This window comes from Chlorocebus sabaeus, chromosome 22, assembly GCF_047675955.1.
Source record: "Chlorocebus sabaeus isolate Y175 chromosome 22, mChlSab1.0.hap1, whole genome shotgun sequence".
NCBI lineage: Eukaryota > Metazoa > Chordata > Mammalia > Primates > Cercopithecidae > Chlorocebus > Chlorocebus sabaeus.
Window position 1 is genome coordinate 73,151,822 of NC_132925.1, and position 483,883 is coordinate 73,635,704.

The 483,883-nt window shown below is 41.9% G+C and overlaps 2 protein-coding genes, 1 long non-coding RNA gene and 1 other non-coding gene across 12 annotated transcripts; 3 read left to right on the forward strand and 1 right to left on the reverse strand.

Moving 5' to 3' along the window:
- Window positions 1-79,604: 79,604 nt before the first annotated feature.
- On the forward strand, window positions 79,605-87,916 carry LOC103227859 (uncharacterized). Its single transcript, XR_495285.3, has 3 exons — window positions 79,605-79,722; window positions 85,442-85,490; window positions 87,359-87,916. It is a non-coding gene; the product is annotated as an uncharacterized lncRNA (long non-coding RNA).
- Window positions 87,917-147,309: 59,393 nt separating this feature from the next.
- Window positions 147,310-274,124, forward strand: LRIG1 (leucine rich repeats and immunoglobulin like domains 1). Of its 4 annotated transcripts, XM_007984912.3 has the most exons (19): window positions 147,310-148,163; window positions 185,755-185,826; window positions 195,428-195,502; window positions 230,928-231,065; window positions 233,174-233,317; window positions 235,205-235,348; window positions 237,887-238,030; window positions 240,634-240,777; window positions 242,857-242,937; window positions 249,108-249,179; window positions 249,970-250,041; window positions 253,915-254,078; window positions 266,380-266,700; window positions 268,737-269,018; window positions 269,543-269,962; window positions 270,529-270,654; window positions 271,306-271,452; window positions 272,074-272,346; window positions 272,445-274,124. In XM_007984912.3, exons 1-19 carry the CDS (start codon window positions 147,946-147,948, stop codon window positions 272,669-272,671), a joined length of 3,264 nt encoding a protein of 1,087 aa, XP_007983103.3. In that variant the 5' UTR covers window positions 147,310-147,945; the 3' UTR covers window positions 272,672-274,124. The 4 variants fall into 4 exon arrangements, with proteins under 4 accessions (XP_007983103.3, XP_037859613.2, XP_037859612.2 ...); XM_038003685.2 differs by lacking the exon at window positions 249,108-249,179; XM_038003684.2 differs by lacking the exon at window positions 185,755-185,826.
- SLC25A26 (solute carrier family 25 member 26) lies at window positions 273,126-434,567 on the reverse strand. 6 transcript variants are annotated; one of them, XR_495282.3, is made up of 11 exons: window positions 434,181-434,317; window positions 418,456-418,612; window positions 411,812-411,921; window positions 392,094-392,198; window positions 390,848-390,895; window positions 308,944-308,988; window positions 290,010-290,079; window positions 283,381-283,445; window positions 282,322-282,395; window positions 274,958-275,234; window positions 273,126-274,528 (listed from the first exon to the last, which is right to left on the reverse strand). XR_495282.3 is itself a non-coding variant. In XM_038003688.2 (10 exons), the coding sequence occupies exons 3-10, from the start codon at window positions 411,845-411,847 to the stop codon at window positions 275,117-275,119; spliced, it is 561 nt and encodes a 186-aa protein (XP_037859616.1). In that variant the 5' UTR covers window positions 411,848-411,921; window positions 418,456-418,612; window positions 434,451-434,548; the 3' UTR covers window positions 274,845-275,116. The 6 variants fall into 6 exon arrangements, 4 of the variants coding, with proteins under 4 accessions (XP_037859616.1, XP_007983107.3, XP_007983108.1 ...); XR_005242075.2 differs by lacking the exon at window positions 418,456-418,612 and having other exon boundaries at window positions 434,181-434,316; XM_038003688.2 differs by lacking the exons at window positions 273,126-274,528; window positions 434,181-434,317 and adding an exon at window positions 434,451-434,548 and having other exon boundaries at window positions 274,845-275,234.
- Window positions 363,946-364,052, forward strand: LOC119625964 (U6 spliceosomal RNA). Its single transcript, XR_005242177.1, has one exon. It is a non-coding gene; the product is annotated as a U6 spliceosomal RNA (small nuclear RNA).
- Window positions 434,568-483,883: the final 49,316 nt, after the last annotated feature.

The window sequence follows — 483,883 nt, forward strand, 5'->3', positions numbered from 1 at the left end:
ACAGGCTCAAAATTCAAAATTCAACCAAACAACAACAACAACAACAACAAAAAGACAACAAAGATTTTTCCCCAATCAGTATCTAAAGATTTTTCTTACAAAAATAATCCATTTAAAGAGTTTTATTTTAGATTCAGAATTTCAGATGTTTTCTGTCTCTCTTTCTCATGCATCCAACTCCTGACTCTAATTAAAGATGTTACACTCAGCTCTTAATGAGCAATGAAATCCAGAGAATGAGTAGTTATAGTTTATAAATAATGATCTGCGTCAGGCTGGAACGATAACTGGCAGGATGTGTCCGGAAATGGTCTCCTCCTTTTCTCCTGGCTCTTCCCTTCCATAGCTCTCTTGTCAGGGTCTCCAGGAGAAGCACCATGAGGGACACCAAGCTCAAGGAGGCACCTGCCTTGCCCAGGTTACAGTGCTAGTATGTGGCAAAGCCGTCTGCCCCAACGTAGTAGAAAAACTTCATGATTATCCATGCCACCTCCTAAAATGATGGCAATGACCATGACAACAACAATAACTAAAGTGACTTTATGCCAGCTGTTATTAGAAGAACTTCTGTCTAGAAACAGGGGTTTTTATCCTGGGATCCATGGATGTCCAATGGGTTAGTGGTTAGAATTCAGAGAGTCCTTCAACTTGAATGGGAGGTAGAAAACACTTCTTTATTTTCAGTAACCTCTAACCAAAATCTAACATTTCCTTCCATTAAGAACATAGGCAACAAACCACATCATTGAATTAGTGGTACCTGAGACTTTATAACCTGGAGAAGTTAATTTTTTTTTTTTTTGGTATCACATTACAGTTGTTGTAGATGCCTTGAAATATCATCTTTTTCTCATCACAACTTGAAAATTATGGTAGTTTTCTTTTTTAATAGAAAGAGATGGGGTCTCACTATGTTGCCCAGGCTGGTCTGAAACTCTTGGCCTCTAGTGCTTCTCTCACCTTGGCCTCCCAAAGCACTGGGATTACAACCACCGTTCCTGGCTGATAACTATATTTAGATATATTTGGGTTTTTTGGGAATCCTATGTATTTTATTTTATGATTAATTTTTTTTTTTTTTTCTTGAGAAGGCTTCAGCAGACTGCCAAGGGATTTGAGGCATAAAAATGATTAAGAACACTTGGCACTATTATTACCTCCTTCTGAAGATTGGGAAACTGAGGCACAGAAAGCCAAAGTCATTTGCCCAAGGTCAAAGAGCTTACAAAAAGCAGAGCAAGGATAGGAATCCAGGCAGTCTAGCTCCAGAGTTCATGCCCTTAATGAAGACGCTGCATCTGCTGCTCTGAGATTCAGTGAAAGCTCCTGTACTCGATTCTAGAGGTTCTGTGGTCTCCCTGCTTGTAACCTCAGCCCCTCATCCATGCTTTACATAGCAGCCAGGTGTGCTCCATTACACCCTTTATTGGCTTCTCATTGTACCATCCTGCTTGCTGTGGCCTTTGTCTACCTCTCCAAGCCCATGTCCTGCCTCTCCCTTACTTTCTCTCTTCCAGGTGCGCTGGTCTCTGATCTCTGGTCTCCGCCTCAAGCCTTTGAATTTAATTTTTTCTCCAACTGGAGTGCTCTTCCTCCCTTCTCATCCTTGTGATCTCTGCTTCCACGTCACTCCTCAAAGAGGGCTTCTCTGATTAACTTATCAGCATAGGTTCTCCTGGGTTTGCGTTCTGTAGTTTGCATATTAACCCCTTCTTGGTTCTGGGTATTGCAAATATCTTCTTCCAGTTTTTCGGCTTGGCTTTTCACTTCCTTTCTGCTCATTAAAATGAGCACAATTCATTTTAATGAGTCAGACTGACCAATCTTTTTCTTTATATTTTGTGCTTTTTGTTTCTTGCTTAGGAAATCATTCCCTACCTCCATGGGTCATGGAGATATGCTTTTTTATTTCTTCCTAAAATTATTAAAGTTTTGCCTTTCACATTTAAGTCCCCGATGCATCTGGAATTGACTCTGATGCAAGTTGTGAGGTAGGCGTGCAATTTCTTTTTCTTTCCATATGAATAAGTGTTCTAATATCAATTGCTAAATAGCCCATTTCTCTGCCATTGGCCCCACATAGATGCTGTCTGGTACATTTCTGTGGTCTTCTGACTAACCCCGGGGTCAGTAATACACTGTTTTATTTCATATAGTGTTTTTTTGTTTGTTTGTTTGTTTTGTTTTGTTTTTTTTTTGAGACAGATTCTTACTCTGTTGCCCAGGCTGGAGTGCAGTGGCACAGTCTTGGCTCATTGCAACCTCTGCCTCCCAGGTTCAAGTGATTCTTGTGCCTCAGCCTCCCAAGTAGCTGGGGTTACAGGCATGTGCCACCATTCCCAGCTAATTTTTGTATTTTTACTAGAGACAGGGCTTTGCCATGGTGGCCAGGCTGGTCTCAAACTCCTGGCCTCAAGTGATCCACCCGTCTTGGCCTCCCAAAGTGCTGGGATTACAGACGTGAGCCACCGCGCCCGGCCTTATTTTATATAGTCTTGATATGTGTTGTGACAAGTCCCCTTCACTAATTTGTTTCTTAAGTAATGTCTTGCTAATTCTTGACCTTTACTGTTCTAGGTAAGTTTCTGAAACAGACTGTCAAATTCCACTAAAAATAAATAGAAAACAAAAATAAACCTGTTTGGACATTTTCATTGGAATTACTTTGATTCTACATATTAATTTAAGAAGACTTACCATCTTTAAAATGTTGAGTATATGCATAAATAGGAACTAACTCTGTATTTATTTAGGTTATCCAATGCTTTTTCCCCCCTAGCTTTATTGACAATAAGAATTGTACATGCAAGGTGTACATACAATGTGATGATTTGATATATGTATATATTGTGAAATGAACAATCAAATTAATTAACATATCCATCATCACACTTAGTTATCGTGTGCATGTGTGTGTGTGTAGACACTTAATATTTACTCTTAGCAAATTTCAAGTAAGCAATACAGTATTATTAACTATAGTCATCCTGCTGCACATTAGATCACAGAACTCATTCATCTTAAAACTGAAAGTTTTCACCCTTTGATCAACATTTCTTAATTCCCCACCACCACCACCACCTCATTCAATGCTTTTAATGCTTTCACTTTATAATTTTCTTCATCAGATCTTATATATATTTCATTATGTTTGTTTCTAAAATAAATAAATAGTTAGAAGATATCTTGCTATGATAATCAGGACCTTGCTTACATTTTTTCTTTATTGCTATTATACAGAAATGTAATTAGCTGTATATAGATATAATATTCCACAAACTTGCTAAATTCTTATATCTAATTATGATTTTTTTATAAGTTTGCTTTCTGCATAGACATATATAATATCTGCAGATAATGAGAGTTTGGTTTCTTCCTTTCTAATATTTATATGTTTATTTACTTTTCTTATTTTATTGCATAAGCTAGGAACTCCAAAACAGTGTTTAATAAAATAACTGTCAGTCTTTTTTTGATTCTGGTTGTAAAATAAATGCTTTTAACATTTCAACATGAAGACTGATGTTTGGTTATAGGTTTTGGTAGATACTGTTTGGTTTTGTTAAGAAAGTTCCTTTCCGGGCCGGGCGCGGTGGCTCAAGCCTGTAATCCCAGCACTTTGGGAGGCCGAGGCGGGCGGATCACAAGGTCAGGAGATCGAGACCATGGTGAAACCCCGTCTCTACTAAAAATAGAAAAAATTAGCTGGGCGCAGTGGCGAGCGCCTGTAGTCCCAGCTACTCGGGAGGCTGAGGCAGGAGAATGACGTGAACCCAGGAGGCAGAGCTTGCAGTAAGCCGAGATTGCGCCACTGCACTCCAGCCTGGGCGACAGAGCGAGACTCCGTCTCAAAAAAAAAAAAAAAAAAAAAGAAAAAAAGAAAGTTCCTTTCCATTCTTTTTTTCCTAATTTTAAAAAATTTATATTTTTTTGTAGAGATAGAGTCTCAGTATTGCTCAGGCTGGTCTCAAACTCCTAGCCTCAAGCCTATTCTTAATATTTACCATTATTTTTTAACCATAAATGTTTGTTGAATTTTATTTAGTGCTTTTTTTTAATCTAGTGGAGTTTATTTCCTATATTTTGTTAATATAGCCAATTAATAGATTTTTCCAAGGTTGAACCAGCCTTGCTTTCCTAAAATAAACTCTTGGCTGTTGTGCATCCTCTTTCTTTGTACTTTGACAGATTTAGTTTCTTTAATTTGTGCTTTAAATTCTGTGTTTATGATCTTTAATGCATTTGGGCCATTATTTTCTTCTCTCATACTGTTCTTGTCTAGTTTTGGTGCCTGGGCTTTAGCAGCCTCATAAAAATGAGTTATGACATAGTCCTTTTTCTATTTTTGAAGAGATTTCATATGATTGAATTTGTCTGTTCTTTGAATGTTTGGTAGAACTTGCCAGAGAAAGCATCTGGCCTGGTGTTTTCCTGGTGAGAAGACTTTCTAACTGCTGAATCAACATCTTTGATGATTTTAGGATGTGGTAGATTACAAGAATGGTTGCAGTTCTCCATTATTCTCTACATCCATGCCCTCTCACTAAAGAGAAAGTGTCTATTTCCTCATTTTTTTTTGAATCTGGACTAGCCTTGTGAATTTCTTAGCCAATAGAATGCAATTCTTCCACTGTCCCTGTTTTGCAAGAGGCCTTTTGTGCTTCTGCTCATTGCATTAGAACCCTGCCACCAGCCCAGGAACAAGCCCTACCTAGCCTGTTGGAGGATGAAAGACCATCTAGTGGTCAAGCAGTTTGTCTCAGCTGAGGCCACACTCTACTAGGCCTACAGCCAACTGCCCTCGAAGCATATTTGAGAGTGAGCCCAACTTCGATCCACAGAGCCACCGACCTAACCTGCAGTCTGCTAGTCAGCCTCACTGAGACAGAGAAACAATCCAACTGACGTATGGATTTCTGAGCAATAATAAATATTTGTCATTTTAAGTCATTGACTGGCAGGTTGGTAGTTACACAGCAATAGATAGCTAATGCATGGGACCATTTATATTTTCTGATTCTTGAATCACTTTGGGTAACTTATACTTGTCTAAAAATGTATCTATTTCATCTAAATTATTTAAGGTTATTGGCATAAAATCATTCATACTAATCTTATATTGTATTTTTAATTTCTGATGAATCTATAATGCCCCTTTTTAATTATTTTGTTTGGGTTTTCTTTCAACTTGATTGACCTTATAGGAAGTTAAATTATATCACTTTAGTAAACCAACTAGTATCTGTTGATGGGGAGGATCTCTATTATGCTTTGTGTTATCTTTCATTGAAGTCTGACCTTTCTATTATTATGTCCCTTATTTTATTTTCTTCAGCTTTTTGGCTTATTATTCATTTGTGTTATTTTATTTCAGTTGAATTTTAGCTAATTTGTTTTCTACTTTTTCTGTTTTTAAATGTAATCATTTAAGGATGCAAATTTCCCTTGAAGTAGGCCGGACGCAGTGGCTCACACCTGTAATCCCAACACTTTAGGAGGCCAAGGCGGGTGGATCACCTGAGGTCAGGAGTTAGAGACCAGCTTGACCAACATAGTGAAACCCCATCTCTACTAAAAATACAAAAATTAGCTGGGTGTGGTGGTGCACAACGGTAATCCCAGTTACTGAAGAGGCTGAGGCAGGAGAATTGCTTGAACCCGGGAAATGGAGGTTGCAGTGAGCTGAGATTGCACCACTACACTCCAGCCTGGGTGACAGAGAGTGAAATTCTGCCTTAAAAAAAAAAAAAAAAAAAAAAAAAATTCTTTGAAGAACATTTTTGTTGCATCCCATGAGTTTTCCTATACAGTATGTTCACTATCACTCAGTTTGAATACCCATTATAGTTTATTTGACCTTTGAGCTGCAGAAATATGCTTTCAATATCCAAACAAATGAGGGGGAGAGCGAGTTATACTTTTTAAATTAATGGCTGGCCTTATTTTTATAGTCAGAAAGTACTACAACCAACTCATATTGACTCACAACATCTGATTGTTAAAGATTCAGGAATTTTGCAAACCCATCATTAAGCCATTGGTAGCTTGAAATCAGCTATGGTAGAAGTGTTAATGCCATGAAATAGGGAATTGCTGCAAATCAAGGCTTTTTTTTTTTTTCTTTCCCACAGAGGTAGTTTACTAGCATACCATTTGCCAGTGTGGTACCAAATGCTTAAAATTTGTTTGACGCTTGCTTTATGCTCCAGTATATGTTCAGATTTTATGTATGTTGTGTGTATGCACAAAAAAAGTTTATTTCAGTTATTAGTAATACTGTTATATATGTGTCCACTAGATTATTCTTGCTAATCATGTTGTTTAAATGCTCTATATTTTTACCTCCGTCATCTACAATCTTTACCACTGTTATCTTTAGCACCTACCTAGCATTACCAGCCACTCAATACATTTTTATTAAATTAATATGTAAATTATGGACCAGCAGCCCAAGGAGTGGAAGGACTTGGTACATAGTGATAAAGAGAAGGCAGGTCCTTGGAGAAGGTATTTATTACACATCTGAAAGGAAGGAGCAGGGGCTCTACAGAGTCAGTGTAATTAGTGTGAACTGTGGAGGAAACTGAAGTCCAAGCCATTTGTGGAGTTGCCAAATGGAAGGAACCTACGGTCTGCACTCTCAGGGTGTCAGGCCAGCTCAAGTTTCACAAAGGAGTGAGGAAAATGGATTTTTCAGGCTGAGGATATCTAAAAATAGTCACCATCTCTATGCAATCTGCATGTTACAAGTTTGATATTCATTTCATAAAGTGTTTCCGGATCAGTTTGTCTCTTGATATACATTTTTATTTTTTAAGAGGCTTAGTGCACTAGTTTAGGTTAGTGAATGGCTAAATGCCCCAAGAAATCATGAGCAATGTGAGAACAAAGTACTAGCAATACTGTTTACCCCTTTGACCACCCTATTCTCAGTTTCCGCTCCAACAGGTTTTATTTATCTTAAGATTAAAGCAAATCACCAGTGGACATATAGTTATTGCTTTATGGTGAAATGCAAACACATAAGCCAGAGGCATCAGTGGTTTCTGTCACCTTTGAAAAATGATTCATTTTTATGAGCTTTGTTTTTCACTCATGGGAAACTTGATAACATTTCAGAGCCTGAAATCATTCCCTAAGCTGAAATAACCTGTTGAAAGTAAATATAAGCCAAGCCTAGGCTAGAAGCGCAGAGGTTTAAGAAAATAAAATCCTTGAATCCAGAAACAGGTCTGTTCATACTATGGCAATAAGGAAAATAAATCATAATTGGATTTCACTGAGTCGCAATTTACCCTGAAACAAATTGTATTATATCAGAGAAATCTAAGACTCACAGATGCACTGATTAGTACATCTGCTCCGTTACTCGGTGCCATCTTTAATCAATCATAATGATCCTCCACCGGTCCTCAGAATCCTTCTCGACACAGAGCAACAGGAGAAACCTAAATACTATTTCTCATTCTTACTGAATAAAGACGTCACCACCATTTCCCATTTTGCCATCAAACAAATGCTAAACTCATCCCCTTGATGTAGGTTCTGGGTTTTATGCTGGTTAGCTTACACTAGGTAGTTCAGGGATAGACCTCTAAAATTTGGTGACACCGGCATTCTATTTCTCTTTCACAAATAACTTATTTTTCATTTATTCTGCTTCTATCTTACCATAACTTATTTCCTTTTCTCTGTTTATAATAGTTCATATGCATGTAAGTCCTTAATCTTATAAACTTCCTTAATCTGGTAAATTATATATATATAAAGGAAATTTAATAAATTTCCTTAATCATAAATTATATATAATATGTAAATTATATATTAGATTTCCTTACTCTTATAAAATTTCCTTAATCTTGTAAAAAATATATATAATATATAACATAAAGATTAAATTTCCTTATTCTGATAAATCATATATATATATAAGGTATATAATTTACAAGATTAAAGAAATTCCTAGCAGCAGAGAAATGTGCAATCAGATAAAATAAAATTGCCTTACTTTCCTTGAGATGAGCTTAGTGACTATGGTCCCCATAGAACACACTGGAAGGAGATAAGCTCTATTCTGCAGCAGTAAAAGTTGTGATAATAATCAGCAAGTGATTTTTCCACAATGGTGAGATTTTCCATCAGATTTCATTTGACCTTGCACACTGTGTTAGCAATGAATAATTAATGGTACCTATTACAGTAATGTTCCATTTAACTGGCATTGTCAGGGAATTAGATGCCCTAAATGAGTGAACTGGCCAGATACTAAGACTTACTTCCTTTAAGCACTAAGAAAATCTTTATTATAACTATTTCTTGTGCTTATTTTTCTAAAATGTGTAGCAATATTTTGTGACTTATTGACATGCACTGAAACACTAACATCTATTCATTCAACAAATGCTTATTGGAAGCCTAATATGTGCCAAGAACTAGGCCAGGTATGGGCACTATAATAGTGATTGAAAGAGACAGAGTCCCTGTCCGTGTTAAACCTATGTTCTGGTGAAGAAGAGGGATAATTAAACAAGGAATCCCACTGAACTAAGTGCTAGGATAAGAGAAGTAGAGACTATTATGAGCTACATTGAACTGAATGGCAAAACAGTTGAATTCAAAGTTGTCTGAGTTCTCCAAAACGGTTTGCCTCTCCATTAAATAACCTCTGATTGCCATGTCTTGCATCCTTGTGATTGATCTTGATAAGTTATGGATTATTTCTCTTAAATTCAGCTGTATTTTTGCTGCTGGCTATGTGTATGATGCTGCTCCTACTATTTTTCTGCTATACAATAAAGTACATAAAGTGATTAAACTAGGATTGGTAAATACATGATGTATTAGTTACACACTGCTGAATTAACAAATTACCTCCAAAACTTATCAGCTTAAAACAATGCATAATTATTTTTGCACAGTTTCTGTGGGTCAGGAATCCACAGAAATCCAGCACACTTTGTTGGAAGCTCTACCTTAGGATCTTTGGTCTCTGACATGGCTGTGTGTAATGAAGTGCTAGAGTCTCGCCTGAAGGCAGGATACCATTCCTCAAGGGCTGTTGGGGTGAGAGCTTCAGTTCTTTGCTGGCTGTTACCTGGAGGCCACCCTCAGTTCCTTGTTACATGAGCCTCTTCAGCATGGCAGCTTTCTTCATCAAAGCCAGCAGAAAGAACATCTGCAGCAAGATGGAAGTCATAGTCTTTTGTAACCTAACCACAGAAGTGACATTCCATCACCTTTGCCATATTTTTTATTCCAAGCAAGACATTATGGCCCACCCCCATGGAGATGAATACTGGGAAGGAGATCATTGTGAACCATTGCATAGGCTGCTTACTCCACATACCAAGCGTTTATCGTTGTCTTTCTTCTAGAGGCTGTAGCAAACCTCACTAAACAACCATGGCACTCTTTCTCATTGAGCCCAGAAAGGGCTTCAAAATCTTCCCTAGCAGAGGACACCAAGAGTTCTGTTACTGATCAGTTAGTGATATAAAACCAATTTGCCTTCTTTTATTTAAACAGTAACAATTTCAAATCATTGCCATAGGGAAAATATTTAGGTAGGGAATCTGGACAGAAACAGAGGACTCTAGTTGAAAACAGAACTACGACATGGTACAATTATATCCATCATTTTCCAAGTCAATGGGAGCAAAGCAAAGTCTGTAGCAAAAATCAACTGATAAAGACAAATATTTCACAGTAAAGGCCATGAATCAGAAAATGCACATCATAGAATACAAGAGAAATCAGATCATATTATGATTGAAGATATGCAAGAAGAAACCAGTCCTAACCAGGACAGAGATTATTCCCTTGGATGCACTGAACAAGAGTCATCAACATTTTACTCAATGAAGAATACTGGAGATGGATATCAGACACCATGGACTATCTTTGTGTTTCTGTTTTATCTCTGTTTCAGATTGGGGGATTTCCTGAAATATATATACTTCTTCTATATATGTGTGTGTGTTCCTCACTGTAAAGTTTATTTCTAAGTATTTTATACTTAGTACTTAATGGGTAATTCACTAATATTTTGTGGGGAGATAATTTGAAGCTCTGTAATTATCTTATTCCTCATCAGAGTTCTAGCCCTTGTTGATGATTCTCACCTGAATCTGTTATTTCTTTGATAGTTGCTGCCAAGATTTTTAAGGGTGACTTTGGCATGAATGGTTTAAAGGAATAATTTCCAGATTGTCAAATCCTCTTTAGATGCTCCGAAAACTGCTATGTCTGAGAGCATGACTGCGACATGCGAGTTCTCCTTCCAAGGCCTTAAGGGGCCTGGGCACCTCCTTCAGGACATGCAGAGACACAACGTGAACGGTGATGATCCTTGGGTTGTGTGGTAGGCTTCAGCGGGTCCTCTGCCACTTCCCCTTTCACAGCTACCTTTTCCCCTTCTACAAAAGAAAGACCAACTTCTCACTCATCCTGAATCCCCGTTGTGGTGCATGGTCCCAGGGAAAACAACAACAACAAAAAAAACAGGTCTCCAAACAAAGGAGTGATTCAAAATCTAGCTGTTTCAGTGTTGAGAAAGTGAAACATTCTAATGATTGAGTTACAAATCCTTTTGTAAGTCAACTGGTTTTCAATTCTTTGCTTTCAACAAAATTGAAGGAGGATCTGATGAAGTTGTCAGCTGGTAGAGCATTAAAAATATTTTTTGATGATAGATCACCACATAATTTTTGGCAAATAACTAGAAAGAGTTTAAAGAATTGAGTGATGTTGCTATAACAAATCTCCTTGCATTCCCTTCTACTAATGTGAACAAAATTTTTCAGTCCTTACAGCTATGATTAAAAGCAAAGAAAAGAAATAAAATTGATGCTGAACCCTGTCTCTTTTGGACAGTAAAAAATATTTAGAAGTTAATGGGAGGGAAAAGCCCCATCCATCTCATTTAAGATATGCAATTCCATCCTGGCATGGGGGCTCACACCTATAATCCCAGCACTGTAGGAGGCCAAGGAGGGAGGATCACTTGAACCCAGGTGTTCAAGACCAGCCTGGGCAACATAGTGAGACCCCACGCCTATTAAAACAAACAAACAAAAAAAGATATGCACTTCCAATAAAGTTTTATTATATTCTAGTTTCACAATTATCTACAAATAATACATTTGTTGTTTTCAGCAAATGAGTACAAATAATAGTTGTAACAGGAAGAAATTTTTAACATCTAGAACAACAAACTCACAGAAAATATTAAAGATTTAAATTTTAACTGTATAGTATCTTGATCCAGACAAGTGTGACAGTGATCAATAAAAACCTTTCAAGCATTAAAATATAGTAAAGTCTCTGCAGGAAGTAGAATGGAAACAGTAAAAGGATTGACATATCAAATCTCTGGGATATTTAATTTTCACCAGAAGAAGCTAAGAGAGTTAATCAAATCATTTTCATTTTATAGCATCAGAGTTTGCTAGAAATTATCCAACTTTTATATAACTTGTTAACCTTATGATGAAATATTTTAGTTCTCAACTTTAAAATACGTAAGGAGTAAATAATTTTTCAAAAACATTTTAAGGGCAATGAACAACATTTGAAGAACATTGCTTTAAAAAGATACCTTTTCTTTCTTTCTTTTTTTTTTTTTTTGCTTTAAAAATGTCTTTCGGGGAGGGGACACCACACTCTACTCAAAAAAGAGACACATTTTTACAGTCCAGAGGTCTTTTATTATATATATATATATATATATATATATATATATTTTTTTTTTTTTTTTTTTTGAGACGGAGTCTCGCTCTGTCACCCAGGCTGGAGTGCAGGGGCCCGCTCTCTGCTCACTGCAAGCTCCGCCTCCCGGGTTCGCGCAATTCTCCTGCCTCAGCCTCCCGAGCAGCTGGGACTACAGGCGCCCGCCACCTCGCCCGGCTTATTTTTTTGTATTTTTAGTAGAGACGGGGTTTCACCATGTTAGCCAGGATGGTCTCGATCTCCTGACCTCGTGATCCGCCCGTCTCGGCCTCCCAGAGTGCTGGGATTACAGGCTTGAGCCACCGCGCCCGGCCCTTATTATATTTTAACACCTATTGTGCCATCAATTCATAGGGACTAGGGACCAGCAGCTCAGGCTCTTTCCCAGTGGTTTTCACAAAGCGTGCTTCTCCAGGTGGAGGAGCCTGGCACAGTTGAACCCAGGTACCTTTCTCTTTGGCTTCTCTCTTTTTCTTGGCAAGAATCTTGCCCTTAACTTGTTTATTTACAACAATGCCAACAGCATTCTGGGTAATATTGTAGACTCTTCCGGTTTTGCTATGGTAACACTTGTGGGGCATTCCCTTGGTGTCTACAATATCACCTTTCTTATAGATTCACATATATGTGGCCAAAGGAACAACTCCATGTTCTCCAAAAGGCCTAGAGAACATATATCAGTGTCTCTTCTCTTTCTCTTTGTGTTCATCGTTTTGGCCAATTACTGGAAGATGGTGGTTCCAGCTGAAAGGAAGACTTTTTTTTTTTTGAGACGGAGTCTCACTCTGTCACCCAGGCTGGAGTGCAGTGGCACAATCTTGGCTCACTGCAACCTCCATCTCTTGGGTTCAAGCGATTCTCATGCCTCCGCCTCCCGAGCAGCTGTGATTACAGGTGTGAGCCACTGTGCCTGGCAGATACTTTTCTTTTGTATGCGTTACTTCACAGAATTTCTGTGGGTATCTTCAGTTTTCTACAGCAGACCCTTTGCTTGCCATCCAGGGTCTCCTCTGCCGCATCCTCAGTGTCACTTCATCCCCCAAGGCAAAGACCAGCCTTGCACACTGGCAGGAAAGGAACCAGGATCATCTTCATAAATTATCAAGTTAAAGATCATCCTTTGGGTATCATATTTATTACACTTAGATTCCTAGAACACATGGCCCCTTTCTGATGATAGTCAAGATCTCACGTCCAAAGAGGGAAAATATGCCCTAGTGGCAAGTCCCCTTCGCCATAATTCTGTTTGAATGAGGGCCATCTGATTAGGGATATGCACACCTTATCGAGGCCCAGTAGATTCTGGGTAAAGCAAGAATAAATATATTCAGCATGAAGTGGACGGTCAGCAGTGATTTCTAAATTCCACAAGCGTTAGTAAAATGCTGATTCCTTACTACTCAGCCTTAAAAGGGAACAAAATAATGGCATTCACAGCAACCTGGATGGAATTGGAGACCATTATTCTAACTGAAGTAACTCGGGAATGAAAAACCAAACATCATATGTTCTCACTCATAAGTGGGAGCTAAGATATGAGGATGCAAAGGCATAAGAATGATACAATGGACTTTGGGGACTTGGGGGGTAAGGGATGAAAGACTACACGTTGAGTACAGTGTACACGGCTTGGGTTGTGAATGCACCAAAATCTCACAAATCACCACTAAAGAACTTATCCATGTAACCAAACACCACCTGTTCCACAAAAACCAATTGAAATAAAAAAAAAAAAAAATTTAAATGCAGATTCCTAGACCTTGCCAACAAGATATTCTGACTTGGTGGGTGTTGAGTAAGGCCCAGGAAAACGTACTTTTAATGTACATCCCAAGCACAACCCCTGCCAGGTGATTTTTTGGGATATGTCCATGTACCGTATCTTTAGCTGATCTTTGACCATGATTTAGCCTTTTCAAATGCGTTTCTTTTGATTTCCCTCCGGTATTTAGTATTCTGAAGTTAAAACGAGTCTGTAAATTGGCTTAGGGTAAGCGAGCTGTTATTATATGAAATGACTCTAAATACTATACTTAAATATTAGTTTTAGTTGGAAGTAAAATCAACCGCCTGGAAGATATCAATTATTATTTAAGTTTGATTGAATTTTAAAGTACTTAAGCTCCAAAGAAGAATGTGGATAGGGAAAATAGATTTATAGAAAAAGAGATATAAATGATAAACATTTTAACTGATGCTTTCTCATTAAAATCATAAAAGTATTATGTGATAGTGAAACAGGAAAGGTTCCCTTGTCCCCCTCACACAGCATGTGATGGGGGAGTGTCTCGCTTCTTCAGTGCCCCTCTGCTCAAACCTCTAGGGAGCACACAGATGGGCAGGCTGTGGGGCTCCGACCCCTCGGCAGTGTCTAGGGGTGAATGTTTACAGCTGAAGCCCCAGGGTGTGTGTTACAGGGAGCTCTTTTAGTTTAGCTGTCCATAGGCAGTTTGCGTTAGCTCAATTACACCTCTGCCTTATCGCAAGGACAGAGGGCTTTCTGTATCCCAGGGTTCTTGTCTTGGTGTACCGGAAGAATCGGATCACACATGGGCTGGGAGAATGACTGCAAGGTTTTATTGAGTGGAGGTAGCTCTCACCAGATCAGGGAGCCAGAAGGGAGATAGTTTTCCCCTGGACTCAGGCCACTCTCCAGCCCAGGCTCTCCTCCGACTGCCCTGGCCAAACTTTGCCTCCTTCCACCCGTCAATGGCCTGCCGGCGTGCTCATGTGCTCCTACACTTGTGTGTTCCTCTCAACATCCAGCCGTCCTCCATCCCTGTTCCTCCACTGTTGTGCTCCTCTCAATGTCCAGCCACCTGTGTATCTGCCTGCTAGTGTCTCAGGGTTTCTATAGGCACGGGATGGCGGCATGGCAGGCCAGGATGGTCTTGAGAAATGCAACATTTGAGCAGGAAAACAAAAATGCCTGTCTTCACCTAGGTCCATGGGCACAGGCTTTGGGGTGGAGCCCTAGCCAGGGACCATGCCCTCTTCTACCCAGCACTTCCCTGCCCCCCTTCTGTATCAATAGCAATGTAATAATATTGAAGAAAGTCTATGGTAAAATAGGCATGAGGCTAGGACTGTGGATCTATATCAGTCCTACAAAATTAATTTGGTCATACCTGTAAACAATATTGTAAAATTTTATAATTTTAGCCACCAATTCTACTTCTGTAAATCTAGTTAAAGGAAAGGCAAAACTACCAAATTTGTCCACTGTAGAACTATGTATTAGTTAATTATAGAGTGATAACACCAAAAAATAGAAAACAACTTATATAGGGAATTGAATAAATTTCCTGGAGTAAATTTTCTGGAATATTATATAGTTCTTTAAAATGTTATTGATGAAAATAATTAATGTTATGAGATAATGTTCAGGATATAATGCTAAATAGGTCTCAAATGTATTGAAAAAAAGAAGAAAGGAATGAAGGAAGAGAGGGAGGGAGAAAAGGGAGCGGAAGGGAGAGGGAAGGAGAGAGGAAGAATATCTAAAATACATATAGGTGAGACAAAATACCTGGTGAAATTAAGAGTAATTTTTATTTTCTTATTTCTATTCTCTTTAGTTTTTAAGTTCTTTGCAATGCATTCATCAATTTTATAATCCAAAACAGTATTGCTTTAAAAAACACATTAAGTAGATATTCCAACTTCTGAACTGCTGATTCTACGGAAAAACAGATTTCACAGTCTACTGGCAGCATATCTGTGCAAAGCCCCATAGAACTAGTGCATTTCCCTTATTCCCCAAGTCCATAGACAGCAGCCCGACCTACAGGCTAATACATATTTCTCTCTCTCTCTGTCTCTCTCTCTCTCTCTGGCTCTCTCTCTCTCTGTCTCACGCACTCACACACACACACATAGACACACACACACAATCAGAGGATATTCTAGCATCTCCCTTGAGAGCCTACTTCCTTTCCTTTGTCCTAAATAATTTAAATGGAGCTGAAGGAAACTATTCTTTTCCATGAGCTTGATATTAAAGGGTGGAAAGAACCCTGCAATGAGTTTCTTTCATTTATCAGTATTATCATGATTAAGTGTCCCCTCTTACATTATTCATTCATTCAACAAATAGTGTTGAGTGCCTGTTAGACACTCAGCTAGTCACTCTGATGGAGAAAAAGATTTAGTCACTCGCTTGTCTGCTTCGTCAGTCAGTAAATGGTATTTCCTATAGTATTTACCCCCTTTGTGACAGACGCTGTGTGAGACATTGCACATCGCGAGCTGTGATTGCACCACTGCGCTACAGCTTGAGTGACAGAGCAAGACCCTGTCTCAAAAAAAAAGACACTGCAAATGCAGTAGGAAACTAGATAAAGTTCCTGCCTTCAAGGAGCTCATGGTCTAGTAAGAGAGAGAGCCAAACAGATAAATAAAAAGAATTACAGCTTGTAGTATGTGTCATGCAGGGATACACAGGTGTCAGAACAGAAACTAGCACCAGTACCTAAATAGGTAAGGGGGTCAGGGAATGCCTCTCTAGGCTGGGGAGTTGGGGTGTGACTAGGAGAACAAGAAAAAAACAGCCAGAGAGAGCTGAGTTCAGGCAGAGACAGACCGCAAGGTCAAAGCTGAGGCAGGAAAGCATGTGAGTGGCTCTGGGAATGGGAAGATGCTCTGTGGGATGGTGTTCAGAGGCTCTGGGGAGGGGTGGGCAGCTTCTTTTGCCAAGATAATGACTTTGGCTGGATCCAACACAGAGTTTGAGTCCAAGTTTGTATCTTAATGAGCAGAATAGTAAATAGGTATAATTATGATACAAATCAGGAGAGAGCAAACTTTTTCTGTAAAGATAAATAATACATTTGGCTTTGCAGGCCTAAGGGTCTCCATTACGTTGCTCAACTCTGCTATTGGAAGGAGAAGGCAGCCATAGACGATGTGTAAAAGAATGGGTGTCGGCTGGGTGCAGTGACTCACGCCTGTAATCCTAGCACTTTGGGAGACTGAGGCAGGCATCGTTTGAGCCCAGGAGTTCAAGACCAACCTGGAAACATGGCGAAACCTGTCTCTACTAAAAATACAAAAGATTAGCTGAACGTGGTGGTGCATGCCTGTAGTCCCAGCTACTTGAGCGGCTGATGTGGGAGGATCGCCTCAGCTCAGGAAGTCAAGGCTGCAGTGGGCAGAGATTGTACCACTGCACTCCAGCCTGGGCATCAGAGTGAGACTCTATCTATCTATCTATCTATCTATCTATCTATCTATCTATCTATAAATGAATGAATGAATGAATAAATAAATAAGGGGTGTCTTCATCTGCAGAGACAGGCAATGGATCAGATTTGGTCATGGGCCATAGTTCATCACCCCTGATATGAAGGATAAATAAAAATCTTCAGGAGTGACTGGGTGCAGTGGCTTACACCTGTAATCCCAGCACTTTGGGAAGCCAAGGCAGGTGGATCACCTGAGGCCAGGAGTTCGAGACCAGCCTGGCCAACATGGTGAAACCCCATCTCTACTTAAAAAAAAAAAAAAAAAAAAAAAAAAAAAAAAAAATTAGCCAGGTGTGGCTGGCTGCAGGTGCCTGTAGTCCCAGATACTCAGGAGGCTGAGGCAGGAGAATCACTGGAACCTGGGAAGTGGAGGCTGCAGTGAGCCAAGATTGCACCATTGCATTCCAGCCTGGGGCAACAAGACTGAAACTCCATCTCAAAAAAAAAAAAAAAAATCTTCAGGAGTGTATGGGAAATCAGACAGGGAGAAGATGACTTCCTGGGGCGAGAGCTGAGTTGAGTCTTGAAAAATTAGGAGACTTCAAAAATAAAATAATGGGGGAAAGGGAAATCCAAGGAGAGGGGACAGTAGGAGCTAGACCCAGAGGCAAGAATGGCCAGTGCCCATAGAGGAGTCTGAGAGGTGGTGGAAAATACATTTGCAAGTGTAGTTGTTTTATTCCTCAGCTATTTTGAGGGCTTATGAAGTAGCAGGCACTGTGCTAGACCACTAGGGACAGGGATAAGAGGGGAATAAGGAGCGAGTCCCTGAATTCTAGGACAATAGAGACCAGAGGGGGTGACAGATACATGAATAGGACTTCACACATTCAACTCGGTAAGAGAAAGTCAGGGAAGGCTTCCCAGTAAAGGTAAATTTAGAAATTAACTTTTTCCTTCATTATAAATGCTTCATTTAACACTTGATTGAACAGATAAATATATTCACATGTTACAAAATTTAAAAGGCACAAAATGGTTTACAGTGAAGTTTCCCTCTCTTAAAGTCTATCCCTCAGGCCTACTCAATACCGCCTCCCCAGAGATAACCAATGTCACTGATTTGTTCCGGATTCTTCTGGAGACAGGCTATGCAGATCCAAGCAGATGAGTATGTTTTCTCATTATTACTCAGATGATCTGAGCTGAACTTTAAGAATGAATTCTTCAGAGAAGGGAATATGGAGAATGAAAGGAAGAGAATAGCAATTGAGGCAAAGAGAAAAATGTCATAAAGATGGGAAGTGGAGAGGGCAGGAGATGGCACAATATGTGGGTTGGGGAGCATATGACAAGCTCTCCTGTGTTGCTGAGACATTAAGCATGAGGCAGAGGCCAGGCCCAGTGGCTCACGCCTGTAATCTCAGCACTTTTGGAGGCCAAGGCAGGAGGATCATTCGAGCCGAGGACTTCAAGACCCCTGGGCAACATAACAAGACCCCATCTCTACAAAATATGTTTAAAATTAGCCAGATGTAGTGGCATACACCTGTGGCCTCAGCCACTCAGGAGGCTGAGATGGGAGTATTGCTTGAGCCCAGGAGTTTGAGACTGCAGTGAGCCATGATCATGCCACTACACTCTACCCTGAGTGACAGAGCAAGACCTTGCCTCAAAAAAAAAAAAAAGAAAAAAGAAAAGTGTAAGACAGGAAGGTAGGAGGGGCCAGGTCATGGCAAGACTCTATGTTGTGGAACACAGATTTAACCTAGTCGGCAGTCAGAATTTAACAGAGACTTTTATAAGCACGAGAGTAACAGGCTAATTGATGTTTTAGGATGATCATTTTAACAGTTTATAGAGGGCAAATATCAAAGTGAGCCTTGAATGCCAAATAAAAAAGTTGAGCTTTTTTCCTTCAGTCAATGGGAACCAGTAAAAGTTTTTAAATAAGGGAAGGGTGATATCAAAGGTGTGACTTAGCCAAATGAATCTATCAGCATTGTCGGCAGTGTGCTGTTCGTAATACCACGCCGTGTTAAATGAAGAATGACTGAGATAAACCCAAATAAGTGACAATCCACCTATCAACCCTCAGCAGAAATGTAGGTCTTTTGTCTGCTTTTTAATTTTAAGGGAGAAATCTATATTAGCTCTCTATTGCTGCATAACAACTTATCCCAAAACTTAGTGGCTTAAAACCACACCCATTTATTAGGTTAGTTTCTGTGGGTCAGGACTCCATGGTCTCTCCCAGACTGTAATCAAGATGTCAGTCAAGACTGGGGTTCCACCTGAAGGCTCAACTGGGGAAGGTTCTGCTTCCATACTTATTTACATGACGGTTGGTAGGATCCAGTCCATTGAGGTGTTCAGTTCCTTGTTGGATATTGGCCCACAGCCATCCTCAGTTTCTTGGCATGTGGATCTCTCCCACATGACAATTTGTTTCATAAAATGTACAAGCTGAGAAGGCAATAGTGTCTGCTAGCAAGATGGAGGTTAAATACTTTTATAACCTAATTAGAGAAGTGGTATCTTATCATCTTTACCATTTCTGTTGGTTAGAAGCAAATTGCTAGGACCAGCCCATACTCAGAGACTGGGCATACACAAAGGCATAAATACAAGAAGATGGGATCGTTGGGGAGCAACCTGGAAGCTTAATGAGGGCTGCTCCTGCAAATATTTTGCAAACCAGGACAAGGCCAGGAGGAATAAAGCCTGTATTGTTTCTCAGCGTGACCCAGCCAGGAAATCACCTTGCTCTCCCCTGGCCTGCTGGCTACCGCCCTCATTACCATCACTGCCTTGCGGCTGTCATTTTTGTCCACTTCTCCTAAAGACAAAATGCCTCCTTCTTACAGTTACAGCATCTGGGAATATTTAGATGCAAGCTGTGTTGGGCTGACTGTCCCTGCTGGAGTCGGATTGTTGTGAGAAGCTTCCTCCCCGCTGCTGCTGCTGCTGCTGCAATTTCTGACATGCACTGACTAAAAGAAACACCTCTAAACATGAAGATAAATTCTTAACTGGTCCTTTACTTTTTTAAACAGAGTGGATTAGTTGATTTGGTGAAGGATTTGCCTCCACTCCTAGCAGTGCTTTCCAAACCGTAGTGTTGCCTTACATCAGACAACTCACAGAAAGCCTGGAGGACTCAGCACTCAGATCCCAAGCTGTGTAAATGGCGATTCCAAACCACTCCAGGCAGATAGACGTGACAACAGCTGCCATTGAGTATGTATACGGTGTGCCAGGGACTAGGGTAAGAGCCTGACCTTCATTATCTTGTTTTAGTTCACTAACTGCACAGAGTTCATGCTACTATCCCCATATGACAGAGGAGGAACCTGAGATCCAGAAAGATTAGATACCATGCATGGATACTCCCGGCTAGTAAGTAGCAAGCAGTACCAGGATTCAAACATAGTCTGATTTAACAGTCTTGCACTTTTAAATTGGGGGTCTGCAATAATTTATCTTTATGAATAGTCATGTTTTGTCCTGAATTATAAGGAGACCTCATCAGCTAAACATAATTTAGGGAGTAGTAAAAGAAAGGTATCCACCTAAAATAAATCCACTTAAAATGGAAATTAAAACGTCAATGTAAAAGTTGAGGGAATTTTTATTTATTTTTTTATTTTTTTGAGATGGAGTCTCGCTCTGTCACCCAGGCTGGAGTGCAGTGGAGCGATCTCGGCTCACTGCAAGCTCTGCCTCCCAGTTTCACGCCATTCTCCTGCCTCAGCCTCCCGAGTAGCTAGGACTGCAGGTGCCTGCCACCACGCCTGGCTAATTTTTTGTATTTTTTTTAGTAGAGACAGAGTTTCACCATGGTCTCAATCTCCTGACCTCATCATCCACGCACCTCGGCCTCCCAAAGTGCTGGAATTACAGGCGTGAGCCACCGTGCCCAGTCAAGGGAATTATTTTTATTAGAACTGTATCTTTTAAAATAAAAGTAAAAATAAAGAGAAAAAGCTTTTTTAAAAAAAGAATCTTAGGTCAATTTTCAGCAAACTTTACTGGAAGGTCCAGATAGCATAACTGTCACCAAACTTTCTCTGGAAGGGCCAGATAGCAAATATTTTTCACTTTGTGGGCCATGAGATCTCTGCTACAACTACTCAAGTCTGTCATTGTGGTATATAAGCAGCCACAAATAATAAGTAAACGAATGGGCATAGCTGCGTTCTAATGAAGATTTATTTATAAAATCAGATGGTGGGCCAGATTTGGCCCTCAAACTGTAGTTTGCTAACTGCTTATTTAGATTATAATGTAATGTATACCAATTCTTAGAAGAAGCAAGAATCATGTAGTTTTAACACAATATTTCTGACAAAATATGTGATAACATTTTGTGTGTTTACAATCATGATAACATAATACAACATAATCCCTTCCTATTGACATCTGTAGTTTTATCGAAAGAGAACCAATTGTGAAAAACTATTTGAGGGCCTTATTGCTTTTCTCAAGGTCTCTGTCAATCCTTCAATAGTCAAATAATTATCTTTTGAAACCATTATAACATCATCAGGATTTTCTCTTCCTCGGTTGTAAGCTGCTCTTCTACTAGAACCCTGTTTCTACGTAACTCTGCGTAATTCTCTATCATCTTTTCATCGACTTTAGGAAATCTTGTGCATTTGTAAGATTTGCTATTCACTTTCAAGAAGCTTTTTATTGGTTTGCCTGTTTGCTCAGTGGACATCCAATGGGCAACAAGAGAGAAGAAGCAACTAAAACTGTAACATGATGAGCAAAAAAGATGCTGAGCCAGGAAGAATTTGAGTAGGAATTAATTTTGTGGTGGTCATGTCATTGGTGAATATTTCCTGTGTTACCATAATCTCAGCTTCCCTCCACAATTGGGTACCTGTAGGTTCTTGAATAACAAATACTCAGGTAATGAAGATCTTCCCTGTATAATTTATCCATCTATTTTATGCATACATTATTCTCTTGCATTCAGTTTTTCTATTATATCTCTCATTTATTGAGCATCTACTCAATTTTTTTAAAAAAGCCATTTTACTTATATAAACATCCTTCTTTCCAAATTCTTACTGTCCACACTGAGTAACCCAATAAGTTGAGATGAATTTTCCAATATAATTCTCATTATCTAAACTCAGGATCTGAATAGCTTCAGAAAACACTCTATTCCTTGCTAGACAAGCTTACTGTTTTTAGTCTCATGATCCAATTTATCTTTGGCTAGGAAGGGATACTTGTTTGTTTTTCCCATTTCTTCCAGTAACTGAAAAGAATCTTTTACTATCCTCGTCTTACAGATGAAGATTCTGATATCCTAAGTAAGCAAGTAACTTGCCCAAGGTCTCCTGGGCAGTCAGTGGTAAACTGAGAGTCAGAGCCAGGTCTGACTGGCTCCAAATCCCATGATCTTTCTTCCACTTGCCTTTTATTTTTTTAAAATCTTATTTTTTTATTTTTTGAGACAGTCTCACTCTGTCACCCAGACTGGAGTGCAGTGGTGCAATTTCAGCTCACTACAACCTCTATCTACCAGGTTCAAGCAATTCTTATGCCTCAACCTCCCAAGTAGCTGGGATTACAGGTGTGCACCACCCCACCCAGCTAACTTTTGTATTTTTAGTAGAGATGAGGTTTCACCATGTTGGCCAGGATGGTCTCAAACTCCTGGCTTCAAGTGATCTGCCCACCTTGGCCTCCCAAAGTGCTGGGATTACAGGCGTGAGCCACCATGCATGGCCACATGCCTTTTAAATATGCAATTCATGTGGATGAAAAGCCCAGCATAGTCATCTATCACAAAGTCAAAGTTACAGATTCCTGTGCTCTTTAAATCATATTTAAATTAATCAAGCTAATTTTACATCATAAGCAGTGATGTTGCCATTTTTAAAAATTATGCGATGCAGATTTCAGTGTTGCAGTAAATGTAATTTGAGTATGATTTCTCTATTTATTATTAGAGACGTTCTCAAACTGTGGTCCCAGAAGAGCAGCATTGATATTACCAATAAACATGTTAGAAATGCAGATCTAAGGCCGGGCGTAGTGGCTCAGCCTGTAATCCCAGCACTTTGGGAGGCCGAGGTGGGCGGATCACTTGAGGTCAGGAGATCCAGACCAGCCTGGCCAACATGGTGAAACCCCACCTCTACTAAAAATACGAAAATTAGCCGGGCATGGTGGCAGGTGCCTGAATTCCCAGCTACTCGGGAGGCTGAGGCAGGAGAATCGCTTGAAATCGGAAGGCAGAGTTTGCAGGAAGCCAAGATCACGCCACTGCACTCCAGCCTGGGCAAAAGCGCGAAACTCCATCTCAAAAAAAAAAAAAGAAAGAAAGAAAAGAAAAGAGAAATGCAGATCTACAGCCCCAGCCCAGATAAGCCGAATCAGAAACTCTGGGAATAAGCCCCATCGATTTATGTTTTAGCAAGTCCTCCAGGTGATTCCAGTGAGTGTTCAAATTTGAGACCCACTGAATTAGAGGATGAACAACCATACTCTTTGGTGATTCTTGCAATAAGAACCAGAACATATGGGTGTCAGAAGTCTGGATGACTTGTTGACTGTCAGAAAGCTCTGATTAATGCTCTTATTTCCCTTCTAGTCATTTCTTCATTCATCTAACAAATCCATCCTCAGCCCCAACTCTGGGTCAGGCATGATGCCAGGCACCAGGAACAAGGTAGAGAAAAAGACAGGGCCCTAATCTTCTCAGGTTTACAGTCTAATATGGGTGACAGACCAGAACACAGTCAATTCCAGAACACAGCATCGTCTGTGCCTTGCAAGATAAACAGGGTGCTAGGAGCAAGAGGTTTCACCTAATCCAGCCCTGCAAGTCAGGGAAGATTTCCAGATTAAACAACTCAAGAGGGTAGGAGTCCAGAACATTCTGAGAAGGCCTAATGCCATGGGAGGTTGTTTTGTCTCTCCCACATATGCACAGCTTCAGATGGAAGAAGGGGGGTGCAGAAAACTCAACCTGTTGCTTCCAACTTGTTGGAACACTTATCTCCGACACGCATTAAAAACATATGGAAGGTCAAAGCTCCATGTGTTCTCCTGGTAGGGGAGCAGAAAATTGGATACGCAAATATGCATACCTCCCCGATCCCAACTGCTGGACTCTTATTGCCAATTTACGTAATTTCCTGTGCTTACTTCAAAATAGTGAGTGGGGGCAGGAGACACTGTGAACACCATAATCAGGCTGCTTAGACTAGCAGCTGCTAGCACATTCATTCCCTTCTTCCTTGATTAGAAAAAAAAAAAAAAAAATCCGGTAGAACCTGAGGGGAAACGCATCATTTGGGAAATGAATGAATAGTTTCTACTTAAGAGAAATCAGTTTAGATCCAACAAGCCATCCACAAAACAGGATCCCACTTACTCCTTCATCCAGCAAAAGTGCTTTGAGTGCCTACGCTGTGCTGGCACTGAGCTAGGTGCCGGAGAAAGGACAAGTACAGGAAGGGCCCTGACTGTAAGGAGATTAAAGGACAGAAATTGAACACCACTTTATTTATTTTTACTCTTTTAGGCAGGTCTCAGTCTGTCACCCAGGCTGGAGTGCAGTGGCACAATCAGACCTCACTACAGCCTCGATCTCCTGGACTTAAGCAATCTTCCCACCTCACCCTCATGAGTAGCTAGGACTACAGGCATGCGCCGCCACACTGGCTAATTTTTTTTCTTAATTTTTTTGTATAGACAGGGTCTCACTATGTTGCTCAGGCTAATCTCGAGCTCCTAGCCTCAAGCAATCCTCCCACCCTGGCCTCCCAAAGTGCTGGGATTACAGGCATGAGCCACCATGCCTGGCCTCAATACCACTTTAAATGTGATAAATGCTTAAAAGAAAAATGTTATTAAATAGATCTATTGTAAAGGCACATGCTGACTGATGTTTAAAAGAAAAAAGTTATTAAATAGGTCTACCGTAAAGACACACCCACATGTATGTTTATTGCAGCCCTATTCACAATAGCAAAGACATGGAATCAACCTAAAAACCCATCAGTAGTAGACTGGATAGGCCGGGCGCGGTGGCTCATGCCTGTAATCCCAACACTTTGGGAGGCTGAGGCAGGTGGATCACTTGAGGTCAGGAGTTTGAGATCAGCCTGGCCAACACAGTGAAACCGTGTCTCTACTAAAAATACAAAAATTAGTAGGGCATGGTGGCAGATGCCCATAATTCCAGCTACTCAGGAGGCTGAGGCAGGAGAATCTCTTGAACCTGGGAGGCGGAGGTTGCAGTGAGCCAAGATCATGCCATTGCATTCCAGCTTGGGTGAAAGAGATATTCCATTTCAAAAAAAAAAAAAAGAGTTGCTCAACAGATCTTTGTGGCGATGGAGCAGTCCTGTGTCTTGGTTGTGTTGGATGCACAAATCTACACATATAATTGCATAGAAGTATATGCACACACACAATATACAAATGTAACAGATCTTTGTGGCGACGGAGCAGTCCTGTGTCTTGGTTGTGTTGGATGCACAAATCTACACATATAATTGCATAGAAGTATATGCACACACACAATATACAAATGTAAAGTGCATGTAAAACTGCCAAAATTCAAATAAGATCTGTGGATTATACCAATACTGCTGTCCTGGTTTCATATTGAACTGTAGTTATGTAAAATGTTGCCACTGGAGGAAACTAGGTGATAGGTACACAGGGCCTCTGTTTTATTTTTGCAACTTGCTGTGAATCAGTAATTATTTTAAAATAAATAGTTTTGCTGGGCGCCGTGGCTCCTGCCTGTAATCCCAGCACTTTGGGAGGCCAAGATGGGTGGATCACCTGAGGTGAAGAGTTCAAGACCAACCTGGCCAAGATGTTGAAACCCTGTCGCTACTAAAAATACAAAATATTAACTGGGCATGGTGGTGGCCACCTTAATCTCAGCTACTCAGGAGGCTGAGGCAGAGAATTGCTTGAACCTGGGCAGTGGAGGTTGCAATGAGCCGAGATCACACCCCTGCACTCCAGCCTGGGCGACAGAGCAAGACTCCATCTCAAAAATAAATAAATAAATAAATAGCTTTTAAAGTGGTTTTAAACAGTTTTAAAACATATGGAAATGTTAAAATAGTTTAAAATAGTAATTTAGAAACTATAGGAATGACCTGATGAACAATTTATGCTGCAATATATTACTCAGTAAGCAGATTTGTTCAACATGTTGTTTCATTTCTTTAGAGAATTAAAGGGTGCTCTAGATTGAATTGTGTCCTACCAAGATTTCATACATTGAAGCCCTAGCCCCCAGTATGATAGTATTTGGAGACAGGGCCTTTGGGAGGCAATTGGGTTCAGGTGAGGTCATGAGAATGGGGCCCTTGTGATGGAATTAGTGCCCTTACAAGAAGAGACACCAGAGATATTCCCTCTCCTTCCTCTCTTTTTGTATTTGTCATGTGAGGCTATATCAAGAAGGCCCTCATCAGAATCCAACTATGGTGGTACCAGATCTCAGACTCCAGTCTTTAGAACTGTGAGAGAAAAATGTCTGTTGCTTAAGCCACGCAGCCTATATGGCAGCTCAAGCTGACCAAGCCAAAGGGAGATGATTGCTCATTCATTCATCCATTTGCTCATTCATTTCTTTGTTCATATTACCCAGCAGTGACTGCATCTTTGGTCATCCCTGGTCCTTGAGACCATAAAACACACAGGGTTTATGGTCTGGGGCCTATTTCCCTGTAGCCACTCCCTATTGCTGGAGAAGATCCTTTCAAGATCAATTTATTCTAAAAGGAAATAATAAAAAATACTCAAAATGCACAAGTCTTGTGAGAAAATGAAGAAAATCCACAGAACATGCCAAAGGCTGAGGGAGTCCACCCTGGGAAAGGTATCCCCCAGGAGGCAGAAGGAAGCCTCAGCCCTCATCAAAAGGTGTAAGCCAGGAAGCAGAAGGAAACCCCAGACAAGGGCTGACTGGGCCTGGCTGGGGATTTAAAGAGGATGCTCCGTGTTAGGCATTAGAATCCTGGAGAAATGGTAACAGCAGATGAGTTGGAAAGACTTACAGAAGAGATAGGAAGAATAAGAACAAGTTGGTGAAGATCCAGTGGAAGCAAAGACATTCTCACAGCCAGCCATAACCTGTGTGCTTTAGGCCTTCCATTCATTTTTGTCTGATATTAAAATCTGGTCCCTGCTTTCTTTCTGTTAGCAAAAAAAAACAAAAACAAAAACAAAAATACACAAAACACAACACAGAAGACTTCCCGAGATAGAGCAGAGACTGTAGGAGAGACCCACAGACACTAGCCAGGAGAGATGGATAAAGGGAAGTGAGCCAGGCAGAGAGACCAGAGTGCGTGAAGGCCCTGAAGTGGGACAGGGCGCTAGAGACAAAAGGAATCTGGCATCAAAGCCACAGAGAGAGCAGAGGGAAGTGGGAGATCAGAAGAGGCTGAGGAGGGAGGCAGGGACCAGGTCTCCAAGGGCCTTTTGGGTCAGTGATGTTGCCCTGGCATGATTTTCCCTGCACCCATTTTCACTTTCAAATATGTCCTTTTACCATACTTCGGTAAAGTAATTGTTTAAAAAAAAAAAAAAAAAAAAAGGAGTCCTTTGGTTGATCACTTCAAGAGTCACCCCACATTTGGGCCATGGGGAGGACTATAGGTTACCTTGGGATGATGGGCAGCGTTGCAGGATTTTCAGCTAGACGGTTAGGTTCTCACTTTTATTTTAGAAAGGCCGCTCTGCCTCCAGGGTTAGAACTACTGCTGAAAGGGAAAATAAGCTGACCAGAAGATTTTGCTTATTCTCCACAGGGAGAGGAAAAAAAGGGAGGGTGAGGTGGGTAAGGGATGGAGAGAGGCTGCCAGGCCTTCACCACCTATGGGAATCTATGGGCCAAACTCTACCCCAACCCCAAACCCTCTGGCAGCTCGCTGCCTTCCCATATCCCAACCCCACCCCTACCCTGCCACCTTCCACCTCCACTCTAGACAACAATCAGCCTAACAAAGGACAACCCTGGAAGGGGGTGAATAGAAAACAGCGTTTCTATGCTTTATTGCTTCTGCTGATTTGCTCCTATTCAGACCTGGGGCTAAAGAACCTGTCAGTCTTCAATCTGGACACACCTCTACCCATCCTTATGCCTGAATTTTCCTCTGCATAACAGTTAGAATCTAGTGTTGTCTTTGGGATGAATGTACCAATGCTTGAAATGATCATTATGAGCAGAGATTTCCTGCAGGGTTAAAAAACCAGACTTTCTCGCAGTTTCTGTCCTGTGCACTCTAACCAACTCAGTCGAGTGGCCCAATCTTCCACTTCAAAGAGTGCTCTGTTCCCTTTGTTACAGAACTTCCTATGGATCAGTGAAATGTCTCTAGGAAATTCTGCTTTCTCTTCTTTATCCTTTTATCTTCATCCTCACCCCACCATCCATTTGACTTTGCCAACTACACAAGTTGTTATGGCTTGGTGATTTTTTTAACATCACCCAAAACTTTCCTCTATGACCTTGGCTACAACTCCTGTTCTCAAGAATTTGTTATAGTGCAATATTCATTGTTACACAAAGCACCGTCAAAAAAGGAAGCATGACTAATTTTCCATCTTTAATCCAACTTTAAAATTCAGTCATTTTTTTAGTGTAAAACCAAGGTGGTTTCCTGTCCCTTTAAGTCAGGCCTTGTGGAGAGTGGATCTGAGTTTGTGCTGGCATGATCTTGGAAAGAGAATTATTTCTCGACCTCGCTAGGGAAAGAAAGCTTTCTGGCTATTCGTTGGAGAAGGCAATTTTGATGTAAACTGACATTTCTCAGATGCCCATCTTGGGAATATTCTATGTGAAACCCAAAATTTCTGGCAGCTGAAACCTCAGCCCAACTGCCAGGCCCTGGGCAGAGATAAAAGAATGTGGATGAGTGGCAGGCAGATGGGGTTACAACAAGAGGCCTTTTCTCTGGACCCAATGAGATGAGCTGGGGAAGAGGTCAGGGAGGATGATGGGGGAAGAGCAGTGCCTCACAGTGAGGGAATCAACAAAAAAGGCACTTTTTCGGCTTTTCATTGAGAGGGCCCGTTTCCCCTGTTTTCAAGCCCATTTTGAGCACCATTCATTGAGAGGCGCCTTTCTTCTGAAGTCTTTTATCCCAGGACGCTGAAAGCGTTCCCGTGTCTTCCCTGCAAAGAGGATTCTCCCACACTCCAGCCCAGACCCCAACAGACCGGCCCCCATCAGTTCTAGGCCTGCTGAGCACAGTGGCTTCCTCCTCCGCTTCAGAAGCAGCTTTTGTCATTTCTCTTTCTTACATTCTTGAAACCATGAATTTAAAAATTGGAAAAGGTAATTTCAAAAAGTAGAAACAAATAAAGGGCTTTCTTCTTCTTTTTCTTTATTCTTTTGCTCTTTGGGAGAGGATATAGAGGGGTTAAAATAGGGAAAACATAAGGAATTTTTGTTTGTGTTTGTTTTTGTTTTGTTTTGTTTTGAGACAGAGCCTGGCTCTGTCGCCCAGGCTGGAGCACAGTAGCACGATCTTGGCTCACTGCAACTTCACCTCCCAGGTTCAAGCAATTCTCGTGCCTCCCCTTCCCTAGTACCTGGGATTACAGGCATGCGTCAGCAAGCCCAGCTAATTTTATTTTATTTTTATTTTTTTTGTATATTTAGTAGAAACAGGTTTTCACCATGTTGGCCAGGCTGGTCTCGAACTCCTGGCCTCAAGTGATCCACTGGCCTCAGCCTCCCAAAGTGCTAGAGTTACAGGTGGAAGCCACTGTACCAGGCCTGGGAAAATGTGTTTCAATTCACTTTGATTTGTTTTCTTATGTCTTCCATATAATTAGAGAATTGCATTTATCTTTTCTTTAATAACAAGGATCAAAAGGAAAGTCCTCAAACACTTTCCTTCATCATCAGGTTTTCAGAATTTCTGATACCTGAAATATGGATGTATTTAAATCTGGACCTCACAAACAAGCCAGGGTGTGTAATGGTAACACACAGGAGAGCTCGCTCCTTCTCTGCAGGCAGCTGCCAGGATGGAAATCCCAGCTCCCCTGCCTCCAGGCTGTGTGACCTTGGGCAAGTTACTTTACCCCCTACACATCAGTTTTCTCCATCAAGAAATTGGAATAATAATAGTACACATTTCGTAGGATTGTTATGAGGATTAATTGGGGTATGGACTAGGAGATGCTCAAGAAATATTAACTATTATGTTTACTATATAACTACATATTTACTGTATATTAATACATCCATGCATTGCTTAACAACAGGGATATGTCTTGGTAAAAGCAGTTTTACTATTGTGTGAGCATCCTAGGATGCACTTATGGCACAAACCTGGATGGTATAGCCCTACACACTGAAGCTATATGGCGTAGTCTACTGCTCCTAGCTACAAACCTGTAGATCATGCTACTGTCTTGAATACTATAAGCAACAGTAACACAATGGTAAGCATTTGTGTATCTGGATATATTTAAATACAGAAATGGTACACCAAAATTATGGTTGACCAAACACCATTGTCTGGTACATAAGTGTGCATATATATACACATACATACACATATACAAACACACACATATATATATACATACGTGTGTGTGTGTGTGTGTGTGTGTGTGTATTTCTTTCTGGGCAAAGATTGATTACCCTTCATTTTACTAATTAACAGAAAGCTGGGTACCCTTGCATCTGAGGCCAGTTCACTTCTTTGTTTCAATGTTTGGCCCCACCTGAGGTCTTTTGGCAGGGATAGGCCCCAGATAGCATGGCTCACAGGACAGAACTCCAAACCAATGGGTATTGGGAATTGCTCACTTAAATAAACATGAGTCTCTGGATTGTTTTTTTTTTTTTTTTTTTCAAAGAAATTTCCAGAGTAAAAACAGGACATGTTAGCTAAAAGGAAAGCCCCAAAGCCTCTGGGCACACTTCTATTATTGCACTGAAGAGCAGTTGGGTGGGACATCCCAATTCTGTGGCCCATGGAGTCCTTCCTCCTTCCTTCAGGGTCCCAAAGTCATTCAAGGTCAGGTGGGCCTCCAAGAAGCTAACGATCCTTTGCAACCAAATCTAAACACCCGTCCTGAGAGAGAGTGGATTTTCCAAAGCCCTGCCCATGGGTTTTCCAATGTCCCAATTTTATGCTTGTTGTTATGACTTAGAAAAGCTTGCTGGGTTTGTTTTGAAGACAAGGGAAAAAATAACATTACGCTATTTTAAACGGCTGCAAATATTTCAAATATGACCCAAGGCAGTAAAAATGCTGTATTTCCCAAACCACAAACCCTACTCCTTGTTAAAATCCAATTGCCATCTGAGAGTGGGATGAGGAGTATGGATGCCAAGTCCACGGAGCATCATACATTTCATCTTTCTTTGGGTGACTGAAAAACACTGTTTTCTCCACCACTTTCATTCCTGCGTTTCACAGCCTGAGTTCCTAAAACTGCTGAAAAACCATACTCCAAATGTGATTTAGGCTTTACTCTCGTGATGTTTGAAACCCTGCAGCTTTTAGATCTCATTATGACTTGGTTTGGGAGGACGGAGCTTGGAGAGGACTGAAAAGGGAATGCAGATCATCTCTGATACTTCTTTGGACATTGGAGATGGAAAAGTACAGGTCATTTTAAGAGTGGCTGCCATTGTTTTCTTTCTGTTTCTCTATGGTGCTCAGAGCACAAGGACTAACGCTGGTTCATTTGGAGGTATGCTGTGTCAAGCACCGTGTCTGACACTGAGCATTCAACAGACATTCGTTGAATGAATGATCTATTTAAAGAACGAGGCCTAAAAGGGAAACAAAATTGGCATCCCTAGCTTTATTTTTACTGTATTTAAGAAAGTGGACTGTTTTATGTTAACTGTATAGTTTAAAATTTAAACACAATATTTGGGCCTACATAAATAGTTGGAAAAGGTAAAATGTCATAACACTGAGTGTTTGTTATTAAAGTTGGAGCTTGCCTTTGGATTATGACAACTTGATTTAAAACAAGGAATGGACTGTTCCTTGCTCCGCTTGCTCTAAATTTCAGGATTTTGCAACATCAAATCTTCCTTCGGGATATAAACAGATGGTGACAAAGGGTAGCTGCCTTGTGGAGTTGTTGCATCTGAGCATTGACCTTTCTGGGTGGTTGAAGATAAGATGGAGAGAAGCTGACCCCAGACCCAGCATAGAGCAATTCTGATGGCGAACCCACCCAACCTTTGGTGTTCCACATTAAAACAAGCTACTTCTCTCAAAGTTCCATCAGTGGAAGACTGGAACGTAACCAAGAAGCAACAAGGAACAGAGGTGTGACTTTTTTTCTCTTAACTTTTTAATTAAAAATTCAAGCATATGTGTGTTGGAGTTGTATGACCTTTACCTCAAGAGGATAGTTTTTTTCTCTTTGCCTCAGCACCCCACCAAAACACGCACAAGATCTGCTTAATGTCAGCCTTTATGATTATCACAGAGCAACAAGGCTCGTGTATGAGGAGGAAGGCCGTCCTTCACTCCAGGAGGCTTGGAATTCTAGGGCCCTACCTTGTTCGTGTAGTCACATTTTATCTTCTAGTAAGCCCCTTCTTTAGAAGCTCCATCTGTGATCACTGCCTATTGGCTGAAGTGTCTGAGATGTGCTACATCCTTAAAATTCAGAGTTCTGTTGAAAGGTGGGTTAACAGATACAAAATTACAGCTAGACAGGAGAAATGAGTTCTGGTGTCCTGCAGCACTATAGAGCGAATGTGGTTAACTATAGTTTACTACATATTCTCAAATAGCTAAAAGAGGGGATGGGGTGGGGTTGTTTGTTTGAAAAGGGTCTCACCCTGTCACCCAGGCTGCAGTTCTGTGGCATGATCATGGCTCACTGCAGCCTTGACCTCCCAGGCTCAAGCAATCCTCCCACCTCAGTCTCCTGAGTAGCTAGGACTACAGGTGCACGCCACCACACCCAGCTAATTTTTTGTATTTCTAGCAGAGACGAGGTTTTGCCATGTTGCTGAGGCTGGTCTCAAACTCTTGGACTCAAGTTATCCTTCTGCCTCAGCCTCCCAAAGTGCTGGGATTACAAGTGTGAGTCACCATGCCCAGCTGAGAGGGGATTCTGAATGTTCACAACACAAAGAAATGATAAACGGTTGAGGTGGTGGATATGCTAACTACTCTGATTTGATCATTACACATGGTGTATATATGTGTGTCAAAATATCACTCAGTTTCTCATAAAGATGTACAATTATTACATGTCAACTAAAAATAAAAGAAAAAAAGTTCTGTTAAAGGAAAACAAAGCAACAAACGAACCAAAAGTTTAAGGGAAAGAGACTTTTGGAAGAATGAAATCAAGTTCAGATCCCAACCCACCACTTGCTGCCTGTGTGCATTTAGGCAAATCACTTGTTGCCTTGAGCCTCCCTTTATTGCCTCATATATAAATATAGAAATAACAAGAATGCCTTCCCCATGGAGTGGTTGTGAAGCCTGAATGAGATAATGCGTTAAAGCACTTAGCAAACTGCGTGGCACACAGGAAGTGCTGCTCAGGGAAGGTTAAGAACAAATGTAAGTAAATCAGACATATTAAACTAAAAATCTAGGCCTACCCTAGGACCACAACAGTGGAATTTTCTGCAAAGAGGCATGACAGAGGGAGGCACTCAGCCTGTTTCCACCCGGGAGGGGGTTGATACTGTTCTCACAACAACCAAGCCTCAAGGAAAAAAAACACCCAAGGCAACCATCTGGGCTTTCACCCTCTGCTCACCTGGTTTCCAATTAGCACCTTATTAGGCTGCACACCTGGGGTGTGACTTTAAGCTCTACCAGCAATTCTTTAACCCTGTCCTGGGCTTTTCTTGCAGATGGGCAGAGCTGTGTAAGAGTCCCCTCCTCACGATTTGGAGGGATTAAACTAAGGGAAGGGCCCCATTTATGAACTCTAGACACTTAGTGTGGGTTTCTTCACCATTTCCTGGGTGTGAACTTTTCACCAGTCTGCTGAAGCCTGGGGACCCCTTCTCACAATAAGGTTTTGAAATGCATAAAACAATGTATGCAAAACTATAAAAGAAAAAATTATATTAAAACACAGTATTTACATTTTAAAATCATAATTATAATAACATATGAACTTCTTTGGTAATACATCCTATAGCATGATCTAGCAGCCAGTCTAATAACTACCATAATTTTGAAGAAGGGATGAGAAAAAATGCTAGTTTAGACATGTACCACTATAGTAATGTGATCTGAAAATACCAGTCATTTCTGCCGGTGACAGAGTAGCTTGTGCTGTCAATGCAGGTATGGTTTTTTGCCTACAGTCATAATGGAAGGAAATGTTTAATTCTAGTTATAGATTGTAGAAAACTAAGAACATTTTCCCCATGCGAGTTTATCTAGGTTAGGAACCCCCAACCTTCATGCTTCCAAACTTCCCCTTTCCCCAGCCTCGCTTTCAAGCATTGGAACCAGGGCCAACTTGCCCATTGTAGGTAAAACAGACACAATGCCCAGGGCCCGTGATACTTTTAAAGGGTCATGGAAGTATTTTGATTTTAATTTCTTTTAAAACTGGAAGAATGACCGGGTGTGGTGGCTCACACCTGTAATCCTAGCACTTCAGGAGGCCAAGGCAGGCAGACTGCTTGAGCCCAGGAGTTTGAGCCCAGTCTGGGAAACATAGTGAAACTCATCTCTATCAAAAAATTCCAAAATTAACTGGGTGTGGTGGCATGCACTCGTGCTCCCAGCTACTCGGGAGGCTGAGGTAGAAGGATCACCTGAGCCCAGGTCGTTGAGGCTGCAGTGAGCCATGATCACACTACTGCGCTCCAGGCTGGGTGACAGAGTGAGAACTTGTCTCAAAAAGGAAGAAAAATGAACGTGGTAATAATGGATCTATAATAATAAATTGCGGCTGGATTATATTCCTCTTTATACAAATGCAGTCTTCAATGTAATTTTTAACTTTTTTTAAATAAAGGAATGGGCTTATGAAGACATGAGGTCCTTGTGCCCTTGAAAGTCACACGCAGCCCTGCCTGGTGTTGATGGTATTTCCTCAGGCTGCTCTGTCTTTGAAAGTCTAAGTATAAAACAAGCAATGCCGGGGAGATAAGGCATGTCCGTGGTTTGGCAATCCCCTTGTCCACCTGAATACTAGCCTACTAGGACTCTGCTCTTTTGCTACAGGAGCTGTGTGGGTTGGAGTCTCCATCAAGTGTCATCTTTCCCCATTCCAAGCAGGACCAGTAATTCAGTCAGGTGTGCTCGGTGCTGTCCCAATTTGGGCACTGGAAGTGTCATGTCCTAGAAGACCTCTCAGTCCTGGGCAAACCAGGATAGTTTATCACCTTGTATACAAGGTCAAAACATCCAGGAACCTGCTATGGTATAAATGGGATTGTCTGCCCTGGGTTCCTCGCTGAGCCTCATCTTCAGAGGGAAAAAATGCAAACCCACAAAGTGACCAGGAGCACTGAGCGTGATCTACTGTGGTGAAACGCACAAAGTGAGCTCTCTCCATCTTAATTTGACTGCTCTAATACAGAAAACAATAAAAATTAAAAGGCCTATACCCCCAATGACAAGATGAGCCCTGCTGATAAGTTTTTCCTTTACTAAAATGTTATGTACCCACTGGTATTTTTGTTGTTGTTGTTGTTTCATGTCATACAGAAAGATTTAAATACAGAAAAAGGAAAAATCTCTTCTACCCTCCTTGTCAACTCCCAGGCCTTCTTTGCAGAAGTAGCCAATGTTAACACTTTCTTACAGATCCCTTCCCCAAAAAGATTCTAAGTCATAATATTGTTAGCCTAATTCCAGAGTTCTCATTTCTAATTACTTAGCATCCTAGCTTCACAGTTCACTGTTGGAGTGACCTTGGCATATTCTTAAAGGCTTGGTACTTCAGTTTCTCTATCTGAAGACAGGAATAATGACTGGACTTAGCCAATGAGTGATGGTCCATGTGAAATGCTTAGTGCTTGGCACATACTCAGTTCTCCTCAAATGCTGTTGATTGTAGTCAGTCACAGTAATGTAGTAATTGCCATCATCATTGTTGTTGCCTCTGTTTCTCTCTTACCCTCCCCTCACACTAGGTTACTAGTGGCCTAAGAAAGTAGAATGGGGCCAGGTGCAGTGGCTCATGCCTGTAATCCTAGTGCTTTGGGAGGCCAAGGTGGGAGGATTGCTTGAGGCCAGGAGTTCAAGACCAGCCTGGGAAACATAGGGAGACCCTGTGTCTACAAAAACTATTTTAAAGTTAGCCAGGAATGGTGGCATGTGCCTGTAGTCCCAGTTATTGGAGAAGCTGAGGCAGGAGACTGGGAGCTTGAGGTTGCAGAGAGTCATGATCACGCCACTGCACTTCAGCCTGGGCAACAAAGTGAGACCCTACCAAAAAAAAAAAAAGAGAGAGAGAGAGAGAGAAAGGAAGGAAGGAGGGAAGGAAGGAAGGAAGGAAGGAAGGAAGGAAGGAAGGAAGGAAGGAAGGAAGGAAGGAAGGAATGAAGGAAGGAAGGAAGGAAGATCTGGAGCAGGACACCATTTAGCCTGTCTGGCAGGTGAATATGGGTGAGAAGTAATAGGAATTTATGCCTAATCCTTTTCCAGGAGAGCAGTGAGCCCACCATCTCTCAGTGTGTGTCCTTGAAGAGCCTGAGACCTAGAGGCATATGGCTTCTTTTAGACCTGTGCTATTCAATAAAGTAGTCACTAGCCACATGTGAGCTATTTAAATTTTACTTTAATTTGATTTAAAATTCAGTCCTTCACACTAGCCACAATTCAAATACTTGGTAGCCACATGTGGCTAGTGGCTACCACATTGGACAGCACAGATACAAGACATTTCCATTATGGCAGAAAGTTCAGTTGGGTAATGCTGCTCTAGAGCCCTCCTGCATCCTCGCACTTAAAGATCCACCCTTCTCTGGGTGGTCAGTTGAAGTCTTATCATTTTCACTTGCATTGCTTCCGCCTCCATCTGAAAGCTTCTACCCCAAGCTCATGGATGGTCTTCGTGGGTTTTGTCAATGGAGGAATAAATAATACACTCTTAGCCATACTTTAGTCCTTCTTGGCACACAAGCAGACAACATACGTTCCTACTTTGCTTCTTGCTTCTTCCAGGCTGTAGCAATCATTTCTACTTTGCACAGAGCCGATGCAACCTCCAGCCCCAAGAAATTTCAAGCATATTTCCATGCATCTGGATGCCTACTTTAAAGTTTTGCATTTAGGCCCCTTTACACATCCCCTGGGGTTTTGCTTGGCTTCTTTCCCCTGCCCCCTCTTCCACCTGAGGTTGTAGACTGAAACCGGGAGACCCCTAGATTCAGACTGCAGTGCATAGGCCAGTAGTCTGGGAAAGGTTCTTAATCTTTCTCTCTCATATCTGGACACTGGAAGTTCCATTGCTAAGCTTCTTCCTTTTCTTCCTGCCTTCCTTCCTCTCTTCTTGAATTCAATATTTATTAAGTACCTCTGCTAGACATTATTGTTTTGTTTTGTTTTGTTTTGTTTTGTTTTGTTTTAAGACAGAGTCTCACTCTGTTGCCCAGGCTGGAGTGCAGTGGCACTATCTCAACTCACTGCAACCTCTGCCTCCCAGATTCAAGCAATTCTCCTGCCTCAGCCTCCCAAGTAGCTGGGATTACAGGTGTGCACCATCATGCCCAGCTAATTTTTGTATTTTCAGTAGAGACGGGGTTTCACTATGTTGGCCAGGTTAGTCTCAAACTCCTGACCTCAAATTATCTGCCCGCCTTGGCCTCCCAAATGCTGGGATTATAGGCATGAACCACCCTGCCTGGCCTAGACATTATCCCCATTCTACAGGTAAGAAAACTGAGGCACAGAGAGGTTAAATAATGTGACTAAGGCCACATAACAAAAGTGGTAGAACCAGAATTTGGACAAAACAGCCTGACTCAGGCCACGTGTGGTGGCTTACACTTATAATCCCAATACTTTGGGAGGCCAAGGCAGGTGGCCTCCCAAAGGAGGCCTGAGGAGTTTGAGACCCGCCTGGCCAACATAATGAAACCCTGTCTCTACTAAAAATACAAAACTTAGCCAGTGTGGTGGTGCACACCTGTAGTCCCAGCTACCAGGGAGGCTAAGGCTGTAGCATTGCTTGAACCCAGGGGGCAGAGGTTGTAGTGAGCCAAGATCGTGCCGCTGCACTCCAGCCTGGGCAATAACAGTGAGACTTTGTCTCAAAAAAAAAAAAAACCTGGCTCAAAACCTAGGCTTTTAGACCAGGGGCTCCCATCCGTGACCAGTTTTGCACCCCCAAGGAACATTTGGTCATGTCTGAAGATATTTTTGGTTGTCATAGTTGACAGGAAAGAGGTGCTAATGGCATTTGGTGGGTAGACAGCAGAGATGCTGTCAAGCGGCCTGCAGTGAGGAGTTCAGCCCCTCACAGCAGATACTTATCCTGCCTAAAATGTCAATAGTGCTGAGGTTGAGAAGTCCCAACACAGACTAATCATCAAATATAAAAGATTTGATAAAAGGTTGTATGCGTACATCCTTCAACAAAGAATTCAGAAATTGATACCGCCATTATTATTGTTATAATTTTCACTGGTTTCATTTTTTTTAAATGATGTCATTTTCCAGCATTTCCCTCAAGTGTAACCCGATCTCCCAAATCCAAGCACCCCAATACTGTTCCTTCAGTATGAGACTTTGAGGGGAAAAGGAAGATGGATGGGCTGCTGGTCACCCATCTTTACTCCCACCAACCAGCCCCCACTGGGAGGCCACAGACCCCAAACCCCAGGCTTCCACGCACATCCTCCTGCCCCTGTAATCACTGGGTCTCCCAGGTGCCCTTCTGTATACCACCGTAGGAAATAATTATCCTCCCTGGACACATGCCAATTAAATTCTCCCATGGTTGCTTGTTAGCAAGAGAGTGCGGGCAGGCAGGCTGGTTAGCAAACATTTCCTGTCCATCTCATCCAGGCTCCTGCGTCATCGAAAAGTGGAGCTTTTTCTCAGGATGCCCACAGCTGCACTCCCAGCCCAGCCAGCCAAACATTCCTGGCCCCACACAGAGGCTGACCATCTCATTTATAAAGAAAAGGGGAAGAGCCTTTTTTCTAAGAGAAAATGTTAAAAAAAAAAAAAAAAAAAAAAATGGTTTCCCACTTTTGGAGAGGCCTTGTCTGAAGGTTCTGCTCCCTGGCCCTGAGAAATCTCCCATCCAGAGAGTTTTATTTGGCTGTTGGCTCCATGCCAGGGAATGGCAGCTAAAGCTACTGGATCCATCCATCAACTGACAGAATAATAATAAGGGACAAGACCCTTAAGACTACACCAGCCAACATTTCTCAAAGCATATTTCATGGAACACCTACTCCAGGGTACCTTGAAAGATGTTAGGGATAAAAAAATGTTCACGGGCAATTAAGTTTGGGAAAGCCTGAGCTGAAGAAAGGTGGATGGACAGGTTACTTCGCAACTGGACTTCTGAGAGCCTTGACTATGTTAGTGTGTATCGTGAATGTCTGAGAGAAGAACAAGCATACAGTGTTTCCCCAAATCAGTTGACATGGTAACTTAATTTGGATTCTCCCAAAAGCAGAGACAAAAGCTTGGCATCAGTTGTAGTTTATTTGGGAGTTGATTCCAGCGATCAGAAATGAGGGAGTGGGAAGGATGAAAAGAAAAAACAAAAGGCAATAAAAGTGCATAATGGACTGGTTTCCGTTGTGTTCAAGTAGAAATCAGTATTGCTGGAAAATCTAAGAAGGATCATATAAAAAACGCCTAAAAATTGTGCCACTAAAAGGTGAAGCAACCAGGGCTTACATTCTCTGTTGGTTATAGGTTGCCCCGAAGAAGTTAAGTGCCCTGCACTTCCTGGGTTACACTTACATGCTGGTTGCTATGGTTTGAATGTCCCCTCCCAAACTCATGTTGAAATGTAATTGCCATTTTAAAGTTTTAAGAGGTGATTAGGTCATGAGGGCTTTACCCTCATTAATGGATTAATGCCATTGTCACAGAAGTGAGTGAGTTATCACAGGAGTGGGTTCCTGATTAAAGAATTAGTTTGTCTTCCTTTCGATATCTCATGCACTTGTTTGCCCTTCTGCCTTCTGCCATGAGGTAATGCAGCACAGAGGCCCTCACCAGATGCCAGTCCCATGCTCTTGGACTTCCCAGCCTTCAGAACCATGAGCCAAAAAACTTTATATCCTTCATAAATTACCCAGTCTATGGTATTCTGTTATAGCAGCAAAAAACAGACTAAGACACTGGTGGAGCTGCTCTCCATGTCTTTGGAGAAAGCTCTGAGGCAGCAAAGAGACACAAGAATAAGCATTTGACATAGAACTGTAGCAACATGCATGGAACTTTCCACATGGCTACACTGAAATAACGTAGACCAGAGGTATGTAGTATGGAACACAAGTCTGCTCACCACAAAAGACCACAAAAGACTTTATTTTCCCAGAACATATCAGATTTATAGCTCTTCTTAGAATACGTAGAAAGAAAGGTTACTCTAACCAACCTGACCTTCTTACTTTATAGATGAGGGACAGACGTTTAGAGGGAGCATGACTTACCCAAGGTACAACACAATATTCCAAGAGAGGCGCACTGTGTTTTAAATTCCTCTTCTGTAAAATGGCACTTATTACAATATTTACCTCCACAGTGAGTTAGTACACTGTGTGCTTAGAACAGTATCTGGCATGTAGTAAGGGCTCAATAAAATGTACTTGTTATTTGCCTAAAAATGAGAGCAATTGCACACGCATGAACTGCTACCACAATGCCAAGTTCATACCATGTTTGTAGAAAGTCATAGCCCTTCAGTTCAAGAAGCTTATATTCTTAAAATGAACAGGGGCATGATTCATTTATTCAACAAATATATTTGAACACCTGCACTGTGCTGGATGATAAGAGTGTAATAATTAATAAAATAGAAGTGATCCCTTCCTTCATGGAGTATATAGCCTGGTTGAGAAGAGAGAAATAAAACAGATAACCTGGTAACTAATTAATTACTTCAAATGTGATGATGATTTTGAAAGAAAATTATGCATGCTATGATACATATGGTATATATGTGGCCTCTTAAGTGGCAATAATCTCTCTTTTGCTCTATGTGCACACATAAATATCAGCCCTGCTGCACCCACTAGGGCTGCTAGGAAGGTACATAGAGAACCAATAAATGAAGAGGCTCAGGCTATGTCTCCACAATGGCCACAGTCCCAAGTCAATTTAGAAAGAAAAATAATTAAGTTTCTTATCTGATATTATTGCCAACCCCCATCTACCAATATGTATCCAAGAGAGGGTCACTTGTATTTTTCCCATGTTTTGAACAATGTCCTTGGGCAAAATAACAGAAGACCCTGAGGGAAAAAAAAATGTTGGCTCTGGCGTAAAAATGTTTAACCTTACCATTATATTGGCCACTATTTGTTAAACATCAACCCAAGTGCCATTTTGTCGGGTACTTTATATGTTATTCATTTAGTATTCAAAAAGTATTTATCAAGTACCTACTGTGTGTAAGGCTCTGTTCTAGGCACTGAGCATAGCTCTGAATAACACAGGCAAAAATCTCAACCCTCTTGGGACTCACAGTCTAGTTGGGGGAGAGAGAGATTACACACAACAAGTAAGTAAATTAGATGGTATGTTAGCATATCAGGTAGCTTGTGCTATATAACAAACCACCCCAAATCTCAGTGGCTTGAAACAATAATCGTTTATTTAGCTCTTGATTCTGTAAATCGGTGATTTAGGCTGGACAGTTCTGGTCTCAGCTGGGTTTGCTCCCCGGTCTGGAAGGCAGCTGGCAAGGTTGCAACTGAGGGGTCATACATCTGGGGTCACCTGGAGCAAACTAAGCCATTCTGGTCCGTGTCTCTCTCCTATCCCTCCAGCCAGCTAGCCCGGTCATGTTCCCATAGTCAGACAGGAACAAAGGCAAACAGCCCAATCCTGCAAGGGGGCAAACAGAAATGTACACATGCTTTTCAAGTGTCTGCTTACATCATAGTTGCTAACATCCCATTGGCCAAAGAAAGTCACATGATGGAGTCCAGATCCAGAGAGGCAATAGTCTATAAAGTTACAGGGCAAAATATGCAGTTACAGGGAGGCCATTAGTTGGGACAATTAAATAAATCACTTTGCCACAGATAGAAAATAAATGCTATAGACATAAAGCAGGCTTATGGAGATGCAGAGGATTGAGGCTTAGAAATTTTAAATAGGAGGGTCTGGGATCCCTCTCTGGGAGGATGACATTTGAAAAAGATTTGGTTTTCTTCATGTATTACTATATACTAGTATTATTTCTAATTATCTCAACAAAACTACACATTATAAGTTATCCCCATTTTTATTTAAAAAAAAACTTGAAAAACAAAAAATAAAATAAAATTAAAAAAATAAGTTATCCCCATTTTACAGATGAGAAAATTGAAGCTCAGAGTTGCCTAGATACCCCCAAGATCTCATAAATAAGTGGTTTTAATATTAAATAGGACTCTTTCTATTACAAGCCAAAGACAACCCAACCCAAGCCAGTATAGGCCAAAAAGCAGGTATGAGAGAGCAGACAGATTGGCTTACAAAATTGAAAAGGCCATCAGTAGATTGGCTTTCAGGCACATTTGGAGTCAGGCCTCTGACCCTATCATTAGGATCTCATTTCTCTCTATGTTCCTGAGCCCAGCTTCTCCTGTTCTTGGGAAGTGTCTCCTGGAGTGTCAGGATGGTCAGCAGCAGCTGCTCCTGATGTCAAATCCAGGAGGAAACAATGAGCCTCTTTTCGGTAGTTCCCACCTCAGTTTAGAGATTCACTCCAGTTGGACCAGCTTTAATCCTAAAGACCCTTGACATTTTCAGTGACCGAAAGAATGTGATGCAAAACCTGCCTTATGCAGTCACATGCCCTCCACCAAGGGTGGCTGTCTTTTGACAGCTGGGCAACATAAGTGGTTGACAATTCTAAAATAAATGAATGAATACATAAATGGACCTTAATGAGGACTTAGTAACTTGACATGCCTGAGTAGTATAGTCTACTCAAGGCTATCTTCTTACCAAATAATGTCCAAACCCCCTCACTTCTTTATAAGGAATGAGAATAACTTTTATAGTGTCTTCCACCACCCCCAACACACACCCACCATCTTTGTGGAGGCTTTTACAGAATTGTTTATTTAGCACTGCAATGCACAGAGGTGGCTATTGGAGCACCTATGGCACAGAGGAGTCAATCACTTTACCTGAAGTCACAGAGCGGGCCAATTCTAGAGCATAAAATGGACAAGTCTGATGTCCAAAGGCTACCAAGCCATCACAGAAACTCTATGAAGGAAAACACAAGTGAAACGTCAAAGGTCTCTTTGAGAAGAATCAAGGGTGATTTCTCCTGAAGAGTGTGGCCAGTATGAAAAATTTCATGCAACCATCCTAATGAAAGCCTTCTTATAAGAATAATGTACATCCTCAACTGCTTTTCTGAATCTCACTGTTGGCAGTTTTGCAACATATCCTTTGAAAAATTGGTTTACATTGGATTTCAAAATATATGATAACATGTGAGATCATCATGTGACCCAAAGGGAAATGTGTTCTTTAGATTAATTCAGTTCAACAAACATGCAGTGAACTCCTACATTGTTCTTGAAACTGTGCTAATATAATATTATAATATAAAGATAACTAAAGCTCAGGCCATCTAAAGAAGTCAGGCATGTTCAATATCTAACCATCTTCCCCGATGACATTTATGAAGTCTATGTGCCAGTCACTGTTCCAGCACCTGACATGCATTATCTTTTGTAATCTCCAGAACAACCCTACAGGTGGGTATTCTTATTATCCCCATGTTTCAGATGAAAAAAAACAGACACAGAGAGGTTAAGTAATTTGTCCAGGTTCACTCAGGTAGGAAGGCAGAGAGCTGGGAATAGGACCCAGGCAGTTTGACCCCAGAGCCTTCCTCCATCTCCCATCTATACAACTCTGCTTCCTTCTAATTCCTGCAAGCCCTAAAGATGGTATATGAGTCATATTCACCAAGCGCCATCCTTTCCCATTCACCATAACCATCCTTTCTTCTGGGCCAACACACTGCATTAGGATAGTTATGTCTATTAGCCCACTTAGTCTGCTAGCAATCATGTGAAGTTGGTATTATTAACCCTCATTTTTCAGGTGAAAAAAATAAGATTCAGACCAGTTAAATAGCAAGACTGAATGATTAAATATTGGTTTGGTGATTGGAGCAAGGGAAATTCGAGCAGGACCTTTCCCAACTCCCACTCCCCCACACACAAAAAAAGTATTAGAACTACCATTTATGGTGCACTTATTATTTGCCAGACTTTGCACTAAATAAATTATGTAAGTTATCCTCACTTCTCTTCTTGAGAAAACTGAGTCATAGAGCATTTCACTGACTTGTCCAAAGTTCGTACAGCTAAGAGGTGACAGGCCAAGAATCCAATCCTATTTCCAACTGATCCTGAAACTTCTGCTCTTAGCCACTGTGAGTGGACAACATTTTCATATAAGAAGAGATGAGAACATGCCCCTCCAGTAGAGAGCAGATAAACAAACTGTGCTATATCCATATAATGTAATGGAATACTACATGGCAATTGAAAGGAACTAATTGAAAGGAACTACATGGCAATTGAAAGGAACTACATGGCAATTGAAAGGAACAACATAGATGAATCTCGAATGCATTACGCTAAGTGAAAAAAACCAGATTCAGATGCCTTCACACTATAAGGACAGAAATCAGATCAACGGTTACCAGGGGTAGCTAGGGGAATTGTGGGAATGATGGATCTATTCCATACCTTGATTATGGTGGTTGCGTGACTGTATGCATTTGTCAAAACTTGCAGACCTGCACACTAAGGAGGATGAACTTTACTGTTTGTAATTTATAGCTTAATTTTTAAAATAGAAATAAAGAAAGAAAAGATGAGAGTGGAAGATCTTTTAAGAAGCTCAGCTGACACTGAATCTTTAAGGAGCACTAGCTTTCTTCCTAGAAAGTGTGTTGGATGGAAACATGTTGATTTCCTCGCAAATATTTACTGAGCACCTACTATGTGCCAGGTACTGTATTAGGAATAGAGAATACTGTAGTGAACAGGACAGCGGGACTCCTCAACCTCCTGCAGCTTATGTTCTGGTCGAAGTTTAAAAAATAATAACACAAGATAATTTCATCCGGTGGCAATAAAATAAGAAAATAAAACAGGGTCATAAGAGACAGTGAATATATGGTAGGTCAGAGAATATGACTTTAGTAATTAGTCGTGTGCGGGACACTGGAATCACCACATTAAATGTATCAATGAACAGTAATGGATTCAAGCGTTTTTTAAATCAAAATTAATACATCCGGTGAACTCTCATTGATCCATGCATATAGTGTCTGCAGGAAAGTTTTGACCTCAGGGAGGTTTCTTCATGTCACCCAACATACAGGTCACCTTTCCCCAGCCACTCAGGGAGTTCTCATTAATTTTAACAATAAACTACAGGAAACATTTAGAAAGAGAAATATGCTGGGGCAAGCGATCCCATTATTCATTCTCGAGACTTGGAGCAATGCTTTTTGGATTATTCACACGGCTGCTCCCATCAATTCTAAGTGGATTTATCATCCATTCTTTTATACAATATTAAAACATTACAATTCCTTTCCAACCTGCACTGTTTGCTTAGCTTTGTATTTTATGAACAAAGCATTCCTCCCTTCCTCTGGACTCTTTCCTGTGCTTTATACCCAGGAAAACCACACGACTTTAAATGCTTTGGGGTGTGGTGGCTTCTTCCTGCAGCTCAGCCCCTTATGTCCTGAGAACACAATGCCAGAAGTCGCCTCCCACATTTACAAGGTGTGTTCCTTCTTTGACTAGAACATATCCTTTCTCCCTTTGTCCTTTGCTCACCTGGAGAATGCTTCAAGTTCAAAATGTCGGTAGTAAAATCAGCAATTGTCAAAGGTGAGAGTGGGAATGACTTTGGTATCTTTACAAATATACCATGTTGTCACCAACACATTCATTCCAACCCCACTTGCTCCCCAGCCCCCCAGATATGTAGCTGATGTGGGGGGCCGGTTCCATAGCCATCTTTGGCTTCCAGGTTAAAGAACCTGGTTGGTTTGGTTATTGGCTCTGTAATGGCTCCAGGAGTAAGATCGCTATGTTGAGATACCCAAACTCTTGGAAAGGTTGCAAAATCTCACACAAGTTGTTCCTCAATTTCCAGTGTTCAGAAAAGAAAACACTTTGTCTTTTATGTCTGTAAGCTGTTTACTCTGGGCTTTGATCAGGCTCCCCCTCTCTCATACAGAAATCATGACTCCTGGCCAGTTGGCATTGTCTTTTAATTTGTCCGCAAGCACATCGTTTTCTTCTTTAACTCTCTGTGAATGTCAAGACTCTTCACTGGGAACTAAAAAAGAAGTTGAGAATTTGGGGAAGTCTCTGGCAGAAGAGACAATAAAGTTGCTCCCTGCTAAAGGCTGATGTGCCCCAACAGGTTTAGACAACGTGAAAACCACACCTCAAGTGAGAATTGGCTATCCTGCCTTGCTTCTCTTACAACCTTACCCTCCCAACGGTGTTACTAGAAGGAGTAAAACGTGCATTTTTCCACTTGAAATGTCTGTGTGTTTGCTGCTGGACCTGTGGTCTTGGTTCAGTTCTGTGACAGCGAGTGGTTTCCAAAGCAGTGAGAGGCAAATTGATTCTGAAGAAGTCATCAGGGACATGTGTAAAGGTTAAGCCACAAAGATGTTCACGATGGCAGCATTTATAGCAGAAAGGAGGAGGAGGAGGAAGAGAGAAGGAAGGAAGAAAGGAACGGATTGAGGGAAGGAGGGAAGAAATGGAGGGAGGGAGGGAGGGAAGGGGAAAGGGGACAGGAAGAGGAGAAAAAATGAGAGGAGGGGGCCATCTAAATGTCTGATAATAGAATACTGGCTGAATAAACTATGGTGTAGCCATTTGATGTTAATAACATGCAGTCATGAAAATTGATGCTATGGAAAGCTATATGATGGAGACCTGTAATCCCAGCACTTTGGGAGGCTGAGTCAAGAGGATTGCTTGAGCCCAGGAATTCCAGATCAGCCTAGGTAACATAGGGAGACCCCGTCTCTACAAAAAAATTTTTAAAAATTAGCCAGATATGGTGACACACGCCTGTAGTCCCAGCTGCTTGGGAGGCTGAAGTGGGAGGATCACTTGAGCCCAGGAGATCAAGGCTGCAGTGAGCTGTGATCAATCGCACCACTGCACTCCAGCCTGGACAACAGAGCGAGATCCTGTCTCAAAAAAAGAAAGAATGATCGCAAGAACAGAAAACCAAACACCGCATGTTCTCACTCATAGGTGGGAATTGAACAGTGAGAACCTTGGACACAAGAAGGGGAACATCACACACTGGGGCCTGTTGCGGGGTGAGGGGATGGGGAAGGGGTAGCATTAGGAAATATACCTAATGTAAATGATGAGTTAATGGGTGCAGCACACCAACATGGCACATGTATACATATGTAACAAACCTGCACATTGTGCACATGTACCCTAGAACTTAAAGTATAATAAAAAAGAAAAAATAATAAAATAAAATAAATTTGTTAGATAAAATTCAAGAATTTAATAAAATAAAATAAATTATTTTATTAAAGTTAAAAAAAAGAAAGAGAGGAAGGAAGGGGGAGGGGAGGGGGAGGGACAGAGGCAGGAGGAGGGAAGGAAAGGAAAGGAAAGGAAGAAGTAAGAAGGAAGAAAAAGAAAGAGAAAGAAAGAAAAAGAAAGAAAGAAAGAAAGAAAGCTATATAATGGCATGAAATGATTTTTTTTTCTCCTGTATGTACCTGCACACTAGAAGGAAACCAGAAATATTTGGTAAATGAATAAATGAATGTTCAGGAATTACTCTTAACTTACAAAAACTTTGCATTTATATGTGCAGCATAATCTCATTTTTGTTTTAAATATATGTGTAGATATAGAACTGGAAGGATATGCCGTAGGATATTAACAACTTTTTTATGTAGATAATAGTATTATGGATTATTTAATTTTCTTTAGGCCATCTGCATTTCTAGTTTTCTTCATCAAACAAAGATTATTTTGGGGGGAAAAAAAATCAGTTAAAATTTTAGGAAAAGCTGAAGAGGCCAGGACCACTGAGGGTGAAGAAAAAAGAACTCTAACTCCTTTACCAAGGACTTATTTTGCCCATTTATTTTCCCCTTTTCCAAGGACATATATAAGTTTCAAAGGTACCCTCTGCCACTGAGGTCAGTTTTTTGAAACTACAGAAGTGGAACAGAGCTCGCAACAAGACTGACCTGAGATTCACTGTTTATTTTCCTTTCATTCCTTCAATAAACTTCTCTTGAGAGGCTCATCCTAGGCACTGGGGAAATACAGATGCAACCCCAGCCCTGTGGAGCCTATGGCACAGCACAAAGTTCCTTAGACTCAGCACTGTTAACATCGGGGGCTGGATTATCCTTTGTTCCTGGGCACTGCCCTGTAGGATGTTCAGTAGCATCCCTGACCTCCATTCGCTATAGGCCAAGAGCACCTGCTTCCATTGTGACAATCAAATGTGCCTCCAGACAATGACAAACATGGGAAAAATTGCCCACAGACGAGAACCACCGGTCTAGCATATAATGATAAAATGTGAGAACTGCTGCAAAGAAGGACTTTAGGAGAATGCATTGAAGTGGACTTGGTCTGATCTATGAGGTCGGGAGATCCGAGGGGTGAATAGGAGGGAACTATACAAGACAGGGACGAAGAAGAGAGCATCCCATGGAGTGGAGAACAGGGCTGGAGAATTGGGGATCTTTTTCTGTTTTCAAGACAGGGTCTCGCTCTGTCTCCCAGGCTAGAGTGCAGCGGTACAGTCACAGCTCACTTCAGCCTCGACCTCCTGGGCTCAAAGGATCCTCCCACCTCAGCCTCCTAAGTAGCTGGGATGACAGGCATGTGCCACCATGTCCACCTCATTTTGTAATTTTTTGTGGAGACGTGATCTCCCTGTGTTGCCCAGGATGGGCTTGAACTCCTGGGTTCAAGCAATCCTCTTGCCTCAGCCTCCCAAAGTTCTGGGATCATTTGGGCTGTATTTTGAGCAACCTGGCAGTTTGGGAATCCCAATCTTGGTGCCCTGGGTCTCCTCAGGACAGCAACCTGGAGAGTTACAACCTCTTCACTGTGCATAGGACTTAAAATAGTGGCTCACGGGATGGGGATTAGGATCAGAGCCCGGTAGTTTTCATCCTGGCTCCTCTACTTACTAGTTGCATAATCTTGGGCATGTTATTGAACCTCTCTGAGTTGCAGATTCCCCATCTGTAAAATGGGGAATCCAATCTCACAGGGTTTCTTTGAAGATTAATTTATTTAAGGCCCCTTGTGCAGCACCAGACACGTGCTATATGTTCCACAGATTATGGCTGCTGCTGCTAACTCTTATTTTTTGAGCACTCACTAAGTTACCGTGCGTCGTGGCTTTTACACACGACTTAGGGCTTGATACGTATTATTTCATTTAACCTTCATCATGTTCCTTTAATCTTTTTTTACACATAAGGAAATACATATAGCAAGGTCAGGTCACCTGTTTAAAAATCACACAGCTATAAAGAGGCAGAGCCAGTATTTTCGTCAGAGAAGTTTAAAGAAAGAGCTCATTTTCAGCAGGACGCAGTGGGTCACCGCAGTGGTAATCCCAGCACTTTGGGAGGCCAAGGCGGGCGGATCCCGAGGTCAGGAGATCAAGACCATCCTGGCCAACATGGCAAAACCCCATCTCTACTAAAATACAAAAAAATTAGCCGGGCATGGTGGCGGACACCTGTAGTCTCAGCTACTCAGGAGGCTGAAGCAGGGGAATCGCTTGAACCCGGGAGATAGAGGTTGCAGTGAGCAGAGATCATGTCGCTGTACTCCAGTCTGGTGACAGAGTGACGCTCCACCTCAAAAAAAAAAAAAAAGAAAAAGAAAAAGACAGAGCTAATTTTCTTCATCCCATGCTACACTGCCTCTCTCACTATTCACCTATGCATTGTCATACGTTTCATCATTCTTTTGCTGTGGAACAAATTACCACAAATTTAGCAGGTCGGAACAACATAAATTTATTATCTTTCCAGTTCTGTAGGTGAGATGCCTGTTCATGGGACTTAGCTGGAGTCTCTGTTCAGAGCTTCACTGAGTTGAAATCAAGATGTTAACCAGGGCTGCGGTTCTCATTTGGGGCTTTGGTTGCTCTTCTAAATACGCAGGTCATTTTTCTGCCAGCTGTCAGCCGGGTGCCACTGTCAGCTCCTATAGGCTGACCCAGTCCATCACCACATCCTCCACAGGCTTTCACAAACCTGTGTCTGCTTTCTCCCAGGTCAACAGAGACCCAGCTCTCTGAGTTCCACCTCTGCCACCTTCTCCTTTGAAAGGGCTCATGTGACGAGGTCAGGCCCACCTGGATAATCACCCTATCCTAAAGTCAACTAATCTGGGGCCTTAATGACATCTGCATATGTCTTTCACAGCAGTACCTCGAATCATGTTTGACTGTACATGATTCACTTACACAGAAAGTGTGTGTGCATCAGGTCCTGGAAATCTTGGGAGCAATCTCAGAATTCTGCCTGCCATTTTTAAATTCTGTTTTTAAGCAGTGGTTACTGAGGCTATCAAAGAGAGTTGCCTGCCCATGCTGTGTTTCCAGGCCTAACACAGCTCTTTGGAATGACATCTCCCTTCACACTTCTGCTTCCCCACCTTGCTCAGTGTCCCATGCATGCATACAGGAGTTGACCAACGCTTTCCTGGTGGTCAGGTTTGGGGGCTGCACCTCAATCGTTACCTTTATCAGCTCCATGAATTTCCCTGTGGTTCTTCCCTCCTCCGTTCTCTGTTAGGAAAGCCAGGTAATTCCCACTATGAAGAGGGAAAGTCCGTGATCTTGGAGCGGAGAGAGGGGTACCCATGCCAACTGTAACTAGGACTGATTCCAATTCAGCTGGTCAGTGCCATTTGGTGGAATCCAAACCTTATTTCTGCCTTCTCAGCCCTGACTTGCCCTCCCCCACCTACCCTCCCCATTACTATGTTCTCTGGTTTCCCCTGAAAATTCCTGTGTTCTTACGAGCATGCCAAGAAAATTGTGTTCAAACCATCTGGACAAGTAATCCCAGCGTGAAAATATCTTGGTGCTTGCGCTTCCCAAACTAAAAAGGTTTTGATTTGAGTCACCCACAGAGACCCGCCCTAACAGCCTCATTTTTTTAAAAAGGAAGGGAAATGAGACCTTCATAGAAAGGCATCCTCTAGACTAGAAAATTTCACCCTGCCGTAGATTTCTTCACATCTGATCTCCGTGAAAAATTCCACTAATTTTTCAAAAGTAACAAGTGAAAAATGTGAAAGACGGGATGTAGAGAATTAGCTGTACCACGTATGTGGACTAGGTTAAAGTTTTAAAAGTAACAGCCCTTCAGGAAAAAATTGTCAAATGAAGTAAGATTTTTGCTCCAACCAGACTATCTGGCATCTGTTTATTTGGTTCTTGATAATTTCAAGGAGAATATTGGTACTGGCCTATCTAGGAATCCCATGAAAGAGTGTAAAGTGACCATACGCTAGCGTATGAGTTAGACATTTTTATAGAAAATGGAAGCCAATATAATTCTTAAATGAGTGTATCTTCTGCGATTATATTTAGTGGGATTAAAGATCAAAGAAATACTAGCTGTGTTTAGAAAGGTCAAAACACCTAGGATCGTAACCAAGTCCAAATTCTGCAACTGAACTCATCAAAGTCAACTCTCTCCCCAGTTGCCACTGAAAAAAATACAAAAAGGCCTGTGGAAGCCCAGTGTAGATGAGCTGAGGTATGAATAGGCCAACTCCCATGAGTCATTGTGAAATGGCCCTATTGTCTGGAGTGACAGCTGAGGTTTGTTGTCACACAGCCATGGAGAACAAGGACGCAGACACACAAAGAGTGAGGTTACGAGCAGTGGGTTTTATAGTTGAGCTGTTGAGGAGGTGGTATATGATTTACATATACCATGAAAGACTGGTTGGACCAGGTGTACCATTTGTATAGGGCAAGAATCTCTGGTAGCTTTTACCCTAATTTTTTATTATGCAGGTAGGTTCTCTGCCTGAGTTGCGCCATGTTGCCAATTTCTTTATTACTGTACACATGATAACAAAAAAAAAGGGAAGATGGAGTCTCCATGTTGGACATGCCTGGCCCCCAGGTAGCCCTTTTCTGTCGGTGGAGCTACTAGCATTTCCCTGTGCAAGCTTTTAACTTTCTAATCTATGTTTACAGCTTGATTTTTCAGGCTGCTCTTTATTAGAAAAGGAATGATTTTGGGGGCTGCTTTTTGTTAGAAAATAAATTCTGCCAAGGACTCTTTTGCTCTCACTATCTGCCTAAATAATTTCTTTCTACCTCCTGTATCAGTTGGTTAAGGGCTGTTCTCAGGGGGCATTAACTCTCTAGGACACCATCTGCCTGCTTCACAGGGCAGTTCAGAAGACCCCAGCAGCCAAAGAAAGCCCTCAGGCAAGAAATGCAGGCTGTGATCCTTGAAAAGAAGATATGAGTGACTGATATGTCAAGAGATTTAGTGAGATGCTTCATTTCTCCTAAGAAGGGATGTAACAAGCTCTGCTCTGACGTTCTCTTAGAACCTGTGAGGGTGAAAACCCCACTACAGAGAGAAAAATGTTTTTTGACATACAAAGGATGTTCAGAAAGTACATTATGATATTAAACAACAGTATAAAGATCAATATCTTGAATGTCTTGTCCCTGGTATCTCCTCATCTCCTCCGTCCGTCCTCTGTGTTCTTCGTGATCTGCCACCCTGGCCTTCTTTCAGGGACTTAAACCACCCTGCTCCCTCCCTGGCAGAAGCTTTGTACATGCTGTTCTCCCCACCCTAGTTTGGGGATCCTTTCGTGATTAGCTCAGTTTTTCCTTATATAAAAATGCCTCCTGACCCCACCCACACCCCAGACTGGGTTAGATCAGAACTTACATCCATTCCAAATGTGTACCCATCCTTTCATTAGATCAATGAGCTCGGTGAGGGCAAGGACACCACTGCCCCCAATTCCCTACTCTACCCCCAAAGTCTGGCACCATGCCTGGCACATAAGAGATTAGGGAACATCAGATGAATGAATGGATGCTAGGAGAATCAATTCCAAAGGTCAGCCATGCAAAGGGAACCCATTGTAAATATTTCAGATGACTCTAGCATATACAGTTGCTTTAATTTTTTTTATTTGAATTGGTAATCCTTTCACATATACAAAATCCAAAAGCATACAATAATTTACCTCTTAAATCATCATAATGATTTAAAATATGCTCTCTCCTTCCCACCTTCCCTCCAGGCACCCATTTTCCCTCATCTAAAGTAACCATTTCTAGTGTTATTGCCTCTAAGTAATCCATTTCTAGGGTCTCCCTCAAGAGATGATATAGGCACATAGACTCAGATTCGCATATGCGTTCCTTCTTTTTTTCTGCAATTGGCAGCATATTGTGGATACTACAACTTTGTTTTGTTTTGTTTTGTCTTGAGACAGAGTCTTGCTCTGTCGCCCAGGCTGGAGTGCAGTGGCACAATCTCTGGCTCACTGCAAGCTCCACCTCCCAGGTTCACGCCATTCTCCTGCCTCAGCCTCCCAAGTAGCTGGGACTACAGGCGCCCGCCACTAAGCCCGGCTAACTTTTTGCATTTTTAGTAGGGACGGGGTTTCACCACATTAGCCAGGATGGTCTCGATCTCCTGACCTCGTGTTCTTCCCGCCTTGGCCTCCCAAAGTGCTGGGATTACAGGCATGAGCCACTGCACCCGGCCAACCATTTTTCTTTTGAGATGGAGTCTCACTTTGTTGCCCGGGCTGTAGTGCAGTGGCATAGGCTCAGCTCACTGAAATCTCCACCTCCTGGGTTCAAGTGATTCTCCTGCCTCGTCCTCTTGAGTAGCTGATATTACAGACACATGCCACCACACCCAGCTAATTTTTGTATTTTTAATAGAAATGAGGTTTAACCATGTTGGCCAGACTGGTCTTGAACTCCTGACCTGGTGATCTACTCACCTTGGCCTCCCGAAGTGCTGGGATTACAGGCATGAGCCACCGTGTCTGGCCTGCAACTTTTTTCGCCTAACAATAAAACTGGAAAAAAGTCTATATGAGGATATAAAAAGCTTCCTCATTCTTTTTTTCCCCCAACACTTTATTAAAATATTCAAAACTGGCTGGGCATGGTGGCTCATGCCTGCAATCTCAGCACTTTGGGAGGCTGAGGCGGGCAGGTCACTTGAGGTCAGGAATTTGAGACCAGCTTGGCCAACATAGCAAAACTCCATCTCTACTAAAAATACAAAAATCAGCCAGCGTGGTGGCATGCACCTGTAATCCCAGCTACCTGGGAGGCTGAGGCAGGAGAATCGCTTGAACCTGGGATGCAGAGATTGCAGTGAGCCAAGCCTGTGCCACTGCACTCCAGCCTGGGCAACAGAGCGAGACTTCATCTCAAAAAAAAAAAGCCCAAAACACATACACACACACACACACACACACACACAAATTCAAACTAGAGTGAAATTTAAGTAGTTTTACCAGGAATGCCTGTGAATACCCACCAGTTAGCTTTTACCGTTAACATTTTACTGGGCTTGCTTTATCAAATATTCACCCGTCAGTCATCTTTCTATCCATCCAGCAATCCATATTATTTGTAATACATTTGAAAGTAAATGGAAAGCATCAATAGACTTTTATCCAAATACTCCAGCAAGCATATTCTTAGTCAGAATTTCTTTAGTGGTTTATATTTTTTTACTTAAAAAAATACATGTAATAAAATGCACAAATTTTAAGTAAATATACTCTAAGCTTTGACAAACATATAAATCTTAGGTGCAAAATTCACTGAGTTTGGATAATAAATACTTTTGTGTAACCCAAATCCCTATCAAGATACAGCATATTAACATCACCCCCAGAAACTTCCTTCATGCCCTTTACCCATCGATCCCCACCGTTGTACCCTCAGAGGCAATTCTTGTTCTTTTTCTACCATAAAATAGCTTTGCCCACTCTAGAATGTCCTGTAAATGAAATCCTACAGTATGTTCTCTCTTGATTTTGAGGTCCATCCACCTCATTGCATGCATTTGTAGCTATTCCCTTTTATTGGTGAGTCAAAGAATTTCATAGTGTCCACAGTTTGTTTACCTTCCTCATTCTTTCTAAAAGCTACATGTCATTGATGATGAAACTTTGGGCTGTTTCTACCTTCTACGATGACAAAGAGAGTAACCTTCTACATGGATTACAAATATGGAGGCTGAATTACTAGAAGTGGAATCACTGAGTCAGCCCTTATTTTTTGATTCTCAAATTTGAGAGCAAAACTGGTGCATGAGGCCAGGCATAGCGGCTCACACCTGTAATCCTAGCACTCTGAGTCGCCGGGACTGGAGGATCACTTGAGCTCAGGAGTTCGAGACCAGCCTGTGCAACATAGTGAGGCCTCATCTCTATTTTTTAAATAAATTTTTTAAAATAAAAAATAAAAATCTGATATTACAGAGACATGCCACCACACCCAGCTGATTTTTGTATTTTTACAAAAAAATATACTCCAGCCTGGGTGACACAGTAAGACTCCCTCTCAAAAAAACAAAAAATTCAAAACTAAGGCATGTCAGTTGTGTTTAAATGGCAGATGACTTGCAAGGCATCTTATGAAAATGAGAACAGTGAATTACCAGATCAGTCATTTCCCAGTTTGCAAGGAAGGGCATCGAAGTCAGATGTTTGCCTTTCAACCTGAATGCCCATGTTCTATTACACAGCTGAAAGCTGAGAGACTGTTTGCAGACAACGTATTTCTATGAATATTGGTAGGTTTTAAACTCCTGTAGAGTGGATATCATTTTGTCCACATTCCTCTAGTTTCCCACTCAACCTTTTGTTTCTGGCAGACTTTATCCCTGCAACTTTACTGCAGACTGGCTGCTGGTCTTGCTCTCAGCCATAATCCTTTGTTCAAGAAGTCACATCCCAGGAAGGCTCTGGGTTTCATTAGATAAGCTTTCCCTCCACCCTTTTTTCACACCCATTATCCCAGGCCCGGGAAGGTGGTGATATGTTTTCCTTACTTTTCCCCCTTCTCTTTTATTTCCCACTGATAAATGGCAAAAGCAGCTGTAAGGTTTGCTTTGAAGGGTCTGATGGATGAGCATGATGAATCGGTGATGGATTAGAGCAGATGAATCACAGAAGAGAACACAGAAAGGGAACCAGGGAGAGCGGGAAGCCGGCTCCCAGCTTTACGTTTTTCAAACTTGCCTTAAAAGCCGGCATTTCTTTTAATCTGTTTCCAGTTTCCGCGGTGACTCTGCATATGTTTAAAAGAAGGAGAGGCCGGGTGCAGTGGCTCACGCCTGTAATCCCAGCATTTTGGGAGGCCAAGGCGGGCGGATCACTTGAAGTCAGGAGTTCGAGACCAGCCTGGTCAATGTGGTGAAATCCCGTCTCTACTAAAAATACAAAAAAAACGTGGCCGGGCATGATGGCGCATGCCTGTAGTCCCAGCTACTCAGGAGACTGAGGCAGAAGAATCGCTTGAACCTGGGAGGCGGAGGTTGCAGTGAGCTGAGATTGCGCCACTGCACTCCAGCCTGGGTGACACAGTAAGACTCCCTCTCAAAAAAAAAAAAAAAAAAAAAGGAGAGCGAGAGAAGTCTTCTGGATATAAACAGGGAATTCCATTCTCCAGTCTGACTCTGAGGATGCATTGTCATTCAGCACACTGAAATAGCTAGGAAACCACTTCAAGGCCCCTTAGAAACAACTGGGCAGCTCCAGGAAGAACAGTTGGCAAACCAAGTGACAGAATTTAAAACTGTAAATCTTTAACATGAGGATTGACTAGCAAAATACAGCTGTTGCCGCTAGTAGCCATATCCTTGTTTGGAAGGAAAATGTATGCTTGAGCTGATGATCATTAACTGCTTGGTTACTGTGAAATGGTAAGCATTAGCAGATTGGAATCTGGTCTTGTTTTGAACCCAAGAAAAATAAGAACAGTTATTGCATTGCTGTAATGTTTTCTGGTCTTAAAGGGACAAAGAAAATAAACTCCAGTCTGGAACTGCCGTTAAGATTGAGACTGAGAAATTCCAAATCCTCCTTTGAAATTCAAGAGATACTTAATAAAGAAGAAAGGTCTTGGTGGGATGGATGATTCCTTTGTTTTTGAACAAGAGGGGCCCTCTTCCTGCCTAGATGGAAAGCCATTCAAAGGAAATCATTAAAGGACATCCCTTCTTGCACAGCTTAGACTTTGGCAATACATGTAAAACCAAGTGTAGAATTGATGCAATTACCCAAATAATGAGGGCCAGGAAAGAAAGGAAGGGAAAATCTAGGCTTGGCTATTTGGCTAATTGCTAGGACCTAACAATTCACGCCAATTCTCTAAGACATAATCAACATGAAATACTTATTACTTTCACATTTCATATTTTAAGAAAGGTAGAGGAAATATTAAAGGCTACAAAACACTGTGAAGCGACAGGGAAGGAAATGTAGGTTTGATTTATCAAAAACCTTTTGGCCATAAGAGTTAGAGTTCTAAGATGATCAGTACTGATTCCAAGACTGAAGATTTGAAAGAGGCTCTCCCAGCATTGCTGAACACTGATAAACCTCACCATCAATGTGATTGAGCACTGGCTATAGGACAGCCACTTTGCAAAATCATTTCCCAGGATTATCTGATTTAATTTTTACTTCCTCCCTATGGAGATTGTAGCACCTCTTTCTCTTAGAGATATTTAAGAATAAAGTGAGTCATTTTTTAAAACAGTTCTTTCTTCCCTGATCAAAGTGAACCTAAAACCATTAAGTAGTGGTCAGAAAACAAATTTCTTATCCTGTGCCCCTCTTTGTCACACCTCTTGCATTGGCTTTCCTGAGAATGTGGGTCTGTTGGGAGCACCTAGGGATTCCATGTCAATTGTTGCTCATGTCTTCGGTTCATTTTCACACCTCTTGTTGCCAAATACTGGACTGATTCTTGGCCACAAGAAGTTGAGGAGTAATAGCAGAAAAGAAGGGAATTGATGGAATTGCTTTGTGTGCATTTTGACCATCCATATTTTGTACATCCACCTACAAGGCTGGCATGGCCCCCATCTGTTTGGGAAAGTCATGTTAAATATAAATAAAGGTTAAATGATCAGTCAGATTTTCCCCCATCATCATGATTTCAGAATTTAACAAGGTACCTGGACACTAATAAAACTAACTCAGAGTCCTAAAGAATGCTGGTGGTTTGTTTAAAAGACATCTCCACCTACATCTTATTTCTGACCACAGTGAGCATCTTATGGTTAAATATGTTTCTTCTAGCAAGTCTTTATTGAGCAACTTCTAATGTACCAGTTTACTTGCTAGATCCTGAAGAGGCATTAGTAAATAAGATATGCATTGTCCCTTTTATGCTTATAGTGCAGTAGAAGGCTGCCATTAAATACGTAATCACTCAGATAAAAAAAATATAGTTACCAATTATAATAAGTGCTATAGAAGAAAGGGATCTGAAAGAAGGAAAGCACACAGACTTTCTAATTTTGATGGGGTGTCCCAGAAAGGCCTCTCTGAGGAAGTGACATAGCAATTGGGGTCTGAAGTAAGACATAGCCACGTCACAACTAATGGCAAGGATATTCCAGGCAGAGGGTCTAGCACTGGCAAAGGCTGTGCAGCTGGAAAGTGTTAGGTTAGTTCACAGAATTGAAAGAAGGTTGGTGTGCCTGTTGCAAGCAGAATGGGGGGTAAGGCATAGGGCCAGGGGCATGAGCAGGTATGGAATGCCAGGAAGGGACTAAATCTAGCAAGGCCTAGCCAGCTGGCCTGCATGAACATTTATTAAAGCTTTGCAAGAACAATGAAGAGACATTTCTCAAAAGAAGACATACAAATGGCCAATAGGTATATGATGATTAATGATCAATATCATTAATCATCAGGAAAATACAAATCAAAACCACAATGAGATATCACCTTACCCTAGTTAGAAAGGCTATTATTTAAAACAAACAAACAAACAAACAAACAAACAAACAATAGATGCTGGCAAGGATACAGAGAAACAGGAACTCTCATACACTGTTGGTGGGAATGTAAATTAGTACAGCCATTATGGGAAAAGTATGGAGATTTCTCAAAAAACTAAAAATAGAACTTCCAGCAGTCCCACTGCTTGGTATTAATCCAAAGGAAAGAAGTCAGTGTATCAAAGGGACACCTGCACCCCTATGTTTATTGCAGCACTATTCACAATAGCAAAGATATGGAATCAACCTAAGTGTCCCTCAATGGATGAATGGATAAAGAAAATATGGTATACGCACACAATGAAATACTACCCAGCAATTAAAAAGAAGGAAATTTTGTCTTTTGTAGTAAGATGGGTGGAACTGGAAGTCATGATGTTAAGCAAAATCAGCCTAGTTAAGCAAAATTGCACAAAAAGAAAAATATCGCATGTTCTCATATGTGTGAGCTAAAAAAGTTGATCTTACAGAGAAAGAGAGTAGAATGGGCCAGTCATGGTGGCTCACACCAGTAATCTCAACACTTTGGGAGGCTAAGGTGGGTGGATTGCTTGAGTCCAAGAGTTGAGAGTAGAATGATATATACAAGAGGCTGGGAAGGGTGTGTGGGTAGGGGGAGGAAAATGAAGAGAGTTTGGTTAATGGGTACAAACACACAGATAGAAGGAGTAAGTTTCAATGTTTGATGGCAGAGTAGGGTGACTGTAGTTAACAACAAGATATTGTGTATTTCAAAATAGCTGGAAGAGTAGGCTTGAAATGTTCCCAAAACATAGAAAGGATAAATACTCAGGATAATGAATACCCCAAATATCCTGACTTGATCATTACACATTCTGTACATGTAACAAAATACCACATGTACCCCATAACAAATGTACAAATATGACATATCAATCGGAAAAGATTTAAAAAGAAAAAAGTGTAGGTGGATAAGCAAAAAAAATGAACAAAGCTTTACAAGAACAACGAATGGGGTGCCATTTGAGGGTTTTAAGCAGGGAAGTGAAATTATGAGATCTACATTTTAAAGAACTCATTCAGGCTGAGGACTGGAGACTGGGTTGAGGGCCGCAAGCCTAGAAAAAGGAGACCAGCTAGGAGGCTGCTCCAGTAGCACCAGCAAAAGTTGAGAGTGGCTAGAGCTAGGGTAGTGGTTCTAGAGATATTAACTGGTTTGAGAGATTTGAGAAATTAATATTATCCCACTCTCCTTATATTCCCAAACAGAGAGACAATAGGCACAACCACGAACAAAAGCAAATAACAGTTTTCGGGTTGTCCATTTGGTCAACCAAATGAAGTAATTCACACCTACCTACATAGATTGTTTTTCTAGGGAAAAGGGTTTCCTAAATTATTCTCATTAGCTGTTCTCATCAATACTGTTGATTGGCAATGACTAGCTGTCTAGATGTTGACACTAGCACTAAGAAGTCATAAAGATTAGCACATCACTCCTTCCACTGAATTGTTTAAAAAGACTTTCCAAGAGCCCTATATGAGATGAGAGAGACACTGTGGGTTTATGTAACTACCAAGTGTTCATCAGAATTCATCATAAGCTTTATTATCCCTAGCATTAGCCCTACCAGGATGTATTTTTAATCTTCCTCAATGCAATCATTTCCTTTATCAGTCAGAGGCTCCTTCATCCCTGAGTCATGAAGTCTGTCTTTTTTTTTTTTTTTTTTTTTTTTTTTGAGACGGAGTCTCGCTCTGTCGCCCAGGCTGGAGTGCAGTGGCCGGATCTCAGCTCACTGCAACTCTGCCTCCTGGGTCCACGCCATTCTCCTGCCTCAGCCTCCCAAGTAGCTGGGACTTCAGGCGCCCGCCACCTCGCCCGGCTAGTTTTTTTTGTATTTTTTAGTAGAGACGGGGTTTCACCGTGTTAGCCAGGATGGTCTCGATCTCCTGACCTCGTGATCCACCTGTCTCGGCCTCCCAAAGTGCTGGGATTACAGGCTTGAGCCACCATGCCCGGCCATGAAGTCTGTCTTCTAAACCTCATGGATCACAATGAATTTGGTGTCCCATGCACAGGAACGTTCTGTTGCCTGGTCCATATTAATTCTTTGCTGTCTATATCTGATTGCACATGTTGAACTGAGCTTTTGTGACCTTTACTCATCCTCAGCAGAGCCGAACAACAAACTCTGCTTTATGTAATATTTGTCTTTGCTCAAACCACAGCCCTTAGCTGGTTAGAGTCTAGAAGTTGCTTTCGGTTGAGTTGGCGATAACTCATTATTTGGAGGTCAAAGTTGCATATTCTGTTTCCAATAACACGTGCCTGTGATAAGCCAATAACTGGGGTGCCTGTATTTATGAATGAGCCATTGCAACACCCACTGCAGTCAGAGCAACACGGGGGTCACCCCCATAACCAGAATCAGAAGGACTTTCTTCATCTTAACGTATTGCTCAGGACTTGTTAGAATATTTTAATATTTTAAAATATTTTTAGTATTTTTTAATATTAATAACACATTTATTCTCTACTGGAAGGTGAACATTTGATGGATTTTAGTGATGTCTCTCTTAAATTATCCCAGTTGTGTCTATGCACACACTGAAATGGGTACTCATGAAGATAATTATCTGGGTAAAATGCCAAGAGCTGAGATAAGAATCTGAATTGGATTCAAAGTCACTGCTTCACTGTCTTTTCTCACTTGGCTGGCAGTCTCTCTTTGCCACTTACTTCTCCTTTTTTTTTTTTTTTTTGTCTTTTTCACTGGTGGTAAAATATAAGTAACATAAAATTTATCATTTTAACCATTTTTAAATGTATAGTCTGTGGCATTAAATACATTCAGAATGTTGTGCAACCACCACTGTTACCTATTTCTAGAATTTTTTTATCATCCCATCCGGAAACTCTGTACCCATTAAACAATTCCCTTCTTCCCCACTCCCTCCTCCCCTCAGCACCTGGCTTTCTGTCTCTATCAATTTGCCTATTCTGGGCCCTTCATATACATGGAATCATACAATATTTGTCTTTCTATGTCTCGCTTATTTCACTTGGCATATATTTTCAAGATCCATCCATGTCGTAGCATGTGTCTGAATTCCATTTATTCTTGTGGCTGAATAATATTCCACTGTATGGAAACTATATTTTGTTTATCTACTCATCAGTCGGTGGGCATTTGGGTTATGTCCACCTTTTGGCTATTGTGAATAATGCTGCTATGAATATGGCAGTACAAGAATCCTTTGGAGTTCCTGCTTTCAGTTCTTTTGAGTATATACCTAGGAGTGGAATCACTGGCTCATATGGTAAATCTGTTTAACTTTTTGAGGAATTGCCAAATTGTTTTCATAGCAGCTGCACCATTTTACATTCCCACAAACAATGCACCAGGGTTCCAATTTCTCTATATCCCACCAGCACTTGTTATTCTCCATTTTTTGGATAACAGCCATGCTAATGAGTGTGGCCATTTCTTTTTAAGTGGTCCTATGTCTATATGCCCAGTCCTGTTGACATAATCGCCTGACCACTCTATTCAATATGGCTGAAATAGTTGCACATATAGATGCAAATTTTCATTCATGCAAAAGCTGAAAAAAAAAAAAAGAAATGTCATCCACATTCAAAGTAAGAAAGCAATGATAATCCATGAGAGACAGTGTAGCCAAGTGGCTGAAAGCTCAGATTCTGGCATCAGACTGCTGGAATTTAAACCCCAGTTCTGCTCTAACCAGCTGAGTCTATGTGTCCTCATCACAGTGAGCTCTACAATTCCTAGGTAGCTTCGTCTCCTATGAAATGAAGATAATAATGATACCTGCCTCCTATGGTGATGGAAGGATTAAATAAGTTAATAAATGCAAAGCACTTAGAACAGTGCTCTATAAATATTAGTTTAAGCAACACTGATCTAGTACATTTCTGGGGTACATGAAGACTTTGGGGCATGAAGACTTTGGGGCCTCATCTCATATCCTAGGCAACTAAGTCAGAATCTTGGTGGGAAGTGGGATCTGATTTTTTTTGAGACAGGGTCTTACTCTGTCACCCAGGCTGAAGTGCAGTGACACCATATTGGTTCACTGCCACCTCCACCTCCCAGGGTTAAGCAATGCTCGTGCCTCAGCCTCCTGAGTAGCTAGGATTACAGGCGTGTATCACCACATGTGGCTAATTTTTAGTATTTTTAGTAGAGACAGGTTTTTGCCATGTTGCCCAGGCTGGTCTTGAACTCCGGGCCTTAAGTGATCCACCCACCTTGGCCTCCCAAAGTGCTGGGATTACAGGTGTGAGACACTGCACTTGGCCCAGGATCTGCATTTTTAACAAGCACCAAGTGTCCATATGACCCCCATGTATAATAGCTCTTAACTGCCCCTGCCCTAACCCATGGTCAGCCAGTCTCATCTTTGGGTTTCATTTGACCGTCGGACAAGTAGGTCAGGTTCCAAGAAGGAATCAAATTTGTATCTAAAGATGCAAAATTACAACTGGTATTTTAAATTATTAGAACTAGTAGTCTATGAAGATTAAGATTATTCCATGAAAGAAATTTCTTTTAAAGTCAACTTTGTTAATTAAGTTGTGGCACCTTCTTCTCAGAGGAAAAAAATAGATTGTTTTCCCCATTGAAAATGACAAAGTCATTACATTTTTAAAACCAATTTTGGCATAAATCATTTTAAAATCTTAAAAAATTACCCTTTATTGTTCTAAAAGATGATCCTAAAACTCTACAAAATGCCAGCGCACTCATGTGGCCAGTCACCTAGTTATTTCCAAATACCCAGATGTGTGACATTAGACAGACAAAACATAGAAACTGAAGACACAACTTCTTTCTCGACCTCAAAGGGCCACAGAAATGTTCTGTTTCTTAAAAAGCATTTTACACAATCCAGGGATGGGAGCTATTGTGAAACACTTTTCATGTTTTACATTTCAAAAGTTCTTTCAGCAACCTGGGTTTTTCAGAAGACCGGAGAGTCAAAAGATATGAATACTTCACCTGGGCCAGTCACACTTTTACAACTAGGCCAGTCTTATCAAGTTCCCACCAGGAAAGCGATCAGAATTTCCACTCCACAGCAAAAGGAAGTGGAACTGGAAACTGTGTGAAGGTTTTCTTCAAGAAAAAGGTGGGGTTACTAAACAGAATGTAAGAGAAAAGAAGTAAAAACGTTTCAAATATAGAGCCCTAAGATCATTTTGAAAGAATTGCTCTAAAAAATTGCAAATAGTAGAAATATTTTGTACTGAAAAACGAGGACCAGAGACATCCTATCAGTGGTTCACCAAGATTTCCCAAAGGCCCCATAATTTTAGGGAGTGGCCATCCGGAGATACAGAGGCTGACAGAGAAACTGTAGCTTTACCAGCGAAAAAAAAAGCCTGAGCTTCAAAAACATGCTATCAGATCTTAAACACTTCCCAGGCCTATACCAGCATCATCAAGATCCAGAAACACCCCCAGAATATAAAAAGGAACAACCATTATGAGGTTTTACCAGGGGCTAGACACTGTAAAAGTCCTTCTTACGTGTTACTCTTCAAATCCTCACAACGCTCTACAGTAGACTCAATTTACAAATTAAGACAACATCAAGCTCATTCATTTGTTCATTCCATAAATATTCACTGGGCACTTCTTAGGAACTCTAGAACACAGTGATTAAAAATGGAGGGGGTACGGATTGCTAAGTGAAAGAAGTCTATCTGAAAAGGGTACATATTTTATGATTCCAAGCATATGACATTCTGGAAAAGGCAAACCTATGGAAGCAGTAAAAATCAGTGGTTGTCAAGTGTTTGGGACAGGGAAGAAGGATGAATAGGTGTAGCCTATTCTTAGGGCAGTGAAACTATTCTGTATGATGCTGTCATGGTGGCTGCATGACATTAAACCTTTGATAAGAGCCATAGAATGTACAATCCCAAGAGTGAGCCCTAAAGTAAACTATGACCTTTAGTTAATGATAATAAGACATCAATATTGGCTCATGAATCATAACAAATGTGCCACACTAACTCAAGATATTAGTAATAGGAGAAGCTGGGGGGAGGAAGTATATGGGAATTCTGTACTTTCTACTCAATTTTTCTGTAAGCCTAAAATTGTTCTAAAATATAAAGTCTATCAACTTAAAAAAAGATAAATGGGAAGTAGGGGAACCACAGTCCCTACCATTATGAAGACTTATAGAGGGTGAGGTAGATTCAAAACAAGGAAACAAAGATACAAAAAGAGATATGTAATTAAGGAAACCAACAAGGCAAATGACTGTGCCTGCATTGATGGAGGGTGGTCACGGAAGGCCTCTTTGAGGAGGTGACATTGAAGCAGAGACCTAAAGGAACCACCACACGAAACAAGGGAAGGGTGTTGCACGTAGAGGTAACAGCATGTCCGAAGACCTTGAGAAGGAAGGGAAATCTCTGAGTACGAAGAGGTTACATAGCTGACAATGGTGGGGCTGAGATTTCACTCACGTTTTGGTCCCAGCACCTCCCCTTTATAAGACCGGTCTTGAATGTCAAACCTCATTCTTTCCAATTCTCCCTGGATCCCCTTTCCTATGGCGTGGCTGGATAGGTAAACATTACTTAAAATGGGAATAAATTCTTCCATCTCCAATGGTAAAGTGTTCTGCCCACACTTCAGTGAACAGAGAAAATTCCACCGCTTTGCTTTCGAGCTATCTTTAAATTTGGTGGGGTGGGGAGGTCAGTGGGGGAGGTTATTTTGTCATTTGGAAAAAAGGGCATCTATTCATTTTCCAAAAATGCCCAACACATACTGCTCAACTCTTCTTGGGCACATCTCTTTGCATTATGAGAAAAGCTCCTGTGGTCTTTATAAATATTTATGATACATGACTGACCATGTTATATATACTGTGCTGTGCTAATATTAGTCATGGCTGAGAGTCTTTCTGTGCATGGAGCATGGTGATCATGAATAAATGGAATGGCTTCCTAGCCAGGGGAGTGCAGACATTCACTGCCATTGTTCTGTGGGTCTGCTTAAAGAATTTGTGCATACCCAAATCAAAACATGGGTACTCCTTTTTCCTGAAGAAAAAAAAAAAAAAAGAAAATCCAGACTGTTTCAGTCCATATGAAAAAGCATTTCAGAACTGAAAACATGGCATGTGAAGAAGAAAGAGGTAAATGTGTTCTTTTCAATGGAAAAAACAGCTGCTTGGGTCAGATAGAAACCAGATGGGAGAGAAAGAATCAGAAGAGCAAAGCTGAAATGCATTCAGGAAAAAGACATCAGAGGCGAAATGTGCTCCCAAGTCAGAGGAGTGGTGACTCCCAGACATTTCTTCCTGTGGTGCTGGACCGGGGAGAATGAATGGTCCTTCTCCAGGAACATGGAAGAAAAGCCGAGGTGGACGCCCCAAGTCATCCAAGGAACTGGAACTGGTCCCCAAAACAGTTCTGTCTGTCACCCCCCCGCATGACCAGGTATCTCCATTAGAGACATTTGGAACTTGGCATATTCTCTCAGGGAGCCCGAGAAGTAAAAGGATGTGTCTGTGTTCTCACCCAGCCCCAGTGCTGGCAGAAATAATCCAGGCAGGCAGACTTCAGTCTTTTTTAAGCTTGTGTTTGTAGGAGCTCTCCTTCGTCATGGTCCACCTGTCTTTTCACACGATTCTCCAGGGGTATGGACTGGTGAACTCAGAGGCTTTGCTCCAATCCCAGCTGCAGCGGCCACCTTGCCCAGCAGACACGTGACAGAAAGTTCTGGTGAATGGTTCCCTCCGTGCCGTGTTGTGGCTTTCTCACACTAGTGGAGCGTATTATTTGAGCTGCCACATGCTGACCACAGGCTTCTGCTTGCACCACATGCAGACCTCAAAGGAGACTTGCTCACGTGTGGGCTTCCCGCCGAGGCTTGCTGTGGTCCTGAGGCCACGGCCTGGGTGCTGGCACAGCATCTGCCCACACAAAGCTGGAGACGAGCCTGCCTCTCTCTCCATCTAGTGAGCGTCCCAGGCTCAGACTCAGAGAGTCCAATCATTCACCTCATGTGACCAGTGTGGTTATCTAGCAGATTATCTGCTTCGCATGATCCTAGCACCTAACAATGTATTAACACACCACGCTAGGAAGAACAGCATTAAGAGGACGGCTGGCCCCTGACCATGCCATGAAAGAACAGAACTGTGTCCAGACTGCTCGGGTCTCTCCACACACCCCCAATACCCCACCACCCTGAAGTCAGCCCTGCTCGTAGTGCAGTGTTTCTCAAAGTGTATTATGGATTCCAATCACCTGGGGGGCTTGTTCACAAGCAGATTCAGATTCAATCGTTTTGGGGATGAGGCCTCAGATACTACATTCCTGTCTACACCCCCAGGTAATGCCAATGCTGCTGGTCTACAGATTGCGCTTTGAACAGCAAGGCCTTAGTAAATAGAAAAAAGGAAAGGATCTTGTAAAGCTAGTTTGTCCAACCCTTCAGTCCACGGCTTTGAATGCGGCACAAAACAAATTTGTAAACTTTCTTAAAACATTATGAGATTTTTTGTGATTTTTGTTTTTTTAGCTCATCAGCTATCATTAGTGTTATTGTATTTTATGTGTGGCCCAAGATAATTCTTCTTCCAATGTGGCCCAGGGAAGCCAAAAGATTGGGACACCCATGTTGTGAAGAATAGCACAGACTGATTTCACAAAGCTCTATATTGTTAGGCCAATCACGAAACATCGCCGAGTCTCAGTTTTCACATTCATAACATGGTAATTATAATAATATCTATCTCACAAGTGCCTGCAAATATCAAGTAGAATAATTTGTATAAAAAGCTTATTATAAACAGGATCTTTACAGTTAAAAGTAAGACAACTTCAACTTGAACTCGTTTAAACAGAAAAAATAAGAGGTACTTACTGGCTCCCATAAACTGAGAAGTCTTGGAGTGTATCTGGCTTCAGGCATAGCTGGATCCAGTTACTCAAATTATTTCTTCCAGATGCTTGCTTGCTCTTGCATTTTCTCTCTCAACCTCTTGATCTCTCTCTCGCTCTCTCATCTGTTTCTTGCTCCTGCCCTTCTCCTCACTCTACCTTCCTCATTCTTTCTTGTTTGGGGCTCTGCTTTTTTCTGTGTTGCCTTCACACACAAGCAGTCTCTGTCAAATAGGTCAAATAGTCTTTACAGAGGAAGTGAGACTTCCATACATCCCATTTTGGAGGGACTCTGATTGGATCCACTTGGATCCAGAACCCACTGCTTGCTTGAGCCAATATCAATAAACATGGGTGTGGAGAACTATGAATGGCCAGGCTTAGTGGCCTCTCCTATACTCCCAAGGCTGGAGTGGAAGGACTTTAGTCTCCTTGGCTGATTCTCATCTCCCTTCCTATCAAAACCTGCTCACCCTGGATCTCATTCCCTTTTTTCAGCTGTTACTTTAGAAAGGAATAGTACACGAACTGGCCTCTAATCATGTGATGTGGAAATATCTTCTATTAGAGGCCAGAGATCTGCATTCTAATCCAAGTTTTGCCACTAACTGGCTTTGAGACTTTAGTCTGATTTGGTTAACCTCCTTGTGGCTTAGTTTCCCCATTCATAATATGAGGGTTGCCATCAATTATCCCACAGGCCTCTTCCAGCTCAAAGGTCTGAGCTGCTTTGATTTGTTCCTTATTACATGACACCATTCAGCGGCACTCATGTTTTAGCAGAGACTTTCTGGGGTGACAATAACTTGGTGCAATGAATGAGCCACCAACAGCCAAAATGTAATAGGGATACTTGCACAAAGGAGACCAGGAATCTCTTTCTAAGCCTCCTGAACATCACTCCATGTGGCATTCACCTAATCATGGTGCCTTGAATTTGCTGTTCAAGTCTTTCAAAACTGTGGCTTTGTTGCCTGTGTTAACACAATGGCAGAAAACAAGGCTGGGTGACCATACTCTAGCCCACTTTCCTCCGACCAGTGGCTTTCTACTTTCTCTCCTACCAATGACTCTAATCCTCTTTTATGATGACTTGGCCAGCCCTTCCATGGCCCCCAGTCAGGTTTGTTTCAAGCCTACTTATGCATCACACAGCTCCTGCTTCCAAAGTGTTCCTAACCTGCAAGTCTCCACCAACACTTCCCTGTCCTATTTCCCATCTCTTCAAAGTCCTACACCCTAAGTGGCAGATACTACATTCAATAAACTGTAGATTGCTAATAGATACATACCATCCAAAGCAATACAGGTGTGTGAATAAAAATTCGTGCTAAACTTCTTGATAACCAAGGCAAAAGTAAAACATACCTGATTAAATCAACTTCTTTTTTTTTTTTTTTTTTTTGAGACAGGATCTCACTCTGTTGCCCAGATTGGAAAGCAGTGGCGCAATCACAGCTCACTGAAGACTCAAACTCCCAGGCTCTGATGATCCTCCCGCCTCAGCCTCCAGAATAGCTGGGACCACAGGTGTCCATCACCATGCCCAGCTAATTTTTGTATTTTTTTTGTAGAGATGGGGTTTCACGATGTTGCCCAGCCTGGTCTTGAACTCCTGAGCTCAAGCAATCTGTCTGCCTTGGCCTCCCAAAGTGCTGTCATTACAGGTGTGAGCCACCACACCCAGCCAAATCACTTTCAAGCAGCGGTTACAAGGGAAAACATTCAATCCTAGTTATAAATTAGCAGAGGAATTCATAAGAGGGACTAAAACAGTATAAAGAAAAACCACTTAAAAGGCTGCTTTGTTACATCAATGCCAGTGTGTTCTTCACAGGGACATTTGGTTAGGCCCTTTTGAGAAGATGACCCCACAGGGTAGACAGTTGCCTAGTTTTCCCTTATGTGGACCTGTCCATACAGTACACACTGAAGCTGAGAGTTATCAGGTACCGCAGACAACCAAAGTTGTTCATTTAAGTCACTTGCCTGATTTCAACAGTGGACATTTGCATTGTCACAAAGTCCTATCATTTTTACATCCCAAATTCTCTCAGATCTATACACTACTCTTCTTCACCACTGCCCCTAGCCTTGCGTTGGACCACCATCACCTCTGGAGCTCATTCATCTCTCTACCTCCAACCGTCCAGTCCATTCTGCCTACACAGCCGTTAGACATAACCCTTCCAAGACATGAAGCTCATGATGTGATATGGTTTGGCTGTGTCCCCACCCAAATCTCATCTTGAATTCCCACATGTCATGAGAGGGACCTGGTGGGAGGTAATTGAATCATGGGGGCAAGTCTTTCCCATGCTGTTCTCATGATAGTGAATAAGTCTCATGAGATCTGAGAGTTTTATAAAGAGGAGTTCCTCGGCACAAGTTCTCTCTCTTTGCCTGCTGCCATCTGTGTAAGATGTGACTTGCTCCTCCTTGCCTTCCTCCATAATTGTGAGGCCTCCCCAGCCATGTGGAACTATAAGTCCATTAAACATCTTTCTTTTATAAATTGCCTGGTCTTGGGTATGTCTTTATCAGCAGCATGAGAACAGACTAATACATGGTGCTATTTCAGGGCCTTCCCATCACCACCAGGTTGCAAAGGTCTCAGCCTGGTTTCCTGGACCCTTCATGATCTGGCCTCCTGTCTGTTTGCCAGACTCATCTCTCTTCCTCTTCTGGCCTGCTCCTTCACTTCTCTCCCATCTGAAACGTTTTTAGCCCTTCCAGATGCCCCACAATCTTTGCCTAACTATTCTTGCTCATTCTTCAGATCACAGCGTAGACAGAACATCTTTCACAAATGCTTCCTCGGCCTCTCCAGCCTGTCCTTTCTCTGTGTCCCCATTATATCACTTCTCAAACCATCTTAGAATTGCCTATGAGCTCACCGACCTGCTCTGTTGGACTCAACTCCGTGGCAGCAGAGCTCTGCCCCTAGAGCCACATTTGCTGCTTCCCTGGTCAGCCACATGATCCTGAACAATCACTCCATTCCCGGGTGCCTCAGTTTCCTCATCACTAAATAGGATTCACAAAGGTGCCTACTTCATAAAAATATTGTGGGCACTAAGGGAGAAAATTCACTAAGAGCTCTTTCACTGTGCTAAACACATAGCAAGTGTGAATGACAATTATTATTATTGTCATGAATAGTGTTATTGTATTAGGATAGGCATTTTTTCTGTCTTATTCACTGTTTTATCCCCACACCCAGCTCAAAGCTGGCACAGAATAAATGATCAGTAAACATTTGTGGGATGAATGAATGAATGTCGAATTATCTGGTTTTGTCCTGTACGTAGTTCTGGTGGGTCTTCACTTGATTGAGGTCTGTCAAGACGAAAAGAACCAATTGTGCTAGCACCTCCCCAGTTTGTTTGCTCTGGTGTTTTTTCCATTTACTCTGTGAGGAGAAGGATTTCATTTTATGAAGAAGGGAGGAGGGGGAGCCTGGTTCCAAAGGCCTGTTTGTTCTCATTATTAATTTTCCTCTCCTCTTCCAAGTAGAGTTTGAATGATTTTGAATGTGCACTCATCTGGAAAGGCACCCTCATTCTCTCATTTCATGCCTGGCTGCAATTAAAGTCAAAAGCAAAATTTAAAAATACAACTTTATTATAAAGTGAAAGAGTTGTTGATCCAGATTACAGATCCTGTAATCTCACAACATTACCATTAAAAAAAAAAGAAAGAAAGAAAGAAAGAAAAGAAAAAAGGAAGAAAGAAAAGAAAAAGAATACTAAGCTGCCAACTTGTGGGTTTGGTCTCGCCAACAGAGACTCAAAACTCCAGAATCAATAACTAGGTTAACTTTGCTGGTTTCTAATGCAATTATAAGCATTGGAATATTGCCCAAATACTCAAAAAGGAACTAAGGTTCTACTTTAGAACATCCCCACCCCCTTCCCTAAAGAAATACTTGGGCGATAAAGGCAAAATAACTGAATGGGGTGGGGCTCAGTGGTTTCCAATGTCAGATCAGAGAGCTGTGGAATTTCAGAGCTGGAAAGGAAGCTTAGAGGTCATCTCAAGGCCGTTTTACAGATGCGATAACTGAGCCCCAGAGAAGGAAGGAACTTGCCCAGGTTCACACAGTGGCCATGAATCTTGGGGAATCTCCCTCTTGATTTGTTCATTTGTGCAAGGGATATTTAACTGCTATCCTATTTGGGGCCAGGCAGTGTGTTAAGTGTGAGAAATTCATTAGTAAATCAAAGAGATGTGTTCTCTGCCCTTGTAGAACTCAACGTTCTACAGGGAATTCAGACAGTTGATGAGTAAACCAGTGAACAAGTCTATAATCGATAGCCAGAAGGAAACAAATTGTTGTGATAGAGAGCTGCTTACATGTAGTGTCAGGAAGGCAACTCTGAGAAGGTGATAGTCTCAGCTTCAGCTGAGTCCTGGGAAAAGAGAGTTAGGTCAAGGTCCAGAAAAGGGAAGAGCTTGGCAAATTCAAGAAACTATAGGGAGAAGAACACGGCTGGAGCATAGCAGGTGATGTGGCATCCACATCCTTAAAGTGGAATATGATACCACTTGCCGACTCCTTTCTTCACACAGGGATGCCACCGGCCTCTGGCAGGATAAGGAAAAGCTGAAACCCAGCCTCCCACCCACTCTTTTCTCAGAGCTGGGAAACCTGTATCCACTGCTGCATGTGGACCTGTTCAACTTCCTTGGGAAAGTACTTTTCCTTCACAAGTGAGGAAAGAGTTTGACCAGACTTAGTTGTCAGCTTCCAAATCAGGAAAAAACCATGCCAGGGAGAGCATGGCTCCAGTGAGGAAAGTCTGGAGAGGAAGTTTCGGTGTGGCAAAGTGGTTAAGAGCAGAGACTGTGGAGTCACACACGCTGGGGGTGAGGCCAGGTTTGACCATCATAGAGCTAGGCAAGTTGCCTAACTTCTCTGAGCTGCATTTTTCTCCTCTGTAGAATGGGTACCTTGGAGTGGAGTTGGAGGGAATAGAGGAGATCATGCTCATAAAGTGTGCAGCACCTATCAAGTTCTCACTTGGAGCTACGTGCTGGCACTGGCTTCCTTGGGTATGCACGCCAACTGCCTGCGTGAGCATTCTAGCTCCCTCGATCCAGCACTGGTCCTGGTTCCACAGCCCCACTCTATCATCCTACCTCCCATAGTGACCCACTAGATACTCACATGAACCAAAAGCCTACACTTCACGGACCAAGGACCATTTGGCTTAAGACCCCATAGGATGCCTGCCCACACCACCCTCCAAATCCAACACCAGAAGACAGACGACCTCACCAGAATTAATAAGATAAATTGCACTGTTTTTGTTTAAACACCGATGAGGTGATGTCTGGTTTTTATTAAGTATCGTAAGTAAATTATTAATTCATACCAGAAACAAAAGTATAAACATGACCATATGATAAACATGGGTACTCGAACAGTCTGTGGATTGCACAAAGGGCACCAAGTGGCCTGTGGGTCTGGGACCCATAGGCTTAACTGGCTTGAGGCCTCAGCTGCACTGAAATCCCAGCAAGCTGACATTCTTCTGGAAGTCAGGAAAACAGGGTGTTCCTCTGGTCTACTCCACACAACCACCACCCCACACCCATAAAAAGTCCTTGACTCCGTTGCTCAACACTGAATAACAACAATGATGATAATTATAACAATATTAATACTTACAGAGCACTTCTGTGCTAGGCCCACTTTGCCCACCACAGCAGCCACGAGCCACATGTGGCAAATGAACACTCAAAATGTGGATCATCAAAATCGAGACAAGTTATAAGTGTAAAATATACACTGGATTCCAAAGATAGATGACGAAAAAGATATATGCAATATCTTAATAATTTTTATATGGATTCCATGTCAAAATAATATTTTGAATATGTTGGGTTAGGTAATATATATTATTATTATTTTTCGAGACAGAGTCTTGCTCTGTCGTCCAGGCTGGAGGGCAGTGGCGTGATCTTGGCTTACTGCAAGCTCCACCTCCTGGGTTCACGCCATTCTCCTGCCTCAGCCTCCCGAGTAGCTGGGACTACAGGTGCCCGCCACCACACCTGGCTAATTTTTGTACTTTTAGTAGAGACAGGGTTTCACCATGTTAACCAGGATGGTCTCCATCTCCTGACCTCATGATCCACCCACCTCGGCCTCCCAAGGTGCTGGAATTACAGACGTGAGCCACCGCTCCTGGCCTATATTATTAAAATTAATTTCATCTGTTTACTTTTTTCTTTTGTTTTTTTTTTTGAGACGGAGTCTCACTCTGTCGCCCAGGCTGGAGTGCAGTGGCACCATCTCGGCTCACTGCAAGCTCCACCTCCTCGGTTCACACCATTCTCCTGCCTCAGCCTCCTGAGTAGCTGGGACCACAGGTGCTTGCCACCACACCCGGCTAATGTTTGTGTTTTTAGTAGAGATGGGGTTTTACCTTGTTAGCCTGGATGGTCTCGACCTCCTGACCTCGTGATCCACCCATCTCGGCCTCCCAAAGTGTTGGGATTACAGGTGTGAGCCACTGCGTCCAGCCTCTTTTTTTCTTTTTTAATGTGACTACCAGAAATGCTTACTTATGTGGTTCTCATCATTTTGCCAGTGAACAGTGACTAAGTACAAAGCATGGCACATGCATTATTGGTTTCTTTTTTCTTTTTCTTTTCGTGAGCAGAGTCTTTCTCTGTCTCCCAGCTTGGAGTGCAGTGGTATAATCTCAGCTCACTGCAACCTCTGCCTCCCAGGCTCAAGCAATTCTCCTTCTTCAGCCTCCCAAATAGCTGGAATTACAGGCACGTGCCATCATGCCTGGCTACTTTTTGTATTTTTGTAGAGATGAGATTTCACCATATTGGCCAGGTTGATCTCAAACTCGTGGCCTCAAGCAATCCTTTTGCCTTGGCCTCCCAAAAGTCTGGGATTACAGGCATGAGCCACTGGGTCTGGCCAACATGCATTATTTTCTTCTAGTCTCACAATAACCCCTTTAGATAGGGACAATTATTACCCCATTTTACGGATGATAATACTGACATTTAGTACCAAACTTTAATCCCTCAAGGCCTAGGGATTGTTAGAGTGTTCTTCCCTGAATTTTTCCCTCTGAATTCTATTTCATTCTCAAAGCTTATAACTCTGTATCCTGCCTCTCCCTGGAAGCCTCAGTTCTCTTACCTCCCCTATTTCAATATCTCTCACTTTCTCTCTCCCTCAAATGTTTGACTGTAATACTTGTCACCTATACCCAACAATAACATACTTAAATGACATCTGCCATGTCTTACATTCTTGCTATTTCACATTGGTTGGCTTTCTTGGTGTAAAATAGTATGTTCTCATGCAGGGTTTTTCAAACTATGAGTTATAACCCAATAATTAGTGGGATGTGAAACCAATTTGGTGAGCCATAGCTGAAAACTTTTTTTTAGCTGAAATAAAAGAGCATAGAAGAAAATAGAATAGGAAAAAAAAAATGTATATTGTTTCCTGTGTGTACTGGGCCATGACATAATCTACATTTTCCAGCTAATGCATGCCAGGCTTAATACCCAGGTGATGAGTTGATGGGTGCAGAAAACCACCATGGCACACGTTTGCCTATGTAACAAAGCTGCACATCCTGCACGTGTACCCCAGAACTAAAAATTAAGAATAAGAATAAGAATAATTTGCATTTCTGACTCTGAGGCTTAGTCCACAAAAGTCTGAGAAAAGCTGTGCTAGTGGTTTAGAACATGGGCCCCGGGAGCTGGTGTCTGAATTTGAATCCAGGTTATTGCTGGCTAGCTGTGGGACCTTCTCCAAGCCTCAGTTTCCTCATCTGGGGGGCTTGTGACACCAGCTTGCAGGGCCCCACTCTCAGAGTTTCTGATTCAGCAGGTCTTGAAGGAGGTCTAAGATGTGCGTTTCTAACAAGTTCCTGGGAGATGCTGATGCTTCTGGTCAGGAAACCACACTAGAGAAACCACCAGCGGCATGCTTAAGAATATGGGCTCCATTAGACGAACCTAGGCTAAATTCCACATGGTGCTGGCATACATACATGCTCTACAAACTCAGACTTCAAACCTGATTCCACGTTTTAAACTAGTCTGTGCTTTAATGGCAGGATATTCTGTATCATTCTTTTAAGACCTCTCCCCACACACAAAACTGACCAAGAACCCTAGAGTCTGAGTTGGTAAGGATTTTACCACACCTCTTCCCCAGGCCAGAGAAACTCTGCGCTGATCAGTTACTACTACCATTGCTTCCCACTAACGCCTGGGGAGCTGTTGAAGACTGGCTCCGCCCCACTGCTTGTGGATGGAGCATTGATTATTGGGTTGTCCTCACTGATCCGGGTACCAACTGAAGTTCATTGAAGTCTCATTTTGGCCTTTAGCGTTACAGCCTTTTTTCCCCGTTTACGCTCTCATACTCAGCCATTTCTTACCAAAGCACATCCACTGTGCTACCAGGGCTGGCGCCTGGAAGTTCAGACCATCATAAGCACACTGCACCCAAACCAGCCCACCCCTGTGAATTCTCAGCCCTTTGAGTTGAACCTAATCACACCTGAGGGTGTCCTCGGGGTAATTTTATCTTTGGTACTTCATCACCCTGTCTCGCCATTCTGAAAGACTCCGAATGTTGGGGGAAAGAGATTTGAGGCAATTTCCACAAACAGAGGTACCGAGTCTCCCCAGGTACCAGCTCTACATAACAAAGGGTGAGGGAGCTTTTGGTAAACCACTCAAAAGAACAAAAAGGTGTTCTTCATTCTCTTTATTATGACAACTGGAGCCTATTTATGCTTCATTTTGCAAATAAGAGGGACTTTTCAAGGACCTTTTCCTGACCTGGCTGTTCTACTCCAGAGACTTTTAGCCACTACTTGGATTTAATATTTCCTTTGTCAAGCACTAAACCCTTCCTCAGTTTAGGCTTGTAATGTTCAATCAGCACATAAGTACTCATTAATGGGTCATCAAAACAATTTAGTAGATTGCAACCATACTTTTTTTTAATGAATTAAAATAGAAAGTAAAATTATTTTGCGTGTATTAGAGAATTGATGCATGAAACTTTTGTTATGTATAAAAATGTACCTATACTAGATCAAGATTTAGAATGAATTTCTCACTGTGGGGCAAAGTCAAAAAGTTTGTCTACTGCTCTCTGCAAAAGGTCTTTTTGCTCTTTTGTTTGGCTTTCTCTTCATCCTTTAGGCTCAACTCCAGGAAGCCTTTTCTGGCCCCCTCTTCCAGCCTTCAAGCTTCCAGAAAATCCTGTGTGTCTCTAAGAACACTTGCCAGGTTGTTTTGCAATAATCTGTGTAAGTACTCTGAGACCCTCCCCTTCACTCATTCACCCCCTATAGACCTTGAGCTCCTTGGGGACAAAGACTGTGTCTTAATCTCCATTGTATCCTCAGCATGGGGCGCACAAAACACTTACAGTAAATATTTGCTGAATGTACCAACCTGCCCTTATGAATTGTTGCTGTTGGCACCTTTCAGTTGCCACCTTATATATAAACTTTTCTCTAACCTTGTATTTGGTCACTTAGTGCACGTTTTTATAGGTCATCGGTTTCACCAAGTCGAATTTAAACCCCGGGAGGACACAGAGGTCACCTCTTATCATTCTGTGTATCTTGAGTCTTCCGAGAAAATTTGTCCCAGGTAACTGATGGGTGGATGCTGAGCAAGAGATTAGTCCTATCTCAGCTTGTTCCAGAAAGTATTTAAGGGTGCTTGATGGGATACATTAAATGAAGCAACATAAGTTAAAAGCCAATGAAAACTTCTAAGAATTTTCACCGAAAGATCAATCTACGCATGAAGATTTTGATACAAGAGTGTTTATTACATGTTTTTGGTTGTTTTATAAAAGGGAACATTTAGAAACAGCCTAACATTCAACAATCTTTTATCGATTGAATAAATTATGAAACATCTACAAGACGGAAGTCACCTAACCACATAGAAAGATGTGCATGATGTAGTAAGTGGGGTGAAACGAAGGACAGTTATAAAACACTATATATGATATAATCTCATTTTGTATTAGGTTGGTGCAAAGGTAATTGTGATTTTTGCCACTAAAAGTTATGGCAATCATAGGCAAGGCATGGTGGCTCACACCTGTAATCTCAGCACTTTGGGAGGCCGAGGCAGGCGGATCACTTGAGGTCACGGGTTCGAGACCAGCCTGGCCAACATGGTGAAACCCCGTCTCTACTAAAAGTACAAAAATTAGCCAGGCGTGGTGGTGCACAACTGTAATTCCAGCTACTTAGGGAGCTGAGGCAGGAGAGTTACTTGAACCCGAGAGACAGAGGTTTCAGTGGGCCAAGATGGCACCACTGCACTCCAAGCCTGAGTGACAGAGCAAGACTCCATCTCAAAAAAAAAAAAAGTAATGGCAATAACCACAATTATCTTTGCACTAACCTAAAATATATGTATAGCCTGTGGGTTGGGTGGGGGTAGGGAGAAAATATACCAAAATATAGATAGTGTTCTCTCTGGGTATGACTAGGTGATTTTTACTCATTTTGTGTTTGCTTTTCTGTGTTAAATACATTTTTAAAGATTTTGTATGCATGAAGTATCATTCTTTAGTAAGGGCAGAGTAGGGACTTTTTTTTTTTTTAAGTAGGTAGGCCAAAAGAAAGAAAAATACAAGTGGAAAACTAAGAATGAGGCTTATTCCAAAAGAGAACACCTTACAAACCTAAATAAGCAAGTCACAAATTTGACTCTGAGCTTTCCAGCAATTAACACAGAAAGGGAATCAGGACGGGCTATCTAACTCACACTGTCCGGGAACAACATGGCTTTTCCTGACATAGAGGAGCAGGAGGACATTCTGCAATGTAAGGAATAACATCCTCAACAAGATCCTGTCACCGAGGTGAGTTTCCTGGAGTTGGTTTGGAATAGAGCAGCCTCTAAATGAGACTACCATGTTCCCTGTCCTTATTATTATTATTATTTGGTAGAGGCAGTGTCTCACTATATTGCCTGGGCTGGTCTTGAACTCCTGGCCTCAAGAAATCTTACTGTCTTGGCCTCCCAAAGTGCTGAGGCTACAGGCAGAAGCCACCATACCACCTGGCCTCCCTGCCTGTCTTCTAAGGATAGCTTTAGGCAAAGTATTTAATTCCTCACTAAGTACCTCTACTTAATAGTGGTGAATTAATTACTTCATATTTAAATAACTAGTGATTATTAATAGCTGCAATGAGTAATTATAGTGATTAACCCATCCTAGCCTCAGGCTGGCTTCTCAGAATCAGTTCCCTCTCCCAAATTGCCAGGAGCACCATTCTTGAGGAGTGGTCTCCTAAGCCTTGCACTGCAGTGGGGCCAAGAGGCAACTCAGTGACTCACCTACATTTTCACTTCTGGCTCATCCACGCATGCAAAGGCAAGAAGCCAGAAAGACTTGATTATTTAAACTATCTCCTATCTAAAGCCCAAAGTGCTCAGTAAAACCAAATTAGTAATTTTTTTTTTTTTTTTTTTTTTTTTTTATAGACAGGGGCTCCTGGAATGGACACATGGAGAAAAGAAGGCAAAAGGCTACAGAAAGGGATTTGGTCTCTGAGAAAATTCCCCTCTCTGGATTCCCAGGCCTTCTCTAATGGAAGCATTTGGAGTCTGAGTTCTTATGACACCTGCCCCGAGGTATGCCTGACACTGCACTAGGTGCTGGGCTACAAAAGTGAATGTAGGCAGGTGAGAGAAGTTCCCACTGGGGGGACTACTGGATAAGCAGATCATCTCAGTATCATAGTTAGAGAGGGCACAAGAAACTAGGGGAATGTAAAGAGATCCTTATCCAACCTCAAGGGTCAGGGAAGGCCTCTTGGAGAAGATGATATCTAAACTGGGTCTTGAAGGAACATATGGTTCAGTAGAACTGAGAAAAAGGTACAGGTCGTTTAAAGGAACCAAAGGCATACTCTATTCTGGGAACTACAATTATCTCCTTATTAGCAGAGCATAAAATTCCAAATGGGATGGAGGTGAAGCAAAAGAGGCAAGTTGAGGCCAAATCATGGAGGGCCATGGATGTAGCACTAAAGAAACAGTCTTTTGTCCCTTAGACCTGGCCCAGACCAGGCAGGTGCTGTGAATTAATGCACTGGCCCAGGGACAAGAGAAGACAGTGGGGACTGTGGCAAACAGGAGTGCACTTGAGTTAGTACTCGTATTGCCAGATCTTTCCATCATTCAAGAGAGGCCAAGATCCAGATCCCTATGTAAAACTCTCCCTCATGGGAAACACTGGTGATTAATTCAAATTGAAAACACAGAGAATAACCAGCAAAGGGAAGGCCCCAATACTGTGTCTGTGAGCCTGATTTAACCTGAGGGCCAGATTTGGCCTATAGGTTACCATGTTGCCACTTCTGCCTTAGAAAGTAAGAACTTAAATGTAAAAGTCAAAACCATAAAAACCTTAGAAAAAAATCTGGGCAATACCATTCAGAACATAGGCATAGGCAAAGATTTCAAGAGAAAAATGCCAAAAGCAATAGCAACAAAAGCAAATATTGACAAATGGGATCTAATTAAACTAAAGAGCTTCTGCTCAGCAAAAGAAACTATCAGAGTGAACAGAATGGGAGAAAATGTTTGCAATCTATCCATCTGACAAAGGTCTAGTATCCAGAGTTTACAAATAACTTAAACAAATTTACAAGAAGAAAAAAAAAATTTTAAATGGCAAAGGACATGAACAGACACTGCTCAGAAGACATTCATGCAGCTGACAAACATATGAAAAAAAGCTCAGCATCACTGATCATTAGAGAAATGCAAATCAAAACCACAATGAGATACCATCTTACACGGTCAGAATGGCAATTATTAAAAAGTCAGGAAACAACAGATGCTGGCAAAGCTGCAGAGAAAAAGGAACGCTTTTGCACTGTTGATGGGAGTGTACATTAGTTCAACCATTGTGGGAGACAGTGTGGCGATTCCTCAAAGACCAAGAGACAGAAATACCATCTGACCCAGCAATCCCATTATTGGGCATATACCCAAAGGGATATATATCATTCTAATATAAAGATATATGCATGCATATGTTTGTTACAGCACTGTTCACAATAGCAAAGACATGAAATTAACCCAAATGTTCATCAATAACATAATGGACAAAGAAAATGTGGTAAATATACACCACAAAATACTATGCAGCCTTTAAAGGGAATGAAATCATGTCCTTTGCAGGGACATGGATGGAGCCAGAAGTCATTATTTTCAGCAAAGCAACATAGGAACAGAAAACCAAACACCACATGTTCTCACTTATAAGTGGGAGATGAATGATGAGAACACATGGAGACAGGGAGGAAAACAACACACTGGGGCCTGTCACGGGGGTGGGGGAAGGGAGAGCATCAGGAAGAATAGTTAATGGATGTTGGGCTTAATACTTAGGTGATGGCAATGAGATACCATCTCACACCAGTTAGAACGGCAATCATTAAAAAGTCAGGAAACAACAGGTGCTGGAGAGGATGTGGAGAAATAGGAACGCTTTTACACTGTTGGTGGGACTGTAAACTAGTTCAACCATTATGGAAAACTGTGGCAATTCCTCAAGGATCTAGAACTAGAAATACCATTTGACCCAGCCATCCCATTGCTGGGTATATACCCACAGGATTATAAATCATGCTGCTATAAAGACACATGCACACATATGTTTATTGTGGCACTGTTCACAATAGCAAAGACTAGGAATCAACCCAAATGTCCATCAGTGACAGACTGGATTAGGAAAATGTGGCACATATACACCATGGAATACTATGCAGCCATAAAAAAGGATGAGTTCATGTCCTTTGTAGGGACATGGATGCAGCTGGAAGCCATCATTCTCAGCAAACTATCACAAGAACAGAAAACCAAACACCGCATGTTCTCACTCATAGGTGGGAATTGAACAATGAGATCACTTGGACACAGGAAGGGGAACATCACACACCAGGGCCTATTGTGGGAAGGGAGGAGGGCGGAGGGATAGCATTAGGAGATATTCCTAATGTAAATGATGAGTTAATGCGTGCAGCACACCAACATGGCACATGTATACATATGTAACAAACCTGCATGTTGTTCACATGTACCCTAGAACTTAAAGTATAATAATAAAAAAAAATATATTTAGATGATGGGTTGATCTGTGCAGGAAACTACCATGGCACATGTTTACTTATGTAACAAACCTGTACATCCCACACATGTACCTGGAACTTAAAAGTTGAAGGAAAAAAGAAAGCAAAATTCTGCACACACACACAAAATAATAAAATAAAATAAGCAGCCATGAACAGCTCTGAGGTAGGGGCAGCATGTAGACTTGCAATTTTCAAAAATGCCATGTGCAGTTATATGAAATGTTGGTTAGAAAAAGGGACAACTGGAGGCCCAAAGCATGTTACTTAAAGTGTATAATTCTAAGAATGAATATGGTGAAATGCCCAGTAGGCAATTCTCTCTTATCACCTCAGTGGTTTCACTATTAATATGCAATATCAAATATATCTGGCAGAACTTAATAACCATTCATAAAGGCAAATAATTAGAAGTGGACAATGAAGAACATAGGATTCTACTGGTCTAATTTCTACTGTGTGCTAGACACTGTACTTAAACATGTGGAGAACCACAGGGAACAAGTATGTGAGAGTAAGGACTTGTCTCATTCATCTTGCAGCCTCAGCCGTCACCTGTGACAGAATCATATGGAATCAATGAGCATTTTAATGAATTGGTTAGTTCAATTATTTGGTGGCTAAAGACCAAGCTTCAAGTCCTGGCTTGGCTACTCATTAACTGGGTAACAGAAGTCAAGAAACGTGATGTTTTAGAGCCTTAGTTTCCCGCTCTGTAAATTGGGGATTATAATACCCACTATGTCTACCCCATTGGCTCAAAATCCAAATGCAGAAATGCCCATAAGGAAGAGCTTTGTAAACTCCCAAGTGCCCTATAGGGTTGACTGGGATGATTACAATTACTTTGCCAAACCTGGGTATCTTTAAGAGTAGTATTCTTAGGTATACAGAAAACAAGAGAGAAAATGTTCAGAACTGGATACCTTTAAGGTAGGCCTTCCAAGCTTTGACAGATTCCCACCTCATTGCAAGAATTGTAGCACTAAATGCCAAGGCTTCAATCCCATGCCAATGAACAACTATAAAGCAAAGGAATCCTCCCACAAACCACTCCATCAGCTATGTATATGCTGTGAACTGTACATTCCAATCACACAGAACCACTTTGAGTCAGACTTCTATATGCACAGTGCTCTGTAGAGCCTTTGCACATACCATTCCCTCTGCCTGGAACACTCCTTCTTAGCTTTCAGGTCTCAGCTTCAGCTCCTTGGTATTTTTATAAAAAGAGTTTTGGAACTAATGAATCACATGAAAGATCTCAGAGACTACAGAGATTCTAGACCTCTGCTGACTAAGCTATTATTTAGCAACCATTTCTTATGTTTCTCCCTCCTTTCTCGCTGAAACTAAAAGTTCATTCTTTAAGTAATAACTACTACATTGAATAATTGAGCCAAACCCCTCCATAACTCCAAAAGTACTGTAAGCAGCAGACATCTAACCACTTCGAAAGAATTTACTGTTGGCTGGGTGCAAAGTCTCACACCTGTAATCATAGCACTTTTGGGAGCCTGAGATGGGAGCTTCACTCAATGTCAGGAGTTCAATACCAGCCTGGGTAACATAGTGAGACCCCCATCTCAACCAAAAATCTGCCAGGCATGGTGGCGTGCATCTCTAGTTCCAGTTATTCAGGAGGCTGAGGCAGGAGGATTACTTAAGCCCAGAAGTTTGAGGCTGCCGTGGGCTATGATCACATTAATGCATCCCGGTCTAGGTGACAGAGCCAGACCCCATCTCAAAAGAAAAAAAAAAGAAAGAAAGAAAGAAAAAAGAAAAATAATTTGCTACTAATTTTAGTCAAGCAACTAATTAGCAGTGTTTTTTCCTAATCTTTCCCTTTTTTTTCTTTCCTGTCCCATAATATTTTTTAAAAATCCCTGGCAACATGTAATTTACCCTTTAACACTTCTGTATAAACCTCTGAAGTATAAGAGCATTTTCCTATAAAACCGCAGTACCCTTCTCACACTTAGGAAATTAACAACACAGGTAATTATTTTAATTATTTAATACCAACTAGCCAGTTATATTCAAATGTCCCCAACTGTCCCAGAAGTGTCTTTTTACAATTTAATTGTACACGTATTGCACTTGCTGATTATTTCTCTTCCATCTCATGAAAGTTCCCCCTTCCCTTTCTTTTTTTCATGCAATTGACTTGTTGCCACACACACACACACACACACACACAAAGTCAACTGTCCTACCTCCTGAATTTATCTGATTGTTTCCAAAGCATAGACCTGTTTCACTTGTTACCTCTTCCTCCTGGTTGGCTCTGGAGGCTTGATTAGGCTTCGTTGTTTTTGACAATAATATGTCATACTTGGGTTGTATGTTTCACACAATACACCTCAATACTGTAGCACTTCTGTGATTATTCAGACCTGCGCAAAGAGCGGGGAGATTTGAGTCACCTAACGTGCATGTTCCCAGGTCAAATACTTGTTTCAGCCCTCAGAGTATAAACAGGGGTCCTTTTCTAGGTCTAGCTAGCGCCAGGTTTTTCACATTTGTGTGCTTTTGGTTGGTGATTTTGCTGTTTAAAACAGCCCCCAACCATAGTTCTCTTGCGTTCCTAAGTATAAGAAGGCTGTGAAGTGCCTTGCGGAGAAAATACGTGTGTTAGATAAATTTTGTGCAGATGTGAGTTATGGTGTTTGTGAGTTCCATGTTAAAAATGGATCAGCACTGTGTATTAAATAAGGTGTCTTTAAACAAAAACATACATAAAACAAGGTTATGTGTTGATCAGTGAATAATCATGTTGTGACCACAGGTTTGCAGGAACTTAACCCTAAGATTCCCCTAGGGTCAATGATTTGCTATTTACTAATTCAGTATTTGCTACAACTTTAAAGAACATAGCTACCATGAATAATATAATTGACTCTATATATGTGTGTGTATATATGTACATAAAATAGATATATATTGTTTTGTTTTTGGTAATCTTTTTCTTAATTCCTATCTGACAATAGAGCCTATATATATGTGTGTGTATGTATATATGCACTCACCTTAGGGTTGTTCTATTTTTAGTTCCCTGAAATCTGATTAAGCTAATTTTCTAATTAAATATTTTGAATCAGACCTTTACAAAATTGCAATGAGGGGGAAAAAATGCACTGAGGACATGATGAGAGGTGGGAGTTTAAAAATATGTATATCCGATTTTGTTTTTTCTGCTCCAATCAATTTAGGATAAACTTTTCCACTGAAGCACATCCCGGTACTGCTGACCTATCTGAGGTAAGTGGACTTGGGGGAGTAGGATCCAATCTGCTCCCAATTTAATGTTACTCAGAACTGAAGTATTTATAATTTTGTTTTGCTGAATCATTATAAGGTATCTGAGTAAAAGAAAATCAATTCCTGAAGTATTTATGCCTCTGGGGTTTTGGGGGGAATTCAACTAACAATTTTCATTTATTATAATTAGACTTTTGGCCATCATTGGTGTCTATAGCCCTAATGTAAGTAATTTCATATTTACTCAGGGTCTTCCTTTTAATAATGAAAGCTGGGTTCCCATCAGGGAATTCTCAATATTCTTTCAATCTCACTGCTAAAGGATAGAGTAAAAAAATTCTTTTAGAAAGCAATAACAAAGTGTCCCCCTTCCCTAAGATATACAGTGCTAGCTTTATAGTGTTTTCATAAGGGAGAGCCTTTACAACATAGCACTCATTCCAATGTTTCCATATTTAGTGCAATTTTTCATTTTATTTTGGTTATTTAAATTTTTTCTTATTAAACATGTTTACAAAAATGTAGAAAATGACTTTGATGAAAACCATGATCTGAAACACAGCTCTTTGAAAGCCAGGAAAATCACACCTTGTAACCCTTTAAATCCAAGTATTATTTTCTAGCTGAAAGTTCTGAGTCCCACCTTGTACACAACTTGACTGATTGAAATTTTGAAAATAAATATCATAAGACTGAAATGACCCTGGGCAGCCAACTTAATGGTGTTTACCAATAGTTTTCAAACAACCAATTTGAAAAGTTTTACAACCATAATCTTAATAACTGAAATTAAATATCCTAGGCATGTAATGGAGGAACACATTTAGAAATTTTCCTTTTGCAGTCCTTATTTATCAAGTATCCATGGACAAATACAAGTTTATCTTTGGAAAAAAAAAAAAAACGGGAGGTGGAGAAAAAAAAATTCCCCAAGAAAGGCATCTTGGTGTAGATTGTCTAAATAAAAAGAGGATTGGCTACCCTGACTCCCTGTTGTTTCCCTGTGGCCACCAAAGCTGAAAACTAGTTATCTTGAGACACCTGTTTCTAAGACCTAATTCTCCCAACATACCACAGGAATGGTTTCTTGGATGTGAGAAGAGAGAACACCTCCTTTTCAGTTCTCCCCTTGGATTTCCAATAAAAGCATTTGTTTGAACAACAAAGCAACATGGGGGCCAGGCACAGTGGCTCTCACCAGGAACCCCAATATTTTGGGAGGCCAAAGTGGGAGGATCGCTTGAGCCCAGGAGTTCAAGACCAGCCTGGGCCACACAGACAAGACTCTATTGGCAACAGAGACAATTGTCAACATAGCCAAGACGCTATTTCTCTATTTTAAAGAAACAAAAAACAAAATCACAAAGCAATGTGGGAATGATTGTAAAACCACAGCCATTACCCCTCCTCCCTTAAATAGGACTCTTCAGGCATCAGTGTGCCTAGCCCCAGAGGATAAACTGATTCGTCTAAGTCAGTTATGACTTTCCCATTTCTTTTTGCCACTCATTGGTCTAAGACAATAGTTCTCAACTTCAGGCAATTTTACACACACACACACACACACACACATTTGACAATATCTGGAGACATTTTTGGTTGTCCTAACTGGGACTGTGTTCCTGGCATCTAATGAGTGGAGGCCAGGGGTGCTGCTGGATAGCCTCACACAACAAAGAATTACCTGGGCCAAAACATCAATGAGGCTGAGGTGGAGAAACCTCAGCTTAGGGGTTGACATGTAACACAGTTCTGGGCAATGAAATGTGACAGAAAAGAGGTAGGGGAAATTTACGCAAAGTGTTTTTCCTCCTTAGAAAGAGGAAATATTTTTTGCCTTCCCTCCTTCTTTTCTTCTTGGATACCAGAGAATGAAGATGTGATGCTTGGAACTACCACAGCCACCTTGGGACCATGCAGGAAGTCAACACCAACATGCTGAGGATCTTTGAGCTGCTGTACCAACCTAAAACCACCTCTCTCCAGACTTCTTGTTGCATTAGAAAGTTAATTGTCTTTACTTTTAAAATGATTGTCAGTTGGCATTTTTGTTACCTGTTGTCAAAAGCATCATAATTATTACATCTAACTAAATTATATGCCATCTACTGTGGCATATAGTTTTCTTGCAAAAGCTCCACTTTAGGTTGATCAGAAAACAGCAAAACTTTTCTGGGATTCAGATGTTCTTCAATGAGCTGGGCTCAGTCACTAGCTAAGTGACTTACTTCTTGCACAAAGCCCTTTCATAACAAGTGAATTCAATCCCTGCCTCTGAAGAATGACAAATGATTATATCATGGGTCTTCAGAGTGACTCATGAAGAGAAAGTTGTGAACACATCCTGTCCTAGTTTAAATCCAAGCTATGATACCTCATAGTTGTGTGATTCTGGGTGAATTTACTGCTCTGCTTCAGTTTATCTATAAAATGGGGATAATAATGGTGATATGGTTTGGCTGTGTCTCCATTCAAATCTCAACTTGAATTTTTTTTTTTTTTTTTTTTTTTTTGAGACAGAGTTTCACTCTTATCACCCAGGCTGGAGTGCAATAGAGAGGTCTCAGCTCACTGCAACCTCCACCTCCTGGGTTCAAACAATTCTCCTGCCTCAGCCTCCCAAGTAACTGGGATTACAGGCAACTGATACCACACTGGCTGAATTTTTTTTTTTTTTTTTTTTTTTTTTTAGTAGAGACAGGGTTTCACCCTGTTGGCCAGGCTGGTCTTGAACTCTTGACCTCAGGTGATTTGCTTACCTCAGCCTCCCAAAGTGCTGGGATTACAGGCATGAGCCACCACGCTGGCCTTCAACTTAAATGTGTCTCCCAGAACTCCCACATGTCGTGGGAGAGACCCAGAGTTAGGTAATTGAATCATGAGGGCCAGTCTTTCCCATGCTATTCTCATGTAGTGAATAAGTCTCACTATCTGATGAGATCTAATGGGTTTATCAGGAGTTTCCGCTTTTGCTTCCTCCTCCTTTTCTCTTGCTGCTGTCATGTAAGAAGTGCCTTTAGCCTTCCCCCATAATTCTGAGCCTTCCCCAGCCATGTGGAACTCTAAGTCCAATTAAACCTCTTTTTCTTCCCAGTCTCAGGTATGTCTTACCAGCAGCATGAAAATGAACTAATACAGTCAATTGGTACTAGTAGAGTGGGGTGTTCCTGAAAAGATACCCAAAAATGTGGAAGTGACTTTGGAACTGTGTAACAGACAGAGGTTGGAATAATTTGGAGGGCTCAGAAGACAGGAAAATGTGGGAAAGTTTGGAACCTCCAAGAGACTTGTTGAATGGCTTTGACAAAAATGCTGATAGTGATATGAACAATAAAGTCCAGGCTGAGGTGGTCTCAGATGGAGATAAGAAACTTGTTAGGAACTGGAGCAAAGGTGACTCTTGTTATGTTTTAGCAAAGAGCCTGGCGGGATTTTGCTCCTGCCCCAGAGATTTGTGGAACTTTGAACTTGAGAGATATGATTTAGGTTATCTGGTGGAAGAAATTTCTAAGCAGCAAAGCATTCAAAATGTGACTTAGGTGCTGTTAAAAGCATTACTATTTAAAAGGGAAGCTGAGCATAAAAGTTCAGAAAATTTGCAGCCTGACCATGTAGTGGAAAAGAAAAACCCATTTCTGGGGATAAATTCAAGCCAGCTGCAGAAATTTGCATAAATAGCAAGAAGCCTAGTGTTAATCCCCAAGACCATGGGGAAAATGTCTCCAGGCCATGTCATTTGGGCTGTGATGTCATTTGGGCTGTGATAGCAGCCCCTCCCATCACAGGCCTGGAGGTCCAGGAGGAAAAAGTGGTTTCGTGGGCCGAGCCCAAGCTCCCCGTGCTGTGTGCAGCCTAGAGCACTAGCACTAGGCTCAGGCTGTGGCTTCAGAGGGTGCAAGCCCCAGGCCTTGTCAGCTTCCACGAGATGTTGAGCCTGCAGGTGCACAGAAGTCAAGAACTGAGGTTTGGGAACCTCCGCCTAGATTTCAGAAGATGTATGGAAATGCCTGGATGCTCAGGCAAAAGTTTGCTGCAGGGGCAGAGCCCTCATGAAGAACCTCTGCTAGGGCAGTGCAGAAGGCAAATGTAGGGTGGGAGCCCCCACACAGAATCCCTGCTAGGTCACTGCCTAGTGGAACTGTGAGAGGAGGGCCTCTGTCCTCCAGACTCCAGAATGGTAGATCCACCGACAGCCTGCACTGAGCCTGGAAAAGCCACAGACACTCAGTGCCAGCCTGTGAAAGCAGCCAGGAGGGAGGCTATGCCCTGCAAAGTCACAGGGGCAGAGCTGACCCACAACCATGGGAACCCACCTGTTGCATCAGCATGACCTGGGTGTGAGACCTGGAGTCAAAGGAGATCATTTTGGAGCTTTAAAATTTGACTGCCCTGCTGGATTTCAGACTTTCATGGGCCCCGTAATTCCTTTGTTTTGGCCAATTTCTCTCATTTGGAATGGCTGTGTTTACTCAATACCTGTACTCCCATTGTATCTAGGAAGTAACTAGCTTGCTTTTGATTTTACAGGCTCATAGGCAGGAGGGGCTTGCCTCATCTAAGATCAGACTTTGGACTGTGGACTTTTGGATTAATGCTGAAATGAGTTAAGACTTTGGGGGACTGTTAGGAAGGCATGATTGGTTTTGAAATGTGAGGACATGAGATTTGGAGGGGTGGGGGCAAAATGATATGGCTTGGCTGTGTCCCCATTCAAATCTCAACTTGAATTGTATCTCCCAGAATTCTCACGTGTTGTGGGAGGGACCCAGAGGGAGGTAATTGAATCATGGGGTCCAGTCTTTCCCATGTTGTTCTTGTGATTGATAGTGAACAAGTCTCACGAGATCTGATGGGTTTGTCAGGGGTTTCTGCTTTTGCTTCCTCCAACATTTTCTCTTGCCACTGTCATGTAAGAAGTGCCTTTCGCCTTCCGCCATGATTCTGAGGCCTCCCCAGCCATGCAGAACTGTAAGTCCAATTAAACCTCTTTTGCTTCCCAGTCTTGGTTATGTCTTTATCAACAGCGTGACAATGGACTAATACAAATGGTGTCCTCAGATGTCAATGAGTTGACACGTGAAAAATGCTTAACACAGTGTCTCACACATATTAAGCACTATGTTCATATTATAATTGTCATCGTTATTATTAAGTATTACATCTGAGAATGCCAAGTGTCTGCTGAACAAGTTTTTAAAAATCTTTTTGTAGAAATAGGGGCCTTGCCATGTTGACCAGGCTGTTCTTGAACTCATGGCCTCAAGTGATCCTCCTGCCTTGGTTTCCTAAAGTGCTAGGATTACAGGCATGAGCCACCATGCCTGGCCAAAGAATTTTAATATCTAAATCTTACCCAAACACCTGACCGTCCTTCAAAGGTGATACCAACAGCTAAGTGGGCATTTTATGTGAGCTAGTAATAGAGGAATTAATTAGCAATACTCTCTTTATCCATTCTTACCAAATTCCACCATTGTTTAGGGGTATAACCAGGTGGTTTGAACTCATTTTTCACTGAAAAACAGTGGCATGATGCCCGCAGGCCCACTGTAGGTATGTCACTGGTAGAGGAGCTAATTCCATAAGAAACATGCCTCCTGTCTTCCAGTATTAATGATTTCTTCACATGGTTATGTGTGGATCCAAATGGTCAGTCTAGCATCCTGTATGCCTCTGCTTCACATTAGTTCTTAACTTTGTTAAACCAATACCAGGAAAGATACCATGAAGCTCTCAGTGTCCACATATTCACTGGGTAGAGAAGCCTTCCTCAGAGCCTTCTGTCTTCCTCTTTGTCTTCAAAACCTCATCTGTTGTCTGAACATCTGCATGCAGCTTTGACATGAGGCATTTGGGAATTTGAGTTGATTTCTGAAGCTAAATGGCCTGTGGGACCCAGGTGAGTTACTTCATGTCGCTACATTTCCTCATCCTTAAAATGCAGGCCCCTTTTATATAATCAAATTCTTTTTTTTTTTTGAGATGGAGTCTTACTCTGTCACCCAGGCTGCAGTGCAGTGTCACGATCTCGGCTCACTGCAACCTCCATCTCCCGAATTCAAGTGGTTCTTCTGCCTCAGCCTCCTGAGTAGCTGGGATTACAGGTATGCATCACCATGCCTAATTTTTATATTTTTAGTAGAGATGGGGTTCCTGACCTCAAGCGATCTGACCACCTTGGCCTCCCAAAGTGTTGAGATTACAGCCATGAGCCACCATACCCAGCCTATAGGATCACATTCTGTCTGGTTCTCTTCCATTCCTATTCAGCTCTTTAGTAATAAAATCAGTGTTCCAGCACATTTCAGGGCTTCGTGCAAGTGGATTGCATTGAACTGCAACCGGTCCTCAGCCAAATTTTATGCTCCCTTTTCATAAATACCTGAGTAATATTTAAACCCAAGAAGGCAGGGAAAAAGCAACAGAGACCCAAAGAGAGTCAGCCAAGAACCTACGTGAGTTTTGTATTCGGAGTGGTGCTCCTACCATCCTGGAGCATAAATCTTAAACTCTGCGGATCTGTTCTTTTTTGTAGACTCCACACCGGACAGCTTGACAACCCCTTTAATGTCCAGGTCTCGCTAGGCAAAAGTAGTCCAATGCGCAATGAGGTGTCCTGTCTTGTGTAAATGTTCAAGAGCTTGGCACCAACATGTCTATTTTCACCCTTCCTGGAAGAAACCAACCCTGTTCCCCATCTGCCCACTCTCAGTCTCAGGCAACAGGCTGCACACTTCCTCTAGTCTTGACAAAAATGTTAGGAAGAAATGTGATCTTGAAACCATTCCTTTCCATCGGCCTGTCCTCTTTTCATTGTTTCTCCAAATCCGTTATCCATGTGGGCCTGAAGAGTGGAACCCAGGAGGACTTTGGATGGTACCTAGATAACCTTTTCAGTATGAAGTTCCTTTTACTACATTTCAGATTTTCAAAGGTGAAAAAATAATTATAGTGATACGGACGAGTTTTCTTTCTTTTTTTTTCTTTTTAGAGATGAGATCTTGCTCTGTCACCCAGGCTGAAGTGCAGTGGCACAATCATGGCTCACTATAGCCTCGTCCTCCTGGGCTCAAGTGATCTCTCCACCTCAGCCTCCCAAGTAGCTGGAACTACAGGTGCGTGCCACCGCACCCAGCTAATTTTCTACTTTATTTTATTTATTTATTTTTATTATTATTATTATTTTAAGAGATAGGGTCTTGCCATGTTGCCTGGGCTGGTCTCAAACTTCTAGCCTCAAGCAATCCTCCCTGCTTAGCCTCCCAAAGCACTGGGATTATAGGCATGAGTCACTAAACCTTGCTGAATTTTATTTTTTTTAATTGTGAGTTAATACCAGTAAAAACAATGTAATCTGACGTACCTTTCTTAGTAGCCAACATCGATGGAGTGCTTGGGATGTTCCAGGTAGAGCTGGCAGGGCTTTGTAAGCACCCTTCTCATAACCCTCCATGGTAGATAGTATTATTCTCACTTCACAGATGAGGAGAGTGAGGTTCAGAGACAGTTAAGCAACTTGCTCAATTATTGTATCAGAGCTGCCTTCGACTCTGCTACTGTGCTCTTTTTTTTTTTTTTTTAAATGGAGTGTGCACTGTGGCCCAGGCTGGAATACAATGGCACAATCTTGGCTCACTGCAACCTCTGCCTCCCGGGTTCAAGTGATTCACCTGCCTCAGCCTCCCAAGTAGCTGGAATTGCACCACCATGCCTAGTTAATTTTTTTTTTTTCTGTATTTTTAGTAAAGGTGGGGTTTCACCATGTTGGCCAGGCTGGTCTCAAACTCCTGACCTCAAGTGATCCACCCACCTCGGCCTCTTAAAGTGCTGGGATTATAGGCATGAGCCACCATGCCCAGCCTATTCTGCTCTTTTGATACACTCAGTTTAAATTGTTAATCATTGAAATGAAACTCCAAAGCAATGGAATTAGGACTCAGCGAGTCTGTTGTTGGCCCAGGAATCTATTTCCCTCATCTCAGCAGATGCTGCCGCAGCTCTCTAGGGAGGTCTGTGAAAGCCTCTGAACCAGATGATCTCTGCAGTCCCTTCCAGATGGAAAAGATAGCAACAAACATCATCTATAGAGCACAATGAGCCCTGGACACTAAACTGGGCATATACTGGGCATACACTGGTCCTTTCCTGTCCAGTCACAGTCTCCCCTTTTCCCTTCCAGGAAAAGTCCCAGATCCTTCTGGCCTCCACCCAGCAATCCTTCTCTAGAGAAGCCAGGATTCAGCAGAAATTCAGCAACGGTGAGCGCTTGACTGATTCCCCTAGGGATATGGCGCATTAGTCACCCCATAAACATTTAATTTTATTTAGCCATATTTTATAAGCTGGCACATCATCAGAGCTGTCTCTGTCTGTTGTCCCAAGTGCCACTGTTTGAAGGTACCCATAAGACCTCTGAATGTTGGTAAACCTCTTGGCTTCTGGTAAAACATGGGCATATATAACAAAAGAAACTAGGAAAGGCAGATGCTGAGCTAGCCAAGAGTGCTTGCAGACACCCCTCGAAGAAGGAAATATGTGTGTCATTCAAGTGCAGTGTAATTTTCAAAGGATGTTACCCTAATGAGCTGCATGGAAATGCCTCGGGACCCTGTTGACCACACACATGCACAGACACACCCACACACCTGCACTCGAGAGAGGGTGAGTCTGTCAGTCTGGGCTAGGGCCCGGGAATTAGCATTTTAACTTTTCATTGCAATATTAATGTACAGAAAAGTATAAAAAATAGACACCTCAATTTTCACACCCATGCAACCAGAACCCAGATCAAGAAACAAGATTGCCAGCACCCCTGAAGTCTCTTTTTATCCCTTTATCATTACTTCTCTCCAACAGTTACTGTTTGTTTTTTGTTTGTTTGTGTGTGTGTGTGGTTTTTTTTTTTTTTTGGTTTATTTTGTTTTTGTTTTTTTTTTTGAGACGGAGTCTCGCTCTGTCACACAGTCTGGAGTGCAGTGGCGCGGCGTGATCTCCACTCACTGCAACCTCCACCTCCTGGTTCAAGTGATTCTCCTGCCTCAGCCTCCCAAGTAAGTGGGACTACAGGTGTGTGCCACCATGCCCAGCTAATATTTGTATTTTTAGTAGAGATGGGGTTTCACCATGTTGGCCAGGATGGTCTCAATCTCCTGACCTCATGATCCGCCCGTCTTGGCCTTCCAAAGTGCTGGGATTACAGGCGTGAGCCACTGCGCCTGGCCCCAACAGTTACTATTATTCTAATTCATAACCCATGCATTAGGTTTTACCAATTTCTGTACTTATAGAAATGGAAATATATATTATATACCCTTTGGTGTCTGACTTCTTTTGCTTGACCTTGTATTTGTGAAATTCATCTATGTTGCTGCCTACAGTTGCAGTTTATTCTTTTTCAGTGCTGCATAGATTTTTTATTGTGAATATAATGCAATTTTAAAATTTATTCTAAGACTGCTAATGGGCAATTGGATAGATTTCAGTTTGCAGCTATTGTGAATAGTGCTGCTTTGATCATCCTCGTACATGTCTTTTGATGAATATATGTACACTGTTCTATTTCTAGGGATGGAATTGCTGGGGGAAATCATCATTTTTAACAAGCAATTCAGGAAATGCTGACTCATGCTGACATTTAAGGACCACACAAATAGACAAACAAGTAAGTTACCAGCTATGAAGATTATTAATCAGGCTTGGCTTACACATCAATACAGGAGATGTAAATTTTGTCCCCAAAACCCTTACAGTCTTACTGAGAAAACAAAACTTAGACTCACTAAGTATATATTGAAGAAAACATCATATACAAAATAACTCAGAGAGCCAATCCAAATATTCTAGTTTAGAACAACATACACGTGTATAGAACAAAGTGGCAAAGTAGCTTCCTATAGGAAAGACACTCATTATGTTTTGTTTACTTTGGCATAAATAATGGTGGTTTTTTGTTTATTTGTTTGTTTGTTTGAGAGCGGGTCTTCCTCTGTCACCCAGGCTGGAGTGCAGCAGAGCGATCACAGCTCACTGAAACCTCAACCTCCCAGGCTCAAGCCGTCCATCCACTGCAGCACCCACCCAGCCCCCTCCCCAAGTAGCTGGAACTATAGGCGCATGACACCATGCCTGACTAATTTTTCTACATTTGTAGAGGTGGTGCTTTGCCATTTTGCTAAGGCTGGTCTCAAACTCCTAGGCTGAAGAAATTCACCCGCCTTGGCCTCCCCAAGTGCTGGGATTACAGGCATGAAACACCGCACCCAACGATGTTTCAAAATTAAATGATGTAACTTAAAGTCTGTGTTTTTTGTGTCTCTTGAAAAATTAAGCTCTGGTAACACTGGGTCCTCATTCCTGAATGGCAGTAATTGGCTGGAGCTGAGCAACAGCTGTCTCTTTAGATGGGACATGTGGTCTCCAGGGCACCAGACCCGCACCAGTCCCTGTTGCCTTACACTGGCCTCCTTCCCTCATTAGCTGCTTGATTCTTGTGGGCATTTGGCTTTCTAGTCCCTGGTCTAGGGAATTACATTTTTTAAACATTTTCCCATACAATAGTCAAGTCCTCACAAGAACCCTGCAGGTCCTCCAGGGCCTAGTAAGATTATGTCCATTCAGGGACTGAGGAAATTGAAGCTTCAAGAGTGATTGAACAAAGTGGCATAACTAGTACATGGCGGTTTTCTATTTCCTAACCCAGAGGGCTATTTTGAGAAGTATTTTTAAATCCTATGTGTGCTTTTTTTATGTTAAGTATCAACTGAAATAAATCAAGATAGGTGCAGCAAGATGTTCATAATAATGTTCAGAGAATTTTTTCTTTTTTTGAGGTATCAGTAAGGGAAAAAGCTCTGTGGACTAAAGTGGTCACAGACACATTTCCCCCAAGGATGCAGGATTTCACCTGAGCTGTGACAGATGACCGGAAAGAGGGGGAGGGTGATAGCATTCCGAACAGGGGCTCAGCTGGAGCAAAGACAAGGAATGAGAAATAGGCAGGTCTGAGGTGGAGATGCACAAGATAGAGGCTCAGCGGTGTAGAGGGAACTGAGTCTCCTTTCAGTTGCTGGCTGTGTTGCCTTGGGCAAAGGGCCCCACCTTGTTGACTCTCTGGGTTGTTTTAAAGGTAAATCCCTCCCTAGGTTTCGAGAGGACTAAAGGAAACGATGTGTGCTAAGTTCGTTGTAGTTTATTCATCCTTATTAGGATGAACAGCACAGTACTGACTGGCAACCACATAAGAAATGATAGCTATTGTGCTCTTAATATCACAGTGTTGATGACTGGCTTGCCAGAGGTTGGCAGCACAATGAGGAGAAGAACTGAGTAACTCCCCAGGGAATCTGATCTTGAAGCAAGATCTTCATCCATATGCCGTACCCCTCAACCCTACCCAAACCTCTCTGCTCCTTAACTGTAGGTGGTGGTTGTTTTATCTGAACTCTGTTCCCCAATATTACTCTTTAGTTTGCTGTTGAAGTCACTGTTAAGAAGCATCATCCGTTGGGTAAAATATATTAAGACAAAATCTTCCTTCAGATGCACCCACTTTGGAGCTAGCCCTGTCATGAGTCTGGTAGGCTTTGACGCTTAGGAAGGGAGGTCATGTGATATAGTGGAATTAGAGTGGACTCCAAGATCTGACATAGGTTTGATTTCATGACCATCTCGCTGTGTACCCTTGGGTGAGCCATTGAACCGCTCCAGGTTGCAATTTTCATTGTCTACAAAATGAGAAAAATAATACCAACCACTCAGAGTGACTGTGAAGACTCAAGATAAATATATAAAATGGCTGTCACATAGTAGGTGTCCAGCTCATTGTCATTATTGTTGATCCAGTGTAAGATCTGTATCCGAAGAGCATATGAATTAACTCATACTTAATTTTCTGGGACCTTCCCCAGGCACAGGCACAACATTGTAAATACACTAAGGGCTCAATCATATCAGCTGACTTTCTAGTCTCAGCTGTGTGCTAAAAAAGCTGTGTGACCATAAGCAAGTCCCCTAAATCATTTAGGTCTCAATTTCTACATCCATGGAATCGGGGAGGGACCCTGTATAAACTCTAGCATTAACATTTGTAAAAGGCTACATGTAACACAAAAGGAATACTAATTATTTTACGTTTTATTTTATTTTGTTTATTTATTTATTTATTTATTTAGAGACAAAGTCTCACTCTGTCGCCCAGGCTGGAATGCATTGGCATGATCTCAGCTCACTGCAACCTCCATCTCCCAGGTTCAAGCAATTCTCCTGCCTCAGCCTCTCAAGTATCTGGGATCACAGGCGCCTGCCGCTATGCCAGCTAATTTTTTTGTATTTTTAGTAGAGAGCGGGTTTCACCGTGTTGGCCAGGCTGGTCTCGAACTCCTGATCTCATGATTCACCCATCTCGGCCTGCCAAAGTGCTGGGATTATAGGTGTGAGCCACCACGCCAGGACAATAGTAAATTTTTAAAAGAAACCATTTTAGGCCAGGCATAGCAGCTCACTCCTGTAATCCCAGCACTTGGGGAAGCCACGGTGGGTCGATCACTTGAGCCCAGGAATCCAAGACCAGCCTGGGTAACATGACAAAATCCTGTCTCCACAAAAAAAATACAAAAGTTAGCTGGGCATGATGGCACGTGCCTGTGGTCCCAGCTACTCGGGAGGCTGAGAGGGGAGGATCATCTGAGCCCAGAAGGCAGAGGTTGCAGTGAGCTGAGATGCCACTACACCCCAGCCTGGGTGACAGAACAAGACCCTGTCTCAAAGGGAAAAAAAAAAAAAAAAAACTATTTTACCAATAAGAAGTCCAGAGCAGTAAGGAGGTTGCAGGATTGTTTCCAAGACTCAGCAATGTTGCTGAGGAGGTCGGTGTTTTTCCTGTCTTATCTCTGCCATCTTTTGTATTAACGACAAAAAGCAGCTACAGCTGCAACCATCATGCTTTTCCCCAAGCATATCCAAAGGCCATAAGGAAGGGCAGTTTCTCCCCATGCATTTTTTATATCAGGGATAAAAGGGTTTTTTCCTGTCAGGATTTCTCTTGAGCTCACTGGCCACAGTTTCACCACCTGTGAAGGATAAAGAAATGGAATCACCATGATCGGTTTAGACCAAGGTGTTTAAACTTGGTACTATTGACATTTTGGACAAGGTAATTCTTTATATGGGGAGTGCCTTATGCATTATATGAAGCATCCCTGGCCTCTATCCACTAGATGCCAGTGGCAACCCCTTTGATAATTTTTTTAAAATGATAATTTTAAAGTCTCCGATATTGTCTAGTATCCCTGATAGGGCAGAATGGCCCCAGTTGAACTCTGTATAAACTCTAGCATTAACATTTTTAAAAGGCTACATGTTGAAAACCACTAATTTATACTAATCAGCACTTAATCCTCCCTGGAGATGGAGAAGGATAACCTTCCCAAAATACATAGCAAAATTAATGACTGACATCATTAGGGTCCTGCTAGCAAGGAATAAAGCAGAGGGCTTGAGAGGAACAGAGAAGGTGACACTTGGTTCTGTGTGATACAAGTGAGGAATTGGTAAAACAACTAGAGGTACCCATTCTTCGAGCAATATGATTTCAGATAAGAGAACTGATAGCTAGTTCCAAATGTTGGTGGTACCAGCCTACGGAAGGAAAGGAGAATAGAATGAACACTTGCTGAGGATCTCCAGTTACCCATCCTTTGCTGGATTCTTTATATTAATTTTGCTTTTAATTCTGAGACTACCACAGTGAAAAACTAAGCTTGTATCATTTCACTCCTGGAGGCTTTTGTCCAGGGAGCAGGCAGATACTACATTCACTTTTTCTTGTTCCATAGACCCCTTTGGTAGCCTGGAGAAGTATGCTGGGTCCTGTATTAGAATAATGTTTTTAACTGCATAAAACAGAATATCAGTACTTGTACTTGCTTTGGTATAGTTAAAGGATACAGGTGAGTTTTTTCTCACCAAGGACTTAGGAAGAATGGTTGGAGGGATTCAAGAGGGAATTTGTTTCATATGAGTTTGGACCTTTAAGAAACCCTCCAGTTTATTTGCTTTAATTCTTATTTTTCTTTCCTTTCTTTTTTTTTAATTGAAACAGGGCCTCACTTCGTCACCCAGACTGGAGTGCAGTGGCACAACCTTGGCTCACTGCAACCTCTGCCTCCCGGGCTCAAGTGATCCTCCCACCTCAGCCTCCCAAGTAGCTGGGACCACAGGAATGCACCACCACACCCAGCTAATTTTTTGTATTAATATTTTTAGTAGAGATGGGGTTTCACCATGTCACCCAGACTGGTCTGGAGCTCTTGAGCTCAAGTGATCCACCCTCCTCAGCCTCCCAAAGTGCTGGGATTACAGGCGTGAGACACTGTGCCCAGCTAATTCTTACTTTTCTAACCATAAAATTAATGTACCCTGATTGAAAAACAATGAAAGAATATAGAAAAGTATAGAGTGTTCATATTCCTATCACCCAGAAACAATCACTATTGACATTTTAGTAAGCCCTTCCAAACTTGTGTATTTTTATACATGTATACATATGCACAGGGACATACATAGAGATATACTTTTTCCACCAAAATGGAACACTTCATAATTATTTGTAACCTGCTCTGTTTCATTTAGCAGTTCAGGAACATTTTTCCGAGTTAGAAATTTTTATTCTAGACTGGAGACAGCAAAGTATACTCCATAAGCCAAATCAGGTCCTCTGCCCGCTTTAGTAAATAAAGTTTTATCAGAATACGACTATGCTCATTTGTTTGCATATTGTCTGTGACTGCTTTCATATTAAAAACAGGAGAACTCAGTAGTTGTGACTGAGACCATATGGCCCACAAGTCTAAATTTTTATTATCTGGCCCTTTATAGAAAAAGTCTGGGGACTTATAAGCTAGATCACGGATTTTAAACCTGAGGGTTTATGAATTTGGGTTGGGGGAAGATTACATCTCTATTTTTTAGCAATTCTAGCTGAAATTTAACATATCTTTCAAAGTATTAGTATAGACAATAAATCACAGTTGTGTTAGCAGCACCTGTGAATTTGTCTCCACTAAAAATCATAAGTATTATGGTCTTTTCTTCATAAGTATATGGTTTATTCTTTATATGAATTTTGCTTTTAATTCTGAGAGTACTACAGTGAAAAACTAAGCTTGTGTCATTTCACTCCTGGAGGGTTATGTCCAGGGAGCGGGCAGATATTACATTCCCTTTTTCTTGTTCCACTTTTTCTTGTTCTTATACCACAGAGAGTTTGTCACAGGTATCTTGATGCATTTATGTTTACCGCTACTTGAAAATTATAATTATTAGACCTGCTGCTAGATATTTTTATGTTACACCTTTAAAAAGAAGAATCAGCTGGGCCCCGTGACTCACGACTGTAATCCCAACATTTTGGGAGGCCAAGGCAGGACGATCACTTGAGACCAGGAGTTCAAGACCAGCCTGGGCAATATGGCAAAACCTCATCTCTACCAAAAATACAAAAATTAGCCAGGTGTGGTGACGCATGCCTGTAGTCCCAGCTACTTGGGACGCTGAGGTGGGAGGATGGCTTGAGCCTGGGAGGTTGAGGCTGTAGTGAGCCGTGATTGCACCACTGCACTCCAGTCAGATCCTGTCTCAAAAAAAAAAAAAAAAAAAAAAAAATTAATACATTACAAAAAATTTTATTATTCTGATTATTTTATTTCCATGTATCTGTTTTCTTCACAATCCTGTGTATTCAGTTTTACACCATTAAAAACATTATTCTGAGAAGACATTGATTACATTTCTCCAGATTGCCAAAGGGGTCCATGGAAGAAGAAAACGTTAAGAATTTTCAATCTAGGTAATTTTTCATGACTGTCTATTATTTCACTGTTGTTGCTATTTAATCAATCAATACATAGGTTATTTCCAATTTATCATTCCTATTTTTAAATAATTTTTAAAATTATTAATTTTAAATAATTTTTAAAATAACTATTTTAAAATATATTATTATAATTATTTTATAATAGATAATTGTAATTGTTTTAAAATAATTTTTTTAATCCCATGAGATATGCAAATCCATATACTCTTGTCTAAGTAAATATTTACTTGGGATAAATTCATTCAACTGAACTGTTGGATCAGTGGTGAGACCCTTTTTTAAGTTCCCTGATACATGTTGCCAAGTTTTTTGTTTTTTGTGGTTTTTCTTGAAACAAGGTCTCACTCTGTTGCCCAGGCTCAAGTACGGTGGTGCAATGAGGACTCACTGCAGCCTCAGCCTCCCACCTCAGCCTCCTGAGTAGCTTGGACAACATTCACATGCTACTAACCTGGCTAATTTTTTGTACTTTTAGTAGATGTGGGGTTTTACCGTGTTACCTAGGCTGGTTTTGAACTCCTGAGCTCAAGCAATCCACCTGCCTCAGCTTCCCAAAGTGCTGGGATTACCAAACATTTCATAGTGACAATGATGATGGTGGCGGTAGTGATGATGCTGATATAAACATGGTGCTTACTATATGCCAGACACTGTTGTAAGCATTTTTCATGTAATAACTCATTTAATCTTCTGAGCACACCATAATTATACCCTTTTGCAGATGAGCAGACTGGAACAGAAAAGTAAACTCTCCCAGAGTCACACGGCTACTCAGGAAGGATAGCTTCATGGTCTCTACTCTTCATGAGACACTCTGAAAACCCACTGCGAAGGAAGCTGAGATATGAATGACAGGTAGGAGCCAGCCCTGACAAGACCAGGCCAGGAGAGTATTCCAAAAGAAAGGGAACAAGGAGAGGGGATGGTGTAGCCAGAGCTGATGGGCAAAACCTAGATTGGAGAGATGGGAGAGGAAGCCCAGATCACGGAGGGCTTTGGGAAGCCACTGATGGGTGCTGAGCCAGGAAGTGGTGGAACCTGACCAGCATCGTGGAAACAGCCCTCTGACTGGTGTGGGGATTACTCCCAGGGAGAGGGCAAGAACAGAAGCAGGACGTCCCATTGAGAGGCTATTGTGAAGGCCCAGGCTGGGATAGATGTGGGCAGGCCATGCCTAGTCATCAAATTTGTTATATATTTGAATATAGAGCCAAACACTACTTTCATGGTATATCTTCAGTCTTTTCTGATCATGGGGTCTTCCTCTACTACCTTTCAGAATATGTTTCTTTCTCAGGGATTTTAAGATTCTTGCTACAAAATGCAAAGTGAAATGCACATTTTATTTTATTTATTTATTTATTTATTTATTTATTAATTATTATACTTTATGTTCTAGGGTACATGTGCACAATGTGCAGCTTTGTTACATATGTATACATGTGCCATGTTGGTGTGCTGCACCCATTTTAAACTTGTCTGATAAATTTGATGTCTAGACCATCACTATCCAATAGTAGTATACCACAAGTCACATACGTAACTTTAAGTGTTCTAATCGTGACATTAAACAAGTTAAAAGATACAGGTGAAATTAATTTTAATAACATATTTTATCACTAAATATTAGTTAAATATATGACTCAATATAGTATCACTTCAATATGTGATCAACATTTAAAATTAGTAGTGAAATATTTTACATTCTTTTTTCATACCAAGCTTTAAAATTCTGGTATGTAGCCAGGCACGGTGGCTCATGCCTGTAATACCAGCACTTTGGGAGGCTGAGGCAGGTGGATCACCTGAGGTCAGGAGTTCAAGACCAGCCTGGCCAGCATGGCGGAACCCTGTCTCTACTAAAAACACAAAAATTAGCCGGGCGTGGTGGCGTGCGCCTGTAATCCCAGCTACTCAGGAGGTTGAGCCAGGAGAATCACTGGAACCCAGGGTGCAGAGGCTGCAGTGAGCCAAGATTGTGCCACTGTACTCCAGCCTTGGCGACAGAGCAAGACTCCGTCTCAAAAAAAAAAAAACAAAAAACAATTGTGGTGTGTATTTTACCCTCACAGCAAATCTCAATTTTCCTTGAGAGCTTGTGGTATTTTGTCTACAAAATACAAAGTGAAATACATATTTTAAATTCATCTGATAAATTTGTTCTGTCAGGAACATGACCATTCCACAGAAATATAATTTGTCACATATGTCATTTTAAATGTGCTAGTAGCGACTTTAAAAAGAAACAGGACTAGCCATATTTCATGTGCTCAATAGCTGCATATGTCAAGCAACTACTACATTGTACAGCATAGCTCTAGAACACTCAATTCATTCAAAATAATAACAAAAACCTAAACCATCTAGAAATCATTCTAACAAGCAATGTATGGAAGCTATATATGTTTTTAAAATGGGAAGATTGCCTGAGACCAGAGTTCAAGACCAGTCTGGGCAATATAGCGAGACTTCATCTCTACAAAAAAAATTCTTAAAAAGTAGCCAATCTTGGTGGTGCACACCTGTAGTCCTAGGTGCTCAGGAGGCTGAGGCAGGAGGATGGCTTGAGCCCAAGAGTTCAAGGTTTCAGTGAGCTATAAGGCAAATTTATAAGGACTTCAGACAGATTAATGATCACCTGGGGCTAAGAGTGATGGAGGAATTGGGGGAGTGCTGCCTAAAGGATAGGGAAATTCTTTTGGAGGTGATGATATTGTTATAAAACTCATGTAATAATGATTGCACAACTCTGTGAATATACTAAAAACCATCTGATTGTTTTCTTTAAGTGGGTGAATTATATAATACATGAATTATATCCGAACAAAGTTTTTCAAAAAGAACCCACATATTTAATAATCTAAGATGAGATCATGAGTCATGAAGACTGATAACAGAATGTACCTGATAATAGAAAGCCTATGAGACAGGAATTCAGAATCCCTATGACCATATGAGCTACTTGTCCCTTATCTATAAACAGTACCTACACTACCTACTTAACCACACAGTTAATTGGTATGATCACATAATAACTTAATCTTTCAAGTAAAAATGTATCGGTTACCTACTGTGCACCAGGCATTGTTCTAGGTGCTGTGATGTGGACACAATAGTGAACAAAACAAGTGTATATTATGCTCTCAGGAAGTCTTTCCTAGTATAGGCAATGGGCAAAAAATAACTAAACCAATACTTGCCATGATTCTTTTGGGTATGACACCAAAAGCACAGGCAACAAAAGCAAAAATAAACAAGTGGGACTACATCAAACCCAAAAGCTTCTACACAGCAAAGCAAGCAATCAACAAAATGAAGAGGCAGCCTACAAAGTGAGAGAAAATATTTGCAAACCACGTATCAGATACGGGGTTAATATCCAAAATATATCCAGGAACGTATACAACTCAATAGCAAAAAAAAAAAAAAAACACAACCCAATTAAGCAGTGGGCAATTGAATAGGTACTTTTCCAAGGAAGACATACAAATGGCCAATAGGTATACGAAAAAATGTTCAACATCACTAATAATCAGGGAAAGGCAAATCAAAACCACAGTGAAATATCACATCATACCTGTTAGGGTGACTATTGTCAAACAAAAATAAGAAATAAGTGTTGGCAAAGGTGTGGAGAAAAGAGAACTCTATACACTGTTGGTGGGAATGTAAATTGATACAGCCATTATGTATATAACAGTATGAAGTTATATGCTGGAAAACAGTATGAAGTTCCTCAAAATATTAAAAACAGGACTACCATATGATCCAGCAATTTCACTATTGGGTATATAACCAAAGGAAATGAAATCAATATATCAAACAGATGCCTGCACCTTTGTGTTTATTGAAGCATTATTTATAGTAGCCAAGATACAGAAAAAAAGAAAAAATCTAAGCATTCACTGAAAGATGAATGGATAATAAAAATGTGGTATATATACACAATGGACTATTACTCAGCCTTAAGGAAGGAAACCCTGCCATTTGCAACACTGTAGATGAACTTGAAGGACATTATGTTAAGTGAAATAAGACACAGAAAGACAAATACTGTATGATCTCACTTATATGTGGAATCGTTAAAAAGTCAAACTCATAGGCCAGGCACAGTGGATCATGTCTGTAATCCCAGCACTTTGGGAGGCCAAGGAGGAAGGATTTCTTGAGGCCAAGAGTTCAAGATCAGCCTGGGTAACATAGCAAGACTTCATCTCTACATTTTTTTTTTTTAATTAGCTGGCCATGGTGCTGCATGCCTACAGTCTTAGCTACTCAGGGGGCTGAGGCAGGAGGATCACTTAGGCCCAGAAGTTCAAGGTTGCAGTGAGCTATGATCATGCCACTGAACTCCAGCTTGGGTGACAGAATGAGACGCTGTCTCTTAAAAAAAAAAAAAAAAAAGTCAAACTCATAGAAGTAGAGAATAGAACTCTGATTGTCAGGGGCTGAAAGGGGATGAAAATGGGGAGATGTTGGCCAAAGAGTCCAAACTTTCAGTTATAAGATGAATAAGTTCTGAGGATCTAATGTATAGCTTGCTGACTATAGTTAATAATAGTTTTATAATACTGTATTATTTACTTGAAATTTGCTGGGAGAGCAGATCTTAAGTATCCTCATCATACACAACACACACAAGATGGTAACTTGCATGGTAATGAATGTGTTAATTCACTTGATTGGACTAATCATTCCACAATGTATATGTATATCAAATCATCACACTGTATACCTTGAATATATGCCATTTTTGTCATTTATACCTTAATAAAGCTGAAAAACAAATATACTGGATGATGATAAGATGATAAATTAAAAGTAAAACTAGGTAAGGGGTGAGAGAAGAATGTCTGGGGACAGTATTGTATACACATAATGCCCCATGATACATGGGGTGCTATTCAGAGAAGACCTCAGTGATTAGGTGGCATTTCCATTATTTGAGAAAAATACGTCAGCAGGCTTTATAAGTTGCAAAATATTAAGGAATATTTATTGTTACTGCCATGAATGATATTAGCATACCTCTGCGCACTCTAAAAGACATAAATATAAATTTCAGATTTCTCCTTCCTCCACAAATATATCGGTTGTGGACTCAATTGTATTTCCCCAAAATTCATAGGTCAAAGCGCTAACCCTCAGTGGGTCTCTGCAAGAGGTGGAGAGGATTCAACCCTGTTCTGCTAACGCCAAAGCTCTTACCTATTATCTTATTGCTATTGACATTTACTTATATTTCCTTTTCATATTTTTCTAAGCATATATATGATGTGTAATATAACATTAAACTTGTAATATATATATTTATGACTTGCCATTTAAAAATAACATTGCATCATAAATAATTTCAAAGGCCCTTTTGTAGTTTTATAATATATATGACATACATTTCTTATTGAAATTGATTCTAGTTCGTTATTTGTCGTTACTTTTATTTGGAATGAAATCTACTTTATCCACTGCATTTTCTAGCTAGTTATTTCTGGTATGCAAAATGCTACCAATTTTTATTTACATCATATCCCAGCAATTTACTAACCTATCTTATAGGTTAGTAAGAACTTCGTCTCTTTCTTTCAATACTATTTCTCATATTTTTATTTCATATATTATTGGCATTAGCCAGAGCATCCAGAACAATCTTAAATCTAATTTTAATGGGAATATGTTTTGCTATTCAATATTGTTTGCTGCTGACATGAGATAAATGTTCTTCACACACTGAGGAAATAGACTACTCTTCATGTTTTTTTCTAAGGAATTTTTATTAGATATGAACTTAATAATATTAGGTGCCTTTTCTACATTTATTAAACACTAATTTTTATATTAAACCTTCTGAAGTATCACATGTATAAAACTTACTTGAAATGTTAGTGTTTGAAATACTAACATAATCTGTACTTGGTCATCAAAAATGATTATTATAACATTAAATTTTATTTGATAATGTCTGACCTTATCTTACTCTGGAAAAGCTTATGTAGTAAAGATAGGAATTATTTATTTTGTGATGGTCTGAGACCTCACTGGTTTGGCCTTGGAAGCTACTTTAGAGATAATTTTTTAACAAATAGTTCAATTTTCATCCATGATTATTTGGTAGTTTTATGTTCTCACAAAATATCATCCATTTCTTTCAAATCCTCAAATGCATTAACAGAGGACATCTGTTTTTCCTTGCTGTTTTTCATTTGGAATTTCTTTTATTCTGTTTTCCCTCTTTTTCCAGGTACAAATTTTACCCAGGTTTACCCTGACAAATCGTGAGATTTGTCTATTTTACTATTTTTCTTTTAAAACTTATCTAATTATTTATCAATTAAATGTTCTTTTCAAATCCACTAACTTTTGCTCAATATTTATTATTTTTCCTTGTGCTTTCAAAGCCTGTGTTTTATCACTTTGATAAGTTCTGTGTTGAACATTCACTTCATTTATTTTTGTACTTCCTTAAGCCAATGATTTTGCTCAGTTTGGTTTTGCTGGTTTTCTGAAAATATTCTTTTTACATTAATTTCTAAATTGTCAGAAATCATACTTTTTATTTCTCTTTTGACTCAATATTTTTGGGGAAAGTTTGTTTGTCTGTTTTGAGATAAGGTCTCACTCTGTCACCCAGGTTGGAGTGCAGTGATGCAATCTTGGCTCATTGCAACCTCCACCTCCCTGGCTCAAGCAATCCTCCCACCTCAGCCTCTCAAGTAGCTGGGACCAGAGGCGGACCCATGCCTGGCTAATATTTTTGGTAGAGGCAGGGTTTCACCATGTTCCCCAGGCTGATCTCAAACTCCTAAGTTCAAGGGATCCACTGGCTTGTCCTCCCAAAGTGCTGGGATTACAGTTATGAGCCCCATCACACTTGGACCTACTTTTATTTCTAAAATTAATTTCTTTCTTTTCCTTCCTTCCTTCCTTCCTTCCTTCCTTCCTTCCTTCCTTCCTTCCTTCCTTCCTTCCTTCCTTCCTTCCTTCCTTCCTTCCTTTCTTTTTCTTTCCTTTCTTTCTTCTTTCTTTCTTTCTTTCTTTCTTTCTTTCTTTCTTTCTTTCTTTCTTTTTCTTTCTTTTCTTCTTTCTTTCTTTTTTTCTTCCTTTCTTTCTTCCTTTCCTTTCTTTCACTTGGACCTATTTTTATTTATTTCTAAAATTTATTCCTTCCTTCCTTTCTTCCTCTCTTCCTCTCTTCCTCTCTTTCTTTCTTTCTTTCTTTTTTTTTTTTTTTTTTTTTTTTTTTTTTTTTTTTTTGAGTCAGGGTCTCACTCTGTCACGAAGGCTAGAATGCAGTGATGTGATCACAGCTCACTGCAGCTTTGACCTCTTGCACTCAAGCAATCCTCCCACCTCAGCCTCCCAAGTAGCTGGGATTATAGGCACACACCACAAGACCTGGCTAGTTTTTGTTTGTTTCTTTCTTTGTTTTTTAAATTTAGAGCTAGGGTTTCACTATGTTGCTCAGGCTGGTCTCACACTCCTGGGCTCAAGCAATTCTCTCACCTTGGCCTCCTAAACTGCTGGGACTACAGGCATGAGCCACTGTGCCCAGCCTAAAATTTCTTTCTTACACTTTTGTTATTCACTTCTAATTTTATTGCACTATCTTCAGGACATTCGATCTGTATTTTCATTTGGGGAAGTCATTTTCTCACTGTGCTAACATATAGTCAATTTTTATAAAAATTAATGGGTGCCCAAGAAGAGGATATAGTTTCTAGATAAAAAATATACATATTAAATCTTATTATTCAAATTTTCTCGTTTCTCTATTTTTTACCTACCAGATTTGTAAAAGTATATGAAAAATGTTTCAGAAGCTCCCACAATTACCTTTTATCCATTCTTCCTTTTTATCTGGCTCTTTGATAAACAATGCATGTACATTACTGACTACTCTACCTTTCGTGTGAATTTTAACTTTTATCAGTATAACATTTCCTCTTTTGTCTCATTAATGCTTTTTCTGCCTCAGATTCTACACTGTCAGAAAGTAATTTTTCCACCTCTGTGTTCTTTTCGTTTGCATTTGCCAGAAAAATCTTACTCATTCTTTTATGTCTAACCTTTTCCGGTTAATTTCCTTGGGCGGTGTGGGGGGGCAGCGGTAGGTGGGGGGGGGGGGGGGCAGCATTTTGTAACCAACATGCTATATTTTGTTTCTTTTCTTTTAACTGGTGTCAGTTACTAGCAAAGAAAGTGTGTTTTAATTTCTTTTGAGGGAGCAGGCTTCACTGTTTCATGAGTACTGCAACTTGCTTTCCTAATACTGCACCATTTGACTTAGTGAAAATTCTTCTGATGCTCTACATCAGATTGTCTGTCAGGGCTGGTTTCTATATTTTTCTTAGTTCTCATAAGTATTTGAGTGGAAGTTGGCAGATACTGTGTCAGGGCCTGCAAGCAGTTGCCATTTTAAATTAGGCCAAGTTTTCATGCTTCATAACTTAACAAAAGAAACAAGTTGCTGCTGGAAGTAAACTCTAATCATGTGTTCATCTTTGTGTCACTTACTAGATTCAATTTCCACCCAAGTGAGCCTGATGTAGAACTAATACTAATTCAGTTCTGTTTCACAGGTATTTATTGGCCTGCCAAGCACTGGGCTAGCTTTCATTTATTGATTCACTTCACAAAAATGTCCTGAGCACTTACTTGTGCTAGGCACTGTTCTGCACCCTGGAGATAAAGTGGTGAACAAAACAGCGTTTGTATCCTCGAGGAGAATACAGTACATTGTAGTACCAAAAAAAAAAGAAAAGAAAAAAGAAAAAAAAAAAAAGCAATTTAAAATAAATATATAATTCTGTATATGTGCCATATGCAAAAATAAAGCCTAGTTAGAGAACAGAGAATGATGAGAAGAGGTGGTGGCTGTTTTAGATGGCCAGGGGAGTGACGTTGGAGCCGAGACCTGAAAGAAGTAACGGAGCTGCCACGGGAGATCTGGGGCAAAAAGCTCCAGGCAGAGGGAGCAGTACTATGACCAAGGTCCTAAGACAAGTACAGGCTGCGGTCGGGAGTGAACTGTGATAATGTTCCTCTGTGTCACTCAATCAAGATTCAAAGCCCTGCACAGAAGTAGCACGGGTTCACGTGGTCCCACCCTGGCATCCAGGCAGAATGAAGAGGAACAACCTATCATCTGCCTCTGACTTTTGTAATAAAAGAGGGAGTACATGCAATCGGTGACTCCTCCCAAATTAGAACAGGAGTTAGCTGCTAAATAAATACAGTTCGTTCCTTTGGCTGCTCAGCATACCTTTCCATACGTATATATATTTTTTAAGTTTCCAGTTAACATTTTGCCACCAAATCTCATCTCGATTTCATCCACTTCCCAGAAGAAGGCAACACAAAATCTCTTTGGTTGCTGTATCCAACCCAAAGTCTGGGATTTCTGCATGAGAGCCGTTCTTCTAATTCTTTTGGATCCCATCTCAATATTATAAGCCCTGTGGACTCGACTGTAAACTTAACCACAATAACACACCCTATATAAAAATAGTGTGAGGAAGAAGGAGAAGGGAAATCAACAAACACACATAAATATGCATGCATTCTATTTAAAATATATATATAAGTAAACACAAAATATTAAAATATTTTAAATGGTTTCTATTCTAAAATGTTTTAAATTATCTCTTAAATTTAAAAGGCAAAATATAAATTAAAACTGACAACTATCAAAATTTTAAATCAAATTTTTTAAATAAAGCTGCATCTTAAATTTAATTATCCACAGCTCTGGGTATGAACTGCTGCTTGCGATAAATTTAATTAAAAGAAGTTACAACAAGAACAAAAACAAAAAGGTCTAAGTTTAGCTACTTCATCTTTTAAAGGATTTAAAATATTTTTGATGTAAAAAAAAATTTTAGGTCACAAAAAACAACATGTGAAACACACCACAAAAACAGGCATTCCAATATGCAAGGAAATTAGATCAAGGAAACAAAATCCTATATATGACTGGAATTTTCCAAAGTAACCCAACTATTTCATATTTCCATAGGCAATGCATGGGTGTTCCAGTTTCTCTACATCCTTCTCAGCACTTGTTATTGTGTATTTTTTATTACAGCCACTCTAGTGAGCATGAAGTAGCATCTTATGGTGACCTTAATTTACATTTTCCTAATGTCTAATGATATTACCACCTTTTCATGTGCTTATTGCTCATCAGTATATTTTCTTTGGTGAAATATCTATTCAGATCTTTTGGTCATTATTTAATTGGGTTAATACTGAGTTTTAAGGACACAACCTCTTTATCAGATAGATAATTTACAAATATTTTCTTTCACTGTGTGGCTCATCTTTTCACTTTACAGTGTCATTTGAAGTGTATACATTTTTAATTTTGATAAAGTCCAATTCATCCTATTTTTTTCCTTTATGTGCTTTTTTCTGTGCTTTTGGTATCCTAAGATTTTTAATTTATGTTCAAGGAAGACAACATAATTTTGTCTTAAAAATATATAATAGATACAGTTTTCTTACCTTTCCACCATTTTTTAATAAGCCTCACATTAAGGTAACAATACTCTTCTCCTAATCTAGTGTCTGCTTTGCAAGGGAAAAATAAATCACTGGGGAAAGCGTTTTGCTATCAGTGCAGACTAAGTGCAAGGTCATTGAGTTTCTCCATTGAGTTTTTGCCTGTGTATCATGCATTGTCTGTCCACATCTTTCATCTGACTTCATGGGTAACTTTGCACCACTGGCTTAGTCCTGTAGCACAGGAAAAAACTCCATTTAGAAAGCAAAGATCACACTTGATATGTTCAGCCTCACTGAACCTAAAATAAGACAAAGGGAGATGAAAGACAGTACTATTTAGAGCTCACTTGTGAAGTCAAATAGTCTTTGAGTTCCTGCTCTGCCACTTACTACTGAAGATGAGACCTTGGCCAAGTTATTTACTGTCTCTAGACCACACGTAGTCCTTTCATAGGCGGGTAACAGTTATAGTTAGGCTAGGCTAGCCCTGCACATACTATGCCTTCCATAAATGTCAGTCATTGTTGTTATTGTAATTATTATTGCTGTCACTAATATTTAACTGAGACAGGCAAGAAAGAACCCTCAATTGTCAGCTTTCAGAAAGTTCTTTTCAATCTAGATTTTTTTTTTTTTGAGATGGAGTCTCACTCTTATTGCCCAGGTTGGAGGGCAGTGGCATGATCTCGGCTCACTGCAACCTCTGCTTCCCAGGTTCAAGCGATTCTCCTGCCTCAGCCTCCCCAGTAGCTGGGATTATAGGCGTCCACCACCACGCCTGGCTAATTTTTTTAATTTTTGGTAGAGACGGGGTTTCACCGTGTTAGCCAGGATGATCTCAATCTCCTCCTGATCTTGTGATCCGCCGGCCTCAGCCTCCCAAAATGGTGGGATTACAGGCGTGAGCCACTGCGCCTGGCCTTCGATCTAGATTTTAAAGATGCATAGCTCTTGTCTGTAATCCCAGCACTTTGGGGGACCGAGGTGGGAGGATCGCTGAAGCCCAGGAGTTCAAGACGAGCCGGGGCAACATAGGGACCCCTCCATCTCTACAAAATTTTTTTTAAAACTTAGTGAGGAGCGGCAGCGCATCTCTGTGGTCCCAGCTACTTGGGAGGATGAAGCAGGAGGATCCCTTGGGCCCAGGAGATCAAAGTTGCAGTGAGCTGTGATTGCGCCACTGCACTCCAGTCTCCGTGACAGAGTGAGAACCTGTCTCAAAAAAAGAAAAAAGGAAGAAAAAAAGATACGTAGGAAATCAGAGATATTTCTTGCTACTCAAAATGTGGTCTGAGGATCAGCAGCACCAACATCACTTGAAAGTTTGTTAGAACTGCAGAATTTCAGACTCCATCCACCTTACTGAACTAGCACCTGCATTTTAACAAGATGTCCAGATGATTTTTGTGTGCACATTCCAGCTGGCGAAACCCTAGAATCTCTCTAGTGTGGTAGGTGGAGAGGTTGTGAACGCTCTGGCCTACTCCTTTACTTCCTTAAACTCCACCCACCATTCCCACCATTCAAGTACTAAACAACCCTCCCTTCGTTCTGCTAACGTTCTTCAAGGAGCTCGTGCTTTGGCTTGTGGCTTACTTTATGCGAGCAAAGGCAGCTAGGGAGAGTCCTGTCTTATCTGAGAGGCACTATTACAGTTCATCAGCATTTAATCAGGAGGCTCTGTCATGAGCGGGTTTGCTGTACTCTTTCAAGAAAAAGACAGCAAACAATTAGCACAGAAAAGATATGGATAGATACATAGAAGTAGAAGGATTTGATTTTCCCCTCCCCAGAAGCCAATTACAAGCTGACAAAACCAGCTATCAAAGCTTGCAGTTAATCTTTTAGAGTCAACATCTGCTGAAACTGCTTCAATCAGTGTGGCCCTTCTGATGGGCATTTGTGGATTGGAGCTCTTCCCAAAGTCATAGGCTTTTCCTGAGAAAAAGTCATCTTTTCCAGTATGAATTAATAGAATGTCTAAGACCTGGACCTTGCTTGACTGCTAACTCATCTGTCCCCAAATCTTTGAAAAGCAGTGCCTCCAAATGGAAAACACAAGTTCCGTCTCTCATTTTTTGATTTAGCAGCCCTAGGAAAAAGTGTGAGAAAAGTCACACCGGAAAATCACACATTTGAGATTCTGTTTGACTAAAGTAGAAACTGAGATTTGCTAGGAACTTCTTGGATCAAAGAAGTGGTGGGGTGGGGTGGGGTGGTGGTGGTGGTGGTGGTGGGGGTGGAGTTAAATGGCAACTTCCCCAAGCAACAACAGAAGGGTCTAGGAGAAAGTGTTTCTTTTTCTTAACGCCCACCCCTCATAAACCAGTGCTGAAAACATAGCAAGGAGGCTGGTGGAGTGGCTCATGCTTGTAATCCCAGCCCTCTGGGCAGCTGAGGTGGCAGGATATCTTGAGCCCAGGAGTTCAAGACCAGACTGGGCCAGATGGTGAGACCTCACAAAAATATGTTTTTTCTTTCTTTCTCTTTTTTTTTTTTTTTTTTTTTGAGATGGAGTCTCGGTCTGTCTCCCAGGCTGGAGTGCAGAGGCGCAATCTCAGCTCACTGCAAGCTCCACCTCCCGTGTTCACGCCATTCTCCTGCCTCTGCCTTCTGAGTAGCTGGGACTACAGGTGCCTGCCACCACACCCAGCTAATTTTTTTGTATTTTTAGTAGACTCGGGGGTTTCACTGTGTTAGCCAGGATGGTCTTGATCTCCTGACCTTGTGATCCACCTGCCTCTTGGCCTCCCAAAGTGCTGGAATTATAGGCGTGAGCCACTGCGCCTGGCCAAAAATAAAAATTTTAAAAAATTAGTCGGGGCCAGGCACAGTGGCTCACACCTGTGATCGTAACGCTTTGGGAGGCTGAGGCTAGTGGATTACTTGAGGTCAGGAGTTCAAGACCAGCCTGGGCAATGTGGTGAAACTCTCTCTACAAAAAATACAAAAATTAGCTGGGTATGGTGATGCATCCCTGTAGTCCCAGCTACTAGCAGGGCTGAGGTGGGAAGATCACTTGAACCTGGGAGGTTGAGGCTGAAGTGAGCCAAGATTGCACCACTGCACTCCAGCCTCGGTGGCAAAGTGAGACCCTGTCTCAAAAAAAAAAAAAAAAAAAATAGCCGAACATGGTGGTGTGCACTTGTAGTCCCAGCTACTTGAGTACTGAGCTACTGAGTCCAGGAGTTCAAGGCTGCAGTGAGCTATGATCATACTACTGCACTGCAGCCTAGGTGATAGAGAAAGACCCTGTCTCTATAAAAACAAAAATAAAACCCTGAAAACACAGCAAGGAAAACTATTATAACCATAGGCATTGCATGCAAAGGCTTTGGGGGACAAGATGACATCTAAGTTGAATCTTGCAGGACAAATGAATTAGAGGAGAGGAAAAGTGACCAATAGGACCATTTTTTCTTAATTAACATACAACTCACATACCATAAACATCACCCTTTTACAGTGTATAGCTCAGTGTTTTTAGTATACTTACAAAGTTGTGCAACCATCATCACTATCTAATTCCACGACGAGCATTCATCACCCCAGAAAGAATCCCAGTAGCATTAGAAGCCACTCCCCATGCTCTCCTCTTCCTAGCCCCTGGCAACCAATCTACTTTCTGTAACAAGATAATTTTTAAAACAGAGAAAAAGCAAGCCTGCAAGGTGATGAGGTAAAAGTTCTTCACAATTAATAGGAGTAGTTCAAACGTATTCTTTCCCCATTTTAAAATCCAGGGATGGTGAGGCCATCAGATCAGAAGACTGGCTGCCACTGAAAAGAAAGTTTGTTATTCACAGTTCCCAAGAGGAGGGGCAGGGTATGTCATGCAGGGCCAGGTCAAGAAGCACCAGGGACAATCAGGAGGGAGAAGGAGGGAAGAAAATGCATGGGCCAGAGCCTTTATTATGGTTTTTACAGGAAGAAATGGGCAAGGCAGGTTAGTCAGATTTAGAACTGAATAGTTTGAATAATTTCAGTGAGCTCAAGACGATAGGAGGTGGTCCCTAATTGTCCTGTACCTGGCCCAGTGTGATTTAGGGCAGGAGGCTACTGTCCCAAACTGCAGGAGCGTAATGAAAGAAGGTGGGTGGGAGGTATGGACACAGGATTGGTTGGTTTGCATATCAAAGGCATGCTCTAAAGCAGTTGTTTGCTATCTCTAGGAATTAGCTAATCTTGAGTGAAGCAGTCCCTTCCTGGAATGGAAAGGTCTCCAGATATCAAAGCACCATAAAATGTGCAAAATAAAAAACATGATTAATATGCACCAGCCAACATCATCAGCCCGGATATATATCTCAGGAAATCAGACCAGTGTCTAATACAGAATGTTTTCATCTGTTTTTGCTTCTTCTTTCTAAAATATGTTTAGCTTCATTTTGAGCAATAAGATCCATGAAATCACAGGGCTGATAGACTTAGTACATTTTCCTTTTTTTTAAATTGAGACAGAGTCTCACTCTGTCGCCCAGGCTGGAGTGCAGTGGCACGATTTTGATTCACTGCAACCTCCGCCTCCTGGGTTCAAGCAATTCTCGTGCCTCAGTCTCCCAGATAGGTGGGATTACAGGTGCGGCACCACCACACCAGGCTAATTTTTAGTATTTTTAGTAGAGACAGGATTTCGCCATATTGGGCAGGCTGGTCTCAAACTTCTGGACTTGAGTGATCTACTCACCTCGGCCTCCCAAAGTGCTGGGATTACAGGCATTGAGGCACCACGCCCGGCTACCTCATATATTTTCTAAGTACATATTAAAGTAAGTACATAGCAAAATTACCTAAATAGTGTCACACAGCACCCATGTTTTGCACGTCCCAGAATGGGATGCATGTCCCAGAATGGGATGCATAGTTCAACTTCTTCATTTTATGGAAGAGAAATTTAAAACCAGAAAGGGCAAGTGACTTGCTCAGGGTCACATAACTATTTCTGGCAAAAGACGGATTAGAATCCATTACCCTCGATTCCCCATTCCAATGCATAGTCTCCTCTGTTGCAATTCAAATTTCATTGGTGTTAACAAAAAGCAAGGCAACCACTTTGAGTCACTCTTACCAGGGACCTGCTGTGCTACTCTAATAATTTCATGGTTCAGTCATCTGTTCAGAACTAATAGTGTCATTTGCACGAAAACAAAAGCACCTCTTCTGGTTGTTTATCTGTGTTCTTCATTCTCTACTGCAAGTCACTATAGAGTAGGAAGGAAGGTCTTCTAACTGGATTTCAGATTTCCAGTAACTGATGCATCCCTTGCTCTGAGAACTGGGCCAGGAAAACAGAAGTATAATCCTGTTCTCAACAAAAGTCTAGTTCAATTCATACATTAAAAAGATCAGCATCTAGGCTGGGTGCGGTGGCTCATGCCTGGAATCCCAGCACTTTGGGAGGCCAAGGCGACTGGATCACTTGAGGCCAGGGGTTCGGGACCAGCCTGACCAACATGGCGGAACCCCGTCTCTACTAAAAATACCAAAAAAAAACTTAACCGGCTGTGGTGGTGCTGCGCTTGTAATCCCAGCTACCTGGGAGGCTGAGGCACAAGAATCGCTTGAACCCAGGAGGCGGAGGCTGCAGTGAGCTGAATCGCATCACTGCACTCTAGCCTGGGGAACAGAGCAAGACTGTCTCAAAAAAAAAAAAAAAAAGTTAGCATCTAAAGGATATGCCATGAAAGCCACACTATAGAAGATTTCAAAAAGTACATAAGAGTATAGATACAGGACTTGAAATTTTATGCATAAACGCCCATCCTACAAAGCAGGCTAGGAACTTCATTAATACAATGCATGACAAGAAAGCAATCCAGTCCACTTGGCAGGCTTTTCCTTGAGGTATCTGTGGTCTTAATAATGGTGAGAGCTGACACCGAGTCTTCACTTCCCACCAGGCATCTGTCTAGGCCCTCAGTACATGAAGAAGGCACTATCATTGTCTTCACTTTACAGAAAAGGCTACTGACGTGAAGAGAGGTGAAGTAACTTGCCTAATGTCATACTCATAGTTAGTGGCAGAACTGGGATTGATACACTGGGATGTCTGACCCCCAGAGCCCAGGTCTTAGCCACACCACGTAAAGCACTCCTTTCCCAACACTGTGTCATCCCTTTTTTCAAGAAATCCATGAGCTTTGTGTCTGGGCACCTAACTCAAATTGAACTGCCTTGAAAATATTGAAATATTAAGATTTAGAACTATTCCTGGCACAGATGCTCAACATGAAACAGCTCCAGGGCCACTAAATAGACTGCAGCTCAGGCAGGCCTGCTGTCGATATTGATCGGTTTCCTTGCTACCCTGTTTTAGTTCTTTCTTATTCAATAGGAAGTTTATTAGGAATTACTAGAAGGCCCTTGGCCCTAGCTCCCTCCACAAATTCAGAATGAAGTTTTGTGTGTCATTTCCTAATGATATAACTACAAGTCTAATACCATTGCTATATTAAGGGTTTGTTCAGTTTGGTTGGGGATGGAGACTCGGGGGAGGAACTTTTTTTTTTCTTTTAATGATTTGGAAAATGGTTTTTTCCCCCTTCACCTTCTTTCACCCTTTGAGCTGCAAGTGGTTCCCCCTCAACTAATTCAAGCCACTCTTCAATTCCTAAAACTATTCCGTTTCAGCGCTAGGAAGAGTATTACCAATATCTAGCCCAGTGTTCACATCTACTATTAGTATTGTGATATTAATAGTAAAGCTTTATTGCTTATATTTATGATATATAATGTTTTGTTGTTGAGGTTTTTTTGTTTGCTTTGTTTTTTTGAGACAGGGTCTCACTCTGTCACCAGGGTGGAGTGCAGTGGCACAATCATGGCTCACTGCTGTCTCACCCTCCTGGGCTCAAGCCATCCTCCCATCTTAGCCTTCTAAGTAGCTGGGACCACAGGCATGTGCTACCACACGCTCGGCTAATTTTTTTTTCTTTTTTTTTAAGAGATGAGGTCTCCTTATGTTACCCAGGCTGGTCTCAAACTCCTAAGTTCAAATGATCCTCCCACCTCAGACTCTCAATGTGCTAAGATAACAGGTGTAAGCCACTATGCCCAGCCTATGATAGATTTCTTGTTGTGCATTATATTAATGTAATTCTGTGTCACTTTTATAAAATATTATGATACATATGCATTAATGTCCAAACCCTGTAACTAAGCTCAATAAATTAGAGTAAATATAAGGTTATCCCTATCAAACATCACTTATCACTTATATTCTGAGGTGATTTTTCTTTTTGAGACAGGGTCTCACTCTGTTGCCCAGGCTGGAGTGCAGTGGCACATTCACAGCTCACTGCATCCTTGACCTCCTGGGTTCAAGTGATCCTCTCACCTCAGTCTTCCGAGTAGCTGGGGCTATGGTGCATGCCACTGCACCCAGCTCAAATGAGGATACTTTTTTCTTTCTTTTTTTGAGACAGGGTCTTACTCTGTTGCCAAGGCTGGAGTGCAGTGGCACATTCATGGCTCACTGCATCCTTGACCTCCTGGGCTCAAGTGATCCTCCTACCTCAGCCTCCTGAGTAGCTGGGACTATAGGCACATGCTATCATGCCCGGGTATTTTGTTTGTTTTTGGTAGAGACAAGGTCTCCGTATGTTGCCCAAGCTGGCTTGGACTCCCGGGCTCAAGCGATCCACCCATCCCAGCTTCCCAAAGTGCTGAGATTACAGGTGTGAGCCACTGCACCGGCCTGATTTTTTGAAGGGGAGAGGAAATAATGTTATCTCTAGAGTGCTGGAAATTTCCCCAACCTAGATTATGCCCGTCAGTGAGTGGAAGATGGGAACATTCTCTATCAAGCATGTCATGGTGAGAAAAAGTAAAGTTTGGAGCTGTTTTTGCTCAACCTCCTCATTGAACAGACGACGAAACTGAAGCTCGGCGAGCTTAAGTAAGTTAATCAAGGTCACCTGGCTGAATCAAGAACACGTAGGGCCAAAAAGCCAATGTTCCTATGTAGCATGAAAATAGAACCATAGCCCAGAAGGAGCTGCAGCTCAAGAGAGGCCAGTCAGCTCCTGGTTTCTACTGCGGTGGTGTCCAATAAACGTCATTAGCTAATTGAGGTCTGTATTTGTTTCCTGTTGCCTTAACAAATTACCACAGATGTAGTGGCTAAACAACACATATTTATTCTCCTACAGTTCTAGAGTTCGGATGTTGGACATGGGTCTCACTGGGCTACAAAAAGGTATTGGTGGGGCTATGGTCTTTCTAGAGGTTCTGGGAGAGGAGCCTTTGCTCATTTGGGTTGTTGGCAAACTTCAGTTCTTCACAGTTGTAAAACTGAGGTCCTAGTTTTGTTTCAATTTTTTTTTTTTTTTTCTGGCTGTAAACTGAGAGCACTTGCCAGCTTCTAGGGACGATTGCGTTCCTTGGCCTTTAGCCCCATCTTCTATCTTCAAAGCCAGGAATGGCAGATCAAGTCCTTGTCATTCTGCATCTCTCCCACCTTTCTTCCACAGTCCTAGCTTCCTCTGAAAGCTTTCAAGGTTTCTCCCTTTTAAGGACACGTGATTAAATTGGGCCCCTCTGGGTAATTCCGGATAAACTTCTGATCTCAATAGCCTTAACCTTGATCACATCTGCAAAGTCCCTTTTGCCATGACATGCCCATGGGTTCCAGGGACTAGGACGTGGGCATCTTTGGGGGTCACTATTCTGCATGCCAACCCAATCCTTCCAGGACTCTGCCTCTACCCCAAAGAGGAAACAGGCTGGGCCCCCAGCTCGCCAACTAACTACTCAGCTGTCATAACTGGCCTCCTTCCTTCCTTAATTCCCCCTTTCAATGGAAGTGTATTAACTTCCTCCAAAACACAGGATTAACAATATCACTTCTCTCTTCAAAATACGGGGTGGCTCTTCCTTATCCATGTAATTGAATGTAACTCCTCACCTTGGCCTTCAAGGTTTTGGGGTCTTTGATGATACTTTCAGCCTTCCTTTCACTCAAATCATCACAATTCACTCTTGCAAACTATTTTCTTTTGTCAAAATGAACCACTTGTAACCGTGTGACCAGCTCAAACCAATTAACATTGCTTAAGCTGTTACAGATGGCACAGAACCAAAATTGCAAGTCATGTCACCCAGGCACATGCAATGAAAACTCATTGTTAACACCACCAGCCTGGCAGATCAGCTGCATTGGCATCACCTGGGACTACTTAGCAATGCCTTAAAAGCTTGATCCCCCCACCCCCACCCTACCCCATATAGAGGAGACACACTTAAGCATTGCCTCCTGTCTCCTTGCTCGTCAACTTTCAATAAAGCTTTTTCTTATCGCAAAAGTCAGTGCCGTAAGTATTGGCTTCTGTGTGCATCACCCCATGAGTCAAGTGCTCAGTAACACTCCAAATGCATCAGACACTTTCTCACCTCTGTATTTTTGTCAGCATTATTTTCTCTGCCTGGAGCATCCTTATCCCTTCCTCTCTGCATTTCCAAATCCTAAAGTTTTCCACACTCAACTCAAATGTCACCACTGCTTTGAAACCTTTCCTGTTTTCTCCCACCACCATAAAGGCTAGAAATACATTTTTCTTCTAATTTCGCAGGGCCCTCATCTGTCCATTTTTATCGACACTAAGCACATTTGGTTATCTGTTAGAACAAATTACACCAACATGTAATGGCTTAAAACTGTAACTAATCATTTTTGTATTTCATGATTCTGAGTTAAAACTTAGGTCAGGACAAAACAGGGCTGGCTTGTCATTGCTCCATGATTTCTGGAGCCTCAGCTGAGTGGACGTGGGCATCCCTCTTGTCTATTCTTTTTCCAGAGCTTCTCCACATGCTTAGCATGTACTTCCGCATAGCATGGTATCCTCAAGGTAGTGGGCATTTGTACATGGTAGCTCCAGGCTCCAATAGACCAAAATGGAAGCTGCCAATCCCTTTAAAGGTAGCCTGGAGCTGACATAGCATCATTTCTGCCTTACTTTACTTCCCAAAGCAGTAAAATGACAGCTTTCAAGGGAAGGAGAAGTGGACCCTCACCATTCTACAGGAAGGGTATCAAATAATTTGAGGACATCTCTTAAAGAACAGAAATCATTGTCTAGGTACTTAGATGTATACCTGATCTTTTGTCCAAGGCTGTGAGTTCTGGTGTATGATTTATTTTGTAGCTCCCATGTTGCCTAATGCAGTGCTTTGCCTGTAACAGGTGTGCAGTAATTTTTGTCGCATTAATGAACAAATGTGTTTAATAGATTCTTCTAGCCAAAGGCAATCACACTTAATTTTAAATTCTGCAGATTGGAAAAGAAATTGGGGGGCTAGAGGTCACTGGAGAGATTTTGAAAATAGATGACTATGTTCTTTGGAGGGCAGACTATAGGCATGATTCTACAGTCTTTATAATGTGAATTATGCATAATCAATTTGGAGTTGTATTGAACCAATCTCTATAATTAGATTCCAATGAAGCACCTGCTTTCTGTCAAACTTCAGTTCATGAGTGGGCATATTACTCAGAAACCCTTTTCACATCGATTTTCAATGCTGCTTAATAGTCTGTTTTGCTGAGTCAATCAAAATTTAAATCTGTAATAACAAAATAAAATACTTGCCATTAAGTTAGTTTTTATCAACTCTCTGCTCTGAGGTTACATAATATCAGTTTTTTAGAAATTAAAACCCTTGTTTAAATATATAGTGTTCCTTCTGAAATGCCTTTAGCAGCAGCTCTTCCAATTTTAACCATCCTTATATCAGGAAAAAATACTGCCTTTCTTTCTTGTAATAAGAACATTGAAAAGGTTTTGCAGAAATGAAAAATGCACTTAACAATAGTAATACAATAATTATAATAAGACTATTAGTTTTATATAAAGAAAATGATTACGAGGTAATGTGAAGAGTGAAAAAGCATGAACTTGAAAAAAAGGACTCCTAAATTCAAATCCTAGCTCTTCTACTTCTTAGAAAATTGCCTAATTACTCCGAGCTACTTGTTTCTCATCTGCAAAACAGAGCTACTAATATCTAACTCACAGGGTTGTTGAAATGATTAAAAGGACAGTGTACATTTCTAGCATGTTGAGAGTATTCAGTAAGTGTTAGCTATTATTATTTTTATTGATTAATGGTTACTTAGTAAGGATATTGTCTCTAAAGAAGGGGAGGAGGAGGAAGGAGAGAGGGAGGATAAGGGGGAAGAATACATAAAATTATGAAAGGCAGGTACAGAAGAGCCAGGAGGGGTAAGGGACATATGTGGAAATGCACTGGGGGCATTGGTGGGGATCAGTGACGTCTTCTCAAAGGATGTTGGCCCTGAAGCATTTAATGGAGAAATGGAATATATAAACAGGCAGTGGTGAGACCATACATGACAATAGAATCCTGAGCCACAGTCTTTGTAGCAACTGCCTTGGGAAGCCAAACCACAACCTCTGCAGCAGCCACTTCAGGAAACCAAACCACAATCTATGCAGTCAGGACTTGGTCAATGACTGCCAAGGTCTCTATTTTTTTGCCCCTACTTCCAACTCAAGACCAACCAGAACTGGGCGCGGCGGCCTGTAATCCTAGCACTTTGAGAGGCCGAAGCGGGCAGATCACTTGAGGTTGGGAGTTTGAGAGCCAGCCTGACCAACATGGAGAAACTCTACTAAAAATACAAAATTAGCCAGGCATAGAGGCGCATGCTTGAATCCCAGCTACTCAGGAGGCTGAGGCAGGAGAATCACTTGAACCCAGGAGGCAGAGGCTGCGGTGAGCCAAGATCATGCCATTGCACTCCAGCCTGGGCAACAGGAGCAAAAACTGTCTCAAAAAAAAAAAAAAAAAAAACCGGAAAAAGTCAAATATGCTTTCAAACCAATCACATAAAATGCCCCACTTCTTGTGGGCATGACCCCAGCTGCCCCATGCCTACAACCTCCAATCAGAGCACACTTGAAGTCTTCGATAAAGACACCCCTGGCAGTCTTTGAGTCTCTGCCAAATGCAAGCGATGGTGGCTGACTCCCTCGCGTATTCATTTCTCAGAGCTGCCATAAGAAGTTACAAGTTTGGTGGCTTAAACAACAGAACTTTATTCTCTCACAGTTCTAGAGACTAGAAGTTTGAAGGTGTTGGCAGGACTGTACTCTCTCTGAAGACTCTAGGGGACAATCTGTTCCTTGTCTTTCTCTTAACTTGTAGTGTTGCTGGCAATCAGCATTCCTTGGCTCGTAGATGCATTGCTCCAATACACACCCCATCATTACATGATGTTCTCCGTGTGGGCTTCTGTCTCTGGGTCCCGTCCCATCTTATAAGGACACCAGTCACCATGGATTATTATGGGCCCAGCCTACTGCAGTATAATCTCATCTTCACTAATTATATCTGCAAAAACACTGATTCCAAAGAAGATCACATTTGGAGATTCTGGGAAGGACATGAATTTTGAGGGGACACTGTCCAGCCCAGTACACCTTGCTGTAACCAACTCCAAATGAACAGTTCTGTATTCCCACATGGTTTGTGAGGACAGTGGCAGACAGTTGGCAAGTCAAGGGGGCAGAATAGTGGGGAAATCATAGGCCATGCAGCAGGGTAAGCTACTGCCATAATAAACACTCCCCACAATTCGGAGGCTTTGTGCACCAAGTCTACTCCTCACTCAGATCATAGTTCATTCATGAGGGTGGGGTGGAGGAGGAGTGGGGTTTCCATGCAGTGGCTACTTCGGGATCCCTACTTCTCTTTCTTAAGACTCACTTCACGTCTACTCATAGTTCACCAGCCTGAACTCAGTGCGACCACACCTGCTCCAAGGGAGGCAGGACATGTATCATAGCCAAGTGCCTGAGAAGAGGTCATATATCAGTGGTGGTCTGAAGCCAAACTGTGGAGAAGAGAAGGGCCCATCTCCTCTGTCCATGCTCCGCTGCCCTATAGGCAGATGTACCAGGACCCCCAAACTGCAAGCTTCACAAAGGACTCCTCTGAGGACCACTCTCTAAACTATGCCAACCTCCTGGACCATCCTTTCCATGGTCCTTCTTTACAATATGACATTGAGCAGTTCATAAAGGATGAAAGTATAATGTGTTAGTTCTCTGAAGGGGCACTTGTAATTTACCTAGAGATCTAGATTCGCTCCCCACCCCCCGCCACAGCCGATGAATGAATCTCTAATATTAAAATCACAGCTCTCAGAAGCAGAGCATGTGAGGTAGTAGGGATGGGAGCGCCCTTCTAATCATAGAGAGTGATCTAATCACATCCTGTACCTAAGGGTTGATCAGCCCAGAAGGGCATCATCAGAGAAGGTGCTTAGTGGCCAGGCGTATAAATTTTAAACAGGCTCCAAACTGTTTTTCAGCTTATCTGCTTACCAGCTGTGTGAACCGGCACACACTTCTTTTAACATCTCTGATGCTTGGTTGCCTCATCTATGAAACAGGGCAATAATAGAATCCACTTCACTGGTTGCCTCTGAGAATTAAATTAGATAAGACACAAATTATGCACCCAATGAGTGGTAAACACTGGTAGCCGGTAAGAGCAGCTTACTTGGTATTTTTTCAGTGATAATGGAAAAACTTGAATTTTAAAATCCCACCTTCTCAGTTTCTTAGTATCTAAATATGTTGTCCAACACACACATCCTCCTGATCAATCGGGAGCCCCAGCATGGGGAGACCCTCCTGTCTTCATCTTTGTGCTCCCCTCCACTGTGCCCCCCGCCCGCCTGCCTGTCACTTTGTATGGAGTGAGTGTGGATCAAAGCTCAATTAAAACTCTGGGTGCTGGGGAACGAGAACGTGATCCTTGAGTCATTTTAATGACTTATAATTAATGTAATAAGAGAAACATTGTTAATGCATTAAGGAAAACAGGGCTGTCTGCCAGAGAAACAAGCAGATCTTCACTTTGGAATCCTACACTTAGACATTGCTGCTTTCGCCTTAATTCTCAAGGCACCCTTTGGGACTTTGTTGGCTGAAATAGATTTACAGAAGACACAGCATTCATCATCAGGCCTCAGGTGACAGGCCTCTTAGGCAGCACCATTGCTGTCATTTTTTTGTTTTTAAACAAAACTCCCTTCAGCCTGAGAGTTCATGTAGTAAAGTCCACATGGGACTAACACCACCTGGGACCCAGTGGACATTTAGGGAGTCAGTCATGTGTCAGAGCTGCACTCCCTGAAATGCTGAGATCCACTCCCATTCCACATGCCATCTGCAATTGGGATGAAGCCCCTGATATGGTTTGGCTGTGTCCCCACCCAAATCTCATCTTGAATTATAGTTGCCATAATCCCCACGTGTCGTGGAGGGATCGGGTAGAGATGATTGAATCATGGGGGCAGGTTTTTCCCATGCTGTTCTCGTGATAGTGAATAAGTCTCATGAGATCTGATGGTTTCATAAAGTGCAGATTTCAATGATAATGGAAAAACTGCACACGCTCTCTTGCCTGCCACTACGTAAGACGTGCCTTTGGTCCTCCTTCGCCTCCTGCCATGACTGTGAGGCCTCCCCAGCCATGTGGAACTGTGAGTCCATTAAACCTCTTTCCTTTATAAATTACCTAGTCCCAGGTATTTCTTCATAGCAATATGAAAATAGACCAATACAGTCCTCTCTTAAAAGTCCTCGGTGGGAATGAAACAGAGAGTTGCTCTTTTCAGTATGGTTTAAGGAAAACTTCCATCAGGTAGATGAATAGATGAACATCATAGGGTTTGTCGCATCTGTGCTGCTTGGCTGACCCTGGGGGCTTGGGAGAAGCTGCTTCTGTCATCGTGGGGCCCCCATGGCTCCTGCTCACAACAGTTTTAACAGCCTATGAAGTTTGTTCTCTCATGTACATGCTACTGCCAGTGTATAAGGAAACTGTTTTCTTCATACTCTGACTAGGCACAATTTAACAACTGTTTTAATGTCTTATTTACTTACATAAGAAAAAAATCATGGCCAGGTGCAGTGGCTCATGCCTGTAATCCCAACACCATGGGAGATAGAGGAGGGAGGATTGCTTGAGGCCAGGAGGTTGAGACCAACCTGGGCAACATAGTGAAGCTCTGTCTTTACAAAAAACCAAAATACTAAAAGTAGCTGGGCATGGTGGTATGCACCTGTAGTCCCAGCTACTCAAGAGTCTGTGGTGGGAGAATCGCTTGAGCATGGGAGGTCGAGGCTGTAGTGAGCCATAACCACACCACTGTACTCCAGTCTGGGTGATGGAGCAAGACCCTGTCTCAAAATGATTGTTTAAACTTTTCATAAGGAAATTAGTTTTGTCCAAGATGAAAATTTCACTTTCTGAAGAATGAGTATGCCTAATAGCTGTTGAGTCACTTGCTTGAACCCACACCCACTATGTGGAATGTATTTTCCTTTCAATGAATCTGTTCTTTTCTTCTACTGAAAAAAAAAAGGATGCCTAACTCCAAGAATTATGTACATTATTCACCTGTCACCATCCTAATTCATATCCTATTCATGTCCTTTGTACACAGGAACCTATTCTATTCTAGAAAAGAGAAATCACACTTTGTTTTGTGTTTTTCCTACTACTTAAAATTCCTGTGGGCAGTAGTTGGGTAATATTTTATCTTTGTAGTCCCTTAGCTTAGCATTGTAAGGAAATGTGAGTTGTACTACAGGAGATGGGAGAGCTTTGCCTAGTCATTTACCCAATTACTCACCCTACGATGTGCCATTTACTGTTTAGACATGGAAGAAACAGCAAAGAGCAGCACAGACAACCACCTTGCTCTCATGGAACTTATATTCTAGCACAGGAAGACCCACTCTATGCAAAGAAACTAAGTATGAATATGAAAATCTTAAGATAATAAGCGCTATTCATTTTTTAAGCTGATGAGAAAGAGACGACTAGGAGGAGGAAAGAGGCAAGTTTAGCCGGGGAAGTCAGGAAAGGCCTCTCTGAGAAGCCCAGAGCGGAGCTGAGTTGAGCAGAGCTGGAGGCACAAGAAAGAGCTGTCTGTGAGATCCAACGCAGAGTTTGGCAAATGACGACCCCTAACCAGATCCCACCCACCATCAATTCAGATAGACAGAACAACACATGCTAAGTCCCAGCACAAGGACCAGGAGGACAGCAGAGAGGCTGGAATTAAAGGCGGAAGATGGTCCCTGAGAGACAAGCAGAGAGCAGATCCTATGGGACACAGGATACTTTTTGTCATCTCATCATATGCTACCATACGTTATGGGTAAGATGATTTTGTCTAGTCTCTACCTCAAAACAATTTCTAGTAACAGAAAGCAAGGCCTATGTTTTATCATTGTAATTGACAAACTCTACCCCATCTTCCTTGAACGATTTGGCCTGGGGGCTCACGAATCCATCACTCGCAACCCTATTGCTTAGAACAGAGGTTTACCAACTAGAACAGATGAGCCTCATCTCAGCTCTGCTACTTACAGCGGTGTGAACTTGGGCAAGTTACTTAACTTCTCTGTGCTGCAGTTTTCCTCACCTGCAAAGTGGCGCTATTACTACCCAAATCAAGGATTCTGTGCAGATGCAATACATGTAAAGCACTTAGTAAGTGCAGCTGCTATTGCTATTATTGAGCAGAACACTCACTGGGCACATTAAATGTGGGTGCCTGGTCCCACCTCTAGATATCTAGATTCAGTAAATCTGGAATGGGGCACAGAAATCTGCCAGGAGGTGTGGGAGTCACACATTGAGAAATACTGCCCCAGGAAGACAGGTGTGGGACCATCTGGCCTGGCAACCTGACCTAGCCTAAGGCGTTGATAAACAGTAACTGTCTATCATTGAATGGGTAGATACTCTAAGGGTGGGGGGTGGGATTTTTTCCTATGCAAGCTCAAACCTGAGGTTGAGCAAAGAACAGAGGTGGAGGTAAGGATAGAAATGGGTTGGGCCTCGAATCAATCCCACTCTGTGATGATAACATTAAGTCCTCTCCATTGTAGGCAGAGCCCTGTGCGGATTAAGTTGTGATACGGACAAGAGACAGGGAAATACTGGGTACAAGAGGGTGGTTCCCTGGCAAAGGCCCCACCCTCAAGCCTGGATACCCATAGCCCTAAATGGGAACAGGCATTTCTGTTTTTGTGCCCAAAAAGCTGCCTTTTGGCCCCCCATACCTGCTATCCTGCCCACATATAAATCCCAAACTCTACACTCCAGAGCGGACCTGCAGGCCAGCAGACCAACAGACCAGCGACAGCAGAACGATGCGAGAGAGAAAGAGAGGAACGAGGCAGCAGAGAGAGAAGAGGGACGTCTGGACGCTGAGGGGAGTTTGGCTGGGGACGGTAGGAGAAGGGTCCAGCTGTCGGGCGGCCCAACTCCAGGGGAAGATCACCCTCCCACTCCATCCCCCTTCTGGCTTCCCATCCATCTCACTGAGAGCCACCTCCACCACTCAATAAAACCTTGCACTCATCCTTCTAGCCCGCGTGTGATCCGATTCTTTCGGGACACTGGGCAAGAGCTTGGGATACAGAAGGCTGTCACACTGGCCCTCTGCCCTTGTGGTAAGGCAGAGGGTCCACTGAGCTGATTAATACAAAAGCTGTCTGCAGATGGCAAAGCTGAAAGAGCTTGGTAACACTGGAGTACAGGCACCCACCCCTAGACACTACCACAGAGCTGAGAGCCCAAAGAACTCACCCCAGCCTCTGTGCCTGCCCATCCTCGTGTTTCCCCTAGGGGTTTGAGCTGTGGGGGTGACTGAACAGGTGAGCCACACCCTTGTTGCATGTCCTGTGAGAGGAATCAGGGAACTCTCCTGTTTCAGTTGTATATAGAAAAATAGTTCTGTTCTGTAATTCTCAGGAATCTCTTGTGTTTATCTCCATTCTTATCTCGTGGGTGTCAGTCCTTGGATTGCACTTCACGGGGAGGATATTACAAAGGGAGACAAGGCTTCCTCTCTTTCCCTGTGTCCCATTAGGTAGAGCTACAGGGGCCAGGGAGGTAAATGAGTGGGGTGGAACCAGTGTGAGATAATAGAGAGTGGTGAGGACTATGGTAAACCTAAGAGCACAGGCTGTACCTAAAGGGCTGGTGGCTCCTCCCCTTCAGCTAATTGTTGTCACACAGAAAATCAGACCAAGAATAATCAGATATTCCTATTTTCCAAAAGAAGCCAGATATCCAGATTTTTGTGCAATATATTTCTCATTAATAAATGTTGGCCAGTAATTCATTTTTTAAAACCCCATGCGGGCCAAACAAAACACATCGGCTGGCTGGATCCAGCCTGTGGGTGGGCCTTCAGTTTGCAAACTTCAGTCTAGACTGAATAATTCCAGCTTTGGGACCTATGCTGACATTGTCCACCCACACCCGCACCCCTACTCTACCCCATGGCCTGGTGGTGGAACAGGACCTATCCAAGGGCAAGGAGTCTCAATCCTAGCTGCACATTAAAATCACCTGGGGAAAGAAAAATATATATTGATACCTAGGGCCCATATCCAGATATTCTGATTTAATTGGTCCAGGTAGAGCTCTTCAGTTAATATGTATTCACAGTTCAGCTCCACTGTATTTGCAGGAGATGGTCTTGGGACAAGGGTGCCCAGAAGTCTGAGAAACAATGCCAGGCTAGAAATCTCTGTCAAGGTATTGGATTTTTTCTCCTTTCCCCTTGTCTATGGAGAGCAGTTATATTAAGTTAAAAAGAGTTTGACATTATTAAAAGTTTTGTCTTTCAATTTCCATCACAATAACTTCTAGGTCACCCCTAAATTCTCATATTCTAGAAGAACTTTACAAGGTAGAGGTCTTGGTCCTGGTCCTGGTTTCACTGGGGTTAAGAAAGGACAAGCTAAAGATACCTTGCCCCTCCTGCTCCCCTCCACTAATGTCCACATCAAGAAGCAGCATCCCATGGCAGGGTCGAGTTCGGAAGCTCCAGGTGACAGCCAGCAGGCCAAAGGGAAGATGCTGTAACACTGAGGAGCTGTGCCAGGCTGTCTCATGTAGGTTTAAGGCATACCACCTCGTTCCCAGACATACCAGAGCAAAGTGACCCTTAACGTTGGGGCCGGGAGTTGATGCTTGGGTGACAAATTATTTTTAATCTTTGATACTTAGCCAAGTGTTTGGTTCAAAGTGATCTATAATTGTGTGTTGAAGAAGTAGAGGAGGAGATAGAGAAAGAGAAAGTTAATGGCTGTCTTTATTGCTTTTCTGCCTTTTGAGGCAATTCTTACTCTTCTCATTCCCTCCCCATGAGTAAATGGGGGGGTCTGTATGGGAACTGGGTCCACTAAACATTGTTTTGTATTAGCTGCTGTGCTTCCCAGCAAGTTCACGAGTTGCCAGGGTGGTTTCGTACAAAGGCTTCACTCACATATATTAATTGGCCTTTAACACACAGGAAGACACCAGTGAGGTTTTATAGTGTGTGGAGGTTTTTTGAACCAGGAACCAGATTCCTAGTTTTCCCTGCACCCACTATTTTCCCTTTGAAGTCAACAGGAGCCCTGCTCAGGGTGTCTAGAGAGAAACAAGGATCTGGTCTAAATGAATTGTTAGGAAAATGTATTAAAGTGCTAAAGGAAGATTAAGTTACCTAGAGAAAACACACTTTGGCCAGAAGGAACTGCAATGAGAACCATCTGAAGGAGGTCCTGGGGTCAGAGAAAAGAAGAAAACGTATTTTTAAAATTCAATTAATGCATGCAGTTGCTTCAGAGGAAATAAGGAGCCATTGTCCTTCGCATGTTTAAAATATAAATTGCCAATTAGCAATGCTATTGGCAAATTGCTCTACAATTAAAAACATAGAAATGTTGTTTGAGGCAATTAGAATAATTGTCATATGTTAGTTATGGGTTGATGGATTTTTGCATGCTGCCAGCAATTACCTTTTGAGCCTGAGCTTTTCTGAACAGAATCCAAATCCATAAAGACATTGATATAATAAGAACTGTCTTCTTTGTTGGTGTGCCTGCCATATTTTTAGTGTCTTTTAAGGTATGTAATTACCTTTAATTAGGTTTTCAGAAGAAAATGTTTAATATATGTTTGACTGGGTCATCATTAAAGAACCTTGTAACCAGTTTGAAAGGAGAAGAGAATAGGAGGAATACAGACTTGGGAGTCAGGCAAACCTTGGTTTAGATATTTACTAGCTGGGTACATTTGGCAAATTGCTCAGGTTTCTGAACCTTAAAGTAAAAGGAGGAATATATACCTTACAGCAATGCTAGGAGTATTATATGAGATAATGTTTACATATTCCTAAGCCAGGTGCTCAATAAAAGCAATGATTGTTTTTCTAGAAAGAGTACAGATATCTTCTCAGGCTTGAGGTTCCTCTCAACTCTTTTATTATAGTAAAATCCTTGAAGTTAGTATGCTTGCAACTAGGACTGTCAAATGTGGCTATACAGATTATGCCCTGCACAACTTCTAGGGTAGTCACTGACATTGGAATCTATGTGACTAGTGCCCCCTGGGGTTGTGCAGTGAACAACCTTCATAACTATACATGGCCCCTCTGCATGCAACCAGAATCCTAAATTTACATCCTTTTTATTCTTGGTCCTCAGATAAGCATGTTCTGTTTTTGTTCATTAGACCTTCTCCTAGCTGGGCTTTTTCAGCAGTATTGATCGGCAGTTAGCAGATTTCCACTTGCAGGCCTGCAGTATGTTTTTGTAAATAAAGTTTTATTGGAATGCATTTACACATATTCTAAATGAATAAGTTCATATTCATATTGCCTATGGCTGCTTTTGTGATACAATGGTGGAGTACAGTGGAGTTGACCCCAGAATAACATGAGTTTGAACAGTGCAGGTCAACTTACACATGGGTTTTCTTCTGCCTCTGCCGCCCCTGAGACAGCAAGACCAACCACTCCTCTCCATCCTCCTTCTTAGCCTACTCAATATGAAAACAAGAATAAAGACCTTATGATGATCAACTTGCACTTAAATAGTAAATATATTTTATCTTCTTTATAATTTTCTTAATAAATAATATTTTCTTTTCCTTTTTTTTTAGAAGGGTCTCACCCTGTCACCCAGACTCCAGAGTGCAGTGATGAGATCACAGCTTACTGCATCCTCGACCTCCCAGGCTCAGGTGATTCCCCCCAGCTCAGCCTCCTGAGTAGCTGGGACTATAGGAATGCACCACCATGCCCAACTAAGTTTTTTTAAAATTTTATTTATTTATTTTTTTAATGTAGAGACATGGTTTCACTAAGTAGTCCAGGCTGGTCTCTAACTCCTTGGCTCAAAGGATTCTCCTGACTCATCCTCCCAAAGTGCTGGGATTACAGGCATGAGCCTCCATTCCTGGCTCAATCTTATGATTTCAGATTCACTCATCCACACCTCCCCAAACTCTCTGGTACCTTGTAGCAGTCATCTACTGATCCTTAAAAGATTTTAACTCCTGATCCACTTTCACTCTCACAGTAATCTTTCCATCATAATTCTTGGTAATTTTCATAACCATGCAAATGATCTTTTCACTCTCCTGGCCTCCCACATTTTGAATCACATCATCTCCAGTGATTTTGTTTTCATTCATCATTTGACAAATATTTATTGAGTGCTTGACCTTGCTCTTCTATTCTCAGCTGCCTCCTCCCACAGTCATACCTTACCTTGCTAACAATAGCAACCCCCTTACAATCAAGCATCCCTCTTTACAACCACATCTTCTATTTTGCCTTCTCATGATTCCTTAAACCTCCATCACCTCTACCCTTATTCTCCCTCTCAACCAATGATCTTGCCTTTTATTTCACTAAGAAAATAGAAACAATCAGAAGAGAATAGCAAGGCCGGACGCAGTGGCTCACACCTGTAATCCCAGCACTTTGGGAGGCCGAGGCAGCAGGATCACCTGAGATTAGGAGTTCGAAACCAGCTCGGCCAACATGGTGAAACCCCGTCTCTACTAAAAAATACAAAAAATTAGCTGGGTATGGTGGTGGTTGTCTGTCATCCCAGCCACTCGCGAGGCTGAGGCATGAGAATCGCTTGAATCAGGGAGGTGGAGGTTTTAGTGATCCAAGGTGGTGACATTACACTCCAGCCTGGGCAACAAGAGTGAAACTGCATCTCAAAAAAAAAAAAAAGAGAGAGAGAATAGCCAGAAACTCCTACTACCATGGCTACCTGCTCTGTATAATAAGGCACACCTCATTTTGTTATGCTTTGCAGATAATGCTTTTAAAAAATATTTTAAAAAATATTGAAGGTTCGTGACAATCCTGCATCAAGCAAGCCTATCAGTGCCATTTTTCCAATAGCGTGTCTTCACTTTGTGTCTCTGTTACATTTTGGTAATTCTCACAATATTTTTAACTGTTTCATTGTTATTATGTCTGTTTTAGTGATCTGTGATCAGTGATCTTTGATATTACTATTGTTATTTTGGGGAGACGCCACAAACCACGCCATAGAAGATGGCAAACTTAACAGATAAATGTGGTGCGTGTTCTGACTGCTCCAGCAGCCACCATTTCCCAGTCTCTCTCCCTCTTCTTGTACCTCCTATTTCCTGAGACACAACAATATTGCAATTAGGCCAATAAATAACTGTCCACTGGCCGCCATGTGTTGAAGTGAAAGGAAGAGTCACACGTCTCTCACTTTAAATCAAAAGCTAGAAATAATTAAGTTTAGTGAGGAAGGCGTGTTGAAAGCTGAGATAGGCTGAAAGCCAGGCCTCTTGCACCAGTTAGCCAAGTTGTGAATGCAAAGGAAAAGTTCTTGAAATCAATTAAAAGTGCTACCCCAGGCTGTGCGCAGTGGCTCACACCTGTAATCCCAGCACTTTGGGAGGCCGAGGTGGGTGGATTTCCTGAGCTCAGGAGTTCAAGACCAGCTTGGGGAACATGGCGAAACCCTGTTTCTACCAAAAATATACAAAATTATTCGGGCTTGGTGGGACACGCCTGTGGTTTCATCTACTCAGCAAGCTGAGGTAGGAGGATCACTTGAGCCTGGGAGGCAGAGGCTGTGGTGAGCCAAGATCATGCCACTGCATTCCAGCCTGGGTGACAGAGTAAGACCACTTCTCAGAAAAAAAAATGAAAGAAAGAAAGAAAGAAAGAAAGAAAGAAAGAAAGAAAGAGAGAGAGAGAGAGAGAGAGAGAGAGAGAGAAAGAAAGAAAGAAAGAAAGAAAGAAAGAAAGGAAGGAAGGAAGGAAGGAAGGAAGGAAGGAAGGAAGGAAAGAAAGAGGAAAGAAAAGAAAAGAAAAGAAAAAGTGCTACCGCAGTGAACACAGGAATTAAAAAAAAAAAAAAAAAAGCTAAACAGCCTTATTGCTGATATGAAGAAAGTGTAAGTGGTCTGGATAGAAGATCAAACCAGCCACAACATTCTCTTAAGCCAGAGACCAATCCAGAGCAAGGCCCCAACTCTCTTCAATTCTATGAAAGCTGAGAGAGGTGATAAACCTACAGAAAAAAATTATGAAGCTAGAAGAAGTTGGTTCATGAGGTTTAACGAAAAAGCCATTTCTATGACATAAAAGTGCAAGGTGAAACAGCAAGTGCTGATGGAGAAGCTGCAGCAAATTATCCAGAAGATCTAGGTAAGATCATAGCTGAAAGTGCCTATGCTAAACAATAGATTTTCAGTGTAGATGAAACAGCATTCTATTGGAAGAAGATGCCATCTAGGACTTTCTTAGCTAGAGAAGAAACATCAATGCCTGGCTTTAAAGCTTTGAAGGACAGGATGATTCTTTGGTTAGGGCCAATGCAGCTGATGACTTTTCAAGTTGAAACCATTGCTCATTGACCATTCTGATAACCTTCGGGTTTTTAATAATGAAGCTCTGCTCTAGAAATGGAACAACAAAGCCTGGATGATAGTATATCTGTTTACAGCATGATTTCCTGAATATTTCAAGCCCACTGTTAAGACCTACTTATCAGAGGAAAGGATTTCTTTCAAAATATCGTTGCTTATTGACAATGCTCCTGGTCACCCAAGAGTTCAGATGAAGATGTACAAGGAGATGAATGTTGTTCTCATGCCTGCTAACACAACATCCATTCTGCAGCCCATGGATCAAGGAGTAATTTCAACTTTCAAGTCTTATTATTTAAGAAATATATTTCATAATGTATTTCAGCTGCCATAGATAGTGATTCCTCTGCTGGATCTGGGCAAAGTAAATCTAAAACCTTCTGGAAATGGTTCACCATTTTAGAAGCCATGAATGTTCTTCAAAATTAACAAGAATTTGGAAAAAGTTTATTTCAACCCTCATGGATGACTTTGAGGGTTTCAAGACTTCAGTGGAGGAAGGAATTGCAGATGTAGTGGAAATAGTAGGAGAACAGGAATTTGAAGTGGAGCCTGAAGATGTGACTGAATTGCTGCAATCTCATACTCAAACATGGGCAGTTGAAGAGTTGCTTCTTATGCATGAGCAAAGAAAGTGGTTTCTTGAGATGGTATGTGCTTCTGGTGAAGATACTGTGAACACTGTTGAAATGCTCAAGAATTTAGAATTTCACATCAATCTAGTTGATAAAGCAGAGGCAGGATTTGAGAGTATTGACTCCAATTTTAAAGGTTCTACCGTGGGTAAAATGCCATCAAATAGCATGGCACGCTACAGAGAAATCTTGCAAAAGGAGGAATCAGTCTATGCAGCAAACTTTACTGTTGTCTTATTTTCAGAAATTGCCACAATCACCTCAGCCTTAGCAACTGCCACCCTCATAAACACTGAGGCAAGACCCACCACCAGCAAAAAGATTACAACTTGCTGAATGCTCAGATGATCATTGGCGTTTTTTAGCAATACATTTTAAAAGTAAGATATATACTTTTATTTTAGACAAACACTATTGCATGCTTACTAGACTATGGAACAGTATAAACATAACTTTTGTATGCACTGGGAAGCCAACATATTTGTGATTCTCTTTATTGTAATATTTGTTTTATTGTAGTGGTATGGAACCAAACCTGTAATATCTCCAAGGTACGCCTGTAATCTGCCTTCCAGCTTCTTTAAGACTATTGTGGTCCCAGGGAAAATCATCCTCTCCCCTTGTCCAGTCTTGGTTACTCAAGAATATTGCTCTCACATTTCTCCCCTTCCCTTAGTACATTATTGATTTGTTTCTATTCTCTACAAATGTATTTCCATCATTAAAAATGCCATGTTATTTCTCTCATCTCAAAATAAAACAAACTCTCTTGACTCCACTTTCCTCTCCAGCGATCATCCCATTTCTCTGTTAGCTTTGATAGCACAACTCCTCAAAAGGGCTATCATCATTGTGCCAAATTATGATTATCTTCAGTTCTCTCTTTAATACTTTAATCTTGCCTTTGTTCTCTCTACTTCACCAAAAGAGCCATCGTCAAGGTTACAATAAAATCTGATGCTAAATCCAACGGTCAGTTCTTAGTTCTCACCTAGATCTTCCAAAAGCGTTTCCCACGGTGAACTATCCCTCCTACTTAGCTTCCAGAACACCATGTTCTATTGGGGGGCACAGGAGAGGTGGTGAATCATGGGAGAGAAACATTTAGGAGACCCTGGGACACATTTGGATTGACCGTATTGAATGAAGGCGGAGTCTCACTCTTTGTGCAGAAGCCTCACCCTTGTAAAACAGACATGTAGACTGAGAAGTAGTAACTCTCTTGTTATGTGATGCCTAGAGGAACTTAGTGGCTAAGGAGTGAAGGGGTGGATATAGCAAGAGGAGTCAGCCCTGAGTTGTGTACTATTCCCCAATTCATAAGTTTTTGACCTTGACTGGGTTACCTATGCTTTCCAAGCTTTAGTTTTCTTATTTATAAACTGTCGACGGAAATGCCTACTACAGAGGCTTGTTGTAAAGGTTAAATCAATGTTACAGAAAGGCTGGGATCATAGTTGCAAACTCAAATGCCTGATGGGGTGGGCAGGCAGGAAATATAAATTAAGACAGCAGATGCCTACCTCCTAAAGGCAGGTCAAATTCAAATTTTGAAAATAAACACTTCAGGCCAAATTAATCCCCGTGAAGCCCAAGTTTGGCCAGCGTTTTTACCTGGATGGTGGCTGAAACATGGTAGATGTTGGTTAATATTAGATTACCTTTGAGCTAGAAATCTACCTCGATCAGTCCTTCAGTCAACCTACGATGTTTCATGTCTACTGCATTCATTTCACACATCTGTCCTGAGCCTTTCTCATGCCAGGTGCTGTAAGAGACCCTGGGGTGTAGAGTGGAGGTCCCTGGCCTCAGGCTCCAGCTCTACTGTTGGAAAGAGTCAGGTACAAAATGGGCTGACCAAATCTAAAAATAACTGGAAACCGCGAAAGGTGTTGTGAATACAAACAAAGGAACAAGGTTAAAAAAATTTTTGAGAAGGAGCTGGGAATCTACTATAATAAAGTATATGAGAGTGCTGGTTTAAAGTGTGAGTTCTGGTCCGGGTGCAGTGGCTCAAGCCTGTAATTTCACCACTTTGGGAGGCTGAGGCTGGAAGATCGCTTGAGCTCAGGAGTTCGAGACCAGCCTGGCTAGTAAGGAGAAACTGTGTCGCTACTAAAAATACAAAAACGTAACTGGGCACGGTGGCACACACCTTAGTCCCAGCTACACAGGAGGCTGAGATGGGAGGATCGCTTGAGCCTGGGAGATGGAGGATGCAGTGAGCTGAGATTGCACCACTGTGCTCCAACCTGGGTTACAGAGCAAGACCCTGTGTCAATAATAATAATAATAATAAAGTGTCAATAATAATAATAATAAAGTGTGAGCTCTGGAGTCTAATTTCCTAGCTCTGTGACCTTTAGCAGATTACTTCCTTCTGCACCTCAGTGTTCTATTTTACAGAAAGAAAAGATTTTAATAGTTCTGCCTCATAGGGTTGTAGGGAGGATCAAATGAGGTGATGCATTTGAACCACTCAAGTTATTCCCTGATGCATACTGTAGTAGGTTCTCATATAGCCTAGCTATATGGCATGCAAAAGGTTCTAAATGTGCATTTAGAAACTAGGATTCCAATTAGGGTGACCAATTTGTCCTGATTTTTCCAGAACTTTTCCTATTTTAGCACTTGAAGTTCCATGACCTGGGAAACCCCTGAGTTCCAAACCTAGGTGGTTGGTCACCAGAAGTTTCTGACCCGGCAGATCTGTTCCGGCGGGCTTCACCCTGACCCGCTGCACTCAAAGGCACAAAATCCCTTTGTCTTCCAATAGTCTGTGACTCTGTGGCCTGCTTCCTGTGACCTGCTTATAGCCTTGACTGGAAAATGAGGTTTGCATACAGAAAACCATTCATTCATTTGATCACGTATTCGTTCAGTAACATGTACTGAATGCCTGCTATTTGTCAGGCACTGTTCTAGATCCTGGGGACCCAGCTGTTAACAATACCATCAGATTATAAACTCTCTGATGGCAGGGACTTAGCTAACTTGATTTTGTAAGCAGCACTGCTTCACAATGATGTCTTCTAAGAAATGAGAGCTGGAGAATATATAAGGAGGCAGTAAGCTATGCCTTGCAGAACTTAAAGGTTAGCACACAGCTAAGAGATATAATCCCTACCACTGTCACCCCCTACCAAAACATGCCCACAAACTCTGTATCTCAATGTCAGTTTTATGGCTGGGGTTCCATTTTAAAATATTCATTTATTTGTCCCTTATGAAAAATGCAGTAAACACATTAAGCCTTATCTGATCTTTTCGGGAAGAATAGAACTTCAATTATTTCATAACAGTTATTTTACCTGGATGCCATGGGGTTACATAAGAGAACACACCTTTTACAAATAAGCAGATCCTCTGCATTTCTCTCATACCTGTTTCCAAGAGAAGTGGAAGGGAACCTGTTTTGTGACCTGCTGAAGAATCAGAATATTTATTACCTAAGAAGTTTTGTTTGATGGCATCAGCCAGTTAGTGTGTTGCATTCAATCAAGGGCCCTGACAAACATGTCAGGAAGGTCAACTGATAACACTAATTTTTTTGACACTCCTAATGACAGGTTTATTTGATTAGACGTTATTCCTCCCCCCAAAATCCACTCACGTTTTATTGCATGCTCACGTAGCCACACTTGTTATCTCAGTTATCTATGGCTGCATAACAAGTCACCCCAAAATTCAGTGGCTTAAAACAAGAACTTTCTTTATTGGTCATGGTTTTGTGGGTCAGGAATTTGGGCAAGACTCTTGGGGATGGCTTAGCCGTGCTCATGTGATGTTCGCAAGGCTCATTTGTGCAGTTCCATTTAGCCGGTCTGTGCTAAAAGGTCCAAAAGGAGTTCATGCTCATGTCTAGGGTTATGATGCTGGCTGTTGGCTGGGCCACCCAGTTTTCTTCCACGTTGCTTCTCTCTCTCTCCATGGTCTCTTCTCCTCCAGGGCCTCTATTTCTAGGAGGGCAGCCTGGACTTCCTTACATGACAGCTCCGGTTAGGAAGTGGGTGAGAAACAAAGTTGCCAGGCCCAGAACTGGTACCCTACTGCATTCTATCAGTGAGAGCAAGGCACAAGGCCAATCCAGATTTAAGAGGGAGAGAAAAATAGACTTTGCCTTTTGAGGGGAAAAACGCTAGTGGCCGTCAGCAGACAATTATTCTGTACAGCTGCCTTCTCCAAATAGTACCCAGTCAAGGCACTTCAAATAAGAAAGAGTTGTGGAAAAGACAAAGACTTTTCTTTGATTTATAGCATCTAAATCCAAGCAGAGTGTCAAGCTCCCCCAGGGAAATAAGGATATTTAAATGATTATCTAAAGAATGTAGCTCATGGATAAGAATGACAGTGAAAAGCATATAATATGTGTCTGTCTGTATGTTTATAATAAATTTGAAATGTGTCATAAACACAACTGTCCCTTTGGAAACAAATATAACAGGCTATAAAATTCGCAAATGCTTTTTATTAGTTTGAATGCATGGTGAAGGAAAAGAGAGTTGAATGACACGAGAGGATTGTACCAAAATCTCATGGGCAGCAGATGTTTTGCATGCTCTTCAGTTTAGGTGCAATAATGCCAACCACATGCTTGTCTTTATTTTTGAAATTACTTTTTTTTTTTTTGAGACAGAATCTCACTTTGTCAACAAGGCTGGAGTGTACTGGTGTGATTTCAGCTCACTGCAACCTCTGCCTCCCTGGTTCAAGTGATTCTCCTGCCTCAGCCTCCCGAGTAGCTGGGACTACAGGTGCATGCCACCATGCCCAGCTAATTTTTGTATTTTTAGTAGAGATAGGGTTTCACCATGTTAGCCGGGCTGGTCTTGAACTCCTGACCTCAGGTGATCCGCCCACCTCAGCCTCCCAAAATGCTGGGATTACAGGCATGAGCCGCCATGCCCGGCCTTAAGATTCACATTTCTGAGAAGCTCCAGGTAATATTGATGTGGCCAGCACACAGATTTGAACAGCAAGCATGTATAAAATAAAATGGGGGAGGAAAGAGGCTTGATAATTCTCCCTCCTTGCAGGGCAGGCAAGAATCACTCAGCAAATATTGTCCCTGTGCCTACCATGTGCCTGGAATTGTGCTGGACAACAGGAATACCAAGAAGGGATTTAGACTCAGTCTTTTAACTTACGTTTAACTGACTGAGTTACTAGTCTGGAGGGGGAGATAAACAGGAAAAATAATCAAAAGCGAGAATGATAAGACAGGGTATGTGATTGCGGTAGGTTAGCTGTGAGCCTCATCCTGCTCAGCACCTAATTAGGGTATAATGTGGGCAAGTGGATTGACCTCAGAGTTTCAGTAACTTCACATGTAAGATGACGATCTCTAAGGTATCTCATAGAACTCTTCAGTGAAATTAAGCCATGATGTGAAATAACACCTAGCAGAAAGTAAGTGCTCAGTAATATTAACCACTGTTGTTATACAAGTGCTGCAGTTTATGGGGGAAGAAAAAAGTCAATATATTTATCTTTAGAATTTTAACTTATTAATCATAGAGGAAACTCTGGAAATCTATTAGTAAATATGAAAAAGCAAAGAAATCACATCCATTCTCATGGCATCCTTGAGAAAGAAGCTTCATGATACACTTCACAAGACATTCACTGAATATAAAGTATGTGGGGTGGTGGTTGTGATGAAACCTATGCTTTAAGATTCTATTTATTACTAATGCCGTGTGACCTTGGGATGATCACTGAACTTCAGCTTTCTCATCTGTAAGGTGGGAACAATAACAATTTTCATATTCAAAGTTTAGGAGGTTCAAATGTCAAAATAGATCTTTGGGTTTTTTTGTTTGTTTTTGAGACAGGGTCTTGCTCTGTCACCCAGGCTGGAATGCAGTGGCTTGATCTCGGTTCAATGCAACCTCTGCCTCCTGGGCTCAGGTGATCCTCCTGTCTCAGCCTCCTGAGTAGCTGGTACTACAGGCACGCACCACCACGCCCAGCTAATTTTTGTATTTTTAGTAGAGAAGGGATTTCACCATGTTGGTCAGGCTGGTCTCAAACTCCCGACCTCAAGTGATCTACCCATCTTGGCCTTTCAAAGTGCTAGGATTACAGGCATTAAGCCACTGTGCCCAGCCTAAAATAGATCTTTGGTGTCCACAGAACTGGTTTGGAATCTTGGCTCTGTCACTTACTAGCTTGTGTGGGCTTAAACGTTTTTCTTAGCTCCTACCTCACTGAAAAAAGTATATAAAGCACTTAACAACGTGAAAGACACATAAAAAGTGCTCTGTAAATGATAGCTGATGTTATCATGTGACAGTGCTTTGAAAAATGTAAGGTATATGACTTCATAAAGATTATTATAATAAGTTATGATCAATGTGCTGTTCTTTATATACATTGAAGTGTTAGTTCTGAGTTGCTGGCAGTGAGGCATAAATTTTGATTCCTCCCTGCACTCGCCCTCATGTACTTCTCGGAGTGACATTTGCAAAGGCAGTAGATTGGGAGTGAGGGATGTGGTCTCTGGTGATGATGTAATTAGCCCATCCCATCATCATCACCGTCAGGGGTAAGGGACTGCCTCTTACAATGACCATCACTCCAGAATCTCAGTCTCAGAATTCTGAAATGCTCATACCTTTGATACATTTTTTTTTCATCCTTTCAGTGAACCAGTAAACATTTCACATTCACAAGGCAAGGACAAGTGGCAAGGTTCTACTAAGTGGACTCTAAAGGTTTTTGGTCCCTGTCGATGGTGCTCTGTGGAGGAGGGCAGAACCTGTGAAGGGTCACAGCTGAGCTGCAGGCAACAACCATTCTTGCTTTGGAACTGCAGCAGCTGCAGCTTGGCACTGTTTGGGCATTAACCAATATTCCAATAGCCAGAGATTGCACAAGAAAACTATCTCCATCAAAGGCAAATGTTGGAATGGGGGATGGGGAGATCTCAAAATCTTTCTTTTTATATTCTATTCGCAGACTCATTAGCCTCTTCTCTTACCTTCTCCACCCATCCATCTCCTTGACAAGATTATTGTGAGGAAGGAGTTAATGAGTACACAGTTTTATTTTCCTTGGAAGAGAGATACAAAACAGGCTCAAAGCAGGGCTGTCATCACCCTGCAAGTCTTCAGGGGTTTTATAGGTAATTATTAACCCTTTGTCACATTCCCGGACAAGAAACTTTCCTGCTGAAACAACCTGCTAAGATTTTCCATCTATATTACACATATGGACTCTCAGTTTTTCAGAGTTAACAATTCAATAACACCTTGAAAACAATTACATGTATGTAGACCTAAACAGTTTATAATGCCCCTTGTGTCCTTTATCAAAATGATCCTTCTTTACTCACTCAGCACCCAGGTCAAGTACCATTATCTTTGTTTTCTATTTTTCTTTTTTATATGTATATATTTTTTGAGATGGAGTTTTGCTCTTGTCTCCCAGGCTGGAGTGCAATGGTGTGATGTTGACTCACTGCAACCTCCGCCTCCCGGGTTCAAGTGATTCTCCTGCCTTAGCCTCCCAAGTAGCTGGGACTATAGGTGTGTGCCACCACACCTGGCTAATTTTTATATTTTTAGTAGAGATGAGGTTTCACCATGTTGGCCAGGCTGGTCTTGAACTCCTGACCTCAGGTGATCCACCCACCTCGGCCTCCCAAAGTGCTGGGATTAGAGGTGTGAGCCACCGTGCCTGGCCCCTTGTTTTCTATTTGAGAAAACTGAGGCTCCAAGAGAGAAAATGACTGGCCAAAGGTTTAACGGATAACAAGGCCTGGCTGGAACCCAGCTCTCCTGAATGGTGCCCTGGTGCTTTTTTAATGTACTAAACGTAGTGTAAAATCTCGCTTAACATTAAGAAAGCACCTCTGAATCTCAGCATTCTTTAAAACCACTAAAGACCACACCACCTAGAACTATAGCAAACTAGCACAAATTCAGTCCCCAGGAAGTTGTGTTTTAAAACAAAAATCCCTATGGTTAACCTTCTTTCCTGTTATTTTATTATTTGCTTCTCTCCCCAGTAGATTTCTGGCTATTTAGATTTTGGGTTCCTCTCTCAAGCAGCGGGTTTAGGATGATTAACTGCTAGGGCTTCTGTAGTCAAGAGAGACCTGCAGGGATTCTCACTGGGGATTTGATTCCATGCTATCCCTGGGGTAGATGAAAATGAACTGGAAAATCTAAAATTCCTGGATGACTCATTCAAGGAATAAGCATTTAAAATGATCAAAGTTGCACTGTGAGGAAAATAAGGACCTACAGTACCCAAATCAATTGTTGCTCTGTGCTGAATGGACCAAGACTTGCACTTTTATGAGCAGGGACATAGATTCCCCTAGACATTTGCCATCGTTGTTGTTGAGATCTCCTTCATCTTAGGCGGTGGCTGCAGATGAATACCCCCTTGAGCTGGATATCACTGCTCTCCAAGTTCACACTCTCATTGCAATCACAAGCAGGTTGCTAGTATGTGGGCAAACTTCCATACATGGTATGGGGAGCAGACATGACTTCATGCTTTGCTGTAGACGAGAGGAACTGCCAAGGCTCAGGCGCCCTGTCCCCCCAAGTGTGCCCCGGCTTTGGAATCCTTTTCTCTGGCTGCATGGTAACCAGACCACAAGGGATGCTTTAGATTTGTGGGCACTCCCTCACCTTGCAGATTCTTGAATTCTATCCTCCAGAACGCTAGAATTCCAAAAAAGCATCTCACAAGTACACCCATACACATTTGAAAAAAACATTTTACAAGAATTACCCATTTTTATAGTACTAGAAATGAGACAAACCTGAAAGATAATTTTAGGTCAGCATCTCAAGAGGTTCAGTCATTTCAATTCATTTTTGCTGCATATGCTGTTTTATTGTGGGGTGGGGACGCCGAGGATCTGACAGTTTCATTTCAGGAAACGGCTGTGGGTATTCTGCATTAAATTACTGTTTTGTGTTCTTTGGTTGTGAAAAACTTAAACACTGACCTAGAGAACTTCATAAATTTAGGGTCTTTTTAATTTCATTCCCCCTGCTTATTATTATTTTTACCAAAAGGGATAGAACAAAAGGACGTTCTTCTCGTCCAGATGGAAGGTGTATGTTTATGTGGATTACAAATAAAACATAAAAGCTGATTAAAGCTCTGGATGGAATGGGTCAGGTGCAGCATTTTTCTGATAATCTTTCTTGGGAATTAGATTTGAATTGATTTACCCACATATTTGAGTACTGCTTGGGGCATCACTGCTGAGATCATGCAAAAAAAAAAAAAAAAAAATGAGGCACCATTATCTGAGAGCACACTGAATCAGAAGGAGAAGAAGGAAAAAGGGGAGGAAGGGATAGGAAGATTACATTTTGGCTAAATAAAAGAGGTGATCTTATGGCTGAGGGAAAGTTTAACACATTTAGTGTATCTCAATTAAAGCAAACCTCTTAGACTGTGTCGAAAATGGAATAAACCCTTTACTTTTTTTTTTTTTTGCTTTTTTTTCCCCTAAGGAACATCTTCTCCTCTTTACCTCCAACCCCACCCCACTTCCATAAAACACAACTCAGATTTAATGTTCAGGAGCAAATGTTTTTCCACAGACTTGACCTGCTTAATCTTCCTGACAATGTGCGCAGTTATGTTAGTAATTTGCATACTCTTGGAAAGGGATATGAGACACCAGCAAACCAAAACGCCCAGAGGGCAGCTATATGTTACAGTGGTAATCTTTTTCCTTTTTTCTCAATGTGTCTGTGTCTGTGTGTCTGCTTTAATGTTACCATGTACTATCATAACACACAACTATCATCTGATTTTTAAGAGCCAAAGTTAGAAGCTTTGTAACTATTGTTTCTCCTTTAACCCCGTCCCTTAAGAGTACACTATGGCTTCTTGAAAATCATCTTAAAAAGACTGATTAAAACAAAAACCCAACAACAACAACAACAACAAAGCAACCCCTTAATCAAAGGCTAGAGCTTTTCTAGAAGTACCCTTCAACTCACTAGGGGCTGGGAAGGAGAGTGTACCTTTTTTTTTTTTTTTTTTTTTTGAGACAGAGTTTCGCTCTGTCACCCAGGCTGGAATTCAGTAACAATTCAGTGACGAGTTTCTGCTCATTGCAGCCTCCACCTCCGGGGTTCAAGCGGTTCTCCTGTCTCAACATCCCGTAGCTGGGATTACAGGCGTGCACCACCACACCTGGCTAATTTTTGTATTTTTCTTTTTTAGTACAGACGTGGTTTTACCATGTTGGCCAGGCTGGTCTCGAATTCCTGACCTCAGGTGATCCGCCCTCCTTGGCCTCCCAAACTGCTGTGATTACAGGCATGAGCCACCACTCCCAGCCGAGGGTGCACCTTTGAGACTAGGTTTCTGCAGCACACATTCATTTTGGTAATCAAGGACATATTGGTGGATTTAAGACGTGAAGAGCAAGTCAGGAGCAGATGCTCCAGGCTGTTCGAGGAGGAAGGGGACCACGTCTCATGAAATAACCAATGATGTCCCAGTCAGGAAGAAATGTGTTAAGTTTTAAACCTGTGTCTTCGCTCTTGAAAAGCACCTGGAAAATGGACGCGGGTTTGCTTCTAATCTGCAGTCCTGCTTGCAGCCTGAGGAGGACGTAAAAAGCCTCGGGGCCAGACAGCTCCAAAACGGGGGCGTTACCCTCTTAACTTTCTCTCCTCCTCTAGACGCAGAGGGCATATCTTCACGCCTCCTTTCCCCAGCCCACGTCCCTGTTCTCCAACAACAACCTGCAGGTCTCCTTTAAGAGGCGGGGGCCGTCCCTCCTTTTCTCCTCCCAGTCTCCCGCCCTTCACACCTTGGGTGGGAAAAGAGTGTGGGGGCGGGGTAGCCGGCAAAGCGGGAGGGGCAGGATCACGAAGAGCGCTCCAATGGCCCTCGAGGCTGGCCACGGTGGACTCCGGCAACCAATGAGCAGCAGGCGGGGAGGCGTGGCGGGGCGCTGTTGCAAAGCGTCCAACGTGGGCCGGCAGGCGGCCGCGGGGTGCGGAGCGCAGGGGGTGTGTGCGGGAGAGCGGCCGGGGGCGGGGCCTGGGGCACTGGCCGGGGCTGGGCCGCAGGGAGGCAAGCAGCAAGCGGCTGATTGTTCGGCCGCGAGGTCGGCAGGACTGTTGCTGCGCCGAGGAGCCGTGCGGAACCTAAGGCTGTGCGTGCGCTCGCCCTCTGCCCGCGGCGCGCGGACAGCGAGGCGCACGGGGACCTCCTAGCGCGGGGCCGGCCGCGCCGTCCAGCCCGGGGTCTACGGCTTTGCCCTCTGAGCCGAGAGGAAGATGCCCGCCGGCAACGAGCTCGGGCTGCGGGGCTGAACGCCTGCCTTCCAGGCGCAGCGGCAGCACTGCTCTCGGCCGGTGTCTGTAGCGGCACTCGGCGTGCGCCGGGCGGACGAGGAGCGCAGGCTGGGTACGCCCTGCCCGAATCGGCAGAGTTCGCAGCGAGCGCGGGCGGGCCGGCCGGCCCGGATGGGCGCGGGGTTTGCGGCCCCCGCTGGGTGCTGCGGAGCGGCCCGGGCACCGGGAGCCCGCTGAGTGCCGGAGCTGCGGCCTCAGAGAGAACTTGGGGCGGGGGCCATGCCCCGGCGCGGAGTCTAGAGCCTAGCGGAGCGCCCCGCGGGCCCGCCCGCGTCTGCGGCCGTTCGGGTCCTCACAGTCCCCGCGCCCGGAGTTCGCAGCGCGCTCCAGACAAGATGGCGCGCCCGGTCCGGGGAGCGCTCGGGGCTCCGCGCCGCTCGGCTTGCCTTCTCCTTCTCTGGCTGCTGCTGCTTCGGCTGGAGCCGGCGACCGCCGCCGCCGGCCCGCGGGCGCCCTGCGCGGCCGCCTGCACTTGCGCTGGGGACTCGGTGGACTGCGGTGGGCGCGGGCTGGCGGCGCTGCCCGGGGACCTTCCCTCCTGGACGCGGAGCCTGTGAGTGCCGCCCTTTCTGCCCTCCTTGCACCCCGGGGCTCTCACTTGGGGACTGGGCGGCGGGGGTTCGTACTCAGGGAGGGGGTGTGGACTGGGTTGTGTGTATGGAGTTGTGCGTGCTGGAAGACTGTCAGCTTGGGTTGGCGGAGGGGAGACCCTGCGTGGAGGTCCGGGGGAGTAGGCGTGCGAGAGAGCCTGGAGAAGAGCATGCCTGGTGAGGTCTGGAAACTAGCGAGCGTGGGTCGTAGAGGTTTGGGGGTTAGCCAGCACGCGTCGTGCGGGCCGTGTGGGAGTTAGCGAGTGGGAGTCTGGAGCTGAGTGTCTGTGCGTGTGGGTGGGTGGGAAACGTCTGGAGCAGAGTGTGAAGAAGTCTGTGTGGGGGTCTGTGGGTGCGTTTCCTTTTCCTCTCCTGTAATCCAACTCTTTGGTGTCTGAGCTCCTTGGTTTTCCAGTGGGTAATGAATGAAGGTGACTCTTGGCTCCAATTTTTCGTTTACATTATTTATTAGTTGATAGTGTGTGTAGCCGTCTCCTGATTCCCAAAGACCATGGTGGCCTGACTTGCCTCTCTGCGGGGCAGAAGGCAGTCTTCCCCCGAGGACCCCTGAGTTAGAGGGCTTTGACAGTTCCTGGCGACCTGTGAGTGCTGGGAGTTTGTCCTTTTCCGCCTGGTTGGCATACGGAACTGTGTTCCAGACCCTTCCTGTGTGTTCCCTGGGGCCCCATTGGACTTGCTGATCCAGTGGGGTGGGGCCCACCCTCAAGAGTCTGTCCTCCATAAATGGTGCAAATGAGTTTTGGAGTAATGCTGCTTCAGGAGAGGATGCCGGGGTCTTGGCTGATTTAAGCAATTTGTTTCACGCGAAAGAGGCTCTTTTCTGTGCTGTCAGGATGGGAGCATATTTAGGACTTAGTGGGACACTTCTTACAGGAGATTTGGCAGGAAAAAAAGGCATTAGCCTTCTGTAAACATGGTAGAATAGAATAGCCTTCTTTTACTTCTAAAAAAAATCTGGTCCATGAGCCTAATCCTGTTCAGTTATCGGTAATTAGCATCTCTGTAGAACTATTAGTACCTTTCCAGCAAAGGCCTAGCTTAAATAGTCCGCATTTCAGTTGAATAATTGGACATTTTTCCTAGAACATAGGAAAGGCACAGCAGTAACCTCAGGCATGACTATGGCTGTTTTAAAAAGAGAAAACTGGTGTCACAAGTTGTAACCAGCACCTGTGGCTTGATTGAAGAAAATGTGGCCTGGGTTCTGAAGGGAAGAAAAGTTAATTCCTGTTAAATGTGGCTTGATTGAAGAAAATGTGGCCTGGGTTCTGAAGGGGTTCTGAAGGGAAGAAAAGTTAATTCCTTTTAAATGTAAAGATTCTGTACCTCTCAAAATGGGGCACGAATCTTTAACTTGGCCCCAGACACTGCTCCGTCAACAAGTACTACAAAGTTCTGAAGACGACCAGGACCCTTTAGTTACAGTTAAATTTTCAATATCTACTACTTCTATGGAATTTACTGAGTTAGTGAAAATCAGTGATCGTAGGGTGGAGGCAGAGCTGTGTTAAGTACTGGGAGATAGAGCCCAGTATTGTCCTTAGGTAGTATCTTATTGAGTCTGAGGTATTGTGATTTTTCCCTTATATACGGTAGTTTTTTTTTTTAATTGAATCATGTGGGCAGAATCAGATTAACTTCTTAAGTGTTCACCTGTTGGAAGAGTGACTCCCAATGCCATGTGTCAGTGGCATTGTGGGGAAGGCATTTAGTTCCACAGCAGTAACTTCCCAGAGAGGACAGGGTGTCCTCTTATTTGCACTTTCCTATGGTCACAAGATCCACTTTGCCTTGCCCTTTAATTTTTGGAGCAAACATACTGGTTATTTCTTTAGGCTTTCTGTTGCCTAGGAGTGACATTTCACATGGCATAAATACCTTCAAAATTGAAGTTCTTCTCTTTTACTCACACACTTGATGACTGATAAATACCAAAGTGGGTATTTTGAGCATCAGTAGACTTTAGTATACTGATTATGGTGTTGACTGATTCGATTTTAAGATACGAGCAGCGTGATTTCTGGTTAGTATGTAGCAACACAGTAGGCAGTACAAAATGGCTATCCTTTGAAAAATAGTTGTGAAATTATCTTATTTCTGATTAAGGACAAATCAAGCAAATGTGTTCTTTTTTTCTAGACTTCAGACTTCTGAATTTAAATCATTAGTCTCCATGAGTCTTATTCTGGAATTTCCATAAGAGTATTTATACGGTTTATATTCCTGGCCAAGATTCAGCAAGACTTTAGGGGAGAAAGTGTCTGTATATGATATAATGAAATATCTTATAGTTTCACCAAGTTTACATGCTCTAAGCTCACAGTGTCTAGAAAATGCTTTGAGCTAGTTTATAAACCCATGAACTAGATTTACTGCAGCTAGTTCAAACAACTTCAGGCTGTGGGTTTGAGATAGCAGGGGACCTGTGGCTTTATGGGACCTTTTTTTTTTTTTTTTTTCTTTTGTAAACAGTGCATCTAATGTGGAAGTTGCTTCTAGGCCTAGTATAAGAAAAGTAAAACTTTTAAATAGTGGATGTCAATGCAGTGTAAATAGAAAAACAGAATGGAGCTGATAATCGGTGAATTTCTGGGGCCTGAGGATAACTTATTCAGCACAATAGCTTATAGTTGTAGTAGTCAAGAAATAAATGAGTCTCCCAGCCCATTACGTAGGTGAGATTGGCATGGTCCAACTAGCACATTCATAAATAGCACCAAGCCACTGCCAAGCCTTATTCCAACTTCCCAGAACCTGAGAAGAAGTTGAATTTCTTAGAACTCAGATATTTGCTTTCTTTGAAATTATTTTTGAGAGCATGGCTTCAGGAGCTATTTAAAAAGTATTAAACACAGTTTACCTTAGACTCTTACCTGTGCCATACATTTGAGCAGTGTTTAATCACAAAATGTTGCTAGTTTCAGTGTTCTGAGAGCTGAATGGTAACCCATTGGGATTGGGTTTAGGAAGGCCGGCAGGCCCCAGAGGAAGAACAAACCCTGATTTTTGTTCTCAGTGTGGAGCGAAGATGACAGAGCATTCAAATGCAAGGATATTCACAAAAGTGTATACCAAATGTGGTTGTCCTAAGCCACATTAAGATGAGTTTATTGATTTGGATCTCTTTGTACTATGTGTTTGCAATACCAAATCAGTTAGCTTAAATCTAACCTTGCCAGTTTTGGCAAAGAAGTGGTGCTTATGATTGCATTAGACAATAAACACCAACTGTGGTTGCCATTGTACTTGTGAAGCAAAGAGGGCCTTTGTCTTTCAAATTTTACAGCTGTGCTAGAAGGCCCAGGTGTGCAGGGTGTTGTGAATTAAGGGTTTGGAAAATACTGCCCATCCTGTTTATGCAAATTAAATTTAAAGTGCAGATCACCAAATTGTTGCAGAACTTAAACTGAGATTCATGTTTTTTTTTTAAGTTGATTGTTGGATGGATGGTCCTGAAATATTTCCTTCTCCATATCACTTAAACTCAACAGACTTTGAACATCTTCCGATTTGTGGGACAGGGCAAGGGTTGTTTGGAATAGGGAGCATTTTAAATACAGGTTAATTGCCAAGAATACAGTCTGAAAGGTGCAAATGTTCTTGGAGTTTCAGGGAGCTTTAGCTTGAGCTCAGAGTCCTTTCCTCTTGCAACAAGTGTCTTCCCTCTGGAGCGGGGAGAACTTGTCTGTTGCTAGCTGTCTGACAACTTTTTTTGAGTAAGGTGAGGTTTCTGGCAAATAATACTGGTTGTCGTGAGAAAAAGGCACACTGTTTAAGTCTTGCTGATATGAAATTGTGGCCATAATACCTACTTTTTGAGTACTCCTAAAGTAGGAAGTGTCCAGAGATCCCCAGCACCCAGTGTAAATTAACTCTGTATTGGCACACAATGTCCCTCTTGCCTTTAGGACATGTCAGAACTGTTTCTGCTCCGCTTTTCAAGGGACTGTTTTAAAAAGTAGTGTGTTGTCTTTTTTGCATAATTATATTTGGTTGCTAGATTTTACACACTTTGGATTTTTGGATATATCACCTGTAATTCTTGGAACCATCTTCAGAAAGATGAAGAAACGTTAAGTGTAGTGTGACGAGAGGTGGTTGCTGGTGGATGTCCTCATGTCCCATCTCCCCAGCTCTGCACCACGAGCTGAAAGCTTCCCTCCCTCCAGTGTTAATTACTTTGCCTGGGTTCTCCCTGAAGCTTCCCTGAGTCCATTGGGACGGCCTCCGGCTGACCTTTCTCTCCCTCAGACACCATGATCACAATGAAAAGGCCTCTCCCGCTTCTGCAGGGGTGTCTCCTTGGTGCAAAGTCTTTTCAGCATCCTCTCTTTCAGGGCGGACAGGAATGCGGGAGAGAGCACTGGGGTTTTGTGTGTCTTAACAATGCACCTGGCCCAGTGCTGTGCACCTGCTAAAGCCCTGAAGGTCTGTTAGATAGGAAAGCTGGGTGGAGATTGTTTAAAGTAGTCTATGGTTATTTAAAAAGTGGCATCCACAGGAGAGGGAAGTGTAGAAGAGGGATTCATTGAATTGAAAGTTGTTATAAGCAGTAAAGAATGTTGGTTGTACCAGAGTCTTTTTTTTCTTCTTTTCCTCGTTTGTTTAAAACATAAAAGGGATTCCTCTGACCTACCCCATAGGTAGAAGGACTTTAAGTTTCACGAGCAAGCCTAACTTTCAATTCCTTTTGAATGAACTATGTGACATTTACTCACTGGGGACTTCCCCCCTCCTCAGTGACTGCAATTTGAAACCCTGGGGGTCTTTTAAAAGCAAACGGGACTCTGGGCCGTGTTAATATTCAGAGCTGTTTACAATGGATGCTGTTTCAAAGGCTGAAGGCATTGTCTTGAGACAGGAGGGAGGAGGGGTGGAGGAAAAATTCCCAGGCAGGGAAGGGCAAATATCTAAAAATCTCCAATGTTTTCCAGCCTGTGGGAAATTTAGGGACTGTTACTGTTATTTTTTATGACTTAAGCAGGACACTGAGCCACTGGGGTTCATTCCATGCACCTCATGGCTTCAGTTTTTGTATGTCAATTACGTGATTATCTTCTGCTTTTGTTTCAAGTTAAAATGTGCAGATTGGTAAGAAACTCAGATTTTATCTCCTCTGCAAAGAAATAGAGGACTTTGAAGACCAGCGGTTAAAATTTTTGTAATAGTTTACCTCTGGGACCTGCATTTATGTTTTGCTCAGATAATTTAATATAGCTGCACAGTTTAGAAGAGCAGTCCCGACTGACCAATTAATTGTCCAATTGTGACTAGGACTGAGAAGTTTTTTGCTGAAGTACTTGATACATGACCATTGTTATTAAGCAGAATGAATAGATCAATAAAGATTGCAGAAAAAATTTGCAGTTTATTGATGGTCTAATTTCTAATTGAAAGTTGGCAATTTGTGTCTTTTTTTTGTAGGGGGTGGTGGGTATGTTTGTGAACTTTTCTTATACAAAGGCTTTTTTGCTTTATATATTACTATACTCTTATATATTTTGTATAATTTGTTATCAGTGGTTTTTTACCCAAGCACTTTATGCATAGTCTTTTGAAACACAAGTTATAACTTCAATCTGTTCATAGAAGTCATTCAGTGTTTTAAGCTGTTTCTCCATTTCACTGGGTTTTATACTTTTCATTTCCTGCTTTTAGTTCTTTGTATCTTCTAAGTGGGCTTTTGCTACCCAGCTGTCCCCTGGTCTCCATTTGGGTTATTGATTGGGGGAGAGAATGGGTGAGGATAAAGCTTTCCTCACCTTTACTATGTTAAATATGTAGGGACCCTTGCCGATAGTGGTCACACCCAGCTCACGCTCTTCATTAAAGAGTGGTAAAGGGGTTGAAGGTTAATTCTGTGGTCCATCCCTGGCACCTCCGCCTCACCTTTATTATGTTAAATATGTAGGGACCCTTGCCCCTAGCTCACACCCAGCTCACAGTCTTCATTAAAGAGTGGTAAAGGGATTGAAGGTTAATTCTGTGGTCCATCCTTGGCACCTCCAGTCTACAGCTACGTGTGTGATTTTGGGCAAACCTCTTCATGTCTAAAAAGACAGAAAAATGCTCTATCTTATAGAAGTTGTGAGGACAAAGTTAGATAATGCCTGTATTTAGCTAGGTTCCTCAACAGGGATCCATCAACTTTGTGATGATGCTGGAGCACAATTTGAAGGTTAAAGGCCTCAGTAGCTCCAATTTTTTATGCTGTATCACACAGCCAGTCTCTCCAGGCCAGATTCCTTCCTTCTTTCCTTTCCTTTTCCTTTTTTCTTTTTTCTTCTCTTTCTTTCTCTCTTTTTCTTTCTTTTCTTTTTCTCCATTTCTTTTTTTTTCTTTTCCCTCCCTCCCTCCCTCCCTTCCTTCCTTCCTTCCTCTTCCTTTCTTTCTCTTTCTTCCTTTCTTTCTGTTTCTTCTTCTTTCTTTTCTTTCAACAGGGCCTCATTCTGTTGCCCAGGCTGGAGTGCAGTGGTGCAATTAAGACTCACTGCAGCCTCAGCCTCGTGGGCTCAAGCAGTCCTCCCGTCTCAGTTGCCTGAGTAGCTGAGACTACAAGGCTCAGGCTGCCACACTCAGCTTCCAAGCCAGATTGCTGGTGACAAAGGCTTTCCTGGAAAATGTTTACCTTTGTGCTATGAAGGAGTCTTTTGGGGTGGGAAGAAGGCAGCCTTCTCCTGTGAGTTTTGGTGATATGTATGAAGCAGGCTTCTCCCATGGGTTTCTGGTGATATGTATGAAGTGCCACAAGTGAACTTCACGTACCCTTGGAAATCTTAGCCAAACAGGCAGGAAGCTATGAACAGTTGCAACAGATTATATAATTAGCAAAAATTATTGAGGTATTTTATAAATCTATTCCAGTTGTACAAATAGTTATGTCTATTTAGCACTATCCTTTTGGAAGGGAGGCAGGTATGGGAAGGCGAGAGGGAAGTGAGAGGCCCTTAAACTAATCATTTTATCCTATTTTTTCCCAGGGTTTCATTGAAACTGAACCCTACCAAGATGCAAGTAGCACCTCTCAGTCAATAGCTTGGAAAAATGCAGGTGTGCTCTTCCAAACAGGGTTAAATTACAGACTTCAGGGCTGGCTGAATCCTTACTGTATCCACTTCTCTTTGGAAAACCTTGAGGGAAGAGGAGGAGGGAGGACAGGAGACAATTGTGGAGTTGTATGCAGAGAACATTTTTCATTTGTTTTGGTCTGTTTGGAATTGCATAGGAACTTTGTAGGGGACACAGGCGGGGAACACAGGGTCATTTGAGGCATCTGGCAAGGATGCCACCTGAAAAGCCGTTTACTGTTTGCTGTCACTCCTTGTGCACCTGTACCTGAGTTCCTTCCTCAGTGAATGGCCATAATTCACAACCTTGCCCACATGAACGGCCACGATTGTTTGCGTCTTTATTACTATTTAATCTAGCATAACCGGTAAGGCCCATTGTGCGAACAACCAATCTGTTCATTTCTGCAAGTCCTCATACATTTTGGTTGCCTTATGAACCAGGATGCAGGTTCTAATTACTGCTTGTTCAGTTTGTTTTGGCAAAAGGTGACGTTTAGAGGATTTAAAGAAAGCATGGCCTCTTTTTAAGTGTTTTGCATTGATTAGTTTTTGAACTTTTGTGGTGCACGGATCTCTAATCTTTTATGATCTGCATTCTTAAGATCTCACGTTAGGAAGAAAATGAAGGAAATGAGTGAAGGTCTCTCTTACAAGCAGAATTAGCTGGGCTTTGAGAAACACATGAACATAATGCAGGGTTTTTCTTCTTTTTTTTTAACTGATTAGAAAAAACAACAACTCACAACTTTATTTTCTAAGACTCCTTTATGCAGCATTTAACAGCTTCCCCCTCCCTGTTTTGTTTCTTCCACCAATTTATAATTTGCCATTCAAATAATTTACTGCTTATCTTGGTCAAAGCATACATTGCACTGAAACTCTTTTCTTCCGGATTACCTACCTGATGATAACCTGTTAGATACAATGAGAAGGACTTAACACTTCTGAATTGGAGGCTAGATAATCTTGCTGTTGTTTCAAATCTTGTAGTTCCAGTGCTCTTTTGTTTGAAAGCATTTGTCTCTCAAGCATTAGCACTTTGGGCTGGATAACAAGAAATTAACAGGCTGGGCTCTGCTTAGTGGAAACTTACAACTGATTAGGAAGCAGGCTGTTGCAGATACAGCTTCTCTTTCTTGTGAGATGATCTGAAATACATAGTTTTTAGAAAAAATTTTGAATTAAGGGAACATTTGATACGCAGCCAGGTAGTTTAAATAAACTCACTCACTTCTGTTGCTATGGAGTGTTTTTTATTATGATTATGGAGAAACGTAAATATTACACAAGTGGACAGAATGTAATGAACTCTAGGTACCTGTCACTCACCTTCAGCAATCATCGTCTTATTTGATCTATTTCCCAATATGCTTCTGCCCTTCCATGTTATTTATTATTTTTTGGGAAATAAAGACATTATCATTTTATCTGCAAATGTATAGTTTGGTTTTTTTTTTTTTAAATTAACAGCTTTATTGAGATGTAATTTATATACCATACTATTTACTGTAGGGTGGTTTTAAGAAATTGGAAGTTTTGAAAAAATTGGCATTCATTTTAACTGTGTTTTTCCAAAGGGCGTTTTGGTAAGCTATATATTTACAGAATGTTTATTGGGCACATACTGTGTGCACCCTAGTTTATATGTTCTCAAAATACAGATTTTTTTTTTCTTTTGTAGGAGGTGTTTAGCAAGCTCTTTTGTGCTACTCGTTTGCCAGAATGTGCAATTCTGATTAACCTTCCACTTTCTTCCCATAGCTCTTACTTGGGAGGTTTCTACCAGGCTGTTAATTGTTGATTAAAATCCATTAGTGAACAAACATAATTAGAAATGGACTAGATCATTTAAAAAGTGATGTCTCAGATACTGTTGTTTAGTAGAGGAATAATTAGCCATTGGTTGTAGTTAAGTCATGAGTCTGAACTGAGTTAACTATTGTTTACTTTGTAAGGCCTGACCCTCCAGCTGTGGCTACTTGAGGCTGCTTTAAATAGAGTTAGAGGCAGCCTGTAAGAAAATCCTCAAAAAGCAAAGAACTAGGTTCCTGGAACCCTCTGTGCTTGATTTAAACTTCACACAGATTTGAAAATGCTTTCTCCAAGTAGCTGCTGAAAGGTTTGTTTTATTTTATAAAAGTCTGTAGTTTAATTTCTCCTTAGTCTGGTACTTTGTTGGTGAGGGGGCTCCTTTAGAATGGATTTTGTGCTAGCTGCAGCTTCATTTAGGAATCTGAATGGGAATTACTAGTCCTCCAAATTCCATTCACTTTATCCTAGTTTTTGGAGTGACTTCCATCTTCTATCTGTGAAAATCAAATTCCAGGTAGATTATGGAGTGTTCAGTGGCTTTAAAAGCTGTCCAACATGGTCAGGTTAAACTGGTGGATCTATGAAGCTTAATTAAATTTGTATGATATCCGATTAGACACCATTTACAGTGGGTTCTCTGTTTAGAAAAGTGGAAGCGCACTCCAGTGCATTTTTTAAAATTATGGGGCAGAAAAGGTTAGTATTGAGAGAGACTGTGAAATTCAGTGCTGTTTTGCAAATTGGGAGAACACCATTCTTTCATCTGGTTTTAGCAGTGTGGTGGTACCTTGACCCAGCATCATGCCTCCGTCTTAGTTTTCGTTTTATTTTTAATTAAGAAGAGTTTTTCTGTGTGTCTGTGGTTTCCTCCCTCCACCTGGGCTGGTGTGAGTTTCTGGCACACAAGCTCACAGTGCTTGCAAAACTTATAAACAGTCAGAAGAGCTCGTTGCTTCCAGGAAGTGGATTGTTGATGCAATGAAGTGATGGATGCAGAGGCTGCCGCTGGAAGGGAGCAGGGTTTCCTTCCATCTTGGAGGAGGGGAGATCCAGAAAACAAGCTGACATGCCCTGTAGTTGCTAAGGTCTGCCTCATCCCAAATTCCTCTGATTGTTTTCTCAGATTTGGAGTCTGTGTAGGACTCTTTGCTTTGGGTGGTTTGGCCTTATCCAGGGCTGTGCTTTACCCATTAGAAAAATCAGAGTCTTCTATGGAGATTTTTGGATTCTTTCACAAGGGCATTTGAAACAATACTTAGAAATGAGTAAATTATACTCAGTTCCTTACTATCTTAAAGATTGCTGACCTTATTATTTACTTGGGGGAAACTTTATGAGACGTCTTGGTGCGCAGAACGTCTTTCTGGACAGAAAGGAGACCACGTTTTCACGGAGTTTCTTAAAGGGGTGCTTGACCAAAGAGGCATAAAAATGATTTACCTGAGAGGAAAAAATTAATTTTCTTAAAGTCATGAAAGTGGGGTTGTGGTAGAATGGGAAACTAGCTCATGGCCGGGCCTCAGGAGACGTTGGGGTTTTGTCCTAGCTCTGCCACTGATTGGCAGCATAACCTTGGGCTAGTCACTTAATTTCCTGTCTATAAAGGGATGTATAACTTCTAAGACCCCTCATTTTTAGGTTCATGATTCTATTCTAATTGAAGCAAAAAGGGAGTAAACTTACATTTCATTGGATGGTAAGAATTAGTAAATTGGTCTGTGTCTAGGATACTTACTTAAACGTTCTATGTGTGTGTGTGAGAGACACACACACAGGGTCCCATTCTGTCACCCAGGTTGAAGTGCGGTGGCGATCCTCCCACTTAAGTCTACCAAGTAGCTAGGACTACAGGCACTTGCCACCACACCTGGCAAGTTTTTGTTTTTGTTTTTGTTTTTGTTTTTTTTGAGACGGAGTCTTGCTCTGTCGCCCAGGCCGGAGTACAGTGGCGCAATCTCGGCTCGCTGCAAGCTCTGCCTCCCGGGTTCATGCCATTCTCTTGCCTCAGCCTCCCAAGTAGCTGGGACTACAGGCGCCCACCACCACGCCCTGCTAATTTTTTTTAATTTTTTTTTTTAGTAGAGATGGGGATTCACCATGTTTGCCAGGATGGTCTCGATCTCCTGACCTCATGATCCGCCTGCTTCGGCCTCCCAAAGTGCTGGGATTACAGGCGTGAGCCACCGCACCTGGCCATACCTGGCTAGTTTTTATTTTTTGTAAAGATGGGGTCTTGCTATGTTGCCCAGACTGGTCTTGATCTCCTGGGCTCAAGCGATCCTCCTGCCTTGGCCTCCCAAAGTGCTGGGATTACAGACGTGAGCTACCATGCTGGGCCAATGTTTGCTACTTCTGAGTGAAATTCTCAGATGGATACCATAAGCAGCAAAGAGAAAAAAGGGTGTGTGCATGCAGAGTCTCAATGAGGGACCCTTTTGTGAGCCTTTAGATGTTATTGAGGAGGAGTGAATACTCCGCAAAGAAAGGGGTGCTTTCCTTCATTTTTACCTCCTTTTTCCCTCTGGCCCAAAGAAAACTATGGAGGTTAGTGCAGATCCACTTTAGATCTTTGATTTAGCTTTTTAAGAACTTAGATAAAAATTTAAAAAGAAAAAAACAGGAAAATAAATTACAGGCATGTTTTCCCAAAGAGTCCTTTCTCAGGGCCACTGCAGGCAGCATCTTTCTCAGGCAGTCCTTCAATGAACACTTGCGATAAGTAAAGTTGTAAGTGATACTGGGAAACTGCCTTAAGGACTGGATGGGCCGCCTGTCACATTCTATAGTCATGGCCACAGGAAGGGCAGCTACTCACTGCACTGCCTGTTCTTTCTGGGCCAGCTTGCCATCCCTTTTACCAGGGAGATCTTTCGTGTATCCCTTTCAAGGTGGAAACTCAGCCAATTAACGTGTACAGCCTAGTGGCTTCTTTTTTCTTTTTTGAGACAGAGTCTCACTCTGTCGCCCAGGTTGGAGTGCAGTGGTGTGATCTCAGCTCACTGCATCCTCTGCCTTCCCGGCTCAAGTGATTCTCTTGCTGCCACCAAGCCAGGCTAATTTTTTTTTGTTGGTTTGTGTTTTTAGTAGAGACAGGGTTTTACCATGTTGACCAGGCTGGTTTCGAACTCATGACTGACCTCAAGTGATCCACCCACCTCAGCCTCCCAAAGTGCTAGGATTACAGGCGTGAGCCACCGCGCCCGGCTGTGGCTTTTTTTTCTAATTTTGAAGTCTGACTGTTTTTGGCCAAATTCATATTAAATTTGCATTGGTTACCTCTTAGTTACACACTGTTTTTGAAAATCTTGACCATTATGACAGTAATTGGACTTGTTAAAATACTTACGGAGAATCTAGAAGCTTTTATTTTCTTTGTTCTGGATGTCCACTCTTCTTCCACATGGAATTTGTTAGTGCCTTCATTGGAAATTCTTGGGCTTTTCTCTTCCTTCCGCTCATTCTTTATCATGTAAATTTTCATAAAATAAAACTTCCAGATTAAAATTTTTTTTTATTTTTATTTTTTTCGGAACAAATTCTTGGAATTTGGAGTTTTGTTTGGGGATACAGCTAAAATGCAATGAAGTTGGAGGAACAATTAGTGGTTTGGAACTTCTTGACAGAAGTTTAACAACAATTAGAGACCACTTTAGAAATAGAGTGTCCAAAAAACTAGACTTTACAAAAAAAATTCTCCCTTTAAGACCCAAAGATGGCCTTTTTCCATTGTGCTTTCTGAGCTCAAAACAGGCCAAATGATCTATCTTCCCACCCTTCCTCGGGCCCGGTGTGTCAGTGTCACACACTCTCCTTGTTACTCACTTGGTCTCGTTCTGGTGAATTTATTGTTTACATCTTGTCCTCTCCCAGAGGAATCTCTGAGTCTATCAGATTAGGTAACTTTTCACACATCCCTCTCTCTCTCTCTCTGTGTGTGTGTGTGTGTGTGTGTGTGTGTGTGTTTCTCTCCACTTAGAGTTGAAAGCAGCAGGGATCATTCAATTTCATGTACCTCGGAATCCCTTGATAATTATTTGTTTATTGCCTTACCACTTTGTCTTGGCGCTTGGTACATTCTTTCAGGGCAGAACGGATCCCCCAGTTTCATTGTTTCTCTAAGGGGTTCTGAGGTTTACCCCTGAAGTGTAATTGTTCCTGATTGGCCTGTGTGGAGGACCTCATAGGAATGTTTTTGGAATTTAAATATAAGGAGTAAAAGGCCATTTTCTTTGTACTAAGGGTCTGTTTTCCCCTCTGGAGCCAGCAGCTAAATGCAGAGACTTTCTTCAATTGCTGTTGCTTCTTGCAGTGTGGCCTGTCAATGAGAAGTCATAGCTTGTGGTTTGTCTGATTTTATATGTCAGAACTTTTGGAGAGAATATTTGACCTAAAACAAAAATTATGGATAGTCCTCTCTTCCTTTCCCATTTCTCCTTATTTTTTACTTTCTGCTTGAGAACCACTTCAAAGAATCAGATGTGTTGGTGCCAGACGCCGTGGAGTTATTGTTAGAAGAATTTGGAAATATAATTGAAAACAAACTTTGTTGAGCAAAGCAGATCTAGGCGAGTTCTTACTTTGAGGGTGAAGGGAATTCCAAGTTTTTCCTCTATTTGGAGCTGATGTCTCAGAACACTTGTTCTGTGAGATGAATCATCTGTGAATTCTACATCTGGGAGTTATATATTGGGAAATGGCATTCTTTTTAAATGTAGAAGAAACACAAAAGCTTAAAGTTACAGTGTAGTTGGAAAATTCTAGTCAGAGTTTAAAATATTAGCATTGAGATGAAATTGGCAGAGTGATTGGACATGAGTCTGTGATACCTAAAATAGACATGTCCATACATGGAAAACAATACGATAGCCACACTTACTTACTGGGACCCTTTTCCTTTGTTTTGAGACATTTTTAAAAAGTCGTAAACATCAACTATTCAGGATCATTAGTTGAGTCAGCTGTGACATGAGAATCAGAATTTATTTAAGCATTTGTCTTGAGCTCATTTAATAAGTTCAGGTGCCTTGCTCACCAGTGAAAAGCCCAGGGCAGTGCAGTATATCAGGGTCTTTGGGGGAAGATAATGTTGTGTCCTTGTTTTCTCAGAGTTCTGCATTCCAGGCATCTAGTTATGAGGGGCCATGATTGTGGGGATGCAGCAGCCATGCTATTCATGAGGCAGGGTGGTTAAGAGGCAGCTCTGGGGCCTGGCTGCCTGGGTGACCTTGGCAATTTACTCCACTTCAGTTTCCTTTTCTGTAAAATGGGAGTGACTTCCCTCAGCTTGTTATGAGGAAAAAAAAGAAATATTTAACACATGGCCTACCACACAAGTGGAAGCTTGAGGAAGGTTAGCTATAATATTATTATTATAACTATCACAATAATAGCAGTGTACCTTTCTGCAGCAGGATGTATCTGTGTTAACTAATCACCACTATCTTAACTCGATGAAAAATATTGTCTCTGTCGTATACATGAGGCCCAGAGTAGTTGAATGACTTGCTTAGCGTCTAGCAGTTGCCAGTATTAGAATTCAGATCTGCATGTACATATTTAGAAGAAAATATGGTAGGACTAGGACTGCCTTCTTTCTTGCCTCCCTTTGACGTCTCTGAATTCCTGGAGGCCAACGATTGGTCTTTGGTGACTTGAAGCACCTAGTGTAGTTCTGGCTGTACAGCTGGTGTTCCATACGTGGTGTCTTGAATGTGATCTGGAAGAGTGTGTTTCTTTGTTGGTAGGCGTGTGTGTCAGATCCATTTTTGGTTTGCCTCTTTGGTAAAGGGGGTGGTAACATGCACATATGTTTTGCCATCTGTTGTTTATTGTTTCTGTTAGGTTGTGGTTTGTGTTCCTGTTCCATGTTGCTTTGGTTTCTGGAGCAACTGTGAATATTATATGCTTGGGGATCAAAAAAAGTAAACTATTTATAAACAGTAAAGTATCCTTGGGTTTGGAAAGTGTTTTTCTCAAATGCGTGTATATTTGTTGGCTTTATTATCATCTTACTGTTGTATCGTTAGATAATTTGCAGATTGAGACACATCTGAAAGATGGGCGAGTCATGGTCCAGCCTTGTGTAACCAGCTCACAGAGAGCCTTGGTGATAAGGCCCTGGTGTTAACGCTGACCCGAGTGGTGTATTTTTAACTCAAGAACATATAAACAGTTTAGCCTGCTGATGGAGTTTATGCACCGCCTGAAATCTTTGGCATGCCTTGGATTTGTGGTGCTGTAAGATGTACGTAGTCCTGGGAGAGTGCTGTGGCCACCAGTGACCCACTGCCCCCACCGTTTATTCAAAAGAAAAGGAATGTAGCAGCAAGATGGAAGGAGAAAGGTGGAATTTATCAATAATTTCGTATGATAATTTTTCTTTTTTTTTTTTTTTTTGAGACAGAGTCTCAATCTGTCACCCAGGCTGGAGTACAGTGGTGCTATCTCAACTCACTGCAACTTTTGCCTCGCAGGTTCAAGCAATTTTCCCACCTCAGCCTCCTGAGTAGCTGAGGCTACAGGTGTGCATCACCATGCCTGGCTAAGTTTTGTATTTTTTGTGGGTAGAGACAGGGTTTCATCATGTTGCCTAGGCTGGTCTCGAACACCTGGGCTCAAGCAATTGCCGGCCTCAGCCTCCCAAAATGCTGGGATTATAGGTGTGAGCCACCACGCCTGGCCTGTAGGATACATTTTATGTTAAACTTTTTCTGTCATTACTATTTCACTTTGTTATGCAGACTTTAGTGGGAGGAGAGAGCTTTTTACTCACATTTGTTTGCAACCCCTTGCCCCCAGCTGTAGAGGTCTTTGCAGAGTCACAAATTGGAGCACATGAATCCCACTGCTTAAAGCTGTTACTGTCCTCCTGCCCTTCATCACACTTCTTACCTGGCTTCACCTGCCCCGGCCACCAGGTGGGGCTTTTTTTTTAGACTTTTTAAATACCATCATGTCCCATGTCCCTCACCCATCATTTCCTCTGGAGAACGGTTCTTCCCTCTTTGCCTTGCAGATTTCTATTCATTTGTCTTAAACGTTTCTCCGTAGAAACCATGGCTGACGTTCCCTTTAAGTTAGATTCCCATCGTGAGGATTTTACAGTGCTATGTACAGAAGTTTTGTGTGACTGTTTGATTCATTTCTGCCACCCCCATTAGTCTATAAGCTCCCTGAATGCAGGGACTGGCTTTGTTTCCAATCCACCATTGTATTCCCAGAATCTAGCATGAAGCCTGTGACACATTAAATGCTCATGACAGGTATCAGTGTAGATACAGATAGTGGCATTCATTTTATAGAGTCCTATACGTCCTATGGAAATACCTCTGTCAGATAGAAGAATTTAGACCTCCCAGGCTTCATCTGTGTATTTCCTGAATATACCTTGCTGGTTTGGTAGCTTCCTATACCCCTCACTACCCTCTACCAAAGTCTCTTAAGTGTTAAGAAACTTAGAAGAATGGAAAGGAAGAAGAAACAAACAGAACCGAAGTTGAAAAGACGACAGGCTGTTTACCTGCCACACTTAGAATAGGCAGTCTTTTTGGTACTTCTGAATTTTGGAAAAGTCCCATATGCAAGAATTGTCACTGAAGTGGCGTTGTAGTTTAAGCAGTGCATGTGAACTGTCCCCACATAGGTTCCTCGGTTGCTGCATCTCTGCTGGATCGCTGGTGGCTGTCCTTGGCAGGTGGGCCAGGCTCAGCCACTCTCCTCTGTGTTGCGTTTGGCAAGGGAGCCCGTGGTGCCCTTCCCAGCTGTTGACATGGTCTCTCATCTGCTCTTTTGCTGGAGCCGCGTTTTGGAGCCTCATTTTCCAGAGTTGACACTGCAGGGGAGGGTGGCTTCTTCCATAGACCGAGGCTGTCTAGACACCCTTCCCCTTGTGGTTATTCTGCTCAGTTTATGCTGAGCCCTCGCCAGGCAGCTGGTTTTGGTTGCTTGAGCTCTTACTTTGCTCAGGCCTCTGCTTTGACAAAAAGGATGACCAGGCCAAGGTAGCTTTTCTCCCTCTTTGCTGCTGGCGGAGAGAAAGACTGCTTTCCTTGACCAGAGGGAGCTGTAAGAACACTAAGGACAGGTTACCCTGCCTTCTGTGGACCCAGCCCAAGTAACAACGTAAATTGACAGAAGCTTCTATGGCAGGAGACTTCAGGCAGATACACTTCTAAATCTGGGCTTTTTTAGCGTGGACCTCAGATGTGAGACATTGGCCCCCATCACATCCTCAGACATGCATGGTCTCCATCCATGGCAGAGAGAGCACTGCTAACATAGCTCGCGGAGCTCCTCTCTGGGCAGTCTCCCAGGCATGCTAGCAAGGGGCAGTGGAAGCTGTGCTCTGCCTGATGAGCTCGGCCTCACATGTTTCTTTTAATGGCTATCGAGATCTTGGACTGTGATGCCTTTTGTCCCCAGTGAGCTGGAATAGTCTAGGCAGATCACTCTCTTGGTGGCCATACGGGGGGTGCTGGAGGGAGTGCTATTGATCTCTTAGCCTAGTTACTATGTCTTTATTATTTTCTGGTGACAAATGTTAGGCATTTATTGAATAAAGAAGAAAGTGCAAAAGAAAAACAACTGATTTCATTATCCAGTGATAAATATTACCACTTTGGTGTATAAATTTCCAGTAATGTCGGAGGCTGAGTATCTATTTCAGTTATATTTTAAAGACTCAATGTCTTGAATATTTTCCCTGACTTTAAACAGTTTTTAAAATATGCTTTAATATTTATTGTATAATGAATTATTACAAAACTTACTTGAAACTCGTAAAGTTTCTCTGATACTGGGCATTTAGGCTTTTTCCTAAGCTTTGATAGACATCCTTATGCATAAATGTTTAGCCATTTATTTCCTTAGGATGAGTTACCCAATTCAGATAGCCCTGGGTATGCAGATTCTTAATAATTCAGGTACCACCACCCCAAGAAAGAGGCTGCCAACTTATGTGTGAACTTGTGCTTGTCCCACACCCTCACAAACGTTAAATGCTGTTTATTTCTGTAATCATGTACCAGTTTAATGGATGGAAATTGCCTTGGATTATTTTAATCTGCATTGCTTTGAATGGTGAGACTGAAGACTACGTAGGGTACTCCCAGATATTTCCTTTTTGAGTTTCCTTCCTTTTTTGATGCTCAGCCGAGTAAATGATCTGCTGTCCTCCACTGTGGACTTCGGGCTTGAACACAGTACATCTCTCTGGTACTAGAGAAGCTGTGTTTCTGAGAGAGCACAGGTGTGATTGCATAGAAAACTGTACTCCCAACAGGCATGTCACATGCTTTGACTCTGAACCAGGATATGTGTTTGGGTTCTTCTTAAACCAATGTGGACTGCATATTCTGGAGGGGACTGTGGCAGTGGCTCTGTGGATCCCGTACTGCTGCAGCCCTCTGCAGAGCCAGCCTGCCTGTGCCCACGCTGCCCTGTCTGTGGCCAGGGTGCCTGGTACCTGCAGCTGGTAGGAATCAGCGCAGATTAGCGTGGCTGAGAACCTTTCAGGAACAGCTTCCAGCAAATGGAAATTATTTTAAAACAAATTGATGTGGTTTTTCTGTCAAACCTACTTGGAGCATAAACAAGGTTGAATTGTAAGCTGCTTCCCTTCTGCAAGCGAGCCCATGTTTAGAATGTGGCTTTCAGCAAAGTAAACATGGTCTCGAAAGTGAGTTGTCATTGTGTGCATGTGATTTGAAAAGTAAAAGTAGTGCACTGAACTAGCTTTCTCACAGATAACTGTGATAGAGTTTTAGACATCCCTTCTCATTTATTTGTCTTCCTGCCACAAAGATCACTACTTCCTGTAAAGGTTTTGAAGGTAAGAAGTAATTTGGTATTGAAAGGATTAAGGGAAAGAAATGCCAGGTCAGTTTCTGTGGTGACAGAAGCATTTTAATTTTGCCCCTTTGCCATGGGGAATATAAAAAACATCTTGTGAAATACTTAACTCTGTGTGCATGCGTGTGTGTGTGTGTGTTTGTGTGTGTACATACACCCTCCGGTCTGTGCATCTTTGAATTCTCTGCCAATTTCCAGGTGGTTCCCCCCACCCTTGAGACAATGTCGGCTTTATTAAATTGGGCACAGCCTCCCTAGAAGGTGAAACAATGCTTTTAATGTTCTGATTATACATTAATGAACAACCAGGCCAAGGGGCACTTGCCAAAAAAGCTACAAAGTGAGAAAGCCACCAATATCAGAGTGAACTTTGCACTCTGAAAGTGTGAATGATGCTGGGTGAAAGAGTTTATGGCACAAGGGGAGCAACTGGAATCTCTTTGATGTTGTGTAGCATCCTGGCCCTATTAGACTTTGGGCCTTCCCGTTTAACTTTGCTGGCGAGGGCAGTGCTGAGGTGTGGTCTGAAATGTAGAGGGACCTCAGCCACAGAGGACTGGCATACCTGTGCTGGGTCAGGGGGACCGCTGGCCATTTATCCTGTTTTCAGTCAACTTCAACAAATATTAATCTAACACTGAAGCATATAGTCTCACACCCCCACCCTCCCAGCTTTTACTCTGGAGGGACTTTCCAGAAATAGCATGCTATTATTCTCAAATCCGCCTGCCCCAACCACAGAAAAGGGTTAGATCTTAATCTTAATCTAACTAATTTATTTTCTCCCAATTGTGGTGACATTTCCTCCTGCCTTCTGGCTTGGTCTTAATTTTTGAATGACTGGCCACTGGGAGCCCTGCTTTCCACAGCCTTATTAAATAATTTCTCAAAGGAAGAAAAGAAATTCTCTTTCAGAATGCCAAGACTTTGTTTTCTGCGGGAGGGTAAACTCTAGTTGAGGCTTTCTGCATCTGATGGATTCGTGGACAGAGCATGGGAGAGCGTATAGGACAATTTGGGAAGCAGAAAGAAGCTGACGTTCTTTCTGGGTGTTCTTTTGGGTGTTCATTTATCTCCTAGCACATAGAGGAGCAGTTATTTCTGCATTTCTGTGGTATAGAAGTAGCTAGGTGGCATTTTCAGTCTGGAATTCTGACAGCCTGCTAAGGTGGGCAACAGGACTTTATTATTTATTTATTTTTAAATAGCTTTATTGAGATGTGATTCAAATACCACAAAACTCATCCTTTTAAATGATAGGATTCCGGGTTTTTAGTACATTCATAGAGTTGTGCAACTACTAATCTAGAACATTTTCATCACCCCAGAATAAAACCCTGTACCTATTAGCACTCCTTGCCTATCCTTCCTTCCTCCCATTCCCCGGCAACATCTACTTTCTATCTCTATGGATTTGTCTGTTCTGGACAATTCATATAAACAGAACCATGCAATATGTGGCCTTTTCTTTTACTTAATTACTTAGCACAGTGTTTTCATGATTCGTCCATATTATAGCAGGTATCAGTACTTAATTAATTTTTACGGCTGAAGAATGCTTCCATCATGAGGAGAGACCGTATTTTCTTTACCAGTTCATCAGCTGGTGGACACTTTGTGTATTTCCACTTTTTGGCTGTAATGAACAATGCTGCTGTGAACATTTGTGCATAAGTTTTTGTGGTGAATGTATGTTTTCACTTGAGTGTATACCTTGGGCATATACCGAGGAGTGGAATTACTGGGTCATATGGCAATTCTATGTTTGACTTTTTGAGGAACTGCTAGACTGTTTTGTGGAGAGGCTGTGTGCACCACATGGCACTTCCACCAGCAGGGTATGAAGGTTCCCATTTCTGCACTATCTCACCAGCACTTGTTATTATCTGTCTTTTTTAATTTTAGCCATCCTTGTGGGTGTGTTGTGGTATCTCGTGGTTTTGATTTGCATTTCCCTAATGACTAATGACACCGAGCATCTTTTCATATGCTTATTGACCATTCGTATATCTTCTTTGGAGAAATGTCTGTTCGGTTTCTTTACCTGTATTTTAATTGAGTCCTTTGTCTTTTTATTGCTCAGTGGTAAGCAGAGCATGTTTAGAAAGAACAATTTCAAACAGCTTGGGGTATTCCCCTGGTTGGTAGTGCACTTTTGTTTATCTTCCTCAGGCAAGAAGAGTTTTTATCTTTAAGACTTCTAAGATCTTCAGGTAGAAGTGTAATGCACAGTACTTGCCTGATAACTCGCCCCTCTTTTTGCAATCTCAAGGGAAAAAGAAAATGTGGCAGGAAAGAGTAGTGGTTGTCCTTGCAGTGAATCCGGACTACAGACACTCTAGGGGAGCTTATTACACAGTGTCCCTAGGAGAATGGGAGAATTTGCTCTCCTGTAACCTAAGGAAATTGGCTGTGCATATGCATTTATGGAAGAGCCTGATTTCTCTGCATTTCCTCTGTTCCAGGGCAGGTCTGCCTTTGCCGATGGAGCTTTGCAGCTATAAATTAGACAGAAGTGCAGTATTGAGGCTGTCCAAGTGCAGGCAGGGTAATTGCTCTGGACAGGTTTACAATAGGGAGGTGTGAAGCGCTTGGTAGAGACCAGAAGCTGGGGGAAGGGAGGACGTATTGAACTTGGGCGGCTGCAGGGTGGTGGGCTGACAGAGCTAATTGAAAACTATAGCCCTGGTGGCTTTTAATGGGAAAGGGAGCCGAGGCCTGCAGTGGTTTCCTTTAGAGCAAGAAACCAGAAGGAAAATGGCTCATTGAGCTACTCAGGGAGTTAGTACTAAATCTCTGCAGGCCTGGTGTAGAGGGTCAGGTTTTCTGAGTTTTGTTTTTAATTTCCTACTCCTTAGTCCCATTCTAGATGAACTGACAGGAGGGTGGTGGTGAGTTTGAGAAAAGGCCTGTGGGGACATACTGAAAAAAAAGCTGACCCCCACAGTGGAGACCCTCGGAGATCCATGAGTTAGGGAGATGGTCAGCGGGCTGAGCTGTCTAGAGAAGTGAGATAATAGTGACTTGGTAGCCTCTGTTAGTCCTCTAGTCAGAGTTTATGGTGCCAGGACCTGGGAATCTGCATTGTGAACAGCTGTTGGAGGGAATTGCTTTGGAGTCTTAAATGTGAGGGCAGACTCCCTGAAGGCAGAGCCTACCTTATTGACCTGTGTGGCCCTCCTGGCACACAGCAAGTGCATAATAAACACCTGTGTGCTTATTTCCAAACTAACTGTGAGTTACCATTGGATTTTCTTCCTTGATAGTATCTATCCGGGACACTGCTTTCTCATGTCCCTGAAGCTCCTGCCTACACACACCTGTCGAGGTAATCATGGGTTGGCCGTCCTACACATCTGCCGTTTTGAGTTAACTGTTATTTTCTGCCCCATTGGGGTTAACTGGTTACCTTTTCAGGACCATCTGCATGCACTGAAATTAGTTGTGTATTAAAAACAAAAACGTAGAACCAAAAACTGGATTTATCTCCATTTGTTTCCAATTTCATGGTAGCAACTTGCAGAAAGTTCTTTCAAAGGCGGGAAATAAAAGGTGTGGAGATGGTGGAGGTGATAGGATTTTCCTTGAGTTGTGCCGTGGTTAATGTGTAACCTCTTTAACAAGACTTATGTAGATATTGATGTGGCCTTGAAGCCATTGCAGGCCCACAAACCCAGGCTGTGTGTCCTGTGTTTGTAGCAAGTCCATGGCTTTGCAGCTAACTCATACCCCTGAGGTTTAATTTTCTTTCGTACCAACATCTGTTTGATAATCCTCCTGTCCTACAGCAGGCCACTCCTGTCCTGTAGTGTGTCACTCAAATAGTTGCTGGAGAAGGCTTTATTAGATCACCTCCCCTCCTTTCCCTGCTTCTTCCCCCATAGGTGTCTCCCCAACACACCTGTGCATGATTTTACATTTCTGGCTCTGATGATAACATCTTTAAAAATGGGAGAATGAACTTAAGTGAGATGAAGGAAGAAAGGTGGAGAGGATGAGGTTTGAGTTGAGAGGGAATTGGGCCCTCCTTTTTAAGGGATGACGGAGGTATAAAAACTTACCTTCTCCTTGTAATAAGACATCTTGGTCTGAAGTCCAGGCAGTTTGTCTCTTGGTTGAGGTTATTCCAGCCCTACCTGCTGCTCCATTGTGTCTTGGCATCTTTGGGGATTGTCCATTTGGAGGGGCTGGATTAGAAAAGGGAGAGCATGATTACAGTAATGTTTTACCAGCAAACTAGGATCATCTTATCCTGTATTTTTGCCTTGCCAGAATTATCTGTTTCGTCTGAGAGGCAAAACTAAGCACGGGAGTTTGGATACCGTGGAATCCAGAGGGCAAATGACCCAGGTCGTGGTGTGTCTGGCTCAACAGATAGCAATTGGAAGTGCCACCTGGCCCTAGTGACAACAGCAGCCATCAGTTAAATAAACCAGCTGTTAAGTAAGAGCAAGAACAGGAGTGTTTGTGCAAACAACCTTTAAATTTTCTGATCCTTGATGAATGTTAGTTGGTTTGTGAATTATTAACTTCAGCGTGTGTGAGGAAATACTGGCTCTTAAGTATATTTTTATGTAAGAAAAAAATAAAACTGACCACACCTTCAGCTGCTACCATTTTGGGCTCCGTTCCTGCCTGCTCTCACTCAACAGGCATATTTAAAGCAGAGATAGGAATGCCAGCTCCTCACAGACCACATGTGCGTCGTGCGTCACAGCGCATCAGTTGCCATCACAATTTCACTTCGAAGGGAACTGAAGTGTATTGCAGCCTGCTGGGATATATAAGTAGGATGATCCTTACCGGGCTGCACAGAGGATCCAGAGTCCTCATGAGGACTTTGGTGAAGATCCCAGTGTAGTTGGGAAGAATCCTGTGTATGGAATCGGAAAACTAGGTTTAGTGAATTGTAGAAAGCTGGCTTGAGAAATCCATTTAATGACACTTAGCCAGCAACTTTTAAAGAGGGTTTTGAGGCAGGTTCTTTAATGTGACCCTGGAGAGACAGCCACAGCAGTGTATCTCACAGGAAGAGACCAGCAGATTTGACTGAGGGAACTGTGTGGCATCTTGGAAAAAGGGGATTTGAGGACTTTTATAGGGAGAGACTTGGAGAAATCCATTTGTGAACCTGGTTTCCACAGCTGTTTTTCAGAGGTCTCTTGGACCTCTTAAAGTTGATACTAATGGATTGCTTATTTCTTTTGACTTTTACCTGGGAAAGAGAATTGTGATTAGGCCTTTATCTGGGAGAGCGGGGAGGCTAAGGGAGGGAAGGGGTGAAGGATTAAGGGGTTGGAGAGAATTGGAGTTGGCCAGAGAGGGCTATTTGAGCTTCACATACCTTTGGGTATTGGTTGCTGGATTAATCCTGCAGTGTAAGTCACACTTAGACATGCCTAGGTGTGACTCTTGGGGTTCATTTACTTTACTACAGGGTCTAAGCTCTGCTCATTTCGAGTGAAGAAAACATGCTTGCCATGGGAAGGAAGAAAGCAGGTGCTCTGTCTCTCTTCCCCACCTCTTCATTGTCCTCAGGTGCAATGCCATTTGATATAGGCAGTTCTGAAATACATTGTACGCTTTATTCCCAGGATGCAGGGATTATTGCTGACAGAGACCATGGGTCCTGCAGCCAGCCCCCTGTGTGTGGAAATGGAAGAAAATAAATTCAAGCTGTAAAGAACCTCTGTTTTGGTACTTTGTAGTGGTGGATTGCATGAATAACTGAATTGAAAAGGTGCCTGGTTTATACCATGGTGAATACCCAGGCCTTAGATAAATATTGACACTAGTAGTGTGACAGGCCTACCATTTGTCTCATGCCCCTAGGAATAAACGATCTTTTCTCAGGTGCTTGTGACCTTATAAACCATCCTGACGAGTTTGTGCAGGTGCTTTCTGCACTAGTTCTTTGAGTTTGAGAGTGGGTGGTTTTCTCTTTGTGCTTCCATGAGCTTAAACCTAACCAAATCTAAACCCACGTTGGCTTATCGATCCTGGTTCACTTTGCCACAGGTAAATGCAGTTGTCAGCACAGTTTTGCAGAGTCATGTTTGTGTGGCCATGTGGACTAGACCTGGGATTGGAATAGCTTTTATTTACTTTGACAGTGTATCAAGACTGAGTGTGGGGGAGTGAGGAGAAAGGAAAGCCAGTTTGGGGAGACTTAGCTGGAGTACAGGTTGCATCTGATAACTGAGTGCCTGCCTTTTCCAGCAGACTGCTCTCACCCCCAACCACCATCTTTTGTTTGGTTCCCTATATCTCAGGGCATAGAACAAAACCAGCTTAATTTTGTTAGTGGGTAGTATGCAGACGCAAGTCATTCTCCACCCTTCTGCCTCCCTACCAAAGATAGCATGTTTATTGGAGGGAAGTCATGATGGAGTCCACTTGATGTAGGACAGGCTAGGCAGAGACTTTGAGAAACCTCGATTTGTCAAAGGAGTGATTGGTAGAAACTGGGAGATTGTGTGTTTGTTACATAGCAAGTGTTAGGCTAAGTCCTAGCTGTTTTCATAGGGCAGCTGCCTCAATGTAGCTGATCTTGTGGATGTCTCGATTTGGTATGACCAGTGGGCTTGGATTTTCTGCTTGGATGTGAAGATGCTCTGTGAAATGAATGGCTCTTGTCTCTCTCTAGTGCACAGAGAGGCGATGGAGTATCTAGAAGTACACATGGTGTTTCTTAGATTTCTGCCTGTAACTGAAACTCCAAAAGGAGTTACTGATGATTGACTTTTGACAAGGCTTTTAACCATCTTTGCTGGTGATTGGCTTTAAAAGAAAGGACTCATATCCCACAGGTACCAGTATTCATTATTTGATTAAGATATAGTTTAGCAAGTGGAATGTACCACTAGGGTCCACCCTGTAAGACACATCCTTTGTGAGTAAATGACCTGGACCTGCAAATGGGAGTGGGGTGGGTGGAGAGGGGACAGGCGTGTGGTGAGGTGATGCAGCCAGCCACATTGAATGTAGATGGGGCCGGGTACAGTGGCTCACGCCTATAATCCCAGCACTTTGGGAGGCTGAGGCAGGCGGATCACCTGAGGTCAGGAGTTCGAGACCAGCCTGGCCAATGTGGTGATACCCCATTTCTACTAAAAATAAAAGAATTAGCTGGGTGCAGTGGTGGGTGCCTGTAATCCCAGCTATTCAGGAGGCTGAGACAGGAGAATCACTTGAACCAGGGAGGGCAGGGGTTGTAGTGAGCTGAGATCATACCACTGCACTCCAGCCTTTGTGACAAGAGTGAAACTCCATTTGCAAAAAAAAGAACGTAGATGGACCTTGTGGAAGAGGCGAGGCATCATTTTTAGGGACTTTGGTGAATGATTTTAAAAAAAGGAAGAAAAGTGTGTTGTGGCCTAGTCATTTTCACAGCCAGTTTTCCATTTGACATAGTAAAATTTTAATATGTTCGAGGATGGAGGTCACATGCATCATCTGCTTTTTTGTGCTTGTAATTTCAGTGAAAAGGAAGTTCCATGTTTTAATAGCAGAATAGTCTGTGTACAATAATGCATGCTGAAATACTTTGTGGTTTTTGAATCTTGACTTCGTATCTTCTCAGCCATTTCAACATCCAGAACCAGGGAAATCATCGCTGCCCCACGCCTCTAAACAGAGAAAATGATGTGGTAGATGGTCTTTTAAATTTAGAGTGTTTCACGACGTCTTAGTACTGCAGAAAGAAAAACTTAGCCTTTTGGCTTTAGCTAAGCATTTCATGACACACATAAACTTTAAGAAGCCCAATGGAAAAAGTGAACAGGACGAGATCCCAAGTCGATAAGCTAGCTAATAAAGTCAGCGACTTCACTGTGGGCCAGACGGCTGACCTTTTAAAACTGTGTGTTTTCTTTAAAATACTTAGCTAGAGATAGTCGCGTGCCTCCCTGTAATACAGCGGATGTATTCTTGAAAAGTTGTGGGGTAAATTCGCTTTTCTAATTTGGCTGATTTAATACCAGGGATCTGCTGTCTGTATTTGTGTGATCTACATTGTTTTGAGGCAGCCGAGAAAGGAAGAGAGGATAAACCTAGAAAATAATATTTGAAGGAACCTTGTACTTAATCCATTTGTAAGGCCAAGCATTGTGGCAAATGCAAGTAAACATGGATTTTTATATTAGCTTTATAGATTTTTGGATGCTTGGGCTTCGCACAGGCACCAAGAGACCTCACAGAGATGTTAGTGAGCTGTGGGTGTGATGTCACACAGTTGAAAAATAAAGGACGCGTGTAAGTTCCAGTGGAGGCTGATAGAGGACTCCTATACTCTGGGGAACTTGTGGCTTCCCAGGAAGGGTTTTCCTTACGGGCAGCTCCAGCCTGAGAAGGTAGTTACACCCACTTATGTCATTTGTCCCTTAAAATTTTTTGTGGATGGGGAACGAAGGAGATGCCAGTAACACGAAGGTAAGCTGTTGTTTGTACAGATGTATTTGTTTAAAACAAACCACTTTCATTTCCTTCTTCAAATAGGACATACAGGCAACGTATACATTGCTCTTTTGTAACCCAGAAGGGTATTTGCCTAAAATTGCCCTTCTCAATCTCTTAAAAAAACAACAAACCCCCCAATCACTACATGTCCAGAAGTGAGTCACCACTGAGTTTTTTTGTTTTTTTTTTTAAATCTTTTGGCATACATTTCTGTAACATGAGGTTTTTGTACTAATATTTTCACTAATTGGATTATGTTAGAGAGTGAATTGTCAAAAATGAGAGTTAAAAAGGCCCAAAATGGCCAATCCTTTCTTGGTCCTAGGAAAGTCCTAGACAAGAGTGTTTAGAATAGTGCGTAATGAATGACTCAGATGGAGGGAAGGGGTTTTTTGTTTGTTTTGATGTTTTAATCTGTGTTTGTTGCACCCAGAGGAAGTAATATATTATTGGAGGTTTCATTCTTAAAGAATCAAAAGTCACTGCTCTAGAATTTTCTTACCACTTTATCCTGGTGAAATCCGTGGTTCTACCTTCTGCCAGAAAGACAGACTTGGAATTTGGCCACCCTGCTCTCATGACCAGGAGTAATTTTATGGGCCTGTGTTAAAATAGGTATTTTGCTCTTCGATGGCAGTGTTCATCTCAGGGCACTTAGGTGTGGGCGTGTAGTGTGTCAAATTACTCACCATTAAGTGGAGAATCATTTCAGTGTCTTGGAATGGGAGATTCATCACGGCATCACTTACGGATGGTGACTGTGCCACAGTTTACACAATTAAATTCTCCTCTGTGGCACATGGCAGTCAAAGAAGCTTTCATTGCTGGTTTGCATCTTTCCCATGTCCATCCGAAGTTAGTGAATTTTTATTTTTTATTTTTTATTTTCAGACAGAGTCTTGCTTTGTCACCCAGGCTGGAGTGCAGTGGTGCGATCTCTGCTCACTACAAGCTCCGCCTCCCGGGTTCACGCCATTCTCCTATTCTACTGCCTCAGCCTCCCCAGCAGCTGGTACTACAGGCGCCTGCCGCCACACCCGACTAATGTTTTGTATTTTCACTAGAGATGGGATTTCACCGTGTTAGCCAGGATAGTCTCGATCTCCTGATGTCATGAGCTGCCTGCCTTGGCCTCCCAAAGTGCTGGGATTACAGGCGTGAGCCACTGCACCCAGCCCGAAGTTAGCGAATTTTAAAGCTGCGTCACATTTTCAGAAAGCACCCTGGATTTTGCATTGGTGGTTTCGTAGGAAGCTAATCAGTCTCCTGAAAGTGGACATTTAGCAGGGGCCGGGGCAGATGTGGAGGGGTAGAGGTGGAAGTTTTAGGAAAGGAAAACAGGAATCCGTGACCAGAGGAGCATTGGTGGACTTTACAAAGCACTTGGTGAACCTGGGATTCCAGATGTATCCACCAGGTTAATGTGTCCTTTTTCTCAGTTTTACTCATCCCTTATTTCCTGTCCTTTTTGCCTGACCTGTTTCGACTACTCCAGAAGCAAAAGTCTCCTGTTTTCTGCTGCAGTAGAGCATGGTTTTCACTTATGAGAACTCTCTGCCATCCTTTAACTGAGAGAACCTCTGGGTTTTACCTCTGGCTGCCCTCCATCCCTGCTGGTTGGGATGGATGAGCCTTTGCTCTCCCTGCAGCGGCTGGGGCCCTAGGCTGTGAGGGCACCTGGGGGAAGAGTTCAGTGGAAGCAGGGAGCACCTGGCTCCAAGGTTCCAACCCCCCTCTGTTCTGCAGAATGACTGGGCTTCCAGGAGGTAAAGATTCAGCTCTGTTACTGGATGGGGTGAAGGTGGGGGAGCTATTGTGCAGGTGATGAGTTTGGAAAGTCCTGTTAGAGCTTAAGGACTATGTAAAAGGGTGAATTAGTGTTTCTTTTTGGAGATGATAGAGTAGAGAATAGGCGATCCTGAATGACCAGACTTCTGACCCATCTCTTCCCGCTCCCCATTTCCAAGCCTCCTCAAAGCATTTCTCTAATAGCAAAACCAAATGGTGGCTGTAGGCACCTCTTCCCTGCTGGGGTGGCCGTGGTGATGTTCCCTTTGTGGCAGGTCTGGGGAGGGTCAGCCTCTGGCAGCACCTATTCCCTGCCCGAATTCCTTTTGCTTATAAAGTCCCCACCAACTGCAGAGCTGGTGTGTTGGAGTGCCTCTTCTTAATTAAATTAATTAATCTTTAGGGGTTAATGATGCACATACCATATTAACGAGAGACTATTATGTGAAGTTTGTGGGCTCTCCACGGTACTAAATTGCGGTAAACATGAGACTGCTTAAAGTAAAACAGAACAAAACCCCATTATACCTAATTATTTTGTTTCTCTTTGGCCAAACTAAGATTTTTGGTAGGAAAGTTCCTAGAATCTCCCATTTTAAGGGATAGTATAGAAAGCAAATGCTAACTGCCTTCAGTGATGGTGAGAAAACAAGTTGGGCCTCTTAATTATCTAGTTCAGAACTTTTAAGTAGATGAACAAGGAGATACTCTGTTCTTATGGAAATCAACTTTAATGTCCTGATAGATTAATGTTCGTGAGGGACCTGGCACTAGGGTTTGCCAAGGTTTATATAACCCTTGACTTAACTGCCTGGTGGGTTGTGGGTCTGGCAGCGTGGGGCTATTCTTCTCAACTTTGCTCTAGAACCATTTGTGTTTTGTCCTTTCCTTTTAGGAAGTCCTGACTTCTTGGCCTTTTTGTTTGCTTATTTTACTTCATGCCCTCCATTCCTTATTTTACTTTTCTGGCCTCATTTCCCAGGACTCTTCCTCAAAAAAACATGCTCTTCTTCTAGGCCTAGCTGAAGTCTTGCATTTTCGATAAACGTTTCTCATTACAGCTGATCTTCCCTGCTCTGGATGACATCTGGCCTTCATTCATGTTATCCGTACTAGGGACGACAAACTCACATGTCACAGGGGCTAGGCAGATACTGCCAGCGAATAAAGAGGGCGTGGGTGAGACAGTAAGGAGTGGTGAGGTCTGTGGTCATTGGAATGTTTGGTAAATGCATGCAGTTGATTGTTTCTATTAGGAATGCTGGCCCTGTGATTGGAAAAGCTGAAACTTTTATTTTTGGTGAAAACTTCAGGTTTCTACCAACACTGTTCAGTCAGAAACAAGCAAGTTTCCCTGCAGCCCAGCTTTGTACCCACGAACTACCAATTTGTAACTACTGATCTACCATTACAGAATGCTTGCAATGTGAGAGCCTTTCGCTGTAGTTATTTGGTCAGTATTGTTTTTTTTTTTTTTTTTTGGTAGGGACACGGTCTCACTATGTTGCCCAGGCTGGTCTCAAATTCCTGGCCTAAAGTGATTACCCGACTTTAGCCTCCCAAAGTGCTGGGATTATAGGCATGAACCACCACTCCCAGCCAGGAGTCTTAACTTGACCAGTGGGTTGTAAACCACTTCAGGTCACAGACTAGATCTTATCCTAATTTGTTATCAGTTTATCACAGTGCAGTATACCTTGTAGACAATAAATATTTGTCAAATTTGACATTTGTTGGGTGCTAGAGGGAAAAGATGTAGGCTTGTACTCAAATTAGCTACACACCAGGATGACATGTGTGAGCTAGTAAAGGTCGAGAAGCACATGTAAGACCTTGTGGGATCACAGAGGCAGGCATGAGTTTCTTCTCTCAGTTAATGTCGTAGGCATTAGACTTCAGAGGCCCAGGCTGATTATTATAGCTGATTTTTAAGGAGTAAAAATAGGCAGTGAGTCTGGGTCCATATATAGCTGTATGTATATAGTATCTCCTATTTTGAGTCGCCGTAGGTTTCCCTCATTTGCATAGATAATGATCTACGTCAAATTTTCACAAATGGAAATAACTGTGACTCATTACTGACTTTGTGAGATACAACTGCCCAAAAGCTTACAAAATGAGCTATTTGTATCATGTCGCGATCTGAGTGATTTTTTCATTTGATTATTTGCAGAGTTTGTTCTTTTGCCATAGGGAATATGTGGCCGCTTAGCTTACTGAAGAGAGGTAGCAGCAAGTACAGAACCTTCTCCTGAGTGGAAATCCTTGGATAGGATACTAGAGGAATGATTCCAGTTCAAGATGCAATTTTGTCATCTTAATATGAGCCTTTAATGTGTATTATCCGCTTGTTCAGTTGTGGTTTTTGGTTAACAAGGGGAAAGTATCACAATAGAAAAAAAGATAAGAACATCGAATATTCTGGGATTTGAACAAAGTCTTACCCTCATAAAACCTTACAACATGGGAACATAATGTGGTGATTTCATTGGAACTTGATGTGTACTGTGTAATTCCTCAGAAAGTAAAAATGCAGCAGAAACAGCCTTAAAAGCTTAAAGGATTAAATAACTTAAACATTGTTGCATGTTCTTCCTCATTCGCACCGGCTGAAATTTTGAAAGTACGAATCGCCTTTTTCTGGTTAGTCCAAAGCAGGCAATTTTTTAACAAGTGGCTGACAGTGCACATTCTGAGGTTGAGAAAGAGATGAATGGCCAGAGCCCACGGCATCCAGGCCAGAGCTGGGTGTCCACTGGTGCTCAGAAGTTGGGTTGTTGGATTGCCTTACATTTTCTTTCCGGCTGTATTAATGCAGTTTAGCAAACATCTGAAAGCTTAAAATATGCAAAATACTGTGGCGCGCAGTAGTCCAGACAGAGTTGAGTAATGGGAAATAGGCTAGCCTGGAAACCAAACCAAGTATGAAAACCTTATTCTTCAGGGAATGCTTGTCACGGATTTCGAACCAGTTCCTTCCACTTTGAATTATTCTGCTAATGTTGAAAAAAAGAGCCATGGGTTGCGCTACTCTTCACAGTGAGAGATACTGTCTGTGTTCGTCAGTGGTCTGTGAGCCATGCTTGCTTTTGGGGATGAAGTGATAATTCTGGTGTCTGACGAAGTGGGGTTATTGCCTCACCACAGCTTACTCAAAAGTAAACAGAACTTTTTATCCCTCAACTTCCAAGGAGTCGATGAATTACTGTTCACCAGCTTTGAATAACATTTGCCAAGTTTGTAATATGTGGTTCTGGTTGTAATCCAGGAAGGTGCTGGTCAGATTATATAAATGCCGATTAAGCCTATAGAATTATACTCTGAGGGCAGTTTTTATTAAGAGTGTCTTCCTCATAACTTCAGTTTTCGAAGGCCCTTTCCCCTGTTGAGATGGTTCAGAACTTTTTGTGTGCTGAAAGGACTTGTGTTCATATCAGTGTCCATCCCCCACCACATCCTTTTACGTAATTCTTGAGTTATCAGGTAACTCAGATTTGTTTTTTAGATTCAGGTTTCTTCTGTAGGTGACATTTTACTTGAAATGTTTGTGGATTATTTCATGATTTAGACATATTTGTTGATTATTTTGTAATTTAGACACAGCACAGTTTAATAGAAATTTCAGTGCTGATAGAGATAACCTCTGTCTGCATTGTGCATTTTGATAGCCACTAGTCACGTGGGACTGTGAAACAGTTGCAATATAGCTAGTGTGGCCAAGGAACTGAATTCTTAATTTTACGTAATTTTAATTTCCTTTAAATATAAATGTAAATAGCCACATGACTAGTGGCTACTAAATTGGACAGCACAGGTTTAGATAATGGTGGGGATTTTGCAGCTATTGAAAGACTTTAGCGCTTCAGATTCCTTGGGGTTGGGGCAAGGGAACTTGTCAGGAAACATGTTCAGCGAGCCAGCTGTCGTTGTGCACTGTTAAACAGTTTGCTTTTCAGACAGACCTGGATAAAACTTGAGCTGTTCTCTGCAGAGGTGCCTCTTGTGTGTTCTGTGAACGGTGGGCCGAACGGTCATCTTTCAGCAGATTAGCTGAAAGAATATCTATCGCCGGGCTCAATTGTTCAGAGATCTGCGCACCCTTTGTGCAAGAACAGGGAAAATTTGTGTTATGACAATGGCTGACAAAATGTTTAATTAAAGCTGCAATTGGCAGTAACTAAATTCTCTGAGGTTTCTTTCCTCTCCTCTTTGCTACTGAAAGGTGCAGAAATGCTTTCGACAGCATCTGTCCTACTGACAGATGAATTGTTTTGACAGGAGAATCTGAAACCTTCAACCGAAGACACATTCAGATGTCAGGCCTGGTACAGGGCGATCGTGTTCATAGAAATAAGTGAGATGCTTTAGATGTGTGTGCATATCAGCTGCCACCTGAAAGAAAAGGCCTCATTAAAGGTTTTCACTGATTAACTCTTTGATTGTTCTTGGGATCTCAGATGGGAATTCACGCTCCTTTCTGCAGAGCTCTTGGGCTAAGTGTATTTTCTTAATTACTGAGAAATGAGTGTTATCAGTAAGCAGTGAAAAGGCTTGAAAAAACTTTGTTTAAATAATTTTAAAAATTTGGAAAAAAAAATGCCAATGTTGATAGCAACATCATTCACAATAGCCAAAAGGAGGAACAACCCAAATGCCATCTGTGATGAATGGGTACACACAATGTGGCATATACATACATTGGCATATTAGCCTTAAAAAGAAATGAAATTCTGCCAGGTGCGGTGGCTCACTCTGGTAATCTCATCACTTTGGGAGGCTGAGGTGGGAGGATTGCTTCAGGCCAGGAGTTCAAGACTAGCCTGAGCAATATAGCGAGACCCCCCATGTCTACTAAAAAAATAAAATTTAGCCAGGTGTGGTGGTATGTGTGCCTGTAGTCCCAGCTACTTGGGAGGCTGCAATAGGAGGATCACTTGAGCCCAAGAGTTTGAGGCTGCAGTGAGCTGTAATCACACCACTGCACTCCAGCCTGGGTGACAGAGTGAGACCCTATCTCTTAAAAAAATGAAATTCTGACACATGTGACAACATGGATGAATCTTGAAGACATTGTGTTAAGTGAATTAAGCCAGTCACAAAAGGACAAATATTCTATGATCTACCAACATGAGGTACTTAGAGTAGTCAGATTCTTAGAGACAGAAGTAGAATGGAGGTTGCTAGGGGCTAAGACAGAAGGGAATGAGGAGCTGATATTTAATGAGTACAGACTTTCAGTTTGGGGTGTTGAGAAACTTCTAAAGTTCTGGAGATGGACGGTGGTGATGGCTGCACAACAGTGTGAAGGTGCTCAGTGCCATTGAATAGTACACTTAAAAATGGTTACAAAGGCAAATTGTATGTTATATGTATTTTACCATATTAAAGAAATTACGCTTAGGCCGAGCGCAGTGGCTCATGCCTGTAATCCTAGCACTTTGGGAGGCTGAGGCAGGCGGATCACCTGAGGTCAGGAGTTTGAAACCAGCCTGGCCAACATGGTGAAACCACGTCTCTACTAAAAATGCAAAAAAATTAGCCGGGCGTGGTGGTGGGCACCTGTAATCCCAGCTACTCTGGAGGCTGAGGCAGGAGAATTGCTTGAACCCGGGAGATGGAGGTTGCAGTGAGCCAAGATCGTGCTACTACACTCCAGCCTGGGCGACAGAGCAAGACTCGTCTCAAAAAAAAAAAAAAAAAAAAAAAGTTTGTCTCCTTGAATTGGGCCAACAAGAAAGTGTCTCTGAGGATTTTATTTCATATTGTAGTTCCTGGGGAGACTGTAGTAAATATTTTCCTCATTTCCTAGTAAACCTATTGAGGATCCACAGTTGACTCCACTCTTCAGGCCCACTTACTTCTCAGACTTAAAAACCGGAATAGCCGTTCGTCCACAGCAGAAAGGGACATGAGCCTCGGCGGCTGTCTTCTTTTTTGCCAACAGGTGCTCTGAGAGAAGAGGTACCCTTTCTGGGTAGCACCCTAACACTTGCTTTTCTAGTTAATTGAAACTCTAAAAGTCACCGCATTCCAGCTGACCCCATGAGAACTTAACATTTCCACTTCTAAGTGTGTTCATCTCTGTTGCTGCTTGTTGGCATTTCAGTGTTGTCTTCATACTGCTAGGCTTCTAGATAGTACTGGAATGGAAGACCCTTCGCTCTAGTAGCCTTGTCTAAAAAGCAAAATTTTTATAACATTTTTGAAATGTAAATACATTTTGTCTGCCCTTTAAGGGAAAGACAAACCCAAGGGTGTTGTGACTTAAATGGTTTAATACCAAATTGCTGAAGACTGTGGATACTTGCTGGGTGGGAAATGAGGAAAGTTAATCTCATTTCAGATAGTCCCAAACTGAGCCATCAGTTTAATTGTGTAAGACCTGGTGAGCCCTAGCTCTGCCCAGGCCACACGTGTAAGCCAGAAACACACTGTTCCCTTTGAACCTAATGGCCTCAAGAGTCAGTGGCCCAGATCAGAGGCAAAAACTGGTGATCCTCAAGCCAAATGTGGCCTGCAGATATGTGAAATCTTTTCAAGATTTTTTTTTTTTTTTTTTAAAGTAATAAGGCAGCCCTGGATGGGCCAAACAAAACATGAATTCAGATCCTGAGCCTCTGAGAAGATTGGTCTCCACTGACCCTTGTTTCAGGGGACGAGAAGCAAATGCCCCTTTAGGTGGGTGGCAGGCACTTCCATGTCAACCTTGTTACACGCAGGGCAGGCTTACCAGCTCTCTCTTACTTGCTTGTCCTCTAAGCTCTTGCCGTTGTGGTTTCCGAGTCTTTCTCTAATATCCCTTCCAGCTTCACAACTTCTGTTACCTATGACAATACAAAAGTTAGTCTTCGTTAACTCACAATATCTTTACACCCAGAGACAGTATTTCCATCCCCCTTTTTACGATCATCTGCTCAAAATAGGAGAAAATCTTGGTCTGTTAAGTCCTTTTTCTGATGTGGGAGAATTCTCTCAATTTGTAGATTTTCTTTCTCAAGTCTAAGTTGGGATTTCTGGGTACCCATTAATAAATACCCCCAGGCACAGACAAGCTTACACTTGACTTCAGTATGCGGTTTAAAGCATTATCACCTTCAATCTTTATGGTAACATAATCTCTGGACAAATTGCTTTTAATTCAGGCTGTACCATGAATACAGAAGTACCATTAGTTTCAAGTGTAGTTTGACTTTTATTTAGATGAATGTCTCTGAGTTCACAGTGAAATGGCTCTCAGCTCTAGGTTACTATTGATTGAAATGTCTCTGGAGTAAGTTTAAAAGATTGTTGCCACATATGTGACACTTTCCGAGACAAACTTTAAACTCACAATTAGTCGTACTATTAATTGGCAGTAATGTCAATGGAATTAATAGCTGAGATGAAAAATGTAAACCTCTTCGGCATACACAGGGCTGGGTAGACTTTGGAGACAGGGAAGGATTACTTTCCGTGCAAATAAAGTTAGGGCCCATTTGTATCACATCTTTGTGGCTTTGTTCCTGAAAGATGAAGCTGGTCTGGTTGAGATTGTGGTCACCTAACAGAATAGTGCCCAGCTTGCTTTTTGTCCGCCTCTAAAGGTATGGCTGGGTTGTGAAGCAGGGAGAGTTGTAATTCTGAACCATTGACACAGATGCTATCATCTTGAGAAAGCTGCTCACCTGAGGCTTTCCCTGCCTGTGGTTAACACAAACAAGAATTTCCAACAACTGGCCCTTTTCTCCTGTGTGACTATCCCTCCTGGTTTATTCAGTGAAGGTGGGAATACTGTGTTCGTAAGTAGCCATATGATTCAGGATCTTACAGTGTTCACACTCACTCACTTGAACTTTGACTATTTGTGCAATTTTTAGTCTTAAGCTCTTGTGTAGACCAGGGTTTCTCCACCTCTGAATCCTAGGATTGATATTTAGGGCGGGGCAGTTCTGTGTTGTGCAGGGCTGCCTGTGCATTGTAAGATATTTAACAGCATCTTTGGCTTTTATCTATCAGATGCCAGTAACACCCCCCACTCCCTGCCACCAGTTGCGACAACCAAAAATGTCTCCAGACATTGCCAAGTGTCCTCTGGGAGGCAGAATCATCCCTGGTTGAGAGCCACTGGTTTAGACAATGAAGGGTTTTTTTTTCCCCCCTTTTCTCCTTTACTGCAGCTTGATGTTGATACTTAGTAAAACGTTAATTTTTTTTAAATGCCATTAAGAATAGCCTTGGACTTGGTATGGTGCAAAGCATTTGGACCAGGGACTGGCTTACCTTGGAATTTCTTTCCAAGTTGTTAATAGTGAAATGATACTGATTGAAATTCATTTGGGTTTAGCCAATCTCAGGTCATTTGGGTTTTCACAGAGTTGCTTGGAGTGCCTTATTTATGGATGTAGGTGGGGAGGGGTAGGTCTGTGAATCTCAGTATCAATACGGTTACTTAACATGTGATCCTGGGGTGGGGGCTTGGATTTTGAGGGTTGAGGGAGCAGGACAAGAGAAGATTTCTGAACCCTGGGTATGATGCCAAGTGTTGATTCCGTTTTTTTTCTCTCTCTGTCTTTACCAGAAACCTGAGTTACAACAAACTCTCTGAGATTGACCCTGCTGGTTTTGAGGACTTGCCAAATCTACAGGAAGTGTGAGTCTTCCCCTAAACCTCTGGTGGTTGGAAGGATGGAGAGCTCTTTGGGAAAATCCTCTCGTGTTGCAGCATCGCTCACTCCCTTAGATCTGCAGTCTAAACTTGTAGGAAGGAACATTTGTGTATGGGCTGTGTTGACAAATTCTATTCCTGCTTATCTCTCCCTTTCCCTAGGCTCTCTGTTCTTCCTAGGCTGTCCATAAAGGGTGTGTTACAACTCAGCAGGCATAGAGCTCCTGGAAATCCTGGGCGCATGGTGGGTGTATAGCAGAGTCCCTCCATTGTGGGAAGCCTTGTAACTGGAGTGACACAACGTGGGCTGGTACTTTGTCACAGTTCCCGGGAAAGCTGATCAGCCTACTCAACAGTGGCATGTGATGCCAGCCCACCTGTATTTCCCAGGAAGTAAAGTTACAGAAGGACGGACTATAGAGGCTTACCTGTTCCCCTCCACCTCCAAGCAGAGCTAGGCATGACTGCCTTTGGAGCTCTAGGCTTGCTGTCCCTTGCAGTGTCTTGTAAATCAGGCTGCAAGCTTTTCTTCCTTTTAATGTATTCTGTTTTTGATGTGGATGTTAGGATTATCAGGAATTTTAATTCCATGGAGACTTTATAGAAACCTTCACATATATGTAGTATACATACTGTAGAAAAATTGGCAACTACAGAAATGTGTGAAGAATGAAAATCACCAGTATTCTCACCCAGGCATACCCATTGTGAACACCTAGTAAAAACTATTACGTGTACATATGTAATTTTAGGATCGAACTGTACATTATGGTTTTATATCAGTCTTTCCTACTTATCCTTACATAAGATCTTCATCATGTAAATTAAAATTTTTTGAATGTCCTGTTTTAGTTTTTATGTAAAACTACTATACATGGATATTCCATATATTATCTACGCAGTACTTCCATTACTTTTTTTAGACATTATTAAGTTTTTTACACATTTTTATGAGTAACTGATAAAAGTCTTATTTGTTGTTTTTTGTTTGTTTGAGACAGGGTCTCGCCCTGTTGCCCAGGCTAGAGTGCAGTGGTGTGATCTCAGCTCACTGCAATCTCTGCCTCCCGGGTTGGAGTGATTTTCATGCCTCAGCCTCTTGAGTAGCTGGGACTACAGGTGTGTGCCACCACATCCAGCTAATTTTTTTAGTAGAGATGGGGTTCTGCCATGTTGGTCAGGCTGGTCTTGAACTCCTGACCTCAAGTGATCCTCCTGCCTTGGCCTCCCAAAGTGCTGGGGTTATAGGTGTGAGCCACTGCACCCGGGCTTACTTGTTATTCTTTGATTCCATTATTGATGACATATCTAAATAAATTTGAATTTTATCAGCTGGTACAATTTGCAAAATACTTGCATTCCATACCCTCATCTCCAGATTCTCCAGATTGGCGTTTATAATTTCTGCTTCTATTTAAAAAAGGTTTAGGCTTCTACAGTTAAGCATCAGAACAGGAAGGGGCCTTGGAAATGGTTTCTCTAGGACTCTCATTCTCCCAGAGGATCAGTGAGCCCGTGGCAGGGGAAAGGAAGTTTGAAGTGGGTCACTGTGTTAGTTTGCTGAGGCTGCTGCCATAACAAACAAATAGCACGGGCTGGGTGCCTTGAACAGCAGAAATTCATCTTCTCACAGTCTGGACACAGGAGGTCCAAGATCAGGGTACTGGCAGGTTTGGTTTCTTCAGAGGCCTTGCAGTGTGCCCTCACGTGCTCTCTCCTCTGTGTGCATGCATGGTGTCTCTGTGTGTGTCCAGATTTCCTCTTACAAAGACATCTGTCCTATTGGATCAGGGCCCGTCACCTCTTTAAAGACACCATCTCCAAATGCAGTCACATTCTGAGGTACTAGGGGTTAGAGCTTCAACATATGAACTCTAGGGGAACACAGTTCAGCCCATCATAGTCACCAAGGTGATAAACTCAGTCCATCATGGAGCTTGTTAGGTTTGTAACCCAGTGCTTTCCCTGATCCAAGCTGTCTTTAATGCTTGTGGTTAGAATATATTCAAATTCTGTGTACATCTGCAAACTTAGTGTTTTCTTTTAGGATTGGACAAAATTGGGGACTTCCCTCTAGCATCATTCAAGCTTTCATTGAATACTTACTCAAGCATCTGCTCTGTCCAGGCGCTATTCTGGGTGCTGGGGCTACAGGAGTGAACAAGACACAAAGAGGGCTGGGACTGGGGAGGGGCAAGTGAGGCACCCAACACAAGCGCATAATTTGTGGGGACACCAGAGACTCAGCAGTCAAGATAAAGGATATTTTGATAGAGTATTTCGAAAGTCAAAATGAATGTAAAAAGAAAAATGAGTAAAATATAAAAAGCTTAGATCAAGATAGGATTAGTATTACTAATTCCTATCCTTTTGCCTCCGGTTCCAGGATGGCTTCACACGGTGCTGTTGCTGATTTTGTCTTGATTTAAACTTTCATATTTTGTTCATCATGAATTTTGTTTTGCATTCATCTTCATATTTAAAAAATATTACATTAATATAGTATTTGTCTTGGTGATTGGGTTTTTGGCTGCCTCTTAAATTTTGTGCCCCCTCCCTACCCAATTCCAACCCTGCAGACAAACCTCTCCTCTCACTGAGTTTACATTAAGTGGAGGGAAGCCATGGACTGAATCAGGAAACCGGTAAGACTTACTGGAGATAAGTGGTATGGGGGAAATAGAACAGAGTAATGTGGGAGTATTTTTTGTATGAAGAATTTTGGAGGCATGATAACAGAAACAGTATGATCAGGAAGGTAATGACTGAGCAGGTGTGAATGATGAGGACAGGGAGCACTGCAAGTACAAAGCCTCAAGAAGGGAGCAGGCTGAGGGCCACTGTGCCTGGCATGCAAGAGGGCAGGGGGATGTGGCCAGAGGCTAGGTCCTTTTATGGTTTCAACCCTCATTGACCCCTGTCTATCAGGGGCAGGCTTGGGACATGCTCTGGTGAGCATTATCAGTGTTGTTCTAACTCCCTGTTCCTCTTGTTCCTTGCCTAGATAGGCTTTCAACTTTCATTTAGTTTGGCTCCCATGACCTGCAGCCTGTACTCAGCACTTCTTAGAGTTCTAGAACTGAGAACTCACCCAGCTCTAGAACTGAGCACTCCCACCTGTCCTTCATTGGAGATACTGGTTATGAGTCTTAAAAATATATTTCTCACTTAGGAACAGTCACAGTAATTGTAGCAGTGTGCTAATAAACCTTTGGGGAATATGACATCACTTAACCCTAACACCAACTCTGTGATATAAAACATTTTGTTTTTTCTTTTTTTGAGATGGAGTTTGACTTTTGTCTCCTAGGCTGGAGTGCAGTGACGCAATCTTGGGTCACTGCAACCTCCGCCTCCTCGGTTCAAGTGATTCTCCTGCCTCAGCCTCCCGAGTAACTGGGATTACAGGTGCCTGCAACTGTGCCCAGCTAATTTTTATATTTTCAGTAGAGATGGGATTTCACCATGTTGGCCAGGCTGGTCTTGACCTCCTGACCTTAGGTGATCTGCCCACCTCGGCCTCCCAAAATGCTAGGATTACAGACATGAGCCACCACACCTTGCCTGATACAAAACATTTTCTTTCTTTTATTTTTTTTTGAGATGGAGTGCTGCTCTGTCACCCAGGTTGGAGTGCAGTGGCGTGATCCCAGCTCACTGCAACCTCCACCTCCTGGGTTCAAGTGATTCTCATGCCTCAGCCTCCCAAGTAGCTGGGATTACAGGTGTATACCATCATGCCCAGCTAATTTTTGTATTTTTAGTAGAGATGGGATTTCGCCATGTTGGCCAGGTTGGTCTCGAACTCTGGCCTCATGTGATCTGCCCGCCTTAGCCTCCCAATGTGCTGGGATTACAGGTGTGAGGCCCCATACCCAGCCCCTTAAAACATTTTCTTTGTAAGCATTTTTTCATCTGGGTGCAGAAGGATCACTTGAGCCCAGGAATTTGAGACCAGCCTGAGCAACAAAGTGATGCCTTGTCTCTATAAAAAATGAGCTGGACATAGTGGCCCATGCCTGTAATCCCAGGTTCTTGGGAGGTTGCAGCTTGAAGATTGCTGGAGCCCAGGAGATTGAGACCTCAGCGTGCCATGTTCACACCGTGCACTCCACCCAACAGAGCAAGACCCTGTCTCTGAAAAAAATGTAAGAAAAATAAAAGGAGTTTCTCTGCTTTGCAGAAGAGGAAACAGATACTTAGAAAAGTTAAAGAAACTTGCCCAGTGTCACATGGTTGGTAAAGCTTGAGAGTTGAATTCAAAACCTGTGCTAACCTTGAGGCTACACTACCTTAATTTCCTACATCCTTCATCTTAACCCTCACAGTCAACTGAAGATGAAGAGGAACTGAGGCATGGGATTTGGCTGAAACTGCATGGCTAGTGAGTGGTAGAATTTGACCTATGTTCTCCAGTGTAATCCTGGTCCACACGCTCTATGGCAACAGTACCTTCCAAGTATAGGGAGTGTTAAGACAGAGGTCATATCTTAGGGATTCAATGTGATGTGGGGGGAAAAACTCTCATTTTGGTAGCAAGCAGACTCACGTTTGATTTCTGGTTCTGCCCCTTACTAGGGTCCTCAGACCCTAGACAGTTTACTTAGTGCCTCAGCGTTTGCTTGCTTTCTTCTGTAACATTGACATCATAACACTTTGTTGGTGTTATTATAGTTATTAAGATGATGCACAGGGCCTTGCACATGGGAGAGGCTCACTGAATATTATCCCTCTTCCCTCCTGCTACTTTTGGAACTGCCCAGCCCTCCAAGCTGGGTGCATTGTTTAGAAATGAATCTTTGCAGGCTGATAGGTTGAATGTCTTGCCATTGTGCTTCCTATCCCTGGTGTCACTCCCTGTTCTGTGAGATGGATGAGATGAATTCCCTGGTGCCTAGAACAGTAGAACTTCTCACTGATAAAGACCCAGGCCTTTCCCTAAGGGAATTCTAAAAAGTCATGGAGACAGAAAGAGGCTGTTAGATGTGAGGCATCAGGAGGTGGGGAAGGATATTGCAAAAAAGAAAAAAAAAATCGTAGCTGACATGGTATTGCTTCAAAATTAACCAGTCTCCAGTGTTGCCTCGGTGCTGTCAGCTCTCCCAGACCTTACAGAGCCTTCAGTCTGTAGCCCTCAGTGAGAATGGAGTCACAGGCTGGCAAAACAGCAGGCGGTGGTTTAGCAGTGGTTTTATTCTGGAGGCCTCAGAACCACATGACATTGTGTGCTGGCTGGAGAGAGAAGGCGAGGCCCCTGGAGGACATGAGGACACTTGTGCAGCTGTGTCCAAGCCACACGGTCTTCACTGCCCACAGCCCTGAGGAAAGCCCACCAGGGAGTGCCTCCAGCTGGGGTCCTGGCCAGCAGGCTCCTCTATTAATAAGAGGGGCTATTTATATAGTCCTCTGTAGAAACTGCCCTCAGATCACATTACTGCCACCTGGCCCACGAGTGCCTGCTGTGGGTGCTGCCGTGTGCTTGCCAGGGCCACTGACCTGGTAAGGAAGCCTCAAATGTGCCCTGCCATTGGGTATTTGTGGCTCATCCCTTTCTGTCAGGCTGTTGCTCCCCACAGTGGGTGTGTGTGAGCAGGGGTGTGGGGGATGGTAGTATGTTTAGGAAGAGGTTGAAATAATGAGGGTTGTCATTTTGGGGTACTGCTTTTTAGCTGTGAATTAGTATCACTTTTTTGTTGTTGTTGTTGTTGTTTTGGAGACAGGATCTCACTCTGTTGCCCAGGCTGGAGTACAGTGGTATGGTCATAGCTGACTGCAGCCTCAAATTCCCAGGCTCAAGTGATCCTCCCACCTCAGCCTTCTGAGTAGCTGGGACTACAGGCATGCACCACCACTCCTGGCTAATTTTTTGTAGAGATGGGTTTTGTCATATTGTCCAGGCTAGTCTTGAACTACTGGGCCTAAACGATCCTCCCGCCTTGGCCTCCCAAAGGGCCGGGATACGGGTGTGAGCCACCATGCCTGGCCCTACTGCCACCTCTTGAGCATATTCTGTGTATCTGGCTGTATCCTAAGATCTTAGGTTTAATTATTTCAGCTGGATCCTCCCAAAACCCTACAAAGCTGGTACTTGTATTATTTACATTCTTCAGAAGAGGGAAGTAAGGGAGAGCAAGACTGAGTGACATGTTTCGCATTGGATTGATAAAGGATACAACTGGAGTTGAGTGAACCAAGATCTGTCTGACTTAAATATCTGAGCCGTATAATCCCATCCTAATAATCCCTGCTCCGTAACTGCCTCAGTTTCCTTTCTTAAAGAGAGGTGATAATTTAGTATTTTCCTCAAAGTGTTGGCATATTGTTCAGTGAGATATTGCACATAGAAAACTTAGGACAGAATCTGGCACATAGTAGATGTTCACCTTTATTATTGTTTATTTCGTTAAAGTAATTGTATCCTATGCTAAAATGATTTTATCTGGCTATCTTGTGTAGAAACCATGTATCATAAAGTCTCACCAAATCAATTTGTTAGTATACATTATTCTCCAGTAACTAAAGCAGAATACAGTTATTAAGTGGCCCTGCTTCCAAAACCCGTGTGCATCTGAGGCACTTCTTAATCCTGAATCATCAGGAAAAGGTTTAGCAATAGAGGCCAGACGTTTCAGAGAGATTTTTAGGGCCTTGGATAGAAGTAAATTTTGTGGGGAGATAGGAGTCAGCGGGGGAAGTAAATTAGGGAGGGATGGCGGCTAAGGGGTGAGAGATAGAAGACTGTACAACCCTAGATATTTAAAAAAATTTCCTCAGGCACAATCTTTAATTCCGAAAATTTCCTTTTTCATGGAGACTCTGCTAAACTTCCTGAGTGCCTCTCCCCTCAAAGCTGTAGCTGTGCTATTTTTGACCAGTCTCTATTTCAGTCTGGCAAGAAGTTCATTGCATCTCAGAGTGAGCTGGGCCTTTGCTGCCTTCTGAGGAGAGTATTCTTGTTTCAACAGGGGACAGAGTGAACAAAAAGGGGGCCAGCAGTGGTGGAGCTAACAGACTTACTCGGAATAGCAGTTCTTTTTTCAGTAGAAATGATCTGGAAGTAAGCTTACTGGGCAGGGCCTCTCCTGGGGGCTCCGAGTGTCCTCCCTGTAAGTCAGGCAGCCCGGATGCCACCAGAGCCCGCTGTTTCTGACTGAGCCTATTGACTCGGGGCTGCTCATCTAGACATACAAGGCCCAGTTGAGCTCCAGCCCTGGTCCACCGCCCCTCTATGCTCCACTTCCAGCAGCTCTGTCACATTTCGAAATATCGTGATGCCCCCTTCCCTTGTTCATTTATTTCTGTGAAATTGGGTGGAGCAGTTTGTCACAGATACGGTAGGCCTGGCCTGAGACCAAGCTCATCAGGCGTAGCTCCCTGCAGAGAAGTCCATACGCTTTGTTTCAGGTTTAAAATCAAGTGAGATCCTAAGCTGGCTGAAAAACAACTGTGCTGTTACCTAAGGGATTACGAGCTTTCCAGCTGGCCTTTAAGCATGTTGCTCTCCTCTCTGTCATACTTTTTTCAGCTCTTGGCCGGGTCCTCTCTAATTGTGTGATCCTAGACTAGTGACTTAAACTGGCCTAGAGAACTTACCTGTAATGTAGAGAATGGTAGTAGTTACCCTGGTACCTGACTCAAAGTTGTTGTGATGGTGAAAGTGCACGAGGCATGTCGAGTTTTTGCTGAAATAAAGAACTAGAAGGTAATGAGGAAGAACCTAGACTTTGGGGCTAGGCACCCTGGGCCACTACCACTTATTGCTGGCGACCTTGGTCAAACTACTTAACATCTGTGTTTCAGTTTTCCTCATTGGTGCAGTGGAAATGTTCCTGAGACCTGTTTCCGAGGGCTGTAAAGATGCATGAATATACTGAAAAGCTCTTAGAGCTGTGCCTGGCACATAGTCAGCCTTCATTAATTTATCTGCGTTTGTTTTTGTTACCACCATTCTCTGTGTTTCAGAATAAATCGCAAGCAACGAAAGAGTTCTTAAGCAAGCTGCCTGATTGGCAGCAGGTGCCCGACCTTAGTTTTTCTTGCTCTGATAAAACCTGGGGGTCTCTTGTAATAATAGGTGCATTGATGGGTGGGTACTATGACAATTTATTAGCTGAGATTAAGACTAATGGGGAGTTTTCAGTGTCCCTGCATGTGGATGGGAAATGGATCACAGCAGGGTTGGAGGAGATAAAAGGTGAAGCAGAAACAATCTGATTTAGGGGGCAGTCAGATAAGAGACTGTTAAAGTAATTAATTGTCTATTTCAACACACAAACAAGGGCCCTTTAAGTGGAGAAAGGATTTGCCACATGATACGGATCTGCCTTCTCTCTGCCAGATGCTTCAGCCATGAAGCTATTGAAACAAGCATTCTGTGTCCCACAGCCCAGTAATTGCCAAGCTTCATCCCTAACTGGCTTTGGCACTGAAGAAAGCAAATGGGATAATTCAAGGCCTTTCCTTTTTTTTTTTTTTCCTTCTATTCATTTCTATAAAAGATGGCAGACAACCAGATTATTCTATTCAAGCACATGCTAGCTGTATACTTGTATGAGTACAGCTGTCATTTCAGTTGCCTTGTCTTCAAACAGAAACAAGATGCTCTGTGTTAGATGTACCTCCCTTAAAAAACTGAGAATAAGAGAACCGAGTTTTATCCCCTTGACTTTGCATCGCAAGTAATTTATTTCTAGCCCATCACCTGGCAGAAAGCCTGAACACTGTGCTTTGGTTTTCTTCAGGATTGTTGGGCTCACTTTGCAAGTCTGATTTTGGATTCTCTTCCCAGATTTAGAAATACATGTCCATGTAAGGAGGCCAGATTGCACAGCCTCTAGGGGCAGACCAGGCGAGCTGAGCTTTGGTTCGTGGGTTTCCCCTTCCGTTAAGAGATATTAACTATGGAAATACAGATTTGGACTATTTGAGCAGGAAGGGAGCTTGGAGAGCAAATCTCGTCTGTGGAGAATTTTCAGAGTGTTTATGCACAAAAGTGTGTGCATATATGTTCATTTTTCTGGGGGATGCATCCAGAGGCTCATCAGAGTCCAGCTGGAACCTCAAATGGAAGAGAGTCCCTGAGTCCAGTTCCCTGTTATTTCACAGATGAGGCACTGAAATAATTGGCCCCATGTGTCCCAAGCCCCTCAGAACTCCATGTGAGCCAGGATGTGAGTCTCTGGCTCTTGTTCCACACTTGTTGCCCTTTGCAAGGGCAAATTTCGGCCCACGGGGAGTGTTCTCACCGATGGTCTTAGGGGCACTTTTGTCCCGAACCTGCCTATTGGCTTGTTCTCACTGTTCCTTGTCTTGATTTCTGAGTTCTATGGGAAGCTGATGGCAGATAGGAGATGCTTCCCGTTAGTGTTTATTTCTAGCCATGGGTGTGATCAATAGCTAGTTTTTGTGACCTCATGTGACTTCTTTCCCTTTGAAAACCCACTGCTAAATTCTTTCTCTTTTCTCCAACATTAGAATATAGGTTTACTGTGGCAGACTCAGCAACGTTCGTTTATTTCTCTCATATGCGTATGATTTCAGACTAATTTAAATGCTTTACATGATTAATTTCTTGTTGTTGTTACAGGTACCTCAATAATAATGAGTTGACAGCCATACCATCCCTGGGCGCTGCTTCATCACATGTCGTCTCTCTCTTTCTGTAAGTGGTGCTGTTTGGGGGACTCTGGGTTGTGTGGTGGGGCCATGGTGTTTGTTGCCTTGCTGATACCTTGTGGCAGGATAACTTGAGTTCATGTGCTCTCTGGTGAAGAAAGACCTCTCTTCATGTGGCCCTAATGATTACGACAGATGCTTTTCTTGCTTCTTTTGGGGTTTGCAGAATTAAAAGCTGGAAGTTTTACCTCATCTTTAATTTGTAAGAAAGTAGGTCTTTTTTTTTAATGCCCAGAGGTATTTGGAACTAGATTTCTTGCTTCTGTGGTTGATTAAGCTGCAACTTCAAATAAAACTGGAGTTAAAGGAAGCTGTGTCAATTATAAGACAGCAAGCTCATCTTTGTGCCAATGAATTTGGTAATGTGACTCAGTTTACTTTATGGCTTTAAGAAAAAGAAAGTACCCCCAGGTGTCTGGGATCAGTGTAAAAGTATGTTGTCATGGTCAAGTGTTAGATAAGATGCAGTCTATTTTTTATACACAGCACACTGGAAATGCAAAAGCAAATGAAGAGCCTTAGCTAAAAAGACAGGAAGGCACCCATTGGGAATACTATCATTTGTGCTGTTACAGACTTTTGCTAGAGAACTGAGCACTGGTCCTACCCCTATTTCTTCAACAGTCAGGTGGAGGAGCTTGCTTGTTTTAAACTCGCCCAGAAGACTTTCCAGATAAACCAGCCATGACTCCAACAATTTTCTCTGCCAGATTTTATTGGCAGCTTCCCCAGCAGAGCACCTCCCTCTTCACACTGAATTTCCTGTTTCCACTCCAGGCTTGCATAGTTTAATTTTATTCTGATTTTGCTGGTTTTGTAATTCGTTTGCTCACCTGTGTGAATCTTATCTCAATACTGAGGCTCGGCAGGCGGAGCAGAGAAACTTTGCAGGAAGGTGCTATTAATAAGAGTGCTGGCATAGCTTACAGATCTTGGATCTTTGGCTGGCAGCACGCCCTGTGTTCAGGAGGTGCTGTGTCCCTGTGAAACATGGTCTTGGGCTTAACCCTTTTCATGGCATTGTGGATTGCAGGAGAATGTGGGGGGTTAGAATTGCAACTCACTGTGTGCCCTGGACAGATGACCTAGTCTCTCTGAACCTCATTTCCCTCATTTACATAATGGTTTTTGACCCATTTTATACATGAGGAAAGTGAGACGTGGGGGAGTGGAATGTATATGAAGCTCCCAGCATTGTGTGGGAATGTTTGACAAATGGTGGATACTGTTGTTGGCTGGTAGCTAGTTGTCACCTAGCTCCTTGGATCTTGGCAGGATCTCACCTTTAAGGCCACAGGATTTAAGAGTCAGTCCTTGTTCCTGTAAAGTGCTAGAAGGAAGGTTTGTGGCCCTTTGTTCCCTTGATGGGTAAAGGTCTGACTTTATTTTGTACCCACTTGGTCTGTGGGCCCAGCATCTGGAACGTGTTTAATTTTTGGCTTAATCAATGAGTTCGTCTTATGTGAGGCTGATAGGGATGTGATAACCTGTTGTGTGTCAATAAAGCAAAGCACTTGAAGATGCTAGGAGCTCCTTGCTTGCCGCTTAAAACACAGGTCATGGACCATCAGTATTGAGTTAGCCTCAAGCTTGTTAGAAATGCAGAACCACAGGCTTGATGCCAACACTACTGGATCAGAAGCTCCATTTAACAAGGGCCCTGGCCGTTTGTCCACGAGTTCAAGTTTGAGAAATGCTGATGTAACTCCTCCTGTTCCTCACATGGTGAGGAAGCTAGGGCCACAGAGAATATCTGTGTGTTATCAGAGAAGAAACTGAGCCTCCCTGGGGGTCTTTTAAGTTGCAAAAGTGAGAAGTGGAACTGAGACCGGATACAAATGCCTTTGCATCACTCCTTTATATAACCCCATGCACTCGGGGCAGGAGCACGGCAGGTGACTCTGAACCACGCTGTGCCAGAGGCAGGCAGGGCCTCCAGCTCGCCCCATGGGCCTGTGGCAGTTCGAATTGCACCTTGCTCTGCTGACTAAAAATACATTTCTGTTCCTTGGCCCAAGTGCCAAGAGAAGTGGGGCTGTTTGGCCTTGTTCCTGCTGTTCCATTAGACAGCATTGAAATATGTAAAGCAAGAGAGAGAAAAAAAAGACTTGCTCCCTGTTTGGATTCAGTTTGGAAAATGCAGGTTAGCACTGGCAGCCAGCTCTTTGGCCTGAAGTTGGGCACCACCTGATTTGGTCAGTGATTTCTCTGAAACGACAGAAACTGAAGCGGCTCTATCTTGGTTTTCTCTGAGGTGCCTGTGTTCCCCGTTCTTAGACTGGATGCCTGGATTCAGTGCTGGCAAGTTAGGTTAGCAGTGTGACATCTGGGCGGCTGGATTATTGATAATCCTTCATGCCTTTTCTGTATTTCCCAAGTGGACCGTGCGAAGGACAAGGGAGAAAACAACAGAGCAGGCAGTGGATGAGCATCGTTTTATAGCCCAAAGAACCACCTTCCTCATCCTAACCAATGAAGGCAGAAGACTTAGCAGCCCCATCCACATGATGATTCCAGTCATCCAGGCTTTGAACAGCAGGTTTTGCTGATGTGTCTATTACTTTTCGGAACTAGTGAACTGAAGGGTGTCACGGGTTCTGTAAATATTTAGTAGGCACTTTTTGTGCCCTGCAGTTGTGGCCCAGAGACTGTCCCAAGGAGAAGTGGAAGCCTCAGCACATCGTTTGAAAATGTGGTAGTTAATAGTTAGATGCTTATAGTCCTTAATCCTCAAATTCTTACTCCATTTTTGTGGGCAGACAGAGGATCAGAAAAAAATAATCAAAATGTGCAGAGAGAATAGAGCAAATGTCTGCTGAGGCCATGTGAGTGATAGGAGCCCAGACAACTTTCTTGGGACAAGTTTATAGGTAGATGCATCACAGAAAAGTCGGGGCTAGGTGTGGGTCCTGCCGTCTCTAATGTAGTTGTGACATGGGATACATACATTGCTTTTTTTCTCATTCGTTGAATGAGGAAGTTGAAGCAGATGGTAGAAGTACCCTCGAAGCTTGTGTATTCTCTTTGTGACCCGAAAGTTGAGAGTGGGGGCAATAACATCACAAAAGACATAGTTACCCTCTGACCAGTAACCACTGTTGTTGCTTTCTATCTTTTCACAGAAGTAGCAGGTTTGTTAATTTTCAGCTCAGACACCTATAATTATGGACTTTTGCCTCTGAAAGTTGGCCCTTTCTCTCTGTGTTTCATTCTGCTTATGCAGGAGCGAGCCGACTTCCCAGACACCAGAGCCCTCCTGAGCTGGGTGGCACCGTTGGGAGAGCCTCGTGGGAAGAGGCAGTGCTCTGCACCTGGCTTTTTCTATCAGGGCTTCAAAAGAGACTTCCATAGTTTTGGGAACTGGAGTCATACAGCAAAATTTCAATTGGTTAATACCTTCTGATTAAAGGAATCTAATTCAATTAACATATTTGTCAAGGAACAGATTTATTTGCATCTTGTTCTGAGGATAATGCCGGAGCCATTTGTCCTTAATAAACAGAAAGCATAGAACGCAAGGAAAGCTCTTAATAAGACTGGGTTCCGGTGAGGGAACTAATTTCATAAAATAGTGCTGAGAAAAAGAAACAGACTTTTGTTAAATGGGGGCAGAAGCTGCCAGTAGATTTTTATGTTTGACTTTTTTTTTTTTTTTTAATTTGAAATCCAGGAAACTCATGTTACAATTCCCACAGCAACAGTAATTTTGTCTGATGCATAAATGACATTTCTGTTAAGGAAAAATCCCTGCTTTTCCTGTGGTGTTGCTGCACTTGTACCGTTGAGAAGATTGGTAACAGTGGAAATCATTGAATTTTTCAGTCCTGGGAGTAAAAATGCATGTGGTGTTGTCGGCCTTAGCTTCTGTCTCCTGTGCATAGACTGCAGCATGTTACCCATAGGGTTGGCCTTGTCCACCTAACAACTTCTCCAGCTGGTTTGTTCTAGACCTCATCCCTTTATGGTGCCTTGTCATTTGCTCTCCCCTAGCCTGTGTCCTCGACCAGCAGGAAGACCTAGGAAAAATTTAGGGGCACGCAATTAATTGTGACTTTGTAATATTGCTATTGAAATTCATTAGGGTTATGTTGCATTTCAAAACACGTTAAAACGCCTTTTACTTCTAATCTTGAAAAAATTTTTTTGAAAACTATTTTTTTAATGATATAAGATAAATGTACCAGGGGTGTGAGGAGGCGGTGTGGGGATGGTCAATCGGTACAAAAAAATAGAAAGAATGGCTGGGTGCGGTAGCTCACGCCTGTAATCCCAGCACTTTGGGAGGCCAAGGCGGGCAGATCACAAGGTTAGGAGATCGAGACCATCCTGGCTAACACGGTGAAACCCTGTCTCTACTAAAAATACAAAAAATTAGCTGGGCGTGGTGGCAGGCACCTATAGTCCCAGCTACTCAGGAGACTGAGGCAGGAGAATGATGTGAACCTGGGAGGCGGAGCGTGCAGTGAGCTGAGATTGCACCGCTGCACTCCAGCCTGGGCCACTCTGCCTCAAAAAAAAAAAAAAAAAAAAAAAAAATAGAATGAAGACCTATTTGATAGCACAACAGGGTGGCTATAGCCAATAATAATTATACATTTAAAAATGATTAAGAGTGTAATTGGATTGTTTGTAATACAAAGGATAAATGCTTGAGGGCGTGGATGCCCCATTCTCCATGATGTGATTATTATGCACTGCATGCCTGTATCAAGACATGTCATGTATCCTATAAATATATATACCTACTATGTACTCACAAAAAAATCAGAAAATTTAAAAAGATAAACTTGTCATTAACTTACCATTTAAAAGCCACTTGTAGTACATTCTCAGTGTTGTACAACCATCACCACTACAGAATGCTAGAACATTTTCATCACCCCCCATCCCCCGGCCAGAAAAACCCATACTCCTTCAACAGTCACTTCCCATATCCCTCACCCTAGTCCCTGGTAACCACTTATTTGAAAACTTTTTGAGGAAAGCATTTTTCTCTCCTGTTAACAAATGAACCTGCAAGACTTAGTATATACATAACTTAATAAAAATATCTGAGGTGGCTTTATATTTTGCTGTGATCTCTTAGCTGAAGAAAAAGTGATTAAATGAAAGAGATAGGAAAGCCAGGCATGGTGGCTTACGCCTGTAATCCCAGCACTTTGGGAGGCTGAGGCAGGTGGATCACCTGAGGTCAGGAGTTGGAGATCAGCCTGGCCAAAATGGCGAAACCCCGTTTCTACTAAAAATACAAAAATTTGCCGGGTGTGGTGGCAGGTGCCTGTAATTCCAGCTACTCGGGAGGCTGTGGCAGGAGAATCACTTGAACCTGGGAGGTGGAGGTTGCGGTGAGCTGAGATCATGCCGTTGCACTCTAGCCTGGGAGACAAGGCTAGAGTGTCTCAAAAAAAAAAAAAAAAAAAAAAGGCCATAGGGGAGGATAGGATAGGATACTTAACATTCCCTCTATTGTAATTTCTGGGGAATAAAACTTGGAAGGAAAGAAACGCAGTGTCCTACCTGTGACCGCGGGGAGGTGGTCACCTCCCCCCTTCCCTGGGGGCGAGTGAAGAGTGAACGAATCCCTGGTTGGGGTTGGAGGGATCTGAGGCAGCGAAGGCCTGAGCCCCCTTCTTGGCTGGATCTGTTGGTGCAGTAAAATCAATAGGAATACTTAACTCTCAGGGTGCCTAGCAAACCCTCTGGAAAAGAAGAGGGGCGAAATCAATCTTCTTTACAGGCTCGTTAATGCAAAGATCAATTCGCATTAAAGCATAATTAAAGAGTGAGCCTTAGAGAGAGGCAGCTGTGATCTGCTGCAGCTCAGGGCTGGGGGGAATAATGAGAGTCCCTCAGAGGGCCCAAGCTGGAAGCGACCTGGAATGCAATGTTGCAAAGTTAGTCTCAGCCTCATGACCTGAGTTAAGTTTGTTAATAATCAGGCTTGAAGCACAGGTGAGATTATACTGAGGAACAGGCAGTGGCTGGCATTCCCACTGCATGTGTGTGTGGGGATGGGGGGACATATTCTCCATCTAAGGAGCTGGGTTGAGACGTCTTGCCCTTTTCTTCACTGCCTGCCCTTAAAACTTTCTCCATATTGCATCTCCTGAAGAAAGGCATCCTTCGCTGACATAATAAAGAATTGATGTGAAACCTTTTTGTATGTGATGTTTATCTTTGGAGGGATGAAATAAGAATTTGTCTTTAAAAGTTGAGTGGTAATCTCAGATGGTGGAGCTCTTTGTGCATTTATTCGTAGCTGGACCTGTGGGCACCATAGGTGTGTGTACAGTTGAGGTGATGCTCCCCATGACCAGGGGTTACCCCAATCTTCCTTAGGAGGAATTATCTGCTGGCCCCTCCAGTCACCAGATTAAGAGTGGACCTAATCAAGGGTGTTAGAAAATATGAAAACAAGTGTATGTCCCCATGCTACTTTGGACAGGCTTCCCCCACATAGCAACCTGATTTAGCCTTACTGTTGAAGGATGGCCAGTCCGTTTGGGTATCAGTGTAAAAGTAAACCTTACCTGGGCTATTGGCATTTTATTGCTCTGGCAATAAATTGAATACTCATTAAGAGTGTGGAGTTCAGAGTGAATGACTGCAGCTAAGTTAGGAAGAAACTGTGAGCAAAGCTGTGTTTTAAAAGGCCGAGGTTGAGTTTAAGTGAATGCCTTTTGTTCCTTGAGTAGTCCGAAGCTGTTTTGGTTCCCAGATGCTAAAGGGGGAAGATACGGCCCTACTCAAAAAAAAAACAGCACAACAGAGAGAAATATATATATATATATACACACACACACACACACACACACACATATATATAATAAAATTATCTAAAGTTCTGTTCCTCTTCTGAGTTTTCAGAGATGTATTCACTTCCTGCCCTGTTTGCCCAGATTTTTATTGATGTGAACTGATTGTTTCTTCTGGATAAAACCTCATGCAGGTTCCCTTGGGAGATGGCAGCTTCCCCTCACTAGTAGACCACCTGTAGTGCTTGCTGAGACATAGGTCACTGGGTCTCAGCCTCATTTCTGGCTTGGCTCAACGGGTCTGAGATGGGACAAGAGAATTTGCTTTGCTCATGAGTTCCCAGGTGATGCTGCCGCTGCTGTTGGCCTGGGAACCTGGCTTTGAGAACCTCTGCTGGGGCTCATATGGGGCTGGGGGGAGTCCCAAGGCTCATGTGTCCGTTCTGACCAAGCTGTTTAGGCCTTGGGGGACAGTAAATTATGTAGATCCACTCCTAATGTCACCAGTGTGGTGGCAGGCATTTGTTTGGGACAGTGGGTCTCTATGGCCCCGGTAATGGCTTCTGAGAAAGGCTCTGGGGCAGTGGGCAGAGTGAGCTCCAGTACCACGAACAGAACAGACCTGGTTGGCTCAGGGTTTGAGGCCCATGGCTGTTACACATTTGCTTGTGCTTAATTTGCTGTTTGTTGGTGACCACTCATGTCTCCCCAGCAGACCTTCACTGGCTACTGCAGAGATGGAGAGCGCTTCGTGAGCAGCCCAGCGTGGCAGGAGCCCTGTTATTCTCTCAGCCGGTGGGTGCTGGCAGCTCCTCTTACAGCTGAGCATCCCCCCTCCCCCGGCCGGAGTCAGTTTTAGCACACTTACCTTTCTTTTATCAGTTACTCGTATCTGATCAGTCTTTATCCTCAGCTAAGACTTGAATGGAACCTCTTTTTCCAGATGGAAGTTAACAGGCGTGTCTGAAAGGTGGGCGTGTTTTCCCCCACCCTACTGGGGTCCACACCTGCCCTATTGCCCCTTGGTGGCACTGCATTGTTTATGACCAGATTACTCTCCTCCCATTTTCCCAGCCTGGGGACTATGGTCCAGGTCAACAGTGGGCAAAAGAGATGGAAAAGTGGAGGAAGCCTCAGCTGTTTCATGGTGGAGACCGTGGGCTCGTCTGTACGGCTGCTGTGAAGTTGGCCAGCACATGCCCCACACGAGGCCTGGCATGAGCAAACAGGTCGGGTCCTGTGGGCCTGGAGTTACTGCCCTCAAGGAACTGGCAGTCTAGCTGCAGAGGAAGATGGGTGGACAGACAGTTGTCATACAGGGACTGGGGAATGTCTAAGGGCATCTCACTGCCCATCACTGATGGGGCACATGACAAAGAAGGTTCCCAGATGAAGCGACATTTTAGCTGAGGCTCCCTGTTCTGCAAACCTCCTTTCTCTTCCCCTACACGGAGGTGTAAGTTACAGGCATTAAATGGAACACCCTAAATGTTCAGCCAACACTTTGGGTACTTGGAGGAGCATTCAGAGGAATACGAAAAGGACATGGCTAATTCCATTTTTAGGCCAATATGTGTACACATACACCCCCTCACTCACTCCCCACCCCCAACACACACCCTCTCTTCCCTGCCTTTTTTTCTTTTTCAACAGGCAGGCTTTTATGAAGAGCCAGCAGGCCACTGTTGGAAGGAAGAGCGGGGCCCGTGGTTCTTAGAACTGCAGCCTCATCAGATGCTGGATACCACCAAGGAGCCTCAAAATAGAAAATTAAACACCCAATTTACAAAGAAAGCAGCTCTCTGTCCCGGAAACTTGCCAGGGATTCCGTAGTGCAGACTGCCACTTGCCCCCAGTCTAAGCGAGCCTTTCGCTGGGAAAAGAGCCGCTGTGGCCTCCGCAGCCAGTCTGCCAAATTACACAGTCATGACTTGTCATTTTCCTTCCTTTTCTTTCCTTTTTTCTCCTTTCTTTGAGAGGAGGGGTGGCGAGCCAGCCAGATGAGAGGTACATCTGCAAGTCATTTGCTGAGAAAGTGAAGGGAACACCAGCTGTGGGGTTGGGGGAGCCGAGGAAGGGGAGAGCCCATGGAATAGGAGCTTGGTTATAGAGATCACTGCCTCTTTTGGAAACTCAGTAGCTTTTGTTGAGTGTAGGGCTTTTTTCCTTTCCGCCACCCCGCCCACCTCTTTCTCTCTTTCTTTCCTTTTTCCTGATGACCATGTAAGCTTTAAATATAGCCCAAGATCCAGTGGGGACCCGGGTTGTTCCCCGATGTTGGAGAAGCAGTGGATGGTCTCGGAGGGGAAGTGCCACTCCTTCCAGCAGTGAGTGCTGAAAACCCTCCAGGGCTGCTTGAAATGGAGCTGAGAAGCAGAGCTGCTCTGTCATTGCACAATCTCCTGTGTGAAAGGGGTTGGCTCCAACCCATATCAACAGTCTCATTCCAACTGGGACCATTTCCTCCTCCTCCTCCTCCTCCTCCCCCTCCTCACTTCCTGCAGGTGGCTTCTGTAATCCAGTTACCACTGGGAAGCCTCATGTGCATATGCACCTAATCCGAAAATGGCTGGCTTGACTTTGACCTGTGTGCTGACCTTGCAGGGAAGGCAGGGCCTATTGTGTCTGCTCACACCTGGGAGCCATTTTCAGCTTTTGTAGCCCAAGTGGCGGAAATGTGTTTGTGTTTATGCAGGGCCTTGCCTTCATAAGGCCTGTCATTGTTGGGCCATACATAGGGAATATTGGATTCCCCCTGCTTGTTTAAAGGCAAGAGTTTTTAAATATAGAATAAGTTACTCAGTATATTGAGTCCTATGAAATTGCTGTTTGTGTTTTGTTCAGTAATGGTCAAACATCAGCAGTCTTGTATTCAGCCTTTTGAGAAGAAAAAATATTGACAGTCAGCATATATGGTAAACTGATATAGGCAGGCATTGCTCTATGGGACCTCCCAGGACCTGTCTTACTGTGTCACCCCTGCAGTCCTGTGAGACACAGGATGTGTTAAGCACAATTTACAGATGAGGCACCTAAGGCACAGAGAGGGCAAGGAACTTGCTCAAGGTCACAGAGCTAGGAGGCATCAAAGTTGGATCCTGTTATTTCTCTCCATCTCTGGGGCTTATGTTCACTGTACACTTGGAAGTATGTGGTCTGGGAGCTTAGAAGGGTCTTGTCATTTTAAGTGCTAACATTTCAAACTGTACTAGGTGTGGGAAGCCTTGGTATTGTGGCCCAAAGGCTCGGATGTTACTCTGGAGCGTGGAGTGAGATGCTACTACCCTGCAAATGCAGCACGCATCTCCCAAAGTGGTGCCGCGGGCCTCTGTAATGCCCTTGCTTTAAAAGCCTCTTTCTGGCCCGAGGTGAACTTGCCTTGGGGAGCTCTTGGTATGATTTTCTTTCATTGATGCGAAGTAACAGGAGGTCCTTCCCCGCACTGTCTCTGCCTGTCTCTCTCTCTCATGTCAGTTCGAAGCTGATTATGCCGGCCATCTGTGAAAGGTACAGTGAGGAAAAACACTCTTGTCATCAGGTCTCGGCAGAGCCCAGACTTGTTTGATTGTGCCAGTAGATTCTCAGATAGTGGCTATCTGCCCCCGAAGACATCACTTCAAGGCGAATTCCTCTGCAGTTTCCTCACTTCCTGGATGCCTTTCAAACCCAAACAGCTGAAATAAAGGTGCCAGTTTGTGGGTTTTTTTTCTTCCCAGCTTCATCAACCAGGAGATGAAATGTGTGCTGTGAAGTGTGCAGCCCCCGAGGTACTCATGGGCTGTCCTCTCAGGGGCCACTGGCTTCTGCTCAACTAGCTGTCCTATTGTAGAGTCTCTTTGGGGGCTCTGATACATTTTTTCCTCAGGGACGGCTGCTGTGAAACTGGTTTGTAAATAGCAGGGCTCCTTCTCCACGTAGTGGTAGGATAAAGATAGGTACAAATGGATCTCTTCATGTTACACTGATTCAGGCATCATGTGGGCTTTATAGAGAGGGGGCAGTTTTGCACAGTGCTGAAGAGAAGCCTCTGTATCCGTTGGATCTGGGTTTGAGTCCTGCCTGCATCACCTTTGCTATGTCACCTGGGCAGGTTCTCTCAGGCCTCAGTTTTCTCACTCATAAAATGATACTTGCTGATAAGGTGGTGGTTAGGATTAACTAAACAGTATGTGTCCTCATTATAGTGTCTGGTATATACTGAACGTGCATGGAGTGTTAGACACTCTTGCTGTCTCTGACAGCTTTGTACTGAGCACCTTTGGGGCTGTGGGTAAAGCAAGCCTGCTTTTGCTGCTGTGTTCTGAGGGGCATTGCTGCTCTCTACACTGAACCCTGGAGGCCACCTGGTGTTGGAGATGGGAGAGGAGTCTGTGTACATCCCGTAAAAATGGATCTTACTTGCAGATATCCATCATGGCTCACCCTCCTATAAACCAGTTGAAGCTTACAGAAAACCCCTGTATATGTATCTGTTCGTTCCTCTTACGGGAGCTGTTGAGGACAGCAGCAGAGTTTATTTTCTCTCCTCTCTTCTCATCTTCTGTTTCTCTACCTAGGGTAGGTGCAGCAAAGTGCTAGGCAAATGTTTAAGCAGTGGCTCGCATAGTAGAATGACCTGGGGGGCTTAAAAAAATCTACGTGTCTGCATCTCAGGGCGGTTAAATCAAAACCTCGAGTTAGTGGGCTGGGGAGCAGAGTAGGGGCGAGTGTTGGGCCCAGGCGGTGTGGTGGTTTTTTAAAAAAGTGCTCCAGGTCGTTTCAGTGTGCAGCCAAAAGCTTTAATAAGCCACAGCTGGGTAATTGCAAGTGAAAGGCATTGTTCCGCCTCTTCTCTCCTCCCCTCTCATAACTATCTTTTAAAATACCCAGGCTCCCCCACCTCCCTGCCCTCTACTCCTTTTTTTCTCTTTCTTTCTCACCAGGTGGAGGGGAAATAAATATTGAGGCTGGCCTTCATTTTAGTACTTATGACTCTGGGGATCCCTAGTAGAGGTTTTAGTTACCTCTTTCACCATTGATTTAAGTTGAAGATACTGTGCAGTTAGCCACAGCGTGATTAGGAAGTTGCTTTGGTGGTGCACGAGTGAGGGTGTTTGGTCTGATTAGACCTGCCCACTTTATTTGGAGATCACAGAATTCAAATGTGGATTTGCCCCTTATCTGGGTCATTCTTTCTGCTGATAGCCAGCCCACCCATCTGTCATTTGCATTCTGCCTATGTGTCAGAAATGTCCCATTATGATGGTGGAAAAAACTCCCTTTATAGTAAAACAAGAGGCAAAACTGACTTACTCTAAGCTCCTTAAACACCTTTTTTTTTTTTTTTTTTTTTTTTAAGTAAGTTCAAAAGTAAGACTTGGCTCTTTAAAAAAAAAAAATGTAAATAGATGATATAGAAACTGAAGGACCTCACCCAAAAGCTTTATTGTAATATAGCAAAGTTCTGGTGCTAAAATTGAGTTGGAGAATTGTATAATGGGATTTTGTGAAGGTTGTGTTTGGAATTGGATGCTTGGATAAGTTGCAAAGAGTAGAACTTTGGAAATGAGAAAAAAAAAAATTCCCCTTGGACTTTTTAGAATGCGACTTTTCTCCAAATCAAATGTACTTTTTATAAGGGGAAAAACAGTGGTTATCAGCACGCATAGTGAAGTTTTTCTGCCTCATGATTGTTTGGTTCTTCTCAATCGGAATGAGAGCTAGCGTGTTGAGAAAGCCAGCATGGGCTTCATGGGCTGGGCCCGGGGAGGCCTCGGTACAGCCCTTCCAGGGACTCCCCTTCCCCATGGTCTTGCCGACAGCCGCGATAAACCCTTTCATCACCTGCCTTTTCCTCACCGACTAGGCTGGCCCCTACCCCGTCTTCCTATCCTCTAGTGTGTGTGAACACTAGAGGATAGTGTGAGAACCCTGATTTGGTGATGCTATTAGCAATTATGTGGTTCCAAGTAAGAGCCCAGTGCCTGTCTTCACTTCCCCCCATTCCCTGGAAAAGAGCTGTAGCCCCTGAGAGATTCAATACGTCATCAAAGGAAATGGTGATGTGGCAGAGATGTGCATTTCCTGCCTTGGTGGCCTCATGAGTCACCTCTAGGAAGAGAAAGCCAAAAGGTGTGAGTTGTTGGCACAATGGTGAGGACCAGGTGGCCTCTCACAGGGCCATCCCTTTGTGGGCATTTCAATAGAGAGCATTGGCCCATTTTTGCTCACCTCCAACTGGGTGCCAGAATGTCTGCAGTAGTATCTCTGCCGCAGGGGTAGCCCTCTCACCGTCCTCTTGTGGGAACATAACCTAAGGCTCATTCTGCCTCTTGGGAACTAGGAGGAAACATCCCTTCCTGGAGTACACGGGGCCTTTTCCCCCTTGTTAGCACCAGTAGTGTTCAGAGAAACGAGTGTCAGGACACTTCGCATGTGGTCCCTACTCTGACATTATGGATCCATTATAGGATCTTCCACAAAATACACCTCTTTGTGGCATCTGTTCCCTCATCTGTAAGGAAAGGGGCTGGTTCAGTATCAGCCATATTCAACCAGGGTTAAAAACGCACATGGCTGCTTCCCTACTGGAGGCCTGGGCTGTATGTTCTTTGGAACAGACTCACATCCCTAGTTGAGAACTGCTATTGTGGGTGACCCCCTAGTTGTGGGGCCCCAGGTTCCTGGCAGGCTCACATGTTTGTGAATTCTGTGGAGAGGGCCACCTGAGCCGGCTGTGCTCTATGCTGAGAAGTCTGCTTGGAGTGGGACAGGCGGTAGCACCCTAGCAGGCCCTTTGGGTCCAGTGCCAAATCTGGGCCATGCAACTCATCTCTACAGGGGGTCCTCAAGGCCTCGGCTCCCAAGCATCCAGATGTGACTCTCAGGCAGCCCTCATTCCTCCCTACTCCATGCCAACCACCCAGTGAAGTACCGTCATCGGTACTTGGCGAAGACATGAATGAAGGGCCCCTTCGTGGTGTCCCATCCTCTATGGGACAAAGTCCCAGCTCTTTCAGAGTTGGCCCTGGCTCCATTTCTTCCTGTTCTCCCACCTCTAAATTGTGCGTAACGAAAGCCCATACTGGGTGTGTCTCTGGATCCTGTGCCTGGTTCATTTTGCCGCCTTGATCTGGGATGGCCACCCCCTCCTGACCTCCTCCCCTGATGACGTTGCGTTGCCCTCTGCCACTGCACCCATCACATCTCTCTGTCTCCTCGGGGGCTGGGGTGAGGGGCCAGTGGCACAGTAGCCGCATCCATTTTTCCTTCCAGCAGCTGCTTGTAGCAGGCATCCCATCCGTGTGTGGATGAATGACTCTGAAGGACCAAGTGGAAGGGTCATCTCAAGGATAAGTGATTGTGGGATATGGGGCAGATACTAGGTTGTTTTAGATATTTATTCAAGGTGGAGAGGCAGGTTTGGGCACGTAATAATAGAAGTGGCCTGCTGGGGGTCCCAGAGGGCATGGCTCTCCAGCCAGGGGATAAGACTTGCTTTCCTGGATTTACTGAAGAGGCAGGCAGGGTGTCATGGGAGAAAAGGTATTAGTGGAAACTGCCATGTGAGAGGCCGCCTGGCCCAGAGGTGGACAGAACTTGCCCCCAGGGTTCATTATCGGAGTTTGAGTCCTAGTTCTGCCACGTTCTAGCAGCAGCTTTCCAAGCCTCAGTTTGCTTAGATGAGAGATTGCTCTTACCCCGCCACAGATGTGTCAGAGAAGGGCTCTCCCAGTCTCTGCTCACTTGTTTGAGGGGTCAGCAGGTGGTATGGGAAAGGCTTTCTCTGAAGTGAAGGTGGAGAGTCACTGCAGATCCCTGCAGGCGTCCAGCCCATGCTGGGAGATGCCACCTATTCCCCACCGCAGAGACGGAGGAAAAATGAGGGAGGTACAGCAGGCTGCGTAAAAGATTACAGTAAGGAGTGCCTGGAGTCTAGAGGTGCCAGTGGATGCATTGAGGGAATAAAGAGTGCTCTGTAGTCAGAAAGTTCAGAAAACCCAGAGTTGAAGGTGAGCACCTTTCTTTCCTGCAGGACATTTCAGAGCCTTTAGTGCTTGATGTTTCCTTTGAGTTTCCAAGGACAAGCAGAGGAGGTCTTCCTAAGATCATTTCATCATAGCTGTATTATGTTTTCATTTTCTTTCAGAGGTAGGAAGGGAGATTTCAGGAGCATGAGAGGTGCTCACCTAGAGAATGATAAATTGCACTCTTCACGTCCCCCTGGCAGGGGAAAGTACTGCTTCCCTGTCTCTAAATGCACATCCATGTGAAGTTTAGACTTTGCTACCATGGGCATACATTTCCCCTTCCTCTTCAGTTCTTCCTGTGCAGGCTTGTTACAGTTTGGCTTCATTTGGAGGCTGGCACCAGACCCCCTGGGCTCTGTGTTGTATGTCTTTTGACCTCTAATGAGGGGGAGAGACTTGGTTCCCACAGATAGTAAGTAGTGAGCCCCCTGGAATACTTGTTCTGTGGGATGTTAATGGTCATTTCATGAACAAAAGGATTTTGTGGTCATGTAAGTTTAGCAAATGCCAAAGCAAGCCGAGTGAAAGGTGTCCTTATCATCGCTTCTAAGCTGCTCTCCTTTGCTGACCTGCTGAGGGGGTCTGCAAGAGGCGGTGGAGGAGAGGCCCCTTCCTGAACTTGCCTGTACCTGGAACCCTTTCCATGGAACACCTCCCAAGGCCAGTATTCGAGGGATAATGCTTTGGGAGTCTGGCGTCTGGCAGCCTGCATCTGCCACTTTCTGGGTATGCACGTCTGGCACATCTTCTTCCTTGGCCAGGTAGTACTGGGAGAAGACACAGGTAGATGACAACCCCTGATGCCAGGCAAGGGCCACTGTAGCTGTTCTCAGCAACACCCTTGTCTCTAGGAGTCCCAGCCCTCATCCCTTTCCTAAATGATGGGAAGTAATTAAACAGTTCATGCATATCCCCAGATTTCAGAAATCACACAGAGCCCAGTGGTAATTGGTGCTTGGCTCTGAGACTTGAGTCATACTATGTAAGTTTCTGCTGGTTTGAAGGATGGCTGGAGACTGAGTAAAGTAGCAGGAAGGCTGATTCTAGTGGAAACTCACCCAGACCTTCCCTGTGATTCCACCGTGAATGCCATGACACTTTCATATTGTTGTTTTAATTATACTTTGGAATAATTGTTGATTCACATGCAGTTGTAAAAAGAAATAATATGGAGAGTTCCCTCATATACCCTTAAACCCAGTTTCTCCCAATGGTGACATCTTGTACAACCTTTCATAACCAGGATATTGACATCGATGCAGTCAGGATACAGAATATTTGTATCATCACAAGGATCTCTCCCCTATATGGCCACAGTCATTTACTTCTTGCCCTCACACCCTTGGTTGTCTTTTTTTTTCTTTTTGAGAAGACAGTCTTGCTCTGTTGTCCAGGCTAGAGCGTAGTGGTGCGATCTTGACTCACTGCAACCTCAGTCTTCCAAGTTTACACGATTCTCCTGCCTCAGCCTCCCAAATACCTGGGATTACAGGTATGCACCACCACACCTGGCTATTTTTTTTTTCATTTTTTTATTTTTATTTTTCAGTAGAGGTGGGGTTTCACTGTGTTGGCCAGGCTGGTCTTGAACTCCTGACCTCAAGTGATCTGCCTGTCCGGCCTCCCAAAGTGCTGAGATTACAAGCTTGAACCACCATGCCCAGCCCCCTTGGTTGACTTCGAATGTGTTCTCCAAATTTGTAGTTTTTTCATTTAGAGTTTTATGTAATGGAATAAAAGTATGGATAACCATCTGGGATTGGCTTTTTTCACTTGGCATAATTCCCTGGAGGTTTATCTAGGTTATTGTATGTGTCATTTCATTCCTTTTTAATCACAGAGTTGTATTCCATAATATGGATATGCCATACTTTAACCATTCACCCGATGAAGGACATCTAGAATGTTTCCCGTTTGGGACTGTTTTAAAAAAATTTTGCTATGAACATTTGTGTTTGGGTTTTTTTTGCGTGTGAACATAAATTGTCACTTCTGTGGGATAAATACCCAGGAGTGCAATTGACAGATCATGTGGGAGTTGCGTTTTTAGTGTTTTTAAGAAACTGTCAGATTCTTCCAGAATGGCCATACCATTTGACATTCTTACCAGCAATGTGTAGGCAATTCAGTTTCTGCACCATTATGGCCAGCATTTGGTAGTGTGTTTTTTTTTTTTAATTTTTTTGAGACAGAGTCTTGCTCTGTTGCTCAGGCTGGAGTGCAGCGGCACAATCTCTGCTCACTGCAACCTCTGCCTCCTGGGTTCAAGTGATTCTCATGCCTCAGCCTCCCGAGTAGCTGGGATTACAGGCTTGCGCCACCACGCCCACTAATTTTTGTACTTTCAGTAGAGACGGGGTTTCGCTGTGTTGGCCAGGCTGGTCTTGAACTCCTGACCTCAAGTGATGCACCAGCCTCGGCCTCCCAAAGTACTGGGATTACAGGTGTGAGCCGCCGCACCTGGCCGTGGTGGTGGTGGTGTTTTTTTCCAGCCATTCTGATAGATGTGTAGCAGTATCTCATTATGGTTTTCATGTGTATTTCCATGGTGACCAATGATGTTAAGCATCTTTTCTTTTGCTTGTTTGCCACCTGTAGATTCTTTTTGGTAAAATGTCCATTCATGCCTTTTGCCCATTTTCTAATTGGATTTTTTGGTTATTTGTTGTTGTTGTTTTGCTCTCAAGTTTTGTGAGATGTTTATGTAGTCTGGATATATATTCTGGATACTAGTTCTTCGTTAGATGTGTGATTTGTAAATACTTTCTCTCAATCTGTAGCTTGTCTTTTCGTTTTAGCAGAGTCTTTCACAGAACAAACATTTTAAATTTTGATAAAGCCTAATATGTGTTCAATTTTCCTTTTATGGATTGTACTTTTGGCGTCAGGTCTAAGAACTTTACCTAACTCTAATTCCCAAAAGTTTTCTCCTGTGTTTTCTCTTAGAAGATCTGTAATTTTATGTTTTGCATGTAAGTTCACGGTGACATGTTTTAAAAAGCCTGAAATCAGGAAGAAACTTGAAGCTTGTGGTTCCACGAAAGAAACAGAGCAAGAATTGCTTCTCATAGGACCCCAGAATGGACAAGGCAAGGGGTGAGATGGTTCTGGGGTACAGAGAAGGGGTGCAGCAGACAGTGCCATTTTGGTGTTGTTACAAATCATTTTTGGGGGTGGGTGAAGAAGGGCTGCGTTAACGGGCCAACTCCTTAATCCCACCCAGTACCCATCCTTAACCCTCCCGAAGTACCGTCAGGTCATATGCTGAAGGCTTGAGAAATTGCGTGGTAAGAGATATTCTAAATCGTATGATCGGGAGATCAAAGTCTTTCAGATGGGGCAGGAAGTAGGCCTGGTTTTATTTTTAAAGGCACATCAGTGGTATCACTCCCAGGAGGAGGAGAGGATCTTGTCTTAGAGGCTGCAGCCAAGTGCTGAAACAGCTTCCTCCTTTGCCTGGAACTGCAGAGCTGTCAGGAAGCTGGCATGTGAATCTCAGGGAATGTGCCAGTGCCCAGTAGAGGTGAGGGGCCCATGTGTGACCTCAGAGGGAGCTTTAGCGCTGTGGCGCCCACAGTTCCTCTCTGTCCTCATAGCCACAGGCTGTCTGATCTGGCTTATTGTACCACTGTCACTCCAGAGAGCGGCATAGCCTGGAGTCAGAGGATACCTATGTTTGCGTCCTGGTTAGTTGGGTGACTTCAGACCAGGGTCTTAGCCTCTCTGATTCTGGAGTAGGTGGTGCCTTCTCTGGCATGGTGGTAAGCAATGAGTGAACAAGTTTCTTCTGTTCCCTGGAGAGTGCTCAGTTCTGTGCCATTATACTTACTGCCTGAGGAAATAAGAGCCACTCTCACCCACCTGTTTAGGATGGAGACACAACCACTGACCACTCCAGTCATCCTAAATATAAATAGAGGTGGTCTGGCTGGGCCCTCTGGCAATGGTGTGTTGACATGCTGTGGGCTGAGGGCCTGGAAGCCCACGTGTGGGTGTGGAGGTGTGTGGGCCCCTGGCAGGACTGGGGATGAACAGTAGCTTGTGACAGGACATTCCCCTTCTTGTTCCCTCTGTATCTGCAGAGTCAGGTCCTGCCTCTGCTCAAGTCACATGATGTGGCCCCAGCGTAGGGGATCTGCCTCCCTGGTGGATGCCGAGAAGGGGTGGGAGGTATGGGTTGCTATCCAGAGAAGCTGTCTTCCTCAGGATTTCTTCTGCCCACTTCCCTTATGAGGCAGTTCTACATCCTGAATAGGAGTGTGGGATATAGATTCCTGTTCTGGGCTCCAGTCCCAGCTGTACTGCTTCCTACCGTGTAACCTTCAGCAAGTGAGTTGACCTTTCCATGCCTCAGCATCCCCATCTGTAAAATGGGGACAGTAATAGTGGCCACCTCTGGGGTTGTCATGAAGATTAAATGAGAGATGATGTTAAGAGTGAAGCCAGCGCCTAGCTACTGGTAAGCACTGACAAAATGTTAGATTTGTTCCCGCTGTTCCTGCCTTTATAGCTACTCCTGCTACCCCTTCTACTGAGAAAGAAGATGCAGTGTGTGCCTCCTCCATAGCTAAGCGTCAAGGGTAAGCTACCTGGACATCCATGACCCTGTGCAGCATTGGAACCACTTCCTGAAGGCCGCAGAAGCACCAGACTCCAGCTACAAAGGCCCTTTGATGTTTGCACCACCTGGAGCAGGCTTGGGTGCCATGAGAGTGTCGGGGACCAGGGGCTCAGGAGGAGATTCTGTGTGGAAAACCCTCCTTTGTGCCTGGTGGACCAGTGGTGGAACTGCTTAGGCCACCCTGGGCTGTACCAGCCCTACACAGCTCTCTACCACATTTCTTAGTCTGCTCTGCACTTAAGGTTTAGGTCCCAAAGTTTAGTGTCCATATGCTCATTAACTGCTTTGTAAATATAAATTTAATGTCACATAATTGACAGGCAGTGTGCAAAATGGTGTGGAGATGCCATTATCATCTTACTGTGAGAACAACACTGTATTCTCTACCTTTTTTCTGCCTGTATCTTCTAGAGAGAGACAGTGATGCGAATTGGTAGTCTCTGTGCCCTGCTTTTGGTTTAGCATGGTGGCATGGACAGTCTCCAGGTGCGTGAGTACTGTAGACCGCTTTGCCCAAGGCTAAGATGGAAGGGTGACTGTGAGTAGGAGGTTCATTCTGCTCCCTTTGGGAATTTGGCGTGAGGTCAGCATGTTTCTCATCGGTGGTTCCATTTTTTCAGGTCCTAGTTGGTGAGGTCGGAGGAACAGAGACCACGATAGCTCGTCAGAGCTCATTGGTCTTGGACTCCTGGGTGACCCCCTCCTGCAGTTGCTGACCAGTCCCTATGGAACTTGGGCAGAGGAGGTCCTTGCTCTGTGAAGTGCAGTATCTCTATCATTTCACGCCCCTGGGTTCAGGACTTCCCACCTCACCCTAGTTGGTGGAGCCTTTTTGGAGGAAAACCATGCATGGCAGCCTCTTGACACCCTCCTACGTGGGTGGTGCGGACACTCCTTGGTTAAAATTTCTGGGGTTAGTCGCTGGCCTTAAGGGACACTCTCATCACCTCATTCTTGATCGTTGCCATCTCACCTTTTCCTCTTTTCTTGGCCAGAAACAGTTACTCAACCCCTGTAGTCTGGGTGAATCCACGTCTCTTGTTCCGTGTCCTGGTTTTCTTTCCTCCTTTCCTCGAGGGGCAGAGCTGAACAAGCAGGGACACGTGTACCTTGACAATTGTAATGAAGTGCATTTAGCCTTGTTCTCAAAGGGAAATCAGAGGGGTCCAGTTCAGCTGTGCCGTACCCAGGCTCCACGATTGTGCTGGCGTTGGTGGCTCCACAGGAGACAGCTTGATAGCCCTGTGCTCTGCCAACTTTCAGGCTGGGGCCTGTGCTCCCTGAGGGCTGAGATCTTGTGGTGGGGTTTCGGGGTTTCAGTGTGGTGGAGGGAACGCCATCAGTGTGCTGGGGTGTGGGGTAGCAGGTCACTAGGAAAAGGAAAACAAAGGGGGAAGGAAATAGGGATGTATTGACACATTCAGGGGAAAACAAAGCCCCGAGAGATAATCAAGTGGCTCTGTTGGCCCTGGGCAAAAGCGATAAACATGTTTGGCTCTTCTGACCCAGAGGTGCCCATATATGGTTGGGAATTCTGGTGCAAGTGGCTCACTGTTTATCTCTGGCCCTACTTGGACCTGGTTTTTCATCTTTTGGCCCAACCTGGTACTGCTTTGCCATGCCCAAATGCCAAGACAGCTGACCTCTTTGTGGACATGGAACTAACTCCTCAAGCCCCCCTAGAAGCCCCTGCCTGTGTTAGGATGGCATAGCCTTTCTCCCTGGGGAATGTGATCAAGATGTGGCTTGTGTAGCTTCCATGGGTCAGCAGTGTCCACAGGGAACTCCCAAGGCAGGCATGCAGATAGGGACCTTAGGCAGGGCTGAACTGTGGTGTAGAAGTGGGTGAGGGAGAGGTGGTTGGTCAGCCTTGGACAAGCATAATTGTCTCAACATTGCAAGCCTGGTAGGTTGGTGAGGGCCAGTGTTTGGGGTTCAGTTGAATGTGGGAAATGTGTAAGTAACCCCCATCCCATGCTATTTGAAAATCCATCCTATTCGACATTTGCTTTTAAATAGGTCTGTCAGCTTCCCTACCTTTTTCAAAAAGGTTAACTCCATGTTGTATCTTTTTTTTTTTTCTTTTTAAAAGTTTTTAATTGGATGGTTGGTCCTGCTTCAGAGGGGTTTTTTTTTTTTTTCCTGAATAATGTTCCTTGGTTCAGGTGTGTTGTGGTGAATGTAAGGCATTGAACTAAAGTTGTAATTTGTTTGTTTACTCAACAAATATTGATTGAGTAACTTTTAAGTTCTAAGCGTTATTCTGGGGGCTAAGGCTATAGCAATCAATACAATAAAACCCTAGCTGAAAAACCTGAAAAAACCCTAGCTGGCGTGCAGTTTACATTCTACCCGGTCAAGACTGCAGGACTACTTAATACTTTAGGGAGGTTTTGTTTTGTTTTGTTTTTAATTAATGGACTTTTATAACAGTTGTAAGTTTACAGAAAAATCAAGTGGAAAGTACAGAGAGTTCGCATACGCCCCGTCCAACGTCTTCTCTCTCCCCCTCACACACCCACCCTGTTTCCCCTATTATTAACGTCTTGCATTAGTGTGGTACATTTGTTACAACTGATGAGTCAATATCAATCCATTATTACTAACTAAAATTTATAGTTGACATTAGAGTTCAGTCTTGGTTCTGATAAATGTATAATCACATGTGCCCACCATTATAGCGTCATACAGAATAGCTTCACTGACCTAAAAATCCCCTGTGCTGAACCTGCTTATCTCTCTCTCCCCAGCCTCTGGCAGTTAAATATTTTTACTGTCTCCATAGTTTTGCCTTTCTCAGAATGTCATATATTTGGAATCATACAATTGGTAGTCTTTTTCAGATATGCGTCTTTTACTCAACAATATTTCCTTAGGAGTTTTGCTGCTGTTGTCGTTTATTTGTACATCTTACATGCAGAACGTTCTGATAGTTTGGGTTGGGTCCTGGTGACCTGCAGTCAGTCGTTCATGAGTTGGGTCACTCTAGACTTCACAGAACAGTGGTGGCTGGCTCTTGATCATACCTAGATTTCTTCATTTCAGGGATCTGGGGCTTTCAGTTCGATGGGTGTAAGCTGATGGGTGGGAGAACCAAATGGGATCTGCTGTAGCAAGGTCCCTGGGGTTATGTAGTCTCATGGGGATGGGACATTGGGTCGTCTTTGCAAGGAGTTAATGGAAACTGTTTGTTGAAGACCCAAAGGGGAGGGTGACCCTAAAGGAAGTGAATGGGTTGGGAGGTTGGTTGACACAGCCCAGTCCTGCCTTTGGAGAGGTTGACCCTGCCTGGCGGAGGCTGTTTATCCTGCCACTGGGCTGCTCTTGTTTTTTATCCAATCTCCACCTGAATAAACAGATCCGGAACGTCATCTGCAGCCAGGCTGAGAATCTGCCAAAATTCCCCAGGGAACTGGTGATTCACCAGCAGCAGGGGAAGAGAGAGGGAGCAAGCAAGAGAGAGAGACCTGCTTATTCTGATTCTCATTTCCTGTCCAGCAAATAACCCAGGCTGGGCTGTTTCTTACGAGACAGCAGTTCTTTGAGTAAATGATCAATTTCTGCAATAGAACAAATGATTTTGGTTTTAATTTTTAAGAAGATGGATGTAAAGCAGGCTAGAGGGAAATGGTTTCAACTGTCATTCTGAGAAAAGAGACTTTTATTCAAGTTGGCTTAGGAAAGCTCTTCCACACTCACTTGTTCTTGAAAAATATCTCATCTTAATTTTCAAGTTGTATATGGGCATTGGTTCTGGCACAAGTGCATTATCGTAAGCTGTGGACTTTAGCATCAACATTATTTCTTGCCAATTTGAGACTTAGAATTATTCTTTTTTTTTTTTTTTTTCCGGTGATCATTAGACCCTCGCTTATTTGAAAAAATTCTGTTGGACACCTGAACAAGATTAGATTGAGCTTGGTCATGTTCAGAAAGGGCACACATGAGGGCAGTGGCATCTGAGAATGTGTTCAAATGAAGCAGCATGAAACAGAGCACTTGGAGCTAATGGTTTTCAGATCCATTTCAACCCTGGGGGACGTGGTTTAAAAGAAAACTACCAGTGTCTACTAAGGCCAGACATATGCAAGCTCAATGACCTGAGTAACAATTCCATGCCTGGACCTTGCATGCCTGCCAAAAATGCATGCAGATATGCACCAGAAAGCACGTGCAGAAGACATGTACGTGTTCATAGCTGTGATTTTTGCAGTAGCCTGAATTGGAAATAACTCAATGTCCATCAACAATAGAAAGAAAACATAAATTGCTATATGTTCCATCAATAGAAATATCATACAGTGATAGAAAAGAATTTACTACTACTAATGCAGCAGCCCACATGGATCTCATAACAATGTTGAGTGAAAGCTAGATAAAAAATGGTATGTACAGAACAGTTTTGTGTCTGTACAGCACAGAAATAGGCAGAATTAATTGGGGGTGGTAGAAATTAGAGGTTTCTTTTGGGAGGAATAACAACCAGGAGACAGGAGGAGGGAGGCTTCTGGGGTGCTGAAATTTTTCTCTACATTTTGTAAAAATCCTTTATATTTCAATAAAAATGTTTACAAACAAAACAACTGCCAGCATTTGGCCATATGGCCTGTCTGATAGCCTGCATTTTTTTTTTTTTTTTTTTTTAAGAGATGAGTGTCTCCCTGTGTTGCCCAGGCTGGTCTCAAACTCCTGGCCACAAGCAGTCCTTCTACTATTGTCTCCCAAAGTGTTGGGATTACAGGCCTGAGTCACTGTGCCCAGCCTGTATCTTCTGACAAAGGAGAGATCGTTACCTTCACGTGTATTTTTGAAATGGTTAATGATTTTTGGCATTTGTAGTCATAAAGTACACCTCCTTAAGTAGGCATCAGGGCTGGTGTGCCCTGTACTAAGTTTCATCTTCGGTCAATAATATGAGGGTCTCAGATAGTCTCACATTGTGTGGATTCCAGGTGTGATACGTTGTTAAGCTACATTGTAGCCTCAGAAGGCATATGTGAATGTGTGCATGCCTTCCTTCATTTTGATTACTTTGAGTGCCTGCTGTATGCGGACGGTGACGCTGAGTGTGTGGTGCAGAGCCTTGGTAAGAATTCCATTGCAGCACCATGATGGGCAGAATGCTGCAGGGTGTGGAGTCTGATTAATTCTGTCTGCCAGGATCACTTTGTTGGGGTAATGGGGGCTGGGGGTATTAGATTTTTTTTTTTCCCGGTCCAGGGCTAGATTATGTGAAACTTACTTTCTAACTGGAGGTTCAGGCGAAGCAAAGAGCTATAATGTGGATTTTGCTAATTCATTAAGTAAGACGTGTTGAGTTTGATCTTGAAGTAAAATTATGGTAGCTTTGCCATTTTTGGTGAGTCCACACTCAAGTAGTTGACGGTGGGCTTCGTGAATCACAGTAATTGTCTGTAAGAGTGGAAGGGCACAGCTTCTTAGGGATGGGGAGTTGGCCAGCTTCAGTATGTTTCAGACTAATTGGCAGAACTAAAATGAGGAAGGATATACAGTGTGGATTTCTGTCTTCTGTAAGGTAACCCTGTTTGCCCATCTATCTTCACTGGCTCCAGTAAGGAACCTGGTTGATCTCTTGAGGAACATAACAGTGATAAAGACTTATGTTCCATTTCACTTTCTGAAGAGGTAGAAAAGACACTGGCAGAAAAGACTGTGATTAGGGATGTCTGATATGGGCACTGGCAGGGGACAATGGGAAAGTTTTCTCTCTGCAGTTAAGAGGTATTTCCTCATTTGCAGGTGGTTAAATGAGATAGAGAAAGAGTGATTTATACATGGTTCCCAAATTGTGTAAGAGCAAGAATTAGAGTCTGGGTCTCTGCCCCCCAAGAAACACAAACTGGTTGCCATAGTGTTGACAGGGTCAGCACGCTACAGACAGTGGTCCCAATCCTGGCCCACTGCTTGTTTTTGTAAATAAAGTTTTATTGAAACATAGCCTCACTCATTCATTTACCTGTTGTCTGGCTGCTTTTACATTATAACAGCAGAGCTGAGTGGTCATGACAGAGACAATATGACCCACAAAGCCTAAAAATTTACCATCTGGCCCAAAGTAGAATAAGTTTGCTGACCCCTGGTGTAGAAAATAGGTGCATAAATTCAGGGGTCAGAAATTACCCACTCGACCTACCTTGTCTCAACTGCCTTTGATCTCCGTGCCCTTTTTTCCTGGCTGTTATCTGTGACATGAGATCTTTTCCATCACTAGCGGGAATACCTTGTAAACCAGGCTTTCACAGAACTGTAGTGGAACAATCACTTATGAGAAAAAGTTTTAAATGTTGGTTTCAAATGCTTCCATCTGTTTCACTGTCTAATTTAACATTAGCTCTGAAAATGTAGCCAAGTGGGGAGAGCTTATCTTGCCTGCTTTCTGCCTTTGAAGACTGGTTTTATTTTTGAAGCCTTTAACAGGTGTTGGTTTAATAGACTTCTGCTGTATTAAGTTCTCCTCACCCCAGAGGGCAGCCCGAGGGGTAAACTGACACTGTGGATGGAGGCAAATGCCACGTGACCTGGCCACCACACACTTCCCCCGCTCCCTGTAAGTGCGCAATCACTGGTTTTGTCTGGTTGCAGAGAAAGGCGGTGCGCTTCCTTCGATGAGGCCAGTAAGAACGATTCCTAGCACAACACTGTCCTCTTGTCTTGCACCATCCTCACCCTTTTCTGTAAACTTAAGTGGATCCCTTTGCAGCTTACCTTCCCTAACAATAAAGATACTCGTTCCTCCCTTGATGGCAGATCTGTCAAGATCTCAAAGAAACTGCCCTGTTCTTTCCATCCAGAACATCCAAAGTAAAAACTTGAGCTTCACCTGCCTTATTTGCTGAGATTCAGTCACATGAAGTCCTGTGCACATTTGCTCCTCACACAGGACTCCTCGCACAGGGGAAGCTAGTGTGAGAGCTGGGCCACCTGGCTGAGGCCAGCTACGTAGACTAGTCTAAGCTGACCAAGAAATGGCCAGCTAACGTTCAGATTTAGCCAAGCTTTGGAAGTTCATGGGTGGAGTCTGGGCCAGTGCCCTTAAAATTCTGCCAGGAGAGCCTCTTGGATGGGCTAGATAGGGTCACGCTTCCCTGGGCTTGCATCCCGGCTCCTCTTGCTTCCCAGATGTGTGAACTTGGACAAGCTCCAGCAGACCTCTGAGCCTCAATTTCTTCAATTGCCTAAGTATAGTTGCTTCTCAACTGACAATGGAGTTATGTCCAGTTAAACCCATCCTAAGTTCAAAATATCATTAAGCAAAAAATGCATTGAATACTCCTAACCTGAATACCACAACCTAGCATAGTCTACCTTAAATGTGCTCAGAACACTCATATTAGCCCACAGTTGGGAAGAATCATCTAACACAAAGCCCATTTTATAATAAAGTGTTGAATATCTCGTGTAATTTATTGAATACTGAGTGGAAAACACAATGGTTTTATGGGTACTTGAAGTACAATTTCTATTGAATGTGTATAGCTTTTGCACCATTGTGAAGTCAAAAAATCATTAAGCCGAACCATCGTAAGTCAGGGACTGCCTATAGAAATAATAGTACCTACCTTGTTAGATTGCTGTACGATGGCTTTGATGCTTTGCCCGGGATCTGCTATATACATGATAAGTGTTCATTAATTGGTCAGCTGTTCAGAGGTAATAGAGGTGTGGATCTTTTTGGGAGCTGTGCAGTTAGTTATATTAAAGGAGTGAAAATGATGACCACTTGGGTTTGCATGTAGCATTGAGAACATGGATAGTTTTCTGAAGGTGGAATGCCTGGTTGAGCGAGGGCAGCAGACAGGTTTCCATGGCACCAACTATCAGGCAGGAGGTGGGAGGGCTTCCCTGCAGGGGTTTGAATGCCAGCTGCTTCCTCTAACCTTCATGGAGGGGAGACCTAGAGAGGGTATCTTAGACTAGCAGGCTACGTCTGGAGTGGTGGGGTTGGTGGGGTTTGGTGGACTTGGGTCAGGGATGTGGCCTCAGTTCCACTTGCTGTGGGAGTAGGGGTGGGGGTTGTCATCCAGATGCTGGGGAATCTATCAGATCTCTAGCCACCCTGAATCCTGCAGAAGTTGCAGTCTGGGATTTGCTTTGAAGCATGGGGTCTTCCCGGTGGCTGGGTTTGACTCTCTCCAGCTGGAGCAGACTTCTTTTATGCTTGAAGTTAAGAGTGAGAGCTCTGAGTCAGCCCTTGGTTCCTGAGAGGGGAGCCAGAGCTGCCTGTTTGCACTGAAATATGTCAGAAGAGTAGACAAGAACCAGTCATTAATATTATTTATTCTTTTTTCCAGAGCACCTCCTACAGACTAGATCCTTAGCCTGGCTCTGATGACACAAACATGACTACTAAAAACAAGAACTTATTTTATTGAGCAGTTGTTACATGTCAGGTCATATCAGCCTATGGGGTATATGAACTTCACACACCACTTTACTGAGGGGGCTTTTCTGAGGCTCACACCTGTGAGTGGGATAGCTGGGATTTGAACCTGGGCGGGGAGACACTCAAAGCATATTGTTCCACAGTGCTGTGCCATGTTCCAGAGCAGGAAGAACTCGTTGGCCTTGAATGGAATTACCAGAGTGCACAGACACATCTAATGCAGTGAGGCTCTTGCTCTGTCAGGGAGGGGATGCAGAGTTCTGCAGGAGTGCAGAGCTTCAAAGTCAGCTGTCTTGAGCATGAGGCATTCAGGAAGAGTATAGTCAGGGTCCTGGGCTACGGTCTAGAGCAGAGACAGATCCCAGAGGAAAAGGTGGCAAGGCTGCAACTGGTGGCACACACTCGGAGCCCCAGATGCTTGGGAGGTTGAGGTATGAGGATCTCTTGAGCCCAGAAGTTCAAGTCCAGCCTGGGCAGCATAAGAAGACCCCCATGTCTAAAAGTAAAATAAGAAAGAAAGAAAAGGTGATGTGTGTTCTTCAGCCCCTGGAGCTGCTCTGGACTCAGTACTTTTGCAGGGCACTTGACGAACTCTTCTCTCCTCCCAATCCTGAGTCCTGATTGAATTCATCTGCTTGCGTGGTTTGCTTCTGCTTAAATGCCGGTGAGTGTGAAATCTGTGTTCAACCTCAGCCCTTCCGAATTCACCATGTGCTCTTTGTGGTTCATTCAGCAGATATGTATTGAGTACCCACTATGAGCCTTGCATTGTTCCAGTGGCTGGAAAGATAATAGTGGACAAAGCAAACATTTTCCCCATTGTGGTGCTGCATCTTGGTGGAAGAGAAAGTGTTAAACTAGAAATAAGCAAACACTGAGGCTATTAGAATGATAAATAATTAGGGCTATTTAGAAAAATTAAGCAGACAAGGGTGTGGAAAGGGTATGTGTGTGTGTGAGTGAGTGTGAAGGAGTTTGTGGTTTTAGAGAAGGTGGCTTGGGAAGGCCTTGTTGATAAGGTGACATTTCATTGAAGACAGAAGGAAGCAAGGGCATAAGACAAGTGTCTGGGGAACAGCATTCCAGGTCGTGGGAACAGCAGGTGTGAAGGTTGTGAGGCCTGACACATCTGCAGACCATTGTGGGGCAGAGCATGCAAAGTGGAGGAGTAGGAGGTGAAGTGTGTGTATAGCAGATCACATGTGCCTTAGAGGCCATGAACAGGACTTGGAAGACACAAGAATCATCATTTGAGATTAGAGGAGTGCTGTGAACTGACTCGCATTTTGTTTTAATTTTTTTTTTTTTTTTTGAGATGGAGTTTTGCTCTTGTTGCCCAGGCTGGAGTGCAGTGGCATGATCTTGGCTCACTACAAACTCTGCTTCCCAGATTCAAGCAATTCTCCCGCCTCAGCCTCCTGAGTAGCTGGGATTACAGGCATGCACCACCACGCCCGGCCAATTTTTTATTTTTAGTAGAGACAGGGTTGCTCCGTGTTGGTCAGGTTGGTCTCAAACTCCTGACCTCAGGTGGTCCGCCCACCTCAGCCTCCCAAAGTGCTGGGATTACAGGCGTGAGCCACCGTGCCTGGCCTTGTTTTAATTGTAAATTGTGGTAAAATACACATAACATAAAAGTTACCATCTGAAGTATTTTTTAAAATGTAGAGTTCAGTGGTGTTAAATGCATTTATGTTGTGCGACCAGTCTCCAGAACTTTTTACCATCTTGCACAACTAAAACCGCATACCCATTTGGTATGGTTTGGCTGTGTCTCTACCCAGATCTCATCTTGAATTGTAGCTCCCACAATTCCCATGTGTCATGGGAGGGAGCCAGTGTAATTGATTGAATTATGAGGGAGGGTCCTTCCTGTGCTGTTCTCATAATAGTGAATGAGTCTCACGAGATCTGATGGTTTTAAAAACGGGAGTTTCCCTACACAAACTCTGTTTTTGCCCGCTGCCATCCATGTAAGATGTGATTTGTTCCTCGTTGCCTTTCACCATGACTGTGAGGCCTCTCTAGCCATGTGGAACTGTGAGTCCAATTAAATCTCTTTCTTTTGTAAATTGCCCAGTCTTTGTGTCTTTATCAGCAGCATGAAAACAAACGAATACAGTAAATTGGTACAGGTAGAGTGGGGCATTGCTGAAAACATACCTGAAAATGTGGAAGCGACTTTGCAACTGGGTAACAGGCAGAGGTTGGAGGACTTTGGAGGGCTCAGAAGACGACGCGAAAATGTGGGAAAGTTTGGAGCTTCCTAGAGACTTGTTGAATGGCTTTGATAAGAATGCTGATAGTGATGATGAACAATAATGTCCAGACTGAGGTGGTCTCAGATGGAAATGAGGAATTGTTGGGAACTAGAGCAAAGGTGACTCTTGTTATGCTTTAGCAAAGAGATTGGCAACATTTTGCCCCTGCCCTAGAGATTTATGGAACTTTGAACTTGAGAGAGATGATTTAGGGTATCTGATGGAATAATTTCTAAGCAGTAAAGCATTAAAGATGTAAGTTGGGTGCTGTTAAAGGCATTTGTTTCGAAAGGGAAACAGGACTTAAAAGTTTGGAAAATTTGCAGCCTGACAATGCAATAGAAAAGAAAATCCATTTTCTGAGGAGAAATTCAAGCTGGCTGCAGAAATTTCCATAAGTAATGAGGAGCTGAATGTTAATCACCAAGACAAAGGGGAATATGTCTCCAGGGCATGTCAGAGATGTTTGCAGCAGCCTCTCCCATCACAGATCCGGAGGCCTAGGAGGAAAAAGTAGTTTCATGGGGCAGGCCCAGGGTCCCTGTGTTGGGTGCAGCCTAGGGACATGGTGCTCTGTGTTCCAGCTGCACCAGCCATGGCTGAAAGGGGCCAACATAGAGCACAGACCATGGCTTCAGGGGCTGGAAGCCCCAAGCCTTGGCAGCTTCCATATGGTGCTGAGCCTGCAGGTGTGCAGAGGTCAAGAATTGAGGTTTGGTAACCTCCGCTTAAATTTCAGAGCATGTATGGAATGCCTGGATGCCCAGGTAGAAGTTTGCTGCAGGGGTGGGGCCCTCATGAAGAACCTCTGCTAGGGCAGTGTGGAAGGGAAATGTGGTGTGGCCCTCATGAAGAACCTCTGCTAGGGCAGTATGGGAGCTCCCATACAGAGTCCCTACTGGGGCACTGCCTATGGGAGCTGTGAGGAGAGGGTCACTGTCCTCCAGACTCCCAAATGGTAGATCCACTGACAGTTTGCACCGGGTACCTGGAAAAGCCTCAGACACTCGATGCCAGTCTGTGAAAGCAGCTGGGAGGGAGGCTGTACCCTGCAAAGCTGCAGGGCTGGATCTTCCCCAAGACCATGGGAGCCCACGTCTTGGATCAGTGTGATCTGGATGTGAGACATGACTGCCCTGCTGGATTTCAGACTTGCATGGGACCTGTAGCCCCTTTGTTTTGGTCAATTTCTCCGAGTTAGAATGGCTATATTTACCCATTACTGGTACCCCCATTGTATTTGTGAAGTAACTAGATTGCTTTTGATTTTACAGGTTCATAGGCAGAGAGGGACTTGCCTTGTCTCAGACGAGACTTTGGACTGTGGACTTTTGAGTTAATGCTGAAATGAGTTTCAAGACTTTGGGGGACTGTTGGGAAGGCATGATCGGTTTTGAAATGTGAGGACGTGAGATTTAGGAGGGGCCGGGGCAGAATGATATGGTTTGGCTGTGTTCCCACCCAAATCTCATTTTGAATTATGACTCCCACAATTCCTGTGTGTCATGGGAGGGACCCAGTGGGAGGTGATTGAGTTATGGGGGCAGGTCTTTCCTGCACTGTTCTTATGATAGTGAATAAGTCTCATAAGATCTGATGGTTTTAAAATCAGAAGTTTTCCTGCACAAGCTCTTTTTTTTTTGCCTGCTGCCATCCATGTAAGACATACTTGCTCCTCTTTGCCTTCTGTCATGATTGTGAGGCCTCCCCAGCCATGTGGAACTGTGAGTCCAGTTAAACCTCTTTCTTTCATAAATTGCCCAGTCTCAGGTATGTCTTTATCAGCAGCATGAAAATTGACTAATATACCATTAAACAACAGATCTTCCTTCTGCAGTCTCCCCGGTCCCTGGAAACCACCATTCTACTTTCTGTTTCAATGAATCTGACTACTCTAGCTACCTCACGTAAGTGGAATCATACAGCATTTGTCTTTTTGTGACAGGCATCTTTCACTTGGTATCATGTCCTCAATGCTCATCCATTGAGTAGCATGTGTTAGAATTTCTTTTCTTTTTAAGGCTGAGTAATATCTCATTGCATGTATATACAACATTGATGGACATTTGGGCTGTTCCACCTTTGGCTGTGGTGAGTAATGCTTCTATTAACATAAAGATACGTATGTCTCTTTGAGGTCTGCTTTCAGTTCTTTTGATACACAGAAGTGGAATTGTGGGATCATATGGTGCTCCCCTGTTTAATTTTTTGAGGAATCTGCATACTGTCTTCTTCTGCAGGTGCATCACCGTTTTACATTTCTACCACTGGCATACAGGGTTTCACTCTCTCCACATCCTCACCCACACTTGTTATTTTCTGTTTGTTTTTTTGTTTGTTTGTTTTAATAGTAGCCATCCTAGTGGGTGTGAGGAGACTTCTCATTGTGGTTGTGATTTACATTTCCCTGCTGAATAGTGATGTTGATCATCTTCTCATGTGCTTGTTGGCCATTTGTGTGTTTTCTTTGGAACAATGTCTATTCAATTCTTGGCTCATTTTAAAAATCAGGTTGGTTGTTTTTTGTTGTTGAGTTGTAGGGGTTCTTTATATCTGGATATTAGCCCCTTATCAGAGATGTGATTTGCACATGTTTTCTCCTATTCCATGGGATGCCTGAAGTGACTTTTTTTTAACAGATCCCTCTGGCTGCTGGGTTGGGAATAGACTGTAAGTGGGCAAGGATGGAAGGTCTAGTCAGTAGCCCATGAGCATGGTTATCTTGCATTTCCAAACTAGAACGTTTTGAATCATTATTGATGCCCCTAGTTGTCATCTCCAGCCCCCACCAGGGCAGGTATCTCAAGGTAGGATGCTGAGGTTGGGAGGAGACAGGTGGGGCGAGGTCAGCAGCTTGGATCAGAGGGTGGAGCCGGTAGGGTGGGCAGGACCTAATCAGAGGGTCTCTTGTGCCTGTCTCTGTATTGCCGCCATCTCTCTTCTGGCCCTCTTGGCATCCATTCCCAACTTGTTAGCTTGGCCTGCGAGGCATTTGCTGTTCTGGTCCTGCCCGCCCTACCGGCTCTGCAATCTGATCCAAGCTCCTGGCTTCCCCCAACCTGTCTCCTCCTGGCCTCAGCTTCCTACCCTCAGACACTCGCCCCGGCACCTTGTGCCAGGCAAAGCTGAACACTCCCTTGCTCCTCTCACAGACCCTGTCGCTGCGGCCCTCACTCCCATACATCCTTGTCTCCCATCTCCACAGCTGCCTCTTCTGCCAAGTGGGGAACTTTCCCAGGGGGTGAAAGAGACTTGTCTTCTGCACAGGGTCCTTTATGCAGAGTGAGGCTCGGACTGTGTTTGATTCAGTGAATGAAAAGACTGACAAGAAAGAAGCAAAAGGTACCAGACCACAGACAAAGACTGAGGAGACAGAGGAGGAGGTGAGGGAGAGGACAAAACTGGCGTGGGAGAGATGTTGGGCCTGCAGCTGTCCCACAGCTTCGCAATGTAAGGCTTCACCCCCTCTTTGTGCCCTTCTGGGCTGGTGGCGCCTGGCCCTTCTGTCCGGCGCAGACCCTTTTCCTGGCTCCCTGATACCGTATTCACAGTTCCTGGATAAGATTCAGCTGTGTCGCCTTTATTTCTTGTTCTTTTTCTTCCCGTACTTTACATAATAAAGGTTTTCTTTTCTTTTTTCCTTTGGAATCAGAAAACTGAAGAGACTATCTTTATTAAATAACTTAATAAAGAATTCAAAGGAAGTGGCTTTGGGGGCCAGAGGGGAGAGGAAGGGAAGGGTACTGTCATGCCGGGGAGGTTCTGTGTGCAGAGTTGCACCCTTGGAAATGGACTTTTGAGTTCAGGGCCTGGGAGACTCATGAAAAAAAACAAAGGAGTCCATGAGAAGCCCCAGAGCTTCTGGGAAAGAGGTCCTTGTTTATGCCTGTTGGAACTGATTTGGTCAAGTGTTTGTTTAAAGGAGATGCCACTTGGTAAGCGACGCCTGGCTTACTTGTGTTGCGTTCAAGAATGCTTTGATTGGCCGGAGATGCTGACACTGTTTACTCAGAACTGGCTCGAGTGTGAGTGCCTGGAACCTAGAGGCCCAACGCCACCACCCAGCAGATTCCTAAGTGTCTAATATTGAAGCGAGGGCTGCAGTGGTTTAACTCTGCCGGGCAGCGCCAAACCCACAACGGGGCAGTTAGCTACCTCTAGCCTTGGCTAGCATTTGTCTTTCTCTTGACTAATAACTGTTGCTTTTTTATATTGTGAGTTTGACAGAAAGTAGATTAAAAGTGCACACAAGCCAGCTGTGGTGGCTCACGCCTGTAATCCCAACATTTTGGGAGGCCAAGGTGGGTGGATCATGAGGTCGGGAGATCGAGACCATCCTGGCCAACATGGTGAAACCCCATCTCTACTAAAAAAAATTAAAAATTTAGCTGGGTGTGGTGGTGCGTGCCTGTAATCCCAGCTACCCGGCAGGCTGAGGCAGAAGAATCGCTTGAATGTGGGAGGTGGAGATTGCGGTGAGCCAAGATGGCGCCACTGCACTCCAGCCTGGCGACAGAGTGAGACTCTGTCTCAAAAACAAAAAAGAAAAAACACCACACACAAGTTACGGTGGAACATTCCTCTCTTGGGAGGTGGTGACCACTAAACATTTACCTTCACATTTGCCACATGCTGTATGTGGTTTTAGGCTGGATCGTCCCTATCCCTGAAGTGATGGGTTGTGGCCCCATCTTCCAAATGAGAAAACGGAGGCACAGTGCTTAATATTAATGGTAGAGTCAGGAGGTTCAGGGGACTCGATTTCAATTAGACCCAGCAGTGAGCTCCTCTTTCCCATTTTAGATTGTCAGGATTTTGTCATAATCTTTTTTTTTTTTTTTTTTTTGGTTTAAATCCTCTGTGTCTGGCATATGGTAGGTGTTGGTAAAATGTGAGGTGTGTAAATGATGTGTTAAACTGGATTAAAGTGAACTCTGGGCTGTGGTGCGTATGGCTCTTGTAAGTTATGAGGCTGGACTAGGTCTGAAGGTGATGGGTGAGAGTTGGACTGGAGCTGTCTGGCTGCACATGGCACATCCTTTATGGTGAGTGCATCCATGGATTCTGGTCAGGTCATGCTGGTCTCACGTGGTGTTCAGTGTCACTGCTGTGTTGTTGCCCTTGGAGAGAGAACCCTAGGAATACAACTTTGACAAACTTGTCCCAGATTAAAAATCTGATATTTTTCTAGCACCTGGCCAGCAGGTAATAACTCGATGGGAAAAGAAATAGGAGATCTCATTTTTAAGAGTGTCACTGCATTATAGTTATATTGCAGTGGTGGGGGGAACAGGAATACTAGTTTCTTGTAGTTACTTTGCAAAAAGAGATGCTCAAGTCACCTCCCTTGGTGTGTTTCAGGCAGCACAATAAGATTCGCAGCGTGGAGGGGAGCCAGCTGAAGGCCTACCTTTCCTTGGAAGTGTTGGATCTGAGTTCGAACAACATCACGGAAGTGCGGAACACCTGCTTTCCACATGGACCGCCTATAAAGGAGCTGTAAGTGCCTTTGTTCAGCTACCTGTGGCTGGCCCTCTGTGTCCAGCCAGCTAACACCTTTACCGGCACCCAGTTCTGGACACAGGAGGGATGCTTCCTTCCCTTCCCTTCTCAGCCATGGCTGGGCCAAGTCATTGGGGATGGTGCGTACCTTCCCTGAGCAGGGCAGGGGCGGGGCCGGTGCATAGAGCACATCCAGATCTGCAGCATTATCCTGACATTACAGACAGACAAGGGACAGAGGCAGGAAGAGGTTACTTAGCCTGTCCAGGGGACTCATCACTCCAAGATGAGAGTCTAGGACTCAGGTACAAGTCGATCTTGACCACAGAGCCTGCTTTCTTTCCCATTTCCTTGGCTGCCTCTCAGAAATGCTTCCAGAGAAGATTCAGGGAGGATGGTTAGAGGATTCACATTGGAAGCCTGTTTGACAAGGCTTAGCTTATCAGTGCTTATCTTTCTAGTGTCATGCACTGTAAAACAAGTCTTTGGGTTTATTTGGGGGAGGGAAGTTACTCTATTCTGTGGGTTTTCAGCACCTTTTAGGTTTATCTGTTTCTCTTTTACCCATTTTAATGTCCCATCTCACACACAATGGATGGTAGACAGGAAGGAAAAAGGAAAAAAAGTTAAAACCTACTTAATCAACTACTTGTTGGTAGGAAAAGTGTTACTCTGGGAAAGAAACTGCAACCCCAGGCTAAAGAGATGTTTTCTAATTCCAGGTGAGTTTTTATTCCCTGTATCATTACTGTTCCAGAATTAACTTTGGAAATCATTTGCAAGGCTAGTTTAGGGGTCATTGTGACCCATCTTTTCAGGGAGGGTGAGGTTTGGCACATGGATTTTCCAAGTAAAGACTGCAAGGAGAGGAGTGATTTCTTTCTTAGCCTGCATCAGGGCGCCAGAGTTGGGAACAGGAGGCGTTGGCTTTTGTGAAGCCTCCAGTGTGGGCCCTCAAAAGATGTCCATGTGACATCACTTTGCTTGGGACAAAGAAACCATAACTGCTACACTAGCTTGCCCTGACCTCTCCCTGCACGAAAGCGGGAGGGACTTTCTATTTTGGCAGCTATTGGTGATACATCTTCATCACACAGGCTGTTCTTTAATCTGGGGTGTTGAGAACAAACAGTTCAGGCCTATTTGCAAAGAATCCTTCTGTGCCCTGTGTTAGGCCACTGCCTGCTGGAGAGAGAAAAAGTGCCTTGCTCCCTTCCACCCTCTGTGGTAGAAAACCCTCTCTGGTCTTTCTCCTTTTCACTTAGGCCAGAAAAAGCAGCATTTGTTTGGGGAAGGCAGAGGAGAGGTGTTGGAGACCACCTCTCACAGGAATGCTATATTGTTCCTCCTCGTACTTTCTTTTCTTTTCTATTGCTTGATATAATTTGCATACAGCAAGATGCACAGATCTGAGCCGCAGACTTCTGTGCCTTTTGAGAAGCAGTGTCTGCCTTTCTGTATTGTCACAGGAGGTGCCCTGACTTAATCACACTGTAAGTGTAGGTACCATGATGTATTGCTTGTTTTCTGAAGGGATTCTACACAGGTCTCTGCGCTAGAGTGTTTGTTTGAGGCATTTAAAATTACAGAAATGAATTAGTTTGTGTTTATAGTATGTTATGTAATTTATATAGCAAGACCCATTTCAAAATTAAAGGCTATTTCCCTAAATTATTAAATCGACACTGACCTTGCCTTTCGATGGATTTTCTGCTTTCTAGGACTTTTCACATCAACCTTGGGCACTGGGTAGTGAGAAGAGTCCTGCAGGTGGCTCCTGACGCAGGGCTGGTGTGTCAGTGGACACGGAGGTGTTTGAATTTCACTCCCACCCTCTTGGGGTGGCCCAGCAGCTTCAAGGACAGTGTGTTTTCAGCTAAACCAGCCTTGCCCTCAGGGCTGAGGTGCACAGTCCTAACACCTGCATTGCTCTAGCTCCCCATCCAGAGCCTGTGGCTGATAATCATCAATCATCTCATTGGAAACCTGTCCCGCTGGTGTCTTAACTTACCTTCCCAACTCAGACCCAGAGAGATCTGGTGTCTGTAATGAAATGAGGAAGGCCTTTGACCAACCACCGCATTTTCTTTCCTGAATCATTCCAGCAACCTGGCGGGCAATCGGATTGGCACCCTGGAGTTGGGGGCATTTGATGGTCTGTCACGGTCGCTGCTAACTCTACGCCTGAGCAAAAACAGGATCACCCAGCTTCCTGTAAGAGCGTTCAAGCTACCCAGGCTGACACAACTGTGAGTATAGAAAACTACACTTTAATTAAGGCTAGCCAAACTTTATGGAGACCAAATTTCCCCAAGGACCTCGTACCAAACGCCACCCTTTCCTTGCTCCCTTTGGTAAAGCTCTCCGTAAATTACCATTAATGGCAGCACCTCATAAAAGCAAATTCAGAGCTGGGTCTGGTGCTGTGGCTGCCTCAGCTTGCTGAGAAAGAGATCCACCGAGTTTGCTTGTCTTCCCTCGTGTTTTCCAAAATGGAATCAGGAATCCTGCTGCCTAGCTGGTGCTGGCTAATGCTGAGGCTGCATGGGTTTGGGTTCTTATTTATCTTAGATGTTTTTCTGTATTTTTAAAAGATACCCATAAAATCTGTACCTTGGACATGGTGGTGTCCTACACTTCTCGAACAGTTTGAGAGGAAGTTAGTGTAGCCAAAGTTAGTAAGCAAAAGACAGGCCTTTGTTTTCATCTGTTAAATCTAACAAGGTAGTTGATTTATTATTTCTTTATTTCTTTATTTTGATACAGAGTCTCATTCTGTACCCCAGGCTGGAGTGCAGTGGCGTGATCTCAGCTCACTGCAAGCTCCGCCTCCCGGGTTCACGTCATTCTCCTGCCTCAGCCTCCCGAGTAGCTGGGACTACAGGTGCCAGCCACCTTGCCCGGCTAATTTTTTTGTATTTTTAGTAGAGATGGGGTTTCACCGTGTTAGCCAGGATGGTGTTGATCTCCTGACCTCGTGATCCACCTGCCTTGGCCTCCCAAAGTGCTGGGATTACAGGTGTGAGCCACCATACCCAGCTGATTTATTATTTTTTTGAACAATTTAATTGTTTAGTTTACTGATGGAAGGCTGAGTACCCTTCTAGAAGGCAGAGTTTTAGATTCAAGAAAAGCTCTGTTAACCAGAGCCTGACGAAGGACTTTTTCCCTTTTTTTTTTCTCTGTACTGTTTAGCAGAAGAGTGTGTTTCAGGAAAATAAAGACAGTTTTGGAAATTTTGTTTCAACAAAACAAAGTAATTGTCGAGGGCCAGTTTGGCAGCAAGATGGGGTGTGCCTGGCTCTCAACCTGCCTGGGTTTTACCTCCCCTGGGTGGGGGGTCCTAGACTTTGCCCTTTTCAGTCTGTGGAGAAGGTCTCAGTGATTCCTGAGAAGGTTTGTGTGGAGCAGCATCATGAGACACTGCAGAAATATTTGGGGAAAACCAAGGGCTTTCTGGCTGCCCTGTCTCCCCTTCCCGCAGGGCTGCTAATGGATCTGGCCCACCCAGATTCCTGACATCTTTTGGTGAACTGAGGCCTTGTCATACTGGGGCTAGAAGCCAAGTGTATATGACTTGTGGGGTGTCTCTCCCCCACCTCCCCCCGCCCCCATGTGCAGTCACTTCTCTCCATAGTGGAGATGCTATGAAATGCCTCCAGTGGAAAGTGGTGTTGCCATTTGATACCTAGTGGTTTGGTTTTTCCTGGGTTGAGGCATGTGGTGTGGATTTCTGTTGCTGAGCTCAGAGATACCTCACGTAAGACATTCACCCCTTGAGTCATACCCACGTCCTCACTGCAGAGTCACAAATGGCACTGGTGCTACTGGGGGAGGAGACATGAGCACACACGCGCTCGCTTCCGTGCAGCTACGGGCCCAGCCTCAGAGCTGACTGTGGAGAGTGGGGCCTCACTCACCCCTCTTTCCTGCACTAGCTGTGCTCAAGTGGTGGCGTCAGTGCCTGCATGGCAGCCGAGACACACGGTGGGCTCCCCTACACATCCTGGCTTCCCAGGGATCCCTGCGCTGGGATTTCTCCCCTGGCTTGGAAACTTAGCCAGGACTGCCTGGGAATGGTTGTGGGTAGCATATGCACATAGGACACTCTGACCCTGCTGGCTTCATCTCTTTAGGGACCTCAATCGGAATCGGATTCGGCTGATAGAGGGCCTCACCTTTCAGGGGCTCAACAGCTTGGAGGTGCTGAAGCTTCAGCGAAACAACATCAGCAAACTGACGGACGGGGCCTTCTGGGGACTGTCCAAGATGCATGTGCTGTAAGCGCGGACCAGGGTCCTGGCATTGCTAAGGATTGCTGTGTGGTGTGGGGTGTGGGGTGTGGTGTGTGTGTGTATGTGCACATGCGCACCCACACCAGCATTACTGTGTGTTATGGTCTATGTGTGTGTGTGTGTGTGCACGTGTATGCCCACACCAGCGTTCAGCTGTGCACTGGGCGTGGAGTGGGGCACCAGTGCCCAGTCCCTTTCTCCTGAAGGATTCTTCAAGATTTCAGCTGGACCCAGCCCCCTTCCCTTTGCATCTTCACCTGGGCCCAACTCAGTGTCTTGGGACAGGGCCATAGCTGAGGGTATTTTCCTAGCAGATCAGAAAATCCACTGAAATCCACTTGGGGGAAGTTTCAGCGGATTGACTCAGATCAGTTGGTTGATGGAGGTGGAGTTATAGGCCATTCTGCCAGGCCTGCTCCCCTCAGCCTGCATCCACTGCCCCCGCCCCTGCTTCCTCGGTGAACGTGGGACTGCGGAACAGACCCCTCCTCACATCCTCTCCACTCCCACACCACAGGAAGTTCCTTCTCTCCCCTTCTGGGTTTGACAGTCTTTCTTGAGGTGCAGGTGGGCCAAAAATGTAGCGCTCATCCTAGGAGATTTATTTCTGTCTTGTGAGCTAATCAAGACACTGGGTGCAGATGTTCAACTTTTATCAAGGGAGCAGTCTCTTCAGCCAGATGTGTACAACAGCACAACAGGCTTGCCTGCACAGTGACGTGAACAGGAGGGCAGCATACAGAAAAGGCTTTTTAAATGTTAAAAGCATTTTTAAACATTAAAATGTATTTTTAATCAAATGTAATTCATCTGTATAGTTAGATAGTAAAGAAAAGCTGTCACTGCCCACCCCAGCCTCCCCCGCCGCCTCCCCCTCATTCTCTCTTCACCCCAGTTCCTCTCCTAAGAGGCAGGCACTTCTAAGCTTTTCTCTTTCTCGTTTTTCCGTTTTTAGCTTTGCTGGTTGTTCCTTCCAAGTTAATATACTGACACCACTGTCTTTACTTACCCACTTGCAATTTCCTGCTTTAGAGTCAATGATTTAACTTGCTTATGACCGCCCCTTCTCCCTTCCAGTCTGGGCAGATTATATCATGACTTGTATGTCCTTTACTGGTTTTCTTGGCAATGGAAACCAAGTAGGCCCAGGTCCATCCACGTGTTGTGCTGTGTCACTCTGATCGGCGTCTCTGCATGACCAGCCCTCCCTACCCTGTGAACAGTGAGGATGTTTCTGCTGCTGGACTTCTTGCTCTACTCATTCTCCACCCTTTGTTTTACATATTCAAAAACATTTGGCTTGATCTCCTTCAGCATGTCATTTTGGACTTGGAAGTCCAAGGTGGTCATGTGCTGGGTGGACTGAAGTTAAAAGAGAATTCTCAGAGGAAAATGGGGTTAGCACCTACCATTTGCTTTTTATGTTGAACAAATTTATATAAATTGAGCTGTCTTGGAGGTTATTTATACATTAAGTGCTTACCTTTTGAGCAGTAGCAGAAAGAAATATGGAAAAAAGCAAAACTTAGTTGCCCAAAGCCCTTGTAATATTGAACACGCAGCAAAATTCGAGTTATGGTCTTCTGTTGAAGAGGCGGTCGCCTGGGCTTGCGCTGTCTTTCCTAGCACATGCTGTGTGGGGAAGCAGGGTGCTAGCACACTTACACAGTGGGCCTGAGAGCTCAGGCCCAGCGCTGCCCTGAATCCTGATGTCCCCTTGTTCCCTTCTTATAGTGACCCCATGGAGTCAGTGCTCTTGGATATCTTCATGTTATAGATGTGCAGGTTTATTCAGCCAGCAAGCTGCAAAATTAGGATTTAAATCCAGGTAGTCTGACGCCAGAGCTAAAGCGGGTCTCCTAGCACAGTGGCACAGAGTCCAGCCGTTTGGTAACCAGACCTGGGCTTGAATTCATTCTGGCCCCTTCCCTACTGGCTAAGCTGTGTAAAGTCTTAGGTTACCTGGCTTCTCTCAGCAGCATGCTCCTCATGAGTGAGATAGGGGTGATAATAAGAGCCTCCTATTCTCTCTCCTTTCTATTCCTTTAATCGGCTTTGCCCTTGCCTGGAAGTCCTATGCCAGTTTGTTGGCCTGGGTCATTTTTTGTTTTGTTTTGGTAGAGGTGGGGTTTCGCTATATTGCCCGCACTGGTCTCAAACTCCCGAGCTCAAGCGATCCTCCCGCTTTGGCCTCCCCAAGTACTGGGATTACAGGCATGAGCCACCACACCCGGTCCTGGTTCACTTTTACTCAGCCAAAAAAGTCACTTCTAGGAAGCTCCCTCTTGCCCTGTGAACACTCTGAGTTGGTCTTGGCATGTGCTATCATCCATTTAGATTTGCCTGTCTTCTCCCAGCCGCTCCTCACATGCACGTGTGTGCGAGTAGACTCCACAGCCCTCTCGTGCACTGTTCCAGCCTTGGTGTGACTGCAGGGTCAGATACAGCGTGGCTGCTCATTTGCTGTCTGTCCAGTGAAGGAGTGAAAGCTTGTCTTCATCCTGTGCATGGCTGTTGTTGCAGGCACCTGGAATACAACAGCCTGGTAGAAGTGAACAGCGGCTCGCTCTACGGCCTCACGGCCCTGCACCAGCTCCACCTCAGCAACAATTCCATCGCCCGCATTCACCGCAAGGGCTGGAGCTTCTGCCAGAAGCTGCATGAGTTGTAAGTGTCCTCGGCTCTGGGCTGTGGCAGTTTTTAGACACTGCTTGGAGGTGAAAGTGCTAGGCCTGGTTCATGCCACCACACAGCGACCTCGGGGAGGACTCAGAGACAGGGAGGCCAGTAGCCCTGTCCCCAAACCAGCCAGGCCCAGAGTAGGAGCCTCAGCGATTTGAGCCCACATCGCTTATCTCCCCTTCACTTCCTCTGCATTTAGATTAGCAGGGGCTCCAGGAATAGCATCTAGGTCCCTGCAGGGAGCCTTGGCCCCCAAGGCTCTGTTGGGTTTGGAGACAGTTCCAGGGGTGGAGAGTTCCTAGGGAAGGGCAGCTCCAGCAGAGCGCTCACAGGAGCCATTTCGAGAGTGGCTGTGTGTAAATGGCCACACCAAATAGCATGCGCTTCTTCAGTGAGGAGGGGGTCATTTGGGCTCAAACAGAGACGGTGGCATCCTGACTGTGGATGAATTTGTGTCCTCGGAGTCACCACCTTCCTTCCTGTGGACGAGTTGCCCAGGCTCTTGGCCCCATTTGCACCGCAGTGGCCTGCTGGCAGAGGCTCCCGTGCAGTCATGTGTGTGTGCTTGGTTCAGAGATGCGTGGACCTCTTGCTCCTTTTGGAGATTTCCAGACAGGGCTCCCAAGTTGAGACTGAGAACTGAGCTTGTCTTGCCCAAAGTTCTGAGATGAGTAGTGACAGACTCTCCCCTGCGTAGCGAGGGGCAGTGGCCCTGGCCACCCTGTCATGTCAGGGTGGGGTTATTGGACAGTGAACGCAGCATTCCTAAGGACTCAGAGAACATCTTCCCAAATAGATAGTTTGTGTTTTCACTGTTCTTTCCATTTTATATGCTCCAGTTTAGTCCACTAGGTTTCTTTATTTTTCGTAAGACTTGGGTGGGTTTTCTTTTTTGTTTTTTTCTCCTTTTTCTAGGCTTGGCTGTTGGAAAAAGATTCACCCACTGAAGTGAATGATTGTTAAGAGAGCCAGGCCTCAGTCTGTCTTGTCTCTCTTGACCTCACCAGACACACTCAAGGGGATGTGTGAATCTGATGTGGATTCTTGCATCTGGTGTTTGTGTCTGGTCTTCTGTGTTCTCCTCTCTCCCCCTGTCCTTCCTTCCCTCCTCCTCTTCCTCCCCTCCCCCACCTCTGACACACACACACACACACACACACACACACAGACTTGGAGTTTATATTTTGGTGACTCCATCATTATCTAATGCAAAACACAGTGGTCCTGCCTCTTTCCTAACTTTTCTTGGATTCGGTGAGTGTTAACCCTTTGGGTTCAGCTTCCTATGCTTCAGGGCCTGCAGCTGTACCTTCCATATCGTGCTGGATGGCTCCTTTCAGGCTCGGTAGTCAAGCTGTGACCCCAGCAGGGAACTCCTGGTTTTGTTGGTCAGGGCTGGGAGCTGTGGGAAGCAAGAGAGGTCTTTTAAGTCCCGAAAGTCTGAGCCAGTTCAATTCTTAAAGTGAGGAGCTGTCCTCTGACTCACCAGCATATTGCGGCCCCAGGGAAGGCATGCTGTCTTCTGCGGGGTGCGGGATCCCCTCTCTGGCTGGTGGAAGGCATGAAGCCCTCTTCTGTGCCCTCTAGAAGAGGCAGCAGAGATCACAGAAGTGCGCTTGAGCAGTCCTAGCAGTTAGCACCATATCCAGGTAACCTCAGAGCCAGATTTGGGATTGCTTCCCAGCGTGTGTTTCCCACCCCTCCTTTAAGCTACATTCTTTAATTGCAGGTGAGGATATAATTTTGATCTCCTGCCAGGTCTATGCAACTGACAGACACCCTGACTTATTTGTCCAGGAGGGAAAGAATGCTGCTCCCAGCTGCCTTTAAAAACTCATTAATCTTCTCAGAGTTTATTTTCCGTCTTCCTGCCTCGGCCCCAATTTTTCATTTTTCAACGATAGATGACCAGTATGTCATGTAACCAACCCAGAGGTGCAGGAGTGCTGGGAGGAAGCTTTGATTCTGAGGCTTGGACAAAGCATATGGTTTTACCACCTGCAGTAGGGGATCATGCTCTTGAGGACCACGTGGATGGGGGCAGAGAGGCCTGAGCAGGAGGCTCCTGTCCTGGGGGAGTTGCCCCACTAAGGCGTGAGGCACAGGTGTGGTCGTCCCACGCAGGGGCTAGTGGTGCCCTCTGCTGGCCGATGCAGGGAGTGTGACCGGGGCTCCCTGGCTTGCTGGCTTGCTGTCGGTCATCTCCAGAATCCCAGGCTTCTGCTATGAGAGGTCTTTTGTAGCCTGAATCAGGAGCTGCCTTGGACAGCAGCATGAAGGCACTGGAGCTTGAGAGTTCTTGTGTGTCATGACCTTGTGCGTAGTCTTGACAGTTTAACAGCTACCTTGGCCCCTGTGACCTACGCAGCCGATCTAGGAGTCAGACTAGTGTGTTGGACACTGATGAGTTTCTAGCTGCATGGCCACTTTTACCCCCAGAATTCTGGGGGTGGGGCGCTGTGCGCTTATGTGTGTGCATCCGTGTCATTTCCCACTGAAACCTAGCCGACCGTGGCCTGATTTCCGGTGGGGTGGGGTTGGGGGGCAACCACGCTAGATGGTGACATTACTGCCCTCCCTTTCCTCAGGGTGCTGTCCTTCAACAACCTGACACGGCTGGATGAGGAGAGCCTGGCCGAGCTAAGCAGCCTGAGCGTCCTGCGTCTCAGCCATAATTCCATCAGCCACATTGCGGAGGGCGCCTTCAAGGGACTCAGGAGCCTGCGAGTCTTGTACGTCTCCCACTCCTGACAGGATAAAAGGGTCCCCAGTGGGGAGAGCAGAATAGAGCAAACCGTCTGCTTGTTGAACTCCATTTGCGTTGGCTTCGAGTCAGAATTGGATCCAAAGCTGGCTTGCTCTGTGTGCAGAGTCTCAAACTTTTATGTAATCAACTGAGAAAGAACTGGTTAAGCAGAAAAACCTCCCATTCCCCTAGGATAGTGCCTAGAGAGGGATGGCAACTCCTAAAAAGTAGTTGTTCTCAAGCAGTGATGCCCACGTTGTGCTGGACGGGATGCTGGCTCCTAGTGTTGGAAAAAGCTTCCCCACGCTGAGCGCCTGGTGCGGCCTCCAGTTCAGCAGCCGTGGGTCAGTCTTTTCCATCTTGAGTCTTCAGTTGCAACTTCCGTTTTTAAGTCCTGAGTATTTTTTCTCTAAACCATGGGAATATTTCTGTGCATCTCTCGCCCTAGCGTTTGAATTTCTTCAGCATAACCTGTACCAAGATGCCTCCTTTGCAAAAGCAGCACTTAAGGAATCCTGTGTCTCTCCTTGTACCTCATCAGGGGTCAGTTAACAAAGTGGAGGTGCTAATGCCGCTTCCCTTGAAGTCCCTAATTAGATGGGATTGGCAAAAGTGAGTGCAGGATGCTTTTCTGAGGCTTGTGTATAAAACTTTCCCATGGTTGGCTTTATAGAACTTCCAAGCGGCTATGAGCATAAAACCCCCAGAGAGGGGCATACGGTTTTCAGAGGATAGTGGTGGCGGGTTCTAGGGTCTCCTTCTCAGGTGTAATTCACTGCACAGAGAGGGGTCTGTTCCAGTGTGACAGGGAGGGAGGCCTTTGCACTTGCACCTGGCAAAACCAGCTTTAACGTGGAGCCATTGCCAGGGAGTGTGAAAGGGGCTGGAGCCAAGCTATTCAGGCCAGGTCAGCCTGTGAGCCCATACAAGGTCCAAATAACAAGGCTGGGAACATTCAGACTGAGCTGGCCAGAAAGGAGAGAAAAACTTTGGCAGCCAGGGCTAGGAGCCGGGAGACAGGCATACAAAGCCACAGCCCCCGGTCCCTGGTTTTTTCAGTATGCAGATGATAGGAAGGAACCCACTGAGAGGAGAAGTCCCTTCCAGCAGCAGAATCTTCACTTTTTGAGCTTCCTGCTGTAAAAGAAACGTGGCCGCCAGCATTTCACTCTTCATTCAGAGCTGCCCTCCCTGCTGGCAGCATTGATTCCTGCTGCAGCTTCTCACAGGAGACAAGAGCTCCTTTTCTGTCCCTGGCCTGTGTCTGCAAGGACTCAAGAGGGGAAAGTTTAAGAACCAAGAACCTTGTGGAAAGTTGGAGAAGGCAGAATGTGTGCAGGATGGGAGCCTGGTCGCCAGGTGTGATGTCTCGCCTGGGCACTGTGACCTGCTTCTGGAAGCTGGGAGACCACTGAGTCATCGGCCATGGGATTTGTATTGCTGGAGGGGCCTGGGCTGAGGAGTTGGCCTCATCTCTCCAATCCTGGCGAGTGGGTCACAAGTCTGACTCAGCACCCAGATGTCCTCCCTGGCTCAAAGTCAGCGCCCTGCAGGCCTTGGGAGGAGATGGGCTCTGGGCTCTAGACCCACTGGCTGGCACGGAGGGGCCCACGGGTGGGCCCTGTGCCAGGTCTATTTCTTCCACGTGCTTTCTGCAGTTTCTCGGTCATGTCCAGAAAAGGGACTCTGGTTGGTATGAGAACAGACAGGAGCCTTAAGGAACCTTTTGGGCTGATCCTCGTGCCAGGGCCAGATGTCCGCTCTCCGGGGGCTGAATACAAACTGGGCTGTCTGCACCACCTCCCTCCCCCGGAGCGCGGCCTCCGCAGACAGGGAGGCAGGTGGAGCCCAGGGAAGCTTTTTGTCTGAGGCGTGTGTCGTCTTGGTTGGAAGGCTGAGAAACAGGGCTTCCCTCCCAGGGCCATGTGTCTCTTCACCCTACGTCCCGGCTGTGCCTCCAGGGTGCACCCAGGGGACTTCAGCTTCTGAGCAGCAGGCTGGGTGGGAGTTTGCTTTCCCTTCATGCCCAGACTGCTCGGTGAGCTGCTTTCTGTCCTCTCCCCAGGGATCTGGACCATAACGAGATTGCGGGCACAATAGAGGACACGAGCGGTGCCTTCTCAGGGCTCGACAGCCTCAGCAAGCTGTGAGTATCCGCGGCACGGAGCTCCGCCAGCAAATGCGCGGGAAGACACTTCTGTGGCAGACGTTTCTGTGGTGCCCCCTGCACCTCTCTGCTCTGGGCCCAGGCGGAAGAGAGCTGGCTCCACGCAGGCTTTTGTTTGGGGGGAAGAGTTTGAAGAAGAGAGCGGGGGACACCCCACTCCTCGCTGGGCAGGGGTCTTCTTGCTGGTCTGGGTGTTGGATTCTTGGGGGCTGGTGACCCGGCATTTGGCAGCCTGGTGGAGCTTCTCTCGGGCATCCCTGACAACTCACATGAAAACTGCTGAATTTGCTGTTGTCCTTTGTACAAAGGAGTCTTGCCCCGTTACTCCGTTTCTCAAAGTTGTGTAAAGCTCAGTCAGCTGTGAGGGCGGTGAGGCTCCTGACAGTACTTTCATCGTTAGCCGTCATCTCAAATGGAAACATCATTTCCAAGGGTCATGGTAGCAGCTATTTTAATGTGTGGTTTGGGGTCTTTTTCTTTTTCTCCTAGCTCCTAGATTTTGCCAGTTAATCTGCTAAGCACCTGTGTGTGTGGTACCTAATGATCTCATGAGGGCAGGCTCCGTTAGGCAACCTCTTTATTAGTTGAGGAAAGAGAAGTGATGGGATTTTGCCCAAAACTCCACAGCTGGCAAGTGGCAGGCTCAGGATTTGCTCGTTTGGCTCCAAAGCCCACGTTCCCTCCCCCTTGGCCCACCCTGTTTTCTCTGCATGTCACCAGCACTTTCTGTAGATGCCACCCAAGGACCACGCAGGAGGAGGACGGGGCTAATTATCACTGTTGACTAGCAGCTTGGAGGGAAGACTGGAGGAGGGCAAGACAGAGCGGACGGCCGCCACTCGATTCTCCCATCCCGTCCCCAGTGATGGGGAGCTCGGCAGAGTGCGAGTGTCAAGTAAATATTTGGAAAGCCCTAGTGGAGCTCGAGGATAGAGGAGAGCCTATGGTAGGGAGAGTCTTTTTATATAGTAGATGCTTCTGATTGGTTTGGAAAAGCATGGCATTTCACACCTTTTATATACAGGGTCCTGATGAGGAATAAGCTCTGTTGGCTATCTGAGGAAGGTATTTCTTCTTGAGCGTCCTGTACTCCAGCAGCATGTCGGAGATGCTTGTCAGTGTTTCTTGTCCTTATTGTCCCTAAAACAATGCTGATTTTCCCCAACCTTTAACCCATACGTGGCCCCTTTTTATCCCATATAGGGCAAACCTGGGAAGAGCCAGAAGTACCAAGTGGGGTGAGGCAGAGGCCTTCTTAGCAAGAGGAGCTCCAGGTCTGGGACGTGGCTGCTGAGGTGTTCAGCACCGGGGCTGCCATTCAGTATAAGCCTCCCTGGCCTCGGCCATAACTGATTGAAGGGTGAGGGTGGGGAGAATGGGCGGCATTGCCAGCCCTCATGGGGCATGTCCGTCTGGAGGAACCTGGAGCTGTTTCCTGGGTGTCATGGCTTCCAGGAGACTGTCTCTCTACAGAAGGCCCGTGAGGTGTGCCTGGCCCCCGGTCACCTGGGCTTCCGGTGCTGCATGAGTCCGCCGCTGCCTTCCTGAGTGCGCACCCTCTGTGCCCTGGTGCTTTCTCCTTTGTCCCCCTGCTGGACCAGGCTCAGCACTTCCACTTGAGCCCCAAGAGGTCAGCCCAAGCCCCTGCTTTCCTCTCTTGTTGTTTGTGGTGGGCTCCACACTGAGCTGGTCCTGAGACTCTTGGGAACTTGTTAAAATCTAAGCCTCACCCCACGCAGCCACTGAGTCAGCTTCTTGGGGCTGGAGACGCTGTGTATGTTTGAAAAAGGGTGAGAGAGAAAGACATGCATCCAGTTGGGGAAGCTGGGACAATAAACAAACAAGAATTCCTTAATATGATTAAGTATATGCAATCACTTATGTAAGTGTGATGCTATCATGGTTATGTGGCAAAGGAAACGAATCATTTTCTTCTTGGATAAAGAAAATGGTATGAGGCCTATGATTTGGATTCCATAAACTCCTGCTGAGTTCGAGAATGGGCAGTGGCTAGAGGTAGAGATGAGGCGAGATTGGCACGACCAGAGGATGGTTGTAGCTGTGTGATGGGCACTTGGGGTTCAGGATACTACTAAGTCTACCTAGCATAGTGTGTGCAAATTTCCACATTGAAAGGGAAGCAGAGAAGTAAATGCTGCTCATGTGATCCTGGTACACAGGGCTACTTAAAAACTGCTGTGTTTGGCATATTGCAGGTGTTGAGTCGATGTTTGTTGAACGAATGAAGGGAGGGACAGAGGAAGAACCCAGTGCCTCTTTGGTCCACCCGTCTACTCAGAACATTCCAGGAAAGCTCTGTGCTGTGGCCCTGGCTGAAAGAAGTGACCACAGACAGCACTGTGTTGCTCCGTGGGAATGGCCCAGTGCTGGCCTGTTGGGATCCACTGAGAAGTGGGGTGCATGTTAACACAGAAGACCTGCCCCTCTAGAGCAGCTGATCCGTGCTGCGGGGAGCGCAGCCGGTGCCCTGAGTCTCTTCATTTGGTGTGGGTTTGTCTTTGGAGAGCTCAGGGAGCTCGTGTTCAGGATCTGCCCTAGGATGGGAAGGTAGAGACCCCTGCCTTCGCTGAAATACTCAGGGACCTTGGGTCCTTCCCACCACGCAAGAGGTCAGACCTAAATTAAAATGTTTTCCAAGAAAGGGAGATGTGAGCCGCAGAGCCATAAATGGCCTCTCTGTGAATTTGGGGTGGATGCTGACCTGCCCTTAATTTTTCCAGCTTATGCACACAGCTGTGTTGGAGAGTTCCTCACACTGGAGCTTCCCAGCAGGGTAAGAATGTTCCTAGACCCCAGCACATGCCTTTCTTCCTAGCTTGTCTGGGATTCTTTTGTAGACCCACCCCAGGGCCTGTTTGTTTCCAAATGGTTGTGCGGTTCCCAGGCTGGGGCCTGCACAGTGGCACAGAGTCAGTACACAGGAGGGAAGAGAGAATTTCTGGATCCTAAATTTCAGGCAGAGAGGAGCAGTTAGTGATCTGGGTATGCGACTTCCTGCCCCGTGGTTCCAGCTGGCTCCATGGCATTCCTCAGAGGGAGGGGCAGAGTCCCACACAGGGCACATGGGAAGGGGTATGTTTGGGGGCACTTGCAGAGCTGATGGGAGTGCAGCCTCCATCCCTGCCTGTGGGGGGGCCGGGCCTGCAGTGGAACTCACTGTGTGTGTGGGTGGGGAGTGGGGGCTAGTGCACATGTCACGGCTACTCCCAAGGACATGAGTACAAGGACCACCTGAGCACTGCCCCCTGTACCTGCCACTTGATTTGGCAAGTGCTAACCAAGCCTTTCGAGCTGTTAGCTGGGTTGGCCAGGAGATGGATGGGAGGCTTGACAGGTGACTCCCGCAGGTTGCTTTCTGTTCCAGGTTGGTGCTGGGGAGGTCAGGCCAGCTGTGCCTTCTCTGGGAGCCTGGCTGTGATACAGAAATAGTGTCCTCCCAGCCCATATTCCCGCCTCTCCTTTCTCCTCACAGCAGCCTTTTATTAGAGCCATCCCAGTCTGCTGGCTGCAGCTCCCCATCCCAGCCCCATATGTCTGCTGGGGGAAGGTAAGGACCCTGCCTAGTCCACCAACAAGATGATTAGCCCGTGCATAATTGAGAATTTGAGAATTTGTTTTATTGCTATTGTCACCATTAAAAATAACAGCCTGCCCTCATTGTAAAACAGGTCAATATGACTAATATTTAATGGATGAAATAAAGCGCAGCTTTTTCCTGGATCTCGTTTACAGGAGATTTCACTAAACAGTTCAATGCGTTTTTACTGGGACCTCGGGCACGGAGTGCCTGGGCCGGGGGATCTGAGTAAGTGTAGAAGTTGGCAGCGGTCTCTGAAGTGCTCGGGGTGCAGTGCCCCATGAGCTGTTACTTGCTGGCGAGTTTTGTGGTTAAAGAGCGTAAGTTAGCATGGCCACCGGCTTTTCTGTGTGTTTGGTTTATTTGTTTTAAAATAAAAGTTTCAGACTGAGAGGGGTTGTGGAAATGCTTTCAGAATGCGATTGTTTTCCCATCCATGCAGACGGCCTGAGAGAAAGAAAAGGCAGAGGGTCTCTGGCCCGTTTGCCCCTTCACCCTCCGGAGGCAGGAAACAGAGCTGGCTTTGTCTGAGGGCTGAGCTCACAGTTAGTGCCGGGGTCGGCCTGAATGGTGGCCCCCAGGGAGGGAGTCTGTTTCTCATGAAACAGAGGGTCAGGCAGCCCCTGTGGAGTGGTTGCCCTGGAAGCTGGCCACGCAGGCTGGTGGTGCCTCCCTCTGGCTCTACTGTGAGCCTGTGTTGCCGGGAGGCAGCCTCCTGGTACCTGCCCAGGCGGTTCCCAGGAGGCCTGTTGCAGTTAGGAAGAAGCAGCAGCCGGTGTGCTGGGCAGGTCCCAGGCTGCCTTGCCATCTTTGGTTTGCTTCAGGGCTTACATTTTTCCTCCTTTCGGGAAGGGGCTGAGACTTCTTGTTTTCCCTGATGGGTCCCAGTCTTAATGCAGGTTGAAGGTGGAGCTGGCCTCTAGTCCAGTCTCTTCCCCAGTGCTAGGTGAGATCCTGGACCAAGAGTCTCCTTCCCACTAGGGGGCTGGGCCAGATGGGCTTTCTCCAGGGGCTTCCTCTCCTGCCCACCTGAACCCCATTGTCTCGGACAGACCTGTTGACGCTGAGAATCCCCAGGAGTTGGCTCCCAGCAATCGGTGTTCTTAGCAAGCCTGTTAGATCCTGGTGTACCTTAAGACTGACAAGTCCACGAAGCTCATGGTCAGCACTGCCTTCAGTTGTTCCCTGGTAGTCTCCTGTGCTGTCTGAATTGGAGGGAATGCCTTTGGTGGGTTCTCATCAGAGAACATGGTAACGGGGAGGGGAAAACTCAATTCTCTTCATTCCCAGTGTCCACCCTAGGGGCTCCCCTGCAGGGAAACAAGCTTGCCTTTAGATCACACAGTGCAGTGGAGGAGGCACTCATTTCTTCGTGTGTTCTGCAGGGCACAGACTTTGGTTTCTGGGAAAGCTCTTAGCAGTTACTGCTAAGGCTTGGATCAGAGCTGCCTGGAAGCAGAAACCCCTTCTCATGGGCAGGCAGTCCAGGCAGGGGACAGGCACTAGTGATAACCTTGGAGGCTGGCCCACTGACGTCATATAAAGTCTGGGGTATGGCTGAGGAGCCAAAGCACTGGGGCATCGCCTGCAGGCCCTGAGGGGTCTCTCTCATAGGCAAGGACACAGCTCCCCATGGTTGTGTGCTGACTGCCAGGACATCTCAGATGCAGAGAGCTATGGAGCCAGCTTGATGGATGCCTGTTTTCCTGTCCTCTTCTTGCCTCTTTTGGGAAACTTTGTTCCCAGAATGCACTTTTCAGAAGTGGGTGGCAGTTTGGGGGTTTTTGTTCATTTGGTTTTTGTTTGTGACAACTTCCCATTATGTTGCCCAGGCTGGAGTGCAGTGGTGCGATCACAGCTCACTGCAGCCTCCACCTCCTGGGCTCAAGCAGTCCTCCCACCTCAGCCTTCTAAGTAGCTGGGACTACTGGTGCGTGCCTCCACGCCCGGATAATATTTTATTTTTTGTAGAGACAAGTTCACCTTATGTTGTCCAGGTCTCAAACTCCTGGGATCACTTGAGCCTCCTCAAGTTGAGGCCTCCTGCCTCAGCCTCCCAAAGTGCTGGGATTACAGGCCTGAGCCGCCATGCCCAGTCATGGGCAGCAGTTTTAATTCTGAAGATTTTTCTTTCCTTTTTTGACTCAGCTTCCTCTCACTGAAACCATAACCGGTCTCATCTCTCCTGCAAGGCCATCACTAAACTTCACCATCCAAGCGTGGGTGGTCCTTGGAGAGAGACCGGGCCAGACAAGGTGATTTCCACCTGACACTGCAAGGGGCCTTTTTTAGGCCAGACGGCGCATGCAATTCCCTCCTGTCGTCACTATTAAATTCTAATAAAGATAGAAGTATTTCATTTCAGAAAGGGTAAGGCCTGTGTGCTTCAAACCCGTAATCTCAGCGCAGGTCAGCTTTCCACCTGCCCCTCACTGGACAGACTTATCAGGTAGCACTACCTTAATTATGTGTTTTCTTTCTCTTTCTCTCAACCCTTCCTTGTTTCTCTCTCCTTCCCTGGCCTTAATTTCTGGATGTTTGGAAACTACAGGACTCTGTTTGGAAACAAGATCAAGTCTGTGGCTAAGAGAGCATTCTCCGGGCTAGAAGGCCTGGAGCACCTGTGAGTATCTCGCCAGCCCTGCCCTGAGGCACAGGCCTGCCAAATGTGGCTGCCGGGGAGTTCTGCTAGCAATTTAATCGCATCTTTGTAAACTGAGAAACAGGCTATTTGGAAACACCAGCTGCTTCCTTCTCATTATAAGTCAGCTTCAACTTTGGCCTTTATGTTGCCTATGCCAGGAACAGTTACAGAACATATGGCCAGTGGGTGTGCTCCCAGTTAATTCAGTTGGTGTTTGGATAAATACCCTCCCCACTCCTGCTGCGCAGCCTCACCCCTGCACCAGCTCCTTCAGGGACCCCTGGCCTCACTACCTCTTCCACCAAGGTGCTTCCTGCTGGCCAAGCCTGTTGCCTCCATTAAAGCAGCTTAACAATGCAGAGTAGGTGCTGGGCTGAACCAGTTTGATGTGGTTGCTTCTGAGACCCTGGGAGGAGGGGGACAGAGCCACCCCTGAGACATTCATGCTGTTGCCATCTGGGGCGGATGCCTCATGTATGTGATTCTTAGTTTATTTCCTCTTTGAATCAAGGTTGACTCTTACCTCTGTTGGGGAAGGTTTTGCCTTGTGAGCAGGCCCCCGCCCAGCTTGGATGGTGCGCTAAGGCTGGCTCGGCTCCTGAGTCATTCTGTGGGCTTGTGTTGCGATTCGGGAAACAACAGCCTCCTGTAGTAGTTAGGACACAGGTCTGGCTAGTCCCTGTGGGTCATCTGTGAAACCAGGACTGTCCTGAAAACCCCTCAGGTTTACCTAGGGTTTCTTTGTGTAAGTATGTATGTTCTGTTTCAGGAACCTTGGAGGGAATGCGATCAGATCTGTCCAGTTTGATGCCTTTGTGAAGATGAAGAATCTTAAAGAACTGTAAGTATCTGGATTCCCTGGGTCTGACTGATGGGAACGGAGACTTTCAGAGTAAGAAACTTCTGCAGTTGCATTATGCTCACTTGTTAAAAGGCCACATGGTACATATTTTGGATTTTGTAGGCCACAGGGTCTCTGTCATGACTACTTGATTGTGTCATTGCAGCAGAAAGCAGCCATAAACAATACATAAGCAGGTGGGTGTGGCTGTGTGCCCATAAAGTCACACTGACAGAAGCAGGCAGTGGGGCCGCAGGCCGAAGCTTGCTAACCACTGTTCTAGACAATGTGAAATATACTGTCCTTTATAAAGTGGGTAATCACCCCTTTAATTATGTCAGGGACGAGTTTCCATCTTTTGGGCTTGTTTACAATGAAGGCCTGTGTTGAGAGGGGCTCCTTCAGAGCCTGGTGGGCTGTGAGCAAGGCAGAGCTCTGGAGGGGATGGGATGCTGAGGGGTGCGGTGGTGTCTGCCCATACCATTTCCAAGCTTTCTAGGCACAGTTCACAGGTGGTGGTGCTCCCACCGTGGACTTGGACCATGGGCTCTTGGGTGACAAGGTTGGAAAATCTTCCCTGTATCCTCCTCTCTGGCAGGGGAGCTAGTCTAGGTCCTCAGGTATAACACCCAAGTTTCTTTTTTTTTTTCTAGACATGAATCTGATTCTGCAGCCAGTAAGTTCTAGCCATGATATCAGTTCCCTCAAGGGGTAGCTTTTGGTTCCTAGAAGTGCTGACAGAATGGCACATGCCAAAGGACAGTCATCTTTTTGCCCTGGCGTCATCCCCATTCCCTGAGGCCACTCCTGATGGACCCTCAGTTGGGGCAGGGAGGCTGGGAATGGGAAATGTCGTGCATTCCCCGTAGCTGAGAACTGAAGCAGGCCGGGTGACACCGCTCTGAGTGAGGAAGGAAGGTGGCCTGGGCACTTGCCCTGTGACGTTCAGCGTGCTGTGAGCCTCAGGCCTGCTGAACAGATACCGTCCTTGCAAGGGTTGGATCTTGGAGTGGGCATCTGTGATGGGTACATGGAGCTCAGGGCTCTGCAGACAGCTGTTCCATGCCCAGGGCCTTCCCTCTTCCAGCCTCAGCAGCTCTGCCTCTATCTGTCGGATGAGACAGAACATACAGAAGGGATTCCATGGCTCTCCTTCCAGAGCAGGGGAGGAGATGATTCCAGACCACCGTGGAAGGCTGGATTCAGAGGTGGACTCACAGTAAAGCAAGTGGAATGAAACATTAGTTGTAGAAGACAAGTGGTGGGGCACAGGAGCATTCACTGTGGAATTCTTTCACCTTTTCTGTCTCTGAAACTTTCAGATATGATGTTAGGAGTGAAAAAGACCTGATTAAATTTAAATGGGAAGAGGGTATTTTGAGAGAAGGAAGGAGGAAGGGGATAAGATTTTCCTTGGGAAGTTGGAAGGAACTGGACCCTTCCAGAAGCTCGGACCCCCAGTGTGCTTCTCTAGTTCTGGAGGCTCAGTCTCGGTCTCCTGCCTGGCTTTGCCATCATTGCTGGACGTACCTAGCTGGGGCTGGCCCTGTGCTCAGTCCTCGGGTGAGAGAAACGGTTAATTCCACTTGGTCGTTTTCTTCTCCATCAGATCAAGTCAGGTTGTACTGTGCACTTAGTCATCCTCTGGGTAAATTTCCACAAGTGATGATTAGAAACACACTTTGAGTTGGAATCATGAAAATGCATCATGTGAGCCAGCGAAGCCCTGGAATGGCCGCAGAAGGCAGTAGAGCCGATGGCGCTGTGCTCTCCATGGGTGGAGGAAGGGCGGCAGGAGCCTGCAGAGCCTAGGGGTTGGAATCCTCAGTACTGCCTGGCCCGAGGCCCTCCCCATGTGTCCTCTCGGTCCTAACTTGCTTTTTAGGAACATGCTGTCTCCACCCTGGGTACCCACTGTCTTCGTGGAGTCTGGCCTCCTGTCTGAGGTGGGTTTCATGGTGGAAGAAATAGGAAATCCTCAAAGGCATTAGCCCCACACGTCCAGAGCATGTGTAAGATGAGGCTTAGCCCTTTCCACATGTGTCTGATCAAAGATAAATGTCAAATTTGTCTTCCCCAGTTTGTTCCTGTGGTTCAAATGGAATATGCCCTTGTATCCTGCACAAATGCCTAACGTCGTGCAGGGATGGCCCAGCCTCTCCTCCTAGGCTTTCATGAACAGTGCCCAGGCTGTTCTGCCTGACTGCATGGAAGTGCCCTCTTGCGAGGGAGCTGGAGGTGCTTCTGACAGCGGCGAGTTCTCCATCCAGGCTGAGTTCCCCCATGCCTGGCGCAGCCAGCCCGACCCCCATGCAGGGCGCACTCCTGGGAGCTGCCCTCCCCAAATGCTGCATGGGAATTGGCCATTTCATCAGGGATGGCCGTGACAGCCCTTCCGCCACTTGCAGTGACTCCACAGTAGAACAGCCCTCCAGATAACTCTCAGCAGGACGCTACCTGCCTATGAAATAAAAATGCAAACTCTCATTCTGATGTTAAGATCTGATATGGGTCAGCGTCCCAGTTATGATGGCCTTGAGATAAGTTATTTCCGTTTTTGGAAAAGCACTTTCCAAAATTATAATTATTTTAATAAGATGCCCAACTCATCTAGGGGTGATGGGGAACATGAGGAAGAGTGGATTTTACTTCATTTAGACTTGGGTCATCTGCTTACGTTTCATTCTTCCTTGCTGTGACAGTTTCTCCGCTCATTAGAAATCTGGAGAGAAATAGAAGAAAATGGAAGGCCAGTCCATTTGGTTGCTTTGCTGATGTCTGAGGACAGTGGTGGGTGGAGAAGGTGGCCAAGGTCATGCTCTTGGCCTGCATGATGTTTTTGGAATTCTGAGCATACCTGTGCCCCCTGTTTGTCACCAGGTACCAGAGACAGTGTATTGCAGGGAAGCCTGTGTGTTCTGTTTCCCAGTCTTCCCTTATTGTGGACCAGCCATCATTCTTTAGCTCACAGCTCTGAGGTCTTCCAGGAACAAGGCCGCTAGACTCTTGGTTGACTTATCTTCAAGTGACTCCTCAGGAAGGAATGTCCGCTGAGATGGCGATTCCGATTTCTGTTTAAAAAGCTTATCCTTAGTTGCTGAGAAATGAAAAAGAAAATATTCTCTGTTTTGGTTGGAGCCCCACAAAACTAAAGTTGTGCATTCTCATGCTCCCTGGGCAGTGGCAATTAACTAACAAGCACTATTTAGGGAGCAGAGCCGAATTCTGCTGGCCCTCTGAAGAATACTGGTGCAAAGATCAAGGCACAAACAAGAGGGTGGCACAGGGACGGGGCTTATTACATTTGGAAGTAAGAAAACATGCAGCTTTGCCAATGAAAAGGGAACAGCCATGAGGCAAAAGAGCCCTCCTCGAAACTTGTTGCAGAATTTGGATCAGAGTCTTAGGTTGAGTTTGGAAGCTCCAAGTAGTGTATCAGGAAAGTGGGAAAAACCAGAGGGGGGATGGTGGCACTGTTGGATGTATCAGAGGTCAGGAGAGGTCAGAAGGCAGCCCAGGGTCACACAGAACAGTGTCTGTCCCAGAGCGTGGGTGAGCTCCACGCTGCTGCTACTCCAGTTGTGGTCCTTGGGTCAGCAGCCCCAGCCTCACGTGCGAGCTCGTTCGATGTGCAGTCATAGGTACCATTCCTGACCGACCCAGCCAGCAACTGCAGTTTTTCAAAATCTCCAGGTGGGTTATATGCACAGCCCTGGGAAATTGGAGAGGAACTGTGAGAAAAAGCATTTCCCCTTCCAGCTTGCTGGTGTTCACTTGAGAAGCTGACTGGAGGCGACTGATCATTCTGTGTGCGAAGGGAGTATCCCTCCTCTGCGGCTGCACCTGAGGCATCCACTGTTGTGTTTCTTTCAGCCATATCAGCAGCGACAGCTTCCTGTGCGACTGCCAGCTGAAGTGGCTGCCCCCATGGCTGATGGGCAGGATGCTGCAGGCCTTTGTGACAGCCACGTGTGCCCACCCAGAATCACTGAAGGGTCAGAGCATTTTCTCTGTGCCACCAGAGAGTTTCGTGTGTGGTAAGACTGTCTTTGTAACTCTTTTTCTCCTTCATGACGGGCAAGGAAGCCAGGAGGTACTCTTCAGTATGGGAGTCATTCCTGTGATCAGAGTAAACCCCAGCCCGTGGTTACAGATCAGCTGCTGGATGCAATTTATTTCTCGCTGAAACCACACACGGTATTTACCGTAGAGTTGCCTCATTATGTGGTTCTTGGAGGACATGCATTTAATCAGAAGGGAGTATAAGTTGGTTCAGTTACAAATCAGAATAATCAGTTACAGGAAGGATAGTTCTGTTGTTTCAGAAGGGCTCTGGTGCCCGGGTTTAGCTGTGAATTTAACTCAGTGTACGAGGCTGGGGTTTTAATGTGTGTTTCTTTCCAACCCCAAGAATGAAAGGTTAAATACAGGAAGAACAAGTCTCAGGAGAACAGTTGCTGTAGTAAAAATAATTCCTTGATGTTGACTTGTACTCTCGCTGTTTCTCAAAACCACTGAAATCTGCACTTGCAGCTTTACATTCTTTTTGCCTTCTGATTGCCGGAACATAGCTCTTGCCATCTTTTTGACTGGGAGTCGGGATCCAAGTCTGGTTGCAGAGAGCATGGAAAATGCTGAACAGCTGAAAACACACACGCAGGCTAGCTCAGACAGGAATGACACAGCCTCACAGTCAGGAAGAGATGATCAAAGAATGAGATGAATTTTGAGTTTTTCCGGTTTTTTTTTTTTTTTTTTTTGCTCTAAGCAGGAGCAAGAGTGGGATTCCCAGGCCTGACTGGAACTGCTGGGCAGGTGAAAGTCCCTCCTGCCTTTTGTGCTCACTGGTCTCCCTTGAGCCTTGAGATCCCTGCTGTGAGGATCCTAACTAGGAACTCACCCATCCATATGGGAACCCTTGTGGGCCACTTCTCTCTCCTACTTTCTGGCCATAGCAATGGCCTGCTGGAGGCAAGATGCGTGCACCCTCCTTCCATGCATCCACCCCTGCCTTCACGATCACCACTTCTGAGAACAGGCCTGCTGAACTTCGTCTGGATCCAGACCGGGGACACGTCTTAAACACACTGTGAACATGGCAGCCGCTCTCCAAACTGAGCTTTTCATGTGTCTTACGGAGTCTTCTGTGTGGAATCGAATGCTCGCACAGCTCCATTCTCCAGGCACAAAATGGCTGTATAATCCATTGTTCATTGGCCCATTGTCATCAAGTCCTTGACCCTTAAATTGTTTATAGACCTCCCTCAAATGAAGCTTTCTGTCGCTCCCTCCGCTTTCCTGCCATAGGGCAGGCTTTCCCTCTGGGTGAGCCAGGTAGGACTTTGGTAAGCTCACCTAGCCCCCAGCCTGTGGCCCTCGCATATTCTGGATTGAAAGAGTTGTTTATTTCACACCTGTCATCCCTACCCCCACATTTTAGTTCAAGCTTCCCCGCTCTAAAAACATCAGGTGTTAATGGGAATCATGAAAACACTTGGCAGAAGATCAAGGTTTCAGGCTCAATGGGAGTTTCCCACTCCTCTTTTAAAAACGGAAACATAACCAGTCCACATCCACCAGGACAGCTAGAATCCGAAACTGAGATAATAACAAGTGTTGCTGAGGAGAGGGAGAAATCTGAACCCTCCTACATTGCTAGTGGGAGTGTAAACTGGGCAGCCACCTTGGAAAACAGTCTTGGCAGTTCCTCCGTTCAACATACAGTTACGACATGACCTGGCAGTTCCACTCTTGGGTGTATAACTAAGAGAAATGAAAGTATATGTTCACACAGAAACTTCTATATGAATGTTCAGAGCAGCATTATTCATAATAGCCAAAATGTGGGCACAACCCAGGTATCAGAGGATAAACAAAAGGTGGTGTAGCCATACAATGGAATATTCATTAGGCGGTGAAAGGAATCAGTAGTCCTACAAAATGAATGAACTTTGACAATGTCATGCTGAGTGGAAGAAGTCAGCCACAAAAGACCAATAATCTAAATTACATGATAATATTCATAGAAATGTCCAGAATGGGGAAATCTCTGGAGGTAGAGATTAGGTTAGTAGTAGTTTAAGGATGGGGAGGGATGGAAAGGGAGGGTTAATAGCTAAAATGTACAACATTTCTTTTTGAGGTGATGAAAATGTTGTAAAGTTGACTAGTGATGGTTGCCCATATTGGTGAGTATACTAAAAACCATTAAATTGTATACTTTTAGATGAGAGAGTTGTAGTGTAGATGAACTATTCTCAATAAAGCTTTTAGAAAGAAATATAATGTATATATCATAAAAATTTACCCCTTTAAAATGTATATTTTGGTTTGTAAATGTATAAATGGTTTTTATAATAGTCACAACTGTGTAACCATCACTATTATCTAATTTTAGAACATTTCGTCACCCCTAGAAGGATCCCCATACCATTAGTAATCACTCCCTATTCTCTGCCCCCAGGCCCTTGATAGCACTAATCTCATTGTGTGTTCTGGGCATTTAATATAAATGGAACCATACACTATATGGTCTCTTGTAACTGGCTTTTCTCACTTAGCATAATTTTTAAGCATGTATCAGTACTTCATTACTGTTTTTAACGTCTGAATAAATGGGTTTACATTTTATTTATCCATTTATCAGATGATGGACATTAGATTGTCCCCACTTTTTGGCTACTATGAATAATGCTGCTGTGAAAATTCATATACAAGGTTTTGTGTGATTCTTCTGGGTACAAACCTAGGAATGGAATTGCTGGGTCATATGCTAACTCTATGCTCACCTTTTTTGAGGGACTGCCAAACTGTTTTCCAAAGTGGCTTCATGATTTTACATGCCCATCACCAATGCATGAGAATTCCAATTTCTCCTCATTTTTGCTCGCGTGTGTTATTAGCTGTCTTTTTTATTTTGGATGTACTAGTGTGAAATACAGTCTCATGGTGGTTTTGATTTGCATTTCCCTAATGATAAATGATGTTAGGCGTGTTTTCACATGCTTATTGGACATATATATATATCTTCTTTGGAAAAACAGCTATTTAAATCATTTGCCAGTATTCATTTGTCTTTTCATTGTTTAATTGTAAGAGTTCTTTATGTATTCTGGATACTAGACTTTCATAAGATACATGTTGTGCCAATATTTTCTCCCAGGTTGAGGGCTGGTTTTCATTTTCTTGATAGTTGAAGTGCAAAAGTTTTTAATTTTGATGAAGTTCAGTATCTCTGTTTTTTCTTTTGTTACGTATGCTTTTGATTTCGTATCTAAGAAACTATTTGCCTGAGATAAGGTCACAAAGATTTCCTCCTTTATTTTTTTCTAAGAGTTTTATAACCTCTGTGTTACAAAGCCCTCTGATTTTGTTCTTTTTCAAAATTGTTTTGACTATTATGGATCCCTTGCCATTTGCCTATAATTTTTTTTTTTTTTTTTTTTTGAGACGGAGTCTCGCTCTGTCGCCCAGGCTGGAGTGCAGTGGCCAGATGTCAGCTCACTGCAAACTCCGCCTCCCGGGTTTATGCCATTCTCCTGCCTAAGCCTCCTTAGTAGCTGGGACTACAGGCGTCCGTCACCTCGCCCGGCTAGTTTTTTGTATTTTTTAGTAGAGACGGGGTTTCACCGTGTTAGCCAGGATGGTCTCGATCTCCTACCCTCGTGATCCGCCTGTCTCGGCCTCCCAAAGTGCTGGGATTACAGGCTTGAGCCACCGCGCCCGGCCTTGCCTATAATTTTTATGATCAGCTTGTCAATTTCTGCAGTAAAGGAAAGTGGGATATGGGTTGCATTGAATCTATAGACTAATTTGAGAACTATTGCCATCTTAACAGTATTAAGTCTTCCCAATCCGTGAAGATGGGCTGTCTGTTCACTCTTTCTTAGCTTCCTAAAAATTTGTTTCAATCATGTTTTGTCATTTTCAGTGTACACATCTTGAACTATTGCTAAATGTATTTCTGTTTTTATTTTTGCTATTATAAATGAAATTCTTAATTTCACTTTTGGAGTTTCAAAAATGAAATTTGCATTGCAAGTATACAGAAATGCAATTGAATTTTGTATCTTGCTCTTGTATCCTGCACCTATGTTGATGTCATTTATTCTAAGTTTTTCAGTAAATTTCTTAGGATTTTCTTTATATGTGATCATCATGTCATTTGCAAAAAGGTAGTTTCACTTCTTCCTTTCCAGTCTGTATGGTTTTCATTTCTTTCTCTAGCCTAATTGCCCTGGCTAAAAGCTGTAATACAATGTTGAATAAAAGTAGTAAGGGCAGACATCTTTGTCTTTTTTCCTAATCTTGGTGGGAAAGTATTTGACCATTTCTTTTGCCATTAAGTATGATGCTAGCTGTAGATTTTTCAGAGACAACCTTTACAAAAGTGAAGCAAGTTCCTTTTTATCCCGAATCTGTTGAGGGCTTCTGTGTTTGTCATGAAAGGGTGTTGGATTCTGTCAGATTTTTTCTCTGCATCTGTTGAGGTGATATGAGTTTTTCCCTTTATTTTACTGATACGGTGTATTACATTAATTTTTGGATCTTAAGCTAACCCTGCCTTTCTGGGATCGATCCAACTTGGTTGTGATATATCATCTTTATATGTTGTAGGAATCAGTTTGCTAGTATTTTTATTGAGGATTTTTGCGTTTATACTCATAAAGGATGTTGTTTTATAGTTTTTTTGTGGTGATGGTTTTGTCTTATTGGGAAATACTCCCTTAAATGATTTTCTTAGAAGACTTTATGAATGACTGGTAATAATTCCTTAAATGTTTGGTAGAACTCACTAATGTAGCCATTTGGGTCTGGGCTTTTATTTTTGAGACTGAGTCTTGTTCTGTCACCCAGGCTGGAGTGCAGTGGCACGATCTTGGCTCACTGCAACCTCTGCCTCAAGGGTTCAAGCGATTCTCCTGCCTCGGCCTCCCGAGTAGCTGGGATTACAGGTGTGCACCACCACATCCAGCTAATTTTTATATCTTTGTGTGTCCGGAATTGGTGGGTTCTTGGTCTCACTGACTTCAAGAATGAAGCCGTGGACCCTTGTGGTGAGTGTTACAGTTCTTAAAGATGGTGTGTCCAGAGTTTGTTCCTTCAGACGTTCAGATGTGTCTTGGAGCGTCTTCCTTCTGGTGGGTTCGTGGTCTCGCTGTCAAGAGTGAAGTTGCAGACCTTCGCGGTGTTACAGCTCTTAAAGGCAGCGCGTCTGGAGTTGTTCGTTCTTCCTGGTGGGTTCGTGGTCTCGCTGGCTTCAGGAGTGAAGCTGCAGGCCTTTGTGGTGAGTGTTATAGCGCATAAACGCAGTGTGGACCCAAAGAGTGAGCAGCAGCAAGATTTATTGCAAAGAGTGAAAGAACAAATCTTCCACAGGGTGGAAGGGGACCCCAGCGGGTTGCCACTGGCTGGCTCAGGCAACCTGCTTTTATTCCCTTATCTGGCCCCACCCACATCCTGCTGATTGGTCCATTTTACAAAGAGCTGATTGGTCCGTTTTCACAGAGTGCTCATTGGTGCATTTACAATCCTTGAGCTAGACACAAAGTCACAGAGTGCTAGTTAGCTAGATACAGAGTACCAATTGGTGTATTCACAAACCTTGAGCTAGACACAGAGTACTGATTGGTGTATTTACAAACCCTGAGCTAGATACAGAGTGCTGATTGGTGCACATACAATCTTCTGGCTATATAGAAAAGTTCTCCAAGTCCCCATCCAGTTCAGGAGCCCTGCTGGCTTCGCCCAGTGGATCCTGTGCTAGGGCTGCAGGCGGAGCTGCCCACCAGTCCCGCGCTGTGCCTGTACTCCTCACCTCAGCTCTTGGGCTGTAGACGGGACTGGGCGCCACAGAGCAGGGGGCGGCGCCGGTTGGGGAGGCTCAGGCTGTGTGGGAGTACACCCCAGGGAGGGAGCTCAGACATGGCGGGGCTGCAGGTCCTGAGCCCTGCCCCGCGGGGAAGCAGCTATAAGGCCTGGCGAGAATTTGAGTGCAGCCCAGCGGGCTGGCACTGCTGGGGGACCCAGTGCAACCTCTGCAGCTGCTGGCCCGGGTGCTAAGCCCCTCACTGCTCTGGGCCGGCCAGCGGCTGTGTGTGCGGGGTCCCCCCGCAAGCCCGCGCCAGGGCCCACCGGAACTCACATAGGCCTGCGAGCGCAGCCCTGGTTCCTTCACGCGCCTCTCCCTCCACACCCTCCCCGTAAGCAGAGAAAGGAGGCTCTGGCCTCAGCCAGCCCAGAGGGGGCTCCCACGGTGCCGTGACGGGCTGAAGGGCTCCTCAAGTGCCACCATAGTGGATGCCGAGGCCGAGGAGGTGCTGAGAGTGAGGGCTGCTAGCACATTGTCACCTCTCATTTGGTATAGATGGGGTTTCACCATGTCAGCCAGGCTGGTCTTGAACTCCTGACCTCAAGTGATTTGCCCACCTCAGCCTCCCAAACTGCTGGGATTACAGGCATGAGCCACTGTGCCTGGCATGGGCTTTTCTTTATGGGAAGTTGTAAAATTATTGAGTCTTGTTACTCATTAATGTCTCTTCAGAATGTCTATTTCTTCTTGAGCCAGTTTTGGTAGTTTGTGTCTGTCTAGGAATTTTTACCAGATTATCTTATTGGTATACAGTTGTTTATGGTATTCCCTGTTTCATTGCTGTAAGGTTGGTGGTAGTAGTGTGCCTTTCATTCCTGAGTTTAGTAATTTGAGCCTTTTCCCCCCTACCACAAGTCTTTCTGAAGGTTTTTCAGTTTTGTTGATATTTTCAAAGAACCAACTTTTGTTTTCAGTGATCATCTCTATTTTTCTATTTATTTTCATTTATTTCTGTTCTGATCTTTATCTTTCCTTCTTTCTGCTTGCTTTGGGTACAGCTTGCTCTTCCTCTTTAAAATTTCTTAAAAGGTTAGATTTTTAATTTGAGATTTTCTTTAATATAGGCATCTACAGCCGTAAATGTATAAACATTGTTTCAGCTGCAGCTTCCAAGTTTTGATATGTTATGTTTTTGTTTTCATTCATCTCAAAGTGTTTTCTGATTTCTCCTGTGATTTCTTGTTTGCCTTTTAGGAGTGTACTGTTTAACTTCCACAAATTAGTTTCCCAGTATTCTTTCTACTGTTAAATTTTGAGTTTCATTCCATTGCCATCAGAGAAGATACTTTGTATGATTTCCATCTTTTTTAAATTGATTGAGACTTGGTTTGTGACCTAAAAAATTGTGATCTATCCTGGATAATATTCCATGTGTATTTCAAAAGAATATTCATGCCGGTGGTGCTAAGTGGAGTATCCCATTGATAGCTATTAGGTCTGTTTGTGCTTTTTTTTTTTTTTCTTTTTGAGACAGAGTCTCACTCTGTCACTCAGGCTGGAGTGTAGTGGTGCGATCTCAGCTCACTGCAACCTCCGCCTCCCGGGTTTAAAAGACTCTCGTGCCTCAGCCTCCCGAGTAGCTGGGATTACAGATGCCTGCCCACCACAGTCAGCTAATTTTTGTATTTTTAGTAGAGACAGGGTTTTGCCATGTTGGCCAGGCTGGTCTTGAACTCCAGACCTCATGTGATCTGCCCACTCAGCCTCCCAAAGTTTTGGGATTACAAGCATGAGCCACCGCACTCAGCCTCTATTTGGTTTTTATGAGGGGCTTTCAGAAAATTAATGGAAAATGCGTATAATGAAAACACTGTGCATAGGTTTCCAGGTTTTTTTGCACCAAAATAAACGTTTATTAACTTGTTATAGCATGTTTGAATAGCATCTAGTTTGAAGCACTAGGTCATCAATTTGAAATGAACCCCTATTAGAGCAACATGAATTCTGCTAACATTGAAGCAAGAACAAACATTAAATTTATGGTGAAGCTTGGGTGGAAGAATGGTGAAATAATTGACTCTTTACAAAAAGTTTATGGAGACAGTGCCCCAAAGAAATCAGCAGTTTACATATTGATAACTCATATTAAGAAAGTTGAAGATGAAGCCCCCAGATGAAGTTGATGTGGCAGACCACCCACATCAATTTGCAAGGAAAAGACTATCTTGTTTGTGCCTAAGGGGACTGATGATTAACAGCAGAAACAATAGTCAACACCGTAGACATCTCAATGGGTTTGGCTTACACAATTCTGACTGAAAAATTAAAGTTCAGCAAATTTTTCACTCAGTAGGTGCCAAAACCATTATTACTTGGATCAGCTGCAGAGCCTTGAATGGACATTTTAAAGAAGTGAGAGCAAGACCTGAAGCATTTTTTCTAAGAATTGAAACAGGAGATGAAACATGCCTTTACCAGTACAATCCTGAAGACAAAACACAATCAAAGCAATGGCTACAAAGAAGCAGATGTGGTCCAGTCAGAGCAAAAGCAGACCAGTCAGGAGCAATGGTCATGGCAGGTTTTTTGGGATGCTCAAGGCATTTTGCTTGTTGACTTTATGGAGGATCAAAAAATGATCACATCTGTTTATTATGAGAGTGTTTTGAAAAAGCCAGAGCTTTAGCAGATAAATGCCTAAGAAAGCTTCACCAGAGTTCTCCACCATGACAGTGCTTCTGCTGATTCCTCTCATCAAAGAAGAGTGAATTTGTGAGAGTTTTGGTGGGGAATCATGAGACATCCACCTAAAAGTCCTGATTTGGCTCTATCTAACTTTTTAGTTATTATCTTTAAAAATCTTTAAAGGGCCCCCAATTTTCTTCAGTTAATAATGTAAAAAAGACTGCATTGATATGTTTAAATTCCCAGGACCCTCAGTTTTTTAGGGATGGACTAAATGGCTGGTATCATCACTCCAGAGAGTTTCAAACTTGATGGAGGTTGAGAAATAAAGTTTATAATTCCATTTTCCATGAACTTTTTCAAGTCCCCTCATAGTGTTGTTGAAGTCTTCTGTTTCCTTGATCTTCTGACTAGTTCTATCCATTGTTGAAAGTGGGGTATTGAAGTGTACAGACTATTATTGTTGCACTATTTCTTTAATCCTGTCAGATTTTGTTTTGTGGCATTCCATTAGGTATATATGTATTTATCATTTTTATGTGTTTCTGCATTGACCCTTTTACATTATAAAATAATATTCTGTCTCTGTAGTAAAAAGTCCTGTCTTAAAGCCTGTTTTATCTGTTAGTAGTATGGACACTTTAATTCTCTTTTGGTGACTGCGTGTTTGTATCTTTGAATCCAAACTGTGTCTCTTATGGGCTGTGGCTGGATCATGGTTTTTTATCCATTATGGTAATCTTTGCCTTTTGACTGGAGTGTTTAATTCATTTTCTTTTAATGCAATTACTGATAAGGTAGAGTTTGCCCCTTATTTGTTCTATGTGTCCTATCTTTTTGTTTCCTTATTTTTCCATTACTGACTTGTTTTTTATTGAATAGATATTTTCTGGTGTACTATTTTAATTCCCTGTTTTTTAAATATACACACAGGTATTTTTAAAATTATTTTCTTAGTTTTGCCTATAGGAATTAAAATTAACATCTTACAACAATCTAGTTCAAAGAAATAATGAAATTAACTTCAATAGTATGCAAAAATTATGTTCCTATTAAGATCCAGTTTTCTTCCTTTATGTTACTATTGTCATACACATTACATTTTCATTAAGCCCATCAACACAGCTTTACAATTACTGCTTTATGTAGCTGTCTTTTAAATCAGGAGAAGAGAGTTACAAAAATACATGTATCCTGTGTGTTGTATTTACCTGTGTAGTTACCTTTAATGGGATTTTTTATTTCTTGGTGTGGATTGGAGTTGCTCTCTGATATCCTTTCATTTCAGCCATACTAAATACTCTCCTGGATTTCTTGTGGGGCAGGTCTGGTAACAGTCAACTTGCTTTGTATGTGTTTAAAATAAAAACTTGGGAATGTTTTTAACTTCTTCATTTTTGAAGGATGGGTTTTTTAATACATAGAATTTGTAGTTGAACATCTTTCTTTCAGTAATTTGAATGTCTTCCTACTGCCTTCTGTTCTCTGTGGTTTCTGGTGAGAAATCAGCCGTTAATAATACTGAAGATCCCTTGAATGTGATGAGTTGCTCCTCTTTTGTGCTTTCAAGATTGTTTTTGGCACCTGACAGCTTGACTATGATGCATCTGGGTTTGGATCTTTGAATTTATTCTACTTGGAGTTCATTAATATTCTTGGATGTGTGGCTGCACATTTTTTCATCAAATTTGGGGCCTTTGTTTTGCAAATACTTTTTCTGTTCCTTTTTCTTCTCCTCCTTGGACTCCCATGATTTGTATGTTGTTGTGCTTGATGCTGTCCCACAAGTCTCTGTGGTTCTGTTCATTTTACCTCATTCTTTTTTCTTTGTTTCTCAGACTGGATAATCTCAGTTGACTGTCTCAAGTTTCCTGCCCCTTCTTTCTGCCAGCTCAGTTCTGCTGTCCAGCCCCTCTAGTGAATTTTTCATATCAGTTATTGTACTTCTAAGTTTCAAAATTTCTACTTGGTTCATATCTATAATTTATCTCTTTATTGCTATAAAATTTTCTCATACTTTATCCTTCAATTTTTTATTTTTTTATTTTTATTTTTATTTTTGAGCCAGAGTCTTGCTCTGTTGCCCAGGCTGGAGTGCAGTGGCACGATCTCGGCTCACTGCAAGCTCCACCTCCCAGGTTCACGCCATTCTCCTGCTTTGGCCTCCCAAGTAGCTGGGACTACAGGCACCCGCCACCACACCTATTTTTTTTTTTTTTTTTTTTTTTGTATTTTTAGTACAGATGGGGTTTCACCATGTTAGCCAGGATGGTCTTGATCTCCTGACCTCATGATCTGCCCGCCTCAACCTCCCAAACTACTGGGATTACAGGTGTGAGTCACCGCGCCTGGCCACTATCCTTCGATTTTTTTCAGACATGGTTTCGTTGAGGTGTTTGAACACGCCTGTAATTGCAGATTTAAAAAGTTTATTTAGTGAGTCTAAGTCTGGGCTCCCTCAGAGAGTTTCTGTTGACTGCTTTTTTCCTGTTTGAGTGTTTCATAATATTTTGTTGAAAATTGGGCATTTAAAATAAAATAATGTGGCAACTCTGGAAACTGGATATTCCCCTTCTTCTCCCCCAGGATTTGCTGCTGTTGCTATTTATTGTTACAGCTTGCCTAGTGACTTTTCCTGGACAAAAGCTGTAAAGTCTGTCCCCCTAAGTCCCTGCTTGTTTAGTTTAGTGGTTAGCTAATGGTTGGACAGAAAAGCCCTTGTCACCACAACCACTGTCTCCTATCCTTTACTGACGGCTTGTGTGTTTGTGTTGGGGTGTGCCATCACTTTGTATTTGTGTAGATAGTCATGCTGAGCCACAGGTGAGAAATGAGGACCCCCTCAGGTCTTTCCTGGGCATGCACATGGCCTTGCACCTGCATGTGGCTGTCTAGATCCCCAAGAACGTATTGGACCTTTTCAAAGCCCACCATCAACATTGTATTCCCCACATTTTCCTTTATAGTTGTGTTGTCCCCTCAGTCAGCCGCACTGTTAAACAGTGGCTACTGATTGTTGTGGTCATGTGCCCTGGGGCTAGGGCTTCTCCTGCTGGGCAAACTAGATCAGGGCAAATAAATGCAAATCCTGTGAATGGGGCTTGCCAGGTTGCTGCCAGGTAGGTCACATGGTGTCAGTTCTGGGGATGGGGCTTTTGGGGAACCCATTCTGACCCTTCAGTGGTTGCTAGGCTGCTGGGTTACAAGGCTACCATGGAGCTGGGGAGATAAGATAATGGGGCTTAGGATAAGCTAAAACACCAAAAAGCTCACATTTCTTACTGAGATGTTGCTATTTTCTTGAATCAACACTCCATGGATTGTTGTAGGCCTTTGGTTTTCCAGAATTCTGAAAAAGTTGCTTTTGACCATTTTTCCAGGTGTTTTCATTGTTTTAATGGAGGCACAGATTTCTGGAGGTCCTTATTCTGGCATTTTGGAAGTGTTTCACACCCCTTCCTTTTGGAGTAAGGTTTGTGGATAAGATCTCTGCAGCCATGATCAGTGATGCCTGACTCTGTTTTGTGTGAAAGTCAGCAGGCAGAGCCAGTTGTCTTAAGGGAGCTGCCAGCTGGCTGGTTTGAGAACTGAGAAGTGGTGGGTTAATTTCCAATCAAGGAGTTTGATCATAAAGGTGATCAGTACTCACAGACTTATAATTAGATGAGGTCAGATATCCATGGTGCAACTCTTATGGCCTCTGGTGGGGCTGAGGATGCACAGGGACCTTGAGCTCTGGTTCCGGCTGGGTGTCGGAGTCAGTTTCTTGTTAGCATGAACAGCAGCTGGCTCCTGTGTGTACTAAGAACCCAGTGCCTTACAGTTGATCCTTCTCTCCCCAGATGACTTCCTGAAGCCACAGATCATCACCCAGCCAGAAACAACCATGGCTATGGTGGGCAAGGACATCCGGTTCACGTGCTCAGCAGCCAGCAGCAGCAGCTCCCCCATGACCTTTGCCTGGAAGAAGGACAATGAAGTCCTGACCAATGCAGACATGGAGAACTTTGTCCACGTCCACGCGCAGGATGGGGAAGTGATGGAGTACACCACCATCCTGCACCTCCGCCAGGTCACTTTTGGGCACGAGGGCCGCTACCAATGTGTCATCACCAACCACTTTGGCTCCACTTATTCACATAAGGCCAGGCTCACCGTGAATGGTATGGGAACACCATCTTTCTTTGTTATAGTGCCAGAATCCTACATACCACACTCCTGATGGCCCTTTCAGCTTTCCATGTAAAGATGACTGAGACAGGACACAGACATGCTTCTGGGGCACTATTAAATCATACTGTTGCCTAGGTTTGCCCTAGAGCAAGTTTTGCAGATTTCAAGGGTTATTCTCAATTAGTTACTTGTTTTTGTTGACTTTTAAAAATCTAGTTATTGGCGGGGCGCGGTGGCTCACGCCTGTAATCCCAGCACTTTGGGAGGCCGAGGTGGGCGGATCACAATGTCAGGAGATCGAGACCATCCTGGCTAACATGGTGAAACCCTGTCTCTACTAAAAATACAAAAAATTAGCCGGGCGAGGTGTCGGGCACCTGTAGTCCCAGCTACTCGGGAGACTGAGGCAGGAGAATGGTGTGAATCTGCGGGGTGGAGCTTGCAGTGAGCTGAGATCTCGCCACTGCACTCCAGCCTGGGTGACAGAGCAAGACTCTGTCTCAAAAAAAATAAATAAGTAAAAATAAAAATCTCGTTATTGGCCAGGTACTGTGGCTCACGCCTGTAATCCCAGCACTTTGGGAGACTAAGGTGGGCAGACCACTTGAAGCCAGGAGTTTGAGACTAGCCTGGCCAACATAGTGAAACCCCATCTCTACTAAAAGTACAAAAATTAGCCAGGTGTGGTGGCACATGCCTGTAATCCCAGCTACTCGGGAGGCTGAGGCATGAGAATTGCTTGAACCCAGGAGGTGGAGGTTGCAGTGAGCCAAGATCACTCCACTGCATTCCAGCTTGGGTGTCAGAGCCAGACTCTGTCTCAAAAAAACAAAAAAAAAACTAGTTATTATATTAGGTCAAATTGTGGAGAGCATAGCCTTGTGTTTTTGTCCATTTCTTATCCTCTGTAAGATAATCTGGTTTCCAGATTCCAAACATCCCCTTATCCTGGGGAAGCTGCTGTTTGAGTAGACAGTACAACATTGAAGTCAGAGGCTGGCTAGTGCTCCAGAGGCTGTGGAGTGCAAGGCTGGTGTGAACCCTCGCCTGAAAGAGACAGTGTCCTGGCATTTGACGGGTTTTTACTCATTAACCAGCCTTGGAGCTTGTCAAGGGGACCATGTGTTATTTTGTGTTTGGAGCAAAGGGGTGGGGAGTAGATAGCTTGAATAGTTGACTATCCCACCCCAGTAACCTAATGGAGTTATCCTGATTACTAACCCTCTAGTTAAAAAGAATTGGCTTAAGAATCATCAGAATGCTGGATCTGCTGTGCTCTTTAAGCCCCCACAGATCATGGGGAAACACCTGCTTTACCACACTGTGGTCGGGTTGTCTTGGCTTATTCCAAGTCCTCACAGTTTCTGGAAGACTCAGGGAACTGTTAGACTCTCCCCCAAATTAATGTTGACAGGAACTGTGGTGGTGCCTGACGTGTGGCTGGATGCATCCCACTCTGTCGGGACATCGATCTTTAGGCTGAGCAAACTAGCAAGCTGAATGCTTCCTGCCTGGGTATACAGCAGTGGGCAGGAACACCCTTGGTAAACACCCGTCCAAATGGATGAGCCATCCCATTCATCCCATGAACACCCGTCCAAACGCATGAGCCATCCCATTGCTCTCCCAGGGTGGAGGCATGCCCGCCTTCCCTCTGTAATTCCATCTCCACAGCATCTTTCCTGGTGGGTAATTAAGGCAGGCAAGCATCAGGCCCTACCTTGCGTGGATGGGCACCCCCTGCAACCCCCGTATAGACACTGCCATGTAGAGTAAAAGCCTTTGCTTTGAAGGGACTATAGCCAGCCTAGGCTGTACAAGGCAAGGCTGATGGAAGTGTTCCAGCTGTGGTGGGAGAAGCTGGGGGTTCCTGATTCACAGGTGGCAGGAGTGGTCCTGGGCAGACATTAGGAGAAAGGAAGTGAACTGGCACTGGGCACAGTGACAGGTAGGTGTTTGCCAGAAGACTTCCTGGCTTTGCATCTAGCCGTCCCATAACCCGACTCTGTATACATATGTTTTCCAGTGTTGCCATCATTCACCAAAACGCCCCACGACATAACCATCCGGACCACCACCATGGCCCGCCTCGAATGTGCTGCCACAGGTCACCCGAACCCTCAGATTGCCTGGCAGAAGGATGGAGGCACGGATTTCCCCGCCGCCCGTGAGCGACGCATGCATGTCATGCCAGATGACGACGTGTTTTTCATCACTGATGTGAAAATAGACGACGCAGGGGTTTACAGCTGTACTGCCCAGAACTCGGCTGGCTCCATTTCAGCTAATGCCACCCTGACTGTCTTAGGTTTGGCTGTTGCTCCATGGGTGTGTGTGTGTGTGTGTGTGTGTGAGAGAGAGAGAGAGACTCTCAGATACTCTGTGTGGCCGGGGTGGTATGTGTGGTGGGCCTTTCGACCCTGTTTGAAATTTGGGGCTGCTTTTTGAATTAATTTTTCTTAAGTGGTTCTATCTCTTTAAAAGAAATGATAGCTGGTGAATTAAGAGTCTTCATAGGGTTTAGATATAGAACATTCTAAGAACTGGACAGGATGGATGTGGGCTTGGTCAAGAATAGGGACACAGGCCTGACACAGGACAGTTAGGGAATAGCGGGGGCTTTTGTCAGCAGAGGTTCACTGTCCCTGTGGAAGCACCCCCCCAGAACGGAGATGACTTAGTCGAAGGGTCTTCTCCAAAACTTGCCACTCTGATACAAAATGTCAGATGCATCTCATTGATATGTTGGATTGTCCGTTGTCCAGAAGACAGGGCAGTGCCAGAGCAACCGAGGCCCTGAGAATGACTGAGATCTCTGCTGCCCTCTTGTAGAGACCCCATCCTTGGCGGTGCCCTTGGAAGACCGTGTGGTATCTGCGGGAGAAACAGTGGCCCTACAATGTAAAGCGACGGGGAACCCTCCGCCCCGCATCACCTGGTTCAAGGGGGACCGCCCACTGAGCCTCACTGAGCGGCACCACTTGACCCCTGACAACCAGCTTCTTGTGGTTCAGAACGTGGTGGCAGAGGACGCAGGACGATACACCTGTGAGATGTCCAACACCCTGGGCACAGAGCGAGCTCACAGCCAGCTGAGTGTCCTGCCCGCAGCAGGCTGCAGGAAGGACGGTACCACGGTAGGCATCTTCACCATTGCCGTTGTGAGCAGCATCGTCCTGACGTCACTGGTCTGGGTGTGCATCATCTACCAGACCAGGAAGAAGAGTGAAGAGTACAGTGTCACCAACACAGGTCAGGTGCTGCCAGCGGAGCTGACTTTCAAGGAGGGAGGAATGGCAGTGATGCTGGGGAACTGGGCCGGGTTCCAGTGGCTTTTGAAAGAATCGCAGTGTCTTCAGAACTCCTGAGGCTTTAGTCCCACTAATTCCATTTTAACTTTGAGTCACTTAACCTTAAACAGGAATACTCTCATATATGAGTAACTGACGCACCCTGCAGTTTTCCCTCTTCTTGGTAACTCAGAGGCTGTCTATGCACAGGCCCTGCTGCCATGTAGTAGGTTGTTCCTGAAACCGTCTCCCAGTGCGGTGCTTCTGAGAATCCCGGCTCCCTTCCTGTCACTGGTCTCCACCTCTTGTGGCAACTGGCATCTGCCGGCTGCGCTCTTCACACTGGGTGTAGAGTAAGGCTGAGCAGGTTCTGGGAGGGCCTGTTGCATACATGGACTCCATGCCATCTCTGTGCACAGCCCTGATGGTCGTCACTGGGAGGATCCCCTTCTGAGCCTGACAATGAACGTGTGTCTGCATTTCTTGTGACTGAGACCCTGGTGTTTCATTTGTCCTGTCTTCTTGCAGATGAAACCATCGTGCCACCAGATGTTCCAAGCTACCTCTCTTCTCAGGGGACCCTTTCTGACCGACAAGAAACCGTGGTCAGGACCGAGGGTGGCCCTCAGGCCAATGGACACATTGAGAGCAACGGTAAGGCCTCGGTAACCGTGAAGCAGAGCTCTATGTTTCCGGGTGCTGGAGGTGGCCTCCAGCTCTTTGCAGGGCAGGTACCTGGCATCAGACGGGGCACACTTGGTGAACTAGAAGGCTGTGACTTCTAGTCTGTGACTAAGGGCTGCTGTTTTGGACCAGTCTTTATGAGTTCTGCAAGGTTTTAAAGTCCTGTCCCCCCGCCCAAGAAAGCCACTGGATTGGGCTTAGTTCCTCCCTGGCAGGATAAAGCAGGCTTGCCTGGAGTAGCAGCTGGAAAGGGCATTACAGGGCATGAACCCAACCAGCCCATTCCTTACATGGGGAATGTGCCCAGGTCTGCTCTGTGAGCCAGTCTTACACTGGAAAGCTCTCACCAGGATAAGGTACTTCCAATGGTGGGGGCCTCTGAGCTCTTGCCTGAGACCGTAGAGGCTCACCTTGTAGAGAAATGAGCTGCTCATTTCACAAGGCCGGTGTACCTGCCTGGAAACAGTGATAGAAAACATGCCGCTTGCCAGACCAACAGCCCTGCCGCTCTGAAGAACTTTTTAGAAAATGACTATTCTAGTGGCCTTGCTCATTCCTTTCATAAGGCTTACTGTGAAATACCAAGCCCAGAGTTTCTAATCGTGTTGGAATTCACGGCAGGTGTCTGTCCAAGAGATGCAAGCCACTTTCCAGAGGCCGACGCTCACAGCGTTGCCTGCAGGCAGCCAAAGCTCTGTACTGGGTATCACAAAGAGCCGTGGAAAGCGACGGAGAAAGCGGAAGGGACGCCTGGGCCGCAGAAGATGGGTATGAGATGCTTACCGTCGGAAGTAGTTTCTTTCTGAAGTGGAAATTGGGGCTGACCTAGTCAGTACATCAAAGGGGGAGACACATTCTTAGTCCACAGCTGTCTCCAAATTTGGTATTCAGTATAGAAATGGAAGCTTGGGCCTGGCTCTCTTAATTCCAGAATAGTTTATCCTAAATAAATCTATGGCATGGTAAGCCTAAGCGTGAATTTTCTAGATTTATAAGCAACTTAAATAAGGGGCAAGGCACAAATAAAATGTAGAGTTTCAGTCAGCACCTTTTCACCAGGGCTGTTTTGAGGCTTAATTTCTAATTGTTGAAAAGACCCAACACTGCATAGTACCTAACGCTAATGGCCTTTTCCCCCCGAAGTAGTAAGACTATATTCTCTGAGTATGAAATTCACTGTAAACATGAAAGACCCCACAGTTCACGAGTGGCTTGGTGTTTGCCCAGTCCTTTTTCTGGGGACAGAGTTGGGGGAAAGAGGAAGCACGCATACAGTGTTTGCAGTCAGGGTTCTCACCTTGCACAGTGGAGCTGAGCAGCCTGTTCTCTGTGTGGGCATGAAGACTCCCACAGCAGTGGCTCTAACCCATCTTTGGCACTGTCCTTCAGAACATGGTGGCCGGGTTGTATGCAGTGACTGCAACACTGAAGTGGACTGTTACTCCAGGGAACAAGACTTCCCCCAGCCTGTGTCCAGAGACAGCGTGCAGCCAAATGGCCCAGAGCCGGGTGGGAGTGACGAAGAGCATTCTCCACATCAGCAGTGCAGCGGGACTGCTGCTGGGTCCTGCCCCGAGTGCCAGGGGTTGCTCTACCCCAGTAACCACGATAGAATGCTGACGGCTGTGAAGAAAAAGCCAATGGCATCTCTAGATGGGAAAGGTAACTTTTTACTGTCTTCTGAGGAGTTACTACCAGGTGGGTTGGGAGCTGCCTAAATGGTCAAGTGGGGGTCTGACAGGTCCTTTCTTTCCTTGTAGGGGATTCTTCCTGGACTTTAGCAAGGTTGTACGACCCGGACTGCGCAGAGCTACAGCCTGCATCTTCGTTAACTTCAGGCAGGCCAGAGCGCACGGCAGCCCAGCACTTGCTTGTTTCCAATGGCCATCTCCCCAAAGCATGCGACTCCAGTCCCGAGTCCATGCCACTGACAGGACAGCTCCCCGGGAAACAGAGGGTGCCACTGCTGTTGGCACCAAAAAGCTAGGTTTTGTCTACCTCAGCTCTTGTCATGCCAGTCTCTACGGGAAAGAGAGGTAGGAGAGGCTGTGAGGAAGCTTGGGTTCAAGCGTCACTCATCTGTACATAGTTGTAACTTCCATGTGGAGTATCAGTCACTCACAGGACTTGCATCTGAAGCACAGAAACGCAAGAGGGGATTTGTGTACAAAAGGCAGAAAAAGTATTTGATACCATTGTACATAAGAGTTTTCAGAGATTTCATATATATCTTTTACAGAGGCTATTTTAATCTTTAGTGCATGGTTAACAGAAAAATTATACAGAAAAAAATTATACAATTTTGACAATATTATTTTTCATATCAGGTTGCTGTTTAATTTTGGAGGGGGGTGGGGAAATAGTTCTGGTGCCTTAACGCATGGCTGGAATTTATAGAGGCTACAACCACATTTGTTAGCAGGAGTTTTTGGTGGGGATGGGAAGGAGGGAAGGCCTTGGATTTGTATTGCACTTCGTAGACAGACCCCTAGACTGCTGCCCGGTCAGACTCCACGTGCGCTGGAAGGAGCTTCGGGAGAGCACTGGTCATGTGTGGATGCCCCTGTAACAGGCCTCCCTATAGAGCCAGGGGTGCAGGGTACCATCCACACTTGCAGTGAATTTTTCTTTTAGCTTTAAGTCCTGTCTTTAAGGCATAGAATGAGGGTTGTTAATCCATCACAAGCAAATGGTCAGAACAATTAAGCACTGCCTTTCCTCCTCCTCAGATTTTATGATAAAAGCAAATGTGGCCTTCTCAGTATCATTCGATCGCTAGTTGAGACTTTTAATTAAGGTAAAGGCTGCTGGTGTTGGTACCTGTGGATTTTTCTATAGTGATGTTTTCGTTCTGCCAATATGATGAGTGAGTATTACATTGGCCTTGGGGGATAGAAAGGAGGAAGTTCTTTCTTTTCAGGGCTACCTTATTTCTACTGAGGATCCAGAGCAGGCCTGTCCATGCCATTCCCATGCACAGATGAAACTGAGCTGGGACTGGAAAAGACTTCGACCTTGACCTGGGTTCTGGGTATATTTGCACTTTTGAGACTGGTAGCTAACCATCTTGTGAGTGCCAATGTGTAATTTAGTAAAACTTAACTTACATAGAAACAAGGTCCTTAAAATGTTCCTTTGGCCAAAAGCTGAAGGGAGTTACGGAGAAAATAGTTAACAATTACTGTCAGGTGTCATCACTGTTCAAAAGGTAAGCACATTCAGAATTTTGTTGACAGTTAACTGACTAATCTTACTTCCACAAAATATGTGAATTTGCTGCTTCTGAGAGGCAATGTGAAAGAGGAAGTATTACTTTTATGTACAAAGTTATTTATTTATAGAAATTTTGGTACAGTGTACATTGAAAACCATGTAAAATATTGAAGTGTCTAACAGATGGCATTGAAGTGTCTTTAATAAAGGTTCATTTATAAATGTCAGTACAGTTGGTGGTCCTTCTTTTACAAACGCAGTCATTCTGCCTTTAATTATCTTTCCCCAAAAAAGGAAAAAAAAAAAATAGGCAAAGCAAAATCATATACTGTTTGCTCCGGGGCAGACAACACAGCTAGATTCCTGAGATTTCGTTCTGAATTCTTCTACGCCTGGAGCTTGTTAGTCAAGCTCTAAAATCCCAAAGTGTGGTGACCTTTCCATTTCATCCTGCCTACTTCTAGCAATGTTGTTTTCAAAGCTGGCCCAGGCCCTCCTTTCAGCCTGACACGGAGAATGGCAAGAATGGCTCACCCACCGTGTCCTCCTGCACGAAGCCAGCTGGGCCCACCTAGTCACTTGAGCTGCAGCTGCTCTCTCTCACACACCACAGGGGGCGCTGGACACATCTCTGTAAAATAATACATCGTATGTTTTTATGGGTGAAATCTGAGGGTAATTAAAACCAGCAGCCTAGTTACCCAGAAAGAATGCTTGCTATGCACCTGTGTAGTTCATTCTTTTTTCAACAAAGCCTAACCTTACACAACAGGAATTAACTAGGGGGAGAAACACCCACGTACACAACTTCTTCTCTAAGTCTCCTTTTCCCAAACAAGCTATTCTTTTAAAATGACAATCATCTTGCCTTCTGCTGAATCCACCATCAGGTGGCAGGAAATGAAAGATCAGATACAGATCAAATGAAAGCTCTGAAAGGCCTGGCCTCAGCATTACCAAACTTATTTATTAAGAGGTTCTGAGGAAATTGTTCAGAGTACCGCCACAGACCCCGTTTTCATCTCTTAGCTCTCTGGCATACAGGCCAATGACTTCATACCAGCCAGCCTACACCACGGATGGCACAATCTCGATGCCGGCATCTTGGCAGAACTGGTCTTCAGCACTGGGGCCTATAGTTCAGACAGCTGCTCAGCCGAAGAGGGTTTACACTGCAGGCCCCTCTCTTGACAGAAGTGGAGGTGAGGCTGTCTCTGCTTCAAGGACTCTTTCTGCCAACTCCCAACAGCAAGCGGTGCGTGTGGTCATAAGCCCCCAGAAAGATGAAACCTCCCAGACTGATGGCTGCCATTCGAGGGAAGACACCTGCAAATAATCTAGGGGAAAAAACAGGATTTTAATGTTGTGTGTATTTAAAAGAAAGGTTAAATTCCAATACCCACAGCTTGCTCAGCTCAGTACACCATGCTCTTTAGTGGCTAACTACCACTCACTTGTGAACACTCGTAAACAGCTCACTTGTGAACCCTCCCAAATAAGGCAAGTAATGGCGCTGTCCCAATAATAGTTCTAAAACTTTCATGCCATTTTTCACTTTGAGAGATGAAATTGACTTTTTAAAAAAGGCGTTAAAGAGCTGAATCCTAGGTAAGGCTGGAAGGCACTTCCCAGCCCAGACGTCTAAAGTGGTCTCCAGGGGTTCGCTCGGTGCAGAGGTTTTTGGGCAATGCTGCTGCTCTGCCCAACCGCTGCATTTTGTCCTTTGAGACCCCAAACCCTGACATCACAACAATGAGTCGAACCTCCATGGATTCCCTGTGTTCCTTTTCTGTCTAGAGGCATAAAAGGCAAACGGGCTGTGGCTGTGAAGGGGACAGCACGCTTCCACCGGCACAGTCCCTTGGTACCACAGAAGGCTGCTCACCAGCCAAGGTGCAATGTAGAATAATCAGAAATGCAAGGTAAAACTACAATGCCACAAGGATATAAATTAAGGATTCATTCTTTAAAACTGCCCCCCGCCCCGCCCCAGTGCCTACTCAGATATTTGTGCAAACATCTTCACTGGGGCATTGCTGCTGGTGATACCAGTTACGGCACACTACAAACATACAGTGGATGATGATGTAGCTGATAAAGATGAGGAAATACACAGATGCCAACATAAAAAAATTACAAAACAGGTTTAAAAAACCAAGTCCAAGGGCTATGATTCCATGTCTAAAAGGCATGCCAGGGATGTGCCCTAAACCCTAAACTGAATGCCTGCTGTCTAAGGATTACAGGACACATTCCTGGCCCATGCTTCCGTAACCTTTGAACCTTTTGACCAAGCGTATAGGCATGACTCAGATATTTCAAGTTTGGTCCCAGGAGAAGTTTGGCCACCATAATAAAGTGAATATTGCAATAAAGCAAGCCATTCAAATTTTTGGGTTTCCTAGGGCACCGAAAAGTTATGTTTATACTGTAGTCTATTAAGTATGCAGTAGCATTATGTCTAAAAATTATACATACCTTAATTTTAAAATGCTGTATTGCTAGAAAATGCTCATGAGCATCTGAGCCTGCAGTAAGTTGTAATCTTTTGGCTGGTAGAGGGTCTTGCTTTCATTGATGGCTGCTAACTGACCAGGATAGTGGCTGCTGAAGGTTGGAGTGGCTGTGGAAGTTTCTAAAAATTGTAATTGTTGCGTTGATGGACTCTACTTTTCATGAAAGATTTCTCTGTAGCACACAATACATTTTGCCCACAGTAGAACCTCTTTCAAAATTGGAGTCAATCATCTGAAACTCTGCCACTGTTTTCGCAACTAAATTGATGAAATATTCTAAATCATTTATTGTCATTTCAACAATGTTCACCATATCTTCACCAGGAGTAGATTCACCTCAATAGATCACTTTCTTTCCTCATCCGTAAGAACCAACTCCTCATCTGTTCGAGTTTGATCATGAGATTGTGGCAATTCATCACATCTTCAGGCTCCACTTCTAACTATAGTGGTCTTGCTATTTCCAGTACATCTAGTATGTGTTTCCCTCCACTGAAGTCTTGAACCTCTCAAAGTCAGCCATGAGGATGGGAATCAACTTTTTCCAAAGTCTTAGCATGGTCAATATTTTGACCTCCTCCTATGAAGCCACTAATGTTCTTACTGGTATCTAGAATGGTGACTCCTTTCTAGAAGGCTTCCAGAAATTTACTTTGCCCACATCCAGCAAAGGAATCACTGTCGATCCAGCTGTAGCCTTATGAAATGGATTTCTTCAATAATAAAACCTGAAAGTTAAAATTACTCCTTGTTCCACGGACCAAGGAATGGATGTTGTTAGCAAGCAAGAGAACAGCATTCATCTCCAGCAGAACTCCAGGGTGACCAGGTACACTGTCAATGAGCAGTAGTATTTTAAAAGCAATCTTTTCCTCTGAGCACTAGGTCCCAGCAGCGGGCTTAAAATATTCCAGAAACCATGCTCTAAAGAGATGTGCTGTCACTCAGGCTTTGTTGTTCCATTACTACGGCAGAGGCAGAGTCGATTTAGCATCATTGTTAAAGGCTCTAGGATTTTCAGAAGAGTCAATGAGCACTGGCTTCAACTTAAAGATACCAGCTGCATTAGCCCCTAACAAGGGAGTCAGCCAGTCCTTTGAAGCTTTGAGGCCAGGCATTGATGTCTCCTCTCTAGCTCGGAAAGTCCTAGATGACATCTTCTAATAGAAGGCTGTTTCATCTACATTGAAAATCTGTTGTTTAGAGTTAGCGCCTTCACCGATGATCTGAGCTAGATCTCCTGGATAACTTGCTGCAGCTTCTCCATCAACACTTGCCACTTCACCTTACACTTTTGTGTTACAGAGATGACTTCTTTCCTTAAACTTCATGAATCAACCTCTCCTAGCTTCAAACTGTGCAGCTTCCTCACCTCTCTCAGCCTTCATGGAAGAGAGTTAGCACCTTGCTGTGGTTTAGGTTTTGGCTTAAGAGGATGTGGCTGGTCTGATCTTCTATCTAGACCACTCAAACTTTCTTCATATCTGCATTGAGGCTGTTACACTTACCATTTAGTGTATTCGCTGGATAGCACTTCTTATTTGCTTCAAGAGCTTTTCCTTTGCATTTACAACTTGGTTAACTGTCACAAGAGGCCTAGATTCTGGCCTATCTCAGCTTTCCACATGCCTTCCTCACTAAATTTAATCATTTCCAGCTTTTAATTTTTTTTTTTTTTTTTTTTTTTTTTTTTTTTTTGAGACAAGGTCTTGCTGCTACCCAGGCTGGAAAGTGGTGGCATGATCATGGCCCACAGCAACCTCTGCCTGCTGAGCTCAGGTGACCCTCCTACCTCAGCTTCCCAAGTAGCTGGGACTACAGGCACACACCACCATGCCCAGCTAATTTTTGTACTTTTTGTAGAGACAGGATTTGGCATGTTGCCTAGGCTGGTCTTGGACTCTTGGGCTCAAGCCATCTGCCACCTTGGCCTCCAAAATGCTGGGATTACAGATGTGAGCCACCATGCCCAGCCCGAGTTTTTTATTTAAAATGAGAAAGGTGTGATTATTCCTTTCACTTGAACACTTAGAGGCCACTGGAGGATTATTAATTGGCCTAACTGCAATATTGTCTCTCACAGAATAGAGGCCTGAGGAAAAGCAGAGAGACAGGGAATGGCCGGTTGGTGACCCAGCCCGAACCCACACCACATTTGTCAATTAAGTTTGCTGTCTTTGGTGGACACAGTGCGTGATGCCCCAAAACAATGACAGTAACATGAAAGATGGCCGATCACAGATCGCCACAGCAGATATGATAATGAAAATACTTGAAAGGTGGGAATTACCAAATGTGACACAAAGTGATCATGTGCTACTAGAAAAGGGCACTGAAAGACTCCCTCAATGCAGGGGTGCCACAAACCTTCAATTTGGGAAAAAATGCACTATCTGAGAAGTGCAATTCAACAAAATATGCCTATATTACTTCTGTAAGCAGAAAAAGTTATGAAGGCAAACCTAGTGCATATGCCAGTGAAAAGACTTCTGGTCAGGTCTATGGAAGAAAACTGAAAATGGTCAAGTTACACCAACAGTAGCTATGCATCCTTTAAGATACAGGAAAAGCCTCCGTGACAAGCAAGCTGGTGGCCTGGAGGCTGCTTCCAGCACCTGGCTGCCTCCTTTCTCCCAAGACCTTTGAGCTGTTGGAGGAGGCTGAGCAGCCTCCCTCTGTTTGCAGCACTCAGCGCTTCTAAGGAAAATGGGAGACTCAAGAGTTTTGTGAGGCCCTTTTTAGTTAGCTAGCTAAGGGTTTAAATCATTAAAATACTGCACATAAAATTAAGGACCCCTATAACTTGTCCAAAAATAACCATGAAAATTGTACTGAAAACCAAACTATACTTGTTTTAAAAAAAAAAGGCTCAGCATCATGCATAATGTGTTTGCATGGGGTGGGTGGTGAGGACAAAAACTCATAAATTACCACTATGTCCTTCCTGCCTGAAAAACAGCTGAGCCTCCCTGCTCCTACATTATGAAGGAAAGGGTGCTTGAGCTGCAGGAGACCACACTGGCCACAAAGTTCTCCGCCTTTACTACCTTACTTATTTCTAAACGCCAGTGTCTTGTTCAGCTTCTGCCACTCACAAGTTCAGCTGCTCCTGGCAAGAGGCAGATGGAAGCAGTTTATGGTTTCAATAGATGACCACTGAATCTATTAACGTAATTACGGCCTTAACGTGGAGTAATGTGAACAGTGAAGGCCCCAGCCAGTCTCGCAGGTGAAGACTTTTGAGTTGAGCAGGAGCGTGTTCTAGTGCCCACAGATGAAATGAGAGCAAACGTACGCGCTTCCAGTGCCAGGCAGAAAGGGATGCTCGCGGCAGTGGCAGCTACTACATAAAGGGCACCGTCAACAAAAACAGAAAGCCAGCTGATGAGTGAGGAAAACCAGAAAGGGGCCATCCAGGGTGGGCAGGCTCCCCATCTGCCTTTGGCTACTGGGCTGAATGAACACGCGGTGTTTGTTTAGTAATACATTTCTACTTAGATGTGTATTCCCAGTACGTGCCAGAACAAAGTCTTCACCTGCGTGGACCACACAGAAAGATAAAAGTGGTCGTCACCTTACTTGACCCCGAGAGGGCAGCACCTTTCCATCCCAAGGTGAGGAGATGGTGTCTGCTGGAAAACCCAAGTAGTAACTGGTAAACTTAGCGCGCGCCCAGGGGAGGAGACAGGAGGTGGCAGCAGCGCTGTGTGCTTGGAGACCCAACAGAAGAAGCCGGCGGAGACACCTTCAGGCTGAGGATGCCTGGGACCTCTGTTCACAACAGCCCAGGTTTCTCTGTGACTGCTTTTTGGTCAAATTATTGTCTTTAATCATTAATAAGGGGCTAATCAGAACTCCCTTAAGTGACAGCTGTTGCTAGACGTCTGTAATGCTCTCAAGAGACGACACTGTACAGACTGACTAGAGCCCATGACTTCTGACACTTTCAGAAGATAGATAAGCAAAAAAATCCAGATGACCTTTACAGAGCTGACAATGGGGACAGAGACGGGCCCCTGGCCTGAGGAAGACACCCCTCTTCTGCCTGTATTTCTGGCACTGCTTAGTTTTCTAATGTCAAGTATAATACATGCCACAATCAGCACAGGGAAGATGATCTTCAATCTACTCAACTCCTACCAGCTTTCGGGGCCACAGGGTTGCCAGTCGATCATGCCATCCCCACCTGCCACCACTGTCTCCAGAAAGGCAGAGGGGCTACGGCTCTGCACAGCTCCACAAAGCTAAGGTCGACAGAAGAGGTTTGCCCAACAGCTGCCACAGAATCAAGCATGAACTCCACTGAAATCAGTGAGACAGTGAAATTTGGCACTTTGGCTTTCTAGTCCAAAAAAGCCACTGAATGTGACTTCTCTGTGGTATGTAGTCCAACTGCTATTTGAAACACATAAGAACTTTGTTGTTGTTGTTTTCTGAGACAGGGTCTTGCTGTCACCCAGGCTGGAGTGCAGTGGCGCAGTTGTGACTCACTACAACCTCGACTTCCCGGGCTCAAATGATGGCTCAGCCTCCTGAGTAGCTGGGACTACAGGTGCGTGCCAGCACACCAGGCTAATTTATTTATTTTTTTTTTAGAGAGACAGTCTTGCCATATGGTCTCAAACTGCTAACCTCGAGCAACCCTCCTGCTTCAAAGCCTCCCAAAGTGCTGAGATGACAGGTGTGAGCACCTCACCCAGCCCATAAAGACCGTTTACCTGCTACTGGCTAAGTGGCTTCAGGACTCATTTTTCTCACACCATTCCTTTGTTTGCTGTGGAACTGGCAGCAGAATGAATGTGCCACAGATACAAGCAGCGCTCACGATATGGCAGTCCTAAGTGGCAGGCTCCCAGCACACACGCCCCCACTCGGCCCTTCCCACGCTCTCACTAGACGTCAACAGCCAATGATTCCTCTGGCTTCACCCCAGTTCTTGTTTCAAAACCGTGACACCCTTCAGGCACCCAACATCAATCCCTCAGAGTTGTCACATTCAACAAAACCATCCAATATCACCAATTTTTCAAACTTCCAACTGGAAAATTTCAATCTAGGATGGGCTGCTCTCCTACAAAAACTGTAACTGGGGCCTGACTCACCTACTTCATGTTGTCCAGACCATCAAATAGCTGAGATTAAAACTGCCAAAGGTACACAAAAACTACCATCAAATAAGTGATCCAACTCGGCATCAGGATGAAGAGGCGGCACTGCCAGCTGAGACGCCTGAAGTCCAGGCAGCTGCCGACCCTCTCCAAAGGGAGGCCACTGCTTTGCTCTTGCACGAAAATCCCTGGTACATGGTCCCTAAGAGAAAAATCATCATTTCACATGCCTGTAAGATCCCAACATTCAGGTGGCTTTACAAGTTTATGGTGTCAAAGCAATGTTGAAATCTCTTGCAGAGAGACCTTTTTAGGACATGAAGCTAGAAGTTTGAGGCACTTCTGTAGTACAATGGTTCTCAACTGATGCTAATTGTGGAGTCATCCCACCTGCACTGTGGTACGTTGAAAGTAATTTGTTACTAATAATAGTTAAAAACATCAAAACCACAAATGCTTTCTTCTAACAATGTTACCTTCACTCCCTTGTATTTCTGCACCGTGTAACCAAAAGCCCATTTTATCACTGCTGCAGCCCAGACCCTGGTGAGGGCCACACATGTGAATTCCATCTAACATCAAGATGGGCAAGGCTGAGAACTGCCTGATTGGAATACTCCGTCAATTTGATTTGCTACATTATCTCATATATACAACATCAACTAGAATATTTTGCACAATATATAGAAACTCAAAGCAGAACATAAGCAGAAGGGAAGGAGAGGTGTTCATCCAAAGTCAGGCTAAAGGGGGAGGAGTAGTGGAGAGGAAGAAAGGCGGGACGGCATTCCCCGTCTTACCCTGCCAGCCCCTGTGACTGCCAGACCCCATGCAGGGCAGAGAGCACGTTCCCATTAGCAGTGCTGGAGCCAGCCTGTGTGAACAAAGAGAAACCTGTTATCTTCTGAAGCTCCCAATCACACACTTGCCTCTCAGATATCCTCAGATGCACAGCTCCCCATCACCCTCATCTAGGACACAGTGTCAGATACCAGGGAGTTTCTTGGCAATCAGGACCTGGCTCGCTTGCCCAGAAGCGTTTACGCTCAGATATGCAGGCAAGCAGGGATGTGGCCCACGCCACACGGGAGGCTCTGCTTATCAGAGCTCACGAGATGAATGACGAACTATTTAACAGGAAAAAGAAGCATCATGAAGCAATGTGAGGAGGGCAGGGAATCATTAGTGTAAACGGTACAACTATGAAACTTGCCTAAGCAGCTAATAAGCATATTTAATAGAGTGCCGTTTAAATGTTCCATTTACAACGTGATCAGCATTCTTAGGTTGGATCCTGCCACCTCCATACTAAAATCTGGCCATATTTGTTCTACTTTTCCAAAAACATAGGACTTTTTTTGGTTTGGTTTGGTTCAGGTATGTTATATGTATGGCATTCTTTCAACTCTCTATCTAGCGGGGTTTTTTAAAACAATTTTTCTCTTAAACAAAATGGTTTCAACATTTCTGACAACTGTCTTAACTCATCCAGTCAAGGCCAACCGTGACCCTAGGTTCAAAGCCTGCCACATGGCAGGAGGCTCGTCAACCTCTCTGAGCCTTAGGTTTGTCAGCAGTACAAATAGAGTTTATCTGAAGATAGTATTACCAGGCAATGGCCCTACCAGCCCTATGTGCTTACATAACACAGGGGAAAATGCCTGTGAAATGGTACAATGTTATATAGACACTGGGGATACTGTTCCATCAATGGCGGTTTTCTTAGAGGTTCCACAGGCAGCATAAGATGCTATTACAGGTAAATGGTAGCCGTTTGTGTTTACTTTATATACGTGTAGTCCTAGTGCTAACAGATATGAGCATCTGAAGTGTCTCCATTACATTATTTTGCCACTTACCTTTGCCAGCATAATTCTTGTCTTTGCCACATCTAGAGGTGTGGTGACTGCAGCGGCAAATCCACCTGTGCAAATAATACCCAACACCCAAGTGAGATACTGTTTACTGTATTACATGATAATTTTGTCATTTTTAGAATTCCTGACTCTGCCCAAATCACTTCATCATTATGGACACTGATTATGTACACTGATTCAAGAACACGATGCACACATGCACAATCTTTATCCACACGCTTCATTTCTTTTGCAGTGACAGAACTCTACCCACTCAGGTGAAAAATACAAGGCTCCACAATTTATCTTGCTCTCTCATTAACTAGCAAACGAATGAGTGTGTATATGTACGTACATGATGTATGTGTACATGTATGACATACATGAATATGGCCAGATGCCCACTCTCAGTATGTGAGACCCTCTGCTCCTAATGGTTCTCAAAGGGTTCACGACTTTCTATGGGCCACTGTCTTTTTTTTTTTTTAAGACGGGGTCTCACTGTCTCTCACCAAGACTGGAGTACATTGGTGTGATCATAGCTCACTGCAGCTGCACCCTCCCAGGCTCAAGTGATCTTTCCGTCTTAGCCTCCTCCTGAGTAGCTGGGACTACAGCTGCACACCACCATGCTTGGCTAATTTTTAAATTTTCTGCAGAGATAGGGTCTTGCTATGTTGCCCAGGCTAGTCTTGAACTCCTTGCATCAAGCACTCCTCCTGCCTCGCCTCTCAGAGTGTTGGGATTACAGGCGTTAACCACCATGCCCAGCCTGGACCACCGTTCTTTAAAGTGACTACTTCAAAATGCTTCTATCATTTCTGCTTTGCATATAGCAAAATGGACAGAGTCACATGTAACATTGTGGGGATTTTTGGTATACATGGCTGGATTCTTTGAATTAAAGGAGCAAAGCTTTTTGTGTTTCACAGGCTCCTGATAGCAGGCTAGTCAGAGTTACCACATTTCTAAGCTCTCCTCTACATCTTCTTAGCCTGAGTCTTGCTTCAGCACGCATTCCACGTTATGGCTTCCTTCCTACCTTCTCTCTCATGTTTGCGTTATCTGAATGTCATGACGACTGAACTGTACACAGATTGGACTTTTTGAAGGACTTTCTGTTTTAACATAAACCAAGTTTATAGTATCAATATTTCATTTAGTGCAGTACAAAGATATATTCTAAATCCCAAGAGGCCCTATGAGAGAGAAATAATAAACCCTAAAAGGTGTTATAAAGATTCAGCTTCCAAGAGCTAGGGGGAAACAGGCAGTGTTACAAGGGCAACAGGACACACGTATGTGAAGGATACTCCAGAAACAGCACTGCTTTCCTTCTCACTTTTGTGGCTTGTAGACAAGAAGATCATTTGACCTCTTTCTAAATATGATGCTGAAATAAGATTATACGAAGCCTCCTCTATATGGTAACATTTATTATGACACTGACTTTTTGAACGGTGTACCTATTTACGCTCTCATGGTCCACTTCTGGTTACCCCTGACTGTCACAGACTTTAGGGGTAAGTACTATCAACTGACATGAGTATTTGAATCCCCTTTGGTTTACCCATTTCAAATTATGAGTATGTAAAACTCTTTGTCTTAAATTCAGAGGCTGTCTGAAATTCAGAGACTTGCTAAGCTTTGTGTCTTTTAAATTTTTGTGGACTTGGTCTTGAAATCCTACTCTTGTAACCATATATTCTGCCCTGGAAAAGTAAATATACTTTTAGTTACACAATGGGTTCCATGAACATCCATGAACATCCATCCATGCGTCCAGCCATCCCTCCCTCCCCCTCTCCCCCAAGAAAGGAAGAAAAGGGAAAAAGACACAAGACACAAAGGCAATAAACTTTACGATCTCAAACTTCTTATACCCCGAAATAATGTATTTGGTTTTGTTTCCCTCACCAGCAGCAAGGTCTAGCCTGAAAGAACCCTTCTTTGGAGGTGGAAAGACCAACGTTTAAATCCCTGCTCTACCAGTTGTCCAGCCTTAGGTAATTACTTATTCTGTAGCTGAAGCACCTTATGAGCTAGGGACTCCTACTACCCCATGCTACAGGTGGGGAAACTGAGGCTTACGGAGGCTAAAAACAAGATTTTACTTAGCGCAGAGCTGAGACAGGATCTTAAGTCTGTATTGACTCCAGAACTGGGACTCTTAGCCACTGGTCTCCTAGTGGCCTCAGTTTTCTCATCTGTAAAATGCAGACAGTAGTATGACACAGGAATTAAATGGGCCTACGCAGCACGTCTGAAACAGCATCTGGCTCACAGCAGTAATCAAAAAAATAACTCTTTCCTGGGTGGGCAGAGCTAATGAGTGATTTTTCTTTGTACCTCTAGACCAGCACACACACAGCAGGCACTCGAAAATGCTTCATTGGTATCCTGTTCTCTAGTTAAATTTTCTCTAGTGAAATTTTCTAGTTATAAACTGAAAATATATATAGTCCTATTCTCTAGTGAATATACAGTCCTGTTCTCTAGTGAAATTTTCTAGTTATAAACTGAAAATTTCAACTCATCCTCTAAAAGGCAGGGAAAAGTAAAGGTAGCAGCTAATATCTGCAGTGCTTACTTCGTATCTGGCATGCCAGGAATGCACTAGGCACATTGATTATTTGATCTCATTTGCATAGGGTTACTACTCCCATCTTACACCCAACTTACTTGCCCAGGCCACACAGCTGGTGCGGGACCTGGGACTGTCACATGTATCATGACTCCAAAAGTATTACTTGTTCCACTACATAATGACTTTGATATATAAGACAAATTAAAATTTGTTCAATGGTTAAAACTCACTTTCATATGTGAAAATGTTCACAAACGATCCTAAACCAATTAAAAAGACCTAAAGGTTGATAAGGAACATCTAATAAATTTAGTTACTGCAAATCAAACTTATTTTGGCCATTAGCAAAGGTCTACCACTATTACTTTAGTGTGGATGCCTGCCAATATTCTCTTGGAGATTTAGGTTTCATGAAAGTAATATGAAGAAAAGTTAAGACAGAAACACGTATGCTGCAACAGGTCCTAACTTTACTACCAAGAGAGAAGCTGTATTTTATGTGTTACTAATAAATCAATTTGCCCGTCTTCAAATATCAAAGATTTCTCTGATTCGCGGATCTCACAATGCTTTTGTAAGGCTGTAAGGAGGATTTGTGAAGATAATAGAATAGAATAATGGTCATAACGGGGAAGGGCTGGGGGCCAGGACTTTCAGTTAAAATGTAGTTATTTTCTATGTTTTATTTAAGGGCATTTGTAAGCTACTGGTAATAGATACAGGGAACATTCTAACATATGACACAGGAAATAATCATTTGGTATAGCAATTACAGGCTGCTTTTGTGTTCAAAGCATCCGTCAAACAGTCTTCTACGGTCTCCACTGGAGTCAGGTTTCTACTGAATGTGAGGTAACTGCTGTCGAGGACAGGATTCAGGGGAAACTAAAATTTTAAGATAAAATTATATCTATTTCATTGGGGAACAAACGCAGATTCCCTAACCGCCCCTCCCCGCCATAAAGACAAAGTAGCCACCTTCCTACAGTAAGGCTGGAGCTGTCACCTCTGAGCAACGGCTGAGAATGTGGGGGCAGCAGGGGGCAAGTCCCCAGACCCGCCCCTGGGCACCCTTGCTGCCGTTCATTTCTCCTCCAGGCCCTACGTTGCTCCTGATTAGTCTGGGAGGGACAAGAGTACCACCACGCCCCTCTTATGCGTGCCCTCCAGTGAAGTAGACAGATGTGGAGGACTTCCACATCAACAAGAAGGAAAGTGGTTTTTGTTTGTATTTTAATAGAGATTGTGTCAGGCCTTCTCATGTGTTACCCAAATAATCCCTCACCCTATTCTAGAATTTCTAACCCATGGAGAGACTGCAATCAATCTCCTTCCCCGCCTCTTTCTCCCCCACCCCCTTTTCTCCTAGAGAATGTACAGAGGTGTTTATTATGAGAAACTGATCAAAATATACGAGAGCACCAAATATCACTATAGTAGCAAATGTCATACTTCGGCTGCATTATGGTTTATGTTTAGAAGTTCACTTGAAGCAAGGAAGTTGGCAAAGTCCTTTTTTTCCCCTAGTTTCACCCCTGACCAGAAGCCAAGGGAATTTCTGTGCATGACAAGCCATCAACACCTCCAATCTCATGGGACATTTTTGGATATTTGTGCCAAGTAGTTTATAAAACAAGCATGAGCAAGAAAGAGTGCCAAGGATGGCACACAGAATGGTTCATCTGCAATGATTTAGCCAATTTAAACTTGGAAAAGCACATGGGGATGAGAAATCTGATTTCTGATTTGAGGGCAAGTTTTATCACTGCCTTTATGGCCATGTAAGGGTAAAGTCTGCAAGTGCGGTATGTAAGTATTTTAAAGGGACTTCACAAGACATCATTCATTTCTATATTCTTTAAGGCACCATGTTGCAACTCTTACAGAATCTCGCTTTTTCATAAATTGGAATATTTTCAAGTGATGTTTATCCTTCAGAAATGCTTTAAAATAGTAACCCTGTTCCTCTGGATCAACATTTGTACCAAATAAAATTTCAAAACAGTAAGAGATATAAATAAGAAATATATTTATCTTTTGCTAAATATATGTGGATCTACTAACAACGGATTTTTTGCAGGCCTTGGACAAACTCCTTCACTTATCAGAACTTCATCAGAAAAAAAAAATAAGATGCTTGTATTGGAGGCATTTTAAAATGTATGAGCTATTAGAGGAGACTGTTCTGTACAGTAACTTCACTGATATGACATTCCTTCACTCAATCAAGAAGGTGAATTACTGTGAAAGTAGGTTTTCATTTTCTGGACGTTGGTTGTTCTTACTGAAATAGTAGTAATTCCCTATATCGACTCGGTTTTGCAGAGTACAGAGTACTAACCATACATTATCTCAAGCCCTGAAGTAATCCCCTAAGGTAGGAATTGTTGCTTCTACATTACAGGTAAGGAAACTGGCACTCAGGAGGGCCCCAAAGTCTCATTCCTGAGTTGGGGACCAAAAAGAGACTTGACAATCCTGTAAGTCACACAGCTCAGCCTGTGCTAGATGTATAGCTGTGGGCACCTCGCTCCCTTTTCTCCACACCCCAGCATCACAGCACCGGCTGTGCTGCCACACTCCCCAGGCGAGTCACCTTAACTGAAAGGGCCTGGATGGTAGGATCCTACCACAAAGATGGAGGATGTCTGATAGGAAGTTCCCTTCTCTCCCTCCTTCTGACAATATAAGTCCTTAGCATCTATTACAGAGTATTACTCCAAAAAGGAAACTGTAATTAATGCAAATTTCCTTAATAGTAACAATGTCTCTGCAAGCAAATCTTTGAATTGGGTATTTAAGGAATAGGACGAGAGAATTATGTTCTTCTTATTTCAACACATGGAAGTTTTATAGTATTGCTAACTTTAAAAAGTAGCTTTACTTATCCAGGATGACTAAATTTCCATTATGTGCTCACTTTGTCCCCAGGGCCCAGGAGAGTGTCTACAAAAATGCACATCCCTCTTAGGGACTGGGGAATAATGACTCCTGACCTCTGGAAAATGAATCAAGACCACCTATTATTTAACACAGCTAATGACTATGTGTCATGTGGAAACAATCATCATCATAATCAATCTAGATTGGTTTCATGTCTAGAGGCAAAATTCTTATTGTTGATTACCAATTCTACAAGTCAAATGAGTCTATTAATAAAGAGTCCTATAAAATGAACGTTTTCTGTTTTCCCAATCACGACAACAACAACAAAAAAACAATGACTATTAAACAAACTGGAAAATAATTATTTTCCAATGAAGTTAACACCCTAAACCTCCCCTACTGGCTTCACATCTCAACTAAAAGTTTCCTTTTCTGGCAAATTTCCATTTTATTTCAACTATAATTCTAATTTAACTTTGTAACAACAAAATATACTTCTCTCTTAGGTTTTTAAATGTGTCACTTACTAAGCTCTTTAAAGCATTTGAGTTCTCATTAAAGCCTCACTGGAAAATTCCTATGACTTAGTGATGGATAACATGATATTGCATATTGTCACCTCGCTCTTGCTTTAATGTCTCGAAAATGCCCAGATGTGTAGATTTCCATACTTCCTACACAGAACAGTTTAGCCTTCAGTAAGTTATGGAGGAGCCTCTGCTCTCCTGACACTACTTAATCTACAGTGCTGTCAAACATGTCACACCAACCGTGAATCACTGCCTTCTGCAGAAATCGCTTAAACCCCCTAAGCACTGCCCAAGGCAGACAGCTGCATGGTAAGCCCTGCACCCACAGCAAGTCTCTTCCCACAGAGGACTTTCTAAATCATCTTTAAGATCATTCCAGGGCCTGAATGAAGGCTTTAATAAAGATAAAAAGAAAAAGAAAAATTTGTCAAAAACAAATTGGTTGTCTTTCAGGCAGACACCTTTTTAGCAGTTTTTTCCCCCCTCTAGGACACGTTCTTTTCTCAACCAGTGGAGCACTCTTCATCTAAACAACCTGGAATTTTTAAAGAATGTTGTTTTTGCACAGTTAATATTTTCACATTTTTCCCCCTCTTAGGTCTTTCCCAGTATAATATAATCCTTTGCACCTGCAAAAGCTCCACAGACTGCTGACTGCCAAGAATCCACCACATGATCCTGCCTCCAGGACCAGAGGGCCTGTGTTTAAGGAGAAAGAAAAATACAAGTTATTAAATATTTGAATTTATCGGAACCTCCTGTGGGTTAGCTCTGGGGATGGGAACTTAAATGAGAAGCTATTTTGGTGGCATTCTTTACTGATGACATAAGTGACTTTCCCAAAGACTTAACTGCATTCTAAAATAAGTCAAAGAAATGAGAGTGACAGCTACAGTAGGGTGCTCAAAGGAAACAATTTTCAGAGTATACATATGTGTGTGTGCGCACACAAAACTTCATCGCCACAATTGAGATAGTGAACTTACTCATGACCCACACGTTTTCTTGTCTCCCTATGTAACCCCTCCTTCCTGTCCTTCCTCACTACCCCCCAATCTGATCTGTCATTCGATTAGTATGCCTTTCCCAGAATATCATTGTAATCACATATTTTTAAAATCCAACTTCTTTTATTCAGAATTATTTTGTGATTCACCCATGTCATGCAGATATCAACAGTTGACTTCTTCTTCATTAGTAATATTCCGTTGTATGTATATATCGTGATTTACGCGTTTACCTGTTGATGGACATCTGGGATTTTTTCCGTTTGGGGCTATTACAAATAAAGCCACCATGAACATTTGTATACAGGTTTTTATATGTACACATGCTTTCATTTCTCTTGGGGAAATACCTAGTGGTGAAATCGCTAGATCACATGGGAGTTATGTTTAACTTTTTAAGGACTGCCAAACTTGTTTTCCAAAGCAATCGTACCATTTGACATTCCCATGAGTTCCGGTTTCTCCACATCTTCCTAATACTTGTTATCATCACCACTTTAACATTTTAACCATTCTACTAAGTGTGTTGTAGTATTTCTTTCTTTCTATGCTTTTTTTTTTTTTTTTTTTTTGGAGACACAGACTCACTCTGTCACCCAGGCTGGAGTGCTGGAGTACAGTGGTACAATCTCAGCTCACTGCAAACTCCAACTCCTGGGTTCATGTGATGCCCCTGCCTCAGCCTCCTGAGTAGCTGGGACTACAGGCGCCCGCCAACATGCCCAGCTAATTTTTGTATTTTTAGTAGAGACAGGGTTTCACCATGTTGCCCAGGCTGGTGTCAAACTCCTGACCTCAAGTGATCCACCCGCCTCAGCCTCCCAAAGTGCTGGGATTACAGGTGTGAGCCACTGCGCCTGGCCTTCATTGTGGTTTTAATTTGTATTTCCCTAATGATGCTGAGCTGCTTTTCATGTACTTATTTGCCATCCACAACATACTGTCTTTGGTGAAGTGTCTGTTCAAATGTGTTGCACATTTGTACTGGGTTACTATATCTCAATGACTGAATTTTAAGAGTTCTTTACATATTCTAGACGTAGCTCATTTACAGATGTTTTCTTCTAGTCTTGTCTTTTCATTCTTTAAACAGTATCTTTCATCATTCTTTTAACAGTGTCTTTCAAGGAAGTTTTTAATTTTGATGAAGTTCAAATTATCCTTTTACAGATCTTGCTTTTGGTGTCACATCTAAGAAATCTTTGCCTAACTCAAAGTCACAAAGAGTTTTTGATCCTGTGTTTTCTTCTAGAAATTTTATGCTTTCAGGTTTTACATTTATATCCATCATACAATATGTAGATTGAAGTTATTTGGTTTTCACATGTGGATATTCAGTTGTTCCAGTGACTGGGAAAGATAGTAATTTCTCCAGTGAACTGCCCTCTTGCTTTTGTCAAAAATCAATTGTCTACATCTGTGTGGGTCTATTTCTGAACGCTCTATTGTGTTCTCCTCTATAGGCCTATCTTGATATCAATCCCATACTTTCTTCACTATTGTAACTTTATAATGAATCTTGAAATCAGGTAGTATTTGTTTTTCAAATTCTTTTTCAAAGTTCTTCTACCTATTCTAAGTATTTTGCATTTCCATATGAATTTTGCAATCTGATTATCGATTCCTATGAAATAACCTGCTGAGACTGTGATTGAGATGCACCAAATCCATGGATTATTCTGGAGAGAACCAGCTGTTAATGTTGAGGGGTTTTCTTCTCATAGGCATGACATTCCTCTTCATTTAACTAAGGCCTTCTTTACATTCTCTCCACACTGTCTTATAGTTTTCAGTATACAGGTTTTGCACTGGTTTTGTCAAATTTATCCTTAAGTATTTCACGTTTTGGTGCTACTGCAAATCATACTTTTTTAAAATTTCAATCTCTGATTGTTCATTGCTAATATGCAGAAACTGATTATCAATACAATTGATTTTTGTACACTGATCTTGTATTCTGCAGCCTTGCTAAAGTTACCAACCTCATAGCTTTTTTTATAGAGCTCATCAAATTTTCAACATAGATGACCATATCATCTGTGAATAAAGAGAGCTGTACTTTTTCCTCTCCAATTAAGGTAACTTTTCTTGTTTATTTTCATTTTTGCCTTACTGAATTGAGTAGGACCTTCAGCATAATAGTATGCATTGCAATAGTGACCACAAATATTAACAAAAAAGACCTCTTGAATATACTAATTCAAATAGTTAGAAAAGTATAATGACTTTCTGAGAGTGGTGTGACATTTTTAGGGATAATCAAATACACAGCAACTAAAAGAAGAACAGCAAAGTTCGTTTTAATTTCCTACTCTGAATACTTCCTCACTGACAACTATCTCTGGAAGGTTGTGAAGGTCACTGAGGGGAGGAAGAACATGCCATGGAAATGAATCATAGGTACTGTTTACTCAGTCAACTTTCACAACTTTTCTTAAGTCAGACAGCTACTATGTTAACTATCTAACAAATTAAACATGTGACAGTGTGTGGTTTGAGGACCAACATTTCCCTCTATCCATACTAACATGAATGATTCTCTGAAAGTGTATTAATTCAATTTACTGCACTGAGAGTGCAGCTCTCAAATAGATATCTGTCATCTTACTTGTGAAAAAAGATAAGCTAAAAAAGAAAAGATTTATTAGAAACAGGTTTCTAAAGAAAATATTGCCATTAAACTGAGTATGTGGTATATTTTCAGAAAATGCTCTGTTTGCAAATAAATCTGTATGCTTTAATAGAAAGCAGTATTTTCTCCAGAGCTCCTATAAGCATTGCAGAAAGAGTAAGAAACAAGAGAGTGGAATCGCTTTTTCTTTACTTTTAAGGTGGCAAAGGGTGTATTTTATCAGGTTAATGCCAGTTTTAACACCAACACTTACTTCACCAACTTATTAGAAAAGCAATGCAAAATATAAACTAGATTTCTGTTGATGACTAAAGGTCACCTTCAGTTAATCTACTGACAGTTTTAAAGGTTCCAAAGAGTAGAAGGCTACTCCAGATAGACTTGAAATACTGGTAATAATGCTGAGTTTATAAGCAAAAGTAAGTAACAACAAGATGTGAATGTGATAAGAAATCAAAAATGTTACGCAAGTCATAAATTCAACAAGTATTTACTAGGTGTCAGGTATTATAGTCAAGGAGAGAAAAAGTAACAGTCCCTAGGTTTAATATTCGAGGAAGGTATGGTGGGGGCAGAAGAGGATTATAAAAGAGAGAGGTGAGGTGACAGAGAAAGCTTCACAGAGGCACCTGTCATAATCTAGGGAGAAAAAAAATTGGTTGCCAGGGGGAAAAAAAGCCACAATCAAAATAGACTCAGATGGCCGAAGACAACATTTAAAAATAGAATCTCCACAGATAACTGTAACTTTCCACTATCACCTGGCCAGAATAATGAGCTTACAAAAAACACATAAAGAAATAATTTGGTATTTGAAATGGATACTAATAAATACCTTAAAACAAACAAAACATCTCTAGAAGACTCAAAAATGTAAAGCGAGAAACTTCAGTGGCAAACACAAAGCATGACATAAAGAACGACTGTAACAGCAACCACAATACACACTTCCACAGAAGATACAGAACTTCCCATGTTCCAGGTGTGAAGCGCTTTACATACATCAACTCATGTAATTCTCTCCACAATCTCCTGAGGTATATGTAATTCTTATTATCTTGTCATTTTATAGACAAAAACATTGTGGCTCACGCCTGTAATTCTAGCACTTTGGGAGGCCACGATGGGAGGATCACTTGAGGCCAGGAGTTTGAGATGAGCCTGGTTAACATAGTGAGATCCCATCTCTAAGGAAAAAATTGTTTAAAGATGAGGCTCAAAGATGTTAAGTAACTCAAAGATTAAACAGTGAGTAGGAAACCTGGGATCTGGATGGGACACTCTGGTGTGGTTTGGATCACATGGGTTTGGATCTATAGGATATTGTTGTCCAGGTAACACACAGATAAGCATTCATGAGACACTTTACTTCCACACACAAATCACAATTTCTACTGGAAGGATTAAAATATCCAAGTGAATGAACAAAGTATATAAATGTCTGAAACAACTTGCTTAAATGAGTTTGTAATGATTTTTCTAATTGAGGAACTGTCTGAATACAGAACTTCAGAAATGTAATACTGAGACCAGTGTAAAAAGGTGAGTGTTATTTACAAATTATTCATTTGAGTGCAACCTTAAATTCGTAAAACAACAATCATCAGAACCTGACTGCTAAAAAATACTATACAAAAATTATGAAAATATTTTGAAATTACGTATTTGCTCATCTATTTGGAGGGACAACAGGATTGTAATAAACAAAATACTCTAGCTGGAAGACATTACTCACAGGAAGACTCCATATTGATTCTGACATTCACATAATTTTAGACTGGAATGTGGAATAAAAATGTAGTGTAGGTAACAATATAAATGATTACTATTGACAATATTGGTTGGGATTTACTGACTACCTACAATGCTCTAGGCACTATGCTAAAGATTTTACATGTATAATCTCATTCACTGTTGAGAAGTGTATTAGTCTCCACAAAAACAGGTGAGGGGCAAGTGCTAGGAGATTTTAAGTAACTTGCCTAAGGTCACATAGATAGTAAGTGGGAAAACTGAGGCTGGTTCGTTCTGCAAATAGCATTATGTTTCCTCACTATCACATATCACACTGAGTAGTTAGACTCAATTTCTAGTCAAACTACATCATAATACACCTGTTACTAAATACTTTGAAGTTAATAAAATGAATTTAAATAATGTAGGTTTATAAAAGTTTTTTTTAAAGAACGTGCCAAAATTTTTTTAAATTTCCATGATTTCTCAACCTAAATAAGTCATTTCATTGCCACAGAGGTCTAATGATTATTTCTGTCAAGGCAGATAAATAATTAGGGGAGGAGGAGAGGGGCACTAAGGGGCCCAAATGTGAAGAAGCAGTAATGTAGGCTCAACCCATGGTGGAGGTTGTATACCAAAATAACAATAAGAAATTTAAAAAGCAAGGAGGCACATTTTCCCTGATGTTTGCTTATTTATCCCAATTCAATCTCCCACTTCCTTTTTCTGTTCAAATGTAAGTAACTTAAGAGACTGAATCTTGTTCTGTTACCCAGGCTGGAGTGCAGTTAAGTGATCACAGCTCACTGCAGCCTCCAACTTCTGCACTCAAGCGATCCTCCCGCCTCAGCCTCCTGAGAAATTAGGACTCTGGGCAAGTGCCACCATGCCCGGCTAATTTATTTTATTTTCTTGAGGCAGCGTCTTGCTATGTTTGCCCAGGTTGGTCTTGAACTCCTGGTCTAAAGTGATCCTCCCACCCCAGCCTCCCAAGTAGCTGGAATTACAGTACAAATAAAATTTTCACATGAATCTATGGTTACATTAATGAGAAATATCAAGTTTAAGTAATGAGAACAGAAGTCAAAAATGTTCTTAGTTTCACTTCGGTAATTTTTCTTAAGTAAAGCTACCTTAATAGAGGCTGATTATAAACCATTTCTAATAGGTTGTATGACACTTTTATTTTGAAATAATTTTAGATTTACAGAAGAGTTACAAAAATAGGAGCAGTCCACCGAGTGCTGCAGCTCGTGCCTATAATCCCAGCACTTCGGGAGTCCGAGGTGGGAGGATCACTTGAGCCCAGGAGTTTGAGACCAGCCTGAGCAACACAGAGAGACCCTGTCTCTACAAAAAAATGTAAAAATTAGCCAGATGTGGTGGCACACGCCTGAGTCCCAGCTACTAAGGAGGCTGAGGTAGGATTGCTTGAGCCTGGGAGGTTGAAGCTGCAGTTATCGGCGATCACACCACTGCACTCTAGTCTGGGCAGAAGAGCAAGACCCTATCTCAAAAAATAATAATAATATAGTTCCCACATATCCTTCACCTAGCTTCCACAGTATAATTATCAAAGCACAAGACTGAGATTGGTACAATACTATTAACTAAGCTACAGACCCTAGTTGAGTTTCACCATAATAACTATTGTATAAAAGTAAGCAACTTTCAAACATCAGCTGGACTTTTTAAATTAACAATATTTGTATTATTCATTAGGATACTCAGTGATATCACTACAAAAACAATAAGGTTGCAATTTCCCAAGTGATTCTTCACTTAATGCTAAAGGCCTGTCAAAGGAAGAAAAGCATGAAGTAGTTTGGCTCCCTGACCCCCACCCCAAGATAATAACTATTAGCACCAGTAGTCATAGGCCAGAAAGCAAACACCAGGCACAATACTATGAAGTGGCTGGGAGTCCAACCCCAGACCAGGTGTCTTCTATTTAAAGTATAGCATGAAGAGAAGGCTTTGTTTTTCACTTTTAAAAGACCCACCCAAATAAGCACTATTGTCTTATGAATAACAAATTGAAAATAAGTGTGTTGGCTCTAGTGAACAAAAACTTACAACTTAGGACTTCTTTAGCTGCTCTATTCAAAAGCAGTTATATCGCTTCCAACCTTACAAGATGATGATATTTTACTACATGCTTTTTATGTATGTAGTAAACCCATTGACAACATGCATTTTATGCATGTAGCAAAATAGGTATGTGCACAGAATCATCTACTCAATTCCAAAATTAGCAACATCAGATGACAAAATTTAAGACAATGGAAAGGAAAATGCTTAGTTTTTTCAAACCTAGGCTTGCTCTGGATATTATCCTCTGGGTAGGTCGAACTGCTGTGAGTTTACCACCAGAAGTTTATAACAGATTAAAGACAGCAGACAATGATTTTCGTGCAAATACTTTCCATACTGTTGTTGATCAAGCTATTGTGCAGCTTTTGCACATATATTTTTAAAAACAAAGCAACAGCTGCCTATCATTTTATCATTCAATCAGATGAACCATCTCTCTGTGAAGTACTCTCATACTACTATGGCTACAAAAGAGATTTCTAAAAGCAAGTTGTGAAACTGAAAACAATATCAAACATAATGGGAACCACAATTCGGCTTTCATTCCGCCACACCGTAGCTCTTGCATACAAACTAGTGGCTAAAAGGCTAAAATAAATTTTTCATATAGCACTACTTTTCATAATTAAAAATGGATATACCTAACAGATAATTAGGAATCCCTTACAGTATACAGGCTGATTTGGGTTATAATGGCAGCTAGACTGAAACTGTTCTGGGATGTGCAAGCAGCATCATTTTTATATGCGTTGATCTGTACTTTGTTTTTGGCAATAATATATGTTGGCTAGTTGAGATATTTAGATATTTGCATTCTAGATAAGTTAGTAAAGATAATAAGAATTTATAAGAAAATCTTGAACTAATGATTGTGCTGGTAATTATAGGCAAAGACACTGATTATTCTTAAGTAAAAGCAAGATGGACTAAAATGCTCAGTTTGCTTACTACTATTTAGGTTTTAGAATTTATACAGTAATATTTTTGGATATGTGTGGGTCAGACTTTAGATATATGGGGGATATTTATTCTGACTGGGGATTCTCTGAGCTTTCTATTTGTGGTTCTTATTAGTTGTATTAGTCCATTTTCACACTGCTGATGAAGACATACTCAAGACTGGGCAATGTACAAAAGAAAGAGGTTTAATTGGACTTACAGTTCCACGTGGCTGGGAAGCCTCACAATCATGGCAGAAGGCAAGGAGGAGCAAGTCGCGTCTTACGTGGATGGCGGCAGGCAGAGAGAGAGCTTGTACAGGCAAACTCTTGTTTTTTAAAGCTATCAAATCTTATAAGACTCATTCACTGCCATGAGAACAGTGCAGGAAAGACTTGCCCCTGTAATTCAATCCCCTCCCACTGCATCCAACACATGGGAATTGTGGGAGTTACCATTGAAGATGCGATTTGGGTGGGGACACAGCCAAACCTTATCATTAGTCTTGGGTAGGGTAAAACCTGTTGACAACATCTAAATATATCACTGAGTAATAGTCACAATAAAACAATTTGATGCTCATGACATTGAGTCACCAAGAAAAGGTGTGATTATTTTTAATAATTTTGCCTGCAAAAGAACACTTGGTTTGCTGTGTTTAAGTATGGGATAATCTTTTTAAAAAGATTTTTTTATCAAAAATGGTTAACATGAAAGAGCTGAAGGACTTACACTGACAAGCCCTATTTATTGGAAACAGATATACTCACAAGCCTTTATCCTAAAAAGCACCAGAAAAATATTTTAAAAGAAAGTAGTCACTGGTTTTTTTCATTGCCCTTTAAAAGCTCTCTCATCTCACCTTTGATTCTAAGGGAGAGGGACGTCATTACCTTCATCTCTGGAGTCCCCACAGGGCCCTGCACAGTTCCTTACATAAAGAAGGCAGGTAAATGTTTGGTACCTACATGAATACCTACCATGTAAGTTGTATTTCACCATTTTACCCTTGTGTAAGGAACAGGAGAAAACATGAATGGGCCAAACATCACAATCCCAAATTTCATTCTTGGTTCAATAAATAACCCTATAAATCAGGAATGGCATTTACTGGACTGGACAAGGCTTTCTGATGAGTTGTGCAAAGATGGTTTCCCAAGTTTATTTAGGCTCACTTGGAATGAAAGCTACGATCAACTGGTAAAGCCTACTGGGGCAGAGCAAGACCTAGAGGCAGCACATGCAATATCATACCGCATATTTAAAGCAGACACACTAAACAAACCTCCGAAATGCTCACAAATAACAAGTAAGCAGGTCTCAAGAACAAATACAAACAGCTAATACTCTCTTTTCTTCCCCCCATTTGTTAAAGGAGGTTACACGTAAATGTATAAATGAGTCCCTTGAAAATCATACACTGTCAAGGTCTTCTATTTCCAAAGGAATGAGGAATCATTATAGGCATTTTAAGTGCTTCTAAATATATATTTAGGTTTGATAATCTGATTAAATTCAAGTGTGGAAAATTCTCTTTTCTCACATTTTGTCTCAGCAAAAAAAAGTTGATATGACTCATCCCAAGAACCTTTAATCTTGATGGATTCTATTTATCTCATTTCAGTCACAGACTTGCATAAATAAGAGAAAAATACCTAAAAGAAAGAAAGGACGAATTCTGGTGTGCTTTTTATTGTTTTCTGACAAAGGACCTAGCCCACTACCTCCAGGCTATGGCACTCATAAGCTATGGTTAAATCTCACCTTCAGTTTAAAAATAAGAGAACCTGCAAGGAATGTGCTGGGTGTTATCAGTTTGGCTCCAGAACCGTAACCACAGCAGGATGCCTGGGCAGCTGGGTACCCAGCTCTAACTGAGGAGCTGGGAGAGGGAGCCTGGGCTCCGGGAGCCACAGCCTTTCCTTCCATCCATCTTCTTGGGCCTCTGAGATACATGATACTCTTCCTGCCCTACTTGGTCTTCTTAGTCATCTGTTTTTTTGTTTGTTTAAACCATCTGTATTTATCTTTTCCTTGGCCAAATTATGAAATACAAGCATTTCCTAAACATTTTGTTTACTCACTGAATTTCACCTAAAGCCCAAGGAGTTTCATACTTTTCCAATTCTTATATTCCTTATACGGATCTCTCTCAATTGCTCTACACACCAGAAAATTTTGCTTCTTACTTTTATAATTTGAATGCAAGGATGCTGGGGAGTTCTCATTATTTTTCTATTAAGTGTCCCATACTTTCTAAGATACAAATTTAGAATTCAAATTTTCTTATAGTTTTTGAAATGTTAAAAGATGCCTGTTTCATCACGTGATTTTGCTAAGATTTTAAACAGTACTTAGATTCTGCTTTGACTGCTAATTTGAAAGTTTAAAATGTACTTTGTTCTTTTTTTTTTGTCTGAGACAGGGCTTTGCTCTGTTGCCCAGGCTGGGGTGCAGCGGTGCAATCTTGGCTCACTGCAACCTCTGTCTCCTGGGTTCAAGCAATCCTCCCACCTCAGCCTCCCAAGTAGGCACATGCCACCACGCCTGCCCCGCTAATTTCTGTCTTTTTTGTAGAGACGGGTTTTCACTATGTTGGCCAGGCTGGTCTCGAACTCCTGACCACAAGTAATCTGCCCACCTCGGCCTCCCAAAGTGCTGGGATTACAGGCATGGGCTACTATGCCCAGCTTACAATGTACTTTGTTCGTATTTTCAGGCAGTTTTCTTCCATACTGACACGTTATATTTAATTTTTAATACTAGCTTATTGTGGTAAAAATCGCAGACACATAGACACACAGGCATTTTTTTAGTCTGTCGCCACTCCTTTCAATCTTTGCAATGCTTTTACTGGAGGCTATGTTCCGAGCAAATATGTCTATGAAGACACCAGATTCTCCCAGTCTCATGAAATGGTATAACTGCAGACCCTGAGCACTGAGCATCTTCTAATTCTTATCTTGTTTATATAACTAAAAGTATGAGAGAAATTTGTTGTGGGTAGGGTGGTGGTAGACATTTTCACTACTATTAAAACAAGAATCAACAAGAAAAAAGGCTATTTACTCTTAAACTTGAAAACATAGCTTTTATGTAGTACTGCACGTTTAAAATACTTATAAAACATAAAAGAGAGATCTAATTATTATATACATGGAACTATCAATACAAGTGAAGTAATAATGCATTGATCCCTGATTTCTGTTACAAAGCTATGATTTCATCTTAGAAGAGCATAATGTTGTTGTCTTACAACACCAAACTGATTTTCTTTTCATTTTGCTTTAGATACTGCTTAGCTTAAAGATTACATCTTATCTAGCTGCTGCTTTGTAACACCTTGTAGCTGTAAGCAAAATCACTCGGACCTGACAGTATTCTTAACAGTTCTCCACACTGCAATATAAACTGATGTCTCACACTAAGAAAATAGAAAAAAAAAATGCATTCTCACAGGAAATTTTATCATATCCTTTCATAATATGCTTACTTTTGACTTAAAGCTTGGTAAGAAAAGATCTGTATGGTTAAAAAGGGAAAACTCTTTTATGGCTGTGAAAATACCTCTAAAAGAATGTATAAATAAAACAGTTAATCTAGATACAGTTATCCAACTTTGCATTCAACTTGGAAAAGAATGCTACCCTTCAAACAATTAGCAAATAGTTAAACACCTGCTGTGTAAAAGACAGAACCATAAAGAATAAACAGAAGACACAGTTCCTTACTCCAGTAAGCACTGTCCTGTGGGGAGTTAAACACAAGCACGTGGAAAATGCGGTTCTGGCTGAACTCATTAACTGTGAACTTCTCTGTGCTCTCCGTGGTTGGTCTCTGAGAACTGACTCAGTGAGCACAGTTTAATCCCTGCCCAAGCTCAGCAGATGCAATGGATGCTTGGGAGAGGTGGTCTAAGAAATATGCTGGCCAGACTTTCCTAAGCTACATGTCACCAAGTTAAGGAATCAATGCAATTTACAGAAATGCCTTCAATGAGTGGACTAAATATGACCTAAACTTTTTATCAACTTTTGAGTATACAAAACTGCAAAAACATGGAAGACATCATGTGTGGTGTGTATAATTACATGTAAAGTGATTAAGAATATCAAGTCTGGAGTTAGATCTGAGCCTGAGTTCAAATCCTGGCTGTACCCCTTAGTACTCCCATGGCCTTGGGCAAGGCATTTAAACTCTCCCTCCGTTTTCACATCTACAGAACGAAGACCAGACCAGCACCTACCTCACAGAACTGTCATGAAGATGAACAGGAGAAGATGCGTGGAAAGTGTTACTACAGTGCCTGGCACATTGTAGCTTTGAAAAATGGTGGCTGTTCTTGCTTTTATTATGGCTGTTACCATCACTAAAATAATCACCTGCTAACCTGAGTTCCCCGTCTGCCACGCAGCACACAGTAAAAGGTGCTCAGGCTACTAGGTGAAAGACAACCTCCTCCAGCCGTGCTTCCCTGGTTTTAAGGTGGGGATAACAACAAGGCCCACCTCTTTGGTTGTGTGTGGTGTGAAGATGACAGTAATGAATGCATCATGCTTAGCCCAGAGCCTGGCACACAGTGTCTGCTCATCACACCACGGATATAGTGAAGCATCATTCCAATGATGTAAGTGCATAACTAAACAAAGTTATTAAAATACCAGTAAGCAAATAAATAGGTGTTATGATTACAGAGGAGGGAGGAGGGGAAAGTCCTACTTTAGAGAGGGGTAGACAGGGAATGTCTCTCTGAGGTGACATGTGATCTAAAGCCTAAGGAATGGGGAAAGAGGAGACATGAGAGAGGAATGGGGAAGAGGGATGGAGAGAGGCCTAGGGAAAGAGCTAGAATGAATGCTCCATGGGGTCAGTTATTCGTGTCAGTCCTCTTCATCACTGTATCCCCAGACCCTGGAAAATGCCTAGCACATAGTAGACACTCAGTAACGATAGATACACTATTTATATATCTCAAAACATCATGCTGCACACCTTAAATATACAGATATTATTTGTCAGTTTTTAAAAATATGAAAAAATTAAAATTAAAAAAATGATCACACACATAAAAATGATGTATATCGAATGAAGGAAGAAAGAATATTTCTAGCAGGGAGATCTACAGATGTAAAGGCCCTGGTGCATCTCAACAACAAACAAACAAACAAACAAACAAACAAACCGAGGGGAGGCGGTAGGCAGCAGCACAGTCAGCGCAGCGTGGCTGAGCACAGCAGGTGAGTGGCATGGGGTAAGGCTGAGGCAGACAGAGGCCAGATTACACAGGGCCTTGTCACCTGGAGCTTAAGCTCTGGGTTTATTTTTCTTTTAAAGAGATGCCACTGACAGGTTTTAGCAAGGAATGGTATGGTCTAATTTCTTTCTTTTCCTTATTGTATTTTTTTAAGAGACAGGGTCTCACTCTGTTGCCCAGGTTGTGAGCTCAAGTGAGTCTCCCACATCAGCCTCCCACACAGTTGAGACTACAGGTGTGCACCACCACTCCCAGATAATTTTTTTTTTTTTTTTTTAATTTTTGTAGAGATGGAGTCTATGTTGCCCAGGTTGGTCTCAAACTCCTGAGCTCAGGTGATCTTCCAGCCTAAGCCTCTCAAAGGGCTGGGATTACAGGCGTGAGTCACTGGGCCTGACCTAATTCATTTCTTTAAAAGATCACTCTGGCTGCTGTGTGAAGATATTTTGGGAAAGCCTGAGGGAAATGAGGGAGACCATTGGAGAGACCAGTGGAGCAATTCAAACAAGGGGTGTCAGAGGCTTGAACTAGAACAGCGAACTTGTTGATGGCCTAGATGATAAGAGATAAAGGACAGAACTCTGGAATCATTCTTAAGTTTCTATTTGAGCAAGCATAAGACAACTGTGCTATTTACTGAGAAGCGGACAACTAAGAAGGAACAGATTGGGAAGAAGGTAACTGAAAACTGACAGTTCTGTTCTGACCTAGCCACCCAGAAACATCCTGAGTTAGGATGTCAACTAGGCAGCTGGTCATCCGAGGCTGCCACTCAGAGGAAGGGGCTATAAACATGCAAGGTGGTAGAAAGATGGTATCCAAAGCCGAGGGATAAGATAAAATAACAAGCTACAGGTCTTTGTCAGGTAATAAAAACCATGAAATCTATCATGCTTCTCTTCTTGTTGGGCTGCCAGAAAGTTCCAAAGTAAATATCAATCTTCAAGGAAAATTATCTTCTCTAAGACTTTGGATATGATAAACTACTGCTTTTGCTTCCCCATCTCTTTATGGCGTCTTGTCCTCTTTCATCTAAAATATGCTTTTGTAAGCATAAAGTATAATATAGAAAAGAAAAACAAAGAAAATGATGTAGCATAGTAACAGGATTTGGGTAGCGAGTATTCTGCACTTCGAGACACATTAAAGGTATCAGCGAGTTGTGTGCTGCTCTGATCGACTCTCAGCTCCTCAAGGGCATTAAGTCATTTCTTATTCATCTTTGCATTCTTATGAAATGCAACCATGTCCAGCTCAGAGTAGACAGGTACCAGAGGTGCAATGACAGCAGGTATCATTTATTTGTAAACTGAAGGGGTTAAGGCCTTATCCGAACACTGTTAAGATGTTTTAAACACAATAGGGTGATTAAATACGAGTCAGTGATACAGACAAATCTGTGGTAAGGGCAACTCTTCAAGGCCTCGATTAGAAGACTTCAAGCAGGAGATCAAACACTGAACTGAGCTTTGAATGCGGCATCTCTTTTGGATCCTTGGAAGCATACTTCAGAAAGGAGTCAGAGAACAAGAAAGGGGAGAACATATTCAGAGGCAGTAAGGAGGCTATTCTGGCTGGAGGGAAAGAATTTTGTACACACACACACACACACACACACACACACACACACACACACAAAGAGTATAGGGAAGAAGCTCAAAAAACCAGTCAAGGACACAGTGTGGAGAACCCTGAATTCCAAGAACTTCACGTTTCAGAGTTTTAGAAAGTTATATGTTCCTGAGAACCTAAGTGTTACTGAAAGAGAAGTTTAAGGAAGATCAGACACATCCAAAATGTAGAATGGATGAGAAAGAAGGGAACCTACCAGGATGTGGGCAAGTGTAAGGCACTAAGAATCAGGTGAAATGTGGCCACAAATTCCCAACAGTCAAGTCAACAAAATTTGTTGAGTAATGTGATATGGAGAAGGAGAAACACGGGAATCAAATTTTAATCGGAGACTTGAGAATAGGTGGCCAGGAGAATACTGATTAATAGAAACGGGAGACAGCGGGAAGACATGATTTTATACGAAAGATGATGACTTTTATTTTAGACAGAGTTGAATTTAAGATAACAGTGGCTACCACCTCCAGCCCCTTACTCCCTGCAGTGCCATATGTATGCAATCTGCTAGTCTTGGCTGAGAAAAATTTCCCTGAATGGTATTCCCACATAAACACAAATAAACACAGTGGAGAAATCCTTTCATATAATATAATCTCCTTCTATAACTGCAAACTCAAATTTAAACAGATAAAATTGTAAACACAAAAATAAAAAAGCTCCAAAAATTGTCTACTTCTACAAAAGTATTGTGATTGTACATTCAGATGTTTAAAAAACGGTATTGTAGGAAAAGATGCTCAACATTATTTATTCATGAGGGAACCAGAAATTAAAACCCCAACGAGATACCAATTCACAAGTACTAGAATGGCTGGAAAAAAATTTTTAATCTAATAGTAACGAGAAATGACACGGATGTAGGGCAACTAGAACTCTCATACACTGTTGGTAGGAATTCAAACTGGTACAGCCACTTTGGAAAACACCTTGACAGTTTGTTTCTTAAAAAATTAAACATATACCTTCTGTATGACCCAGGGATGCTACTCCTGGCCTCTTACCCTAGAGAAGTAAAAACTTATGTCCCTACCAATGCTATATGCAAATATTTACAACAGCTTTATTTATAACCATCAAAAACTGGAAAACAAGTCAAATGTGTATAAACTAGTGAATAAATTGTAGCATATCTATACACATATGGAATACTACAAAGTAAAATAAAACAAACTACCAGTACAAGCAACAACATGAAAGAATCTCAAAAATATTACATTAAGCAAAAAAAGCAAAGCATAAGATGGTATAATAGTACCCTGTATCTATTTCTACGATGTTCTGGAAAACAGAAGACTACAGAACAGTGGCTCACAGGGGCTGTGGGTAGAGGAAGGGCACTGACTACAACATGGCATGAGGGAACTTTCTGGGTTGATGGAAATACTCTATTTTGGTTATGGTGGTGGTTATAAACATTTATTGAAACTCATAAAAATGTACATGTATAAAGAGTGAATTTTATCATATGCAAAGTATTCCTCAAGAAACCTGACTTGATAGAAAAAAAAAATTGCAGCATCTTAACATTTGCTCAAAGAGAATTTTTAAATCACAGCATTGTCATCTATGATTACTCTGAAAAATTCTGGACATTTCTTAACTAGCTAGAATTCTACAAATGTCCTTAATATTGAAAAGAAATAAACACTATGCTTTTTCCTTCTTTAGGCCTCGAAACATTCCTTTGCAGAGTTAGGGCATAAGGATGTTAGAGTGTGCAGAAGCTGTGTGAATGCTGGTTATTGAGACACTAATAAAGTAAGTCTTGTTTGCTGGACAGCTGTTGGCTTCATTGTTCTTTTGTCACACACTAAAAAGGAGAGCTGTTATGCTAATGGAATGTGACCTTCTCATTGGATAGCTGTTACATCATGACCTGAAACACTGCCCGAGAACTCTATTTTCACCACGCACCACATAGGAAATGGTAAAACAAACAAAACAACAAAAGAGCCAAAAAACTATATTAAATGAGCAATACTCCTCCTTAAAATCAGATCACTTATAAGAAATACTTCTCAATACTTAACATCCCATAATTTACTTTGCTAATGACTGTTTTTTCTCAATTTAGTATCATTTAGTATATAACCTCAACAATTTATTTCTAAGTCCAAATAATTTTTATGATACTCCTCAAAAGGCATTTTGTATGAGCACTCCATGACTAGTAAATCTATAAAATTGTGAGAGTAATTTCTTTATTTTTGTATTAGCTAATGCCTACCTAGATTATTTTATAGCCTGGTCATTTATGAACCATCTTCACTAGAACAAGGGCTTTCAAAGTTTCTGGACCATTATCCACAGCGAGAAATACATTTTACATTGCAACCTAGTACAGATACATGTGTGTGTGCATGCATACATAACACTGAGGTCTTACAAAATAAAATTTACTCTTACCATTTAAGATGCCCTCTACTATATTCTTCTTTATTATTGTCTTTAAAATGCTGACAAAGACCCACACAATTCATATCATGGCCCACAGTTTTCAGTATCACTGCACCAGAAGGTGAAAAACCAATGCAATGCCTCTGCATGTTTTGAATATAGGCTTTTTAAAATGTGTTTTGTTGTTGTTGTTGTTTTTCAAGTTCCGGGGTATGTGTGCAGGATGTGCACGTTTGTTACACAGGTAAATGTGTCCCATGGTGGTTTGCTGCATGTATCAACCCATCACCTAAGTATTAAGCCCAGCACACATTAGCTATTTTTCCTGATGCTCTCCTTCTCCTTCCCAGGCCCCTGGCATTGTGTGTTGTTCTTCTCCCTGTGTCCATGTGTTCTCCTTGTTCAGCTCCCACTTACAAGTGAGAAGACGCAGTGTTTGTTTTTCTGTTCCTGCATTAGTTTGCTGAGGATAATGGCTTCCAGCTCCATCCATGTCCCTGCGAAGGACACGATCTCATTCCTTCTTTATGGCTGCATAGTATTCCATGGTGCGTATATACCACATTTTCTTTATGCAGTCTATCATTGATGGGCATTTGGGTTGATTCCGTGTATTTGTTATTATAAATAGTGCTGAAATGAACATACGCATGTATGTATCTTTATCACAGAATGATTTATATTCCTTTGGGTATATACCCAGTAATGGGATTGCTGAGCCAAATGGTATTTCTGGTTCTAGGTCTTTGAGAAATCGCCACACTGTCTTCTACAACGGTTGAACTAATTTACATTCCCGCCAACAAAAGTAAAAGTGTTCCCTTTTCTCCCAAGCTTCATCAGCATCTGTTGTTTCTTGACTTTTTAATAATCACCATTGTGACTTGCGTGAGATAGTATCTCACTGTGGTTTTGATTTGCATTTCTCTAATAATCAGTGATATCGAGCTTTTTCTCATGTATTTGTTGGCTGCATGAAAGTCTTGAGAAGTGTCTGTTCATGTCCTCCGCTCACTTTTTAATGGGATTGTTTTTTTCTTTTAATTCGTTTAAGTTACTTGTGGACTCTGGATATTAGACCTTTGTCAGACGAATAGGTTGTAAAAATTTCCTCCTGTTCTGTAGACAGTCTGAACACTCTGACGATAGTTTCTTTCACTGTGCAGAAGCTCTTTAGTTTAATTAGATCCCACTTGTCAATTTTGGCTTTTGTTGCAATTGCTTTTGATGTTTTCCTCATGAAATACTTGCCCATGCCCATGTCCTTGATGGTTAAAACATGTTGTTTTTTATAAATAGCTCACTGACCTTCCCCAAGGTTGTCTCACAACTCACCACACTCTGCTCTTTCCCTCTGGAGGCTCCTAGTCCTGGCTGGAGTGAGCAACCGAGATGGAAGGGACAGTCAGAGCCCTGAGACCCTGCTGCTCCCCATCCGAGTGGTCCTTATATAGGGTGCTGGGGGAGCTGGTCCTTCGTAGTCTTTAAGTATTCAAGGCTTTGCATTTTTCCTCTCCCATTTACCCTCACTGTTAAGTCTTTGACTTCTAAACACACACACACACACACAAAGCAAAATGAAATTTAACAGTGGATAAAGACTGGCAATATGGAAAAAAGTAAAGCTAAGTTTTTTTTATTATCTATGGATTTCAGTGCCACCTGCTATGCCTATTTCCTAGGAGCACAGCCACCTGAACAAGTTTAAAAGGCTGAAACTGCATGTAAATCACACATAAAATGTATTTTCAACTGCTAATAGGTTTCGGTTGCTGAACTTCTAGTCAACATTATGTTCTACTCTTTCACACTCAAACTATTAGGTATGTTATAATTAGAGATAAATTTTATGTGAAGATTGAGAAACTTACTTTTAAGGACTCCCATAAGGGAAACTGGACCAGAGAAAAAGGAATCTGAAGAGAGAAAAAAAAAAATCAAATAAATTAGGCAAAAAAGAGCCAAGTTTGTCTGTATGACTATACGAGCCTGTAATTATTACTTCAACTTTACAACAAAGCTAATATCAAACAAATTCACAGTTATAGTAGACATAATGTTTAGAAAAAGAGTTAAACTGTGGCCTGTGGATTTTTATTTTTTGCTGAGATGAAGTCTCGCTCTGTCACTTAGGCTGACAGATCACCACCCTCGACCTCCCAGGCTCACGAGATTTTTCCACCTCAGCCATCAGAGTAGCTGGGACTACAAGCACACGCCGCCACACTCAGCTAATATTTGTATGTTTTCTTTAGAGATGGGGTTTCACCATGTTTCCCAGGTTGTTCTCAAACTCGTGGGCTCAAGCAATCTACCTGACTTGGCCTCCAAAAGTGCTGGGATTACAGGCGTGAGCCACTGAGCCTGGTGATCTTCTAAGTTTTGAGCCCAAGGGACATAAAATGATGTTGTGAAGCCCCTTTGAAATGGAAAGAGAAGCACAACAGTCTGGCTACTGAAATGACAAAATAAATATTTCCCAGCATAATGAAAACACTTTAGGACTTGACATTTCTGTGCTTAAGAGCCAAGGCTGTCTACTCCTTAGCAGGTAAAGTGTTAGGATTTAAAGGAGAAACCCAGAGGAGAGAGAAGAAAGGTAAAGTAGGGGGAGAAGTGTTAGGGGAATGAGGAGACAACAGAGAGGAAAGAGGGAGCAGGAAGAGAAGGGGAGAGAGAAAGGAGTGGAAGAAAAGGAAAAAGTGGAGAGAGGAAAAGAGGCGGGTAAAAAAGGAAGCAGGAAAGGGGAACAAAAGCAGGGAGGTAGAGGGTGCGGGGACAGAGAGGAGGACAGAAGACAGAAAACGGGGCAGAGAAGGAAAGGAGAGGGAGGAGGCTGGAGGGCAAGGGTAGGTGGAGGGAAGAAAGAGGCAGCAGACAGAGCTACCTACAAGAGTCAAACTTGAGAAACAGGACTCCAGGAACGGAGCAGCCAGTGTGGGAGTGGGAAGCCCACACCCCTCAAGGAAGGATCACCAAGTCAGTCAATGCTGGGGGACTGGAGAGATTCTAACAAAACACAGGCGGATGTGGGTCTGAGCGCTGATCAAGTCCCAGGCACAGCTGGGGAGGGGAGTCATCTGTAGTAATGAAGTATGAGCGGTCAAGAGAAGCGTCACACTTAGAGTTAGGTATTTACAGTGAGCTGTCTAACAGTAAGGGCTAGAACCACCAACACTTCTCATGTGCCAGATATCTGCAAATAAGCACTCTGTAAGCTTCATTTCACTGAATCCTCATAACGCATGCTGAGACAGTTAAGTAGTATTACTTCCTTCATTTTATAGTTGACGAGAATGAGGTTCAAAGACGCTGTGTAACTTGCCTAAAGGCAGTTAGGAGGTAAGAAGCCCAGACAATCTGACTCTAGAGTTTTGTCTAACTACCACTATCCCCAGGAGACATCTAAATTATCTGCATATAAATTCACCCACAGTACAATCTGTTATTAATTTTCTGAAATTCAAACTTAAGACACCCATGTCATATTTCCTAAGATAAAAATGTCTTAACACCAGTGGACCCCACCCAGCAGCTGAAGTAATGTCCAGTCACAGCCCAGGGGACCAGTGCTGGTGGTGGTGATGCCCACGGGCACGCACACGCCACGGGCCCAGTACTGGCATTGCACAGGCAGCCCAGCTGCAAGGGAAAAGTAAATGTGGACTTTGAACATTATCACTATCACTACATGTGGGTGGGCAGGCGTGGCTGTAATGTCCCAGTTTCAGAGGAATTAATGGGTATTTACCTTCACGTGAATTGAGGGCATTCTTTCTTTCTTTCTTTGTTTTTTTGAGACAGAGTCTTGCTCTGTCGGTCAGGCTAGAGCGCAGTGGCACGATCTCGGCTAAGTGCAACCTCCGTCTCCCAGGCTCAAGCAATTCTCCTGCCTCAGCTTCCCAAGTAGCTGTGATTACAGGCATATGCCACCATACCTGGCTAATTTTTGTATTTTTAGTAGAGACGGGGTTTCACCATGTTGGCCAGGCTGGTCTCGAACTTCTGACCTCAGGTGATCCACCCGCCTTGGCCTGGCATTGTTATTTCTTAAATATTTATATTTAATCAGAAATTTAAAGATTAGCATCATCTGTCTTACTCAGCTACAGCAAATGATGGCCCCAAATTTGACAGACAGTGACCACAGAAAGAAAATCTGTCTACCATTCAGGAAGGAAATGTCAACAAGAAAAAAGATCAATGTCAACAGCCTGGACTAATTTGACAAGCTAGAATCTCAGAGAAGTTTGTTATCATCATAAACAGGCAGCCAGCCCACCCTGAATGTCAAATTTCCCTAAGAGTAGTTAAATTTAGTTTTTTATTGTCACAAAAACATAAAAGCATCTGACACTATCCATTCTGAAACTCAACTGTTATATTTCCAATTAATTATCAAAACAATAACTTGACTGTGTAATAGGTTTCTAAAAGCTTTTCCAAATTTTTTAAACTCTATAATATGTAACAAAATATGCCCCAAAAGACAGGTAGTATGATTATGGATTAGTAGGAAGATAAATATTTCACATTTATAAGACGAAAAAAGCTTTAAAATTTAACAATCCACGTTAGCATCATTCACTTCTCAATTAAAATCACCTACAAATTGCATTGAATGTTATCTACACTTATTTGGTACTTAATACTTTAGATTTTGAATTCTATCATTAAACATTTTGCCCATTTCCTCTACTGAAAGTTACTCATTGAGTTGTTCCTTCAGTTTAAAGAAATAATTTTAAAATCACACATTTGGAACGGTTGGCTGTACTATTCCACTGGGTATTTATTTTAAAAAGAGGGCCGACAGTAAACCCCAGCTTTACTCCCTAAAACAAGATTGACAGTCTGAAGTAATTAAATATGCTATAAATGCCTAAATAATTAAATTTGCTTCTGACTTCTAGTAGTGAAATATCCCTCATAAATTCCTGCTGTGTGAAAATTTTTCAAATATTCTTCAAGTCAAAATTGTATCACACACTTGTTGTCATTTACAATATGAATAAACAATAATGAAAATGTGTTCCACACATGTGAAAGATGGGCTGCCAGCAAATACAGCTCCATAGCTAAAACAAACACTATTCCCAACGTCTACAGAACGCGGGCCCGTCAGAAAGCAAGGTCCCTCCCCACATCTGCCTTGAAGTTACATAACAGTGATGTTTCTTCAAAACGTGGAATTTTATACCCCCAAACAGATGTAGGCTGTTATTCTAAAATGTTTTATAGATGAAGAAAATGAATAGCTGTACTCAGAGGTCTTATATTCCAAAACACAACATACCCATTTTATTGCACCTAAAGTTACAAAATGGCTCATTGTTGTGACCTGTTTAATGCCTCCATTTAAGATGTTTTGTTTGAATAAGGTTGTTAAGACCCAGGGCACTAATAAGTGAGTGGCAGTAAACCCAGTTACCATCAAAGACACAGATGGAGGGGGAAGAAACCTGCTAAAATTCAACATGGATTCCACTTAGTAATAAACAGAGCAATAATTCTATACAAGAGTGCATGTGAGGATTCCAGGTGAAATAGGGATAAAATGAAATCTGGGTGTGGTAAACAGGAAGGGCAAGTTAGGCATCACTAATGAAATAAAGACAAAATTATGTTATGAGCACATTTCACCTATCACAAAGGGTGGGACTAGAATTATCTTTGAAGTCAATCAATGCTTCTAACCCTGTGGTCTTAAAATAAATGCAATCGAATGGTCCTTTAATAGCAAAGTGATTTATAATACAACTGAAGAGACAGAAGATATGATTTCTAAGGTATCATTTAGCCCTAACATTCTATTTTTCAATTAAAAAATTAATTACAATACCAATACATTTTTAAAAAATAAGACTTGACTGTAAGCTACAATGAACATAATGCCACCATGGGTGATCTAGGAAGCCTAAGGACCAAGAAAGTCCATTTAAAAAGCTGTAAAAGCTTTTGTAATTGGCAGAAATAACCAAAAACTCTCTAGCGATAGATTTAAAAAACACAGAAACCGTGTGCAAGACCTCTAGTTGAATGAAGAACAGCATGGAATTGGTAGGCTTGCCATGTATAGCAGAGTGGATCCAAGGACTGGCCCACTGCAATTTTCAAGAGATCTACAAGTGATTCACAGAAGAGTCTCCTTTTTCTTGCATGACAATTTCCAAATTCTAGTGGTTAATTTAGAGTTTTCCATTCTACTGTCCCACCGACAACAAAATCATTCTTTTAAATACTCTGAACCTTTTCCAATTCAACCCCAGGGGTAACCAAGGACAAATGAAGTTGAAGACCTAAAAATTCCTTGTACCAAAGTGATAATTATTCTTAAAAAAACAACAACAGAAGTGAGAACCATTCAAAGCTAGTCTGCTAGTATTCAACATAGGGGGAAGGAATTCCAATAGTAAATACATTCGGATTTTTTTTAACAACTACAGTTCATTTATTTATACTGTACCTAAGGAAAAGAGCATATACCCAATAAAAGAAATTAACCTAAAAAGGGGAAAATTGAAAGTGAATTACTCCTTAGGTTAATAAAAACTAAAGCATCTTTCCAAAGAAAACATAAAAAAAAAAAAAAAATGAGCAACAGAATCTAATAGAGAAAAGGAGATGAGTGTGAGCAGTTTGATTCTTAAGTAAATCTTTCAGATTTCAAGGCCAGGGGCATTAGGAGTATCTCCAAACACAACTCAGTACATTAGTCATAAATGCTATCACTGAAGGTAATGATTACATTTTCTTTTTCTACATTCTACAGAATCATCACAGTAATTTTGTGTAGATGGAACTGGTTCCTAATGTATCAATTTACATGTTAGAGTGCCAGTTATATAACACTATTTTGTAATGAAGATAATGACAATGTCAAAGTAGTCTGTAATTCACTATACTTCTGAAGCCCTGGAAACAAGTTTCACTGTTTTTCAGAAGTATTTAAATATTTGACACCAACTTATGATAAAAATGCTCATCAAAATAAGAATGGAAGGGAACTTCCTCAATGTGATAAAATATACCTCCCACAATGTATGGCTAATATCATTCTTAGTGGTGACAGACTAAATGCTTTCCCCTTAAGATCATGAATAAGGTAAGAATATTTATTTTCACCACTTCTATTCAACATTGTGCTGAAGGTCCTAGTCAATGCAATCAGGCAAGAAAAAGAAAAAATATATAAAAGAAATAAAAAGCAAAGATTGAAAAGAAGTAAAACTGTCCCCATTTACAAATGACATGATTGTTTTTGCTGAGAATCTTAAGGAATCAACACACACACACACACACACACACTCTCTCCCCCAACATAATTTCTAAATACTAGCAGCAAATAAATGAAAAACAACTTTTTTCAACAAAAAAATTATATTTACAATAGTATCAAAAGCTAATTCTAAAAGTTACATAAAAATGCCAAGGACCGAGAATAACCAAAACAATCTTGAAAGATGAAAGAAAGGTGGAGTACTGACAATATTTGATTTCAAGATTTACTCTAAAACCACTATAATCAAAACAGTGATCAGAGTAACCAGGCGTAAGGATAGACAAAACAATGAAATAGAGGAAAGTGCTCATAAACAATGATTTCAATAAATGGCACTAAAACAACTGAATATCCACAGGATAAAAATAAGCCTTGACCCCAACCTCAAAACCCTACACAAAAATTAATGAGAGCTGGATCACAGACCTAAAGATAAAAGCTCAATCCATAAAGCTTTTAAAAGAAAACAGGTGCAAACTGGTGATCTGTGGATAGGAGGAGATTTCTGGGACCACAAGATGCAATAACCACAAAATAAAAAAAACTTTTGAAAAATTAATTTACATCAAATTTTAAAACTTCTGCTCATCAAAAGGTTAAGAAAAATCCCAATGGCATATTCTGCACAAATAGAAAAATCCAAAATCCACCACCAAGATTCATGTGGACCTCAAGGTACCCCAATGAAAGTTGGCGGTCTCATACTTTCTGATTTCAAAAGTAGCTACAATGAACAAAACTGTGTTGTAGTGGCATCAAGACAGACAAATAGACCAGTGAAATAAAACAGCCCAGAAATAAGGCTTTGCATATATCGTCAAATAATCTTCAACAAGGGTGCCAAGACCATTCGACAGTGAAAGGACAATCTTTTCAACAAACGACACTGGGAAAAATGGATGTCCAGATGAAAAAGAATGAATCTGGACCCTTACCTCATACCCTATATAAAAATTAAAGTAGAAGAAGGAACTAAACATAAGACCTAAAACTACAAAACCCCTAGAAGAAAACACAGGGAAAATCTTCATAACATTAGATTTGGCAATGATTTTCTTGGATATGACACAAAAAGCAAGGCAACAAAAGCAAAAAGAAATAAATGGGACTACATCAAAATTAAAAACATATGTGCATCAATGAATGCAATTAACAGCATAAAAAGACAACCTACGGAATAAGAGAAAACATTTGCAAATCATGTATCTGATAAGGGGTTAATATCCAGAATATATAAAGAATTCAACAAAACAACTAGATTTTAAAAGAGCAAAGGATTTAAATTGACATTATTCTAGAGAAGATACACAAATAGACAACAAGCATATAAAAAGATGTTTATCATCACTATCATTAGGGAAACACAAATAAAAACCATGATGAGATATAAACTCACACCCTTTAGGAGGGCTACTAGCAACAAAAACGGAAAATAACAAATATCCTTGCTGGCAAGGGTATGAAAAAAATGAAACCCTTGTTCACTGTTGGTGAACAAAGGATATGCAAGGCTGCAGTAACCTGAAAACAGTATGGCTCTTCCTCAAAAAAATTAAGTAGTAGAATCAGCATAAAATCCAGCAATTCCATTTCTAGGTATACACCTAATAAAAAGCCACAGAGTGGAATATTTGCAAAATGTGTATTTAACAAAGGACTTGCATTCAGAATATAAAAATAACTTTCAAACCTCAACAATAAAAAAGAAAGCTTGATTTTTAAAATGTGCACAAGACTTGAACAAGCCCTTCACAAAGGAAGATAGGTAACATAAGCACGTGATTCAACATCATTAGTCATCAGGGAAATGCTGAATAAAATCTATTGATAAAACAATTTGATGGTTCCTTAAAAAGTTAAACGTAGAATGACCTTATGATCCAGCAATTTTGCTCCTGGGTATACAGCCAAAATAACTGAAAACAGACTTAAACAGACACTAGTATCCCAGCTTGCAGTATAAGTCACAATAGCTGAACAATCTAAGTACGTCAACACACAAATGAATACATAAAATATGGTATATACATACAATGGGATGGAGTATTATTCAGCCATAAAAAGGTATAAAGTTCTGATACATGCCACAATATGGATAAACTCTGAAAACACCATGCCAGGTAAAATAAAAGGACGAATAATGTATGATTATAATCATATGAAATATCTAGAAAAGGCAAATTCATAGAGATAGAAGCTGTATTAGAAGTTGTTTGTAGGGGAACTGCGTTTGAAGCTGTAGTTTGGCTGGGGGAAGGGGAAGCAGGAAGCTCTGTACTTAATGATACAACCTTTCTGTCTGAAGTGATAAAAAGGTTTTAGGAATAGATAGTGATGACTGTTACACAACACTGTGAATGTAATTAATGATGCTGAATCTTACACTTTAAATGTTTAAAAATGGCAAATTTTATGATTATGGTAGTGGCAATTTTCCCACAATTTTAATTTTTTTTTTTTTAGAAACTGCAATGAGGTGCCCTTATCCACTAAAATGGCTGAAATCAAAAGACTGAGAAAATCAAACAACAGAAAGGATATGGAGCAACCACAACTTTCATACTTTGCTGGTGGGAACTTAAAACTTTCAAAGGTGGTTGCTCAGGTTTTAATTTGAACGAGAAATTTTACTCCTAGGTATTTATCCAAGAGCAACAACAAAATACGTCCACAAAAAGATTTATACATGAATGTCGTAACAGCTTTAATCATAACAACTAACGTCCATCAATAGGAGAAGGGCTAAACAAATTGTGGTGTATTCATATAAAGGAATATTAGTAACACAATGAAAAAAATTATTGATACATTGCTGTAACATTGACAACCCTTGCACAGGTTATACTGAGCAAAAGAAGAAACAAAGAGAGTACAGATTATATGATTCTATTCGTATAAAATTCCAGAAAAGGCAAAAATAAACTGGGTAGGCAGAATGAGACTGAAGATGACAGAACTTTCTGTGAATAGGGAAATATTCAATATCATAAGGATATGGATTACACAACTATACATTTGTCAAAAGTGTACACATATAATTTGTGCATTTCAATATATATGAATTTTACCTAAAAATGTACTGTAAAAAATATAATAGTAGTCAAGGTGAAGAATGAGTGTAGACATAAATGAAATAAAAATGGCAGAATATTGATAGCTTTTGCAGGTTGGTGATGGGTACTTCATGGTTCATTATATAATAAATTCAGTTTACTTTGTGTACATCCATAATAAAAAATAAGTGTATGTGTAAAGCATGACTACATTTGCATTAAAATTAATATACAGAAGTTCAACCAAAGTTAACTGTCATTAACAATTTGGAATAAATCTTCTGATTTATGTCCACGCATTTAGTTTTAGGTTTTAATTTCAGGAGGTTTGTTTTAAACATTAGTATGTGTTCCAAAACTTGATTTTTTCCCCCAACATTATCTTAAGTATTTCCATGTTAATACATTAATAGATCTATCATTCTTTCTAATGCACAGAATTTCATAATTATTTAACTGTCCCTCATTGATAGGTTATTTCCATTTTTCTTCCTCATAAAACACAACTTTGTTCAATCATTTCATTTTAATCAATCATTTCTAATGTGTAGGACATTCTAACTGTATCATACAGACTGTAAATATTCCTCAACATACCTCACACTAACATGGTAGACTAAGACCCAGCGTTAACATTTCCACAGTACAATCATCCTTAGAAAACGCCCAGTGTGAACGCCTGGGTGTATCAGAACACAAAAAAAATCTGCTTTTAGGTATCAAGTTTAAAAAATCAATCAAAATGAAAATTACAAAATCACACTAGCTTTCACAGTTGAAAGTGAGTGATTGTAATGCAAAATTCAATATAAACCGATCCCCTAGCTAAAGTTCAGTATTTGCTTTTAGATTTCATCCTACTTCCAGGAGTCTGTAAGCATTACTGATGCAGTGCAATTATGGTATCAAGATTTTTCAACACATGTCTGATTTAGCAAAATATAAATTATGATGTCACAGTTGATACAAATTGTACCTCACCTAAAAACAAAGTTTTAAAAAGGAACAATTTTTGCTAGTTGAGGTTCTTAATAAAATCAGGAACACCTGAAAAGTTTTTAAAAATCTATTACTAATTATACACACACACATATACATATGTTCCATTTTTTCATTAGCTTCCTGGAATGAACTCTGCATCACACCACAATTTTTAAAATTGTCACTCGGCAATCACGATGATTCTTGTTTATGAAACCTGAAAACTTCTTGTAAGAAGCAATCAAAGAAGTTCATTTTTGGTTCTTCACAGTCATTTCCAGTATGTTAAGCAGTATTGACTTAAGTCCTTTAAGAAAACAGCCAGGCAGTAGTTGAGGAAGGTAAACTTAAGACTCAGAAATTTCAAAACCAGAATTCCTATCAAAATGTTAGAACTTGCACAGGATCAGGAAACAGCTGTTCTTAGTTAGAATTTGCATGCAACTTTAATCTTTTATCAAATATGATCCGGTTGCCTTAAGATTTTTTTCCTGCAGCTGAGAATGACATCACTGTGTACAGTTCCGTTGTCTTTCCCACCCCCAACTTTCCTTCCCTTTCAGCAGCACATTTTAGCATCTCTTTACTGAGACAACAACAAAGAGGGGAGAGGAAAAATGAGTGACCAATGCCTCAAGAAACACAACAATAAAAGGTAGATTTTATTTTACTTATTATTTTATCAAATGTCCTTGTTAACAAAGGCATATGCTTATTTATCCAGGCTTTCCCTATTTTTGAGCAATTTTTCTGGTACCAAAGATGTTTTAATTGATGGTTTCCCAAATTCTAAAAAATAAAATTTTAAAACCTAGCCAGGAACAAGAAAGGTTCTCATCTAATATTCAAATCATTTGTATAGATACATCCTCTGTGCATTTATGCAAAATTACAATTAGAAAAGAATCATGAAAAACATTAATAAAAAGCAGCTTGTTGGGTGGTTAGGCCCTGTGAACAGCTCCCTAGCTTCCTCCTTTCCTACTTGCCTACTCATCTACCCCCCTTCCTTCCTCCCTCCCTCCTCACCACCCCAACCTTCCCAAAACAATCCAGTATTAAAAGCACCCTTCAAAGCAGCCCTGTTAACAAAAGATGGCAACGAGGAGGCTTAGCAGTAATGCAGCATGGACCAACTTATACTGCTGTATGGCTGGAAGACAGAAGGGGCTAAGGAACAGAAGAGAAGACGGTAAGCTTGAAAAGGGAGGTTGGCTTACTTCTCACCTAACAGGACACTCGATACATATTTATTACATCAATGAATGGAGGAAAGGCAAAGGAAGGGACGAAGAGAAGGGAGGGGATAAGGCTAAAAGAGTTATGGGAGAACCCGGGTCTTCTGGCTCATGGTCCAAGGAATAATATTACTGTTTCTACTCATCTACTGCTAATTTACAATATTTGTTAGAATAGTGTTTTGAGAGCAGAATAATAAGACAAAAGAATATCAATTATACACAAAAAGGATAAAACACAAAAATAAATCCCATTCTTTACATTTGTTCTTCAGTTAATCCAACAGGCCAGATAAATACGCACATATACACATCCCAGGAATTCCCAACTCTGGAAAATCACTCCATAAATGCTTTCCCAATTAATTCTTATTTATGATAATAGAAAACAGCACTACCATCCCTTGACCTCCATTACCATTTTCATTCTGTCTGCTGTAACAGAACACAGCCCTGGGACCTGCAGACAGCTAAATGGAAGTGAAGGCTTGCACTCTCTGTAATACAGAGGAGGGAACTAGAGTGTGTGCTTTTTTTTTTTTTTCTAGGTTCTGGGCAAGTATCTGGAGACAAGTCTCTTGGAACTCTAGAACAAGGACCATAAACTAACGGTTCTAAGAAAAGCCTGACCCACAGAGATCTGATGACCCTTGGGTGGGGAATAGGGAAGGCAGCACATCTACATCTCCTTGAATCATTTGAGGCCAAAATCAGACCTGGGGCCTAATGAGCTGACCAAGAAAACACGACAACACATAAAGAGGCTAAGCATCCAGAAAGACAGGGTCAAGATGAAGGGAATAAACCCCAAATGAAATAGAGCTGCTTGGAGAAAGAAAGGCCAACATGAGTCAGAAAAATTAAGGGACGCTGGGGAGATTTAACTACAGCAGAGAGAAGCTTTCCCACATCTAAAACCATGATTTTCCAAATAAACCATGTAGTAGATTAAATGAAGGAAAGAATGGCTCATGACGAAGATCCAAATTTGTGGTCTGGAAGGTCAAATGGAAAAAATAGCTCAAAGCAACAAAATAGAAATGACGACAGAAAAGATAAGAGACTTGGAGGACAGATCTAATAAGATGAACAGCAGTACCAGCTGAAGAAAGATGAAAAGACAGAGGAGAGGCAGTAATAAAGCAGAAGAAAATTTGCTGGGGCAAAGAAAGACCATGGTCTGCAGATTAAAAGAGCTCATGTTATTCTACACACAGATCTTGACACATCCTACTAAATTCCTGACTCTATGAGAAAATATTTTTACAAGCTTACAGGTAGGTAGAACACAGTACTTCGGAAAAATCAGAGGCATCAGACTTCTTACCCATGACAATGGAAGCCATAGCAATGGCTCTACCAAACTACTGAGAGAAAAGTAGCAATCCCCAAACACAACACCTGTCACTTGTCCTGAAAAAAATGTATGGATGGATACTCAGAAAACATACCACCCACATATGTCATATAGAAAAATACCTGAGAACGACCTCTGGTTGAAGAACAACTGAATTAAAGATCTCTGGGGAAGGACATGAGAGACAAGAGCAGTATGAAATAAACCCTGTCTGTGCCTGCACAGGCTTTCTCTATAGATACAGTTTCATGTATCTGTATCTATTCCACCAGATAGATAATAAAGTTCAAGCACTGGCTGGGCACGGTGGCTCATGCCTGTAATCCTAGCACTTTGGGAGGCCAAGGCAGGCGGACAGCTTGAGTTCAGGAATTTGAGACCAGCCTGGGAAACACAAAGAGACCCCATCTCAAAAAAAATAAAAAGGGGCCGGGCGCGGTGGCTCAGGCCTGTAATCCCAGCACTTTGGGAGGCCAAGACGGGCGGATCACGAGGTCAGGAGATCGAGACCATCCTGGCTAACACGGTGAAACCTCGTCTCTACTAAAAAAAATACAAAAAAACTAGCCGGGCAAGGTGGCGGGCGCCTGTAGTCCCAGCTACTCGGGAGGCTGAGGCAGGAGAATGGCGTGAACCCGGGAGACGGAGCTTGCAATGAGCTGAGATCCGGTCACTGCGCTCCAGCCTGGGCGACAGAGCAAGACTCCGTCTCAAAAAAAAAAAAAGAAAAAAAGAAAATCCAAGTGCTGCCAAATTACAATTGTAAGTCTAATTCTAGAAAATCATCAATTATAAGGCACATCTCAATTCCAGAGGTGCTAAAATGCAAAAAGTGTTTCAGTTTTATGAAATATGGTAGTTGTATACATTCAATCTCATTTATAAATGAGTAATATTAATTGTATGGCAACTGTAATAAATTCTAATTAAGAATACTTGAAACAAAACAGATGTTCGGCAAAGTATTATCTGTTAAGGACTGAACTGAAAGTATGTAACTGTCTCAGGAATAGCAAAGCATTGGAAGAAGGGATAAACACAGGAGTAGGCGCATGCTAAACTTCTTGGCTGGAGGCAGGGCGTGGTGGCTCACACCTGTAATCCCAGCACTTTGGGAGGCAGAGCAGGTGGACCACCTGAGGGTCAGGAGTTCCAGACCAGCCTGGCCAACATGGCGAAACCCCATCTCTATCAAAAATACAAAAATTAGCCAGGCTTGCTGGCGCCTACCTGTAATCCCAGCTACTCAAGAGCCTGAGGCAGGATAATTGCTTGGACCCAGGAGGCAGGGGCTGCAGTGAGCCAAGATCGTGCCATTGCACTCTAGCCTGGGAAACACAGCGAGACTCTGTCTCAAAATAAACAAACAAACAAAAACAAAACAAAACAAAACAAAAAAAAACTTCTTGGCTGGGTGTGGGTGTGGGGGTGAGGGTGGGGGTCGCAGAACAAGAGGAAAGTGAAAATATTCCAAAGTTATCACCTTACTGAGGAGGGATGTATGCAGGAGATAGAAGTTATTATAGCAAAGACAAGTTGGTGGGGAAAGTCACATGTTTTATTTTTAAATAACAGCATATAAATGTTTCTGAGTACAAGGAAAGAAAAAGTCGCCATTAATGGAATGGAAATACACGGTAGAACTTCCAAAGTAACAAGAGACTTAAAAAAAAAAAAAAAAAAAAAACAAAATAAATTGATCAAACCAGCAAAAATCAGATATAATAAACTGCAAGTTAAAATATGCAGCAAAGAAAGCAAGAAAAAACTATATGACACATGAGTAAATTATCCACTAAAAGACATCTATATTCTGTTTAAAAAAACACACATAAAACAAAATAAAGAAATGTTGGAAATAAAAGGATAGGCAAGGAAATGAGATTTAAAAGGTTAAAGTGACAAAATGGGATTTTTTAAAGGGTATTAAGTAATGACAAACGCCACGTTTTATGAAAAAAGTAGATCACAAACCAATATTCAAACTAAAATACAGCAGTTAAATGAAATACAAATTCAAACTAGATAGGGATGTCTACTGTTTGCAGTTTCAATCAACATTCCTTAAAAGTACTGGTGAATACAGTAAAAGAAAAAATAACTTGGTGGAAACACCAAGTTATTCCACCAAGGAAAAGGAAGGGAGGAAGGGAGAAAGAAAACACTTTTCTTACTCTCATACAATGACTTTTGCCCTAGAAAACCCAAGAGTTTAGATATAGCATAGTACCAGAGTTATATATAGATATATAAACTAAACAATAATTAATAAGCACTTTAAATAAGGCTCTCTTAAGAGATATTGTTTCCATATATGTAAATAATATCTAAATTATAATATGTTAATAATAAATCTAAGGTTTAAAAAATTGACTGAGATACACAAACTCTCACAAATCACCACCCAAGAAAAGGAGTAACCAAGAAGATTTTCCCATGGATTCTGTTCTTGAAGGACAAACAGCTATAGGCTGGTAGTTTATCTTGGATCTGATTCCTTGCAAATAAGTTTGGTTCTTTCAGTATCAAAAGAATTTTCTTATAAGAAAGTTTCATATTTGAGGAATTGTTGCTTAAACAATTTATAGACAGAATCATCCATGGCATTTATTTAACTTTTTGAATGGGCAAAAGTTTGTGTGGATGTTTCAGCAGTTTACAAACTTTGTGTATTCTGCTGACAAAAAAAAAAAAAAATGCCTACCCACTCCCCCCACCCACTATATGTCTATTTATTCAAGGATCACTTATATAGATACTATCATTGTTAGCTAGCATCTCAAGGCACAAGTCAGGATAAAGCACACAGCCTACAATAGAGGTAGAATACACAGAAATATGTAGATGAAGATATGAACAGACACACATGAAATATTTTTTATATATCCTACTCCTGTTGTAGACTAACATTTAACACACACACACACATATATATAACATATACAACATTTAAATAATCTTGATAATTGTGCAAAATTCTGGCTGACCTCTTGTCACATCTGATTAGAACATCAGTGTTTTTCCCTATCTACTCAACATTCCCATTAGGTTGTCTAATAGGTATCTTAAACTAAACATGTCCAAACTCAACTTGTAATCTTCCTCCCAAACCTGCTCTACCTACAGTTTCTCCATCTTAAAGATGACTACATAGGCCCAGTTGTATAGGCCAAACGGGATCCTGGAGCCAATTTTGACAGCTCGCTCCCTCACACAAACTGCATCCTATCTGCCAGGCTAACTTACTGGAAGCTCCTGATGTCAAGAGTGTACTGAAAGATGAGCAGAAGGCAGAAAGTTAAGGATGGGGTGGGAGTAGGATGTCCTAATGAATCAAAGCCCCTAGAACAGCATCTGGCACATAGGAGGTTCTCTGTAATTATTTACTGAATGAAGGAATAGATCCCTAGAAAAAATATACTAAAGCAGTTATAAAGATAAATACCACAGCTTTTAAATCTAGAAGTAAATTTATAATCTCTACCTACATCAGTATCAAAATGAATTGGGGAAACTGATGCCTATAATCCCAGCACATTGGGAGTTTGAGGCAGGAAGATGGATTGAGGCCAGGAGTTCGAGGTAACAGTGATGGAGCAAGGCTCTATCTCATAAACAAACAAATAAGTAAAACTAGAGTAGGAGGAAAAAAAACTGGAACAATCTGCCACAAAATACTAATGGTCTTTTAGTGTCTGTTAGTGCCTTTCTTCTTTCAATTTTCTTACATTTAAAAATGTAATAAATATCCAATTCCTTTATAATAGAAAAATTTCTTTTAAAACCCTAATGGAAATTCACCTCAACTTTGTCTAACACTTGTATTCATTCTTGGGGGTAAGGAAATAGGGGGAAAAAAGGAAGAACTAGTTAAAAGCAAATTGATCACAATGTTTTTCATTATTAAGCAGGCACACACTCCAGCTTGCTCCTGGGGTAAACAATCCTTTGCTTTTCCAATTCAGTACCACTTACATGCATAAAATTTGAATGACTTTCTAAATGTGTTTGGTTAACAAAGGATGCAGAATTTTAAGAAAATGAAGAGGTCCTTAAGTATGACACATTAAAAGGAAATCTACAGAGAGACTCCAAGAGGAAATAAAAATTATGATATGCATGCAAATTAAATATGAAAATGGAAAATCTTTTGCAGAGAACTTTACAGTAAGCTATTATTTTACTGAACGGGCCACCAACTTAATATGAAATTCCAATGTAAAAACCACAAAGTCACATCTCCATATTTCACGTCTTTAAAATCAAGGTAAGAATAATAATGGCAAACCCTTAGTGCTCACAATGTGCCAGGTGCTGTCCGAAGCACTTTACATACTTCACAAATATGTCATAATACATAACTAATTCTAATGAAACTTTTAAAAAGCTAGGTGGCACATATTTTGGATTTTTAAAAAGGTTGGCCAGGAGAAAATAATACTGTAAATCACCTGCTCAGAGGGTAGTTTTTCCTTAAAGGTATGTTCTCCTAATCCAATAAGGAAACATTAAATTTCTTAGAATACTTTAAATGGTGCCATTTAGACAACAAATAGAAAATTAAGGGCACAAGTCTAAATGCAAGTAATTATAAAAGAAAATCTTATAAAGAGAAACTAAGTGTTTTACTGCTAACTAGGAAATGTTCAAGACACACAAGCTTTATTGATTAAAGAATGTATAATACTTCTATAAAGATGCCTAAGTTATTTCTCGAATGCTGAGAGACTTTTAAGTTAAAAGATCTTTTAATATAGATGACTTTAGCAGCTGTCGATGAATGGAGGTACTGTTAAATAGGAAACAGAAGTGGATCAGCTGACAGACCTTTTAGAGTCCCATCTTCAAAGGAAAGAGGATGAAAATAAACCATTTAAAAATATGTGAGCTGACGGGGAAATCTAGAGTCCACAGCTGATCTCCTATTTATTAGTAGGTAATGTGTTAGCACCACATGCTCTGAGTTTATGACCATGAAGGTCTAACACTGATTCACGTGAGGAGTGCCTCACAGAACCAGCTTTCATATTAAATCAAGTTATATGGGGAAAATGGTTGAAGTCTAACTATAACGAAACACCTTCCGTATGAAATAACCTGTTCTTTGAATTTGCATCTTAATGGGACTTTTATTCTCTTTTCATATTATTACAAAAGAATGCACCATCATCACAATACTAAACAAAACACAAAACAATCTGTACAACTTTTTAAAGGGAAAAATATGTGTACTGTTTATTACACTGAATAATTCTGACCACCAACAACCAATGGCAGGTGGGAGGGAATAACACTGAGACTATAAAACCATCTTGCTTCTTAACAAACTTTCCTCCTCCACTGGTATCATCTTCTGAGGTTCTGGGTTGTCACTGCACTCTGCCTTCTTTGGACAGAGCGTTCGGTCACCTTTGACAGATCTCTTTCATTTGGTCCCCTTCACTGATGTTCCCAGCAAAGCAATTGTGCTTGGTGCAACATTTCTTTCTAATTAAAACGTATTAAACAGAAACAAGGAAAGACCAAATACTGTAAGAGCATAAAATATACTTTCAAAGCATATTAATTCTGAATAAAACACAGTACATTTACTGATAGAGATCAAGGCACATATTTGTATTATGCATATTTTTCAATTTGACACAAAATCAAAATATAACTGTGTAAATACTTGATTTTCCAAAAAAAAAATGTTACATGTTAATTTCTCTCTCTCTCTCTCTCTTTCAAGAGTCTCATTATGTTTTGGGCTCAAACTCCTGGGCTCAAGTGATCCTCTTACTCCAGTCTCCTGAGTAGGTGGGGCAACAGACACACCACCACACCCAGCAATACCTTTCTTTCTTGATGACTAAATCATTACTTACCTTTCCATTATTAACTTAGGTAAGAAAGAAATGAATGGATGGAAAGGACAGTCATTACAGAATGAACCAAAAAAACCTAAGAGGTCTTTAAAGAGTATCCATTTTTTATGGAAAGTCTCTAAGTAAAACAATACGAAAGTTAAAAGAAAATCTTGGTTTAATTCAATCTCCACTAACACCACAAATATTAACCAAAGGCCCATAAGTGCCCAATGCTAAGGTAGATTCCAGAGACACAAAATGATTAAAACAAGGTATTTGGCCTCATAGAGCCTACAATCTAAAGGAATCTCTTTTTAAATTTTTTAAGAATAACATGTTTCTCTACTAAATAGAAGTTAATGCCTTCATATCTCCATGACTATGACAGTGCCTGGCCCACTGTGGGCATTTAATAAGAAACTGCTAAAACAGCTGAAATTAATTACAGCATAGATTGAAATGGCACTGAAAGTTCAACAGCACTTAAGTAGAGACTGGCTGCCTTCCCTCTCCTAAAGGTTGATCCTTCTCAAACTCCAAAGCTGAGAAAACCATCAGATGTATGTTGAAGTTCTGTGGACTCCACCCTGACCTCCAGGCCCCACCCACAGTTGCAGAAGCAACTCAGCAGAAGATTCTGAAACCAGTTCTGTGGTGCCCAAGGAAAAGTCAAAGCCCATGTGAGCTGGAGAGGGGCACAGGCATGGTGGTGGCTTAGGAAAAGACTAGTCAGGAGGTTCCTGCCACAAAGTTTGAGTGCATGGGAGATGGGAGACTGAGCTAGGTTAGGAGGAGTAGGATTTGGAGACAGAAACCAGCATGTGAGGCATTTAGAAGAATAGCTGGTAGAGCTTTGGCAATTAAATGTGAGGGTTAAAAGAGAAGTCAAACATGAGAAGAGCAGCATATATTGCTACAGGGAAGGATAGGGAGTTTGATATTTGGGCTACAGCTTGCTTTTCATATTAATAGGATGGGTGACCTTGATATCTTTTTTTTTTTTTTTTTGAGACAGAGTTTCACTCTTGTTGCCCAGGCTAGAGTGCAATGGCACGATCTCAGCTCACTGCAACCTTCACCTCCCAGGTTCAAGCGATTCTCCTGCCTCAGCCTCCTGAGTAGCTGGGATTACAGGCATGTGCCACCATGCCTGGCTAATTTTTTTGTATTTAGTAGAGACGGGGCTTCACCATGTTAGGCTAGTCTCGAACTCCTGACCTCAGGTGATCCACCCACCTCGGCCTCCGCAAGTGCTGGGATTACAGGCGTGCGCCACCGTGCCCAGCTGACCTTGATATCTTTATTTCCTTATCTACAAAGGAAAGTTATCAGACACGAAGATTTCTCAAGTCCCTTCCAACCTTAACATTTTACCATTCTAAGGTTCCAAAGGCGTTGTTTTGTTGGCTGAGAGAACTATGTACAAGTCACTGACAGGGACGTTCAGAGGTATGATAATGAAATAAAGAATATTTCACATTTGTGTGGGACCACAGACGCTTAAAAAATGATTTTGACTACAGATTATTATTTTAGTTTAACTGTTTTCTGGACTGCAACAGGATGAGTGGAAACAGCAAAAGCTATGAAGCCAAACAGATTCTCATTAGAATCCAGATATACCAAATGACCTTGGGCAGGCTACTCAACACTCCCTAAGTCTCAGTATTTAATCCATGAAAGAGGCACTAACTGAGAAAATAAGAGACAAGAAAGAGCTGGGACTCGTGTTTGCTGGCAGCTTCTCTTGAGATGGTTCTGCAGAGTCCCTCATTTTAAGGTGTTTATCCTCTCACTTTCCTTCACTGCTGCTATCATCTAAGATACTTTATTTAAAACTTTAGGAAGAAAAGGATTTATTAGCATCATCTGTGGTGGTTGAAGATTTCTGTTTATTGGACATTCCAATAAAAATTTTAAGACTCACAAAGCTGCTGAACCTGAACAGGTTTTTTGTTTGTTTTCTCCCAATTCCATCGGATATTTCTCCAACCCAGACAGGTACTCTAGCTCCTGATCCATATGTTCCAGTCTCCACTCAGTATCTCCACTTAGCTATCTCACAGGCACTCTGTATGTCCTGCAATCTAGCCCATAGGCTGGAGCCCCAGCCCCCAAAGCCTAGCCTTCTCCTGGGTTCCCGAGCTCAGTCAATGTGGTCACTATGCATCAGGTGGTTGTATCAGAAATCTGTGGGTCCTTCTTGGCACCTCCTTTCTCTTCACAAGCTAGCAGCCAATCCAATCTTGTGAATTTTCTCTCCTAAATATTTCTTCACTCTGTTTTTCCCCAATGTACTCTTAGTCTGAGCTACTATTACTTTTCACCTGAACAGCTATAACACCCCGACTCATCTCTGTTCAACCTCTTTTTACTCCCCAACCATGACCCATTCTCCAGAGGAGCCAGAGACAACATTAAGAAAACAGACCAAACTGATCACCTTCTGTTTATAAAACCTTCAGTGATTTTCTGTTGCATTTAGGATGAAGGAAAACATCCTTCCATGGTCTTCGAGGTCTTACATGTGCTGGCTCATTTCTAGCCAGTGGCCCCTCCTTCGTGCTTTATGCTACACTGGCCTTATCCCCAGGGTCTTCTTACATATGATTCCTCTGCCTGGGCTGCTGGGCCTTCCCTGTACCCCCTTTTCACCTAGTTACTAACTATTCATAAATCAGAACTCAGACCCAACAGCATACCCTCAGGAAAATGCCATTAACTGGTCCAGACTAGATCAGGTGTCGTACTTAAGACATTCTCATAGCACCTATAAAGTACTCATTACACTCTAATTAAACAACGTTGGTTTCATTTACCAGACTGTGAACTAGGCAAGGGGCAAAAGCAAGGCCCATATTGATCTTGTTAACAGATGTTTCCCCTATGTATAGTACCTGGTACATATGAAAGATTGAATATGCATTTGTAAATGAATGCATGAGCTAACCATCTATTCATCCATCAATGAATCTGTAAAACCTCATTAAGTTACTATATAAACAAGATAGGTGTGCATCACCTCACCTTTCTTTAATTTTTATTTGATTTTTATTCTGGCTATCTTTTATTTTTCACTGAATATATGCCTTATATCTCCCATAAACAGAAGCTGCATGAACGCTTCTGAGGGAAATGCTTATACTAGAATCGTGGAAACATTGAAGGAGACCAAGATAAGGCAAGGGTTAAGTCAATCCTCCAACATAAAGAAAAATCCAATCTGAATTTCTCTCAGAAGGACCCTCTCCATCCCCTAATAAGATGGTATATAAGCCCAAAATTCAAATTGCCTATATGAGTCACATTTATTTGTGAATTCCTGTGTGTATATATACACATACACAATCAAATCTATTTTTTCTCTTGCTACTCTGTCTTTTGTCACTATAATTTGTAGGCTCCCAGCTACCAAATATAAGAGAGTAAAGAAAAAAGTTTTTTTCCTTCTCCCAAAAGGCAGAGAATATAAGGCAAAAGAAAAAAAAAAAAAACAGTGCTTATAAATGAACTCTAATAATGAAACCACCTTTGCAAAAATTACGACAGTGAGAAAAACCTGACCTAACCAACTCCATCTTGCTTCTAACCTCCCAAGCTGCCCTTGTTAATTCCTGGGTATAGGCCAAACTAACTTTGGGAGGAATTTAGTTCATAGTTTAACTTTGAAATAAAGATGGTAACAGCCCCTCCCAGAAACAAACTCCCTCCTTGCTTAGGGACCAGATCCCCTTTGTAAAACTAACAAATTAGCCACAGGATTACAAATTATGGCTCAGAAATCATGCAGCCAAAGGCCACAAGATGCCTAACCTCCCCAGTTGCTCCCACGGATAACATTACTATTGCGAGACCTAAGACTGGTGTTCGAGGTATTTTTCAGACTCTGCATTCTGATAGACCAGCTGGCCTCACTCAGACCAATAAAATCTGGCTCAACTAGTTTTGCAATCCCACTCAGGAACAGAAGACGGCGAGAAAAACCAGCTTCAATCCACTATGATTACATCCCTGATTCAACCAAACAGCATTCCCCATTCCCTAGGCCCCTGTGTCAAACTACACACACACACACACACACACACACACACACACACACACACTTTTTTAACAAACAGGAAGTCTTCTTAAAAATATACATATTTTTTTCATTGCCCAGGCCAGAGTGTAACGGCTATTCACAGGCTCCATCCCACTACTGATCAGCATGGGAGTTTCGACCTACTCTGTTTCCAACCTGGGCCAGTTCACCCCTCCTTAGGCAACATGGTGGTCCTTTCTTCGAGGAGGTCATCATACTGATGCTGAACCCAATTGACATACTGCTTTACAGCCCCGACCTCCTGGGCTCAGAAGATCCTCCTGTCTCAGCCTCCCAAGTAGCTGGGACAACAGGCACACACCACCACACCCAGTATGTCAAACTATCTTTATTTTAATTAATTTATTTTTTGAGACAGGGTCTCAGTTTGTCACCCAGGCTGCAGTGCAGTGGCACAAACAAGGTTTACTGCAGCCTTGACCTCCCAGGCTCAAGCCATCCCTCACCTGAGCCCTCCAAGTGGCTGGGACTACAGGCACACACCATTAGGCCCGGCTAATTTTTGTTTGTTTTTTTTTTTTGTAGAGAGAGCATCTCAACACGTTGCCCAAGCTGGTCTCGAACTCCTAGGCTCAAATAAACTGCCTGCCTCAGCCTCCCAAAGTGCTGGGATTACAGGCCAAACTATCTTTAAAAATCCCAGTCACTGAATTTTTGCTCAGACTAAGGAATAATAAAACTCCAGTCTCCCATTTACCCAGCTCTACTTGTATTAAACTCTTTCTCTACTGCAATTCCCTCGTCTTGATAAATTGGCTCTGTATCGGCAGCAGGCAAGAACTTGCTGGTGGTTACATAACTGATATAATACATTATTTTAGACATAGTACATTACTTGAGACCAGAGTATTATTTTTATCACTATAAGGTTGATTGGAAAATGTGGTTTTCGTTCAGTCAAAGCCTGTTACAGGCAAGACACTCAAATACCAATAAGGCATCTACTAACCCTCTCTTCCATCACCCCTTCCATTGCCCCACCTGATCTGAGGAAATGACCTCATTTACACACATCCAGTAGCCTCATGCTGTTCTACCTCAGAAACGAAAGAGGAATCTCCATTATACCTATTTCTAATGCTCAGAGCAGCTACTATAGTACATTCTTACTTCAAAAAGACTCATTTTCAATAGAAACCTTTGTAAAGAAATGAGTTTTATAATACCTTACTTGATTATCTTGAAATTTTCATTTTGATGCAATATAAACTGTCACGCGCGTCCGTGTGAAGAGACCACCAAACAGGCTTTGTGTGAGCAATATGGCTGTTTATTTCACCTGGGTGCAGGCGGGCTGAGTCCGAAAAGAGAGTCAGCGAAGGGAGATAAGGGTGGGGCCGTTTTATAGGATTTGGGTAGGTAAAGGAAAATTACAGTCAAAGGGGGGTTGTTCTCTGGCGGACAGGAGTGGGGGTCACAAGGTGCTCAGTGGGGGAGCTTTTTGAGCCAGGATGAGCCAGGAAAAGGAATTTCACAAGATAGTATCATCGCTTAAGGCAAGGACTGGCCATTTTCACTTCTTTTGTGGTGGAATGTCATCGGTTAAGGCTAAGTCGAGGAAGGGCATTTGCACTTCTTTCGTGATTCTTCAGTTACTTCAGGCCATCTGGGCGTATATGTGCAAGTCACAGGGGATGCGATGGCTTGGCTTGGGCTCAGAGGCCTGACGTAAACCGTAATAATTAAAAACCAAGAAGGTAAAAAACAGATTGGGGGAAATTTGCTCCCACTTGATCACAAAACCTGACTAGAAATGTTCTATTAAAAACTTGCAGAAAATTGTTTATATCAACGATCTGTGGTCTTCAATATCAGACACCCAAAATAACTGAAGTCTAGAATGAAAAAGTCCATCTAGCAACTGATAAATTATTTACCACTGACTGAGTGCTGAGCTATAAATTGAGTTAGAAGTTTAAGTCATGGCATATGTATAAAACTTCATATTCTAAATCCATATTCATTTGCCAATGCTTGTTTGTTATTAAAACCACATGTTGTCACTGAATCATTTTATGGTTCATTTGAGACAAACATGCAGAAAATTGTGGGAAACAAATAAAGCCCTAGAAGTCTGTTAAAGGCAAGATACTCAATGCCATTGGAACCTCAGTTATGAGGCTTTGTGAAGCCTAAGCTAAAAAGTGTATCTGTGGTTGAAAAGCGGTCTTAATAAGAAAACTCCACTGCAGCTGTAATGAGATTGAAACTGTAGCAACCACTGATCGAATTTTTATTTTTATCCCATGAACTAGAAAATATGAATCTCATTGCTTAATGAGAAAATATGTGCTTAATGAGAAAATAAACTTCACAGGGTAAAAGTGTCCTATTTTTTAAAAATCTAAAGCATGTATCAAACTAGTGAATTAATAACAAAGGATTTCTTCCTTAAAAGACACTTTCCTATATCCTAAAAGTGAAAACCGAAACATCTCAGAATCTCCCCACACTCATTTTCAAAGTTCATTTCACACCTTATAAGCATTTTAAAGCAAATTTGCTATGATTTCAATGTGCCCCCCAAAGTCCACGTGTTGGAAATTTGATCCCCAATGTGGTAGTGTTGAGAGGCTGGGTCTAATGGAGGTACTTGGGTCATGGGGGCATCACCCTCATGAATGGCTTAATGCTGTTATCTCAGGAGAGAGTTCCATATAAAAGGGTGCGTTTGGTCCCCCAGTCTTGGACTTCCTAGCCTCCAGAATAATGAACAGGTAATTTCTGTTCATTATAAATTACACAGTCTGTGGTATTCTGTTACAGCAGTACAAAACAGGCTAAGATAAAGTTCCTCCTGATAATTCTGAATTCTAACTAGCACACACCACTCTTAAAATAAGAAAGAAAAAAAAAAGCAGGCAGAAAGCTATATAACAAGAAAGGATAATACCACCCCCAAGAAAATTTTTCAAAAAAGTAAACTCGACTTTTGCCATTGTTTTCACAACCCCATGAATCAAGTAACAACCTGCTTCATCTCTACTTCCCTATAATTACTTTATGTACCCTGTCCCCCACCCGCTGGGCACACAATTCAACTGAACAAACTTTTAAAGGCCCTCTACAGTTTGCTAAGCATGATGGTTTATAAAGAAGTAAAAGAGATACAAATCCCTACACAGAAGGGTTTCTCAAACCAGAAGGAACATCAGACCAACTATCAGCACTCCATACTAGCGCACTCTGAGAGCCCAGCGCTGGAGGAGACTGGGGGAGGGGGAGCCTTTCCAGAAGGGACAACACTGCAACTGCGCCAAGATGCATAGACTCTCATCATGCTATAAAAGACAAGAAAAGCACTCTAAATACAGAGAACGCTTTAAACGTCAGCACGCATCACAATCATCTGGAGGGCTTGTTAAAACACAGATTTTAAGTCCTAGCCCCAGACTTCAGATTTAGGTAGGGCCTGAGAATTTGCATTAATATCAAGTTCCCAGGTTATGCTAATAATGCTCTTAGTCTTTTCACTGTAACATTACGTGATCAAAGAGGTGGGGGCGGGGTCTCTCTCACGCATGCTCTCTCTCTCAGGTGTTTTTTTTTATAAAGATGCTAACCCTATCATAGGGCCTCCACCCCGATGGATGATCTAGTTCACCTTCCAAAGGCCATACACCTCCTAATACCATCATCTTGAAAGTTAGAACTTCAACGTAAGAATTTTGGGGGAATACAAACATTCAGACCATAGCAATTATATAAATGTTTTAAAATATAACCATTTTTTTAAATTGTTGAACTCAGGGCACTTTTAAGCAAAGTTTAAGTATTTCATACACAAATTATCTTAAATTTACTTTTAAAAATGCAACTGGTTTATACCGTTTCACACCTATTCATATGACTATAATTTAAAAACAAACAAAATAACAAGTGGTGACAAGACACTGGAACCCTAATACATTGCTGGTGGGAGTGTAAATGGTGCAGTCCCTGTGAACAGTGTGGGGCTTCCTCAAACAGCTAAAAATACAATTCTTATATGACTCAGCAACTCCACTTACAGGTATACACCCAGAAGAATTAAAAGCAGGAACTCAAACAGAACCTTGCGTACCACTGTTCACAGCAGCCTTATTCACAATAGCCAAAAGGTGGAAACAACCCGGGTGGCCATCAACAGATAAAGTATATCCACGCCATGTAACATTATTCAAAGACAGAAAGGAGTTCTGATACAAACTACAACATGGATAAACCTTAACAACACTGAGCTAAGTGAAATAAGCCAAACGCAAAGGACAAGTATCACGTGGTCCACTGATATGAAATAACTAGAACAGGCAAATTCAGAGAGACAGAAAGTGGATTAGAAGTTACTAGGGGCTGGGGTGAGGGGAGAGTAGGGAGTTATTGCTTAATGGTTACAGAGTTTGTATTTGCAGTGATGAAAACATTTTAGAAATGGTGATCATGGTTGCACAACACTGAATGTAATCAATGTTATTAGGCACTTAAAAATGGTTAAAATGGCAAATTTTATATATTTTTATTAACCACCACTATAAAAAGCTCAAGCTTAATTAATTCAAAGTTTAGTCTCAATTATTTGTCTAAAAGCCCACTAAAGATTAAATTGCTGTCCAGCACTTTGGAAGGCTGAGGCAGCAGATCACCTGAGGTGGGGAGTTTGAGACCAGCCTGACCAACATGGAGAAACCCCGTCTCTACTGAAAAAAAAAAAAGCACAAAAAAATTAGCCAGGCGTGGTGGCATGTGGCTGTAACCCCAGCTACTCGGGAAGCTGAGGCAGGAGAATCGCTTGAACCCGGGAAGTGGAGATTGCAGTGAGCCGAGATCACACCACTGCACTCCAGCCTGGGCAACAAGAGTGAAACTCCATCTCAAAAAAAAAAAACAACAATAATAATTTAATTGCTGTAACAGTACTTTGATTTCAGTTTAGCTAACCCCTTAAGTTATGCAGCTGTATCGTTTTGGTTTTGTTTTGTCTACAGTATTTATATGCTCACAAACTGTTAATGGAAGATCAGACAATTTTAACCGAATTTAATCAAATCAACTTTGAAAGGCAGAAATAGTCACAGTAAACAAGCTCACTAATAATAGATTAGGAAGGTATAAGAATGCTAGATAAGCAACTCTGTTTCAAAGGTAAATTATCTAATTTTGTTTTACCCAGTCATATGAAAAATAAACCTCCTAATAAAAGCACACAAAGTTTTTTAACGGGATAAAACAGACCAGCAGGATGCATTATATACTGGTATGGCATCTTTGCCTATAGTTATTTTCTTAGCCATAATATGAATTTCCCAATGAATATAATCTCACTTGTCTCTGACACACCCTCAACTTTCAGTACTTTGAGTACTTAAAAACACAGAAAAGAAACAATTATATCACGAGGCTCCTAATATACCGGAAATGTGTAATGAGCTATGCCATCATATACACTTCTCTACTTCAGTAACTTTGGTTCTACAAAGTCTAACCTGATTTAAGTGATGCTAACTCCTGATTTCTCACCTCAAAACTAGGTTTCTCAAGGGTGGCTGTAACTCTGCCTTTAGTGTTTGTTCTATAGCCTTAAGCATTTAGAAAATATCGGTGTCCAGTGAAAGTTGTAAGTATAGCGTAAGTCACAATAAGGGGAATGTAACTCAAATCTGTAAATCTAAAAGTCTTGAGGCTGGGTGTGGTGGTTCATGTCTGTAATCCCAGCACTTTGGGAGGCCAAGTTAGACACCAGCCTGGGCAACAAAGAGAGAGCCCATCTCTCTAAAAAAAAACTTAAATAGCTAGATGTGGTCGTGCATAACTATGGTCCCAGCTACATGGGAGACTGAAGCATGAGTAACCCTTGAGCTCAGGATTTCGAGGCTGTAGTGAGTTATGATGAGACGGTGCACTCCAGCTTGGGTGACAGAGTCTCCCACCCTGTCTCAAAAAACAAAAAATAAAATATATATATATATATATATACACACACACACACACACACGCACACACACACGCAGACACACACACACATTTAATAAAAAAAAGTCAGGAGCAGCCAAGAAGGCTGAATAGAAACAGCTCTGCTCTGTGGCTTCCACCAAGAAGGATGAAAATGGCGAGTGAATTCTGCATCTTCAACTGAAGTACCAAGGTTCTCTCACTGGGACTGACTAGGTGGTTGGCATGACCCACGGAGAGCAAGGAAAGGCAGGCTGGAGCAAGGGCCTGTAGAGGACTACGTGCTCACAAACAGGGTGTTCCCGATAAGTCCTGCTCTCGCAAATGAAGCAGGGCGTTCCCCATAAGTCCTGCTCTTGCAAACGAAGTCAGGGAAAGGTCAGAAAAACAACAATGTGTCTTGTGACTTGGTAACATTCCACAAACGACTGTATAAAATAAAGCAGAGCGCGCCATTCACAGCGGCCGCCATGTTTGTCTTGTCTTGTGTTGTCTTGTGTGTTCATTCCTTTGTTTAGGAAACACGCGGACCCCAACAAGGGCCCATCTGGGAGCTTCATGGGAGAGGAGGGGGCAAGGGAGTGGTCAAGGCAGGCAGTGAGGGATTGTGCTACCCCCCCCCCCCGAAAGCCACGCTTTTCCCACAGATCCTTGCAACCCACGGATCGGGAGGTACCCCTCGTGAACCCATGCCACCAGGGCCTTGGGTCCCAAGCACAGAACTATGTAGACTCCCAGCAGCTGCTCAGGAGGGTGGCTTCTTGAGCAGGCACTGAGACACAGGAGAATTTGCATACTTCAGCTCTCAGAAGGCCAGTGAGGCAGGAGATCTGTCCACTCCCATGGGCAGGGGGCTGAAGCCAGGGAGCCAAGTGACCTCACTCCCACAGAACCCCAACAGCTAAAATCCACTGGCCTGGAATCCCCAACCAGCATACCAGGCCTGAGACTGCCTAAGACAACCGAGTTCCTGGGGAAAAGGGGCAGCCATCACTGCAGCTCCAGTTGGCTGTTTCCCCCTGCCACCAGTGCCAGCAAGACTGGGTGGTCTGGACCAGGAGCAACTCCCCACATCACAGTATAGTCGCTGGGTCAGTTCTTGGGCAGACTGTTTCTTTAAGTAGGACCCTGATCCACTCCTCCTCACCCAGTAGGGCCTCCCTGCAGGAATTTCAGCATCCCCAGCCAGGGGCTTATGGACAGAACTCTGATATCCCTGTGAGGAGCCCCTAAGAGGAGGGGCAGCTGTGGTATCATGGATAAGCAATCTTAGTCTTTTATGCCTGCTGGCTCTGGAGAGTCAGGGCAGCCTGGATGAGGGGGCCTCCCCCCAGCGCAGCACACCCACTCTGCCAACGGGCAGCCAGACTGCTTATTTAAGTGGGTCCCTGATCCCACTCCTCCCGACTGGGTGAGACCTCCCAACAAAAGCCTGCAGACACCTCATACAAGGGTATTCTAGCCAGTATCAGGTTGGTGCCTCTCTGGGACAGAGCTCTCAGAGAAAGGAGCAGGCTGCCATCTTTGCTGGTCTGCAGCCTCCGATGATTCCTCCAGGGGTAGGAGGGGCCCAAGAGAACAGGGTCTGGAGTGGACCCCCAGCACACTGCCGTAGCCCTACAGAAGAGGGGCCTGACTGCTAAAAGAAAAACAAACCAAAAGCAGCAACAACAACAACATCATCAACAAAAAAGACCGCACACAAACCCCACCCAAAGGTCAGCAGCCTCAAAGATCAAAGGTAGATAAACGCATGAAGATGAGAAAGAATCAATGCAAAAATGCTGAAAACTCAAAAAGCCAGAGGGCCTCTTCTCCTCCAAATAATCGCAGCATATTTCCAGCAAGGGCACAGAACTGAGAAGACACTTGAGATGGATGAATTGACAGAAGTAGGCTTCAGAAGATGGGTAGTACCGAACTTCGCTGAGATAAAGGAGTATGTTCTAACTCACTGCAAAGAAGTGAAGAACCACGATAAAACATTACAGGAGCTGTTAACCAGAATAACCAGGAGATGACCATAAATGACCTGATGGAGCTGAAAACCACAACATGAGAACTTCACAATGCAAACACAAGTATCAACAGCTGAATAGACCAAGTGGAAGAGAAGATAACAGAACTTGAAGACCATCTTGCTGAAATAAGACAGGCAGACAAGATTAGAAAAAAAGAATGAAAAAGAATGAACAAAACCTCTGAGAACTATGAGACTGTGTTAAAAAACCAAACCTACAGCTGATGGGGTACTGGAAAGAGACTAGGAGAATGGAATCAAGTTGGAAAACACACTTCAGGGTATCATCCAGAAGAACTTTCCCAACCTAGCAAGACAAGCCAACATTTGAATTCAGGAAATCCAGAGAACCCCAGGAAGATACTCCATGCAAATATCAACCCCAAGACACATAATCATCAGATTCTTCAAGGTTGAAATGAAGAAAAAAGAAAAAAAAAATGTTAAGGGCGTCAGAGATAAACGCCAGGTCATCTTTACAGAGAGGCCCATCAGACTAAGAGCAGACCTCTCAGTGGAAACCCTACAAGCCAGAAGACATTGGGGGCTGATATTCAACATGCTTAAACCAAAGAATTTCCAACCCAGAATTTCATATCTAGCCAAAGTAAGCCTCATAAGCAAAGGAGAAATAAAATCTTTATCAGACAAGCAAATGCTAAGGGAATTCATCAGCACCAAGCCTGCCTTGCAAGAGTTCCTGAAGGAAGCATTAAATGTGGAAAGGAAAAACTGTTACCAACCACTATGAAACCATAAGGAAGTACATAGGCCAGTGATATTATGAAGAAACAACATAAACAAATCTGCAAAATAATCAGCCAGCATCATGATGGCAGGATCAAATTCACACATAACAATAGTAACCACAAATGTAAATGGACAATTGCCTCCAATTAAAAGGCACAGACTGGCAAACTGGATAAACAATCAAGATCCATCAGTGTGCTGTATTCAAGAGACCCATCTCACATGTAAAGACACACACAGACTCAAAATAAAAGGATGGAGGAAAATTTACCAAGCAAATGGAAAACAGGAAAAAGCAGGGCTTACAATCCTAGTCTCTGACAAAACAGACTTTAAACCAACAAACATCAAAAAAGACAAAGAAGGGCATTACGTAATGGTAAAGGGGTCAAATCAATAAGAAGAGCTAACTATCCTAAATATATATGGACCCAATACAGGAGCACCCAGATTCATAAAACAAGTTCTTAGAGACCTACAAAGAGATTTAGACTCCCACACAATTATAGTGGGAGACTTTAATACCCTACTATCAAGGATAGATCATCGAGACAGAAAATTAACAAAGATATTCAGGACTTGAACTCAGCTCTGGATTGAGTGGACCTGATAAGACACCTACAGAACTCTCCACCCCAAAACAACAGAATATGCATTCTTCTCAGTGCCACATGGAACTCTAAAATTGATCACACAATTGGAAGAAAATCACTTCTCAGCAAATGCAAAAGAACTGAAATCATAACAAACAGTCTTTCAGACCACAATGCAATCAAATTAGAACTTAAGATGAAGAAACCCACCCAAAACCACAAAACTACGTGGAAATGGAGCAACCTGCTCCTGAGACTACTGGGTAAATGATGAAATCAAGAAGTTATTTGAAACCAACAAGAACAAAGAAACAATGTACCAGAATCTCTGGGACACAGCTAAAGCAATGTTATGAGGGAAATTTTTAGCAATAAATGACTACATCAAAAAGTTAGAAAGATCTCAAACTGACACCCTAACATCACAACTAAAACAACTAGAGAACCAAGAGTAAACAAACCCCAAAGCTAGCAGAAGACAAGTAAAAACCAAGATCAGAGCAGAACTGAAGGAGATAACCATGAAAAACCCTTCAAAAACAAACAAAAAAATCAAAGAACCCAGGAGCCGGTTTTTTAAAAAAAGTTAATAAAAATAGACTGCTAGCTGACAAAGAAGAAAAGAATCAAATACACACAATAAAAAAGTGATAAAGGGGATATCACCAGTGACCCCACAGAAATACAAACAACAATCAGAATACTATAAACATCTCAATGCAAATAAACTAGAAAATCTTTAAGAAATGGATATATTCCTGGACACATAAACTCTCCCGAGAATGAACCAAAAAGAAGTTGAATCCCTGACTAGACCAATAATCTGTTCTGAAATTGAGGCAGTAATAAATAACCTATCAACCAAAAAAAAAAAAAAAAAAAAAAAAAGCCCAGAACCAGATGGATTTACAGTTGAATTCTACCAGAAATATAAAGAGGAGCCGATACTCTTACTTCTAAAACTAGTCCAAACAACTGAAAAGGAGGGGCTCCTCTCTAATTCATTCTATGAGGCCAGCATCATCTTGATACCAACACCTGGCAGAGATACAACAAAAAAAAGAAAACTTCAGGCCAACATCCCTGGAGAACACTGGTGCAAAAATTCTCAATAAAATACAGGCACACTGAATACAGCAGCATATCAAAAAGCTTATCTACCATGATCAAGTTGGCTTCATCCCCAGGATGCACGGTTGGTTCAACATATGCAAATCAATAAACGTAATTCATCACATAAACAGATCCAAAAACAAAAACCACATGATTATCTTAACAGATGCAGAAAAAGCCTTCAATAAAACTCAACATCCTCTCATGTTACGTCTCAATAAACTAGGTATTGATGGATCATACCTCAAAATAATAGGAGATATACAGGACAAACCCACAGTCAGTATCATACTGACTGGGCAAAAGCTGGAAGCATTCCCTTTGAAAACCAGCACAAGACAAGGATGCCCTCTCTCATCACTCCTATTCAACATAGTATTGAAAGTTCTGGCCAGGACAATCAGGCAAGAGAAAGAAAGAAAGTATTCAAACAGGAACAGAGAAAGTCAAATTGTCTCTGTTTTCAGATGACATGATACTATATCTAGAAAACCCCACTGTCTCAGCCCACAAGCTTCTTAAGCTTTTAAGCAACTTCAGCAACATCTCAGGATACAAACTCAACAAGCAAAAGTCACAAGCATTCCTATATACCAACAACAGGCAAGCAGAGAGCCAAATCATGAATGAACTCCCATTCACAATTGTTACAAAGAGAAAAAAAAATAAGAATATAGCTAATAAGGGACGTGAAGGATCTCTTCAAGGAGAACTACAAACCACTGCACAAGGAAATCAGAGAGGACACAAACAAATGGAAAAACATTCCATGCTCATGGATAGAAAGAATTAATATCACAAAAATGGTCATACCACCCAAAGTAATTTACAGATTGAATGCTATTCCCATTAAACTACCATTAACATTCTTCACAGAATCAGAAGAAACTATTTGAAAATTCATATGGAATGAAAAAAGAGCTCATATAGCCAAGACAATCCTAAGCAAAAAAAACGAAGCTGGAGGCAACATGCTACTGGACTTCAAAATATACTACAAAGCTACAATAACCCAAACAGCATGGTACTGCTACAGAAACAGACACATAGACCAATGGAACAGAATAAAGAACTCAGAAATAAGACAGCCCATCTACAACCATCTGATCTTTGACAAACCTGACAAAAACAAGCAATGGGGAAAGGATTCCCTATTTAATAAATGGTGTGGGAGAACTGGCTAGCCATATGCAGAAACCAGACCCCTTCCTTATATAAAAATTAACTCAAGATGGATCGAAGACTTAACTGTAAAACCCAAAACCATAAAAGTTCTAGAAGAAAATCTAGGCAATACCACTGAGGACGCAGGCACAGGCAAAAGTTTCATGACAAAATTGCCAAAAGCAATAGTAACAAAAGCAAAAATTGATAAATGGGATCTAATTAAACTAAAGAGCTTCTGCACAGCGAAAGAAACTATCATCAGAGCAAAGAGGCAACCTACAGACTGGAAGAAAGTTTTTGCAATCTATTCATCTGACAAAGGTCTAGTAGCTAGAGTGTACAAGGAACTTGTATCTACAAGAAAAACAAAAAACAAAAAAACAGGGGTATGGCAAGATGGCTGAATAGGAACAGCTCTGGTATGTAGCTCCCAGCAAGGCCAAAACAGAAGGCAGGTGATTTCTGCATGTCCAACTGAGGTATCTGGTTCATCTCACTGGGACTGGTTAGAAAGTGGGTGCAGCCCACAGTGGGCGAGCAGATGCAAGGTGGGGCACTGACTCACCCAAGAAGCACTAGGCACCAGGGAACTCCCTCCGCTAAACAAGGCAAGCCTTGACAGACTGTGTCATGAGGAATGGTGCATTCCAGCCCAGATACTATGCTTTTCCCACAGTCTTCACAACCCACAGACCAGGAGATTCCCTCTGGTGCCTACGCCACCAGGGTTCTAGGTTTCAAGCCAAAATTGAGTGGCCATTTGGGCAGACAGTGCTAGGTGCACGAGTTTTTTTGATTGTTTTTCTTTTTCTTTTTTTCGTACCCCACTGACGCCTGGAACCCCAGTGAGACAGAACTGTTCACTCCCATAGAAAGGGGGCTGAAGCCAGAAAGCCAAGTCATCTTGTCCTGTGGGTCCCACCCCCACAGAGCCCAGCAAGCTATGATCCACTGGCTTGAAATTATGGCTGCCAGCAAAGCAGTCTGAAGTCGACCTGGGGTGATCGAGCTTGGTGCAGGGAAGGGCATCCACCATTACGGAGGCTTGAGTAGGTGGTTTTCCCTCACAGAGTAAACAAAGCTGTGGCGAAGTTCGGACTGGGCAGAACCCACTGCAAAGCCACTGTAGACAGACTGCCTCTCTAGATTCCTACTCACTGGGCAGGGCATCTCTGAAAGAAAGGCAGCAGCCCCAGTCAGGTGCTTATAGATAAAACTCCCATCTCCATAAGACAGGGCACCTGGGGGAAAGGGCAGCTGTGGACACGGCTTCAGCAGACTTCCTGTCTGTCAGTTCTGAAGAGAGGAGCGAATCTCCCAGCACAGCACTCAAGCTCTGCTCAGGGACACACTGCCTACTCAAGTGGGTCCCTGACCCCCATGCCTCCTGACGGGGAGACACCTCCCAGCAGGGTTCAACAGACACCTCATAAAAAAGAGCTCTGGCTGGCATCTGGCAGGTGTCCCTCTGGGACAAAGCTTCCAGAGGAAGGAGCAGGTAGCAAGTTTTGCTATTCTGCAGCCTCTGCTGGTAATACCCAGGCAAACGGTCTGAAATGGACCTCTGGCAAACTCCAGCAGACCTGCAGCAAAGGGGCCTGATTGTTAGAAGGAAAACTAACAAACATAAAGCAATAACATCAGCATAAACAAAAAGGACACCCAGGCTAAAACCCCATCCAAAAGTCATCAGCATCAAAGATCAAAGGCAGATAAATCCACGAAGATGAGGAAAAACCACCAAAAAAAGGCTGAAATATCCAAAAACCAGAATACCTCTTCTCCAAAGGATCACAACTTCTCACCAGCAAGGGAACAAAACTGGACAGAAAATGAGTACAACAAACTGACAGAAGAAGGCTTCAGAAGGTGGGTAATAACAAACTCCTCCGATCTAAGAGAGCATGTTCTAACCCAATGAAAGGAAGTTAAGAACCTTGATAAAAGGTTACAGGAATGGCTAACTAGGATATCCAGTTTAGAGAAGAATATAAATGACCTGATGAAGCTGGAAAACACAGCATGAGAACTCCGTGAAGCATACACAAGTATCAATAGCCAAATCGAGCAAGCAGAAGAAAGGATATCAGAGACTGAAGATCAACTTAATGAAATAAAGCAAGACGACAAGACGAGAAAAAATAATGAAAAGGAATGAACAAAGACTCCAAGAAATATCAGACTATGTGAAAAGACCAAACCTACGATTGATAGGTGTACCTGAAGTTGACAGGGAGAATGGAACCAAGTTGGAAAACACACTTGAGGATATTATCCAGGAGAACTTCTCCAACCTAGCAAGAAAGGCCAACATTCAAATTCAGGAAATACAGAGAACACCAAAAAGATACTCTTCGAGAAGATCAACCCCAAGACACATAATCATTAGCTTTACCAAGGTTAAAATGAAGGAAAAAATGTTAAGGGCAGCCAGAGAGAAAGGTCAGGCTACCTACAAAGGGAAGCCCATCAGACTAACAGCAGATCTCTCTGTAGAAACGCTACAAGCCAGAAGAGAGTAAAGGCCAATATTCAACATTCTTAAAGAAAATAAGTTTCAATCCAGAATTTCATATCCAGTCAAACTAAGCTTCATAAGCAAAGGAGAAATAAAATCCTTTACAGACAAGCAAATGTTGAGAGACTGTGTCACCACCAGGCCTGCCTTACAAGAGCTACTGAAGGAAGCACTAAATATGAAAAGGAAAAACAAGTACCAGCCACTACAAAAACATACCAAAATATAAAGACCAACAACACTATGAAGAAACCACATCAACTAATGTGCAAAATAAACATCTAGCATAATGATGACAGATCAAATACACACATAACAATATTAACCTTAAATGTAAATGAGCTAGATGCCCCAATTAAAAGATACAGATTGGCAAATTGGATAGAGTCAAGACCATTGGTGTGCTGTATTCAGGAGACGCATCTCACATACAAAGACACACACAGGTTCAAAATAAAAAGATGGAGGAATATTTACCAAGGAAATGGAAAGCAAAAAAAAGCAGGGGTTGCAATTCTAGTCTCTGACAAAACAGACTTTAAACCAAAAAACATCAAAAAGACAAAGAAATGCATTACATAATGGTAAAGAGGTCAATTCAACAGGAAGAGCTAACTATCCTAAATACATATGGACCCAATATAGAGCACCCAGAGTCATAAAGCAAGTTTTTACAGACCTACAAAGAAACTTAGACTCCCCACACAATAATAGTGGGAGACTTTAACATCTCACTGTCAATATTAGACAGATCAATGAGACAGAAAATTAACAAAGATATTCAGGACTTGAACCCAGCTCTGGACCAAGCGGACCTAACAGACATCTACAGAACTCTCCACCCCAAATCTACAGAATATACATTCTTTTCAGCACACTGCACTTATTCTAAAATCCACCACATAATTGGAAGTAAAACATTCCTCAGCAAATGCAAAAGAACAGAAATAATAACAAACAGTCTCTCAGACCACAGTGCAATCAAATCAGAACTCAGGATTAAGAAACACACTCAAAACTGCACAACTACCTGGAAACTGAATAACCTGCTCCTGAATGACTATTACATAAACAACGAAATTAAGGCAGAAATAAGTAAGCTCTTTGAAACCAATGAGAACAAAGGCACAACATACCAGAATCTCTGGGACACATTTAAAGCAGTGTTTACAAGGAAATTTATAGCACTAAATGTACACAGGGGAAAGCAGGACAGATCTAAAATCGACAACCTAACATCGCAATTAAAAGAACTAGAGAAGTAAGAGCAAACAAATTTGAAAGCTAGCAGAAGACAAGAAATACCTAAGATCAGAGCAGAACTGAAGGAGATAGAGACACGAAAAACCATTCCAAAAAAAAAAAAAAAATCAATGAATCCAGGAGCTGTTTTTTTGAAAAGATTAACACAATAGATAGACTGCTAACCAGACTAATAAAGAAGCAAAGACAGAAGAATCAAATAGACACAATAAAAAATGATAAAAGGGATATCACCACTGATCCCACAGAAATACAAACTACCATCCAAGAATACTATAAATACCTCTATGCAAATAAACTAGAAAATCTAGAAGGAATGGATAAATTCCTGGACACATACACTCTCCCAGGACTAAACCAAGAAGTCAAATCCCTGAATAGACCAATAACAAGTTCTGAAACTGAGGCAGTAATTAATAGCCTACCAACCAAAAAGAGCCCAGATGGCTCACAGCCGAATTCTACCAGAGGTACCATTCCTTCTGAAACTATTCCGAACAACAGAAAAAGAAGGACTTCTCCCTAACTCGTTTTATGAGGCCAGCATCTTCCTGATACCAAAACCTGGCAGAGACACAACAAAAAAAGAAAATTTCAGGCCAAGATCCCTGATGAACATAGATGCGAAAATCCTCAATAAAATTCTGGCAAACTGAATCCAGCAGCACATCAAAAAGCTTATCCATCATGATCAAGTGGGCTTCATCCCTGGGATGCAAGGTTGGTTCAACATATGCAAATCAATAAACACAATCCATCACATAAACAAAACCAATGACAAAAATCACATGATTATCTAAATAGATGCAGAAAATGCCTTCAATAAAATTCAACACCCCTTCAAGCTAAAAACACTCAATAAACTAGATATTGATGGAATATATCTCAAAATAATAAGAGCTATTTATGACAAACCCATAGCCAGTGTCATACTGAATAGGCAAAAGCTGGAAGCATTAACTTTGAAAACTGGCACAACACAAGGATGCCCTCTCTCACCACTCCTATTCAACACAGTACTGGAAGTTCTGGCCAGGGCAATCAGGTAACAGAAAGAAATAAAGGGTATTCAAATAGGAAGAGAGAAAGCGAAACTGTCCCTGTTTGTAGTTGACATGATTGTATATTTAGAAAACCCCATCGTCTCAGCCCCAAATCTCCTTAAGCTGATAAGCAACTTCAGCAAAGTCTCAGGATACAAAATCAATGTGCAAAAATCACAAGCATTCCTATACACCAAGAACAGACAAACAGAACCAAATCGTGAGTGAACTCCCTTTCACAACTGCTACAAAGAGAATAAAATACCTAGGAATACAACTTACGAGAGACGTGAAGGACCTCTTCAAGGAGAACTACAAATTACTGCTCAAGAAAATGAAAGGACCCAAACAAATGGAAAAACATTCCATGCTGACAGGAAGAATCAATATCATGAAAATGGTCATAATGCCCAAAGTAATTTATAGATGCAATGCTAAACCCATCAAGCTACCTTTGACTTTCTTCACAGAATTAGAAAAAAACTACTTTAAATTTCATGTGGAACCAAAAAAGACCCGTATAGCCAAGACAATCCTAAGCAAAACAAACAAAGTTGGAGGCATCATACTACCTGACTTCAAACTATACTACAAGGCTACCGCAACCAAAACAGCAGGGTACTGGTACCAGAACAGATACATAAACCAATGGAACAGAACAGAGGCCTCAGAAATAACACCACACATCTACAACCATCTGATCTTTGACAAACCAGACAAAAACAAGCAATGCGGAAAGGATTCCCTATTTAATAAATGGTGTTGGGAAAACTGGCTAGCCATATGCAGAGAACTGAAACTGGACCCGTTCTTTACATTTTATATAAAACTAACTCAAGATGGATTAAAAACTTAAACATAAGACCTAAAACCATAAAAACCCTAGAAGAAAACCTAGGCAATACCATTCAGGACATAGGCATGGGCAAAGACTTCACGACTAAAACACCAAAAGCAATGGCAACAAAAACCAAAATTGACAAATGAGATCTAATTAAACTAAAGACCTTCTTCACAGCAAAAGAAACTATCATCAGAGTGAACAGGCAACCTACAGAATGGGAAAAAATTTTGCAATCTATCCATATGACAAACGGCTAATATCCAGAATCTACAAGGAACTTAAATAAATTTACAAGAAAAAACAAAGGACCCCATCAGAAAGTGGGCAAAAGATATGAACAGAGACTTCTCAAAAGAAGACATTTATGGGGCCAAACATACGAAAAAGAGTTTCATCACTGGTCATTAGAGAAATGCAAATCAAAACCACAATGAGATACCATCTCACGCCAGTTAGAATGACAATCATTAAAAAGCCAGGAAACAACAGATGCTGGAGAGGATGTGGAGAAATAGACACTTACACACTGTTGGGAGTGTAAATTAGTTCAACCACTGTGGAATACAGTGTGGCAATTCCTCAAGGATCTATCTAGAACCAGAAATACCATTTGATCCAGCAATCCCATTTCTGAGTATATACTCAAAGGATTATAAATCATTCTACTATAAAGGCACACGCACACGTATGTTTACTGCAGCACTATTTACAATACCAAAGACTTGGAACCAACCCAAATGCCCATCAATGATAGGCTGCATAAAGAAAATGTGGCACATATACACCATGGAATACTATGCAACCATAAAAAAGTATGAGTTCATGTCCTTTGCTGAGACATGGATGAAGCTAGAAACCATCATTCTCAGCAAACTAACACAGGAACAGAAAACCAAACACCACATGTTCTCGCTCATAAGTGGGAGCTGAACAATGAGAACACATGGACCCAGGGAGGGGAACATCTCACATTGGTTGGGGGGCAAGGGGATGGATAGCATTAGGAGAAATACCTAATGCATGCCAGGCTTCAAATCTAGATGACAGGTTGATGGGTGCAGCAAACCACCATGGCACATGTATACCTATGTAACAAACCTGCACGTTCTGCACAAGTATCCCCAGAACTTAAAGTATTAAAAAAAAAAAAAAAAAAAAAGAGACAAGAAAAAGAAAAACAACCCCATTAAAAAGTGGGCAAAGGACATGAAAAGACACTTATCAAAAGACATTCATGCAGCCCACAAACATAAGAAAAAAAGCTCAACATCACTGATCGTTGGAGAAATGAAAATCAAAATCACAATGAGATACCCTCTCACGCCATTCACAATGGCAATTATTACCAAGTTAAGAAACAGGCTGGGCGCAGTGGCTCATGTCTGTAATCCCAGCACTTTGGGAGGCCGAGGTGAGTGGATCATGAGGTCAGGAGTTTGAGACCAGCCTGCCCAGCATGGTGAAACCCCATCTTTACTAAAAATACAAAAAATTAGCCAGGCATGGTGGTGCACACTTGGGGTCCTAGCTACTCAGGAGGCTGATACTGGAGAATTGCTTGAAATCGGCAGGCGGAGATTAAAGTGAGCCAAGTTAGTGCCATTGCACTCCAGCCTAGGCAACAGAGCGAGACTCCATCTCAAAGAAAGAAAGAAAAGAAAGAAAGAAAAGAAAGAAAAGAAAGAAAAGAAAGAAAAGAAAGAAAAGAAAGAAAGAAAGAAAGAGAGAGAGAAAGAAAGAGAGAGAGGAAGGAAGGAAGGAAGGAAGGAAGGAAGGAAGGAAGGAAGGAAGGAAGGAAGGAAGGAAGGGAGGGAGGGAGGGAGGGAGGGAGGGAGGGAGGGAGGGCCGGGCGCGGTGGCTCAAGCCTGTAATCCCAGCACTTTGGGAGGCCGAGACGGGCGGATCACGAGGTCAGGAGATCGAGACCATCCTGGCTAACACAGTGAAACCCCGTCTCTACTAAAAAATACAAAACTAGCCGGGCGAGGTGGCGGGCGCCTGTAGTCCCAGCTACTCGGGAGGCTGAGGCAGGAGAATGGCGTAAACCCGGGAGGCGGAGCTTGCAGTGAGCTGAGATCCGGCCACTGCACTCCAGCCTGGGTGACAGCGCGAGACTCCCTCTCAAAAAAAAAAAAAAAAAAAAAAAAAAGAAAGAAAGAAAGAAAGAAAGAAAGAAAGAACGAACGAACGAACGAACAAAAGATGCTGGTGAGGGTGAGGTTGTGGAGAGACAGGAAGGCTTTTATACGGTTGGTGGAAATGTACATTAGTTCAACCATTGTGGAAGACAGGGTGGCAATTCCTCAAAGAGCTAGAACCAGAAATGCCATTTGACCCAGCAATCCCATTATAGAGTATATACTCAAAGGAATATAAATCATTATATTATAAAGATACATGCATGCCTATGTTCACTGCAGCACTCTTCACAATAGCAAAGACAAGGAATCAACCCAAATGCCCATCAATGATAGACTGGACAAAAATGTGGCACATACATACCATGGAACACTACGCAGCCATAAAAAGGGATGAGATCATGTCTCAATGATCAATGGATGGTGCTGGAAGCCATTATCCTCAGCAAACTAACACAAGAACAGAAAACCAAATACCACATGCTCTCACTTATAAATGAACAATGAGAACACATGGACACAGGGAGGGAAACAATACACCCTGGGGCCTTTCACAGAGTGGGGTTGCGGGGAGGGGAGCATTAGGAAAGATGGCTAATGTATGCTGGGCTTAATACCAAGGTGGTGGGTTGATAGGTGCAGCAAACCACCATAGCACATATTTACCAAGTAACAAAGCTGCCCATCCTGCATATGTACCCTGGAGCTTAAAATTAAAATTAAATAAATAAAAGTCCTTCAATCCCTAATATAAAAAATTTGGTATCTGTTAACATCACCTTTTAAAATCCTAACCAGGAGTTCCATTTTTATAACAATGATTAAAGTACATAATGTTACTCTTAGAGAAACACCTTAGAATAAAAATATGCAGATCCATTTGAGAAAAAAGATATGTTCTCCTGTTGTCTTTAAATTATAGCAATGCCCTTAGTAACAGAAAAGAAATTCATTTCCTAAATTTAGACACTGCTTCTCCAAACTTCTCACAACCATAAGAACACCAAAGAAAGGCATGAGAAACTAACAAACTATAATGAGCTTGTCCATTATTATTTGAGGGGAATGGAATGGAGATGATTTAGAAATGGTTTTGGCTTTTGGCAGCTCTAAGTTCAGTTCCTAGAAAACTGTTAGTTGCTAATAAAGAATCTCAGAACTCTAACAAGCGCTATCACCGTGTTATAAAAAAACAAACAAACAAACAAAAATACAAGATACGCTTTTTGGTGACAAAATCTCTTGAGAGTCTTAACATTATGGGGTAAAAGTGCTGAGTTTAGCAGGTATTTTTGGCCCTATAAATCACAGTACATGCTATAAATCATCCTCTTAATACTAATGTATCAATTTTTATCATAATTCATTTGCTAAACAGGAGAATTCTGCAAAGTATTGAAAACTGCAAAGTTCTGAGGCAGCAACAAATTAGATTTCTGCCCATATGGTGGTTAATCAGTTCCATGTAGACAGAGAAAGGAAACTGGATATGATGATTCTAAAAGCATTTTAAAGAATATATTACTGAATAAATCCTGAATGTCTGACACCTCAATGATTTCCTGAAAGCACCAGTGAACCATGCAGTGTATATCCCAGTTAGAATGTTCAGCAATCAGGGGTTGTTACAGAGTATACCAGTACAACAGCATATATACAAGCCACACACAACACCTCACAGAAGCTCAGAAGCCATCCCACACCTTTGACTCTAATCCTCCTCCTGCAAAAATAGAAGAAAAAAAATGACAATGGACGTGTGAACACAAAACTGAACAGAAAAGGGAAGTTGTTAGCTTAGATATGAGACATAAGAAAAATTATGCTCCAGAATCTTTTTAAATCAAAAGGCATTGTGGGAGGCCCCCAAGATTCCCACTCCCTGGTGTACCTGCCCTGTATAATCCTCTCCTATCAAGTGTGGATGGGACTGTGAACAGAATGAAAAAAAGTCCTGTGACAAGATTACATTCAATGACAAACATGAATGGATTCTGCAGATGTAATTAAGGTCCCCCATCAGTTGGTTCTGAGTTTATCAAAAGGGAGATTATCGTGGATGGGCTTGACTTCAAAGGTGAGTTCTTAGAAAAACTAGCCCCTTCCTAACAAGATCTGAAGTGTGAGAGATTCTCCTGCTGGATCTGAAGAAACAAAATTTCACGTTGTAAAAGGGCCTATGGAGGGGGCCACATGGCAAGGACCTGAGAGCAGCCTCTAGAAGTCAAGTGTGTTCACCATCCAATCGCTAACAAGAAACAGGACCCTCAGTCATACTGCCACAAGGAAATGCCATCTGCCAACCGCCCTGTGCATTTGGAAGAGGTATGCAGCCTCAGATGAGATCACAGTCCCTGCAACACCTTGACTGCCGCTGTGTGAAACACTGAACAGAGAACTTGGCCACGCGGTCCTCAGACTGCTGCTTTAGAGACCCATGAGATCATCAATATATGTTACCTTAAACCACTAAAATTGTGGTAATTCATTACACAGCAACAGAAAGCTAACAATTATCTACTGCACCTCTAGACGTTCCCCTGTGTGATCCTGATGTTACATGACACTTGAAGTTACTCATCTCAATGGAGTGAAAAATGTGGGACATTCTAGTTAAGCGATGTTGACTGGTATCAGAAGTCCTACAGTGTTTTCTGACTCACAGCCTAATCTTACCCCGAAGGCATCTTGCTGATTATCTGAGCCAGCCACCTCACTTTCTAGCCAAGACTAAGACAGGAAGCTAGCCTCCCCAGGTTCACAGGGCTAACGAGCAGCAGAGGATGAGCCACAGCCCAGTTCCTCCAGCACCATTAGCTGTTCCCTCAGAAGACAAGCAGTGGTGCTTGACTAGAGAAGGGGAGAGAAGTATATCGCCTCTCTGATACTGTAGTAAAATGGCCATAAAATAAATACTGCATGCTTTAGAAAAGTGGAGTATAAAGCCAATATTTCAAAGGATTCAAAGACTAAAAGCAACATTAAAGATGTCAACAGTGACTAGACCATGATAACTACTATATAATGTCTTCTGTATCTTTCTACCTCCCAGGGGACATTTAAATTGTCACTACTCAGGGGGAGGTGCTCCTGGCATCTAGTGGGTAGAGGCCAGGGATGCTGCTACACAGCCTGGAATGCAGAGGGGGTTCCTTTTAAACTCTGCTTTAAGGCATCAGTTATCTCTCTTTATCCCTGCTGAACCCCTAGCACTGGGACACTGAACACGTGGCATGCCCCACCTGTGCTCCCTTACACACTCAGAAGGCAAAGCTCTCCCATATCCCAATTGTCTTTGGCTTGGGCTTTAATCACTTATCTTTGGTTTGAACTTAAATATGGGCTAAACTTTTCACCACATTGTATCCAGCTCTAATATACAAGCACACCTGCCCAGCTCAATGTTCCTTCTGACAGACAAAGCCAAGACACTATTATGCATACTTGATTTTAACAAATCTATGTTTTACACATGGATCAAAATTTGGTGACCTACCAGCAAAGGACTAGTGGAGTATGAGTATGCAGAACACATGGTGGAGAACCACTGCTTACTCTAAACTGCTGGCAGCAAATAAGTATTACGTGGCCCAAACAAATGATATCGATGACTAGAATGAGAAAAGTGTCAAAACAACAGGAAGTGGCAGGGACTCTGATGACATGGAGAGCACAGTTTCTGTCAAAACAGGAAGCCGCTCTGTTCTAGACAACTACTGCCATGCAGAAATGTAGGCCTACTATGACCAGATATCCAGACTGTCCAAGAAAACTTGGATATCTGAAGTTGTATATGAAACCACTCAATTTTAACATGTTAGCTTATAGTTTTCAAAAACCTTGAGTCCAACATTTTGGGTGACCTCTTTGAAATTTATGGTCTAGAGATTTTAAGAGCAAATGAAGAGGTGCCAAGTGGGCAAATTCAGAGGGAGGAAAGTTCAGGATATACTCTGTACAACAGATGGAATATTAGAGACACGGGATAAAGCTAAACGATAGGCCTTGGATGAGGCCAACAAGTTTCAGAAGAGCTGCTAGTGATATTATCATCATCATTATCATCACAACAATAATCATAAATCATAACATTTATATAGAACTATATATCAGGCACTGTCCTAAGCACTTCATATGTATGAACACATGTAATTTTCCCGACAACCTTATGAGGTTGGTATTACTGTTACTCTCATCTTACAGAGGTAGAAAATAAGACAGTTTAAATAACTTGCCTAAAGCCACATGGCTAAGTACTGGAGCTGAGATTTGAACCCAGACAGGCAGCAACCTTCGGAGTCCATGTTTCTAATCACCCCCATCACAATTCTAATGCTTGTATCTGTAGCCTTTTAGCTCTGTATCTCTCTGTAACTACACATAAGATATGTTCCATCCACCTGAGCTCTTAATGGTAACATGCAGACAGGAAAAGACTAAGACAACGCTCAAGGTACTCTGTCTAAACACGTACAGAAATGGAAGCATTTTTCCCTAACGAAAATGTCAGCCCCTGCTCTCCATAAATTATGTTCGCCTAGTAGGTTTCAGTCCTTCTTGTTAAAGCTTTACTTTCTAATGACATTCTTGGCTTCTGCTTACATAAACATACTCACAAACAGATGCAGAAATCACACTCTCTGGCATGTAGGTCAAAAGGCATAGACGAACTGGTTGTGTCCTCCGACTAGAGTGGGAACTGTGGCAAACAATTCTAAAGCCCATCAAAGACGTAAGGCATGAACTCGTCCTACACACTGTGGCAGCGTTATTACAAAAATTCTTTTAAAAGTCTGTATAAAAATCCGAACAACTTGGCAAGCAAAATTACACTTCGAAGCAGCTAGTATGTAAATTAACTTCACATTTCACTTCATTTTAAAACAAGAGACCTTGTTATAACAAATTCAGGGAAACTGGCAATTTTGAGTTGAATATTAAAAAGAAAAGCAAATTTTCACCTTTGTATGAGCTCTGCTATTTGTTCTCCTTCATGAACCCTGTCTTCCATTTCAGGATCCAATTCTTTGAGGATAGAATGAGTTCTATCATTTTATTCCAGCAGGTCAAACATTGGTCCAATATTATAAAAATGCAGACTTTATTTAGACATAAAAAGCAACAAAGTATTTTCAATGCCATAATTCCCAAATCTGCTTAGAAATCCAAACAAAATGTAATCTTTAAGTAGAATTTTAAATTGTGTTGGAAAAACCAAAAAACTTTGCACATACAGAAGCACAAATACAGATTAACAAGTGAATTTAACAAGATACTAAAATGTAATACACATGTGTTAGCAATCATTTTGAAGAAAGCACTAAAAATATCAGTACTATTCCACCTCCCTTTAATATATGCTACAGTCTAAAATATTTATATTTCCTTCTTTCTAGAAAATTATACTGCTCAAACTTTTTTACATGAAGCAAAAATGAAAAAGTCTCTCTCAAAATGCTATGCAAATATGCAGAAACCATGACATTATCCCTAGGAGGATGTATATAAATCCTCATTCTGTTATGGATCTTAAAAACAGAAAACGAGCATCAGCGACACCACCACCAAAGGACTCTTTTGAAAAGTAGTTTTAAGATTTTAATTGTTCAAAACTGTTTAAGATGAATAGGAAAAGATACTTTGAAATATATGCAAAGAACAAGAAATTTTACTTGTGGCTAAATCAATTATTTCCTTTGGAAAAGAATAAAGTTCAAATCATATTGCCAATGTCACTAGAACTAAAACCTGGCCATTACAAAAGGTCTCCCAAACTGCAGTCAATGGTCTGCTCACTTCAAGTAATATTGGTAATGGCTAAATTCTAATATAACACCAAAAAAAAAAAAACAAAAACAAAAAAAAAAACAAAAAAACACCTAGCCTAGAAGTCCACTGGAGTTCACTGTAACAGGATTTAAGCTATAATTAAATTTGATTAGCTTGGTTTAAACCCCAAGTTCAAAAGAATTATCAGCATGAATGGATGAAAAGCCCTTTTACACGGGCATTTTGAAAATATGAAAAGGGCTGACACAGCAAGCTTCAAAGACTTTAAAAGCAATTGACCCTTCCCAGAGCAAAGGAGAAACGCTAACAGCTGAAACTCAGATGCTGCATGCAAAGAAAATAAAGTTCCAGATGGTTCAAAAGCCTGGTAGTTTATTAAATATTAAATACTATTATTTTTAACTGGATTTTGCCCAGAGATAGCCAAATAAGTCATCCACAAAATGTGAAAAAGCAGTATGATACCATCCCCTGAAAAACTGAAGCAAATAAATATTCCCCTTTTCAAAAACTACCCGCATGAGGAAGCTTCTCAAGGAGTTACACAAACAACCATGATGATAGTCAAACAATCAAGACATTTAATAAAAAACAAAAACATCTACAGCCTAAAAATCCAAATCAGTTTGTTTCGAGACATTTAACTACTACTCTATAAACACACACCCCATGCACACATACCCCCCTTGGATCATATTATATTTTTCATGCATTAAGAAAGGAGAAAAGTGAAAGCAGCAGTAATAAATATGGCCTATGGAACTGTGTTAGTAACTGAGGGTTAACACAGATTTTAGAAGTAGTTAAAAATGAGTATTAGAGGATTACATACACAAAAGTTTGTTCACCGGGCACAGTGGCTCACACTTGTAATCCCAGCATTTTGGGAGGCTGGGTGAGCAGATCACTTGAGGCCAGGAGTTCATGACCAGCCTGGCCAACAAAGCAAAACCCAGTCTCTACTAACACAAAAATTAGCCAGGCATGGTGGAACACATCTGCAGTTCCAGCTACTCAGGAGGCTGAGGCATGAGAATCGCTTAGAACCCAGGAGGTGGAGGTTGCAGTGAGTTGAGACTGTGCCACTACACTCCAGCCAAGGAGACTTTGCCTCAAAAAAACAGTCTGTTGTACGTATTCTTTTAAATATATACATAGAAATAGGTGCATACACATGCACATCAAATGAACTATATACATACATATATAAACACACAGTAATAAACACATACATAGGTACATATTCATGTGTACACATACATAAACACACACGAACCAAAGGTCCCTTTTCAACAAAACAAAGTTAGTTAACTCAGTTTATACATTGAGTTTTAAAATGGCACCTTCAAGTGAGTTTTTATGTTAAAATTTTTCCCTTGTTAGCATACTGTTTCTCTATAACTTGGGATCTGGGGGAGGGAAAAGACTGTTTTTCATGAAATGGAAACATTCTATGCCAAATGAAGCAGGTGTGAGATATCTCAAAGATGAAAGCAATTCTCCAAATAACAATGTCATCCTGTAATGCTTTCTTGACATGTACAATTTTGCTATTTCTCTTTTTGAGATTTATTACAAAGCACTGTGTTTGTGATCTTTCCTAACACAGATCAGTAGTGTGATTGGTGCTCATTTCTAGCAGCTTTTAGCACTGAGGAAAAAGTCAATTCAACACTGATGTCACTAAAAATGGGTAAGAAATCCAGCTACAGCAGAGAGGCTGCTGTGCCCCTTAAATGCTCTTTCCTTAAAACATTTCTTCACAAGCAAATTAATTCTTAATGTAATTCTTTTATTCTGAAAACTGTTTATTATAAATCATCAGTTTTGAAATAAATCAAAGTGATCTCCCACCAAGAAAAGAAAACCCCACAAAGAAACTAATCATATTTACTTTTCTGTCCATTAAAAATATGCTGAAGGTGACACAGATATACCTCTCAGAAATTTCTCATTAAAAATTATCCACAATTTATGACAAACAGTTTGACTAGAGAATATATTAATTCCACCGGTTTAGTAATAATATCCAACAATATATTTTCCTCCTGATATACCTACCAAATGGTTTTGGTATTTAAGCTTTTCTTTTTTTTCAAAACAGAAGAAGAAAATCTGTTAACTGAACTTGGTATCACCTAGTCCAGTGGTTCTCACACTTCAGAATGCATCAGAATCATTCCGAGGGTGTGTAACACAAATTTTGGGCCTCACCCCAAGTTTCTGATTCAGAAAGTCTCAAGTGGGAACTTAAAAGTCTGCATTTCTAACAAGTTCCTAAGTTCCTAGGCAATGCGGCTGCTATTCGTGGAGGGACTGTATTTTGGGAACCAATGATCTACTCAGTATTTTCCTTCTTTTCATAATTTGCAAATTTGATAACAAGGAAATGATGCTATATCCTTTAAAGACAGACAGACTTTGAGAGCTTAGAATTAAAGAGAAATTGACAAAAAGGAAATCTACTCCAAGGCATCGCACAGCCCTCAAAGATGATCTAGTCTAGGATTCAGCAAACTTTCTCTGTAAAGAGCCAGACAATAAATAGTTTAGGCTTTATGGTCCATACAGTCTCTGTCACGACGACTCAACTCTGCCATTGTTGTGTGAAAGCAGACAGACTATACCTAAATGAAAGAAAGTGGCTGCACGCCAATAAAGCTTTATTACAAAAATAGGCTGTGATCTAGATTTGGCCCACAGGTCATAGTTTACCAACTATTTTTAAAAGGAGGAAATCAATACCCAGAGAGATTAAACAACTTCAAAAGGCACAAGATAGTAAGTGGCAAGATTGCAACTAGACCTTCAGTGTCCTGATGTCTGATGTACTAAGGAAGCTACTGCTATAGTAATATTTTGATAAAGAACAGCCACAAATGGAATGCATTACAAAACCTCATGTAGTTTAATGATCAAAAAGAAAAAATGACTTTACTAAGCAAAAGAGCATCTCAGTTCTAGAATTAATGCCAGACATTTTTTTTTTTTTTTTTTTTTGGTTTCTGGGTTTTGTTTTTTGAGAAGGAGTTTCACTCTTGTTGACCAGGCTGGAGTGCAATGGCACGATCTCAGTTCACTGCAACCTCCATCTCCCAGGTTCAAGCAATTCTCCTGCCTCAGCCTCCCGACTAGCTGGGATTATAGGCACCCACCACCATGCCCAGGTATTTCTTTGTATTTTTAGTAGAGATGGGAGTTTCACCATGTTGGCCAGGCTGGTTTGAACTTCTGACCTCAGGTGATCCACCCGCCTCAGCCTCCCAAAGTGCTGGGATTACAGGCGTCAGCCACTGCACCCGACCCAATGCCAGACATTCTTATTCCTATTATTACTTCTAAATGGGAGGCTTACACCATTGAAAGACAATCTGGACTCTCGTCACATTGCTTCCTGCAGCCTACACTATTAGGGCCTATGCCAATCAAGCCTTCTGACCAGGGAGTGTGGAAAACAGAATCCAGGACTTCTCAGTTCTTACCCTCTTGGTCCTGCACCTTTCTCATCCCATCTGCCATCCATTTTATGCCATTCGTTAAAAAAGTTCTTCCCCCTACTAAAATTTTGGTTAAGAGCCAAAAAAGGTAGTAAACTATGACACTTACGTTAAAAACAATGTTTCTGCTCAGTCTACAAAGTTTTATTTTCATTCTAGTGATTAAGCAATTATTAAGTTAAATAGAATATTTAGCTAATAAAAGTAAAGCAGACATTTATCTTCACTACTTAGATACCTAAAAGTATATTATGTGTACACATATAGTACACACACATATGAACACATACTCCCTATGCTTTCACAGTTGCCAAAGCTTTTACTCTTAAAACTGATTATTTAAATAAGCAATATATTTTAGCAATTAATAAAGCAAATTTTATGTATGGCCTTACACCTATTTTATGCCAGTTTATTTTTTAAAATAAAGCAAATGCATGCATATCAGGAAAATAACTTGATTTTAAGTATCTGAAGTTTTGAACATGTTTGATATACTCTACACCATGCATGAAAAAGCATCTGTTATTTACAGATCAAAGCAAACCTAAGTATCCTAAAACAACTAGAGTAAAAAATTCCCAAATTTAATTTCATCCCTGTCCACATGCTTCTTTGAACTAATAATTCAGAGAACTGGTATGTTGAACTAATTAGCATGCTTAATGCTTGCCAACTTTGATGGTTCCAATTCTTTAAGAAATTGAATTTTTTTTTTTTCCCGAGATGGGGTCTTGCTCTGTCACCCAGGCTGGAGTGCAATGGCGTGATCATGGCTCACTGCAACCTCCGCCACCCGGGTTCAAGCTATTCTCCTGCCTCAGCCTCCCGAGTAGCTGGGATTACAGGTGCCTGCCACCACACTTGGCTAATTTTTCTATTTTTATTAGAGATGGGGTTTCACCACGTTTGTCAGGCTGGTCTCAAACTCCTGACCTCATGATCCACCCATCTCAGCTTCCGAAAGTGCTGAGATTACAGGCATGAGCCACTATGCCCGGCCAAGAAATGGAATTTTAATAATAGTTTTAAAAACACACACAGCCACACGTGGTGGCTTGCACCTGTAATCCCAGCACTTTGGGGGGCCAAGGTAGGTGGATCATGAGGTCAAGAGTTCAAGACCAGCCTGGCCAACATGGTGAAACCTCGTCTCTATTAAAAATACAAAAAATCTTTGGGAGGCTGAGGCAGGCAGATCACGAAGTCAGGAGATTGAAACCATCCTGGCTAACACAGTGAAACCCCGTCTCTACTAAAAATACAAAAAACTAGTCGGGCATGGTGGTGGGTGCCTGTAGTCCCAGCAACTCGGGAGGTTGAGGCAGGAGAATGGTGTGAATCAGGAGGCGGAACTTGCAGTGAGCCGAGATCACACCACTGCACTCCAGCCTGGGCATCAGAGCAAGACTCCGCCTACACACACACACACACACACACACACACACACACACACAAAATTAGACGGGTGTGGTGGTGTGCGCCTGTAATCCCAGCTACTCGGGAGTCTGAGGCAGGAGAATTGCTTGAACCCAGAAGGCAGAGCTTGCAGTAAGCTGAGATCACGCCACTGCACTCCAGCCAACAGCGTGACACACACACACACACACACACACACACACACACACACACACAAGCAAATTTGAGAAAACGCAAAAGCCATCCAAGTTTACAAGATCACATATATTGAATAATGCTTCAAGATGCCCCAAAACATGAGTGATGCCTGTTTAATATCCTCTAAACTACAAAATAGGCTGTAAATTGTTTGGGGTTTTTGATTTGCACGACATAAATCAACTTTTTTTCTGCATCCAAGCAGTTTTTATGAGATTCAGCGTATGCCTAACTTTAATATAAAGAACATCAGTAAAATGTTCTTGATAAGAAGTTAACAGTTTATATTTTTTAACTGCAATGACAGTAAATTCATTTGAGATCTTTTAAATGTAATCCTACAACTAAGAGCCAAAAGCAAAGTAGATTCTTTACTGTCCACACATTTGAGCATCATGGCCATTTTTGCTACAAAGATTTTCCTTAACAATCTCGTGTGGTAATCAATAAATGACCCATAGTAAATAGGTTACTACATAGCAGACAGAGTGTTAACTAGCTAATTACACATTTTTTTTGTCCTACTACTAAATGGATTTTTTTAAGTTCTATTTTATTCTGATATTCTAAGACTACTCATTTCTGTAATTTATATGAGAACATCACACAGAGCCTTCCAAACAGATTCCACCTTGGCTTGCAATTTTATTTTCTCCCTCTAACTTGAGGAAAGAGTTATGCATAAAATAAATAAATAAATAAATACTACATGATTATCTCAATAGATGCAGAAAAGGCTTTTGATAAAATTCAACACCACTTCATGTTAAAAACTCAATAAATGACATGATCGTATATCTAGAAAACCCCAAAATCCCAGCCCAAAAGCTCCTTATGCTGATAAACAACTTCAGCAGAGTCTCAGGATATAAAACCAACATACAAAAATCACTAGCATTCCTATACATCAACAGGCAAGCCAAGAGACCTATCAGGAATGAACTCCCATTCACAACTGCCACACAAAAAAACAAAATACCTAGAATTACAGCTAACCAAGGAGGTGACAGATACTACAAGGAGAACTACAAAACACTGCTCAGAGGTATCAGAAATGACACAAGCAAACTAAAAAACATTCCATGCTCATGGGCAAGAAGAATCAATATCGTGAAAATGGCCACACAGACCAAAGCAATTTATATAATAGATTCAACCCTATGCCTATTAAACTACCACTGACATTCTTCATGGAACTAGAAAAAAACATTTTAAAATTCATATAGAACCAAAAAAAGAACCCAGATAGCCAAGATAATCCTAAGCAAAAAGAACAAAGTTAAAGGCATCACGCTACCAGACTTCAAGCTATATTACAGGGCTACAGTAACCAAAACAGCATGGTACTGGTACAAAAACAGACACACAGACTAACAGAACAGAAAGCCCAGAAGTAAGGCCACACACCTAGAATCATCTGCTCTTCAGCAATGCTGACAAAAACAAGCAAGCAAGAAACAAAGGATTTCCTATTCAATAAATGGTGGTGGGATGACTGGCTAGCCATATGCACAAGATTGAAACTGGACCCCTTCCTTACAACCATATATAAAAATCAACTCAAGATGATTAAAAACTTAAATATAAAACCTAAAAATATAAAATCCCTGGAAGACACCTAGGCAATACCATTCTGGACATTGGAACACACAAAGATTTCATGATGAGGATGCCAAAAGCAACCGAAACCAAAGCGAAAATTGATGGGAACGAATTAAAGAGCTTCTGCACAACAAAAGAAACTATCAACGGAGTAAACAGACAACCTACAGAATGGGAAAAACTTTTGCAAAATATGAAAAACCCTCAATATCACCGATCATTAAAGAAATGTAAATAAATCAAAACCACAATGACATGCCATCTCACACTTGTCAGAATGGCTATTATTAAAAAGTCAAAAAATAACAGGTGCTGGCGAGGTTGGAGAGAAAAAGGAACACACACACTGTTGGTGGGAATGTAAATTGGTTCTACCATTGTGGAAAGACAGTATGGTGATTCCTTAAAGGCCTAAAATCAGAACTACCATTTGACCCAACAACTCCATTACTGAGTACATACCCAAAGGAATATTAATCCTTCTATCATAAAGACGCATGTACGTTCACTGCAGCACTATTCACAATAGCAAAGACATGGAATCAACCTAAATATCCATCAATAAAACACTGGACAAAGAAAATGTGGTACATATATACCATGAATACTATAGAGGCATAAGAAAAAACGACATCACTTCCTTTGCAGGAATATGGATGATGCTAGAGGTCATTATCCTTAGCAAACTAATGCAGAAAGAGAAAACCAAATACCACATGTTCTCATTTACAATTGGGAGCTAAATAATGAGAACACTATAGATCCACAGAGGGAAATAACAGACACTGCAGCCTATCAGACAGTGGCGGCTGGGAGGAGGGAGAGGATCAGGAAAAAAAAAAACTAATGGGCACCAGACTTAGTACTTGGGTGACAAAATAATCTGTACAACAAACCTCCGTGACACAAGTTTACCTATATAACAAACCAGTACATATACTCCTGAACCTAAAGTAAATTTAAATTTAAAAAAAAAGAATTAACAAAAATCCCAACCCCAAAGGGGTGTTTGGTGCATGTGATTTCATGAAGAAAGTCCAAGCTCAATGTTTTAGTACCACTCAAAGTACAAGTAAAAAATACTCCTTAAAGGCAGTTAAGCACGCTTTCTAAAAAATAATGCTTTCCATGCTCGCTTCGGCAGCACATATACTAAAATTGGAACAATACAGAGAAGATTAGCATGGGCCCTGAGCAAGAATGAAATGCAAATTCATGAAGTTTTCCATATTTTTAGAACTTCATGAAGCATACACAAATATCAATAGCCACATAAATCAAGCAGAAGAAAGATTATCAGAGACTGAAGATCAACTTAATGAAATAAAGTGTGAAGACAAGATTAGAGAAAAAAAGAATGAAAAAGAACAAACAAAGCCTCCAAAAAATATGGGACTAAGTGAAAAGACCAAACCTACATTTGACTGGCATACCTGAAAGTGACGGGGAGAATGGAACCAAGTTGGAAAACACTCTTCGGGATATTATCCAGGAGAACTTCCCCAACCTATCAAGACAGGCTAACATTCAAATTCAGGAAATATAGAGAACGCCACTAAGATACTTCTTGAGAAGAGCAACATAGTCGTCAAAATTCACAAAGGTTGAAATGAAAAAAAAAATGTTAAGGGCAGCCAGAGAGAAAGGTCGGGTTACCCACAAAGGGAAGCCATCAGACTAACAGCAGGTCTCTCTACAGAAACCCTACAAGCCAGAAGAGAGTGGAGGCCAATATTCAACATTTTAAAATAATTTTCAACCCAGAATTTAAAATCCAGCCAAACTAAGCTTCATAAGGAAAGGAGAAATAAAATCCTTTATAGACAAGTAAATGCTGAGAGACTTTGTCACCACCAGGCCAGGCTTACGGGAGCTCCTGAAGGAAGCACTTAATATGGAAAGGAACAACCAGTACCAGCCACTGCAAAAACATACCAAATTGTAAAGACCATAGCCACTATGAAAAAACTGAATCAATTAATAGGCAAAATAACCAGCTAGTATCATAATGACAGGACCAAATTCACACATAACAATACTAATCTTAAGCAAACAGGCTAAATGCCCCCAATTAAAAGACACAGACTGGCAAACTGGATGAACGGTGAAGACCCATCAGTGTGCTGTATTCAGGAGACCCATCTCATGTGCAAAGATACACATAGGCTCAAAATAAAAGGATGGAGGAATATTTACCAAGCAAATGGAAAGCAAAAAAAAAAAAAAAAAAAAAAAAAAAAAAAAAAAATTGCAGAGGTTGCAATCCTAGTCTCTGATGAAACAGACTTTAAACCAACAAACATAAAAAAAAGACAAAGAAGGGCATTATATAATGGTAAAGGGATCAACGCAACAAGAAGAGCTAACTATCCTAAATATATATGCACCTAATACAGGAGCACCCTGATTCATAAAGCAAGTTCTTAAGAGACCTACAAAGAGACAGCCACAAAACAACAGTGGGAGATTTTAAAACCCCACTGTCAATAGTAGACAGATCAACGAGACAGAAAATTAACAAGGATATTCAGGACTTGAACTCAGCTCTGGACCAACAGGACCTAATAGACATCTACAGAACTCTCCACCCCAAATCAACAGAATATACATTCTTCTGAGCAACACATCACACTTATTCTAATATTGACCACATAATTGGAAGTAAAACACTCCTCAATTAATTTGGGAGCTGATGTTTTGAAAAGGTTAACAAAATAGATAGACTGCTAGCCAGGCAAAGAAGAAAAGAGAGAAGAATCAAATAGACACAATAGAAAATGATAAAGGGGATATCACCACCGATCCCACAGAAATACAAACTACCATCAGAGAATACTATAAACACCTCTATGCAAATAAACAAGAAAATCTAGAAGAAATGGATTCATTCCGGGACACATACACCTTCCCAAAACTAAACCAGGAAGAAGTCGAATCCCTGAACAGACCAATAACAAGTTCTGAAATTGAGGCAGTAATTAATACCCCACAAATCAAAAAAAAAGCCCAGTACCAGATGGACTCACAGACGAATTCTACCAGAGGTACAAAGAGGAGCTGGTACCATTCCTTCTGAAACTATTCCAAACAGAAAAAGAGGGGCTCCTCCCTAACTCATTTTATTAGGCCAACATCATCCTGACACCAAAACCTGGCAGAGACGCAACAAAAAAAGAAAATTTCAGAACAATATCCCTGATGAACACGAATGTGAAAATCCTCAATAATATACTGGCAAAACAAATCCAGCAGCACATCAAAAAGCTTATCCACCATTATCAAGTCACCTTCATCCTTGGGATACAACGCTGGTTCAACATATGCAAATCAATAAACGTAATCCATCACATAAACAGAACCATGACAAAAACCACATGATTATCTCAAATGATGCAGAAAAGGCCTTCAATAAAATTCAACATCTCTTCATGCTAAAAACTCTCAATAAACTAGGTATTGATGGGATGTACCTCAAAATATTAAGAGCTGTTTATGACAAACCCAAAGCCCATATTATACTGAATGAGCAAAAGCTGGAAGCATTCCCTTTGAAAACTGGCACAAGACAAAGATGCCCTCTCTCACCACTCCTATTCAACATAGTACTGGAAGTTCTGGCCAGGGCAATCAGGCAAGAGAAAGAAATAAAGGGTATTCATATAGGAAGAGAGGAAGTCAAATTGTCTCTGTTTGCAGATGACATGATTGTACATTCGGAAAACCCCATCGTCTCTGCCCAAAATCTCCTTAAGCTGATAAGCAACTTCAGCAAAGTCTTAGGATACAAAATCAATATGCAAAAATTACAATCATTCCTATACACCAGTAATAGATAAACAGCCAAATCATGACTGAACTCCCATTCACAATTGCTACAAAGGAAACAAAATACCTAGGACTACAACTTACAAGGGATGTGAAGGACCTCTTCAAGGAGAACTACAAACCACTCCTCAAGGAAATAAGAGAGCACACACATAAATGGAAAAACATTCCATGCTCATGGGTAGGAAGAATCATTATCATGAAAATGGCCATACTGCTCAAAGTAATTTATAGATTCAATGCTATTCCCATCAAGCTACCATTGACAAACTACTTTAAATTTCATATGGAATAAAAAAAGAGCCTGCATAGCCTAGTCAATCCTAAGCAAAACGAACAAAGCTGTAGGCACCACGTTACCTGACTTCAAACTATACGACAAGGCACAGTAAACCAAAACAGCATGGTACTGATACCAAAACAGATATATAGACCAATGGAACTGAATAGAGGCCTCAGAAATAATGCCACACATCTACAACCATCTGATCTTTGACAAACCTCAAAAAAGCAACGGGGGAAGGATTCCCTATTTAGTAAATGGTGTTGGGAAAACTGGCTAGCCATATGCAGAAAACTGAAACTGGACCCCTTTCTTACACCTTATACAAAAATTAACTCAAGATGGAAGACTTAAATGTTAAGACGTAAAACCATAAAAACCCTAGAAGAAAACCTAGGCAATACCATTCAGGACATAGGCATGGGCAAAGACTTCATGACTAAAACACCAAAAGCAATGGCAACAAAAACCAAAATTGACAAATGGGATCTAATTAAACTAAAGACCTTCTACACAGCAAAAGAAACTATCATCAGAGTGAACAGGCAACCTACAGAATGGGAGAAAATTTTTGTAACCTATCCATCTGACAAAGGGCTAATATCCAGAAGCTACAAGGAACTTAAATTTACAAGAAAAAAACAACCCCATCACAAATTGGGTGAAGGATATGAACAGACACTTCTCAAAAGAAGACATTTATGTGGCCAACAAACATACGAAAAAATGCTCATCATCACTTGTCATTAAAGAAATGCAAATCAAAACCACAATGAGATACCATCTCATGCCAGTTAGAATGACGATCATTAAAAAGTCAGGAAACAACAGCTGCTGGAGAGGATGTAGAGAAACAGGAACGCTTTTACACTGTTGGTGGGAGTGTAAATTAGTTCAACCATTGTGGAAGACAGTGTGGCGATTCCTCAATGATCTAGAACCAGAAATACCATTGTACCCAGCAATCCTGTTACTGGGTATATATCCAATAGATTATAAATCATTCTACCATAAAGACACATGCACAAGTGTGTTTATTGTGGCACTATTCACAATAGTAAAGACTTGGAACCAACCTAAATGCCCACCAATGATAGACTGGATAAAGAAAATGTGGCACATATACACCATTGAATACTATGCAGCCATAAAAATGGATGAGTTCATGTCCTTTGCAGGGATATGAAGTTGGAACCCATTAACCTCAGCAAACTAACACAGGAACAGAAAACCAAACAGCGCATGTTCCCACTTATAAGTGGCAGTTGAACAATGAGAACACATTGACACAGGGAGGGGGAACATCACACACTGGGGCCTGTTGAGGGGTGGGGATGGGTGGTAGAGGAGGGATAGTATTGGAGAAATACCTAATGTAGATGATGGGTTGATGGTTGTAGTGAACCACCATGGCACGTGTATACCTATATAACAAACCTGCTGCACATGTATCACAGAACTTAAAGCGTAATTTTTTTTTAAAAAAAAAATGCTTTCCAATGTCAACATATCAATTCCATTACTCTACCCTTCCTTTTTCTAAGTTGTCTAAAAGGACTGTCCAAAATTCACCTCATTCAGAGACATTCAAGGATTCACTCCTTGAGTGTCTGTTCATATCTTGCCAGCACTCCAACACTTTTAATATCCAACTACTGAATGTTCAACTACTAATGAACTGCTTTACAAATATCCATGCATTTCCACACACAAATAAGAGAGGCTGTCTAGGGGTAGAATCTCTCTCCTCTGTCCCATCCACACATGGCTAATTCTATAGCTCTGTACCCTACACTCACTCTATAAATGTTTTCTGGTGAACTAAAAATTACTGGGTCACCACTTCAGTAACAATATTATTCTCAAAACTACAGTAAACATTTAGTGATAGTGTACAAAGAAAATTTCTATAATCTGTCCTCTGCATTAAAAACTTCACATTAATTCCATGATTTTTAGAGTTTCAATTCTAAGAAGTCAGTGCTACAATAAAGAGTAAATAATTTAGGTTCTAGGTTTATTTCAGCACAAAGTAAACAGTAATCTTAGTGACTCACTTCAGATTTTGTATTTTATAGGATATTATAAGGAAGACAACTCAAAGCAAAGAAGGTTCGTGCTTGGATAAAACAAAATACACAGCGCCTTTTCCTCCTTTCAGTAGGTGAATGTTGAGACTATTTTTACTACATGATAATGCAACAGCAAGAATTTTAAAAACAGCACGATCTATATAAGGAATTAATAGTAACTATACTATGAATCAAAAAAGAGGAAGAACTGAGCTTCTAATCCACTGTCTACATATTAAAAGTACAGTAATGCAAGAGAAAATAGGCATTTTCAGAAAAATAGAGACAGAAAAAAGGTGAAAGATAACCAATTACTGAAATGTAAAAACAGTGACTAAAAAGTCAGTCCTTTCTATCACTTAAAAAAAAAAAAAAGAAAAGGAAAAAAGAGATGTTTTAGGAGAGAAAAGACAAGACGACACTTTGAGATTTTTTTTTTTTCTTTTGAGATGGAGTCTCGCTCTGTTGCCCAGGCTAGAGTGCAGTGGCACAATCTTAGCTCACTGCAAGCCCCGCCTCCTGGGTTCATGCCATTCTCCTGCCTCAGCCTCCTGAGTAGCTGAGACTACAGGCACCCGCCACCACACCCAGCTAATTTTTTGTATTTTTAGTACAGATGGGGTTTCTCTGTGTTAGGCAGGATGGTCTCAATCTCCTGACCTCGTGATCCGCCAGGCTCAGCCTCCCAAAGTGCTGGGATTACAGGCCATGAGCCACCACGCCCAGCCCTCTTTGAAATTTTTTTAAGATAGCCATCATATCAATTAAGAAAACAAACAAGCCAGGTATAGTGGCTAATGCCTGTAATCCCAGCACTTCAGGAGACTCAGCTGGGCAGATCACATGAGGCCAGGGGTTCAAGACCAGACTGGCCAACATGGTGAGACCCCGCCTCTATTAAAAATATAAAAATTAGCCGGGCATGGTGGTGCATGCCTGTAATCCCAGCTATTCAGGTGGCGTTTGAATCCAGAAAGGAGGTTGCAGTGAGTGAAATTGTGCCACTGCACCCCAGCCTTGGTGGCAGAGCAACACCCTTGTCTCGAGAAAAATAAAATAAAAAAACGAAGGGAAAGGTCTCAGAAAATCAAAACATCATCTTTCAAGACTGCGATGTTCAAAAATATGAAAACAAACACCTAAATAAAGAAAAACAAAGACATTACTTGGAACCTATATACACAGGTTCCTTAATATATATATTTCTTCCAGATACAGACTCATACTAATCTGGCCAACTGATTTTTTGAAAAGATGCAAAAGCATTTCAGTGAGGAAAAAAAAATAGTCTCTTCAACAAATGCTGTTAGAACTGTACATCTACATATGCAAAAAACAAACCTTGAGCTAAACCTCACCCCTTAAATAAAAATCAACTCAAAATGGATCATAGATGTAAATATAAAGCATAAAGCTATAAAACTTTTAGAAGAAAATATGAGAGAAAATCTTAATGACCGAGAGTTAGGCAGAGTTCCTAGAGATGACATCCAAAGTACGATTCATAAAAGAAAAAATGAATTGAACTTTACCAAAATTTAAAACTTTTAACTTTGCAAGTAATACTGTTTTAGAGAAATTACGAGTTACAGATTAGAAAATACTGCAAATCACATAAGAGTAAAGGACGAACATCCCAAATATATAAAGAACTTTTGAAACTCCAAAAGAAACCATACAATTAAAAATGAACAAAAGACTGAACAGATACTTCACCAAAAAAAGATGCAAGGATGGCAAATAAGCATATGAAAAGATGTTCAACATCATTAGCCATTAGGGAACTGAAAAGTAAAACCATTATGAGACACAGCATCAACTCCTGGGAGTAGTTTGTTGGTCTTCCCTGCATTACTTCCCCTCTACTAAGGGCAGGGTGGTTGTTTCTGTGGTTAGCTCCCAGAAAGGCAATGTGGTTCATTCCAGGCCTCAGAAACACCAGAATACACCTGGCTTCAAAAATAACAAGTTTTGGGCCAGGCATGGTGGTTCACGCCTGTAATCCCAGCACTTTGGGAGGCCAAGGCAGGCAGACCACTTGAGGTCAGGAGTTGGAGACCAGCCTGGCTAACAGGGTGAAACCCTTTCTTTACTAAAAATACAAAAATTAGCCGGGAGTGCTGGTGGGTACCTGTAGTCCCAGCTACTCAGGAGGCTGAGGCTGGAGAATCACTTGAACCTGGGAAGCAGAGGTTGCAGTGAGCCAAGATTGCACCACTGTACTCCAGCCTGGGTGACAGAGTAAAACTCTGTCTCAAAAAAAAAAAAGGGCACAAAAAACCCCCAAGTTCTGAACCCATGAAGAGGAGTTTGCAGTGAGCTGAGATCATGCCACTACACTCCAGCCTGGGTGAAAGAGCAAGCAAGACCCTGTCTCAAAAACAAAAAACAAAACAAAACAAAACAAACACTAAGTTTGGTTAGAGTGTTCAGAGCAAGAAAATAAACGCAAAATTTCATGATGGGATATGCCAATTCTGTAAAGAAGTTCCTGAATGGCATGCATTAATAAACTATAATAAACACAAACCATGATTAAAACCTAAAACAATGTGTTAAATGTTTATAAAAGTCAGTGGAGGAGTCTTATCACATAATGTGTAGACTATGTGCCTATGAATGTGAAGTCTGCACAAAATGTAGAAATGAAGAAGTCACTATTATTCTGTTTAATAAAGAACCAGAAAAAAACAAAAATTACTGAAAATAATCTAAGTTCTAACCACAGAAGAAGCTGCAGAAAAAGTTAAAGTGATGATTTAGATTTTGATATTGATTTAGATGACAAAGTAGAGTGAATTAATATCAACATATTACAAGTCAATTTGAGAATGTGAAATTCTGACCAACTTTTGACTTCCAATTTTCACAAAAAATACTGTGAAATCACGAGAAAATTTGAAAAAAGCTATTGAAAATAGGCAAAATTTATACATGAACAATATAAATCATGTATGATATTTCAACAAGTATAAGATTTTCATCCATTGTGTTTTTGGATATGTTTTTTTGAGACAGGGTCTCGCTGTTACTCAAGGCTCCAACTCCTAGGCTCAAGTTTTTCTTATAATAATTTTTTAAGTTGCATATGTTAGAACATCTGCCAAAATGAGTATGAGGGTATCATACTGCAGTTCATGGGGATTATTTAAAAGAATCTATTACCTAGTATTACCAAACTAAACAAGATTCAGAATTGATGGCTGTGTAAGAACTACCTTAGTAAAAGTAAGATGACACTATATTGGTAGCCTCAAAAATTGGTCCTCAGTAAGTGCCTTTGATAAATTTATGTCAAGTAAACGACTCACATAGCAAAAATCCCCTTACTTCACTTGTTACAAAGCAAATGCAGGTTTTAAAAAAAAAATAATGTTTAACAAGTGTATAGCAATCTTTCTTTGAAAGCATTTTCATATACCTCATTACATTGTTTTTACCTTTTTTCTCCTGTGAAATATGTATATCAAAAATGCATAGAATTCATATGGATAGTTTAATAGATAATTATAAAGGAAAGTTCACACATTTACCCAGGTAAAGAAATGACCAGCACCAGAAGACCCTTGCTAGGCTCTTCCTCAGCAAAAGTTCATCCTTCTTCCCAGAGTTGGTACTGTTCTTAATTGTAGTATTTTCTTATCATTTTACTACCCGTGTTTATACTCCAAAACTACATAAATTAGCTTTATCTGATTTTTAACCTTTCCCTATCTTTTTATGTTGAAAAATCTCAAGCCTACAAAACGGTAACAAAATAGTTCAATGAATTTTTGCATATTCTTCACCCTAATTCTCAATTAACCTTTAACCATGTTTTCTTGGTATCTCAATAGATGGATATATATTTGCTGCACCATTTGAAAATGTGGCAAGCCCTGCTTCTGAGTTCTGTATGAACAGTTACACTATATATTACTTTGCATCTCTTTTTTGTTATGAAGTTTGTTGAGACTAATCCATGTTGTTGCAAGAGCTGCAGTTTGTTCTTTTTACACTGCTATTATTCCATGCACTTACATATCAGTTTATTTTTCTTATATTAATATTTATCTCAAATTTTTCCTATTATAAACAATACTGATATGAACATTGTTGCATGTGTCTCTTGGTACACATGTGCATTTCTGTTAGGTATATATATACCTGCCAGTGGCAGAGAAAATCAGCTTTTATGGATCTTCAGTTTTACTTTATCATATGAAACTATTTTTTCAGGACTTTTATTCCCTTTCTGATAGCAGATTAGAGTTCCAGCACTCAGCAGTTTTTCTAACATTGCTCTGTTGCCCATACTGGAGTACAGTGGCATAATCTAAGCTCACTGCAGCCTCTACTTCCTGGGCTCAAGAGATTCTCCCACGTCAGCCTCTCAAGTAGCTGGGACTATGGGTGTGCACCACCACAGGCAGCTATTTTTTTTTTTTTTTTTTTTTTTTTTTTGTAGAAACATGGTTTCACTATGTTGCCCAGGCTAGTCTCAAACTCCTGGGCTCAAGTGATCCTCTCACCTCAGCCTCCCAAAGTGCTGGGATAACAGGCATGAGCCATCATGCCCAGCCTATACTGAAATATTTAAGTGTGCAACATCAATTTACTTTAAAATATGTTAGCATAAAAAAGTGAAGACACAGATAACATTTCAGTGGCATCAGAAAATATTACCTAGGAATAAATCAAAAAATACTCAATAACAGTCAACAAACTTATAAAGTATTTTCAAAACATTAAAGAAAATGGAGATTAAAGTAAATGGAGATACCATGTTCAAGACATAGAGGTCTCAATATTCTAAACTTTCAGTCTTATAGAAAGTTTCTCCCCCATAAATATGTGTGGTTCTATTTTGCAAATAGATTTATTTTCTGGACTATTTAACTTCTGTGATTAAAGAGTAAACTAAGGTTAAAACAATAATAAATAAATAAAACCTTATGGGGTATCACTACACACCTACTAAAATGACTAAAATAAAAATCCTGACAGTATGAAGTGCTAACCATATACTGCTGGTGGGAATGTAAAATTGTACAGCCACTATAGAAAAGAGTTTGGGCCAGGTGCAGTGGCTCATACCTATAACACCAGCACTTTGGGATGCCAAGGTACGCAGACTGCTTAAGCCCAGGAGTTTGAGAACAGCCTGGACAACATGATGAAAACCCATCTCTACAAAAAAAAAATACAAAAATTAGCCAGGTGTGGTGGTACATGTCTGTAGTCCCAGCTTCTCAGGATGCTGAGGTAGGAGGATCACTTGAGCCCAGGAGACAGAGGTTGCAGTGAGCCAAGACTGTGCCACTGCACTCAGCCTGGGTAACACAGTGAGACCCTGTCTCAAGAAAAAAAGAAAAGAGTTCACAGTTTCTAATAAAGCTAAATATACACTCAACATACAGCCCAGCAAATCCATTCCTGAGTTTCTACCCTAGAAAAATGAAAATGATGTTCACACAAAAACTTGTACATGACTATTAATAGCAATTCTCTTCATAATGACCCCAAAAGAACTCATATGTCCTTCAAAAGATGAAAGGATAAACCATAATTTTTGTATTCCACTATACGTCCTAACAATGGAATACCACCCTGCAATAAAAAGAAACTATTGATACATGCAATGATCGAGATGAATCTCAAAGGCATTATGCTGAGTGACAGAAGGCAATCTGAAAAGGCTGTATATTCTGTAATGCCATTTAAATGACATTCTCAAAAAGAAAAAACTATAGTGATGGAGAACAGATCAGTAAAGTTGCCAGCAGTAAGAAGCAGGGAAATGAGTATGACTACAAAGGGTAGCACAAGGGAGTTTGGGATGATGGAAATGTTCTGTATCTTGATTGTGATGATGGCTATACAAATCTATACATACACTGAATTCACAGCACTGTACACGGGAAAGACGTTTACAGTATAATTTTTTAAATAAATCATAATTCTGTGTTGTTCTTGCCTGATGTAAATATATGAAATGGGAAAGATGACATCATTTCATTTTTTTTCTGCCCAATAAAAGAGCCTAGATGCAATGATACACCTATAGCTTCTAAACACCATTCCCCACCAAAAGGAATCAAGGCCCCCTTGGGGAGGGGCTGACTACAGGACTGGGGCAGGGAGAGTACAAGGTAAGACTAAGATACCTTGCTACACCAGCAAGGAGGTTCTCAAAGACTAATGGGGGCTGGGCACGGTGGCTCATGCCTGTAATTCCAGCACTTTGGGAGGCCAAGGTGGGCAGATCACTTGAGGTCAGGAGTTCGAGACCAGCCTGGCCAACTTGGTGAAACTCCAGCTCTATTAAAAATGCAAAATTTGTTGGGTGTGGTAGTGCGCACCTGTAATCCCAGATACTCAGGAAGCTGAGGCAGGAAAACCACTTGAACCTGGGAGGCAGAGGTTGCAGTGAGCCGAGATCGTGCCATTGTACTACAGCCTGGGCAACAGAATGAGACTGTATCTCAAAAAAAGACTAATGGGGAAATGTCACATGAACATAGAAGTAGGCTGAAGAGGCTCCCACTGGCCAAATTTGGGACAGTTTAAGCATCAAAAGAATAATAATAATAATGGTAATAGACTATAATTCCCAAACAAAAAAGAATCGATGACTATGGTGGTGATTGCACATACTTATGAATACACTAAAATCCCTTGAACTGTCACTTTAAATGAGTAAACTGCCTAGTACATGAATTGTATCTCAATTAGGCTATGTTTTAAAATCCATGAGTCCATGGGGATTTTTTTAAAAGGATCTGGAGGGCAAGGGAGGAAACTCTTCCCTACAGAAGAATGCCAGCTAACAAATTCATAGAAAAATGATAGTATTAGGAAAATCATTATTTTGCAATCACCAATGTAATAAATGCTTAAGACAAGAAGTATCCACAGATGTTAAAACCTTTAGGTGAAAGATTATTGGGGAACAGGATAATCATGTGTCCTCAAAATATTTCCCCATAGATTGCTTCTTAACATCAAAGGATAACTGAACCTTTAGTGTATAAAAAACTGGAAAACAACATAATCAAACGATTAAACTCACCAAGTATAAGACTTTTTGTGCCTCCTGGTATAATTCAATGAGAAACACCCAAAAATACTTATCCATGTTAAAAAAAACAAAAAAAAAACAAAAAAAAAACAATTACCCTGAGTCTAACAATAGGGAACTCAGATAATCCAGATTATGGGACCGTTTACAGGACAAGTATCTTGGACTCTACAAAAGTCAACCACATGGAGGAAATAAAAAAAGGTTGGGGACCCTGACAACCAAATGCAATGTATGCTCCTTTACGGTATCCTGAGAGAAAGAAGTTATAAGGCTTTTATCACTGGGACAACAGGGAAATTGACCACATATAAGATAATATTAGTTAATATTAAATTTCTTGGGTGTGATAATGGCATTGTAGTTATGAGAAGTTATGACTCCATTCTTAGGATACATGATGAAATACTGAATAAGTATCAGATTGTTTGCTACTTACTTAAAATATTTCAGAAAAAAAAGGAAGAAAAAGGGGCAGAGCAGATAAAGCAAACTGTTAACTGGTGAATCTTGGGGGAAAAAAATACACGTTTTACCTTTTCTGTAAATTGTAATTTTTCAAAATAAAAAGCTGGAGAGGCAGGAAAAAAGAAAAAGGTGGTGTTACTATTCATTTCAAACTTCCTCACTCATACCTCAAACAGCAGAAAGGAAATACATTGTTACAAGAAGAGCTTTAAGAGTTCCAAGAATTCAGAGCCCAACTCTGCCTTCCACTAACAGTGTTTCTTGCTTTACGTAGATCAAGTTACACCACCAAGGGTCAGTTTTCTCACTGGTATTAAACAGAGTAACGTCTGTTAGCATATAAAATGGTTTATAAGGTAGATGAACATTAGAGATTGAGTGGCAGTCATGACGAGGTATTAAAGAGGTACGTACTTTCCAATTACTCAGTTGGTAATAATGATTGAGAATTATTGTGAAGATTAAATGAAAAAATATATATGAAAAGTACGTAGTCTGGCATATGGCAGATGCTGGATAAATTCAACGTACTTTCTCCTTCAAATACAGAAAAATAATGTGGTAAAAACTTACCAGTTACCAAGAGGCCACTGGATACCAGACCTTTAGTGTTCTCACTCCATCAAAACTTAATGATTGAGATTAAGATTAAGATTGAGATTAAGATTGTTCTCACTACTTTTTCAAACTCATATTAAATGTCTATAAGGATGAGAAAACCTTGGCAAACAATTGTGTGAACCAAAAGATAAATCAGCCGAGAGTCTAATTATCACAAGATCTTTGTTAGTCAACATGAAACACAGCATAGATGACTGTGAACACAGATACTATCGGTATCTTCTACCAGGCAAATGACATGTTTGTCATTTACCCTATGAAGGATAATCAATTTTGTCCCGAAGCGATTTTTAACTTAGTCATCATTCCATTCTCTAAAACAGAAGTATGGAAAAATTCACTGATAATAGGAAAGACTTAAAATACGTGGATCAAGACATAGGCAAGCTTTATCAGAAACTTGGTAATCCATTTGTAAGACTCCCACAGATCAATTTAACCACTTATTTCCAAAACATAATTAGGATACAGACTAAACTAATAAGATCAAAATGCTTTTCTAAGAATCATAACATTAACATAATTCCTTCCTATTAAAAAAAAAATCAATGAAACACATTTGAGGCCAAAGAATCATTACAATGGTTATCATCGGCTGTCTTTAATGAGAGATTTGTAAAATAATAGACACTAGAGAAAGATAATTACTTGACCTCCCCCCAAAAAATCAGGATCAAATAAAAGCCTTCAAACAAATGAACTATATTCTTATATTTATAATATCTTAAAGCATTTTCATTCGATGAGGACACTATAGTACCAGGTGTAAGCTTAACAGAGGCAGAGCTGTCGGCAAAACCTAGGCTGCCTGACCACAAAGCCCTAGTCTGAACCACTATGCTCTGCAGCCTTCAGGAAACAGCAAATCTGACCCAAGAAGGCCATGAATAGAAGCCCAGACACAGTGAATTATAACACAGGATTAGAACAGGAGGATGAAGGATTCCAAGATTCCCAGGGGAAAAGGGGACTCAGGACAAAAGACAGTATGTTTTCAAAGTTGTTATATTTAAAAATAATGCAAATAATGCCTTTTTCACATAGAAAAGGCAATTAGAAACTCCAAGAAAAAAAGATAAGCTCAAGCCCCAAATGTTGTAAATTAAATTGTAGCAACTGATAGAGTGCAAGAAAAGAAGGTCTATTTGATTCTGATGCTGATACCATCTCTCAGGGTGTAAGTCCCACACACACACAAAAATACAGCCTTAGCACACTATGTGGTCTGATCATTCATGAAGTCTTCTCAATAATACAAACACTAGTTCACCAGTACTCTACTTTTGGAATCAATACAGAAAAAGTATGAAAGAAGTGACTGAGGGTAAAAGACAGGATGAAATTGTCAACCCTCTTGACAATGTACAATGAAAGTACAGCTGAGAGAAGTCTTTCCAGAAAGTGAAATTTGCAGGTTAAGGAGGACAAGGCGGCAAAAAGAAAGCAACAGCCTCATCATGTCAAGAGAAAATTGTAAGATGCTCAAAGTTTGTAGGATAGGAAATAAACAAATACATGACTTAAAGTTTCTAAAATGACCAGAGGAATGAAATTTATAACTGGAATGCTAGAATGAAACAGGGTTGAGGAGGAAAATAATGTGAGCTTAATCACATCTTCCATCCCAAAGACTCAACAGACTTTATTTATTGACAAATTTTAAAACAGACGTTTAAATATATTATCTGAAAGTACCGATGAAATAGGAACTAAAAATAAAAGTTAAAATTAAAAAAAAAAAAAAAAAAGGCTACCTCTAGAGAGTGGAACCAGAATGGAGAGGGATGGGCAGGAGACTATTGTTTTTCATCCTAAGTCTTTCTACATTATTTGGGTTGTTACTAATTGCATATATTATTTTGATACAAGTTAACAATAAAAGAAATTAAGTTTTAAATTTAACTTGTCATTATTTTAGAAGATGACTTTAAAATTATGTATTTCATACAATGTCCAAATCTGGCATTTTAGTTTTTTGGCTTTTTAAAACAAACTTTCATAAAAGTTGCGTAGAGTTCACATATACACTGACTTCTCTCATGTTAATAACTTAACCAGAGTACCCTTACCAAAACCAGCTACCAATTTTGCTGCAATGCTAATAGTTAAATTACAGATTTTGAATGTTACCAGTTTTTCCCAAAATCTTTTCTGTTCCAGGATCAAATCTAGGATTCTACACTGCACTTACTTGTTTTCTCTCCTTAGTCTCCTCTTATTTGTGACAGTTCTTTCATCTTTCTTTATCATGACTTTGACAATTCTGTAACATGTCTCAATTTGGGTTTGTTTGATGTTTTCTCATGAACACATTGAGATTATGCATCTTTGGCAAGAAGACCAAAGGAGTTACATTGTGTCCTTGGTGCATTATATTAGGGATGTATGATATTAATATAATCTTATTACTGGTGATGTTAATCTTCATCACTTGGATAAAATAGCGACTGCCAGTCTTTCCAAATGTAAAATTACTATTTTCCCCTTTGTAAGTGATAAATAGCTTTGGGGAAATACTTCTAAACTATGATATTCATTTTTTAAAATAATTGACAAATAAAGATCATATATATTAAAGTGAGCAATATGATGATTTGATACACATTGTGTAATGATTACCACAATCCAATTAATTAACACATCCATCACTTTTCACACTGTACCTTAAATACCCAGAACTTGTTGATCCTATAACTGAGAATTTGTACCCTTGGACCAACATCTCCCCATTTACCCACTCCCTAACCCCAGGGAACCATGGTTGTACTCTCTGCTTCTATGAATTTGACTTTCTTAGTTTACACATATAATACAGTATTTGTCTTTCTGTTATGACATTCATTTTTATACATTATATTTACGTTATCTTTTAGAGATGCATAGTGACATATTTCTGGATGAAATCACAATGTCTGGTATTTGCTTCAATATCATACAGACGTGTGGGAAGTAGGCTTTGGTACAGATGGAACAACATTGCTCAAGAGCTGGTAATTGATGAGACTACAGGGATTCATTTTACTAATCTTTTTTGTGTGTCTTTAAATTTTTCCATGGTAAAAGTTTTAAAAAATTAGAACCCAAATAAATACAACTCCACGCACATATGTATCAAAAGATAACACAAATTTACCCATTCAGGTATCTTGATCAGAAAACACTATTATGCTTAAATTTTCATTTTCTAATTTGAATCTTTCTTTTTTTTCCCCCTAAACAGTGCCAGGAAGCAACTCCCAAGTTCATGCTGAGGTTTTTGCCACCAACGTTTAAAACACAGGCATTGTGCGCCCTCTAGTGTGGTCTTCTGTAATGTGAGTTTTGCACTGAGAAGTTCAATAACAAAAAGCAGAGTATATTCAAAAGGGGGGGAAAATCCTCTTCTCACAAAAATTTCTGCTTCTCCACTAGTCAATAAATTATCTGCTAGTTACTTGGCTATGTACCAAAACCACTTCAAGTCCAAAGATTATCAACGTTTTTCCACCTACTCTACTGTTTCTCAGAACATATCATGCAGCTCAGGGAACAAAAAAGGACAGAAGACTACAATCAGTCAAAACATTTTTAAGCACCCTTCATAAAGGCCAGATGAAAAAGGATGCGGAAATCAATATTAATGGCTAATTTAGAAGCCTCTCATTGTGTTCTGCCCATATAAACGGTTCCATTTCTATCCTTTAGAATCCTCTAACACTCAGAAATTGTGCTCCACTTTTCACTTAGGTCAAGATTTGGTTCACGTCTTGCAGATCTCCCATCACGTTATTTTCTTAGGATTTATTGAAAAATTCTATCAGTGAATTTATCTGTAAGACACAAACAGGAGGCAAAGTGTAACGAGAATCACAGGCTTTGGAATTATACAGACTTGACCTCCAATTCCAGTCCTGCCACCTCCTAGTTGTATTACTTAATTTTTCTAAGCCTCTGCTTATAATCTGTACAAATAGGCTAATGTCTTACAGTTTAAGGATTAGGAAAATATATGTAAACGATTATAATTAGTATTCAAGTTGTAACTATTTTCATTATGTGATCCCAAAGTAATCTGCAGCCAAGCAGTCGAACCCACAGATAAACATTTTAATTTCCTTTGAATGATTCCAATCACTACTTTTGAATTACACAATCTAAAAAACTAGATTTGACCTTCAAATTTAGTTTTCTTACATACATAGTTTATTAATACTCCATATAAGATGGTGTTTATTCAGACAATAAGACAGTATACAGTAATGAGAACATCAAGGGTAACTGCTGACCCACACGGTATTCACCAGACACAATTTGCACACACCTGATGAAGGATCTTCTTCATAAGTTGTTTTATTATTTTCACGTATCATTTCAAAACCTGTTTTGAATATATGAAACAGTTACAGGAGTAACTATAACTAGAAATGACAAAATTAAAATAAGAGCTATCTGTGGACAGCAGTAAATACGATAAGAAAAGAAAATCTCAATGGAAGTACAGAGAGTTTATCTGCTAGAAAACCATTAGCTTGTATAGGAATTAAGTGAGAACTCCACAATTCTTGCTAAATGTATCTGCAGATCTTAAATATCTAAGTACTTAAAACTGGTCTGCTTTTGAGAAGCAAGTATGATTAAGTCATCGGTTTGTTAAATATTTTCTGAGTGTGCTATGTGCCAGACACTCTTCTACGTGTTGGATTAAGAGAAGGAAACAAAGCGGGAGGCATCTGCCCTCCTGATGCATACATTCTAGTGGAGGGAAGACAGCAGTAATTAATTTTTGAACAAGAAATGAAGGTAATTTCAAACATCGGTGCATGAAAAGGTAACAGGTGAGTGATCGGGTAACAGGTGAGTGATCTATTTTAGCTGGAGTGATCACAGGAGGTCCCTCAGAGAAGAGGCACGTGAACTAACACCTAGATAAGGGAAAATCATGCAAACATGTGATAATATGCACTTACAAGCCACAGTTCTTCACAAACACTTTCATCAACACAGATTCCTTACACTTGCTTATTTCCTCTAATTAATTTATTTTTAATATCATGTAGACTTCCAGTTTCCCCAAACTCCTGGCACTAACGCCTACCTAAAGGCTTAAAGACTACAGATATAAATATGATTATTCATTTTAAATATGTATTTTCCTCCCCAGAAAAATGTATCTGTTAATAAAATGTAAAATACACAGCTCACCATAAAGGTTAAGTTCATGGATTCTGGAGTCCTCTGATCTCTCCCTTACCAGTAGGAGACCCTGGGCCAACCACAAACTTACCAAGCTTTAGTTTCTGTCAAGTAGGGATCGTTTTTTGGGCTACTGTGAGGATTATGTGAAATAATGTATGTAAAGAACTTAGCACAGTGACTGGAACATTCTAAGTACTTGGTAAATGTAAACATTTTATTTCCATTTAAAATGACACACATTTTTGAGGTGTTTACATATGAATATATAAGAGGGATTCTGAGATTTTAACTTTAAAATCAAAACTACATATAAAAGCAAATAACTCAGAAGTAAATTCATGTCTTCAAAATAATTTCAGTGAGATCACCAAATGATTTTTAAAGACGAGTTTCTATACTGGTGCCCAAAAGAACAAAGGCAGCAGGAAAAAAAATGAACAGACATTTCCATTTACAGAGGAGAATGACCAAAAACAAGTACTCATGGATGCCCACATGTGGGCTGAAGCTAGAGACGTATGAAATGGTCTTCTCTCTGAAGAGATGAAACTTTAGCTAGAAGGGTTTGAAGGGACAGAATATGGCAGATCCTGTGGGGTGACTCAGTAACGGTAGTCACACTGCCCCCAGTCCACCCTTTGCCTCACTTCATCTACTACACTGAAAAGTTCATACTCAACTTCCCAATCCCCACGCAACTCAGAAAGGCCTTGATATACCGTCTGTCCCAGGAAAGTTTTTGTTTTCGAGATAAACAAAAGGACAGATAAAGTTAGTACTGCCTCATGCTCTTCCCCTTCTTCACGTCTGGAATGGAACTATGATGCCTGAAAGTAGAGCAGACATTTTGTGACCATGAGTCAATTAGCCAGAGCATTAAAGTTAGCCAGGCAAAATGAAAAAGCTGGATTCTCCTTGCCCTCATCTAACCAGTACACCAGCCTTAGAATGATCATCTTCAGATTTGTTAGAAAAGGAAAAAACAGAAAACTTCTTTGGTGAAACTACTGTAGTCAAATTTTCTGTTATTTGCAGCCTAAATGCAATCCAAATGGACTCACGAAGATGAAGAAAGAGGATACTTCACATGGGATGAAAACCACAAAGGAACAACAACAAAGAGCTACTTCTCAACACTATGGTTTATGATCACAACGTTTAAATAAAGAATTAAGAGATAATTTCCACCTGTATCCAATAGCTTCCAATGTGTTTACAGTGAAGCATCATATTATTGCATTTACATTCCACACACCATATACACAGGAACTGGCGCCCCTTTAGGACAACATGGCCAACATGCAACAATGGAAATATGCAGCATTTTCAAGTCACTTCACAGCGTAAATGAAATTTGTCCAAGGAATGAAAAAAGTAAATAGCAGCTGGTTTCATGTAAACGAAACATGAGAAACTATGCACTGAATGGCTAGAGTAATACTTCCACATTAAGATAATTTTACTCAATTGTTCTTCCTAAAAATGTTTGCTTATTTAAGAGATGATGAAACACTAGAGGCTAAAGCCCAGGTTTGAGGAGTAATGATTTTAGGTTCTTGAATTAAAGAATGAATCAAATGAACCAGCACTCATTCTTCATAGAACATCTCTCCAGTAAAGTTACAATAATGTAAATGCAATTAAGTGACTCATTTTATAAACCTCTATGATAAAAGAGGAAATTTCATTTTCATTTGTTTAATATTTCCATCAAAAAGAATGTCTCATTACACATTTACTGAAAGCCTGAATAATAAAACAATGGACAGATTCCAAGAGCAAACAGGGACTTTTTTCTTTTCCCATGAAGCTAGCATTATGGAATTTTAACAGATGTTCTATTTGGTCATAGTTAATAAAATGAATTATGTAGGATTAACATTGGGTTCAATACGCTTGCATTGGATTTTAACTGAAAAACAATTTCACATTAGAAGTTTGGAAATATTTTGAAATACTTTTTTTCCTTTTCAGTAGAAATGCTAAGATGAAGAAAATAAATGAATAATTATAGCACTTACTGCTTTTCCAATAAAATCAGACTTATAAAAACTACTTTTTCAAGGTTTAAGAAGACTGGAATCTTAGAAAAGTATATACCCTTTGGTATTTCATCACCTGTCTCATGCAAAGATCATAGTAATGTAGCATATCAAAAGCCTGATTCAGTACTCATAACTCCAAGCCCTCTTAGAGCTCCCTCACCTTTCTGAAATGATCATGATGTCAGGCAGCTTCTGAACAAAAATAAGTCAAACTTAAAGCAGTGAAGAACAACAAGTATTCACTGAGTGCTCACTGTGTAGAAGATATTATCCTAGAGTCTGTGCACCCTACAAGGAGGTAAACACCCAGCAGTGGCTGTTTTCAAGAGGACTAATATGCTATCTGGAAAGAAAAGCCACAACCCAATTATAAGGACAAACTGAAAGAGAACGAGGTAAATCAAAGAAAACAATTTCACACAAACATACACAGAGACAGATACACAGCACTGATACAAGGAGGGGGAAAACTCTCCCTTATGAGATAGGACTGTTTTTTTTTTTCCTCTTTTACAATCATGATAAGCAGGAAATAGTACATAGAGCCTTAAGGACAGTAAAGATGCAACAGAAGTTCTGGTGATAGTTGGTTGGTAACATTTTTCAGTGGAAAACATCCAAGTGGTGCAATCTCCGTAAGAATAAGTCAAAAATGAACAATCATGGAACTTTCCCAACATACTTCCATTAGGAATCTTGATCAACTCAATCATCAATTAGGGTAACTTTACTTCATTATACCAGTATGCTGTTTTTCCTACAGAAGTAGCCAGTGAATATAAAATCAACTGCAGGTTGCAATTTGTTACAATTATAGAGATGCCTCTCAATAAGACATTTGAATACAACGCTTTCATTATAGCTGGAAAGCTTTACAAGCAGTAACAACTGTCTGGCCTCTCATTCAAACACAGCAATTGTTAGTCATCAACACATCTGAATGCAGACAGATCAAGGTTGCATCCCCGTTGAAGAACCTAACAACCTAAAGGCAGGTTTAATTTCCGAATCTCCTAGCAGGCTATACTGCTATCACAGCCGCCTTCTAGAACTGCTGTAAAGGTACAAAGGTATCAATGAGAACAGTCTATGCAAAGTTCCTAGCACAAATGGGCAAACCTGGACTCAGATTAGTAAACTTGTCAGAAGCAGATGGCTGGTAAGGGACAGAGCTGCATTCCACACTTAGGTGTTTTATCAGTCCATTCTCACAATGCTATAAAGATACTACCTGAGACTGAGTAATTCATAAAGGAAAGAGGTTTGCCTCACAGTTTGCATGGCTAAGGAGCCTCAGGCAACTTACAATCATGGCAGAAGGCAAAGGGGAAGCAAGGCACGTCTTACATGGCAGCAGAAGAGAGACAGCACAAAGGGGGAACTGCCAAACACTTTTAAAACCATCAGCTCTTGTGAGAACTCTCTCACTATCATCAGAAGAGTATGAGGGAAACCGCCCATCCAACCACCTTCCATCAGGTCCCTCCCCTGCCACGTGGGGATTACATTTCAAGATGAGATTTAGGTGGGGACACAGAGCCAAACCATATCAGGTGTCCTTCACTGTTAATGCTCTTTCAGTTACCAGAGCACTAATCATCCTAGTTAACATTTCCTGAGCACATACTATGTGACAGGCACTATAGAAAGCACTTCCCCTGGATCCCCTCATTTAATTCTCACAAGAATTTGGGGAAGTTTCAAATCATCGGTTCACAGGAAAGTAAATAAGACTGTTCTCAGATATATGTTACTATGTCCACTCTTACTTGTAATTAAAATTAGAACTACAATGACATCATTTTTTTATCTTTAAAACTGCTAGTCCATAGATGAGGCAGGGGAAAACAGAAAGCTCCTACGTTGTTGGCAAGTGTCAATCGGTACTTCCCTAAAGGGCAATTTGGCATTATCTACCAAAATTACAAACGCCCATACCTTTCATGAAGTAATTCTACTTTTGGTATGTAACCTGCAAACATTCAACCAAGTATAACATGACACAGGAACAGTATCACTCACTGCAGCATGTCTGTAATGTCCACCAATAGGGAAATGTTAAATAAACTATGGTTTGTTTACACAATGGACTACTATGCAATCATTATAAAAGACGGTGCTCTTTGTGAAGTGATATAAATCATCTCCAAAATAAAGTAGGTTAGAAAGCAGCAACAAAAAATACAGAAGATCTAGGATAGAGTGGCTCTGGAAAAACACTAAGGAAACTTATATAACATGAGAGTCTGGGGGAAAGGCACTGGGCAAGCAGACAGCAGAACCGGGAAGGAGACTTTGGAGGACAGTCCTTGAAGCTTGATTCCTGAAGGTTCCCGTTTCCAGCCACTGGATTTAGGGGAATCCCTGCTGTTTAGCATGGATATTAAGGGAAAACAAGTCTGAAAAGCTGCTATATCCACTTTTGAGTAAACTAGTAAGAGTGACGATTTTTGCACCTAAAGACTGGGGCTTCGATGAACTTACTGAACAGATTGAATTACTTGTTTGGCGTGCCTGACTGCCTGCAGCAAAACTAGGGTGGGGAGAATAACCCTCACCTATCTCAAAACTCTTTAGGAGCATCTACCAAAAGGGAGCCAGGAGTTGTTATTAAAATGGCTACATCTTGCCATTGGGACAGCTCCAACCAGCTTCTAACCTTCAGGTTTCTGCAGACAGGAGTCAGACACCAGCAATTTATCCTCCAGACTCCAGGGGACACATGCCGGGCTCTTTTAAGGGCGTTTCCCAAATTCTACACTCCAGTCCCAGGCAAACAGCTGCGAGCAAGAGGTTCAACTTCTCCCCCAGACAAATACCCCACTTTGTGCTCTCTTGAAGGCCCTCACTTGGCTTGCACTCTCTATGGTTATGAAAACCCCAATTCTGCTTCAATAAGCAAGCCACACACATGTACTTTCACACCCTTGTGGTTCTGCTCTTGCTGTTCTGCCTATATCCTTAACTACTTCTAACTGCCACTCCTTCAACAATTAAGAGTCATTTTATGCTAACTGAGCACCACTCAAGCATTGCTCCTTCTGTAACCCCAGCTGCATCTTGTATATACTTATCATTACAGTGCTTATGACACTGCACTGTAAAGTGTCTACTTCCCTCTTTGTTTCCCTGCCAGAAAGTGAATCCTTCAGGGCAGAAGTGCTCCTTGTAGTGCCCCAAGACCCAGTAGGCACTCCAAAAAGGACAGCTGAGTGAAATTTGTGGACAAAAGACATTTGCTAAGTTTAACTGATTCCTACTTCTTTTGAAACAATTTGCTTTACTCTGCTTTCTTCCTCTATAAAAAGTCCTTCTAATTTACATCCAAGAGTATGAGGCTGCTCTCCATAAAATTTTCAGGCCAACTGCATCTGAAATCATCCTGGTTATGAGAGCAGCTATGATTTTGCTCCCCACTTTCATCTTACTGCAGTAATAACACTGCACCAGCATGCTTGAGCACATTTAATTTGGCAAAGATCATGAGAAAAATGAACACTGAAAGGATGAGGTAAACAGTGTAATCTGCTGACCTTGCTTAGACTCTAAAATTCACAGTAACTAAAATAATTTCAGAGAATGTAAGGGATAAGCATGCAATCTCCACAAACATCAAATGCAGGGGGAAAAAAAAGTGTGACAACATTCACACGATCTAAAGAACACAGAATCTATCTTATAATGCATGGACTCAAACTTCAATCTCATTCTAATGGGCAACTGCTAGGGAGATAAAACTAGTTTAAGGAAAAAATTGCATACAGAATAAACATATACGTTTCCAGGTGATTCTCACTAAGGTTTTTATGTATTTTCTTATTGAAACAACAAACACGCTCTTGGCAAAAAGATTTTATATTGGTGCCAGAATAAAGTAAGAACCTAATGCAAAAAAATTCTGCTTAAAGCAGATGTTATCACTTCTTATTTTTCTCATTTTGAGAAGCAGCTATGTTTCATTCGGCAATAATTCTTCTCTCATTCTATCAGAGAATCTGTACAAAAGCAACACCTCAACTAAAATCAAGTCTGAAGGATCTTTTATAAATACGCATAATGCAGAAGACCTCAATTAAGTTTCCAACAAAACGCTGCCATTTTGAGTAAACAAAGTCATCTCAGTAAGGTCACACTACTTTCAAGGATTGCAGGCTATAAATTAATTACTAGCATGACATATGTCAAAACAAATTTTTTAAAGAACAGAACACAGCTGCAACCATGTGCTTATCTGTTCGTATGCAAAACCAGTATTCTCCAGCATGTAAATATATTCATTTATTCAGTATCTCTCAGAAAAATAAAAAAGGCTTATTGCCTCTCTCTTTCCTGCACCCAGGTGAAATCTGAGTAAGTAACACATTTAGAAAGAAACTAAGTACAGAGTGAATATACAGTATGGGTGCTATTTCCCAAAGGCACAAGTCATCGCCACAGAATTAACTAATTTTGAAACATTAAGTTTGCCTTAAAAATAAGTTCTTCAAAGATCTACACCAAGTAGATTGTGAACCTGTGAAAACCAAAGCTTTAAGTCACATGTAACAGTGTCGGTATGTCATAAAGAAGACTGCACTTTCTAGTTAAAAACAAAAAACTACCTGAGAATAAAATGAGGGATTTCAATGAATTTCAGTATTCGGTCAAATATGGCAATATTTAACTATTATGTTTCAGTATCCCAGAACCTCCAAATAGAAAACGCAGACGCAGAGCAGACGTATGCAGGTTCTCACTTATATTTTCTCTAACAGAAAACTGTGTCCCAAACCAGACTTCTCTTATATCTTATCTATCTGAAAACAAACTTTTGAACTTCAAGATAGTCTCTTCTATATGAAGCAAAGATTATAACACACTTCTTTTTTTTCTTTTTTTTCTTTTTGGAGACAGGGTCTGTCTGTCACCCAGGCTGGAGTGCAGTGGCACAATTACGGCTCATGGCAGCCTCGACATCCCAGGCTCAAGCAGTCCTCCCACCTCAGCCTCCCAAGTAGCTGGGATTACAGGCACCACCACGCCCAGCTAGTTTTCGTATTTGTTATAGAGACAGGGTCTCACAGTGTTGCCCAGGCTGGTCTTAAACTTCTGGGCTCAAACAATCCACCCACCTCCACCTACCAAAATGCTGGGATTACAGGCTTGAGTCACCATGCCTGGCCTATATCATGCTCTTGCAGTAATATACTGAAACTACTTACTGATCGTAAACTTTTGCTCTTTCAACCAAACAGAACAAAAGAAAATTTCCCATGTGCTGAATCACAGAAATTTAGAGTTAGAAGGCAAAGAGAGGTGAAGTGGCTTCCCCTGGGGTACACTGCTCTGTGAATCACCTGCAGTGCCAGGACTCCAGTCCAGACTGAACTTCCCAGCTCATCATATTTTGTTATCAAGAAGCCAAGGGCTCATTGCCTGATACGGACTTTTGAGACACCCACCTCTTAGACCAGCGGTCCCCAACCTTTTTGGCACCAGGAACAGGTTTTGTGGAAGACAATTTTTCCATGGACCAGTGGGGTGGGGTGGGTGGTTTCAGGATGAAGCTGTTCCACCTAAGATGTTCCACCTCCAATCATCATGCCTTAGATTCTCATAAGGAGCACACAACCAAGATCCCTTGCATGCGCAGTTCACAATAGGGTTCGTGTTCCTATGAGAATCTAATGCTGCTGCTGATCTGACAGGAGGCAGAGCTCAAGTGGTAATGATCACTCACCTGCTGCTCACCTCCTGCTGTGTGGCTCAGTTCCTAACAGGCCACAGACCAGTACCAGTCCACAGCCCTGGGGTTGGGGTCCCTGTCTTAGAATGCTTATTTCATTACAAATTTTTCATTAGTTCCTCATAATTCAGTAATTAACTTGATATCTTACCCTCAGTAGTTCTTTTTTTTTTTTGGAGACAGAGTCTCGCTCTTGTTGCCCTGTTGCCCAGGCTGAAATCCAGTGGCACGATCTTGGCTCACTGTAACCTCTGCCTCCCGAGTTCAAGCAATTCTCCTGCCTCAGCCTCCTGAGTAACTGGGATTACAGGTGCCCGCCACTTGGCTAATATTTGTATTTTTAGTAGAGATGGGGTTTCGCCATGTTGGCCAGGTTGGTTTCGAACTCCTCACCTCAGGTGATCCTTCTGCCTCGGCCTCCCAAAGTCCTGGGTTACAGGCGTGAGCCACCACACATGGGCTGAAGTTATTTCTTAATATGTCAACTGTAAGAGATATTTAGCCACCCTAGAATAACAAGTCAGTTACATCATGGGCCATTCTGACCACTGAAATTGCTCTTCCGGCAAACCCGCTCTACTCATTCTTTCAAATGTAAAAACTGAGAAAACTTAACAGAAAAGTGACGATAATTTCCCTTTTTGATTTTTTAAACCAAGTTTCTCCAAATATATTTCTAACTGTTAAGTAGTGTAAATTTACTGAACAAAGCACATTATTCTTTTGTACTTCAATATTGGAAAGTAAGTGACTTACCTCTCTTAAAACTGTGCTTTTATAGCCTCGATACAACCCTTGGATACCCTGAAACAAACAAACAGCCAAGAGTTCAGAAAGAATGGCAGAGATTTCTGAAGGACGTTCTGTATACAGCAGATCTACCTGCTCTTGTTTGAGTTCTAGAACATTCACAATTGCCACAGTTCCATAAGAGATTAATGATTCTAAACTGGCCTAAGGTACATAATTTATACCTTATATAACTTATATACCTCTATAACTAGCTCCTAAGGGAGCTCAGATTAGCTTCCTTTGAAATAGGAACATCTCTAACAATAAAAATGACTACATATTTACTTATTTTAGTTGCTATTACTCTACTAAATATTAATTATATAGTACTTAATTGCTGTAACATGTCTTCTCTTGAAAAAAACATGAGATGCTTTAAATACATTTCTAAAAGCAAATGCACACAAATGCCAATTACCCTTTTGTATATATACAGAATTATATTTATAGCTTCAAACATCAGAAATTCATTCATAATCTCCCAAAGTAGTAGTCAATATTTCCAGACAAACCTGTATTAACCATCCACATAGTTCAATGAGGAAGCCATACTAGCTTCATCTCATTTGTACAATTAATATTCAAGGTCTCCTCACCTAGGTAACAGACTATTACAAATAACTTTTCTAAAATCAACACTCATTGAAAATTTCCATGTGATTCTCATGTTTTGTTTTTTTTTTTTTAAAAAAGACTTCTATAAAAACTATAAAAGAAAGCAACTAAATGCTCTCTAGTCACAGGGCCAGGAAAAACAATTTCTGACTGACAGTTTCAAATGCATCAGTAAAAGAAGCTACATTTTGGTATAAACGTTATGACACTGGTTATTGTCATCAGTCCAGTACTATATCTCTTCCACGGACCTAAAATACTATAGTGATGTTTTAATATAGTATCTTTCTTCATTTTACATATTTACAATTTGTTTCACATCTGATTCCAGAAGAACTGCAGGAAGATTACAATTCAGGACACATATACTGTAGAGACACTCAATGTTATGCTTAGAAATTTGAAAAACATTTAAATGAAAATACTCAAAAACCAATAAAAGGCAAAGATAATCTTAGCAAAAAATTACTACAACTGGACATTAAATTTAGCTCTAAAGTTTTCTCTCAGGCTGTCAGGATGAAGTCCACAGTGCTCATATGAGCTACCATAAAATCTTAATAAAGAAAAGAAGAGCTTAAAAAACACATCTCACCTCTTCATATAAGATGTTAGAGAAAATCTGAAATGTTCTTGTAGAAGCAGATACCTGTGCCCTCTGCTTAACCACTTCAGATGGAACTCGAATCAGGCAGGCAACCTAAAAGACAAATTTAATTATACCCTAAAAAGTAAATAACTGCTATAAAAACTGAAATTTTTTGGTAAGCAAAAATTATAGTAAAAAGGTATAATATGGAGGCTTACGGCAAGATGTCAAAAAACCTTGTCAAAAAACCTTTCCTGGCTTGTCCTATATAGATCCTCCCACCTCCTGCCAGATGTTCCAAGAACATTTGCCTATAAGCCTCCCAACGGCGAGAAGCACATTTACTCATTTCGAATCCCCAACGCCCAGAACTGCATCTGGCACATGACATTTCAAACATGCGTGATGAAAGATGAACCAGAGGAACCTCTGCTTTACTAGAAGTAATGCACACATCCGTAGAGGCAAGCTGACCATCAGCTGGTACCCACCCTTCCATCCCTCACCAACTCCAGCCCCAACAACTCTTGATCATGCAGCAACTGAAAAGGGACTCCCAGCACTCTTGTACACTCTCCTCCAGCATTCCAGCAGACGTGGGTCATCCTCACAGCTACTGGCCAATATGTGATTCTAATATCACCCTTGCTGACATGCTGAGGCCGGGTATATGTCACCTCAAATCCACACTGCCAGGATTTTACCTTACCCTATATAAAGGTAATTTACTTATTTTCAGAAAGAGAAACAATAAAAAATTTGTCAAACCCAAAGGAACTCTGCCCACAAAAGGAAAGAAGGCAAGGTTGGAGAAGGGGTGGCAAGGTACAGGGAGGGAGACGTGTAAACATATTTTAAACATTTTAATGGAAGTCCTGTATTTAAGGCTCTATGGATCTAACAGTCTGCAAAGATAAAAACTTTTTCTGCAACTTAGATTTCACACATGTAACCTTGAACACCAAAGTTATGGCACTCGGGAGGCTGAGACAGGAAGGTAGCTTGAGCCCAGGAGTTCAAGACTAGCCTGCAAGAAATGTAAGAAAACTGTCCCACCAGGCCGGGCGCAGTGGCTCAAGCCTGTAATCCCAACACTTTGGGAGGCCGAGATGGGCGGATCACGAGGTCAGGAGATCGAGACCATCCTGGCTAACACGGTGAAACCCCGTCTCTACTAAAAAATACAAAAAAACTAGCCGGGCGCGGTGGCGGGTGCCTGTAGTCCCAGCTACTCGGGAGGCTGAGGCAGGAGAATGGCGGGAACCCGGGAGGCGGAGCTTGCAGTGAGCTGAGATCTGGCCACTGCACTCCAGCCTGGGTGACAGAGCAAGACTCCGTCTCAAAAAAAAAAAAAAAAGAAAACTGTGCCAGCAAATAGAGTACACAACTCAAAGAGGTTTGTCCCTTTTGATCTGTATTCTCCTGATTCCTAATCAGAGATCAGTACTCAATTCGGATATTACATAAGGCTTTGTCTGTCCAAAACTAAATGGTTCTAAAGCAAGGCTCTACAGCAAATTTATAATATAAAAGACCAAGTAGAAAATATTTTACAGTTTGCAAGCCACATGGTCTCTGTCGCAACTGTTCAGCTATGCTGTTTTAGCACAAAAGAAGCTATACATATATAATGTATATATTATATATGTATAGATTTATATATATATTAATTTATATATAATATATAAATTAATAGTTTGGCTATGTTCCAATAAAATGATATTTACAAAAACAGGCGACAGCTTGCCAACCCCTACGCTAAGGGAATTAGCCTTGGCAAAAGCAGACTGGGCACAGAACAGATAAAAGCCCCAGCACCCCATGACAAGTGGGACAAAGATGCCATGTGATGTGATTTTAGACGTCATGAAGTCAGCTAACACGGGCATATCGCTTCTAAAGCTAGGAAGTAACAATGCTTCATGCTGATGCATTACAACAAAGGGTATGGTTATGGTAACAACGGATCCATTACCTGAAGTTATTTTTCTACCAAAACTGACAAGATTTACAAAACAATATAATCTGATTTCCATTTCTTCATTCACCGAACATTTGAATGCTTCTTATGCATAAAGCTGTCTATAACTTGGGCCAACATATCTTTCTACCCAGTCTCCCTTTAAACTTATCTAATTCAGTTCAAGAAATACATATGGAGCCAGATACTACACAAGCCACTCCACGACAAAGAAGACTAAGATGATGCCCTGGCCTCAAAGAACCCATAAATACATATCAATAATTTCAATAACATATGGCCAAAAAGCGCAGGCGGGGGAAGAAAGATTATGGGAAATGTGGAGGAGGGGTATTTAGTCCAACCCCCACATTCAGAGAAACTGCCCAAGATTACGCCATTATAGAACCTTCCAGATGAGCCAGAATGAGCTGGTAAGAAAGGTGGGAAGGTCACAGTGGGAAGAGCGAACAATAAAAGAAAGTACATAAATGGCCGGGCACGGTAGCTCACGCCTATAATCCCAGCATTTTGGGAGTCCGAGGCAGGTGGACCACAAGGTCAGGAGATCGAGACCATCCTGGCTAACACGGTGAAACCGTGTCTCTACTAAAAATACAAAAAATTAGCCGGGTGTGGTGGCAGGCGCCTGTAGTCCCAGCTACTCGGGAGGCTGAGGCAGGAAAATGGCATGAACCCGGGAGGCAGAGCTTGCAGTGAGCAGAGATCGCACCACTGCACTCCAGCCTGGGCGACTGAGCGAGACTCTGTCTCAAAAAAAAGAAAGTACATAAATACAAAAGCAGGGTGTCCAGGGGCATCAGCGGCAGCCCCACCAACACAGATTTCCAAAGCTGGCAGCCGCCCACATGGTTCCGTATTACCAAAGCAGCAAGTGCAAGGTCAGGAGTAATGACAAGACTGGACAGACAAGGCCCTGTATACCACGCTAAGGGGCTGGAACTTCATTCCATAGTTAGTGGGAACATTGAAAAAACTGAAGCAGAGGAATGACGACGTGTGCTTAGGGAGATCCCTCTGGCCGCAGTGCACAGGACAGCTGGAGGGTGGAGTGGGGAGGAAGGCAAGAAGCAAACGCGGACCAAGAGCCAGAAGGCAGGAGATGGGTTACAAGATTGCTATAGCAGTTCTATAAGAGGTCTGGAAATGAATATGGCTCAGAGAAAGTCAAATCTGAGGAAAAATTCAAGAGTAAAATGCACTGGACCTGGTCACCGACAGGAGGTTAAGGAGTGAAGAAGTAGGGAGACAGTAAGATGCTTCTGTTTCTGGTTTGGATAATGGGCATATGGTGGTCCCATAACATGAGATTAGGAGTCCAGGGAAGAAGAGGGGAGGTAAGTTCAGACTGGGCAATGCTGAGTAGAAGTCTGGGGACACGTAAGGGGCTATGTCCAGCCAAGTAATGAATATATGGTTATGAAACTAGAAAATAACAAGGTTGCAAAAACAGTAACACCCAAAGAGAGAGCCAAAAAGGAAGGTCAAAAGCCAATAATGGGACCCTGGGAACTTCAATTTTTGAAGGGCAAGGAACAGTGGGAGTGGGTACATGGTGTTGCCGGGCACACCTGCCTTCTCTGGCTGCCCAGCTTCTGACTCTCATGTGTTGGGGGCTTCCCGGTTAGGAAAAACAAAGGGAGTCAGTCTCTCCCTTCCTGCCCTGGCAGGAGGACGACAATCAGGTGAGTTAGGTCCGACTAATCAAACACTCCTGTCCAGGGGTCTGATTCTAGAGCTATGCTGGCAAATATGTAGGCCACTAGCCCATGAGGCTACGGAGCACTTGAAAAGTGGCTAGTACAATTAAGATGTTCTATAAGTGTTAAATGACAGATTTTGAAAACTTGGTATAAAAAAATTAATGTAAAATATCCTGTTACTAATTCTTTAAAAAAAGAAAAAGAAAAGAGAGATGAGGTCTCACTATGTTGCCCAGGCTGGCCTTGACCTCCTGGGCTCAAGTGATTCTCCCACCTTGGCCTCCTGAGTAGATGGTGCCACCATTCCCAATTAATAATTATTTTACATTAATTTTACAGTGAAATCTAAATACCAAGGATGTGTTTGGTTTAATAAAAGATGTTATTAAAGTTCATCCCAGCAGATGTTTTCACCTTTTTTAATGTGGCTATTAGAAAATATAAAATTTCACCTGCATCTTACATTATATCTCCATTGAACAGTGCTGTTTGGAGCGACTGGGAAAGCTGAACATTCATTTACAGAAATAACTGCTTTTTTAGATGCAAGCACCAGGACCATGACTATAAATGACATTTAATGGTCACTTAAGTGATTTGGTGACAGGCAGTTCAACTTTTAATCCAGAACCTCAAAGTGAACAAGAAGCCAGGCTCTTCCTATCCTTCTGCCCAGCCACCCAGCTCCCTGGCTTCTCATCCTTAGGCCTCCTGACTCTCAGATAAAAGACAGCTCTTACGTCCCTCAGTACCACCTCATCACACAAAAGAGTTCAAGGCAAGAAGAACAGGCCTCCTCTCTTTTCTCAGATGACCCCCAGCAGACATTTCCTTGCATGTGTTAGCCAGAGTTGTATGATGTGGCCACCCCCCTTGTTAGGGAGGTGGAGGATACCTAGATCTAGCAAAGAGTTAGGAACATGGGACACAAACCAAATCAGCATTCTGCGGGCAAAGGAGAAGTGGAAGGCAACAGTGTCTGCCAATCTTCAAAAAAATATTCTTCATTCCATAAGTTAGCCAGGATCAATGTTGATGGCAAGCAACCAAGCACCCTACTTGATGTGCAAGGGTGCCAGAAGCCTCAAATGGAGACTGGCAGAGGAACGCATCAAGAGTCTCCAGCAGCGCACATATGAGGGTTTCCAGTGTTCACCAGTATTGTTTCCATAGAGTGGCTGGGGTGGGAGATCCATTATGGTCAATTCATAAGGTACTGAGGGAGATGAGCAAGCGTAGACTACCGTCAGGGGAAGGTGGCTAGGTGTTAGGAGATGGGTTCAGAGTTAAGAGGGCCACAGGGACAAGGAATAGTGTGGTTTTACTTAAGACAGTCGATATTTGCACATACGATGGGGGAAAGTGCTCTCAGCAAGACAAAGGTTGATAACCTAGGAAAGATGTGAAATAATACATGAAGACCCCACAGGAAATAAAAAAAGTCAGAGTCAGAAGCCCGGGCCCATGCCTCTCCATCTGTGACTACCTCCCTTTACCAGGCCCACCCCTCAGCCTCGGGGCCACTCCTGCATCAAAACTGGATCTTTCATTCAGGGTTCAACTCCAGGGAGGAATGAGCAGTGGTCTGGCTGAGGGTCTGCAGCCCTAGACTGTGTCCCCAGTTCTGCAAGTGAATTCCCGAGTGTTTCCCTGGCCTTCCAGGTTTTTTTTTTAAATTCATTTCAAAATTAAGAAAACTGACAAATAATAATGCATATATTTATACAATTAGATGCATATATGTATAATTTTTCTTACTTGACTTGGACCAAATTTTTATGGTATCTTTTTAGGTCCTTATTTCTATAATTCTTAATTTTCCAAAATTATACCTTATCTAACCTCAAAAGATTCCCTCCCTTCTGAATTCTTAATTCCCAAATAAGCTTTCTTATCTGACATTTTTTACTTATTAACTTACACCATATAGTTTGTAAAATATATTTCCTCTTCTACTAAACTGTAAGCACCCTGAGAGCAAGAAGACGGTATGCACCAAACTTACTAATCAGCTGGTGTATTATTTTATGTTGAAAGCAAATGAAACTAGCCAGGAGGAAAGGAATCAGCAAAAAAAAAAAAAAAAAAAAAATCAATTCCACAGAAATGACTTCTCCATACTTTAGAATTTACATATAAATATACATAGAAACAGGGTGTCGTTCTGTCACCCAGACTGGAGTAAGGTGGCATCGTCATAGCTCACTGCAGCCTCAGTCCTGGGCCCAAGTAATCCTCCCATCTCAGCCTCTTGTGAAGCTGGGACTACGGATGTGTCACCACTCCTTGCTAATTTTTTCATCTTTTGGTAGAGACAGGATCTTGCTATGTTGCCCAGGATGGTCCCAAACTCCTAGCCTCAAGTGATCCACCTGCCTCCGCCTCCCAAAGCACTGGAATTACAGGTGGGAGCCACCACATCCAGCCTAATTTTTTTTTTTTTTTTTTTTTGCCTCTACACATATTGTCTATACATATACTTATGTAAAGAGTAGGGGAAAAACAGAGTAGAATTACAGATGTTTATTTTCTACCTACCTATATTTTCTAAATTCTCTACAATTCACATTTATTATTATTTCGTAAGTTTTTAACATAATTTCAAAGAAAAAAAGTATTTATTATGGACCAAAGATTTTAAGTGAGAGAGAAAAGTAAAATAAAAGGGCTAATTTAAAATATGCTTTTAGATGGCAACCTATTAGCCTTGATAAAAATTACATATTATAAATTTAGTAGCAATAAATCCACAAAAACAGATTAAAACTGCTTATCAGTAAGGCCTAAAATTGGGTATAAGTCCAATGAAACCTACATGAACCTAAAAGGACAGCTCCCAGCATCTAAAACTCATTAAAGAAATGAAAATAAATAAATAAGAGAAAGAAAAGGGTATACTAACTCTGCATTTTTCAATTCAAGAGGTCAAGAGTGAAATCCGACCCCAATATGTCAAGAAAATAGGAATTGTCTACTTCTGTGGCTTGGTATAAATATTTATGGAACTTCATGCTTCATAACCCTCCATGTTCTTACTATTATGTTTTTAGTTCTTAAAAATACAGATGCAGAAGAAAAACTTTGAAAAGGCTCTCTGATAAAAAAATCAATCTAACTAGTCGAGGGGTACAAAGCACCCAGCATGGCTTCCTGACTTCTGCTGGGTGACAACTGCAGCATAAGAGGCACACTACAAAGTAACGCTTCTGCTTCCTCCAGTACCTCCGGAGCCTTCCATTTGGTTTTCTATTAACTCTGATCCTTCTTAGATTTGAATTTGAGCTACAACAGAGTATTTCACTGCACAAGAACAAAAACATGTTACAGTATTATGGTTCTATGAAAGGAAATAAAGGGAATGTCATCTGTGGGTCTCTTGGTAAATTCATTCTGCAGAGCATTCTTTCCTCATAAATCTGGGGTTCAGTATGAATCCATGACACAGGAATGGTGGCATTTTCACTAAACCCAAGAATGTTTTATAAGTTAAAGTTCTATCTAAAAACAAGAACTACTAAGGTTTTCCATTTAAAAAAAAAAAATCATGCTCCCTCCATACTTTATCAAAATCAAAATGCAATGCTGGCCTCCTTCAACATGCCAAAATATGATGAAACCTTAGATTAAAATGTTGATTAAATCATGATGCTGCTACCAAGATTTTTCTTCCTTTGACATAAATAAAACCTTTTCTGCTGTTTTTAACTGACTGCTGCAACCAAGGACTGAATGTTTCCTTTTGGTATTTATTAAATGAAACACCAAGAACCAGGTGCACATGCATGCTGTCCCTGCTACTCAGGGAGGTAAAGACAGGAGGATCACTTGAGGCCACAAGTTTGAAGCCAGCCTAGGCCACCTATGAGACCCTGTCTCTTTAAACAAAAACAAAAACCCGAGATACAACACTACAAATCATATAACTAAGTGTCTGAAAAGGAACAAATTACAGTGAACTTTGGCCTCACTTTAGGTATTGAGTGGAGGAAGAGAGAGATGGATGCTACTAAAATCTCTGGTTCTTTCATTGCCATAGCCAAGTTCCCGTCCTTCAGCACATCACCACCGGGGTTTTACAATTGCACCCTGTCCTCTCGCTCTGGAAACGCTCTTCAAAGTCCCTGAGTATCTCCAATAATACCTTTTATTAACATTACATCTTCTCCCCAACTATTTCAACATAGTTCACAAAAAAAATCTGATTTAAGATTTTTCTCCCAGAAACTCCATCAACTACCTGCAAATATTCCTCTGATATTAGAAGCTAATTATGTCAGCATTTTACATATAAATCAACCTGAGATCACAGAAGTTGCTGAAGGTCAGAGAGCTACTTAGCTCAGGAAGTATGGGTGAAACCCAAGTCTTCTGATTATCATCTCCAGAATTATTTTTCAATAAAGATGTCATACTTACACACATCTAATGCACTTAAAGGTTCAAGGTTTAATTTCAGCTAATGCTTCATGTTTCAACAGGCAACTCTATAACCAATTCAATAGAAATTTAACAATACACTGAACAGAGCCAGTCAAAGCTTCATCATATTCAAAGCAAAAGCTATTTTGGACTTTACAGAGCAAACTCAATATGGTAAATTAGTAAGACAGGGGGTCAGGGAGAGACCCCAGGAAACTATAAAGATTCTTGAAATGCAATTTGCTTACTTGTACTTCATTTCCACATTCTCTTTGTAATTCCCAAAATTCTCTTTAGAAAGGTTTCCAATTAAGAATATTTAACATCTCTTTCTATACCATCATTTAAAAATCAAAAACCTCTACAACAGTTCCATTTGTGTGTCAAGTCTGCCATCTTCTGCTGATAAATGGAATTACAGCTGTTGACAGAACCAATTTACAAATCCTAACTTACACTCCTTAGATTTTAATTTTTACCTACTTACGTTGGGACCTATGTTCATTAAACCTTTCTCCCTTATAAGACTCTTTCTAATCACGCAAATAAGTTCAATCGTTGTAGGTATTAGTCTTCCCTCGCCTGACAAGACTGCTGTCTCGGATAATCCAGACTACACAGGGAAGTCTTCTCAATGAAAATAACTCTACCAACGCTTAGCCCCTGTGTCTAAAATTTGTTCACAGAATTTTACACAACCCAAAAGATAAGCCTTAAATGGCTTTTTTGCTTTTGTACTTTTCCATAACAGAAATGAGCCATGATTTCACAGGAGGCGACAAACGCCCCATGGATGGATTTATAGATTCCCACCAATACAAAAATCTGAACGTGGAGGAGGTGGCAATGGTGACTGTATTTGCTTCCTACTGTTGCTCTAACAAATCACCACACATTTAGTGGCTTAAAACACAAGCTTATTGTCTATAATTCTGAAGGTATGAATTCCAAAATGGGTCTTCCTGAGCTAAGATAGAGATATGTCAGTCAGGCAGTATGCCTTCTGGAAGCTGCAAGGGAGCGTCGGCTTCCTGATTTCTTGGGCTCCCCTGTACTCCTCGGTTTGTGGCCCCTCGCTCTATCTTTGGACCAGTCGTATAGTGTCTTCAGCTCTCTGACCCCCGCTCCTCTCTCCTAAGGACCCCAGTGATTAGACTGGGCGCACCTGGATAATCCAGAAAACTCTTTCCACTTCTCTTTTTTCTTTTTTGAGACGGAGTCTCGCTCTGTCACCCAGGCTGGAATGCAGTGGCACGACCTGCAAGCTCCGCCTCCCAGGTTCACGCCATTCTCCTGCCTCAGCCTCCTGAGTAGCTGGGACTACAGGTGCCCACCACCACGCCTGGCTAATTTTTTTGTGTGGTTTTTTTTTTTAGTAGAGACGGGGTTTCACCGTGTTGGCCAGGATGGTCTCAATCTCCTGACCTAATGATCCACCCGCCTCAGGCTCCCAAAGTGCTAGGATTACAGGCCACCATGCCCAGCCCCTACCTCAACATTCTTAACTGTATCTGCCAAATCTCTTTCTCATGTATGGAAACACGTTCACAGATTTGGGGACCAGGACATATTTATTGGGGGGGGCACTATTTTGCCTACCACAGTAACCAATGGCAAATTTTGGAACCTAATGTTTTAAGAAACCAGTGATGTGAATCCTTACTGCACAAGTAGTATACTTATCGCTACTTCTGCCATTTTTTAAATACTACACGAAAAAGAAAACAGAGGTGCTCCTTGAAGTACACACAGAGATATTTATCTAATTACTTATTCTGTAATGGTGTTTTATTGTTAGCTGGGAATAATAATAGCTGGGAAACTAGGAGCACATCACTAAACTTCTTTGAATTTCAATTTCCTCTTCTTCTGAATTGATATCCTTCCCAAAACCAGGAAATTCTAAAAACGTGCCACATTCAGCAACTTGTGTGAAATGGGGCTAGACCCAATGTTTATTCAACATTTTGTGTGTCAGATGCTAGGCTGGACGCTTTGTAAGTGCTGTATAATTTCATCCTTGTAAGAACTGTGACTGGAATGGCATTAATCCTATTTTTCCAAGATGAGGAAAACAGCGTTTCAGTGAAGGCAAGTAAATAGCCTACAGACAAATACGTGGACAAGCCACAAATCTGACCCTGATCTGTGTAACTTGACGGCCCATGTTCTATACCATGCTACCTCCCTACAGACATCCTCAAATACTCCCTAGTTATTTAACAGATGGATCCAACTAACTTATATGCACCTCAAAAACAGGGATCAAATTTCTTATCTGGTGTCTCTTAGCACCTATTAATAGTATTAGATATACAACAGGCACTCAAATATTGAAAAGCACACAATCACAAACCAAAGCAAATAAGTGACAGGGGCATTTAGTTCAAGAATCCTCATCTTAACAAGGCAATATTTTAGGAAATAAAGGTTTGTCACTGACAGAGTTCAGGCTTGCTTGGAAGTGGCTAATCCTAACCTCCTTTGGTATTTTGGTCCTTTGAGAGCAGTATTCAGTTTTTCCATTTACAATGTAGTGGCAATAACTGACCAAGTTTCACTCCTGTGGCTCAGAAGCATTTCTTCAACTGCATCATCCTATATGAAAACCATATTGTGCCTATAAACCTCAACTTAATTGTGTTCTATAAACTGATGCAGATCTTAAATAAAAAGTTAACAGAGTTTCCCTTCCCTTTTGTCCACTAACTAAATAAAACAATCAATGAAATACTCTCTCCCAGATCATGAATCAATATCATCTGAACTAACACTGCATACTATATTAGAAAAAGAAAATCCATACAACAGAAAACAATCTGAAATATGTTAGAAAAGGAAGTCATCGAGAAACTGGGGGTGGAGACATAGATGGGGTACAATATTCCTTTCTAAAGGCCTCCCTGATAAATCTCTTCAGCACATTCAATAGATGAATAACTACAAACAAGGTCATCACCACACACAGATAATGCCAAGCCAGGGCAAGCCCTGACCCTCCCCTGTCCTGACCGTCTCTCTCTTTCGTCTTCTTCCCCTCTCTGTGTATGAGCTCAGCGTCAGATGGCTGGGCCCACTGACAAGATGGGGCATGCTTATTCAACTTAGCTCGGCAGACTCCATTGGAGAATTCAAGCAGGTGCACAACACACAGAGACACAACAAACTAAAAGGCAACCAGGATGAAAAACGCACTGAAGGATGTCGATGGAAGGGCTCCTGAAAGAATGATCATCTTTCCGCCAGCTCTACCTCTTTAACATCTCTTGAATTCACTCTCTCCCTCTGCATCCCTCTGCCCAGGCTGTGGTTCTCTCCTGGGGATTCCTTTAATAGCCCCTTATCTCCACAAAGCTGCCAGGGGACTCTCTTAAAATTACAAGTCTGATCAAAAGATAAAAGCCCCAATCCTTACTATAGCAGGCAAGGCCCTATAGCTCTCAGCCCCTGCTTCACCTCAGGGTGACCCCATCACACTGTGCTCTAACTATATGGAACTTAAAACTACCTAACAAGGGCTTTTTAGAACTCCAATACTCCTCCTTGCACCCACCCACCTAACAAACTATCCTATTCTAAATGCAAGATAATAAAGTTGTACTATAACTGAGACTCCTGCTAAGTGAGTAGATTTTTGCTGCCCTGCCACAAAAACAAAACAAAAAGAGTAATTATGTGACATGATGGATATGTTGACTTACTTCACTGCAGCAACTATTTTATTATCTATATGTATCCCACATTGTGTTGTATACCTTAAATAGATACACAATTTTTTTAATGAATTAAATTAAACGCAGCTTAAAGCCTGGCTATTCTGTGAGGTTTTTCTGAATTAATACCCATCCATCTACCCCAATCCAGAGAAAACCAACCACTCCTTCCCTTCAGCCTCTCACTCTACCTTGTACAGATGCTCAATTTATGACAGGGTTATATCCCAATAAACCCATCCTAAGTTGAAAACATTTCAAGTTGAAATTGCATGTGATACCCCTAACCTATGGAATATCATTGCTTTAGCCTCACCTCCCTAAAACTTGCTCAGAATACTTACACCAGCGCAGCTGACTGGGACGTGCACTGCCCAGCACTGCCAGAGAGCATCTCATCACCTATTACCACCTATCGCTAGCCCAGGAAAAGATCAAAATGCAAAATCTGAAATACAGTTTCTACTGAATGCATCTCATTCTTGCACCATCGTAAAGTCATTTAAGTAGAACCATCGTAAGTCAGGGACCATCTATAGTTCCTTTTCTTAAAATGCCTGTAACACTTTAGTGCACTTACAACACTTTAGTGCACTTACATATCCATCTCCATTTCTAGACAGCAAGCCTCTAAAACGCAGTATCTTATCCTGTCATTTCATCTCCAATGCCTGGAACATATTAGGGACTTCAGATCTATATTCACACCACTAGGTAAGGACAATAAAAGTAGTGAAGGAATCTAGGATGAGCTGAACAAAAGCAACCTATTACAAAAAGGAACCAAAGACGTACAAATGAGGAAATAATACAAAATAAAAGGAGTCTGGAAAACAAGTTGTTTTTTATACTGTTGAGATAATTTTTCATGTAATTCTGATGGTTTAGGGTTGCTAAGAAGGAATTTAAAAGTCTGCCTGCCTTATGTATTTAATGCCCTGAAGGAAGACTCCCAGACACACTGAAAAAGGCAACAGACAGGAAAACAGGGTGAAAGGTCCCCATAATACATGGATGTGCTTAGACACATCAAACAAAAAAAGTGTTTGAGTGCACTCAGGTATCTGACAGTTCTATTTCAGCTTCTGTGTTTCCTGGTAGTAGTTATACACTCATACCTTCATTCATCTTTATATACAAGCAATTACCATCGTCAGCTACACTTCACTGTGGCCCAGGGCAGCCATGTTATCTTCTACTCCACCTATCCCCCATGACTCAATTATACAACTGTACAGAGATGCGGCAAAATATTCCAATTGCAAGTGAGAGATAATCTGTATTGACTGATGAATATTTCAAAAGCATGATTAATTCAAAAGATAAAACACATTTCAAAAGTTGTCAACCTTTCTTCTATTATCTTGCTCAGTGGTTCTTCTTAGAAAAGGCCAGTGAAGATCATGAAAAACACTACATACTCATTTTTAAAACATGATATTAAGTACATAAACAAAACAGCTTAAGCCCCCACTAGGGAAAAACTCAGTAACATGTGCACCATGCTCTGGAGCTGACAAACACCACACAGCATCTATGCGTCCCATCCTTTAACCAGTGGGAAAGCTGAATAAAAACATGTTTGCCACATATGCTGATACCAAACAAGACCCTGGAATGGACTGTCGTACAAAGGGGGTCCAATGGCCTTGTCAGTCACTAAAGGAGCTAAACTGCACAAGTTGCCTTCACCTACGAGGCTCTATGACGGTATGGGCCTTCGAGAAAACCTCAGTGAGGTTCCAACTCATTCTAACTCCAGTTAAACCCAAATCTACATGTCTGAGTTCACTGTCACACCCAAAATTAACCAGTTTATTAAACTAGCCTTTTTAGGTCTAACATATGTCATTTTGAGGAGAACAGAAAGAATAACACATTTGATCTACAAGTGGTAACACCACACCCAGTGTCATGCACCTACTAAAATATTATGTAGGGAACTACTGAGCCAATTCAGTAAAAATATTTACTACTGGGGTATAAGTTCAGACGTTTTATGTGCCTAGATCAGTGGCATTTAAATATTAGTGAGTTGCACAATCATCTAGAAATTGTGATTAAAATACAGGAACCCTGGTGTCATCTCCAAAAATCCCTATTTGTAACTAGCTACCTACGCAATTGATGGTGAAGTACGGCCTGATGCTCATCGGGCCTTCTTGGGGAAGTACTGTTAGAGGCTGTCAGAAAAACATTTACAAAACATGATATCATTTATTTCCTAGCTTTCTCAATCCCAAGTCAGAACAGGACTGTAAAGGACACTTGAAAAGGACACTCTACCAGCATCTAAGTGTATGAGGACATGTACATGTCACCTATGCACACATATTACATTCATAGTGTTGCTGCTTTCAAGGGTGAAGAAATTTCAACGTTTTTTTCATTTCTGACAATATGAAGAAAGACAAAAGTAGGATAAGATACAACAAAAGTCAAATCTTCAAACCTTTTAAGAAAAGAAAATCATTACCACTAGAACGTTATAACATATGTAGCGTTAAAGTAAACCTGCCCCAACCTTTGATCTAATTACAGATTCTACTTCCCAAAGGGCCTTTTCTGTGTGTGATGAAAACTGAGCTGTAAAATTATTGAGGTAGGGATTTAGAGATTTGGCACAGCAATCTTCCTAATAAAAACGGCACAAGTGAGACCCCTCTTGCTATTGTTACATGTTAAATCTTATTTGATTGATTTTACTGTATTCCAAATTGCAAACACAAGGTAGAAGGTTGTAATTATAATTTTATTGATTCATCATTAAGTTTTAATCAAGCTGTTGCTACAGGGAATGGTTATTATTTTGGCAGGTTCTTTTGTTTCTAAGTTTCTTTAATAGTTGCTACAAGAAAGTAACTGTGGCTATATTCAATACAAACAAAATGTTATTGTTTCTAAGGAATCTAACATAATAATCTTCGATCAAAGCAAATGTGTTACAGAATGATTGCACTAAAGTATTTCTTATAATCTCTATCTAGCTTACTATGCCTTTCTGACCATTGACAGCTATAAATGTTTTCTATTCCTATTTCTTTTTATTTTACAAATGAAAATTTATCTCCTCTACATTCACCTGTTGGTTTCTCTTAATCTCAGCAACCATACTTGCATGAATCTAAAATCCAAAGTTTACCTTCTATGAGACTAAAACAGGTTACTAAAAAAAGGAGTAATATGTATATAAGCATTTATTGAGAAAATTGATACTGAATGGCTTCAGGAAGTTTTTTTTTTTAAGTTCAAAGATTATCAGAGCATCAGAACCAACATTTCCACAAAATTCATAAATTTGGCAAACTTCTCAGCATACTAAACCATAACTGAATTTAAAGTCCATTTAAGGTCAACATTGGCAGGGTGCAGTGGCTCATGTCTGGATTACAGTACTTTAGAAGGCCACAGTGGAAGAATTGCTTGAAGCCAGGAGTTCAAGACTAGCCTGGGCAACATAGTAAGGTCCCATCTTTACAAAACTGTTTTTAAAAATTAGCCAGGCATAGTGGCACTTGCCTATAATCCCAGCTACTCAGGAGGCTAAAGTGAGAAGATCACGTGAGCCCAGAAGTTACAGGTTACAGAAGTTATGAACACATCACTGCATTCCAGCCTGGGTAACAGAGTGAGACCCTGTCATTCATTCATTTGTAAGAGTGTGTGTGTGTGTGCACGCATATATATATACACACACACACACATATGTATATATATTTATATTTTTATTTAAATAGTCAACATCAAGAAGCATTTCATGTGGAAAGTCCTCAATCTATGTACACCCTGCTGACCAACTGTCCTCTTAAGATTCTCTAAGGGCCGGGCCCAGTGGCTCACGCCTGTAATCTCAGTACTTTGAGAGGCCTAGGCGGGCAGATCACGAGGTCAGGAGATCGAGACCATCCTGGCTAACACGGTGAAACTCTGTCTCTACTAAAAATACAAAAAATTAGCCGGCCGTGGTGGCAGGCGCCTGTAGTCCCAGCTACTCGGAAGGCTGAGGCAGGAGAATGGCATGAACCCAGGAGGCGGAGCTTGAAGTGAGCCAAGATGGCGCCACTGCACTCCAGCCCGGGCGACAGAGCAAGACTCCATCTCAAACCAAAAAAAAAAAAAAGTTTCTCTAGGAATTGCCAGGCCTAGTGGCACACACCTGTAGTCTCAGCTACTGAAGATCCCTTGAGGCCAAGTGTCTGAAGCCAACATGAGCAAATTACCAACAGCCCAGCTCCATAGAAACTATGAACAGGTGTTTGATATTTGGCCTTACCAGCTCAGGGACCACAGAACCCCCAAGAGACACAGTGCAGGTACAATGTCCTCATCTGTTTTATCTCCAGTCTCATGGATACTTGTTTCCTAATTCTAAAATCTATCTACCCCACCTCCCAAGCCTAACAGTCCACATATCAAATGTTATGACATAATATTTGGAAATCTTAGAAACTCGGAGCCTTTTCCAAGGCTCCAATTTTTTAAGATATTAGTTACAGATACTAGGAGCATTAGAATATACAAGACTTTCTATAAATAAAAAGATGTATGATTAACATGAGAAATCTAATAGCTACTATTTGCCCTACCTATTATATCACTTTCTATTTTCTTGGACAGAAAGTTTACAAACTGAAGCAAGCCTGCCCTTCAACATGGCAAACTAGCTTTCAGGCAAGATGGCCCCAGGTGAAATGAAGTGGCCAGGTTCTTTTTTTGTTGCTTGCTCTCAACAACATATCAACAAATCTAAGTATATATTCTCCAAACTAACTGCATGTAGTAAGACTGTGTGTCAGGACATAATCACCAAAAAAAATTTTAAAAAGAAATGAAGTACTAACAGATGCTATAACACGGATGAACCTGGAAAACAGTACAGTAGCTGAAAAAAGTCGGTAACAAAAGATCACATATCATAGGATTCCATTTATATCCAATGTCCAAAATAGGCAAATTCATAGAGACAGAAAGCAGACCAGTGGTTGCCTGGGTGTGGGGAGGGTTGGGGTGAAATGGGGATTGTGACTTCAATGGGTAAGGGCCTCCTTTGGGGAGTGATGAATGTTTTAAAATGGACGCTGGCAATGGTTGTCCAACTCTATGAATATGGTATAAACCACTGAATTGTACACTTTAAATGGGTGAACTGCATGGTATGTGAACTATATCTCAATAAAGCTGGTTTCTTTAAAAAAAATCTTTTTTTTTTTTTTTTTTTTTTTTGAGACGGAGTCTCGCTCTGTCGCCCAGACTGGAGTGCAGTGGCCGGATCTCAGCTCACTGCAAGCTCCGCCTCCCAGGTTCACGCCATTCTCCTGCCTCAGCCTCCCGAGTAGCTGGGACCACAGGCGCCTGCCACCTCGCCCGGCTAGTTTTTTGTATTTTTAGTAGAGACGGGGTTTCACCATGTTAGCCAGGATGGTCTCGATCTCCTGACCTCGTGATCCGCCCGTCTCGGCCTCCCAAAGTGCTGGGATTACAGGCTTGAGCCACCGCGCCCGGCCTAAAAAAAATCATCTTTAATTTTTACTTTTCTGTTAACTCTCTTTTCCATATCCCCAATTCACTATATTCTTAAGCAAGGAATATTAGGTTACTAAGCAGTTTGTAGATTCTTGTTCAAACTTCCTAAAGAAAAAAAGTACATCAAAAACAAATTCACAATATAATACAATTTTTTAACGTAAATGTTATAAAGGTTAATTCATTTCCCAAGTTTCCTATGTAAACATATGCCATTACTTTTCTAATTACAAAGAAAAGTGTGATTTGATAAAAGGCTTACAAACTTAAGACCTTTTTCTTCACTGTGTTGTCCATTTCTGTTATGCCCATCACAAGACTGGAGGTTTAATAAGACTGCATGAATACCAGGCTGTGCGATTTGAAAATAGTGTAACAAGCAACAGACAAGGCTGTCCCTCAGCATTGTGCAGAAGGGGTAGGGAGAAAGTAAGTTAATGAGGGGAATGAAGAAACTTTTATTTGTATTATACATTTCTCCTCTGCATTCGTTTTGAGGTTTTTTTTTTTTTCTTTAATCATAACTGTGTTTATGATTTTGGTTTAAAATATCACTTTTGGCCAGGCACAGTGGGTCATGCCTATCACCCCAGTACTTTGGAAGGCTGAGTCAGGAGGACTATATGAGGCCAAGAGTTTGAGACCAATCTGGAAAACATAATGAGACCCCCATCTCTTTGAAAATAAAAACAAAAATAAATATCACTTACACTTACCACTTACAGTATTGTGTTCTACTTTGACTGAAATTATTTACAAAAGAAAGTTTGTTTTTTAAACACATGGTAGGAACAGACTATTTTTTGTCCATTGTTTCCAATTTTACTTCATTATAATGATACAACTAATGATCTGTAACGACACTGTCTCTGCAGTATTCACTAAAACTGGCCCTGTGGGCTATTGTTATTTTTATTTATTTATTTTTTATTTTTTATTTTTTTTTGAGACGGAGTCTCGCTCTGTCGCCCAGGCTGGAGTGCAGTGGCCGGATCTCAGCTCACTGCAAGCTCCGCCTCCTGGGTTCATGCCATTCTCCGGCCTCAGCCTCCCGAGTAGCTGGGACTACAGGCGCCCACCACCTCGCCCGGCTAGTTTTTTTTGCATTTTTTTTTAGTAGAGACGGGGTGTTATTTTTATTAAGTTCCAATTATGCTTGAAGAAGTCTATCTTCTTTACTTGCTGGGTGCAAAGTTTAACATATTATCAACAGACCAATCTCGCCATTGTGTTGTTCAAATCTTCTATGGCCTTAGTAAGTTTATGCCTGCTTTGAGAGAGAGACGTGACTATCTCCACCTAAGACTATGGTTTTGTTCATTTCTCCGTAAAATTCTGTCAGTTTTTGCTTTATATGTTTTGAGACTATGTTATTCAGTGCATGTTCAGGTTTGTTATATCTCCTGAAAGAACTGTTCCTGTATCATTATGCACTGGTCTCTTTGTTTTTTGCCTTACGTATTTTTTCCTAATATTAATATTATTCCACAAACTCTTTTCCAATTAGTATTTCTCTATCAGTTAAGGTTTCATCACAGAAGCAAAACCACTATGAGTGATAAGGATAAGGATTATAGAGATTTGACCAGCAATTATGGGAGCTAATTAAGCAGTTTGTATAGGGCTGCTGCTTCTGCATCTACTGTTGGGATAGAAATCAAAGGGCAGGCAACAGGAAAGGAAAGATGGATGTGAAGTGGAGGAAGAACAAGGACAGACTGGAAGTCACATTTATTTCTCACCAACCTGTGAGAGAGAACTTGCAGTATAAGCTGGCACCCTTCATTACAGAGTCCACAAATCTGACCTAGAATTTGGATAACCTGATGGAGAAGAACCAGAGGGAGCTGGAGAAGCTGGAAGTCAAATGCCAACATGGTGATATAGCAAAGTCAGGTGTGTAAGCTGCAACATTGCCTGACCATATACCAACCTTCTGGGCATAAATACAGCTCTTCACTTCTACCTTACAAAGAACACGCAAATTTCTCTTGTGGCTGACCCAAACTGAAAGAAACTACTTTGGAAAGGAAATTCTCGGAAAAGTAGTTCGAGCTCAGTTGTGTGCTGACACAATACAAAGCTGTCACAATTTGAATGGATATTTTCTTCCACTCTTTTGTCTTTTTTCCATTAATTATGTTTTAGATCTGTCTCTTGTAAATTACACATAACTAGAATTCTTCTTCTGTCCTACATCAGGCTCTATCTTTTAGTTGTCAGCCTCTATCTTCTAACTGTCATATTTAATCCATTTACATTTATTGGCATTTATAACTTTCATAATTTAAAAATAATTTTTTAAAAAATGAAATAAATATGTATTGAAAATATATGCATCATGTGCATTTCTGAAGTATTTTATACACAAAACTTGTTACTTACCACTTCTCCAGCAGAGGCAGCCAACATATGTTTCATAGGTGTCAAATATGAAGATGAATCAGTATGCAAAAACCACTTCACATATTCATAGGTGATAAAAAATGCAGCAGCTGAAATTTAAAACAAGCCAGTCTTTCACAAAGTTTAAACATATATTCAAACTGTTAAGAAACATGTTTCTCAAAAGGTATGACAACAATTATTAAATTATGAGATAACAGAAAAGGTGATAAGCACATATTTTTTTTCCTACCCTCACTCTTTTGGAATTTACTGAGGCCATGTTATATGCCTGATCTTAGACTTACAGAAATGCAGAAAATATAATGCTTACCCTGAGGGAGCATAAGAGCTAATCTAGCACTTACCGTGTTGTGCTGACAAATTACTTAAACATTTTTAAAGTCAACTTTAGAAAAGGATATGAATTTCTGTGATCCAAAATACCATTATGTATGGCCATAAAACAATCAACTACATTATGAATAAATAGATTAAAATTGCAAACATACTTTAACTTGAAAGAAAATGTCTATTCTATAATGTTTTATTGCTGGTTACTCAAAATAACCATGGCTATTTTTTACTGCATGAATTCACCTTCACATCAAGAAAACAATCAACCACTTAATTTAAACTGGAAATCAAAATCTCTAAAAAGCTACCCCTATCACCATAAACTAATCGCAGCTGCACACGAGGGCTTTAAAACTTTCTATGTACTGTTAATCAAAAAATGTTTATCAGTTGGATAAAAGATAAGGCACAAGAGATAAAGGAATGACAAATTCATCTTCTGAAGGACATTTGAACATGTCACAAAGTCTGAAACACTGAGGAAAACAGCCTGATACGTGAAAATCAGTTCTCCAAAGTCAACAAAAGCTTGTAAAGGATCTTCACATGCTAACAAATATACACTAGGCTAAAAAAAGAAGCACTCTGTCCACGAATGAATAATGACCAGTTCAGGCAGTTTTACGTGGTTAACACAAGTCTATTCCCATTTGTTTCTTCATACGATTTTTCCCACTTCAGCCCACTCACTAAATGTGGAGCTATAATACCTCTAATTGCATTCAGCTGTTAAGTTCTGCCACTCTACCTCCTACCCTCCTAATCCCCAAGAAAAGGGAGAAAGACAGTGGTAAAACTTCCTCCATTTCATGGTTAACCACCTCAACTTCGTCTGACTTTATGGCTTCTTTTGTGATCTACAAGGTTCTTTAAGAATATAAGTTCCAAACCTCCCTCCAACCTCCAGGTGGCATCCAAGAAGGCCTCTACTAACTGGAAATGTCAGTACAGTCAGGTTCCAAGTTGGCGGCTGAACAAGTTAAAGCAAAGAAGAGGGGCTGGGTTATCTGATGCCTATAGTTTCTTCTGGCTCTTAACAAACAAACAACAACAACAAAATAAAAACAAACCACTATGCTTTCTCTACATTCCCTTCAAAACAGGGAGTAAGGCTCCTAAACATGGTCTTCTCTTCACCTCTTTCCATCTTTCGTCCCCTCTAGCCCCACCCCAATCCCTCACTCCTGCAGCATAGGTTTACAAAAACATCCATAGCCACTGATGATCAACTACAGTGAAGTTCTGTACTCAGATTAAGACCGTAAGCAACAGCAAAATAAAAAAGACACCAAACACAAAAGTCCAATTCATTCAAAATTTGCAGTAAAACAAGGCTATTTTTGAAACCCTGGTACTCTCACTTTTCCCTAGCATCTCCCATTCACTAAAGTTTGGTGGATGGGACCAAAAAAAAAAAAAATCAAAACCACATTCTATAAGTAAACTCCTAAAGGAAGAAGAATGCAAAACCTGTGATCTTAATGACAGCACTATGTAACCCACACACTACAGCTAATTGTACATCTCCCCACAATAATCTTTATGTGCAATATGTAAGAGAAAAAGATCTTTAGAAGAGTGAGTGTAAAGGAAGGAGACATCATAAAAAATGGCGACCAAAAGATGGGGACTTAGTGACACGTTTCTTTGCAATTCCCTAGTTCAGAGGTTCTCAAACTTGTCTGAATGTAGGAATCATCTAGGGATTTTTTTAAAACATCCAATGCCCAGGTCACACCTCAGACCAATTAAGTCACAATCTCTGGGGTTGGGTGACAAACACCAGTACAAGTGATCCTTGAACATGGGTTTAAAGGCACAGGTTCACTTATACATGGCTTTTTTTCAATAAATATATTGGAAAAAATTTTGGATATTCGTGATAATCTGAACAAACTTATAGATGAACCACATAGCCTAGAAATACCAAAAAATTAAGAAAAGGTGGCTGGCTGGGCACCATGGTTCATGCCTGCAATCCCAGCACTTTGAGAGACTGAGGCGGGTGGATCATGAGATCAGGAGATCGAGACCATCCTGCCTAACACGGTGAAACCCCATCTCTACTAAAAATACAAAAAAAAAAAAAGCCGGGTGTGGCAGCGGGCGCCTGAAGTCCCAGTTACTCAGGAGGCTGAGGCAGGAGAATGGCATGAACTCAGGAGGCAGAGCTTGCAGTGAGCCGAGATGGCACCACTGTACTCCAGCCTGGGTGACAGAGCAAGACCCTGTCTCAAAAAAAAAAAAAAAAAAAAAAGAAAAGGCTAGCCGTGCCATGAATACATAAAATATATGTAGATACTAGCCTATTTTATCATTTACTAACATAAAACATAAAAAGTTAAAATTCATCAAAACTTATAAACACAAACCATATAGCACATCATTCACAGTTGAGAGAAATGTAAACAAATGTAAAGATGGGCCAGGCACAGTGGCCCACATCAGTAATCCCAGCACTTTTGGAGGCTGAGGCTTAAGCTCAGGAGTTCAAGACCAGCCTGGACAACACAGAGAAACCCCATCTTTACAAAAAAAACACAAATAATTAGCCAGGTGTGGTCGCCCACACCTGTAATCCCAGCTACTTGAGAGACTGAGGTGGGAAGATCACCTGAGCCTGGGAGGTTGAGGTTGCAGTGGGCCAAGATCATGCCACTGCATTCCAGTCTGGGCAACGGAGTAAGACCTGTCGCAGGGGGAAAAACAAGGTGTAGTGTTAAATCGTAACTGCACACCAAATTAACTGCAGCACACACTGTACTACGTAGTAATCTCTTTGCCACCTCCTCTCGCTATTATCATGAGTTCAGATGTTGCCGAGTATCCACTTAAAACGCCATGTGACACTAATTATCTCCACATGAGCAGTTCATCGCCCCAATAAATTGCCTGTCACAGTACAAAAGGATCTCTCCCAGTTCTTATGTATTTTTTGTTGTGGTTAGTGCCATACCACAAACTTTGAATAACACCATAGGACCCATATGAAGTGCCACTAGTGATGCTGGAAGTGATGACATTACAAGAAAGCTCCTAAGAAGCAGAAAGGAGTCAAGACATTACAAGAAAAAGTCAAATTGCTTGTTACATACCACAGACTGAAACAGTGGCTGCCAGCCATTTCAAAAGGAATGAATCCAGCTTAATCCATTGTTTAAAAAAAAGAAAAAGAAAAGAAACAAAACTCATTAACCCATTGCCGCAGCTATGTCAGCAGGCATGAAAACTTTGCACTTCTTGCAAACTACCTTTTTTCTTGTTTTGAAAATGCAGCTTTTATGTGGGTAAAGGATTGCTATAATAAAGGCATACTTATTATGTCTAAAATCATTTGAGAAAAAGCAAAGTCATTTCATGACAAGATCAAACAAAAGGAAGGTGAAAAATCTAAAGCTGAAGAAGTTAATGCCAGCCAAGGATAGTTTGATAATTTGAGAAAAAGATTTGGCTTTAAAATGTCAAGATAACAGGAGAAGCAGCTTCTGCCATCCATAAGTCAGTAAACAAGTTCCCAGCTGCCATTAAGTAAATTATTGAGGAGAAAGGACATCTGCCTGAGTAGGTTTCTAATGTAGATGACAGTGACCTATTCCGGGAAAAGAAAAATGTCACAAAGGACATTTATTAGTAAGGAAGAGAAGCAGACAAATCCTTCACAGTATTCATGACAGAGCCAATCAAGAAAACCATAAAAGAGATTGTGGATGTAAAAAAAAAAAAAAAAAAAAGGTGGGGGTGAAGGGTTTCAAAATATAAATCTTAAATTCAAGAGCTGACACCACACCAGAGGAATTAACGGAAGACAACTTGGTGAAGATGAGTGCTTCCAAACCAGTGTCAAATGACAAGGGAGATGTAGAAGAAGGAGTGCCAGAAAAGAAAATGACATCAGACAATCTAGCAGAAAGGTTCTGATTATTAAAGACTGCTTTTGACTTCTTTTATGATGAGGACGCTTCTACAATATGGGCACTGAAACTAAAGCAAATGGTGAAAGGATTGGTACCATATAGAATCATTTTCAGAGAAATGAAACAGCAAAAAAGTGAGACAGAAACTATGATATATTTCCATAATATTATACCATGTGAGCCTGCTTCTCTTGCCTCCCCTTCCACCTCCTCTACTTCTTCTGCCTCTGCCACCCCTGAGACACCAAGACCAGCTCCTCTTTTTTCTCCTCTTCCTCAGCCTACTCAACCTGAAGACCTTTATGATGATCCACTTCCCCTTACTGAATATACGTTTTCTCTTCCTTACAATTTTAATATTTTTTCTCTAGCTTACCAGATTGTAAGAATACAGTATATAAAACATTTGCCGGGTGCAGCGACTCACGCCTGTAATCCCAGCACTTTGAGAGGTCAAGGCAGGCGGATCACATGAGGTCAGGATAACATGGTGAAACCCTGTCTCTACTAAAAATACAAAAAATTAGCCAGGTGTGGGGGTGTGTGCCTGTAATCCCAGCTACTCAGGAGGCTGAAGCAGGAGAATCACTTGAACCCAGGAATTGGAGGTTGCAGTGACCTGAGATCACGCCATTGCACTCCAGCCTGGGAGGTGACACAGAAAGACTCTGTCTTGAAAAAAAATAAAAAACAAAAAATAAAAAAAAAAAAAACATAAATATATGTTAATACATATCTTAACACACATACAAAGTATGTGCTACTCAACTGTTTATGCTATCATTAAGGCAGCAGCAGGCTATCAGTAGTTAAGTTTTGGGGAAGTCAAAAGTTATATTCCGATTTTTGACTGCACGGGGGTTGACACCCCTAACCGCCACATTGTTCAAGGGTCAACTGTATTTGTTTAAGCTCTTCAGTAATCAGGTGATTCCAAAGTGGACAAACTGGGGAACCTATGACCCTCTCACATACTTAAAACTATGCTTGGCATGGAGTGGATGCTCAGTTAATGACTTGTTACAATTACTCAAAGTATTAACATACACAGAAATGCAAGGATGACCAAAACAGTTTGCCATTCTAATGATGGCTGGGGGATGAGGAAGGGCAGGAGAAAAAAAGAAACAGAAATACTATTTTTCTGTTTGCACTACAAATCTTTGTATGAATGCTATGCTCACAGAAATGTCAAGTTAACATAAGAGAAAAAAATTCTCATGAATCATCCTGTGAAAAATGAAAGCAAACCCTAGAATTTAGGAATCTTCTAGAGCTGTGGTTTTGTGGGTGTGTCTTATGTGTGGTGATTTTTTTGTTTTGTTGCTTTAGTTTACTTTTGGAGGCCACTAGAGGCATCCAACAGTAAACAATTAAAATAAGTATCTGCAAACAGTATACCAAGAAGCAGATTAAACAAAACAGATTACACTGACTAAAGAGTAAGAGTGTCATAAGTCACATAACATGACTTCAGAACCAAAACAAAAGACACTGGAAGGAGAGTATCCAGGAGATCATTAGTGAGAAACACTTGCATCATCTAAGAACAATTTAATTAGGATAGAAATGTTTAATGCCTCCTAGGTTCACCTGCTCTCTAAGATGCTCCAAAGCAGCTATCATCAAACCTGACTTCACACTGGAGTCACCTTGGAAGCTATTAAAACTCCTGATACCCAGGCAAAGCCTAGACCAATTAAACTTCTAGGGTGACACAGGACATCAGTACTTTTTAAGGCTTCCCAGTAGATTCTAATGTGCAGGCAAAGTTGAGAATGATTGTTCTGAGGAATCACAACATTAAAATAACACTTTAAGGATTCTAGCTGGAAATTTTAACAACAAAAACCATTTTTTAAAGATTGCTTTTTTTTTCCTATTACAAATATATCGAAATAGAATCTATAACACTATCTGAGTCAAAAATAATGGGTTAGGCCCGGCACAGTGGCTCATGACTACCATAATCCCAGCCTTTGGGAGCCCAAGGTGGACAGATTGCTTGAGCCTAGGAGTTCAAGACCAGCCTAGACAACATGACAAAACCCATTCTCTACAAAAAACAGAAAAATTAGCCGGGCATGGTGGTGCGCGCCTGTAGTTCCAGCTACTTAGGAGGCTGAGGTAGGAGGACGGCTTGAGCCTGGAGGTCAAGGTTGCAGTAAGCTATCATCTCACCACTGCACTCCCACCTGGGCGACAAAGTGAGACCCTGACTAAAATAAATAAAAAAGAATAACAACAGGTTAAAGAAGTAAATTCAGAAGATAAGCTTCAACACACAAGGAATTCTATGTGGGTAAGACCACACACCATTCTGAAAATCCAATCTTATCACGGCTTTACAGAAGTGAGAATATAATTTTTTACCATTAGGAAAGGATCCAACAGCAGCAGAAGGAACACCAGCATATATTCCACGAAAACCACCAGCCTTATTAAATCCTTGGGGACTCTGCAGCCTGGTTTTAATGGTATCCAGAGGAAATAATATCAAGTCAACAGAAACACCTGCTACCCCACCAGCCTTTGAAAAAAAAGAGGGAAGAAAAAGAAAAAAAAAAAGGTTACAACAAAATAAGCCCTCTGCCACTTGGGTGTAAAGATAGGAAAAAGACAGTCTTTAAAGCACATTTCTCATTCCTTTCAGTCCACAACTTCTGCAGCACAAAGTGTTACCTTCAGTCTAAATCTAGAAGTTTTCCTGAGAAAATAGCCATTATTGTGCTATATTTTTAAGTTGTAAACTTTATATTAAATTTTCTTTTTAAATCAAATTTTAATAAAAAAATTTTTAAACAAAATTTAAATTCATTGTTAATACAGTACTCACATGGTTCAAAATGCTAAAAAAAAAAAAAAAAAGGCCAGATGTAATGGCTCATGCCTCCCAGCAGTATGGGAGACAGAACTGGAAGGATTACTTGAGGCCAGGAGTTCGAGACCAGCCTGTGCAACACAGTGAGACTTCATCACTACAAAAAATAAAAAATTAAGCTGGGGATGGTGGCACATGCCTGTAGTTCCAGCTACCTGAGAGGCTGAAGAACAAAGATCACTTCAGCCTAGGAGTTCAAGGGTTCAGTGAGCTATGATCCTGCCACCGCACTCCAGCATGGGTGACAGCAAGACCCTGTGTCTTAAAAACAAATAGCCAACAAGAACAACAAATAAACTTCAAAAAAAGGTCAACAGCTCAAAGTCTCCTTCCAACCTTGTTCCTAATAACTCAGGTAAACCACTTTTATTGGTTTCTTGCTGTATCCTTCCAAAGTTACTTTAAACATACACAAGCATGTATGAACATATAGTTTCATTTTCTTTAAAACGAAAAGATGATGTACAATATGCACTATTCTGTACTTTTTTTTTTAAACAATTTATCTTTATTTTTTCACATCAGACCAAATGTTATACTGTTGTCTTAACCAATAAGCAGTGAATCCGAATTGACTCCTTTCAGACTGGAATTTTGAAACAGCTTATGATCTCTGTGAATCTGGATCTGTATTTTAATAATCACACATCTAAGAACTCATATAGTATTATCTTCGGCTTTAAATGTATTTGAAAATTCCTTGATAATTTTTTAATCAAGTGAATAAATTGATTTTTTTAAAGAGCTAAATGTCTGAAGGAAATTAAAATCTGGTCCAAACTAGTAATCTCCCAAGAGATACCATGTTGCTTTGGGGAAGCTGTACTTTAAAAACTGATTAATTCCTGCTAAATGGATTTTGGGGAAAAAAAACTGATTAAGAACTAACTCTGTACCTCATGATTATAGTGACACGTATGTAGAATATGTTTAAACTCGTTACACCTTAGTCAAAGAAAACAAATTGAAAAAATATGAACACAAAGAGCATCAAAGAAAGGCTAATACATATGAATCCTCACATGTGTGATTATTAAAATACAGATCTGGATTCACAAGGATCATTAGTTGTTTCAAAATGTAGGTCTCAAAAAAGTCAATACACATGCACTACTTATTAGTGAAAAAGACAAAAACATAACATGTGTTCTGATATGAAAAGATCACCCAGATCGAAAGGCATCATTTAAAGATGTGAGTTAAAATCAGTTTACAGTAGGCAGACAAATGCACTATAAAGAGGAAACTTTCCTATACAATTTTTTAACTGAATTGCTAATTTTTGCCATATTTTGAAATCAGAACCATGTGAATACATCACCTATTCAAAAAGTAAAAATATACATTTTAAAACTATACATTTCATGACAAAGGAAAAAAAAGAATCAGTATTATTCAAACATACAACCGAAGTTCAAACTGATTGTTTCCATCCTTTAAGTTTACAAAATGTGCAGATGCCACAAAGCTTAGTACCTAGCAAATACTATCTGCTTTACTTACCGCTCACCATAAAACCATTCCAGGAGTTAACTGGAAAAATGAAATACTTTAATGATAAATCCAATACCTATTTTCAAATTAACTAGCACAGGTTATTAAAAATTAATTTACCCTAGACAAGTACATTACTACAAATAGTAATACTATACTTCATGATCAGCCCAAAGACATGAAAGAAGCCCAAAGACCCTGAAGTTCTACTCTGCAAATTACCTAAGAAGACGTCACCCAAAAGGGCACAGAGATGTGCCAATACAGAAACTAAGTAGTACCAAAAGAATATCCAATAATGTGGGATTTCTTTCTGGACATAAAGGTGGCCTTCCCTAAGTCATGGGAAAAAGTTCACAAGTAATGCAGGAAAACAAAAAGGCCAATCGTCAAAATTCTTCTTACTTCTTGTTTCAGGATTTTTATAAAATTCAGTAAGTAGAGCCAGGCACGGTGGTAAGCACCTGTAATCGCAGCTACCTGGGAGGCTAAGGCAAGAGGATCGCTTGAGCCCAGGAGTTTGAGATTACAGTGAGCTATGATTGTGCCCATGAATAGCCACTATGCTTGCCTGGGCAACACAGGGAGACCTCGTCTCTAATAATAATTTGGTAAGTAAACATTTTGCCTGCCTCTTCGTTTTCTCAAAATACAGAGAGAATAGAATCCTGGTGAAAATGTCTCATGTGACTAGATTATTTGAAAACATGCTGCACTTCCCTCTCATTTTCTCTTTAATCTTAGGAGAGGATTCAGAGAAACACTATCTACTGCTAAATTTTAATCAATAATTACTCTTTTAATCCAGTTGGCTACTTTACATGTATTGATTCTCTAACCTTTCTTTCATCACAATTCTTAACTTCTGAGGAAAAAAATGACCAGATTCAATCTACTTGTCTGGTAAAACATGACTCAAGGATTACTAATCGCTTCTATCGATTACAAACTTCTATTTAACTCAAATGTCATTTAAATTCATGAGACTGAAAAAAAAAAAAAAAACAGCTAACAGAGAACCTGAAGAATACCTATATATTTAGCCACACAATCACATACTTCAGATTTAAACAAAAACCTTAATGCCTATATCAATATTGTTTTGTATGTAAATAAGTAAAAAATATATAAGCCAGTAACAACCTAATTATAAAGAACTCTATCAAACTCTTATTCTTTAGCCTGAAAATTTTATTTTGTTATAATCATTTATCAGAAAGTTATCAGGCAAGTGATTCGTTTCATAATTTATGATAGCTTATACTGAAAAATTTTAACTAGAAAAAATCCAAAGAAATAGGACATAACCCAGATAACCAGCAAATCTTGCTAGAGCATCACAATGTATTGAGACCTCAATATCTTATAGATAAAATATATGTCTCTACCTTAAGTTAATAAATGTATGAAGTGTTGGCAGGCTGTAGAGAGGAAGTGCCTAATTAGTGCTCTGCAATTACTCTGAGAAGTGATAGGTCAGAATTACATGCCATAAAACTGTTTTTCTCTAAAGGAGGAGGGCACACCATAAAAACAGCATCACCGCTGTCCCTCTAGGACAAAACCGAATCATCTGCGCAATTTAACTAAGCAAAATCAACACAGGTCCCGGGCCTAAATGACAGCTAAGAAGAACCAGCCTTAATATTAACATGGCTTCTCAAGGGAAACATTTCCCTGACAGTCTCAGTCTCCTTCACAATGAAGTGGCCGCCCATGACCTGAATCACCATCTTCCTCACTGCAGAACTGCCACTTCTGTTTTCTGACATACTTGTCGCCTTCCCTACTGCCCATTCCTTCTCCCTGCAGTGCTCGCTGTCTCTCTGTACTAATCATTTTCATAAAATCCAAATTTCATCTTGCCACTCTCCAGCCTATAAATCTTCCAAACTTTCCAACAGCCCCGAGGATGAAGAAAACCCTAGCACAGCCTTCCAGGCTCTGGAAATTCTGGAGCCCCTCCAGCTCCCAAAACTTGCACTATGTGCCCTTTGCTCAGTCCTTTCTTTCCACTTGGATCTTTTCCTCTAAATCATCTGATCTTCCTCATTTCAAGGACTTCGTACAGATGCCTCCTAATCTCCAGTTCAGGTTTAGATCCTCTTGCCAAGCACTGAACACAATTTTAATTACATAGTTTTGCCTCTGACCATTTGTTCAGTACCAGTCCAATTAAACCATAAGATCTTTATCTGTTTTGTTTACTAATATGTTCCCAGCACCAGCACATATTAATGGGAGGCACTCAATGGCTCTAATAAAGGGTTACTATCTATATTTTAGAAGGCACTAAAAAGGTACACTGAACTTTTTTAAAAAATAGCAAAAGACAGGACCAGGCAATTCCCAAAAGAAAAATATCAATGACTAACAAAAATTTGAAAATATGATTCTCCATCATTAATTATCAAATAAAAACAAAATGTTTTCCCAATTAGAAAAAATTTAAAATATGAAGAATGGGTATGGGCACTGTTAATGAAAACATTACCATAATCTACTGGAGGACAATTTGGCAAAATGAACATTTTAAATTATCAAACCCTTTGACCCAGTTAACTTTATTTTTAAGCATTTCTTCCACAAAAATACTTGCACAAATATACAAGAATGTCTACTACACCATTTCTGTAATAATAAAAAAATTGGAAACAGCCTCAAAGTCCATCCACTGGGGTCTTGTTAAGTAAATTAAGTTATACACAAATAATGAATTGCTACACAGCCTTTAAAACAACAAGGTAGGCTGGGTGCAGTGGCTCATGTCTGCAGTCCTAGCTGCTGGGAGGCTGAGATGGGATGCTCACTGGGGCCCAGGAGTGTGAGGTTGCAATAAGCTATGATCACGCCACTGCCCAGCATTCCAGCTTGCGCAACAGAGCAAGATCCTGTCTCTAATTAAAAAACAAAAAAATAGGTCAATCCATACTTATTGGCACAGAAACATACACTATATTCTTAATCAAATTAGCTATAAAACAAAACATGCTGTATAATCCCATCTTAAAAAAAGTGTAACTATTTGTATATGCACAATTAGAAATCTGGAAGCATAAACGGTAAATTGCTAGAAGTTATTGCCTCTGTGGAAAGAGATTCAGGATGAGAAATATTACTACTATCTTGTTAATCTTTTATTTGCTCAAGTTTTGTAACGAATATTACAAATATATAAAAGCTAAGCCATTCAAAATTAATGCTTCCCCTGGAAAAAAAAAATCTCTAATTTACTGGTTGTACTTGATATATAAAAGCCACTCAGCAAATGGTAACTAAGAACCTCAACCCACTTACCCTAAGCTGCCTCCTCTGCAGCTTCACCCTCTATAAACCTTGGAGTTTTTAACCAATCTGACTACTCGAACATCTCAAACATGTCCTGAAACAACTTCTTTGAGATGGAGTCTTGCTCTGTCACCCCAGTCCGGAGTGCAGTGGCATGATCTCGGCTCAGTGCAACCTCTGCCTCCCAGGTTCAAGAGATTCTCCTGACTCAGCCTCTGGAGTAACTGAGACTACAGGCACACACCACCATGACTGGCTAATTTTTATATTTTTAGTAGAAGCAGAGTTTCACCCTGTTGGCCAGGCTGGTCTTGAACTCCTGACCTCAGGTGATCCACCTGCCTTGGCCTCCCAAAGTGCTGGGATTACAGGCATGAGCCACTGCACCCAGCTGTTTCCTCAAAAATTCTCATTCCTGTGCTTTTGCTTAGGTTTTTCCCTCAGTCTAAAATTCCTCCTTTTTTTTTTTTTTTTTTAGACAGAGTTTCGCGCTTGTTGTCCAAGCTGGAGTGCAATGGCACGATCTTGGCTCACCGCAACCTCCACCTCCCAGGTTCAAGCAATTCTCCTGCCTCAGCCTCCTCAGTAGCTGGGATTACAGGCATGAGTCACCACACCCGGCTAGTTTTTTCTATTTTTAGTAGAGATGCGGTTTCTCCATGTTGGTCAGGCCGGTCTCAAACTCCCAACCTCAGGTGATCTGCCCGCCTTGTCCTCCCAAAGTGTTGGGATTACAGGCATAATCCACCACGCTCGGCCTAAAATTCCCTTCTAATTCTTGTCTCCTGCCTATTGCAGCCAGCAGACCACCATCGCCTCCACCTCAATACATACACACATGCCCCTGACAAAATCCTCTTGGTTCTTAAGCTGCAACCCAAAGCCACATTCCTCATAAAGCCTTTCCCAATTTTCCAGTCAGAATTAAATGCTATGTCCTTGACTCTAGCATATAACGTTGTTTATATTTCGCTTTTGGTACTAACCATGATGTCTGACATGAAGATCCTTCAGAGTAGAAACCAAATCAGTCAGTCACCTCTGCCTTCCTAAATCTAACCCAGTGTCTCTTACGTAGCAGGGTTACTAAAATAGAAACGTGGGATGATGAGATAACACTTTGTAAAAAGATGAAGTGTTCAGAAGAAATCTTGCAGTCAAGCACTGCTTGGTGGTCCCTGTTCTGGTCTGCCACAGCACCTGTGACAACCAAAAGCCAGGGTTAGCTATCAGCTGCTATTCTTCCCAGCATTCCCCAGCCGCCCTGACCACTTTGTAGAATATTCAGGGGGACTTCTCCAGAAACCTCTGCTTACTATTACCTCCTAATGGAAAGAACTGTGTATGTTCAGTTTTGTTTTGTTTTTAGTGAGAGTATTCTCAAGAATACAATAATAATGGTTCCAGAATCTGACTTGATTATTCTTCCATTTCTCCAGGAATTATTTCAAATTAAGTACTGCCTAAGAACACAGCTTTGGCATCAACCAGATCTAACTTCATTTTCAACTTGGTCTTTGTACTAGTCTGTTGTCACACAGCTATGAAGAAATACCCGAGACTGGCCAGGCACGGTGGCTCAAGCCTGTAATCCCAGCACTTTGGGAGGCCAAGATGGGCGGATCACGAGGTCAGGAGATCAAGACCATCCTGGCTAACACGGTGAAACCCCGTCTCAACTAAAAAATACAAAAAACTAGCAGGGCGAGGTGGCAGGCGCCTGTAGTCCCAGCTACTCGGGAGGCTGCAGCAGGAGAATGGCGTAAACCCGGCAGGCGGAGCTTACAGTGAGCTGAGATCTGGCCACTGCACTTCAGCCTGGGCGACAGAGCCAGACTCCGTCTCAAAAAAAAAAAAAAAGAAATACCCGAGACTGGGTCATGTATAAAGAAAAGAGTGTTTAGTTGACTAACAGCTCCGCATTGCTGGGGAGACCTCAGAAAACTTACAATCATGCCAGAAAGCAAAGGAGAAGCAGGCACCTTCTTCACAGGGCAGCAGGACATAGTGACTGAAAGAGGGGAAATGCCAGACACTTATAAAACCATCAGATCTCATGAGACTCACTCAACATCATGGGGGGAATCGTCCCATGATCCAATTACCTCCACCTTTGGTCTCGTCCTTGACACATGGGGATTATGGGGATTACAATTCAAGATGAAATTTTGGGTGGGGACACAGCCAAACCTTATCAGTCTTCTTAGCAGAACTATTTAACTTCTCCAAGCCTGTGTTTCTTGACACATGAAACAGGGAAAAGAAAACAGGGAAAAGAGTACCTACACTTCACAGTTTTTGAGAATTAAATAAATAAGAAATAAACACAATTAGATGAACCTGTTATACGGTTAGCTAAATGCCTGGCCCTTAATCAAGTATCAATAAACAGGAACTATTATTTTTAGAATTATGTTACTATAAACATCCTTCAAAGCTTGCTGTTACCAATACTGACATGGAAATACTAAAAACCATGCAAAAGCCTAGAGTACTTTACCAAAGACTGAAGATGACATTCCTATATTCAACTCAATTGACAAATTCATATATTAAAATCTGTAAATTCAAATTTTCTCTGGCAATAATGAATTAAAAGCTCTTTTCAAATTCTGCTCTCTGGACAAGAATCCCCAGTGAACTGACTCAACAGAAACCAAATCATGCAGTGCATGACAGGAACATTCAGCATCAACTTCAAAAACTTAAGAGAAATACTAGTGTTCAAATTGCTTTATGATTCTTGTATTCAAACTTATATGTTAATTTTTTAAGTAAACTATAAAATTGTACCTATATGACCTCAGCTATGAAAAAGTTGCATACACACTTTTAAAGTGCTCAGTAAACAGTTAAGTTTTACCAGCAAGTGGAATTACATAATTAAGTTTTGTATAGCATCTGCCTCCTACTAGACTCTAAATCCATGAAGGTGGGGGACCATATTTTTGAGGAATTAACTCCAAATAACAGAGCAAAGGCCAACAAATGTATCTGGTTAGGCGTGTAAAAGCTGACTTGTGGGGGTGAGGTAATTGTGGGTGAAACTTTTCTCTTTCCTTTATTTGGAATTTAATTAACGTTACTCAAATTTTGTCTGTATTACAAAAGATTTAATATTTAAAGCAACTTTCAACATGTAGTAGTAAGGTTTGGAAATGGTAACAAAAGCACATTAACAAGTCACTTACAGCTAAGTTATCAAATACTAAAACTTCCCAAGTATGTCTTTCTTAAACAGGAAGAAAAATGAGGGAAAAAAAGGTAGTCCCATCTCTGGGTACTAGAGATGCACAAAAAAATGCCTCCATCACAGCGGTGGTTCTCAACTGTGGTCCTTGCATATTGGTGGTCTCCAAGCAGTGCTTTGCATGCTCCACGGGCTGAGCAAAATTTGGAATATACTTGTGTTTAGATAATTTCTTGCTCAACACAAAAGCAAGCAAAAAGGGAAGACTTGCTCACTCTGACATAAATGCCAAAAAGAAACAAGTCACACAAGTCCTGAGAAAGAGAAGCATAATTCTCAATTTCTTATAAATTTGGAGATAATCTTTACTTCAAAGATACCCTTTACTACAAATTGAAAACTAGGAGGCCACTATCCAGAAAAGACATGAGGCAAAACAAGAACAACAAAAAAACACAGAAAACCTCTCTTAATAGTATACCCAATACTTTATTCATATTACCTTTCTTCACTCCACCCAAGAACCCCTCCCATCATAACCCATATTGTTCCCCTCAAGTCTCCTACTGCCTGCCAGTGGTTCTCAGCAGAAGTGTAGGTCCAGTGAGAAGACACCCAAGTATTATGAAAAAGTTCCCCAGATGACAGCCAAAAATCATCTAACTAAAAACAGGAAAAGGGGGGGAAAAAAAAAAAAACTGCAAGCAGTCCTCACTTTGCATGGTACCTACATACATGAATTTCAGTTACCATGATTTACTTAAATAACATGAATCTCCCAACAACCCACGGCAAATTTCAGTTACCACAGCATATTAACTATGAGTAACTGGATAAAGTGTAAACGTTACCACTTGTTCAGTCTACAAATCACAATGCAATTAACAGAAGTCACTGTATATTACTTAGTTCACGTACAGACAGCAAAGCAAATAGTTGTGTTACCTCATCTCCCAGTAATACATGCACAGGTCATTTTATAAAAATAGATAGACAATTGATGAACAAAGATGAAAATGCAAAAACAAAATGCAAAGTGGTAACACAAAGTTAAATGAAAATCAAACATCAATAATGTTACAGAAGAAACAGCTGGCCATGGAAATACTCACACTGCTGTCATTAATCTAGATAAGTAACTAGAAAAAATAAGTGAGAGCAAACAACATAAATGAGGAAAGTAGTTGCAATGAAAAGGATGAAAATGTCCCAGAGTAAGTTATGCCAGCAAGTCTTCACAATAAAGGAACTCACAACATGGAAAGCACAAAAAATAAAATGTTAGAAGTTGATCCGAACTGAGAAAGCAGTATGACAACTTGCCAAGGCAGAAAAAGATGCTTCATCTGTAATACATAATGAGAACACAAGCAAATGTTCAAACTACTATTGATAAGGTTTTGTCCAAAAAATTGTTATTAATGTTTCTAATGTTTTTAATTACAGTGTACTAAGTAAATATCAGCTTTGTAACTTTTCCCCTATATATTTACAACCAAAGCGTTTTTAATGTTTTGACAAAAATTCTTAGGGTCAGCCAGGTGTGGTGGCTCATACCTGTGAAACCTCTCTCTACAAGAAACCTCTGCCTACAAAAAAAAAAAGTTCTAAAAATTATAACAACAACATGGGCTGAGCTCAGTGGCTCATGCCTGTAATCCTAGCACTTTGAAGCCGAGCCAGGAGGATTGCTTGAGGCCAGTAGTTCAAGACCAGCTCTGGTAACATGGCAAGACCTTGTCTCTACAAAAAAAGAAACTTTTTAATTAAAAAAATTAGCCAGGCGTGGTTGGTGCATGTCTCTAGTCCCAGCTACTCAGGAGGCTGAGGTGAGAGGATCACTTTAGCTGAGACAGCGCCACTGCACTCCAGCCTGGGCAACAGAGCAAGACCTTGTCTCAGAAAAATAAAAAGAACACATATGAAATGGTTTGGCTCTGGGTCCCCACCCAAATCTCATCTTGAATTGTAGCTCCCATAATTCCCACATGTTGTGGGAGGGACCTGGTGGGAGGTAACTGAATCATGGTGGCAGGTCTTTCCCATTCTGTTCTGGTGATAGCAAATAAGTCTCACAAGAACTGATGATCTCATAAAGGGGAGTTCCCCTGCACACGCTCTCATCTGAAGCCATGTAAGACATGACTTTGCTCCTCCCTTGCCTTCTACCATGATTGTGAGGCCCCTCCACCAGCCATGTGGAACTGGAAGTCCATTAAACCTCTTCCCTTTATAAATTACCCAGTCTTGGGTATATCTTTACCAGCAGTGTGAGAACAGACTAATACAGTAAACTGGTACCCAGACTAGGATGCTACTATAAAGATATCTGAAAATGTGGGAGCGACTTTGGAATGGGTAACAGGCAGGGTCTGGGACAGTTTGGAGGGCTCAGAAGACAGGAAGATGTGGGAAAGTTTGGAACTTCCTAGAAAATTGAATGGCTTTGACCAAAATGCTGATAGAGATATGGACAATAAAATCCAGGCTAAGGTAGGCTCAGATGGAGATGAGGAACTTGTTGGTAACTGCAGTAAAGGTCACTCTTGCTATGCAAAGAGACTGGCAGCATTTTGCCCCACCCTAGAGATCTGTGAAACTTTGAACTTGAGAGAGATGATTTAGGGTATCTGACAGAAGAAATTTCTAAGTCGCAAAGCATCCTAGAGGTGACAGAGCATAAAAGTTTGGAAAATTTGCAGCCTGATGAAGTGGTAAAAAAGAAAACCCCATTTTCTGGAGAATTCTAGCTGGCTGCAGAAATTTGCATAAATAACCAGGAGCCAAAAGTTAATTGACAAGACAATGGAGAAAACATCTTCAGGGCACATCAGAGACCTTCATGGCAGCCCCTCCCATCACAGGCTCGGAGGCCTAGGAGGGGAAAAAATGGTTTCCTGGGCTGGGTCCAGGGCCCTCCTGCTGTGTGCAGCCTCAGGACTTGATGCCCTGTGTCCCAGCCATGGCTAGAAGGGGCCAAGGTAGAGCTCAGGTCATGGCTTCGAAGGATGCAAGCCCTAAGCCTTGGCAGCTTCCACATGGTATTGGTCCTGTGGGTGTGCAGAAAACAAGAACTGAAGTTTGGGAACCTCTGCCTAGATTTCAGATGATGTATGGAAACGTCAGGATGTCCAGGCAGAGGTGTGCTGCAGGGGCGGGGCTCTCCTGGAGAACCTCTACAGGGGCAGAGTGGAAGGGAAATGTGGCTGCCCCAATAGGGGAGTCCCCACCAGGGCATCACCTGGTGGAGCTGTGAGAAGAGGGCCACTGTCCTCCAGATCTCAGAATGGTAGATGCACTGACAGCTTGCACCCTGTGCCTGGAAAAGCCACAGACACTGAATGCCAGCCCATGAAAGCAGCCAGGAGGGGAGCTGTACCCTGCAAAGCCACAGGGGCAGAGCTGCCCAAAACCATGGGAACCCACCTCGTATACCAGCATGACCTGGATGTAAGACATGGAGTCAAAGGAGATCATTTCAGAGCTTTAAGATCTGACTGCCCTGTTGGATTTCAGACTTGCATGGAGCCTACAGCCCCATCATTCTAGCCAATCTCTCCCATTTGCAATGGGTGTATTTACTCAATACCTGTAACCCCACTGTATCTAGAAAGTAATAAACTTGCTTTTGATTTTACAGGCTCATAGGCAGAAGGGACTTGCCTTGTCTCAGATGAGACTTTGGACTATGGACTTTTGAGTTAATGCTAAAATGAGTTAAGACTTTGGGGACTGTTGAGAAGGCATGATTGGTTTTGAAATGTGAGGACATGAGATTCGGGAGAGACCGGGGTGGAATGATATGGTCTGGCTCTGTGTCCCCACCCAAATCTCATCTTGAATTGTAACTCTTATAATTCCCATGTGTTGTGGGAGGGATCTGGTGGGAGGTAACTGAATCACGGGGGTGGGTCTTTCCCATGCTATTCTGGTGATAGTGAATAAGTCTCACAAGAACTCATTGTTTTATAAAAGGGAGTTCCCCTGCACATGTTCTCCTGTCTGCCACCAGGTAAGATGTGACTTTGCTCTTCCTTTGCCTTCCACACAATTATGAGGCCTCCCCAGCCATGTGGAACTGTGAGTCAATTAAGACTCTTTCCTTTATAAATTATATTACCCAGTCTCGGGTATGTCTTTGTTAGCAGCACGAGAACAGACTTACACAATGTAATCCTACCACCAAAAATACTTAATGTTATTCTGGGGTATTTCAATCTGGCTTTTTTCCCCCATGAATGGAATAGGTTTTAAGATAGCTTTAACTAGGCACAAGCAAATGTACATATATGCAATGTTTCCCTCTTAACTTTATCTCATAAGCATTTTCTATGTAATTATAGTACATTCTCTTCACAAGCACTATTTTTTACGGCTGCAGACTAGTCCAAGAAACGGGTTTCCCATTGTTTGCCTAATTCTTCCCCTCTGTCCCATGTTTTAGTAGCTTCTGTCTTTACTGAGTTAAATGTTATTAATATAAATAGCTTTAGGTTGCTAATACTTAGCTCCAGTTGCTTTCCTAAAAGTATACACTGATCAATGTACACTTTGAGGATTTTGTTTCTGGGTAGCCCACTCTGTGCTCCAAATGAAAACTAACATCCCAGAGGCTCTCCACTTATTCAGTCCTCTTCATGAAGCTTTAGGAAGGGAGCATTTCAACATCTGCTACTTGCCAGGCTCTGCTGTGCATGTGTAATGTTATCTCATTTAATTCTTCCAATCCAAGTTTCAAGACTTCAGCGATCATCTCGGCTTTTCATTCATTCAAAGTAGTACTGAGTGCTTATATAGTGCCAGGTACTGGTAACACAGTAGTAAGCAAAACCAAACTCCCTCAGGAGTGTTTACCCTGTCTCAAAGGCACTCCAAGACATTAAAAAGTAGCCACTCCATTTCTGTACTACTCTGATAACAAAACATTTCAATAGCTTCCATTACACTTCAGAAGAAATCCAAATTATTTTCCCTAGCCCACAAAGCCCCACTTCAGCTGGCTTTGCCTACCCCACCCATACCATCCCCTGCCATGTTATCCTTACCCATTAGGCCTCACCACTTGAATACGCTAAGCTCTTTCCACTTGAGCCATTCCCCATGACTGAACCTCCCACTCCGATCATCAAAAATTCAAGCCCCTTCCCATCTTTTAGGTCTTAGCTGAAATGTCACCTCTTCATGACTTTCCTTGGTCACTCATCATCTAAGAGGTTCACCAATATTTCCCTACTCTGTCACATCTTCAGTTCATTTCTTTCCATAGCACTTATTCACTGCAACTGTTTTGTCGGCCTTTCTTCCCTACTTGAAATGGGGTTATCTGCCACTGTATCCACAAAGCCTACCACAATACCCAGTGGGCAGAATACATGGAAACTCAACCATGTGCTGAATGAATAAAATGTTTTTCCTTTACCTGGAATGATATCTAGTTTCTTGAAACTTCCACCTCTTGATCCTAATTTTACTCTCTATAAATACATTGGGAAAAAAGTATACTTTACTGCATGTGTATCATAGTTTAAGTATATACTAAATCCATTATTTTGTTAACTGCACCACTCACCTGTGTTTTAGCAATTGCAAACTTTGCTGACTTGAGAGTATCAAGAAGCAGATAAGGGCACGACTCCCAAGCGACATCACCTGGGTTGGAATATGAGCTCCAATACTTATACACACGAAATGGATCTCACTTGTGTGATTTTGAACTAGTTATCTAACTGGTATCCCAGTTTCCTCATTTGGAAAATTAGGATAAGACTTCAATTATTGTGAGAATTAAATGGGATAATGTATGTAAAGCATTTACCCCAGTTCCTGGTACAGGAATGTTAGCTGACAAACTACTACTGCTGTCTCACCAGCTAGACAGGAAAGCTCCTTAAAAGCGGTACCATTGGCCGGACGTGGTGGCTCACGCCTGTAATCCCAGCACTTTGGGAGGCCAAGGCGGATGGATCACGAGGTCAGGAGATCGAGACCAGCCTGGCTAACACGGTGAAACCCCACCTCCACTAAAAACACAAAAAATTAGCCGGGTTTGGTGGTGGGCACCTGTAGTCCCAGCGACTCGAGAGGCTGAGGCAGGAGAATGGCCTGAACCCGGGAGGTGGAGCTTGCAGTGAGCCGAGATGGCGCCACTGCACCCCAGCCTGGGCGAAGAGTGAGACTTCGTTTCAAAAAAAAAAAGGCGGGTAACATTATTTTTTTATATTTCTAAGACCTACCTTATACAAGTTTCAACAAATCTAGATTTAAAGTTATCATCCTACAAGTCTGGCTAAGATATCCCTACTTCCATATATTCCCCTAACACGCTGAACCTAGCCCACCTGTTATTTATCCCAACAGTCATTTTACTATTTTGTCTCCAACACCTGACCCTTAGGAGCAGGTATATCTTGCTCACCACGCTATCCTCAACACCTGCAACACCAAAATTTGATAATTCAGTGAATAAATCACTGTGAGCCTCCATTTTCCCTATGAAAATCATTTTTAAAATTATTTATTGTCTGTCACTGCCCATTCCACACAATGAAAACGTAGGCAGCCAAACTCTGTCTTGTGAACTGCTGTACCTAATATACCCTACTGGAGGCTCCAAAATATTTGGTAAAGGTGGTTTTGTTTTTGTTTTTGTTTTTTTCTGTTAAGACATGTTGATGCTCGTAGTTTTGTGCTACGGAATTAAATACTAAGCCTGTCTATTGACTCCGCAGCGTTACTGATGAGCTAGCTATGTGTGCTCATCAATATTTCTCCAAAGCCTAGGCAGAAATAGCAGATTATGTATTGAATGAACAGATGGACCTGTTACTTTTTAAGACTGAAAAGAGATGCAGCAAAATAAGAAAGGCAGTATCGAATACAAGGGCTTTGAGCGACTTGAGTAAGGTTTTTGTTGTTGTGTTACAGTTCTTTAATTCCCAAAAGAGTAGTTAACAGTGTATAATAGAAGCTCTTTTTTCTTTAAGTAAATGAATGTGCAAAAGACAACGAGTCAAATATCCCTTCCTTCCCCCACCTGTCTCTTACGACCTGGCAGTGCAGACATAGCCTTGATACCAGGCCCGCCAGTGGCCTGGGAGCCCCGCGCTCCTTCCCAGACCTGGCTGCCAGTAACCCGAAGACAGTCCAGCGCGCAAAACCGGAAGACAGCCAATGCTGAGAACCCCCACCAGCTCCAATGCCGGACGCCGGCACTCTGAGCGACCCACCTCACCGCCCCGCACTCACCACCAGCGATGCCATGAACCCCGGCCGGTCCATGGTCGCTCAGACCTCGTAAAGGCTACAATCCAAGCCGGTGCAGAGGCGGATCACGTCCACGCGCGGTGGGCGTCGCCATCTTTGAGGCGGGCCTATCGTGCACTTCCGGGACCACGTGACGTAGAACCACAACAACTGCACGTGCAAACGCCCAAGACCCGGGCCAAGAGGAGGGCGAGAGAGGAGGGGCGGGGCCTCGGGGAGTGTGGTCGAGCTAAGTCTCGGCAATTCTCTTACCTCTGTTTCCTGCAGCAGCGTTGTGTGCAGCTAGACGGAGGAACTCTCGCGAGCAAAAGATCCTCGGCTGGGATCCAGGAGAGAGCAGCCGTAGAATGAGGCCGGGGTGATTCTGAACTGTAAACCCAAAAGAGGCGTGGCTATGGCGGAGGGAGGTGGGGTACTAACCTCTGGAGGCGCGATTCGGAAACCTAATCGGATATTTCATTTTGGTTTATCTCTTAGTTTTGTCAACAAATTTTATCTGAGTTTATATTAAATTAACTCATTATCAGAAGATTATTAAAGATATAGAAAAATACTTAAAAAGTTTCCTGACCGGAGCTAAAAATTAGCATCCTCCATTTCTCTTTACAGGCAATTATTGTACTTAAAATTATTAGTTTGTTCAGTTGTTTACCTGTTCATGTTGTTCGCTGTTGTACTCATGTGTACACCTCAAAGCACACGTTATTAAGTACTTAATACAATTTCTTGGAGTGAACCTGTCTTTATTAAACAAATACCTTGTAAACTTTTGTGTATATTAAGGGCCAACTACATCAGACGTGGTGCTAAGTGATTGACAGACATTTTTTCATTGAATCCTTTCACCAACCCTATGATGTCAGCACTGTCCTCATTTTACAGAGGCTCCTGATGCTCCAACAAGTAACCAACTCAGTGTGGCTACAGAGAACATAGCAGAGCAAACACTGAAAATATACTTAATGCCCTCATCATCTTTCCTCAAAACCCTTATAATACCTGAACAGGCTCCTTGCCTGGCCTTTCTTCAATCCCTATTCTATAACAGTTAGAATTATTCTTGTAATTATTCTTATTCTCTTCTAGATAAAATGATCTAGAAATGATTCGCAGAATAGCTTTAGGTGTTAGATGGAATTCAAATTCTGAGCTATCACCTGCTAGGTTTGGGCATAAGTTTTCCAAGATTAAGTTTTCTCACCTGTAAAGTGGCGATAATGATAGTAACTTTGTCATGCGGTACTATTAATAGATTAAATGAGATAATGCACTCAAGTTCTTAGCCTAGTTCCTGGCTCATAGAAAGTATTCTCTAAAGATGATGGTAATGTCATTTCCCTGCTTACAATGCACCCCTGCTGCCAATGGAGACAGTCCAGCTCCTTAGCATGGTATACACCTCTCAGCTGGTGTCTCCTGTCACTCTTCCCTCTAGCCAGACTACACACAAACAGACTATACACTTTCAAGCCTCCTAATTTTGCCCATGTTGTTCTCTCTACCCAGAATACCTTTCCCTATGCCGCCTATAGGCCCTCTCAAAACATGCTAGTTCACTTTGTCAAGGCCAGCAGAAAAATCTCTGTTGCTGCTGTTTGTGTCTTTCAAAGTCTCTGTGTTTTGGTCAGGCCTACCCAGGATAATCTTCATTTTTATTAACTCAAAGTCAACTGATTAGAGACCTTAATTGTATCTGCAAAATCCCTTTTGCCATATATTATAATATTGTCATGGTGGTAATGTTCTATCATACTCACAGGTCCTGCTCACATTCAATGGGGTAATTATGCAAAACACATTAGGGGCCAGGAATCTTGAGGGCAACCTTAGAATCCTGCTACTTCACATTCCTATAAACCCTCACTGGCAGCCTCCTCAAAGGCCATCAAGGTTCTATCAATAAGCTTTCACTGATACTTCCCTCACAGTCTTCCCACCTTTCACCTACCGCCTGGTGCCAATGGCACTCCCACAGTTTAGGAATTACAGTACTACCCACCTCCAAGTACCAAAATCCATATTATTTGTCTATTTCTGCATAACAAATTACCCCCAAAATTTAACAGACTAAAGCAACGATAAACTTACATTACCTCACACAGTTTTCATACATCAAGAATCAAGGAGTCATTTAGCTGAGTGTTTCAGACTGAGAAATTTTCATGACACTACAGTCAAGATGTTGGCCAAGGCCATATCATAAGACTTGATTGAGACTGGAGGATCCAATTCCAAGATGGCTCACTCCCATAACTGGCAAATTAGTGCTAGCTATTGGCAGGTAGCCTTAATTCCTCATGGCATAGATCTCTCCACAGTGCTACTTGAGTGTCTTCATGATACAGTAGCTGGTTTTTCCTAGAGTAAGTGGTCTGAAAGAGAACAAGACAGAAACTACAAAGTCTTTTATGACCTGTCCTCATAAGTTACTCAGTTGTCATTCCAGCAATAGTCTATTGGTTACACAGGTCATCCACATTTATCATGGGGCTAGACTACCCAAAAGCATAAATACTGGAAGATGAGGATCACTGGGTGCCATCTTGGAAACTGGTTACCACATCAGGGAAATGCCGGTGAACACCACAATGAGATACGAATACACACTCACTAGGGTGGTTAAAATTAAAAAGACAAGTGTTGACAAGGATGAGGAGCAACTGGAAATCTCATACATTGCTGTTTGAAATTTAATATGGTACAAACATTATAAAATCCAATGCCCCACTTAGGTATTTACCCAAGAGAACTCAACATTCATACAAATACTTTTACATTGTATTTCAAAGCAGCTTTATCCATAATAGTAAAAAAATGAAAACAACCTGAATGTCTATCAACTTGTGGTATAAACATATTACGATACATCCTTATAATGGAACATCACTCAACAATAAAAGGACATGAATTACTGATACATGAAGCAACACGGATTAATCTGAAATCATTATGCAATGTAAAAAAAAAAAGACTACATATATTGTGATTCCACTTAAGTGAAATTCTGGAAAAGACAAAATTATAGTGACAAAAAGTATACAAGTGGTTTCCTGGCAGTGGAGGTAGAGGCAAAGGATTGACTACAAAGTGGGCACAAAAGAATAGTTTGCAATGATGAAGATATTATCTGTTGTTATTGTGGTAGTAGTGCATGGGTATATACATTTACTAAAACACACTGACTTGCACAATTAGAATGGTTGTACTTAGTATATGTAAACTATAAGGCTGGGCACTGTGGCTCACGCCTGTAATCTCAGCACTTTGGGAGGCCAAGGTGGGTGGATTACCTGAGGTCAGAAGTTTGAGACCAGCCTGGCCAACACGGTGAAACCCTGTCTCTACTAAAAATAGAAAAAATTAGCCTAGTGTGGTGGCGCACACCTGGAGTCCCAACTACTCAGAAGGCTGAGGCAGGAGAATCTCTTAAACCCAGGAGGCGGAGGTTGCGGTGAGCCGAGATTGGGCCACTGCACTCCAGCCTGGGTGACAGAGCTAGACTCCATCTCAAAAAAAAAAAAAAGTAAACTATAGGTCAATAAAGTTGATTAAAATACTACTATCTCACGGGATGATGAGGAATAAATAATATATGCACAGAAAGTTTTAGTTCAGTGCTTGGCATATAGAAAATATTGAGTTTATTCTGTATTTTCCTATTTAAGTTAGAGATTCTGAATATTATGAATGAGAGACTGATAAGTTATCAAGGTGCATAAGTATTTTGTGATACATACTACTACAGCTTCCTAAGTGAAAATAAATCTTATTTCTAGCTACTAATGTTCCTGGAAGTTTTTGATGTCATTCTTTCCCTAAGAGAAAATTTAACCTAGACTTAAAACTTTAATTTTGATTTAATACATTCTTTGAAGTAAAATTAAGAAAAAAAAACCTATTTTCCTCTTCAATGCAATGATTGTCTTTAACTTTGCAAGAAAAAAACTGTGTTGATGTCGTTTTCTGGTAACCTGGAGGGAAATGTAATTTATCAGGTACCTTTCAAAATCAAGAAGAAGTAGATATTCTCTCTTTTTATGCAAGTAAAGTCTTTACCAAGTATTTCATGATACCACTGGAACCCCTTTAGGAAATACAGATATTACAAACATGACCTAGGGCTTCCTTTTCATGAAATGCTAGCAGAAAAACTCATTACTACTTGTGCATGCTTTTTAAATGGAGTATTTCAATGCATCATCATTATCACCACATTGCAGGCAGCATATGTTCTCAAATCTTTCATTTTAAAAGATACAGGCAATGTGGTAAGCACTGATTTGCATTATACATGTGATATTATAATAATACTGTCTTTCTCACTTAAATCTATCACTGTAAGCCAAGTTTTCTTTTAAACAAGCTCTAAAATCATAATAGTATTTATAAAATTAGCAAGAAATCAAAGACATAGCTCAAAAAATAATTTAAGCCTAGCTTAAAAAAAAAAAAAAAAAAAAAAGGACATGATCTTCAACCAGGACTAGGCTTACGTTCCAAGCCCCTGTTACTGTTTTGTTCGTTGTTGTTTGTTTGTTTGTTTGTTTGTTTTGAGACAGATTCTTGTCCTGTTGCCCAGGCAGGAATACAGTGGTACCATCTTGGCTCACTGCAACCTCAACCTCCGGTTTCTAGCAATCTTCCTGCCTCAGCTCTGCAAGTAGTTGGGACTACAAAAGCATGCCACCACACCCAGCTAATTTTTGTATTTTTAGTAGAAATGGGGTTTCACCATGTTGCCCAAGCTTGTCTCGAACTCATGAGCTCAAGCAATCCACCCACCTCAGCCTAGAATTACAAGTGGGAACCATGGCACCCCACCCCATGTTACTGATTTTTATTGAAAAATACGGTAATATTTGTTAAGATCTGAATGTGTCCCCCAAAATTCTTATGTTGAAACTTAATCACCAGTGTGATAAGAGGTGGGGCTTTTAGGAGGCAATTAGGTCATGAGGGCTTCTCCCTTGTGGATATGATTAAAGTCTTCATAAAAGAAGCTTCACAAAGTATTCATTCAGCCTTTTTTCCCTTCCACCTTTTGCCATGTGAGGATACTGTTCAAAAGTGCCATCTTGGAAGCAGGAACTGGGCCCTCTGCAGACACTGAATCTGCCAGTACCTGGACCTTGGACTTCCCAGCCTCCAGAATTTTAAGCAATACATTTCTGTTCTTTACAAATTAACCAGTCGGTGGTACGTTGTTATAGCAGCACAAATGGACTAAGACAACAGTTAGAATCATTTTCAATAAAAATATTCCTGGAACTATTTCAATCCATCTACAAAGGGTAGTAAATATATATAATGGAAAGAAAGTCAAATGAAAATTTTAAAAGGCCTGTTTGAAAAGTCAGTTTTCCTTTAAGTGATAGAATCAACAGAAAACTTGTCATATGGCTTTATGTTTGCATTTAAAATTAGTGAGAGAGAAAAAGATGACTCTTTCAATAAATGCTTTTGGGACTGTCAGTTAACGATTTAGAAGAAAATAATGTTGGATCTCCATCTTACGCTTTGCCTCCTAAAACAGTTCCATATTTTTTTCAGTGATATAATTAAACTATTAAAATAGTACTGAATCCCAGAACTGCATGAGGCTGAGGTGGGAGAATCACTTGAGTCCAGGAATTCAAGACTAGCCTGGGCAACATGGGGAGACCTTGTTTCTACCAAAAATAAAACAATTAGTCATGCATAGTGGCACGTGCCTGTGGTCCCAGCTACTCGGGAGGCTGAAGCAGGACAAGCATTTGAGATAAGAGGTCAAGGCCGTAGTGAGCCATGTTCATGACACTGCATCCCAGCCTGGGTGACAAAGCAAGACCCTGTCTCAAAAAATAAAGATAAATTTTAAAATTAATAATAACAATAGAACAAAAAGTTAAACAGTTTACATTTTTCTTTTTCTTTTTTCTTTTTTTTTTTTTTTTTTTTTTTTGAGACAGAGTATCTCTCACCCAGGCTGAAGTGCAGTGGTGCTATCTAGGTTTACTGCAACCTCTGCCTCCCAGGTTCAAGTGATCTCCTGCCTCAGCCTCCCAAGTAGCTGGGATTACAGGCACCTGCCACCATGCCTGAATTTTTGTATTTTCAGTAGAGATGGAATTTCAGCACTTTGGTCAGGCTGGTCTGGAACTCCTGGCCTCAAGCCATCCACCTGCCTCAGCCTCCCAAAGTGCTTGGATTATAGGCATGAGCTATGGTGCCTGATCAAGGTAAACATTTTTCTATTCTTGAGATAAAGAAATATCTTCTATGTCTCAAAAAAATATTTTCAGTTAATGGCTTTGTTATTAAAAATTAAAATTAAAATAAATTTGACAGGTAAAATATGTGCAATGTATATAATCACATCAAATTTTTAAGTGTAAATAGTTCCCATAACTCAATAGAAAAACACTAATACCAATAGAAAAAAATGAGTAAAGATCACAAAAGTAGAAATACAAATAGATAATGAACATGTTAAAAAATATTTTTCAACCCATTAGTAACATTGAAATGAAAATTAAAACAACAACAAAGCATGTTTTTAAACATTTTAAATAGGCAAGGATTTTTTTTCTAGAGGAAGAGTCAGAGCAACTTTTCTGTTGAGCAATATGGCCATATGTAATAAAATCTTAATGTGAATCAGTTTTGCATTGTTATAAAAGAATACCTTAGGCTGAATAACATATGAAGAAAAGAGGTTTATTTGGCTCATAGTTCTGCAGGCTGTACAAGTATGGCACTAGCATCTGCTTAGCTTCTAGTGAGGCCTCAGGAAGCTTTTATTCATGGCAGAAGGTGGAGTGGGGGCAGGCATGTCACATGGTGGGAGAGGTAGAAAGAGAGCTGCCAGGCTCTTTTTAACAACCAGCTCTCATGTGAACTCATTACTGTGGAGATGGGGCCAAGTCATTCAAGAGGGATCCACCCCCAAGACCCAAACACCTCCCACAAGGCTCAAGCTCCAACACTGGGGATCACATTTCAACATGAGATTGGGAAGGGACAAACAGCCAGACCATATCTAACCCTAAACCCTGACATTTCTGGGGGTTTTTACATTACTGATCATTGTTAATGAATGATTACTTTTTTTTTTTTGAGACGGAGTCTCACTCTGTTATCCAGATTGGAGTGCAGTGGTACGATCTCAGCTCACTGCAACCTCCGCCTCCTGGGTTCAAGTGATTCTCCTGCCTCAGCCTCCCAAGTAGTTGGGACTACAGGTGGTTACCAGATGTTGTGGGTAGGAGCAATGAACAGGCGAAGCACAGAGGATTTTTTGGGCAGTTAAACTATTTTGTATGATGCTATAAGGGTGGACACATGTGGTTATACGTTTGTCCAAATCCATAGAAAGTACACCACCAAGAGTGATTAACCTAATGTAACCTGTGGATTTGGGGTAAAGATGTTTCAATGCAGGTCCATTGATTGTAACAAATACACCCCTCTGGTAAAGAATATTGATAATGGCATAGGCTGTGCATGTATGGGTGCAAACGATATATGAGAAAGCTCCATACTTTCTGCTCAATTTTGCTGTGACTCTAAAACTTCTCTAAAAAAAAATTACATTAAATATATACTTTTTAAAAGAAAGTCATTTTACTAGTTTTTTTCTTTTCTTTTTTTTTTTATTATACTTTATGTTCTAGGGTACATGTGCACAACGTGCAGGTTTGTTACATATGTATACATGTGCCTTGTTGGTGTGCTGCACCCATTAACTTGTCATTTACATTAGATATATCTCCTAATGCTATCCCTTCTCCCTTCCCCACCCCACAACAGGCCCCAGTGTGTGATGTTCCCCTTCCTGTGTCCAAGGGTTCTCATTGTTCAGTTCCCACCTATGAGTGAGAACATGCAGTATTTGGTTTTCTGTTCTTGCAATAGTTTGCTGAGAATGATGATTTCCAGCTTCACCCATGTCCCTACAGAGGAAATGAACTCATCCTTTTTTATGGCAGCATAGTATTCCATGGTGTATATGTGCCACATTTTCTTCATCCAGTCTGTCATTGATGGACATTTGGGTTCGCTATTGTGAATAGTGCTGCAATAAACATACGTGTGCATGTGTCTTTATAGCAGCATGATTTATAATCCTTTGGGTATATACCCAGTAATGGGATGGCTGGGTCAAATGGTATTTCAAGTTCCAGATCCTTGAGGAATCGCCACACTGTCTTCCACAATGGTTGAACTAGTTTACAGTTCCATCAACAGTGTAAAAGTGTTCCTATTTCTCCACATCCTGTCTAGCACCTGTTGTTTCCTGACTTTTTAATGATCATCATTTTTTTTTTTTTTTTTTTTGAGACAGAGTCTTGCTCTGTTGCCCAGGCTGGAGTGCAGTGGCATGATCTTGGTTCATTGCAACCTCCTCCTCCTGGATGCAAGCGATTCTCCTGCCTCAGCCTACCTAGTAGCTAGGATTATAGGTGCGGGCTACCACACCTGGCTAATTTTTGTATTTTTAGTAGAGATGGGGTTTCACCATGTTGGCCAGGCGGGTCTTGAACTCCTGAGCTCAGGTGATCCGCCTGCCTTGGCCTCCCAAAGTGCTGGGATTACAAGTGTGAACCACCATGCCTGGACTGCGCCCGGTCTAATTCTTGAAATTCCCAATGGTACCATTCCTTAGTCACATTTTATCCTCCTTTTATCCAGAGAGGAGAGAGGGAGGAAAGGAAAGAATAGAAGGAAAGAAGGAAAGGACAGTGAAAGGAAAAAAATGAAAGTAAGATGATTTAAGAAAAGGAACAGATTGTGTTCCCCTGCCATGTTCAAGAGACACTTTTTCTGCAACCCAAATGTCAATTGACAAATGAATGGGTACACAAAATATGGAATGTACATTTATACATTTGGTGGAATATTATTTACCCTTACGAAGGAAGAAAATTCTGGCACATGCTACAATGTGGATGAAACTTAAAGACATTATGCTAAGCAAAATAAGCCAGTCACAAAAAGACCAATATTATATGATTCCATTTAGGTGAAGTGTCCAGAGTTGTCAAATTTATAGAGACAGAAGTAGCATGGTGGTTGCCAGGAGCTTAGGGGAGGCGAAAATGGAGGATACAGTATTGAATTGTTCATTGAATTGTTCAATGGATACAGTATTTCCCCCTTATCTATGATGGATACATTTCAAGATTCCCAGTGGGTTATGCCTGAAACCTCAGAAAGTACTGAACCCTACGTATACTAGTTTTTTTCCCTATACATATATACTGATCATAAAGCTTAATTTATAAATTAGGCACAACAGTAATGAATAATAAAATATGAATGGGCACATTGGCTTGCATCTGTAATCCCAGCATTTTGGGAGGCCGAAATGGGAAGACTACTTGAAGCCAGGAGCCTGAGGCCAGCCTGGGCAACAAAGCAAGACCTTGTCTCTGTGAAAAAAAATTTAATTAGCCAGGCATGGTGGTGTGCACCTGTAGTCCCAGCTCCTCAGGAGGCTGAGGTGGGAGGATCACTTAAGCCCAGGAGTTTCAGGCTGCAGTTAACTATGATTGCACCAGTGCACTCCAGCCTGGGCAACAGGACACCCAGTCTCCAAAAAATAATAGCAATAAGTAGAACAATCATAACAATATACTGTAAGAAAAGTTATGTGAATGTGGTCTCTCACTCGCTCACTCTCTAAAAATATCCCAACATTTTTGGACTGCGGTTAGGTTCACTCTGGGTAACTGAAATCACAGAAAGTGAAACTGCAGATAAGGGGAGATTACAGAGTATCAGTTGGGGAAATGAAAAAATTCTTGAAATCTATAGTAGTGATGGTTACCCATGTACATTTAGCAGCAAATGTACTCAACGTTACTGAATTGTATGCTTAAAAATGGCTAAACTGGTCATTTTTATGTTTTGTTATATTTTACAACAATAAAAGACATACTTTTTCTTGAAATGCTTGTGAAACATTTGTGAAATTTCTCAGTCTCACAAAAAAGCTGACATATGCAATGTTCTTACTTTTTTTTCTATTTTTAAATGTTTCTATCAACTGGTTACATCACAGCAACATTCTTTAATCAACCAATAATCAAAGCTCTCTCCTCCCCCTTCAATGCCATTTTGCTTCGTTAAGTCAGAGTTTCTGGATGGAAAGAGAGGGGGAGGTGGCAATAAGTGCAAGCTCTATTAAGAGCTGGAGGACCCCAGATAATTCCCCAGTATGGAAAAGTTTAAAAGAATAATAGGCACGTGAATTTCCATTCACCGGTTCCCTCACCATTGCGTCCCACTTTCAGGCTGTTTGCCATTTTTTAACTTCCTCATTGCAAACCTTCCAAAGAGCTTCAGGGCACTGTGGTCTTTTTATTTATTACCTTCTGTCAAACAAACAGCAGGCCTCCACTCCAAAGGGCACAACCCTCTATTCGTCTGAGCTACCATTGCGTATCCTAAAGGAACACAGTCCGCTTAATGCTACAGGTCGAACATAAATTTTCTTGATCTGTCCCCAGGTGAATCCCCTCTTAGAGTTCAAGGATCTCTTATAAAAGATGAGCAAATACCTTTGTTTTGTCATTTCTCAGATCCAATGGTGTTGACATAGCAAAATAGCTACCATTCCCCAAATAATTACAAGAGGACATGTTACCACCTGTACAGTAATGTATCATGCAGGTGCAGTCCCACAGCCTCTATTAAGTTTTAGTTTTGTGCTATTCACATGTTTTATTTCTCAGCAGACACATGTTTGCTTTTAGCCTGAGTGATCTGGCCCCTGACCATTGCTTCAACTTTATAGCTCGCCACTCACCTTTCCTTGCTGACAAAGCTTTGGCGATATTCAGCTTTTTGCTAACTCAGATGAGTCAAGGCCGGGTGCGGTAGCTTGCACCTATAATCCCAGCATTTTGGGATGAGGTGGGAGTGTTGCTTGAGCCCAAGAGTTCAAGACCAGCCTGGGCAACATGGCAAAAGCCCATCTCTACAAATAAATACAAAAATTAGCCTCAGGTGTTGGCATGCTCCTGTAACCCCAGCTACTCAAGAAACTGAGATGGGAGGATTGTTTGAGCCCTGGAGGTCGAGGCTGCAGTGAGCAAAGATCACACCATTGTACTCCAGCCTGGGTGGCAGAGTGAGACCCCCATCTCAAAAAAAAAAAAAAAGAGTCACAGTTGTCCATACCTTCAGCCTCAGGACATTTGCATATGCCAACCCCCACTCCCACATTTCTCCTTATCCTTCACTGACAGTTCAACTTAATGTGATTTCCTAAGGGAGATTGTCTTCTCCTTCACATCACCCCACTCCAGCTTTTTTCCCATAGCATCATATTTTTCCCCAGAACTTCTTGCAATTTGTAATTCTAGATTTGTGGGCTGATGTGATTAATATCTGTCTCCACCACCTGATTATAAAAATGTGTAAAGACAGAGACAATGCCTATCAAGTTCACCACCAAATACTCAGTCCCAGATATGTCATATAGGCTCAATTGCTGGAATAGAAAAGAGAGAAGGAGGCAGGAAGGAGGAAGTGAAGGAGGCCATACATAGTTGCATCTTTAACTCCATAACAAAGCTGATGTGCATCAAGAAGGTCCAATAGACATCCGAAACTTCTAGAAGGCTATGCTAGGGGATTGGTATTGCTATCAACATCTTCAGGGTATTCTTTCCCCCAGGAAACTCTTCCATATGTATGTGTGTGTGTGTGTGTGTATATATATATATATATAGAGAGAGAGAGAGAGGGACACAGAGATATGTGTGTGTATATATACACCTCTCTATATAAGGTGTGTGTGTATATATATTCACCTATATAAAAGATGTATATCTATATATACACCTATATAAAAATGTGTATATATATATATACACACACACCCATATAAAACCTTTTTGAAGTTTAGAGCAGAAATTTAAAAGGCAAAAGAAGAACAGTTCTCTGCTACAGGGAAGGGTCCCAGAAAAATGGGTTGCCCTACTTCTATATCTTTGACAGACAAAACACAAAGAATGTCAATTTGAATGTTTTTCTGGCAAGAGAGCATGTGAAATCCATGTAGCAATCTCTTTCCTAATTTCCCTGATCAGGGCCTTTCCCCGACTTCACAGACATTGGCCTGCCATTATTTCCTTAAAAAAAAAAAGGTTCTCTCAGAGACACAACTGATTCCAACTAGAGCAATGAGAAATCAGTTCTGTTGTGACCCAGTTGGCAATAAACTGGCCACTTCACAAGAGCAGAAAATCATCCCTCTTTTTAAAAGTCATTATGATGAGCAATGAAACTCTATGGTGCTTGCAGAAGTAAAATAGGAAGATTTAAAAAAAAAAAAATCTAGATTTTTATTTTAGTAAAGCTTAAGAAAGAATGAGTAAAAATAAGTTTCCAAAATGTGAGAATACCATTGACTAATTCCTTGGAAACAGAGTCGTTTTACTGCAGCGTTTTAACTATATAAAGTCTTTTTCCATGCAATATGTAAGTTGCCCTCAGTTAGTATTTAGACAGCATTGTGCTTGCATAAGTGCTCACAGTTTACTTTATTCTGGTGTATAATGGATATTTAACTCACGAGAAAGCTACCTCTGTCTTGCTGATAAACTGAGTCTGTTTCAACAATAGCAGTCAACAATGTACAATAGCAATAGTACATTATCTATTATACCACCTTTCTTTTCCACCTCTATTTCTCAATTTCTTCAATTTCCTATAAAAGAAAGATTAGATGGGCAAGAAAATTGGCACAAGTGTTACAATAAAGATTTAAAGTTAAGAAATACATTTCTAAAATATGTGCTGTGTGCCTATCTTCTCCCTCAAGTATTCTACAATTAACAATAAGACTACTTTGTAATGAGAAATAATTTAGTTTTAACTATGCATTTGTTTACATTAAAGTTTATAGCATTTGTCAGTTACTTTGGGCAGGAATTTAGAGATGAGGTCCATTGTTTCATACACATTGTATTCTTTTTCATTGAAATTTATGCAGAATCTTGTGAGTAAAATCAATCAGGCCTGGGCTGAACAAAGACTTGCCTTTAAAACAAGTTTGGAGTCTGTCTTCTCATAACACTGTCTCATTGGAAATTAAGATTATCTTAATATATAATACAATAATCAAATGAAAATTAAGATATGTGTGGATGGTTATACCTGGCTTGTTTGCTGTGAAACCCCTAATTGTTGGAACTGCACCAAGAGTGGAAGACCCATGAACTGAACTAGTATGATCTAAAGGATTGGGGGGAAGCCTGAGGCTGCAGCTTCTCTGTGTTAAGGTGACACACATGTACCTTGTATTTGAGGCAGCTAGTCATGACTTATGTAGGTGAGGAGGGTACTTAGGTATCATTTTGGTCTCCTAACAAGGCACAGATACTCTACATGTGGTCCTGTATCCATCTAAAAAGCTAAGAAAATGTAATATTAGGTTTTAAAACCTACTGGGTCTTTTGAGTCTGACTGCCACATAGAACCTGTAACTAGGCCAGGTGAAGTGACTCACACCTGTAATCCCAGCACTTCAGGAGGCCAAGGCAGACAGATGACTTGAGCCCAGGAGTTCAAGACCAGCCTAGGCAACATGGCAAAACTCTGTGTCAAAAAAGAAAGAAGGAAAGAAAGGAAGAAAGGAAGGAAAGAAGGAAGGAAGGAAGGAAGGAGGGAAGGAAGGAAGGAAGGAAGGAAGGAAGGAAGGAAGGAAGGAAGGAAGGAAGAAAGAAAGATAAATTAGCCAGGCGTGGTAGTGCATGCCTGCAGTTCCAGCTACTTGAGAGGCTGAAGTGGGAGGATGGGAGGAGGTGGAGGTTACAGAGACTACTGGAGTACATGCCACTACACCCCAGCCTATGCAATAGAGCAGGACTCCGTCTTAAAAAAAAAAAAAAAGAACTTGTAACTACTGCTTGCTGAGCGATGCAAATATGTTAACTGAAATCTCCTTTATTCTGAAATGTCCTCTGTCTAATGCTTTATAATAATTTATTTACTCTCCCAAAAATAATACCTACCCTTCATAAGAGGATTTTCTTGTAAAAGAAACAGTATGTACAGCTTTGCAGATTGTGCATTACATGGCTCCAAGGGATGCCAATTATACAGACATCCCTGTGAATGTGTTACAGATTTTTTCATTGCCCAGCTCCAGGCAATAATAATTACAATACAGTCTATGTACTTGGCAGTCTTTGGGGTTAAATGGTGTACAACTGGCTAATCCTAAATAGCCATATATGGCAGCCCTGGATCTACCTCAGTCTGAAGTTTGTTGGTTCCAAAATGGACCCTGCCTTGAGGTAGAGAAAGTAAAGATTTTTTAGTAGATGCTGCAGATACATTGCACCGTATCTGCTTGGCTTGCCTGCACTGACGTACAGTTATGGCAGACAGTCCCTGGCACACTGAAAATATCCCAACTTAGGAATTAGTGTCTCTTGTTCTCTCTACCTGAGCCCTCTCTCTTGCACCGTGGGAAGTTTGCAGGCACAGCTGAGATACGTGGGTGTATACTCATAAATATCCCAGCCTTCCCTCTGATGGGGATATTTTGTATATGTTTCCAATAGTTTCTCAGAGGTTTCCAGGAGGATTGAGACATAGTTGCTTACAGCACTAACCTGCTCTATTATGCATACTTTATCAATTTTTTCCATTTTCTTGCCTCACTTTTTTAACTTTCTTATTTGTGCTTCCAGGGATTTTTCCCCCCAGAAGCTACCTGCACCCAAGTCCTTGTCTCAGGGTCTGTGGTAGACGAAATCCAAATTAAGCAGATGTCCTATGAACAAATGGCCTTAGTTGGATGTAAGCTTGAATGGTGGCCCATGGCTAGATATTTGTTAATCGAATACACAAATAATTCTTCCACAGGGTTAAGGGGCTGCCTCCACTTATGAGGAAGAAGAGAGACAAAAAGAGTTAAGTTGTGAGTTCTCATACTTCAAACTGCATGTATGACAAAGTGATGGAAAACTGAACTATCTCCCAGCTATGCAATAAAGTATGCATCATTCCAAATGTGAATGAATCCTGTTTTACATAGCGCTGGCATAGTTTATATTGCAATTCTGAGTGGGGGTAGACACAAGACCCTTGCATTTATGCTGCAAAATATCTCCCTCCACATCTCAAATTCTCTTCATTATTTTAGTAAATTACCTGCAAGCACCCCCATTCCAATCCTAGACTCAAAAACTTAAAATAATCTAGCTTTGGAACAATAGCTACACCTATGAATGCATCTGCTTCCTAACCAGAGAAAGACACGAGACTCTGGGGACAGGAAATTTTAAATTCATTTCTTTGTTATTTAAAATCATTCTTTTATCTCTGAGCCTCCACTACACCTTTTTCTTTCTAATTGGAAGAAGAATACATGTTCAAGGAGTGTGAAATTAACACAGTACATGCACGATCTCAATAAATAAACACAAAAATCTTTTTGTTGCACATTGCAGGCTTCATTCAATTAGTGAAATGTTAAAACACTCTTGTGTTGCACAGCCTAACCTTTTAATATCAGGAAAACCCAAATAAAACAAATAACTAACAAATAAGGAAGTCAGTGTTCTTAGCCAAACACGGAACCAGCAGAATCTGTTTTCCGAGATTCACGTTTCCATCTCAGAGCTCCATTAGCCCTTCCAGTCAATGTCCTTCCCTACCTGCTAGTTCCATAGTCTTCCTCTTTGCAGTCAGCTGTTTAAAATGTTGGCTGATAGCTAAGACAAGAAGAGTGGTTTAACATTTAAGGCAAACATGTTACAGGCGCCCTAACTTTGCCTACTGTACACACAGCAGACATTGATAATCTGTCACTGAAATGATATTGTACTTAGCAAAATGCTGCCAGCCTCCATCAGCAATCAGATTTGGTGCAACAAAGTCATTTCTCAACTAATCTTTGCTGAACTTATACTACGTTCCTATCAATGTTCTGGCTCTAGGAATATGAACAACATAGACAATGTTCTCACTTTCTCTGGGATACTAGCATTCTAATTAATGGTTTTAGAATAGAAAACTGAAAATCCGAAAGGATAAACCTCCAGCAGTTGATGATATTGGCATTTTAGGCTTCATACTTCTATCAAATAGCCATTCTCATTATTTTCATGTAAGTTTCCTCCTGTAAGTCCAGCAATTCTAGCATTGCATCGTTAGGTCAATTATCTCATTATTAATAAAACTTCAGGCCTAGGGGAAGAAGGTACATAAACTGCACAGAATATTCCACACCTCTCTTTGCCTCTTTCCATTACACATTACTTAGTGCCTACTGTGTATTGAGGCTAAATTTGGAATGGGGATACAAGGATAATTTCATTCTCTGCCATTGTAAGGCTCATAGTGTAACGAAGTAGGTAGAAACATAAGCAGATGAACTCAAAGTAACGCTATAGAGTACTAGGACCTGAACTCACTGTGTCAGCTCAACAAGCTGTAATCAATTCATTGTAGAATTGTTGCAGTAAATATTCTGGATGTAATGGATTACTTTTATGAACTATACCAAAATAATTAGCATCTTTAAAGTAAGCAATCTTTTCTTTTTTTCTCTAGACATAACGGACACCCAAAAGGCAAAAAGTTAAAAACCATGTTGTAATTTTTAATGAGCATTTATCTCCCATTATTTAAAAAATTTAAAAACACAAAATCAAACATCTATGTATTAGCACCCAAAGGTATTTTTATATTTTATTAATCTACTGATGTTTTAATAAGGGCAAGTTAAAATTATATTTAGTCAGCAGTTTTTGTATTTTTTCTTTTAGAAATTACAAGCATTTAAGGATAATTTATTAATTAAATTGGGCCTAAGTTTTTTTTTTTTTTTTTTTTTTTTTTTTTTTTTTTTTTCCTTTTTTTGAGACAGGGTCTCACTCTCATCACCCAGGCTGGAGTGCAGTGGCGTGATCACCACTCGCTGCAGCCACAGATTCCTGGGCTCATGTGATCCTCCCACCTCAGCCTCCCAGGTAGCTGGGACTACAGATACATACCACCATGTCTGGCTAATTTTTTAATTATTTGTAGAGACAAGGTTTTGCCATGTTACTAAGACTGGTCTCAAACTCCTGGGCCCAAGTGATCCTCCCACCTTGGCCTCCCAAAGTGTTGGGATTATAGGTGTTAGCCACTGCACCCAGCCAGGACTAAGTTTTAAAAGTTAGTTAAGAATCTAGAAATTAAAATTTAGTTAATATATTAAATCTTTATGAATTGTATTAATATAAAGTGTTATAAAACTTAACCGTTTAAGAAGACAACCACTGTTACGTCATTTAGTTAGAAACAACGTAATATATGTATAATTTTATGTTTTAAATCTGGTCTTGAGCAAAGCAAAATAATGGTGTCAACCCTTTGTTATGGTAAACTAATTATTCGAGACTAATTATTCAGACTTCAGGATTGCCACTCAGATACTTGCCACCTCAGATACTTGCCACCAGTTATTTAAATGGCGAACCCAGTGTAACTTAGCAGAATTCCTTCTTTTGTTTGTCTCTTTTCTCATTTTAAAATGGTTTTTTTAAATGGGAGTTCTTAGAGCTGCTGATGTGTGTAGATCACTTATGGAGTGAAATTAGAATTATTCAACGATGTGTTGGAGTTCTTACTGTTGAACAAGTATCTCCAGTAATTCTTACAATGAAGCAAACTTGGGACACCTACCCTTGTTAAGGTCAACTTTGCCAAAACATTTTTTTCTTTCCCTTTTATTTTATTTTACTTTAAGTTCTGGGATACATGTGTAGAATATGCAGGTTTGTTACATAGGTATATATGTGCCATGGTGGTTTGCTGCACCCATCAACCCTTCATCTAGGTTTTAAGCCCCACATGCATTAGGTATTTCTCCTAATGCTATCCGTCCCCTTGCGCCCCCACCCCCTGACAGGCCCCAGTGTGTGATGTTCCCCTCTCTGTGTTCATGTCTTCTCATTGTTCAACTCCCACTTATGAGTGAGAACATGCGGTGTTTAGTTTTCTGTTCCTGCGTTAGTTTGCTGAGAATGATATCTTCCAGCTTCATCCATGTCCCTGCAAAGGACATGAACTCATTCTTTTTTTTATGGCTGCATTGTATTCCATGGTATATATGTGCCACATTTTCTTTATCCAGTCTATCATTGATGGGCATTTGGATTGGTTCCAAGTCTTTGCTATTGTAAATAGTGCTGTGATAAACATGCATGCGCATGTGTCTTTATAGTAGAATGATTTATAATCCTTTGGGTATATCATTTTTTTCTTTCTTAAATGATCTTTTGTTGGCAGCTTCCTTGATTTCATGGCTTTGTAGCAGTTTTCATTTACTTCTGCTTTCACTCTTTTGTCCTATGTAGTGTAAAGTACTCTATATTGCATCTGTCTTTCTTAGGTTTTGGTAGTTTAATAGTGACACCATCTGTCTTGCCCATTCAGAGCTATGGTGCTTATGGTTACAAAAGAAATAGTCATTTATTATGTTGATGATGGAGCTTAAAACCAACTCAGAAATGTCTCAGCAACATCAATTCTTTATATGGAACATGCAGGTACAGTATCTGTAGTGAAGTATTAAAAGTTGTTAACTCACTTGGCAAGTTTAAAACAGTCTATCTATCGAGAAAAGTTTCCTTTTAAAAGTAAATCATTACACCTGTAACCTCAGGACTTTGGAAGGCTGAGGCGGACAGCTCAGTTGAGCCCAGGAGTTTTAGACCAGCCTGAACAACATGATGAAACCCCATCTCTATAAAAATAAAAATAAAAAATTAGCCAGGTATAGTGGCTAATCCTTAAAAGGATGCCAAAAGGGTCCATTATGATGGCCATGACACTTGGATCCATATCTGTGAGCCATGAGCCAAGAACTGTGGCCATGTCCTTGTGGTCTATACCCTGTGCCACCCACCATTCTTCACTGCCTGGATTGTGCAGCCAGCTGGCTTATCCCACCCAGCACCTGCCAGGGAAAAGGTAGTAAAGACGAGGGGCAGTGGGTGGAGCCAAGCACAACAGCAGTCTCCCTGGCCAGCCAGGAGGCCCTCTTAGGGTGCCAGAATCAGTTTGGAATCCTGGGAAAGTTTACATTTTTAGCCCTCTAATTCATCGACTGCCATAGGGATAATTTGCCATAGTAACAAATAAGAACAGTAATAGCCACTATATATTTGCTTATATTTTTTACCTTATTGTATTAGAACATATTAACATGAATCAAAGCAGTATATTTGAAAATAAGCAGCAAAAGTTTAGGCAAGTTGGTAAATGTACATAATTCTGAAAATTATTTTCGTATTGCAAGTTACAAAAGATCTAGATGAAACTAGAATGTGTGTGCATACGTCATGGTCAAACTCAGTTTAGTGATAAGGGTGCATGTCATGGTAAGGGTGTAGTTGAAGGTCACAATCAGAGTCAGTGCAGCTCTGGTCAGGGTTAGGATCAACTCTGCATAAGGACCAGGTGTCAGGTGTAGGGTAAAAGTAAGATTCAACTCAGGGTCATAATGAGGGTCAGGGAAAGGGTCATGACAGGGTGAGGTTGGGGGTCAGGATCAATGTCATGGTGGGAGTAAGCTTCAATTTCACGATGAGGGTCAGGATGAAGTTGAGGCCAGTGAAGGGTTTAGTGTGACAATGAAGGTAAAGAAGGGTCAGGTACAGATTTAGGGTCAGTATCAGAGGGTTAAAGTCAGAGTCAGGACGAAGGCTGGTGTACACTTCAGGGTCAGTTTTAGTATAGTGGTCAGTGCCAGGGACAGGGTCAGGTTGAGGACTGAGGTCACTGTCAGGGTCATGGTCAAGGTCAACGGGGACAAGTAAGAGTCAAGGTTCAAAGGAGGTTGAAAGTCAGTGTCAGGGCCAGGATAAGGGTTAGGATCATAGTCAACATGACAGTGAGAGTCAGGTTTAGGATAAGGGTCATTGTTCAGGGAAGGGTAGGAGTGAGAGTCCAAGTCAGGATGAGGGTCAGAGTCAGTTTTAGTGCCAACATGAGGTAAGAGTCCATGCGTGATTTAGATCACAGTCAGGGTCATGGTCAGGGTAAAGGTAGGGTGAGAGTCAAGTTCGGGACGGGGTAGTGTCAGGGTCAGAGTCAGCATCAGGGTCAAAGTCAGGGTGATGGTCAGAGGTAGGGGCAGGGTCAAGTAAGGTACAAGGATTGGGGGGAATGAGAGACAGTGTCAGGGTGACATCAGGTTTGAGTCAGATTTGAGGGTAAGGATCATGAGAAGAGGGAGGATAAGTATCAAGATCAGAGTAAGGGTCAGGCTCAAGATCTCAGAACAAAGGTCAGAGCCATGGCCATGGTTAGGGTTAGGGTCACATGGAGGATCAGTGCCAAGTCAGGTCAAGGTCAAGATCAGGGTCAGGGCAAGGGTCAAGATACAGATCAAGGTCAATATCAGTCAGGGAGTGGGTCAGGGTCAAAATGAGTGTGAAGGTCAGAGTGAGAAGAGAGTCAAGGTAAGGGTCAGGGTCAAAGTGTGCCACTGGGAACGTGAGGGTAAGATTTAGTGTGAGGATGAGGATCAGGGTTAGGCTGATGGTAAGGATGAGGGTAAAGGACAGGTTAAGGTCAAGGTGAAGATGTGGGTTGGACTCAGTGTCAGGGTGAGTGTCACAGTGACTGCCAGAGTCAGGATGTGGGTTGGGGTCAAGTGAGGTGTCAGGGACATGGTGAGGGTGAGTGTCTGGGTGAGAGTAACATAGAGGGTGTGGGTGGGGTCAGTGTCAGCATCATGGCGAGGAATAGGGTCTGGGTGTGGGTGAGCATCAGGGACAGGTGCCGGGTCAGGATGGACAGCAGGAGGGCAAAATTCTAGGTCAAAGTAAGGTCCTAGTGAGGGTCACTATGAAGGTCAGATGCACATGAGGGTCAAGAGTTAGTGGACATATGACCACTATGTTCCTGACATTCACCCCATTCATGAACTACAGTGTCTTGGTGAGGATGAGAGCTACCATTAGGGCAAGAGTTATGTTAACAGACATGATGAAGTTCAGGCTCAATGTCAGGCTCAGTGTCAGGTTAAGTTTGAGGGGTCAACTTGACCCTGACTGTGCCCAGAACCTTGATTATTATCCTATTCTGAAACCACCCTAACCTTGACAGTGATCCTGAAGCTAACTCTGACCCAGATAATACCCTTACACTGACCCTAATCCTGCACTTGACTCTGGACTTTCCCTGACCCTAACCTTCACTCTGACCTTCACCATGATGCTGGCTGACCTTGACCCTCGGCCTGACACTGACCCTGACTATCAAGCTGACACTTTCTCTGACATATACACTCAACCTTGTCCTTATCCTTATGCTTATCCTAATGCTCTCTGACCCTGATCCTGTCTATGACCATCACTTGACCTTGGCCCTTCCTCAGACTCTGAGCTGACCGTTACCCTGAATCTGACCCTGATTTTCTCTCTGAATTTTATTGTCAGATTCACCATTTTTTATAACCATGAGCCTTACCCTTACATATATACTGACTCAGAATCTCCCTCTCATCTCACAATAACCCTATCTTGCACCTGACTCTGACCTTGACCTTCAGTCTCACACTGACCTTACCTCTGACCATGAACCTGACATGCAAACTCACCTACCTCTGGCCCCTAATTTCTATTCTTTCCCTAATCCAGACACTCAAGTTCACCCTGCATTTGACATTACCACTCATCCTATTCTCACATTGATCTTGACCCTTGCTTACTTAGCCTGACAATGATTTCAACCCTCATCCTTAACCTAACCCTGACCCTGACCCCAACACTGATCTTTTCTAATGTTGATACTGACCCTCACCTGATGTTGATCTAACCTTGAAGTTGAGCCTGAGACTTATCCTGATCCTTTCATTGTAACACTCAACTTGATGTTGATCCTTATATTGAAACTTACTCTGAATTTCACCATGACCCAACCTTGACAGTCACCCTTACCCTGGACTTATCTGTCACTATGTCCCTAATGCCTACCCTCATACGGACTCTGACACTGACCTTCACCCTGAATCTGACTGATACTCATTGTGTACCTGAACTTACAGTGACCCTTACCATTACCATGACACCAAGACCCTGATCTAGAGCATCGCTACCATATTCATTCTGACCTTACAGTTGACCTTACACCTCACCTGACCCTAACCTTCACCCTCATCCAGACCTTATTCTGTACCATTACTCTGACACTGACTGTCACCTACACCTTCAATATTACACTGACCTTCACCATGTCTACCTTGCATTTGACCCCGACCCTCATTGTGACCCTGACCCTGATTATCATACTAACATTGAATCTGACCCTCACTCTCAGTTTAACACTTTACCTCTCCTAGTCCCTGTCCCTGACCTTTGCCCTGAACTTCAGCCTCACTTTTATGCTGTCACTAACCCTGAAGCTGAACTTGACCCTGACACTAACAACTGTCCTTACTTTCACAATGGCACACCCTGGCACAGGCTCCTACCTTGACTCTCGCCTTGCTCTGTTTCTCACGTTCATTTTGACCATCTCTCCCTGAACCTGATTATCACCCTGGTCTTGATTCTGACCCTGAGCTGACTTGACACTGACCCTAACCTAATCTTCACCCTTATCATGATTGGACCTTCACCCCAACTATGATCCTGCATCAAACCCTGGACTTGAGCCTCCCCTAATCCTAACTCTCATCTTCACCCTCTCCACACCCTTATCCATAACCTGACTCTGACCCTAACATTGCCCTGTCACTGTCTCTGAGGTCTCTAACCCTCATACCTACCTGACATGCAACCTGACCTTCACTCTGACCATCACCCTGAACCTCAACAATATCCAAATCTTGACCCTGATGCCTATACTACCTGAACTTGACCTCACTATACCCTGACTCTGATCATGACCCTGACTTACCCTGAACTTGATCATACCTTGACCCTTATCTTACACTGATACTGACCTTTACCTTTAACCTGACTCTGCCCCTCACCCTGACTCTTCCCTAAACAATGACCCTTACCCTGAGCATGATCCCACATTCTCATCTCATGCTTGATCCTAACACTCATCCTGTTCCTAAAACTAATACTAAGCCTCATCCATCTCTTGACCCATACTTGGTCTTTACTGCAACCCCAACTCTCACAATGCCCCTAAGGAAAACCCTGATCCTCAACTTGACCCTGATGTCACCCTGACACGGGCCCTAAGAGTACACTCCCCCTTGCCCTGATTCTGACCTCTATCCTGACGCTCACCCTAACAATAAACCCTTCACTGACCATCACCCTTATTTTGACCATGAGTCACATCCTGACCCCAATCCTGAGCCTTGCTATGACCCTGAAGCTCACCCTCATCAAGACATTGACTCTCACCCTGTCCATGATCCTCTCCCTGACACAAAGCTTGGCCCTGACCTGATCTATCTGCTGACCCTGACCTGAATCCTACCCTCCCTCTGAGCCTTACACTCCCTATCATCGTGAAATTGGCCTGACCCCGACCAGAGCCTGATACTAACCCCGATACTGACCCTGAACACTGCCATGACCCCAGCCCTGATGCTGAGTATCATCATCACCGAATAAAGTTAAAATGAAATGTATATGTACACTCTTGTTTTATCTAGATCCCTTGTCATCAAAACAGGAAAGTGCTTTTAAGAGCTATGTATAATTCTGAACTTGCTTACACTTGAACTGCATGTTTTCAGACATGCTGCTTTGACTTGAGTTAATATGGTCTACCTCAAAGTAAGAAGCTGCAGTTAAGAAGAATGTGCAGTTCTCATTGATTTGCCTCAGATAAAGTATGGGTTCAACTCTGTTAATTCTAACTCATTAAAAATTGTCTTTAGAGACTAATGTTTGGTTCTCAGCTTGATTTCTTCTTTACTGCTTGTCTGTACACAGACCTACAATTTTCAACTATATTTGCTTTACTATACGTGTGTGTGTGTGTGTATATATATATATTTGCTATATATATCTGAGTTTAGGTTGGCAAACAGAAGTAATTTTGAAAAAAATCATATTGGGGCAAACCAGCTCAGCCTTCTTACACATTACTCTTAAATGAAACTTCTTAGTGCTTTTTAGAGCAAACTGACATAAACATAAGGACAGCAAAACATACTAATTTCAAAGGCACATTCCTACTAAAATAAAAAAAATACAAAAGACCACATATAAGCCATATTTTAACCGACCCTTATTTCTTAATATATCAGTGAATTAACAAAATATGCCTTGGATGATAATACATATATATTTGTATTTGCCTTCTCAAAACTTTTATTAAAAAATGATGCAGATGGTTTTTAACTTTCTGTCCTCTAGATGTCACTTATGTCTACAGAAAAAGAAAGAAAAGACTGATTAATTCAAGATAATAATTAATGTAGATAGTTGATTATACAGGGTGTAAGAATTACAGAGAGAGTTTCTAATTGATTTCTTATTAGTTTTTTAAAAGTTATTGCAGTTAATTCATGTAATAATTTAATTTGATATAGATTGTTTTGTTTAATATACTGATAAATTATATTTTAAGGCTGTAGTTAAACAGTTTATTATTTAATCATGTGTTGTATATCCACAAAATAGCTAATCTAGAATTAGCTTCACTTTCTAACAATGCCCAGTCTAGAGCAAAACCCTCATTTCCTTAGATCCTCCCCCAAGTCACCCAACAAAAGATCACATTCTATAACAGGTACTTTCTGACACCTTTTTACTGAGACACCCTGTAGTTCCCAGTGATATGCATTCTTCCTCAATGCAAGCTGTAATTACCCCAATTTATTCATCTCAAGTATGTGCCTAAGGCGTCTTTGACACAAGCACGCTGACAAGTTGAGGGCATAGATAGGCATAGAAGCTGTGAAGTCAGCATGACCAGGGCTGGATCCCTTGTTTTTGCCTTTTTAAAATTTTAAAATACTAGAAGATAAATTCGCATGAACAAATAAGTTGGAAGGTTTTAAACTTTCTGTCCCCTGGGTGTTCCTTATGTCTAGAGAAAAAAACAGACTGATTACTTAATTAAAAACAGTATTTAACGTAGATGTTGATTAAACTGAGTATAAAGATTGCAGAATTAAAAGTCTATGCAGAGGATATAAGTATTTTCAATAGTCAGAAACCTATTTTTGTGTTTGTACATGTGTGCCTGCCTAAATTCATACAAATAAATGTATATCAAGAGTTCTTACACTTGATCTTAGCCAAAAGGCGGAGAAGCAACATCAATAGTTCCTTTACTACAATTTGTTACATAAATAATATGCCAAATGAATAATTAGAATTTAGGTCTTCCATGTAAATTTACCAAATATTTTTATCCCCAGATCAATAGAGGTTCCTTTTGTCACCAAATTATTCTGTTAATTCTCAATGCTTTTTGCATATTCTTCAACCGTTCTTTTGAGACTCCTTTGGATAATGTTGGCCTAATTTTATCTGTTCATATTTCAAAATGCCGGCACCTACTTTAATCCAGCCGTAAAATACAGACCACACAACCAGCAGATGGAGACGCCGAGCGCGTGCGCTCCTCGCTCGGCAGCACCACCCTTCAGCCAGAAGCTCGCCCGAGGGCCTGCCCGGCGCAAGCGCACTTGCTTACATGAACAGGTGGTGGGAATCTGCTTTTTAGCTGAGCCTCCAACCCTGCCTCCTGTGTCCTTATCGTCTTCCTATCGAGGAAAGAAGAGGATGCAACAGATCTCCCCGTTAATCCCAAATCCTTGTCAGGCCGCTGCAGCAGGCACTCCTGGGGCTGCGGATGGCTCCCTACGGCTGGTTCCCGGAGAACAGCAGTTTGGCAGCAGTTGCACCTGGAATAGTCAGTGCATGCTCAATAGTTGGGCAGGGGGCTTTTCCCCCAAAGGTCAGCACGTCAGCACACGACAGGGTCAAAGGGATTACAGTAGGCGTTTCCTAGCAACGGTGAGTCCTGCCCACTGCAGATTCTGGGTAGGGTGTAGGCGGCGGAGACTACTCTCTGAAAACTTTGCCAAGAGTATTAGTACTGCATAATTGCGAGCATGCGATGGGGAGCAGTGGGAAGGTGACTTATGCCAAAAGAACTAAATTGTAGGATTCTGGGTGCATTAAAAACTTGAAATCCGTGACTGGGTCACTGGTAAAGGAGGTGGGATAGGGGTGGGCGGAGAGCTCTGTTGCACTTCCCTACCTTCCCCACCAAGGGGAGGAGTGGATGAGTTGCAGGGTGGGGACCCCAGGTAGACCACAGGGTCCAACCACCCGTTCCTTTAAGAAAGTTTTGGGCCGGGCTTGGTGGCTTACGCCAGTAATCCCAGCACTTTGGGAGGCCGAGGCGGGCGGATCACCTGGGGTCGGGAGTCCGAGACCAGCGTGGCCAACATGGAGAAACCCCGTGTCTCTACTAAAAATTCAAAATTTGCTGGGCGTGGTGTCGCATGCCTGTAACCCCAGCTATGTGGGAGGCTGAGGTAGGAGAATCACTTGAACCCGCGCGGAGGTTGCGGTGGGCCGAGGTCGTGCCATTGAACTCCAGCCTGGGCGACAAGAGCACAACTCCGTCTCAAAAAAAGAAAGTTTTCACCCTTGCAGAATAAGTACCCTAGAAAGGGTTGATTTTAGACATGAAAGCTAATAGTAACGCTTTCTGCCATGGGAGTTTAAGAGATTTTGAAAGCTTTGTTAATTTTAGTTCTAAAATTCCATTTGTTCTCTCTGTTCGCCTTGAGGACTGCAGATGATAAGGACAGAGAAGTTTCTGTGTAAAAGTACTAAAGTGCAGTACTAGTAAAATGAGCACCTCTGTCATTGAAGAGATAAATGGGAATTCCCCATGTGGGAAAACAAAACCAAGCCATCCCCTGAACCTTTTCAATCCCCAACCCAGCATGGAATAGCTCTCCAGCAAGGAAAAACTTCAGTCCACCCTGAGAATAAATGGACAATGAGCAAAACATATTTATAATTCATTGTAAAAGGTATTTGTATGAAGTCCACTTGGAAGTATTTAAAGGGACATAGAGGCTTTGATTCCTGTCCATGACCCCACCTTGGCAGTTTATCAGAATGTGTCACTGGTAGATAAGACATGCTTTCAAACACATCCTTGGCAGCTACGTCTAAAATTAAGCCACCAGTGTTGGTCTAATATTGTTGTCAGCTTATTGTTCCTTTATGGTTATATCATGAAGAATTTTCGTTAAGCTCCATTTTCAAGTGTTGAGGCACACTCAGTTGGCCATCCTGATGATCATCTAACGATCATCCTAAATTGAATTAGAGACTTGTTTCTGACAGTTAGGAACAGCCTCTCTGAACTACTGCAAGACTTTTCTTGTCCGTGTGATGATAGGACTGTTTATCTAGGTTAATATCGTTTGTTTAGCATAGTGGCCAGCCAAAGCATTACCATGAATTTCTAGGTCTTGTCTTTGCAATGACTGTGTTTTTATGATAGCTGTTTTCTTAGGTAATAGTAAAGCATCTAAAAGGTCTTTAATTTGTCATTTAATTGGTGTAAGTTTTTTTTTCAAGGTTACAAACAACTCTGTTTCTAAACAATTCTGAATTTGTGGACTACCCCCCAAACACATTTACTATCAGCATAAATATTTGCTTATTTATTTGTTTATTTATTTGTGAGCTGTCAAGCCTAGGTAAGGACATGATGTTAGTTATCTGAACTGATTTAATTTCAGGAAGTTGCCTATGTTTTAAGGGTGAATTTCACTCCATGATAGCATTTTAACTTTGAACAAATAAAATTAGGTCAAGGTTATCCAAGGGAATCTCTGAGGATAGTTGAAGAGAATACAAAAGCAGTAGAACAATGTGTTGACAAGAAAAGGAACCTCTGTTGACCTGGGCATAAAATAAGTCATTTCATACAAAAGACCTAAATTCTAATTTTATTCTTTTGGTATATTATTTATATAACAAATTGTAATAAAGGATATATTCCCTTTTTGTATGCATCAAGATATAAAAATATAAATAGGTAATAATTTAAAGTTTTAAACTATAGCTTTAAAGCATAATTGTCAGTATACTAAATAAAGCAGTAGGTATTATATTAAATTTATTATATGAGTGAACTACACAACTTTTAAAAATATACAAACAGAAAATTACATCCTATTTGTATATACCTGTATCTCTCTGCAATCCTTGTACCTAGTATAACGAACTGTCTTTGTTAATTACTATCTCTAATTAAAGAAATAATTCTTTTCTTTCTTTTTTTCTTCCAGACATAGGAGACATCTAGAGGATAGAAAGTAAAAAACTGCCTAGGCAATTTTTTCATGAGCATTTATCTCATATTTATTAAAAGCTTTGAGAAGGCAAATACACACAAATATGTCTTATTATCCAAAGGCGTTTACATATTTTGTTAATCCACTGACATTTTAAGAATGAAGAGGCAATTAAAATTAGGTTTAATAAGCAGTATATTTTTATCTTTTTTCTTTCTAGTAAGAATGTGCCTTTGATATGTATTTTGCTGTCTTTACGTTTATCTTGCTTTACTCTGAGAAGCAGTAAGGACTTTTGATAGGAATGCCTGAGGCCGAGCCTGATTGTACTACTACAAATTCTTTTTAATATTGCTACTTAGATTCACTCTCATTTGCTCTGTTGTGTGAGTCAATTCAGGCTGCTATAACAGAATACCATAGACTGAGTGGCTGAAACAATGGACATTTATTTCTCACAGTTCTGGAGGCTGGGAAGTCCAAAATCAATGAGCCAGCAGATCCCGTATAACTGTCTTCTCATACCCTCACATGCTGGAGGGTAGAGAGAGGGAGCAAGCTTTGGAATCTCTTTTTTTTTTTTTTTTTGAGATGGAGTCTTGCTCTTTCGCCTAGGCTGGAGTGCAGTGGTACGATCTTGGTTCATTGCAACCTCCGCCTCCCAGGTTCAAGCGATTCTCCTGCCTCAGCCTCTGCGTAGCTGGGATTATAGGTGCCCAGCACCACACCCAGCTAATTTTTGTATTTTTAGCACAGAGGGGGTTTAACCATCTTTGGACATGCTGGTCTCAAACTCCTGACCTAGTGATCTGCCTGCCTCGGCCTCCCAAAGTGCTGGGATTACAGGCGTGAGCCACTGCACCCGGCCTATTGGAATCTCTTTTTATAAAGGGACTAAACCCGTTCAGGAAGGCTCCACTTTCAGGACCTAAAGACCCTATTTCCTAATACCATCAGATTGGGGGTTAGAATTTTAACTTTTTTTTATTATTATTTGAGACAGAGTCTTGCTCTGTCACCCAGGCTGGAGTGTGGTAGCATGATCTCGGCTCACTGCAACCTCCGCCTCCTATGCTCAAGCAATTATCTTGCCTCAGCCTCCCGAGTAGCTAGGATTGCAGGTGCATGTCAATACTACCTGGCTAATTTTTGTATTTTTAGTAGAGATGGAGTTTCACCATGTTGGCCAGTCTGGTCTTGAACTCCTGACCTCAAATGATCCACCCACCTCAACCTCCCAAAGTACTGGGATTACAAGCATGAGCCACCATACCTGGCCAGGATCTTAACTTATGAATTTGGGGGGAACACAAACATTCAATCTATAGTGCCTACCTTGAAAAAAAGAATATGCCTTTTACATGGATATGTGTTTTTCTTCTTACAGTCATCTTAGTTTACTGCAGGAAACAATAAGGAGATATTTTTGAGAAGAATGTCTAGAACTGAGTTTGCTGATACTAATATGGATTCTGTGTGTGTGTGTGACTCATTCTGTCACCCAGGCTGGAGTGCAGTGGTACAGTCACAGCTCACTGCAGCCTTGATCTCCTGAATTCAGTCAATACTCCTGTCTCAGCCTCCTGAGTAGCTGGAACTACAGGTGTGTGCTACCATATCTGGCTAGTTTTTTGTGTATTTGTAGAGATGGGGTTTTGCCACATTGCCCAGGCTGGTGGATTCTTCTCAGTACTTCTGCTTAGACTCATCCTCATCTGTTGTCCCTTACAGTAGGGCTGTGCCTTTGCAATGAATGACACATACTCATATGTGCTTATGTTCACCTCAGTTTACTCTAAGAAGCAATAAAGAGTTTCTTTTGAGAGGAATGTCTGAAACTGAGCTTATATGCACTAACACAGATTGTTTTCAATGCTACCTCTGTTTGCCTAAACCAAGATGTATTTAAGATTTATTTGACCCCGAAAAACTCAGAAACTCATATTCATCTCAATGACAATTTCTTCCTGTGAATCAGAACAAGATAAGAGGAACCTATGCTATATGTGTGAAACTGAGTTCACATTTACACACTGTCCTCAACAGTAATTTCTTGCCAGTTAAAGCAAATGTCATTGAAAATTGTATTTATGTGAACAGTAAAGAAAAAATCAGACAGTGGTTTCTAAAGAAAATTCTGGTCAGGCACTGTGGCTCATGCCTGTAATCCCAGCATTTTGGGAGGCTGAGGCAGGTTGATCACCCGAGGCCAGGAGTTTGAGACCAGCCTTGCCAATATGATGAAACCCCATCTCTACTAAAAATATAAAAATTAGCCGGGCACGGTGGCTCACACCTGTAATCCCAGCACTTTGGGAGGCTGAGGTGGGTGGATCATGAGGTCAGGAGATCAAGACCATCCTGGCTAACACAGTGAAACCCCATCTCTACTAAAAAAATACAAAAAATTAGCCAGGCGTGATGGCAGGCGCCTATAGTCCCAGCTACTCGGGAGGCTGAGGCAGAAGAATGGCGTGAACCCAGGAGGCGGAGCTTGCAGTGAGCCGAGATTGCGCCACTGCACTCCAGCCTGGGTGACAGAGCGAGACTCCATCTCAAAAAAAAAAAAAAAAAAATTAACCAGGTGCGAGTGTGGGCACCTGTAATCCCAGCTACTTGGGAGGCTGAGGCAGGAAAATCACTTGAACCCAGGAGGCAGAGGTTGTAGTGAGCTGAGATCGTGCCACTGCACTCCAGCCTGGGCGATGGAGTGAGACTCCATCTCAAAAAAATAAATAAAATAAATAAAATTCTTAACGGTTAGAATTAACCTATGCTTTATTTGAGGCAAATCAATGAGAACCACACATTTTTCTCAAATGCAGTTTCTTTCTTTTCTTTTCTTTTTTGACAGGGTTTCACTCTGTTGCCCAGACTGGAGTGCAGTGGTGCAATCTCAGTTTACTGCAACCTTTACCTCCCAGGCTCAAGCTATCCTCCCACTTCAGCCTCTCAAGTAGCTGGAACTACAGGTTTATGCCACCATATTTGGCTAATTTTTTTAAATTATTTTTTGTAGATGGCTTTTCACTTCAGCTTCTCAAGTAGCTGGAACTACAGGTTTATGCCACCATATTTGGCTAATTTTTTAAAATTATTTTTTGTAGGTGGCTTTTCACCATGTCTCAAACTCCTGGACTCAAGCAATCCACCTGCCTCGGCCTCCCAAAGCTCCGGGATTGCAGGCCTGAGCCACTGCACCCAGCCTCAACTGTAGTTTCTTACTTTGAGGTAAACCACAAATCAAAGCAGCATATTTGAAAAATACAGTAGGCTGGGTGCAGTGGCTCACACCTGTAATCCTAGTACTTAGGGAAGCTGAGGTGGGAGGATCACTTGAACTGAGGAGTTCAAGATCAGCCTGGGCAACGTGGTAAGACCTTGTCTCTATTTAAAAAAAAAATAATAATAATTATCTAGGAGTGGTGGTGCATGCCTGTAGTCGCAGCCACTCAGGAGGCTGAGGAGGGAAAGTCACTTGAGCCCAGGAGTTTGAGGCTGCAGTGAGCCACGATCATACCACTGCACTCCAGCTTGGGCAACAGAGCGAGATCCTGTCTGAAAAGAAAAGAAAAGAAAAGAAAAGAAAAGAAAAGAAAGGAAGCACACAGTACATGTGTAAGCAAGTTGAGAATTAGTTCTCAAAAGCATATTCTTAATGAGAGCAGTAAGAAATCCAAAAGAAACTAGGGTGTGAGTGTATAAGATTTCATGTTCAAACTAAACTTGGTGATGGTTAGCTCATTATTAGAGTCAGAATCATTATAAGGGTCAGGGTCACAATGAGGGTCAGAGAGAGGGGGTCACAGACAGGGTGAGGTTGAGAGTAAAGGTCATAATGACGGTGAGCTTTAGGATCATGGTAAGTGTCAGGAGCGGTATCACCATCAGTATTAGGATCAGCATCTGAGGGTGTATTTGGGGATCAAGTTGGGGGTAAGGGTCAGTGAGGAGGTTAATGACAGGGTGAGGTGCAGGGGATCTGGTACAGGGTCAGAGTGAGAGTGGGTGTATATTTCAGAGTCAGTGTCAGGGTGATGGTTAAGGTCAGGGTCAGGGTCAACATAAGGGTCAGTATGAGGGTTGGAATAAGAGTGAGGTCAAATAAGGGTCAGTGTATGAATGAAGTTCAAGGCCAAGTGAGGTTTAGGATCAGGATCAAGGTGAAAGTGAAGATGAGGCACAGGCACAGTCATTGTTCAGGGGAGAAATGATGTGTGTATCTAGATGAGGAGTATCCAGATGCAAGTTGGGATGAGGAATTCAATCAGGTTCAGCATCATTGTGTTCAGCATCATTAAAGATTAGGGTCATTGTAAGGATCAGGCATCACAATAGGGTGAGGGTCAAGTTCAGGGTGAGGGTGGTGTAAATGTCAAGGCTATGGCATCAGTAGTTTCAGAGTGACGAACAGGGTCTGGTCTGGTTGATTATCAAGGACAATAATGTTTGAAGGGTAAGGAAGTCAGATACAGTGCCAGGGTGTTAATCATAGTGGGGGTGGGGCTAAGTACCAGGTCAGTGTCCTAGTCCATTTTGTGTTGTTATAAATGAAAACCTGAGGGCTGGGCAATTTATAAAGAAAAGGGGTTTAATTGGCTCACAGTTCTGCAGACTATATGAAAAACATGGCACTAGCATCTGCTTCTGGCAAGAGCCTCAGGCTGCTTCCACTCATGGCAGAAGGCAAAGGGGAGTCATATATACAGAGATCACATGGAGAGAGAGGGAGTGAAGGAGAGTAGGAGGAGAGGTACTGGGCTCTTTTTAACAACCAGATCTCATGTAAACTAATAGAGCAAGAACTCACTGACTCCCCTCCTTCCCTCTGCATACTCCAGGGAGGGCATTAATCTATTCATGAGGGATTTACCCCCATGACCAAAACAACCTACATGAGACCCCACCTCCAACATTGGGGATCAAATTTCAAAATGAGGTTTGGAGACAAACTTTCAAATCATTGTAGTCAGAAGCTTGATAAACATAAGGGTCTAGGTCAGAGAAAGTTTGGGGTTGCAGGTGAAGATCAGTATCAGGATCATGGTGAGAGGTAAAGTCAGGATGAGGGTAGGGACAAGGTCAAGTACAGGATCAAGGACATGGTAAGGTCATGGTAAGTTTGAGGGTGCAGGTTAGTGTTTGTATCAAGATTACCGTGAGTGATAGGATTAGAGTGATGGTCAGTGTTAGCTGAGTCTCAGGGTCAAGATGATCATGAGGACAGGGTTCTAAGTCAAGGCCAGAGACATGGTAATAGTGAGGAGGGTCATAGTCAGCATGACAGCCAATACCAGGCACGTGGTGAGGGATAGGTTCAGGGTGAGAATAAAAGTTAGAGTATGGGTTGCGTCATGATGATATTCAGGGTAAGCTTCAGCTTCAGAGTCTTTTCATTCTCAAGATAAGGGTTAATATTAGATTGAGGGTCAAAGTGAGGGTCAGGGTCATTGTGAGGGTCAGCATAAGGGCCATGATCAGGATGAGTCTCAGGAACAAGTAAAGGTCCAGTTCATAGTTAAGGTGTTGGTCAGGGTGTGGGTGTGTGTGAGTGTGGGGGTTATGGTCAGGGTCAAGTTATATGGAAATAAAAGGATCAAAGAGAATATGACTGGTACAGTTAGGGTCAAGGTTGGCGTGAGGGTTTCAGAGGAAAGATTAGGTTGACTGTCAGGGTCAGTTAAGGTTCAGGGTAAAGTTCAGGGCCAGGGTAAGGGTAGAGTCAGGGCGATAGCATGAATATGGTCTTTGTGTGAGTCACTATCAGGGTGAGGATTACTGTAAGGAGAAGTGTGAGTTTCAAGATGTGGGTCATATGCAGGGTAATGGCCAAATCCGATAAAATTAAAGATAAGAGTTAGATGCAGGTCAGGTTCAGAGTGGGAATAAGAATCATCATAAAGGTCCAATTCAGGATGAGGCCAGGGTGAGTACATGGTTTGGTCCAAAGTCAGAATCACTTTCAGGTAAGGGTCAGGGGAAGGGGAAGGCTGTGTGTGAAGGTCAAGGTGAAGGCGAGGATCACACTCAAGATCAGGTTCAGGGACATGATGAGGATCATGGATGGTGTCACAGTGAGGGTCAGGGTCAAGGTCAAGATGCAAAACAGTTCAGGGTAAGGTCAGAAAAGCGTCTGGTTGAAGATCGGGGTCAGGGTCAAGATTAAGTTTAGAGTCGGCCAAGGTTCTAGGTGAAGTTGATGATCAGGGCTGATGTAAGAATAGTATCCATATCATGGTCAGCTTGAGTGTCAGAATCATGTCAGGATGTTGGTCAGGTCAGGGTGATAATCAGGGCCAGGATCATGATAGGGTTAGGGCTAAGTAGAGGGTGAGGATCAGGTAGAGGTTACAGTTCACAAGCTAGCTCAGGGACATGGTCAGGTCAGGGTTAAGGTTAGAGTGAATATCAAAGTCTTGCTGAGTATCATGGACAAAGTCAAAGTCAGGCTCAGGGACATGGTGACAGTCAGGGTCAAAGTCAAGTTGAGTGTCAGTTCAGTGTGAAGGTCAGGGTAAGAGTGAGAGTCATGATGTGACTCAGGATAAGAGTAAGGGTGAAGGTGGTCAGGGTTATGGTCAGTATCAAGTTCAGTCAGCTCAGGTTTAGGGACATGTGAGGGTCAAAAGTGTTTTCATATTTGTGATCTGGGTCAGATTGATGGTCAAGTTCAAATTGATGGTCAGGTTTAGGATAAGGATCAGGTTAAGTATCAGTGTCAGGGTAAAGGTTAGGGTCAGGTAAGGTTCAGGATCGATGTCAGAGTGCTGGTCAGGGTCAGAGTGACGATTAAGGTGAGGTTGAGGGACAAGATAAAGGTCAAGTTCAGCAGCAGAGAGGTCACAGTCAGTTTCAAGGTGTCATCATGGTCAGATTTCATTTAAGGTCAATGGAGAAAGTGAAGATAATGGTCAGGGACAAGTTGAGGATCAGATTCAGAGTCCAATTTAGGGTCAGGATCAGAGTGAGATAGTATCATGATGACGACAGTCAGCATGAAAGATTGAGGGTCAGGGTCTTCATAAGGGTGGAAATCAGGATCAGTGTGAAGGTCATGTTTAGGATAAGGGACAAGATAGAGGGCCAATATCATGAGGGTTTAGGTTAAGGATCAGAGTAAGTATCAGATGGCAGAATGAAGAATAGGGTCAGGTATGCATCAGGGTCTTGGTTAGTATCAGGTTATTGTGAGAGTGAGGATCAGAGTCAGTGTCAGGATGAAGGTCAGGGTCAGAATCATGGACAGGGTCATGGTAAGGGTCAGGGTCATGTTCTGTGGGAGGATAAGGGTCAGCTTTAGTCTTGAAGTCAGGCTGAATGTGAAGGTAAAATCATGGTGAGGTAAGGGTTAAGTTGAGGTCAGGTTCAGGGTAAAGTTCTGAACAAGATCAAAGTAAAAGTCTAGTTCAAATTTAGATACCAGGTAGGGGTTAATTTCAGGGTCTAAGTCATGGTCAAAGAGAGGTGAAAGTCAGGGTGAATGTAAGTATATGTGTAAGATACAGAGTCACGGTCAGTGTGAGGTTGACAGTATGGGCCACCGTCAGGCTCTAGCACAGTGTAAGGACATGGTAAAAGTCAAGACAGTGTCATGGTTAGGGTCAGCATGACAGTCACATTCAGGGTGAAGTTCAGGTTATAGATGAGGTAGAAGGTCATTGTTAAGGTCAGGATATAGGACAGGGTCAGGTAAAGTTCAGCATAAAAGATAGGGTCACAGCCACTGTGGAAAACGATATGGTTGGTTCCTCAAAAAATTAAAAATTACTACATGATCCAGCAATTCTACTTCTAGGTATACATACAGAAGAATTGAAAGTAGGGTCTCAAAAAGATACTTGAACACTCATGTTTATAGAAGCATTATTCACAACAGGGAAAATGTAGAAGCAACCCAAGTGTCTATGGACAGATGAATGGATAAATAAAATGTGGTATATAGCGAATATTATTCCGCCTTAAAAAGGAAGGGAATTCTGACACATACTATAACATGGATGAATCTCAAGGTTATTATGCTAAGTGAAATGATCCAGTTACCAAAGGACAAATACTGTATGATTCCACCTATATACTTAGATTACTCAAAATTATGGAGACAGAAATTATAATGGTTGCCAGGGGCTGGGAAAGGAAAAAAGAGGGAGTTGTTGTTTAACGGGTACAGAGTTTCAGTTTTGCAAGATGAAAAGAGTTCTGGAGATTGGTCACACCACAATGTGAATGTACTTAGCGCCACGGAACTGTATACTTTAAAATGTTTAAGATGGTAAATTTTATGTTATATTTATTTCACCACAACTTTTTTAAGCCAGACTCAGTATAGTCAGTATGATGATCAATGTGAATGTCAGAGTCTTGGTGGGAGTCAGTGTCAGGTTGACGGTCTGGGTCAGGGTCAAGGTTGAACTGTGGTCAGGGTCACGACCAGGGACAGGTTGAAATTTAAGTTTAGGGTAACTTTAGAGGAGTGGGATGGTTAGAGTCAATGTCAGCATGATATCAGAGTCAGAGATACTTTTAGGGGCAGGATCATGGACACAAAATGAGAGCAAGAGGGAGGGCCAGATGAGGGCCAATTTTAGGATGAACATCAGAATAAAGGTCAGGGTCAGGTTTAGAGTGAGGATTTGGTTGAGCATGTAGTACATAGTAAATTCAAGGTGAGTAAAGTCAGGTGAACGTAAAGGTCCTGATGAGGATAAGTGTCTGGCCCAGCTAAAGTGTTAGGGTAATGGGAAAGTAGAATCATTTGATGTGAGTGTCAGGGTCTTTTCAAGGTCATAGTCATGATGAGGACAAGGATAAGCATCAGAATTTGGGTCAGGTTCAGGGTGAGGATGAATTTAAGACCAGTATGATAGGGTGATGGTCTGGGTCAGCGTCAGGATGGAGTCAGTGTTCATATCAGGGTGAGGGTCAGGCTACAGTCAGGGTCATAGCTTCATCAGGGTCATGATGAGAGTGGGATAGTCCAACGGTCAGAGTTAAGGTGAGGTTAAGGGTGAAATTCAGTGTTAGAAACAGGTTTTGGGTTAGGGACAAATTCAGAGTGAGGATAAGGGTCAGAATAAGCATTAGAGCTGTGGTAAGAGTGAGGATGAGAAATTCAGAGATAGTGGCAGATTCAGGGTTTCAGTCATGGGGAGGGTGTGGATCAGGGTCTTGTGAAGGATAAAGTTTAGGGTTGGGTTCAGAGACAGGGCCAGATTTACGGTCAGGTTTAAGGTCAGTGTGAAAGGGTGAGGGTAACAGTATGGGTCAACACCAGTGTGAGAATGAAAAGTAGTGTCAGACTGAGTGTCTAGTAGGTTATGGATAAGGGTCAGAGTCAAGATTAGGTAAGTGTCAAGTTCAAATTAAGGTTTGGGAGAAAATTAAGGTAAGAGTCAGACAAAGCTCAGGGTGAGGGTGAGGATGAAGGTAGAATCAGGGTGAGAGCCAAGTTCAGGGTCAGGTGCTTATTTAGCATCACGTTCAGGGTCAAGCTCAGGTCATGGTCAGAATCAGTGTGAGGTTCAGGTTAAGGGTCAGAGTTCAGTCAGGAAGACAGTGATGTATCTAGATCAAGGTCAGGGTCAAGATCATGATGAAGGTCAGGTCCAGGATCTGAGTGAGTGTCACGGTAAGGATTAAGGTCAGATTCGGAAGGAGTGTGAGGTATATGTCCAGGGTCAACATCAGGATAAAGGTTAACATGAGCATCAGGGTGAGGGGTGGGGTTAAATTGAGACAGTAAGTGTGAGGGTCAGAGTCAGTGTGAGGGCCACAGGGGACATGGTGAGGGTGAGGTTCAAGATTAGGATCAGATTCAGGGTGAGCGTAGGGTCATCCTCAGAGTTAGTGTCTGCCTATAGACAAGTTCATTGTGAGGGTGAGAATCAGAGTCCATGTTGGGGTCAGAGTCTGGGTGAGCATAGCTGAGAGTCATGGTAGTGTGAGAAACAGGGTGAAGGACAAGGTCATGTTCTGTGTCAGAGTGAATGGCAGGCTGAGGCTATGGTTCAACGGGAGGCTCAAAATCAGGGTCAGGGTCAGAGAAAGGATTAGGTTAAGGGTCAGCTTCAGGCTGAGGGTCAGGTCAAGGTCAGGGTGTGGGTCAGAGTCTGGGGAAATGCAAGGCCAAGGGTCACCAATACTTTTGGGGTATTTGTTGTACAGAATAACCAAAACACACCCTATCCCTTAGGGGTGCATTATTTATATGCACCAAAAGCCAACAGCTTCTTCATTGATCCTCCACATCCCTTGCTGTCCAACCTACTACTTTAGGTCTTTGGAAAGACCGACCTGAAGAACCCTGGCTCTTAGGAAGCCATCTAGAACAGCAGGAGTGTCTGCTTTTGTGTTCCAAATGCCTCCCCAGTTGCATCCTTCAGGCTTATTGAGCTAATACCCTGGGGTTGGTCCCAGCCTCCTGAAGGCACATTTTAATTCTCTTTATTAGGAGTAGAGGACGACTTGTGGGAGATTCCCTGGTCTTTTCTACTGATATCCCCCCATTGAAGGTTGAGGCCAATGCTGGGCTCAGCCAATCCTGTTACAAGCATTAGATCTTGTGCCAGTGATTTTTTATCTTTATGCCTCAGTTGCCTCATCTGTAAAATAGGGGATTTGGGTTTTATGGCCTTTTCAAACTCTGTGGGAACTTTTCAAGCATTGACTCCTTGCAACTTTTAGGCCTTGCTTCTTTTCTGAAGACTCTATGAAACAGAGTTTTCCAGCTTTTTAAATGTTAGACCTAAGACCATAAAAATCCTAGAGGAAAACCTAGGTAGTACCATTCAGGACATAGGTATGGACAAAGACTTCATGTCTAAAACACCAAAAGCAACGGCAGCAAAAGCCAAAATTGACAAATGGGATCTCATTAAACTAAAAAGCTTCTGCACAGCAAAAGAAACTACCATCAGAGTGAACAGGCAACCTACAGAATAGGAGAAAATTTTTGCAATCTACTCATCTGACAAAGGGCTAATATCCAGAACCTACAAAGAACTCAAACAAATTTACAAGAAAAAAAACAAACAACCCCATCAAAAAGTGGGCAAAGGATATGAACAGACAGTTCTCAAAAGAAGACATTCATACAGCCAACAGACACATGAAAAAATGCTCATCATCACTGGCCATCAGAGAAATGCAAATCAAAACCACAATGAGATACCATCTCACACCAGTTAGAATGGCAATCATTCAAAAGTCAGGAAACAACAGGTGCTGGAGAGGATGTGGAGAAATAGGAACACTTTTACACTGTTGGTGGGATTGTAAACTAGTTCAACCATTATGGAAAACAGTATGGCAATTCCTCAAGGATCTAGAGCTAGATGTACCATATGACCCAGCCATCCCATTACTGGGTATATACCCAAAGGATTATAAATCATGCTGCTATAAAGACACATGCACACGTATGTTTATTGCGGCACTATTCACAATAGCAAAGACTTGGAATCAACCCAGATGTCCATCAGTGACAGACTGGATTAAGAAAATGTGGCACATATACACCATGGAATACTATGCAGCCATAAAAAAGGATGAGTTCGTGTCCTTTATAGGGACATGGATGCAGCTGGAAACCATCATTCTTAGCAAACTATCACAAGAACAGAAAACCAAACACTGCGTGTTCTCACTCATAGGTGGGAACTGAACAATGAGATCACTTGGACTCGGGAAGGGGAACATCACACACCAGGGCCTATCATGGGGATGGGGGAGGGGGGAGGGATTGCATTGGGAGTTATACCTGATGTAAATGATGAGTTGATGGGTGCTGACAAGTTGATGGGTGCAGCACAGCAACATGGCACAAGTATACATATGTAACAAACCTGCACGTTATGCACATGTACCCTAGAACTTAAAGTATAATAATAATAATTAAAAAAAATAGATTCAAGTCCCTAATGGCCAAAAATACGTGGTAATGATCTCAGCTCTCACAATTCAGAGGCCACCTCCTGTTTCATTGGGAATTGCCATCTCTTACATAACCCTAAAGGTCAAAAAGTTCTGGAGAGCTTTAATTTCTGTAGTTTGTACTATGGGAATAACAGCTTTTGGGGGCCATTTTTCTAAATAAAAAATTGCAATATGAAATCTGCTTTTTCAAACACCCCCCTACCACTCACTCCCTAGGAGAGCCCAACAAACTTCCTCAGGCTGTCATTTTCAGGTCTCTTCTCACCTCCCCTTTGGGAATTTCTGCTCTCAAATCATTTAAAGATATTGATTATCTGCTCCACCACGGACCCTGTTCTTTTTCTTTTTGTCCTAGATGCCTGTGCTTTGTGTCACTTTTCAGATAAGAAAAGAGAGTGCTGTTAAGGCTCTATTTATAATACGTCCTTGAAAGCCAAGTGCCATCTTTGAGCTAAAACACTGGTAGGTAAGGAGAGGAGACACAAGGCAAGGTCACCCTTAGGGAGAATGAGAGCCCTTGATGCCCAAGTGTGGGCACACAGGCATTCCCATGCAGGCTCGCACACGCACGCACACACAACATCCAGGTCCAAACGAACAAGAGAAAAGACACACAGGTCCAGGGAAAGAAGAGGAAATGCCTATAATGTGATAGAAACTCAATACATGTTTGGTGGAAAAAAAAGACAAACAAGGGGAGGGGATTTCAGGGAGAGAGGAATTCAGAGGGACTGCAAATTTAGTAAGGAAAGCACTGAAGTTGGAGTCAGGGGATCTGGATTTGAAGCCTGGCTCTACTTTTCTTAGAAATTTGAGCTTGGACAAGTTCCTTTCCTCTCTGAATTTTGGTTTCTTCCTCCCTTGAGTGGGTGTAAGATTTCCTTCCCAACTAATCTCATAAGATTGCTGTAAAAATCAAATGAAATAATGGCTATGGAAGTACTTTGTAAACTGAAACTACTATAAACAAATGAGGTACTCAGTGTCGTAGCTAGCATTTTTTAGGATGCTGTTTGCCAGCAACTATGGCATGCTCTGCATACATTGAAGTATTTAACCTCACAACAGTCTTGCAGATGTAAGCTGTTATTATTACTCTCCTACAGATGAGGAAACATAAAGACACAGAGTAATTTGCTGGAGGTCACACTACTAGTAAGTGATCAACTAGGATTTGAACCAGGCCTACCTTAGTGCAGCAGCCAATCCTTTTAACCACTCCACTACCTTCTAGGCCTTAATATGTATCCAATGCCTTGTCACACACACAAGTGAACTTCAATCTGCCTTTCAGTGTTAAAAGACATTGTATTAGTTGCCTAGGACTGCCATAACAGAATACCACAGACCAAGCAGCTTAAACAACAGAAATCTATTTTTTCACAGTTCTGAAGGCTGCAAGTCCAAGATCAAGGTGCCAGCAGGGTTCGTTTCTGGTGAAGTCCCTCTTCCTGGCTTGCAGAGAGCTGCTCTCTCCTTGTGGCCTCCTGTGGCCTTTTTCCTGTGTATGTACACTCCTGGTGTCTCTTTCTCTTCTTATAAGGACACTAGTCCTATTGGATTAGATCCCCACTCTTGCAAGCTCATTAAACCTTAATTACATCCTTACGGCCCTATCTCCAAATACAGTCACATCGGGAGTTAGGGCTTCAACACATGAATTTGAGGGGGACACATTTCATTCCATAACAGACAAGCAATAGATAAATACTCCAATAAACACAAAGTTTGTCTGCTTCCCCTCTCCGTTCCCCACCCCACCCCCAGCCCCCAGTGAAGGGTTGTTTTTTTTTTTTTTTTTTTTTAAACTCTCATCAGGTCAACAACAGTCATTGCAGCAAAATTTTTCAGCTCTGAGTTCTGCCCAGATAACTGCTCTTCCATAAGGCCAAGCAGCTCTGCTGTGAAGGAACGAAGCAGGTTTTGTGCAAAACATTGAACATGTTTCTGCTCTCTCCCTCCTGCTCAAGAGCATTCTGAAGCAGTGGAAAGATCTGTCCCATCTTTCCCTCTTGCCAGCCATTCCTATTTATAGTTTCTGATGCTGGCGGGTCTGAAAGAGTCAAGAGTTTTAAAATCACTTCCGTTGTTCTGCGGCATGTTCCCTGCCCCTGCATCGGCTTCTCCTAGGCCGTTAGAAACTTATTATTTCTGGTTCCCATGTGGTAGGGGTTGGGGTCAAAGGGAGACAAAAAGAAAGAAAGATTTGTAGCATGCAAAAGTGTAGGTTCTTTTTTTAAAACCCTCAGAGGAAAATAAATTGTGGTTGTATCCCTGTAGTGTTTTCTATTTAGGTCTGCCCGTAACTAAGCCCTCCCAGTCTGTTCCTGGAAACCTAGAGAAAAAGTTTTAGGTTGACTTCATCCTTGAATCCTACTTCACAGAGATGCTGATGAATCTGAGGGCAAAGAGAGAAAGGCAAGAGGAGTTTGTTGCCTGGATGCCAGAAGCCAGTAAAGGGTTTTGCAATTCATCTCCCTATTCCTAGCGGCACACGATAAATTAGCAGCATCAATCTATCTAACAGTATCAGACTTCAGAACTTGTGAGTCATATGTTCATGGCATTGCTTTGTGCAAATAGATACTCTAAATATTCATCGATCTGGAACATTTTATGAGTATTTATCAAAATGTTCTCTTGTCTCCCAGCAAGTATATTAATAACAATAATACTAAATAACACCAAGTTGCAGCCATGCACAAGACTCCAAACTCTGGATTTAGTTTGCAAATGTACTGAAGGCTATTTGTAATCATAAAAAGAAAAAAAAAAAAAAAAAAGCCCAGTAACAAGAAGTTCTTATGGAAGATAGACTAAAGCTTATATGTTATAGTTTTATAGAGGGATGATAGAAGAAATATAGAAGTATAGTTAAACTTGATTTATTCCCAGTAAAAATTCTGCATTGGAAAGAACAGAAATTCTTTACTTTGAGAACCTTATCTATGTGACTGTGAACTAAGTCATATCCCATATTTGCTCTCACTGTGCTAATCTTACATTTTCTAGAAAATAAATTAGATACACTCTTTAAATTTCTCCATTACCTGGACTTACATTGCCTTATAAATTTGAGGGGGAAACATTTTGTAATGTTGCCATAGTCAACAATGAAACTTCTGAGTGTCTGAAGATACAGCAAGACTAACACATGGTTGCATTTCAAATCAACACACATTAGATTAGAAAAAACATCTGGAGGAATATACCTATATCAAATTGGCAGTTTTGCCTGGGGCTTGATGCTGAGTTTATAGGTCATCTTAATTTTTTTCAAAGCTTTGAATTTGCCAAATTTCATTTAAAAACATTTAAAGCTGCTTTAATTTTTTATTTAATTTGGGAAAACTTTAAAACACATAATAGAGAAAAATATGATAAATGTTCATGTATCTCCCAACCAAAAGAATCTAATGTTAACAATGTTTCTTTCGATCTTTGCTTTAAAATATGCAACAAAGCTTACAGATAAAGCTGAAATCCTCTCTATGTTGCTTGCAAGCTTCATGTTCCTGTCTGCCTCCCCAAAGCCGCCACCACCAGGAATTTGGAAAATATCCTTTGGCCACAAATGTGTGCAGCCATTGATAACATAAGGTATTGCTTTGTGTGTTTTTAAACAATTATATAAATACCTGAATGTATCATTCTTCAGCTTAATTTTCCCCTCTGCATTATACTTTCTTGAAGGTTTTCTTTCTGTGTTACTTGCTGACATTTAAAAAATATTTAATTTTTAAAACAATTTACATCTGTTTAATTAGCAGGATAAGATGATTCATAACGTTAACAAATCAAAGTAATTGAGAGACATCTAGAATCTCATCACTTTACAGAATGTTATCAGGGAATGCTACTCCCTTGATGTCTCAGTTTGGGACTCCCTAAGATAAGGACTGCGTGCTCTTAGTCTATCAAGAGAACCCAGAAAGTAAGAGTGAGGGAAGTGGGGCGGTGGGCAGTGCAAACCAATACAAGTGTGCATTACTGAAACTGCTACAGAGCAAGGACAACAACGGACGAAGTCTATCAGTACCTCATGAAAGCGCACCAAATGCTGCCCAGAAACGCTGCCCCAGGAGGCAGGGATGGAACGTTCATCTGCAAGCTCCTCTTCCCCGTTGGTTGAAGATGGCCTCAGGGCACTAACTTCCCTATACTTTAGGCTATTCCTTCCGTGAGCCAGGAAGGCATCAGAAAAGGTCCTAAAGCAAAACAGCAAAGACACACAGTGCACACTTCCGTGGGGCTCGTTCACCCACCCAGAACTGTTGGGCCATCTGAACCTGGCCTGCAGCGAGGACCACTGAAGCTGGACAACAGTTAGTAGCAGGCCTCTGTTTTCCTTACACATGAATCTGATTTGACTACATGGAGTAGAGCTGCCCTGCTTCCTGAAATTCAACGAATGATGGGGAGAGTAAGTTTCCCGATTCCCATGAGCTGTCTCAGTTAGAAAATTCCAAACAAGGAGTCACCGTCTTTGAAGTCACCCATCTCTTACAGCCCCAAACACACACATACACAAAATCAATTCCATTTAGGCCATTCATCTTACCGTGTTCTTTCCTGTACATAGAATAAAAGGGTAGCTGCCCAGCAGTGTGAAAAAGTCAACATCTTTCTGGCTGGCCTATACTAGATTACAGTTAAAGAGAATGAGCCACATCTATTTCTAAAATTCCAGCACATAGTAGATGCTCAGTAAATGCATGTTAAAGTGTTGACTCCTACTTCATACATAAAATGTCAGCTTTACTTAGCATTACTCTTCAAAGGATGAGTCCATAACCTGAGGTAGTTTCATACAGTGTCCAGGTCACTTATTTATCTCACTCCTTCCCATCCCCAGGGCAGTCACAGGACAGACGATGGGTGTATTGTGAGAAATAAAGGGACCCACAGCATAGGCTCTACATAGGGCAAAAGGCAACAGTGGGGATTTAATGTGAGGTGGAGGGGGAACAAGGAGTTGGTAAGGAAGAGGTCAGTAGCTCAAAGGGTGAGTGGGAGAAACTAGGAAGTGTTGTGAGTTGTTGCTGATGAAAACTTTCTGTATCTTCACAATCGCTAGAAGTCTGTTGTGATTCTCTTTATGTGCAAAAGGCAATTCTTTCCAATCATCTCTCTGGAATAATTTCTTTGTTCAGGGCCTTCTTGTAACTTGTCATTGTCACTCAGATTGCCTAAACTTATATGATAATCTATTGGGTTCAGTCCAACTATGTCCACATTGCCAACATTCTGCAGGGCAGAGAACATGTTAGCGGACCTCACTATGGTGCCCAGCATATTTGCAGTTCTCAGTGAACTCAGTTAACTGCCCATTCCCTCAACCCAGATGGCCTTTCTTTTGATTAAACATAACTGGCTTCCAACGCTAAAGGGAGACAGAGGATGATAGTTATTTTCTGGAAGACTCCAGCCATAATCTCACTTTTGCCTAAGTGTGATTTTTTTACCTTAACTGCCTTGGTGGCTAGAGGGAGACTTTATTCTTTATAGGGCCAGAAAGAAATCTATGAAGGTTATTTATCATCAGGATAATAGGCTCAATTATCTGGTAGAAATAGAGACTAGATCCCTCTACCCTTTCATGCTGTCTCCGGGAAGAAGGTCGACTTCCCAGGGCCTTCCCCTTTCGTCTCACCACCTTTCATCCCTTCCCCAGTTCAGGCAACCAAAAATAAAATCCTCATCAGATTCTACAAAATCAGGAGAGGACCCTTAGGAGAAATAACAATATGAGGTGTCTTTTGCATCCCATCCACAAATAATACCATTTATGTTATTGGTTAGGTATGATCTGATGTTAGACTTTCAAACTGTGAGTCAAGTAAACACAAAAGTCTGAGACTTTCTAAACAGTAACACCCTGTTTTCTGGCTACCATTTTTTTCCCCTCAATAGTCTCAATGTTTAGATAATATCCTGTAACTGCAAATAGGTTTCAGAAGACTGATTTGATTTTTTTAGTTAATCAATAAGGTTCAAATGTATTTTTTATTTACGAGGCTCCAAGGCATCCACTGAATTTATATTAGAGCCGAGTATTATAGGAAGCAAGGACTGTCACTTGTAAAGGATGCCACCATCCACACACTTCCTCTGTGTTTTCCCCCTTCTGGCTACAAGAGTGTTCATCATTCCTAGTTCTTTATGCTTATATAACATCTCAACACTTTCTTAGTTTCGATGGAAGACACCGGAATATTTGCTCCAGTTTTTTTCTTAAAGAACTCTGTGCTATAGCTATGCATAGATGGCTTTTCAAAACAGTTAGAGATGTATCTCATTCTTGTACTCCATACCAACATACAACGAAACACTCCCCTACCAACTGGGTAGTGTACCACTTTCAACATTAAAAGCATTAGCCAGGTGTGTTTTTTAAAAGATTCCATTTTTCCAAACATCATGTTCAAGCAAAAGGATCAAGTGTATTGATAGTTTTCTAATTATTAAAGGAAAAAAATGTGTTTAATTTAACAACCGTTACTGTTTTGCTGAGTGGTTCCTGTTGATAGATATTACGCCATGTCTGTATGTGTGATAATTAATTTTATGTGTCAACTTGACAGGGCCATGGATGCTCAGATATTTGGACAAACAGTATTCTTGGATGAGGTTAACATTGAAACCAGTGCACTGAGTAAAACAGATTGTCCTCCCTAATGTGTGTGGGCCTCATGCAATCAACTGAAGGCCTGAATAGAACAGAAGGTTAGCCCTCCCTAGAGTAAGACAGAATTCCTTCTGCCTGGCTGCCTTGATCTGAGACATCAGCTTTTTCCCTGCCTTTGGACTTCAGTGAAAATGTCAGTTTTTCCTGGGTCTCAAGCCTACCAGCCTGCAGACAACAACTTACAACATTGACTTTCCTGGTTCTCCAGCTTGCTGACATACCCTGCAGATCTTTGGACTTCCCATTTCCATAATCACGTGCCATTTTTTTACAATAAACCTTTATAGCCGAGTGTGGTGGCTTACGCCTGTAATCCCAGCACTTTGGGAGGCCGAGGCGGGGGGATCACCTGAGGTCGGAAGTTTGAGACCAGCCTAGGCAACATGGCGAAACTGTGTCTCTACTAAAAATACAAAAATTAGCAGGGCATGATGGCACACATTTGTAATCCCAGCTACTCGGGAGGCTGAGGCAGGAGAATCACTTGAACCTGGGAGATGGAGGTTACAGTGAGCCAAGATCGCACCACAGCCCTTCAGCCTAGGTGACAGAGCAAGACTCCATCTCAAAAGTAAACAAATAAATAAACCTTTATATATTAAGTCTCTCTCTGTGTGTATATATATGTACGTGTATATATACATATACATATAATGTGTATATATACATAGGTACATATATATGTGTATATATATGTATATACACACACATATACATATAACGTCCTGTTGGTTCTGTATTTCTGGAGAATCCTGGCTAATCCCTAATACAATAGGAACCTAAAAGTCAGGTTTGCAAAACACCATTATACCCAGTGTACCAGTTGGGCTTCATTTAACATGCAATTCTACTCATTTTCTGGATTAATGAAGGTGTAGTGCCAGGTAGACCAAGCTGTACTAACTACATCTTTAGAGCTTCAAGTGGCATCCTCTGCATATCAATATTTTGTGACTTTTCATAGAGCATTTTTTTTTTTTTGAGGCAGAGTCTTGCTCTGTTGCCCAGGCTGGAATGCAGTGGCACGATCTCAGCTCACTGCAACCTCTGCCTCCCTGGTTCACGCCATTCCCCTGCCTCAGCCTCCCGAGTAGCTGGGACTACAGGTGCCCGCCACCACGCCCAGCTAATTTTTTTGTATGTTTTTAGTAGAGACGGGGTTTTACCATGTTAACCAGGATGGTCTCAATCTCCTGACCTCGTGATCCACCCGCCTCGGCCTCCCAAAGTGCTGGGATTACAGGCATGAGCCACTGCGCCCGACCTCATAGCACATTTTCATAAGCCTGACATCATTTCATTCTGGTCTTCATTTAGAAATAATAATGAATATTAATAAGTGCTCAAGGCACAATGTCTCTTTTCTCATGAGAGCCTTGTCACATGAGTAAGTGAGCTTCTAGAAAGTTTGGTGCAAAATGGAAATGGGGATATAAATGCAAAAGTTGGGAGATATGGGTGTTCTAAGCTCTGTAAACTTAGGTACAACTTCCCAAGCTACTGCTTATCTCTGATGAGGAGTTGGATGGGACCCTGAATTTTCTGGAGGGAGCTGTTCATCGGCCAGGAGCTGTCCATCATAGAATAATTAAATAAGTCTTATTTGGAGGAATACTGAACAGGAGCATCCTATCTCTTTTCTGCTACTTAATATTTTAAGCAAGCCCATTCTACCAATGGTTTTGTTAGGCTTTCGTGTTATTTTTATTTTTTTTCTTTTTTGAGACAGAATCTTGCTCAGTCACCTAGGCTGGAGTGCAGTGGCGCGATCTCGGCTCACTGCAACCTCTGCCTCCTGGGTTCAAGTGATTCTCCTGCCTCAGCCTCCCAAGTAGCTGGGATTACAGGCGTGTGCCACCACACCCAGCTAATTTTTTGTGTGTTTTTAGTAGAGACAGCATTTCACCATATTGGCCAGGCTGGTCTCGAATTCCTGACCTTGTGATCCACCTGACTTGGCCTCCCAAAGTGCAGGGATTACAGGTGTGAGCCACTGCACCCAACCAGCTTTCATGTTATTCTTATCAAGACACAGTGCCAGGTGGCAGACACTGTGTCACTATGAGGAATGCAAACCAAACCCCAGTAAAACTCACTCCATTTTAACCAAACGAAATTATGTTCTGTTATATAATTGGTCTTTATTTGGATCAAATGCTACTCAAGGAGGGGAAAGGAAGTTTAAGTATGTCATCAAAGAGAATCACAGAATTCCACATCTGCAAGGCACCTTATGGATGATGTAAGTTCAAGTAAGTGAAGAGAAAGGAAGCCTAGCAATCTTAAACATCCACTCCCGGCTTATGAACCTGGATGGCACCAAGCTAGCAGAACAGTGTTACCTGCAGGACTGTAGTGGTCAGCTCTTATCCACTTACGTGAGGCCTCTGCTGGTAGCAGTACCCTACTTTTCTTCTGTGGACCCCCACCCTACTTCTACTCTCAATCTGCATTATACAATTAGAGCTGACCTAAACCCTAGCTCCCGGGGAAAGCATGTGACCCAGGAATGGCAAATCTGAATCTTCCAATCCCCGGTTGGGCATCGGGCAGGTGACAGGTATGTGATTCAAGTCAGGACAGCCACAGATAATTCTAAGACTTTTTTGCAACTGGACACAAAATGCATCTTTCCGATTGTGGAGCTGCTGATAGCTTATCACAATTTGGAGAGCGCCTGAACAATAATGAAGTAAACACAGAGAGCAGAGCCAACAGATGGAGAGAGATTACTGATAACACTGTTGGAGTCTGTTGGGGTTGAAATGTGTCCGCCTCCAAATTCATACGTTGAAACCCTGACCTTCTATTCCTCAG

Coding starts and splice junctions, on each gene's coding strand:
- LRIG1 (XM_007984912.3), top strand. CDS start 147,946: ATGGCGCGCCCGGTCCGGGGAGCGCTCGGGGCTCCGCGCCGCTCGGCT. Junction 148,164..185,754: donor CCCTCCTGGACGCGGAGCCT/GTGAGTGCCGCC, acceptor TGTCTTTACCAG/AAACCTGAGTTACAACAAAC. Junction 269,019..269,542: donor TGCCACCCTGACTGTCTTAG/GTTTGGCTGTTG, acceptor GCCCTCTTGTAG/AGACCCCATCCTTGGCGGTG.
- SLC25A26 (XM_007984916.3), bottom strand. CDS start 434,213: ATGGACCGGCCGGGGTTCATGGCATCGCTGGTG. Junction 290,080..308,943: donor CCTTATGGGAGTCCTTAAAA/GTAAGTTTCTCA, acceptor CCTTAAACACAG/GCCCTCTGGTCCTGGAGGCA. Junction 282,396..283,380: donor CAAGAATTATGCTGGCAAAG/GTAAGTGGCAAA, acceptor TTGTTCACACAG/GCTGGCTCCAGCACTGCTAA.